Here is a 576,716-nt window from a genome sequence, read left to right as displayed (position 1 = left end):
TTGATTTACTTAGGATGTTTTGGAGGGTTTGGTTTGTGTGCTACAAACCAAAGTGATGCTATGTGGTTGTAATAATCTATTGGTGATTAGTCTGTTGAGAGGTTTTGAATGTATGGCAGTGTTATCCTTTTTTACAATTTGTGTTGTTTATGCTATATTGGATTGAGTGGTCAGGCAGTTTTTGATGAAGTTGTGTGAATAAACACTTTGTTGGAAGATGTTCTATAGATGATTGGTTTCTTTTTTCTGATATTTAGGGTTGCTGCAGTGTGTTCATCTAAATCGTGTTCTTACACAGTTTCTCTTGTGAGAGGTTGGGTTGTTACTTTAATAGTGGAACACTTGGTTGGTATGGATGGTTTTACACTAGACTTGTGTTTCTAATTTGCCATCACTGCCTCTGCTGAGGAAGATATTCAGGAAGGATAGCATGTTGTTGTTTTCTTCTTCCCTAGTGAATTTTATTCCTTTGAGGATGTTGATCATTTCTGCTGTATTCCCTAGTTCAGAGGTGGGGATCTATGGCCCCTTTATAACTTGTGAATTTCAACTCCCAGAATTCCTGAGTCAAGCCCCTGTTCTAGTTGGTCCTTTTTTATTAGGACAAAGGTGTCATTTACATCTATATAGATGTTATCTATACATAAAATGCCCATCTATTTGGCACTGATGCTGTACTTTATCCCCTTCCCAGTGATAAAAGATAGCTCCCAAGCATCAAGATTGCTTATCCTTGCAATAAGCTATAGTTGGTTAAACACAGTGGTTAATTTAATAAAACACTTGAGTTGGCTCAGTTCATGCATTGTAGGAAACATGAAAAGCTCCAATGTATGAAATAAGCTAGGAGTAGACTGCTTGTGGCCTTAGGTAACAATGGGGTTCTTAAGACTTCTTTTGTGGCCTCAGAGCTTTCTTTGACCATAATTACCAAAAATAGTGGCAATATTTTCTGCCATTCTAAAGTGGAACACAGATGAAAAATGTAATATATTGTAATATAAACATAAATGTAATTTGTTGAAAACTAAGCACATCAGTAAAAATAACAAAGCTTTCCAAAGTCCAAGACAAGAGCCCAGATATGGTCATACCCACCATGTTACTCACTCCTGAACCAAACCTGTTTAGTTGATCTGAAGGTGATGCTCCTTCAAAATACTCCTTTACAAAATTGCTAACAAAGCTTGACAGCCAAAGAACACACCTTCCAAACTATGATTGGTTGCATCAACTAAGATATGCCCACATTGCCTTCCAATAGGAATGGAGGTCCTCCTGATACAAGGGCAGTGGTGGGATTCAAATAATTTAACAACCGATTCTCTGCCCTAATTATTTCTTCCAATAACCAATTCACCAAACTGCTCAGAAAGTTAACAACTGGTTCTCCCAAAGTGGTGCGAACTGGCTAAATCCCACCATTGCACAAGGGCCAAATCCAGATGAAATAGGCAGTACTATAAATCTCCCAAAATCAAAATATGTGATATTTCAGTTTTTCTTTTTAATAAATTTACAGACATTTCTAAAATTCTGTTTTCACTTTGTCATTATGGGGTACTGAGTATAGATTAATAAGAAAAAAAAATGAATTTCATCAACTATAGAATAAGGCTGAAGCATAACAAAATTAATAAAAGTGAAGGGGTTGAATACTTTCTGAATGCAGTGTATGTGTGAGTTGGGCAATCATAGAAATTTGTATAATAAACAAGTCCCCCTCATACAGCACTGTTGCAAATTTGAAGGTTGTTAATTAGTAACAAACAATCAGAAGATACTATTTCTTTAGAGCCTTAGAGCAAATCAAAGTTCCCATCTGATTCTAATTATTGAAGTATATTACATCCTTTTAAATTGTCTAAGAAATTAATTTCTTCCAGTGTCTGCAATTAGTTTGGAAAGTGCAACTAGGCATTACTACAACAGCTGTTCCTCACATCATTTTATAGACCATAACATCTCAAAGAGCGGTTCTTCAAAGCTGATCATGACCCTCTCCCTAAATTACTAGTGCTAAATTTATAAAGCTCAGTCTATCATTCTTCATTAATTGGTTTGTGTGTCATCTTTTTCTTTTATTGTTAACTCTACACTCTGATGATATTGCTCTGACACAATACCACCCTTGCTTTTTATATTTCAAGTACGTTTAAGCACTGCTGAAGGAGGGAAAAACCATTTGGAAACAATGATGGGATTCTGTTTTCTTTTTGCTCTATTAAAAAGTATTTTTAAATAAACTTAATAAAATAAATTATTAATAATAATAAAATGTATTAATATTTTAATAAAATATCAAATAAAATAATCTATACTTCTCTCCATCCTTATACTGTATACTTTCCATCCTTATACTTTAATGAGGAAAAAAGGTGCCCTCAGAGTTAAAGCAGCCTTCTTCTGAGGCCCTTCAGTCCTGAGGTAACTGTGCCTGTGGGTGACCAGCAACTGGAAGATAATCCCTCCTTGCTGCCATCATCCCTTCACTAGAAACTGGTTTTGCCTTCCCCACCAGCCTTCTGTGGAGCCCAGAGAAGATTGAATTGGAAATCCTCATCCCATCAGATCTGGCTTTAAAAATCAACTTTAACAAAGGTACCAAAAGCAGATAAACTTCCATATATACATATTGTACAATTTAAATAAAATTATAACACATTTCTAATTATCTATATATATATAAAAAAGTGAAAAACACTCACGCAGCATCACGAAATCTCCAGAACCGTAAAGCCTACAAATTTGAAATTTGGCATGTATGTTCCTCTTAGCTTCTAGGTGCTTGCTTAGAAAGGATTTTTCGAAATGACCATCAGAGCATTAGTATTTCTTATATTATTATTAACACGCTTTGATGCTAAGGAGTTAGATGTTCTACTCCCCCTTCCCACCTGAAAATAACTGTTCCAACTGCCACTTGGGCATGGTCAACACGTGACTCATCTGCCCTGTGGGCTGGGAGTTTGGAGAAGATCAGTGGGGCCAGGCTGAGGGGGAGAAGGGGATAAGATAGGAGAGGCCTCTGTGGGGAAAGCCTGAGAGAGAGAAGGAGATAAGATAGGAGAGGCTTCTTTGGGGCAAGCCTGAGGGAGAGAAGGGGATAGGAGAAGATCAATGGGGCCAGCGTGAGGGAGAAAAGGGCAATAGGAGAGGAGAGGCTTCTGTGGGGCAAGCCTGAGAGGGAGAGAAGGGGAGAGGAGAGGCTTCTGTGGGGCAAGCCTGAGGAGAGAAGGGGACAGGAGAGGCAGATCGTAACTACTCATTAATTTACAAGCTGTAAGTGTCAATTTATCAAGCCTGATCACATAGTTTGATCAGGCTCTCGGGCCGTACACAGTTTGGGCAGGGGGACAGAGATCCTCCCCGGGGCCCCTCATTTGTGGGGTGCCTCAGGGATCAGTTCTCTCCCCCTTGCTCTTTAACATCTATATGAAGCCACTGGGTGAGATCATTCGCAGTTTTGGGGTGAGGTATCATCAGTATGCTGATGATACCCAGCTTTACATCTCCACCCCGGACCAACCCAGGGATGCCTTTCCGTGATGTCTAAGTGCCTGGAGGAGGTGCGGGTCTGGATGGGTAGGAACAGGCTCAAACTCAACCCCTCCAAGACGGAGTGGCTGTGGATGCCGGCATCCCATGATCTAGCGGCCCCACCACTTTTGATAGGAGGGGAGTTGCTTACTCCCTCTGAAAGGGCTCACAATCTTGCCATCCTCCTGGATTCACGGCTGTCCTTAGTCGACCATCTGATGGCCGTGCCCAGGGGGGCCTTTGCACAGGTTTGCCTGGTGCACCAGTTGCAACCTTTCCTAGATAGGGATGCCCTCCGTACAGTCACTCATGCTCTCGTTATCTCCTGTCTGGGCTACTGCAATGCCCTCTACATGGGGCTGCCCTTGTGGTGCACCTGGAGGCTCCAGCTGGTCCAGAATGCGGCCACGTGGGTTGTTACGGGAGCCTCCCGTTACTCCCGTGTTACACTTCTCCTGCGCGAGCTGCACTGGCTACTGGTGGTCCTTTGGATCCACTTCAAGGTGCTGGTACTTACCTATAAAGCCCTTCATGGCATGGGCCCGGGGTACTTGCAGGACCACCTCCTACCGGCCTCCCACCGCCCAGTGCGCTCACATAGGACTGCCCTCCTCCGGGTGCCATCGGCCAGACAATGTTGACTGGTGGTGCCCAGGATGAGGGCGTTCTCTGTGGGTGCACCGACCATCTGGAATGAATTACCCACTGGACTCCGGACGGCCCCTGACCTCCGCTCTTTCCGCAGTGACCTGAAGACATGGCTTTTCTTTTTTTTTTAATTTTTATTTATTTAAAACAATACATCAAAAAAAAAGAAATAGTCAAACAAATGATCGCGACAGGAACTTTACATAATATTTACACTTTCTACGGTATGTAGGCTTCAGTCAGATTTAACATATATTAAACATAATTCTGGTTATACTTGACTTTTTGGGAGTCTGTTGTTCAACCAAACGTACCATTTGTCCCAACATTGGAAATATACGGAGTCCTTTTGATCTCTCAATGCTTTAGTCAGTCTGTCGGCTTCCGCATAATCCAAAATTTTCTCCAGAATCAAATCTTCAGCTGGCAGGTCTTTCCCCTTCCAATGTTGGGCGAAACATATTGTTGCTGACGTGGTGATAAACACACACAGACACCATATATTTGTGCCTATGTTGTCTGGCCTAATGTTCAGTAGATAGTACTCTGGTTTCAGAATTAGGTTATAACCTGTGATTTCCATGATCCATGCCTGTATGATTTCCCAGAATTCAATCGTCCTGGAACAGGTCCACCACATGTGGAAATAGGTGCCAATCTCCCCACACTTCCAACAGTTTGGTGAGAGATTTGAATACATTTTAGAAAGACGGGCAGGTGGAAGGTGCCATCTATACAACATCTTGTACACATTTTCTTTGTATGATGTTGCCCACAGGAGTTTCATATGTTTAAGCCAAATTTCTTCCCATTTTATCATATCAATTGGATAGCCAATATTTCTCCCCCAAGTAATCATAGAGTCTTTAACTATTTCATCCCCTATCCAATAGTCTATTAAAAGTTTATATATCCTTGATAACATTTTGTCCTCTTTTCCTAGAATGATATTGTCCAAATCATGCTGATTCAAATTAATACCATCTTGTTCCCTATCTTTTTTAAATTTCGAGCAAATTTGGGCATAAGCCCACCAATCCAGTTGTCTTCCCTGCAACTCCAACTCATTTCTTGATTTCAGACTACCATGGGGATCCAAAAGTTCGCGATAAGAAAGGTGATTTTCTTTGTTATATAGAGGCCTATACGTTATAGCTTCGAGTGGGACCAGCCAAGAGGGGATTGAAGAGTAAAATTTACCCTTAATCTTCCTCCAGGACTCAATTAGAATATTCCTCACATAATGTCCTGAACCTGTGCTTTGGGATTTTGTTTTGCCACAGAAAATAATGCCAACCTTGATGTAGCCCCTCACCTTCCAAGATCAACAACCTCCTTCTTCTCAACAATATCCAATCCCTGATCCAGACTAAATTTGCAGCCTGATAGTAGTATTCCCATTTTGGAACACCAAATCCTCCTCTTTCTTTAAGCTCTTGAAGCATTTTAAGTTTGATTCTGGGTTTTTTATTTTGCCAAATGAATTTAAGGACATAGTAATTTAGTTTTTTAAAGAAATTATTATCCAATCTAGCTGGTGCTGTATAGAATAGGTATATCCATTTCGGGAGTATGTAAGTTTTTATAATTGCTATTCTACCTAGTAGGGATATCTGCATGTTCTTCCACTTCTCTAGATCCTGACCTGTTCTCTTGAGAAGGTTCAGATAGTTGTCTTCTTTGATCATGGAGCATTTGGCTGATATAATAATACCTAGATATTTTAGTTTATTTACAATTTGGAACCCCAAATTCGCTTCTAATTCTTTCCCTTGCTTTACTGTCAGATTTTTGGCAATAATTTTAGTTTTTTCCCTATTGACTTTTAATCCCGCCACTTTACCGTATTTTTCTATTTCCTGGGTCAGACATGATCCCGATATCAACGGATCTTCTAATATAAATACTAGCCATGTCTTGTATTTAGTATTTATAAGACATGGCTTTTCCAACAAATCTCCTGATCTGCTGGAGTTGTTAGTTTTAATCTGTTGGGGATTTTAATTGGATTATTTTAGTGCTAATTTTTATTGTACTGTTGTTTTATTGTTGTGAACTGCCCCGAGTCCTTCGGGAGAAGGGCGGCATATAAGTATGAATAAACTAAACTAAACTAAACTTGCCAAATGAGACTCTGTGACAGACAGAACTGGAGCAAGCAACCCCTGCCAGAACGGATAGGAGTAGTAGATACAATCAGGAAGAGACGAAGCCTCAAGAAGTGTTTATAGGTAACAACCAGCACCTTGAATTGAACCCAGAAGCATAATGGCAACCAGAGGTTCCTCTTCAAATTCAGTATTTTTTCCAAGCTAAAGGGTGCTTTGACCTTTGTTCCTACATTGCAAAGGGCAAATAGGGCCAGGACAAAAACTAATTTTGATTTCAATAGAAGAAAATATACGTAGCTGAGGGTTGAACTTTAAAGTTCTTGGCGCTCTCTGAACTTGGTTGTTTACTTGCAGACATTTCATTGCTTAACTAAGTAACATCATCAGATTGCAAGCAAATAACCAAGCTCAGAGAGCAACAAGAACTTTATAATTCTTATTTCATTTATAATTAGTTCCTCTCTATTTAAGAGCTTTCACTTTCTGTCATATTAAAAATTAGAGCTCAGTGGGAGCTTTATCGTCTTTTTAATCTCCTGCAATGTCAAATTACCTACCAAACTTTTCTTTTAATCATTCACAGGTCAGACTGGCTGCTCATTTAGTGGAGCAATAGAAACCCAGCACTTAAATGTCATAGAGGTATCATTAAAATGCTGTAATTATGGGGCAACGTAACATGCAAAATGGGGATTTTTTTGACTTTTTGTCTACTTCTTTCTGCAATACATGAATACAATTTAGCTGACCCAAAGGTTGACAGGTGGAGACGTAGAGTGTGCAGCTTTTTAGGGAGGCTTCCATCTGTTTCATACTTTAAATTCTTATCTATGCAGGCCAAGCGCTTATATGGATCTAAACAAATTGATTTTAAAAATCATCTTATTTTAAATGCCTTACATATATGGCCATAGTTTACTTTTTCTGCCAGGGCAGGCCCCTCAATGAGTTTGCTTCTATGCACAGTAGAAATAAGTAGAAATGGGAAATATAATCAGCTTCTGGGATTCATTTAACTGTTAATGGAGCAACAATTTACCTTCAGAAAAAAGAGGAAACTCCTCCCCCCCCCTCCAGAAGGTTTTAGAGACTTTCAATTTTTGCAGGACCTGCAGGGAAGAGAATAAAGTCATACTGTGTGAGTGATACCAGATTTTGTTAGTACTTTTGAGGGTATTTGGAAAGTTGTTTGAAGGTTGATTGAATTCAATAATATACCTGTCCTTGGATGGCTTGACAGAAGGAGCTACTACAGAACTTGGTAGATCATAAGAAGAGAAAAGTTGAATCTGCTGGTTAGCAGTGAAGCAAAAATTAGGCTGAATTCTTGTGCCAGTTCTGAGACTTGTTGGTTTTTCATCCATCTCTCTTCTCTGCTGACTGTGATTATACAATTTGGACCAATAAAATAATCTCTTAATAGTCTTGTGTGGGCTTCTAGGCAAAACATATGTTCCAGATAAACAGCTTAATTAGACTGTGTTGGACTCTGGTGAAGGGAATTTTTCATCGTGCAACATTTCTGTAAATTTCCATTATTTTTAGTGAATTGGGAAAAGCCATTTCAAAGTACCCCAGGTCTCCTGTCAATATGGTAAACTCAGACATAACCAGAAAATTTCTCTCCTCTCCTCTCCTCTCCTCTCCTCTCCTCTCCTCTCCTCTCCTCTCCTCTCCTCTCCTGTTTACCTAGACGAGACCAGGAAATCTATTCCACAGGAAAGCAAGGAATACTTTTATTGAGATTGTCTGTAAAAACAGAACCTTGCAAGTTGGGTTGGGTTGTATCTCATGTATTCCAGTGAATTAGGGAGAATGCCTGAAGTGCTTCTAACTATTATTTATTTATTTATTTATTTTATTCAATTTATATCCCGCCCTTCTCCTAGTGGACTCAGGGCGGTGCACAGCCGGAACTAAAACACATGCCAATACAAAATTTAAAATTTTTAAAAGAATTATATAACTGTGGCCCAAAATTTAAAACATTCAAACTAAAACCCAATTGACAATTTAAAAGGCTTAAAAAGGGGGGGGGGGTGTTCACGCCAGCCCTGCTTGATGGAAAAGAAAGGTTTTTACGGCACGGCGAAAAACCCGGAGATCCGATATCCTTCGTATCTCTGGGGGCAAATCATTCCAGAGGGCAGGAGCTGCCACAGAGAAGGCCCTTCCCCTGGGGGTCACCAGCCGACATTGCCTGGCTGACGGCACCCTGAGGAGTCCCTCTCTGTGGGAGCGTACTGGTGGGTGGGAGGCTATCGGCGACAGAAGGCGGTCCCACAAATACCCAGGTCCTATGCCATGGAGTGCTTTAAAGGTGGTAACCAACACCTTGAAGTGCAATCGGAAGACCACTGGAAGCCAATTCAGCTCACACAGGAGAGGTGTCACATGGGAGTGCCCCCTCGCTCCCATAATCCCCCGCGCGGCCGCATTCTGCACCAGTTGGAGCCTCGGGGTGCTCCTCAAGGGGAGCCCCATATAGAGAGCATTGCAGTAGTCCAGGCGGGAAGTGACGAGTGCCTGAGTGACTGTGCGTAAGGAATCCCGATCCAGAAAGGGACGCAACTGGCGAATTAGGTGAACCTGATAAAAAGCCCCCCTCGCCACGGCCGTCATATGCTCTTCTAAAGACAGCCGTGCATCCAGGAGGACACCCAAGTTGCGAGCCCTACCGTGGGGGCCAATAACTCGCCCCCAATAGCCAGCGATGGCACCAGCTGGCTATATCGGGATGCCGGAAGCCACAGCCACTCGGTCTTGGAAGGGTTGAATCGAAGCCTGTTACTCCCCATCCAGGTCTGCATGGCCTCCAGGCACCGGGACATCACTTCAAGGGCATCATTGGGATGGCCTGGGCTGGAGATGTACAGCTGAGTATCATCAGCGTACTGATGGAACTCTACCCCAAAGCCACGGATGATCTCACCCAGCGGCTTCACATAAATGTTGAACAGAAGGGGCTAGAGGACCGACTCCTGTGGCACCCCACAAACAAGGCGCATCGGGGTCGACCTCTGCCCCCCTGCCAACACCGACTGCGACCGGTTGGAGAGATAGGAGGAGAACCACAGCAGAACGGTGCCCCCCACTCCCAACCCCTCCAACCGGTGCAGCATGATACCATGGTCGATGGTATCAAAAGCTGCTGAGAGATCTAACAGGACCAGGATAGAGGAGCAACCCCTATCCCGAGCCCTCCAGAGATCATCATTATGTCTTAGCTGTAGATTTGTATATATAGCTTAGGGCCAGACTATCTTCGAGACCGTCTTCTACCGTATAGCTCTCAGTGACCGGTAAGATCCCACAGAGTTGGCCTCCTCTGGGTCCCGTCAGCTAAACAATGTCGGCTGGCGGGTCCGCGTGGGAGGGCCTTCTCTGTGGCTGCCCCGGCTCTCTGGAATCAGCTACCTCCTGAGGCCCGGACCGCTCCCACCCTACTGGCCTTCCGGAAAATGGTGAAAACCTGGCTTTTCTGGCAGGCTTGGGGCCACTGATCTCGCCGCTGCGATCTTGCGAGATCCGGCCATGAGCGGTGTGTATGGGTTTTTTTAACGTCTCTTATTGTATATTGTTCATATTGTCTTTGTTGTAAGCTGCCCAGAGTCCTCGGAGAGTTGGGCGGCATAGAAATACGAATAATAAATAAATAAATAAATAAATAAATTTAAACTATGTTTCAGGATCTTTTGTCTAGCTGATGGCTCTTGCATATTTTCATCAAGATTATCTTCCGTGTTCTCACCATTGACTGGCTGGCTATCCTCTTTGATCAGTTGTTGGCCAAAAGAGAGAAGGACAAATTCAGAACTGGTGGTTCTTTACAAGCCAGTTTTGTGTAATAGTTCAGGTCCCAGGCTAGAAACCAGGAGTCTGTGAGTTCTAGTCCTGCCTTAGGCACAAAGCTAGCTGGGTAATCTTGGACCAGTCACTCTTTCTCAGCCCTAGGAAGGAGGCAATGGCAAACCAATTCTAAAAAACCTTGCCAAAAACCTGTAGAAACTTGTCCAGGACATTTCTGAGTACTAGATATCATTGACAGAAGGGGGAAAAAGTATACTGTATATGAATATTATCAAAACCAAGGCCACATTATAATGTATGTAGGACTTAAATCCTCATAATTATAGGAGTGCAATTTAGACATATAAATACCTCCACTACTTTATATACAATTGTTGTACAGACAATACACTTGAGAGTGAGAGTTAAATATTTTTGTAAGCCTTTGGGAACATTGTAAACCCAGGTGTGGTCAATCTTGGATGAGTTTTAAACTGGATTCAGAAGATTTGAAAAATTGATATTCTTTTTATCTAAATTAACTTTAGTCATAACATTTATTTATTATAAACTACAGATTATATTCCACATTGATTCCATCACTCTTGAGATAAAATACAAACTCACACTTTGCCAGCAGACATATCATAGTTGATTTCTCTTTGACAATTCAGTCAATCAAGTATTATTTAAACAGGATATTTGAAATATAAAACTCTGTACATCAGATGTAGTTACTAACACATCAGATGGAAACTATTTTGAAGTAATCTGTCCAATTTAAATGTGATAATTTTTTGGGAGTGTGTGTGTAAAACAGATATAACTGAGACAGTGTTGATGAGCATTTATCTAGGAATTGAACAATTACCACAATATTTATGTCCTTAAAGAGTTTGCAACATGATCAAACATCATTACATAAGTGCTAATTTATTGGTAATAGTCGATTGGTAACATCTGGAGCAGGAGTGTCAAACTCAAGGCCTGCGGGCCAGATGTGGCCCACAGAATGCTTAGATCTGACCCGTGGGGCCAGCCTGGAAATATCAAAGGACTGGTGCCTCTGCCAGCCAAAACAGGCCACGGGGGGGCTCGTGGGGCCTCCATGTGGTCCATTTTCAGCCAGTAGAGTGCTGGAGGAGGCCGGAGAGGCCAAAAACAGGACACGTGGGGGCCTCATGGGGCCTCCGAGCAGCCCATTTTTGGCCGGGAGAGTGCTGCAGGAGGCCATGAAGGTCAAAAACGGGCTGCGTGAGGGCCACCCAAGGCCTCCTCACGGCTTCTTTTCAGCTGGCAGAGTGCTGCAGGAGACCATGGAGGCTGAAAATGGGTCATGAAGTGGCCGCCTGGGGCCTCTGCGCAGCCAGTTTTCAGCTGGCAGAGTGCTGTTGGAGGACTGGCTTGGATTGGATTACAATTATGTGGCCTCAAGTAAGTACCTGGTCTGGATAGAAAACAAGCAACATCCTATGTTAATACTACAGTTTAATGCCAGATTTTACATACTGTAGGTCCATTTAATCTACAATCAACTATCTATTCTGTATTCTATATTCTGTATTCTATTTTGTATCTATAATTGACAGCCATTTCTATTTACTATCCTGGAAATTTACCTCTGCTGTTAGATCTTGTATTATCATGTTATTTATGCTATTGTATTTTTGTTATTAGTTGAATCGAACTAATTGCCTAGAAAATTGCCTAGAAAATCAATTTACTATTAAACAATGGGGTATAAATTTAGAAATAAAAAGTTTAGTGGAATATGAAGAGTAAGTTATAAATGTTTGCCAGTAATATCTGGTAGAAGAGAAAGGAAAATGGTTATAGTAAAGAACTATGGAAAGAAAGAAGAGAAGGGAAAAAAGGCATCTTCAGCCTGTGTCAAATGTCCACCATGACCATGCCCACCATGACCACGCCCAACTCTGGGTCACCACCACCACCCCAGCCCTCCAAGGTCAAACAGATCCCTGATGCGGCCCTCAATGAAATCGAGTTTGACACCCCTGTTCTGGAGAGTCAGATACTGCAACCTGTTTTTAGAGCAACTGTAGTATTTCTCTCTCCCCGCCGAATGGATGCATTAGAAGCAATTCATTCTTGTAATTTTATCTTGCTGATGTAGCTGCATGAACAAAATCCTCTTAATATGTGAGCCACCCTTCCTGCCCATTTGCTCGTCTCCACAAACAGGGAGTTTCAGGTACTCTTCTACAGAGCTGGTTGCTTTCTAAAGAGAGACTTTGTTCCAAACGTGTAAAACTTATTATACATAAACTGAGTATCAAAGGGATGCTTTGTTGAAATAGGTAACTTGGAGAACAAGTATTGTGTAAACAAATCATGCTAAAGAATGTGTCATCCCTTGATTATGATGTGCTATAGATTGCCATTTTGACAGTTAAGGGAAAACACAGCGTTCCCTCCTTTCCTCAGGCCTGGAGAGACCCCAGAGGCAATCAACGTGTTTAATTTAGCAATGAAATGAGATTGGTTCCAGCAGTTGCACTTGCAATCTTTAGAAGCAGGGTCCTCTGAGATGATCTCTTTTACCACCTCCCGTTCCTAATTTGATATTTACTATGATTTTGAAAGCACTACAAAGATTTTCCACATCTACTCCCTGCCAGAAAACTCAATGACCCCTTTCACTTTCCCGGAGAAAGGATATCAGAAATGATATTAACCTTTTCATTTAATTTGGGTTCTTGTGTCTCATTAATTGCAAAAGCAGTATCTCTGTAGCAACAACTGGTGCTTCTTATGAATTAATTGCTTTGGGGGGAAAAACAGGAGAAGAATGTTTCATGCTGCAGAACACGAGATGTCCAAGTTAATTGAGAACCACTGTGAGTGTTACTATTTTTGTTCAATAATATTTAGCTGACATCCAAATAATATTTGTCCCTATATAAATGGCACAGGATCTGTGTATAGTTTTACAGAAGGAGAGATATTTTTAAAAAAACAGATAGTCAGAGGCAAGCTGTTTGTGTGATACAAAATGTGACTAGAAGAATTGCTACAGTACTGATAGGTACTGTCAGTCAATGTTGACAATACTTGTAGAGATGGATCAATAATCAGAATAGTATTATTAGTGTTAATTAGTATTAACACAAATTCTCGATACATTGCCACAGAGCAGGAGTTTGGGTGTGTGTGTGTGTGTGTGTGTGTGTGTGTGTGTGTGTGTGTGTGGCTGGGGTGGGCATGGCCAGCTCGATGTCACTCATGTTTGGGGTGCCCAGGGAGAGGGCCACACTCTTATCCTCCAGAGGAGCCTCGCCGTCCCTCTCAGACCATGCAGAGGACCCCCAGATGGTGCAGGATGTCCAGAGCCCTAGGCAGTGGAGAGAAAGTGCCCATCCCAGCCCTCAAGCTCCCAGAGCACCGGGACCCCATAGCCCAGCCCAGCCCTGCTTCCCTGAGGTGGTGCCTGGCTGCACTTATCGCCTCTTCGAGGTTGCTGCTGCTGTGCTCACTCTGGCGGGGAGCCCAGCAGCGACAATGGCTCATCCCTGGCTTGCCTTCCCTGGCAGCCAGCCACGGGAATAGCAATGGCCATGGGAATGCTTAGAAAGGCACTTAACTTGGTTAAAAGTTAGAATTAAGTCTAACTTAAGTCTGACTTAGAATTAAGTCCAACCTAATGCTGTGTTTCAGTCTCATCCTATCATATCCATGAACAGTCCTGCAATTACGTATATGAAAAGCTCATGTATTTGATTTTCTGAAGAAAAAGTGCTAAATTATTCTGGCAACCTTAAAATAATTAACTTATTTGTCTGATTGTTTCCTACCTGAAAATAGGAAAATTGGAATAAATATTAGATACAGAACATGTTTCTGAAGCTAATAAGAGACTTGCATCTTTTACATATTAGGACAGATTCTGAATCTGTTTTCTCCATCAGCTTCAAAGAAAATGGATTCTGGGACATAATGTTCAAGGTTAAAAATGTTTGCAAAAAGAATTTTGTTAAAAGAAATTTCTTTAGTAATAACCCGATTAGAAGTCTGAACAGTGGGACAGAAAATGGCGGCTCCTGCCAATGTTTCCTCTGGTTTGTATTTCAACAAAGAACCAATTTCTTATGCATTTCTTTTAAATGAAACAAAATTTCTCTACTCTTAGCAATGGTACAGGTGTAATCTATTCAGCACTTTGGTGCTGATAGTCATTTATTAAACTTGTAGGGTAGCCATAGTTTGTTATTTTGTAATGCTAACAGTAATTTTTATTTCATTCTACTAAAACCTTATTTCATTATATTCAATCTGAAAAAAATATTTAAATAGGCCTTTTGTTGCCCAGCTCTCTCTTTATTTGAGATTTTCTATCACATTCATTTCTTTGTACTTTATATGAAGCAATATTTCCTCCTTGACCTTGAAGGTATTATATGAAAAAAGCATGGTAGCACCTAGGAATGTGTCTTACTCCAACCCTGTTGGGCTCATGAGTTTTCCAGCATTTTAAATAAAATACTTTTCCACCCAGCCTAGAAGATACAAGCAATAACCTTGAGATGAACTGCGGGCAAAACACGCACTCTGTTCCTGAAGTGTAACCTTTCCCCATGGTTTTAAATCTTTGTTCACAATTGTTGCATTCCATTCTGTCATCCCTTTTATGTTGGTGATTCTAAGCTACTCTGAGTATTATAGCGGAATGAAGAGAATGATGCCTCACAGAGCAAATTGGCAATGACCTCATCATCTGTGATGGATGATGAGGTCATGGTGGTTCCCTCCATGCCACGTTGCCTTTTCCATTTTGCTGCTATACCAGGAAGCTGTTGGAAGTTGCAGCGGCTCTTTTTTCAGTCTCTGTCAACTGCAGGCGCTCTTCACCATCTGTTCCCATTTTAAATAATTGGAGACAGCTGGTTATTGCTTTTTGCTGATTTTTTTTAAAAAGCTGTTGGGCTGGCCAAGCACACAGAAATTGAACATACAGTGTAGGGCTTGCACCCAGCAAAGCCAACTGGACTGCAACAGCAGCAAACAACATTCAGCCAAGTATTCCAGCTGCTCGGCAATCTTTGGCAATAGATTTATTTCCTTCCTGAGTTTCTGCTGTGGCGGTAAGGCTGCCACAGATCCACACTTTCGGAGCCCAGGAATTAAAAAAGAAAGGGAAAGAGCCTGCATGCCAATCAGAGTCCTTTCCTTTTTTAGTTCCTGTGTGGGATAAGAAGGGAGAAAGTGGGAAGAGAATAGTCTGTGACATTTGCCTAGTGCCAGTTTCTGCTCTGAAGCTGGAATGTCTAACTAGATACTCTCTTTTCTCTGATATCCCATTTGATGATCTAATATACTATAAAAAGAAGTTATAATTTCATGGTAATCTTTTCAGTTGTATCAAATACTAAAGTGTCCTTCTCACTAAATAGTCAACAACCTAGATACTGCATCCAGTTTTGTCACCACACTATAAAAAAAGATGTTGAGACTCTAGAAAAAGTGCAGAGAAGAGCAACCAGGATGATTAGGGGACTGGAGACTAAAACATATGAAGAACGGTTACAGGAACTGGGCATGGCTGGTCTAGTGAAGAGAAGAACCAGGGGAGACATGATAGCAGTGTTCGAATATTTGAGGGGCTGCCACAAAGAAGAGTGGGGTCAGCCTATTTTCCAAAGCACCTGAAGGCCAGACAAGGAATAATGGATGGAAACTGAACTAGGAGAGATTCAACCTAGAAATGAGGAGGAACTTTCTGACAGTGAGAACAATCAACAATGGAACAGCTTGCCTTCGGAATTTGTGGGAGCTTCATCACTGGAGGCTTTCAAGAAAAGAATGGACTGCCTTTTGTCAGAAATGGTGTACACCATTTGGTCTCCTGCTTGAGCAGAGGGTTGGACCAGATGACCTATAAGGTCCCTTCCAACTCTGTTAATATGTAATCTATATGGAAAGCTTTCTCCTTTGCTCCTCTCATAAAATATCTAGATATTCCAAAATCTTTTCTGAAACCATTTTATGACTTGAGTTGTGTTTCAAATTCCCTGGTCTCTTCAAAAATCAGCTACAGGAATACTGAGAAAAGCAGATGCCTGACCAGTAGTTTAATATTCTGGAAACTCTTTTCTCTAAAGTATGGTAGTGTTTCCTTAAATCTTTAGTGAGAAAAGTTGACTGAATTGTAAATTTTCTGAACAGAAGCAGTAGTTAAGCAATGCAAAACCAAACAGGAGAAAAGGATGAGATGAAGTGTAGGAATGATTACTAAAAAAAAAAAGAAAAAGAAAAAAACCCTCTCTTATTATGATTTGATTAAAAAACAACTTCATTTAAATCAAGTTGTGCGGGAAAGCAGGGCTATTATGATTTAATGACTATTGCATGAGTAAGGGTGGCCTTTTGAAAAATCAGCAACCTGATAGTCTAGATGTTTTGGAATGCAATTCTTATAGTTATGATTCTTCAGATTCTCAACTCTTGGTCTAAGAATTATAAGTGCTTTATGCAAGGTCAGTCTATATCTCCATCTAGCCCGTTTTTAATTCATAGCACCTCTCCAGAATTTCAGAGAAATTTTTCACATTCCTACTCTATGATGGTTTCATCTGAAGACTGAGAATTTCTATATGTAATTCATGCTTCCTCTTTCTACTATGTATTCAAGATGAATAGTGGCTAATGTTTATGTATATGTTAGGATATACGCATGTATGTGTAGCATGTTTACATGGGTGTTATGTATGTGTACACTTTTGAGAGCAGGCAACAGAATTTCATTTTTAGTGTTTGCCAGTATGCCCACAGTAAAAAAATGACAATAAAGGTTATCTTATGTGTCTTATGTGTCACTTATGGAATGTCTCCTTTTTTCACAATTGTTTCACCTTCTTGCATGATAACAAGGCAAGGCTGTGCAATAATGAAGCTTTCTTCATTATTGATGTCCTAGGGTCAAAGAGGAGATCTCATTTCCATCCTCCAATACCCTTCCTCTCCATTCTGTATTCAATAAAAGAGAGTGGTAGCCAGTGGTGGGTTTCTACCGGTTTGCCCCGGTAATGGCAGTGGGGGAGGCTCCGCCCACCCACCCGGACGTCATCACAGATGCTCTGTGCATGCACAGAAGGTTCTGCGCATGCACAGAAACGCCACGCACGAGCGAAGTGAACGCGCACACTCACAGTTCCGAACCGATAGGAAAAATAGTGAACTAGATATAGCCTTTGATATTGGGTTGGCTTTGCACTCAGTAACAGGGATTAGACGTAGAATGATCAAATTTTCCATATTACATTGCTCATACAAGGTTTCTTCCCCATGCAATTCCTCTTACTCTCCCCAATGGCTTTGTGATGAACATTTTGCATATAAAACAAAAACAAACTAAACATGCAGCCATTTTGATCTGCACTTAAAATAAATTAATGGACCAGAAGTGAGAACTTGCGACTTACAGACTTACGTATCATATCTTGGTGCTGAATTCTGGCTCGATTTAATCCCTGTGGATCTATTTCTTATGCTGTTTGTTTTTCAAATTACCTTAATCTAATGATACAACAGGCTGCCTAATCAAATTTCAAATATAATTTGATTCTTGTTCTGCTTGTGAATGAAAATGAGAAAAACACTTGGCTTCAGTAAGAATTGCCACTTGTGTTACGGAACTATAATATTTAATATTTGGATGACTGAGAAACATTGCTCAACTTCACTTGAATGTCCATGGCTCTGATCTGAGCCAGGTTTCTCTATTATACTGTTTCTCATTTTAGAAACTTGGTCTGAAAGATGGAATGTGGTACATGCGTCATGTTTTTACTTAGATTTTGTTTTGGAAATGACTAAAAGTGTTAATAGCTTTGCTAAATGGTTGGTATTTAAACTAGTGCTCTTGGATTTATGAAAAGGAATATAAAACGCTAAAATGTCACACAAAGGGTTTAACATTTGGGGTAAAAGTATAACTGTTTAACTTGTGAGGACTGGGGTTTCATTATTCATTTCTAACTCTTTTTAAAGAAAAACACACAGTTCACTCATATGAATTGAATTGCTGCAAGTAAATTAAACTGAGTTGTGTTATATTTAAAACAATTGGAATAAAACATCCTTTTTAATATTGACTTCTTTATTTTATACAGGTAATCCTCAATTTACAACCATTCATTTAGTGACTGTTCAAAGTTACCATGGCATTGAAAAAAGTGACTTATGACCATTTTTCACACTGATGACTATTGCAGTATCCCCATGGTCTCATGATCAAATTCGGGCCCTTGGCAACTGGCATGTATTTATGATGGTTGCAGGGTTCCGGGGTCATGTGATCCCCTTTTGTGACCTTCTGACAAGCAAAGTCAATGGGGAAGCCAGATTCATTTAACAATCATGTTACTAACTTAACAACTGCAGTGATTCACTTAACAACTATGGCAAGAAAGGTCATAAAATGGGGAAAAACTAACTTAACTGTCTTGTTTAGCAATGGAAATTTTGGGTTCAATTGTGGCCATAACTTGCGGGACGACTTGTACATGGAAAAAAAAAACACTAAAAAAACCATATTACAGTTCATACAAGGATATCAGTCAGCTTAATCAATAAATAATTTTACAATTAAGCAGATAGATATAGCGTAATAGTCATTTATTCTTTCTATTGCACTGATAGAATGCAAGTGAGTGGGGTCATATAATACAGTATGTGAGCGGAGCTGGATTTTGTGGTACTTTTAAGGATTTTTTCCCGTTTATACTACACTTTTCATATGTTTCCCACTTCAAAATGACAGGAAACTGAAGCCTCGAAAAGAGAATTTCAAGTCATACTGTAGCTGTAGGGATGCAGGCTATTTATTCCTATCCTCAAACATATTTATGTATTAAATAAAAAAAAAGCTAATAACAGATAATTCATTTTAAAACCACAGGAGGGAACAATAAATTCAGTTTTTCATTTGCAGCATGAAAACTACCTTGCTGCAATACTCATGCTTATTGCTTGAGTTTTGTATTTTTCCAGCAATCTAATCACTATGCTCTGTCATGAGGATAAAAGTTCCATAACTAGTATTTCTGCTGATGATAATTTGAGCCTGGTCATTTGTACCTCTAATGAGAACTCTGAATGTTGTTCTATCATCCATGTGCTTGTTTTCTTAGCTATCCATGGTACTTTCAGAAATAGTCACCAATACTGAAGTTCAAAAGCATCAATACTCTTTCTTGTTTCTTCAAAATCCAACTTTCACAGACTGTCACAGAGAAAACCATGGCTTGTATGGTTTTGATCTTTGTTATATAGAGATATGTCCTGACATCTGAATATTTTCCCCAAGGGTTTCATTGTTACTATAACCAAGTGCTACTCAGTGATATATTCTGTAAACGAGACAACCTGCGATTCAGAGATATTTCCTTACCTAAACAGAATGACCACAGATAGATTGTCATTGTTTGAGCTTTAAAATTAAAGAAGAAAATATTTTATGAAAGAAGATCCACTGCCATACCCCCATAGAAGTTTTACATATGATTACATGGATAGGCTGTGTGTATACATTTGCTTCTCTTCTGTCATGTTCTCATCATATGCTAAATAATAATCAGCTTGCAAGAATCCTTCCTCTCTGCAGATGTCTTTGAATGATGGAAGGATTTGTCAACCAAGTATGATGGAAAAAATGTCTCTCTCTTAGGAGATGATTAAACTCATTATCACGGTTCATTATTTGATATACATAATAACAAATAGCAAGAGGTGGTATTCAGCAGGTTCTGACCAGTTCTGGAGAACCAGTAGCGGAAATTTTGAGTAGTTCTGAGAACTGGTAAATACTACCTCTGACTAGCCATGCCCCATCTATTCTCTGCCACCCGAGTCCCAGCTGATCAGGAGGAAATGGGGATTTTGCAGTAGCCTTCCCCTGGAGTGGGGAGGGAGTGGAGATTTTACAGTATCCTTCCCCTGCTACGCCCACCAAGCCACGCCCACAGAACCGGTAGTAAAAAAAATTTGAATCCCACCACTGCACACAGCCATTAGTTTCTTGTTCTTTATATGGAATTGATGATGCCAACCATAATTTCCAAGTGGAAAAAAAAGTATGTGTTGAAAGCTTATTACAGGAGTGATGGGACTCTGAAATTATTTAAAAACCACCTCTTCCTTCTTTCAACATTATGTGCCATGATGTTGATTTGGTGTTATCTCTTGGTGCTATAAAACAGGTCATTCCAAGGATTTCTAATAGCTGCAAAGTAGTTAAGAAACAATTTCTGAAAGTGATAAAAGAAACGAAGCTCAGTGAATCTTATGTCCATATAGATCGTATTACAACCATGGGCTCTGATTTAAATCCCTCAACTTCCAGCCATTTGACTCACAAGCTGACAACAAAAATCACAGTTCTTGCAGTCTACCCACAAAGAGCAGCTGTCTGAAGTGCAAATGGGAGATTTCACAATCTCTCTTTTTTCTGGAGAGACTTCACTGGCCAAAATTTGTTCCTTCAGGGACATCTAATTTGCCATAAATCCTCACTAGAACTCCCCCAAACTTTATAATTAGTTTTACAAATAATCCATATAAATCTATTCGAGGCTGTGGATGTCAATAGTCTCATGCTGCAAAAGCTTCACATGAGTGCATTTTACCATTTAAAATTTATATCCAATAAACCATCTCTAGCAACTTCTATTTTCCTTTGAGTTATAGCCGCAGTTACTCCCATGATTTTGAATTCAGCTGCCCTTTTACCACACATTTTACCACAGGTAGGGAAGCTGATAAAGCAGTTCTGGTAACTGTGGCTTGCTGTGATAGATCTTATGGTAAAACATGCCAAGAGAAAGTGATCAGTCCTATCTTCACATTTTTTTTCCCAACAGAAACTTGATGGGAACAAAAAGGGACTCATTCCCTGAAGAACTTTGCAGAGACAGGTTTTGAGGGACTAGTTGTGTTAATTAAAATGGTTTTTAATAACACAGCAGCTGGCACCAGATTTTTAATTAAATTGTTAGGGAAGTTATAACTTATTTTTTCATTTCTCTCTGCTTTGGGCACGACACATGACAGAATGAGAGAAAGAGAGGGAGAGAGGAATGTAATATGTAATCACTTCTTGAGCAGCCTATCAAGGCAGTGGCAGCTTCATGTACAGACGAGGGAACCATGACATTTCCCACCGTTGCAAATATAACATAACGTAATACAGATGCTGATGAGAAAACTCCTGTGTACAAAATTGGATTCATACAATCAATTTCTTTCCAAGAAGGTGAAAAATCGCATAAAACAAAATCAGCGATAGAATATATGCATAGAGTATAAAATATGGCAAGTTCAAATTTATATGTTGGTAAACAGCAGACCAAAGGAATATGTGGGTGTTTCCAATTAGCTTGATGCTGCTGGTTGAAATGTTTTCCCCAAGACAATAAGGAGGACTTATTCGTTCTCGCCCACCTTCATTTTAACCTCAAAATCTATTTCTAGTGGATGGATAATATTCCAGAACAGCTGTCGAGTGCTTTGAGACTGAAAGAGGAGATGTTCAGTCTTGCTTTGTTTAAAAAAAGGAACTTAGTGTGGGTTTGGATTTTGCCATATTTTGCCAGGATCAGACTATTGCCTTCCCTACCTTTGCAATGATTATGCAAGACAAAACATAAAAGCAACAGACACTATCTGAGGAAACAACATGCGTTTTCTGTCCACTTGGCTTCCTGGTATTAGGCAATTTTGTTTGAAGTGTGGTAAACCTTTCTAGCTCCATTGACCGGCAGCAGCAGTGGCCAGAGGAGGTGATGGTTTTGCGTGCATGCTGCTTACACAAAGGGAGCTTCCCGCACTCGCCTGCTGCTTGTGTGGCTCAGTTGCCAACGGGCCACCGACCAGTAGCAGTCTGCAGATCAGGGGTTGGGGACTCCTGTTCTAAAGATAAAAGGTGATTAACATTGCATGCCTCTCAGCAACTCAAAGCAGCTGGATCTTTTATAGGGATCACGCAGCAGTAACCATGCTGCCTCAGGAAAGGACATAGTTATTTTAAGGAGATACCAATGAGGGTAAAATGTGCATGTTCATGTAAAGCAGTGGAAAAATGTGTAATTGAAGGGGGGGGGAAACCTTACAGAACCAGCATCCTATCCACAACTCACAAAGAATGTAGAAAAATAAATGCCTCTTTTGGGAAGTAAGGATGCTTTTGGGAAATTGGAGGCCAGTTTTTGTCACAGAACTAGTGGAAATATGCTTGGCCACAGAGTTATGGCCCTGCTAATGTTATGGAGAGTTGTAGACAGTCAGAGTAAACAATTCTGAATAAGACAGCCTAAATCAAGGTAAGAAATCTTTAGCTCAAGATTTCTTGACATAAACAAGATGAGCTTGACCTCATTGTACAGAAAAGAAAAATGATTTAATGGGTATAAAAAAGGCACATCTAGGACGATACCCATGACTGCAATAGGCTTATCGGTACTGTTTGCTCAGAAAGAACAGAAGCAATAGTAAGGGAAGAGGAGGTCACATATTAAAAATATCCATTCCTGCTTAGAAATTCAAATCGATGAGCTTTGCAGTGCTGCAGAGAGTATCCAAGTTAAAACAGGTAGAGGAACCAATACAAGAATGGCTCCCAACCAACCAGAATATGTGGATTATACTTTGCAAAAGCAAATTGCACGTATCTTTTAAAAAGACATAAGACTGCAGCCATGGAAAATTTCAGCATCCTGATTTCTGTGGAGAGACAAACTCTACCAAAGAGAATCCTTCCAGAAAAGTCCTCACATGTCTTGCTGACAAATGTTTCATTTAGCAAGTGGCAAGAGGCACAAGTGAGAAAACTATCCTTGATACTAATCAGTAGAAAAGACTTAGTTGAGAAAGTAAAACTAGCTGGATAGGAGATAGTGACATGTTCAGCTAAAACTCTTGACTCTAAGGAAAAATAAAACCAAGCACAGTTAAATGTGTATCTTAAACTTCATCCCTTCCAAAAAGCAATAATAAATAAACCTGGGGCAAGAGAATCTAATAGGAACTCAGGATGGGTGGGGGCACCTAAAGAAGATATTAAAAACACAATTGTACATGTTCTGAGCAAGAACACAAATGGAAATCAGCAGAAGAAACCAATATGACCCAGTGAAGGTCTGAAAATAAAATACGATACAGAAAAGAGAAAGAGAGCTAGCTGACAAAGAAAGGTAGGTTGCCTTGAACTGTAAGAAAGCAAAATGTCAGAATGAGCTGAGGTTAGCAGACTTTGTGAAGAGTAACAAAAGTGTTAGATATGTTCTTTCAAAACAAAAGAAAAAGAAGTAATGCGCTGGCAGCCCAGTGAAGGAGGCAAAATGTTAAGAGGTAACTAGGAAGAGGAAGAGCTGCAACTTTGGTATGCAGTCCATCAGTAAGCGTAAAGAGTAGGATCAAAGGTCAGGACCGAAGCCTGAGATTTAGAACCATGGTCAAGAAACACCTTTTCATTTTGGCTGAATACAGATCTCCATGATCAGGTGAAGTGCTTCTTAAGAGTGCTGAAGGAACTAGGTGATGGTGCAACCAAACCAGATGTGGGCTTCAGCAGGTTCTGACCAGTTCTGGAGAACCGGTAGTGGAAATTTTGAGTAGTTCAGAGAACCAGTAGTAAAAATTCTGACTGGCCCCACCCCCATCTATTCTCTGCCTCCCAGGTCCCAGCTGATAAGGAGGAAATGGGGATTTTGCAGTAACCTTTCCCTGGATTAGGGAGGGAATGGAGATTTTACAGTATCCTTCCCCTGCCACGCCCACCAAGCCACACCCACCAAGGCATGCCATGCCATGCCATGCCACGCCCACCAAGCCATGCCTACAGAACCGGTAGTAAAAAAATTTGAAACCCACCACTGACCCAAACCCTTGTGAGAGCTGGTGAAGTGCCATAGATTGGAGGGCAAATGTTTCCCCTAGTTCAAAAAGAGAGAAAAGGAGGATCCAGCCAAGCGCAGTTCAATTAGTCTCAGCTTGTCAGTCTCAAATTGTTACCTGGAAAGATCTAAACAGATCATAATGGGAATGACAAATAAGACCTTGAAAATGCAGCAATTTGGAAAAGTCAGTATGAATTTGTCATTAACAAACTAATTTTATCTCAAATTTTAATCAAGTAACTTTTTAAATAGATTGTGAGAATGCTAATTTGACAAAGTGTCATATGACATGTTGATGAGCAAGCTAGTCAAGTATGAACTGAATGACATTGCAGCTAAATAGATATAGCCTTGCTTTGAAAATCATTTCAAAGAATGCTAATCAATAGCCCTTATTAAATTGGCAGTATTATCAACAAGCAAGGATCAGTCATGGGTATTTTACCTTCATTATATTATTGATTTGATAAATAGGCAGGAGGAATCTTATCTCACATTTTTAATAACACAATTTTGAGTGGACTTGCTAATATATTAGAAGACAGAACATTCAAAAGCGTCTTGATAGGAAAATAGAGAAATGGCTGAAAACAACAAGCTAAGATTTCAGAGAGGCCAAACCTTATTTAAAAAGTAGCAAGTGGGGTTTTTTTACACATGCAAAAAACAGATGTTGTGGAATGACAGACTGGAAATCATGATTTACCATGTTGCCTCAGTCTCTGATATAGTGGAATTTGCAGAGCAAAAGAATTTCTATTACTATCCAGGTATCACTAAAACTCTTGCTGTCATGGCCTTTAATTAGGCAAAATGGTGCATTATAGGGCAACATTTTTTGAATCAAGATACCTCAAATGGGCTAAAATCTGGCATTCGTGACTCCCAAGAGAATGAAATTTGGAAAAGTTGTGGCAGCTTCAATGCTATTGGCTGCTGTTCTGGTCATATCATCTTCATTTTCAATATTCTGTGACAGTTTCCCAGCCAGTCTTGTATTCCCTCGCTCCCTCTTCTAGCAACAGCCAGCTGGGAAGGGAAGGGAAAGATAGGAATAGGGAAGGGAATTTTCAATGCTCCCAGCCAGATTCCCACAAAGAAAATTAGTGGGGAAGCTGGCAGGAAATCAGAAGTTATTCCTGCTCCCACTGCTTTGCCCCCCCCCGCAGTTATTTTATTGCTCTATTTAGATAGGGAAATATCCCTGAAACAATAATCTAACAGAATATGGATGGTCTAGTAGAATTTAAAAAGGAGTTTGATTCAAGGCTAGTCTGTTCCCTAGAGGAACAGGAAAAGATTAGTTAAGATCTGCATTATTTCTTTTTCTGTGTCTGCTAGTTAAAGTTTTATTATCTTTAGTATTTATGTTCTCTGTACATATTCAGTAAATTGCATGATTTCCTGCAGCTGGAACTGCTTTACAACAAAGTTGCCTCTAAACTAGGAGCATCAGACTGTGTTCTGTCAAAACTTTATATTTTCCTTTATATTTTTTTCCACTGGAGATTCTTTTAAGATTTCCCCCCCCTGCAATTTCATCTGCTCTATATTTTTCTCTAGTTCACCGTCAAATACTTTGTATTTGGCTATTTAAAGTTAAAAAGGAAATGTTACTGTTTCTCTTTTCCTGTTTTTTAGTCAGCATTGTCCATTTCTTGTGTGATTGATCTATTCCCCCAAATGAGGGGAGCAATTTTCCTTAATTACATGCCTTATCAAGGTCACAAAGTAGCACTATAGGCTTTTATTTCATTTTTATCAGTTTTGTGTGTGTGTGTGTGTTTACTTTCCAGTAAGGCACAGAATTTCCAGAATTACTATCCCAGATGCTGAGATTGTAGGGAGGACATCAATTGAGGTATCTTCTTGGGTGAAAAGTATGACGGCAATAATTTCCAAACAGCTAAACCAAAACAACTACACCGAATCAGCCAGTCTGTGTAGTGGTCAAAGCATCAGGTTACAAACTACAAGTTGGTGAGTTTTGCCTTTGGCACAAAGCCATCTGGGTGACTTTGGGCCAGTCATTCTCTCTTAGCCCTAGGAAAGAGACAATGGCAAGCAATTGTTGAAATCTTGTCAAGAAAACTTCAGGGACTAGTTTTGGCAGTTGCCAGGAGCCCCACCTAAAGAAACCCACACCAAAACAAAAAGTTGGAACTAGGGTAACTAGGGGCTTCTGGGAAAACAGCTTTGAGACTTCCACCCTCTTATCTCTACAGGTTCAAGGCCGGTCATTAGCTCTCGGCCCAACTGACCTCACAGGGTTGTTGTTGTGGGATATATAGAAGGAAGGTGTCTTGGATATGTTCGCCGCCTTGAAGGATTTGTAAACATAATAAAGGCAGGCTATAAATAAACATATAAACAAAATAAGTACAATATACAATTAGCAATGGAGCTTCTTTTCTCCTTGGAGTTCCATCATAGAGAGGATTAGGATTAGAATCCTATTTGCCTTCTCTAAAATTATCTGAATGCATTCAAAAGCAAGATGAAGGTGTTAAATTTCTTTGTATAACTTTTGAGTCACTTAATAACTTACATTTCAAGAAAATATGTCTTAACTTATGCCTATTAGCTAGTGTTGTGACTTCGACCCCCGAGGCCGACTTATCAGAGGGAGAAGGGTCCGAACATGAAGGAGAGGAGTTGGCCAGGCCTCCCTCTCCAGGACCCTTCTCTCTGGCAATGCCTCAGGTGTCTCCCGAAGGAGAAGAGATTGGCCAGGAGCCAGGTATCTCCTTGCAGTCAGACAGTGACGGAGATAAGTCTTGGCTGGGTCCACGCCAACGTCGGAGAGACAAGCGCACGCAGCAGAAAAGGAAGCATGCCAGAGATTAAGCTGAGTCACTGGACCACACCCCAGAGGGGATAAAAGGGGGAGAGGTGGCCATTCAGACTCTGTGACGGACAAAACTAACTACTAGCGAGTCACATTGTATCTTTGAAACAACGTTATCTGCCTTGGATTTAATATGGACTGGACTTGACAACTCTTGAACCGTGTGTATCTTGTTTGGGTTTATCTATTGGAGGAACAACCCCTCCCTCTATGAGTAAAGTTCTTGGCAAGCAGCTACTGGGTTGCTGCCAATCCTCTTATCGAAAGAATTTGTTGTCTGCCAGTTTTATTTAACCCCTGACTATCTGTTTGTTTGTGTGCGTGTGTGAGACGGGGACAGAACAGCTAGGCTCCATTAGCTACATTCATTTATTTTTTTTTAAAAAAAATCTTATTTCTTTTATTCTTATTCTGACTTCATTTTATACAACTCAAGGTAGGGTACATAATATTGTCACCTCTAATTTTTCTTTTCATAAGTTCCTTTTGGGGGGCGGGGAAGGGAATAAAGGAGAACCAGGAAAGGGCCTCTGATGAAAGGGGAATGGGACAACTTGCCACGGCCAAGTTGCCGCGGCCAACAGTCAACTCATTACGGCCAATTCATTATGGCCAAATTGCTGTGGGACAACTCGCCATGGGACAACTTGCTGTGGGACAATATAACAATTCTATTTAATTATTTAAAATAAATAAAAGAATATTTTAATTTTTGCCATTCACATTTTATTCTGTTCCTCCTTTTGCATCCTTTCTTTAATGATTTTATTCCACCATTTCTTTGATATTAGTGTAACTCTTGTCCCACAGCAAGTTGTCTGTGGCGAGATGGCTGTGGCAAGCTGTTTTGCAGCAAGTTGGCTATGGCAAGTTGGTTGTGGCGAGTTGTTCATAGCAACCTGGCCATGGCTAGTTGGTCATGGCGAGCTGGCCATGGAGAATTGTCATAGACCCTGATGAAAGGCCTCCTCCAATAGTTTGCATAGCTGAAATAAATACATACATAAATAAAGTGACTACCATGACTTTTCTGCTTCAGCTCTGTTTTCGAAAAATGCAACTGGTGCTTGAAAAACCTTACCCTCTGTACTGTGAGCAATACAGCTACCATTTGGCAGCCGTTTTTAACCCTGTATCACGAAGAATGAAAACTTCACCATCTGTTCTGCATTCTAATTATATTCTCATACCTAACCAATAATAAGTAGGAATCTATTTTTCATTGTCTCACTTCAGAAATTCAGTATTTAACGATAGCGCATGAGATATAGTTTCCTACAAATCTGTTGACTGAGTACTTGGTATTCGATTAATGTCATAATGTTTGATGGGTTTTTATAGAAGGAGTAAAAATACCCAAAATCTTGAGCTCCTGTTCCAGGAAGACCCTTGTTAAGTGAAGTGAATTAATTGGCAGTATCTTTTAAAGAATGACACAGAATGTTCTGTTCTTGCTTTTGTTTTAAATATCCTTAGATTTATTTAAAAAAGATTAGGATAGGGCATTTAGAAATCTTTTTAGTGGTATGATGCCACACTCAGTGTTTAGAGTTTTGGAATATTCAGATAATAAAGTCTTCTGTGCCAACAGAACATTAACAGAGGTACTGTACTTATACAGTATTATGGCTATAATTATATCAAAATAACACTAATTTAAAGTAAGCAATGACACAACTCAATCCACAAAGAAGTCCATCCTTGACCGGCAAAAGCTCTGCCTAACTCCTAGATTGGAGCAAAGAGGTAGGATTCCTATATCTCTTTGTTTCCTTCTAGTAACTGTCTGGATTTTTGCAACCCAGATATAGAATCCCTGAGATGTCAGAGGAGAATTGGCAATTGTCTCTTTTGAATGAAGGTGAACATACATGTCCCAGGATAATGTTACAGGATCCAATCTGGGTCTTTTACCAGGACCAGAGGTTTAATCTTCCGAGCTTTTGGACTCATGCTGGAGCCCATCCTCAGAGAACTTTTCCCTAGCAGAGTGTGACACACTCTGTCACACTTTGCTAGACAGAAGTTCCCTGAAGATGGGCTCCAGCACAAGTCCGAAAGCTCAGAAGATTAAACCTCTGATCCCGGTGACCGACTCAGACTGGATTCTGCAATTGTCTATTTCTTCAAATAGTTAAAACATTCCTCTTTTAGTCAGTTTTGAACTATAGTTGACTCTGTTTTGATGGAGCTTAGGATTCTGATGGACTCTTCAGCTTCTTATGGAAGATCTCCAACTGTGTATAAAACTCTGTCAAGGAACTTATAGTGCAGATAACAGATAGAAAGGTACAGGTCCCTAGCCTCCTGCCATGTGTGTATTGGCTATAATGGCACAACACATTTAATCAGGTCAGGGTAGTCAATGGTAAGGTGGTCATGTTGTGGCCCGCCGGTGGCCAGTGGAGCTGGCAGCAGAATCGGACAGTGAGGAGGTTGCGGAGGAACTTGCGCCAGTCCTGGGGGCTGGAGAAAGCTCAGACGAGGGCTCTGCATTAGAGGCAGAGAGGGAGTTAGAAGCGAGGCAGAGGAACAACTGGAATCCGTTCCCAGTGTGCGCATGCACAGAGCTGCCAGAAAACAAGAGCAATTAAGAAAGCAGGGTAGACTCGAGAGTAAGACCACACCTTGGAGATGATTGGCCCCTCCCATAGGACAGAAAAGAGGAACGAATGGGATGTGGGCTTTTGCAGGAAGCAATTAGTTCATCTCATTTCAAGATTGGAAAGTTCTGTTTGTGACTCTAATAAACTCGGTGCCAAGTTTGGCTTTGCTCTGTATTTGGAAATTGGTTCTCTGGCAGCATTCCAAGTGAGATAAGGTGGGGGTTGATAAACATTCCTCTGAAAGACTGTTTGCCAGAGCCTTGTTGACTGTGAATGAATGGAATTCACAGTCTTGTTAATAAAAGAGGTTTTACCAGGATTAAGACTTTGCTTCATGCTTTCTAAGGAAGCCTAGGTCAGAACAGGTCATATGAAATACTGTAAGGGCTTTCCCAAAATTTTATACTGCCCTATCCCATTCTGTGTACTGGGTTGGCTTTAGTCCTGGTGATGGGTTACCATCCATTATTGCTTTTGAGATACAAAGGTAGCCCAGCACAAACCTTATAGCATAAACATCTTTTTCCTCCAACAAAGGGGAGCATTGGCCTTTCTTATCTGACTTTTCACTAGGCATTATTCACATTATTACTTTTCCTGCTTATGAGTGTAGTTCAATAAAAACTGATCTGTTTTCTTATTCTGATTATTTTACGTTCCTCTCTATCTTCCTGGCTGTTCCGCATCCCCATCCCCATCTCCCCCCTCTCCCTCTCCCCCCCTCTTCCATCTAAAAATAGGCAACTGAGTTCACATACAAGTACATACTCCTTTTATGCAATTTCCTTTGATTTACCTGGCTTTAAAAGTAATGTTCCCCAGGTCAGTCTTTTTGTGTGTGTGCGCTAATTGGTATAATTGCTATTCATAGTTAGAAACATTTTCTTCCTCTAACCTGCTTTTACCAGCCTTTTTTTCCCTGCAAGATGAGAAGGTTTTCTTCTTTAGGAGGGCCTTGGTAAAGATTTTTTCTTGCTATTTTATCAAATGCTGTTTCATTATTTTTAATATTTTTCTCTCGCTACCCCGGTGTTTAACTCTGCTGTTTTACATTCTACATTTTTGTCTTTAGAGAAATGTTTTGATTATTGCTGCAAATGGCCTAGAACCCTGTGGAGGGTAGATGGGATATGAAGTTTTAAATTAGGGCAGGCATCTGTTTGTTGTCGGAAGTCCTGCGCTCGTCATCATTGGGGTGAAAATAAATTCTACTTGGGCTGTGGAGAAACGATATGTACAGCTCACGTTTTTGAGCTCTCAAGATGTAACCAAAAGACAAAAGTAATAACATTTCCTAAAACCAACATTTTAATAAAAGATAAGGCTGCTTGTGATTTGTATTCCCAGGGTTGCCTATTTATTTAAAATACGTACATTTCGGAAAGATGTTATTTTCGGGATATATTTTCCAATGGTGAATTTGGTACATAGGAACAAATAGCTACTACATTCATTTGAAGTTATAACAGTACTGAAAAGAGTGATTTAAGACCATTTCTCACACTTATGACTGTTACAGCATCCCTATGGTCACATGATCAAAATTCGACCACTGACTCATATTTATGACCATTGCAGTGTCCCAAGGTCATATAACCACCTTTTGTGACCTTCTGACAAGCAAAGTCAATGAGGAATCCACTACACTACACTACACTACACTTCATTGGCATCCTTCAGTCTCAAAAGACTATGGTATCGTGCTCTGGAAAGAGGTCCTAAAACAGCATCTAGTGTGACTAAAAAGGCCAATTCGAGAGGGGCAATCCCTTCCACACTGAGGGCAGATACATTCTGTCCCCTGGCGAGTCCCCAGATTTCACTGGTTCCGGGACTGCCTCTGCCTCAGCCTGCCGAACAAGTGTCTCTTCGAATTGGAGAAGGCCATGCTGTGTCTTTAGCCTCCAAGCTGAACGATTGGAGGTGAAGGTTTCCCAGTTGTTAATGTCCATTCCCAGGGCCTTTAGGTCCCTCTTGCAGATATCCTTATACAGCTGTGGTCTCCCTCTGAGGCGCTTTCCCTGCACTAATTCTCCATACAGGAGATCTTTCGGAATCCGACCATCAGCCATTCTCACGACATGCCCAAGCCAGCATAGACGTCGTTGTTTCAATAGTGTATACATGCTAGAAATTCCAGCACGTTCCAAGACTGCGCTATTTGGAACTTTGTCCTGCCAGGTGATGCCAAGAATACGTCAGAGACAGAGCATATGAAAGGTGTTCAACTTTCTCTCCTTCACTTTGCAACTGTGTTACTAATGTAACAACTGCAGTGATTCACTTAACAACAACGTTTCAGAAATGTTGGGCTCAATTGTGGTTGTAAGCCGAGGACTGCCTGTACTGTTTAGCAGTGGCATCCCTTTTTCAGACAGATTTTTAGGTGATTAGATTTTTCATGAAAATAAATTAACTCATTTAAATCTCTGCTTCTGCTTCACCAGTATTATGTGTATGTTTGTATGTGTGTGTATATCTGTGTATGTGTTTGTGAGAGAGAGACTTAGGATTGCTACTAAAACGATCCAGCCTAAAGGAATCCTGAAAATATAATTTACTGCAGGATCCAATCTGGGTCAGTCATCTGGACTACAGGTTTAGTTTTCCGAGCTTGGAAGACTAGTTCCGAGGACCGACCCAGAACCTGCAGCATTATCCTGGGATATGTATATTTGTCTTTATTTGTGATATAATTTTCTCAACATTTCTGGTTTTTGTATTCCTTCACCGGGAGGAGGTATTTTAGCAGCACAAGGATGGCCAAAAGCTAAAGCACATTAGGGATACACAAAGCAATTTTCTTTTTCTTTAGAAACATGCTATTGGTAAGATTAAAAATTCAGTGGAGAAAATATATGGCAATATCCTGTTGTTTCAAAGCTATTGTACATGATTGGCATCCTATACTTATTTTATCCTTCATTAAATTGCCACATAAAATTAAAATATACTATAAAGATTGGTTTGGTGATGAATGCCTTGAGAGAGTTCTTAAGTTCACAGCAGCCAAATGAAATGTATGCATAAAATATTCTTCATTAAAAAAAATATCCTTTCCCCTTTCTTATCCCTCAAGAACATTGTTGAGATTAATTAGCTGGATGATACAATGTCAGGCACGTCTAAATGTAAATCTCACAACATGATATGGCTACCATTACAAATAATATAGTAATTTTAAAGGCAGCCATTTAATAGTTACTGTCAGAATTAACAGAATTAGAAGGAATCTCAAGCTGGCTGATCTGTTTTGTTATTCATTTATATTCATTCATTCATTCATTCATTCATTCATTCATTCATTCATTCTCTCTTTCTGTCTTTTGAGAGCCAGTTGATATACCGACTCTCTGTGGCCTGACTCCTTTTGCAAATCATTTTGGGGATTTTTGAGTATTCCTGCTGAATGTAACAACAACAGTAACAGAGTTGGAAGGGACCGTGGAGATCATCTAGTCCAACCCCCTGCTCATGCAGGAGACCTATACTAGGGATTCGAACCACCGAATTGCCAACCTTTCTGATCAACAAGCTCAGTGTCTTAGCCATTGAGCCACCTAGCCAGGTAGTAAGGAAAAGCAACCCTTTTGTGAGCTTCAACCAGAGCATTAAGAAACCCAAGTGCATTAAGCTTAGATTTGGTTTCTCTGCAAGCTTCTAATGCTTTTTCTATAAAAAAAGAAAGGAAAAGCAAACAGTCTTTAAGGCCCACTTAAGAAGATTCAACTCCAAGACAACTCTCTTTGCCTTAGATGGATGCTCAAGGCATGAACTTTGAGTCTGAGATAGCAAAAATTACTAATCCTATTGTCCCGTATCTAATATATAACTTTAAGGATTATTTCAAGTAAGGTTGTAGATCAGGGATATCCAACCTTGACCAGAAGTCTTAAAGTTGGACACCTTTGCTTTAGATCTTATCTTTCTTCTGGTCACCTACTAAAGGTCATGCTCATAGGAACATTGCCCCCTGGTGTGAATGCAGGTCAGGATGTGACCAGTGCCAAGATTGGACGAAGCGCTCTCCATCTGACGCTTCTCTATTAAATCCTCTGATTTAGTCAGATCTTTTATTGCTTGGCCCAGGAAAGTTTGCTGTTGCATTGTATACTCTTGAAACAGATGCGTAAATAACCCATAGCTTAGGGCATGTTTGCCTCCCATGAATGAAAGTTTGAGCATGATTGCTGTACAAAAAAATTGTTGAAGGTCGCACTTGGTTTACTCTGAAAACTCAAAAGCATTTTATTATTGAATACTTAGGATTATTTGATTGTTTTAGGGAATGTTTGCCAAGGATCTCTCTCTCTCTCACACACACACACACACACAAAATGTGGGCATTATAATGCAGTTTTCATAGATTAGTATATAAAGAGGTCAGAGTTCGGTAATTGTGGCATCATGGCTGCCCTGGAATAAAAAGGAATATTTGCTCTGCAAATGCTGTAATAGCTTTGGTCACTGCCAATAACTAATTATGTGCTAAAAAATAGTTTGTGTATCATGTTTGCTTTAACTGTTAGCTCCAGTCGGGCCACTTATATACAGATACAGTGGAAAACAGGCGCACCTAGAAACCAGAATCGCCTTTCAGTCTGTTGATTGTAGCAACCAAAGGTTTACAATTAGGGAGCTTCGTGCATCTTTTAATAGGTTTTGCTCTTAAAATAAGTAGCAACCAACATCCTCCATGACGTATGCTAAAAGAAAACAAATGTCCAGAAATTAGAGACAGAAAAGTCATACGCTGCGTTCCCAGTTGCACTTAACCAGGATGTCTAGACATTAAATATTACCTAATTATCTTGCAGAGGACAAAGGGAATTATTTCCTTCAGATTCATTGCAAAGAATGATGCTGCAACAGCTCATAAATTAGTATAGGGAAAGCCAAGGATCTGGCCTAACACAGAGGTAACCACACTTGTCTTCTCAGTTTCTTTCTGAAAATTAAAATGAATGCTGGTTGTCACAAAAATAATTTGGGCCGTTTGCTATTTTTTTTACTTGATTAACTTACCTGATTTTTACTTGATTTACTTGATTCTGTTAATGCTTTAAGGGAAGATGGAAACAGCATAAAGAATTAAATATGTTTTGATATAAAACTTCTCACATAGTGTTTTGAAATGGCCCTACTTTTCCAGAGTTCCGTGACTCAAATGTTAGATTCTTATGCAATCAGACCAGTGGTGGGATTCAAAATTTTTTACTCCCTGTTCTGTGGGCATGGCTTGGTGAGTGTGGCTTGGTGGGCGTGGCAGAGGAAGGATACTGTAAAATCTCCATTCCCTCTCAATCAGCTGGGACTCGGGAGGCAGAGAATAGATGGGGGCAGGGCCAGTCAGAAGTGGTATTTACCGGTTCTTCGAACTACTCAAAATTTCCGCTACCGGTTCTCCAGAACTGCTCAGAACCTGCTGAAACCCACCTCTGAATCAGATCCCTTAAGCTTTTTTTTTTGGGGGGGGGGCTCTGTTCATAAGTTACTGAAGTTGTTATAGCTGTAGTTATGCTGAAGTATTGTCCCTTCCCCAACACCATCCAAATGATTTGCAATTTATGCTTTGAGCCTTCTGATCTCATTTTTTTTCAAAGGCCAGAATTGGTTTTGTCTTGTAGCACTAGAAACCTTCTTCTTCTTCCAACCCTCAGCACCTTTTCAGAACAGGGCACGCTATAAAATCTGTGGTATACATATCTATCTAATTGGACTATTAATCTGATTCTGGTTGGTCACTGCAATAAAGGATGTTTATTACCATTGAGTCGGGAAAGGAAAGCTGGCAAATTAAGTTGCAGAGTTCTCCAAGCTCTGCATATTACTCTTATTTTATTTCAGTGCCTGCTCTGTTTTAAGGGATTGCCATCACAGCTTTATTTTATCTTGCCTTCTCGTCCTCATTGGCCATTAAAAAGCCTAAACAACAACAAAAAAAATCAAGCTGAAAAACAAATGGAAAAATAAAGGAGATCTAGGGTTCTAGAGTTGCCAAGGAGTCAACGCGGGACCTTCTGCAAACTCTGTGACCCTTCTCAAAGGCTAAGCCACACAAGGGCAGTGAAGCCCTTAAGACATGGAGGATCAAAGATATTCATGAGCACATAGGGGCATTTATATGGCATTTGCCAGGAACTTCTTAAAGCAGCTATATCTGTCCCCAAGATTGTTCATCTGGCTTCAACACCTGCAGCAAAACCCTGAAAAAAAAAGAAAGAAAGAAAAGGAACTGTTTTAAAGAGTTTGAGCACATCTATGTGCTCTAAGAGGGATGTGTTGGCTCAGTGGCTAAGACGCTGAGCTTGTTGATCAGAAGGTCGGCAGTTCAGCGGTTTGAATCCCTAGCGCCATGTAATGGACTGAGCTCCTGTTACTTGTCCCAGGTTCTGCCAACCTAGGAGTTCGAAAGCATGTAAAAATGCAAGTAGAAAAAATAGAGATCACTTTGGTGGGAAGGTAACAGTGCTCTGTGCACCTTTGGCATTTAGTCATGCCGGCCACATGACCACGGAGACGTCTTCGGACAGTGCTGGTTCTTCAGCTTAGAAACAGAGATGAGCACCACCCCTAGAGCCAGAAACAACTAGCATGCATGTGCGGGGGAACCTTTACCTTTACCTTATGTGCTCTAAAGCAGCAACCCCCAACCTTTCTGGCACCAGGTACCAGCGTTGGAAGAAAAATGGTCTTCCATGGACTGGGGGAGGGGGAAGAATGGTTTTGTGCACAACCTAGATCCCATGCATGCGCAGATGAAGCTTTGCTTGCTTGCACAGCTCAGTTCCTAACAGGCCATGCATGGACCAATCCTGGCCCACAGTATTGGGGTTGGGGACACCTGCTTTAAAGCAAGCTTTGCCCTTCAGATCTGAAGAACTGAATAGCCCACTGCACAACCTGCTTTTGACCAAGAGGCAAACTTCTCCTTTGAGTCACAGGGTGAGGATTGTACTACAAAAAATGAATAAACTGAGGAGAAAACTAGGTTTTGAGGAAAGGCCTCCTTAAATTTGGCAGGAATTAATGCTTTTAACATGATATAACCAAAGTACACTTTTAGTGATTGGAGGGATTAGGTCTCTGACAGCTGTCAGCAAAGAGGCATACATCCATAGTAATGGACTATATTGTGGAAAACAGCACTGAGCTGTTTTGAATGCATTGTGAGGGCTTACAATCAATCATAGAATGGCACAACAAGGTAACCTGAAAGTTTGTTGACACTCATATTTTGTCTTGTATACAACAAAATATTCCTGGTTTTATGGAAAAACCAGGATAGGAAACAACAGCAACCTTCAACTGATTTTCACTTGGATATTTAGTAACAGCTTTGTACAAAGTCTGTAATTAGACCTCAGTTCAAAAAAACTACATAGAATTGTTTAATAAAACATAATAATGAAATGTAATTTTAGCTGAGGTTATAACCCGCCCAGTCCTGCCTTCAAGAGCTGCTATCCCATTGAGGTCTGCCAACCAAAACCTATTCTAGCTCCTACGAATTTATTCCCGTCCATTGAATAATTCTCTCCTGCGGTTGTAAAGATGGAGAAAATCTATGTGTATTCAAGCAGAAAACGTTATTAACCCACTCTTCTGGGACAAGACAAGTACAAACTCTTCCCAACCATTAAAGCAACAGAAAGCATAATTGAAACCCCTGAGTCAGTAATAAAGAAAAAAAAACCTAAATAACAATCATTCAGATAGTGAGGCATGTACATCTGGTGCCAATTTCTGTCGTTTGTCACCTGCTATCTCAGCTCCTTATCTCTGCCAGTCCCAATCTGTTTTCCCAGCTGACATACAGAACCACAAGAGTTGGAAATGACCAAAGAGGTCCTCATATCCAATCTCTTGGATACTGCAGGATTCACTACACCATCCCCAATAGACGACTATCCAGCCTCTGTGTGAGAATCTCCAATGAAGAAACCACTTCATGTAGTAACCTTTACCATGGACTCACAAGTATTCTTTCTGTCATTTTCCTGGCTACTTTAGTCACAGGATATTCCTTGCTCTTGAGTAGTCTTTCTATTTCATTTTAATTTTCTGGCTCTGATTCCTTTATATCTCCTCAGTTTGCTCTGCTAAGCTGATTATTTCAATTTTTTCTGTTCTAGTGATTTTTTTAGGCTTCTTTTCTTTAGGATGAGGCTGTGCCAAGTAGAGTCTCATGATCTTCGTGTTCCTTGCCTCTAGGTTTGCATGCATGCTTTCGTAGCCACAATGTTACATCTTTTATTATCCTATCCAAATTCTAAAATGTCTTTCTCTCTTTCACACACACAACACTTCTTCTGACTTGCCCTCTCCCTTATTCCAATTTCCTTCCTAGTTAAGGGGCTTGTCTACTAACAAGCCCCTTAACTAACCCTACAATAAGTGAGTTATCAATGAACAGATAAATAATTATGCCAGATCCATTTTAGAGGTGGTCAGATATAAAATGAATAAAGAGATTACAGAACTGGAAAGTTAGCCTTGTTCATATTGCCTATATATCTAGAAGGATGTTCTAGAACAGTTATTTTCTGGATGGGGAGACCCTTCTTATGATTAAGCCAGATGATACATTCTACATGGAGGTAGACCTTAGAATACATGGATGCTACAATTTGCCCAGAATGCAGTAGGTTGAATAGTTATGTGCCTGCATCATATTTCTCAATGTAGTACCTTTGTTTCATAAAGTTGCACAAGCTCCTGTTAGCATCTGGGTGCAATTCCAGGTGATGGTTTTTACCTCTAAACCCTTTCAGGCTTGGATACCACAGGATTGGTTACTTCTGCTTCTCCAGTAAGATCTGGCAGGACCAGATGCTCCAGGTGTCATCAATGAAGCAATGCCATTTGGTGGGACCCTGGAAATAGATAATTTCTGTAACTGCCCTGTTCTCTGGAACAGTGGTTTCCCTTGAAGTCCTCACAGCCACGTGTCCCTGTTGTTTTTCAGAAATCCATTGACCTGTTTTTTTCATCAGGCCCTGGGGTAGGGTGGCTTGTGACTCCACTTCTTATTAATGCTTTTTTAAATGATTTTGTTTTTCCTCCAGTGTGGGTTTTAGAACTTTTATTGCTAAGCATTTGATTTGTCTTTACTTGTTGTTTTAACCCTATTTATCTGTACTTTGCAAATAGCCTAGAGTTGTAATCTTGATTGAGGCTCTGTAAGTGGATTTATCAAATAAATGAAGACATGGAATTCCATGAATATTTGATCTGTATTTAATTTTTAAAATATTTAACAGAGTTAGAAAATTCAGCTTGAACTACTGTACTTCTTTATGTGCATAATGTTCACATGTGCTTTGAAAATAAAACAGGGGCTATCCAATTATTCCTTAGAAATTCTTGCTGTTTAGTTGCTTAAATGATAGTCATCATATCTTCCCATAATCTTTCTCGTAGTTGTACTCACAAAGAAATATCTGCTTCCCCCCACCCCCCATTTATTCTTGGATGGTAGGCAATATAAAATGGAACAGGTTTTCTTCTTTTCTGAACCATAGTAACCTCATACCTCCTGTCTTTCAGCCTGCTTCCCCACATCATATTTTTAAGATGAAAATTCCTGACACATAGCTAACAAAAATTGAGAATCTATGTGTAAGTAAAATATTATTTATTGGTATTTCATATCTCAGTGAAATGACTCCACTGGCATTATATAAAGTTTATTGTCATTGTACATATATACACAGTATACCCATACAATGAAATTCACATAACACCCAGAGACCAAGCCCAACACACATGACAATCCCCAGACACAACCCCACCCACCAAAAATTTCCCACCCCTAAACCACCCAAGCATCCACACAGCAGACCAAGTAATGCTGTCCAACAGCTTATTGATGGTGGCCCTTTAGTTCATTGTTGAGTGTAATTATAGCTTTGTGATAAAAACTATTCAGAAGACATGTGGTCTGAGTTTTAAGTGGTGGTGCAGTGGACTAAACTACTGTTAAAGTAGTATTTAGCTGCCAGCTGCCTGCAATTACTGCGAGTTCAATTCTCACCAGACTCAAGGTTGACTCAGCCTTCCATCCTTCCGAGGTAGGTAAAATGAGGACCCGGTTTGTGGGGGCAATAAGCTGACTTTGTATAAAATAGAACACCACTGGGGGGTGGGGTGGGGGCAAAAGCTCTACTAAGCAGGTATATACAAAAGTATGAAGGCTAGGCTATTGCTTAAAAGCATTGTAAGCCACCCTGAGTCTCCGGAGAAGGGCGGCATAAAATCAAACTAATAAATAAATAAATAATAATAATTGTTCTGTATCTTCTGCCAGAAGGCAACAGTCCAAAAAGATTGTAAGCAGGATGGGAAGAGTCTCTGAGAATGTTGTGCAACTTCCTCAAACAGCGAGATGCGAAGATGTCATCCAGGTCTGGTAGCTGGAGCCGGATGATATTCTGGGCAGTTTTAATAATTCTCTGTAGAGCTTTTATGTCTGCTGCAGAGCTGCTCCCATACCATTAAATAGAATTGAACTACTCTTGAAAGAAGAGATGGAGAAGGCATTGTGATTTGTATTTGTTCATATAGCAGTGATTGCTAGACACTATTGCTGATGTGTTTAGGAAATCCTTAGGCATTAAGAACTTTGCTAGAGAAAATAGACTTGACTTCAGTCCTTCACACTTCAATTACTTTAGATAGGATGATTAAATGTCCATTAAATATACATTTAAATCTCTGAACAGATTTTGGAAGTCTTGATTGTGACTTTAAACATGACTTTAAAGTTGTGATAGATTTACTGTTCCAAAGGTGCTTTTCCAAAAGGCAACTGGATTTTGTTTTTTCTTGAAGACGTTTTGCTTCTCATCCAAGAAGCTTCTTCAGTTAATGAAGTCCAGTTGCCTTTTGAAAAAGCACCTTTGGGACAACCATGACCTGGATGACTGAGAATCTCCATAGACAGATAGCTTTACTGGAATCTAATTTGTTCCTAGATCAATTCAAAGAGCTTATTCTGACTTTGAAGACAATAAATGATTTAGGATTGAATTTTCTTCTCAGTGCCATTTCAGGAGATTTAGCAAGTAAGCAAGAGTAAAGAGGTCTTTCACAGGGGTGAAATCCAGCAGGTTCGGATAGGTTCTAGAGAACTGGTAGCAGAATTTTTGAGTAGTTCAGAGAACCAGCAAATACCACCTCTGGCTGTCCCCAGAATGGGGTGGGAATGGAGATTTTGCAATATCCTTCCCCCAGGAATGGGGAGGGAATGGGGATTTTGCAGTATCCTTCCCCTGCCATGCCCACCAAGCCACACCCACAGAACCAGTAGTAAAAAAAATTTGAATTTCACCACTGGTCTTTCACCACTCTGGAACATATCAGCTGAAATTCATTGGGATTCTCTTTTGAGTATCCTTTTTTATTAGGCAATTAGAACAATTAGAATCATACCATCACTGCACTGATGGCCTAAATTGCTTGAAATCAGATAATTTGAATGACAACGTAGCTAAAGTTATGGCTTCCATGAGAGGAGAGAGGTCATATATGCACAATATGATCCAGAGCTTTTGCTGCCCTTCAATTCCAAGCAAAGCCTCAGATGGGCCATGCAGAACCTGCAGGAACAAGCCTCTGAAAACAACCAGAGTCAGACCAAGTTAACAGATCCAGCCTCTCTGCAGTGGATAGATTGATTAATTTTATTTAATCAGTTTAAATAATTTGCTTTGTCCAAAAGAAAAGAATATCATCCATCTGTTAAGTACATACGAATCCTACTAATTACAGTTTGGTACCTCTCAAATTAAAAATCAATGGGTCCTTAACGTGTCTTAGGTCCTTCACGTGTTTATCATCAAGCCAAAACAGGAACACTAAATCCTTGGTTAGAATTAAAGTTATATTTAGCCTTTCTACCATTTATCACGATCAGTATAAAAGAAAAGTTGTTTTGGGGGAAATAGAGATGAATCAGAGCAGTTCTCCCGGGAGCTTGATCAGCTATTATAGTGCTCCAATCATAGAGAATATATGTAGTTTAGGGTTGAACTGCTGGATTCTCAGTTGTTTTCTTGCAGCGGTTTCATTACCTATCTGGATACGATTGTTGTTTCAATACATGGTGTTGTGTTTGTTGGGCAGGTTGATGCACCATCCTTGTCTTAAAGAAAAGCTTCTACACTGCTAGTTTCATGAAAAGATTTGCAAGCAATGAAGCCACCATCAGCACTAAGCATCAAACTAGCTGCTCCTAATGATGTACAAATGGCTAATCACTTCAGAAATCTTCCCCTCCCCATGTTTTGCTTCTGTTCTGTCCTGTATGGTTCACAGGAACTTATACGTATGTAAATTGGGAAGGCTCTAGAGAAATTAATTACTAAATACTTGCATACGAACAATGACAGCATTTCCTCCCTCCTGTCCAAATATCAGTCTAAATATTGATAAATTACGATAGTGGTGAAAACAAAACATTCTGCGCATGGGTATGTTTTAAATAGAACGATATGGAATTGATTTGCCTTTGCCCTAGGGTGATTTGCATTTTTGTTAGGGTAGTGGAAAACGTTGCATTATTCATCTATGTCACATGGGACAAATATGGTAATCTAAAAAGAAATCTAAACTGAAACACATCATTTATCTTTCATCTCCAAGAAAGAAACAGATTAAATCTTATTAAGTAATTAGACAGAGCGTGTTTAATGTCAGTCCACTGTATTTCTCTGTTGTGTTGTTGCTGATATTATTGTGTAGATCATAACAGTACCAGAAGCAATAACAGCAGCAAAACAGAGAGAGCCAGTGACAAATACTCTTTCACATGAATTTATTTATATATTTAGTTGATTAGATCAGCTCATAATAATGGCAGCTAATGTATGTGTGCTTTGTGATTATCAAGTCTTTCTCTGAGTGCTTAAGAGGTTGAACTAAAATGAATTTTCCTTTTTCCTAGAAAATAGCACATATCTTAATCCAGTAGAAAATCAAATTATGAACATTTAGAAGTTCTTTTCTATCTTATCTTCAGGCTGCAGTTCTGCAGTTACTTATTTGAGGCATCGTTGAATGCAATGAAGCTGGCTTCTATCTAACGATAGAATTTAGAACAACTTGACAAATCCAATTAGAAACAATATATGGATTGGTTGAATTAAAATAAACATTTTGCTGAAAGTAGCCAATAATATAGTCCACAGCTCTGTTACAGGGCCCTTGATTTGTACACATATTAAATCTCCAATGTATCCTTATAGAGAGAAGTTCAAAACAGAAGTCTGTTTTTTTTAAAAAAAAAAATCACCCATCATTGCTGGGCATTTTAGCTAGATGCGTAATTTGAATGCCAGCAAGATAAAAATGGTTCAAATAACAAACAATGGAGGAAAGCCACCCATAAAAGAATATGTCCATATTTGCACTCACATATATTAACAACAAGCTCGATACCTGTGCTTCACTACGAAACTATAGGATCGGGCTTGATAATTCAACACTTACAGCTTGAAAATTAATGCGTAGTTACGATCGGCCTCTCCTTTCCCCTTCTCTCCCTCTGCCTTGCCCCACAGAACCCTACCCTATCCTATCCCCTTCTCTCCCTCAGCCTTGCCCCACAGAACCCTATCCTATCCCCCTTCTCTCCCTCTGCCTTGCCCCACAGAATCCTATCCTATCCCCTTCTCTCCCTCAGCCTTGCCCCACAGAACCCTATCCTATCCTATCCCCCTTCTCTCCCTCAGCCTTGCCCCACAGAAGCCTCCCCTATTCTATCCCTTTCTCTCCCTCAGCCTTGCCCCACAGAAGCCTCCCCTATCCTACCCCCTGGTTGCTGCTGTGAAACTGTGAAACTGTAAAACTGAAAGTGAAATTCCTCTCCTCTGCTTGTGTTTTGCATTTGGAACAGATTTCTTTTCAGGTGGGGAGGGGGAGTAGAACTCCTTAGCATCAGAGGGCTGTTTTGAAAGTGAAACAATATTTGCTGTGTGAGCAAGAAGGAGACAGGAAGGAGCCTCGTCGTGGCTTAGCTCAAGTGTTTTCCTAGTCGTAAGAAACGGCAGTCAGGCAGATTGTGGCTTTAGCACATACACACCACAGGCTTCGAGGCTTGTCAAAAAGGACACATTCCCAGGGGAAGAATTCAACTTCCTATTTAACGAGAGAAGTTTCTGAAGGTGTTCCTTAATCCAGAGCAAATGACAAGCTTCTTGCCAACTGTCAGAGCCCTCCTAATAGATGAAAGGAGAAAAGTCTTCAGAAGTGGAACAGAACATCCTGTGCACTCGGTTTAAGAATTTTTCACACTAAATCCACCCCAAGATAGATGGTTCAGGTTTTACATCAAGATAGCAATAAAAAGGCAGCCAGGGTGGAATTTGTTCAGATGCTTATCAAACAAAAGGATTAGATTTGATCAACTCTCGCTTCTCTTTTCCCTCCCCAGAAAGAAGCAGCTGGTTCACATAGCATGGTGCCATATAAGCGGTGTACTGATATGAATGGAAGTTTGCAAGACTGTGGCCCTAATTTTTCTCAGTAGGTGTACATATTGTTCATTTAATTATGGCAAAGTTTCAGATGGATGTTCCTGGATTTTTTCAGCACTGCTAAATTTTGATACAAGCCTCCTTTTTACATATACCCGAAATATGTATTTGTGGTGGTCCCCTGTGTAGTTGCTCGAAGATGAGATAAAGCTTCTGCTCGAATGGCTTTGTTTAATGTTATATTCACATAACATAGAAGAGGCATGCCTACTATGTCATAAATACACTATGGTTTAGTTAGAAACCATATTAAGTAAAAGTTATTGTTCCAGGTTAGGGCAATGTGCTGCTTAGGGATCCTACTATGCCATCAAATATTTCCTTGCATGTCAACCAAGTTCCTTTCATTACAAGAGGATTTTTTTTAAAAAAAACCCAATATTGTTTTCATTAATTTCAAAAGGATGAGGAGCCAGCCTGCTATCCAGGAAAGAACCATCTTCCCTCTTAATCTTTATTGAGAAGAAAGAGTCTCTGTCCCATATAAGCCATTATGTGCAAGTTAAAATGGTGGGTGGCTGTAGCCAGTGCTATGTTTGGAAGTGTCTAAGAAGAAATCCAAAGGAAGTTGGGGCAGTAAAGTACTTCCTGGATGGGAAAGTAAAGAGCCTCACACATATGGGTTGGTTTTTCCCCCAGGAAATACTGCAGGTGTTAACTTGCAAAGCTTTCCAGTTGCCATGAGCAGGAGGGAGGGAGATTAATTAGGGCATCTTTCGGAAACTTCACAGCTGGCTTTTTGAGATTGATAAATGAGACTGAGGTAAAATAGGCATGTTTCCCCCATCTCCATTCTAGAAGCTATTTTATCAAGGACCGAAAGAGCGCATTGGATGAGCTTCATCCCTATTGCCCAGTTGCCCTCTCTGCAGAATGAGCAGGCAACTGTCTGTATAGAGACCAGAAATGGATGTTGTTCCCTTCTGTTGATCTCTCTTCCAGCTTCCAAGTGACCCCAGAGTGCATTTGTTTGCTTTGTTTCCCAAGGGCATCTTTTCCTGTTATCTGATCACAATGTGTATGGAGATTCTCAGTCATCCAGGTCATGGTTGTCCCAAAGGTGCCTTTTCAAAAGGCAACTGGACTTTGTTTTTCCTTGAAGACGTTTCGCTTCTCATCTCAGTGAAGTTATATGTTCTTTGTGAATTTTGTGACGCTTCTTGGATGAGAAGCGAAATGTCTTCAAGGAAAAACAAAGGCAGTCCAGTTGCCCTTTGAAAAAGCACCTTTGGGACTATCCGATCCCAAGTACTCCTGCCTGTTTGGGATTGTTGCAGGCTAATCTCAGCAGTTAACTGACCACATTGCAGTGTAAGGTCCATTCCTTCAACTGAGCCAGTGCTTAGTTCTAGTACCTTTTAGTCCAGGGGTGTTAAACTGGCGGCCTGTGGGCCAGATGCAATCCTGTGCAGGCCACGCCCACCCTGGCTCTACAAAGGCAAAAATCATCACAATACATCACGTGATGTGATCGAGTTTGACATCCGTGTTTTAGACCAAGGGTTCTTCAACCTTTTCCCCTCATACCTCCCTTTACTATAATCTTAATGTACATACTTCCCCTAAAAATCCAAACATAAAAATGAACACAACTGAACAATGAAAGCAATACAATATGAAACTTTGCAAAAGATGATATTATTGGTGTGTCTAAAAGGTTTTCCACATCTCCCCTGGAGTCTATCTGTACCTACCTGAGAAATGGGCCCCTCACAGTTAGGGAAACCCTGTTTCAGACCTTTGTTCTGACAGTTGCATGGCATAGTTAGTGTAATGCTGGTTCATCAGTCAATCATAGCTTGTTTGAAATCCCAAAGAAATGTTTTATTCTTAGTTATTATCTTTTTTTCTTAGTTTCCTCCATCTATCTTTTCTCTATTTTTTTTTCTTTAATTTGAGCATTCCACAAAATTTCACAGGTACTTGAGATAGAAGAGTTTGGTTCCCTGCTCCCAAATAATCTGTGAGCTACACGCTCATGCATATAAATGTTTATATGTCCTGGAAGATTTGCCTTCAATCACTTTTGCCAGTTACTTTCCTGGAACAGAAAGGTGGGAGGTCACAAAGCAGGGGAGTTGTCTAATGGAAATAAGTGGTAGCCTGCAGTCTGGGCTGAATACATTGCATGCTGTTGCCAAAGTGTCTCCAACTGGACAGGATTTTTAAAAACTGGCTTAGAGCCAGCCTTCTGTGCACCTTAACCTTCAAATAAAATTGGATTAGAGAATCTTGGTGATGAATTTTTATTCAATAGACACCATACCCTGTTCCTCTCAGTTTACAACATAACATATTCATTGCACAAAAACTTTGTCATATCCCTCACAATAATTTTTGGCAAATCTAGAAAATTCCTCTTTCATGAGTCTAAGAACCGTGGCGGCGTAGTGCTTAGAATGCAGTATTGCAGGCAAACTCTGCCCACAATTTGGAATTTGATCTTGATGGGGCTCAAGATTATTTTAGCCTTCCATCCTTCTAAGGTTAATAAAATGAGGACCATGATTGTTGGGGGCAATATGCTGACATTGTAAACTGCCCAGAGAATGTTGTGAGGCACTATGTGGCAATATACAAGTTTAAGTGCTATTATTGTTATTGCAACTATTACCTAATGATTTATGAGAGATTTCTTAACAGGTGACTGTTGCGTAATTTTAAGGATCAGACTCAATAATTGATTCTTGAATAAAGTATTCAAACATAACACTGTTTATTTACAGTAGGCATTCTATATTCACTGAATAATCACAGATAGAAGCAAGGAGGAGGTGCATACAGCTCCTTTTATATTTACAAGGCGGAGTTAAGTATGGGAGTGGTTACATATGAATATGTTAAGGAAGTAAGAATAAATTAACCCCTAATACCCCGAGTATATACAGTTTTCATATTGGAGAATAAGGCATTTACTTGTGACAGTGATAGCATGATTTAATTGACACTTACCAAGTGTTCACACACGTTAACTTATAGAATAACTTAGAATAAGAGTACACAAATTTTCAATAACACAAAGACAACTCTTCTAAAAAGAAATTTCAGTAACAGGCATACATAGGATAAAACTGCAAGATAATGACATCACAAGAAGAGGCATACTAGGCTTAGATATTTTTTTTTTTATCCTTGGGGAGTTAAGGGATTTTAACTTTTTTTCTAGCTATATTGTGCTTATCTGAGATTCAACAACTGCATTTTTCTGTGTATTTTCTTTTTTTACTACCCGTGTTTCTCCAAAAAGAAGGCGGTGGCTTATTTTCTTTTGACCCCCGAAAAAAATGGCTAGGTCTTCGTTTTGAAGGGTTATAATTATTGACTCACCTTGTGGCGGTGGCACCAATAACCCCACCCAGCAGGAGCCCGCTGCTGGCCCACTTCTTCTGCAGCCGCTTGCCGTCACTCGCGTGCATCGCTCCAGCCTCCGTTTCGCCTTCAGGTGCCTTCCGGAAAGCCCTCTGCAGATGATAATAGCTGTTATCGACTGCAGATGCCTTCCGGCAGGCATCTGAAGGCAAAACGGAGGGCAGGGCAATGCATGCAAGTACAGGTGTTGGGATATGTGAGGCCTGATAAGTAGGGCAGCTCCACCCCCCTCATCCCCACTCTAGCTTATTTTTTACCTATGTGCCTTGCCCCACCCCCTGCACCCCAGGGTGGGCAGAGTCTTAATTAGGGCTAATTTTGTGGGTGGGGCTTAATTTGATCGCATGCGCTCAAAAACGTGATAGGGCTTCTTTTCAAAGTGGGTCATCTTTTTGGAGAAACACGGTATTATTTACTCCAACATACAAAGGTGGAAAGCTGTGCTTTGGTTTGCTGCCACATTTTGTTAACATGATCCTGACAGGCTGTATGTGTTCCTTTCAATCCTTCCTGGTCCAATGCTGTCCATGTGTTTTGGACTAGGAGTTGGAAAAACAGACTCACAGCCTACAATTTTGCTTATTGATTTTTTAAAAAAGAAGGACAAGACCGAGTTTTTCCTATTCCATCTTCGAAAGCCAATTAGATTGGCACGTTACTCAGTACTAGCAAAAGGCATTGTACTATATTCCATTTGTGTGGAAATAAATGGGTCCTTGGCCCCAAGGACAATGTGACTGTCACACTGGTAAGATGCCCTCAAAAGGAAAACTATGTTCGTGCAAAGGTATGTGAACAGATGACTTTTTCCTCTCAAGATGTTATTACAGCCTTTATTTAATTTCTTGTATTCATTTTGGGCTGAAGCCATCAAGGCAGCTTGTAACATATCAAAATAAATCATCAGCAACATCATAAAAACGTAAAGTGAACACTGAAGCCATCATAACAGATTGAAAACAACACTAAAACACTTAAACACAATTTAAAAGTAAGATCATAAAGATGTCATTGGACAGCTTTTTTAAAGACCCGAGAAGGCTTCTTTGGGAATTCTGAAAAATGGAGAGAAGCAGGCTGGCTCCATTGCTTTCGATTTGTCCCTGATATGGAAAGAAGCTCCTTAATCACTTGTGGTGGGTGGGGAACCAAGAACAAGAGGTCATCATCAATCTGTGCACTGTGTTGCAAGGCACAAATCATTGTGTGTGTTCTGCTTTTCCTGAACATAGGTAGATTCTCAGTTGTTTCCGTAAGGTCTGAACAGAGACAGAAAAGGAGATCAAGGCATCTCTGGGGCAAGGCATTCCACAAATTGTGACTGACACAAACAAAAACATTTCCAACAAAAGGATCTCAGCAGTTCAGAAGGACCATTAATCTTTTAATCATCAAGAGCTTTTCATTATAAATTATGGCGAACCTTATCAGCAGAGTGAATATCAGTATTTATTGACATCTGAAAGTGAAGGAATGGTGTGAGCTTACAACAATCCAAACAATATTTATTTTTAAAAACCTTCTTAGTATTAGTGTACACTGAGATTACCTAATTTGGTTCCAGAAGTTTTGATATGCAAATTAATGGAATTACTACTTGTTATTCTATTATATGGATAGCTATTAATGTAACATCAGTGAGATTCACTTTCTATCATATTATTTATGAGAATGTCCCAAAAGAGTCAAAATATAAGCAAGATTTATTGTAGGGACATCTGAACAAGTGACCTGAACCTATCATTCTTTATGATTGAAAAGGAATGTGACAATCACAGAGCACATTTTGTAAATGCAGAAGATCCTAGACATATTTCCTTAGATTCCATAAAAAAACAATAGTAAGCAGCAAAATTTTTAAATTCTTTTAATTAGTTTGTGATTCTTAACTTCGGGCCAAAATTTATATATATTTTAAATGTTTTAATATTTGTATTCTATGTTTTTTATCTTGGCTGTACACCGCCCTGAGTCCTCAGGGAGAAGGGCGGTATATAAATTGGAAATTAAATTAAATTAAATTAAATTAAAAGAAACCGTAACTTTATGGTCAAATGCAATCTATGCATGCAGAGATGTGGCATTCTTGGTTAAAAGCATCAAAGACATGGTAATTGGACAGATAAGCAAATGCTATAAAATACTTAAATAGTTTCGTTTCCTCTGCTCAATTCATATTAAGTTGGGGATACCAAAAAATCTCAGGCTTGTTCTTATTCTATACTTGATTTTAAATTGAAGTGCTACACATTTTGTCAGAGCAACTTCAAATCTGTTGGCTGCTAAATGAGCGAGAAGACAGTCTTGGACTTGTAATTTCTCATCAAAGTTTTTAACTGACCTGGCAAATTCTTAAGGACAATAATACAAAATGTCATTTATCAAGAAAATCAGAATAAGGCCATTTAATGTGCTGGTTACAAGCTTATTTGCTTATTTGTGTACATGTGTATTTTCCAGTAACAAAATGTTTTTTGAAGTGTTGTCTTTGCATTGATTATTCAGGGCTGATTGAATTGAAAAGCTATCCCATTTGCAGAGATATATAATACTCGTGGCATTAGTTCTGACAAGGCCCAGCCTTGTATTATGTAGTGCTTAATGGATGCCTTATGAGTATGTAAATCAATCCAAAGCCCCAGAATTTGGTAAATCACCTCCCAATCAAAATTGCTCAAATTACGATGTCTCAGAAGGCATTGACCTTACTATTAACCTCAACAGGCTTCAGAATTGTAGGCAGACTACCTTTGCACTGCTGCAGGAGGCATTAAAATCCAAATCAATTACCAGTCCTTATTTGCAGAATGTCCAGGAACAGAGTAGCATTATGTTTGTGCAATGTGACATCCAATTATATAAGTCAGGAATGCCAAATTTGTTGAAGGCAGCCATCACTTTTGACCTTTGAGAAGATTACTAGAGGCTGTGGCCCAAAAGGTTGATAAGGCCACAGCAAGGCCATATAGACAGAACAAGATAAAAAACAAAATAGGTTTAATTGGATTGCAACCCATTTAACATGTAATTATACTGTAATTGAATTAACTACAGTCAATATAAGTCTCTTTGTATTTCATATACTTGTTAATTTCTTCCTTAGCTTTAGTACTATTTATGGCAAATTATGGAAATGAAGAGGTCATATTAAGCTTTGCAGTCCTAAGGCTGTGGCTTTTGTTCCCCTGCTGTAGTTTTAAAAAAAAGATTTCAAGTGATAGAGCTATATTTTCTGGTGTTATTCCCCATGAGAAAACAATTTAAATGGATAAAAAGTCCTTTATAAAAAGAAGATGGTCATTCAGTGAAGGAAAAAAGATCAAAACATTATATTTAAGAGGGGAACCATGAGCAAATTAGAAAAATGGTGGAATTTGTATTTATTTGTCAGAAACAGCAAATAAAGAGTAAAATATGCCTTTAAAATGTGCCACTTCTAGTTGTGTATGAGCAGAAGAAGAGGATGGCACAACCCTTGTGTGGAGCAAACTGGATATAATAATGCCTAGACCAGTCAGTGATGGCTAACCTTTTCCAGACTGAGTGCCCAAAGTGCGTGCGCACACAAATACGCATGCACAAACCCCCAGAATGCACATGCCCCTACGCCTGTGGCCCCCGAACACAGCCCGCCGCCGTGCATGAGTGCGCGGTCCCCCGCACACTCCCTGAGCATGCACAGCAGAGACCAGGAGACCAGTTGGCTGGCAGGAGGCGTGCGCGCATGCGCAGCAAACCTGAACTGGGGCGATGGCTCGCGTGTCATCAGATAGGGCTCTGTGCGCCACCTCTGGCAAGCATGCCATAGATTCGCCATCATGGGCCTAGGCTTTTGGCATCGTAACTTTCTAAATGGAGGATTTTGTTTGCATAATTTGGGCACAGATAATTGTTTATGAAATAGTTTCTTTACAACTTTAAGCAATACACCCCAGAATCAGATGATTAAGCTTTCTAATAATAATAAGGATGATGAACAAATAATAATAATAAAAAATCAGTTTGGTGTAGTGGTTAAGATGCTGGCCTAGAAACCAGGAGACTGTGAGTTCTAGTTCCGCTTTTAATCACGAAAACTGGCTGGGCGACTTTGGACAAATCACTTACTCTCAGAATAATAGAATATCAGAGTTGGAAGGGACTGTGGAGGTCTTCTAGTCTAACTGCCTGCTCAAGCAGGAGACATATACCATTTCAGACAAATGTCTGTCCAATCTCTTCTTAAAAATCTCCAGTGATGGGGCACCCACAGCTGCTGAAGGCAAGCCATTCCACTGATTAATTATTCTGTCAGGAAATTTTTCCTTATTTCTAGATTGGATCTCTCCTTCATAGGTTTTCCATCTGTTGCTTCTTGTTCTGCCTTCAGGTGTTTTTGGAGAATAGGTTGACCCCCCCCTCTTCTTTGTGGCAGCCCCTTAGACTCTCAACCCAACCCACCTCACAGGATTGTTGTGGGGAAAATAGGACGAGGAAGGAGTTTTAGGTATGTCCGCTGCCTTGAGTGACTTATAACATAATAAAGGTGAGATAAGAGTCTAAGAAATAAATAATCAGCAGTTGTGATGTAGAGGGCGCTAGGTCTGACACAATACCTATAAATATCAATGCAATGCTTTGGAATTCTGTTATATTAGAGTACCAGATGGCCTAGCCCAGTGGGGAAATGCAAATTTTTTTGCTACTGGTTCTGTGGGTGTGGCTTGGTGGGGTGTGGCTTGGTAGGGGTCATGTGACTGGGTGGGCATGGCCAACTTTTTTTTTTAACTTTTTAAAGCATTTTTTACTACCTATTTGCCCGAATCAGTAGTAAAAAAATGCTTTTAAAAAGTAAAAAAAAGGTTCCAACGATTGCGCGACACAGCTGTGATCGTCGGAACCTCTTTTTTTTAACTTTTTAAAGCATTTTTTAACTACCAGTTTGCCCAAACCAGTAGTTTTTATCACTACCGGTTCACCTGAAGTAGGGCAAGCCAGTAGCATTTCATCCCTGGCCTAGCCTCACTGTGTAACATTATGTTAAGCCATTCTGCTTTAGTGGTTCTCCTCCCCCTCCCAATTAACTGTTCAAACTAAAATCAGACAATCAGTCAAAAAAAAAAAAATCAACCAGTTTGAAAGCAAATGGCTTAATATGCAGCGCCTTTCAGCTCCCTGTCTGTGCCCTTCAGCTTTGGTAAACAAAGGAACCTCAGGCCTCAGAGCTTTATTTTTTTATTTATTTTTTTATTTATTTAAAAAAATTTTATACTGCCCCCTCTCCTGAAGGACTCGGGGCGGTGAACAGCCAAAATTAAAAACACACAATACAAACATTAAAATACTTTAAAACGAAATTAAATTTATCTTTGCCTTCCCCAATTTAAAACCCCTTACCCATAAAATTCCCCAATTAAAAGATTTTTAACCCAGCCCGGCTTGCTGAAATAAAAAAGTCTTCAGGGCCCGGCGAAGGTCCGGAGGTCCGGGATCAGTCGTATCCCTGGGAGTAGCTCATTCCAGAGGGCGGGTGCCCCCACAGAGAAGGCTCTTCCCCGGGGGTCGCCAGCCAACATTGCCTGACTGACGGCACCCTGAGGAGGCCCTCTCTGTGGGAGCGTATTGGCCGGTGGGAGGTTATCGGAGGCAGAAGGTGGTCTCGTAAATAACCGGGCCCTAAGCCATGGAGCGCTTTGAAGATGAGAACCAATACCTTGAAGCGCATCCGGAAGACCACTGGAAGCCAATGCAGCTCGCGCAGGAGAGGTGTCACGTGGGAGCGCCATGTCGCCTCCATAAGTACCCGCGCGGCCACATTCTGCACCAGTTGGAGCCTCCGAGTGCTCCTCAAGGGGAGCCCCATGTAGAGAGTGTTGCAGTAGTCCAGGCGGGAAGTGAGTCTGGGGATGTTCCTTGGAACCCTGACACTCTGAACCTTTTAAATCCTCCACACATTCTTCTCAAGTGTTTCCGGAAAGCCTTTGCTATGTATTTAGCTTTAGGAGGTCTGAATTGCAGTGTCTTCTTTCTGTTAGGTTTGTTCTATGGTGTTTATCTGTGCCAGACATTTTCCAAAATGATTTCCCTATGCCTTTTAATGTGTGTGTGTGTGTGTGTGTGTGTGTGTGTGTGTGTGTGTCTTTTCTTTCCCTGAACTCAGGCTTTTGTTCCAGATACTCTTACTTTAAATACACTGTTCTGTTGTCAAACATTTTTCTGAACTTTAAACTGTGCCCATAAATCTTTCAATGGTAGTATAGCTGGTTTACTTTAAGGGCAAAAAAAGGAGGAGGTTTGAGAAGAGAAGTGAGGAGCTATCACTGCATGTATGGAATATTATATCGTAGAACAGCACCATGTATCTATAATCTTAACTGTATAGAGTAGCATTTTTCAACACTGGCAACTTTTGGATTGTGGACCTCAACTCCCAGAAATCATCAGTGATGGACTACCCTGATGATTTGGCAGTGCAACATGGAGATGGCAGACAGCCTCCTCTCCAATGATCTTAAGAGCATGTGAAATTTTTTCATTGACTGAAGGCTTACTCCTAGTCTCAGCAAAATGGTAAATACGTCCTTCTACCTTAATAACAAACTAACAAATGAAGCCCTGAAGATTTACTTAAACCACAACTCACTCCCCTACAACATTGCACTGAGCTCTCTCCTATAGGATACATCTAAAGAGCATGGAGGCAAAAATTATACTAGGGACAACATATTCCAGAAATTAAGTGGAACTAAATAGGGAGCTTTAGCTGCCACCCTCAGAACATCAGCACTAGAACTGAAATCTTGTGCCCCTCTATGGCTTAACAGCTGCCATACCAGTAGATTCCAGGCTCAATGATACCATGAGGTGTCAAAACATCAGCAGTGTGTCAAACCACTCCTATTTTTTTACTTCCTGTTCTGAGCCACATAGCAGCTCTATAAAGGCAAGATGTACTAATGAGAAAATACAGAAAAATTATGAACAATTGTCTCCTTCCAGTTCACAATGACCGTATCCATTTATCAAGTGGAAGGCTCAAATCTAAGAAGCCCCCACTGGCACAACAACTTCTTAACAACGTTAACATTGACTCTCAGTGGAAAGCCAATTGGGTTGCTGAATGCCCAGACACAGGAAGATCCCATATAAAAGGTGCCAGATTTTGAGCTACCTCACCAGCAATGAGCAACCCTGAAAAGGATTCACATCTCACACGGTGTTTGCCAAGATTTACTGTATAAATGGTGTATACCATCCTCCCCTCAGTGTGACTGTGGGGGCCACATCAAATTGTAGATTGGTTGATTATGATTGGCTGTAAGCTAAGGGTAGATACTACTGGACCAGTATCTGATCTCCCCCCCGATAAATGGAAAAAGATTATATGGCATAGACATTGATGTTTGAATATAGATCTTTTTAACATTTAAATTTTAATGTGTTTTTAATATAGGTGAAATATTAATATATTTTCTACTGCCATATATTATGTCAGATGCTAAATAAATACATACATACACACACACACACACAAACTTCCAGAATTCTCCACCCAGCATGCCCAATTCAGAAAACTGAAGTCTACACATCTTAAAGTTGCCAATTTGAAAAACATTGAGAAAAAGTAAAATATAACTGAACAGAAGAAAAAATAATTATGTGAAACTGAATTCCAGAGACTGTGAGAAATATTTTTTTTCCTCACCAATTTTTGAAATATCAGATTTAAAAATATAAATATAGATTCACAAAGGGCACAAGATTAATTATATTCATAGCTGATACACTGCTGCTCAAGATGTTCTTTATAACTTTTCAAATGATACAAAATGTAAATGTTGTATAAAAGGACTACAAAGTGTCCTAGAAACCACTTTTTTTCTTCCGTGCCTCAGTTTTAAATGCAGATTTGAATGTCCCAAGGAAATGGAATGAGAAGGGATTTGCATGCTTTGTAGGGCTTGAAGGGTGAATGTAGGATGAGATGTTCAAAACTGGTGGAAGATTACAGATGGGGAAAGGGTTAGGAACGAGGATATTTCTTTGATGTGAGTTTTATTTGATAATCATCAGAGCATAGAGCTAGACAAAGCTTCAGCAAAGCAATATAATTAGGTAGGAATTTCATTAAATCAATCTACAGATAGCATTTCGCAAAGCAGCATGGTGCTTTAACTAAGTTAACTGGAGTTGTTGGGTAAATTAAAGCACCATGCTGCTCCACAGGCTAGCATCTGTGGAAAAAACAATAAGCTCTGTCCATTGAAGATATACAACATCTTCAAAACAACACCCAACCACCACCGAAGTGATAACAAAGCCTGACTCTTGTATAGTTGGCTTACCACTGTATTTGGATAATCTAGAAGACGCCTGAAATTGCTAATAGGAGAATGACCAAAATAACAGTACTGTAAGGATCTGGTTAAAAAAAAATGCTAGGCTTCTCCAAAGTGGGCTCAGTCCTCAGTATTTCACTTTCAGTATCAAAGGCAATGGGGTCAGCCTTGGAGCTTGAAGTGAGGTGCATCAGTCTTACTTCATCATTTTCTTTCAAGGAAAGATGCATCCTTGAAGAGCCCTGATGGTGCAGTGGTCAGAATGCAGTACTGCTGGCTATTTCTGCTGACTGCCAGCTGTCTGTAATTTGGCAGTTCGAATCTCACCAGGCTCAAGGTTGACTCAGCCTTCCATCCTTCCGAGGTGGGTAAAATAAGGACCCAAACTGTTGAGGTCAAATATGCGGACTCTGTAAACGGCTTAGAGAGGGCTGTAAAGCACTGTGAAGCGGTATATAAGTCTAAGTGCTATTGCTATTGCTATCTTCTTTTGCGCACATTTTCATGCTCTATTTAAAGCAATCTTGTGTACCCAAAATGGAAGGAGGGCCAACTGCATCCCCCTCACTTATGCTATCAATGAAGACATCTAAATTCTTGGGAAAGGGGATGGGGTTTGTTGCAAGTGGGAATGCTGCTTCTTGGCATCAAAAGTAAAATGCTTGCATGTGGTGTTAACCTTACGAGTTAGTCCAGACAAGAAGCACAGCTATAAGTGCTCACTCCATCTTTATTGTAAGGACACATTAACAGAATCTTGCAGGTCTGAAAGTACCCCTCCCATCCCTCATCTTTTACTTTTACAGATTTTACTTGAAAATTGGTCAACCTATGTGTGATGGTGTCTGCAGAAGCCAGGGTTTTCTCTTAAGTGTGTATTTCATCATCCTGCGAGAAGAATGCCAATTTCAGTATGATGTCCCTTTCCAATTTCTGAGCTCTAGAGATGGTGGCATCAAATAAGTTTAAGTTGCACTGACTTGCATATTACAGTAAAACAATTTACTCCCTATTATTTATATCTCAGTATCTCCAGATATGGAGTGTCTATGTCTCTTTTGTATATTTATATGCTATAGCACAGGGCAATAAAAATATGATCTGTTCAGTCAACAGAAAGTCTGTATCCAACTTCAGTTAATGTAAGCTAGCTTGGAAATTGAATCCTGGAGTCTGAAATTAAAAACATTTAATTAAGATTTTCATCTCTCTTGCAGCACAAATACATTTGTACAATGAAGTCTGCCTATGAAAGTAGGATTGGGAACATTCTGTGCTGCAGGAAAACTTTCACATTCAGTTTCCATACTGTTTCCATATTGTTCCCCCCCACCCTTCCTTTCTTCAGATGTCATCACCATTTCTTCCTTCAATTAAAGGAAGAAATTAAAGATGCATCTTTTTAAATGCTTATATATTATAGATCCGTGATAGTGAACCTATGGCACGTGTGCTGGAAGTGGCACGCAGAGCCATCTCTCCGAGTACATGAGCCATCGCCCGTTGCTCTTCTGGGTTCTGGCGCATCGGCCGACTTGTCTTCATGCATGTGGAAGCACCGGGAACCGGAAGAGCAGCTGCCCGGTGTGCATGCGTGAGTGGGAAGATGATCTTCTGGTTTCTGGCATGCACATGCGCACCAGCCAGCTAGTCTTCGTGCATGCATGTGTGCCAGAAACCGGAAGACCAGGTGACCGGTGCACATGCACATGCTGGAACCAGAAGATCATCTTCCTGGCGCGTGCATGCACAATGGGCAGCTGCTCTTCCAGCTTCTGGGACACATGCGCACCGAGCGGCTGCTCTTCTGGTTTCCGGCACGCGTGCACATGTGCACACGCCCCCGTTTTGGCCCTCAGTGCCGAAAAGGTTAGCCAACTCTGTTATAAAACATAGACTCATAGGACTGTAAGGGACCTCAGAGATCTTCTTATCTAACCCCCTCCTCACTGAGAGTTTATAGAATGCATCTGACCTTGAGATGCACAGTAGAGCACTATTCAATCTCCCAAATTTTATTTATTTGTTAATTATCAACAAACAGTCTTCAGCTTAAATGTTTTCTTAAAGCAGTTGACAGAAGAAGAAAACAGTAAGTCTGCGTGATTCTGAAAATGATTCAGAAGAAATGCTTTGGAGTCCAGCACTTCACTGGTATTTGTTAAAGTCTTGTTTTAAAAATGCAAAAAAAAAAAAAAGTCACTGCTTTCACAAGGAGCTCATTAAAGCAGCCACAATGATCTCTCTTTCTCTTTCTCTCTCCCTCCCCCCTCCCTCCCTCACTCCATGAATTGCATAGAACTTGAAAAAAGATGAGTTGCTTTAATAAATACCAGAAGGATAATATACTGGTTCTCACAGCTCAAAGCATTTCTTCTGAGTCATTTTCAAAGCATACATAACCCTAAAAAACATGCAACTGTTTGTGTGCTGATTCTTTAAGAGATCAGCTGAGAAGCTCCCCTATGGGGCAGAAAGGAAGGCAGAGTTTTGCTTTGCAGCAGAAATCTCTATTTCAGTCATGGAGTGTGCTTGTTCTTTATATCTTTTGTGTGTGTGTGTGTGTGTGTGTGTGTGTGTGTGTGTGTGTGTGTTTGTGTGTGATTACAAATAGTTAAAGTCTGGTGCATGCAGTTATTTTTACATCCGCAATATGATTATTACAACAGTCTGTATTGATTGATGGAATTTGGTTAATTAAAAAAAAGTTAAATGCATTGATCAAAGAAAAGTCTATTGATTAAAGAAAATTTATCTGCAATAATAAATGATGGTGAACTAGCAATTAACTGCAAACCTTATTAAATAAATAAATAAAAATTCCTAAGCCATGAAATAATGAACAAGTCTTTGCTTCATATGAGAAAGATAATAGCACTGTCAAAACAAGTGCGTTCTTAATAATATTTTTGCAATTAAAACCTGGATCTTAAATGAAGAGATTGAAATTCAATTTCCACAAGGAATAATGATTAATATGGAGCCTGCACCCGGTGCCAAAAGATATTATGTTTAGATATATCACTTGGTTTTTCATTATGTAGCAATACAAAGAAATTGTAGTTCTGGGCAGCACTACTATTCTCCCCAGAACAATATTCTGCTTTGGTCTTTGAGAAATTGCACAATAATTTGGCCACAAAACATCTGGACAAGAGGTGTTTTCTCAGATTTTATTGGCTTTAATCTCTGAGATAGGTTGTTTTATTTGGGCAGCGCTAGAAGAATAGTAGCACATTCTGAGAATGTGACCGAGATCTGTATGATAATTACATTCACAGATGACTTTTCGCTAGAAACCCTGGGTTGGCAGTGTCAGCCCTTTAAAGTAATCCAGGTAGGAAACCAAAACCACGAGTACCAAGACTACCCTTTATTGTGAGGTTACAATAACAGAATCTTACAAGCCTGAAAGCACTTCCCTCTCCCCTGCCTTTACTTTACAGAGAACTAGAGAGGGTCCTTTCTGAGATGCTTTCTTCATCCCCATTCTTGTTTTGAACTTTGGTTATCAGAACATTGTCTGCAGTAGACTGTAGCTCTTTCTCCTAGCTCTTTATTAAAGTTATTCTCACAGCTCAGTATAAGATCTTGCAGTCTGATACTTCTTTGGACATTTTGACAAAATTGCTGGATCAAATGGACATCTCTGCAGTTGGGGAATATCAGGGAAATATCAGGGAAAAATACCAGGAAAACTTTCTGTATATAACTCCATCATGTATGGACTATATAAATAGTCTAAATTTGAATTTGTAAATGCAGTAAATAGTTTCACTGAGAATGGAATCTGCAATTGGATGGCTTTGTCCCAGGTGCTCTCTTGAAGTCAAATTAATTTACAGGATTCTTGTAATCAACACCAACCAACAACCAACCAACCAACCAATCAGAATAGAGCTGGAAGGAACCTTGAAGGTCTTCTAATCCAACTCTCTGCTTAAGCAGGAGACCATTTCACACAAGTGACTGTCCAGTATCTTCTTAAATTAAATTTAGGGGAGATCCCAACTTCAGAAGTAAGAAATAGTGGACTGAAGATGGATCTGAAAAGCAGAGTTGATGACTGTGGCAGAATGAAGGGCCAGAGAACAGACTAATTCTTTGATAATTCCTCTCCAGACAAAGTTTACCCAAAGTGCTCCAGACAGCTGTTTCTTGCGAGGAGACCACAAGATAGTAGTCTCTCGTGGTTAGTGCTTTGGGAGATAAAGGAATAACTATCTTGCTCAAACCATGGAGGGAACCTCTGAAATGACACTAAATCCACATACTTGCTTTTCTAATTGCTTTCAGAAATTGCTTGTTAATCACTTTTCAGCTATTAGGAACCTCTGAATCAACAAGTTTTACATCACCAGGTTAGTTTTCTTCAATCAGTAAAATAAGTTTACAATACTTTAAGATCTATATCCATCCATCCATCCATCCATCCATCCATCCATCCATCCATCCATCTATGACTGAACAGCAAGAGGATGATTAAAACTTTGATTTTATAAAGTTACAAATGGACCAAGGACCCAGATAAATTTGACATAAGATTTTGGGATTAATTATAAAAAATCCTTTTCATGGGAAAATGATTTTTTTTATTTTTTATTTTTTAAAAAAGTATGATTTTAAAAATTGGACATTAAAGGGAATTAAAGATTACAATTAAAGGAGAAGAACACTTAATGGATACATAAACTTGAATTATAATTATAAAATGAAGCACAATATGTTAATGTTGGACATTAGCAATTAATATATAATGAAATATATTTTTGAACAATAGATCCAGAGGTTAACTGTAACAGTGTTTGCCTTTATGGATACATTGTATCTAAAAGCTATTATGAAATAGGAACAAGTTCTACCTGAAGAGACAGTGGTGTCCATCTGAATTGAAACTAAGTTGAAAGTACATTTAAAAATGACAGGTTGCAAGAATGACATGGAAAAGATGTTGTGGGCATACAAAAGAAAATGGTTAATGTCTTAATAATTAAAAGGGATACACTGTACAAGCGATGAACCAAGCAAGTGACCTGTCTGGATAATTTTCCTATATTGGATTTACAAAAGAAGCTTGTTAAAGCTTTGAAAAAAATTGTGAGACAGGACAGAAGAAAAAAAAATGAAAAGAAATCAACCTCTACAACACTATTTAAGTGGACTAAAGTTTAAGATTATTAGAAGCAGAAGGAAGGAGTATAAAGTTGGTTTATTTGATCAAAGATAAAATTAAATATCTTGTTATCTTTGGTAACCATTAATGGACTTTTGTTAATGTCAGGATTGAAATGGCAATGTTTTATGGATTTATTTATAGATAAGAGATGGAATATAGGAAGAAGAAATCATTTTTTTAATTGTATTTTAAGAAAATGTTACTTAAGTTGTTTATAGTTGTGATGAAGGTGAGAAGTCATTCTTATAGATTTCTTTTCTTTTTCTTTACTAGATGCTATTTTTTCTTTCTTTTCTGTACCTTCTACTCTTTCCTTTTATTCTGCTAACTTTTATTATGTATTGTTGTTTATTAAATTTATTGATCACCTATCTTACCACAGGGTAACTCTGGATGGTTTATAATATTAAAAAGATAAAATAGTACAAAACCTATACACAATATGAACTAAATAGTATAAAAAGATAAATACTCAATCTAAGGCAAAAGATAGGGAAGGAGTAGGTTGTGGCATTTGTTAATTAGTCTGCCAATCACACCTAATGTGAAGCCCCCCCCGCCCGCCCCGAGTTCCAAGCCAGTTGACAGAGTCAGGTCTTTAAGCTCTTATGGAAAGTCATGAGCAATGGAGCTGACATCATTCAGGGGAGGGGGCAGGCAAGATGTTCCAAAAGGCAGGAGCAATGGCTGAAAAGGCTCTTTTTCTAAACCCCGTCCACTAGGATTCCCTGGCCAATGGGGCCTGGCTTTTATTAGTTTTCACTGTCATAAGTGTAATTATAATAAAATTACTATTAAAAATAAGAATAAATTTAGGGGAGATCCCTATGTAAACTGCTTTGAGTTCTTGGGAAAAACCTCCCCAATATAAATGGAAATCATCATAATAATATTAATGATATGTAGCATGAATTTTAACTGAAATATTAAAACAAATAAGAGATTTTCAGGGTAAAATCAATTTAGGTATGACGAATCTAGTTCTAGAATGATTTTATGTCCTGAATATTTTATATAAAAAAGCTTCTACATGCCAACAAATTAACAGTACTCATAAAATAAGAAAATGTTTCACCATGCCAACAAATTCATTAAAGCATCATTAAAAATAAAAAGAGCCAGACAGCACCCACTCAAGTAAGATCCAATTCAATAGCCACATGAGCTCCTCTACTGAGTTTATAGTTTTGCTGTAAAAACTATGCTTTTGCTGGGATCACAGGGCACTTTTTAAAAAGATTTTTTTATCCAGTCTTTATTATTTTTATAAATAACTCAAGGCAGCAAACATAATACTTCTTTCTCCTGCCATTTTCCCCACAACAAAACCCTAAAGTGTGTTGACTGGCCCATTGTCACACAGCTGGCCTTTATGCCTCAGGTGGGACTAGAATTCAAAAGTCTCCAGGTTTCTGGTTTGGTGCCTTCACCTCAGAGGTGGGTTTCAGCAGGTTCTGACCAGTTCTGGAGAACCGGTAGCAAAAATTTTGAGTAGTTTGGAGAACCGGTAATAAAAATTCTGACTGGCCCCACCCCCATTTATTCTTTGCCTCCCAAGTCCCAGCTGATTGGAGGAAATGGGGATTTTGTAATAACCTTCCCTTGGACTGGGGAGGGAATGGAGGTTTTACATTATCCTTCCCCTGCCACACCCACCAAGCCATGCCCACCAAGCCACGCCCACAGAACCGGAAGTAAAAAAATTTGAAACCCACCACTGCTTAATCTCTATGCCGAACTGGCTCTTTGTTTGACTTTCTAATAGTTGCATATATTTTATTAATAAATATATTAAGTTTAAGAGTGAAAGGCAATGTACAAAGCAGTATATGAATATACTATAAAGGTATATTTTCATGGGTAAAATCCAAGCCAACTGACAGAGCCAGGTCTTTAAGCTCTTGTGGAAGGTCAGGAGTGATGGAGCTGACCTCATTCTGGGGGGAGGGGATGTTCCAAAATGAAGGAGCAATGAAAGAGGAAGCTCTTCTCCTAGACCCCGCCCACCAGAATTCCCTGGCTGAGATATAGTATGCAGAGACAGAAAGCTATAGAGAAGTATAGAGTATAGAGAAGTAATTCTTCCCCAAACCCCCAAAACTTTAACCTTAGACTGTCTACTGTTGACTTCACCCCATTCCTAAGAGGTCTGTAAGGGGTGTGCATAAGCGCACCAGCGTGCCTACCGTCCCTGTCCTAATATTCCTTTTTATTCGTATCCATTTCATGTATTCATAATTATATTTATACATTTCATGTATTCATAATCATGTTTATACTTTTATCTGTAATCTTATATATGCTTGACAAAAACAAAAAAAGTCTAGTTAATCCTGTGGATGCAAACCAGATTTAGCTATGTTTCCTTTTCTTACCTTAATGATCTTAATTTTTGCCTTACTATTTCTTATTCCTTTTTGCATGTCGCAGTAATTGTTCATCTTAAGGAACACATAGACTACATATATACGGCATAGATGACATATATACAATATACATGTTATATTCTACCCTTCTAGCTGAAACACAGTAATAATTCCAAAGGGAGCAAAGAATATAATAAAGAACCTGTTAAATTTCATTTTATAAATCATTTAAGTTTTTCACTTCTCATCAAGCCAGGATGAAAAGGTTTTTTTCAAAGCCTACATGAGATCTTAAAAATACTTTGCTATTGTCACTCAGAGATTTTTCGTGGTGCTGATGGCGAGTCAACATGAGTCCAACTTACAAATACCATATAATAATTAAAAAAAAACAAACAAACAGGAAAAGCAAACCCTACTCTTATTTTTTAGCACCAGAAGACAACTTGCATATCTCTGCCTCTGTTTATAGGTGAAGGCACATGATGTTTAGTTGGGCTAGTGGGGTCTCAGCTTGCAGCTGAGTTCAGGAGCAATAATTGTGTATTTACATTTTTGCTAAGAGTAGGATGCTTTCCTCTCAGCACTAAAAAGGAATTTTCCACCCACCTTGTTCAACCGGCTGGCCCTTGTGCTTGTCATCTAGAAGTGACAAGGAGTGAAAAGCTTTGCTCTGCCTACGCAGACAGGAGCAATCTTAACGGTGAGCCCCTAACCAATCTGCTCATTATATCCCATCAGTTGCCACCTAAGGCAGCCCTCAGGTTCTCTAATGTTTGGATTAGTCCTGTTCAGTCTGCTTCATTAAAAATAATATGTACCAAAATAGCAATGCTCGTGACTCTTATTTTCTGTCTAATTGTTGTAAAGGGAATAAGAAAGGGACCTGGAAGAAGGTTCTGAGGGAAAAACATATAGGAACCAGCAGTGAAATGCTACCGGTTCGCACCAGTTCGGGTAAAATGGTAGTGATAAAAACTACTGAACTGGTAGTGAAAAAAAGCTACCGGTTCCTCTGAACCGGTATTTCTGACAATCAGCTGTGCCGCGAGATTTAAAATCACTAGAAAGCAGGAAGTCCTGCTTTCTAGTGAATCTAAATCGTGCAGCACAGCTGTTCCCCCCTCTCACTGTTCTATTTACCTACCCAAGCAGGGGTGAAATGCTCCCGGTTCGGACCGCATCGCCCGATCCAGTAGCGATGGCGGTGGGTGGTTCGGAGAACTGGTAGCAAAAATCCCTGCCCACCCCTCCCATGCCCAGCTGAGCCGCGTGATCATCAGAGTTTTTTTTAACTTTTAACTTTTTAACTTTTTAACTTTTAAAAGCATTTTTTCTACAACCTCTTAGGCCGAAAAAATGCTTTTAAAAGTAAAAAAAAAAAGCCTCTGATGATCTCGCGGCTCAGCTGGGATTGTCAGAGGCTTTTAAAACATTTTTTCTACAACCTCTTCAGCTGAAGAGGTTGTAGAAAAAATGCTTTTAAAAGCCTCTGACGATCCCAGCTGAGTTGCCTGATCGTCAGAGGCTTTTAAAAGCATTTTTTTCTGCAACCTCTTAAGGTTGTAGAAAAAAATGCTTTTAAAAGTAAAAAAAAAAAAAGTTGGCCACGCCCACCCAGTCACATTACTCCCCCCCCACCAAGCCATGCCCACAGAACTGATAGTAACAAGTTTTACATTTCACCACTGTTCCCAAGCCTCCTTTTTCCATGCGAAGCGCGTGTTTGGTGTGTATTGCGCATGCATGTGCAGCATGCGTTTGGCACGCACTGCGCATGTGCATGTATGTTTGGTGTGCACTGTGGATATGTGTGCATGCATTTGGCTTGTACTGTGCATGTGCACGCACAGAGTGTGCTTGGCACGCACTGCGCATGCATGGGCAGTGAACCGGTGGCAAACCGGGGAAGATTTCACCACTGATAGGAACCATTCAATGCCTGGCATAAAAGTAATGTTTGCAATGAATTATATTCTCTGAAGAGACTCCAACTAAACTTTTTTAAGACATTCACTCCTGAGCATTTGCCACCATCACTAAGCTCTTCCTTTTCTCTGTTTATCCCCACTTTTTGTCCTTCAGGGAGTGATCCTAGCTAAACAGGGATGATGTAATAGATTCATGTTTGTCATGGTGCCAATCAGATACAAAGCTTGCCAACATCACTGAAAGGAAACCAAACTATTGTCCTCGGTGGAAAAGGGAACGCAGCCATGTCGGCAATTTCACCACTGCTACATTAACCATTTTATACCCTCCTTCTAATAATTGCACAATGTTGTCCCATACTGTCCACAATAAGCATCTCTTCATTTCTGCTTAGTTCTCCAAGGCAAAGCAGATAGACATGGCCTCCGCATGAGTTTCTCTAAGGAGTCTTTAATGCCAGTATTTTTTCACAAAGCGGTTTGAACAACACTCAGCCTTTGATTGTGAGCTGATTCACAAGAAAGCATGAAAAGATGTGCCTGAGAAGTTTCAAAATTAAGGAGTTCTTAGTGACCTGAAATAATGTTGACACCCAATATTTTGCAGCAACATTTACTGCAAATGTCATTGGAAAGTTAGTCAAAAGGGAGAAAACCCATGAAAAATGCACTCCAGGGGTGAAATCCAGCAGGTTCTGATGGAGACCGGTAGCAGAAATTTTGAGCAGTTCAGAGAACCGGCAAATACCACCTCTGGCTGGCCCCAGAGTGGGGTGGGAATGGAGATTTTGCAATATCCTTTCCCCAGGAGTTGGGTGGGAATGGAGATTTTGCAGTATCCTTTCCCTGCCACGCCCACCAAGCCACGCCCACAGAACTGGTAGTAAAAAAATTTGGATTTCACCACTCATGCACTCCCAAGGATGATTCAGTGTTTTTTTATTATTATTATTTTTCCACTGCTCTCTTCCATATCTGGCTACTTAATCTCCAATTTGCCCCCTAGGGGGGGAATGATTAAAAAGTAGGAAGTGCTACAGATCTATGAATAGAAGGGAATACCTTTAAGAAATAATTGGTCAACTATTTTGAAATCAGTGGTATTTGATAAAGTAGACTAGCATTTGATGATGTAGACCATAGTCTACTTCTTGGTAAGATAGAACCATGTGGGATAAAGAGCACCATCCACAGTTGGATTTGCTGTTGGCTAACCAACTGCACTCAGCCTGTGATCCTCAATGGAACTATTTCTACGTGGATGGAAGTATGCAGTGAGGTACCTCAAGGTTCAGTGCTCTTCAACATCTTCATAAATGACTAAGATGAGGGGATTGAAAGGGGGGGATCATCAAATTTGCGGATGACATCAAGTTGGAGGGAATTGTTAACAATTTGGAAGATAGACTCAAGATTCCAAAGGTTCTTGACAGACTTGAGTGTTGGGCCTTATCCAACAAGATGCAATTCAGTGGTGAGAAAAATAAGATCCTGAACTTAGGCAGGAAAAATCAAATGCATAGGTACAGGATAGGCAGCACCTAGCTCAGATAGTAATGCTGTGAGATTTCCTCCAAGACGTTTCTATCCATGGGTTGCGTGATAAGATAAAAGAGTGATTTGCCATTGCCTTTTTCTGCTCAGTATGAAATAGTGCCTTTGCCATTGTTACTAAAATGATTGTCTATCCCCAATATATCATTGCTGCCCAAGATACAGTAGATGCCTGCTTGCCTGCTTTAGCTGTGCAGCTGAAATGGCCTTCACACTTTAGATGAGCCGTCTGGGGTTCTTGCATACACACCTTTATTCGCTCATCTCTCCCCATCTACCATCGCGAGGCAGCAGAGCAAGATTTGTGTGTGTGTGTGTGTGTGTGTGTGTGGATTTATTTTATTTTATTAATTGATTGTTAATAGAAAAGAAGATGGTTCCATGAATTAATAAGAATATCATAGGAGGCTACTACTCATCCCACTGCTATTCCAAGTCATGAAACAGACTTGACTTTCTTTTTCTATGTTTCCATTCTCTCTATTCTGGAACTGTCTTGAGAGATATTCAGAAGGATCTATTATCCTGAAATGCAGTAGCCAAATGCTTTCCTTCAGGCCAGACAGGTGTCCTTTCATGCAGAGTTGAGTGTCATAGATGGAGGGTAGGAGTACAGGCAGGGATCATGTCCTTCATATAGTTTATTTGCTTTGCATGTGAACAGTAATAGGTGAAGCCAGCCGTTGCATTTTATAAACAATGCATATGGTTTAGCTTTATGCATAACCCCAGCGATTACATCTTATTCGTCAAGAGATTATTTAAACTCTGATTTGATTGTGTGCCATCTAGGCATTTTCAACTCCTAGTGGTCACACAGAATTTCTCTATGACAGTCTATTCCTAACCTGTTCTTTCAAATCTCCCAAATGTTCACTCATCATCACAGCAACAGAATTCCTGCTGGTTGTCCTCTTTTTCTCTTTCTTCCCACCTTTCTCAAAATTACAGCCTTCTCCAGAGAGCTAGGTCTTTGCATAATATGTCCAAAAAGGAATAATTTGAATCTGGTCATTTTTGTGCCTTGCATGAGAAATTAATTATGGCTTAACATAATATATAAGTATATATAGTATAGTTTAGTATACCTCAAACTTTGTTGAAACTTTGACCCCTTCATGGCGCCTTGTTTTATAAGTGCCCCAAAACAAATTAGAACAAGAATTTAACCTGGTCTCTCCAGATCATAATATCTTATCTTTACATTGGCTCTGTTGAGTTTATATTTATTTCTGGATCAAGTGAAAATGCTGACTCTTGATTTAAAACTTTAAATATCTTAGTACCAAGGATTTCTAGGGATTATTTGTTCCTATACAGAGCTGCCTGGGGATTAAGATCAGCAATAGAGGCTTTTTTCATGGTGTCATTTCAGGAACATCTATGAGAGAACACAAGAAACATGATCCTTTTTGGAGTAAGCAGTCTTTTGTGCATCTGTATCCCTTTGGCTGGAAATAAATATGCTGTTTGTATGTATATAATAATCAGCATGTGTGTATTTACATATATCTATAGAGACATAGGTGTATTGGTTAAGCTGCTGGCCTAGAAACTAGAAGACTGTGAGTTCTAGTCCTGCCTTAGGTTGAAAGCCAACTGGGTGACCTTGGGCCTCTCACTCTGTCTCAGTCCAATCCACCTCACAGGGTTGTTGTAGGACAAAGGAATATTAGGTTTGTTCACAACCTTGAGTTTTACATGAAAAAAAAGGGCAGAATAAAAATCCCCCCCCCGGTTTGGATGCTGATTTACTCCTTGCTATTGTTATTGCTTTTTAACATAATGGTTGTTCTTACTTTTAAAAATTAGTTGTTGCATCCACGTTCTCTTTTTTTGAAAAATCTGACTGTGTTATAAAGTCTGTGATTATCTTCTGCAGTCAAATGTTCTGTGGGCATGTAGAAATTTTAATAAAGGAAAAAATGATCAGGGTAATAAATTGTGTATTTGATTGAAAATACACATTATAAAGCTCCGGTCTTGCTTGAGGTACAGACATATCAATGCAAAGTACACTTCTCAGTTTATGGGGAACATATATTAATAGATGCATGTTAATACATGGAGAGTAAAAGCCGCTAGCTTTTATTAAATAGAGTGAAGCAATTGCTGCACCCCCACACATGGAGGATAAATGTAAATAAAAGCAAATATTGGCCTAAGGGAGTAGGGCAGCCAGCCTTTTAAAAAGTTGCTTTAACAAGAGCTGCTGATTGCTTCTGCTTGAGGCAGCAAGCGTATATCTTTAGTCTGGCACTACTAATGGAAAGATGCTGGCAACACTGCTTTCCATCAAGTGAGGAATCTCAAAGGAAAATATTGCAGATCCTCATGACACATTATAAATGGCTCGGATGATCAGCTTAAAACACAGAGTTAGGTTCCTTTGAAAACTCTTCTTTTTCTTGTATGCTAAAACCAACCAAATCTGTATAAATGCTGGCAAAAGAATTGTGCTGCGTACTAGATATTTTAATTTAACAATGAATGGCTGATTTGTAGCGATACATTAAAAGAGTTGACTGCTTTTGTATTTATTTGGGCCTCTTTATATTAAACAGTTACTTGTATAGAATAGATAAAACATGTTGTTCAATTGTGCTTACTTCCTTAATTGATCAGACTATGAAGTACATTTCCAAGAAAGTCGTTCTTATTGAACAAAACTTACTACTTAAAGGAATTGTAACCTGTTTTTTACCCTCTGCGCATGCATGCTTCACCTTGAGAAATATACTTACCACTTATTATGTCCTTTATCAGACCCCTTGTTAATTATGTGCAACCATTGCTTAATGGATATTAATTAACATTAATATTACAAAAAAATTAAAACCCAATTAAAACACGATGTCTTAATTTGAGACCTTGACCTCACACCATTTAATTTCCCAATGATTTAAACAAATTCTTTGTACAGCTAGTGCATTAGAATTATTCTCTGACACATGCCTTCATTAATACCAGATGAAGGAGAGGATACTTTTTCCTCATCCAAACTGTGTTAAAAAGATAAACCACCTCTTTTTGATATATTTCTTACAGATTGATAAATATGCCAGGCATCATAAAAGTTAGTGCGGTAAATTCTCAATCTGAGAATGATTATAAGGCAGGGGTGAAATCTACTTACCTTCCCAACCGGTTCGGAAGTGCACGTGGTGCGTGGACCCTCATGTGTGTGCGCGGACCCTCTGTGCATGCGCAAACCCTTCTGTACATGTGCAGAGGGTAAAAAACAGGTTATTTACTGGTTAAAAACAGGAAGTAACGACAACCAGGCGGGTGGGCAGAGCCTCGCGCCACCATCGCTACTGGTTCTCCGAACCACCGGCCACCATCACTACCGGTTCGGCTGAACCAGTCTGAACCGAGAGCATTTCACCCCTGTTATAAGAGGCAGAGACTTTGGACAATATTATAATTTGCCCATAAGTACTCTATCCATCTCTGCTGAAGGAACTGCTTGCATCGTTAAAGCTATGCGTTCTTTGTAGACAATTATTCTACCTAAATACTTAACTCAGTAGGATTTCAATTTACCATAAGGTTCTTAACCCACCTAGGGTCCAGATTCAACTTCCTAGATTCTAAAAGAATACTTGGTATTGAGAATGAATATTTATCCAGCAATTCTTAGAAGGCAAATGTCCTGGATTAACGAATCCAAGCATATTGAGTTAAGTATTCAGTTAGTATAATTTCCTAAACGGATGACTTCTATCACCCTTTGCACTCTGTTAGTTACAATTAATGGACATTAAAAGTGCTAGTATTCATTATAACCAACTTCTTAAACTTGGATATTAAAATCCACTGCCCTGAACAACATCTGGTTGGAGCAGAATAATGTCTAATATGGGGCATGGGAGGTCAAATAAACAGCTTTTTTTGAACCACCTGTTAGGAAATTGTTAGTCCTTTTGTATCAAAGGCCTGCTATTCACAGAGTATATCTAATCTTTTTTTTCTTTCAAGGCAAACAGAAATACAGGTGCATGTTTCTATTTGTAGGAAACATACAGTAAATTAATGGAAAACTGTTCTCTATAGACCTGGAACACCAGCAAATACATTTAACTTGTACTAGAGTGGCTGGAGCAAAGCCTGCAGAATTTGCTGGCAATGGTTGGTTTGACTCTCTTCACCAGGGGTCTCCAAAGAGGGCTGGCTGGGGAATTCTGGGAGCTGAAGTCCACAAGTCTTAAAGTTGCCAAGTTTGGAGAGCCCTGCTCTTTGCTGGTAACAATTCACACGAAAAACAGGATATTTGGGTGATATCAAGGTAATGCAGCTGCTCCTATTGGTACAACCTCTTGATATGCAAACTTGAAGAGCCCTTGACTGGAACAGATTTGGGGGAGATGAAACACTCTGATGGGAAAAGACCCCCCATAGGATAGTTTTATGGCTTAAAAGCAGGTTATGAATGCAATTCAAATAAATAAGTACACAAATGGATTCCATTTTGACCCTTCAGTGTTCCCTTCCCAAATATCTTTATCAGCTCAGGTCAGAGCTCCCTTTCTAGAAAATGAGTTGTTGAATTATTGCCTTTTGCTACTATGTAATGTAACGCTTGCTAGATAGATTAAATAATGAATACAAAGCAGATCATGCCCTTTTTGTATGGACTGACTGCCAATAAAGGAGAATATTTCTAGCTCAGGGTTGAACTGTGGGGTCCCTCGTGCTCTCTGAGCTTGGCTGCTTTCTTGCAGATGTTTTATTACCCAGACTAGGTAATATCATCAGTGCTAGTAAGGAATGTGGTTTGCTATTGACTGCCTAAACTAAATGGACCAACTGCTTAAATACATGTTACATGTAAATATATGTACGAGTGGCCTGATGGATCAGTTAGATCAGGAAAGCAATGGTAAAATTAATAAAATGTTAGTTTGGGTAATGTGAAAGGGAGAAATGTTTACAGGTGTATGGTTTTGCACCCCTACTCAATAATTCTTGATTTTCAATTCCCCAAGAAGCAGGTTTTCATTTCTTGAATGGGCAGCCAACCCAATATTACTAGCATGAAACTGTTTTGGCTGAAGCAATTCAACTGAACAATATAATTCGTCTCATTTGAGCACAATTTTACATTAACAAAGATATGGTCAGGAAGTTAGTTGTGCTTCCAATAATAATGTGGTGTTGGTCACCACCTTTAAAGCGCTCCATGGCATAGGACCTAGTTATCTTCGAGACCGCGTGCTGTTACCGATGACCTCCCACCGACCTGTGCGCTCCCACAGAGAGGGCCTCCTCGGGGTGCCATCAGCCAAACAATGTAGGCTGGTGACCCCCAGGGGGAGGGCCTTCTCTGTGGGGGCACCTACCCTCTGGAATCAGCTGCCCCCAGAGATAAGGAGAATTCAAGACCTCGGTGCCTTCTGCCGTGCCCTTAAAACTTTCTTTTTCCAGCAAGCCGGGCTGGCTTAACATAACATTTTTTAAAAACATTTTTAACTGGTTTGTCATTTTAAATTGGAGCCAAATTAATATATATCCTTTTAATTGTTTTTAATGTTTGTATTGTATGTTTTTAGCTGGCTGTACACCGCCCTGAGTCCCTCGGGAGAAGGTGCGGTATATAAATTCGTAATAAAATAAAAATAAAAATGGAAGTGTCTCACAAAAAAAGGTTCATTTTTTAAAAATTGTGTACTACAAGAAATGTAGGAAGATGGTCAAAGATGCTAGATATTCCTGTAGATATGCTTCTGAAAATCTCCAAGATAGGAAAAGGCAATGTAGTACCAGCCCTTTGAGGTACACCAGACTAGGAAACCAAAGATAATAATACTAATATTATTATTTATTATACGGTTATACTAACAGAACCTTGAAAATCTAAAAGTGCCTCCCCACTCCCTGCCTTTATCTTCAAGAGAATGATGGGGATATAGGAAAGTCAAGTCAGATGTTTTCCCAAACAACTTTTTTAGTTTGGACTCAGATTTAATTGCTCTGACCATTATCTTGGTTGCTGTTCATCTTTCTGTTCCTTAAAGTTATTCTCACCCTCAGCCCTCAGTGAGGGAAGTGTGGAAATGCCCCGTGACTGCTACACTATTTATTGTTGCACCTATGGTACACCTGAAACCTGCAATCAAAGATTTTCTTTCCATCAACTGTCAAAGAACAGCTACATGTTGAAGAATTGCCAGCGGAAGGATTTAAGGAGGCAATATCTCTTGGACCCTGTGTTTACTTTTGCTCTAAGCACTTTGAGAAGAACTGCTTTAACTAGTGAGCACCAGCAGTTATCATCATCTGGAGGAAGGAGCTGTCCCTATGGTAACTTAACTTCATAGGAAGGCTGCTGGAAATCACAGTTAAAGCATTCCATGCAAAAAATCAGCCGAAGGATAATAGGCCAGTTGAATGGCTGAAAGAAACAAATCCAGGTAGATGACAATGTTGTAGCTCAGGGTTGAACTGTGCGGGGTCCTTGCACTGATGATGCTACCTAGTTTGGTAATGAAACGTCTGCAAGAAAGCTGCCAAACTCAGAGAACACCAAGGCCTCTACTTTCCCCCTAGCATTTTCCCACCTATTACTATTACAATCACAAACCACAGATATTTATATAATCAAGAAATATCCACTGCTTTTAATTTTTCCTTTCGTTTGTGATGGTAGATGCATTGATTATATTATGAATTAGCTTCATCAGATTGATTGAATTAACATCTTAATGTAGCACACTTTCATATGGATGCCACCAAGTCCACTGCTGTGAGATGGGCAGTTTTATAAACACAAAAATAATAAAATAAATTTAAAAGATTATCTGCCTTTTAAAAACCAAATACCAAGCGCCTTAAATGAATGTGTTTATTCATAACACTTTTTAATTTTCCAAAATTTACAGTGACTTTCAGTCTTATTAACAACCTGGTGTATAAAAAGGGAAAGATTTTTGGCATCCTGGGTGAGTGAGTGACTAAGAAAAAGAGAATGAATTTGCACCAGCCTCATTACTGCCCGATGTTAGTCACTAAATTAAGTAGATGCTAAATAATAATAATAATAATAATAATAATAATAATAATAATAATAATAATAGTAATGATGATGATGATAGTAATACAAAAAGCTTATGATTTTTTGGGTAAAGCACAAAGATTGCTCATTAATCTCTGGATTGTGGAGGAGAAACGGCAGACTGCCGCTGTAATTATAAACAGTCTGAATCATTTTCATAGCAGAGTTTTCCAATTTAAACAACAGTAGATTACAATTCTGCTCTGATATCATTTAGCAATTTGATAGTTTACAAAAATAAAAATAAGAAGTGCTTGCAAATTGTTTAACATTTCCTTCCCTCCATCCCACTTTTGCTCCCTTTCCCCTTCCTTCCTTCAAAAGTGTTTCTCCAAAACAATTTGTTTTTCATTGCTGCACAAAACTAAATTCATACAATTAACAAAAAGGAAGCAGTAAAATATTCATCTGATCTCCTGGTTGCCATGTAAAGACCTTCCTTCCTTCCTTCCTTCCTTCCTTCCTTCCTTCCTTCCTTCCTTCCTTCCTTCCTTCCTTCCTTCCTTCCTTCCTTCCTTCCTTCCTTCCCTTATGGGAAGGAATTCTCCTGCCTGGATACACTGATATTACATTTTTGATGACCTCTCCCTTTTCTTACCGAAAGCATGGCTAGTTTGTTACTCCTGTGGAGTTTGGGTCCATCCCCTGGTACTATGCCTTTTACAGCTTAGGATAACCTGACCAAAAGATAAAGCACTTTTTTTTTTTCATTTTTGCTTCCTCTAGAACGGCATTCTGATTCCCTCCTCCGTCTCCTTTTTCATTTGTCTTTGTTTTATAATGAAATAATTTCTTCCATTCTCATGATTAAACAGCGACAGGTGGCATGGTTATTTTTATTCTGGAATGGATGGAAACAAATCTCTTTTTGTTCTTTTTGTCGAAAAGTGACAAAAACTTGGAGGAACACTGGAAGTCAAGTTGGAAATGTTATGAAACAGTAAATTTTCCAGCAGCATCCAGCATTTATAACATTTTTCCAGCAGCAGTTTTTCCACTAGTATTCAGAGGGGTTTTTTTTATTATTTTTTTAAAAGCTAAGAGGAGCAGAAATATATGCACAGAGCCCTGGAAGAAATGGATGGTGATGCATATGCTGTTTGATTGTTATTCTCCCCTCTTTCCTATTCATCGCCCCACAAACATTTCAAAATTACAGGTTAAAGCAATACTGGCTTTCTCAATCTTCATTTGCAATTTCAAGAGGTTTGAAGCTTTGCACTGCATGCATTGTTTGAAGGAGGGATGCTCTGATAATCAACGATGACATGAACGGAGTTGACTGTATTCTTCTTTTGGAACCCCTCCTAGAGTCTCAGCATTCATCTCCAGCTCAGTCCAAAAGATCTTTCAGCAGCTTCTCCTTGCAAGCTTTGAAGTACTGAAAGCCTGGCAAGAAGTCAGAATCCTTTTCATTAGAATATTCTCCTATGCCTTTTTTAAAAAAACTTTTCTTTCCATGAATACCTGCCACAAAAAGACTCCCAAGTCACTATAATCCTAATAATCATAAATAGGGATTGTAGTTCAAGTAAACCTTGATTTACGACCACAATTTTGGACTGGAATTTCCATTGCTAAGCAAAGCGGTTGTTAAGTGAATCACACTTGATTTTACTACCCCCTTTTTTTCCCACAGTGGTCAAGCGAATCACCGCAGTTGTTAAATGAATCACACAGTTGTTAAGTGAATCCAGCTTCCCTGATTGTTGAAACCAGCTGGGAAGGTTGGAAATGGTGATCACGTGATCCCAGAACATTGCAATCATCCTAAATACATGCCAATTGCTAAACCCCCAAAATTTGATCACATGACCATGGGGATGCTGTGATAGTCATAAATACGAGGATTGGTCATAAGTCATTCTTTTCACTACTGTTGTATCTTCCAAGTTCTCACTAAATGAATAGTTGTAAGTTGAGGACTACTGTTTCTCTAAAGCAGGGTTGTCAAACTCGATTTCATTGAGGGCCACAACAGGGTTGTGTTTGACCTCAGGGGGCCGGGATGGACGTGGCCAGGGTTGGCATGGCCAACTCAATGTCACTCGTGTCGGGGGCACTTGTGGTGGCCTGGGTGCTCTGCAAGCAAAAATGGGGTCCCAGGCTCCATTTTTGGCTGCGATGACCTCCTGCAACCCTCTGCCAGTGAAAACAGATCTCGGGAGAGCCGTACGTGGCCCTCTGAGCTCTGTTTTGGGCTGCAATGGCCTCCTGCAACCCTCTGCCAGTGAAAACAAAGCTCGGGAGAGCTGCATGTGGCCCTCGCAAGCTCCATTTTTGGCTGCGACGGCCTCCTGTAACCCTCTGCTAGTAAAAATAGAGCTCAGGAGAGTCACACATGGCCCTTGCAAGCTCTGTTTTTGGCTGTGACAGCCTCCTGCAACCCTCTGCCAACAAAAATGGAGCTAAAGCTTCATTTTTACTGGCAGAGGCACTGTGGGCCAGTCCTTCGCTGTTTCCAGGGCAGCCCAGCGGGCCAGATCTAAGCACCCTGCGGGCTGGATCCGGCTCCCGGGCCTTCAGTTTGACACCCCTGCTTTACAGGCATGGCTGATTTCTGAATTGTTAGTTAGTTAGTTTAAAAGCTTGTATTTCTGAAGTGGGAATAAAAGCATGGCTTGATGCAAGCTATCTCATATAAATGAATGTTATTTATATTGGCAGCATAGAAGGTTACTCCAAGTTATTTCAATACTCTGACAGCAGGATAAGTATAGGTTGACCTAGTAGGTGCTGTTTCCCCCTCCCCCCTGTGTGTAGATTTTATATAAGGTGCAATAATGTATTTGTATACTCTTACTATTATAGGAATAACAGCACATGGTGTGGATTCTATGCATAACTTTCTGATCACAAGATCTGCCTACTCCTTTTCATAACTGAAAAACCGCACACTTGGAACAGATATCTGGAGCTTGTTTTAGTGTCCTACTTCTCATCAAGACAAAATGTAAGGTCAAATTGTTCCCATTATTCTCATCTGCTATACATATAAATGAACTTTGGAACTTCGTCAGAACAATATTGTCTTCCAACAGGGCAAACTGTTTGTCCATCTAGCCCAAAAGTGGAAAAACCTTGCTATGTAAATATTGTGAAATTAGATCCACCAACAGTCCCAGCTAGTTCTGCCAATAGTGCAGGATGCTGAAAATGGTAGTATTAATATTAGCTACATTGTGCCAAACTCTTTGTTTGGCTTACAACTGACAAGGATTCTTTTCCAAGCACAATTCTCATGAAGTTTTCTTTAGCAAGATTGATTGATACTGAGTTTGGAAGAATTCCAACAATTAAACATTTTTTTTTCATTTGGAGCTAATATTTCCCATGTACTGCTCAGGGGTGGGTTCTACTTACCTTTACAACCAGTTTGCAACGGGGCCGCGCGCACACTCTTCTGCGTAAGCGCAGAAGCTTCTGCGCATGCGCAGAAGCATTTTCATGACATCAGGGTCAGTAGGTGGAGCCTCCCACCAGTTTTACTACCGGTTCTATAGAACCGGTGCGAACCAGGGGCAACCCACCACTGATACTGCTTCATAATGCTTTACAGCCCGCTCTAAGTGGTTTACAGAGTTAGCATATTGCCCCTAACAATCTGGGTCCTCATTTTACTGACCTCGGAAGGATGGAAGGCTGAGCCAGTGAGAATCGAACTCCTGGCAGTCGGCAGTGTTAGCCAACAATACTGCATTGTAACCAATGCGCCACCATAGCTTTTGATGGCCTCATGAATCTTTCCTAGTCTGGGAACTAATAGCTTACATTCTGACTAGTGGAAGTCTTCCAAGGCAGAGCAGTGGTGGGTTCCAACCGGCGTTACCACTGATTCTCTTTGTGCACGCGTTTTGCACGTGATCACCACGCAAATGCTTGCTGCCCAGCTGAGGTGCGGCAATCCACTCTGGCGCACCTATCAGCTGGGCTAAAAAAAAAAAGAAATAAAGGTAGGAATAACACGGGGGCGGGCGGGAGGGCCCAGCTGCCAAACAAAGAGAACCGGTTTGGTGACGTCACATCGTCACCGCTACCGGCTCAGCTGAACCAGGCTGAACCGGGATCAACCCATCACTGAGGCAGAGGCCTTCCCATTGTTTTGGTTGGAAGGACCAGTGACAGAGATGAACTGGTTGAAACATGCACTCCAAGAGTGCCCCCCTCCCCCTGCTCCATGTGCATAAAAAAGACAGCTTTCACCACTGAGTTATTTCTCATTCTTCTTGACTTGAACCCATATCCAAGTCAAAATAATGAGTCTGATCAGATATATTTTAAATCATATTTACTGAGCAGACTGATGTTATTTCATTTTAATTGCATCCCTTCTTTATTTCAAATATCCCATTCAAGATTTTGGGCAATTGCAGATAACTATTTATCTATCCAATGTATTTCTGAGAGCCCTTGATTATGCTATATTGTACCCTTTCTTTTTGCTTAGGAAACTGGAAAGGAAAGTAATATAGGGGAAGGACAACATTATATATATATAAAATGACTATATAGTATTGGAGGTCACTGTTGGTAAACTAATTCATTTTAGCCATGATTTGATTTCATAATTTTAGGTTGTCCTCGACTTACGACCACAATTGAGCCCAAAATTTCCATTCCTAAGGAAAATAATCATGTGAGTTTTGCTCCATTTTATGACCTTCCTTGCCACAGTTGCTCAGTGAATCACTGCAGTTGTTATGTTAGTTACAGGGTTGTTAAGTGAATCTGGCTTTCCCATTGACTTTGCTTGTCAGAAGATTGCAGAAACTGATCACAGGACCCCAGGACACTGCAACGGTCATAAATGTGAGCCAGTTGCCAAGTGTCTGAATTTTGATCACATGACCATGAGGATGTTGCAATGGTCGTAAGTGTGAAAAACAGTCATAAATCGCTTTTTCAGTTCCATTGTAACTTCAAACGGTCACTAAATGAAAGGTTGCAAGTTGAGAACTGCTTGTATTCAGTTTATAGAATTAGCTCTCTGGAGACGGCTATAATGCTAGGAAAGATGGAAGGGAAAAGGAGACTAGCACCATGGACAGAAAGGTGGATGGATTCAGTCATAGTTCAATGGCAATGACTGCACCATCAGAAGACCTAAAAGTTGAGGTTAGGGACAGATTGTCATGGAGAAAATCTATGTGGTCATTAAGAGTTGACATCAACGTGATGGCATAATCAATTAATTGATCTCCAACTGAGTTCTTTAGATCTTCATGTAAAATGCCTGCTGGTTCACCATTTCTTTTCCCCCTGACTTGTCTAGGTCAGCTATTTTCTTTCACTGTAGATTCTTTTTTACTGGTTCTCTATAAATCTCACCAAGATTTCCAAAATTAGTCTTTCCTGTAGTTGGATGATGCGGGGGAACAGTGTGGAAAATCTGAAATTTTATAAAATACATTAGGAAAGAATGTAATTGTTTAGGTTTGTCTTGGAGAAAAATGTTATGCTTTGTCTATAACTAACTGCTTCTGTGTCTGTAGTGTGTACTAACTATATTCAGGAAAGCCAAAGCAATTCCTTCTCTTCAGTTTCACTGACACGTGTGATAAGGTTAAGCTTCTTTTTTGCTAAATGGTTTTGACATTATGAATAGCATGGAGAGAGAGGGAGGGAGGGAGGGAGGGAGGGAGGGAGAGAGAGATCACACTTTGTCTCACAACACTACAACTTTGTATCACCTACCCCCCAAACGGGTAATAGAGTCAAAGCAGATTCAATCAAGTATTTATTGATTAGTGTGTGGCATTCATAAGATCACTGGTTTAGGAGAATTTAAAAGGCGTAAGAGAAAGTCATGGAGATGGCTGAATTAATGGTTAATTACAACACTAAATTTATCTGCTGTGGTTGTTTTATAATTTTTTTTTAATTTGATTTATATGCCGCCCTTCTCCGGAGTCTCAGGGCGGCTTACAATGTGCTCAGCAATAGCCTTCATCCTTTTGTATATTTATACAAAGTCAGCTTATTGCCCCCACAACTGGGTCCTCAATTTACCTACCTTAGAAAGGATGGAAGGCTGAGTCAACCTTGAGCCTTGGCGAGATTCGAACCTGCAGTAATTGCAGGCAGCTGGTCTTAATAACCAGCTTAATAACAGGGTGCCTTAGACCACTGTACTACCAAGGCTCAATTGATGGTTTTAATGTTTTTAAAAAATGTTTTTATGTTGTAAACTGTTAGACACGGGATGGACAGCAAATAAATTTCATAATAAATAAATGGAATCCCCAGGTTCAACTGCTTTGTGTACCCTGAACATCACTTGCTAGAGAGCGAACAATCAGATTGGAAATGATAGTAGCCCCAAGTTTAAAAGTTTTCTGGAGGCACTTCTGTGGCCATTGCTGAAAACAGAAAACTAAATTAGCTGGGGGGAAGTTGCGAATTGACTTATTCACACAACACAACACAACACAACGCAACAAACCCAAACCAAACAAACTGCTTAATGGTTTAGTCTGAATAATGTCTCTAAATCATGATTTATGGCTCACTGCAATGTATGACTACAAGTTGTAGCTTATTCAAAAATCAAAGCTAAAACACGTACGAATCCATTGGTTTCCTCACTAAATTAATCTATATTGTCACATCACTAGTAGCATACATCTTGGGAGTAAACTTTGCAAAATTCAGATTTGTTTCTGAATAAACTTGTATAAATTTGGACCTGATTTTTGTCTCTGGCCAGTGGTTGAGTGGTCTTATTATAGGGGATATAGACATGAAACCCTTGTCATGGTCAGATCACTCACTCCTTCGTCTGGACCTTCGAACCGCTACACCCCGCCGCAGGGAGGCGGACCCAATTAGATGGATCCGCCCCAGGCGCCTGATGGATCCTGATAGGTTCCAGATGGAGCTTGGGCCAATTCCTGAAGATCTGGCACACGACTCGGCCGAGGACCTGGTAGCTGCCTGGGATCGGGCGGCTGGTGGGGCCTTGGATCGAGTCGTGCCTTTGCGGCCTCTGACCCGGTGTCGATCCCTCGTGGCTCCTTGGTTCACCGAGGAGCTGAGGGAGATGAAACGCCGGAAAAGACGCCTAGAGAGTGGTTGGAGGGCCAGTCTCGCTGAATCTGACCGAACACTGGTAAGGTCGCATATTAAGACCTACCTAGTGGCGATAAAGACGGCAAAGTTTAACTACTTTTCCGCCTCTATTGCGTCATCAGGGAATCGTCCGGCCGCCCTGTTCAGGGTAACCCGCTCCCTGCTCCATCCGGGAGCGCGGGAGGATCCCTTGGAAGGCAGGGCGGAGGATTTCGGACAATACCTGTATGACAAAATCGCTCAGATCCGGGGGGATTTGGACTCTGACTGGGTAGATCAGGGCAGGGTGACGAGGAATAGTCTTGAGAATGTTACCTGGGAGGAGTTTGATGCTGTGACTCCGGATGATGTGGACAGGATTTTGGGGAGACTTAGTGCGGCCACATGTTTACTGGACCCGTGTCCCTCCTGGTTGGTACTGGCCTCCCGGGAGGTTACACGAGGCTGGCTCCAGGGTGTTATCAACGCTTCGTTGAGTGAGGGTCACTTCCCCGCCGCTTTGAAAGAAGCGGTGGTGAGGCCTCTCCTCAAGAAGCCGTCCCTGGATCCGGCAATATTGGCCAACTATCGTCCTGTCTCCAACCTTCGCTTCCTGGCGAAGGTTGTTGAGAGTGTGGTCGCGCGACAGTTTCCACAATTCTTGGAGGAAACATCCTATCTAGATCCGTTCCAGTCTGGTTTCAGGCCTGGGCACAGCACGGAAACGGCATTGGTCGCGTTGGTTGATGATCTCTGGAGGGCTCGGGACAGGGGTTGTTCCTCTGTTCTGGTCCTGTTAGACCTCTCAGCGGCTTTTGATACCATCGACCATGGTATCATGCTGCACCGGCTGGAAGAGTTGGGGATGGGGGGCACCGTATTACGGTGGTTCTCCTCCTTTCTCTCCGACCGGTCGCAGTTCGTGTTGGCAGGTGGGCAGAGGTCGACCTCAAGGCCTCTTATATGTGGAGTGCCTCAGGGGTCGGTCCTCTCGCCCCTCCTGTTCAACATTTATGTGAAGCCGCTGGGCGAGATCATCCGTGGCTTTGGGGTGAGATACCACCAGTACGCTGATGACACCCAGCTGTACATCTCCACCCCAGGCCACCCCAACGATGCCCTTGAAGTGATGTCCCAGTGCCTGGAGGCTGTGCGGATCTGGATGGGGAGGAACAGGCTCAGGCTCAACCCTTCCAAGACTGAGTGGCTGTGGCTCCCGGCATCCCGATATAGTCAGTTGACTCCATCACTGACTATTGGGGGCGAGTCGTTGGCCCCCACAGAGAGGGCTCGCAATCTGGGAGTCCTCCTGGATAGGCAGCTGTCCTTGGAGGAACATCTGACAGCTGTAACCAGGGGGACCTTTTGTCAGGTTCGCCTGATCCGCCAGTTGCGGCCCTTTCTTGATCGGGATTCCCTGTGCACAGTCACTCATGCCCTCGTCACCTCTCGCCTTGACTACTGCAACGCTCTCTACATGGGGCTCCCCTTGAGGAGCACCCGGAGGCTCCAACTGGTCCAGAATGCAGCAGCGCGGGTAGTGACGGGAGCAGCCTGGCGCTCCCATGTAACACCGCTCCTGCGCGAGCTGCACTGGCTCCCAGTGGTCTTCCGGGTGCGCTTCAAGGTGTTGGTTATCACCTTTAAAGCGCTCCATGGCATAGGGCCTAGCTATCTTCGAGACCGCCTGCTGCCACCGACAATCTCCCATCGACCCGTGCGCTCCCACAGAGAGGGCCTCCTCGGGGTGCCATCAGCCAAACAGTGCAGGCTGGTGACCCCCAGGGGGAGGGCCTTCTCTGTGGGGGCACCTACCCTCTGGAATCAATTGCCTCCAGAGATAAGGAGAATCCAAGACCTCGGTGCCTTCCGCCGTGCCCTTAAAACCTTCCTTTTCCAGCAAGCCGGGCTGGCCTAATTTTTTTAAGTGTTTTTAAGTGTTTTGTTTATTGTTTTTAATTAATGGGGCCAAATTTATATATGTATATTTTAACTGTATTTTAATATTTGTACTTGATGTTTTTACTTGGCTGTTCACCGCCCTGAGTCCTCAGGGAGAAGGGCGGTATACAAATTCAAAATAAAATAAAATAAAAAATAAAATAAATTTGTGCTGGCACAGCAACTTAGATTTAGTCTCGTATATGTTATCTTGATGGGTTCAAATGAAGAAGATTTCCATCCAATTACATTGGATTAACTGAAATGCTAATTTTGGTGCTTTACCTTTAATGACCTCCAATCTTACTGAATGCTTTCCCTTTGATTTCTTTTCTAGCTGTGAAGTCAGTTAGTCATTAAAGAGAACAATCTGTTTGTTAGATAAGTTCAGCTTCACCTTTAAACAAATGTTAATCATTTTAAGCCTAATAGCAATAGCAATTAACACTTAGACTTACATACCGTCCTATAGTACTCTATAGCACCCTCTGGGCAGTTTACAATGTTAGCATATTGCCCCCAACAATCTGGGTCCTCAGAAGGATGGAAGGCTGAGTCAACCTCAGGATCGAACGCTAGACTGTTGGCAGAGTTAGCCTGCAATACTGTATTCTAATCACTGCACCACCAGGGCTCCTGCAAATGTTATGTTGCAGATGAGCATGTGTTCTGGACTGAAATTTCAGGCAGCTAAAAGCCAGCAAGAATGAATAGTACTGTCAGTGTATGTGAACTAATAACATATGCGGTATGTCATCCCCCAGTATATAATTTTTATATATACCGTTGTTGCTCTCTAGCCCCATATAGTGGCTGGAGGGACAAATCTGTATTGTTCTGAAGCTGATCCAAACCCTTTACCCATCAGTCCACATTCTCAAAACAAGTGCATGCTGGGAAGCCAGACCCCATTTTCCTTTGGAGGAGGCAGAAATACAAGGAAGAATCCAGCCTAATCTGTGGCACATATTCATCCAAAGACGAACCCACATTCCACACACACAGCATTGCTGGTGAGGTTTAAATTATGGTACTTGTATTTGTTAATCGTTATGCTCAGCAGCAGCTCAATACTGCCTATCTTGTATTTGGTTTTCATTGTATGTATTCCTATTTTCCCCAGTTTCCCCCCTATCCTGTTCTTTCAACAAAGTATCCAGATCTACGCACATGGTCTGTTTTATTGGAGGATAGGTGGGTTTAGCTGCATGTTGAGTTGCACACAGAATAACGTGTAGTAAGGGCAGAAAAATATCTATTGTTGATCTGTGCATGGAATGGTACATCAGAAAATCCAAAAATATCATTATTTCCCAGTCATTTTCTGCATCCTCATCCCACATCATTCTCCATGGTAGTACACTTTTGAGAAAATCAAGAATAATATACAGGTATTCCTCAATTTATTACCACAATTGAGGCCAAAATTTTGGTTGCTAAGCAAGACAACTATTAAGTGAGTTTTGCCTCATTTTATGACCTTTCTTGCCCCCGTTGTTAGGTGAATCACTGCAGTTGTTTAACAACACAGTTGTTAAGTAAATCTATCTTCCCCATTGATTTTACTTGCCAGAAGGTCCAGTGGTGAAATCCAATTTTTTTACTACCAGTTCTGTGGGCATGGCTTCGTGGGCATGGTGTAGCTTGGTGGGCGTGGCTTGGTGGGCGTGGTAGGCATGGCAGGGGAAGGATACTGCAAAATCCCCATTCCCTCCCCACTCCAGGGGAAAGATATTGCAAAATCTCCATTCCCACCCCACTCCAGGGGAAGGATATTGCAAAATCTCCATTCCAACCCCACTCTGGGGCCAGCCAGAGGTGGTATTTGCCGGTTCTTCAAACTGCTCAAAATTTCCGCTACCGGTTCTCTGAACTGCTCAAAATTTCTGCTACCGGTTCTCCAGAACCTGTCAGAACCTGCTGGATTTCATCCCTGAGAAGATCACAAAAAGCAGTCACATGACTCTGGAATACTGCAACTCTTGAAAATCGTGAGACCTGTGGTGGCGCAGTAGTTAGAATGCAGTATTGCAGACTAATTCTGCCGACTGCCAGCAGTTCAATCCTGACAGGCTCAAGGTTGAGTCAGCCTTCCATCCTTCCGAGGTTGGTAAAATGAGGACCGATATTGTTGTGGGCAATAGACTGACAGTTTACAAACTGCTTAGAGAGTCCTGTAAAGCACTATTAAGTGGTATAGAAATTTAAGTGATATTGCTATAAATAAATGCCAGTTTCCAAGTCTCCGGATTTTGATCAAGTGAACAAAGGGATGCTACAACGTCTGTGAGTGAGAAAAATGGTCATATGTCAATTTTTTCAGTGCTATCGTAACTTCAAATGGTCACTAACTAAACTGTGGTAATTCAACGACTACCTGTAGTTTCTTTGGGGAAGAGGGAATCTTTTATTTATTTGTAGTAGCATTGATGTATCATTGATGTATCACCTTTCTTATCCTTACCTATTAACAATTTAATTGTTAGGTTGATTTGGTTCTTTTTATACTTGAGGGATTGTGGAAGGACTAAGTGCCTGGTTGGATTCTAAGCCTTGTGGTCCTTCCTTCCCCTCCCTTCTTAGCCTTCCCGCAATGTACTCAACTGCCAATCAAAGGAGGCCGCAAGGGAGAAAGGAGGAGGGAAAAGTCCACTCAGAAGCTCTCCAGACACAGGCTTGACAATGAATAGACAGAATCGATGGAGCCGAAAGCCCAGGAGGAAAAGTATAGAGGGAAACTAAAGGATAGAAATCATTAACCCAGCCAAAGTCAGGTCTGCTGAGATAGAGGCAGCTGCAAAGGAAGCAGCAGCTGAGAAAACAGGAGGGAAAGGGTGGGTGGGCGTCAGAGCTGTTTTTTTTTCCCTTTCAAGATGGGGAAGCGAAGAAGGCCAGCCGGGAAGACCCCAGCTGAAGAGGCAATGAGAAAGTCAAGGTTTTGACAGAACAGAACACAAAAGCTAAAAAAAGATGAAGGACAGATTGAATCCGAAGAAAAGGAACACAGCTCTCTAGAGTGTGACAATCAGGATATAGAGGGTTTAAGACAAAATATAGAAATAGGGAGGTCAGCAGTGAGCAAATGTATGAAAGATATGGCACAGAAAGATATGAGGATACGGTGAAATAGCACTTGGAAGAATATGGTGTAGATAAAGAGCCTATAAAAAATAGGGAGTTGCAATATTAGTTCTGAAACAACTGAAGGCATTTATAAATTACAGTTCCCCCCTTTTTGGGGTAAGCGTTCCTTGTTCTGTACAGTAAAAATCTCCCTACCCATTGAAGGGAGATTAATAAAAAAACAGATGCCCAAATTTCCAATGCTTTTGTATCTAATGAGTCCGGTCGACACTGATTATTTAAAAAAGATTCTGTGACAATTGGTGACAGTGTGGGATGGCCTCAGACTCAAGAAGAGCTGTAGGTGCTGTGAATGGAGCAGAAGAAAAAAAAAATGAAGGGAGACAACCTGTCCAAGCAGTTTTCATATTCTACAGACATTGGTCAGCATGTTGGCTTCTGAAACAAGACCATGAACAAGAGCTTACACTTAACAATTAGAAATGGAAGGATGTGAGGTTGGTCCTTCTCCTGCGGATGCTAAGGACACTGTTCTTAATGCTAAGCTTAATGTTAAGTGAAAGGGAAGATTGGAACCTGTCATACCCCCGTTGGAGCCTGAATCTGTGGAGAAGGATGAGCCAGAGCTAGAGCCGATGGAGACTGAGGGGGCAGCTCATTGGCTTCGAAGGAATGTGGGAAGGAGCAGACTGAGGCAGCCCAGGATCCCTCAGGATTGGGACTGCTTGTTAGCATGGAGGAACAGGGGCAGGATGACGGAGAGGGAAAGCAGTGGACATGAGGAGTGACAGAGCTCAGGTGATGAGCAAGGACCGCCCCCTCCTGATCCCTGAATACGGAGAGTGGAGAGAAGGCAGGAACAGCGCAGGCTGACTTGATGACTTGGGAGGAGAGCGCCCTAGCCCTCTTCACAAGACGCACCTGGGGACTGAGATTTAAGGAGACACTGGGGGGAGGGGCATTTGTCAGGAATAAACACTGAATTGGTAGTTGGGTGTACCGATACAGACATTTGGAGTTTGCAGGACTGCTTGCTTCTTCCTTACTTATGGACTCAGTACCTTGTTCCTGACTTTGTGGACTCATTGTTTGTTCCTTGTTTCATAGACTCATTTCCCTGTTCCTTTATTTTGCTGTACTGGGTGCAGTCAGAGGCTGCTCTCTCTCTCTCTCTCTCTCTCTCTCTCTCTCTCTCTCTCTCTCTCTCTCTCTCTCTCTCTGTGTGTGTGTGTGTGTGTGTGTGTGTGTGTGTGTACGCACGCACTTTGCTCTGGGACTTGCCAAGAACATGGGAGCATTTGGAACATTAAAGGGGAGTTTAAACTCTCAACTGGCTGTGTGACCTTCATGCCTTGTTCCAGGTCCTTTTTAAAAAAAAATCATGGGTTTTAAAGTCATATTTCTGTTTTATAGCTGTCATGGTATATTCAGAATTACCATTTAGGCTGCAAACATTCAGATAGCTATTCAATGGCAGCAAAAGGTGCAGAAAATAGCAACAATAGTAGCCTTCAGGATGAACATGGCTTCTCTCCCTCCCTCCCTCCCTCTCTCTCTCACACACATACAGAATCTTATTTAATTTGGAGGCTTATACATACCACTTGCATAATAGTTTGCAAAAGCTTTCACTGACCAAGTGGGCCACAGAAAAAAGAAAAGTTGGGAATTGCTGTTTTAGAAGCTGTGGTGGTCTATGTGTTGCTGATATAAACAATGACATTTCATTTTTGATTTATAGCTTGAAGCAATACATCGACTCCCCAGGAGTAATTTGAGCTATAAATTTCTTTTTTCTAATATTCTTACAGGCACTTCAGCAGGGAAAAGGTAACATTACGGCTGCTTCCTTCTACTTTTATCCTCAGACTGAGAAGAAGCCCCGAGGCTCAATCCTGTAAAAATTAAGAGGCTGCAGAAAATTCTGCCTTTTGAAAAGGATTCGCGAGTCAAATCTTTCTCCTCCAAAGACACCTAAATAGAAGAACAGGGCATGTTTCCTTTATTAGGGTCTCAGTGTACCTTGATTTTTTTCCCCACTGATATCCCTAAGTTCAATAGAAGATGGTTTGGTATCCTACAGCTTTCTTTGCTTTGCTTTAGAGATAAATCTTCTTACTTCCTTATTAGAACTCCTCAAGTGCAGATTGTTGTCTTTTTGCTCTGTCCTGTCAAAAGCCCTTGCAAAATTTTGGGCTTTTGTTTATCCTGCTGAGCAAAGTGAAAGCCTTCACAAGGTGACCCAATGAACTTAAAAGGCAGAGGATTGAGAAGTACTACATTCCCTGTTTAGGAGACTGAACATCTGAAGGGTTGAAATGGAATAAAGGACGAACTTTCTGCTCGTGCCCCTGATCCCTTGCCTACAAGTCTGAAGAAAAATTATACCTGCGTTTCCATGAATACAAATACTTCTCTCTGCAATCCATAATCCTAACAAAGCAGGGCCTAGCATCATGTCATATCCAGACAGCTCCCCTTTAGACCTCCCAGATGAATAAGTGGAGGTTGAGAAAAACCATTAAGGAGCACCAGTTAAGGTGCATTGTTTCATCCTCTTCCTCTCAGAGAGCCCTTGAGGACATGATACTTTCTGGAAAAAAAAGGGGCTATGAAGATTCTTTTTATTTGTCTGTAGGTTTATACAGTTCCTTTCCCTCAGAAGATCATGATTTTGTTCTCAATTTTATCCCAGGATAGCCAATTTATAGACCAAAAAAGTTATCCTTCAGTTTCAGGTTGGATTAGCCTTGATCCTCTAGTTCAAGTTCAAGGCTGAAAAACATTACTTAAATTGTTGTTTAAAAGGAGCACTACTATAAAAAGTGGATTAAAAAATACTTTAAACAACTATAAGTACTTATAAAAGCACACATAGGAGCAGTAGTGGAATTCAATTTTTTTTACTACTGGTTCTGTGGGCGTGGCTTGGTGGGCGTGGTGTGGCTTGTTGGATGTGGCTTGTGGGTGTGGCAGGAGAAGGATACTGCAAAATCTCTATTCCCACCCAGCTCCAGGGGAAGGATACTGCAAAATCACCATTCCCTCCCCACTCCTGAGGGAACAATATTACAAAATCTCCATTCCCTCCCTACTCTGAAGCCAGCCAGAGGTGGTATTTGCCAGTTCTCTGAACTACTCAAAATTTCCGCTACCGGTTCTCCAGAACCTGTCAGAACCTTCTGAATAGCACCTCTGCATAGGAGGTACTAGTCTTCTAAGATGAAACTAGCACTAACCTTTGCTATATGTTACATTTTATATCAGTAGGATGTCCAATAGAGTATGAGTAAACAGTCTAGAGCAGGGGTCCCCAACCCCTGATCTACGGACCGGTACTGGTATGTGGTCCGTTCAAAACCGGGCTGCGCAAGCCGCAGGTGACAATGCAAAGCTCCATTTGTGCAAGTGGTGGGCACACATGCAAAACCATCTCCAGACCCAGAAAGGTTGAACTGGTCTAGAGTTCAAATTCTTAGCCATCTAAATTCACAGGATCCCCCAGTTCATCAAAATTATGAAAATACTGCAATTTGTCCCTTTCATATAAGTGTGCAATGTCATGATGCTTGTTAAAAAATTGGTAGAATTTATGTTACATTGGTGATGCTGCTTCTTGGTCACTGATTCTTAATGTGGTCTACCTCATAGAAGTATTATTAAAAGATGATACAGCAGAGAATAACTAATAGAATGCAAAGGTAAAATTTCCAAACAAGTTGCAGTTGTTTAGCCCCTTTTTATTCCCATATGAATCTGTTCACCTTAAGACTTCAATATCTTTTTGGAACTAAGTTCTAACGAAGTAAGTGAAACTTCTCAGTTCTGAACAGACACGTCAACAATTATGCTATTGATCAATTACAATTCGGATTCACAAGATTAATTCACTCGAATTGTCTTTAACTGGATGACAGCTCTGATTTAATTAGGATATGGAAAAGAAGAGGCATATTTTCAATCATAAGATCAGCATGCCTTTCTGCCTTGTTAGGCCCGTATGAGTAAGCCAACAGAAAATAAATTCTCTCTAATTAGCAAAATGACTTCAAAGGAAACAACTTTTCAAATATGATTGTATAATCACTTTGTGTGTGTGTGTATGTGGTGTGAGTGAGTGAAATACAATAATGCCCTTATTTGTATGTTTACAAAAAAATTTGACACATAAGTAATAAATGGACTAGTTTGTGATCCTACTTGGATAAGGAGGAAGACGGATGACTGAGAAATTTGGCCTTTTCTTTCTCTAGCATATTACACTTCCAATATATCTGTTGAAAGTGTTTGGTAAACAGGCTGCCTTTTCAAAAGGTTATTTGGCAACATCAGACACATATCCTGGTTACGCTGTAATGCTTATGAAACGGTTATGTCTCTTTGAAGGGGGGAAAAAAAAGGAGGAATCCTGCCGTCATAGCAAGATTTTTGGGTCCCTGTCCAATGCATTAACAGCAGAATGAGAAAATCCAGCTGGGATACCAAATACAATTGAAAGAGACCGTCCCTATAAAACCTTAACTTTGAAAATCACATCTGGATCCCTGTGGGAAAAGTATTTTTGCAAGGTCTGGATGATAATCCAGGGGACTACGCTATTCATGTTTGTGAAAACCCCAGTTTTTTTAACATTCAAAACTGACAAACATCCTGTTAGAACCAGTTGCCAAAGACATATGCTCAGAATGGAAGAACTCTAAGATCTGGAAACAGTGCTTTAATGCTGGAACCAGAGAGTTGTTTGCAATTGTTTGCCTTTCACATTTTTTCATTTCAGCAATATAATACAAAATGGGGAGAAGATTCCTCTTTTTCTCCTGCTAGGGTTAAACAACTGGCTGCCAGAAATGCTTATCATTATACTGCAAATCAACAGATCCTCGTCTATTTTTTGCTCAGTCTGCTTTAGATGAACAGAATTATTTAACACAGCTGGAAAACCTAGTTGCCATTGTCGAACTAATAATGCCTGGGCTCTGATTGGAATTTAAAGTGAATCTATCGATCCTTTCAGTGAATTATGTCTCCTCATAAAAGTGCAGAGCTAAAGACCATACAGCTCATTAATTTTTCTTATACTTATATTAACAATTGCATCCATGTAGAAATGAATGTTCCCAACAAGAACCACAAGGAAAACCTGCTGGAGATATACATTTGGCTGACAAATTGCAAATGTGCTTGCTTCTGCTCCTTCTTTCTGAGGCCATCATGTCGACAAATTGGTACAGGTTGAGCTTTCTCTGAGAGGAATTAACTGCTCTCAGTGCTTTGCTGAGAATTTTCCTTAAACAGCATGCTAGTCTTTTCCTCTAATTCTAATCATTAAAATAGAAGCAAGCTATAGCACAGTTGGGTAATTTTAGACTCTAGACTTAATTGACTTATAATGTGGCAGAAGGGCTCTTCAGATGAGTATTGCTTCAAAATATTGTGAGCAGATCTGCTTCATTTGAGGAAACCACATTCTAATGCTCCCGAATTTTGGTCTCAGATTCTTCCCCTGCTGCTGCTACTGGATATAATAAATGGAAGGATCTCCTAGGCTGATGTTCTAGCAACTTTCTGTGTTATATGTATAATATATGCAACTTTCTGTGTTATATGCATATTATGGACTGTATTATATTATGGACTGATACATATATATGATGATATATATGATGATGTGGACTGATATATATTTCAGGGGTGAAATCTAGCAGGTTCTGACAGGTTCTGGAGAACCGGTAGAGACAATTTTGAGTAGTTCAGAGAACCGGCAAATACCACCTCTGGCTGGCCCCAGAGTAGGATGGGAATGGAGATTTTGCAATATTCTTCCCCCAGGAGTGGGGTGGGAATGGAGATTTTGCAATATCCTTCCCCTGCCATGCCCATCAAGCCACGCCCACCAAGCCACACCACGCTCACCAAACCACGCCCACAGAACCGGTAGTAAAAAAGTTTGGATTTCACCACTGCATCAAATGTTCATCTGATGTTTTTGCAGCCAGTCCTATACTTTGCAGTTGTTTGTTTGAATCTTATAGAGGTTATTAATCATCTAAAATTGGGAAGGAAGGAAATGGAAGGTGATGTGATGAGATGTGAGAGTAACCTTGGGAAACAGGAGGAAGAGCTGCAGCCATGGCAATGGTCAGACCAGAGTTCTCTCAGCCCACAGGGCACAGAGAAAGCATTTCAGAAGGGCACTTCCCTAGTTCTGTGGAAGGTAAAGACAAGGGAGGAGAGACATGGTTTCAGACTCACAAGATTCTGTTACTGTAATCTTACAATAGCAGTAGTGTTACTACTCATGTTTTGGGTTTCTGTCTGGATTACCTTGAACAGTTGACATGTGGCATCTGTTCCTTTAATTTCAGCAGTGTGCCATTTATGATTTATTTATTTCATTTATAAAATTTAATTTATTTATAAAATTTATTTACCACTATCTCACATCCAACGACTCGGGGAGGCTCAGATTTAGGTAATTTTAGTTAGATAATCCAAAACCTTTGGAGCCAGTGTGTATATATGAGGTAATTTGAGTATGCTGTAAACTCTCTCTCAAAATGGCTGCCAGAATGATCTTGTCTAGTCACAAATCTCCTTGTAATCAGAAGGCAAATTGAAGAAGGTGCTTTTCTATTTTTTTTCCCCTGGACAAATAGGCTGCAATCATCCACCATTTTTTAATTTTCTGTGGTGTGTGTAAAGCTCAGAGTATTTCTTAGACATATGGAATAGGGAGCTTTTTTTGAATTTGTTTATACATTCAAAAAGCAAGTTTGGACAGGGCATCTGGCAGGCATACTGTTGTGGATAGGCACTGTATTGACAATTTCAAAAATGAATTGTTATTCTGGAACAGTGAAGCCAGTGTGGGATCCCTAGAACTGTTGGACCATATCTCCATAACTGCCACTAAGGCATGCTAGTTGGACATTATTGGAGTGAAAATCCAACATCCTTGGAAGGAAGAAATACACAAAGGAACTACAACAGTGAATGCTAGTTTTTTGTAGTCCTCAATCTATTCAAACTGGGGGAATATGAAAAAAAAAATGAAGCCATAAATGTTTCCTTCCCCTAAAACTTTGTTCCCTCTTCCATTGGCCCTAAAGTCTGAAGGCAAAAGCTGAAAGAGACCCCCGTCAACCACCTTCTCTATCTAGTCCAGGTAAAGTCTCAAAGAACCATCCAAATTCAGAGTGCAGGAGCAAAGCAATATATTACAGACTTCATCTTACGATTTAGTTTTCATTCTTAGTTTAATCACCTTTGGAGAGGCCATATTTTAGTGGGATCAGAAGAGGTGAGGAAGGAGGCTTCAATCACTCACCATTTTGCACTGTGATGGGGACTATTAACTGCATTTGTGAAAATGTGTTGAATTGCCATGGTTCTATTAGCCATGATTGGAGAGGATGGGCCGGCAGGCATTTTCCCAACAACTGATGAGTGACAAATTGTGGTGTCCCTGAAACAAAAAGGCTTTTTTTAAAGAAAGAGCTTTTGGGTGCCTCATATTAGATGAAGAATAGCTGTGCATCACAGAAGGAGAGGCAGTAGAGGGCCAGGTAGGGACATATGAGGCCTATTTCCTCAAAGGATAGTCCATCTGAGGTCAGTGGGCTTTACTCTTTGATAACTGGATACTGGATTGGCATGTTATGTTGCACAGAACAGAACAGAACAGAACAGAACAGAACAGAACAGAACAGAACAGAATTCTTTATTGGCCAAGTGTGATTGCACACACAAGGAATTTGTCTTGATGCGTACGCTCTCAGAGTACATAAAAGAAAAGATACATTCGTCAAGAATCATAAGGTACAACACTTAATGATAGTCATAGGGAAACAGTTAATATAAAACTTAAGGATACCAGCAACAAAGTTACAGTCATACAATCATAAGTGGAAGGAGATGGGTGATGGGAACGATGAGAAGATTAATAGTAGTGCAGACTTAGCAAATAGTTTAACAGTGTTGAGGGAATTATTTGTTTAGCAGATTGATGGTGTTTGGGAAAAAACTGTTCTTGTGTCTAGTTGTTCTGGTGTGCAGTGCTCTATAGCATCGTTTTGAAGGTAGGAGTTGAAACAGTTTATGTCCAGGATCTGTAAATATTTTCACAGCCCTCTTTTTGACTAGTGCAGACTACAGGTCCTCAATGGAAGGCAGGTTGGTAGTAAGTTGGAAGGAGCTTCTGTAATCTTCAGAGGGTTTACATTCATACTATATTTTCTTTCAAATAATTCAAGTCTTTCCTCTGCTCTGGTTGCAGTCCCTCCCAAGGTCCTTTTTTTGTGTGGAAAAGATTGCAGGAAAATGAATCTAATCACGGCCGGTAACCTTGGAGAGAAGAATTAAGCTATTCCACTGCAGCCTCTTTCCTGATGCTGGCCCAAATTTATTTCTTTTTCTGACATCCCGCATCACTATAAATTCCCTATTGCCATCATCCTGCTGTCACAAACAACATTTAATCAAGAGTGTGGATCCAGGAACACTGGAGGTACTGTACTGTATTCTTAGATTTACAGTACTTCAGAGGCATGGAACTTCCAGAATGAGCTGTAAAAATCCAGATGGCCACAAAAGGACAGCAAAGTCCTAGCAGTCATTTGGGATTTTGAAAGCTCATGGGAATCTGAATCTGAACTAAAGCTATTTTGTATACAATGGTACTTAAAAGTTTGTGAACCCTTTTGAATGTTCAATATTTCTGCATAAATATGACCTAAAATGTGAAGGATCTCTCTCTCTCTCTCTCTCTCTCTCTCTCTCTCTCTCTCTCTCTCTCTCTCTCTCTCACTCACTCCCCCCTCCCTCTCTCCCTCCCTCTCTCCCTCCCTATCTATCTATCTATGGTTTGTATGCGTCCAAACATACACAAATTGCTCCTAATTTTTCTTGCTTGGTTAGCAGTTGCACTGCTTGGGGAGGGGATAGGAATTGGTAGTTGAGGGGGAGGTAATATTTCCCCATGCTGTCTAGCTTCCATTATGTACTAGCAGTAGAGAGCAGCTTGTGGTACAAAGCCTATATTCATGAAGACTGTCAGTTGTGGGAAGCATGGTCCTTCCATTTTGCAAAGAAACAGCTGGTTGCTGTATCTGTATGGTGGTACAGGCAGATGTAATGGGATGAAAATGTTCCATTAACTCTAGTTTAAACAGCAAAGCTATTTGACAAATCAATCTGCAAGTAAGGGACTTACTTATCATGGCATAACTCTACTGTTGTTGTTTATTCTTCTACATTATGGCAATTCTTGGGATAGTGCATGATCCATCATACAAACCTCTCCAATACACCCGAGTTCTACATTTTAGTTTTTCCTATTGATGGAAGACACTATGAGGCAGTCATGAGTGATCTTCAGCCAACATCTAAGGAATTTCCTTTTTTGGTGAATTGTCTTCCCTACCAATGGAAATTTGGAAGATGAAATCCATTCATCTATGAAGATTCTCAGTCATCCAGGTCTTAGCTGTCTCAAAGGCAACTGGAAAAGGCAACTGGACATTTTTTTTCCTTTGAGGAAGAAGAAGAAGAAGTTTGCTTCTCATCTAAGAAGCTTCATAAGTCCTAAGTTGTTGTTGTTGTTGTTGTTGTTGTTGTTGTTGTTGTTGTTGTTGTTGTTGTTGTTGTTCTTCTTCTTCTTCTTCTTCTTCTTCTTCTTCTTCTTCTTCTTCTTCTTCTTCTTCTTCTTCTTCTTCTTCTTCTTCTTCTTCTTCCCCTCCTCCTCCTCCTCCTCCTCCTCCTCCTCCTCCTCCTCCTCCTCCTCCTCCTCCTCCTCCAATTGCCAATTGCCTCAAAAGAACCTTTGAGAGCCTCTACATTCCCAGTCCCTCTATTAATCTCTTATGTCTGATACTAAATGTTTGTATTGGTTTTATTAGCTCATATGAGCTATTCCACCATCGGTTATGAGCACTCATTTTGAAATAAAATATGGGATAGTGTTTGTTTTAAGAACTAAATAATAGACAGACAAGGGATGGAAAAGAGATGATATGTGGATAGGCAGAAATATTCAATTATCCAGAAGCATGGTCAGTAACAATCTTGTAGTAGAAAATAAACAGTAGATATATATGCTGTGTATTAAAAGCACAGCTAGCATTTATCTTTCTCATTGATGAAAAGCTTGGAAGAAAATTTGGAACCCTATATATTGTATGTTGACAGTGGCAAGAATCTTATATGCACAAAAATGGAAAAGACACCCTAATTCCCACCATGGAAGAACGGACGGTAAAGGAGATGGACTTGGTGGAGATGTCAAAATTTACCGTTTCAATTAAAGAGAAGAACCTATCTAGCTTTGTTTCTGCTTGGAAACCATTTCTCGACTTTTTGCTCAAAATTTAAGAAAATGAAACTTTGATTTTAGGTTTTGATGTTTAGAATGACTGCTGCTGCTATAGAAATAGCTTGAGATGTTTAGAAATATAAGGCAAAAGGTTGAGGCTGTAATATTTTTGTAGTCTATTACACTGGAAAAAGTCAGAAGTCACTATTTTTTTTTCCTGTCTCTTTGCAGCCTTCTTCCTTCTTTTATTTTTCTAACTTTAGGTTCTTCAATAAAACATTAAAAACAACAGCAATTTCCCACTGATGTTCAGTTCCTCCTGTAATCTTCACTTGGAAAAAAAAAATGCTGCCACAGAATGATGCATATTGAGGCCACTAAAGGATCCTACTTCCTTTTCCTAGAGTTTTGTCTTTCTTCTGAAATAGTTTCTCCCTTTTCTTCTATCACATTATTGATTTGAATACAGGAAGATGAAACATGGCTTGAGGTATGTCCATGTTTTTCCCCCACATCAAATGCTTGGCTCATGATCTTCATGCTCATGGCAGGTAAAATACAGTGCCAATTTCTAGCTGCTGTACTAAAAACTTTTCACTTTCTTCGATTCCTTTTCAAAAGCTGAGTTCTTTACATTTAGATGGTAAAAGGTAAAGGTAAAGATTCCCCTCGCACATGCATGCTAGTCGTTCCTGACTCTAGGGGGCGGTGCTCATCTCCGTTTCAGAGCCGAAGAGCCAGCGCTGTCCAAAGACGTCTCCATGTCATGTGGCCCGCATGACTAAATGCCGAAGGCGCATGGAACGCTGTTACCTTCCCTCCAAAGGCGGTCCCTATTTTTCCAGTTGCATTTTTTACGTGCTTTCGAACTGCTGGGTTGGCAGAAACTGGGACAAGTAACAGAAGCTCACTCTGCTACACGGCACTAGGGATTTGAACCGCTGAACTGCCGACTTTTCGATTGACAAGCTCAGCGTCTTAGCCACTGCGTCCCTTTTTTACCTTTATTTCGATGGTAGTTCCATGCTAAAAGGTCTGGCATTTTCCACTTCCGAGTGGACTTTCCAAATTTTCTCTTTGTCCTGTTCAGGTATTGCAGGGTGACTTTAGGGAAACCTCATTTCTGTGATGAATTCAATAATTCTGCCCAATAATTAAATACAGACTCAGTTTCTAAAGTGACACACAGGAGTTCAAAAATGCCCCCCAAACTCCCTTGTGCCTACTAGGTTTCCCTGACCGACTTGATTTTATCTTGTTTTGGTTCTTCTAAATCCAGTGAGAAACTAGCATTCTTACAAGCAAAGTTCCAGTTCATGTATGTTTTTGGATCCCCTTCTCACCTATATATATTATTAGGAAAATAAGAATATTAGTATCTGCAACCCAATTCTTGGAAGTATAGCCTCCCAGGGGTGGGAAAAAACCTGGGGCAAATCATGTAGCAATCCAGTTGCAATCAACCTGAGGAGTTAGAAGGGAAACAGAGAACAAAATCAGTAATTTATCTTTTTTACCTTGGATGTTCTGTAGCTGGTAACAGTCATCAGGAGCTCTATATATTTTTAGTGTGAATCTGTAAGAAATGCCCAAAATTCCAAATGTTTCTACTAGACTCAAAGTTAGGAGGGCTCTAGAAGAGACCTTGTCTTCTCACATTCTCTCTTTTATATTAAAATATTGGGTTCTGCTACAATTGCAACATGCTAACCTGTTCTATCAAACATTGCATTTCCTCAGACGATGGATTCAGATCGAACCAAAAGTGAATGAGGACATCACCTTCTCTTATGTTCATTTTCTGATACTTTCCCCTCTCTTTATGACATTCCACCTCTCTCTCTCTGAGACATTAAGCTTTATTGAAGGGACACATCTGATTTACCAGTAATCTGAACTAATTGCTCACAGAGGACTTCATAGAATCGGCTGAAGACAACATGCTGGCCAAGGTTTCCAAAGTGACCATCTCGGTTCTAAAAGAAAGATAGTTGATTTTATTCTGCAATGACTTCTGCTTAGAATTCTTTTCCTTAGAATATGAAAAGCCTTCTCATACTTAACGTGTAGCCATTCAGTATATTATACTTGGCTAATTTGTGCTAGTTGACTACTTGTTGTCATTTTATGTTTTCATTCACCTAGAAACTAAGAATATCAATTAATACTTCGATGGCAGTTTTTTTGGAGACAGTAAACTAATATTTAAATTCCTTGTGGAAGCTCTAGCTTTCTGTAAACCTGTTCTCTAGTCCTGATGGTAAGACAATTTTTATTCTGTTCTTCTGGAGGGATGCATTCAGTGGTGAAGGATATTGCAAAATCTCCATTCCCACCCCACTCTGGGGCCAGCCAGAGGTGGTATTTGCCGGTTCTCCGAACTGCTCAAAGTTCTCCAGAACCTGTCAGAACCTGCTGGATTTCACCCCTGGATGCATTCCAGTCCAATTTCAAACAACCTTTTAGCACATTCAGCCCTTGGGCAGGATCAGTGATAATGTAAATGGAAAATGACCTTGTACTGTGGAGATATTTTTTGCCATGCTACAAAGGAGTACATGGAAGTATTTTATGCAATTTGTCCAACAACATAAAACAGTCAGCTTTATCAGCTTTGAAAGATTTCTAAATAGCTGTCTTAATAGTGGAGAGTTAAGTAGCAAAAGGACACGATTTTTACATTACAGGAAATATCTAATGGGTTCAAGAATCTGAGACATGCAAATGAGCTTAAAATACTGCTGGTGCACTTCTCTATATGTAGCTACAGAAGTAAATGCCACCCTGAGCAGTGGCACTGACGTCTGAGTAGTGTAAGCAAAGTGTCATTGAACTCAGTGGGACTGACTTTTGAGCAGAAATTTTGAATGCAATGCCCCCCTGAATGCAATAGAATGGTTTATGAAAAGATGGAGATAGGGTGGTATCATTTTTTTGCATTTAAAGGTGGTTGTTGTTTTTTCATTCAATTGTGTCCGATTCTCAGTGAGTACCTGGACAAGTCCCTGCAGTTTTCTTGGCAAGGTTTTTTTACGTAGTTTGCCATTGCTTGCTTCCTTGCTAGGGCTGAGAGAAAGTGACTGGCCCAAAGTCACCCAGCTGGCTTTGTGTCCAATGCAGCGCTAGAACTCCCAGTCTCCCAGTCTCTAGCTTTATCTTAATTATTGACTAAGAGTTTTGAGGTGGTCTTCCAGACACACACACCCCACTTCATTATAACAGAGCGTAAATAAGACCCTCTGCATTGTGTACCAGGCAATAAACTTTGAATAGGACTTAGCATCTGTAGCCAACCTGCCATGCATCTGTCCCTTTAAAATTATGACAACTTCAGTTCTACAGCATCAGACCCAAAAAATATATTTTGCCTGAGGCGAAAGACAAAGTGGTGCTTCTTCCCTCCCTCAAGTGGCACTTGAATTATGAAATGGAGACACTTCTGCCAATTGTGAGGGCAGCAAGAACTAATGATTACCAGAATTTGCTGCCTCAGGCTGCTACTTCACTGTGCAAAATAGCAAGGCCAGCTCTTCGACTCTATAAAGAGTGTCCATCCATTCAAGATGATCTGCTGACATGCTTCCGGCACCACTCTTATAAGATCATCTCTGCGAGTAGAATGTCTTTTTAAATTAATCCCTTTCTCACCATATCTCTCACTTTCTACAAGTTAGGAGGGAGCCCCTTTGCTTACATATCGCTTACTTGATGGGTAAAGTATGTCATGCAATTGTTGCAAGCAACTTCGCAACATAACCACCTTTGTCACTTCATTGTGTTGATCCAGAAAATCTTTACGTTCTATAGTTAAAAATAATATATATTTTGCCAAATCCAGTCTAAGAACTGTGGTGGCGCAGTGGTTAGAATGCAGTATTGCAAGCTAATTCTGCTATCGGTTTGATTTTGATTGTTGATTCTGAAGGTTGACTCAGCCTTCCATCCTTCCGAGGTTGGTAAAATGAGGACCCAGATTGTTGTGGGCAAAATATTGTGGGCAATTTAGAAAAGGCTGTAAATCACTATGAAACGGTATATAAGTTTAAGTGCTATTGTTATTGCAAAACTTCTGGCTGCTGTGCAACCAACCCTATTGCTCAACTCCCAATGACCTTTGTAATTGTGAAGTCAGCAAAAGTTATGGCCTACTCTCCAGATCCTTCAGCTAATATATTTTGCTCCCTGTCAACTTATTGACTATCAATATTTATTAACAATCCAACCAGATGAAAAGCTAAAATCTTCTCTTCACTTGATACACTGCAGTAATATTTCCACTGCAACACATCACAATCATCAATAGAATAGGTACCATGGCAATCCCAGAGGTCTTCTTTCCTTGTGGCCCTTTCACCTCCAACAGACATTTCTTTATAATTATGAGCAGCCCCCTTATGAAAAAATGCAGCAAGCATGACAGCTGAGGAAAGTTTGTACCTCACTGAAACATTTTGCAAGAGGGTGTGTTGTTTGTGAGATTCCATGAGCTTCTGTGATTGTGGTGGAATCTTAGAAGATGAGACACAAGGGGCTGTTAAGGAATATTCATGTGGCTAAGAGAAGTATCAAAATTATAAGATGGGAAGAGGAGGAGAAGAGAGAAGAGGACAGGAGGCAGCCAAAGGGATTTGGGAGGGGAGAAAGAAAAGGACAACAGCCCAACATGGAGGGGAGAGAGGGCTTCCAAGGTATTTTGATCAGCCTGATTTCTGAACAGCTATTTTGTTTGCCAGGCATGTCCTCCTTTTTGTCCTCAGCTTCTATGTCCAGCAACTATAGCCTTAAAATCAAATACTGTATGGTCTGGCTTTTGGAGTGTGACTGTTTTCACAACAGTAGTCATTCAAACTTTCCTGTATATCGTACACTGTCTGGTTTTTTTCTTTTCTTCATCCATCAACAACTCGGCAGCCTAGATTTACATTGTTTAATTTATTTCCAGCAATTGGCTTCAATCCAGCCCCTTCAAATCTATCATCTACTGTATAAATCTAGCATAGCTGTAGAGCTCAGAGCACCTCACAGTTTCTATGGGGAAATTTGAAAAGCATTTTGTCATCGATTCTATATTACAACATGTGTTTTTGAAAATAAAGATTGGTTGGAAAAATATTGTGATTCAAAAACCCGTCTTCGCCATTCTGGAAAAAGTAATTTCATAGGTATAAAGGCCTAATTATATTTTTTGGACTATTTTTCACCATATTTTTTGTTGCAGATGACAAGAAAGTTAGACAATTGGTGCCCGCACCTTTTTCCCTATTTATCCTCCTTTTCATGTCCATGTCCTTCTTTGTCTGTTTAGATTGTGATATGGTAACCCTAATTTTGTGGGAATATCCAGGACACTCTTAAAATTTCATATTTTGCTCATGGATCTCTAGGGCTATCATCCATGCTTTTGCCTATGGAGAGTCTCTGTCATCCAGGTCATGGTTGTCCCAAAGGTGGTTTTTCAAAAGACAATTGGAATTTCTTTGTTTTTGTTTGAAGACGTTTCGCTTCTCATCCAAGAAGCTTCTTCAGTTCTGAAGAACGAACTGAAGAAGCTTTTTGGAAGAGAAGTGAAACGTCTTCAAGCAAAAACAAAGGAAGTCCAGTTGCCTTTTGAAAAAAGCAACTTTGGGACATCCATGCTTTGGGGTTTGGTCATTCAACTGAGCAGCAACTATTTAGTTAACCCTTAACATCCTGGAGACAATGTGACGTGTGTACATCCAAAATTGTGCTGGAATATCTAGCCTTACATAGAAAATATGTGAGTGTTCATCTTGGCTTACAGCTTTGAAGTATGGAACTGACCTTTGAATCATCTTCTCTGTTGTTTTTTTTTTAACTGACATTGTTTGTAGCTCCTCCAGCACTGGAGAATGTTGCAGGTTAGCAGATAATAACATTCCAGTTTAGCAGCTTGTTATATCTCACTAAGACAGTTTAATGAGCCCAAATCCCAGATACTGCATAAATACAACATGTTCTCTTTGCTAATCAAGCCTATTCACTCAAGCTCTTCTCTGGAGCTGTGACTTCAAAACAACTTGTGACTAAAGGTAGTTCAAAAGAATTAAACATTCCAGAATGAAGGATGGTTTCCTGAAGTTGTTACTGCGCAAAGGTTCTAAGGTTTGGGCAGCACGTTTTGGTAATTTTGTGTAAGATGTTTATGGTGGGTAACTTAAAATTTCACAGCACCTTTCTCAGCGCCAGGAATTGGGCGGTCCATTGTGCTCAAAGGACATCAGATTTAGCTGTTTTTCTGCACCAAAATGTCTGCCTTAAGTTTTTGCTTTCCTCTCAGCTAGAAAAGCATATTTTCTCTAATCATATTTTCGCAGGAGAAATATTGATATTCAAGGGTGCATTTCAGCTCCATCTTCCATTAATTTTCACTGGTTAAACCGTGGAGTGCCTTGTTTTGTAGATATTAAATATAATCAAGTAAAACTGGAATGCCGATAAAATGGAGCAAACGAGGCAGGCACAAAGCTTAAATCTATTTTGTTTTTACTGGCACAACAAGCTACGTCACCTGTAGCCCGTGGAAATAGCATAAGTGTAAGAAAATAAAAAGGTTGCGTCCCAGAATTTGTTCCAAATACCAAATGAGAAGAGGATAAACCACCTTTTCAACAATCAAATCTAGCATTTAAGGTGAGGGATTCTGCTGTTGCTGTTCTTAAACAACTCCCATAAATCACACAGAAATCTACAGATGATCAGTTCTCTCTCTCTCCTTCCCCTTCAAAGAAAGAGAATTGGGGAAGTTGCTTTACAAGTTCATCCATCATTCGTTTTTCCCCACACCTGGACTAGGACTTTAGGATAATTGGGATAGCAAACTTGTGCCAGGATTGTACCACTACAGATTGCAAATAAGCACTCACAAGATGAATGTTCTTCCACCCCCAAGGCATTTTGTGCATAGGTATCCATTTCTATACAAGCAACGCGGTGGCTCAGTGGCTAAGATGCTGAGCTTGTCAATCGAAAGGTTGGCAGTTCAGTGATTCGAATCCCTAGTGCCACGTAATGAGGTGAGCTCCCGTTACTTGTCCCAGCTTCTGCCAACCTAGCAGTTCGAAAGCACGTAAAAAATGCAAGTAGAAAAATAGGGACCACCTTTGGTGGGAAGGTAACAGCGTTCCATGTGCCTTTGGCATTTAGTCATGCTGGCCACATGACCACGGAGACATCTTCGGACAGTGCTGACTCTTTGGCTTAGAAACGGAGATGAGCACCGCCCCCTAGAGTCGGAAACGACTAGCACATATGTGCGAGGGGAACCTTTACCTTTACCTTTATCCATTCCTAACTGGGATGATGCTGAAACGATGAAACACGTGCATCACAGGGCAAGCTCTGCCTTTTCGTTTTGTTCTTGTATTAAGCACACTAGAAGTGGAGTTTGCATCGCAAAGTTGCAATGCATGTTTAATCACTTGCCCTCCCTTAGCCCTCCTGCCTATGCCTCTCATTACATGCACAGCAAACAGCAGCAGATAATAGGTAGGGTTAGGCGCCGGCTCTTTCAGGGATATCTAGTTTCTGTGTGGCCTGGAATTCAAGCTCAGTGAGGAGTGATTTAAGAGCCGAATTTGGCAAGCTTGGAGGAGTCATTAATAGGAGATGTGTATGTGTGTTTAGATCAATGAAAGCCTGTGAGGGGAAAATGTTTTAAGACTCCATAACCCCACCCTGTCATTATACTCAAGTTCAGAACTTGCCAGGAGGGGAAGTTTCTTTAAAAAGGAAATGAATTGGAAGGAAGACCAAATCAGAATATTTAATAATGGATCCATCCACATTACATCACTACAGATAAATCGTTATTGGTTGTACCAAGGGAAATAAAATACAAGACTGTTTCTTTTTCTCCTTATCAGATATAAATAGAGATAAATAGTGGAAGGTTAAAAAGCAAAGACCATGGTGTCTGGACCCCATGTGAATTCCTGAATCTGAAGCACTGTAATTATGTAACTTGCATAAATTGTTTGGCTTAGTCCTGAAAATGGAAAGTCATAATTCAAGGAAAAGCTTAAAGGGAAAGTGTAGCTGGAGAAGTGATTCATATTTACCATCTCTTGTCACTTTGCATAATGTAACTGAGTGAATGGTGATCCTGTAAGGAATCCCTTTTTTGCATTCTTCCTGCAGAAATTGGATTAGCAGGATTCTTTTCAGGAGAAAGTGGCTTCAAGTCACAAATTCTATTTTTTTCCTGTTCCTTACTGCTGATTTCTCTATAGAGGGTTAATAAATGTGCCAGCAATTTCAGATACCAGGATTATGTGGTTAGTGGACACTGAAATCCAACATTTATCGGGCCTCAAATTTTCTATGTGTAATATCATGAATGTAAGAATGTATTTCGTTTTGGAAAGGATTAGGACCCTGCTCTTCAATCCTCAAACACCTCCCATAGATAAAAACAATTCATCTTCTCCACAGAATTGGATATTTTGTAATGGAAGACTATAGAGATGGAGTCAAAACTGGATTTTGTGCAGCAAAATAATCAAAGTCCGCCCCCCCCCCCAAACAAAACATTTTTTTCAGGGAATAATGAGACATAAACAGGGAGATCTGGCCAGTTTTATATGAGAGAGGGTGGATATCCTTATCAATAGCTGAAAGCCATAATTCAATTCAGCAAAATGCAGTAAGGATACTGACTATAAGTTCAAAAAATGTGTATTCCCAGTAACCTCTAAAAAACCAAAGCAGTTGGGTAATAAATAGAAACAAAATAGAACAGCGATTTATTTTTAAATAGTTGGGAAAGGTTTTCCATACTTAGGAATGCAGGTAGTCCTTGACCCATGACCACAATTGAACCCAAAATTTCTGTTGCTAAGCAAGACAGTTATTAAGTGAGTTATACCCCATTTTATTACCTTTCTTGCCACAGTTGTTAAGTGAATCACAACAGTTGTTCAGTTAGTAACACAGTTATTAAGTGATTATGACTTCCCTGTTGACTCTGCTTGTGAGAAGGTCAACAGATCAACAAAAGGTGATCACATGATCCTAGGACACTGTCATGAGCCAGTTTGCCAAGCTTTCAAATTTTGATCAAGTGACCATGGATATTATTAGAGTATGCAAAAGTTTATATAGTGTTTGTAGAATTGTAGTCGGAACAAACCAATAAACATCAGAACCCTTCCCAATAACATTTAGAATAAAAGAGGGATGTGTACTCTCACCTACATCAATTGCATAAGCAAAGAAGCCAAACCCAAGAATGGGAATAATATCAACGAACTACTCTTTGCAGATGATTAGGTATTAGATAGCAAGTACAGCTAAGGAACTACAACAACATCTGACGGCCATGAACCAAGAATGCCAACATTCTTCCCTAATGGCCTGGTTCCAATAATTCTGAAGGGTGACTAACTCTCACTATGAATGTTAGCAATGAATCAGGAACTAAAATGTTCTGGTCTTACCATAGATTTGCTTATATCATCTGCTTCTGACCAGGCAAAAAGGACAGTCCTTCAAAGGTTGAATGAAATGGAATGTGAGATTGAAATTAGGACCTTGTCCTACAGCAGCAGAGCTCTGACAGCAAAAGTTACATGGTGACCTGCAAGCTGTTCGTACAGGTCAAAGGTGTCAAACTCAAGGCCAGTGGGTTGACTCCGGCCTGCGGGGTGCTTTGATCTGGCCTGCGGGGCCACCCTGGAAACAGTGAAGGACTGGCCCGTGGTGTCTTTGCCAGCGGCACTCCCGAGCTCCATTTTCGCTGGCAGAGGGTTGAAGGAGGCTGTCGCAGCCAAAAATGGATCTCGGGACCCATTTTTGCTGGCAGAGCACTTGGGCCTCCACAGGCACCCACGACACAAGTGATGTTGAGCTGGCCATGGCCACCCTGGCCACGCCCCCCCTGCTCCCTCCCCCGAGGTCAAACACAACCCTCAATGAATTCAAGTTTGATACCCCTGATACAGGTTAACCATCCTTAGGTTAAGGAGGAAGCTTTTTAGAGCTAGGTACCAGGTGCTTCCATCAGCTTCCCCACAAGGTAGATTCACCAAGACCTAGAACACACCTGCCCTTGCAGCTCTGGATATCATCCATAAACCATTCACCATGTACTGCTGTATTATAATGGACAGATGTTCATCTTTGGACTACAACTTGGTTACCAGGAACAAAGGAGCCAAATTTTGTGTGGATAACACAGCTCTAAGTTTGTACTTCAACCGTTTTTCTATTTTATTAATTTCATCTTTTGGTTGTATTGATTCCATTTTATTTTGACATGCTAGTCTTTGAACACAAGAATAAAAATTGTCTTGACTTGTTTACAATTTGAAGAGGCTTAAAAAATAAATTAGTGTATCTGCTTCCATAATGGAGGGATATGTTCATTTTAAATGTCCTGAATAAGAAATAAGATTATAATTCGGATTTCTGAAGTGAGCTGTTTTGAAACCTTTTGTTTGAAAGCATTTGGAAAATATAATCAGTCAAAAATGCTATGACCCTGCCATAAATTGCAGGAAGATAGAATTTTGTGTTTTGTCACAGACTACGGATCTTGAATAACAACAAATCAAAGCTTTCACTGATTGGAATCCAGAGTTGATTTATACCCCAGGGAGCTTTGCCATTCATTTAAATCTCATCTTAGCCATGTGGTCACTTCTGCAGTCAGGATATAATGGTACATGGAAAGATGACTAAAATATTTATGGGAAGTTTCAATACTTTCATAAATACTGAAGTGCAGAGTTTAAATTAGAAATCTTCTGTTATCTTTCAAGCCAAGAAAGCACCCGGTTCACTGGAGGTATTAGATAGGATACAGCACATAGTAATTACTGTGATTGAACTTTTATCCCTTGTTGCTCCCTTCTCCAGAGAATTCTGCATATTGTTTAATTTATGTGGTTACCACAATGGTAACTGCAGCATGAAATTATTATAAAATCTCAACCAGGTATCCTTGTTTTTCTGGTTGAAGAAAAAAAAAGGGAGCCATTGTTTATTTGGTTAATTGTTTACTTTTAAATTGCTAGAATTAGGTCTCCTGCAAAATGCTCCCTTAATCTGTGCCAGGGTTCAACCCTAGTAACCCCCAAGGTACAGTTTGGCACTAGACAACACAAATGCTTCTTTGTGCACCTCTTCCAGGCCGCTAAGCTTTTTTCTTCTAGTACTCGCTTTTGAATTAATTAATTAATTAATTTTAAAAAAAATATTTTCATTTTATTCTGTTTTAGTTTCACTTAATTTGTTAATGAAAATGATATTGCAGTGTGAGCATGCAAGCGCTGTGACATTACACATGTAAGAAAGAGGCAAAGCTCACAGCACAACATTACTTTGTGCTGTTTGACACTACTTTTGACAGTTTGACAAAAGTGGCATGCTCCCCAGCCCATGAATGTGTGGTGGTATTGTAGTCTCCATCACTGGCTGATCCTTACCCATCTGAAATTAGGAATGGATCCAGAGCTTTGTTACAGAGTCAACCAATCAGCTCCTTGGTGGACTCTTTCAAGTATTTTCTACTTTCAATCGTTCCATGTTTGCTGGGTTCTTCTGAGGTTGAGAGCTTTCTTTTTTTATTGTTATTATTCTTTTCAGAAAAAATCCATCAGGAATGAATAAAGGGCATGTTGCACTTAATCTGTGTGAGCAAGATTTTTTTTATATATAAACGCTGAAGGCAAAGAATACAGTTTAGATCAAAACAGAGTTTTGTAATGTCAGGCTTTGTGGTTCCTCACAGGCCACTGATCAATTTAAATTTGCTTTCCTTTTCCCCACTGACTGCATCCAACTCAACACCCAGGGTATGAGTTCAATGGGAGGGAACGGAGAGACAACTGTCCTCGATGGGACTTTAATGTAATTTACCTTTTCTATATCACTATTCCTTCCCATTTATCCTACACCATCTCGGGTCCCTTATTTGTTGTTATTTTTCTGCTTCCCTTGCTGTTATATTTCTGTGATGATTTCCTCTTCCCTGCACAAGATATACCTGAGATTGTCTTCCACGCTTATATACTTTGAACAGCTTCTAACCTTTTTGGTTTAACTCAGTCCCTCCCCAACCTTTGTCTAGCAGGGGATGATGAGGATTGTAGTCAGGATACCTGGAGGGCATCGAAGAGGGGAAGGCTGCTTTAGAATGCAGCTAAATGATCTAAACCACCTTATTGTGGCATATGTTGTATTTTAATATCTCCTTCTCTGAGGCCAGTCCACAATCTATGTTCTTCCCTTTACAAAATGAGAAGATGGAAAGGGAAGACAGCTATGGTTTTTTTTTTTTCTACACTTAAAAAATGTACCAATTTTATCTACTCTCATTAAAATACAATTATAGAATAATTGGATGCTATGCCACAGGAATGAATCATGAATTTTTAATTAAAAAAATAAGGGAAGAAGGATTAGAAAATGAAGCCATGGGAGATAGTCTCAGACTGCAAGAAAGCAAAGAGGTTGGAGTTTTGTTAAATATTTCTAACTTGGGGCGCCATTCTCGTTCATGAAGTTACCCTACTTATAAATTTGAATTTATAAAGAAAGGATATTCAGTGCCTTCCTATGCTTCTGTTTCTTATTCCACAAAAGGAAAGAAGACAGAAGCTTAGAAAAAAACGCAGCTTTTTGGCTTGGTTCAAACGGCTGGTTCAGCCAAGGAAGCAAAGTCTGATTCAATTAATGCTTTGCTCTCATTGGTTTGCTGTCTAAATAATTGCATTTGTAGGGTTGCTGTTCTTTATCTCCCATTAGGAATAATTCCATAATATTCCCAAATGGATCGCCTCCACGATTGAAACCTTATCATTCCACACATCTTTTTCCTTGAATCCATATCTCATAAAGAACACGAAGAAGAGGCAGAATCTGAATCTTAACTTTTGTTGTTGTTGTAAAGCAAAACACAGGTTCCTGTGTATCTCGGGCACCATCTGTTCTCTCAATTTCTTTACTGCTTTTAATACTTTTCTTCCCATTCCTCATTCTTGGGATGATCTACCGGACAGTACGCAATTCCATCTCCCTCTCCATCTTTCCAATGTTGATCGGAGCTTTCCTGGATTTCAGTGAAAATTGTGGCAGAAACACTTTTAATAAAAAATGGCAGTTTTTATTAAAAGAAATTAAATTGGGGTGGGGGGGCACACACTTTTTCCCCTCTGCTTTTTGTTTGCATAAACTGATGCAATTTCTAAAGCTCTGAGCCCAGTGGTCAAACACACTGGGTGTTTTTTTTTTAAAGCTGTGGACAATCTGCGCAAGAAGCAACAAAAACAAACAGGAGGCTACAGTTTTAAAAAGGAGACTTTACAGCAGAATTAGATGACTTGAAGCTGTCATTCAGACATCAGTACAGGCGTTTCTGTTACAGACAATCAAGCCAAATGTGAATCGAACAGACACCACGCACCAAAACCACCAAAGTCAACCTCTCCCATTGGACCCTTCCATCCTCCCCCCCACCCCCAATTCAAATCTGGAAGGAAAGTATCTTGAAAGAGAGCAAAAGTTTTTGACAATTAAACTTTAAGACCAATTTGTCCCTCTCTCCTCTCCCTCCCTCCCCCCTCCCTTAAAACAAAGCAGCAAAGCTGGAAATGTTTAGCTGGTGGCATTTACAGTGTTATATACAGAACATCCAATGACATTCAAGAGCTTCCCCCATCTCTGTCTCTTTTCCACTTTACCCCCGTTCCCACCGCGGGACCACCACTGTCCCCCCCACCCCCCCACCACCGCAGGTCGAGGTCGGAGCTCTTCCCCACCTGTCCGGAGATCAAGGGAAGTTACTGTAAAACCCTCTCCCACGCCCAGTCCAAAGTCACGGCACTTGACTTCGGATGGAGTCCTGCTACTATCGTCCCGTCGGGGGAGGTGGGGGGAAGGGTCGTTTGTTTCTCGCCTCCCAGGAATGGCTTCCACCGGCCGGCATCGCCTTTCGGGAAAGGCAGCAGCAGCAGCAGCCACAACGCGCAGCCAAAGGTCCCTCGTGAGTCCGGTCCGCGGCTGGAGAGGCCAAGCGGGCTGGTGGGCGGCGCCGGGGTCAGTAGGGGCCCACGGCCACCGCCTCCACCTCCTTGGACGGCCTGCGTTCCTTCACCAGAAAGTTGATCATGCCTTCGGATTTGATGAGCAGGTTGCAGCCGAGGAAGAAAATGCCGAAGACGACGGTGAGCGACAGGACGCACATGACGGCGATCTGCACCACTCGCATGATGTACAGGCTCCTCTCGTCCGGCGCGGTCACCACGAAGCCGTCGTCGGTCACCACGGATTTGGGCGTGAAGGACTGGAGCGCTCGCTCCAGAGAGTCAGTGCCGTTGGCCAGCAACAGCCCCAGCAGCTCCGTCTGGTTCCCCAGCGTGGAGTTCATGGCCCCGGCGGCAGGGAGACGGGGCTGCTGCGAGCACCGGCGACGGAGCGAGAGAACGGCGCAGCTTCCCCGGAGATGTGCCCGACGCCCAGCGAACCTCATGCGGCAGCTGCAGAGGTGGCCCCTGATGGAGGAGAGCAACCTGTGGCGCGCAAACGGGCCGACGGCTGGGAATCCCGGGCAAGAGGCGCGCTCCTTTGCCCGGATCTGAGGCGCCTGTCGAGGATCCCGCTTCTCCGCCAAAAGAGGGGCTGCTGTAGGGAAGGGAGCCCGGCCTGAGCGCAGAAGCTGCCCCCCACTTGCTTCGAGGGCGCTGAGCCGTCAAGGAAAAAATGAAAGGGGAGCAAATGAGCGCAGCGCCGACAGGCAGCCAGAAGTAAAAGAAGCCGCTAGCCCCGCGCCTCCGAGCGGCTCTTTTGATACAACAGGAGACGGGCGGGTACAAAGAGTCCCGAACTCCCTCCCCGCCCCCCGGCAGCTTGGCCTGGAAAAGAACCGGCAGCCACACACGCGTCGTTTCGCTCCGCCTCGCATCAGGGGAAGGAGGGGGGGGGGAGAGAGAGAGAGATACACAAACACACGCGCGCGCGCGCACACACACACACACACACAGAGAGAGAGAGAGAGAGAGAGAGTCAAGCCTCGAGGATCAAATACTGAGTTTCTTTTTAGTTGTTCGTTATCTCGGATTATTATTATTATTATTTTTTGAAAGGGAAACAAAATGAAAATTTTGCTTTGATATACCCAACGACCGTGATTTCAGTTTTATCAACAGTGAGGCAGCGCTCCCCCAAAAGTTGATAGGGCAACTTTAAGGATAATACATCGGTTATTCGAAATGAGGTAGCCTTAGCTTTCTGCTTTGTCTGTCTGCTGTTGTTTATATGTGCTCCAAATTGCTTAGTTGGATAATTCAGAATTATCTATTTCTGCTCTGACCAATATTAGGATAGATTGGACGAACGCTATTCCTTTTATAAAGTCTCTCTCTCTCCCTCTCTCTCCCCCTCCCTCTGTGTATATTCTGTTAAGAAACAGCATCTCACTGATTTGTAAAATCTCTCTCTCTGTATCAGATGCAACACTTTGGCAGAAAATGTGTCCATTGTTTGTCGATTTTTCAAATTTGGGTCCATCAGAAAACAGTCTAACGGAAGTACATGTTTACACGTCAATATATCAAAATCTGGCCTAAGGAGTCAGGAGCACATGCTTATACAGAAAAAAAGACACATAACAAGCAACAGATAAGATTCTAAAAATAAGGAAAATAAAGTGTAAAAATCCAAGTTAGCTATTAAATTGAGGGAAGAAGGATATTAAGTTAGCTAATGAAAGGTAAAGCTATATTGGTAGGAGCAGATAAGTTTGGGGACCATTTTTTATCCAGTAAGGTTGATGAAATGTAAGATTTATTTATTAAATTTATTTAATAAAGTAAGAAGGGATGGCGTGGCTCCCGGATCTGCCCTGATACGGTTCTCCTTGTTGCCGCAAAGTCTGGCTGGGTATGGCTTGCTGATGAAAGCTAAAAAGCTTGAAATAGGTCTATACTAGTCTCCCTTTATTTCTTTATCAGCAAAATATAAATTTGGTATAATATAAAGATAAAGAGCCTGGTGGCTCAGTGAACTAAACTGCTGCTGTTGAAGTAGTACTTAGCTGCCAGCTGCCTGCAATTACTGCGAGTTCAATTCTCAGCAGGCTCAAGGTTGACTCAGCCTTCCATCCTTTCGAGGTAGGTAAAATGAGGACCCAGTTTGTGGGGTCAATAAGCTGACTTTGTATAAAATAGAACACCGCTCAGGGGGGGCCAAAAAGCCCTACTAAGCAGGTATATACAAAAGTATGAAGGCTATTGCTTAATGCATTGTAAGCCGCCCTGAGTCTCCAGAGAAGGGCAGCGTATATAAATCGAACTAATAAATAAATAAATTTGCAGCACATCTCACCACAAGGCAACTCCATGTGAAGATTTATTTCACACAATAGCATGCAAAGTTGTATCTGAACTTGATTCCCCAAGGAAGCTAAAATAAATAACCTTTTTAAAAAAATAACATTAAGCTGAAAAGAATATTCCTTGCGGCCAAACCACACTTGGCCAAATAAAGCTATTCTATTCTGTTCTGTTCTGTTCTGTTCCGTTCCGTTCCGTTCCGTTCCGTTCCGTTCCGTTCCGTTCTGTTCTGTTCTGTTCTCTATTCAAATAAACAACCGCTTCAGGGGTGGGTTCTACTTATCTTTACTATCGGTTCGCAATGGGATTGTGCGCGCATCTTGCTTCTGATCGCCGATGACGACATCCGCGACAGTGGGTGGGGCCTCCCGCTGGTTTTACTACCATTCTTGCGAACCGGTCCAAACCGGGGGCAACCCACCACTGAACTGCTTCCTCAGCTTTTGCAAAGCTTGAATACTGCTGACAGACTATGGATGCCATCATACCATTTCCTTAGCAATGCTAAGGAATGAATGTGCCATTGCTGTCACCTGTTTGTTTGCTTTTATATTTTTACTCTCCTCTTTAGCCCATAACCTTTTTATACGCAGAAGGTCCCTATCCAACTCCTGTTAGCTGATGAGACCAAAAAGAAAAAAAAAAAAAAGCGCCAGCTTCTGCCATCTGCTGAGAAAACAAAAGCATTACACTTTTAATTTCTTCTAATGAGCAAACATGGTGAGTTACCTCTATTAAGATATCTAAACATTTTCCCCAAAACACACATAAAAAATCAAGTATTCTTACAGTGAAATACGAATGGCCATTAATTCATTTTGTTTATCAGCTAGATCAGGCTGGCTGAGGAATTCTGGGAGTTGAAGTTGCCAGATTTGGAGACCCCTGAGCTAGATGACTTGTAAGAAAGTATGTTCAAATAAACTGGGATTAAACTGGGGTAGGATTGTAATGATGAATTCATTAAAAAAAAGGAAGACCCAGAAAGTTTTTTTAAAAGAAATATACAGGTAGTCCTCAGCTTATGACCACAATTGAGCCCAGCATTCCTGTTGCTAAGTGAGACATTTGTTAAGTGAGTTTTGCCCCATTTTACGACTTTTCTGGTCACATTGATTAAGTGAATCACCACAGTTGTTAAGTTAATAGTATGGTGGTTAACTGAATGTGGCTTCCCCATTGATTTTGCTTATCAGAAGGTTGCAGAAACTGATCGTATGACCCCAGGACACTGCAACAGTCATAAATATGAGCCAGCTGAATTTTGATCTCATGACCATGGGGATGCTGCAATGGTTGTAACTGTGGAAAACGGTCATAAGTCACTTTTTTCAGTGCTGTTGTAACTTTGAATGGTCACTAAATGAACTGTTGTAAGTCAACCGCTACCTGTACTGGTTTGTAACCAAAAACAAGCATTGGGTTAAGATGTATAAAATTTGAGGGTTCCCCTATTTTAAGAGAGGTACAGTTGAAAAAAAAATCATCCTAAGAATAGTCTATGACTGTTAAAAGCCAGCATAGTAGTGCAGATCATAAAGTAGCAGGTTACAGGATGTGCTTTTTTGATCCACTTGTCTAATTTGGAGACTTGATGCAAGTGGAATGCAAGGAGAAAATACCCCACAGGTTGTAACTCGATCTAAACATTTTCTCCCATTCATTTAGTTCATTGGTTGTGAAGTCAGGTGCCAGATGGTCCCCAAGTCTTTCAAACAACACCTGCTCTACCCATCTGCAACCAGGTAACTTTAGTGAGAGCAGTGTGTAAAATTTCCAATCAAGATGCCTGATGAATTAAAGGCCAGAAATTGATTTAAATAGAGAGAGGACCAGGGGAATAACTAATTCCTGGAGCCAGTTCATCCAAAAAAGAAAGGACAAGGAAATGTCGACAAAATGACATCTGTCTTATTTCAGTATTTTCTACTGAATATAGGCATACACACACACACACACACACACACACACACACACACTAATGTGTACATACATCCATGTTGCATTAATGTCTATATACATTAATATATCAATGCTATTACATTAATACAGGAATGTTATGTACATACAATATGTAATAGTGCAAAGTATAGCTAGCATAAGAATATTTCATAAATACAGTATGGGTAGTCCTCAGCTTACAACAGTTCATTTAGTGACCGTTCAACGGCACTGTTGAAAAAAGTAACTTATGACCATTTTTCACGATTACGCCTGTTGCAGCATTCCACACACCATGAGCACATAACAAGACCTCAGACTCGGAGCCAAACCAAAGCTTGGGATGTTGCATCACAGCCACCTGCTCATGACAATACATCACATAACTCAGGATGTCACAACACTAGAGCTCAGGATGCTACCACACAAGCCATTACCCAAGTCGTTAAAACACAAAAGACTAATGGGCACACAGCTAGGACCTCGCCCACACAGGATGTTACGAAACAGCCGATTAATCTGCAAACATCAACTCCATCAACTAATCAAGATGTAACAACACAGCCAACCAATCCGCTTACAACAACAAAGCTAGCACTCCACATCTCCCCACCAGTATTTATAGAGAGACAGCATCTCCGATCACGCTTTGCTCGCACAAGCACGAAGCCGAAGACACCAGCCTGAAGATGACGAGTGGGACCTCGTCGAAACGTCGCCAAAAGAATACTAACATAACATCATAACATAGCTACATGTTAACCTAAGCTCAATTTCTGGTGATTTCATGTACATGGAAATATAGTATTCTTTGCAGCAGTACAGAAGAGGTTTGCCATGGTCTTCTTAACTATTATTCAAAGCGGTTGTACATATTAGAAAACCGAGAATCTATTTCATTAGCTAAATAAACCAATGCGTTAACTTTTCTTCTTTGGCAGTTTCTTTCCGTTAAAGCAATATATCTCTGATATGTCAGGATGAAATTGGAGCAGCTTTTGAATTTGACGGAATGAGACTGTTAAGATGGGCAAACCTTAACTCAGCAGCATGCTGGCTGGGGAATTCTGGGAATTGAACTTCACATATCTTAAGTTTGCCAAGTTTTTTTTAAAAAAAACATTGTAGAGTATAACTATAGAATCCTGAAAGGCTGTCAGAGTTTCCTTCTGTCCCTATTATGCACAAGAGATTCAAGCCAGGTTATTTTGAGATGCTTTTTCCTTCCCCAGGCCTCAGTTTACATTCTTCCTCCTTAAGGGCACCTGCATGCATTCATTCAGATTATCTCCACATTGCTCTGTACTCAAACATATTAGATTCCCTCCCCTTCCCTGCCCCCAATTGTAGGAATATGTGGCAGGGGTGGGTTCCACTTACCTTTACTACCGGTTCGCAACAGGAGCGTGTGCACTTCTGCGCATGCACAGATTGTCAGTGATGACGTCAGGGTGGGTGGGCGGAGCCTCCCACTGCCATTACTACCGGTTCACAAGAACTGGACCGAACTGGGAGCAACCCACCACTGATATGTGGGGTCAAACATCACTAAGAATGAGCTTCTAATGGCATGCATTTCCCATTAGGAAAGGAAGAAATAAAAGTGGTTTAAAAACCATTAAAAAAAAAAATTCCTACAACAGTTCATTTTTCATTTTTATTTTTAAATGAACTTGTAGGCCACCTCAATCACCAGGGTAGCTCTAGGCAACATGGTAAGTTACAGGAAGAGACAGTGAATTCTTTTCTTCTGGCAATTACATAGTTTCTTTCCATTACAAATTTCTCATGGCAGTTTTCAAAATTTCAGGATAATCACTGCAGGCTTAGAAGCGAGAATTGCAGGGAAGGAGAGAGGGAGGGAAGGAGAGATGTTTCCTCCCCGCCACCACCAAAAAAAGACAACCAGCAAAGAGAAAGGGCATTAAAGCTTAGACAAATCCACTGAGATAATAATGCAAATTTAAGACAGATCAGCTCCTACCGCCTGCAAGCAGAATATCATTTGAGCAAAAGAAAAGAGATGAAAGACAGAGCATATTCTAGGGCATGCAGTGACATCTAGTGTGTGTAATGCACAATAGGCATCAGACACGGTCTCTGTCGTGTGTATATGTTCACTGAATTTGAAACTTCTAAAAAGAAATCATGCCCAAGGATCCCCAACCATGTTCCTTTCTTGCTCTGAAAATCCTAACAAGACTGCTAATAGCCATGGATTGATGCCAAAAGTTAATTTTTGTTTGAAAGAGTCTTCTCACAAATGCAAATGTGCTGCCTCAGAGAAACTATAATGTTATACACATTATACACCAGGGGTGTCAAAGTCATGGCCCACGGGCTGGATGTGTCATGCACATCCCCGTTTTAGCGAAGGGGGAAAAAAGGTTGTGATACGTCACGTGACAACAATGTGTTGTCGTGAGTTTGACACCCCTGTTATTCATATTCCAATTTCCCCAGCAGCAGGGGTGAAATCCAGCAGGTTCTGACAGGTCCTGGAGAACCGGTAGCGGAAATTTTGAGTAGTTCGGAGAACCAGCAAATACCACCTCTGGCTGGCCCCAGAGTGGGGTGGGAATGGAGATTTTGCAATATCCTTCCCCCAGGAGTGGGGAGAGAATGGAGATTTTGCAGTATCCTTCCCCTGTCACACCCACCAAGCCATGCCCACAGAACCAGTAGTAAAAAAAATTGGATTTCACCAGAGCCCAGCAGTGATAACTCTGTAGGTGGAAGACTTTAGGGATTTTTTAAAGAAGAGAGGTACATCCTTTATTTCTTTGCTTGGCCAACGATCAGAATGCTGTAGCGCAGATGCATTTCAAAACAACGGAGTTCGAAGGGAACAAAATAATCTTGATTAGAATAACAGCTATACATGATTTATTTAAAATATCTTGTCTGTGCTGAAGTTAAATTACTTAGAACCGTTACAGTGAGAACACCCTGTGAGTTTTGTAATGTCCTTGTTCTCTCACATCAAAAATTACATTTCAGTGGTAACCTGGAGGAGTTTTTCTGAGGATCTGTGCCTCTAGATTCAGCTTTTGCATCCTTGGCGACGGTCACAAGAGATTTATTGTCATTTTCTAAATTTTTCTTGAGTCCCAGTATGTTCCATGTTGGTACATCTTGTGTATTAAAAAAAGAGGGCCTGATTATTTGTGCATATATCCTTTATCACTGATTTGGCATCAAGAGAATATCACTTACCCAAGATCAAATTATTGCATGAAAATCTACCTTGGAACAATGTAGATGTAATAATCAGAAGTAGAATCATTGCACAAGAAGGCAAGATCTAAGATATTATGGCTGACTAATCAGGGGTGCTATTCAGCAGGTTCTGACAGATTCTGGAGAACCAGTAGCAGAAATTTTGAGTACTCCAGAGAACCAACCAATACCACCTCTGGCTGGCCCCAGAGTGGGGGTGGGAATGGAGATTTTGCAATATCCTTCCCCCAGGAGTGGGGAGGGAATGGGGATTTTGCAGTATCCTTCCCCTGAAGTGGTGTGGAGATTTTGCAGTATCCTTCTCCTGCCACACCCACCAAGCCACACCCACCAAGCCACGCCCACAGAACCGGTAGTAAAAAAAATTGAATTCCACCACTGTGACAAATGTATTGGGAAACCATGTCTCCATGTAATTAAGGGAGCAGCTCATCTTCTGTTAAGATAAGAGAGAAGAAACGTGGACAGTTCTCTCCATCTGAAATCTTTGAATATGAAATCACCTCATCAGCCATTTTTCACTTCTCATTCTTTCTGACATTAGTATGAGATCAGTTCTGAGGTGGCTGCAACAGGCCCCCAAATCACAGGTGTGCTCAGGTTGAACCAATGTCCAACCCCATGAGAGTTAAAACGAATGGGAGGATTAAATTTATTCTATATTAGAATATCTTAATACATTTCTGATCAGTACTGGATGTTAAACCAGAATAGGAAAGAATTCTTGTAAGTTTTCATACTTACTAACTTTAGTCCAGATGCCAATTCCACTGTTTGTTTTACTTCAAAAGAACCAATCTGGTGGATAGTTTAGAGTCATTTACTCCTACAGTTCTTATCCATGGGCATGCTGATAGGGCCTGCTGGGAGTTGATATCCAAAACATCTGCATGGAATACTAAGTATACATCAGTGTTGAAATCCAATTTTTTTTACTATTAATTCTGTGGGCGTGGCTTGGTGGGCATGGCATGGTGTGGTGGGCGTGGCTTGGTGGGCGTGGCAGGAAAAGGAGACTGCAAAATCTCCTTTCCCTCCCCACTCCAAGAAAAGCCAAGAAAACTTGGATGCAAATAAATATACTAATTCTGAAGATTTAAAATGTTTATGTACAACTGAAAACAGAGGACGTTCTTTTAGGATTAATAGACAGACAGCTAGAAAAAACCATGGAACTTTGTTTTTTCATATGACAACTTCAGCGAGATTACTATATGCTCGAAAATAGAAAAGTTTGACATTACCCACCTTGTCTGGCGAAGATGGAATTTGCAGAAATGGCAAAATTGAGTTTCTTGATTTGAGGGGGAAAAAAACACAATATCTACATTTATACCTGACTGAAAACCCTTTACAGACTTTTTGCATGTAACGGGGAAAAAAAGAATGCAATTCTGATTTGTGATTTTGATGATTAGGAAAAAAAAATGGATAAGAGAAAAAAGTGAGCTTTTCTTTTTGTAACCAGAGAGCAAGAGATAATTTTGTAATCTTGTTTAATTTGCTGCAAGGAAACTGGAAGTTTCTATTTCTTTTTATTTACTTTTTCTTTCTGCACTTCTGTCTTTTTTCTTTTCTTTCTCTTTTTCTTTGTTATTCTATATTTGTGTGTGTTAATTTTTATGTTCTCTTTTAAACTTTTAATGTAATAGTTGAATATTTTGTCCTTGTTAGGGGGTGTGTAAAAAGTATTTGTTGCTTGTGCAACGAGCAGAGCAGAAACACACAGGGAAGGAGATAAACGTCCAGCTCATGTGAGAATAATACTTTATAGATAACAAGCAGTCTCGGTGTAAGTAAAACAGTCCAAGGTCATAAACAGTAATATCAGTCCAGTAAGTATCTTCCCTTACCAAAGCAAACAGACTTTAGTAACTCTTGGTATACAGTACCATATAATAGACATAGTAAGCAACAGGATACAATCAGGTATCAATCCGGAAGAAGCAGGAAGAACCAGGAAGAACGAACGCTTCTCTGTGCTGCTTATTTATGCACTGTAGCCTAATTACAGGGTTCAGCAAACCCTGATTACGTGGCTCAGTTGTTTCTTAAAGAAACAGATATTGCCTGACCAACAAGTTAGAAGTACGCTGCAAGCTGAACCTAACATTCTCCCCATTGGGCAGGACAATATACACAATAGGTACAGAAACAAAAACACACATCCAAATCATACATTGTACAGTGGTATCAGTTACATTTCAGATTCTTAATCCAAATCTTTCACAACAATTGGTGTGTTTAATGGCACCTTGCGCTTTAGTAAAGTTGTCGGCAATATTGTCCTCTGATGCGCAATATTCCAATGTAATCATGTTATCCTTAACACATTGCCGAACATTCAGATAACGTATATCAGTGTATTTAGTCCTTGTCTTTACAGCAAGATTCGTTGCCATTTTAATGGCTGCCTGGTTATCCTCATAAACCGTAATAGGATAATCCATTTTGAATCCAATATCTTCCATCAACTGTTTATAATAAATCAGTTCAGTACATGTAAGTGATAGACAAGAAAATTCCGCTTCCATGGTAGACAAACTGATGTGTTTCTGGCGAATTGATTTCCATCCAATCAGGCAGTTATCCAACATGATTGCTATTCCAGACGTAGATTTTCTGGCAAAACTGGCATCAGCATATGCCTTTAACATCATATTGGCATTTGGTTCTAAATACATAGCAAAATGTAATGTTCTTTTAAGATATCTAAGAACACGTTTAGCAGCCTGCCAATGCCTATCAGTGGGCTCTGAACTATATTGTGCTAGTTGATTAACACTAAAAGCTATATCAGGCCGTGTCCAGTTGCTCAAATACGACAAACTGCCTATTAATGATTGATACAGTTCTTTACTGAACTGTGGACTCTGCAAACTATCCTGTTGGAATTCTTGTGCCATAGGAGTCTTGGCAGGTTTACATAATTCCATCCCATATTTTTTCAACAATTTGCAGATCTTATTAGATTGTGATATTTTAAATCCTCTAGATGTTTTCAGGATATCCAGCCCTAGATAATGCCGTATATGTCCTAGATTTCTAAGTTTAAATTTTGTTTGCAACTGACCGATAATCTCTCTGGCCTCAGCGTCAGTTCTGGTAATTATGGCAATGTCGTCTGTAAAGAGTAACAAGAATGAAACACATCCATCCTGTTCTTTTTTAAACAGACATTTATCTGCTACGCCCTCATAGAACCCAATGTTATGTAATTCCTGCACTATACATTGGTTCCACTCGTAACCTGATTGCCTTAAACCATATAGGCTTTTTTGTAGCCTCCAACACTCAGTTCTATCCTGTGTATCATAACCAGGAGGTTTCTTCATATATATTGTATGCCTCAACGGAGCGTTCAAGTAAGCTGTCTCGACATCTATATGAGTAATAGAGCATTTATTTCTAGCTGCCCAAACAAGCATCGTTCTCAAAGTGCTCGCTCGTAGACTTGGAGCAAAAACTTCATCATAGTCTTTATCTGTCTGTGAGAACCCTTGTGCAACAAGCCGAGCTTTATGGGTTACTACCCCATCTACACTTTTCTTTACCTTATAGACCCACCTACAGCCTATAAGTTTCTCATTTGGTGGTATTCTTACAACTTCATAGACACCAAGCCTCTTCAATGAATCAATTTCTCTATCCATTGCCTCTTGCCAGGCTTTTTGCTCCTTTTCTGGATATAATTTTATATCATGATAACTGGATGGTTCGATATCTACTTGGCAAACCACTGTGGCTTTATAGCGATCTGGTGGATGCCGGTCCCTGGAAGATCGTCTAGGCATAACAGGACTAACATCAGGTATATTGTGTTCATCCTCCCCTAACCCTGATTCCTGTTCCTGTTCTTCCACCTTAATAGATGGTTTATCATCCATCTCAGATGAACTATCATCAGGAATATGGTCTACCTTAACATCAATATCTGTAAAACCATAGTCTGCTTTTTCTAACCTGTCCCAGCCTTCATGTTCTAGGAATTTAGCACTAGCGCTACACAAAACTTTTGTTGTTCCTGTTTCCCAGAACCTATAGGACCTATGGTTAGCCTCATAGCCAACAAAAATCATTTTCTTTGCTCTCTGTTGGTCCTTCCTTCTCTGACTAATTGGTATATGCACCCAGGCTGGTGCACCAAAAGTATGTATATAACTTAAATCAGGCTTCCTCCCGTGCCATAAAGTAAAAGGTATTTTTCCTGTAGAGGAGTGCACCACATTATTTAAAATATGATTGGCACATAGTATTGCTTCTCCCCACAATTTATCAGGTAAACAAGCATCAGCCAGCATAGTCCTAGTCATAGCTTGTAGGGTCTGGCCTCTTCTTTCTATATATGCATTATGTTCTGGCCGAAAAGGGGCAGAACGTTTATGCTGTATCCCAGCATCCTTCAAAAACTTAGCCAACTGATGGTTAGTAAACTCAGTTCCATTGTCGGTAACAATGCATTTCACCTTAAACCTCTGCTTCCTTTCTACAAAACGAAGCCAATTTGTGATACATTGGAACGTATCACTTTTGGACTTCATAAGGTAGCAAAAACCATATCTGGTAAAGTGATCAACTATACTCAAAATATAGCATGCTCCCCCTAAACTGGGTTTCTTTGGCCCTATTAAGTCTAAAAAGACTACCTCCAAAGGTTTAGTTGTTTTAAACCCATTGCAGCGGTTTGCAGGTGTAACTTTACTTTTATGCTGGTTACAGGTATTACAGTTCAGGTATTTGCTGCAAGCCCTTAATTTTATGCCATTAGACTGCTTAACAGTCAAATTCAACAACCTGAAATTCAGATGACCAAGCCTTCTATGTAATAAATGTACGCATTCATCATGAGGCTTTACATTTCCAAATTTAGCTTTTGACTGAACTAACAGTAATGACTTATCTCTAATAACAAATAAGTCGTTTTCTAATTCTGCAGTAACTACAGTGCCTTCACATTCCAGCAAACATTTGTTGTTTTTAAAAGTTACTGTAAACCCAGAATGTAGTAATGACTTTACAGATAAAAGGTTATATTTCAAACTAGGGATATAAAGCATGGGTAAAGGGTGCTTACTAATAGAACATTGAACAAGTCCCTCCCCAGCTACAGTCACATTCCAGCCATTAGCTAATTTGACCTTTTTAGTACTTTTCTTCATATTTAGAAACAGTTTTCTGTTTTTTGTTATTGATTGAGAGGCACCGCTATCAATCACCCACCAATCATCTTTTATATTATTAGATGAACTGGTTGCTAAATTACACCCTTTCCTGGGTTTAGCAGAGTTTCTAGCAGACACTTTCTTATTTTTACAATATTTTGCAATGTGCCCCTTAGCCCCACATGCATAACAGCGTTTAACAATATTAACATTCTCATATACAGCTTCCACTTTTGGTTGCTGTGGCATCCTTAACTGGTCTCGTTCTTGCCTACGTTTGGCCTCATCCAGTAACCTACCAGTTATACTGGCCAATGTTAGTTCATCTCTAGACAATACTTCTAATGATGAAACAAAAGAGTCATAACTGTCATCCAACGATGAAAGAATAATATAAACTTGCTGCAGTTCAGTAAACACAAGGTCTTTCTCATGTAGCTCCTGGAAAAGCCCTGTCATGGAGTCCAGGTGAGCCATCATGTCTCCTCCTTTCTGAAGATGTAAGCGAAATAATTTCCGTGTCAGGTAGATATGGACACCCACAGAGTCACGAACGTAGAGCTTCTTTAGCTTTGACCAACACCTCGCAGCAGACTCTTCGCCCTGGAAATGGACAAGTTGCTGGTCTCCCAGTGTCAGGCCAATGATGCATAAAGCATGCTCGTTGTCCCTGTGAAACTTCGCTATCTTTTTGGCATCTTCTTCGTCATCAGCATTCAATGCAGTTATGTCCGGTGGATTATTAACCATGTCCCACAGTCCTTCTTTTCGCAAAAGTAGACAGCATTTTGTGGACCAGGTAACATAGTTTGTTCCATCCAACCGGGTTATAGTAGAATAACTTGTACCTTGCTCAAAAACCATCATCTTGACTACTACACCCACTGCCTGCACTTCTCACTTCCACAAAAACAAATTAAAGAGCCCTGGAACGTTCTGGGCCCATAACCAATGTTAGGGTGTGTGTAAAAAGTATTTGTTGCTTGTGCAACGAGCAGAGCAGAAACACACAGGGAAGGAGATAAACGTCCAGCTCATGTGAGAATAATACTTTATAGATAACAAGCAGTCTCGGTGTAAGTAAAACAGTCCAAGGTCATAAACAGTAATATCAGTCCAGTAAGTATCTTCCCTTACCAAAGCAAACAGACTTTAGTAACTCTTGGTATACAGTACCATATAATAGACATAGTAAGCAACAGGATACAATCAGGTATCAATCCGGAAGAAGCAGGAAGAACCAGGAAGAACGAACGCTTCTCTGTGCTGCTTATTTATGCACTGTAGCCTAATTACAGGGTTCAGCAAACCCTGATTACGTGGCTCAGTTGTTTCTTAAAGAAACAGATATTGCCTGACCAACAAGTTAGAAGTACGCTGCAAGCTGAACCTAACAGTCCTCTTCACTAGGACTTGAAAACAACTTGATGGCACATAATCAATCAACCAATCAACCAACCAACCAACCAATCCATCAATTTCCCTCTATTTCCCTCTATTTCATATAAGTAGAATAAATTCTCTGTTGGATCAGAAAGAAAAGCTTACTCCATGCCCAACTAAAATGCTTCTAGAAATCCCACAAACAGGACATGAGCCACACCATTGTCCCTCCACCCTTCTCTTCTCAAGCAGCCAAGTCTGGAGCCTGGTGGCGCAGCAGACTAATAGCCTGTTATTAACATTCAGCTGCCTGCAATTACTGCAAGTTCGAATCTCCCCAGGCTCAAGGTTGACTCAGCCTTCCATCCTTTCTAAGGTAGGTAAATTGAGGACCCAGTTTGTAGGGGCAATAAGCTGACTTTGTATAAAATATACAAAAGTATGAAGGCTATTGCTTAACGCATTGTAAGCCACCCTGATTCTCTGGAGAAGGGCCGCGTATAAATCAAATTAAAAAAAAAAAGTCTGAGAAGCAATTTTGGAGATAACCTATAGCCATCATGGTTAACAGGCTGATTCTCTGTGAATTTTTCTAATTCCATCCATTGCTATTAGTATTAAAAAATGACATTGCTTAGCCTGCATATTTCCATACTGTTAGAAAGGTCATCTGCTCTATTTTCAAGTTGGATGGATGCTTCTGCATCCTTGTCAGCCCTGTGGACTGCACTTGATTTGGATCAGGCAGGAACATCTGCTCTCTTTGAAGGTCTCTCAAACAGCTATGAAAGATTTGGCACTCTCAGCATGTACAGCTTGCATTTGACTTGCAGTGCAGATAGCCTACACTTTATAAGATTGTTTATGATTTTGTTTTCCAAATGCTGACCTTAGACCAGGGGTGGAATCCAGCAGGTTCTGACAGGTTCTGGAGAACCGGTAGCAGACATTTTGAGTAGTTTGGAGAACCGGCAAATACCACCTCTGGCTGGACCCAGAGTGGGGTGGGAATGGAGATTTTGCAATATCCTTCCCCCTGGAGTGGGGAATTGTAGGAAGAAATATCCTTCTGGGTTTTGCTCCAAGTGGGGAAAAAGACACTGGAAACATGGAGACTGCTTGGAAAGATGGTTTAATAGTGGACAGGATCACATGGTTTGAGTTCCTGAACAGAAAAAGGCGGAGATACTGCGAGTCCCCGGGTTTTATGCCCTATCTGGCTTTGAACTTCCTGGGGACCAGAAAGAGTATCCTGATTGGTTGTCAGACTCCCAGGGGGTGGGAGTCTTAGCTAGCCTTGCTGGCTGATGTAATCTTCCCAGGTGCCATGTGGTGAGTTTCTGTTGCTAGATGGGTCCTATTGTGTTGCAGATGATGGTCCATTGACAAAGATTGAGTTTCTGCCTCTGGCCCATTGACAAACGGTGGGGGCAGGAAGATGGGAGCTGCTTCATCTTTAAAACATGCTTCTCTATTTCTCATCCAGGGAAACATAATATTCTGCCTTTTTAATATTTCCCAAAATATTTCATTCCTCTAGGAAAGGGGTGGGTGCTAACTTCCTACAGAGGGAATGGAGATTTTGCAGTATCTTTCCCCTGGAGTGGGGTGGGAATGGAGATTTTACCGTATCCTTCCCCTTGGTGGCCATGCGCACCAAGCCATGCCCACCAAACCACACCACGCCTACCAAGCCACACCCACAGAACCTGTAGTAAAAAAAAAATGGATTTCACCACTGCCTTAGACTAAAAGAAAATCTCCAGCAAAAGAGACAGACAGCCCCAAAGTTACCACTGCATTTGATTCAGTCAGTATATATCTAACACAGCCTAATTCTCCTACCAATACTGACAGGGCAAGTCACTAGATTCGAATATAAACAGAAAGTAAACCCCATTCCCTTCTAGCACTGATGATGTTATCTAACTGGGTAATGAAACACATAGAAGAAAATAACCAAGCTCAGAGAGCACAAAGGACTTCACAATAAATCTATGTTCATTGTGTTGGAGTTCTCAGTATTAGCTCAGTTTATAATTACATACTCTTTTACCATAATAAATCCTGACTCTATGAAAAACCTTGGTAGTACAGTGGTCTAAGGCACCCTGTTATTAAGCTGGTTATTAAGACCAGCTGCCTGCAATTACTGCAGGTTCGAATCTCGCCAAGGCTCAAGGTTGACTCAGCCTTCCATCCTTTCTAAGGTAGGTAAATTGAGGACCCAGTTGTGGGGGCAATAAGCTGACTTTGTATTAATATACAAAAGGATGAAGGCTATTGCTGAGCACATTGTAAGCCGCCCTGAGTCTCCGGAGAAGGGCGGCATATAAATCAAATTAAAAAAAAAAAAAAAAACAACTCACACTTCACATACTTATATCTGCGTTTTCCGACAGCAGACACTGTTAAATAGGAATTTCCTTTATTTACTTATTTTTATGAACAAAATAAGGGATAGCCTTTATTGATTTTATTTCTAATCCCCATACAAGTGATACCTTTTAAGGTACCCTATAATAAGAAAACAAAAGCAAAATCCAAAATGTAGAGAAAGACAATAAATTGCAAACAGCAAAAACTAAAACAGCTTTTAAAATACAGCATAAGAATAGAACTCTATAAAGATGGAGAATATTTGTAGCTCAGGGTTGACATGAGGGGTCCTTGGTGCTCTCTGAGCTTGCTTGTTTTCTGGCAGACGTTTCATTTCCCAAACTAGGTAACATAATCAGTGCTAGTTAGTAAGGAGTGCGGTTTGCTGTCAGTTTATATTCTAGTGGCTTGCCTGTCAGTTTTGGTGGGGATGGTCTTAGAATTTTTTTGGTTGGGCTGTTTGCTGTTGGTTTCTTTGGCAGTTTCTCGATTAGGGTATTGCTTACTAGATTGTTGTTCTGATGTTAACCTTGAAGTTACTGTATGCTGACCTGGGTGCTGATTGCTGGTGGAGAGGTGCTTGGGACATTTTGTTCCTGTTTTGGCTGGTTGATTGTCTCTTTTGCATAGTCTATAGCAGGGGTGGGTTCTAAATTTTTTTACTACCGGTTCTGTGGGCGTGGCTTATTTTGTGGGCGTGGCTTGATTATCATGTGACAATTATTTAGGATTTAGCAGAGGTACTGGTACTACCAGGCTTTTAACTGCTTGCAGAGCTGTATCGATCTACCCATTTGTTTTTGCAGGCACTGGTCTACCCATTTATTTTTGCAGGCACTGATCTATTCATGTATTTTTGCAGGCACTGATCTATTCATGTATTTTTGCAGGCACTGATCTACTCATGTATTTTTGCAGGCACGGGTCTACTCATTTGTTTTCTTTTAACACTGATCAGCTGTAGGGTGGCCCTTTGAAGCCCCGTGGCAAGAATTTAAACAGTTTTTTCCCTCTAGCCATCAGCTGGGACTCAGGAGGCAGCAATAGATTGGGGGTGGGGCCGAATAACACGGGGGGGGTGGGGGGGGTGGGGCGGTGGGGGGCAGAACTGGTTCAGTGCCATCATATCGTCACCGTTACCGGCTTGGCGGAACCAGGTGGAACCGGGAGGAACCCACCACTGGTCTATAGATGCTGTTAATGTCTATGTGTCTATTGATGGCTGATTTGTCAGAGTGCCAGGCTTCCAGAAATTCCCTGGCATTTTTAGACTTGGCTTGATCTAGGATGGTCACATTTTCCCAATTGAAACTATCTGATCCATTTTTTCAGTTGTATTTTCTTTGATTATCACCAAACCTTTAAGGCTTAGATACTTAAAATATAACCAAAAATATGGATCAGATCTGTAGACAACACCTTCACCATAATAAAAAAAGGACCAATTAGAGAACACCCACAGAACCATCAACAACATTTTTAAAGGAAACCAGTTTACTGGAGAAGAAGAAAAGAACTCATTATCCTTCCTGGACATTCTGATCGACAGAGACCACAATGGCAAATTAGAAATGCAAGTCTACAGAAAAACCACCCATACTAACCAGGTGTTCCACTGCTATCTATCTATCTATCTATCTATCTATCTATCTATCTATCTATCTATCTATCTATTTATCTATCTTAAAGAAAGAAGCAGACATCCTGTGAGCTCCGGAACTTAAAATTTTAAAATTTTAAAAGAATTTAAATTTTATTTTACTAAGCTTTCGTCAGCCATCTGCTGACATCGTCAGAGTATTAAACTGCTATTATAGAGATTTCTGCCTTTATATGCCATTAATCAATTTGGCCATTGCGTGTGTAATAGGCCCTTCCAGCCATCTCCTACTGGTAATTAGCTGTGTTGTTTTTGCTGTCATCATGCTGGATGATGGAGGCTTAATTCCTGGTGGCTCAACAGACTAAAGCACTGATATTAACATCAGCTGCCTGCAATTACTGCAAGTTCAAATCTCACCAGGCTCAAAGTTGACTCAGCCTTCCATCCTTTCTAAGGTAGGTAAAATGAGGACCCAGATTGTGGGGGCAATAAGCTGACTTTGTATAAATATACAAAAGTATGAAGGCTATTGCTTAACGCATTGTAAGCTGCCCTGAGTCTCCGGAGAAGGGTGGCATATAAATCAAATAAAAAAAATTCCTACTGTTTCCTCCCTCCTAGCTTGCTTATCAGTGGGGGATGATGTTAGTCTGTCAACCATTGCAATTTGCTGCCTTGTCTGTGACCTTGTGGTTGGCCAGGTTTGTTTCTCATTAATCCTATCTGTTACAGTTTGAGACAGCCCTGCTGGGTTGCTCTGTGTTTGGTCAGGACTGACTATGCCTTCACAGGCTGAGTCTGCATGCTCTTAAGATGTTGGCTATTTTTTGGTTAGTGCAGAAGGCTGTCTTGATATTGTGTTTGTGGAGAATTTTGCTGATTTTATCTGTGGTGCCTTTGATGTAAGGGAGGAGGGCGATGCCGTTGCCCTGTTCTGTGTCTTGGTTCTTGGAGGGTGTCTCCCTTTGGATTAAGAAACCCCAAAGACAAGATCCAGCTAGAAAACCAAGGAGTCTATGAAATACCATGCAAAATCTGCCCAGCCACATACATTGGACAAACTAATAGGAGAATAAATGCACACATTGCAGAACACAAGAACGCAATCAGAAAAGAAGAAAAAACTTCCTCCCTTTTCCAGCACCTTAAAACAACAGGACATGAAATTGACTTTGAAGGAACCAAATTAATCTCCAAAACTGAATACTTCAACAAGAGAATAATCATGGAAGCCATTGAAATAGAGAAACACCCCCATAACATGAATAAACGTGACGATACCTCCCACCTACTGGACATCTGGAAACTAGCCCTAGTCAACAGAAGAGTCCCAGCCATGAAGATTAACACCGGAACCAAGATAACACATGACACCACCACCAATCATTCTCACCAGATTCAAACCCAAACCCATCCCATAGACAAAATAAAACCACCATCCAGAAGCCAGACCACGGCGGCATCACCAGCTGCTGCACCCCCCTCCGATCCCCACACAAAGCAAACTGACACATGCCATGAATACATGACAACACCTCAAACTCGGAGCCAAACCAAAGCTCGGGATGTGGCATCACAGCCATCTGCTCAGGACATTACATCAAAAAACTCAGGATATCACAATACTAAAACTCAGGATGTTAACACACAGCCCATTACCCAGGTCGTTAAAACACAAAAGACTAATAGGCACACACCTCACCCAAACAGGATGTTACAAAACAGCTGACTAATCTGCAAACATCAACTCTATCAACCAACCTCTAACAACACAGGCAACCAACCCGCTCACAGCAACAAAGCAAGCACCCCCCACCCCCCCACCAGTATTTACAGAGAGGCGGTGGCTCCGATCATGCTTTCCTCGCACAAGCACAAAGCCGAAAACACCAGCTCTTGCTTCACTTAGTTCTTTATGTGCCATATTTGTATTTAACAAACATTCAAGGGTAGGCCCATGTACATTACACTGCGGTAGTCCACACAGAATGTTAGTAGGGTGTCTGTCACTGGGCCTGATTATAGACATGCATCTGGAAATATCATCAAATTATCAATCTATCCATTAAGGCAGGGGTAAGCAACTTTCATGACCTGGAGAACCCTTGTCATTAGCTTTTGAGTAGCATAAAGTCAAGTCCTAGTGATATGATGGGTAAATCTTATTTTTGTTTTGAAAAGATTGGGGGGGGGGAGGATATTTAATATCAAAATAGATTCAATGCATCCAGGTTAGCCTCGTCTATTGGTATCAAAATCACGCTACTAAAAATTAGCCTCCTTGCCTCCAAATTTCACAATGTGGAGTTAGGATGGGCTGCTATATCAAGGGTGTGGGATGAATGCAGCTTTTGACTTGCCATGCTTTGCTTAAAGGGAGTGCAACCCACTCCAGAACTGAATAACAATAACCTACCTCAGCAGGTGGACCACCTCCAAAATTGTCTCCATTTTATCTGGATAAAGCTTCTGTTTAATGGTCCATTGATTAAGTATTGTCCTGCCTAATCTGAATCTAATGGAAAAGAATACATATGGGAGAGTTGGTGTGCTGTTTCATTAGTGTACTGATAGTCTGCATTCTAAATCTGTGGAAAAACCACACTCAGCTATTTTCAAGAGAAGTTAAATAACATTATAAATCCTTTGGGATTTAAAACAAACATGCCATAAAGTTCAGCAGATACAGCAACACACCTTCTGAAAATATCCATACGAAACTATTCTGTCTTCTTCATGCATCAGAGTCTTAAGAAGAATATATCTTGATTGATGATATGGAAAGCCATTGAGATATCTAGGAAAATCAATAAGATATAGTGCCCCTATATTTTTATGAGCAAAGGTCATCCCATATGGCATATCATGCCGTTTCAGTGACAAAACCAAACCTAAAGCATGAATTAATTAAATGAATTAGAAGAGGAATTAACATATGGAATCTACTTTCATTTTTTTTTTAAAAAAACAAGAATCCTAAGAACATGGAACCGGAATTTTGAGCAAGTTAGTTCATGGCCCTCCTACACAAAATTCCAGTTTTGGTATAATTTACTTATTAAATTAGTATAGATGATGACACTGATGGAATCAAGATTTTGGTGCCATGATCAAAAATTAGATGTAAAATACCATCCATGTCAATCTAGCATAAGATTATTTCTAACCAACCTTGCTGAACAGAACCAAATAGTTTTCCAGATCAGATCAGCCATTGCCTATCCAAGCAGTTTGGTCAGGCTGAGGGTAGTAGCCAAGGACCTAATTTTTGTTCCTATTTCATATGTATAACAGATTCGAACCAGCCTTTACTCCTTCATATGTATTGTTGAGGTCTCCTTTGATATTTGCTTGGTTTCTTTTCCTTCATGGATTCCATCTTTGCATATCACATGAACATATCTAATTAATATTTGGAAAACAATGTTGGAGAACATGGTATAATGCTAATACAGTAGCATTGAAGATGTGCAATGACAGAACACTGCTTTATAGCTTAAAAGTTCAGTTATTGCAAGAATTGAAATTAAGTTGTAAGAACACTTTCTTCAATCTACCTTGGTTTTAATTCATGACTCTAATGTGGTCTCTTTAATTACCTCTTCCTTGGGAAACAATTGCAATAAAGCATCCATCAATCTATTTTTGCAAGAAAATTCTATAAAACACACTTCCTAGATAAAATAGTCCAACAGAAGTTCACCCATATTTTACCAACCTCATTTGTTTTTTGACATTTGAAATTCATTGTCATTTCAAAACCTCAACCTTTGACTCTCGAAGTATGTCTCTTGATCCCAAATCTATTGTGCTGCCACCTGTTATGGGTTGAAGAAGCAAATGTACTTTGCATTTTCAAGATATTAATAGTGCCTGCAGGTACAGAAAAACTCAATTCATTTCCAAGAAGAGAAAAGCAAAGCCTACCTCCTCCAATGTAATGTGAGTATGAATACCTGCAAAAATTCTAGGAGATATAGTCCAACATGTCTGTAGGCTTCAGATTGGGAAAATCTGTTCTATCACCATATCCTTAAATATTTTCCTCTATCAAAAGGGGAAAACGTTTTTTCCCTGATTGACAGGAGGATCTAACAGTACTTGGGCTATCTAGATTAAAAATGTAACTGAAGAGGACACATGCACAATCTTCTGGTGACTTGGATCCAAATGTAACATTTTGGGAGACCAAGAACCAGAGTAGGGAAGGAAATTATAGATAATGGATGGAAGAACATATGTATCATACATACTCATGTATAAGCTCATCCATGGATAAGTTGAATCAAATTTTGTAGTGTTATTTGGCACCTAGAATTCTTAACTTGTAGATAGTCCTTGACATGACCATAATTGAGCCCAACATTTCTGTTGCTAAGCAATACAGTTGTTAAATGAATTGTGCCCCATTTTACAACCTTTTTTGGCCACAATTGTTAAGTGAATCATTTGGTTGTTAAGCGACTCCGGCTTCTCCAATTGACTTTTCTCGTTGGAAGCCGGCTGGGAAGGTTACAAATGGTGATCATGTGACCCAAGGACTGCAACTGTCCTGTGTACATGCCAGTGGCCAAGTGCTTGAATTCTGATCATATGACCATGAGGATGCTGCAATAGTCGTAAGTATGAAAAACTATCATAAATCACTTTTCCAGTGTTGTCACTAAATGACTGCCTGTAAGTCAAGGGCTACCTGTATTCATGAGTGTATACTGTACTCCACAATTTCCATATGGTAACAGTAACAAAGTTGGAAGGGACCTTGGAGGTCATCTAGTCCAACCTAGATGACCTCCAACGCTAACGCCGGAGGCCTGTACTAGGGATTCAAACTGCCGAACTGTCAACCTTTCTGATTGACAAGCTCAGTATCTTAGCCACTGAGTCACTATTTCCTGCCTCTGCCTTGCAGAAAATTATGGTGCTGATTTTCAGCATTCATGGTCAGAGCTAAGAGTCCATAGGAGTCTGAGATTTCAAATGGCTCATTCCAGTATTAGGGAGATGGATATGTTCTATTCAACAATGGGAGGCAATTGCAGGTTAGGCAGGACTTGGAACACCTCTATCAAAAAGAAGGAGCAGCATTGGCAAAAAGGTGGCAAAGTCCCATTCAAGGAAATTATCTCCCGTACCACTTGTAACCTGTTCCACATTGTTGTCGGTGCATTTGAGATGAAAGTGTCATAGATACGCAAGTGTCTCCTGAAATACACACCTACGAACAAAAGACGTTTGTTGTACTCCTGAATGGTGTACAAAAGCCACATAAAATATTCAAGAACAAAAACAAACAAAAAGTAGACAGCTGAGCCCAACCGAGGAGATAATTACACCATTCCCAGCAGTTGACAAAAGTTTCAGCTACTGTTAGATCACTAATATCATTACAATGGGGGGAAAGTTCATGACTACAGTGTTCAATTAACTTTGTGCACCTGGGGAATACTGACCGTGCGGTATTCCCCAGAACTTCAGAAATTCTCATTTTAAATTCACAAAGGTCCTATGCAGAAACAATGCTTAATATGGCCAAACCATCATGAGCTTTGTAGTATTTGTAGAAGATATTTAAATGCTGCCAGGATTGCTTTGCACCCATAATCTGAGGAAGGAAAATGTCCAATCTCCAAAATTTCCTTTTCAAAACCTTCCTTTTTAGTGCTATCTTGTTGATTTGGAGATTTTATATTTTGTATCTATTGCTAATTGTATTTGAGACTGATTTGAGACTGCTAATTGAGATTACTAGTTTTAATCTGCTCCCTTATGGGGGTTTTAATATACTAAACTGGAGCTAAACTCCATATTATATTCTATTTCTCATGTTGAATATTTGAATGGTATTTTACACCTCTATAGGTCTCATTTAAAGAATTCTCATAACAGATTTTCAAAACAATCTCTCTGGTCAAAGTTATATTAGAGACATTTACATATTTATTTATTATTTATTTATTTTATTAGTTTGATTTATATGCTGCCCTTCTCCGGAGACTCAGGGCGGCTTACAATGCATTAAGCAATAGCCTTCATACTTTTGTATATACCTGCTTAGTAGGGCCTTTTTTGCCCCCCCCCCAAGCGGTGTTCTATTTTATACAAAGTCAGTTTATTGCCCCCACAAACCGGGTCCTCATTTTACCTACCTTGAAAGGATGGAAGGCTGAGTCAACCTTGAGCCTGGTGAGAATTGAACTCGCAGTAATTGCAGGCAGCTGGCAGCTAAACAGTTTTTTAACAGCTTTAACAGTTTTTTAGTCTGCTGCGCCACCAGGCTCCTATTCGACTGACCAGTACTGTGGTCACCCTGTTTCATTTAGTCCAGTGTGCAAACATAGGAACTTTGCAGCATTCAGGGACTACAGATTTCTATAGTATACCAGACTGTATTGACAGATAACTTCATTCAGGTAATTGACTATTGGCAACTCATAGATGTCATACAGCACATCTGAGCAGCCATTTCTGCAAGCCCCCTGAATAGACAATGGAAACAACTCAGTGGTGAAATTCACATTTTTTTACTACTGGTTCTGTGGGCGTGGCTTGGTGGGCTGTGTGGGTGTGGCTTGGTGGGCGTGGCAGGGGAAGGATACTGCAAAATCTCCATTCCTGCCCCACTCCAGGGGAAGGATACTACAAAATATCCATTCCCACCCCACTCTACTCAAAAGTTCCGCTACTGGTTCTCCGAACTACTGAAAATTTCCATTCCAGGTTCTCCAGAACTTGTCAGAACCTGCTGGATTTCACCCTTGAAACAACTCCTTCTTCTCCTCCTCATTACTGTTGTTGTTATTATTATTTTACAATGATGTTCTTTATTACATTAATTTATTGAATGCCGCCAACATTGAAAGAGGCACAGCATGACACTTTATCTGTTGGATTATGACTTGGAAACCATCAGATCAAAATGTCCATCTCTGAATAAAGAACTGCTTTCAGTTTGGGATTCCCAACTAAGACTCTTTCATTAATCAACTCCTTCTCAATATATTTCTCTCCTTTCTAGTGTGGAAGGAAACAAAAATTTTCTGAATCCTTAAATACCGTAGTTAATGGACAAAGATGCCTTTAATATGTTTTTTTTTAAATAGAGAACCATCTAGGAATGACTTCCCTGAAATTCTGTATTGCAGAAAAACACCAAGCTTTTCTCCAACCTTATACCTCTCTATCATAGTTTCTTCTTCTTCTTCTTCTTCTTCTTCTTCTTCTTCTTCTTCTTCTTCTTCTTCTTCTTCTTCTTCTTCTTCTTCTTCTTCTTCTTCTTCTTCTTCTTCTTCTTCTTCTTCTTCTTCTTCTTCTTATTATTATTATTAATTATTATTATTATTATTATTATTATTATTATTATTATTATTATTATTATTATTATTATTTGTTGCTCACAAATTATCTCATTAACTATCTTCCTGTATATATATTTTCTTTCTATATAGAAAAAAACCTATTGAGAACATTAAATCAAGCACACTGGATCTTCTTTAGCTAAGGGAAATTTGGCAATGGAACCAAACGAGTTGTTTTTATTTTCAGTTTGTTGAACTTTTTTTTTTTTTTCCTTTTTAAGCCTTCTGGTAATGCACATAGTACAGTATAGCTTTCCGTCTTCTGGCAGAAAACTCAGAGCTAATATCTCACCTCCGTGTCCAGCAGCATCATGAGCTTAAGAGTCAATATTTCACATTTGCACATTTTTCATGGGCAAAAACACTCTGTGCAATAATGGAATGCTAGAAAAACCTGAGCCATCGATGGTGGTTCTGTAGGGGCCCTGCAGAATTAACTCCGCAAATCTGAATTACAAGCCCTTTCCTTCTCATATTGCGGAATGATGGAAGACACCACATTTGTTCCGTTTGGAGACATTAATTGAGATGAAAAGCTTAACAGAGTATAGGGAGGGGGGAAAGGACGTCAAACATATTTTGAACAGGAAATGGGTCACAATAAAAATGTTTCAGGAATGTTTCGGTGTTCAATAATCCATATCAAATTTCAAAATTCTCATTTAGAGCTGATGCCCAGGCTTATAATGGTTCTCTTAAATTGGCACTCATCTTTACAGTACTGTTCCAGGGAATGGCATACAAGTATTTAAAAAGTATTAATAAATACTGATTAAATGTAAAGTTTTTCTGACCAATCAGCTTTGACTCTAGGGCACAGTGCTCATCTCCATTTCTTGGCTGAGGGTGCCAGCATTGTCCAAAGACATCCTCCATGCCCATGTGGCCCACTTTGGCTATATGCCAAAGACACCCAGAATGATATTACCTTCCCACTGAAGTGGTGCCTATTAATCTACTTGCATTTGCATGTTTTTGAACTTCTAGGTGGGCAGGACGTGGGACAAGTAACAGGAGTTCACCCTATTGCTTGCGTCTCGAATCCATGCTTTCAGCTTTCCAGATGACAAGCTCAACATCTGTAATCACTGAGCCATCATGCCCCCAAATAATATTAATAATCATACAATAAAATAAAAATACAGATTTGTAGGGTTTTATTCTTAGATATTTTTCCTAAGTATTGTTTCTTTGCTTGGTTCTTTGATGAGTTATTTGGATAAATATTTTAAGACTTTGCTAGAAGCAGTTTCCAAAACAATATATACCCGTGATGGCAAACCTATGGCATGTGTGCCACAGGTGGCACACAGCGCCCTCTCTGTAGACACACGAGCCATCACCCCAGTTTAGCTCTACCACGCATGCATGCGCGCCTCCCACTGGCCAGCTGGTTGTCAGGCCATACATGCAGGGGAGGGCGGGGTGCAGGGGAGGGCGGTGCATGCATAGGTGGGGATGGGGGGCGTGTGGGGGGCATGTGCACATGTGTGGGGTGAGTGCGGGGGGCAGACCACATGCAGGGGGCTGCCCGCACATGTGCGGAGGTGGGGCGCATGCATGGGAGCAGGGCAGATATGCGGGGCCTGTGTGCGCATTGCAATTTGGGGGTTTGGGCACACACGTTGGGCACTTGGTCCGGTAAAGGTTAGTCATCACTGATATATACAGTAAACACAATCTCAATCTAAATTTATAAACAGGAAGAATCCATACCTTTGGATGTCCCCATAGCACAATCTGAGACAGCTACTTTTGTTAAGCTTACACCAGAACATACTACATATCTAAAATACTTTTAAATTACCTTTTTAACATTTCTTTTAAATGTATTATGGATATTATACATTTAATTGATCCTATTCCACAGCATTGCTTTGATTGTATTGTTGTGTTGGTTGTTTTTATATTAATACTGGGTTCTGAATTTATTGGATTGATTTGTAAACCTGTGTGTGAGGATGTTTCTGATTTATTTTGTATCATGTGTAAATATCCTTGGATACTTCTTTTGATGCCTTACTGAACATTGCTATTTTGGGGGGGATGTTTTTTATTACTAATATTGATTTTTCTGTTATTTTTTTAAAAAGATAGGGATATGATGTCTCCCTTGTAAAGTCATCCCCAGCAGACTCAAGATGCCAGCTTAATTCTAGGATTACATAGCACTTTGGATTCCCAAGCAAAAATGTGCTTCAGAGCATAAAAGAGCATGAGTTTAGTATCGGCTTATAGTTCATTAAAACAAAAATATATTTTGGTTTAAGGTTAAGCACTGCATTTCTGCCAACAGACTCTTTCAAACATCCCTCTTTGATTTTGGAGCTGTATAGCACTAGGGACACCTAGTGACACTAGTGGTATTATTAATTATTGTATACAAAACTGTGAGATCACAGTTGCCAGTATTTTAGCTAGTGTTCATATGTATTGAATTTTTCCCAAGAACATAGGATGTTGTAATGTATCAGCCTAATATAGGTGTAGATCCAAGTGTGGATTTTTGTAATTGACAGATGGAAATTTGGTAGATATGTAAATTTTTTAAGTGCCATCCAATCTTTTTTGGAATGACACCCAGTGTACCGATTACCACTGGGCCCACCATGGCTGATTTATGCCATAATCTTCAAACCAATTTTCAGGTCTTCATACTTTATGGTCTTCTTCAATTCTTTGTCTTCTACTCTATTATCCCTGATATTGTCACATCAGTTACTCATGCTCTCTTCTTTTCAACTACAATTAAATCTGGTGGATTATGAGCCAAGAGTTTATCAATGTATATCTGAAAATCCTTCAACCTGCTCATTTTGAAGTATTTTTTTCAAAATTTTGGTATTTTTCAAAATACCAATTTTTTGTTACTGGCACATGATAATTTTTACAGATGGTCCAGTGAATCATTTTGGCAACTGTGTTATGTGATTGTTTATAATCAGTTTGTGTGATCTATTTGCATGAGCTGATTAATTATTTCATTAATTATTAAATCATTATTGTTATCCAAATTGATGAGAATGAGCTCCTATGGACATACAGAGATCTTGTACCACAAGATGCAGTATTATTTTTTTTCAATTATGTCTGTGCTTATTTCAGTTTTAACACATATAATTTAGAGGTGTAATAAGTGCACTGAGCTTGCAGGAACATCATGAATGGTAATCTTTTGTCAAGTTTGCTACAAATTCAAGCTAAATTAGTGGTTAATATTTCTCTAAATTACATACAGTGTAAGCGATATGATTATTCTGTTTGTAAATAACACACCATCGCAGAAACACACCAAATAGCAGCAGAGACATTGTTATAGCATCTATTCTTTGGCAGTTTTAAATTCTGTTTTTGTGTCAAGTTGACCACTTTGATCTTAACAGACTTGAACACTGGGCCCTATCTAACAAAATGAAATTCAATGTAGAGAAAAGTAAAGTCTTACACTTAGGTAAGAAAAACCAAAAGCACACATATAAACTGGGGAAAACCAGGCTTAATAACAGTGACCATGAGAGGGAACTTGGAGTCTTAGTGGACAATCAGCTAAATATGAGCCAGCAGTGTGCAGTGGCAGCTAAAAAAGCCAATGCAATCCTAAATTGCATTAACAGAGGGATACAATCAAGGTCAAGTGAGGTACTAATACCACTCTATAAAGCCCTAGTAAGACCACACCTAGAGTACAGCATCCAGTTTTTGTCACCACACTATAGAAAAGATGTTGAGACTCTAGAAAAAGTGCAGAGGAGAGCAACCAGGATGATTAGGGGACCAGAGCCTAAAACATGTAGAAGGGTTACATGAACTAGGCATGGCTAGTTTAGTGAAGAGAAGGACCAGGGGAGACATGATAGCCGTTTTCCAGTACTTGAGGGGCTGTCACAGAGAAGAGGGGGTCAAGCTGTTTTCTAAAGCACCTGAAGGCCAGACAAGGAATAATGGATGGAAACTGACCAAGGAGAGATTCAACCTAGAAATGAGGAGGAACTTTCTGACAGTGAGAACAATCAACCAATGGAACAGAAGTTGCCTTCGGAAGTTGTGGGAGCTTCATCACTTGAGACTTTCAAGAAAAGATTGGACTGCCATTTGTCAGAAATGGTGTAGGGTCTCCTGCTTGAGTGGGGGATTGGACTAGATGACCTATAAGGCCCCTTCCAACTCTGTAAATCTGTTATTCTGTTAAAACCTTAATAACTTTATAATAAATTAAACTTTCATTTACACTAGGAATATTTCCACTGGTCTTCTCTTGACTACATCTCTAATGATAAGCAGGCATGAAGATACTGTAGGGCTTCCTTAGTGATGTCCTGAAGGCCAGTGGTTTCTTCTTATTGAACTCTGATCTTGCCTCATCAGTACGGTTGTTTCTATGAATTTTGACAATTTTCCATTTCAGTCTTGCCTTTAACTCAGCTAGTAACCATCATGTATCTTCTCAGAGTATTCTACAGGTTGTCTTCAACTTACAACCATCTGTTTAACAACCTTTCGGAGTTACAACAGTAGTGAAAAAGGTAACTTATAACTGGTCCTCACACTCATGAACAGCATAGCATCCCCACAGCCACATGATCATAATTCGGGCGCTTAGCAAACAGCATATATTTGTGATGTTTGCAGCATTCTGGGGTCATGTGATTCCCATTTGTGACCCTCCCAACCAGCTTCTGAGAAACAAAGTCATTGGAGAGAGCTGAATTCATTTAAGAACTCATAATCACTTAACAACCGGCGTGATTGGCTTAACCAGAGTGGCAAAAGAGGTCATTAAATCATGTGTGACTCATTTAACAACCGCATTGCTTAGGAATGGAAATTGTGGTCCCAATTGTGATCGTACGTCGAGGACCATTTGAATTTATTCTAGGATGTGATAAATTTATTTTTGAATATACTCTTCAAAAATTATTTCTCCCATTCTTGTTCTTAAGTCATTTTGCAAATGCGTTGCCTTAAAAAAAACAGGAGTGGAAACAAGTTCTGTATTTTTCGGAGTATAAGTTGCTCTGGACTATAAGATGCACCTACCTTTTTGGGGAGCAAAACAAGAAAAAAAATCTGCCTCTGCCTCTCAGCAATTTACCTTCTTGCAGCCTGTTTCATTTTCATTTTCAGCACTGCCTGATTAGCACATGGGGAAAAAATCTGCCTCTGCCTCCCAGCAATTTACCTCCTTGCAGCAAACAGCAGAGGCTGAAAATGGGGCACCCGGAGATGGCAATAGGCAATGGCAATCCCTGCAGCCTGAAACAGCTGATGGGAGGCTGATCCAACCAACAATCAGCTGCTTATGCTAATCAGGCTGTGCTACAGCTGAAACTGAAATGAGTTGTTAGCTATTTATTGCAAGGAGGCAAATTGTTGGAGGCAGAGGGCAAAGGGTGGGGGCCGGCGGGTGAGTGCGGCTACATTCAGTGTATAAGATGCACCCAAATTTTCACCCTCTTTGGGGGGGGGAAGTGCGTCTTATACTCCGAAAAGTACGGTAATTAAAAATGCTGAAGCCAATAGCTAAATCTTAATTAAAACCCATGAAGAGTATGGAGAAAATTATCTAAGACAGGGCTATATATGTGATTGATTCAAAAACATCTGAACTTTTACGTTTTAAGTAGAGGTCTTTTGCTTTATAAAGTACTGAAATCAATATGGGCTAATTATAGGAGGCACCTTTTCTTCAGAGTTAAGGATTAGCCTGTTTGGAGGATTAGCTTGACTTAGCCATCACTGTTGGGCATTCCCTAATGCAAACTTTATCTTTCTATTAGTTTTAATAAAATGCTGTAGTTTCTCTTTGTAAAACAAATGTAAACATAACTCAAGGATTATGCCAATAGGTGCTGCTTAAAAACATGTAAATACTTTTCCCATTCATAAGCCTAGTTATGTTAAAATGATGAATTTACCAATGACAGCTTAATGAAACAATTTGTTGCATATGTAATTGGGAAGCTTCCGCTATTGTATAAGTGGCTGCTAAATTGAGGATTAAATTAAAGGAAAACTGTATCTAAAGTAAAGCCCTATTGTTAATTAGAAGAGGAGGAAAATGTGAAGCAATTGGCTGTAGTGTAAAAGAGGTATATAATGATTACATTTCAGAGGTGAATTACATTTTAAAGTCAACAAGCTCTAAGCTTTAAATCACTTTATAATTTTGATTTATATTCAAAATTGCTGATGCAAAACAGACCATGTTGTGACTCCACAAAGCAATTCTTGTTTTCTTACTGTCAGTTATTATTATTTTGTAAACAGGGATTACAAATCAATAAAAATCCAATTCCTTTAATTTCCATATTAGCAGGGGAGGGCTCCTGGGGGTTCGGCAGGGTTCGGGCATTCCTCTAGCCAAGGGTTGCCAGGGTTCAGCAAACCCCCAGATGCCACCCCTGCTGGCCATGCCTCTCCTACTCACCCCTCCCTGCCCCTCCCCGCCCAGGAGTCCCTACGCTTCCCATTCATCATTCCAGGTAAGTGCAGGGGAGGTCTGGGAGGACAAAAAAAGGATTCCAGAAGTCTGGAAACGGGTCTGTTTCCGGCCTCTGGAGGGCCTCCGGAGCCCAGGGGAAGCAATTTTCGCCCTCCTGGAGCTCAAGAAAAGCCTCCGGAGCCTGGGAAGCAGGGATGAAATACTCCCGGTTCGGACTGGATCACCTGATCCGGTAGCGATAGAGGCGGGTGGTTAGGAGAACTGGTAGCAAAAATCCCTGCCCCCCCCCCATGCCCAGCTGAGCCGCACAATCATCAGAGGCTTTTTTTTTACTTTTAAAAGCATTTTTTCTAAAACCTCTTCAGGCAAAAAATGCTTTTGAAAGTAAAAAAAAAAAAGCCTCTGATGATCGCATGGCTCAGCTGGGATCCTCATAGGCTTTTAAAAGAAAACCCCCTTTTTTTCCTTTTGTTGTTGTTGTTGTTGTTGTTGTTGTTGTTATTCACATTTCTATGCCGCCCACTCTCCAAGGACTCTGGGCGGCTTACATTAAAGACAGTATACTAAATAGCATATTGCCCCCAACAATCTGGGTCCTCATTTTACCCACCTCGGAAGGATGGAAGGCTGAGTCAACCTTGAGCCGGTGAGATTTGATCTGCTGATCTGCTGAACTAGCAGTCAGCTGAAGTAGCTGAAGTACTGCACTCTAACCACTGCGCCACCTCGACTCTAAATGCCTCTGACGATCCAAGCTGAGTTTCCTGATTGGCAGAGGCTTTTTAAAAAACCCTCTGCCGATCAGGCAACTCGGCTGGGATCGTCAGAGCCTTTTGAAAGCATTTTTTACAACCTCGTCGCCGAAGAGGTTGTAGAAAAAATGGTTTTAAAAGTACAAAAAAAAATGGCCACACCCACCCAGTCACATTACCCCTCCCACCAAGCCACGCCCGGTAGTAACAAATTTTAGATTTCACCACTGGGGTGGAGGTGGAGGGACCCAAGCGAGCCCGCTTTCGGCAGAAGTGTTGCAGAGAACAGCCTAGTCAGCTGTTAACGGGACCCCAGACATCGTGCCAATAGAGGGGATGATGGATATGGGAGTCCCAAGCATGGAATGATTCCCTTTTCCTTTGGGCTTTCCCCCACCCACCTGCCCTCTGGGGGATGGGAGACCAGGCCAGCGAGGGCATTAAGCCCCCAAAATTTACGCAAGATACTTATAGCTGTACGACAGACCTCCCTTCGGCGTGGCCTTTAATGTATATCGGGGAAACTGTTTTTCAGTGACAATGTTTGCCACAGGATGCCAATCCCCAGAAATATGGAAGGAGAAACCAGGAGAGTTTGTTTGCCCTGAAGGGTCTCCAAAATCCAAATCCTTCCTGCCAGACCTGGGGAAGCTCCATGCCAGAAGCAGAGCCCTTCGGGGAAGGGAGGGGTTCTTGCTTTCCACCACAAGAGGGTTCTGAATCCCGGAGACACACCAAAGACTTGGCCAAAAGAAATTGGGTGAAAAACTGGCAGTGCAGAAGATGCCTCTCTGGAGCCCAGAAGAGAGGCAGCAATTGAGGCTTCTCCTCCCAAATGTGGGGAGGTACCCTGAGCCCAGAACAGCATCATTTATTTTATTTATTTATTTATTTATTTGTTTCAAGTTATATACTGCCCTTCTCCAATAGGACTCAGGGCGGTCATCTCCTCTATACCATGTGTAGTGAGAGCCAACCCTTGCAAGACTGATGATGTTCCCTAGTTGGGTGGTGAAATGTCTGCCAGCCAGCCCAGAGAGCACCAGGGACCCCACAGTCCCATCCCCCAGGGTCCTCTTCCACTTAGAGTTGGGAGGAGAAAAATTTCCATCCAGGATTCCCAGCTCTGACCTTTTTGCTCTTGAAGTTTGACATGGTGGGGAAGTCCATTGCGGCTCGCAGCCAGCAGACCCCAGCCAAGAGGTTGCCCAGCAGGAGCTTCATGGCTGCAACCCTTTTGCCCCTCTGGCTGATCAGCCTCGCCCCTTGCCCCTTTTATCCTCCGGAGACTCCTCCAGTGAATCCACCCTTGTCCAGGAAGCTATGGAAGGAGGACTGCATGGACCATTGGCAGAAGAAATGGGCCCCGGATGGCTGCCCTTTGGAACACAGCCGGATGGGACGTTCCCTGCAGAGAGAGCTTGGAAGCATCGCCTTCCCTCCTGAGCAGCCTGGGTGGGGGTCATAGTCATGAGGATTTCCCTTCTGCAACCCCCTGGAATCAGAGCAGGCTGCAGGCTCCAATGCAAAGGTTTAGTCCAGAGGGCGCAAGAGGCTCCTGATGCCAAAGAGACACTTTGCACTTAGTCTCATGCTTCCTCAAAGGTGTGCATGGATGATGTTACCTAGTTTGGTAATGAAACGTCTGTAAAAAAACATGGAAGCTCAGAGAGCACCAAGGACCCCACAATCTCCCTCCTGCGCCCCAACATTGGGAAGGAAGATGGGCCTCCATGGGGGGACAATGCCATTCCCCCTCCCTTCTTTGCCACATCTGTGATGGGGCCGAATCTTGCTTTGTGGCCCTCTTGGGATGCTGCCCAACTGAACCCTACCCCTTACCAGGCTGTGTTCTGAACCCAAAAGTCCTACGGTATTGTTTGCAGGAAGGCAGTTTCCAGCCGGAGGGGGGGGCTTTTTTTCCCGCTCTCCCGCTGCCCATAATTGCTCTGGGACTCAGAGAAAGCCACATCCTTCCTCCTCATTTGTGAGGATTGGTTCAGTGGTGGGTTCCTCCCGGTTTGGTCCGGTTCGGCTGAGCCGGTAGTGGTGATGATATGATGTCACCGAACTGGTTCCCCCCCCACCCCCCCCACATTATTCTTACCTTTTATTTGGTCCCACCCCCAATCTATTGCTGCCTCCTGAGTCCCAGCTGATGACTAGAGGAAAAAAAACTGTTTAAACTCTTGCCACGGGGCTTCAAAGGGCCGTCCTACAGCTGATCAGTATTAAAAGCAAACAAATGAGTCGGGTCGTAAGTGCGAGGACTGGTTGTAAGTGCGAGGACCTTCCAGAAATGACTCTGATCAGCTAGCTATGCCCACCTAGTCACATGACCTCCAAGCCACACCCACAAAATAAGCCACGCCCACAGAACCGGTAGTAAAAATATTTAGAATCCACCCCTGGATTGGTTGGAGAGCAACCTGTACTCTGGCCTTAATCAGCAGGCAGAGTGACCCTGAGAAGGGCTGGATCCCATTGACTTTTCCCCTTTGGGGGACTGGGATCCCACCCCTCACAAGAGGCTCCCAGTTCACCCCTCTTTTCACCTAGCCCCCTCCACCAGGCGGGGCCTGCAGGCAGTTTCCCAGGAGAAGCAGAAGTAGCCACCACATGTGGGAGGGCCATTTGGGTTAGGATCTGTCCTGGAGCCCCTGGGGAGCTCCTGGGCTGGAGGGATCGGAACCGATCCTTGCCCAGCACCTCACCCTTCCCCAGCAGGGGAAGGATTGTACCATCTGCCCCACATCTCCTTTGGGGTCAGAGGGTTGAGGTGCAGAGGAAGCAATCCTGCCCTGCCAAAGCAGGGGTGAAATCCAGCAGGTTCTGACAGGTTCTGGAGAACCGGTAGCGGAAATTTTGAGCAGTTCGGAGAACCGGCAAATACCACCTCTGGCTGGCCCCAGAGTAGGGAGGGAATGGAGATTTTGCAGTATCCATCCCTTGCCACGCCCACCAAGCCACACTACGCCCACCAAGCCACACTACGCCCACCAAGCCATGCCCATGGAACCAGTATTAAAAAAATTTGGATTTCACCACTGGGCAAAAGTCCTGCAGGAAGAGCCTGGGGTGGTCCGGTGGGCCAGCTATTCTGCTGCCCAACCCCTTTATTTTGCATCCCCTACCTTTTTCAATCCAGGTCTGCTGCTGCCCCTCATTCCCCCCCATTGGACCCTCTCCCACCTCCAAGCCACAGATCATGATGGCCCCATTGGAAATAAAAGTCACACTGGAGAAAGGAGTTGCATTTTCTGAGTCCATTTATTAAGATTCCTCCCTGGAATTTGAGCCAAGCCCGAAACATGCCCAGCTGCTGCCCCCAGCCATTTCGAGGCCTCTGGTCACCTGCAAGGAAAGGAGCCAGTGAGTAGAATCAGGGTGCTGCCTCCCCCTGTTTTTCATGCAAATGGGTAGGATTTGGCATTGTAAACGGGGTGACCCATCTTAGAAAACTCACCTATTATTCTTACTGGCACTTCACTGGGGAGGAGAAAAGGTGGCCATTAATGGCGAATAGGATGAATGCAAGATGTGTTGCAAGGAAAGGTAAATTCTTAGGTCATCTGCCCACCAACATGACTCCTCCCCTCCCTTTGCATGTAGACCACCCATCTGCACCCGTCTTTCTACATAAGACAGACTCAAAAGAGATTTCAAGAAGTCCATTCCCGTGAATGGACTCTATTTAGATCCATCCATCCATCCATCCATCCATCCATCCATCCATCCATCCATCCATCATGTGTCTCTCTTTATTTCTGCCTTTGAGCCAACTTCTTGGACAGGTCCCTGCTGTATTTGTGGCCACATTTTTCATTGTGGTTTGCCAGAAGGGAGAGACAGGGACCGTCCCAAAGTCAGCCCAATGACTTCTATACTTAAGGCAGGACTAGAACTCAGGTCTCCCAGTTTCTAGCCTGGAGGCTTTAACCCTTCCACCAAACCTGCTCTCCTCTATTCGTTACTTTTCTGCTCTGAATTGCATTACCGGTTGGTTTTAAAACCGCAATCTGAGCTTCGCTGTAGCCGAGCTTTTTACATTCTTCTTTGAATTTCTGAATTATCTCTGGATTCGGAGTTGGTGTCCGACCTGTGGGGACAGAGGCAGAGCAGGGGTGTGTGCTGAATGGGGAAGAGGGGAAGATTTCCAGGGGGAAGGGGAGTGGGGGTGGCAGGCTTAATCAGGGGTTTCCCATTGTGTCAGGATTTTGCCAGATAAGTAAATGCTGGGCAGACTCTTAACCCTTTCAGAAGCCCCGAGTTTTAACTTTTAGGGAAATGCATAAGGACAGGTGAGGTGATGACAAAGCCCAGCCTAATTCCACCTTGCAGGGACGATGGGCCTTGGAGCACCTACTGAGAAGTGTTGAGGCTGTGGTGTTGTCATTTTCCAAGGTGGTCATGATGAAACCGTCTAGGATCTTCACTGACTTCACCGTCACCGTTGTATTATCTGCCAGAAAAGGTTTGGGACATGAGGGGGAGATTCAGGCAGACTCAACTGTAGCCAAGCTGGTGACCTTTTGGAAGTCGGAACTCAGTGTTGGCTCATTAGGCAGAACAGTTTATCTGATAAGTCTCCAGACCGTTTCAGGTATATTACAGATAACAGCAGTGCGTACCTATCAGAAAAGGATGTGTAATTATTATAAAATCAAACTGCAGAAATTACAGTTTAAATATAGAAGCTAATAGTAATATTAACATCCTTTAACCCTTTATAATGTAGTATTTTGAGATGGTTAACGAAATGGAGGATGGACTTTCTGCACCTGGTTGGGCTCCTAGGAAGGAGGGGCAGCCCGACAGTCTGACTTTCCCCCTTGGGCTTTTCCCCTTTGAACCACAAAAATAGCAACTTGCTGCATCCCGAACAGGTTGGGACCTTGTGGGAGGACGTTCCCTTTATTTCCAGCCTTCGGGTTCCTTGTGTCCTCAAAGAATGGAGATGAATAGGACCCCTGTAGTTCATGTACAAGTGACAATCCAAGCTGCTGTTTCACCTCTCTCGCTCTCCATCCCTCCCCCTCACTTGCACTGGGACCCCCAGGAATCAGGGGAGTCAAGGCTTCCCAGTCATCTCTTTTCAATGGAAAAGATAGATAAGCAGGAAAGGCTTATATTTTGAAATAACATATGGCTTTAAAATATTTAAAGGGCCGGGGTACTTACGGGACCGCCTTCTGCCACCAATTGCCTCCCACCGGCCAGTTCGCTCCCACAGAGAGGGCCTCCTCAGGGTGCCGTCGGCCAGACAACGTCGGCTGGCAACTCCCAGGGGGACAGCCTTCTCTGTGGTGGCACCTACCCTCTGGAACAATCTACCCCCCAGAGATACGAGTGATCCCCGACCTCCGGACTTTTCGTCGGGCCCTTAAAACCTACTTTTTTCAGTTAGCCGGGCTGTCCTGATTTTATGGTTGGTTTTAAATTTGATATTGATTTTAATTGAAATGTTTTAAATTATGGGCCAAATTTTATTTAATTATTTTAAATCTATTTTAACTTTTGTGTATGAATGTTTTATATTTGGCTGTTCACCGCCCTGAGTCCAGAAGGAGAAGGGCGGTATAGAAATCTGAAAAATAAAATAATAAATAAAATAAAATTTAGAATATATACTCTTTATGAAGGAGCAACTGCAGTTCTTGGAAGGTCAGAATAATGTAATAACACAGTTGGAAGGGACCTTGGAGGTCTTCTAGTCCAACCCTTTACTATTTTAGACAAATGGTTGTCCAGTCTCAAAAACCTCCAGCGATGAAGCATCCACAGCCTCTCGAGGCAATCTCCATCTCACTCTCTCAATCTGTTGACGGATGGATTTGCCCTGCAGTGGCCCTGGGGCCCCGATCCCTTTACGTGGACTGGGTCCCCAAAGGCCAGCGTGCCTGAAGAGAGGTGGTCCCAAGAGAGCAGGAAACCTGGAAGAGATGCTATGGGGTTGCCCACCAGCTCCTGGCCAGCATCTGTTTGCTGGAGTTGGGAGCAAAGCCCTCCCCGGGGCCCAGTTTTCACAGGTGACTGAATCAAGCAGGAACACAGGGCATCCCTTCACCAGTACAGACCAGAGAGGCTGTGATATTTTCCATTCTCTTCTTTTCTGAGCTGGCATGTTACATTCTTGCATCCGTCCGGCCTGCAAAAGAAAAGGTGGCATGAAAGGGGGAGGCTTCCTGTCCTAGACAGTCAATAGTCCCACTGCTGAACATTAATATGAACTGACCTATCGAGGAAGGCTTTCCAGATTGTCCAACCGGGTGGGAAGCATCACCCAGCTACGGCCATCTGGCTTTCACTATCCCTGGCTGTGGGCTTCCCAGAGGCCTCTTTCTGCCTCCCTCCATTTGATTAAAGGCTTGTTGCTAAGGAAGCCAGATTGGTGAGCATTTCCAGCTGCTCGAGCTGAATCCGGCTGCCCAGTTACAGCCTCTCTTTCTGACATTTTAGTCTTTTGGGACATCTGCCAGACTGGTATCCTACTAATTTGAGCATTTCAGAATCACAACTGGATCAAAGTATTTGTGTCAGTGGCTGAAGAACCTCAACAGATACCTTCACTGTTCCTTCAAAGATAGTTGGGCTTTCTCCTGCACTGGCATGGGGCTGTCCCTTACTTGAGCCTTGAATTCATAGGACAAGCCCAGTGTGCTCCTTCAAATTGCCTCAGAAATCCACCCTTCCAGCCTGCTGGGCACTTGGGATGGCCTTGTCTAATGCATTGCAGTCGGTCCACAAGGGATTGGCTTGAGCTAGGATACTTACGTGGGGAGAAAGACTGAAACGCTAAACATATCTTCCTGTGGTCTTGACAGGTCAACAACTAATGCCGACATGTTTCTTATCTGCTCCACATTGTCTAATGAATTGCCCGCAACTGCAAGAATCACCCAGCGACCCAGATCCTGAAGCAGAAAGAAGGAAGAAGAGCCACATTAAGTCTCTGGAAGGGACCAGCCTCCCACCTGCTCACTTGAGGCACTCCATTGAAGCTACTCCACAGCTTTTTTTTTTTTTATTTGATTTATATGCTGCCCTTCTCCGAAGACTCAGGGCGGCTTACAGTGCGTTAAGCAATAGCCTTCATACGTTTGTATATTTATACAAAGTCAGCTTATTGCCCCCACAACTGGGTCCTCAATTTACCTACCTTAGAAAGGATGGAAGGCTGAGTCAACCTTGAGCCTGGTGAGATTCAAACTTACAGTAATTGCAGACAGCTGGTGTTAAATTACAGTCTTCTGTCTGTTGAGCTAAACCAGGCTCCTTTGCAATTCCAGTTTCAATCAAGGGAGCTGGTCCTGCCTTGCTGCTCAGGAGATAGACTTGGGTGGGGAGGGGCAACCTATTCTCCAAAGCACCCGAAGGCAGGACAAGAAGCAATGGAAGGAAACTAATCCAGGAGAGAAGCAACCTAAGAACTAAGGAGGAATTTCCTGGCAGTGAGAACGGCTTCTCTCCAGGAGTTGTGGGTGCTTCATCACTGGAGGGTTTTAAGACGAGACTGGACAGCCATTTGTCTGAAATGATAGAGGGTTTCCTGCCTCAGCAGGGCGTTGGACTAGAATTTAGATGCAGCCGCAACAAATAGCTCTCTTTGTATTGTCCCATCAACCGAGGGGAGAACGCAAACACTGCTTCGATTTGATTCACTGCAAAAAGAGCGTTTACATGGGGCAGCTGCAGAAGCAGATGTCCCCCCCCCATAAGACCCTGAGCCAAGTCTTCTCAGTCACAGACTGAGGGAGAGAGGAACGATCTTCCCCAGTCTGTAGGGACCCCCCTCAGGCTATCACAATCCCTCTGGCTGGTCCTTTGGCCTAGAGAGAGAAGGGGGGGGGGAGACCTGGCACAATTTATCTTCAGCGTTAGTAAATCTCTCAGGTCAGCAGTGGCGATCCCTTTCCATATATGAGATTACAGTATTGGGGTCCCCCGATCAATTATCCCAAAGGAAGCCAGCCCTGCTCCAACCACCTCGGTCTACCTCTATGCTGGTTTTGGTCACTTCTTTCCATTCAGCCTGGACAAAGCAGCAGAGGGCAATGCCCAAAGCAAACAGCAGGGATTTCATCTCGCTCGGTCCTTTCTCTTCCTCAGCCGAAGAATATTCTGAGACTCGGAGGCAGGTGACTGGCATTTGCGGGGGCTCCTGCTCTTATAGAGCCTAAGGGGATCCCCATGCCCTCCCCCACCCTTGCAGAGGCTTGCATAACCTCCATCCAGGCATGCAACCACCAAGATAACGGGGTTTTTCTTGGCTGGGCCCTGATGCCATGAGGGCCCCGGCTGGCAGGCTGACCTTACCCATTGACGTTCTCCAAACAAGGGACGTTTGCGTTGGCTCCAGACCCAGTGGGCATTTGGCCTGCAGCCCACCTGGAAAGTCCTCCCTCTTTGTTCAGAGCTGGGCAACAAAGGTCTGTGGCTTGGCTAAAGTGCAACACTAACAAGATTGTGACGAGCTAGGTGAGAGAACAGAGGAGAAGATGGAGTCAGGAGACCGAGGTGTCCTCACTTGCTCAAGGCGTGATAAGACATCATGGTTAGGCTGAAATAATACCAATTTTTAGAAAACCAAGATAGAATGAGTATTGATGGTTTTGGCATTTTGTGTTCCTGAACAGCTCAGGATGAAGTCAAGAGAGTAATGAACTGCAGAAGGGTTTAGTTTTCAAGGGTTTTCATATGCACAACTAAGAGAAAGTTTTAATGTAAGGATTGTGTGTCCCAGAGGGGCTTTTTCAAAAGGAAACTAGATTTTCTTTGGTTTTGCTTCTCATCCAAGAAACTTTTTCAGTTTTGGCTGAATGGTGGGAATGGATGGATTTATATTCAGTCAGAAGTGAAGAAGTTTCTTGGAGGAGAAGCGGAACATCTTCAAGGAAAAAAACAAGAAAGCCCAGTTGCCTTTTGAAAAGGCACCTTTGGGGCAACCACGACTGTGAATTCCACAAACATAAAGATTCCTTCTCCCTGTCGTGAGAGGACAGTGGAGTCCAGCTCTACAAATGGACATTTTTGTGATCTGTATGTTCAGTCACCCCTTTGGACTATGATAGACCCCCGGACTGGCCTTTTTCCCATCTCTGGTTCGGTTGATGCTCCAAAAAGCCGACCTTCTTGCGCTGCGAGACTCCCCCCTCTCGCAGGCCTGGCCCTCCACATTATCGAGGGCCTATCTTGATGACGGGCTTTGGAACCCCGAGAGATGGCATGTAGCGAAGAGGGGGTTGAGGGGTTTTTTAGGAAATTTTTTTAAAAAAATTTTAAGGGGACCCGGGAGGGAGGGGGGGGGGTTGTAAAAGCGGACCTGGGGGGGTCCAGATAGCAACCGAGCGGGATGATGGGTCGATTAGTTGCAGCAGGAGGGTCGCGAAAGGAAATTCAACCGGGAAGCAGGGGGATGACAGGAAGGGCTGTGAAATTGAAATAATGAGTGGGAGGGGCAGGTATGACGGACGCAGGGGGCCATATCAAGTGTCGGGGGTGCGCATACGCTGTTTACGAGCGATTGCGCACTCCGGCCCCCGATGCGTGACTCGTGTCCTGGGTTGTGTGGAGTCTCAGGCCCTGGGTCCGCGGCTGATGTTGTGTAATGCCAGGTCGGTGGTTAATAAAGCCCCCCTCATTTGTGACCTTATTTCGGAGGGGGGTGCGGACCTGGCAGGTATCACGGAGACCTGGTTGGGCCAGGAAGGGGGGTCCCCCTCGTTGAGATGTGCCCGCCAGGTTTCCGTGCATTTCATCAGCCAAGGGCCCAGGGGAGGGGTGGGGGAGTGGCGGTGATTATTAGGGAAAGTCTTTGTCCGAGGGAGACCACTGTTCCTCAGATAGCCGGATGTGAGTCCCTCTGTGTAAAGTGGGGCCGTGGGGTGCAGATGGGTTTGCTGACTACGTACCTGGCTCCCTGCCACGTGGCAGCGACCCTGCCCGAGCTACTCGACGTCATTGCCGGGGTGGCGGTTGATACCCCCAGACTTATTGTCATGGGGGATTTCAACCTTCCATCCGCGGGTGAGGCGTCAGAGGTGGCTCGGGAGTTCATGGCTTCCATGACGGCCATGGACCTGACCCAGTTAGTTCAAGGCCCCACTCACATAGGGGGACACACTCTGGACCTGATTTTTGTCTCTGGTCAGTGGTTGAATGATCTTGGTAGAGGGGACCTAGATATTAAACCCTTGTCATGGACAGATCATTCGCTCCTCCAACTAGACTTTCCTACCGCCGCCCCCCGCCGCAGGGAGACGGAGCCAACTAGATGGTTCCGTCCCAGGCGCCTGATGGAACCCGAAAGGTTCCTGACGGAGCTTGGGCCGTGTCCTGAGACCCTAACACACGACTCGACTGAAGAGCTGGTGGCCGCCTGGGAAAGGGCGGCCGCTGGAGCTTTGGACCGCGTCGTGCCTTTGCGGCCTCTGACCCGATGCCGATCTCAACTGGCTCCTTGGTTTTCTGAGGAGCTGAGAGAGATGAAGCGTCGGAAAAGACGCCTAGAGAGCATTTGGAGGACTAGCCAATCCGATTCCGACCGGACACAGGTGAGGTCTTATATCAAGACCTACCTAGTGGCGATAAAAGCGGCAAAGTCTAACCACTTTTCCGCTCTTATCGCATCTGCAGAGAACCGCCCAGCCGCCTTGTTTAGGGTGACCCACTCCCTCCTCCGGGGGGGAGTGCGGGAAGATCCCTTGCAGGGTCGCGCTGAGGATTTTGTGCAATTCCTGCACGATAAAGTCGCTCAGATTCGGGATGGCTTGGACTCCGACTGGATGAGTCCACGGGAGGAGACGAGGGCAGGTCTTGAGAATGTTACCTGGGAGGAGTTTGATCCTGTGACTCCCGAGGATGTGGACAGGGTTCTGGGTAAGATTAGTGCCGCCACGTGTTTATTGGACCCGTGTCCCTCCTGGTTGGTGCTGGCCTCCCGGGAGGTTACACGAGGCTGGCTCCAGGGGATTATAAGTGCTTCTCTGAGTGAGGGTGCCTTTCCTGCCGCCTTGAAAGAGGCGGTAGTGAGGCCCCTCCTCAAGAAGCCTTCCCTGGACCCGGCTGAATTAGCCAACTATCGTCCAGTCTCCAACCTTCGTTTTGTGGCGAAGGTTGTTGAGAGCGTGGTGGCACGACAACTTCCCCGGCACCTGGATGAAGCTATCTATCTAGACCCGTACCAGTCGGGCTTCAGGCAGGGGTACAGCACTGAAACGGCATTGGTCGCGTTGGTGGATGATCTCTGGAGGGCTCGGGACAGGGGCTGCTCCTCTGTCCTAGTCCTATTAGACCTCTCGGCGGCTTTTGATACCATCGACCATGGTATCATGCTGCAGCGGTTGAGGGGGTTAGGAATAGGGGGCACCGTTTTGCGGTGGTTCTCCTCCTTCCTCTCCGACCGCTCGCAGTTTGTGTTGGCAGGGGGACAGAGGTCGACCTCGAGGCATCTCGCATGGGGAGTGCCACAAGGGTCGGTCCTCTCGCCTCTCCTGTTCAACATTTATGTGAAGCCGCTGGGTGAGATCATCCGTGGTTTCGGGGTGAAGTGTCATCTGTACGCTGACGATACTCAGCTGTACATCTCCACCCCAGACCACCCCAACGATGCCCTTGATGTGATGTCCCGCTGCCTGGAGGCCGTGCGGGCCTGGATGGGGAGGAACAGGCTCAGACTCAACCCCTCCAAGACCGAGTGGCTGTGGCTTCCGGCGCCCCGATATGGTCAGCAGGTGCCATCGCTGACTATTGGGGGTGAATCTTTGCCCCCCACAGAGAGGGCTCGCAATCTGGGTGTCCTCCTGGACGCACGGCTGTCTTTAGAAGAGCATATGACGGCCGTGGCCAGGGGGGCCTTTTATCAGGTTCGCCTGATTCGCCAGTTGCAGCCCTTTCTGGATCGGGACGCCTTGCGCACGGTCACTCACGCCCTTGTCACCTCCCGGTTGGACTATTGTAATGCTCTCTACATGGGGCTCCCCTTGAAGAGCACTCGGAGGCTCCAACTGGTCCAGAATGCGGCCGCGCGGGTGGTTATGGGTGCAACCCGTTGTGCCCATGTGACACCCCTCCTGCGCGAGCTGCACTGGCTCCCAGTGGTCTTCCGGGTGCGATTCAAGGTGTTGGTTACCACCTTTAAAGCGCTCCATGGCATAGGACCCGGGTACCTTCGAGACCGACTTCTGCCACCAATAGCCTCCCACCGACCAGTTCGCTCCCACAGAGAGGGTCTCCTCCGGGTGCCATCAGCCAAGTTATGTCGGCTGGCGACACCCAGGGGGAGGGCCTTCTCTGTGGGAGCTCCAGCCCTGTGGAATGAATTGCCCCCCGAAATACGAAAGATTTCCGACCTCCGGGTGTTTCGCTGCGCTCTGAAGACCCTGTTGTTCCGCCAGGCAGGGCTATTAACATAATGTTTTAAATTGGGGTATTTTAAATTTCTGGGATTTTAATTGGAGCCTAATTATTTAATGATTTTAAATTTTAATTGTTGTCGTGTTTTTTGTGTTTTTAAATAGGCTGTACACCGCCCTGAGTCCTTCGGGAGAAGGGCGGTATAGAAATAAAATTATTATTATTATTATTATTATTATTATTATTATTATTATTATTATTATTATTATTATTATTATTATTCAATGATAAAATGGGGTACGAATTATGGCTATAGTATACAGATGGACCAGTAGGAGACAATGTGGAAAAAGGGACCGAAATTCACACCCTGTTTTAAGTTAAGAGAGAATTTTCACAAAAAGATAAACCTTTGGCAGGACACCAGAGAAATTATCAGAGATATATGAAGGTACTTCTTGTTAATGCTGGAAATATGAAAAACGTGGAGGGGCAGTTTACCGCACATGGTGGATTTGTGGGAAAGCAAAACAAATTGGAAACAAATAATATAACGATGCAAAGAATTTTGAAGATTAATATTGAGATGATCTTTCCTTCCTTCCTTCCTTCCTTCCTTCCTTCCTTCCTTCCTTCCTTCCTTCCTTCCTTCCTTCCTTCCTCCCTCCCTCCCTCCCTCCCTTCCTTCTCCCCCCTCCCTCCCTCCCTCAACGAAAGATTATTAAGAAAAAAAAACCCATGTGGTCACTCAGGAGTTGACTCCTTCCTGGTGCCACATATTCAAAGAACAATACACTCCACCATAACCCTAACCCCCATAACTTTAACCTTAAACTGTCTACCGTGGAGCTCACCCCATTCCTAAGAGGTCTGTAAGGGGCGTGCATACTGTAAACGCACCAGTGTGCCTTCCGTCCCTGTCCTACTGTCCCCTTTTATTCATACCCATTTCCTGTATTAATATCCATGTTTATACTTCTTTTTTAAAATTTGATTTATATGCCGCCCTTCTCAGGAGACTCAGGACAGCTTACAATGCGTTAAGCAATAGTCTTCATACTTTTGTATGTTTATACAAAGTCAGCTTATTGCCCCCACAAACTGGGTCCTCATTTCACCTACCTTAGAAAGGATGGAAGGCTGAGTCAACCTTGAGCCTGGTGAGATTTGAATTTGCAGTAATTGCAGGCAGCAGATGTAAGTGGATGTTAATAACAGTGCTTTAGTCTGCTGAGCCACCAGAGCTCTATTTCTGTTATCGCATACATGTTTGACCAAACAAAAAACAAACAAACAAATAAATAACTAAATAAATAATTTGTGAGGGCCTCATGGCAAGTGAGTGTGCAACTTGGGTTAAGAAACCCCGGTTGCAGTGGTGAAATCCAAATATTTTTACTACCGATTCTGTGGGCATGGCTTGGTGGGCGTGGCTCAGGGGTGAAATGCTTCCGGTTCGGACCGGATCACCTGATCCGGTAGCGATGGAGGCGGGTGGTTAGGAGAACCGGTAGCAAAAATCCCTGCCCCCCCCATGCCCAGCTGAGCCACACAATCATCAGAGGCTTTTTTTTTACTTTTAAAAGTATTTTTTCTACAACCTCTTAGGGCAAAAAATGCTTTTAAAAGTAAAAAAAAAAAGCCTCTGATGACCGCGCGGCTCAGCTGGGGTCCTCAAAGGCTTTTAAAAGAAAAAAACCTTTTTTTTCTTTTAAATGCCTCTGACTATCCAAGCTGAGTTGCCTGATCGGCACAGGCGTTTTTAAAAACCCTCTGACGATCAGGCAACTCAGCTGGGATTGTCAGAGCCTTTTGAAAGCATTTTTTTCTACAACCTCTTCGCCGAAGAGGTTGTAGAAAAAATGGTTTTAAAAGTTAAAAAAAAAATTGGCCATGCCCACCCAGTCACATTAACCCTCCCACCAAGCCACGCCCAAAGAACCGGTAGTAACAAATTTTAGATTTCACCACTGCTGGGAAGGGTGAAAATTATCATCCCTCCACCGTGGTACAGGCAGCCAATTAGGCCATGCCCGCCACGGCCATGCCCACCCAGCAACATGGCAGCGAACCCGTTGCTAAAAGATCTGAAGCCCACCTCTGCATATTAGTAGCAAGATATTTCAGTATGAGTTTTCTTCTTTTTTATGGATTTGCTTATTTTTTTAAAAAGCACGTGAAGGAATTGGTATCCATTTATGTTAACAGTTTTTTGTAACAATTATTGTTCTTATACACATTTTCTTTAACTGATGCAGTTGTCGCTTTAATGAAAATTCTAGTGCTTTTTTCTTTGACTCATAAATTTCCCAGATACTGGCTTTAAAAATATAGTTTTTTTCAATTTCTCTTTAAGGACAACAATTATTGCTCTTTGTACACCCTTTGCAGTAGCAAACCTTCTTTTCCAATCTTTTTTTAGAGGCTTTCTAGTAAAATGCGGAAATCCGAATTAGCTTGCAATCACACCTGGGGTAGGATTTTAACATCTCTTTTGTAGACAAGAAGGGGATGGAATTCTTTAAAACACTACAGATAGTCCTTTCTTAATGACCTTAACCGGATCAGTAAACTTTGCGGCTAAGCGAAGCAATTGCTATGTGGGAAATCACATGACTGCAAAAGTGCTGGAAAAAGGCAAAACCACTCAGTTTCACATCTTTGCCTTTTGTTTGCTTTCTAACCACTTCCCTGCTCTTTGGAATGCTCAGGTGCCTGCTTATTGTCTTGTACACATCAAAAGTAATGTGATCAGGCCACAGCCCGGGGCTGAAAGAGGCTGGTATGCTAGGCAAACAATTTAAAATCCTCTCTTCTTCTTTCCCAATCTCTGCTCTGTGAGGGAAGGGAAAAAAAGCAAGCGATTTCTCTAGGCAATCTCTCCTTTGCCTGACTATTTCCTCTGTGATTGCATTGTTCTCAATATGTAGAAAAATTCATGGCTTACTCTCTTGCAATCCCTTCCTCTCCAATTTCTCTGCTCTGCAAAGGTGGAAACACCATCCCCCACAGATCTGACACAGGACAAAGCATACTTACTGACTGTGCTGGCAATCACATGACTGAGGGATGCTGCGAAAGTCACATATTGGTTGTAAAGTTATTTTTCAGCACTGTTGTAACTGTGAATGAATGGTCAGTAAGTGAGGACTCCCTGTCTGCTCAATGCTTCAGCCCAGCACCAATTGAGTGGTGAAATGTAAAATTTGTTACTACCGGTTCTGTGGGCGTGGCTTGTTGGGGGAGGTAATGTGACTGGGTGGGCGTGGCCAACTTTTTTTTTTTAAGCTTTTAAAAGCATTTTTTCTACAACCTCTTTGGCCGAAGAGGTTGTAGAAAAAATGCTTTTAAGGCTCTGACGATCCCAGCCGAGCCGCATGATCGTCAAAGGCTTTTTTTTTTTTTACTTTTAAAAGCATTTTTTCGGCCAAAGAAAAAATGCTTTTAAAAGTAAAAAAAAAAACAAAAACGCCTCTGATGATTGCGTGGCTCAGCTGGGTATGGGGGGGGGAAACAGGGATTTTTGCTACCGGTTCTCCGAACCACCCGCCTCCATCACTACCGGATCGAGTGATCCGTTTCGAACTGGGAGCATTTCACCCCTGCACCAATTCATACTCTACCCATTACAACCCCATTCAGATTCATTTTGCCCTTCACCAGATAAAAGGTCAGAATCAAAAAAGAAAAAAAAATAACCCCCTTTTAAGACAATAGACTGGATCCAGACATTTCCACAGCAAATGAAAGCATTCCTTCCACTGAAGCCTCTTTGCTTGAAACTATAGCACTACTCTTCATCTTTCTCCCAGGCCAAGTCCCACAATGATTTTTATGCTCCCCAGCATACCAGAACAGTATTTCAGGAGACTGATTGACTGATTGATTGATTAAATACCATAAAGTTGTTTTTGACTCCCAGGGATTAGATAGTTGGATTTCCTCCATGATGATCTATCTCGAACCTGTTCTTTCGAGACTCCCAACTGTGCCCTCACTTCCACTGTAACTGAATCTATCCACTTTGCTGCTGTCGTCTCCTTCTTCTATTTCCTTTCACTTTTCCCAGCATTAGAGCCTTCTCTAGAGACTTAGCTCTTCACATAATGTGTCCATAATAGGTTAATGGGAGGTTGGTCATTTGTGCCTCCAGTGTAAACTTTGGATTGATGATCCATTTGTTTGTTTTCTTTGCTGTCCCTTGTGTTCTCTGGAGTCTTCTCCCACACCAAAGTTCAAAGGCTTCAATCATATTCCTATTCTGCTTCTTCAAAGTTCACGTTTCACTTCCATAAAATGTCACAGGAAATACCATGGCTTGAATGACTTTGATCTTTGCAGATACAGAGATATTATGTGGCATGAGTATCTTTCCCAAGTCCTTTGTGCCCTACCAAGTTCTAAGGTTGGCTGTCCTACTTGTTGTCATTAGTTCAAGGATCTTTATTTGCATTCTGTGAGTAAAATCATTTCTCACTCTGCAAAGTGACTCTGAGCAATTACTCCAATATACAGGTAATTCTTGCTTATTGACCACTTGTTCAGCGATTGTTCAAAGTTACAACAGCACTGAAATAGGCAACTTACAACTAGTCTTCAAAGCTGCAGCCATTGCAGCATCCCTGCTTTCATGTTATCATGATTCTGCAGCTTTGCAACTGATGTTCATTTACGAGGGTCACAGCGTCCCACAGTCATGTGGTCTCCATTTACAACCATTTACAATCTTCACAGCCAGTGGGGGAAGCTGACAGGAATTCACAAGTCATGGTCATGTGATATTACACTTGACTACCTGTATTGATTTACTTAATGATCATATATGAAATACATATAGAACTGAAACCCAACATATGGTAGTCATGTGAGTATTCACTTTATGTCTACATTGCTTAAAATATATGTGTGTGTATACATACACACACACGTATATTAAATGGGTTTTCTATCGAAGCAACCTGGTCTACCCAAATATGGGAAGGAGCATACTGCTTCCTTTTCACAGATTAAAATCCATTTAATCTCCCCTGGTGCAAGATGACAAAGCAAGGAGAACCTGTGGGTTAGAGGTTAATACTACCTAATATGCAAGCAAGCCCAGGTTCGAATCCCAGAAGGATATGGCTAGCTGATGAGAGCTAAATAGCTTGAAATAGATCTATACTAGTCTCCCTTTATTTCTTTGTCAGTAAATATAAATTTAACACAAAATAGTTTGTCATGAAACAACTGCCTGAGGGCTCCTGGATTGGGGCTGAAAGGCGAAAAGGAAGTGATATGCTCCTTCCCATAATTGAGTAGATCAGGTTGCTTCGATAGAAACACACACACACACACACACACACACACACACACACACACACACATTCTGCCCCAGCTTCGGATTCCCAGAGAATGTGACACACACCAAGCTTCGCAAACACTGTTTAATTCCAAACAAACCTCTTTCAAGAATGCAGGCTTCCCGTGCAAAGGGTCCTTATCAAAGTTATTAAGAACAAAGTCTGACAAAGGTTGGCAACCAGCCCAGAAAACCAGATATGAGAAGTCGCTCGCTCTCCAAGATGCTCTGTAGTAGATGCTCTTGTTTCTAGCAAGAAAGCACTAGCTGCGTGTGACTTAAATAGGCTAAGGGAGTGGCCAATTATCCTCAAGCCCTACTCTCGAGTAGACCTCCTCCTCCTGAGTAGCCACTCCTGCCTTTTGGCAGCCCTGTGTGCCTGAGCATTGAGGAGAGGCTCCTCCACTTTGCTCTCTCCACTGGAAGGAGCCTCTGGAGGTTCTGAAGGCCCTGGCTGAGTCTCTACCTCTGGCATCACATCCTCTTTGGCCTCCTCGCTGTCCAACGCGAGCACCGGCTGCGCAGGCTGCTGACGCGACACCACACCAGCCTCCTCGTCGTCAGGATCAGCCACGATCCGCACAGGCCACTGGCGGGCCACAACATATACATATGAATGTTGCGGTGGCCTAGAGGTGGAGTTCTCACCTCACAATCAGGAGGCTGTGCGTTCGATCATAGGTAGAGTCAGGTATTTCTCTTTCTGTGCCCATTGAGCATATATCTGCTGAACAAAACTCTGCATTGGTGACAGGAAGGGCATCCAGCCAGTAAACACTTAGCTCCATTCAGTTGCCCAGACTCCACCCCACATGGGTGGTTAAAAGAAGATGATGATATACATATATATACATATACACATAAACACACATGCATACCTCAACTTATCTTCTTCTGAAGAAGGCAGATTTTCAAATAAAGTTTGAGTTATAATCATTTAATATTTTTTATTAGCTAACAGTGCTTTTTAAAAATGTGATCAAATCAGACACCTTGCTTTGCAGCATGCCAATAAAGGATATTTCCATCTTGCTGTCTGCAAGTTGTATTTCATGTTTCCATTTACAAATGCAGCAGGAAAATTAGGTTCTCATCCTTTAAATATTATTTTCCAATAATAAATATATATTTTATCATATTCTTACACATGCTGCATGTTTGCTTATATCACTTATTCGCACACTCACAACCCTGGTTAACAGCTGAGAAATAATTACATGATACAAATCACTTTCAACCAGATTCTGAGGTTCTTTGGAATACACAAGAGACCCAGTGAATTTAAAAAGATAAAAGATTTCCCTTGGCCAATCGTGCCCAACTCTAGGGGTCAGTGTTCATCTCCATTTCTTAGCCGACGGAGCCAGTGTTGTCCGAAGACATTTCTGTGGTCATGTGGCCAGCATGACTATATGCTGAGGTGCACAGAAGTATTGCTGAAAGCAGGCAAATGCGAGTAGATAAATAGGTAACACTTTGCTGAGAATGTAAAGTTTCATTCTCAGCAAAGTGTTACCTATTTATCTATTCGCATTTGCCTGCTTTCAGCAAAACTTAACTAGTTATAATGTACATTTGCTCTTTTCCACATGTGCGCACACATACGCCCACTCATCCTTCTCAACTAGGCTGCCAGGCAAAGCTAGAGGAATGGAAGCCACCAAGTCTGGATCCCCCCCCCAAAAAAATGACTCAAAGAGTGGGCAGGTTTTAGGATCCCTTTTATCCCACAAAGTCCTTGCTTTGTTGATTCAAAAGACTTGTCTTGTTAATTTACAAATCTGACACCTGTTGATGGGACTTGAGGGGGAGGGGAGGTTTCCATGTGTTCAGGCCAGGGGTGAAATGTTCCCAGTTTGGACCGGATCAGGCAATCCATTAGCAATGGCGGCAGGTAGTTCAGAGAACTGGTAGCAAAAATCCCTGGCCCACCCACCCATGCCCACCCAATTTCCCGGTCCCCACTTGTCTACTTGGCAGCTTGCTGTTTTTTTCGGGCTCGCTTGCTTTTCCTGCCTTGCTTTGGCTGCTGCAATCCATTGCGTTTGCTAGCAACTTAATCTGCCTGCCTGCAATCAATGCAATCTATGAGCAGCTCAATCTGCCTACCTGCCTGCCTTGTGCCTTCAATTTGGTAAGTAATTTTTTAAAAAATAGTTAATTGGGGTTTTTTAGGAGTTTTATTTTTTTTAAGACATAGCAATTTAAAGTTAAGGAAGTTTTAAATTTAGCTGCTTTTATCTAAAAATATAAATAAAATAAAATAATAAAATAAAATATTTGTGCAGCTTTTTGAGATTTGGTTGTTTCTGTAGTGTTTCACTCTAACTACACAAACACACAAAATCTCACAAAGCTGTATGTGGCATTTTGTGTGTGAAAAAGTGTGAACGTTGGATTTTGAGCTTTTTGTGGCTGTGTGAGGTTCCTGCTTGTTACAGGGGCCATTTTGGGTGAAGTACAGCTGCTTTTATATTGTGTGTGAATCAGTTGTGTCTGTGTGTAAAGTGTGAAAGTTGGTTTTTGGTACCTCTTATTGTTTTGTGTACTTTGTTTATTATTTTTTATTATTTATTATTATTGACCATGCCCATCCAGTCACCTGACCACCAAGCCACGCCCACCAATTAAGCCACGCCCACAGAACCAGTAGGGAAAATTTTTACATTTCACCCCTGGTTCAGGCCCAAATTCCTTTACCATGTTCAGGTTGCATTTTTTCCCCTTCCTTTCCTTACTGGTTTGATTTCTTCTTAACTATCTCCCCTACGGGATCTTTTAGACAAGATTCCTAGTTATTGTAATGTTCACCCTGCTTATGTGGCAGCTTCAGCCTAGTCTCACAATATAACACTTTTTATTCTGCAATACATCGATTCTGCCATATCTCTAACTTTAAAAGTTTTGCAAATAATTTGGATATCTGTTTTTCAATGTACTGACATGTCCCTCAAGGATGTGAATGCCGTTGCATTCATTTCTAATTCTGGTGTAAAAGAAAATGTAGATACCAAGTCAGATGTGGTGCTTTTCAAGTTTTCTCTTTTAGTTCTTTATGTTTTGGCAGGAATTTTGGGCAGTTGCCTAAAGCTCCTAGTTATATCATATGGGATTTTTATAGTTTTTTTTGTTTTTGTTTTGAAACAAACTCTGTTTGCTCGGGGTATGGCTCTCATGTTGAGCTACCATGTAGTATATTTGTTTCTTCACTGGAGAATCCTACAGATGGTTAATGTTCAGATTCAAATTGAAATGAAATTTCAAAATCTGCTGAAGAGTTTTGGTTGGGAAACAAAGCAAGAAAAGCATTTGTAAACCCTAATAAGACACTTTCCCACTGTCAGTATTAAGAACTAGTTAATCAGGAAGAAATATGTCAGTATATTGCTCTCCCAACAGGAAAGGAAAAGAACAAACAAAAAGAACAAATTTTATTTTACTTGGCAACTTGAGTTGTTTTTCCCTCTGTTCCTTACGACACACAGATATTTTCCACCAGTGGCTGTCAATTGTGATATCCCCAGCTGCACAAGACGATAAAATGGGTTTCCCCACCCCCACCCCCATAATGTCACCGCTTTTTAGTTTGATCTTAAAGAACATTGCAATAAGAATATATATATTGAGCCTGGGAAAAACGTATCATCTTGAAAAGCTCTCTTGAAAAGCTCTGCCATCCCCAATTCCATTCAAGAGACAGTTTAGCAGTCTCTGTTATACCTAAAGAACCACTGCAAAAGAAATCATACTTGAGCCCACTCTTTACTTTTGTAGACAGCCTGATCTCTTCATTTCTACAAAAATTCCCATCTTGCTGTTTGCAAGTTAGTTCCAGCAAAGATATATGATCTTGAGATATGACTTCCTCCATGACCATCCATTGGCAGTCAATGCTAATATTATCTTTCTTTGTGATTTTATTATTAATTATTATTTGAATTAATTATTTCCCCGGGACAAAACTGTATTGAGTAAACATTTCCTTCCTCGTTATAAATGTGAGAAGTTATATTTAACTAAACTGAAAAGATGGTCTAAAACAGGGGCGTCATACTTGATTTCATTTAGGGCCACATCAGGGTTGTGTTTGACCTTGAATAACCGAGGTGGGTGTGGCCAACTTGACGTCACTCATGTCGGGGGCACCTGTGGTGACCCAAGCGCTGTGCCAGTGAAAACAGGCTCCCAAGCTTCGTTTTGGCTGCAATGGCCTCCTGCAATCCTCTGTCAGCAAAACTGAGCTTGGGAGGGCTGTCCATGGCCGGTCCTTTGCTGTTTGTGGGCCCGTCCTTTGCTGTTTCCTGGGCAGCCCTGCAGGCCAGATCTAAGCACTCCACAGGCTGAATCCAGCCCCCGAGCCTTGAGTTTAACACTCCTAGTCTAAAACCTGGGACTATTTGCATGGAAATCCATTGACCTTTGTCCAATTCTTGGCCAGCTTCAAGTCAAGCCTAAAATATATCCTTTGTGCCCTTGGGATTCCATCTCTGTTAACATGTGATCAGGCTGTACAATTCTATGGCAGTCTTAAAATACAGCTCATTAAACTTGCCTAAATTTGCAGTCATTATCAATCATTCATTAAATCATTGCAAATGTAAGAAAGCATCAGTACTGAGATTTTTGAATTATGCATTTAGGATAATGAAAATTTGAGTTAATTTTCAAAATTTTGATCTGCAGCCATCTTTTCACACATGTAGTATATTCCAAAATGATCTGGAGATTAAAAAAAAAAACCCAGGCATCAGCTTCTCATCTATTATTGAGTGTAATTTTCCTGTATAGTACTAGATTAAAACATCCTGGAAGCTTTGAAGGATTGACAGGGTAATAAAATATGTTATTTATTATCTCACAAACAACCAATGTGTGAAGAGAGTCACATGAATATAAATCACAAGGTCAAAGGAAAGATTCAAATGGATCAATCTAGGTATTTTGATTCAGAAAACACTATCCAAGAATTTCCCAAGATTTTTAGTTTAGTAATGTCTTTTGCTCCCAATCAGTAAATCTTTTTCAATCCTGAGTATAATGTTTGCTTTTTGAGCCACCTCGATGGGCATTTTAAATTAAAGTTTTATAAAACTTTTTGCCATTTTCTATAGGTACCTAAAAGGAAGCACAATCCAGCAGGTTTATAAGGAGACAGGTGGTCCCTATAAGGCAGTGGTTCTCAACCTGTGGGTCGGGACCCCTTTGGGGGTCGAATGACCCTTTCACAGGGGTCGCCTAAGACCATCGGAAAACATATATTTTCAATAGTTTTAGGAATAATTTTATGGTTGGGGGTCACCACAACATGAGGAACTGTATTAAGGGGTCGCAGCATTAGGAAGGTTGAGAACCACTGCTATAAGGCTTTAAAGATTAAAGCCAAGAGCTTGGCATTGTTCCCACTACAGGTAATCCTTGCTTGGTGACTATAATTGTGACAGGCACTCTGTGGTTTAGCAAAGTAGTTGCTAAGGGAGAAATCAAATGACCATGACAGTGCCATTCTTTTCTCCACCTCTCTGCCCTTTGAAATGGTCATCCCAGTGCTGGAATGATTAGCAAGAAGGGAATTAATGTTTCTGTTTACATTCATTGGAGAGGGAGGGATTAAAAGAGAGTATCCAGATACATAATGGGAAATACACAATGAAAGTAGTGTGGTAATGCCAGGCTTTCTGAAAGTGCCGTAATGATATGATTTCTTGTCAGCTTTCTCTAACTAGCAAGTCAGTTTTTGTAAGAGAATTGCCACTGGATGCTGGATCCGAGCTGCTATAATCATCTGGACCAAAGGAAAGTTTATTGAAATGATCCATGTGACTCTGGACAGCCACTCTTCATGAGTACTCTGCAGAAACTGCCTTTTGTGGTTGTCTTATAAGTGGAGTGGTTGGGAGTTGGGATTACATAGGGGACTGGAGGCTAAAACATATAAAAAAAACAGTTGCTGGAATTGGGTATGTCTAGTTTAATGAAAAGAAGGAATAAAGGGTGACATGATAGCAATATTCCAATATCTCAGGAGTTGTCACAAAGAAGAGGGAGTCAAGCTATTCTCCAAAGCACCTGAAGGCAGGACAAGAAGCAATGGATGGAAACTAACCAAGGAAAGAAGCAACCTAGAACTAAGGAGAAATTCCCTGACAGAACAATTAATCAATGGAACAACTTGCCTTCAGAAGTTGTGAATGCTCCAACACTGAAAGTTTTTAAGAGAAGATTGGACAACCACTTGTCTGAAATGGTATAGGGCAGTGATGGCTAACCTTTTTGCCGTCGGTTGCCAAAAGCGGAGGGAACACAGGGTGCCCACACCCATAATTCAATGTGCGTGCGGGACCTGCCCGCATCCCTCCGCTTTTGGCACGTCATGGCACGGTTGGCCCAGTAGAACCATTTTTCGCCCTCACCAGGCTCCAGAGGCTTTCTTGGAGCCTGGGGAGGGCAAAAACGGCTTTTCCCACCCTCCTGGGGGCCCTCTGGAGGCAGGAAACAGCCCATTCCCCGACTTCCAGTGGGACCGGAAGGCCCATTTTTTGCCTCCCCAGGCTCCAGAGCCTTTCTAGGAGCCTGTGAAGGGCGAAAACGGCCTCCCCCCGAGGCCCTCCAAAGGCCAGAAATGGCCCATTTCCCAACTTCCAGTGGGTCCGGGATGCCCGAAAATCAGCTGGCTGGCACACATATGCACACTGGAGCTGAGCTAGGGCAACGCTTGCATGTCCACAGATATGGCTCCATGTGCTGCATGTAGCACGAGTGCCATAGGTTCGCCATCATGGGTATAGGGTTTCCTGTCTGAGCAGGGGGTTGGAGTAGAAAACCTCCAAGGTACCTTCCAATTCTGTTATTCATAAGTTCACACTCTCTAAGCAGTCTTTATGGACATTAAACTTGATCAAACTTCATATCTTAAGCATTTTTTGGATTATTTTTGTTTTGTTCATATATTGGAGAGATTAAAATGCTTCAGACTGGCAAGGTCTTATTGTATTCATCAGCCGAGTTTCTGCATCCTTAAAAGATGGTGTATATTTAGTTTTAAAAGTTTCAAAAATACATGAATTTTTGGACTGTGCAGCACATCTAGTGCTTAGGCTTTTGGAAAGTTAATAATGGATTAAGGAGCCAGAGGGATTTGGAATTACAATTTGCAACTATTTAGTTCATTGATTGCTTTAGGGTGTTTTTTTTTTTTTTAAATGATAAGGAGACCCTGAAGGCTGGACACTAGAGCCAGAGGATTTAAAAAATGGAGCAGAAATCCTTACTGCAAACTTGTGAATACCTTTCAGTCATGTTTTTGCACAGAATGGATCAAATTGCTTGATAAAGTTGTCAGAGTGGGTTCTAATGTAGTTGTAAAACAAGAATGAGCTGCAATGGATGACTGTGAAATTAATCTAGAGAGAGGATTTAAATATAATACAAATGGATTTGATGGATGACTTATTCTCTAAAGGAGATGAACAGATATTAAACCAGGAAACTGATTCGGATAATTCTTCTTTTCTGGCTATAAAAAAAAATATTCTGCTAAAGTTTGGAAGGACTTTTTTTTAGGAGTGACAAACAATAGGATAAATTACACTTATTGATACAAAAGTAATGTTAAAGTTCTGAATGATTTTAACTCTGCAGCACAGATGATCAGCAAACTATCTCTGAGGTTTTTCTTTTGGGGGAAAGGAAAGGATTAAAGAATAATTTTAAAATCTCAGGGAAAGTGTATAAGGAAAGTGTATAAGATTGGCTTGTTCAACCAGGATTTCCTCCCTTTTTTTCTTGTGACCTTTCAGTTTTCATTTTTTTTTTAATTTGTAATGACTTTTATTTTTTTTTCCAATTTATAACTGTTTATCCTTTTTTTAAAAAAAAAAAAGAAGAAGAAGGAAAGAGCATTGCAGTGGTGCCACCGTGTCAAGTCATCTGGGAATTTCAAGTGCAAACAGCATGGCATGTTCTTCATACAAGAGGGCATGCCTGCTTACTTTCTTGTAATCCCTTCCTCTTCAATCTCTCCACTCTTCAAGGGAAAAAAAAATTAAAAAACAGCCACAGGACAATACATGCTAATTGTAATGCACCATGAATGTAATAGCTATCATGTAAAGCAGGAGTGTCAAACTCGATTTCATTGAGGGCCGCATCAGGGTTGTGTTTGACCTTGGGTGGGTGGGGGAGACATGGCCAGGGTGGGGGTGGCCAGCTCAAAATCACTCATGTTGTGACGGCCTCCTGCAACCCTCTGCCATTGAAAATAGAGCTCAGGGGGGTGCACGCGGCCCCCTGAGCTTTGTTTTCGCTGGCAGAAGCACCATGGGCCAGTCCTCCTCTGTTTCCAGGGCGGCTCCGCAGGCCAGATCTAAGCACCTTGCGGGCCGGATTTGGCCTGCGGGCCTTGAGTTTGACATCCCTGAGGTAAAGAATGCTGTGAAGGTCATAAGGGTTATTAGCTTCTTGATAGATAGGAAGCAACAGGTGAAGCCTAACCCTTAACCCTAACCCAGTGGTGGGATTCAGCTGGTTCGGAATGATTCGGGCTAACCGGTAGTAGTGACCTGCGGGTGGGGCCACCCCCGCCCCCCCCGCCCGGTGCTTTGCTGTCCTATTTAGCCACGTTTTCTAAGCCACGCATATGCATGCAAGCACACTCACGTTTTCAGTGCTGGGGAACCAGTTATTAAATTATGTGAAGCCACCTTTGCCCTAACCCCTTTTGCGACCTTCTGACCAGCAAAGTCAATGGGGAAGCCAGATTCACTTAACAACCATGTTACTAATTTCGCTACTGTAGCGATTCACTTAACAAGTGTGGTAAGAGAGATTGTAAAATGGAGCAAAACTCACTTCTGCCACCGATAGCCTCCCACCAGCCAATACGCTCCCACAGAGAGGGACTCCTCAGGGTGCCGTCGGCCAAACTATGTCGACTGGCAACACCCAGGGGGAGAGCCTTCTCTGTGGGGGCACCTGCCCTCTGGAATGAACTAACCCCAGAGATCTGCATGATCCCCGACCTACGTACCTTTCGCCGTGCCCTTAAGACTCTTTTGTTTCGACAGGCCGGGCTGGCTTAGAAAATGAATTTTAATTGGGTGTTTGTAGTTTTTAATATAAGGGCCAAATTTTTAATATATTTTAAATTGTTTTTAAATTTTGTGGGTATATGTTGTTTTAATATGGCCCTGAGTCCTTTGGGAGAAGGGCAGTATAAAAATTTAATAAATACAAATACTTAACAAACATCTCGCTTAGGAACAGTAATATTGGGCTCAATTGTGGTCATAAGTCGAGGACTACCTGTGTTCTGTTGCTTTGCATGTACACTGTGAGCTTCTGCACTAAATACAAATTCCTGGTGTGTCGAATCACACTTGGCCAAATAAAGTATTCAATTCAATCTTTCTATTCCAATTAAATTTGAGGCACAGCTATTCTTTCACCTTGTTGGTCTCATTTTTGGCAGAAGTAGAGAAAGCATTCCAAAACCACATTCTCTTTATCCTTGGGAAAAATCCATTGAGGTGAGACCAGCAAGTATCATGATTCAAATCCCAAATAAGCAAATATAATTCTCCTATATGGAGAAACATGGGTAGTTACAGCCAAATAGCCTCCTTCCCTCTGTTCATAGAATGCAATTTCTAAGCTATGCTTGTGGGAGGGGGTTTGCTTACATTTAAATTGAAACTAAGCGATATTCAGAAATGTCTAGGAACTATGCGGTAATTTCACACTGGTTAAATTGGCAGGCCTGCCAACTAAAGCATTTAGGGAATTGTAATTCTGAAAAGAACAATGGATTACGAAGATTTTTTTCAGCACCTGAAAAAGTCTGGTTCCGGGAAGGAAATTGAGAAGGAAAGCATATCCACTTAAGCTGTCGGTCTTTATATGTCTTTTGAGAAATAAATTCCATTAGAATTATTCGGACTTGCTCCCAGGTTAATTTCTATATAATTGCAGCATTAAACAAGTTGCAAGCTGAATAACATCCCTGTGTTTCATCGAAGCATTAGAGTTTTATGTAGAATGAGGGTTACGTTTTCTGCTGACCAAAAGAATTGTCCCCAAATGGATCTTTAAAGATTTTTAAAATAACCTCAAACCGAAAATAATAAGATGATATAAACTGTATAAAAATAGCATTGCTTCCACAAATCTTGACAACGGTATTAAAAGGTGTTATGTTAGGCTATTTGTAGTAAAGTGAAACAAAGTTATACTTATCTTTGCCTGTCCAAATACTTGAAAAGTGAAAAAAAAAAACCAATTTCTCTGGAGATGGTTGTCAATTAAATGTTCCAGCTTTAGCAACATGGCAGAATCTGTGTCACAGACAAAGTTCGATTTTTTTGGGGGGTGGAATAGAAATAACATTTTGCCTCCTGCAGCTTTGAAGACAGTTAATTTATCGATGAAGAATTCAGTATTATTTGCTGCCAACGTGCCAAATATGCAACTAACATCTTGAGGAAAGACATAAAGAATCAAATAGCCAAGACAATCCAATTGTTGCTGAAAATAATACAGATTGCAGATTCTTAAATGTGATTAACAGGTTATATGGATTCTACATGGAAATAGACCCAGAATAATGTTTTTGTAATGTACAGGTAGTCCTCGACTTATGAGCACAATTGAGCTCAAAATTTCTGTTACTAAGTGAGACATTTGTTAAGCGAGTTTTGCCCCATTTTATCTTCTTTCTTGCCACACCTGTTAAGTGAATCACTAGTAAAGGTAAAGGTTCCCCTCGCACATATGTGCTAGTCGTTCCTGACTCTAGAGGGCAGTGCTCATCTCCATTTCAAAGCTGAAGAGCCAGCGCTGTCCAAAGACATCTCCGTGGTCATGTGGCCAGCATGACTCAACACCAAAGGTGCACGGAACGCTGTTACCTTCCCACCAAAGGTGGTCCCTATTTTTCTACTTGCATTTTTTACGTGCTTTCGAACTGCTAGGTTGGCAGAAGCTGGGACACGTAACGGGAGCTCACCCCGTTATGCGGCACTAGGGATTTGAACCGCTGAACTGCCGACCTTTCGATCGACAAGCTCAGCATCTTAGCCACTGAGCCACCGCATCCCAATCAAGTGAATCACTACAGTAGTGAAATCGAGTGTTAAGTGAATCATGGTTTCCCCATTGATTTTGCTTGTCAGAAGGCCGCAAAAGGGGATCACATGACCCCGGGACATTGCAACCGTCAGAAATATGAGTCAGTTGCCAAGCATCTGAATTTTGATCGCATGACCATGGGGATGCTGCAACAGTCGTAAGTATGAAAAACAGTCATAAGTCACTTTTATCAATGCCGTTGTAACTTTGAACGGTCACTAAATGAACTGTTGTAAATCAAAGACTACCTGCAGTGCAGCCAATGAAGCTTGAGCACTGCATAATAGTATCTGCCAGTCCCAGTTATTCTAGAACCGTAATGGTGAACCTATGGCACATGAGCCCACAGATCAGCTACACCGCACATGCGCACACACTTCCCACCAGCCAGTTGGTCTTCGTGTCTCTGCCGCGCATGCATGGGGGGAGGGGCATGCATGCATGGGCGGGGGGCACATGCAGGGGGTTGCGCACACATGTGCGAGGGCGAAGTGCATGCAGGGGAGTCATGTGTGCATGCATGGGGGTGGGGCACATGAGGGGGGCTGTGCGCACATTACATTTGGGGGGTTTGGGCGCATGTGCGCTTTGGGCACTCGGTCTGGAAAAGGTTAGCCATCACTGTTCTAGAAGCTCTGCAGTGGCCAGAATAAAACTTTAAAACTCTTTTAAGGTAGATTCTCATATAGCAAACCAGTGAGGTGAATTATCAATATTATGCTATTTCAGATAGGACTCTATAGTCATAATTGCCTGGGCTGATGAAAAATATTCCTATCAAACCTGTAATAGACCACCATTGTACTGTCAATGTTATTCATTGCCTTGTGTGATAGCAGTTTTTCAGTCATAATCATTGCAAGAGTTAGGGGGAACATTAGATTTACCTCTCATGGAACAACAGCTGTTCCTAAAAATAACACTTCTATTTAAGATGGTGGTGGACCCAGAGGAAAGATGCATGGGAAGAAAACTAATTTATTTTAATTCCGCATTTGCAAAGCTATTCATTCTTTATGTGTAGCCATGTAGATTCATTTTTCCTACATACCGTGGTAGAATAATGAAAGTGGTAGGACTGAATCCAGCTGTGCCCTTCCATGTACAGAAAAGCTTTTGATCCAACAGACATATCCACTAATGCTGCAGGAAAGGAGAGGATTCTCGCTCAGGGACCCTCTATGTGGTACCCCCCAGAAAATCTGCTTAAAGGCCAGGATAAAACAGAAAGCAGACTCAGAGGGCTTGCGGAAAGAAAATTTAAAAATCCCTTGCCAGCCTCAGTTGTTAATAAAGACTGGAGATAAAGAGTATAACTAAATATAACTCTTGAACTTGAAGCATAACGATCTGTATTCAGAGTTCCAATCAACCCAGAAGCTCGTGAAAAGCTTTAGGTAATTCTTTCTTAGCCCAACTGATTCACATGAATGGGCGAGAGTAAAATAGCAAAAAAACAAAACAAAAACAAAAACAAAAAACACATATAAAAACAGCAGCAGCTAAAACTTCAATACATAATAATAAAAGTGTCTGTAGAGATTCTCAGTCATGCAGGTCATGTCCCAAAGGTGCTTTTTCAAGAGGCAACTTTCTTTTTTTTTTCTTTGAAGACGTTTCTCTTCTCATCCAAGAAGCTTCTTCAGCTCTGACTGAATGGTGGGGAATGGGAACGGAAGGATAATAATAAGAGCAATTTCTTAAAAAGCCTAATAATGATTATGTTGGAAAGTCAGTTCCACAGGGGTATCCCAGGAGACACACATCAGGATGGCACGTAAACAGTGGTGGGTTTCTAACGGTTCGCCCTGGTTCGGGGGAACCGGTAGTGATGGTAGCAGGAGGCTCCGTCCACCCACCCGGATGTCATCACGGACGCTCTGCAGAAGCACCGCGCGCGCTCACAGTTCTGAACTGGTAGCAAAGGTATTTATTTATTTATTTATTTATTTATTTATTTATTTATTTATTTATTTATTTATTTATTTTAGTCATATTTCTATGCCGCCCACTCTCCGAGGACTCTGGGCGGCTTACACCAAAGACAGTATACTAAATAGCATATTGCCTCCAACAATCTGGGTCCTTATTTTACCCACCTCGGAAGGATGGAAGGCTGAGTCAACCTTGAGCCAGTGAGATTTGATCCGCTGATCTGCTGAACTAGCAGTCAGCTGAAGTAGCTGCAGTACTGCACCCTAATGACTGCCCCACCTCGGCTCTAGTGGAACCCACTACTGCATGTAAAGTTATTTTTATTGATGGGGACACAATCCTCTGACTACAAGAGCTCTCAGGCTGACAAACTGGTTGGGTTGCAAGACAAGAAGATGTTTTCCCCAGTAGACAGTTCATGTTGTCAACTGAAACTGAGTGACAAGTAATTCAGTAACTGTCTGATGGGTACCAGGGCCAGAAATGCATGTCAGGAAGAACACTCTTGTGCGAGAAAAGTTGTAATCCCAAAATGAAGACTTTGTATTTATACTGCTTCTTGTTTTTGGAATATCTAATGATTGGCCCTCAAATACTTTGGCCACCTAATGAGAAGGAAGGACTCACTGGAGAAGCGCCTAATGCTGGGAAAGGTTGAGGGCAAAAGAAGAACGGGACGACAGAGAATGAGGTGGCTGGATGGAGTCACTGAAGCAGTCGGCGTGAGCTTAAATGGACTCCAGAGGATGGTAGAGGACAGGAAGGCCTGCAGGAACGTTTTCCATGGAGTCACGATGAGTCGGACATGACTTCGCAACTAAAAACAACAACGATTGGCCCATTTGGAGATATTTGGCAATGAAGCTACTTAACAACAACAACAACCCACTAAGGTGGGTATCTTACCAGAAAAAATTAGTAAAGATAACATATATTTGATTATACATGTAATAACAGCGGCAAGGACTGTTTATGCACAAAATTGGAAAGCAGAGAATATACCATCGGAGGGAGAAGTAATTAAAAAAAATGTAGATTGTGCAGAAATGAACAGATTAACTATGATGATAAAAGAAAGAGAAGATTCAGAGTATTTTAAGATATGGAATCAATTTTATTATTGGTTAGAAAAGAGATATACAATAAGACTGAAAAGAGATTGGAAAAAAAAAAGAAATATTGTAACTAGAATATTATATTAGTGGAAAATTTTTGTAATGGGCCTGATGAGAACGAAGATAGAAGAGATAAGAGAAGAGAAGAAGTTTTTGGAGATAAGACCGAAATGTCACATGGAAGAAATGAATGAGGTATTAAATGTTTGTTTGTCTTAAAAAATTAAAAAAAAACTTAAAACAACAACAACAACAACCCACCAAGGTTCTAGTTTTACCTTTATAATTATTATAGTAATTATACAGATATTCGCCACTATTGCAAATTTAGTAATTATTCCCAGGGCCATTTTCCCTCAATGGCGGGAGAATGATAGTATGCACTTATTTTCATGCAGACGTTCGATGGTAATTACATTCAGCTTTTTAAGATATGGCCTGTCTGGCATGCTATATTAATCAATGGATCATTTGAGCCCCAACAATCGACTTTAAAAAGCTATGATAAAGTAAAATTAATTGAAATGTTTTTTGGGGGAAAAAACACTCTACCATGCCTTCTAAAAATAGCTTTGTCACTATCAAAAAAATGTTTCAGGCATGCTGTTTGGTTCACTTTTCATGAATTTAGGATGTTTCTATAACTTCCAATGCCTTTTCTAGCAAGATAAATATTGTGCTTTCATCAGTGCAGCGTAGATAATGTCTGTTCTTTCTATGGTGTTTTTCACGCAGATTGGAAAGATGAAGGATGCAGAGTTTTCATATAACAGTTGCCATGCTATATTGCCCTGTGCTGCTCCTATCTGATTTAGAAGGAAATAAGATTCTTCTCCCTGGTTAATTGATTCGTTCCCATGAACACAATTTCTTTTGATGCGTAAACACTTGAATTCCTTTTTTCTTTGTAAAAGGAGGGCATTTTTTGCAATGGAGATAGTAGTTGCTGTAGACATTGTCAACCAAAAAGATTAGGTAACAGATTAGGGGACTGGAGGCTAAAACATATGAAGAACGGTTGCAGGAACTGGGTATGTCTAGCTTAGTAAAAAGAAGGACTAGGGGAGACATGATAGCAGTGTTCCAATATCTCAGGGGCTGCCACAAAGAAGAGGGAGTCAAGCTATTCTCCAAAGTACCTGAGGACAGGACAAGAAGCAATGGATCAAGGAGAGAAGCAACCTAGAACTAAGGAGAAATTTCCTGACAGAACAATTAATCAGTGGAACAACTTGCCTCCAGAAGTCGTGAATGCTCCAACACTGGAAGTTTTTAAGAAGAGATTGGATAACCATTTATTTGAAATGGTATAAGGTTGGATTAGAAGACCTCCAAGGTCCCTTCCAACTCTTCTCTTCTCTTCTCTTCTCTTCTCTTCTCTTCTCTTCTCTTCTCTTCTCTTCTCTTCTCTTCTCTTCTCTTCTCTTCCCTTCCCTTCCCTTCCCTTCCCTTCCCTTCCCTTCCCTTCCCTTCCATTCCATTCCATTCCATTCCATTCCTAAATCTGGAAGAACACAACCACTCAAGACTAGCATTGGAAGTGCATCATGTAATGCAGTAGCCTGACCTGGTGTGAAGCATTGTTCTATGTCCAGAATTTCTATACACTTCATTCACCTGCAATAAACAGGCAGGAATTGTAGAAAAGTAGATATAACATATCTAGAGGAGATCAAGTTAGGGACATACTAATTTGCAATTGGGCCGAAATTATTTTATCTCTTTTTTTTTCTAGATCACTTTTCAGCCTCCAAACCTGAAGTTTAATCTAGTGATATTTCCTTTGACAGACTTTTCAGATGAAAACTCCCTATGCCCTCCCCTCTTTTTCTCATCTTCTGCACACAGGTATTACTAGAGAAAAAGAACCAGATATAAACTTGCTGCAAAAGTATTGCTTTTAGCCATGGAAACAGTCAGAATGATTTCTCTGTCACTGTCTAAAACTCCCGAGTGCTTTCCATCATTCGGACTGACCATTTCACTTTCTTTTAAATCTCCTCAGGGGAATATATTACCACATAAAAATACTGTGATTGAAATCTTCAGATAGCCATCTCCTGAGATATGGGATATACTGCTGAGGTTGCTATAAGGAGGTGACAGAATTTATGACTGTATATTACACCAGGTTTAAACTACTGTTTAGACACACAAGCAATAAAATGAGCTAAATGCAGAATGGGGACTCGACCCATCTAATGTGAAAACTCAAAATATTCAGGTGAAATAAATTGTAAACAGTAGATCCATAAATATAATTGGTATACAGACAGTCCTCGGCTTACAACAGTTCGTTTAGTGCCTGTTCGAAGTTATAACAACATTGAAAAAAGCAACTTGTGATTATTTTTCACACTTACAATTGTTGCAGCGTCCCCTTGGTAACATGATCAAAATTCAGACATATGACAACTGTCCCATATTTATGATGGTTGCAGTGTCCTGAGATCACATGACCACCTTTTAACAACTGTGTTCTAAATTAACAATTGCAACGGTTCATTTAACAACTGACAAGAAAGGTCATAAAGGGGGCAAAACTCAATTAATAACTGTCTCACTTAGCAACAAATATTTTTGGCTCAATTGTGGTCACACACTGAGGATGACCAATATTGAGTTTTGGAAAGAGAAATATTGTAAAAACACAGAATTGCGTGAATTTCCCTTTAATTCTGTAATTCTGTATGTTTCTCTTTATTTAATATGTTATGCTTTATTTCCCTTATTTTGATGTTTCTGCACACTTTCATTTCATTCTCGCAACCTTCTCAGATTATAAATGAAAGAGAATGACTAGCTACAGGGCTTCAACTGAGGAACATGATTGAGTGGGATTCATCTTCATGTTCCCTTCAAGAACCTTCATCTTCTTGTCCTAGTCAAACATGTTACTCTAACTCTAGATTTGCTGTCTAGGCTCCGGATTCCACTAATTCTACTGATAGATGAAATATAGGCATCAGCTTCAAAAGTGTAATGATGAAGAAAATGACAAACCATTGCAAAGTCATGATCTAAACCTTGATTTTTGTACATTTGTCCCAGCTTGGGTGCAAGTATGTATGTCATGAAGTTTCAGGTTGTCACAACCCATTAATCACTTGCTCATTTCCTGTTAGGTATTATGATGGTGCCATGACAGCAGGTTAATTCCTGTTAGCCAGATATAATTCTATATTTCTATAAAAGAAATATTAATTTTCCCTCTTTCTTGTAATTGATTTTGTTTTCATGCCAACTTGAGGTTAACTATAATATTTTCAGCTACTTATCTGACCTTTTTGGTAATCATCTGTTTTCCTATCCTGGTTATAGGTAGACAATAATAAGATCATAGATAGGTTAGCTTCTATTCTAGTCAAAAGCCAAGCTCCTTTTGATTAGATCAAAATCTACCTGCAATACCTATAATTGGCTGAGGTTAGATTTGATCTTATTTCAGCAATAGGTTTGAAAGTAAGTGTAGTTTACTTTCAAGAATGTCTTTGTGTTTTCTTCCCCTTTTCTTTTAAAAAAGAATGCTGTCCATGGTGCTGATAAATCAACATATCTGGACAACTTTGTTAGTTTGTATACTGATGAAACTTCCTTACAATAACATCAGAGGCAACTTTGATCAATGCTGATAGAAAATAGAGAGGGGTTGTTTATTTTGTTTCTACTTGTGCTTGAGTTTAGTATAACTGTCTGCTTGGTTTTATCCTGCATCCAAAAGAAAGCCTGCTCAACAATAACCTGTTTCCCCCAAAATAAGACATCCCCTTGATAATAAGCCCAATTAGACTTTTGAGCGCATGGCAATAAGACCAAGCACTTATTTCAGGATTCAAAAAAAATATAAGACAGGGTCTTATTTTCAGGGAAACATAGTATATGTTTAAATTTTAGGATTGAATAGTATTAGCTATTCTTATATATAAGTGGTTAGTTGGTTTAAGAAGATTGGGTATGTTCTGATAAGTATGCCTTCCTTCCTATAATGTTTTTCACTATGTCCTTGCATAGGAAGAAAAAGAAAAGCCAATCAGATGTTGTTTGTTGTTGATATCATCACACCTATTTGTGGATTTCTTATAGACAATAATTCTAGGGTAAAGGAAAAGGCAAGCTCGTATAGGAACAGCAAGGTTAGACAAAGGATTCAAACTTCATGGAGTATATTATGGTACAGATAAAGACGATAGAGATGGAGATGGAGACGGAGACAGAGATATGGTTTGGGAAATTGACTATGCTCCCAGTGCTATTTTTCATATTGAGAATAACTAACATGGATATGCAATACTTCTTTCCTCTGATGATGAATTGATATTTGATCCTTGCTTATATATGATAGTGTGAACATGACAGGACAATTCAGGGATTTTGGATTTCTTCTGAAGACGGGTTCTTTCAGTTTTAAGCAAGGGTTTTTTAATATTATATTTGAATCATGAAAAAAGTCATCAAAGTGTTTTTTTTTTCAAAACATGAGACTGGTAGTGAAGGATTCCTAGACCCTAGTGATTCAAGTGAACATGAGGACTAGATATGTCCTGCCCATTCCTAATCGTTTTTCTAAACTAAGGGGTGGGGGGAAAGGGATATTAAGGTGAGGATTGTCAGTCTTGGCATACTCAATATTGAAGTGAAACCTATTCAATTGCCATTCTAAATTTAATTAATTAATTAATTAATTAATTAATTAATTAATTATATTTCTTTAACTTTTATGCCACCCCATCATCGCTATATGGTGACTCTGGGTGTCTTTAGATAGCTATCTGTAGCCTCCTCATTAGTAAGGAGAATTAGACATTTGTCCTGCGGTCCAGCTCTTGTTGCATCATGGTGAGGTTAGATTTCTATGGCAGAGCTTGTAACGTTCAATTATAAACCACAGAAAGACCCTCAAGATTGAAAAGCATGGGACCAGAAAGCATTCTGAGTTCAGAACACATGTTTTGAATTGAGCATCTGATGTTAAAAGAGCAAAAAAAAAAAAAGAAGAAGAAGAAGAAGAAGAGGTTTCGGAAGTTATAGTTCCCCAAACAACTGTAGCCCATCGATATCATATATCATATTTATGCCTTTATATATCAGTAGTTAGCGGAGTTACAGCTGTTATGGGCACCATACTTTTACTTTTACTATCTTACTTTTACTATTTAAAATGGGCTCTGCGGACCCAATTTTGCCATTCTGCTTCGGTAAATACCTTCATAGAATTTAAGACCTATGCTTTCCAGGGAAATTTTGCCTATGTAAAGCTTAAGGGAAGTAATTAGAATAGGTTCTGCCTGGCTCTGGCTCATTTCAAAGCTATTTTCAGATATCCAGGCTGAAATACAGAGAACTTGGAATGAGAACAGCACAAGTCAGCTCGCTTCAGAACAATCTGACCTGCTTAAATCAGTTCTTGTTCTGAGTGCAATGGCCAGGGCAATCTTAGGAAGATTTGCTTGGTGTTTCTCATACTTTGTTTCTCTTTCTGGATCAAAATGACCCTTCGAGTGGTTGCAAAATAATTTTAAGTAGAGACAGACTTCTATATTTTCTAAAAAGGAGAATTAATTCTGGTCAGACTAGATTTTACAAGTAATAAAAAGGGAGAGACTTTAGATTCTACTAGTTCTCCTTAAAATAATGATAGTGAAAAATGCCTTTGGCCATGGTGGTGCAGTGGTTAAAATACAGTACTGCAGGCTACTTCTGCCAGCAGTTGGCAGTTCGATTCTCACCGGCTCAAAGTTGACTCTGCCTTCCATCCTTCCAAGGTCAGTAAAATGAGAACCCAGATTGTTGGAGGCAATAGGCTGACTCTGCTTAACGAGAGCTTTATGCACTGTGAAGTGGTATAGAAGTCTAAGTGCTATGGCTATTGTTATTGCTTGTTATTTAATCAAACATCACAGAAAATATGTAAAAGTCAGATATCCTTTGGTTTCTATGAATATGAGCTACAGGGTAGACGAGATAGAAGTTCTATTTTTACTTGACAGGGAATATGTGAGATCATTTCAGCCTTTGCTCAAATGATATTCCCTCCAAAATATGGGAAGGAGGTCAATGAGGAGAGATTTATTGATACAGGCTATAAGTATTTTGAGAAATAAATAGAAGACTAGGCTGCTTCATGGATGGTATTGGATAAAATAAGAAGTCTCTTTTCCAGTCTTGAAACTGAAGTTATTCTCCTGAGACCCATAGAGTCTTAAGAAGATTAAGTTAATGAGACTAGATTACAACAGTGATTTTCATTCCTTCTGTGCATTAATATATCCATCTTTGTGCCACTTTGTTAAAGGGCTAAAATAAATTATATTGGGGGGAAAAAGAGGCATAGGTTAGAAGACCACTAAAAGATCTGCATCTCATCCGTAATAATACAAGTTATATTTCCGAAATGTATTTTCTTGAATTTTCTTGAACAACTTTTCAGTCAGCAACACTGGAGTCACCAAGGAAATCTAGGTACAACAAAGATCAGGATCCTCCCCATTTCAGGACCATTCAAAAGGATTGAGCTACATGTCATTGCTGGCTGGAGATTTGTGGTCCCAACACAAATGGAGTGCATAAGGTTGGAAAAAGCTGATGCAGATCATTTGAAATGAATGTCTTATGAGCCTGAGAATTGCAAATATATATATATATATATATATATATATATATATATATATATATATATGCCTAAAAGCATCAAAAGTACTAACAAATATATCATAGCACAACCTACAGTATTTACAAAAACAATAAGGATCAGAGGTCTTTATGCTACGTAGTATTTTGCACTAGAGATCAATTTATATTACATTGCAATTTATAGAATGTGTGAACCAGTAATTCAGAACTGAAACATATTGTGGATGAAGGTATAATTTTTCTCTTGAGGACTATACTGGAACCACTTAGCAAAAATGTAGTCTGGTAAAACTAGATCTACTTACCAATCAATCATGCAATAAAGATCTGTTCTTATTTCATTTTAGAGTTTCATCAAAAGTTGCTTTTCGTGTCTACATCTAAAATATCTGATAAAAGGGAGATCAAGACAAGGCAGACTGAAGTAGAGTTATGACATCACATCATATCTTATTTTCTTTTTCCAGCATCAGTTGTTATATCATAGAACAAAAAATATACGTGCATAAATAACCAGAGGAAAGGCCCAAATTCCTTCTGGAATCTCTATATTTTCAGTGGCTTGATCTGGCTTTTGAGGAGTATAGGATGTCATTGGACATTGAATCAGCTTTCGGATTAAAGTATATTTATTTTCTTGTGATTAGAAGTCTTGACATGTTAATGTTAGAAAGGATTAGTAAGTCTTGGCCGCTATCTCAACAACTAATCCATCAATGAAGGAGTCTGCATAAACGACAGCTTAAAAAAAAAAGGTGAAAAGATGTCTGGTTCCAACCTTTTTCCCCCCAGTGTCAAAATTTGCTTTCTACTTTGGTAGAGAATAAAAATAGAAAGGTCACATGAATCTTCTTGAATGCAAACTGTTGAAATTAATATGTAAGGTAAAAAGCTTTTTTTGGGGGGAAATACAATGAAAGACAAATAAAAAAACAAAATAACAAGCAAACAAAGAAGCAAGCAAACCACCTTTCTACTTCCAGTGGGAAGTATATTTGGACTGCCAAAATTAAATGCTTTTGTTGCCCCGCTTTGTGTTTCTTTTTTTCTCCTTCATCTTCCACTGCAAGTTCCAAGGAAATTAGGAAATGGTTAGTTTTGTGGCATAATGTCATATGAATGCAATCATCAGGGTCATGCTGAGCAAAGCACAGTTTGATTCTTTCGTTCTTTTCCTTTTGAAATCGTTTCCTCAAACACATCTTGCTCCTTCCCCTAAAGCACACCCATCCAGGACTGTTGTTCCTACACCTAGTTGCAAAGGAATTGCTAAACCGTCTTGGTTAAGATTAGAATGAATGGATTTTCTTCATTTGGCAGATTGCTGATGAAGAGTGCCGAATGGATGGCTGATGGAGGCTAAAGGTTAGGAGATGGTTTCTTAATAAATCAATATCCATCAAAACTGGAATAAAATGAAGGTGGGAGAGCAAATCAGACAAAATCTATATCTACAAAGAAGAAGCAGTTTTGCTCTTTGGGAGAATAGAGATGTAAAAAAATGTATTGTGGAAAGGCTCGGCTTTGTTAAAGAAATTTCATGCAGGTTATAGGTGATATATTAGTCGTGTCTTCCCACTAATTCTGCCCAATTTCTTAACAGAAAAATGCATTAAAAACCAAATGGTACCAAGAGTTGGATGCACATGGATTTTCAAAATTCTCCATTCAATTGAAAGGTAGAAAATATGAGGGAGGATGTCTCCAGATTTTTTCTAGGGAAAAAAAAGAATTTTGTCTCCAATTTCTCAGGGAGAGGACTTTCGCTGTGTAATGACATTACTGACCTTCCTCCCCCTCTCTTTGGAGTAGTTATTTCATTGATTCTTTCTTTTGGATTGCACAGAAGGATGTGGAGGGAGGAAAGCACCAGAAAGGTGACTTGGCAGTGGAAAGACAGGACAGGAGAATGTCTCTGGGTGACATGACTTTTGACAGATATTGCTACTAGTTCAGTTCAATGAAAGTATAAGAATCCCTTTAAGACTGTGGGTCTTTTCTCCCTCTAGGATGTCAATTTTTTACCCTCACTTATGATTTGCCTGCAACTATGCCACTATTGCAAAGATACCTTAAGTTTCCAGTATTTCCTCAGAAAAACCAAGTGTGAATCATGCTACTCATGGAATTATCACCAAAAGGCAGTGGTGAAATGCTACCGGTTCGTACCAGTTCGGGCAAACTGGTAGTGATAAAAATTACCGGTTCAGGTGAACCGGTAGTAAAAAAAAGCTACCGGTTGGTCCGAACTGGTATTTCCGACGATCAGCTGTGCCGCGCGATTTAAAATCGCTAGAAAGCAGGAAATCCTGCTTTCTAGTGAATCTAAATCGCATGGCACAGCTGTTCCCCCCCCTTAGAACAACTAAGTAAGTTGTTCTACTTATCTTCCCAAGCCTCCTTTTTCCATGCAAAGCACGCGTTTGGTGTGTATTGTGCATCACATGCAACGTATCTTTGGTGCGCACTGTGAGTGCACATTTGGTGCGCACTGTGCGTGCATGTGCGCATGGCACACATTTGGCTCGTACTGTGTATGCGCGCACACAGCATGTGCTTGGTACACATCGCGCATGCACAGGCAGTGAACCGGTGGCAAACTGATAAGAACCATTCAACGCCTTGCATTGTGAATCTAAATTGTGCGTCACAGCTGTTCCCCACCTCGCTGTTCTACTTACTGTCCCAAGCCTCCTTTTTCCATGCGAAGCGAGCGTTTGATACACATTGCACATGTCTGCTCACGCAGCATGTATCCAGTGAACCAGTGGCAAGTTGGTTCAAATTTCACCACTGCCAACAAGGAAGTAGAAAGTCATCTCCAGTACTTAACCAATGACTATAATGTGAAATGTCAACTTTTCTTAAAGTGTTCGCCTGTCAAACCATCACGAAAGTGCTGGTGTATATTGGCATTTACTTGGTTCAATATTCTGCCTTTCCTTCTTCCAGTTTTTTCCCCACAGTCACCTTCTTTGGTAGAGAGTGAATTTGATCCTGTGGTCTCCCTAATCCTGGTCCAACATTTTCACACTGCACTATAGCAATAACCCAGTGGTGGGTTTCAAAATTTTTTACTATCAGTTCTGTGGGTGTGGCTTGGTGAGTGTGGCATGGCTTGGTGGGCATGGCTTGGTGGGCATGGCAGGGGAAGGATACTTTAAAATCTCTATTCCCTCCCCAATCCAGGGGAAGGATACTGCAAAATCCCCATTTCTTCCTGATCAGCTGGGACTTGGGAGGCAGAGAATAGATGGGGGCGGGGCCAGTCAGAATTTTTACTACCGGTTCTCCAAACTACTCAAAATTTCCACTACCGGTTGTCCAGAACTGATCAGGACCTGCTGAAACCCACCTCTGCAACAACCCTTTTAGAGTGCATTTGTGAGTTGCCTATTAATATGCAACCTTCGCTTAGAAGGTTTAGTTCCATCTTGAGTATGTTTTTCAAGCTGTAGATCTGAATCAAACAGAACTCTGTCCAATTTCAATTAGATGGAGTATTTATATTTATTAGATTTGTTTGCCACACATCTCTCTTTGAAGTGACTCTGGGTGGCTTAAAATGTCCAAATCTGTTCTTACCTTTTGCGTTCTTACAATGCTATGGGCAGAAGTGGCAGAAAACACATGATTGAATAGGCAATCCATGATTTTCACCCCTAGAAATTAGTGGTGATTAGGTCTGATCCATATGATCAGATTTCCTCAGCATGAATACAGGGCATTGTTGGCCAATTCATGGTAGGAATGCACAATGTTGTCCTTTACCCAACTAAAGCCCACCGGGAAGATTTAAAAGGATTCACTCTTCATCTTCTCCAAGAGCACTCTAGGAATCTCTTCTGATGTTTTATTTTTTAGAGATCTTCAGAAAAACCAAAAAGTCCCCTTCCCCAAGAATGATACGTGCCTGTTTCTTATAGAAACAAAGCCTCAGATGAGTAGCCTATAGATTTGGGAAAAGACCCAAAGTCCTCTGAAATCCTTCACTAGGCACTTTGGGCAGATCAATTTTATAAGTCCTACCCATGGGTGGGTGGGGGATGAATATTACTAAATAACTGAGAAGGACTGAACAATGTTCTGACCATGACAAAAGACTGATGGTGATGTTGTCCACCTTCAGTTATCACAACTGCCCTGATACAAAAATCAGATCTAGTGTGCAACCAATGCTATGTGTTGGATCATCAATGGGGGTCAGGCCCCTGGTTGGACCCTCAATTGGGACAGTGCCCCTGGTTCCAATGGTGGCTGTGAACTCCTGAACTGCCCCAAACTCAATTTTCATCCAGGGGCCAATGGAAATCCTAAGGGCTATCAGCCTCGGGAAATCAATAGCGTCAGCTTTCTGAGGTAGCCCAAATAGCTGGTCCAGCTGGAAGGTTATCCAGATGAACTAATTCTACTTTATTTTAAGGTTACATTAATAGAATTGTGCAAGTTTGAAAATACTCTTCTCCCCATCATCTTTACCACCCAAAGAAATAAGGACACTTTTATTTGTACATGTAACACCCCTCCTGCACGAGCTGCACTGGCTCCCGGTGGTCTTCCGGGTGCACTTCAAGGTCTTGGTTATCACCTTTAGAGCGCTCCATGGCTTAGGACCTGGGTACTTACGAGACCGCCTTCTGCCACCAGTAGCCTCTCACCGACCAGTACGCTCCCATAGAGAGCGGCTCCTCAGGGTGCCGTTGGCCAAACAGTGTCGACTGGTGGCCCCCAGGGGGAGAGCCTTCTCTGTGGGGGCATCTGCCATCTGGAACGAGCTCCCCCCGGAGATACGGAGGATCCCGGACTTACGCACTTTCCGCCGTGCCCTCAAGACCTTTTTATTTCAACAGGCTGGCCTAGCCTAACCTCCTTTTTAATTGTTAATTTTAAATTTGTTTTAAAACAATAGGGGTGTTTTAAATTGTTTGGGCCAAATTATTTAATGTGCTTTTACATTGTTTTTTAAATTTTGTATTATGTGTGTTTTATCTTTTGGCTATTCACCACCCTGAGTCCTTCGGGATTCGGGCGGTATATAAATGCAAAATAAAGTAAAAAGTAAAGTAAAGGAGGGTCCTGTCTGAGACATTTGCCACCCTCACAATCCTTTTGTGGTCTAAACTGCCTCTTGCCCAATCATTCCCGTGGCTATTTTCCCTATTTCCCAAGGTAATTCCCACACACTGTTACACTCAGCCACAGCACGCAGCATCTCCATCAAAGAAGTTACTGTGAGAGCAGGGAGGCTAGTACAATAACAACACAACCAACTGTTCCCTAGAACCCAACTTCAGCCACAAGTGGATGGGAGGAGGTAAAATAGGTAACTAAACAAGACATAAATTACACTACAAACATAATTAAAAATAAATCTTCTTACACTGCAGCTCATAAAAGGAAATTGGAAATGCTCATTCCAATAGAAGAAGCCAAAAGAACAGAATCCAACAGAAGCTTATTAGGAGTTCAAAAACACCTTACAGCAACAGGATTCAGAGGGCCAGATTTATCATCAGGTGATGGAATCTTTCTGATTTATTTGTATGTGTGTGACCTTTTGAAATCTCTAGCAGTTAGGTAGGTTTCTCCCTCAATATTGGTTTCTCAGAGCGTGCAAACTATTGCACAATCGCTTTAATTTCACATACTAGCAAAATACTGGTTGGGATCATCCAATGCAGATTAGAGGACCACATGGAAAAAGAGATGCCAGATGTTCAAATTGACTTTGTTCAAATCAACTTTAATCTCACAACATATGGAGACACTCAACCACAGTTTCAGCTGAGAAGCTGTTGGCATCATAGACCAAGCCAAATCCAAAAACACCAGGGAATTCTTGGAAGCCTGGTATTTATCTAAATCAACAGACACATAGAGATAAACCACATTCACACACCATTCAAGAGAGACAATAAAAAGCTACAAAGGAAACAAATAGACCAAAACACATTCTCTCCAGCAGCCTAGATCAGCATGGATTAATACCAGACAATCAGGCAGAAAAGAATTCCCTAATCAAGAAACTACTGTACTAAGGGGAAAACCACACCCACACCAAAACTGGGAGGGCAAGCTACTGTACAAAAACAGCGAGCAAGCCCCCTAATTTACTTGCACTGCTGATGTTACCTCATTGTGTAATGAAACATCTGCAAACAAACATTCAAGCTCAGCACCAGGAACTTCACTAACTTTAGAAAAGGCTGCATGAGATATTATTGCCAAATATGGAGAAAGTCAAAGAATACCAAGCATAATTCACTGATTATAAAAAGGCCTTTATTGTGTCAATCAATATTGGCCCCAAGTTGGCAAAGGAATGTGACAAGGTTGTATACCATTTTGTTATATTCATTCACATTATATGTTGAATGTATGTTAAGGGAAGTTGGTTTGGAAGAAGATGTACATGGTTTTAAAATTGGAGAAATAAAATCAACAATGTGCAGGAAGCTGATGATACTGCCCTGGTATCTGAAAATGCAAAGGTTCTACAAAATCTAGCACCAAAATGTAAGGAGTGCATGAGACTAAAATTAAATATAAAGGCCAGGCTAATGAGAAAAGGTAAAACAAACAGCCTTAGAATTAACAATGATGATATCAATGTTGTAGATAGCTTCCATCTTTTAGAATCAGCAGTAAAGGAACAAGCAATCAAGAAATAGACCATAGACCAGGGGTCTCCAACCTTGGCAACTTTAAGACTTGTGGACTTCAACTCCCATAATTCCTCAGCCAGCGAATCCTATGATGTGTCTGTACATATAAAGATTAGAATCATGCAAGTCATGGTATTATGTGACACGGTGGAAGCAAAAGTTGGATTTTGAAGAAGCAAAATAGGAAGAATAATAATGCTTTTGAACTCTGCTGATGGAGAACACTCTCGAGAAAATCATGGACAGCCACGGAAATCAACAAATCAATCCAGGGTTCTCACTCAAGGAACAAATGATCAGGCTCAAATTATGGACCTAGCTTTCTGGAGAAGGCTTTAATGCTGGGAAAGATGGAAGGAAATAGAAGAGGATGACCAGCAGCAAGGTGGACAAATTTAGTTACTGTGGCAAGGAGTGAACTGTCGGAAGACCTCAAATATCCAATTAGGGACAGATCATCATGAAGAAAATCAAATGTGGTTGCTAAACCCTATCCCAGGAGTATCAAACTGGCGGCCCGCAGGCCGGATGCATCACATGCAGGCCACGCCCACCCTAGCTCTGCAAAGAGGAAAAACATCACGAAATGTCAAGTGACTGCAATGCGATGCGGTGACTTTGACACCCGTGCCCTATCCCATCTTATCTGAAGCCCATGCAGAATAGATCCAAGTTGCTCCAACTTTTTTCTGAAGTCCAAAATCAGGAGGAAAAGCAAGTGAAATACTGCTGCTGGTTTGCCAAGGAATACAGTGCTTCAGTTCTCTTGCAAGCCAGGATGGAAAGAAATGTTTAATGCTTAGTATTAAATGCATGGTCTTTTTATTTGGCATGTGCTTATGCCTAACTGCGATATAAGATCTCCCTAGATAAAGCAGAACATCTGGGAAGCAAGTATATTGGACATGGTACCAGGAGCAGTACTGACGTGCAATTAAGCCACCTGAGTACCATTTCCACCACTCTTGTTACAATTGTTCCTCAAATGATAATCTGCAAGAACTCATTAACAGATTAACAGAGTTGGAAGGGACCTTATAGGTCATCTAGTCCAACCCCCGCTCAAGCAGGAGACCCTATACCCTGACAAATGACAGTCCAATCTTTTCTTGAAAGTCTCAGGTGAAGAAGCTCCCACAACTTCTGAAGGCAAACTGTTCCATTGGTTGATTGTTCTCACTGTCAGAAGTTCCTCCTCATTTCTAAATTAAATCTCTCCTAATTTAGTTTCCATCCATTATTCCTTGTCTGGCCTTCAGGTGCTTTAGAAAACAGGTTGACCCCCTCCTCTCTGTGGCAGCCCCTCAAGTATTGGAACACTGCTATCATGTCTCCCCTGGTCCATCTCTTCACTAGACTAGCCATGCCTAGTTCCTGTAATCATTCTTCATATGTTTTAGGCTCTGGTCCCCTAATCATCCTGGTTGCTCTTCTCTGCACTTTTTCTAGAGTCTCAACATCTTTTTTATAGTGTGGTGACCAAAACTGGATGCAGTAGGTGTGACCAGGGCTTTATAGAGTGGTATTAGTACCTCACTTGAGCTTGATTGTATCCCTCTGTTAATGCAATTTAGGGTTGCATTGGCTTTTTTAGCTGTCGCTGCACACTGCTTTGTAATCTCTCTCTCTCTCTGGAAATGGATAAACTATTTAATCAACTATTGCCCCAAAGCCAACCTGTTTGTTGCCTTTGTCATTCATTTTGGGGTTGCTCATAGACCCCTGAAAAAGGTATAGGTGTTAATTTGTCTAAACAGCCGCCTTCCATTGAGGACCTGTATACTGAATGAGTCAAAAAGGGGGCTGTGAAAATATTTACAGACCCCTCACATCCTGCACATAAACTGTTTCAACTCCTACCCTCAAAATGAAGCTATAGAGCACTGCACACCAGAACAACTAGACACAAGAACAGTTTTTTCCCAAACGCCATCACTCTGCTAAACAAATAATTCCCTCAACACTGTCAAACTATTCACTAAGTTTGCATTACTATTACTATTAATCTTCTCATCGTTCCTATCTCCCATCTCCTCCCACTTATGACTGTATGACTGTTAACTTGCTGCTTATATCTTTACGATTTTTATTGATATTGATTGTTTCCTGAGTGCTTATTTGTACTCTATGACTATCATTAAGTGTTGTACCTTATGATTCTTGATGAACGTATCTTGTCTTTTTATGTACACTGAGAACATATGCACCAAGACAAATTCCTTGTGTGTCCAATCACATTTGGCCAATAAAAAATTCTATTCTATTCTATTCTATTCTATTCTATTCTGTTCTGTTCTGTTCTGTTCTGTTCTGTTCTGTTCTGTTCTGTTCTGTTCTGTTCTATTCTATTCTATTCTATTCTATTCTATTCTATTCTATTCTATTCTATTCTATTCTAAACTGCTCCCAATGGCATCATTTATTAGGGTTGGATCTTATGCAGATGCTTAATAGATCTGAACCAACTGATGAATGGGGCAAAGACAGGAGCCAGCAGGCCTTTGCATACTCTCTCTTTCTAATATTCTTTTCTCTTATTCTTTCTGGCACTTTTTCTTTCTGCCTCCTTACTCATCTAGCAGACCTGCTGAGTAAGAGACAGAACTGATAATTTGCAAAGCGCTTTTGATATTAGGCTGAGGAATACCTGTAATTAGGGAGACAGCGGTATGTAATCCTAGGACTGTAGGTGGCTCCCTCTTCTACCAAAGGCGAATGAAAAGTAGAAGGAAAATACTCACCCTTTTTTTTTGTTAGAGCATCACATCTGACACACAAGAATTGCACGTCCAACAAAAAGCAGATGCAGACATTGGGCATCTGTTGGTTCATTGCTACTTTGGGAATGCTCTTCTTGAAGAAAACGTTGGTGCTGAGGTGGTTCTGCTTAACTGCTAACCAGTCTTATGTAGTTTTTTTTGATGCTGATGCAGAAGGCATAAAATACCTCTTCAATATGACTTGATTGCCTGAGGATTTACGGACAGACCTTACACTGTCAATTGCAACTGGGCTAGCATGTCATAGGTATTGATGTGTTCATTAGAGCAGGGGTCCCCAACCCCTGGTCCGTGGACTGGCACTGGTCTGCTGCATGCCAGCAACTTAGGGAGCCTGAGTGGTGTAGGAGGCTAATGCCTCCTACTAAGGCAGCATTTAACACCCAGCTGTCTGCAATTACTGCGAGTTCAATTCTCACCAGGCTCAAGGTTGACTCAGCCATCCATCCTTTCTAAGGTAGGTAAAATGAGGACCCGGTTTGTGGGGGCAATAAGCTGACTTTGTATAAAATATACAAAAGTATGAAGGCTATTGCTTAATGCATTGTAAGCCGCCCTGAGTCTCTGGAGAAGGGCGGCATATAAAAATAAATAAAAATAAAAAATAAATAAAAAATAAACTGAGCTGTGCATACAAGTAAAGCCTCATCCGTGGGATGTAGGCAGCATGCAAAATCACGGGCCCCTCTGATCTGCAGAAACACCTCTCTCCATGGAACTGGTCCCTGGTACCCAAAAGGTTAGGGACCACTGCATTACAGGTATTTTTTTGGTTATGAGCTCTTGTTTGTTTCTTCCTATGCAATCCAGGTTTCTTCCAATACAGAAGAAGAAAGGACACAGCTATGATGCTATGGAAAGAGAGGCTTTTCTACTGGAAGAGTCTGACCATTAGGCAGCCACACACATTTGCCTAAGAAAGTATTTAGTAAGGGCTAATGTACTGTTGGAAGAAATGTCCATCTGAGTTTAGTTCCAAGTGGGAAGAAAGACACTGGAAACATGGAGACTTGTTTGGTTAAGATGGTTTAATAGTGGACGGGACCACATGGGCAAAAAGAGCACATGGGTGAGAGAGGGAGAGAGATGTATACCCTCTGTTGGGCTTTGAACTTGCTTCCTGTTCCTGTGGCAAGAAATGTATCCTGATTGGTTGTCAGACTCCCATGGGGCCATGCAGGGGTAACTTTGTAGGTTGTCTTGACTCCCAGGCTTGGTTGAATCTTGCTGGGTGATGTAATCTTCTCAGGTTATCATGTGATAAGATGGGTAGAAGGCTAATCCTATTATGTCCTGAGGGTGAAGATCTTTTGTGTTGTAGATGAGCTGGCCCACACTTTCTGAGGCTACTAACAAAGGTGGGGCTGCTTTCCAATAGCATGTTTCTCCTTTTCTCCTCCAGGGAAATATAAATTTCTGCCTTTTTAATATTTCCTAGAATATTTCATTCTTCTAGGAGAAGGGTGGGAGCTAACTTTCTACAGTACTAATGGAAAAAGACTCCTTTTCCTCAATTATTTCAGATGCTTCTGCATCTCAAGATGGTCAGTGGTGTGATCGAGCTGCCAGTCTTGCTACGCAATGATTTGCTTGGGAATGCTACAGATGATCCTCGACTTACTGTCACAATGGAGCTCAACATTTCTGTTGCTAAACAAGACAGGAGCTAAGTCTTGGTCCATTTTACGAGCTTTCTTGCCCCATTTGTTAAGCGAGTCACCAAGTGAATCATTAAGTAGTAACATGGTGGTTAAATGAATCCAGCTTGCCCATTGACTTTGCTTGTCCATGACCCCAGGACATTGCAACCATCATAAATACATGCCAGTTGCCAAGCGCATGAATTCTGATCATGCTGCAACCGTTGTAAGTGTGAAACATGGTCATGAGTCACTTCTTTCATGCCGTTGTAACTTTGGATGGTCACTTGAATGAATTGTTGTAAGTTGAGGACTACCTGTATTTGAACAGGTAGTCCTCTACTGTTCAAATACCCGCCCTCTTAACAGAAATTCTACCCGCCCTCTTAACAGAAATTCAAAGCCTGGGTTTTCCTTGAGTGTGAGCCATTGCACACCCCTAAGGTGCATTCCCTATGCCAATGATGGCTAACCTTTTTGCCATTGCGTGCCAGGAGGGGGGGATGGGGGAGGTTCGTGCGTGCATGTGCCCACACCCATAATTCTATGTGCCCTGCCTCTCTAGGAGTCTCTGGAGGCTGGGGACAGCAAAAAATGTTACTTCCTGTCAAACTGGAAGTTTGGAAATGGGCTGTTTCGGGCCTCCAGAGGGCCTCCGAGGGGGTGGGGAAGGTTGTTTTCACCCTCCCCAGTTGCATAGAGAGAATCTGGAGCCAGGTAAGAAAGAAAAACAGGCCTTCCCATCCCCAAGGCCCTCCAGAGGCAGGAAACAGCCTGTTTCCCTACTTCTGGTGGGCCCAGAAGGCCTGAAAATCAGCTGGCCAGCGCATGCATGCACGACAGAGCTGTGGTGGCATGCCCACTGATATGGCTACGTGTGCCACCTGTGGCACGCATGCCATAGGTTCGCCATCACAGCTCTATGCTGAGCCCCTGATTTTCAAAGGAGCGTCTCCCAGGACTCAGAACCAAGTTTCAGTCCAGAGTCCAAACTGCTTGGTTACCATGATCGGGTATTTTCCCTGGTGACACAGGCAGCTGTTATCAGACATTCCAGTTTCGTAAGTTCATACAGAGGCAAATCTTCAGATAAAGATGCCATGGCAATGCTGTTGGAAGGGATGATGTGACCCAGGGGAGATTAAATTGAAGAAAGAAAATGCAGTTTAGCTGGCAGCATTTTTACACCTTTCAAAACGGTGACATCTTTGTACATGCTCTTCAGTATCTCCGATGATAATGGAAAAGAATTGATGTAACACTTCTCTTACTGTAGAGTCGCTCTTGAGAGTTATTCAGAGCTGAAAAGGGAAAGCCATTCAGGAGATCGTTTTGGTTAATTTTCATTGGAAAGTTCTTACAAGTATGCATATGCTGACATTTCTATTTTTGCACTTGTAGAAAACTTCAGAGATGAAAGGTTTTTTTCACCTTTTGTCCCTCTTCTCCAAAACACTGTTTTTATATTGCATTTCCCTGCAAATACCCAGATGATCACTAGGTGGCAACAAAGAGATATAGAAAACATTCTCTCTTATATTCTATCACAGCGGTTCTCAACCTGGGGGTCGCGACCCCTTTGGGGATCGAACGGCCATTTCCCAGGGGTCGCCAAAGCCCTCTCTCGCCCCCCCCCCCATGCCTTCACTCACCCTCACCCTCTGCCAGATCGCCTGGTCGCCGTTCATTTACCCCGCCCACTCCCAATCTATTGCTGCCTCCGGAGTCCCATCTGATGGCTAGAGGGGAAAAAAACTTTAAATTCTTGCCACGGAGCTTCAAAGAGCCGCCCTACTCTCAACTGTTTTGCGGAGGGCTCTGTTGCTAGCTAGCTGCAAAGAGGTAAATTCCTGGAGCAGATTTTTCCCCCCTAGCTATGCTGAGAAAGGGAAATTGAAAGTAAGCAGGGTCTTGGCTGCAACGTGACAAAATGAGGCAGAGAGATTTCTTTTTCCTCACCAAAAAAGGTAGGTGCAAACTGCAAACAATGGGAAATTTAGGGCAAGAGGAGGTTCAAGATTTTAAAACACAGAAGAAAAAAAGCTCTATTTAACTAGGGAATTGTAATAATTGAGATACTATTAATTGTATATTGTGTTGAAAGCAGAAATGGTTAAGTTGTGGTTTGGAGGAATATATGGGGGAAATAATTTGGTTTATTATTATTGGTAAATATAATTAATTGATTTGTAAGAAATTGGATTGCATGGAAATAATTGGAATATTCATGTTCATATTGATTAATATACAAAAAAGGTAGCTATATAACTAATTGATTTATATTAAAATGTTGAATTTGTATTAAACAACTGTATTACATAATTAACCAATGTGAGGATGGATATAAAAATAGATGACAATGGGAAGGGGTATAATATAGAATAGAAGGGAAAAAATGAATTTGATTAAGATTAGAGATGAGGATGAAGGGTAATATTGGTTTTTTAAAAAATAGATGAGGAATAAATATGGTAAAAAGGAAATATAAAAATTGTAAATTTAATTGAAATGACTAAATACTGTGTTGGAAGAAATATCCTTCTGGATTCTGCTCCAAGTGGGGAAAAAGACACTGGAAACATGGAGACTGCTTGGAAAGATGGTTTAATGGTGGACAGGATCACATGGCTTGATGGGGCCCATTGTGTTAGTTTCTGTTGCTATTGTGTTGCAAATGTCCTTTGACAAAGGATTGAGTTTCTGCCTCTGGCCCATTAACAAAGGGTGGGGGGCAGGAAGGTGGGAGTTGCTTTGTCTGTAAAATATGCTTCTCCATTTCTCATCCAGGTAGGGAAATATAATATTCTGCCTTTTTAATATTTCCCAAAATATTTCATTCTTCTAGGAAAGGGGTGGATGCTAACCTCCTACAACTGTTTAAATTTGTGAACCGGCCAAATACTCTGTTCAAAGAAAATACGTTGTATGTTTGTATGTGTGTTTCTAATTATTACTATTTATTGCTATTTGTTCTCTTTTATTCTTTAAAGTTTAACAATTCATTCTTTATCTTAATATCTTAATATTTGTTTGGGGTTGGCTTTCTTCCCTTTCATCTTTTTTATTGTACAGCAATCTTTCTCCTCAAACCTACCACCTCTCTCTTTTCTTTTCTTCTTACTTTCTCTTCCTCCCCTTCTTCTTCTCCTCCCTACTTCCTCTTCCTTTCTCCTTCTCCTCCTCTCTTCCTCCCTCTCTTACCCTCACTCCTACTCTAATTTCCCTTCCCTTCCTTCATCCCTCTCTATTGCTGTATCCTTTTATGCATATGGACTACTCAAAGGGCTGAAAAAGTTATTTTTGACTGGTCCTCGCACTTTTGACCAGTCCTCGAATTTACGACTGTCCTCACATTTTACGTTTTTTGCCCTATCTTATACCATGTTGAAGAGAAGCAGTTGTGAAATGAGTGACATGGTTGTTAAGAATGCTGCACAGGCATAAATGTGAGGATGGTCATAAGTGTGAGGACTAGTCAAAAGTGTGAGGACCTGTCAGAAATGACTTTTTTCAGCCCTCTGAGTAGTCCCTATACATATAGCCATGGCCACCCGGTCACATGACCAGCTAGCCATGCCCACCCAGTCACATGACCTCCAAGCCACGCCCACAAAATAAGCCACGCCCACAGAACCGGTAGTAAAAAAATTTAGAACCCACCCCTGGTTGGGGGTCACCACAACATGAGGAAATGTATTAAAGGGTCGCGGCATTAGGAAGGTTGAGAACCACTGTTCTATCAGGATGGGACTTTAAAGACAGCAGTTCTTTTGTCCTATTAATGTGATGATTGAGTACTACAGGATTTTCTTGACGAAATGAAAATTCTTCACTGCTGAAATAATAGTTAGGGATGGAGGATAGATATTTACTGAAAACAGATTGTAAATTAATTGATTTTTCTTTTGGATGAGCTAAGAATGGCTTTTCCTTGTTTCCTTGTAGGGATTTGATTCTTTTTTAAAAAAATGCTTTTAAAATCAACCCTTCAGCCAATTTTTCTGCACATTGGATAGCAATATTTTTGAGCACTGCAGGTTTTCTTTCTCTGGTTATATGTTTATTTTATCAGGTTGTACGCTGCCACAATCATAAAGTGACTCCATAGTGTACAGAGTAGAATTAAAATACCCTTGTAAAATAGTAAGAAAAATACCCAGAGGACAAAATAAACAGGGAAATACATAGTGTACATTAGGAAATAGTAACTAGACAAACATTCCCAGCCAACCAACATCAGGGAACCAATCACTGTGTCCTACTCTGGGCTCTGTTATATATAAAAAAAATGTTTTAAGGTTGTAGCCATGTCATCTCAGAGGGAATGCTGTTTTCTCTCTCTCTTTCTTCTCTCTCTCTCTGTATGAATGGCCTATCATATTAAAGTATATATTTCATATATTTTCTTACATGAAGTACATGTAACCTATAATTTGAATAATCCCAGTCCTTCCTTCCTTCCTTCCTCACCTCCCTCCTTCCCCTCCCCTCCCCTCCCCTCCCTCCTTCCCTTCCTCCCTCCTTCCCTTCCTTCCTTCCCTATTTGGCTTGGATTATAATGTATTCTGTCATTCAGGATTACAGTCAGTCAAACGTAAGTAAATTGGATCATAAGTAAATAGGAGAACTGAAACCTTTGTGACAGAAAATTATCTTTTAAAAAGGAGTAATAAATAATAATTATCATCCATGGAAGAACAATAGTCCTTTTTAAAAATTAGTATGGAGACTGTTTTTTTCCAGTCTCCGCTTCATGCATTCCATTTGCCTTATGCAAACATATACATTGGAAAGGTCAGATCTGCTATTAGAAAAGAAAAATATTGTTGCTCCAACCAACAGACAAGAAAATGCAAGTAGTCCTCAATTTATGACCACAATAGTGTCCAGATTTTATGTTGCTAAGTGAGGCATTTATTAAGTAACCTTTGTCTCATTTTACGACCTTTATCACTACAATTGTTAAATGAATTATTGCAGCTGTTAAATTAGTAACACGATTGTTAAGTGAATCTGGCTTCCTCAATGGCTTTGCTTGTCGGAAGGTCACAAAAGGAGATCACATGACCCCAGGTCATGGCAACCGTCATAAATATGAGCTGGTTGACATGCATCTGAATTTTGATCATGTGGCCATGGGAATGTTGCAATGGTCGTAAGTGTGAAAAACGGCCATAATACATCACTTTTTTCAGTGCCGTCGTAACTTTGAACAGTCACTGGACAAACTGTTGTAAATTGTGGACTACCTGTATACATGCCAGATTCCATTTTTGATTTTCAGGATGAGAACCATCCAGTAGGACTTTCATTCACAAACAATACTGTATGTAGTAATCATTTACCTGCACATCCACATTGTGCCTTTCTGCAAATTTGCCCTATGGCATCAAAGCATTCTGTAACCACCAGCAACACTTTCACTAAAAGATCAGCTTCCATGTAGCAGTAACTCGTGATATAATGTTGGCAGTGCCAACAGGAAAGGAAGCAGAAAGCTTTTCAATAGCATGATATCGCACACTTATCTGAAACAGATGAGATTGATTTCATTAGCTCTAAGGGGCTGATTGATATTTGAAGTCTTAGCCTGGAAACCCCGAGTCATAAATCCTGTCCAATTAAAATAAATTGAAAAATATCAGTTTTATGCTTCCTTGTGCAATTTTGCATTGTGGTGAGATCCATCCATTTTTGATAATAAAAGTAGTGGCAAGCATTGATAGTTGTATCTACTTCATTGTCTAATGTTTGCTCTGCTAATTAACTTCAGTTTTGCCTTGGGAAAAAAGCAGTCTTAGCTGTGTGGGAAAAATTATTCATTTTCCTTGCCTGTCTGCTTCTTATTCTTTTCTCCCCCCACCCCTGAAGAAATTGTCAGTCATGCCTAATTGAACTAAAAATACCTGTGATGCATTGGAAGGGAAATACTGTTTTCATCACCAAATTCTCTGCCTTGAGCTTCAAGCCAGATTTAAAGCATGCTCCAGAAGTGAATTATGAATAGCTGATGTTGCATGCTTTGCTTTGCACTGAGTTAGTTTTATTTTGTCACAGGCAGAAATGTTAGTGCTGATGAGACTGAAGCCATCTGGCATGCAGTCATAAGGTCTTGTTGGTCATATGGTGAAGAAATGAACGAGAGGGAAGTTTTTAGCTTTGCTATGTAGTTGTACAGTTCAACAGAAAGGAAACCTGAGTCTCTCCTTGACTGCAGTTCCAAATATCGTATTTGAGAATCACAATAATCCTTTCACTTCATCTGCCTACTCAAAGTTAAATAGAATTGATCTCTAACAGCGTTCTTTCTTGCCCTTTGATAGAAATGAGTCATGAAACCTTAGGTAAATAAATGATGCAACCATAGTTGGGGAAACTTTAATTACTATCAAAATGTTTGCTTATCCCATAGGCCTATCCTATGTTGCAAAAAAATGGAAGAAAGTCACAAATAAACAAAAAAGAAGATAGCAGTTGCCTCTGCTGAGAAACCTACTGTCCTCACCAAGATAAAAATGAAGAATTTGTGTTCTGCCCCAGCTTCGGATTCCCAGAGAATGTGACACACACCAAGCTTCGCAAACACTGTTTAATTCCAAACAAACCTCTTTCAAGAATGCAGGCTTCCCGTGCAAAGGGTCCTTATCAAAGTTATTAAGAACAAAGTCCAACAAAAGTTGGCAACCAGCCCAGAAAACCAGATATGAGAAGTCGCTCGGTCTCCAAGATGCTCTGTAGTAATGAGACGTTGTTTCTAGCAAGAAAGCACTAGCTGCGTGTGACTTAAATAGGCTAAGGGAGTGGCCAATTATCTTCAAGCCCTACTCTCAAATAGACCTCCTCCTCCTGAGTAGCCACTCCTGCCTTTTGGCAGCCCTGCATGCCCGAGCATTGAGGAGAGGCTCCTCCACTTCGCTCTCTCCACTGGAAGGAGCCTCTAGAGGTTCTGAAGGCCCTGGCTGAGTCTCTGCCTCTGGCATCACATCCTCTTCGGCCTCCTCGCTGTCCGACGTGAGCGCTGGCTGTGCAGGCTGCTGGCGTGACACCACACTAGCCTCCTCGTTGCCGGGATCAGCCACGATCCGCACAGGCCGCTGGTGGGCCACAACAATTTGCAGTCTCATAAGATTTTGGCAACCTTACTTCAGATTTCATGAGACTTCTAAAATACTGCAAGAGGATCCTCTGAAGGTCTATATGACAATTTGCCATGGCCAACTCACCACCACTAACTCACCACAGTTAACTCACTACAGGACAACTTGCCACGGCCGTCTCGCCACAGACAACTTGCTGTGGGACAAGAGTTACACTAATATCAAAGAAATGGTGGAATAGCATCATTAAAGAAAGGATGCAAAAGGAGGGACAGAATGAAATGTGAATGGCAAAACTTAAAACATTTTTATTTATTTTAAATAATTAAATATAATTGTTAAATTGTCCTGCAGAGAGTTGTCCCATGGCAAGTTAGCTGTGGTGAATTGCCCTGCAGCAAGTTGGCCATGATGAGATGGTTGCAGTGAGTTGGTTGTGGCAGGTTGGCCGTGGTGAGTTGGCCACAGCAACTTGGCTGTGGCAAGTTGTCCCATTCCCATCCTTGCAATTTCTGAAATCTAACAAGCAGTTGTGGGTTCCATTTACCTTCGCTACCGGTTCGGAACTGTGAGCGCATGTGTGCATGCGTGCGCTTTGCTTGCTTGTGGCACTTCTGCGCATGCCCAGAGCATCTGTGATGACATCCGGGTGGCTGGGAGGAGCCTCCTTCCAAACTGGGGCGAACCAGTAGAAACCCACCACTGCTAACAAGTTCCTTTTATAGGTTTTGATAATCTTGCTATAAGTTAGAAATTGGGACGTAGTAGTTCCAAAATATTTTGAACTGTAGGGCTACCTAACCTCACTCATCATGTATAGTTCATGCATGTCAGAGATCAGATTGTTGAGCTTATGAAAAGAAGAAAACTAGACCATTCTTCTGATGAAAGGCCATGCATATCACAATGATACTATTGGCTATACACTGGGACTGTACAGCATCAGAAGGACCCCCTGAGAGATGCAGGCCTTCCAGGAGGATCAGTGTAAATATGATCCAATGGAGAAGGTAATGACTCCAGTATTCTTCCAAGAAGATCAAATGAATATTCACCACCTGGACTACATCAACACGAGACTGGAAGATGAGTCAGTATAAACAACACTGGTACTTATGAGGTGGCTGGATAAAACCCAAAAGAATGCCCTCTGATGTGGCCAGAGGAAAAGGAAAATCCAGGGCTGCAAAGAATGTGGAATGTCACAGCCAAGAGCTAGAGGAAATTTGACATTGTTAGAACAAACATGTCAAAACAGAATGTTGACAGTTTGGGAAGCAGCAGGCAGAAATAGGCTAGAACAAGTCAATTCACATCAAAGGAGTATGACATTTTCTGCAGTGGACAAGATAAAAGGAAACATGGTCACTGTTACGAACAAAATGGCGTCAGAGTCAACGTTCAGACATAATCCCCAAATGGAAGAATTATTAGATCTAATACAAACCAATCAATCCTACAGCAACTCAAATTTATATTCCATATAGATGCAGAGGAAGGGAAAGTTGAAAAGTACTACATCAGTTTTTAACAACTTTGAGAAATATAGAGAGAGCACAAAAAGTCTTACTAATTATAAGAAACTGGAATACTACAGCTGAAAGTAAAATATCTACTGGAAGAATGGGAATATTAAGCCTCAGTATACAAAACCAAACAGGAAACAGACCACTAGCATTCTGCCAAGAATATTCAATGTTTCAAGCAGTATCTTTTTTTCAACAGCCTAAAGGACAATTCTAGACATGGACATCACCAGATGGACAATACGGAAATCAGATTGCAAAGCACAGCTGGAGAGGTTCTACTCAGTTAGCTGACCATACCTCTGGCCATATACTCATTCTTGCAAAGCTGCAGTGGAAAGAAAATGAATAAAATATTCAGACCAACAACATGCATCCTTGCCAATACCCCATGTGGTTATGTATAGGGAATATAAAGAAGAGATATAATTGATTAGATTGATATGGGGAGTGGTGGTGGGGGGAAACTCTGGACTTAAATTTTTGACATCAAAACGAGGCAGATAAAATAACCCAAATTGCAAAAAAGTAAAATATGCCAAAAAACCCCTGTCTTTTGATCTATTAAAAATAGCTGAACAAAAGCAGAAAGCAAAAGGCAACAGAGACAGAAGAAAGTTTGCCTGACTAAATTCTGAGTTCCCAGAGAGCAGTAAGAGACAAGAAAGATATAAGAAGCAATGCAGAGAAATTAAAGATATCATTCATATACAAAGGACAAAGGAACTATTTAAGAATACTATGGAAATCAAGGGATGTTTTTATGCATAGATGGGCATGATAAATAGCAACAGCAATAGCACTTAGACTTATATACCGCTTTACAGTGTTTTACAGCCCTCTCTAAGCGGTTTACAGAGTCAACATATTTTCCCTCAACAATTTGGGTCCTCATTTTACCCACCTCAGAAGGATGGAAGGCTGAGTCAACCTTGAACCTGGTGGGATTTGAACTGCCAAATTGCAGACAACTGGCAGTCAGCAGAAATAGCCTGCAGTATTGCATTCTAACCACTGCACCACCACTGCTCCTAAAGGATAAAAAGGGTGAATAATCTGCAGAGAAAGGAGATACATGTAAAATGTCAATGATACCTATGTAGGTATGATCACTGAATTAGAGCCAGACATTCTGGAAATTGTGGTTTAATGGATCCTAGAAAATACAGGTGGTTCTTGACTGATAACCACAATGGAGCTTGGAATTTCAGCCAGATATTGTTGTGATCATATGTACCATGTGACAGGACTTACTTGATTTTATGACCATTTTTACCACAGTCATAAAGTAAGTCACTGCTGTCATTAAGTGAATTGTGTAGTCATTAAGCAAAAGTGAATCACTGCAGTTGGATAAGTGAATCACATGGTCATTAAATGAACTGTATGGTTATTAAGCAAATCCATTCTTCCAAATGGGTGGTTTTTTTTGCCAGAAACTGGCAAAAAACTGCTTAGAAACCAACAAAAAAAATGTTGCCAGTCATGGGCACATGAACACAAAACACCACAATTGTTCATGAATGTGAGCCAGTTGCCAAGTGTGATCATGTGACGTGCACTGGGTGGTGTGGAAGTTGTAACTTCAAGGACAAGTTTCTTTTAAATCCATAAAGAAGTTAAATAGTTGTTTAATGACTAGTCGTAAGTGAGGATTTCTTATATCAGGGGTGTCAAACTCGATTTCATTGAGGACCACATCAGGGTTGTGTTTGACCTCGGGGGCCTGGGGTGGGCGTACTAGCTCGACGTCACTCATGTCGGGGGCGCCTGTGGTGGCCCAAGCACTCTGACAGCGAAAATGGACTCCTGAGCTGTGTTTTTGGTTGCGACAGCTTCCTGCAACCCTCTGCCAGCAAAAATGGAGCTCGGGAGGGCCACTCAGGCCTCTCTCCCAAGCTCCATTTTTGCTGGCAGAGGCACTGCGGGCCGGTCCTTTACTGTTTCCAAGTTGGCCCCATGGGCCAGATCTAAGCACCCCACAGGCCGGATCCAGCTCCCGGGACCTTGAATTTGACACCTCTGTCTCAGGGGTGAAATGCTCCTGGATCAGACTGGACCGCCCGATCCGGTAGCGATTTTTCCTTGTGGTTCGGCGATCCGGTAGCGATTGCCGCCCGGATGTCATTACTTCCTGGTTTTAACCAGGAAGTAATGTTTTTTTTACTTTCTGTACATACACAGAAGGTTTTGCACCTGCGCAGAAGGTGTGCATGCATAGCGTGTGCGCTTCCGAACCGGTAATGGAAATAAGTAAATTTCACCCCTGCCCTGTCTTATATTAGTAATAATGGAACCACAGGAATTGTTGTAATACTGATAGAACTGTGGTTTTTTTTAAAAAAAAGCAGGTTCAGAAAACTCAATTGTGGTCAAGGAACTGGAAAAGGTTGGTTTATATTGCAGCACCCAAAAGGGCAGCGCTAAAGGACGTTCAAATGATCAAAGAAATTGCATTTATCTGACATGCTAGCAAGACAATATTCTAGGTTTTGTAAACTAGACTTCAATAATACATGGAAGATGAGCCACTATATGTGCGAGCCAGTTGGTTCCACGGTAGGCAGGGACACCAGGGATCCCATTGCTAACCTCCGATAGATAATTGAAAAGGACAATTATTATTCTTTACTACTTACATACAGAAGTTTCTGACTACAACAGATGGATCCCTGGGCCGCTTATCTGCCTGTTCAAGAAATAGTTCATTGACAACAGTTGCAACGGAATATGGAGCAACTGCACAGTTGTTCAAAATTAGGAAAGAAGTGTGCCTAGAATGCACAATCTGCCCTACTTTATTTAACTGACATGTACAACATATCATGAGAAATCCTAGATTAGAAGAAATAAAAATTAGCACCAATAGCCTCAGACATGCTGAGAATAGCACTTTGATGGTTGGAAGCGAAGAGGACTTAAAGAGCTCTTGTTGGAAAAAAAAAACCAGCATGCAAAAGCTAGTCTGATGCTCAATATTTTTTTAAAATTTAAATTACGATTCTGTCAACAGGCAATGCCCATCCAATGCAAATAGATGGAGAAGAAGATAAAAATAAACAAACGTCATTTTCCAAGACTCGAAAATCCACATGCATAGTGGCTGCAGACATAAAATAAAAACATATAGTATTAGTATCTGATAACTTGGGACAAAAGATTGTGGCAGATCTACACAAAATAATACAGTGCTGATGTATTAAACTGACAAAAAAAAGAGATACAAATACAGATTGTGAAAATTTTAAAATATGGCTGTGAAAATTGGATCCCTAGAAAAGCTTAACAAAAATGGATGTCCTTGGATTGTGATGCTGGAACAGAAATATCTTGGGTTGCAAGAAGTACAGATAGTCCTCGATTTACAACAGTTCATTTAGTGACTGTTCAAAGTTGGAACAACACAGAAAAAAGTGACTTATGACCTTTTTTCACAGTTACGTCCATTGCAGCCTCCCCAGGGCCATGTGATCAATATTTGGATGTTTGGCAACTGGCTCATATTTATGATAGTTGCAATGTTCCGGGGTCATGTGATCACATTTTATGGCCTTCTGGCAAGAAAATCAATAGGGAAGCCAGATTCACTTAACAACCAGGTTACTAACTTAACAACAGCAGTGATTCACTTAACACTAGGCCAGGAGGACAGACGACTCTTATGTAGGTTTTCTCCTCCAAGATTCAAACCCGGCTACCACGCGTGCAGTGGCAAAATTCTGTGTCGCTGCAATGTCCACAAGAAAAAAAATGGTTACAGAATTATAGATGTCAACTGGTGCCAATTTTTTGGAGATATCTATAATAATAATTATTTACTCACATACTTATCGGATCACCACTCATGTAAATTAGGGAGTGACCCTAAAGGTTTGAGATCATGTATTTTCATAACAGGGAAGTTATTATTCAGGATTAATGTCAGTATTATTTTTAATTTATTGTATGTCTATTGCTGATCAATGACCGTAATAAAGTATTTATTTATTATCACTTAACAAGAGTGACAAAAAAAGGTCATAAAATGGGGCAAAACTCCCCATTCTGTTGTTAAGTGAAACATTTAACAAATGCAACAGAGTTGTGTTTGACCTCAGAGGGCCAGGTGGGCATGGCCAGGGTAGTCATGGCCAGCTCAACATCACTCGTATCAGGGGCCCTTGTGCTGGCCCGAGTGCTTGAGGCCCTCCCAAGCTCCGTTTTCACTGGCAGAGGGTTGCAGGAGGCCATTGCAGCCGAAAACAGAGCTCAGGAGGGCTGCGCACGGCCCTCCCAAGCTCCATTTTCATTTGCAGAGGGTTGTAGGAGGCCATTGCAGCCGAAAACGGAGCTCGAGAGGGCTGTGCACAGCCCTCCCGAGCTTCATTTTTACTGGCAGAGACACTGCGGGCCAGCTGTTTCCAGGGGAGCCCCGTGGGCCAGATCTAAACATCCTACGGCCCGGATCCGGCCCTCGGGCCTTGAGTTTGACACTCCTGGCTTATAAGAACTCCAAGAAGCAGACAGACTGTTCTAACAGACAGTCCAGGCAAAATGATATCTGTCAATTCACAAAGTGTCAGAGTGACTGAACAATCACAAGGGAGGCACACATATTGTATAGCTCATCAGTGCAGTGTAACTGTACTGAAAATATGACTGCCAAATATTGAATATGGATTGTAATTTCTCCCTGGCAAGTGATTGGCATGTTTGCCATTCCACAAGCTACCAACCCCGATCTTGGCCCAGCCACCAGACAAGCAACATCCACAGCAAACCACAATGATACAAAAATGATAATGCGTGGACATGATGTTATGATACAGATCCAATCTTTATCTACTTGCACCTCTTGATATATTACAAGTACGTATGCCATCAGTAGAGAATATTTGTAGCTCAGGGTTTTGAACTGTGAGGTCCTTGGTGTTTTCTGAACTCGGTTGTTTTCTTACAGACGTTTCATTACCAAACTAGATAACATTATCAGTGCCTAAATCATTTATTGCCTGAACACCACTGATAATGTTACCTAGATGGACAATGAAATGTCTGCAGGGAAACAACCAAGCCAAGAGAGCACCCACATCGCATTTTCATTTTGGCATCACAACACAGGTCCTCTCCTGTGGATGCCCAGTACATATCGATTTTGGAATTTTAATAAGCTTCAGATCAGAAGTGACTTTCTCTGAGTTAGCTCACGTGTTTTTCCCCTCTCATTCCTTTGCTGCTGGCTACATCTTTTCTCTCCCACAAACGAGAGATGCCATGACAGCATTCTCTGGGTCTCAGTTCGCTATGCTAGCCTGCCCTGAGGATGCTGTTGCTATAGTCCAAGCCTTGGTTTATTCTCCGCTGGAAACACAACTGGCATTCTTCAACATGCAGTCATGCAGAGCTCCTGGTAAACATTAATGGATCCCCAAAGTCACATCGGTGCCTAGCTGCTCTCAACTAAAAAACAGAGACGATTTTTGTTACATATCTCCAGGTGCAGACCCTTTAGTAGCGCATACACTTCGTAAATAACGTAACTCGGTCTTCCCTAACCTGCTACCCTCCACATATATCATCAAAATTCTGTTTGTGGACAGTGAAAAGTGTGATAGCACTGCATCTGGAGATTATCCAATTGGGAAAAAGGCCTGATGGAAATAAGGATGGCATCAAACAGACTAGAAGCAAGATTGCTCATCCAGTGCAAATAGCTATTTTTCATTTGACTTTCCCTTTCAATCTCCTCCTGGCTTGTCTAAATTTAGATCAGAAGCACCTTAGATTACGTAGAGCGATCTCTTCTTAAAACCAGACAGGTAACTTCAGTTAGCATAATGATTAGTGTTATAAGGTGAGATGCCAAAGACTCTCTCTCTCTTTCTGTGTGTGTGTGTGATGCTGTTTATGCAGAGTGGAAAATAAATTCCTCTGGTTGCCGTGCGACTCATCCCTGAGCTGATGTGTATAGGACACCTCTCTGAAAGTTTACATCATTCATTTCATAGTGAAATAAACAAACAAGGATTCTTCTTTGATTCATCCAAATTACATAAACCTGTCTGTCTCTCTTGTCTGCTAAACGGGCGGCATCTGTTTCCTGCTTTGGTAAGAAAAACATTACTGCCAGCGACTTACAACAAGAAATCATTCACTTAAGGACAACTTGACTTCACGTACTACCACGCTGCAAGAAACACTACAAAACAAAATGTCATGTAAGAGACACTCAAGGATAACAGAAAGCACGCAGGTCTACGGCAGGACAATTTGAGTTGCGCATCATCTGATTTATTTGGAAAAAACCTCCAGAGGCCAAATGTGAAAAGGAATTTATGCCAGAGTTTCATAAATAAATGGAATCTGTTCTTTGCTAAAGTTCATTCTTACTGTCAGACTTGAATGAAGAAAGAAAAAATTAGGAAAGCATGGGCACTAATGAATGGAACAGAAAATAAGAGGCTAAGCTAAAATTAAATAGTGTCTCATTTGGTTTTTGTCAGTCTGTGATTTCTAACTAATATGAGGCATACTGAATCATACTACTAATAATGTATGTTGAAATAAAGTTGTGTCCACTGTGTGTAGGTGGTCCTCGACTTACAACAGTTCATTTTAGTGACCGTTCAAAGTTGCAACGGTACTGAAAAAAGCGGCTTATGGCCGTTTTTCACACTTACGACCACCACACAGCATCCCCGTGGTCAAGTGATTTACATTTAGATGCTTGACAACTGGTTCATATTTATGACGGTTGAAGTATCCTGGGGGGGGGGAGTGTCACGAGATCACCTTTTGCAACCTTCTGACAAGCAAAGTCAATGGGGTAGCCAGATTCACTTAACAACCGTGTTACTAATTTAACTACTGAAGTGATTCCCTTGGCCAATGTGGCAAGAAAAGTCGTAAAATGGGGCAAAATGTACTCAAAAAATTTCTCACCTAGCAACATAAATTCTGGGCTCAATTGTGGTCGTAAGTTAAGGCCTACCTGTACTCATTAAATATGGAGAGACAGGACAATTAAAGAAAAGACATTATTGCTATATAGAGAGAGAGTACAGTAGTTAAGGTGATAGACCAAGAGCAGGGAGTTCTCAGCTACAGAAGTTCACTGAGGGACTTTTGGCTTGTGGCTCTCTCTGAGCCTAACCTGTCCCACAGGGTTACTGCTGCAGAGGAAAAAAAAAATGGAGGATGGCATGATATGTGTGCTACCTTGAAGGATATCAGATCGACTTTAACAAATCATATATTTTAAGTTGTCTAGCAACATGCAAGAGCCAGTTTGTTTTAGTGGTTAAGGAGCTGGTTGAGAAACCAGGAATCGGTGAGTTCTAGTCCCTCTTTAGGCATGAAAAGCTAGCTGGGTAACATGGGACCGGCCACTCTCTCTCTCTCAGCCCAAGTCACCTCACAAGATTGTTGCGGCGAGAAAAATAGAAGGAGGAAAGGAGCATTAGGCATGTTCACCACCTTGAATAACAATAAGAAAGGCAGGATAAAAATCAAATAAACAAATCAAAAATCAAATTAATTTAATTTAATAGCATGCATAGCACCCAATCTCCAGAATGAGAGGGCTGCTATCTTATTGGCATTCTGGAAGGCCTTGAAGAATTGATTCTTCTCCCAGACTTTGGCTAAGGTGTTGTTTGAAGTCCTTTCTGAGTAATGTGGACATGTTTTTTTTTTATTGTTGCCCCATTTTGCCACCATTTTGCGCCTTTATTATATTGCTTTATTTTTATTTTTCCTGAGGTGTTTTGTTTAAGTTTGTGAAACCATCCAGAGTTGCTGGGAGTCAAATGGTGTACAAATTGAATAAATCATCATCATCATCATCATCTTGCCTTAGAAATACTGAGACTTACTGGATTTTGTTTTTTCTCCCCAAAGTCAGACCTGAAGCAGTTTAATGATTCATCAGCATTGGGATGAAGGCCTCCTGCAGACAATGGAAGTCCTTTTTTTAAAAAAAATGCTGGGTTGTTTTTTTTTTTTTTTTTGAGCTTTGAATTAAATCTGAGCAGCTTCTCCAAACATCTCAGCTTTCATTATCTACACTAGCGTTACTCAACCTTGGCAACTTTAAGGCAGGTGGATTTCAATTCTCAGAATTGCTGGCTGGGGAACTCCGGGAGTTGAAGATCACATCCCTTAAAGTTGCCAATGTTGAGATTAACTGAATTGCGGTGATGTAGAGAGGACCGTAGTAGCTAGAATTGATCATGGCTCCTGTTTTGTATTCGTAAGAAAGACCAGAAAGATGCTAATCGGATGCAAATCAAGTTACCCTTTACTGGGAGCTTATTGGCTTTTTATGCCATAGAACAGAATTACATTTCCGAGTGTGAGACTTTACTAGACTTTACCCTGCAGCTGTTTCATTGCTAAACTATGGCATTAAGTAGGTCACCAAATCTGGGAATTATTTTTTTTCCCCCCTAATTCATTAGTAAGAAGCTGCTCTGAGGTGGCTCTTGTTGTCATGCGTGTTTTAAAAAATATCCTGGATGGAGTTTTGTTTTGTTATACTACATTAATCTTTTCCTTTTTTTATTTATTTATTTTATTTTATTGAAAAGATAGTGCCATGTCAGGATAACAATGCAAATAAAGCAGAACCAGAGAGAGATCAATGATGAATAACATACATGCTAATAACTATAATTGTACTATGTTAACAGTAATTGCAACAATACAACCAAAAAAAAAGGAAATAAAAGAAAACTTCAATTAAGTTTCTACTTACATATTAGCTCATTTACATTTTTTCCATATTATTTTATTTTTATATTTTTATTTATTTTATTTTATAATTTAATTTATATACTGCCCCCCTCCCGAAGGACTCAGGGCGGTGTACAGCCAATTAAAAACACAAAATACAACAACAATTTTAAAATAAATTAAAAATATTAAATAATTTTGGCCAAAATTTAAAACCCAAAATTTAAAACACCAATTTAAAAATCATTTACATAGATAGCCCTGCCTGGCGGAACAATAGGGTCTTAAGGGCACAGCGAAACACACGAAGGTCAGAAATCTTGCGTATTTCCGGGGGCAGTTCGTTCCACAGGGCAGGAGCTCCCACAGAGAAGGCCCTTCCCCTGGGTGTCGCCAGCCGGCATAACTTGGTCGATGGCACCCTGAGGAGTCCCTCTCTGTGGAAGCGAATTGGCCGGTGGGAGGCTACTGGTGGCAGAAGTCGGTCTCAAAGGTATCCAGGTCCTGAGCCATGGAGCGCTTTAAAGGTGGTAACCAACACCTTGAATCACACCCGGAAGACCACTGGGAGCCAGTGCAGCTCGCGCAGGAAAGGTGTCACATGAGCACAATGAGTCGCGCCCATAACCACCCGCGCGGCCGCATTCTGGACCAGCTAGAGCTTCCGAGTGCTCTTCAAGGGGAGCCCCATGTAGAGAGCATTACAGTAGTCCAGCCGGGAGGTGACAAGGGTGTGAGTGACCATGCGTAAGGCATCCCAGTCCAAAAAGGGCCGCAACTGGCGGATTAGGCGAACCTGATAAAAAGCCACCCTGGCCACGGCCGTCATATGTTCTTCCAAAGAAGCCGTGCATCCAGTAGGACACCCAGATTGCGAGCCCTCTCTGTGTGGGGTAAAGATTCACCCCCAATAGTCAGCGATGGCACCAGCTGACTATATCGGGACGCCGGAAGCCACAACCACTCGGTCTTGGAAGGGTTGAGTCTGAGACTATTTCTCCCCATCCAGATCCGCACAGCCTCCAGGCAGTGGGATATTATATCGATAGTTTTATATATCTTTGTTGTACTGACATTCATAAACTTCCCTCTCATTTCTACCTTTTGTCTCTATCCATTCGTAAAATTTATTCCATGTCTTGTAATATTTCGAGTCTTCTTTATCTTTAATTTCTAAAGTTAATCTGTCCATTTCTGCACAATCCCAAATTTTCCTAATTATGTTATCATCCGGTGGGATGTTCACATTTTTCCAATATTTAGCATACGTAATTCTAGTTGCGTCAATATATGTAACACTAAGTAGATGGTTGCTTTGTCATAACTTTCCAACAATATACCAAAGAGGCACATTTCTGGTTTGAACTCAATATGTTGCTCAGTTATCATTTCTAGCCATTTATGAATTTTCTCCCAGTAACTCCTTGCTTTCTTACATGTCCACCACATGTGGTAGTATGATCCTGGAGTCTGGTTGCATTTCCAACAATCGGCAGAGGGGTTCTCATACAATTTGGCTAATCTTGCTGGCAACAAGTGCCACCTGTAAAACATTTTGTAAAGCTTTTCTTTATATGCCGTGGCCATTATCAGTTTGTAGTTTCTCTCCCAAATTTTTAACCATTTTTCTAATTCTATGTTGCATCCGAAATTCCTTGCCCAGGCAATCATTGTTTTTTTAACTATCTCTTCCTCCATTTTATAATTCAGTAAATAATTATATATATTTTTAATCAATTTTTCATCCGTCCTCATTAAAATTTTGTCCAATGCTGTTAGTTCTTTGTTTACACCCCATAATTTAACATCTTTTTCATGCCTTGCTTGGATCTGCAAATACGGCCACCAAGATATGTCCAACCCCTGCTTCTGCAATTGTTGTCTGGATTTAAAATCCCCCCTTTCATCTAAAATGTCTTTGTAACATACAATTTCCCCCCAATTTATAAGATTTGGATATATTATTGCCTCCATTGGAGAGAGCCAGACTGGTACTTCCCTATAGTGTTGTAGTTTAATTTTTTTCCCAAATGAGGAATATGGAAAGATGGCAGAGATGAAAATAAATAAAGATAAACCAAGATATTAGTTAAAAATCTCACCAACAGACAGAAAAAGGAATTGACAGAGAAAATTGACCTACAGATAGAAAAAAAGGTTAAATACCTTGGTATTTTCTTAACAACTAGGTGTGGGACAATCAAAAGGACAACTATACAAAGCAGATACAACAAATTAAAATAGATTTGGAAAGATGGAAGAATGTACAGTTATCAATGATAGGGAGAATTGCAGTGGTGAAAATGAACGTACTACCAAAACTACTCTTTCTATTTCAAACCATACCAGTAAAATTAGAAAAGAAATTTTGTGATGAACTGAATAAAACGACTCTGCAATATATTTGGCAAGGGAAAAAATTGAGAATAAAATTGAAAGTATTATAGAATTCTAGGAATAATGGTGGTTTTGGGTTCCCAGACTGGGAATTATATTTAGCCAGCTCTCACCTGGCTAAAAGATTAGGTAAATTTGAATAACAGAAGACTATTATTACTAGAATGGCAAGACTTACAATTAGGCTGGCATGCTTTTTTCTGGTATGGCAGAAATATGGCGCACAAATATTTCCAGAGGCATTATGTGAGGAACATGTTACTTTACATTAATCTTTTCCTGATGATGCTTCCATTGGTAGATTTTTCCTAACCTTGGAAAAATTGGAGATATGCATATAGCACTAACAGCATGTGATTCTCACACATGCGTACACACACACACACACATACACAGAGGGAGAGAGAGAGAGAGAGAGAGAGAGAGAGAGAGAGAGAGAGAGAGAGAGAGAGAGAGGGAGGGAGGGAGGGAGGGAGAGAGAGAGAGAACTGCTTAATCATAGTGAATGTTATGTGGTTGAATGATCTATCACACTCTGCATTAGGGCGGATTGGGATTAAGTAGTGGTTTTATCCAGGTTTTCTGAACCAGGTGTAGTTGGATTAGCACAATGAAAGTCTCTTGTAGATGAACTCCAAATAGTATTAGTATGTAGAACATTTTGGATTGGTCAACTCAGAATCCCTTGGTGGTACTCAAGGTAAAGCATCTGAACTTCAGATCCTGACATATAGGAACAAGTGGAATTTCCTTCACCCTGAAGGAAAAATGCACGGATAGCAAATCATCATTTTAGAAATCAGTCTGAGCCAAATATTTGCAGAAATGAGAAACAGAGAAACAAATATATCAGATCCAATTCTTCTCCGGGCTTCTTTTTTTGCAGATACATCAAGGCGGCCTGTAAGGCAGCTTGGATTTATTTTAGTGAAATGTTTTGCACATCGTTCTTTTTGTGGCGGCAAAGAAAAAACTGATGAGGTGCATTATGTCTCCTTGACTGCTACTGGAGTTGCCGGGAGAGGTTTCGGAAGAGAGACAAAGCAAAACAATCACTTCACTATTTTTGCAATTTTTTTTTTGTTTGTTTCTGCAACTTTTAAAAGTATCTTTTGTTAGTATGGTACATTTTGCTACTTTATTTTAATACATGTATCTTAATGAATATATGTGTACAATTTTTAGACACACACACACACACACACACACACACACACACACATTTCTTTTCCAGCTTAAACCAGTTCAACCATGCTGTGTTTGACATATGGATATTTTGGGATCTTCAGTATAGTCCTTGCAATATGTAAATTATATTGGATCTGTTCTACACCATTACAATGACAGGAAGCAATATAATTGGAGAACTATAAAGTGATTTCCTAAGACAGAATTATCACAGCAATCAGGATTTCAGGTAATATCCCTCTCCTGTTTGTTTACTTTGATGTGTTGCTGTTCAACTGGGAGCGATTGTTTCATCACAGTCTGATCAATCATAAATAGCCCATCTTTTGAAAAATAAAAAAAGGATGCTGAAAGGAAACAGTGATTAGAAACAACATACGCGGAAAAGCTGCCCCAACTCTTATAGAAATTTTGACAGCTTAAAGCAACTAAAATAGTGTTGATTAGATGCTTCTGCATGACTTATTGTTCACATATTGCACAAAGAGGTAAGATGGCATTTAAATCTGGCTAATCATATTGCTGCGTTTATGTCAAGTGAGATATATTGAAACCCATATTTGCAATCTAGAAAAACTTGATTACAATTAAATCCCTTCGAATCATAGATTCAATTTGCATTTTGCATAAATTTATGTGATGGAGGTCTAAAATAGCACGGCAAAATTAGGATTTTGCAACCGTTTAGCCAAGGCAAACAACATGCTTTCCAAGGACCTTACCTTCACAGGCTAATTACATAATAGAAAGTGTATTTACAGTGAAGGGTTCCATCTCCATCGTTTTTCATCAAGAATCTTCATGAAGCTCATTTAACTGAAATATTATGTGTATAAGTCAGTATTGCAGATGTACGTCTGTGAGACAGGTTCAGATGGACATCCTGGCCTACAAACTGGCTCAAACTGCAGTTCAACAATGATTTGGTAGGATGGGGGAAGGGCTTTGAGTCAGTGTTGACTCCTGTCAACTGCCTGGTCCAGTCCCTGCAGTTTTCTTGAAAATGATTTGCCATTGCCTGTTTTCTAGGACTGAGAGAGAGTGACTGACCAGGATCACCAAGCTGACTTCATGCCTAAGGCAAGACTGGAACTCATCCCTTTCTAGCCTTATGCCTTAACCACCTCACAGAACTTATTCTCTTGCAGCTAGGATTAGCTTTCGCCATTACTGCTGAAATGGGTTTTGAGAAACAAAAGCAAGAATCCATTTCCTTGGACCTTTACCTGCAGTGATGGTCACCACACTATAAAAAGATGTTGAGATTCTAGAAAGAGTGCAGAGAAGAGCAACAAAGATGATTAGATGTCTGTATCAGCTGTGTACAATGAGAGAGAAATTTGGTGAAATTAGATTTCTATGAAGCCAAGAGCTTGTTGTAAAAACAAGTAGCAACAAGATTGCAACCCCGAGGAGATGTAATTCTAATCCAATAAATGACTGAAACATCCCACCCCCCGTTCAGTATGCCATTGCTGATCAATAATTTTACTTGGAAATTGCAGCCTTAGTTCATGCTATATTACTTTGCCTAGTTAATTTATATTGCCAAGCAGCCAGGTTAGAAGAGATTTCATGAGATATGAAATTTGTGATTTTTGTAATTAGCCTAGTAAAATGGCATGGGTGTGTTGCCATTGCAGCAGTGGTGGGTTTCAAATTTTTTTACTACCAGTTCTGTGGGTGTGGCTTGGTGGGCATGGCAGGGGAAGGATACTGTAAAATCTCCATTCCCACCCCACTCCAGGGGAAGGTTACTGCGAAATCCCCATTTCCTCCCTTATCAGCTGGGACTCCGGAGGCAGAGAATAGATGGGGGCGGGGCCAGTCAGAATTTTTACTACCGGTTCTCCGAACTAGTCAAAATTTCCGCTACCGGTTCTCCAGAACTGGTCAGAACCTGCTGAAACCCACCTCTGCATTGCAGGTTCAAAAAAATGTGATTTTAGAGAATATTTCTTTGTCCAGGAGTGAAATGTTTAGCAAGTTCATTCTGTAATATATTCAGTAAATTATTTCTTCGTAACTGCCACCACTCCACTCTCTCAGGTTTTGTGAGAGTGTATTAGAAGCCTTTAAATATATACAAGCTGTGTGGAATAACTTCTTTAAAACCTCAAGGCCAATCTAGACATAATATTAATTGCAAGGCTGTAATTAATGTGCATATTTTACTGGAAACTAGCACCCTCTAGTTCCAGTCTTCACAATTTTACATTCTAATTGTAGTAATTATTTCTAAATTTGCATCAATAAATATACATCAGCATGTCCAAACTGTTTGCAGCCTATGACCCTTTTGGTCGTTAGTTGGAAGATACATTTGCTTTTCTTTTTGCATGTTGGCAACTCATAAATCACTGGTTGTTGTTTTTTTTTTCTTTTATGATCCTGTAGCCCCTTAATGCAAGGTAGAGCTGGGGTGACTGGATGGAGTTGAGTGTTTACTGGCCGGATACCCTTCCTGATGCCTATGTGGAGTTCGCAGTAAATATTTTTTTCTTTGTGCCCTGAGAGAGAAACATCTGCCACTACCTAGGATTGAATTCTCGACTTTCTGAATGGGAGGTGAGGATTTTCACCGCTACGTCACCATGCTGCAAAAGAAAAAGAAAAATCACTTATTCTATGATAGAAAGAAATGGGGGAATCATTTTCTTCTTAGATTTCACTCCTACTTGACACAGGTAGTCCTCAAATTATGACTGCAATTGAGCACAAAATTTCTGTTCTTAAGTGAGACATTTGTTCAGTGAGTTTCTTTCCACAGTTGTTCAGTGAATCACTGCAGTTGTTAAGCTAGTAAGCTGGATGTTAGGTGAATCTGGCCTCCCCATTGACTTTGCTTGTCAGAAAATCATAAAAGGTGATCGCAGGACCCCAGGACACTGCAACCATCAAAAATATGAACCAGTTGCCAAGCGTCTGAATTTTGAGGATGCTGAAAAAGTTGTAACTGTGAAAAATAGTCATGTCACTTTTTTCTGTACAGTTGTAACTTTGAACAGTCATTAAATGAACTGTTGTAAGTCAAGGACTACCTGTATTACAAGAGACATCCCAATGTTATTTTTATTTATTTGTATCCTGCCTTTATTATTTTACAAATAGCATACTCAACACTCCTTCCTCCTCTTCTTTCCCCCCCACAACAATAACTGTGTGAGGTGGGTTAGGCTGAGAGACAGAGTGATTTGCTCAAAGTCAGCCAGCTGGATTTCATGGCTAAGATGGGACTAGAAGTCAGTTTCTTTCTAGCTGTCTTTACTACAGGAGTTCTTATTACAAAGTGAGACTGCATTTCAGGTGAGAATGAAGTCTTGCAGAACTTTATGAAACTTTTGCCTCTAATGGCCTAAGGCCAGCACCTATAGGTTAAGTCTTAACCAGGGGTGAAATGCAAAAATCCCTGCCCCCCCCATGCCCAGATGAGCTGTGCAATCATCAGAGGCTTTTATTGTAATTTTTAAAAGCATTTTTTCTACAACCTCTTCAGCCAAAAAATGCTTTTAAAAGTAAAAAAAAAAGCCTCTGATGATTGCGCGGCTCAGCTGGGATCCTCAGAGGCTTTTAAAAGCATTTTTTTTTACAACCTCTTCAGCCGAAGAGGTTGTAGAAAAAATGGTTTTAAAAGAAAAAAAAGCCTCTGATGATCAGGCAACTCAGCTGGGATCGTCAGAGGCTTTTAAAAGCATTTTTAACAACCTCTTTGGCCGAAGAGGTTGTAGAAAAAATGGTTTTAAAAATAATAAAAAAAAAAGTTGGCCACGCCCACTCAGTCACATTACCCCCCTCCAAGCCACGCCCACAGAACCGGTAGTAACAAATTTTACATTTCACCACTGGTCTTAATCATTAAAATAGCAATAGCAATAGCACTTAGACTTAGATACCGCTTGTGTTTTACAGTCCTCTCTAAGCAGTTTACAGAGTCAGCATATTGCCCCCAACAGCCTGGGTCCTCATTTTACTGACCTCAGAAGGATGGAAGTCTGGGTCAACTTTGAGCTGGTGAGACTCGAACTGCCAAACTGCTGGCAGCCGGCAGTCAGCAGAAGTAGCCTGCAGTACTGCAGTCTAACCACTGCAACCCCACGGCTCATACTATATACAGTAGGTTAAAATCTTAACCATTAAAAGCTTAGCAAACACAAAAATCACTTTGCTTTTAACTAGTATCTTTCACACTGGTCATTTGTGAGGCCAGTGTATGAAAGACCTTGTCAGAACACAAGGCTTACAAGCTACATGAACATTTAATCTATCTTGCCCCCGAACAAAAGATTTTAGAAAAGTTTAGACTCCCTCCAGACACAATTGAGTGCCTCCTTGAAATGAATTCTTTTATTGTCACTATTTACTCTTTTGCAGGCAGAACGGAAACAGAAAACCGCAGATGTTAAAAATGAAACTGAAGAAATATCAAGAAAAATTCTGGCTCAGAAGAAGAGTTCCTACAGCAGCCCTTTTCTGATAAACACATTTCCCCCAATGGTATTTTCCTAGAGGGGGAAACTTGATTCTCCAACTGTTGTCCAAAATGGTGGAGCCAATGCTATCATCTTAGAATGACATCCCTTCATAGATACAGAAAAACCGAAATGGAAACCACACAGGGAAGAACTACGCTTTCCCCTTAGTGGTGATTTGTAACATGTGATTTCCTTCTAGCAAAGACAGGCAGAGTTAGCTAAATTGCAGTGGAAATCACTATTCCCACCCCTCCGCCCCCACCCCTCCAGCTTCTACCTAATCCTTCTGATGTCGAAAAAGCATCAGTAAATGTCAAAGGAAAGGAGCTACTCAAGTGACAGCAGAATGAAATCTCTTTTGGCAAAAGGCTTCAAGTGGAAAAGGCTTGCACATAATCACATTCGAAATCTACACGGAGTGTCAAAGATTTTGTTATTCTTTGTGTGTGCCTAGTGCTGTCTCCATCTTAAAGGACCCCTTGCTCTTCCTGAGCCTGGACCTAAATGGCACCATTCGTTCTTCTAGGGAGGGCAAATGGAGAAACAAGCAACGGGAATCGCACCCTTTTCTAATGTGAAACAGGCCTGATATATTGTAGTTGCGTTGCTTTCATGGAATGCCCTGGTCTACATACATTCCTTTGGGGTAGCAGCAGCATTCTTTTCTCATTTCAGTGACAAAGCAGTCTTACACTTTCTACATACGATTAAAACATTTGAAAAATTAGAAGACTACTTTTGTGTGTTCCTTTTTATTTGAAATTTTTATGGCAGTGGCCCCCAACCTTTTGAGCACCAGTGACTGGTTCTGTGGAGAGAGATTTTTCCGTGGACCGGAGGGGTATGGTTTTGCATGCTTCCTGCATCCCATGGATGGGGCTTTGCTTGTTTGCATGGCCCGGTTTCTGGCATGCCGCGGCAGTGGTGAAATTCAATTTTTTTTACTACTGGTTCTGTGGGCGTGGCTTGGTGGGGGTGGTGTGGCTTGGTGGGCATGGCTTGATGGGCATGGCAGGGGAAGGATACTGCAAAATCTCCATTCCCACCCCACTCAGGGGAAAGATACTGCAAAATCTCCATTGCCACCCCACTCTGGGGCCAGCCAGAGGTGGTATTTGCCGGTTCTCCAAACTACTCAAAATTTCCACTACCGGTTCTCCAGAACCTGTCAGAACCTGCTAAATAGCACCCCTGTGCTGCAGCCTGGTGCCGATCCATGGACCTGGGGTTGGGGACTCCTGCTTTATGGCTTTGAAGCTGAATCTAGTAATTGAAGAGTTTGGTTCAAGCAGTACAAAATCTTGGCATTGTTTAGATTTCAGATCAGTTCCTCTGTCTTTGCTTTCAGATGTGTTTTCATCACGGCTATCAGAAAGATGATCAGAAACACCGATTCCCCTTCCTCCATACAGCAGTTTGTCATTTCATCCAAACAAGCCAGCTTTGAACCTTGATTGATGATCCCAGCATACTCCAGAGTTAAAATTAATTACACTTTCCTATTCAGAAGTTGCCTTTGGCTAAAAAAAAAAAGAAGAAGAAGAAGAAAAAGAAGAGGTTTCTCATTTCTTCCTCCAGTTGCCAAGGTGCAAAGCAGAGATGAAAGTAGAGCTGCAAGTAGAAAACTAAATTATGGTACTTATATAGCTAAATAGCTTTTAACCGAATGATTCTAAACTGATATTCTCTGAGTCAACCCTTCTATAAAGAAAGAAGAAAAGGAAGGGGAAAAAAAAAACCCTTCCCTATCAGACATTTTGCTTTTTTAAAAAGTGCCTTATTGGCAAATGCAGTAATTATTAAGAGACTCTGTGCCCTCAAGTATTCACAAGCTAAAATTTATGAAAGATGCTTATTGATGTGCAGTATAGTGCAAATATCTTTTGGGAAAAAAGACCGATGCGCATAGGATTATATACTTATAGTCCTATATGTTTATGGAAACAAGATGGTGTAGGCTTTTCAAGTTTTATCCTTCCTCTAAAAGCCTTGAATGAAAACGTTACTGCCTAGCTTTAAATGTGGGATTCATTACATTTGCTGAAAATGCCCCATAGGCATTTTTATATGAAATTTGAATGAATGTGACTGTTCACTAGGATAGCTTTGAAGCAATGGTTCCACTGAATTTTTCCACTGAATTCCACTGAATTTTTCACTGCAGGTCCACTTTGGGCATATGAATAAACATAATTTTCCCCCCTCAATTTGGCACAGATTTGTGTCATAAAAGCAGCCAAGTGCAACAGAGGGGGTCCTTGATGTCCTCTGAGCTTTGTGGTTTGCTTGCAGAGATTTCATAACCAAACTAGGTAACATAATCAGTGCAACAGTTTCAGGTTCTTAGACTTTAAATAGTTGCCTAGGAGTTCTCTCTTCAAGATTAGCAAAAGACCTTCTCTTCTTTTCCTTTTATACTCTTAGAGTCACCCATATTGTCCTAGAAAAAAATTGCTCATTGAAATAGCTGTTATTGATATACTTTTGGCTTTAAACAGGGCAGGAAACAGATTAAAGGCAAGTCTCATGAAAAAGGGATTTCACCAAAAGTCCTTGTCCTGGATTGCTGGGAAGCTGTCTTGATGCTTCCTAATTTATTATTCAGTCCAAAATGTCAAGTTTACCACAATCCTTAACATCTGTTACGGTGGTGGGAACATGTTTTGCCATCTCAGAAATTTATTTTCCTGCAGCAAACTAATTCCTGCTAACAGCTGTCTCCAACAATGTGTTGACTTCCTAGGAATGTTTGTTGAAAGAACTTTTTGGCAATTGTTCTGGAATAAACACCACCTGCCAAAATGCCAGGAAAATGTTTCGTTCACCCACTAGCTTTGGATCTTAAGAATTGCTTCAGACTTCTGTAGTTTGGTATTCTGCTTTCTTGGGTGAAGAAGCTTTTTACTTTCATTTTTCTAATGTATCTTATTAAGTAAAAATGTCTTCAATAAACCCTCAGCTTCAGACAATGGTATCTATGTGGCCTTTTTCATTGTTTGGTGTGTTGTTTTTTTTTTTTTTTTTGCTCTTCTAAAGCTTGTTTGACTCTCTGCAATTTGCACTATCTGCAATATCCAGCAATTCATTCATTCTTTGGTTATTACTACAGCACCAAAAATGCAAAGCAGGAAATAGTTGCAACTAAGAAACCCTGGCTTGATCCCCACAACCTCAAGGGACAGATCAGTGATGGGTTTCAAAAATTTTTTACTACCGGTTCTGTGGGCGTGGCTTGGTGGGCATGGCATGGCTTGGTGGACGTGCCTTGGTGGGTGTGGCAGGGAAAGGATACTATAAAATCTCCATTCCCTCCCCATTCCAGGGGAAGGTTACTGCAAAATCCACATTTCCTCCCGATCAGCTGGGACTCGGGAGGCAGAAAATAGATGGGGGTGGGGCCAGTCAGAGGTGGTATTTACCGGTTCTCCGAACTACTTAAAATTTCCGCTACCGGTTCTCCAGAACTGGTCAGAGCCTGCTGACCATGATCCATGTCCCTCCTCTTCTTCCTTAATGGCCATGGATAGGAACAGGCAAATGTTTTGGAGCAAGCAATGGTGGCAGGTATTAGAAAAGGTTTTCTCATGAAGTAGACTCATGGTTACAAGAAAGAAAGGGGGGATTTAGAATCCAGAGAAGGGTCTTAGGATCCTTAGGATCCCTTTAAATCAGATGGCCCCACAGTCTCTCTAGTTCTTACAGTATGGACTTTCTGCTATTTTTGGTTTTAAGAGTCTGTACCTGTACATTGCAGTATCAGATTTTTTTTTTATTTCTTCTTTTTTTCCCTCTAGAATTAACCACACACAGTAATTCTTCCAGATCCAACTACAGAGTGCCCAGGAACTTATTCATTCATTCTATTAAATTATTGTAGTTGATTCAATGATACAAAGCAGAAAGAGACTGTGTCTATGGAATACTGAGTTTATTTTTTTAAAAAAAAACCCACTCTTTTTAACAAAACCAAGGATTCTTTTACTGAGGGCAGCGCTTGTCAGAGAAAATGATGCGATTCAAATACAAACCATATCTACAGAAATCAGGGACAGGAAAAGCTTTCTCATCCAAGATCAAAACAGGATGATTGTATCTGACAGCTCACGTATCCCCAATAATCCACCAGAAAGTTGTTAAATATGAAACGCGCAAGCAGTTTGCAACAGACACATTAACAGAGCCCATCATCCCTACGCTCTCTGTTATGGTAACAGTTAGCATTTTAATTGCTCTGCCAATTCTAATATGCATAATTAACTTCTGGAGCAAACATAGAACCACTAAGTCATAATGCAATATTATAAATTAGGAACTGTGAATAAGCAAATTCACAGCTGGGGAAAGCTTAAGTCCAACACCTATTTTTCATATTAGCTGAGTTCTTCTGCAGCAAATGTGTTTGGCTTCAGAGAAAGACTACTGTTTCAGGCCAATTAACAGCCAAGCAACGTTGAATCCATACCCTGACCTCACCCCCAGGGTGTATAATATCTACTACCATATAAAAATAACTTTAACATCCTGAGATAATTGACTGTTGAGATCTCCCTGGGTGCTACAGGAAGCAACAGATATTAGATGAAATGCACATCGTCAAGAATGTTGGCAATTACTTTCCGCTTGCAAATTAATCTACCCATTCCCACCCACAGCAGCATTTTACAACTTGGTGACCTCTAGCTGCATCAGATTACCACACTCATCATTTCAAAGCAACAGTACCTTTGGGTCTGTTGGATGATGCATTATGGGTGTTCTAATCCAACACACATTTCAGGATAGGATAGGATAGGATAGGACAGGAGAGGAGAGGACAGGACAGGACAGAAAATGAATAGGATAGGATAGGATAGGATAGAATAGAATAGAATAGAATAGAATAGAATAGAATAGAATAGAATAGAATAGAATAGAATAGAATAGAATAGAACGAGGGGTGAAATCCAGCAGGTTCTGACAGATTCTGGAGAACCAGTAGCGGAAATTTTGAGTAGTTCAGAGAACCGGCAAATACCACCTCTGGCTGGCCCCAGAGTGGGGTGGCAATGGAGATTTTGCAATATCCTTCCCCCAGGAGTGGGGAGAGAATGGGGTTTTTGCAGTATCCTTCTGCTGCCATGCCCACCAAGCCACACCCACCAAGCCACACCATGCCCACCAAGCCATGCCCACAGAACCGGTAGTAAAAAAAATTGAATTTTGCCACCGAATGGAACAGAATAGAAAATGAACAGAACAGAACAGAACAGAACAGTTCTTTATTGGCCAAGTGTGATTGGATACAGAAGGAATTTGTCTCCGGTGTATATGTTTAAGCTTTAAGATGTCATATCATGTTGGGAAAGACCATTCGGGATGCATTCCTGCAGCTTTGTTTGGAAGTCTAAAGGAGAATGTGCTTGATTTTAAATTTCTACTGGATTTCTTTATATAATAAAATAATACAATCACGTTCTTCTCTTTAAAACCCATTTTGTGTTTTTCTGCTATACACTATCATCTGCAGAGGGCCCCTTCCTCACTCTCCAGACTGGGACTAATGATGGTGATATGTCTGAGCTTAATATATAATGTTTACATTGTTTAAATAAACCAGACTTTGCTCACAACACTTTCCCTCCATTCTGCTGAATTGTTGGAATAATGTTCCATCTATTTGACTGCCTCAGTTAAGTCTCTTTAAATTGACACAAATTAATGCCATATTGAATGGTGCAAGGATGAGAGTTGTATTAACTCCTGCCATCTTGCAGTAATAAAGTAACTCAAAATCACATCTAAAACACTCCAGGAATGAATAAAACCCCCACAAACGTCTTTTACAAGCGGAAAATTGAAGGTTCCATAACATTCCTGCAAACATTTGCCTAAAAATCTCAGATACACATATCAGGGAGGGGTCTGCAAAGACCTACCCATGTTATGGGGAATAAGATGCCATCAACTTAGTCCTTTATGATGCAGGTCACTGTTGAATGACAGCTGATCTTTAAAACAACACGATAAGATCACTTTCTGTGTTCCTTGCCTCTTCATAAAATGAACCCAGGGCTACCCCCTTTGCTTTTGCACTGGAGGATTAGTGGTGAAAATTCTTCCCCTGCTCTTTCTTTCTACATTTGCCATTTGTGCTAGTTTATCTTTCATTTGCTGTTAACTCAACTTTAAGGGACTGCTCTAGATTTAGAGGTCAAAGAAGACCACAATAAAGAATGTTTTTGTCACAGCACAACTGCTTGTGTTCCAAGGTGATAACATCAAAGAAAACGAACAGCTCCCTCTTTGCTTTTTCAAGGTTATTGGGAAGGAACTATTTTTTTTTCTGCTTTCAAAAGTCAGGGAGGACATCCAAATTCACTGTTGCCATTTCCAGATGCCTTGTTCCATCTTAGACTGATCTGAGAAACTCCAAAATCAGAGAGTTCTCTGTATGTTCACCTTTCTTTCCAAGTTCAGGCATTGAGTAGCTTTCTTACCTGTTTGCACTGTCTCTCTTACTTTTGCTTCATTCTTAACATTTGCACGTTCTCTTCCTGCTCCTTGCTGTTCTTATTCTTGTTTCTGACTTAGCCTTTTACTCCTTTAATATTCCCAAGATGTTTTGAATGAGAAATTGGCTGTTGCCTTTGAAAAGCATTCATATGGGCGAATCATTCTGCTGCTGTGCTTCAAATATGTATGAAAATTGTTACCTTTGGATGCATGTTAGTTCATGATTTGATCCCCTATCAGACTTTGTTAACACAGCAGCGCATCCCACTGGTTGCACAGGCCCAATTGTTGGCACAACGTTGCAATTCAGACAACTGAGCCTACTTCTATTTGTTTGGTTTAATTAAGGTCCCTGGGAATATATAATATCCCATTCCTTCTTGCAGCATGTTCCTAAAATGATCTGATAGGCTCAAAATCTTGCTGTGTGCTACATAGGCTTGCAGTCTTTATTATAGACAACTTGAGCATTCCTGGTGGCTTTGAATCCTAGCATCGTAGAATTGGAAACACCAAGCTCCTTGTTCCAGGCAGGAACCTAAATTTAAAAAATGACAGTTTGCTGTCTAGTCTCTGCTTGTAGACTTCCATGGGAGAAGCCCACCACCAGTAATGGAACAGATGGGCAATTTGTTCCATTACCGCATTGCTCTTATTGTTAGAAATGTGGCTTAATATTCAACTGGCAATTTTCTACCTGTGGCTTAATTCTGCTCTGTTCAGTTTCTTTTATATGTGCCTTGTTCTTATTTCAGCTGATCCAAGTCAGGGTGGAAAAATATGAAATAGTTATTATTCTGATAAAATGCTTTTTGTGTGTGTGTGGTTATATTATCTGTTTGGTTCAGAATAGTCTTTTAAGGCAAGGAGAAAATTATTCACCTGTCATGCATATTCATTTGTTGTAATACTCAACTCCAACAGAGTTCCCCAGATTTATAAAATTATTCCAGCTTGAATTTTCTATTTTTACTTTTGCTGCAGAGAGAATATGGGAACTGTCTAGAGTTTTTGTCTTTAAGAAAATATTAAATAATTAGACAGTGTAATTTCCCATTCCTGAAATTTAATTTCAGCCATTGTTTCTGTGATATTTATCTTCAGCACATGTTGTATGAATGTACTAGCTTTCTCATAATTAATTTTCTCTTTTTATACCCAGCTGTATTTTCCTGGGGTGTTTTCTTATCTTACTGGGTCAATCTCTTGCCTCAAAGTCTCAGCATACAACCCCAAAGCTAAAATAAGGAAGCAGAGGTGTTCATATCAGGACTCAGTTAAGCAGTTTCAAAGGCTTATTGCTCTGTCTGCAAGCAACAGAATGGATTGTGTTTTGGTACCCCAGGCTGGAATACTGTGATTTGAACTCTGAAAAACTTCACATATTTTCTCAGAGAAACTGACACAGATCACAGTAGGAATTATCTTCTTCTACCTCCCTTCCTTCTTCCTGCCCACCCAGACATCCAGAAGGAATATAATGAGCTAGCCTTATTCTGAATTGGCTCTGTTTTATAAAGCTTATTGGGCAAGTTGTTTATTTAGTGTGTGGCGATGGTACATTAGCCAGGAGACTACAGTGTTAGTACAGAGTCGTTGTTGACTGTCTGCTAATCCGTTCGATTCACCCTCATGTGCTATCCATGGTGCACCACAAGGGGCGAACTAGCTCCACACTCAGAATAGCTAAAGCGTTCTGCAGCAGCATCTGGGGCTTTTCCCTGCACTGATGTTGCCTCACACTTGGGCATTGCATTTGCATAGGCCAGGGGTCTGCAACCTTAAACACTCAAAGAGCCATTTGGACCTGTTTCCCACAGAAAAGAAAATACCAGAAACCACAAAATCCTTCCCGTGCCTGACTATTTCTTGAGTGGCCACAAAACTAGCATATGTAGTTGAATTAAACGTTCTGTTTTCTTCTGAAATTTTTCTTTTCTTGGATGTATCCATGGTTAGCCTGTTGGAGGTTGAAAAGCTTAATAAATCGTGTGCCGGTGGGTGTCACACATTGGCGGTTGTGACACATATTTTGAGTGACAGGGAGCCGCAGCAGAGGGGTGAAAGAGCCACATGTGACTCCAGAGCCGCAGGTTGCTGATCCCCTAGGCCCAACTCTGGTTGGGATCGTACTTTCCCAAGAAGCAACATTATTTTTCCCACAGAGGTGGTGCCTATTTATTTACTTGCATGTAGCATGCTTTCGAACTGGTAGGTTAGTAGAAGCTGAGGCAAGTGATGGGAGCTCACTCCATCATACGATGCTAGGACTCAAACTGCCAGAGCACAGATCTTCTCCAGCATTTCTTCTTGGATGAGAAGCTAAATGTTTTCAAGGAAAAAGCCAAGAAAGTCCAGTTGCCTTTTGAAAAGCATGTTTGGGACAACAATGACCTGAATGGTTGAGAATCTCCATAGACATACTTCTTTGATCTGTCCCACTAGCTCTTTTGGCCAAGATCTAAAAACAGCTGGTTGGCTTGATTCCCACAAACCAATACTCCCCTTTTATTAATGGAAAAGTATACATCTTGCTCTTCTAATACCAAAACACTATTCAAAGGATGCTCCTTCATATGTTGGAATGCCATCCAACATATGAAGGATGTTGAACCACCCATAGTTGGAATGCAGACATTATTTTTCCCATCACTTAGCAATGTACCCGGTGATGCAAGCATTTTAGAGGTAACTGGCATGAAAAGGAGGCTTCAAGAATCGTAAAAAATGTTCTCCAAGATATCTTTCAAGTGTGAAATGTTATGTCTTTGGAAGCTATTTGGAGAACATTTTATGGGTCCTGGAAGCCTCCTTTCCATTCCTGGGATATTAACTCATTCCTGAAAATTTGGGAGCCCAAATCTGTTGCCATTGCTAGGCAGTCTGATTTTCATGGACCTCTGCTTTTCTAGTTGTTGATAAAGTGTTTTCTTAGCTTCCAAGGGCTTATCCTAGGAAACGTTCATCCTGGCTACTTTTGAACAGCATTATCTGTAGCTCCAGCCATTTGGACAGCATGTAGTGCAGAAGTATTTTTCAGCTTTGATGTCTTTGTCACACCCTGTAGCCACTGAATAAATCAAGGCCTGTTTGCATTTCTGTTCAGCTTTATTTCCATCTCATTTAACATGTGAGAGGAATGGAAATGTATTAACCTCTGAAGGAAACTCTTCTTTGACATCATGTTTGATTCAGATACTAGAGGTGCTAGTAATTATGTTCAATTGTGGAACTCTCTGTCCTCATGCTTCTGAAACTGACTGTCAACATTGGCTCTCAGGTTGACCGTGCGAGACGCAATCAAAACACAGCAGCACCCCTTTCAGCTCTTTTTGGCACGCTGGTTTATTCGTGTCCGTGGACGGCTACACGCTGTGACTCGTAAAGACGAATGAAATCGGCGCTACAGTGTAGTAGAAATGGGCGTTTATATAGCCCTCCCTTCTCATTAACCCTTTTAAACCGCGCCCCTGTTTATCACCACACCCTTGTTAGCGCGGAAGTGTCTTAGCTGGTTCTCGAAGGTGCTGGTTGCAGCATCATTTGGAGACGTCCTAATCCCGTCGCACCCGATACCATCTCCCCTCACCCCGCAGACGGCCGCCTGCACCCAGTGCCACCACCACCAAGTATGTATATGTCCCTCAATGCTTTCAACACGCGTTAGCGGTGTCGAGCAGGTTGCTAGGCTCGACATTGGCATTACATCTGAGCAATGTTATGCCTTTTCTAGCATGACATGCAGTCTGGTTCTCCTAGTGGCTTAATTGCTGAGCAAATGTTCAGAAGTGCGTGTCTAGACAAGTTTCTAGACCACAAAAATCTGCAACAACTTTGTTTGAAGGTACTCTCTAGAACCTCACTGAATCAACAGGGCACAGATGATTTGGAAGTGGAACCCTGCAGATATTTTGGGCTACCTTTATTTATTTATTTATTTATTTATTTGCTTTAATTTATATGCTGCCCTTCTCCGGAGACTCAGGGCGGCTTACAATGCGTTAAGCTACTTAAGCTTACACTACTAAGAAATGCTACATTAACATTAAAGTCATGCTCCAAAGAAGGACCCTGGTTACAAGAGTTTAGATTCAAAATCCCAATAAGAGGACATGAAACAAACAAATAAGCAAATCACCCAGGACACTTAATTTATTCATACTGTGATTGAGGTCTGTATACCTATCATCTCCAAATATGCCGAATCCCAAATTCTATCATCAGAAGAAATTGCAAATAAATAAGATAGATATATTTGTGTAGTTCCGTATGCCAGAGTTTTCAAAATGTGGAGAATGTGACAAGGAGAGGTAAAAATGTTTTATAGGATGCAGAGCTGGAAAGTTAGAATGGCTGTTGACAAATAGATGGACAGATGGATGAAAACCTCTCTCTAGCCATGAGATTAATGTCCATGGAATTAATATGTACCAGAATCCAATTTGAAAACATTCCTAGCAATTGAAGAAGATATAATAGACAATGTTTCTGTAAATACAGGTAGTCCTCATTTAATGACCACAATTAGCAACTTCATTGCTAAGCAATGTGGTTGTTAAATTTAAAAGAAAAACACATGATCATGATGGTCTTAAGACCTCACTTCTGCTGTGGTTGTTAAGGGAGTCACCATAGGTCCATGATGGTGAACCTATGGCACGCATGCTACAGGCGGCACACGTAACCATATCGGTGGGCACGCGAGCTCAGCTCCGGCGCGCATGTGCATGCTGGCCAGCTGATTTTTGGGCCCACCGGAAGTCTGCAAACGGGCTGTTTCCGGCCTCCGGAGGGCCTCCGAGTGGGTGGGGAAGGCCATTTTTGCCCTCCCCAAACTCCTAGAAAGGCTGTGAAGGCTGGAGAGAGAGAAAAACAGGCCTACCGTGCTCACTGGCCAGGAGTGAGGGGGGCGGGGGGTCATGCGCAGGGGCAGGGCGCATAGAATTATGGGTGTGGACACGCATGAGTGCGACCACCCCTCCTCCCCCCCGCTCCTGGCACGCGATGGTGAAAAGGTTAGCCATTACTGCCATAGGTCATTGACAGCAGGCATTAAACAAGACATGTGACTGTGTCTTGTGATTTTGCTGCTGGCTTCTCCATTGACTCTACTCATCAGAAGCTGGCTGTGAAGTGCACAAATGTGATGACATAACCATGGGATATTGCAAAGGTTGTAAGTGCGCGGACGTATTTTAAAGTTATTTTTTCACTGCTATTGTAACTTCAAACAGTTGCTAAACAGGGAAGTGGGCAGCACATACATTAGTTAATAATGCGGTAATAAAAAATTGAGAAATGCATGAGTTTGATAAAATTGATTGTATTTTTTGATATTGAGAAAACATATGATAAATTGAATAGGCTTGAATTATGGCTAGTTTTTTTTGCAAACGGGCTGAAGGTTGTTTCTGAATGCTATCAGATGATACATCCTGGAAACATAACAGATGGAAGGAGTAAATTGAATATTAAGCAAGTTAGTACTGAAGAAGGAGTAAGACAGGGATGTGTGATGTTGCTTTTGTTAGTTAATGCATTATGGAAAAATAATAAGTATTTGTGAAAGCGTTAGAATTGTATTATCAGGGACTTGGATGCATCTCCCTTTATATGTAAAAATGCAATGTTGCTATCTCACATAATTTGCAGCAATTATTAGAGATTATATGATGCAATCAGAAATATCAATCAGAAAATTAATGGGTCAAAGACCAAACCATTTGTGTTTGACAGGAGATGTAGAGTGAATTATTGCAAGTTATACATAAAAGCAAAAAAATAAAAATAAAAATTGAGAGCAGTTAGTTGAGTTTGAGTATTTTAGCAGAGTTTCTTAAAGATTGGGGCGGGGGGTGGAATTGAAAACTTAAGAAGTACAAGTATTGGTAGAAAAGCAGTGGGTGGCAGGAAATAAATATTGAAATAATTAAAGTAACTGTGTATAAGAGTGTGCCTCTGCCCATTTTATGGAAAGCAATAATTGGATATTTCAGGAAAAAAGCTGAATGCACTGGAACAGGTTTCTTAAGAAGTCTGTGTTTGGTAGAACAAGAAGAGATAAAGTCATGAATGAACAGTGCTGATTGTATGTGGATTGAATGCAGAAGTAGGTGACCTGAATATTTTTGGCTTTGGATGCAGAACCGGGACTGAATGAGGTAATAGCAAGAATGATTTAAGTATGGAATTGTGAAATAGTGTTCGTGTAAACTAGATTTAATTATATGTACTTTTTCTTATCTCCTGCCTCCAATTTCTTTCCCTCACTTCTTTGTGTGGTTTTTCTGTGCTTTGCATAATGTTGCATACCCTCAAAAGAAATATTGTGATGGAAATGTATTCATGTATTTATCTTCCCAGTTCCTCAAATATAAGCATTATTTTTGTTTTGTTCTGTATTTTTGCCTTTGAGTCTAATTTGAGTTCTGGAGACAGTAGTTTGCTAGGTTGCATTTTCAGAAGTGGCTCTTTCATCGCTTTCTTTATAAGTCTGAGAAGGAGGGTATGGGCCAAAGTCACTCAGATGCCTTTCATGCCTAAAACAGGACTAGAATATAGTGTTTCCTATTCCTAATCCAGAACTTTGACCACTTATTGTGGACAAACTGGCTTTCAATTCTCCGCATTTAGGGTAAGAAGATGCTTATTGAGTGTCTCTATTTTTAGGTTCCGTTCTGAGTGGAGGAAATCTAGTTATATGTAGACACTATACAAAAAAATGAAAAATGGGAAATGAATAATAAGGAATACCTGGGATTTTATTTATGGGCAGTGTGAATGGGTAACAAGCTTATTGGAGAACATGATATTATCTCCAGAAGAATTACTCCCCCTTGTGCACCGGATACTCCTGTAGGAGATGGCTAGGCTGAGCCTGAGGGAGGGGTCAAACACATCATCATTTTGGAGTCATTACATCTCCATAAGATACCTAAATCCACCCCCACCTGAAGTCTGTTGACTCTTATCTGGCACCAATTTGCACTGACTGTTAGTAGGTCAGATTCTTTTTCTACAGATAGCATGAAATAAACTTGTAGTGCTTTTGAACTCTATCCTGGTTCCTGATTTCTTGCACCTTTCTTCTAGACAGCTCAAGTGGTTCCCCATGCAGGACGAAGGAAATGTGTCAATTCAGTTCTTTGAGGGCAGTCCTGAAGTCCACAGTCCTCAACTTGTTGACTGTTTGAAGCCAGGACAGACTTCCTCAAGGCCAATAGTGGGATGCAATTCCCGTGGCTACCGGTTCACTCAAGGGCATGCTCGTGCATGCACGCAACACTTCTGCGCATGCACCTGTGACACTTCTGTACATGCGATACTTCTGCACATGCACATGTGTTGCTTCTGCGCATGTGACACTTCTGCGCAGGCACAGAAGTTCCCAGTGGGTGGGCGGAGCCTTCCACCGCTGCCACTATGGGTTCGCCCGATCCGGGGTGAACCGGTAGCAACCCACCACTGCTCAAGACTATTTATGGTCCAAATTTGAACTTACAACAGCCTCTGTAGTCACATGACCACATTTTGGGTGTTTGGCAATTGGCTTGCATTTACTGCATTGCCATTTTCAGTGTCCCATAGTGACGTGAGTTGATTTATAACATTTATAACATCCGGAAGAAGACAATTATTGCGGAAATGGATTTGCTTAGTGACCGTGGCATTCGCTCAACTGCTACTGGGAAGAAAGGTTATAAAATGGCGACCTGCTTAAGGACTGGTGCAACTTATAATTGTAATTCCAAGCTGAATTTTGGTTGTAAATTGAAGTCTATTTGTAGAGAACAGCCTTCTTCTTGAGACAGGGTAAATTCGTGGCTGCCCTATTACTTCTTAAATAGGCAAAGATAAGCTTCTCAGGCCTCCTTCATCCGCTTAAAAATCCTTCTGCCCTTGGATGGATTAGCCGAACTTTTTCACTAGACTTGAAGTTCACTCATGGCCATCGTCCTTGAATAAATATAACCTTTCCTAAAGAAGAAAATATTAATATGCTTTTGTGTTATATGAAGACTGTGGATGAAGCTCTGAAATACACTTGCTCAGCAGTTTCAGAGTATGAGGTTGTTTTGTCCATCTCACATTCACTGGAATTGGGTTGTTTTATTTTCTATAAGAGGTAAAACTAAAGAGCAATCTAATCTAATTTCGTCTGGATGGAATCTGAAATCCTTTCAGTCAGATGTTTCTATTTTTGAAAGTGTTGTTTTAAATGAATAGAAACTGGTTCAGTACTTCGGGTGCACTGATAACTTCCCAAGTTCTTTATTGCAATAGGCGGTGTGGCCAAATTGGGGGAGAGGAGCAAGAGGTTGAAACAGGTGGAACCCCCTCCCCAATACTACATTTGTATAGTTCTGTATATCTGTGATAGTTTTATTAGTTCTTATATTTAAAGCCACTGTTGTGGCCCATCAGCTGCCAGCAGAGCTAGCTGCAGAGTCAGATGAGGAGGAGATTGAGGGAGAGCCTGGGCCAGCTTCGGATCCTTTGGAAGGCTCTGATAAGGAAACAGCATCAGAGACAGAGGCAGAGCTGGGGCCTTCTGTCCTCCCCCAGATGGAGAGGCAGCTGCCTTTGGGGCCTGAGCTGAGTGAGAGGGAGGGCCCATCACAGATGCACGTATGTGTAGAGAGGAAAAGAGAGGAGAGCAAAGGAAAACAGTAAGCCAGTTCTCAGGGAGAGGTAGACGCAGATGACAGCCAGCCCCTCCCTGGCTGGGAAATAAATAGGAGAGGGTTTGGGGTTTGGGAGTGGTTCATTTCTAGTATTCAGCAAGCAATTCAGATTTCTTGGCTAAACCCAGGTTTGTTGGGACTAATTCCGTTTGATTTTTTTTTATCCATGTGAATAAAAGACGGCCCTGTTATAAAAAGGGGTTTGTTTTACTCACGAGTAAACATCTTATCAGTACTTGCGAAGGCTGGGTCAGAACAGTCACCAGTTAAGGATGAACTTTATTGTAGCTATCTGTTCACTTTTTTCAGTCACTATTATAGACTTTCCTCTCTTATTCTCTTTTGGGGATTGCTCGATTAGTCGTTCTGTGTGTGTGTGGCTGTGGTTATCATTAGCCTCTCTATAAAGACTTCATAGAGACTTCAAATAGATTTCAAAAACCCTAAAGATCCATTTATTTATGCAACTTTCCATTGGAATATGTCTGGTTGCTATACAGGTAATTTTCATTTAGTGACCACAATTGGGACCGGCATCTTGCTCATTAAGTACAAGTGAAACTAAGTGAAACTGCAACTACGCTTATCAACTCAGTTCTGCTTTCCTTCCCTTTCCAGACCTGTTAAAATCATAAATGTGATGCTGCACAAAAGATCAGGTCCACATGAAGAAGTTAAACTGGAAGAAGAACAAGTTAAAGAAACAATGATTGCATGGGGGGAAAATGTTGGTCATGGGATTGATTTAGAGAAATGGCAGAAATTGTGGTTGCAGAATTATAAAATGACAATGTCAACAGCGTATAAGGAGAATTTGTATAAGATGTTTTACAGGTGGCATCTACCCTCGGCGAGAATAGCCAGAATGTACAAGAACAAATCGGAGAAGTGTTGGAAGTGTCATCAGACTCCGGGTTCATACTACCATATGTGGTGGACATGCCCAGAAGCAAAAAGATATTGGACTAAAATCCACACATGGTTGGAAAAAATGATAAAGAAACATATTGATTTTAAACCAGAGATATTTTTATTAGGGATTGTACCAGAAACATATAATAGAGAACTGAGATACTTAATTGTGAATGTCTTAACAGCGGCTAGAATTGTATTTGCTAAAAACTGGAAAGGAGAGAAGATACCTACTGATGATGATGTTATTAAGAAAATTTTGGAATGTGCTGAAATGAGCAAATTGACATTTGAAATTAGAGAACAGGAAGATAAACAATATTACTTGATATGGGACTTATTTTATCAATGGCTAGATAATAAAGCATGGAAAAGAAATATTAAATATGAAATGGATGTAATAATAAAATATATAAAGCGGGTTTTTTTTATGGGAGATAAGCCATTGTTAAATAATTGGTAAATGAGAACAATAATATAAAGGGATATAATAAATTGTCAAATAAGAGAACTTGGATATGGGATTAAGCACAAAAGATTTGTAACCAATCGATACACTTTCTGTAATTGTAATGGATGATGGTTGTTTTAAGTTTTGTTTTGAAATAAAAAACTTTTTTCAAAAAAAAAGGTCAGGTCCACATGTGGAGGTCCAATTGAACTGATTTATTGCCTAAAAGCCTATGCATAGGAATATTCTCAACTAACAGGGTTAGTTGACGGAGGTTCCTGACGGAGCTTGGGCCATTTCCTGAGACCCTGGCACACGACCCGACCGAAGACCTGGTGGCCGCCTGGGAGAGTGTGGCCACCGGAGCTTTGGACCGTGTCGTGCCTTTGCGGCCTCTGACCCGATGCCGATCTCAATTGGCTCCTTGGTTCTCCAAGGAGCTGAGAGAGATGAAGCATTGAAAAAGACACCTAGAGAGCATCTGGAGGACTAGTCAATCCGATTCTGACCGGACACTGGTGAAGTCTTATATCAAGACCTACCTAGTGGTGATAAAAGCGGTGAAATCTAACCATTTTTCTGCTCTTATCGCATCTACAGAGAACCACCCAGCTGCTCGGTTTAGGGTGACCCACTCCCTTCTTTAGGGGGGGGAGTGCGGGAAGATCCCTTGCAGGGTCGAGCTGAGGATTTTGTGCAATTCCTGCATGATAAAGTCGCTCAGATTTGGGAAGGCTTGGACTCCGACTGGATGAGTCCAGGGGAGGAGACGAGGGTAGGTCTTGAGAATATTATCTGGGAGGAGTTTGATCCTGTGGCTCCCGAGAATGTGGACAGGGTTCTGGGTAAGATTAGTGCCGCCACATGTTTATTGGACCCGTGTCCCTCCTGGTTGGTACTGGCCTCCCAGGAGGTTACACGAGGCTGGCTCCAGGGGATTATAAGTGCTTCTTTGAGTGAGGGTGTCTTTCCCGCCACCTTGAAAGAGGCAGTGGTGAGGCCCCTCCTCAAGAAGCCTTCCCTGGACCCGGCTGAATTAGCTAACTACTGTCTGGTCTCCAACCTTCATTTTGTGGCGAAGGTTGTTGAGAGTGTGGTGGCACGACAGCTTCCCCGGCACCTGGATGAAGCTATCTATCTGGACCTGTACCAGTCGGGCTTCAGGCAGGGGTACAGCACAGAAACGGCATTGGTCGCGTTGGTGGATGATCTCTGGAGGGCTCAGGACAGGGGTTGCTCCTCTGTCCTGGTCCTATTAGATCTCTCAGTGGCTTTTGATACCATCGACCATGGTATCATGCTGCAGCGGTTGAGGGGGTTAGGAATACGGGGCACCATCCTGTGGTGGTTCTCCTCCTTCCTCTCCGACCGTTCGCAGTTGGTGTTGGCAGGGGGGCAGAGGTTGACCTCGAGGCGCCTTGCATGGGGAGTGCCACAAAGGTCAGTCCTCTCGCCCCTTCGGTTCAACATTTATGTGAAGCCGCTGGGTGAGATCATCCGTGGTTTTGGGGTGAGAGTCCATCAGTATGCTGATGACACTCAGCTGTACATCTCCACCCCAGACCACCCCAACGATGCCCTTGATGTGATGTCTCGCTGCCTGGGGGCTGTGCGGGTCTGGATGGGGAGAAATAGGCTCAGACTCAATCCTTCCAAGACCGAGTGGCTGTGGCTTCCGGCGTCCCGATATAATCAGCTGGTGCCATCGCTGACTATTGGGGGTGAATCTCTGCCCCCCACAGAGAGGGCTCGCAATCTGGGTGTCCGCCTGGATGCATGGCTGTCTTTAGAAGAGCATATGACGGCCGTGGCCAGGGGGGCTTTTTATCAGGTTCGCCTGATTCGCCAGTTGCAGCCCTTTCTGGACCGGGATGTCTTGCGCACGGTCACTCACACCCTTGTCACCTCCCGGCTGGACTATTGTAATGCTCTCTACATGGGGCTCCCCTTGAAGAGCACTCGGAGGCTCCAACTGGTCCAGAATGCGGCCATGCGGGTGGTTATGGGCACAACGTGTTGTGCCCACATGACACCCCTCCTGCGCGAGCTGCACTGGCTCCCAGTGGTCTTCTGGGTGCGATTCAAGGTGTTGGTTACCACCTTTAAAGCGCTCCATGGCATAGGACCTGGGTACCTTCGAGACCAACTTCTGCCACCAACAGCCTCCCACTGGCCAGTTCACTCCCACAGAGAGGGTCTCCTTAGGGTGCTGTCAGCCAAATTATGTCGGCTGGCGACACCCAGGGTGAGGGCCTTCTCTGTGGGAGCCCCTGCCCTGTGGAATGAACTGCCCCTGGAAATGTGTAAGATCTCCGACCTCCGCGTATTTAGCTGTGCCCTCAAGACCCTGCTGTTCCGCCAGGCCGGCCTATCAATGTAATGATTTTTAAATTGTAATGAGTTTTAAATTTTTGGGGTTTTAAATCTGAGCCAAAATTATTTAATAATTTTAATTATTTTTAACTGATGTCTGTCTTTGTGCTTTTAATAGGCTGTACACCACCCTGAGTCCTTCTGGAAAAGGGCAGTATAGAAATAAAATTATTCATTTATTTATTTAACAGGTTGCACCTGCTTGGAATTAGATAAGGGTCAACAAAATTCAAAGGAGTTTGGACTTACTTTGCATGTAGGGACTCTTTTCACTCCGCCCCCAGGTTCTGCCACTGCTTCTCCTATGCAGGATTTGTTGCACAATTACTTTGTCATCATTGTTGTAACTGCAAACAATTACTGTACAAGGCAGTTGCTAAATGAGGATTACCTGCATCTGGAATTCCAATTCTGTTCTAAAGAACTGGGGGCAGAAGGCGTATTCATTTTAATAGTCATTTCATTTAATATTCATTTAATATTTAACATTCACCTTTATTGATGTTTTATTCCTTTTAATCATAGTGCATGCTGCGTTGAGTGAGTTTTGCCCATACAGGTGACCTGGAGATATTGCAATCTAGCACAACATTGTGCTAGATTTCATTTAGATAATCAAATGCAAAACAGGATAGTCGTGGGTGTTTTTAGGGGTGGCTTGGGAGTTCCAGCACAGTTATACAGTTACAGTTACTTGCCCAAATGCCCTCTTCTGCCTGATTGAAAATACAGATGCCCAGTCTGACCTGCTTTCCAAACATCCTTGTTTATAGGCAAATGTTTATGTTATGCCAATTTACTTGTTTGCATGTCTGAAGCAGGGAGAGAAATATAGCCTGTTGGGATAAATTCCTATTGACGATCATCACACATTTTGCTGTGCTTCTCCAAATTTCAAGCAAGTGCAGTAATAATCTTGGGTGTAAACTGCTAGTCAGCAAATATGGATAAGATTTAGCGCAGAGTTTTTGAGCTTTAATGCCAAAAACGAATGCTCAGAACTGGACCTCCACATGCTGACATAAGTGCCGATCTTGGGTGTTCCACCCAAATGAGATTTTTTTTAAAGTGAGAAATCATTTTAAAACACACAATAAGCCTATGCCTTATCGTTTTGCTGCAGACACAACTGGGGAAATTGAATTATAAAATAAATCAGGACAATGAGACTTTGCCCATTAAGACTGCAGCCAATCATTCTGCCATCTCAGTTAATTTTCCTTCCTTCCTTCCTTCCTTCCTTCCTTCCTTCCTTCCTTCCTTCCCTCCCTCCCTCCCTCACTCACTCACTCACTCACTCCCATTTAATATAGTAGAGCAGGCATTGGTCTATAGAGCGGATGCCACGATAAATGCATTGTCAGACTCATTATGGGCTGCAGTTATTTTGTGGTCTCCAAGTATTTCTTATTTCTGAAAGAAAATAATCTTAGCTAATATCCTCACCTTCTCCTCCTGAACTTGCTCTATTTCTTTATTAGAACAGCTGCTCCAAGGCTGATGCTCAAACCCTAGGTGCCACATCAAAACAATGCCCACTGTCCAACTCCCTGTATCCTCTGGGATCTGCTACTCCTAATGCTGATGTTAATAAAGCAGAGCTGATACATGCATGATTGCTACTCTAGGGAAGCATTAGGGACTATATACAGCAGTGGTGGGTTGCTCCCGGTTCTGTCTGTTTTTTAGAACAGGTAGTAAAAGCGGCAAGAGGCTCCTCCCACCTGCCTGGACATCATAATTGACAATCTGTGCATGTGCAGAAGCTTCTGCGCATGCGCAGATTTGCACGCACGAGAGAGAGTGAAAAGCACATGCACGCACTCCCGTTGCGAACTGGTAGTAAAGGTAAGTAGAATCCACCTCTGATATGCAGGTGGCCTGACTGACTTGAGCCGGGGTTAAAAGTCAATGAACACAATAGGATATTTATTTGTCTGACTGTTTGTTTGTTTGTTTTCTCCCTTCATTTCTAGGGACAAGAAGTAAAGATCAGAGAAGAATGAAAGCCAATCATCCCATTTCGCAGCTTTCCAAAGCATCTAAGTAATGACAAAATCTTGCAACAACAAAAAAGGGACAAAACACGGGGAAAAGCAGAGAAATTGTTCTATAGCTAAAGATAAATTGATGTGTTTTGTTACTAGCGGGTGTTGTGCTGGACACCAAAGGCAGAGTTCTTTGTTTCCTCTTTTTGTGTGAGAGAAAAACAAGTTTATTTCCGGCTGAGAATGTGATCAATGACATGTAATATGTGGGACCAGAGAGACAGATGTTATTTAATCTTAAATCCTGAATAAATAGGACTCCCCAATCAATCCTCAAGGACTCAGCAGTTCCAGAAATCCAAACTGAATTTTTGTAGCAACAAAGCGAATGTTGAGGAGCTTAATCCCAGCCCATTTCATTGAGTAATAAAGTTTAAAGGGCATTTTGGCAGTGAAAGCCCTTTCCTCGGCAAAAATATATATAAGTTCTGCTTCAGAAATATCCTGGGTTGAAGGAAGAGTGTGGTAATTCATGGAGTCATATCAGTGTCTTAAAAATACTCCCGACACAACTTATTTGTTATTACGTTTCTGAGGAAATCACTATTGAACATAAAGCTGCAGTCAAAACCCTGGAATAAATATGCACTTTAGAATGTTTTTAATCAGGAAAAGATGTGATTAAATTATAAGAAACCAACAGGCTTGGGGATGAGATCTGTTTTGACAAAAAAAGGCATATACAATACAAGATATACAAGATATATTATTTATCAGCAGATGGAGGGATTATTAGGAGTCTTTCAGTCAGGATTCAGGCCAGAATAGGACTGAGGGTTCAGGCCAGTAGGACTGAGATGGCACTCAGCATGGTCTGTGATGACCTCTGGCAGGAACAGAATGGGTGGGGATAGTATAGCCATCCTTGTTCTTCATGACATTTCAGCGCCCTTCAATAATACTGATCACGATATCCTTCTAGACAGCTTTAAGAACTAGGATTGGGCAGCACTGATGGGTGATGTAGTCCCACAGGGTTCCAGGGGAGGGTGTGCGAAAGGAGTTGGCGGGGTAAAGAGGGAGGAGTCAGTGCAGTGCTCTCATGAGCAGCAGGGTGGGGAGAAAGAGGGGAGGGAAGGGGGCTATCTTCAGGGGTCTTGGAGGGAGAGAGGTTGCCTGGGGGGGAGAGGGGGGGAGACAAAGCCAAAGGTGGGCAGGGCAAGGAGGGGGTGAGCTCTGGGATTCGTGGGGAGGTCAGCTAAAGGGAGCGTGTCCTGGCTTGAACCCTGAGAGGGGGTGCCTGGATTTGGAGGGGGGTCCTTGGGAAGGAAGGGGGGTGAGGGAGGAAGTGCCCAAGCCCTGATTGGAGATACCCTCTCCCCCCAAGATCTGGGGTTCATTGGGGAAAAGCAACCCAAGGGGTGAGGGGGGAGCTGGGGGGCCAGAGGCAAGCCTCCCCACCCCCAAACTCAAATATTGGCTGAATATTGGATTCTCCTCCTTCCTTTTGAACTTGTTTTAGTTGGTATTGATAATGAAGTTAGGTCTAGACCACAGCCCCTGCTTTGTGGATGTGCTGCAAGGGTTGGCCCTCTCTCCCCTCTTATTTAACATCAGGCTACTGGATGAGGTGATCCAACAGTTTGGGGTGAGCTATCATCAGTATGCTTTATATCTCAACCTCAGGCTACCTGAGTGATGCCAGGGATGCCCTGTCCTAATGCCTGGAGGCTGTGGGGGCCTGGATGGGGTACAATGGGGTTCAACTGAACCCATGCAATATGGAGTGGCTTTGGGTACTTGGACTTCCCAGCATCAAGGTGTTTTTTTTTAACCTTTGGTCCTGGATGGAGTGCCACTGTCCCAGATGGATCCAATCTGAGCATCTTCTTGTCCTCTAGAACATTTTATCTCCTGAGATTAGGTTGCCTAATCTCTGTTGTCCTTTTGGAAGGTCTTGAAAGCCTGGTTATATGCTAGACCTTGGGATTCAATGTGTGTGAAGGACCCCATTTTTTTGGTTATATTAACATCTATGGTTATGATTTTTCTCAACTGCTATATATATATTATTTTTTGTATTTGTATTTGTTTGTAACTGATTTTATAACTGTTCATCATCCAGAGTTTGAAATGAGTGGCCATAGCATATGGAATAAACAAATAAAAAACTGTGTCTGTTTGTCTGTCTGTCTGTCTGTCTGTCTGTCTGTCTGTCTGTCTCTCTCTCTCTCTCTCTCTCTCTCTTTCTTTCTTTCTTTCTTTTCTTTCTTTCTTTCTTATGTTCATTCCATCATGATTGGGAAGATTGTTCTAGTTCAGAGTTTTCTTATTGCAAGATTAAGGCAATTAGTGTGAATCAATAGTTGTATCCACGAAATTGGAATAATGTGAAAAAGAGCAACTTTTCAGGTAGCATAAAGTGATTTCTCTTCTGTGTTGAAGGGAACCTGTCCAGGACTTGTACATCTGTTCAAGTTTAAATGTTCTGTATTATGAGAATAGGGACCTACATCGACTGTCAAGCTTTATGCAGCTGGGCAAAATCAAGAAAACAAGAACATAAATTTCTGTAAGCTGTATTTTATATACTGGTTATAAAGATACTTTCTTATTCAGAATGTTCAAGGTCAACCACTCAGGATGCCATTGAGAACATACCATACCTCATGGGGATGGGGCAAAAGATATAGGAGAAGAGCAGGCAGAGCTGGAGGGTGGAGTTAAATGTGTTATTATCTTAGAGTCCTTGCATTGCCATAAGCCAGGGGTCACCAACGTTTCGGACATCAGGGACCACTAAGTTCATAATTTTAAATCCCGTGGACCACTAACATGATCTGTTTAATGACTGGCTGGGTGGGTGTGGCTAGGTGGTCATGTAACTGGGTGGGTGTGGCCAACTCCTCGCCTCCCCGCCTGGGCTCCTTAGGGCCCCAACAGGAAGCAGTTGTTATAGCTAAGCAGTGTTACATACGTAAATGCCTAATATATATTTGTCTATGTATATAATTATGTTCACCTCCCATTCTGCCTACATCATCCCAGTAACCACTCCTACTTACCTCTAACCACTCCTCCTCTGTATATATACCGACTCCTCCCTGATTCTTAGTTCTTCTGCTATATCTCCTGTAAGAGAATAGATGAAAATAAATGATAATTAATATCATAACAGACTCTGAGTATTTATTGGGCAAGATCCTCGAATTCTGACAAGCAGCCACCATGAGAAAGAGTTGGCAAAACAGCTGGCTCAGTTCAAATTGGATCTGACCGAGAAGGAGGCTCAGCAGAAGCACCTCACTGAGGACTACGAGTGTAGGTTTTCCAAGCAGAGGGAAGACCTGCAGGAGTGCAAGGCCAGGTACCAATGCCTGGAGACTCAGCGGGCTGAGATGGTCAGCCAGTTCCAGGCCATGATGCAGCCCCACTGGAACGAGGCCCTCTGGCTCTTCACCACCAGCAGTGCTTCCCTCCAGCCTTTGCCCAAAGCCCCACACCAGGAGACTGAAGCAGATCCCAAGTTGGAATTTCTGCCCCTCTGACCTGCACAAAAAGACCCAGAAGGGGGAGACTCTCTGCAGCAACACAAACATTCATTGCATGTATCCGGCCCAGGGGCCGTAGTTGGAGGACCCCTGATTTAGTGCAATATTGAAAATGCAAATAATTTTTCTGGGGACCACCAAACTTTTCTCGCGGACCACCAGTGGTCCACGGACCACCGGTTGGTGACCGCTGTCATAAGCAATCCAAGTCCAGCCCTCCTTGAATTCATGGGCCTTATCTAGTGTCAATTTAGTAGTTGGTTGACTACTTTCGTGTGTATAGGCTTAAATAAATCTTTTGTGCTACAAATTAACATATAGTCACAATCAGTGGTGGGATTCAAATAATTTAACAACCGGTTCTCTGCCTAATGATTTCTTCCAACAACCAGTTCACCAAACTGCTGAGAAAGTTAACAACCGGTTCTCCCGAAGTGGTGCGAACTGGCTGAATCCCACCATTGATCCCAGGCCACTTTGTGCCTGACAGAGGATTTATAAATAAAGCCATCAATTAAGCCAGAAAGGGAAAAGAAGATAGAAATTTTTCCAATGACACAAGCATAGCTGAGATATTGGAAAGTAGTAAATATGAGAATCATTTTTCAACACAAAGAAAAGAATACATTGTAGAAACTTCATTTCATTTCATGGGATTCCCCATTATTTTAAAAGTCTGATGTCAGAGCATTTGTTTCTCTAATTCAAATTTCCAGTTTACATTTCCATGTGAAAATGTATGGTTTATAGCAGTGGTGAAATCCTGCTGGTTCTGTCCGGCTTGTGCGAACTGGTAGCGGCGGCAACATGTGATTCGGTGAACCGATAGCAGTGGCAGCTCAAAGCTCTGCCCACCTGCCTGGATGTTGTTACTTCCTGGTTTTAACCAAGAAGTAATCCGTTTTTTACCCTCTGCGCATATGCAGAAGGCTTTATGCATGCACAGAGGGTCAAAAATCAGACATGATGATGGCGCGCACACTTCCAAACCAGTAGGGAAAGTAAGTAGAGTTCACCTCTGGTTTATAGACATGTTCGGAACAAATTTTATGTCTCGGACATCTATCCCAACATCCGGTTTAATTTCCCAAGATATTGTCCATACTTAAATGTCAAAATCAAGCCAACTCCATTTTCCAAGAAGCAGTTTTTATTAATTCCATACAAAGATGCAGCTCTCATGGATGCTCCTCTATTCGTAGCAAACCTATCAAGTTGGCGTCCTCAGAAATTATTTTGGATTCCCCAAGGAAATGGTGGCATTTGATTGTACATTGGTACATTTCTTCAGTGTTAAGTATGGAATTATAATTACTTTTGGTGATCTAATTGGTGGCTAACAACCAAATGGAAACTTTATTTATAACAGCATCCTTTGGGGAGGGGAATATCAATTATAATTACCTTAGTTTAAAACCTTCGTTTACTTTAAATAGTTCAAACAAATCCATCAATCTTCCGATTGCACTTTTACTAAACTCTGTCTATATTTGGCTTTTTTCCACAACCTTGTTTCTTTTCAGTACATAAAACAAAAACCTTCCCCATTTAGTGAAAGGACTGGTATGAAATGTATCTTGTTCAATATTGACAGAGCAACTATCTCAAAACCTCTCCTTCCATTCTCTAATGGAATTTACTGGCATGCCAAATAATATATAGAAACAAAATGAAGATATCTGAAAAACCTTTCTTCTTATTGAGTGTGGAGAGAGAGCATGAATGAAATTGCCTTGATTAGCATTTCTGAGAGTATTTTGGACTTTCCAGACTTCTTCTTTGTTTTACATTTATTTCTTTTTTCTGCAGATGCCTCTGTGAGCTCAGGTTTCAAAATTGCTTTCTCCTTCCTTAACAAAAATGCAAGCTGAACAGAAATGGGGTAGAATAATACAAGAACATACCAGTCTTCAGAAACCAAACCTAGTCTGAGTTAAGATCTTCTGGAATAGGAATTAGATCTCATTTGCTGTTTCTCTTCTCGTAAATGACCATTTGCTGAATGACTATTAGAAGTTACAACGAACTTACAACCCATCCTAGAAATTACAACTGCCACACACACGCGCACTTCTGCCATCATGTTTTCTGAGAACAGTTTTTAACACCAGGAGCAAGAACAATAGCTGATAAATTCAGGGCTGTAACACATTTTTCCTTCATTTTCAGTGCTAAATTTGCTATTTGCCTTGGGGCAAAATGTGATATTAAAAAAAACTTGGTTCTTTTGTACATGATCGTTTATAGCAATCAATTAACTGCTCCATTGGGTTATTCATTATATACACCTATAAATTTCTGCTGCAAATTAGGGATCACTTGCTAGCCCTGAAAAGCATCACAGAGTCAAGTACTTTTGCCATACAATGATGTTGCTGAGATTAAATCAACTGCACCATTGTGGGGCTGCTTTGCAAGAAGGGGACAAAACTCCATAAAATTCTCTATTACAGTTCAATGCTAGTTAAATGTAGAGCACTTAGCTGGATTAATTTAATCTACACAAACTAGGTTCACACATCACTTAAAACTGTAAATGAAGATTTCCCACAATAGCAGAGATCACATAATGCCTTTAGCCACAACCAAATAAACTATATGATGACTTTCCATTTGTAAAATAAGAGTAATATATATATGTATATATATATATATATATATATATATATATATATATATATATGTATGTATGTATGTATGTATGTATGTATGTATGTATGTATATAAATGAGCAGGACTGAACAGCAACTTTGAGTTAAAGGGTTATCTAACACAAGAACTGTCAATTCCATTGAGACAGAATTATGCTATAGTGCAGTGATGGCTAACCTTTTCAGGACCAAGTGCCCAAAGTGTACGCATGCACCCACATCCCCAAAATGCAATGCATGTGCAGTCCCCACATGTGCCCTGCCCCCCGCATATGCGCACGCCCCCTGCACGTGCCCCATCTACCCATGCATGTGTGTGTGGCCCCCGCATTCACCCCTTGCATGTGCCCTGCCCCCATGCATGCACACGTGGGTCCCCCCCACATGCACCCCATGCATGTGCGCATGGACCCCTGCATGCCCCACCTCCTCGTGCATGCATGGCAGAGACCTGAAGACCAGCTGGCTGGCGGGAGGCGCGTGCACATGCACAGCGGACCTGAACTGGGGCAACGGCTCGTGTGCCCACAGAGACGGTGCTGCGTGCCACCTCTGGCATGCATGCCATAGGTTCACCATCACAGCTATAGTGTATATAACATTTTATTTTTCACTAGCTGTATTTTTATGCCCCAAATAAAAGTTGCATGATTGTGCTCCTGCAGTGGCATTTCCCCTTTGTCTCCTCTTGCCTCCGCATTTCATTAGCTCCCTCTCAAATGGCTCCAGATGGTCCCTTGCCTCCCCAGAGACAATTTGGTGTGACAACAGAATGACAACAGGAAGACTAATACCGTAAAATCTGTTATTTGTGGTTGTAATACTCACGGGCTGTATTTGATGATGGATAGGCAAATATACGTATCTCAAGATAAGTTTGAGTAATAAAAAATAATAATGTTACAGGATTCAACCTGGATTGGTCATCGGGACCAGAGGTTTTGTCTTCCGAGCTTTCAGACTCATGCTGGAGTCCATCCTCAGGGAACTTCTCTGTGTGCTTTGGGCTACTCTGTGTGTGGTATTTATATAGTGACTGTTGTGTGTGGTTTCTTTAGATATTGATGGGTTGTTGATGGCTGGCTATTAAGTTGTTGGTTGTTGAATTTGATGAATATTGTAGAAAATCCAGTATATCCAATAGTATCCAAATCTAAGTCCACTTTCAGGAGGACTTGAAGGTGGGTGTACTTATTGGCTTCAACATGAGCAGAGCCTTCCATGCTTGTTCAGGGCCCTGCTTGGGTTAGTCTTACATTGGACTGACTACTGCATTTCCATTCAAGCAAACATGAGCACCATATTTCTTCAGATAATCTCAAATCTGGATGAATTTGAGAAAAACTAGGGGATGGAGCTTCCCCTCTATTCCTGATACATTTATATACATCCAGAAAAGAGCTGGGTACTACCTTCCAATCAGGGGTGGGTTCTAAATTTTTTTACTACTGGTTCTGTGGGCGTGGCTTATTTTGTGGGTGTGGCTTGGAGGTCATGTGACTAGGTGGGCATGACTAGCTGGTCAGAGTCATTTCTGGAAGGTCCTCACACTTACGACCAGTCCTCGCACTTATGACCCGACTCATTTGTTTGCTTTTAACACTGATCAGCTGTAGGATGGCCCTTTGAAGCCCCGCGGCAAGAGTTTAAACAGTTTTTTTCCCTCTAGTCATCAGCTGGGACTCAGGAGCCAGCAATAGATTGGGGGTGGGATCAAATAAAAGGTAAGAATAACGTGGGAGGGCGGGGGGGGGGAGAACCGGTTCGGTGACATCATATCGTCACCGCTACCGGCTCAGCCGAACCGGACCGAACCGGGAGGAACCCACCACTGCTTCCAATCCTAAAATTAGGGTGTTTTCTAGATGTAGCAGAACTACATTATATTGCTGATGAGCAATTGAAACCAATCCTATGCTGATATCTAAAGCAGGAATTTTAAATTCTTTAGGCTTGGTATGAGGGTGGACCCAGAGGTGGTATTCAGCAGATTCTGACCAGTTCTGGTAGCAGAAATTTTGAGTAGTTCGGAAAACCAGTAAATACCACCTCTGACTGGTCCCGCCCCCATCTATTCCCTGCCTCCTGAGTCTCAGGTGATCGGGAGGAAAGGGCAATTTTGCAGTAACCTTCCCCTGGAGTGGGGAGGGAATGGAGATTTTACAGTATCCTTCCCCTGTCACACCCACCAAGCCACGCCCACCAAGCCATGCCATGCCCACAGAACCGGTAGTAAAAAAATCTGAATCTCACCACTGGGTGGACCTGATGTCCAGAATCACAAGTGACTGTAAAGCTGACTTTGGTATGTGAGTATGAAAAATAGGGGACTATTTATGTGGAACATTTTCAAAAGAAAACAATTTTAGCTTTCCTTTTTTTAACACACACCTCTGTGTGCCAAGTAATAAATGAGCACATTAACCAAACTAAACCAAGAAAAAAAAAAGCAGAAAAGATTAGGCACCGAGGCATGAAATTAAGATGATTTATGTCAGACATAACAAAGAAATGAAATTTCAAGAACATTATTTCCACAGGGAGCAATTACATTGATTAGATTAAGGCCCAAAAGGAGTTCACGCTGTTAGTTATCCATCCATTTATAGACCATTGCAATACAAAAGATTAAATTCTATACAAAATATACAATACAGAGCCACCAAATAAAACAATCAAATAAAAGCAAAAAGCAAAGACAACTTCTGTTTCTTGTGATCTCTTGAATTTAAATGGCTAACCCCAGGTTAAGAATGAGATTTCTTCCTAACTCTGTCTTTTAAGTTGAATTTGTATGTACAGGTTGATTACCCAATTTTTTGTCGTGTAGTATTTATTTTATCTTTATAGTAGGTGTTAGATCGGTGCAAAACAGCAGGCGAGAGTCGTTCGTGAATTCAGTACCTTTTTATTTCCAGCAAAATGTGACTGTGCTCTGCCGGCTGGGCTGCCGGAGCTCGCCTTTTTAAGGAGCTCCCGGCAGACCAGCCGGCCAATTACAGCTGGTTAAATCTCCCACGGTCCGGACAGCCAATCAGCAGTGAGCATGAAACCTTATGCAGATTCTAGCCAATCCATGGCGAGCATGAAAACTTATGTAGATTCTAGCCAATCCGTACATAACAGTAGGAATAACTGATGAGACCAAAATTAGAGAAAGCAATAGAAAATGAAGAAGCAAAAACACTCTGGGATTTTGGAATTCAAATAGATAAGCCACTGCCACATAATACCCCAAACTTAACCGCTGTCAATAAGAAAGACAAAAATGAGTGGGCAGTGCAATACTTGGAGACAGCAAATAGAAGTGACAGAGCTGGAGAATATCATAAAATACAAAGCCCTGCAAATAGAATGACTGTGGCAAAAGAAAGCAATGATAGACTCATTGGGAGCAGTCCCAAAACACAACTTGAAGACCATCGCTATGGACAAAACCACCATCAGTTAATTGCAATAAGCAGATTTATTTGAAACAGCTTAAACCCCCTTAACATCATCAAACATCCATCTTAGCCTATCCCAGATCCTTGAGAAGAACTTTATAACTGTCCCAAAAGTGCTTTTTCAGGAGGCAACTGGACTTCTTTGTTTTCTTTGAAGATGTTTCTTCATTCCCCACCATCTAGTCAGAGCTGAAGAAGCTTCTTGGATGAGAAGTGAAACATTTTCAAAGAAAACAAGAAAGTCCAATTGCCTCCTGAAAAAGCACCTTTGGAACAACCATGACCGGATGATTGAGAATCTCCATATAACTTTATAACTGGATAAAAATGCCAAATCCAGGCTAAACATCTGGCTGACTACTAAGCGACCAACCATAATAATATAATAATAATAAAATAATAATCAGTTCTTAAAATAGTTTACATAGAGAAAAAAAAGTAAAAAAGTTTGTCTTTAAAGGTTAACTGAACATAGTTAGTGTTGAAGATGATGGGCCTGTTGTTGGAAAAAATGGACCTTGTGCTGGAGAATCAGGGCTTGATTCAGCTGCTAGGGGAAAACAGTTATTACTGGGGTCAGTTTCTTGAAGTAGGCATCAAGGGAGGTTTGCACATAGCTTTTTCTCATCATAAATGACCTTGTAGCAGCTGAGGCTCTTAATAACTGTATGGAAAAACTGGGTCAACCTCTCTGTATTATGATATTCTTTATCCTCTAACTTTGCCATCCCTGTTTCAATGAGATGAAAGACTTCAGCTAACACTTTTGTCAAAACTTTTTTTGGTTCTGGAGTTTGTAGGTCCCAGTCAGTGGTGGGATTCAATTTTTTTTACGACCAGTTCTGTGGGCGTGGCTTGGTGGGCATGGCAGGGAAAAGATACTGTAAAATCTCCATTCCCACCCCATTCCAGGGGAAGGTTACTGCAAAATCCCCATTTCCTCCTGATCAGCTGAGACTCGGGAGGCAAATAATAGACAGGGGCAGGGCCAGTCAGAGATGGAATTTACCAGTTCTCTGAACTACTCAAAATTTCTGCTACTGGTTCTACAGAACTGGTCAGAACCTGCTGAATACCACCTCTGGTCCCAGTCTTCTTCCTCAAATACTATCATCTGTTGGTCTACTTCATTGATTAGTTCTTTAGCACAGTAGTCAAATAACTGTACAACATCTTTTCCACTTATGTCTAACTGCAGTTGATTACCAATATGAACCAGAGTTTACTGGCTTTGGCAATGTTGTCAGCTGTACACTCCTGAAAAGCGTGCATGACTGGGGAACACAATTTATTCTACAGCAGTATTTTTGATGGCATCATAGATATTATAATTTCTCCAGATGAACTTCCTTAAGTTCATCACATTATTTTGGGTAGTTCTGATTGTTCTGATTTTCACAAACATTGTGAAAATGTTTGCGGTAAATAATGGAACTTAAAGGAGGCTATGGCTCCCTGATCCATTGGCTGAAGTAGCAATGTGGTGTTGCATTGGGTGTGTGGCAGAAGTGGGTTTCAAATTTTTTTTACTACCGGTTCTATGGGTGTGGCTTGGTGGGCGTGGCATGGCTTAGTGGACGTGCCTTGGTGGGCCTGGCAGGGGAAGGATACTGTAAAATCTCCATTTCCACCCCACTCCAGGGAAGGATACTGTAAAATCCCCATTTCCTCCCAATCAGCTGGGACTTGGGAGGCAGAGAATAGATGGGGGTGGAGCCAGTCAGAGGTGGTATTTACCGATTCTCCGAACTACTCAAAATTTCCGCTACTGGTTCACCAGAACTGGTCAGAACCTGATGAAACCCACCTCTGGTGTGTGGGTGTGTGTAAAATACCACCTTTCATGTTGAGTGACAGTCTTCTAAAGTGCCTGGATAGCCAGATGTGGTGTCAAATATAAGGAGATTCTTGAAAGGAATTTGCCAAGCAATAACATTCAACAGCAGGTTTAACAAAATGGTTTAACAACTGATCTTGAAAAATGGCAGGCATAACCCAAGCCTTTGGATTTGCTTTCCAAATAACCAGAAGGGATGCCTTACTGGTATGACAAAGTGCCCTTGGATTTAAGGAGCGATAAACATATGTTACCCGAAGCAATTATGTTAGCCTATCCTCTGCTGCTTTATTCCTTGGTGTAATTTTTCCCCTCTTTCAAAATATAAGTCTTCTTAGGCATTTTTTCCTCAAAATAAGCCAGATATTTCTCTACGTGAAATATCTGGTTTGGCAAATAACCTCCCTCCTCAATAATTATTTTAAACATGTCAGGGAAATCATTACGCACAGCACTTTCATCAGCACTTGCTGTTTCACCTTGCACTTTAATGTTATGTAAATTTGCCCTCACTTTGAAGCAATTGAACTAACCCCTACTCACAACAAATTCTTCATCACAATTACTTCACTTGCTGCACGTGCAGCTTTTAAATAATTGGAAAGGCTTCAAGCCTTTTCTTGAATAAAGTAAGGCTACTAGGTATATTACTCTGATTTTGACAGTCTAATCAAATTATCAATAGCCTTTCCATTTCAATGATTAAACCATTGTGTTGCTTAGTAATAATTGTAGCTTTCATCAGGGCAGGGCCTTTCACATGTTCCATTTTTCTCACTTTATCCTTTAAAATTGTTCTGATTGTTGTTTGGGTGTAATCTAACACATTTCCAATGTCCGATTGATGTTTCATCTCTTCTTGAATGCTTTATTATTTCCACTTTATTTGCATGTTGCCATTCAGTTGTCTGCCATTTTAAATAATAGGTTTGTAAGTACTAGTTATCTCTAAATTGGATATTCTTAATCTAGGAAGTTAATTTTTTTTAGCATCTGGCAAATATCTACAGAACAATTATTGTGCTAATTTGGACACCAATCTGTTGCATTTTATATATCAGTCTAGATATAGTGCGAATTTCTTCTGATTTCTAGAAACATGATAAAGAATTTCCTTTTCCATTCTGCCTATAGATATTCCCGGTTGTAATTCTAAGAATTCTTACTTCCAACTTATTCTCAACTCCCTCTAATTTCCCTTGCTTTTTCTGGCCCAGATCCAGTTGGGGAAGCCTCACATTGGCCTAGTTTTGTATTTTCCTTATATAACATCTAAATCTTTGGAGTAGTATTCCATTTCACTTCTGTGAAAGCATTATTGTTAAGCTTCCAGATTCCTGAGATGATGGAGATGATGCCCACCAGCAAGTTTTATTTTATTTTATTTTTTAAAATAAGGATTTTGAAGTTGTCTGCCATCTGCTCAATAACAAGAATACCATTGGTAAATAAACACTACCCACATCCCACTTCAGTCACTGTGGAAAGCATTTGAGCTGGGCATGGCTAGTTTAGTGAAGAGAAGGACCAGGGGAGACATGATAGCAGTGTTCCAATATTTGAGGGGCTGCCACAGACAGGAAGGGGTCAAGCTATTTTCCAAACCACCTGGAAGCCAGACAAGGAATAGTGGATGGAAACTGATCAAAGAGAGATTCAACCTGGAAATAAGGATAAATTTTCTGACAGTGAGAACAATCAACCAATGGAACAGCTTGCCTTCGGAAATTGTGGGAGCTTCATCACTTGAGACTTTCAAGAAAAGATTGAACTGCCATTTGTCAGAAATGGTGTAGGGTCTCCTGCTTGGGGGGGGTGTTGGACTAGATGACCTACAAGATCCCTTCCAACTCTGTTAATCTGAGCTCAGTCATTTCTATCCAGATATGGCATCCATATGACAATCTTCAATACTATAGCCGGACATCCAATGTATGGAGAAGCCCATGAACATGCAAACCTAAACAACTGCTTTTGGAGGACAGTGTACTTACTGTAGTGAAGTTTACTGAAGTTACAATTTCTGATACTGTAACTTATTGTCTGACTCTGTATAATTTGCTACAACCTCTGTAATCACATAGCAGAAAGAACTATAATTAAAAAAAAAAACTGACACAGCATAATTGTTATTTTTCCTATAACAACAGCAAATGTTTCTTGGCTCGAAGACTCTGCCGTTATATTTTCAATTTCTTTTGGACATACATTTGCTATATTACACCCTCTTTTTCTCCGATAGTATTCTGATCATTCTGCCTGGATGATGTCTGTAAAACAAGTAGAGTAGCAACATAATCCTTTGCAGGCCTACTCAGTGTAGCTCTATCTTAGTTTGGTTGGGTTTGTTCCAAGAAAGTACATGCAACGTTTCAGTCAGTGGTGGGTTGCCCCTAGTTCGGACCGGTTCACAAGAACCGGTAGTAAAACTGGCAGGAGGCTCCGCCCACCGCCACGGATGTCATCATCAGGGATCTGCGCATGCGCAGAAGCAAGACTTGCGATCCTGTTATGAACCGGTGGTAAAGGTAAGTAGAACCCACCCCTGGTTTCAGTGTTAGGATCGTCTATTTTTCTTTAACAGCAGACTTCACACATTTAATAACTTAAATTTTCATTTACTTTGTACACAAACATTCTTTTTTCCCTTTAAATATTTTTCTTTCTTGGGTATATGGATAAAAATTATTTTCATTTCTTTTCTGCAATGCTTAGATTCTCTCCTCCTCTCCCTTCTCTTTTGAAGCCCCTGTCAGTAGAACTGCCAGTAGAATCATCCCTTACTGATTACTGCCTATCAGGTAAATGTTTAGCATGGGGCGGGGACGGGGTTTGAACTTAAAAGGAAGTGGCTTCTTCCATCCTCTGATAAATTTCATTCATGGAGTTTCCTCCATGACTGGTTTGTAATAGTGACCTTCTGATTCACTTACTGCAATCTGCTGAGAGTATATCTTGGTGAAATGGGCAGAATGTGCTATTCCTATAGTCACTGTACTATATTTTTTATTTTTTTTTATTTTTATAATTATCTTAGCTTGCCATTCATATCTTCACTTCTATTCATGTGCTCTCAAGTGATACATTTCCAAGGCCAGAATGAAAATAAATCTTAGTCTAATCTCTCCAGTAATTCCCATCCATCATTTTTATAGCCCAGGTTCAGAATTAATTTATTTTCAATATGCTTCTGCTACTGCTGTTGGTTATTTTGGTTCTAGATTTCTACAGAATGTCTTTCAAAAACTGTTGCCCTTATCACATCAGAATAAGTGTCCAAGTTTTGAGTAGATTGAAATGATAGCAATGACTTCCTAAGGCTTTTGAATTTTAAAAGTAGCATTGTATGAAACTGCAGATTTAAACATTATGAAGATGACATTTTTTATCTTGCACTTACTCCAAAACTGACACACACAGTTCCATCTCTCATTTTATTTAAATGTGTGTATGAAATAGCTTCAATAAGATAATCTTTCTCAAGCTGGTACACATCAAAATGTTGGATTTCAGCTCCCATAATTCCTGGTTTGCACAACTATTGCGATTAACTCAAAGTCCAATGTGGCTGAAAAGTGCCCAGATGAGAGAGTTTAAGCTAAGACAGGGCTGTCAAACTCAAGGCCCAGGGACCGTATGTGGCCCACGGGGTGCTTAGATCTAGCCTGCGGGAAACAGCGAAGGACCAGCCCATGGTGCCTCTGCCACTGAAAACGGAGCTTGGGACAGGCAACCCTCTTGAGCTTCGTTTTTGCTGGCAGAGGGAGCAATCCAGCAAAAAACAGAGTTCGGGGGCCCATTTTCACTGGCAGAGTGTTCGGGCCTCCACAGGTGCCCCCAACACAAGTGACGTTGAGATGGCCATGTGGCCATGCCCACCCTGGCCACATCCACCCCGGCCCTCCAAGGTTAAACACAACCCTGAAGCAGCCCTCAATGAAATCGAGTTTGACACCCCTGAGCTAAGAGATTTTGAGTGGACCATGGTCACCTGGTGAGCTTTATAGCTGACAGGGAAGCTAATGCCCTAATCATTATAAGCTCACTGATAACATGCCTGTTAAAAATTGAACATAACCTATAACCCATAAGCTATAAATGTCATGTATATATTAATTACCCAGCACTATCAAAACCAAGCAACATTATTTTTCTTTGAAGTTCTCCTTAAGTCTATAATTTTATTAATGAATTTTCTGCGTTGGCTGGAGAGTTAAACTTTATGTCCTTTGAAATATCTCCCAGCTGTCAGAGTTTACAGTTTTATTTAGAAAAGTCACATAGCACATAATAATAAAGTTGGATACGAAAACATTACTCATTGTCTGCCATAGCGTTCCCTGAAATACTTCCATGAAAACAAAGAAGGAACACAATTCACATTTGTTGTAAAAAAAAAAAAAAAAAACCATGCTATTTTTCAAATTGTACATTAGCACTAGGTATCAGTTTGGCAGTGCTGATCATAATGGTTTAGGGTTGCAAATGGCCTCACCCAAATAAGCCTGATTTGTTTCTCTGTTTGAGAATGCGAAGTAAGAATGCATAAATGTTATCTGAATGGATATACTTAGGTACAAATGTAACTTTAGGTCAGGAGGATTGAAATTCCTAAATGATATTGGACTTTTTATCAGATATTAAAAGGAAATGTAAGCACAAATAATGGAAACAGAACCTGAAGATGGATGCAGAAGAAGGGATCAGAGCATAAACCATCCAAATCAGGACTATATTAACAGCAATGAACAGTGCAGATATTAAATGGCATTGTAAAGGAGTTAACTCTAAACCTTTCCATGCATTGTATCTTATTCTAAATATACAACATTAGAATGGTTCAAAGTGAATTTAAACACGGGTAAGCTTATAACCAGATATTTCTGCTTGTAGAATAAAGTTTCCCAGTATAAAGTGAATGCCAGGGAGGTGGGGTAGGAAACTGTGCAACCCCATATATGCCCATGTTCTTAATGGATCTGTTCCAGAATGTTTTCTTGGCCAGCATAAATTTAACTTTCCATTCAAGGTTTGGCTATGTATGTGGACAATCTGTATATTATTGCATTCAGTAAACTAACTGTCAGAGAAATTTATTGGACCTGTAACTCTGGAACTTAACAGGCCACAACCACCAGCTATTTTGCATTGTCTCCATGCTTGTCCAGTGACTACAGTAAAAAAATAAAGGTGATATGGCAAAGCAAAACATCTGTATAGTAAACTTATAAATTAGCCCCTATACTTTTTGTTTTCTGTTATCCAAAGATAGAATAATGAACTAGAGAAAGTTGGAAGCAAGCAGTGGTGCAGAGAATGTCCAAGCTGCCTTAGATAATTTAGCTGAGCCTCTCTCAAGATCTCTGATGAGGATAAAATGAAAAGAGCAGACTATGAACCCTGTGCCTACTCCAGACATTGCAGGACAAAGAACTTTCCTTTGAGGTTAAACACTGCAAGCAACATTTCTCAGATAGCTGCAAATAACCAATCTCTGCCTATTTCTCCATCCTCATTAACTCTTTTGGACCATTCTTGGAATGATTTTCTAGATCATACCAGCATATTGCATGTATAACTCCTTGGATCAAAGACTGCCTTATTGTTTTCTTAGCTTTTTAAGCTTCTTATTTTTTCTGCTTCTCATTTCAGAATTCAAATAAGTCACTGTTTTTATTGAACAGGAGTGATTTTTTTTTTTTAAAAAAAGAATATTTTTACAACAGTTTGAAGAAAATCAGTTTGGGAGGAAACTTAATCAGGAAACAAAACTTCTCTTCCATTCTGCTAAATTAGTTTCTCCTCCCCTTAATTGGTCTGTATATTTTATGCTTCTGGTTTGTCTTTGAAAAACTGTTCTAACTGAGAAGCGAGGAACAAATTAATGAGAGCCACAGGTAATGAAAAACTATGTTTTTGACACTCCCACAAAGACAGCAAGAATTTTGCCGAGATGAGTATGGAAGTAATAAACTTGTAATAAATGTCACAGAGATGGGTACTTTGATTGGAAGGAAACTCAGATACTCTTCCAGCTGCTGAACCTGTCAGTTATATAAATGAAAATGCATATTGGGAAGAAATAGGCGATAAATCTTTTACTCTAGAGATGAAATTTTGACTGAACATAGAGAAATATGGTAATAAGTAAATTAGCTTCCTGTTATTACTTGAAGGTGGCTTCTTTTCAATACCAGACAGCCTGTTTTAAACATAAAAGCATATCACATAAATACACACTTTTTCAAAAGAATAAATAATAATAGTGCACATACAACTGATAAAGAGAATCTTTGCTTTGAATCCATGTGTATATGATGAAAGTCGAATGCTTCCTCTATTATAGGAATCAGTGATAAGCACAGTATTCCCATAAGTTAAAATATGGCTCAAAAATATCATTGATAAGACCCACATTGTATTCAGTGCTCTGAATCCCAAATACCATGGAAGAAATTAAAGCAGAGTAAGTATTATGTAACAAATAATTTCTACTTATTGACAGAATATTATATATTGTCCTGTGGTTAATACCGATTAGAATGTAGATTTCAAGAATCCAGGTACCAGCATTCTGCATCTATACACTTACTGACCTACTAGGACCAATAGACATAGAGATAGTTGGCAGGACTCCAAGTTTCTACCCATTCCTTGTCTAAAAGACTCACTTTGCATATCTCTAGCAAACATGCCTCCTATTGGTTATCCGGATATTCTGAAAGCTTTCATCACTTCCTTTTTCAAATGCAAGGACTGAGTTCTTTGGCTCAGTTAAAGCAGTTTTAAGCCATGAGGTTTTTTTTTTAAAAAAAACTCGTTGAATCACAAATGGTTGGGTGTATGGATGATGTGAAGCCATAACCCCTAATTTACAAACTACCACAGTTGAATTTATCTAAATCTATCCTATTATTATTGGTTGGCTTTGTGTGATATGCTGTGCAAACCTACATACGTTTTCAAGAGTCCATTTAGACTGCAGTATTCTTGTGCCTTCCTATTCAATAATTGACTTCCAAAAAACTTTTTATATTCCATGAAATCAAATCACTCCAAGTAACACAAATTTGCTATGAGGGAAACTCCCATAGTTCTTTTCCCCCCGTTTATTTCTAGAACTTTGACTGTTGCTTAGCTTTTACTACATTGTGCTTTTGTTCCTTTGAATCCTATCTTTTGTGCAGATAATTTATTATTGTCTTGGTTCTTTATATTTGACCAGTTTTGAGAACATTATAGTTTCTTTTGGCTTTTCTAATTCATGAGTACTCTCTGGCCTTTTTCTTCCAGGTCTACTAGAAATCTTCTTATGAATGTAGCCTGTATTCATTATTAATAAAGTACCACCTCTCTGACAGTGAGAAGGAGGATAGTAGTCTACCAGAAAAGAAGTTTGACAGATATTGCTGTGGAATGAACTCTAGAGGCATTAGTTCATTATTTTGGGGAGTTAGCGAAGGAAATAAATTAGCAAGTTAGGGCACATGAAATGGCAAATAAAATGATGGCTAGACCAGTGGAGAAAATAGGCAGTATGGTCTGGCAATCAAGCCAGGGTCTAGGACAATTGGCCATGGCCACACTGACATGGCAACTTCATTGTTTCAATACCATCTTCCATGGTATCATGCTGCGCCGGTTGGAAGAGTTGGGGGTGGGGGATACCCTGTTGCGGTGGTTCTCCTCCTTCCTTTCTGACCAGTCGCAGTCTGTGTTGGCAGGGGGGTAGAGGTCGACCCCGAGGCGCCTTGTGTGCAGGGTGCCACAAGAGTCGGTCCTCTCGCCCCTTCTGTTCAACATTTATATGAAGCCACTGGGTGAGATCATCCGTGGTTTCGGGGTGAAGTACCACCAGTATGCTGATGACACTCAGTTGTACATCTCCACCCCGGGCCACCCCAATGATGCCCTTGAAGTGATGTCCCGATGCCTGGAGGCCGTGCGGATCTGGATGGGGAGAAACAGACTCAGATTCAACCCGTCCAAGACTGAGTAGCTGTGGTTTCCGGTGTCCTGATATAGTCAGTAGGTGCCATCACTGACTATTGGGAGTGAGTCGTTGGCCCCCACGGAGAGGGCTCGCAACTTGGATGTCCTCCTGGATACATGGCTGTCTTTAGAAGAGCATCTGACGGCTGTGGCCAGGGGGACTTTCTATCAGGTTCGTCTGATTCACCAGGCATCCCTTTCTGGATCGGGACTCCTTATGCACGGTCACTCATGCCCTCATCACTTCCCACCTGGACTACTGTAATTCTCTCTACATGGGGCTCCCCTTGAGGAGTACCCGGAGGCTCCAACTGGTCCAGAATGCGGCTGCGCGGGTGGTTATGGGAGCGACATGGCGTTCCCATGTAACACCTCTCCTGCGCAAGCTGCACTGGCTCCCGGTGGTCTTCTGGGTGCGCTTCAAGGTATTGGTTACCACCTTTAGAACGCTCCATGGCTTAGGACCTGGGTATCTATGAGACCACCTTCTGCCACTGGTAGCCTCTCACCGGCCAGTACGCTCCCACAGAGAGGGGCTCCTCAGGGTGCCGTTAGCCAAACAGTGTCAACTGGTGGCCCCCAGGGGGAGAGCCTTCTCTGTGGGGGCGCCTGCCCTTTGGAACAAGCTCCCCCTGGAGATATGGAGGATCCTGGATTTATGCACTTTCCGCCGTGCCCTCAAGACTTTTTTATTCCAACAAGCGGGCGGGGCTGGCCTCTTTTTAATTGTTTAATTTTAATTTGTTTTTAAAAACAGGGGTGTTTTAATTAGTATGGGCCAAATTTATTTAATATGTTTTTAAACTGTTTTTTAAATTTTATATTGCATCTGTTTTATCTTTGGCTGTTCACCGCCCTGAGTCCTTCGGGAGTAGGGTGGTATATAAATCTAAATAAACTCAAACTCAAAACTCAAATTGTGGCCCCCATCCCAGCCAACCCACAGCAGGCCCCACCTCACTGCCAGTCACCTATACCTGGCTGTACCACCACAGGCTCAATATCCTGGGTGTCCCTTCACCATTAGCCTTCCCCTGCCTCGTATCCTCCAGCCCTCTGCCCCTGCTGACTTCCAACGGGTAACAATTAGAATAGGCCACCAGAAGATATTTAGTTTAAGATTTGGATATTTTACAGAATAGTCCTTTTTAAAACTGTTGCAAAGATAGATAGTACAGCACTTTTAGCAAAACAGACGTCTGGGGGGCAATGCCATTTATTATAAGGATGCAATATATTATGGAATAACCAGTTGCAGATGATCATTTAAAAAAATCATTAACATGTCTTGTACATTCATCTTTTTGTTGTTTCAGTTTAAGAGAAGAATGTCACAGTTTGTGAGTTTGAAAACTTCATTCGCTATTCTCGTGTTCTCAAAGTTCAAAGTCGTGATCCTGTAAACCTTCCCGACCCCTCTGAAAAAAAGATAATATAGTATAGTAAAATAGGAGGTTTACTGTTTTTATTAAAAATACTGTTGCTTGTTTAAAAGGAAGAGAGGTGGTGAGACAGATTCTGAAGAAATCTCTTCTCTGTCTATCCAATCACTGTGCCCATGAGTTGGGGATAAGGAGGTAACGATATGAAATATCCAGAGGGCACCAATTTGTCTAAATAGCTTTTGATAAACAGAATATATGATGACATAAATATCTTCTTAGTATGCCTGTCATTACGAATACACAAAACCAGTTTTCCAAATTTGGGAATGTTAAGATGTATGAACTTTTAACTCCCAGAATTCCTCAGCCAGCAAGACATGACTTAAAAAGAATGTTTTGTTGATAAAATGAACCAGAGTTTCATAGAATTGTAGAGATTGCTTTATTCTCTCATTAGCAGGAGTTCTATCTAACACACTATGTTTTTCACCATTAAAGAGATTAGTAGAGAGTTCCATGCGGCATGTATAAGCAACATGAAAATGTATTTGATGCTGTCAAGTGGTAAACTACTAAAATCTTTGTGTCTGTTTGATACTTTGTGACCTTCAATTGGGGAGGGAGGGATCATTCTGATCAGACCCCATGAGAGAATCATGTTATGGAAGAGACTTAGGTATACATCTGGTGTCCAATAACTGCCAAGAGAAAATACTATGCATTCTGATTGGTTATTGGAGTTTTTCACTTCAGATCTACATTTGTATTTTCTTTCTCTTTGAAGGTTGTAATTGGGTCTGACCCTTAACTCTTGTTGCGGTAGTTACTTGTGAAGATTAAATGACAGATGATGGGCTTCCTCAGCCTTCCACTCAGAAAAAGCATACCATTCTCTCTGCCATTGTGTGCTGCACGGAATCTAAGGTCATTCTAAGTTCTGAACTGAAGAAGCTTCTTGGATGAGAAGCGAAACATTTTCAAGGAAAAAAACCCCAAGAAAATCCAGTTGCTTTTTGGAAAAGCACCTTGGGACAACCATGAGCTGGGTGATTAAGACTCTCTATAGACATGGGGGACAAATGTTGATTTCTGGCTGTACTTTTAAACCTTCTACTTTAAACAATTTGGGGCCGCATTACCTTTTTCTCTGATACTGAAACATTTAGCAAAACCAACAGATTGTGAAGTACCCAAGGGTTTGGGTGATGGAAAGAGATTCTAAAACAGAAAGGTAAAAGAACCCAAGAAAGCAGGCCACTATTTAAACTCATCTTTTAACCTCATTGTACATTATATTAGTTTCCTCTTCTTTTTCCTTCTCCCATCCCTCAACATTTATATTCTGGATTTATACTTCAGAGACAGTAAAGGTGAGAGGTACAACACTGAAGAGCCTAAGAAAATAGCTAAGATATTATATTGCGATAAATCACACAAACTAGATAGTATTCTCTGAGTGTCTTGGAAAAAAAAAAGACTGTAGTCTTGGAAGAACTGGATTACTGCCCAAAGTATGTAGTTTATCATTGCGCATAGCCGCAGCAGCGTTAAAACGGTAGACTGAGTGTCTGGTCTTGCTTTTTTTTTAAAAAAAAGTATAAGATTTGTGCAAGGGAGGAATACATTTCATTAAAATATTGCAATACAAGGTTACTTCAATCTTCTAATGTATACTTTCATCTTTGTAGGATAAAAAAAAAAGAGAATGTGATGAGAGTTTATAATCTGAATTAGAAACATTGTTTTTTGTGTTGGGACTCCAAATGGAGAGATTCATGTCCAGGCTGCCACTTAACCACAAAAATTGCTGGGTGACTTTAGGCCAATCATTCCCTTTTAGGGTAATCTATCTCTCAGGGTTATGAGAATAAATCATTGGAGACACCCACCCACTCTCTATCACCAGAAAAAGCACAAAGTGTAAGCAAACAAAATATAAGCATATTCTGTACTACCGTAGTACGGTACGAACAAATACTTTGGATTTGTATACAGTATATAAAACTGATTAACTGAAACTTTGCAGCTGAAAAAAAATACTTAGGTGATATTTTCAGCAAAGAATCTTTTTAAAAAACTCTGTTGACAAAAAGTTTTATAAAACTGAGTATGTAGCCTCTAAAATTCCTTTCCATAGTATGCAGGCATTTAAGATTACGTTTTATTCTATAGCTGTTCTTAAGTGAAGATCATTAATCTAGACCGAATCAAATATATTCTATAGTTCAGAACACCACATCCTAGGAAGAACACAACATGAATATTATCCCCAGGATGCATCTCTCTCTCTCTCTCTTCCTTCTCTTTGACAACATGACATCATTTTTGGAAGTGGTTTGCCCAGCCTTTTTCCTAGAAATAGTGACTGACCCAAAATACCTCAGTTGGTTTTCATGACTAAGGCAGGACTAAAACTTAGAGTAATTTATGTTCTGCTACTCTATCTTTATAATTTTATTTTATATAGCTACAATGCCCTACTGTTGAAAACTAAAAATAAAAATGATTCTCATGATATATCTGTAGGTGCATTCAAACACAATGCCTTATATACTGATCTGAATGTTTGCATTCAAATAGAACCCACAGATGTGTCTCAATATGATTGTGAGCTAGGGCATATTTTACTAAATATAAACTAGATAATGAATTTTAGATCTACCTATGTTTGGTGATCATTTAGCAACTGGCACCGATATGGTAATACTTAATCTGGAATCATAATACTTTGCAACCCTAGGAACCAATCCAAGTGACTACATCCCAAAGATAACAAATGATATTATCTTTTGTTGGATCTGTCACCTCTGTATAGCGCTTCAGATGTTTATGGATGTGGAAAGCAAACATCTGTATTTTGTTTGGTAGGAAAAAATGACCTACAATCCATAAAGAAGATCAACCTGTTTAAATAAATGGAGGAAATTAACCATTGCAATATTTTTTTTCCAACAAGCTTAGCCTTTTTGCAGTGTTGTCTGTTTTTTTCCTCTACCTCATGGAAAAGGGAAGGCATTAGCGTATTGGCTGGCAGCTTAACTGCAATTAAACTTTGGGTGTTCCTCCTGCATTCTAAGTACTCCACTTGAATGGAACAGTAAGTCAGTAACTCTAATTGAATGGTTACTTACTAGGGACTAAGGTTTATTGCACTCTATGGGACCTATTTCTGTGTTAATATGAATAATACTCATTTAATTTTTAAACCTCTTAAATGTGCTTAAAGTGGATCTACAGTTATGGGACCCTGTTATTGATACTGAATAGCTTTATCCTACACTGAAAGCCACTTTAGGAAGGCTGCCATTTTGAAAAAAAAATGGTGAAAAAAGCATTTAAAAAGAAATCAGAAAAGTATACAGTTTCTATCAAATTATTATTCTATTTTTCAAAATCTTTATGTAGTATTTAGTGGGGACTACAGTTAATGCTTGCGCAGTTTCTAATTTATCACTTGATGAATTGATTCAGGGCAGAATCTGATTAATACCCATCACTCTTTTTGCCACGATGCTTAATGGAAGATGGCTAATATTCCTGTAATAGCGCAAAACCTGCCCTTATTGCTGCAGCCACCAATATGGCTTGTGAGGTGTCAAAAAAAACCCACCTCTTTTATGAAGCTAATGCTATTGCTGCAAGATTTTTTTTAAAAAAAAATCCTGAAACTTTTATTTTTAAAAAATCTACTCTGATATGAGGATGACTTGCACAAACAAGAACAGTGAGATAGGTAGGGCATTAGAACTATCCTCAATTTTTTCATTTCTATTCCTTTTCCAACACCACCATGGTGGTGATCTCTTCATCTTGATTACTTTTTATATGTAATTTAGTTTTTTTTTTCATTTGTTGGTAAGAGTGAGAAATGCCTCTGGTTGTACAATCTGATCCTGACTCGTTTAATATTAGTGTTGCTCCAGTTTGCTATTTCTTCCAAGCTTTGTAGACAAAACACTCATATTAATTTTAATTAACTAAAATGAACTATCTCAGCAGGTGGCAGCATTGGCCAATGCTGTCTGTCTTTGGCAGGTAGGCAGGGTCAGTCTTGATTAATCCTTGAGAAAGCACCAGGAGATGTCAGGGTTGTAGACTTGATGGAGGGTCCCAAAACCTTTGGAAGGAAGTGGCAAACAATTTCTATAGCATTGCCAGCAAAACTGCATGGATGTGTGAAGGGGTTTCTTACTTAAGGAACCCAGAAGCATTTGCCCATCATGGCTCGCCTCAAAAAGCTAATTAGGGTTACAAGGGAAGTTCTTGTTCCCTTTTTGCTTGCCAGCAAGTTATGCTCACCAATCGATTACATCTGCTTATTTCAGCTGCCTCACTTTTTCTTCCCCGCCAAATGGGTTAGGATTAGGGCATTGATCACCGGCTGACAGTTATCTCTGTGAATTTATCTACCCACCCACCCCGTTATTCCAACAAGGATATCACATTAATTATGTTCACAGCAGGTCAAAACTTTTTCAGACAGAGGTTTTTACACTGGCGGCAAGCGAAAAAGGAACAAGAGCCAGAGGAAGAATCAACCATGATACACTGTTGTACAAGTTTGGGGAACTGAAACACCCCGTACGACAATTCAGAGCAGCTCTTTCTGATTGACGGGAGAACGCTATGGATGCATCCACAGTCGTAAGTCTTTTTACCTCTACCTATAAAACACCAGGTGTCTCCAGCCACCTGCCCTCAGGACAAAATTCATTGTTCTTAGCAATCGGCTATATTGTTTGGGTTGATTGCAAATGTAGTTCCAGGATCCCCCGGAGGCCATCAGCCAGTGGAAAGTTGCTATACACGTGTAATTATTGCAATTAAGTCTTACTGAAAAAAACCTCTGGGATTAACTGCCGAGGAGCAAGCGCAGAAAGCTTGGGTTTGTTTGTTGCGTTCAGAAGCAATCCTTCAGTTTCCAAATTATTTTTTTTTAAGCCGCTCGTCCTGCGCTACGATCCAATCCTACGGGGAAGGGAGGGAAACCAAAAGCCAGGTCCTTCCACAGCAGGGCAGAATGACATTTCCTCCCGTGAAACCAAAGGGGAAATGGCCCTGTATACCATGCAGCGTACACCCGCCTTCCTAGAGCCATGCATCCCGCGGCAAAACTATAGATCTCCGAGTCATTAAAGAAGCAGATCCCATTTTAAGCAAGCAAGAAAGGCAGCGTCACATCGACGGGGTTGTACGCGAAAGGGACAAAAGGAGACGCGCTCTCCCTTCCCCACCCCCGTCTGCTTGATTTTTTTTTTCCTCCCCCCTGGAGACTCGATGGTCCAGGCACACCAAAGCTGCTCAAAAGAGCTAGAAGGGCGGGCCGGTTACGTAAACGCTCCCAGCAGCCCGAAGGAGAAGGCGGGCTCGGCCTCCTTTGCTGGCGGAGGAGGGCGCAGAAGGCAGAGCGTAACCCGCCGCGCGCAACCCATTTGCTGCCTCACTTCCCTGGGCGGAGAGAGAAAAAGAGAGAGAGAGAGAGGGGGGGGGTCGATTACGTAAAGGCTCCAGCCCAGCTCCAGCCAATCCCCTGGGCGATTTTTAGAGGCGGAGCCGGAGAGAAAGGGGCGTGACTTAGCCGAGCTTGCCTCGCTCCTGTGCCGTGGCTTGATATTATTAGTAACAGCCCCGGCAGCGGCAACAGCAGCAGCAGCACCGGCCGCCGAGGTGTGGACGGCGCTTTCGTTTTATCCCGGAGAAGAAGGGAAGCGAAGCACCTCCCCACTCCGGTCCACCCCAACCCCGAGCAGCGGAGCAGAAAGCGGGCCGAGGAATCCGCGAGATGAAGAAGCCTCCTCTGGCCGCGCTGGAAATTTCCCCCCGTCAGGCGTGTCCTTTTTAATCGAGGGATCCAGCGGGAGAGGAGAGCCGGGCTTTCCCTCCAGAGGCGGCAGCGCGACGGCGAGGCGAGCTGACTTCTTGGCAGGTAAAGCCGCAAAAAAGGGCGGCGGGGGAGGGAGAGGCGAGAGCTACCGATTGCCGGCGCATCTCCCAAGGCAAAAAAGGCTGGTGGAAGGAGAGAAGTAGCACTGCCCGCACAGGGTCCGTCTACGTGTCGGAGGTGGGCTCTGACGGAGGGGTGTTGGCAGGGCGAGCGCGTTGAGAAAGGGGAGGGGAGGGGAGACAACCCGCAACTTTGGCCAGCGCGTCTGCCCCACGTCTGGCGGCGGCAGCAGCGCGCGATCCCCGGTTGCGAGAAAGCATTTTTGCGCGGCATCACCCGGGCTCCCCAGCTGTGGTTTGCAGTGGCGCGCAAGGCCGGTGGAGCAGCGGTAACTTTCTGGCTCGGCTTTTTTTTTTTTTGGCTTTTTTTTTTTGGGAGCCCCGGGTGTGTTGGGAGGCTTCAGTCGGTGGGGTGTGTGTGTGTGTGTTTTGAGTGTGAATCGGTTAATGAGGAGCAGCTATCCCGGAGGCAGGGTTGGAGCAGCTGTTTTGGAAGGCAGGGGAAGAAGAAGAAGAAGAAGAAGAAGAAGAAGAAGAAGAAGAAGAAAGAGTGGGCGCGATCACTTCATTTTTCTATTCTTTTTAAACGAAATGAATCTGCTTGCTGGTACGAAACGGCCCCTCTCCTTAAAAAGGAAGGTGGCTTGGCTGAAGCTTGGCGCCTTCGCTTTCTTTAAGGCCGAGGGAGCTATATAGCAAAGGCTGGTCTTTTTCCCAGACTCAACGAAGTACGCAGTAAGGTTTCGCACGGGACTCCGTGCTTCTCTCTCTCTCTCTCTCTCTCTCTCTCTCTCTCTCTCTGTCTCTTGTCACCTAAAAGACGCGATCACAGTGCTTGGAAAGGTGACCGGGAAGAGTCTCTCCTTTCAATTTCATCTCTCTGGAGGGTTGTGGCTTGAGGGCAAAGCGTACTGCTGCTTTAGCCCACAGCTGGTGCCGATTGTCTTGCTGGCTTGGCTGCGGATCATGGACTCAGGACCGGGTGGGCGGATGAAAGGATCAAGAGAGGCTTAAGCACTTAATGTTCCTTCCTTTGCTTTTTCGCTGGGAGATTGCTACTGCGGAGGAATTCGTCTCACTCACATGGCTCTCCTTCGCATCATGGTTCCTCTTTAAAAACGAGGAGGAAAATACTGGATAGAGGGGAATCCTTAAATTGGGGGGCTGCTGAGGATTTTCTGTATGGTCGAGCCACTGGATTCTGTTTTTTTTGTTTTGTTTTTTTTAATGTCAGAAGTCAGTGGGGAATAGTGCACTGGTGTCCTTGAACACATCTTAACTCCTTTCCCTGGATAGTAAGCAAACACCATTACAGTATTGATGCCTGTCCAGAATTTCCATTTCTCTCTTTGCCAACGTATTTGAGCTATATTTTTTGGATTTTGAAATTTACTATTTTGGTTGCCCCTTGATCCCTTAAAATCTTTGCATCCAGTCCCCCCCTTCCCCCCCCCCCCAATCTTCTACTTCCCAGTTTCTATGGGATAATGCAGCTAAGGTCCATTGTGCTCCTAAGTACAGCTATTTATAAAGCATGCAAAATCTTAACCCCAAAGTGAATTATATTCAGAGAAACGGGGCTGTATACATTTTGCAAAGATTTTGGAATCAAATCAATATTGTGTATAAAAGAGATGCAGTTGGATCCATGAATTGGATACAGTATGTCACTCCATCCAGCAAATACATTCAAATTTTAGTAGATCTTCATGCTTAGGTATTCTTGGGATTTCTATGTATATTTGCTCAAAGCTAATAATGAGTCTTCTTTACAAGTAAGTGTGCCTATAAACTTCATGGGAACTTCTGAGTAAATATGGAAAAATCAGGTAGTTAAGCTGCAGTCTTACATATATCCCCTTAATGAGGAAATAGGTATAAAACAGGGTGTGTTTCTGTCGGTAGGTTTTCTTCTCAGGCCTATATAACAGGAGCAAAATGCCTGTAATTATTCAAATCTATCAGGCTGAATTTTAAATACAGAATAAAGTAATTTTGAAGGCGATTGACATTGCTTAAATGAGCTCTTGAGAATATGAGATCCAGCAAGACATTTTTGTAAATCAGTATTCGGAAACGATACAATTTAAGATGACGTATTTACCTATTGGCCATAGTACTAAAAGGAGGCATTTCAATATTTTGACTACAGGCTGCTAGTAACTATATGGACTCTATGCCGAGTGGTGGTCTCACAGGAGAGAGCAGCCATGAAATTGCTTCCTCCCGCCCCCCCAGAACCTAGTTGTAAAGCAGGATTATGTACTTGATTGCATATTACTTTAAGGTCTCACTTTTTTGACTTATTAAGTAAGTAAGGCTATGTGTTTTTGTTTTGTTTTTAAATGTATGCTTATATAGCAGAAAGACATTAAGATCAAACACATCGTCTAGATTTATATGTAATACGTATAGTTGAGACTGCTTCTGGTCTAGGAAAAAGAAATGCCGTGACAAGAATGAGTGTAGCAAAATAAAGCTGGTAATGAGAATAGTATACTATATAATTTGTTTAGGATAACATCTTAATTAAGTCTCTTGAGAATGCACCTGAGATCCTGTATTGGAGATTATTTTCTATGTTAACTGGAGGGTTGGGGGCATTCTTACAAACATAATTTGTGATCCTTGTCATATCTCCAGGAATATCTGTACAGTTAATGAATATTCCAGGGAAGAACACGTTAGCAAAGAGAACTTTGCTCCTCATGAGTAGTTATTTTCCATCTGAGAGCAATATCTGTTGGAGTGCAATGTTTTTGACTTTGAAATCTAATAGTCCAGGGTTTCAGTTTGTTCAGGACAGGGATAAAGAAGGACTTACGATTGCTATTGGGGGCCCATATTGAATGATGATTGCTTTAATTCCAACTAGGTAGTCCTCAACCTATGACCACAATTGAGCCCAACATTTCTGTTGCTAGGTGAGACAGTTGTTAAGTGAACTTTGCCTCATTTTATTTTTCTTGCCACAGTTAAGTGAATCACTGCAGTTGCTAAATTAGTAACCCGGTTGTTAAGTGAATCTGCTTGTCAGAAGGCCACAAAAGGTGAACATATGACCTCAGGACACTCATAAATATGAGTCAGTTGCCAAGTGTCTGAATTTTGATCATGTGACCGTGGGGATGCTGCACAATTGAAAGTGTGAAAAATGGTTATAAGTCACTTTTTTCAGTGCTGTTGTAACTTCAAACGGTCACTAAATGAACTCGTAAGTCAAGGACTACCTGTATGCAAGTAGGGGGAAGGTTGATGGAAGTTGTGAGTTACAAGAATTCTGGAGAATGTACTGTAATGTAGGAAATGATGCTTTGATAGAAGACAGTTGCAAACAGTTCCATAGTTTCTGAAGTCAGCATAACACCTGACTTCAATGCTTTTATATCTTTTAAACAAATATTCTCTTTGCAGTTCTAAACACAATTATTAGAAGATAACACCACTATTATTCAATGATACGTTACCCTGAACTCAGAGACATATTTTTCAATAAACTAATTCAATACTTTATTGCATCATATTATGATGTCTGTGTAATTGCTTCAGAAACCAAGATGTCTGATTTAATATTTGGTTCAGTTCTCGTCCAAGCTTATATACAAAGGCACATTGTTCAAGGCTTTCTTCCCTTTAAGATAGAGTTAACCTTTCTGGTATGTGTGGTGAATGTATTTCTAAGGTTTACCTTTAAATATTTTATAACCTCAGTCAGCCTTCTGTATTTAAATCATCTTATACAGGTGTTAAGCATAATATAAGGATGGAGCTACAGTCCTAAGAAACAATTCACTTTGGTCTTGAGATGGCACATGAGGTCATGTTGGGTTCTTATATGAATGGACTGATTTGCATTAAGAGCCAGTTTGGTGTAATGCTTAAGGGACCAGGTGAGAAAGTGGGAGACTGAGGGTTCTAGTCCTTCCTTAGATCCCAAGCCAGTTGGGTGACATTGGCCAATCACTCACACTCTCTGCCTGAGGAAGAAAGCAACGTCAAATCATTTCCATAATTTTGCCAAGAAAATTTGCAGGGACTAATCCAAACAGTTCCCAGGAGTCAATACAGGTAGTCCTCGACATATGACCACAAATGAGCCCAAAATTTCTGTTGTTAAGTGAGACATTTGTCAAATGAGTGTTGCCCTGTTTTATGACCTTTCTTGCCACAGTTGTTAAGCGAATAACTGCAGTGGATAAGTTAGTAACCTGGTTGTTAAGTGAATCTGGCTTCCCCATTGACTTTGCTGGTCAGAAGGTTGCAAAAGGTGATCACATGTCCTTGGGACACAGCAACGGTCATAAGTATGAACCAGTTGCCAAGCGTCTGAATTTTGATCACATGATCATGGGGATGCTGCAAAGGTCGTAACTGTGAAACATGGTCATATGTCACTTTTTTCAGTGCCGTTTTAACTTTGAATGGTCACTAAATGAACTGTTGTAAATTGAGGACTACCTGTAGTCACTTATCCCAGTTTGGATTAGAGTTTCTGTGGATATATTATCCATCTAATACTATTAGGCAATCAGAAAAATCCCATTTTCCTGTTCAGTCACTATCCAGAATATTACAATTGCAGGCCCATTTGAAATTCATAGTGGTATGCGCTCTCAACTATGATGGCTTTAGCTTCTCCATATGGAATTTGAATTGCCACATTAAAGCGGCTTTTAAAAAATGTTACATTATTTTCTATTTTTAATCATTATGCTATTATACTCTTTTGTTAATTAGTCATAAATATGGTTTTCAAATGAATATTTGTGTTGGACATATGGTTTTGAAAAGCAGAATCATCCAACTATAGAACTATCATACATTTTTCTGTTGTAGAATAGAGAGAAGTTGGATATCGAGATGTTTTTAGTTGCTTGAAAATACTAACGAGGAAAAAAAAAGATTAAGAGGACCCATGATCAGAATAAACTCCTGTTAGAAAAGGGGGGGAATATTGATTAATAATTATTTGAATTATTAATTGTTTGATTTAAGTTTGAATGCAAACAATCTCAGGTAATTTAATTTAATTTTGCTGTTATTAATTTAACATGAGCTATATTTTATCCTGGAGTACTGCAATCATTTAAAAGTGAATGTATTCATGATAAAGTATATATATGTAACTCATTTATTTTTGCAAATATTTTCTCTTTTGTGATATAAGTGGGTGACCGCTGAATGGATTTCTTTGCTGTCACTAAACTATTATAGAAATATATGTATGAATGATCTTTCATACCTTCATAGTACTGATTGAAACAGTTTCAGGATTTATGTATTCAGATATAACTGGAAAGTTTAACTTGTGTGTTTGGCAGCAAGCATCTTAGTATATCAGCTATTTTGTTTGCAACCTTTTAGAAAAAGCTCTCAACATTTAGTGAACTGGTAATAGATTAAAATTACCTTAAAGGTAATTGAACCTCTACATGGAAGAGTCTAGTCCTGTTATTGCAGAAGCCAATAAATAAATAAAGCACTTGTTTAAATTCACTGATAAAACAGAATATTTTGTCTCACTTATTTAAGCAAAGGAAAGATTGTGGTAATTATTGCTGCTACCGTGTGTGGCTTCCCTTTCCTGCCTCCCACAAGCCTTCACTGCTGCTTAAAAGGCTCCTATTTTAAATCCTTGATCTGCTACTTAAAAGATTACACTGCCCAGATGCATGTGCTCAAAGCAGGATTTCTGAATCATAACAGTTGTATAGAGGACAGACTCTTGACAGATACTGCTTGTTGAAATTTGGCACAGAAAAGCCCCAATTTCCTTGATTTGTTGTCACTATTAGGATCGTGGGCTAATCTAATCACTGTACAGATTTGTGTCTACATAAAAAGTATGTTGAAAAAGATTAACATATGCAAGTCTGAAATATTTTAAAGACTTGTAGTTTGACTTCTATCTCAAATGGTACGAAGAACATTTAGCATGGTTTTGGCCAAGTTATTCTCATACAGTATATCAATGGCTTAATCATATGCTTCCCCCCCTCCCCTTGGGGATTAGAATGTATAGAATGTATCAAAAGCCGTGGTGGCCCAGTAGTTAGAATGCAATATTGCAGGCTAAATTCTGCCAACTGCCAGGAGTTCAATTCTGGCCGGCTCAAGGTTGATTCAGCCTTTCATCCTTCCGGAGTTGGTAAAATGAGGACCATTTTACCAACTTCAGAAGGATGGGGGCAATATGCAGATGTTGTAAACCACTCAGAGAGTGCTGTAAGGCAGGGGTCTCCAACTTTGGCCACTTTACGACTTGTGGACTTCAATTCCCAGAATTCCTCAGCTAGCATGGCTGGCTGAGGAGTTCTGGGAGTTGACGTCCACAAGTCGTAAAGTGGTCAAGGTTGGAGACCCCTGCTGTAAAGCACTATAGAGTAGTATATAAGTCTATGAGTTACTGTTACCAGTAGTTAGTATATATATAAAACAGACCTGTGCCAATCATTCTCTGAGAGACAGAGACAGATAGAGAGATAGGGATGTATTGGGGAGGGGGGGATGATAAAGTGCCAAAATCTAAAATCAACTGCTAGATGAAAGTATCATAGAAAATTCAGAAGTACGGGAGAGAAGAACCATGTTTATTGCAACAATCAATGCATGCCTGCTATACAAGGAAGAGGAACCCCAAACAATGGGGAAAGCAAAAATTTTGATAGAACTCGAGGGCCTCAAGGTAGGAAGTCCTAAGGATCTGATTTACTTTGGGAGAAGCAGAGTAGCCCTTGTCCCTGTTGCTGTTCAGCAAAGCGGCTCATGCAGCAGAGATCTGTCTCTGTCTCTCTCTCAAGAGAATGATAGCTGTATATAGATTAGAAAGAATAATCTTTCAGTGTTGTGCCATGTATATTCAAAGAACACAAATGATAAATTGAAAGGTTTAAATACTCTTTTTCCAGTTTTTTTAAAAAAGAAACATGATGTTTCTGAGTTAGCAGAACAGGTCAATACAGGCAGTTGTATTGATCTTGGAATTACAGTCATAAGTTGTGGTTGTTACATGGGTCACCATGCAACCACACCTGATTTTTGCAGCAGTTGTTTTACTAAACCCATTTTCTTCAGTGGTTTTTTTTTTTCTTTTTCTTTTTGCCGGAAACAGGAAGTAAATGGTGGAAACTGACAAAAACTGCAGAAAACCATTGCATTGTGACTGTAGGATGCTGCAAACGGCTGGTTGCTAACTGCCCAAAATTCACCCATGTGATTGTGAGAAGAATATGCTGGTTGTAAGTTGCTCTGTGGAGATCTGTTGTAACTTTGAATGTTTGCTAAACAACTGCTCATTAAACAAAGACTACCTGTATGTCTGATTGTCAGCCAGTTCTTGAAAGTCATCTAGCAACTCTTAGTTCCTTGACTATAACGCATGAGAAATTGGAAGAAGTCACATTCTGGCTTTTTGCCTCTCTTTCTCTGTCCTCCCATTTTAATCCTAAATATTACGTTGCATTATGACATTGACTGTTGCATTTTGATCAGAAGTAGTTATTTTCTAGTATGTAAGTATCTGCAACTTTCAGCTGGGATTATAAAAACTAAGCAATTTTTTTTTCTGATTCATAACCAATAGAGAATGAGCTGGCTTTAAATATTTTATACATAAATAAAGTGTAAGTTTGTGCAAATCTTTGAAAGAAGTGATTTGGAATGTGGGGATGCATGCAAAGCACTTCCATTTGAATTCTTAAAGCAACCATGTCTTTTTTTTCTCCCAGGCTTGTAGGTCTGCTTTGTAAGCTGATCTCTGCTGAGTCTGATGCATGTGTAAGCACAGCTAATTCACTCTAGTGGGAAAAATGCAGAATTAATGACTATATACTCTTAGTGGAGTGTGCAGCTTCTATGTGTCAAATGAATAGTTCTGAATCAAGAAAATTGAAATTTCTTGACCTTTAGAATGCCCTCATTACGCATTCGAGGTAAACCTGCTTTCTATGTATTTATTCCTTGCTAATCAAGGAACATATGGCAATGAAATCGAAATATAACTGTAGACACTACTGTTAAGTGTCTGTGCAAACTATTTTTGAGAGACTAGATTTAAAACTGACAACTAAAGTTACGGCATTGCAAGTAATATAAACCAAGTACCTACTGTCTTGTTTGTAAAAGCAAAATTCATATTTTCTATTTGAATGTAGTTGTTCAATCATTCTACATACAACCCATTCTTTTTCTAAAAACCCTCTGATTTAGTTTTATGAACTTGATTGGAAAAATTTTCCTAAACTTTGGAGAAAATATGATCTGTTCTGTATAACACAGAATCAAATCTAATATAGAGATAGGCTTTAAAATCTTGGTTGCTTGAAAATATCTTTTCAGCAAGCTATGTCAAACTGTAGGCTACATTTTAAAGCCTCACCTTATAGACTTGAAAGACATACGACACTTTGACTGCAAAGGATGGATTTCCACTTTTCAATGGGCTGCTTAAATCCCATTGAGTTCCACAGGCTTTAATAAGATGAGGTGAATGCATATCAAAGCTAGATTGTCTTCAGTTTTTTTGTATTTATGCGCTTGATTTTAATAGTTTTAATATGTTTTTTATTTTGATTGGGAAATGCCCAGAGTTTGTTATATGGGCAGCTATATACATGTTTTAAATAAATAATCAATAAATCCATCAGCTAGGGGATGTTGAAGTCTGTCTATATCATGGCAAAATGTTCCATAGTATGGATTATGAATGCAACATTTCCTGCTGGAATTTTGTGAGGGAAAATGTCTATTGTCAGGATGACAAAGAACCATCCTGGGAAGTTAAATTATGTAATTATCTAATGCTTTTGTAGGAATAGCCAGTTCTTCACGGATGCAGGTGTGTTTTATTTGGCTATGGATGAATATGAAAGGAAGTTGTGTGCTTATCGCAAACATCATACATGGGATAATACAACTCTTAATACTGCATTTTCTGAAGTCAAATTTTTTAATACATACTCAGGTTGATGGATTATAAACTTATTTGTATGTAGTTCCGTCTCCCTTGTGTTGAACAGCGTTTTTTAAAAATTATATGCAACATATAGCCACAAACAAAAAGAACAATTTAAGGAAATTTTTAAATAGAATTAAAATTTAAATATAATTTTTGCCACCTCAGCTGTTTTAGAAATGCTATAGTAGAGCTAAAACCTGCAGGTTGAAAATTATTAGAAAATAATTTAAGATGGTTCTAATCTAAATATATGTTAATTATTTTCTTCCCAAAATCCAGTTTAATTCACCATATGACGACTGCTAAGCAACTAGTGGTATGCTGTCATATCTATGAAATAAATATACGTATCTTAAAATAGTGGGAATTAAATGATAATGTATACTTTTTTTCTTACAACCTGTGATAATTATTTTCCAAGTGTTATATTGTGATGAAATTTGACTGCATTTCATCTTTGGACTTAAAATCCTGAAGCCTGTCTATCAGTCATCTAGTATTGACATTATCAGTATTTCTCAAACTTGGCAACTTTAAGATTTGTGGACTTCAATTCACAGAATTTCCCAGCCAACTGTCCCTTCTTACAGTAAGGAAGAAAACTGCTCAGTGATGACCATCGGCTTCTGCTTCAGAAGAATAGTGTTTCTTGCAACAAGCATTGACATTTTACTTTATTTACATTCCTCTGCCCAGAGTAGTAAATTTATTTGCAGCGTATAAAGTACTGTTGATAGGAAAATGAGCATATAGAAAGAGTCTGTGCTAAAACACCAGGTATGAAGCAGTAGGGTAATGCTTAATACAGAAATGGGCAATCCAGTACCTTCCAGTTGTTTAGGATTTCAAATTCCAGAAGCTTCACCCATCATTGTCAGTGACAAAAGTTGTGGGAGTTGTAGTGAAAGTCAGCAGTTACTTTGTGAAATAATTCAAAGTTGCTGCTTTTAAAAACAGTATTCCAAATTAAGGTAGAACTACTTGCTTAGGTGGACTCTCCTGCTTCTGTTTAGTCAGTAGAAGCTCGTGGCAAATTCCTTCCATCATACCCCACAAAACTGCTTTGAAACATTTGAGAACCTTCTCTAGCAGTCTTTGAGTTTTTCCACTGACTTGTTCACTGCTGCAAAGGAGCATCGGATTTTCATTTTTTAAAATAGATATACAGTAATTAAGCTCTAGCATAGAAAATGTGTGATTTTTTTTTGTCACCATATCTGGAATAGCGGTGGAGCAATTATTTTGAACTGCATTAACCTTGCTGTTGTGTTTATTATTATTACAGTGTCAGTTTTGGTTTGAAATTACTGTAGCTGAGCAAATCAAGTGTCTTTTTAGGGCTCTGAATACTTGATATTTAAATGCTTCATTTCCCTCTCATTTCTGTAATAATTTGATGCTCCATTCTCTTTTCAGTTTGATTGTATAGTAGTGTTTATGGGGACTCCAGTTAAATATTTTGGGACTCGATCTTCATTGTCTTTTATGTTCTAATTAGGTACCTTTAATGCAGAGAACTGGTTTAGCTATACATTTTCTGCCTGCTTTGATTCAAGTTAGAGATTTTGAGTTGATCCTTGATATAGATTTTAGAAATCAGTGTAAAAGATAAATGTGTGAGAAGCATAACGAAATATAAATCCAACCCACTTCATATTTTTGAAATAGCTTTTAAAAATGTAATTTTATAAATTTAAAATAATGTTTTATATAGCAGATAAGTATATTGCCTATCTGATAAGATCTGATAGAGTTGCTTCAAGTCCCATCGTTTAAATAGTGTCCTCTGGTAGATACAATGTGATATTATTTATTTATATCTTTCCTTTATTATTTTTTGTAAACACCTCAAGATGGTGAACATATCTAATGCCCCTTCCTTTTCCTGTTTTCCCCACAATAATAGCTTGTGAGGTGAGTTGGACTGAAAGAGAGAGAGTGACTGGCCTAATATTACTCAGCAAGTTTTTTTGGCTAAGGCTGGACTTGAATTCACAGTTTCCGGGTTTAAAGCCTGGTGCCTTAAGATCAAACTGATTCTCTAATACCTTTTCCATTGTGATGGCTGACCTAGGGAACAACTTTTGTCTTTGAGATCAGGATGCTTCCAGTCCTGCCGAAAGGCCTGTTTTTTCTCTGGATCATGAAGTCTAGTGAGACTGCCTGGTCTTTGGTGGCTTCAACTGGCTGTAGTATATTTCATATTTTTTAGTTAGTTGCTATTGCTTCTCTGACTCACGTGTTGAGTGGGCAATTATACAAATTGAATAAATAAGAAAAATATCTTTAAATGTTGCTCTAGCCATCAACATGCATAGGAGAAAGCATAATTAATCGGTAGAATATTGACTTACTCTCTCTTTAAGTTCAGGTGAAGCAATTGTAATAGTCCTATTGACTGCTGCTCCTACTTACAAATAACAGCTATCGAGGATAGGTTTATGACCATACACAAGCAAGACTTTTTGTAACATTGATTTAACTTGGTTGCAAAAAAAAACCTAATATTATCCAATAGAAGAAGTTCGTGTTCCTTCCCATTACTCATAATGCAGCAAATAGACAAAAATGAAAAATACCTATCTAAAGAAACTGAAAAAGAATGTGCATAATCCTTTATGTGCATAATTCAAAAACATGTTTGAGCCTATCATAAGTAAACTGGATTTGGCCCATTAACATATGGTTGCTCAAAATAGTTTTGCTTTTCATTAATAACAGTCTGCCTTTGTTGAGGTACAGAATAACTTTGTCTTTGAAACTTTTGTAGGAAGTAGGAGGTGTAGGCTGAGATGAATTGTCAGTCCTATCCACACCTCTGCTTAGAAGTAAATACCATTACACTTAATCCAATTTATTTCCAGGAATATATTATTTCATAGGACGTGAGATTCAGGAAAGTCCTTGTTTAACTTTCCCAGATCTCATGCCTGCCTGCCTGCCTGCCTACCTACCTACCTACAATTAAATCCTAGTTAGTTCAGTAGAACATGAAAACCAATAACTATACTCTTAGCTACAATCTTCCATTAGTGCATTATTTTTCAACAATTGTTTGGACTGTTTTAAATGTTGGACCAAGTGAAGTTGTATATCAGTGAATTCTACCAAAATCTGAGAATGCAAGCACCACAGGTACAATGGAGAAAACTATTAATTTTGTTGCCAAGCAACTGCTGTCAAATTCAATGCCTCACAGTGAAGTTGGTGATGGATTCAGCTGTGGAAAGCAAATGTGTACAAAAGAAGGCAGGCAGTAATATTGTTTAATTTAATCTCGTAACAAAAATTTCACAAACATATATGTTACCAAAAATTGCTTAAAATTTAGGGTTAGGATAATTGTTGAGAAACAGGTAACAACATGTTGTATATTGTATTGTTGTTCATTGTCTATTCTGAATTGGAGTTAAATAAATGAATTAGTCTATTCTTGAAAATAAGTCTGTCAGAAGTATGAAATGAACTTATTTTTAAGAGACTGTTTCTCTAAAATAGGGCCAAGATAATGTTGTCAGGGGATGTGCCTTTACTTCTGAATATTAGAGTACACATGAATTACACAGATGTGTAAAATGGTCTTGTGTTTGAAGGGAGTGTCTTTCATTTTAGCTTAGAATGGTTTTCACCTTATGGAATGTAAGGAAGTGGATAAGGATCTTGGCAATGTGAACTTCTATACCTGTTGGCCAAATCCATGTCCATTCTGTTTCCTTCAGGCAGGACATGTGTGGCAGGATTTGAGAGGTAGCACATGGTTCTTTGAAAGAGGTGGGATCCTACTAGCCTTGAAGGGAGACAGTGTTGCACACACACACACAGACACACACTTTTGAAGAGATTGCTTGTCAATCCAGCCATATTTGATACATTTCTTCTGACCCCTTTTTAGGAAAAGTTGTTGAAAAGGTGCTGTGGATTACACTGCAGAGATCTGATTTAAAAAATCACCTAATTACATTAGTGACTGTAATAAATTATTTTGGTTGGCACCTGGATGAGGGAATGTACTCCTCATTTTGGACACCTAGGCAACATTTAATATTGTTGATCATGATAATCTTTAACAGCACCTGAAATGGTTGGAAGTAGGAGCCACCATGCTGTATTGGTTCCACTACTACCCGACTGGGTAATCCAGCCAGCATCATGGAGAAATATTGATTGGGTCCTTGGGTGTACCATTTTGGAATCTTGCAGGACTTGGTTCCTTCGCCTTATTAGTTATATGAGAGAAGTTATCCATCAGTCTGGAATGAAATGGCATCAGTATTCTGATTTATACTGTCACCCTATGGAAAATTTGAAATCCTGTAGATAGCTTGAATCAATGTCTAACTGCTGCTAGGGTGTGGGTAAGATAAACAAGCTCAAGTTCAATATGGTATTGCTGTAAACATTGGGCTCATTAACTAACATCAGTCCCAATATTTGCTATTAGTTGGGTCAAGGGGCTGAAAATATCGGTGTGTGACTTGAGGTCCTCCTGGATGTACAGAGCTTCCTGGATCAATGAGTGGAAGCAATAACTAAAATGTCCCTTAGTTAGGTTTGGCTGGTGTGCAGTTGCAGCTCTGTCTGAACCTTTTTTTTTTTTTTTTGCTTTAATTTATATGCTGCCCTTCGGAGACTCAGGGCAGCTTACAATGCATTAAGCAATAGCCTTCATACTTTTGTATATTTATACAAAGTCAGCTTATTGCCCCCACAATCTGGGTCCTCATTTCACCTACCTTAGAAAGGATGGAAGGCTGAGTCAACCTTGAGTCTGGTGAGATTTGAACTTGCAGTAATTGCAAGCAGCAGTTGTTAATAACAGTGCTTTAGTCCACTGTACTACAGGCTCTTCTTCAACCTTGATGCTCTAGCAACATTAAATTATACTTGATAACTTCATAACTGGATCATTTCAACGTGTAACTGGAGTTGCCTTTGAAGAAGACCTAGAGCAGTGATGGCTAACCTTTTTGGCATTGCATGCCAAAAGTGGGGGGAGTGTGGGGGGGTCGTGCGCACACGTGCCCCCACCCATAATTCAATGTGTGCCACCCCCATGCATGCGCACGAGACCCCCCCACGTGCCCCACACTTTGGGCACATGATGGCATTGTGGGCCCGGTAGGTCCGTTTTTCGCCTTCCCCAGGCTCCAGAGGCTTTCTTGGAGCCTGGGGAGGACAAAAACGGCCTTCCCCAACCCCCTGGAGGCCCTCTGAAGGCCGGAAACAGCCCGTTTCCCAACTTCCGGTGGGCCTGGGAGGCCCGAAAATCAGCTGGTCGGCGCACGTGTACATGCTGGAGCTGAGCTAGGGCAAGGCTCGCGTGCCCACAGATATGGCTCCATGTGCAACCTGTGGCATGCATGCCATTGGTTCACCATCACGGACCTAGAAGCTATAACTTGTATAGAAAGGCAGCAGTTGGACTGCTACAGTAGTTGAAGAAACCTGTTACTGAGAACTAGGATCTGTTTTGGCTACTGGTAAATTACCGGGCCTGACTCAGAGTGCTTGTTACCGTGGTGAAAGATGGAGGATTTATTTTTGCCTTGCCAAGAATGATTGGTATATACAAAACAAGGGAAAGTCTACTGCAGAATTGACTTCACCACCACAGGAGGTCAAAGAACTCTGAATTAAGCAGACTTATTGGTAGTAGACCTCACACATTCTCCCGTCAGCAATATGATTGGCCTGTGTGAGATCCCTTTTATTCAGGGAGGCCCTTAAAAGGGTTTTGTTCAAATGGAAACTTACTGTATTCTACTTTGGAGTTTCTTTTCTTATACATTGCTTTCATTATTTGGGTAGTTGGAATGTTTTTATTTTCAAGATATTCTGCCTTAGTTTGCTCCTGTACCTGGTCAGTTAGATTGGGGAGGTTTATAGATGTGGTCAAACAAATACATTACATAAAATGAAAAATATTTCATAAAAATATCCTAATCTCATTATATTTCTGTGTTCTCCTGAGATCGCTCATGAGAGTGTGACCTCTTAATTTTTTCAAACATAATTGGCTGCTGTCGTGTTTTACAAAATGATGTCCTTTCCTTAAAAAAAAAGAATCTGGTCTCTATAAAGCCGTGACTGAGTGATTTGAATATGAGATAATAGTAGATAATTGATGAAGGTCAATTCATCATGGCATAACATGGCAAGTGATTCTTGGAAACAGTTTGCTAGTCTTCCCATATGGATATTCCAGCCAGTGTCAGAGTGACTGAAGTGGTGGCTTATTTGGAATTGTAGCCACTATGAGTAAATTGAAGAAAGTTAAGTTTTTCCCAGCTGTCTTGCTGTTTAAAATAATCTAGCAGAGGCGTGTTTGCAGAAATAGAACTGCTTTGTGGCTATTCCTGTTTCTTACCACAATATAGTGTAATACGTTGTGCAAACTATCCACCAGCATTTGCAGTCCCTTCACACTTGCTTTAGTTCCCTTTTTGGATGAACTTTCTTGTAATGACATCCAGATCAGGGAAAGGAAATGTAATTTTTAACTACAAATTTTTAAACTGTACAAAGCGTAATTTATGAAGCTGGTTTATTTTAAGGCATCATCTTTCATAGACCCTTTAGGGACAAATGTTGTGATAGGTGCCTATCTTTTTTTATTGGTTTTGAGTAATTAATTAAACCTACTTAGTAATTTTCTTAGGTATTTTTGCAATTATTTTATTAATATGAATTGGTAGCTTACATTGTTATAATGGTTGCAAACTGCCAAGACTCATCACACACATCAAAAATAAATTAATTAGCCAAATGATACATTATTGTCTAGTCATGCTGAAATTTGCTTTATGTAACTCAGATTAGATAAAGGTTCTTCTTATGCCATGCAAGAGATGTACATTGTACATCTGAATAGTAACCTTTTAGATTTTTATGAATTTCATGACTGCATTTTTAAGTCGCCCAGAACCATGAGTTATTAATATTTAATAATTGTCCTCTTCTATCAACACCAAGTTTTGGAAGGGTGTGCCCAAGCTTGAGAGAGAATACATGGCCATCAGTTGAATCATTAGGCCATCCTAACTATTCCTATTAGGACACTAGTGTTTTGAACTGGAAGATCTAAAGATGCTTTGAGGTTCACAAAGAAGCTCACATAGCACCAGTCAACTGCAAACAATGGTGAGGAAATACATATTTAATCTATTGAGTTACAGGCTAGTGCTACATGTGCATTCAGATATCTTTGAAGCTGTGTGACATTTTAGATTTGAAGCCTCCCCCCCACAAAATTGCTTCAGAAATATCTGAAAATGAAAGGAAGAGGAACAGTGGCCAGCTAAAGGCAGAATGGGCAGATGCAGAGTTGAGGAAGTGACCAACAGAGAGTTCATTTTCAATTCACACAACCTGGCTTATCATATTCTGCAGTGCCCGAGATCTATGACTCTCATTTCCTCCAGCTCTGAATATCAAAGGATTTAGCATGTGTGCACTCAGATATCGTATCAATTAGAGATTAATCCTAATTTATTGCTCTACTGTACCAAAGTTCCCATCCTCCAGAAACAATTTTGAAAGCTCTGTGTAGTGCTTGTGGTGTTGGATCAAGATACAACTTGGTAATGGTTTGGAGCAAGCAAGCTGAATGATCTGGATCCTAGGCTTGACTAACCCTGGTTAGTTCAAATGAAATAGCAAGAACTGTCTCTCCAGTGCTAGATCTAGGCACGGGGGTTAGAGCAACAGCTTACATCTTATATAAAGAATACATAAACCACCGTAATTTGGAGAGTCAGTTTTGGGGAGATACCAGGGAGAGAATATGTCTACTGGCATGAGGGTCAATCTTCATTGAGAATCAGATTATCAGTGGCAACTAGCCCTAAGGGTTGTATGTTGCCTCTGGAATTTTTATTTTATTTATTATTCTATGTCATCCATCTTGCTAAGGTGACTTTAAGGTGATTTCCAAGGCAAATTGTGGGAAGCCTCCTATGGAAAAGAGTTGTAGCTATCACGTTGATCTGTCCCCGTCCACACACACACAAACACAGCCAGCTGAGGGTTAAGGAAGCACTTGGCACACACCCAGGTCTTTATCTCCAACTTGGCAGCGATATACACACCGTCTGCCAAGTGCTTTATTTCCACAGAAACAGAAAGATAATATACTCAGCGTACAAGAGTCCATAAATATTCCTCTCAGCAGTTTCGAACAAGGCTTTAGTGACTATCCAAGGTTTATTTTTGTTCGTCACAAGGATCACTGGCCACCACCCTCTATTATATAGTCTCTGGGGTGTGGTCCAGTGACTCAGTTCTAATCCCTAGCACGCCTCCTGAGCTGCTGCAATCGTTTATCACGCCTTTGGAGGCGTGCGTCCAGGAATGATGTCTCTCCTTCGCTCTCATCCGAGACACCTGTCTCCCTGCTAATCTCCTCTCCCTCGGCCGGCACCTGAGACAGTGCCAGAGGGGAGGGGCCTGGAGAGGGAGGCCTGGCTGACTCCTCTTCCTCATGCTCGGAGCTTTCTTCCTCCGATGGGATAGGCTCAGAGGGCGGGGCCACAACACACATTCATTTTCTGAGCCTGAATGTCTCTTGTTGGCTATAAATAATACAGAATATACAGTATTTCTGGTAATATAGAGATAACCAGATTGATAAGATCTGAAAACTTGCATATGTTTCCATGAAATAATATCCGCTAGAAAAAAGAAGTCAGAATGATATCTGGAAGTTATCTTCAACTTACATCTGATAAAAAAAGCTTATCAGTTGTTTTTTTTTTTGTTTTTTGTTTTGCTTTTTCTCTCATATGCTTTTTTTTGTAGCAGCTCTTTTCATCATGAAGTTATTCTGAAGTTTCTTTACAATATTTAGCTCAAGGAGATTCTGGATTTACAAATAAGATAGGGAAAGCAGGCAGAACACAGCCTCTGGAATTTCAACCCTGTTAACCAGCAGTGTCCATAGGAAGCATCTGTATTCCCCCACCCCCCTTCTTGTGTTGTGTTTCCGTGTATGTGGGCACTGGGCAGGCTGCAAAGCTTCAGCTCTGAGTCACATGACCAGGAGGGAAGAGGCTTAAACTGGAGCTTTCCTAGAAGTACCTAACTAGGTGACTCAGTGGCTAAGACACTGAGCTTGTCAATCAGAAAGGTTGGCAGTTCGGTGGTTCGAATCCCTAGTACAGGTCTCCTGCGTGAGCAGGGGGTTGGACTAGATGACCTCCAAGGTACCTTCCAACTCTGTTACTGTTAAATACTGAACTGCCTCTTCCATTATGGTACACTTTTGGAATTGGGAAGAATGGTCAAAAGTCTTTTTTTTGCTGGCTTTTTTCTCTGTTTATAATTTAGTCATGGAGAAGAACTGTCCTGCTGATAGAAAAAACTCCGAACCAATTTACATAATTTATTTTCAGTATGGTTGGAAAGAATAAAAAAGAAAAGAAATGTTCATCTTCTGAGACAATTGTGGTTGTCACTAGTAATGCAGGTACTCCCCTCCCCTGCCTCTGATTTCACTGCATATCAGTGGGGTGGAAGACAATTTTCTTATGCTTTAAAAAGGAAGGAATGATGTGCTTTAGCGCAACCATTTGATGAGTTCCTGTAACTAAGTTCCTTTCTTTACAAGGATCAGGATTTTTCCTGAGCTGTGTTGTGTATACAACTTGGGAGCTACCTGATTCCTGGCACCCTAAATATCATCACTGGGGGGGATTTTGCATAATTTAGCTCACTCACAATTCTTAGTGGCATTTTCAATTTGGATTAAAAAAAAAAAGGCTTTGATGAGGAGCAGTTGAAAACTTATTTTTATTGGGAGAGCCTTTTGACCTTAAATAAAAGTGGATGAAAAAATCAGTAATCTAAGTCAGAAAAGCAAATTAGTATCTTTCAAGTCTTCTTGGGATATAAATGCCAAATTGTTAGCATCCCTCGGTTCCTATTTATGGGAGTGTATACCATGATAGGTGAAAGGCCCTGAGGGAGATTGAATAGCTATGAATTTAGAAAACTCCACAAGGAGGATTAGATCTTGTTTTAACCCAGAATATACATTATTAAAATGTAACTAAATTGTGAATCGGGACAATTATAATCCCCTTTAAGGGCGATTGAGCGGATAGTAATTTATTTTTGTAATTCTCCTGTCCTTGGTTCAGAACTCATGATTTAAATGGCTTTTATAGTTGGCCGTGCTGCCAGCAAATTGATTTTACTTTTAGGCGAGAACCATTCCGCAGATAGCATGTTATCACATATTACTTATGCTTCCATTGTAATGCAGCTTTCAGGCTTTTTACCTTGTTAACAACAACTTTTAACCACCAGTGTTTTTATAGCTCTCCAGTAATGAGCTCTGTAAAAGCCCCAATTCATGAACTTTTTGCACAATCCCTTCTTCAATTATGAAGCATTACGTTCCCAAGATAAACATTCATTTTGAGTTTAACTGTTCTGTTGCCAGACTTGATTCTAACCAATGTTGGTTTACAAAATGTTGGAAATGTCTTAAAAGTCTATGAACTCTTACCTGCTCTGATATTTAATATCGGAAATGCAATGTTCCTTGGCATTACAGTTCAATTAAAAGACACTTAAGCTGCTTTAAGAAGAGCACTGTTGGAAACCAAGGCCTGTGTATATTAAATCTGTGGTGTAGCAGCCTTTGTATCTTCGGATGCTGGCTCAAAGCCTCTAACACTACAGTGAAAACTAAATTAAAGAGTCATGAACTGAATAGGTTGAATGACGTTCTGAATTTGTTCAGGCACCTTCTAGTCTGCTGCATCCTTTCTGTCTAGTATACTTTCTTCTCTGTTTCTGGAATATATAGCTGTCAATATATTAATTACGGTAAAAATATTACACGGAGAGCATTTCAGATTTCTCACTGAGAGATTTTAAGTTCACTGAGTGTTTAGAAATAGTTAGAAATAGTCCAAGAATGATATAAGCATTTCTTGGATGTAAAATTGCTTCCATTTCAACCCAGAGCCTTATATAGAATACATGGAATAACTTAATGAAAAGAAAATTTTCATTTCCTTCCTCCTCATTGCAGTCACCCACACTCGTCCCCATCCCAAGGTTGAGGGAGTCTTCTAGAAAATCCAAAGGAGGAGAAGGAGGAGGAAAACAATCCAAAATTAGCATGGCTTCCAAATGTAAATTGTTTGGGGGAATCACAAACGAAAATCTTTCCATTTCCATCCTCTGGAAATAGTTTTTGGAGGAACTGGAGGGTGGGGGGAAGGCATGGTAGCCTAACAGTTAAGAAGCTGGGCTTGTTGGCTGGAAGGTTGGCAGTTTGAGAGCATGTACTGCATGATGGAGTGAGCTCCCGTTCCTGTCCCAGCTACTGCCCACCTAGCAGTTTAAAAGCATTCAAATAAGAACTGTGGTGGTAGGGTGGCTAGAATGCTATATTGCAGGCTAACTCACTGCTCACTCCAGGAGTTTGATTCTCACCGGCTCAAAGTTGACTCAGCCTTCCATCCTTCCGAGGTTCGTAAAATGAGGACTCAAATTGTTGGGGGCAATATGCTGACCCTGTAAATCGCTTAGAGAGGGCTGTAAAGCACTGTGAAGCGGTATATAAGTCTAAGTGCTATTGCTAAATGCAAGAACATAAATAGGTATCACTTCAGCGGGAAGGTAATAGCATTCCATGCCCCTTGGTGTATTGTCATGCTGGTCACATGACCATGGAAGGGTCTCCAAACAATGCTAATTCCCTTGGCTAAGAAATGGAGATGAGCACTGCCCCCTAGTGTTGGACACAAGTGGTCAGGGGAAACCTTTGGCTTTTTTTTTTTTTTTAAAGGGAGAAAGGAGGCCAAGTTTTTCTAGCAGTGGAAGGGGTGGCAAGCTTTTCTTCTACAAACTTCTTTGTATTAACCTTTAGAATCCAGATCTATATACCTTGAGTATTATATATTTCATTTTCTTAGATGGCATGAATACTATTTTGAAAGTCTTTGCAGATTTTGCTTGGGTGTCATGATAAAATTGGATATATAATATGAGTTTACACCCTCCACTATTCTTGTTGCAGGGGGCAAGTCATGATTGATGTGGAAAATCATCCGTGTGAGGTGGGCTGGGCTGAGACACATTCTCTCCCAAAACTCAATTAACTACCTGTGTAGTAGATTTTGCCCTAATTGTTACCCATGTAAATTATTTAGACTTGGATTGCGTACGACATAGGAATGTGTGAGTTTTCTGGATGCTTTTTCCGCTGAGTTTGTTTTAATAAAGGAAAGTCATGGAGAGCAGCAGGCTTGGTTATCAAATAGTGTGCAAGCTGTTGATTCCTTAGGGATAGGTTAAACACCGTCTTTTGTCAAAGTTATCTTAAGATAGTTCCATAAAAAACAGGAAACAGACACACAGCATTCCCCTGATACATAACCACACAGAAATGTGTTTTCACCTTCCAATCAGAGAGGCACACAAACATATCCTTCCCCTCTCTTGCACTGTCTGTCATACCCACAGGCATTTGTACATACATACAACTTTATAGCCTTCCTTCCTCCGGCTTTCCCCTTGCGCTGACATGAAAATCCCCTTTTTTCTAGAAAGGTTACCAGGGGGAAAATAAATCCTGTTTTCACAATGGGATCTTCCTTACTGCCTAGCATGGGAAAAATCCTAGTTTCCAGTACTGAGTGTCACTTGTCCCACCATGCTTGGAGTGGGCTTGTCTCTGAGCACGTCTGCTAATGTGCTGTAACTGGAGAGAAGAGACATCTTAAAAATTAGCAGCTGTTCTAGCAGCTACACTCAGAGCTGGACATAGAAAACATAGTGTTAAAAAGACTTTTTATGGAAATTGGTGAAACTGGTGCCAAAGAAGATAGGAAACAGATAAGGTCCATTTAGGCATGAGGGAACTGAGATGTGGATTGATCAGTCACAGGTTTTAATCAGGAGTGGACAACCTCTGTGGTGGTGTCCACCAAAACTGAAAGCCCTTTGAAACATTGCATGGAATTATAGCAATAGCAATAGCACTTAGACTTATATAATGCTTTACAGTGCTTTACAGCCCTCTCTAAGCGGTTTACAGAGTCAGCATATTGCCCCCAACAATCTGGGTCCTCATTTTACCCACCTCGGAAGGTTGGAAGGCTGAGAGAACCGTGAGCCTGGTGACATTTGAACTGCCAAATTGCACTCAGCAGAAGTAGCCTGCAGTACTGCATTCTAACCACTGCGCCACAATTATAATTTTAATATGTTAAGTGGGAAAATTAACTATATGGAAATAAGCCTATTAACTGTATTTAAGAAATTACCTTTAATGTATTATAAAGGAATTTGTTTTAATAATTTTATTTTGTTGGAGTTAATAAGTCGAATTCTAAAGAATGAGTGAATGGAAATTTAAATATTTGAATTTTATAAGGAAAAAAAAACTTCACTATAACAAAACCATAATTCAAAGATAACCCTGCTTTTTGGGTGGTATCTTATAAATAAATTATATATAGCACCTTTTTATTTCCTAATCAGTTTCATCAGTTTCAATGTGGCTACTTCTATCAAAGTTTCTAAGATAATGATCCAATTAGTGGTCCCATTTTTCTGACCTGTCGTTCCTGGGAATGGCTACCAAGGTATTTAAAACTACTGCTTGTCTGTTCCTTTTTGGAAGGGTGGGGGAGGAAAGGAGTCCCTGCAGATTTGAAGAAAAAATCCATTATTTATTCAGCCTACCAGCTTTGATTCCTCCTATTCATGGTTTCTGAATTTGGGCTTAAAATTTGTGCTTGATTCTTCCAAATGTCCCTGTTGTATTCTCATTTTTTCCCTCCTGCGTTACGTGGCTCATTGGGGACATTTCTTCAAGACACTTGAAGAAGCTTGGGATTTCAGTTTGTAGAACTGTTTTTAATACATTGGAAAGGTAAAAGTTTACAAAATAAAAAAAATGGTAAAAGTAGATAGAGGAAGCAACCTGCTGCTAGGTAATAAATGAAACTGTATGAATTTAAATTTAAAGAACCTCGCACCCAGTATTATGTTCCCATTTTTTTCAATATATATATATTTTCTCAACTGAGTCATCAAGAGATTAATTGCGCCATTATTGACTGATCATAATCAACTGAAACTGAATTACATCGTTGACTTACTTTGGAAAATAGTTTCATATTGTAAAAGTGAAAATGCTACAATAATTATTTGTGTGAAGTAATGCATAGACCAGACAAGAACCCCAAATATGTCAACAGAAAGTGATTTTTAAGGGGAGGAGCATGCAATTGCATGTATTATTAAAGGAAATATGAAACAATATCTGTTGATGCTGATACTCCATGTCTGCCTACTTGAGCATGAATAGCGCATCTTTTAGCTGTAGTTAACACCAATGCTATATCATTTATCCATTTTCTTGTAAGTGTTATTGCAACAAGGTATTTCACTTGAGAATTCATTAAATCCTCTGTTTATGCTTGCTCATTTTTTTTCTTTTTTGGAGCCAGCGTACATTTCTGAAGAGTTCTTTAAAGATACTCATAACCCAAATTTGGAAAACATCAAAGCAACCACCACTAAAATACACTTGTAATGGAATATGGGAATGACTTGAAAGATTCTCTTTAATATAACTCTGTAATAAAGTTAATGTTAGTACATCTGGGTGTTTTTTGTCTCGACTACTTTGTGAGGCTGACCATTATCTAAAAGTACATTCCCCTCCCCATACCTTTACAGTCCATGAAACAAGTGAGTGCCCCTTCTGAGAAATTTGTTGCATCCCTATTCCTTCTACAGGGACAGTTGCCTCTTCTCTGACTGTTGCCTAGTCTACTACTCTTCCTCCTGTCTCCCAAAGCCATTTTCACATACCATTAAACACTGGAAAGTTCGTTTCATTTTTGTTTCTGAAAATTTGGTATGCATTTCTTACGTACAAATGGATGACAATAAAAATTAATAAACATGTTTTAAAAGAAAACAGTAACAGATGAAAATGGTTGTGTTTATGAAGTTGTTTACTTGTCAGCTAATTCTATTTTTCTGCTTTTATTTTTCAGTGGGATGTTCTCATCTGTGCATTCGTGCCAGCTTTCTTGGCTTGGATATAGCATCGTATTAGCACCTGCTTTTACTACAGCCTGTAACTAATAACTCAATAAAGGATGAGGAGATTTGTCTACTGCAAAGTGGTTCTTGCCACTTCTCTCATGTGGGTTTTGGTGGATGTGTTTCTCCTGCTGTACTTCAGTGAGTGTAACAAATGCGATGACAAGAAAGAAAGGTCCCTGCTGCCTGCTCTAAGGGGTAAGATAAAACTTGGTGATCACCCTTGACTTAGTTTTGATTGTTGGTGAGTGGTGCTAAATGTAATTTGAATGCCTAAGTGAAATACTTGAATTGGAATTGTTGGCAAGAATAATGTAACAGAAGTCCTTTCAACAATCCAGCCTGAATGCTGTAAAATGTTTCCCCATATACGATAAAGCTCAAAAAGATGTTCAATGTACTGCAGCTTTCCTCAACCTGATGCTCTTCAGGTGTCTTGGGGCTACAACATTAGAATTCCCAGCCAGTTTACTCACAATCTGTGTGGACTAGAAATTCACAGAATTATACTCTAATGTATCTGGAGAATAGCAAATTGGGGAATGCTGATCTGGGTTATTATCTAAGGCCCTTCCATCTGGCATTTCAGTCAGAAATTCACAAGGGGCTCAAACAGCACTCTTCAACTTGAATTCTAAACAGTAATTCCTCCAGTTAAATTTGAGTGTAAACATTTGCTACTATTCATCAAGGGGAGTGTAAATGGTTCCCAGAACTGTTTTCAGAGAAGAAATCTATGGCCTTCAAGATGAACTTTAACTTTGCATTTTAAAGATATTGATTAGCAAAATAATAGTAGTTTTTAAAAGGTTTCATTGGCTTTTAATATTCATTGATTTAATATACATTGTTCATGAACAAAAGCAATATGGTTCATTATAAGTACCCAAAACAAATAATCTTTGCTCTAAACATCTATGTATGGATGTACATACCATACAGTGCCTTTTTGGTAAGCAGCATTATGCTCTGAAAAAGAGCAAGAAAGAAGAAAGAAAGAAAAAAAGTCCAGATCACGGACAATGCAATGCCTGGAAAGAGAAAAGAAGAGAAAGAATTGGAAAAAAATCACAAAATACAAAGACTTGCAAATAGAAATAGAATGACTGGCAAAAGAAAACAAGCATAGCACCAATAGTAATTTGGCAACTTGGGTGCAATCACAAAACATCTGAAGCATCACTTGAATATTATTGGCATTGACAAAATCACCAGTCAATTGCAAAAAAGCAGCTTTACTTGGAACAGCTGACATCCTTTGACAATACCTCTAACACCATCAAGCAACAACATCTTCCTGTCCTTAGGAAGACTTGATAGGTGGATAAAAGTGATAAATGCAGTCTATATATCTGGCTGACTATGTGACTAACAATAACAGTAATTCATTAAATTCGTATGCTGCCTGACTCTCAACAAGTCAGGCAATCAAACTGTTGCTTACAGCAATCAAACAGTAATCAACTAACAATCAAATAGTGAGCCAAATAAATTAAAGACATGAGACTATCAAGAATCCAAATCCAAACCATTCCTGTAAAATACAGTAGCAAATATAAGCTGCGGCTATTATGGACTAATTTTAATCATTGTAAAGTAAACAATCATTCTAATGCACAGTAACCAATTACAGTAAGCAATCATTCCATAAGCCACAAACTGAAGAGGCAGTAAGATTGGTTTGACAAATTAGATCAATTGTCCTTCCTAACTTTTTAATATAATCTATAAAAAAAGAGCCAGAGTGATTCTGAGCCTCAAATTGGATTGGGATATATCACTTCTAAAAGGTCCTTTTAACTACTTTCGTTTATAAGAGAGGAGAAGTGCAACCCATCAGTTTAATGAATAATGGAGATGTCAACGCATTTACTGATTTGTAGACCAAACATGAGAATAAATCAGTAGTCTCTACCATGCTCTACATATACAGTAGCTGCAGCCGTTAGCCTATTTTGCTAAAAGTGGATGTTCCTGATGTATTGCTTTAGAATGAAATGATCGGTTTCTCATTTTTTGAACTGATTCAATCTGCCCAATTGCAAAGGCCAGAGAACCTGATGCAGCAAAAATGTCTCTTTTCTGGGGAAGATCGGGAAATATTGTTTTGTTGTTTGAATCTTTTAAAGAGAAGTATTATCACCACACTAAATTAATTAAGCTAGGGCATGAACTGGGTCATGAATGTTATACGATAAATGGTTCATTCAACTTCAGAATTTATTACAGAAATAATTAAATCTGATACTTACACAATGCAGCACTTCTTACTAAATCCCAGCACAGTTCTGTTCTGTGAGCACATGCTGTAATGTGACTTAGTGATATCCATCTGCTGTTTCCAAGTAAATGTTTCAATGATTATCTACTCTTCTGTGCTGGAGCTATAATCATAGGGCAGATCTTTTTACCTATTACATATCTAGAAATGTGGCTATGCCTGTAAAGAATATTTTGTATAGAGCTTCGCTGTTTGTAAATAATGTTTGTTGTTTTTGACAACAAATACATTTTTGAACATGCCATGGGATGCATCCCCAAAATATATAGTGGCAAATAATTTCTAAATTATAGGATCCAATCTGGCTCGGTCACCGGGACCAGAGATTTTGTCTTCCAAACTTTCGTAACTGCTCTCTAGAACAGGGGTGTCAAACTCTCTTTCATTGAGGTCCGCATCAGGGTTGTGTTTGACCTCGTGGGGGGCTGGGGTGAACATGGTCAGCTCAATGTCACTCGTGTTTGGGCGTCTGTGGTGGCCTGAGTGCTCTGCCAGCAAAAATGGGCTCCCGAGCTCCGTTTCTGGCTGTGACAGCCTCCTGCAACCTTCTGCCAGAGAAAACGGATCTCGCGAGGACCGCACATGGCCCTTCCAAGCTTTGTTTTTTTTGGCAGAGGTGCTGCGAACTGGTCTTCTGCTCTTTCCAGGGAAGCCCCATGGGCCAGATTTAAGCACTCCATTGGCCGGATCCGGCCTACGGGCCTTGAGTTTGACACCCCTGCTCTAGAAGTTCCCTGAAGATGGACTCCAGCCCAAGTCCAAAAGCTCGGAAGACAAACCTCTGGTCCCAGTGACCGACCCAGATTGGATCCTGCAACATTATCCTGGGACACGTATATTCGCCTTCATTCGTAATTTCCAAATTCTTCAAAGTACGCTCAAGGAGATGTAGGACTTGTACTAGTGAGAAATGAGAAATGCCTTTCTACCAAGTCAAGTGGGCTCCATTTGACTCAGTTTTGTCTACACTGACTGTACTTTTCTGGCAATTTGGACAAGAATGCACTTAGGTCCTCACATCTAGAGGTGCTGCAAGTGGAACCTCTGGTTATAAAATTTTTGCTCTGACCTTTTCCTATTATTCAATGGCTTCAGCATTCTGGACTTTAAATTTATTTTACTGGTTGCTCTATTGTGGTTGACCAGCATGGATGGTCATAAGTCACTTTTTTCAGTGCTGTTGTAACTTCGAACGGTCACTAAATGAATGGTTGTAAGTCAAGAACTACCTGTAAATGTTCATTGTGACCTTATGTTTATGGACTACCCATTGTATGTTGTGTAAAGATGTCCCAACTATAATACCTTGTGATGTAGTTTGCTTTCGCGGAGTTGGCTCTTGCCCTCTTTTACATATGTTTAACCATTACTTAATCATTGAGTGGTGTGGCTAGTTAAAATGTTGGGCCAGAAAATTGTGGCATAATTTTTTATTTATCAGAACAGCCTTATTGCTTGGTTGTGAACTTATTGGAACAAAACTGGGTTGATCATGTGATTTAAAGAATAATTGTTTTAAGATGATCTGATATATGACCTCAATCCTCTTGAAGTCAAAGAGATTAAAATTTCCTAATGGGGGTAGAATTATAGCCTCAATTACTCAAAACTTTATCTTAACATTATCTTTGCTAAATAACAATCAAAGATTAAAATGTTTTTCTCATTCCTGGCTGTGAAATCTGAAGCATCTTAGTTTGTTTTTCTGGTCTGTTATGTTTTATGCTGTTAATTAGCAGAGGCTGGATTTGGATGCAAACATGGACTGTTTACCAAATATTACTAAATGCCACCATTACAGTTTTAGCTGCCTGTTTTTTAGGCCTCCTATGCTTTCCTGAATTAGCTTTAAAAGAACTTCTAGACAGACACACAAACATAACTATACAAATGTCTTCACTGGTATCACTTCATCTGCAACGAGACATTGTTATTACGCCCTGACTGAGAGGTTGGAAATATTCTGCATTTGCTTGGTGCTCTTTCAAAGTGATCTCAACTCTTAAGACATGAAGGCATTAACTATGTCTTATCATAGTTCCTTGGCATTCTCGAGGGGAAATAAAATGTTCATAGTATTTTATCAGGTTAGACAAGTGCAGCATTAAGACTCAAAGTGATAGGCTTGAAAAGAAGTTATTACACTACTGATAAAATTTTATGATCCACTTACAAGGATGAAAATATGTCTTCTCATCCTAGTGAGTGAGCATTCTTAGATGTGTTGAAATATTGATTTGTTTGGCTGTTCAAGGTATGAACAAATTGACTACATTCCACCCTTTGATAGATAGAAACAATGATACTGTACGTCTTCTGACATTAGAAAATATCAAAGTTAAATAGTTGAAACAGACTCATAAATATACCCAAACTGCATAAGCATATTAAGACATCTGGAGAGTCTTCTGACAAACCTGCTATTTCTAGTTATCGTACCCTGACTGAAATTTACCTCATGACTCCATTTTGCCCCCCTACTGAGCTATTTTCTCTAATCCCAGCATCCTGTGATACAGCACATCAAATCAGAACCAAAGGAATTGATATCTCACTGCACCTGATTGAGGTAGATCGTTTTGCAAACACTCTGAGGAATTGTACTTGAAGACTTGCAAGATTGATGTCTCCCTTACCAGGTAGATCAGAAAGGCAACACAACCTGATAAGCTAATTGTACTTTATTGCAAAGCTACATTAACAAAATATTGCAAGTCTGAAAGTACAATTCTTCCACGGTCTCTTTTACATCTTAAGAAACTAGGAAGGGTCCTCTTTGAGCCACTTGCTCTACCCATTATCCAGCTGTGAGCTACGCTTTCTCTTACCTGATTGTTTACTCGGCAGCATCCCTTTGCTCCATCTCCCAAGGTCTTTCCCACATTCTATTACAGCAGCTTTAGGTAATTATTAAACAGTAGTGGAAAGGGATCAAAAACAGAGTCACTAGTGGATTAATTACATTGTATTATCACAACCATTAACGTAGTCCTTAATGATATCATAGTTGACAGTAACAAAAATCACTGACAGATCAAGTAGGACAAGAGGGATATAACTCTCCCCATCAAAGTCCTGACAACAATCTTGCTTGGATCTGAAACTTAGCTAATAAAGAGTCCAAATGAACCATTTCTAATAAAGTGGTTTGCAGCTGAAGCCTTGCCATGAGCTCAACAGATTTCTGGAAAAAGTAAGGTTGGGGGCTGAATGATATTTATAACTCAGTCCTGGGTTCAGGGAGAATTGCTTAAGAAGAATGGAGCAGCAGATTCTCCTTCAAAGCTGCAACATCATCCTTGCCCAAAGAGAGATGTTGATGATCTAGGTCCAAGTTGTCTGTGCCCCATCAGCTCTAAGAAGGAACCAGAAGAGACATGGATCAGGGTCACAAGTGGCAGAGCTTATATCAGAGAGCTCTGTTTTTTCCAGAACGCTGCTACTACACTCCAGCATAGGGTTAAATCCTCATTTCTGCCAGCAACTGAGAGAACCTTTATTTAAATAACTTCCTACTCTGTGCTCTCACCACGCCCCTTTTGCACACAGTTCCCCAGTCTTTCTCTCAGTTGCTGCCAGACTGAGAGGGTTTTTCTCTGTGCTCCGAGGTAAGCGTTAGGCCTTTGTTTATTTTTGATTAGCCCCTTCTTTATTTTCGGTTTGGTAGGGTTTCCCCTTTTGTAAATTGGTTTATTTTGCTTCCCTGCCTGCCTGCTGTTAGCTGGGTTCGTGCCTGGGGATCCAGGTCGTCCCAGCCAGCGCCTGCGTGCGCTCACAGCTGCCGGTTTCTGTCCCCTCGGGGCGGATCCGGCTGATTAAGAACTGCCGGTGGAGTCGGCTGAGGGCTGCGCTCCCCCCCCACACCGATTGCTTGGGGAGAGAGCCGAGCGGCGGGGCATCGCAAACGGCGGTTAGCGGGCGCGCTACCGCCACGGAGCCTTTCAGACGACCGTCCCGTCAGGTGCCTGCGGGCGGCGTCTCGGCCAGCCGTTGGATTGCCGCGTGGGCTCCGTTCCGGCATTTATAAGGCTTCCGGAGGGCGCGGCGTGGCGGAACATCGCTCGCCACCCTCCTGTGACTGGGCAAGCGGCCGGAGACCCCTTCCACGTGGCGACCTAGGGAGAGGCGCCAGGGGTGCAGCGGAGGCCGTTGGAGAGCGCGTGGGACCGCAGCATCCCCGCGCTGTAGCCGCGCGGCCGCCATTTTGATTGTTGGGCGGCAGCCATTTTTTCTGACCGCGTGGAGTGGCCCGACTCCCATAAGTTTGTTCGCCTTCAGAGGGCCCATTCTGGGGCGTCCACAGGCGTGTCACCGCTCGCACCTTCTCCCAAGTCAAGGAGATTTAATTGGCCCCACCAGCTGTTTCCCCCTGTTGGCTGGGGGGGGGGCGACTTTAAGGCTATCTGCCCTACAAAGCCAGCCCTCCTGCCTGGCCTGGGCTAGGGCCCTGAAGTGTCTGAGCGCGCTGCGACCCAAGTTGTTAGTGGTCTATCCAGTCACTTTCTCTCTCCTTGAGCCAGAGAGTTTTGATTGACTGTGCAATTAATTAACCAAATAAATTAATAAATTAATAAATTAATAAAAAAAAAAAAAAGCCACGCCCCCTGGTCACATAGGTGGGCCCCTGGCTTCTATGATGGCGGATTCATCATTTTCCTCTGACGTGGAGCAGGAGGCCAGCCCGGTCAGAGCAAGCAAATCTCGCAAAAAGCAGCCGGCCAAGCGGTCCAAGGCAGATGGCCACAAGTCCCGGTCTTCTAAGTCTTCTTCAGCGGACAAAGATGAGCTCCGTCGTCATAAGGCCTTGGAGAAACAATACGAGAAGGCCAGACTGGCTTCCGCTTCCTCGTCAAGCCGGGACGCGGGGCTCGCGCTTCAGTCTTCTTGCGCTCCCCAGGATCCGGAGCGAAGGGCGGTCCAACTCAGGCCTTTGGCGTTGCAGAGAGGCGTGTCCCAGTCGATGCCGGACGTCTCGTTAGTGGGTCTGGATTCTCTACCGCCTCCACGACGCCAACCTTCTGCCACTTTCACACCTACGGCTGCGGGGCTTCGCCCTGTGGATCAGCCACCGCCCCCTCCTCAGTATGATTTCCAGTCGATGCTTTCCACCGCTCTGGCATCTATTATGGCGGCTGGCGCTCAAACAGCAGCACTGACTTCCCCTGCGGGGACTTCCTCTGGGGGGTTGGGGACTGCGGGTTCTCGCAGGGCCCGCTCCCCGTCCCGTCTGGACTCTGATTCGTCTGAAACTTCGGATCAGGAGGAGGAGGCGCCAGAGGACCTCGAGTTTTCGGAGGATGAAGACCTACCTCCTGACTCCCCGGCTTTCACGGGTTTGTTCCGGCCCGCATTATTCAAATCCCTGCTCCACAAGGCCCGGCAGACAACCAATTTGGGGTCGGTGGGGGCTCAACCCCCGGTGTCCCAACCCGAGCCTGGCCCGCACGACGCCTTGTTCAAACAAGTAAAGCAGGAAAAGGACTTCATTCCGTGCCCCCAACTCTTCACGGATGTGTTGCAGGCACCTTGGGGCCAACCTGGGTCGTCTACCGCGCCCAGTAACCTGGACAAGAAATTGTTTTGTTCGGCACCTGAGTTGGATGCACTGTTGGACTTGCCCGCTGTGGATGCCCCTGTCGCTAGTCTCACTTCTCAGTCAATGGTATCGTCTGATCCTCTTGAAGGTCTAAAATCTGAGGACAGGCGTACCGAACTGGCTTTCCGCAGGTCTCATCAAGCAGTTGCTTGGACGGTCAGGACGGCCACGGCTACGTCGTTCTTCAATCGTGCATCTCTGATTTGGCTGCGACAGCTCCGAGAACGGCTGCCGCCAGAGGAGCGGCGTATGCTGCATGATATCAATAAAATCATCGCCGCCACGGAATACTCAGCAGATGCCTCGTTGAACTCGGTCAAATTTGCATCCCGGGCGATGGCAGCTTCCATTACTTCACGTCGTCTGTTCTGGCTTCGCCCGTGGAAGGCGGACATCAAAGCCAAGTGGAAGCTGGCGGCGGCTCCGTATAGGGCCTCCCACCTGTTCGGCGCTGCTTTGGATCCGGTCCTGGTGGAGGACAAAGACAAACGTAAAATTATGCCTTCCTCTTCTCGCAAGCAAGACAGGCGCTATACCCCGTACTCGCAGCGTCAGCCCTTTCGGTCTTACTCGGGGCAGGGAGGCCCCTCCACTTACAGACCTCCGTTCCAGCAGTCAGAACGTTTCACAGACAGGCAACGATTCAGAGACCGTGGCAGACCTCAACCTGCCTCTAAGCGTCCCTACCGCGGAGCCAACTCCAAGCCCTATCGCAGGGGCAAATGACTCACCGACTCCAGGTCCCGTCGGAGGGCGACTTCAATCCTTTCATCGCCAGTGGGACCAGTCCACGTCGGACGAGTGGGTTCGTCGCACGATTTCAGACGGACTCGCGATAGAATTCTTGGATCGACCTCCTCGACGCTTCCTGAGATGCCCCGTGCCCCTGTCCATGGACTGTCGCACCCTGATGGAGGAGGAGATCTCACACCTTTTGGAGATCAGGGCGATAGAACCGGTGCCGGTGGATCAACGAGGAACCGGGTTCTATTCGGTCCTGTTCTTGGTGCCAAAATCTTCAGGGGGCGTTCGAGGGATTCTCAACCTCAGAGATTTGAATCGTACGGTGCGTTACCGTCGATTCAAAATGCACTCCCTTCACTCGATACTGGCTTCGATTCGTCCAGGGGACCTGATGCAGTCGGTGGATTTACGGGAGGCCTACCTGCATGTTCCAGTGCTGCCTTCGCATCGTCAATTTCTTCGCTTCGAATATGCGGGCGGTCATTACCAATATTGTGCAATGCCGTTCGGTCTTTCTTCGGCTCCCCGTACTTTCACCAAGTTGGTGGCGGTGGTGGCGGCAACACTCAGTGCCATTCCAGTCAGGGCGCTCTGTTACCTGGACGATGTGCTGGTCCTTTCCTCGTCCAGACAACGGGCAGTGCGAGACATGGAGCAGGTGATCTCGGCCTTCAGGAAGCACGGCTTCACTATCAATCTGGACAAGAGCCACCTAGTTCCTTCAACCTCGATTTTGCATCTAGGGACGGTGATAGACTCTGGGAGGGGGCAGGTCTTCCTGTCAGAAGACAGAGTGAGAAGCATTCTGGCACTCCTGGACCAGATCTTAGCCCAGAGGTCGGTACCACTGCTGACATTGTCCCGGTTGTTGGGGAAGATGGTGTCGTGCTTCCGCATTGTGCCATGGGCGCGCAGACACTCTCGCCCATTGCAATGGCTCCTGCTCCCCTTTCAGAGAGACCGCAGCTCCAATTCGTCAAGAAGGGTGCTGGTCCCTCCACGAGTTCGCCTATCGCTACGTTGGTGGAAGTCGACGGCCATTCGGAGGGGATGCAACTTTCTGGAGCCAGACCGGATCGTGATCACCACGGATGCCAGTCTCCATGGTTGGGGAGCCCATATGGAGGCACAAGTGGCGCAGGGACAATGGACTCCGGCGGAGCGCACTCACAGTATCAACTTGCTGGAACTACGAGCGATCCGCCTCGCTCTGATACACTTCAAGTCCCTGATTCGCGGCCGTCACGTTCTAATACTCACGGACAACACGTCCGCCAAGGCGCACGTAAACCGCGAAGGAGGGACGAGGTCGCGGAGACTGATGCACGAGTCGGAGCGTCTGTTCAGCTGGGCGGAGATTCATCTGGCATCGATCCGAGCGGATCACATCTCCGGGATAGCCAATACTCGGGCGGACTGGCTCAGCAGAGAAGTGATCGATCAGGCCGAGTGGCAGCTGCTTCCCAGTCTGTTTCAGGAAGCATCACTTCGCTTCGGGCAGCCGGTGGTGGACCTCTTCGCCAGCCCGGCCAACGCGCAACTCCCAAGGTTCATCTCGCGATTTCCGACGCCGCTCGCAGAGGGCACAGATGCATTGAGATGCAGTTGGCCGGCCGGCCTTCTGTACGCCTTCCCGCCAGTGCCATTGATTCAGCGAGTGATCCGGAAGTTGCTGGTGGAGAGGGCGGAGGTGCTGCTGGTGGCGCCGTACTGGCCGCGCAGACAGTGGTTCGCGGACCTCGTGGAACTTTCGACGTCGGCGCCGTGGCGAATCCCTCCTCATCGGATTGTCTTGCGTCAAGGGGCCATTCGACACCCCGAGCCCCAGCGGTTCCAGTTGGCCGTTTGGCATTTGAACGCGTTATCCTGAGGAAGGGCCGTTTGCCAGACGAGGTGATTGGGACGATTCAGGCGGCCCGTAGGCCTTCTACAACAAGGATTTATGAAGCCTCGTGGAGGGCCTTTTGCTGCTGGTGCGCGGGGGCCCATGTGGATCCGACGTCCGCGACTATCCAGGATGTTTTGGGTTTCCTGCAAGCGGGGTTGCGCAAAGGCTTGGCTCCGGCTACCCTTCGACGTCAGGTGGCGGCCCTGGCCACGGTGCTTTCCTTTCCTCCATACACATCCCTGTCCCATCACCCGTGGGTGAGGGGGTTTCTTCATGGAGCTACAAACCTGCGGCCGCCCACCGTTCACCGTTATCCCTCTTGGGATTTGGCGCTGGTTTTACAGGCCCTTACTGTTTCACCGTTTGAGCCGCTGGGTTCTATTTCTTTGAAATTTCTATCGTTCAAAGTGGCTTTCTTGATAGCTATTACGTCGGCACGGCGCATATCGGAGCTGTCGGCCTTATCCGTACGGAAGGATTTGTGCATTTTCCAGGCTAACACTGTTGTGCTTCGACTGGATCCTGCTTTTACCCCCAAGGTTAACTCTTGGTTTCACCGCTCGCAGGAACTGATTCTTCCGGACTTCTGTCCATCGCCCAGGCATCACCGTGAGGTTCTTTGGCACACGCTGGATGTGCGCAGGGCTCTAAGGCGCTACATTCGCAGAACGGAGTCTTTTCGTAAGACGGAGGCATTGTTTGTTTCGTTTCATCCAGCTTCGATGGGGAAGAAGGTGTCGTCGGCCACTATTGGTCGTTGGATTAAGGCCTGCATCTCCTCGGTTTACGAGAGGCAGGCGCGCCCTGTGCCTGCGAGAATTCAGTCTCATTCGACCCGGAGTGCTGCCACCTCGGCGGCCTGGGCTACCCAGGCATCGGTGTTAGACATTTGCAGAGCAGCCACATGGACTTCCTTGTCGCCGTTCATTCGGCACTATCGCATTGATGCTTACGCTTCGGCGGAGGCGTCTTTTGGTCGGAGAGTGCTGCAAACTGTGGTTTCTGGCTCCTCTGAGGGGAGTGGTGGTTTGCCCGGCCCTGGGAATTAGGCTTGGGTATGTCCCTATGCTGGAGTGTAGTAGCAGCGTTCTGGAAAATGGACGTTGTCTTACCTGAACGTCCTTTTTCGGAACGCTGCGTATACACTCCATTTCCCACCCATTTGGTTTCTTTTGTTGGTTTGTGTGTTTTGTTTCTGGTTGGTTTAATAAACTTGTTGTGTTTAACTCGCTGTGTCTTCGTTCAAGACTGGGGAACTGTGTGCAAAAGGGGCGTGGTGAGAGCACAGAGTAGGAAGTTATTTAAATAAAGGTTCTCTCAGTTGCTGGCAGAAATGAGGATTTAACCCTATGCTGGAGTGTATACGCAGCGTTCCGAAAAAGGACGTTCAGGTAAGACAACGTCCATTCTCAGAGCTCACAGCCCAAAAGGAATCTTGAATAATAGCTGTAAATTATCCCAGTCACCTCATTGGAATCTGTCCAGAAGGAATCAAGATGTTGGAAAATTTGAAGGGTTTTGTTGGCAAATGCTCACAACAGCTAGTTGGGAAGTCCTTCCTCTCCTTGTTCACTAAAAGGAAAATTTATTTTCCTAAATAAAAGTCAATCAACAGTTTGTCAATGCAATGAGAAGTAGGAATACATCATTATGATGTGTGGACCAAATGTGAACTTATACAGCTATTCTTGACTTACAACAGTTCATTTAGTGACCAAAGTTACAACAACACTGAAAAAAGTGACTTACGACAATTTTTTACACTTACGGCCATTGTAGCATCCCTACAGTCACGTGATTTACATTCGGATGCTTGACAGCCGACTCACAGTTATGACGGTTGCAGTGTCTCATGTCATGTGATCTCCTTTTCCAACTTTTCTGGATAGCAAAGTCAATCGGGAAACCAGATTCACTTAACAACCATGTTTTTAATTTAAGAACTGCAGTGATTCACTAAACAAATGTGGCGAGAAAAGTTGTAAAATGGGGCAAAACTCTCTTAACAAATTTCTCACTTAGCACATAAATTTTGAACTCAGTTGTGGTAAGTTGAGGACTATCTGTAACTATAATTTGGCAAGACTCATCTTTGGATTTCCTGCACTGATATTTTAAGCATTTCTAATATTTCATCTCCTGGAGTTTTCCAGTTAACTAGGATATACCCTAGTATTGGCCCACAAAGAATGGTGGTTTGGAGCAATTTTGTCAAGAGCCCAATTTGCCTCCTGTTGTCAAAGGTTAACAAGGCCTTCAGTTGCACTGCCTGTGATATCATTGGGAACAGTCTAAGTATGCTTTGGAATACATTACATCATGGATCCTGTCGGGTCTTAGTGCTGCAGAACTCCTGAATTGCAATTAACCTGAACTGGACCAAAAGATAATCCTACCATGGCACCAGGCTGGATGTAATGCTCTCCATATTGAAACCACCACATTACTATTCCAAGGTGAATATGTGGTCAAACATATGACTTCCTGCATTTGTCACATACATGGTGACACTGAACTTTTGGTTTTCTGTCACCCCTACAAGATCGAGCAGATGAAGAAATAGGCTTCATGGAAGACTAAAAACTACTTTTATTTAGATTAACTATAATAACATAAACTTGATCTCTGATTGTGCTTTCTCTCTCTTTTTTTAATATTCATGTGAATTTGGAGGAGTGTCTGTCTGAGACATTTGTGTAATCCTCCCCCATCATTTGGACCTATGAAATATTTTCCTTTATTTTGCTTTGGTAATGAATCTTCCCTCTCTCCGAGGTTATCTTTTTTATTCTCTGCACTTTCCCAGGTCCACACCCAAACCATGAATGTTGAAGTCACTCAACATTATAGGCATAATGATGCCAGCATTCACCAGAGAACAATCTAACTGAGCAGCATCATATTCAGTACAGCAGAAATACACCCAGCCTGTCCTTACAGCCCAATTAAACATCTGTGCACTCCTATACCTCACCATCTCAGGAATGAAGTACTTTAGAGACTAATAAATTTTGAAATGACATTGAATATGGATTTGTTTCAAGATTTTATCAGTAGAAAAATGGGATGTTGTTAATTTAAAATGTTATACTCAAATACAGTTGAGTTACAGATGATCCATGCTTAATGACCCTAATTGTGACTAGCAATTCCACCTCTGAGCGAAACAGTCACTAAGTGAGAAATCATGTGACTGTGACTGTGCTTTTTGGCTGAAAAGAGATACATTTACTCTGTTTTTTTGGCTTTTGTTTGCCTCCTAACAATTTGGAATGCTCAATTCCTTATTGTTTTGTACACATTGAAAGCAACATGACTATTCCATAGCCACCGAACAAGTATATAGTATTCTCTTGAAATCTCTTCATCTCCAATCTCTCTGCTTTGCGAGGAGGGAGGGGGGGAAATCAAGCAATTTCTACAGGCAGTGTCTCTTTTGCCAGTCTCTTTCCCACTGCCAGTGTGATCATATTGTTTTCAATGTATACAAGTGCAGAAAGTTTCTCTCTTGAAATTCCTCTCCAATCTCTCTCCGCTCCTTGGGAAGGGTGTGTGTGAGATTGGTAAATGAGGTCTACCTGTATTTTGTTTATTTATAGAATTTATAAATTGGCTGTAAGTGGTGAAGATGAACAATTAAATTTCTGGAAGATGAGTAACTTTCAAACTTCAGATCATTCTGCTTGAATATTTTTGTGGAGTGGTTCATGTACACACACACACATACATATAAACAAATAAACATGTTAAGTAGATTCAAGTTTTTATTTAAATTATGTTTAAATAAACAGAGGCGTGCAGCTCAAAAAAGTTTGCACACACTTTATCTCAGCTTCATCCAGTCTGTACTCTAGAGGCTGGAACAAGGACTCAGGTGACCTTCCTAACCAAGGGACAGCCATCATTTAGATTATTTTAAGAACTTAAATTCATATATCACATTTCTAAGCATTTATATGTGGCTTTGCTTCAGCTGTGTGGAGCTTGAATTGGTACAGTGTGGTGCTACAAAGTATGCTTTTTCTGTTAGTGATCATTATTCTTTGTTTGCTCGGAGGACAAATGCATTCTTTTAAGGTATGCAGTTTCTCAGAAATAGGAAATATTTAAGGACACCTTACGGAAAGATGATGATGCAGACTGGCAGTTTTTCTATTTTGGTATTTAGATAATTCTGTTTATCTTGTGCAAAATTTATGGCATCATTTATAACTTATAACTTCTGAGAGACAAAAACGTTCATGCATTTCAGAATCCGTGTGTGTGTGTGTGTGTGTGTGTGTGTGTGTATTGCTTTGGGTTTCTTTGTTTGAGTTCATCTTGGTTAATATGAAGAATCTTTACCACTCTATTTTAAAGTTTGGTGCTGGATGCATATCACTTAAAATATTATTTTATATTACCAAATTGTCTAGAAAACATATCTTAGGCTGTATTTTCCTTCAGTGTAATTACTTAACCTTTTATCAAGCCTGTAAGATTTAGGCTGCAAAAACTGAGATAACCAAAAAGATGACAGCAAACAGATTTAAAAAAAGCCCCTTAAAAACCATCTGGTGATCATCTAATCTAGAGCACGAATGTCAAACTTGCTGCGCCATGTTGCTGTCATGTGACATTTCGTGATGTTTTCCCTATTCACAGAGATGGGGTGGGTGTGGCCTGCGCGTGACACATCTGGCCCATGGGCCGTCAGTCTGACGGGTGTGGAATTATGGCCCTTTTATGACTCATGGACTTCAACTCCCAGAATTCTGAAAGTTGAAGTCCACAAGTCATAAAGGGGTCATAGTTCCACACCTCTGATCTAGACGTATGTAACCCCACTAGTGTGGCTCTACTTGAATAAAAATTCATAAAATCAGAAGCCTGATTCCCCCCCCCACCCCCAGTTTTCTGCATGGGCCAAAGTGCAGCCTTCTTTAATTCATTGTTATATTGGCATATTGTTGATGCTAGTTTATTTTCTGATTTTTTTTTATTGTTTTGCTTATAACTGTACATACTGTACATACCAAACAAAAAAAATAGAAGTAGTACTACAGTACTAGTAGTTGCATAACCACCTTGCCATACTATATGTGTCAAAGAGTTTGCTAGAAAGCTTGTTCCACATCTATAAGTAAATGCTGCGGGAATAATTTAAACATGTTCAGATTTAGCTCATTTCAGATAATAGGACTGACAGTTAATGCTTTAAGAAGGAAATAGCCACCAAGTTGTAATTTGCAGTATAGTAATTTGTTGCTTATGGGTAGCACTGTCACGACTGGATGATTGTAATTAAACTTGCCCCTAAACTTTCCAAAAAGCAAAGAGTAAGTTTGTCAAAGTGGGTGTATGTTCTCTTTCCTTCTGGCATAAAATCAGACGTGAATTGGTGCCACACTTTTGCTCAGGAGAACTCAAAAGCATCCAGCAAGGATAAAAACCATAAATTAACAATTTTAAATGACCTGTACTATATAACAATATAACAGCAGTGAAAAACAGAATAGAACAGAAATAAATTATTCAAAAACCAGAGACTGCTGAAACTCAGTTCAGTGAAACAGCAATTCGCAGCCCAAATGCTCTCCTGAAAAGCTAAAGCCTCACCAACTTGCAGAAGGCTATAATTAGAGAAGAGATGAAGCAGCCTACTCTTTTGAAAAAAATGAATTTTCCCCTAAAAACTAGTTAAGTTCAGCTGCCAAAGTTTTTCTTAGTCTCAATTAAGCGCATTTCTGGGGTATTCAGAAACTCCCTAAATGTGAATGGGAAAAGGTCATCTTTCAAGTGTGCCCTGGTCTCTAATCATTCAGGTAATTTAAAAAAATCAGTATGTACTTTGGGTTATGCCTCAAAGACAATGTGTTTGTTTGTATTCCATGTTTCTAAACCACCTCAAGGAGGGGCTCTGGAGAGTGTATAGGGAGACCATGCAGGCATTCCAACTTAAACTGCCTTCTTTTGTGGTATAAGAAGGCCTTTTTCAGTGATAGTTTTCTACCAGTTCACCCCAGTTTGGGCAAACAAGTAGTGGTGGTGGTGGGATGCTCAGCCAACCCATCCGGACATCATCAGAAGGTTCTGCACTGCATGTGCAGGCTCCTGGTTCTGAACCAGTAGCAAAGGTAAGAGGAACCCACTACTGGCCTTTTCCCCCTTGTTTCACAATCAGGATGTTTTGGGATTTAATTTGGTGATGATTTTGAATTATTGTCCTGAGTGATAGAGTGCTATTTCCTATGTGACATAATTGCACAAATCTTTCATGTTTTGTAGTTTCCCTGTTTCTAATTCTGAAATAAAGAAAAAAAAAGAAAAAGAAAAAAAAACCATTGGAGTTTTCAGATTTAATTGGAATTCATTAGGTTGATCTGAATTCCTTTGGGAACTTAAGGTGCTGCAGATTGCTAGATAGATGATAGTGTGATTAATGATGGGAGTTTTTCACATTCACGTGGAACTTGGTCTCCTTGTAACTAAAGCAGACTGCAGAGGGCTTGCACTTAGGAGGTTTTCACTGGGATTTATGTGAAATGTTTTGAATTATCAGTTTTACAGAGTGACACATTTTCATGGAAAAAAACCAAAGCGTTTGTGATTAGAAGCAAAACCACAGATCCTGGGTTGTTGAATAGAAAGTAATACAGAAGGGGGGTTTAGGAATATGCCTGCAAAACCACCCTTGAGTTCTGTATAGTTAAGATTCTATTTGCTTGGTCCATTATCCACATGAAAATTGTAAATAAAGATTAAATATCAAAAACACATATGTGGACCCTCACAGAAATGGCAACTTGAAAGCAAGTAACTCCAGGATAAATTCAATGAAAACAAGCCTGTTTTTTTTTCTCTTTTCCCTTCAGGGTATTTAATCTTGTATGGGGAAAAAAATAGAGATATTTTATTTGTTATTTATATGGCTGTCTTGAACACTGTGGTTTGGACAGCTTACAACAAAAAATATTAATAGATACATTACTTTAAAATTTAAAAAAAAAAAACTCAAACCCTTAATAGGTGACTAGGAATTTGATGCAGTTGCAATGAAGTGTGTTTGCTTGCTTGTTCTGGTGATTCCAGTGTACTATTTCACTGTAGCCATTCATAGGTCTACATCAGGGGTGTCAAAACGTCGTCACGGCGGTGTCACGTGATGTATCGGGGACTTTTCCCCCCTTCGCTAAACTGGGTTTGGGTGTGGCTAGCATGTGACACATCCAGTCCATGGGCCGGGAGTTTGACAGCCCTGTTCTACACAGAATCTGATCTTGAATGTGGTCTAATAGGTGTTTTATATATCCTGCCAATTCTCACCTCATACACCTAAAAAATTCCAAATGAAGGTTGGCTGAGAAGCTAAAATGGATGAATCTAGTATTTGGCAAAAATTGTTGAGTTGTTTGATTGGGATAAAGAAAGAAGTGTTGGAAATCCAAATAAATCCAAGAAAATAAAACAGAAACAGAATTTAAAAATATCACGGTGATAATTAGACAAGCCAGTTTGTTGTCATGGTTAAGGTACCAGGCTAAAAACCAAGCAATTGGTGAATTCTAGTCCTGCCTTAAGTATGAAAACCAGCTGGGTGATTTTGAGACAGTGCCTCTCTTTTTAGCCCACAATGTCAGGCCTCAAGCGAGTTGTCACAACCAATGGATCTGAGAAAAAGTAGACTGCACTGGCAGGAAAATGCTTAGGAAACAAAATAAATGTTGCTGATCATAAGTAAAGAGTTTGCTCAAAGAATGATAATTCTGAGGCATTGCACCATATTTTGTGGGAGAAAAACATTTTTTCCTCCCAGTTATTACCGGTGGATGGGGTGGTGATGTATATGTGAGTCACTTCAATGATAGTTCTGACAGATACATTTTCCAGGCATGCATATACATATGTGGATGATGTGGGTAAGTCCTTGAAACTGCTGCAGTGAGTATTTGAGAGGATGTGGCCGTTGCTGAAATACATTTCTTAGGAGTGAGGACTACTGAACTCAGGGAAACACTCTGCATGCACCTCATACCAGTCTGTTTCCTTTGTGAAAAGGAAGGGAAGGGAAGGGAAGGGAAGGAAAGGGTTCAAGACCTCTGATCTCTTCACTAGTTATGAAAAAAATATGGGCAATTCAAATCCGTTTTCAGCATTGCAGAAGCCCTCCTATACTGGCTGAGTACAGTTGACTTTTTACATAATATGCATAATATGCACGTTTGCATTTATCCCCATGGAGTAGCCATTATTGTGTGTGTGCAAACTACTTTGTATATATGTATGTATACAACCCACTTGTTACTGAGAAAACAAGTTTTGGATAGATTGATAGAGGTTAGGTAGGTCCGTTGTGTAACTTGCGTTCCTTATTTAAAGCCAATTAATGGCAATTGTTACTAGACATGTCATTTCTATAAATATTTAATTTCTCCATAGCTGTGTTACACACTTTCATGCCATGTATTCGGATATATAGATTCTTGTTGGGGTCAATAAGATTCATTTTTTTTTATTTTTTAATTTGATTTATATGCTGCCCTTCTCCGAAGACTCGGGCGGCTTACAATGTGTTAAGCAATAGCCTTCATACTTTTGTATATTTATACAAAGTCAGCTTATTGCCCCCACAAACTGGGTCCTCAATTTACCTACCTTAGAAAGGATGGAAGGCTGAGTCCACCTTGAGCCTGGGGAGATTCGAACTGGTGTAATTGCAGATAGCTGGATGTTAATTACGGTGCTTTAGTCTGCAGAGCTAAACCAGGCTCTGCAGTCCATAATAAATTATGGACCAAAACTGAAACATTCTATCTAATTTTCTTTGTGGGGAGGGAGAGATTGTTTTAAATTCAAGGTTAATTTTCTTCCAGATAATACACTATTAAAATTCCTACTGTTGTTATGTCTCTTTGCTGCAATTTAACAGTAATTGCAACCTTTCACTTGTATATCAGTGGAATAATGGAAGTTAGGATGGCCTAGCATATGGTGATGAGTAAAGTTTGCTACTAGGTTTGAACAGTTATGAGGTATCAACCATCTTTTCAAGAGTCAAATTATTCAGGATAAAAATAATACTTTAAAACTCTTAACTGCAAAAAAATGTATAATTTACTAGATGTTTCACAGCTTGCAGTAACAGAGCCCTTCTCAGCAGCTGCATCTTTTCCTTGGACTGTAGGGTACAAGGAATTGCTGAGTGATGCTATGTCCATGCTCATTTCTACTTCAAAACATCCTCTCCCTCCCCATTTAGATCTGAAATGCTCAGAACCTGGCAATTGACCATTTAACATACTATATAAATTGGGCAGATATGTTTCATGTTAGACTGTCGGTTTGAAAAATCAATGATCATTCACTGGAAAAATGTATATGTTACACATTCTCTTATAACTAAATTTGAATTCAAAAGTAGGAAGGAAGGCTATTTAGTATTTTCTCAAGTTTGGAAAGATAATTGTTTATATTGCCACAATATGTAAAGCCTTAAAGAAGTAATTTGATGATGATTATGATAAGATGCCATTAAGTTGGTGCTGACCCCTAGTAACCTCATAGATAGATTTTCTCCGGGATGATTTATTAAAAGTATGCAAATTATTGCACAAAATCAAACGAGCACGGACTATTCATTGAGTGTTGCAATTCTGTGGAAAACCGTAACAGCTTGCTGTTGCTTTCCCTTCCTCTGTACAGGTAGTCCTTGACTTACAACAATTCATTTAGTGACCGCCCAAAGTTACAACTGAAAAAAGTGACTTATGGCCATTTTTCATAGTTACAACTATTGCAGTATCCCCATAGTCATGAGATCAAAATTTGAATGTTTGGCAACTGACTCATATGATGGTTGCAGTGTCCCGGGGCCCTGTGATTCCCTCTTGTGATCTTCTGACAAACAAAATCAATGGGAAAGCCAGATTCACTTAACAACCATGTGACTAACTGAAAAACTGCAGTGATTCACTCAACAACCCTGGCAAGAAAAGTCGTACAATGGGACAAAACCTACTTAACAAATTTCTCACTTAGCAACATAAATTTTGGGCTCAATTGCGGTTGTAAATTGAGGACTATCTGTACACATAAATGGAATATGCTGCTTTACTATCATTTATACAAGGGGAAGGCAATCGTAAGGAATCTAATGCAGAGATGGAGATTTTGCATGACATTCTGTACCAGTTACAAGTTTTTCTTTATCAAATGTTGGGCACAAAAAATAAGCACAGTATTGAATAATAGGAAATCCATTCATTAGAGTGTATGTGATTTTTTTAAAAGCAAATGCCTTGTCTGAGCTTTGTGTAGAAATCTGAAGGAAAAACAAAACAAAATCAGGCGATTTTAATGAATAGTAGAGCATTTTATGTAACAGTGTGATGTCTGAGACACTTCTGAATCGTTTTCAAAGTGTGCATAGCTCTGTTTAATAATTAGTTGTTTGTTGTTAACTCCTGACTGAAGACTATACTTTAATTTATGCTGATGTGGCAAATCAAAAATTGCACTTTAGATTCTAGTGTTGGAGCATATTCTAGAAGCATAATTATGGCCCTATATTTTGAGAGAAATTCAATAATTTTTGCTTGGCTTTCCTTGGAAGGGATTTTCTACCAATGTAACATATTTTTTTACTTGGTTTCTTCCAGATGCCCAGTAAGGATTTAGAATGCTGAAGGTGAAAAATATATTTCTGTGCATAAGGCTAAAGCTGAAGTGTATCACATTTGGAGAGCATAAGGTTGGGGAGGGCATATATATGTACATCCTACTGTTAGTGACTATTAGCATTGTGTTCTGACCTAGGCTTCCCCAAAAAGCACGAAGCAGAATCCTGGTCCCGACAAAACCCCTTTTATTAAACAAACAGTGAATTCCTCTCATTCACCTTCAGCAAAGACCTGGCAAAAGGTGAATTTATCGCTACAGACCTTATCTAGTTTGGAAAGCTGCCATGTAAATATTTTCCAAACGCAGTGCTGTGCAAGGAAAGACTTGGCACAAAGTCTGTGAGATTCACAGATAGATCTTCACATTCCTGAAATGAATGAACAAATGAATTGTTTCCTGCAAAAGCCCACTCCTCTTTTGCTCCTCTTTTATTTTCTATAGGAGGGGCCATTCATCATCCACCTGTGGCCTTACTCCCAAGTCGACCCTTGTTCTTTAGCTGTTCCCTTCGTCTGGCAACTCTGCGCATGCTCATACTGGGAACAGGTTCCAGCTGTTCGTCTGCCTCACTGATGTCTGACTCTGAAGGCAGCTGATAACTGGCATACGGCCCTGGCCCCCTCTCTGCCTCTTGACAGAGAGTCCGCATCAGAGCCTTCCCCAGACTCCAGGACTGGCCCATGTTCCTCCCCAACCTCCTCACTGTCCGAATCTGCTACCAGCTCCGCTGGCTGCTGGGCGGGCCACAACACATTGTGATATATATATATCATTACTGTCGATTTTCCTGCAGTTCAGTTTCTATATTTTACAGCCTCAAGAACAGGGTCAAGAGCAATGCACAGAAGCAAAAAAAAATATCCAGAAACACATTTATGGTTAGCAGTACATGGGTATCCGTTCTTTCCTGTAGATAACGAATAGCATTTTTCTGTTCCTTCAGTAACATCACAAACGTAGAGTGTTTCCATTTGTATCCTGTTGCTTACCTATTCATTTATCCTCTCCTGCTCAGCAGCAGTTCTGTCTCCCTAGGAATGCATGTTAGTCTAATTAAGTCTTCCATATTCTCACATGGTCAGATAGCTCTGCTGTTTGCACAGAAGACTGATTAGGTTTCTTATTATTTCCTGCCAAATTTTGATGTGGGGCGTCTATATTCCTTCTCTGCCTTCTCTGATACTGTCAGCAGCAATAAGAGGTGCTCTGCTTGAGCTCATTTGAATACAGTACATTAGAACCCCAGTTTCTGTTAGGGCTAAATATAATTGTTCTAAGGAAGCATGCAAAACTATGAAGTCTCCACTTTGGGGTGAAATGTTTTTGTTTTGCTCTGTGGAGAGAATACTAATTACTAGCACGCTAATAAAAGTTGAAACAAATGCAGCTTGTGTATTTGGATGCTGTAATGTTCTTTTCTTTGAATATGGTAGTCAAGATGATGATTATTCCAAGTAATAAAGATAATGGAGTGTTTCGGAGGATATGGCCATTTAACTGGGCATGCTTTTCCTGAAAACTTAATGCACAGTGTTAAATTTTTATTGTTCATGTGAAATAGGGCATACAGTACTTGCATGTTGCATGTATCCAAGAAGTCCAGTCTATTAATCTTCACAAATGAAGTGAAAGACCGTGAGAGCTAATTTATTTTGCAAAGGGCTGTTTCATCAGAAATCTTAATTTTTATATATGCAGTGCATTGCCTTATAGTTCTAATACGTTTAGAGTAGGATTTTCAAACTTGATTTTCTGAATGAAAAAGCTGAAACAACAGCAAAAATGTAGATACAGCATCATACTCTATTTGTGTACAGTAGCTCCTGTTATTATTTGCTAATGTTTGTAGGTAATCTTAAATTGGATATACAGGGGCATTTTCTTTTGCATACTTTGAAAAAAATAGCATTTTCAGTATCGAGTATAGGTAGTCCTTGACTTAGAACAGTTTACTTAGTGACCGTTCGAAGGTACAATGGCACTGAAGTGACTTATGACCATTTTTCACATTTATGACCGTTGCAGCATCCTCATGGTCATGTGATTTATATTCAGATGCTTGACAACTGACTCACATTTATGACGGTTACAGTGTCCTGGGGGTCATGTGATCCCCCTTTGCAACCTTCTGACAAGCAAAGTCAATGAGGAAAGCAGATTCACTTAACAATCATGTTACCAATTTAACTACTGCAGAAAAGTCACTTAACAAACGTGGCCAGAAAAGTCACTTAACAAATTTCTCACTTAGCAACATAAATTTTTGGGTTCAATTCTGGTCATATATCAAGGACTACGTGTAGCTGCAAGAGTTAAGACAGTAATAGCAATTCAGTGAGCAAACTTGATTTTTTATCGCCAGTAGTGGTGATGCTTATTGCGCCAGAGAATCATGGAAGCTACTTTAGAAGTCATCTAGTCATTTAGTCTCAGGATCTACTAGACTAATCACCATCCAACCTCTGTTTAGAGACCTCTCTAGTCAAGGCAAACTCACTCTGCAGCCTGATCTGACAGCTCAAGATTATATTTAGCAATTGCATTATAGTGCTGGCCAATATTACCTATGGATTCGTAAGGTCACCTATATTCCTTTCAGGAATACTATTGTCAAGCCAGGTTTTCTCTGTCTTACCTTGTTTATTATATTATGTGTATCCTAATAGGGAATTTTACAATTTTTTCCCTTTTAAGTTTCATTTCAGCCCTATCTACATCTTTCTGAACCTTCTCTCTTTCATCTAAAGCAGGGGTCAGCAACCTGCGGCTCTGGAGCCGCATGTGGCTCTTTCACCTCTCTGCTGCGGCTTACCTGTCACTCAAAATATGTGTCACAACCGCCAATATGCAACACCCACCGGCACATGATTTATTGAGCTTTTCAACCCTCGGTAGGCCAACCATGGATAAATCCAAGAAAAGTAAAGTTTCAGAAGAAAACAGAAGGTTTAATTCAACTACATATGCTAGTTTTGTGGCAGCTCAAGAAATAGTCAGGCACGGGAAGGTTTTTGTGGCTCCCGGTGTTTTCTTTTCTGTGTGAAACAGGTCCAAATGGCTCTTTGAGTGTTTAAGATTGCATATCCCTGATCTAAAGCATTAAATTAAATAATTCCTACCAGTGATTATTATGATTTTGTAATTTAAGGGACACTAATCTGATTAATTCCTTTGTTCTCCCACTGAAGCCAGTGAGAAACTTGCCCCATCAGTACTAGGCTGTTTTCTAAACTAAACTTTACTGGTACAATTCCAGACCAGGGGTGGGTTCTAAATTTTTTTACTACCGGTTCTGTGGGCGTGGCTTATTTTGTGGGTGTGGCTTGGAGGTCATGTGACTAGGTGGGCGTGGCTAGCTGGTCAGAGTCATTTCTGGAAGGTCCTCGCACTTACGACCAGTCCTCGCACTTACAACCCGACTCATTTGTTTGCTTTTAACACTGATCAGCTGTAGGATGGCCCTTTGAAGCCCCGCGGCAAGAGTTTAAACAGGTTTTTTCCCTCTAGTCATCAGCTGGGACTCAGGAGACAGCAATAGATTGGGGGTGGGACCAAATAAAAGGTAAGAATAATGTGGGTGGGTGGGTGGGAGGGTGGGGGGGAAGAACCGGTTCGGTGATGTCATATCGTCACCGCTACCGGCTCTGCCGAACTGGACCGAACCGGGAGGAACCCACCACTGTTCCAGACGATTCCTGAAGGCCACAGATAAAGTAATGAAGAGCTGGTTTGTGAGAAATAGTACGAAGTGAATTTTATTCAAGAGGATTCTGTTTAAATATTTCCTTTTATTTCTGTTCTCTCAGATGAAGTTACTTTAAGGTTTTTAAAATTCAGTTCTAGTGAATCTTCTCTTACAATCATTGATTCAGTTGCTGCCTGCTGAGGTTTGAAGACATTCTACCAGGTCGTGGTAGAATCTGATATATCCAGAGGCATTATATCCAATTCTAGATTTAATATAGTTAAAAAAAAATCTATAGCACCTGCTTGAAAATGTCTAATTCTTTACTTGTTTGGTTTACAGGTGTTTCTTCTGAAGAAATGCAGTTCTCTAGTTTAGTTCACTATACAATTGCTGTAGTGTAACACTGAAACTTAATTGCTTTTAGATAATTCAGGTTTATTGATTTTACTGTGACCGGTGTCACCTTTAATTCATCCTACTCCAACAATTAATTCAAAAGGTAACGGTAGGTTAGAGAGTTTACAATATTGTAGTACACAGTATATCAGTAAACTGTACAAAAGATAATGTTAGAAGAACCCTTGTAATGGGCTTAGGGGCTTAACTTGAATTAATTTAAAATGTTAAAAGAGTTTTAGTCGGTGTTCTAGCGCTCATACATTAACAGAATTATAGAGTTGTAGTTGGGGGATGCTTGTTGTCCAGTTTGGCATCAGTTGACACTTTACAACAATTAGGGTCTCTTCTGAACAAAAACACCAGCCTATATGTGTAGCTGCTTTTCAAGACATTTTGGATGCTTCTGCTGTTTTAAAACACAGAACTTAGGCTATTCATTGAGACAAAATGGAAAATGGTAACAACTGCACCAGGTTCTTTTGAATGTGCTGTTTGGTTCAGATGTAATCCATGTCAGTGTTAGAAGTTTTTATATATTTCTGGTACTGGGAATATTTTTGTCGATTTTTTTTTATTGTTGGAAAAACTGTGTGTGTTATTCTTCAGTAAGTTGTTGTTATTTACAAGCCACCCAGAATCATCTTCGAGACTGACTTCTGCCACCAATAGCCTCCCACCGACCAGTCCACTCCCATAGAGAGGGTCTCCTCAGGGTGCCATCGGCCAAGTTATGTCGGCTGGCGACACCCAGGGGGAGGGCCTTCTCTGTGGGAGCCCCAGCCCTGTGGAATGAACTGCCCCCAGAAATACGTAAGATCTCCGACCTCCGGGTGTTTCGCTGCGCACTGAAGACCCTGTTGTTCCGCCAGGCCGGGCTATCAACATAATAATTTTAAATTGGGGTATTTTAAATTTTTGGGATTTTAATTGGAGCCTAATTATTTAATGATTTTAAATTTTAATCATTGTTTTGTTCTGTGTTTTTAAATAGGCTGTACACCGCCCTGAGTCCTTCGGGAGAAGGGCGGTATAGAAATAAAATTATTATTATTATTATTATTTTGTAGGGAGGTGGGCAGCATAGCGATTTATTAAATAAATAAATGAATAAATATACAGAATTGTGTACGTAATTCTACTGTGTTTTTTTTTTAAATACAACTGCCCCATTACATAAGGTAATTTCCCCAGATATTTACATTTCAGTGCAGGTTTTGAAAAATAAACTTCCTGGCGTGAACATTTGAGAAAGGAATAATGGGCAATAGTGGACATTATTAATTTCTGCCTGTTTGTGCTGTGCTACGGCTCATTCTAATGTCGGTTTGTTGAAATGGAGAACAGAATTAGGCTTCTTTTACCTGTCTGCTGGCTGCTGGAGTGTTTCTGAGCTTCGTTCAACATCCAGATCTTGCTTTCAAAGCTGTAAAAGTTTAGGCCTCTCCTATCTAGAATGTTCATGTCACACATGATTCCCCCTGAACTCATCAGAAATTACCTTTTTTCCCCTTTCCTTAACAGCCTTCAGAAATAAGGAGGCTGATGATCAGAAGGGGATTTTTGCAGTTGTGCCTCATATATAGAAAGTGCTCTCCAGAAACTCATTAGTACTAAATCTGATGTTCTTCCCAGCGTAAAGCAATAGCAATCTTAAAATGTGCATGTCATTTACTGAAGGGGCTTATTGGTTTTTGCTAAAGTCATATTGCTCGGTTGAGCTCCTATTGAGACTGCTTTGGCTTTTGTGATCAACATAGGATTATACAAGTAGTCCTCGACTTACGATCACAATTGAGTCCAACGAGAGGGGCAAAGCTGCTGCTGCTACCAGAGCGTGTTTGCAGCAGCTTCCTCTTGATTTTATTTTATTTTATCAATTTTTAGTATACCCATTGGAGCCTTTTTATTTAAATAATATTTTTCGGAGATGATAACAGAGTAGATCACAACACAGACAAAGTTTTGGCTGATAAGGACTCATAAGGCATGGGGAAAAGAAAGAAGTGCCATGGCACCAGCCCGGGATCTTTCCCACCAATGAAGAATGGAAAACAACCAAAAATTGACGAGCACTTTGCTGACAAGAGATTTGTAAGTAAAAATATCCCCCCCTTCATTTCCAACAATCTGGGGAGGTTAGAATGGGACCGGCAAAGAGATTTGACAAAACAGCAGATACTAGACTTTCCCGATCTGGGGGGAGGGAAGCAAAATGACAATCAGCTGTTTTCACAAACGAGTCCAGCTACAGCCTGTATGGAGACCGAAATAATGTCTAAAATGTTTAACAACAAACTAATCCAGAGTGTGGAGAGCTTACTGTGGGAGAATACAACAGAGTTTATGGCAAAGCAATGCCTTCTTACAGCACAAACAGTTGTTTCAATATTTGAACAACTAATAACCATTCAACATGATGTAGAGACACTGAAAAAAGATATAGGTGTTTTTCTGCAAGCACAACATCGGGCTACAGGCACCCCCACTAAAGTCCGTATAGCAGACTTGGGTAAATCCCATACTCAGGATAAGGAAGAGGAAAAAGAGCAAAGACCCAGGGAAACAGTTAAAGAGCCTGCCAAAAAGTGGCAGCCCACTCGGAAAAACAGTCCTTCTCCACACAAGGCATCAAGAGGAGGAGATATTAATAGAGGTATTAATAGAGAAGTTTCATTGGAAGACAGTAAAGCATCTCCCCTACAATTACAGCAATCACATCGCTCACTACAAACACATCAGGTTGCGCTTAGAATCCATATGAACAGAATTAATCATGGACGCTGGATTACTAAGAGTGCTATACTAAATTCCCTAAGCCAGCTTCTTCACTGTCACTGGGGCAGATTGATCTCCGTGCTGCGGAGTGGCTTCCTGAGGCCCCAAATTGGAAGTGGATACTTCTGTCTTTCAAACAGCCGACCATACCACTGATGCTATTCAAGATGAAGGCACATCTAGCCTCCTTTCAAATCTTCCCGTCAGAGTTTTCTGTGAGGAAAGGGTTAAACCCTTAATTGTTAACATGCGAGCTCCCAAAGTTGCTGTCTCATCTGCATTCTCAACCTTGGAGCCCAACATTTCTGTTGCTAAGTTAGACAGTTAACTGAATTTTGCCCCAGTTTATGACTTTTCTTGCCACAGTTGTTAAATAAATCACTGCACTTTGTTAAGTTAGTAACATGGTTGTTAAGTGAACCTGGCTTCCCCATTGATTTTACTTGTAAGAAGGTTGCTAAAAATGATCACATGACCCTGGGACACTGCAACCATCATAAATATGTGTCAGTTGCCGAGTGTCTGAATTTTGATCATGTGACCGTGGGGTTGCTGCAAGAGTCATAAGCATGAAAAACGGTAATAAGTCACTTCTTTCTGAGCCAATGTAAATTCAAACAGTCATTAAATGAACTGTTGTAACTCGTGGACTACCTGTATAGCTTTTAAAGGGAAAAGAATCATGTTAACCTAACTAGCAAGTAATCTAGAAATAAGAACAGAAGATTGCCAAACTCTTGATATATAAATTAAATTTTGTGAACTTGTGTTTTACTATATTGAAGTAAAAAGGCAAAAGTTTCCCTATCAGTTGTGTCGGATTCTAGGGCACGGTGCTCATTTCCGTTTCTTGACGGAGGGAGCCAGGTTGTCTGAAGGCAATTTTAGCGGTCATGTGGCCAGCATGTCTATATGCCAAAGGCGCATGGAATGCTGTTACCTTACCACCGAAGTGGTACCTATTAATCTACTCGCATTTGCATGTTTTTGGAACTGCTAGGTGGGCAAGAGCTGGGGCAGGAATAAGAGATCACCCTGTTGCGTGGAGCTTGGGTCTTAACCTGGGTTGCCAGCTCTCCAGCTGACAAGCTCAGGGCCTTTAACCGCTGAACCATCACATCCCCTTTTTCATTTTGTACATATATTCTTGTTAGATAATAGCTGTTATTCAAACACAACAGTTAATTTCTCTCTCTGATATTGTAAAATAAAAAAGACAACTGTTATTCTCTTCCAGGAGGCTGTGAGTGACTATACATATGAATGAGAGAAATGCTCCGCTATAATAATTCATAGACTCAAGTCATAGAAAACAGGATGGAGTAGAACACAGCCCTTAATTTTTCAGTAAAACCCGTGCTTAATTAAGTCTAAAGGGAAAATTACAAAATAAAGTCTTGTGAAGGGAGGCAAACAAGGTGTATCTGACATTTTGCTTAAGTTCAAACTGTAACCTTTGCAAATGGTAAGGTGTGTTGAGAGCAAGTTGTTTAAATATTACTCTGAATTCCTGTTGAATTCATATTCTGGGTCTTTTTCTAGTCTTCCAGGTTCCCAAATCATATAAATAAGGTATTAGAAATTTAACCCTACAAGTTTAACTCTCCCATATATATACAGATTTCTGCATCTATACTTTGTAAGTACATTAGCATTTTACAAGTTTTCACATATGTATGATGTGTCTAGTGTAGTGATTAGAGTTTTGCACAGGAGACCAGATTTGAATCCCAGCTGGTGCATACCTTACCAGCAGGGGAAAGATAGGGTAAAGACCCCCTAACACTTCACCTGCCTATCTTGGATATGAGAGTGACATGAATTAATAGAATCATGCTGCTTCCGATGTTCCATGGATTAATAAGGTCCTTGTGAGACTAACGGGGCTAAGAGCCTGTAGGACTTCTATATCCCAGCAGACAGGCAGATACTAGCTAGTCAACCAGACTTTGTGGTAGTAGACAGTGTCGAGAAGACAGTGGTAGTGATCAATGTAGCACTGCCAAATGAAACATCCGGAAGAAGGAATATGAGAAGCTGAAAAGATACCAGAGCCATAGGAAGAAACTACAAAGGAAATGGAAGGTAAAGGCCAAATTTGTGCCAGGGTTTCTAGGAGCAATCCGGGGCTGTGTCTCCTAAACTGGGAGAGTGGCTCCAACAAATTCTAGAAACATCAGAGCTCTATCCAGAAGATGGCAATGCTAGGAACAGATAAGAACTGGCACAGAACCCTCAAACTCCCATGCCCAAAATTGAGGAAGACTCACCCCACCTATATGGGTGAGAAGGGATCACTCGCTCACTATTCACAGGACCGACTTTTTTCAGATCAAGTGTTGATCCATTGAATTATGACAGGAATTGATTGATGGCTGTCATTTGAACTTGACATCATGGGCTGAAAAAGAATGACTGGTCCAAAGTCATCCAACCAGTTCTTTCTAACCTGATGCCTTAATCACTAGGCCAAACTGGCTGTCCTCCCCTTCCCCCCGACACACACACACACACACACACACACACACACACACACACACACAATTTATTTTAAAGTGAAACTCAAATAATTTTGTGTTGGAGTCATAGAATGTATGGGGTAGGAAAGACCATATTGATCATCTGTTCTAACCCCCTGCTTAGTACCAAAATCTACTAATTTAACCATTCCTGACAACTAGCCATTCAGTCTCACTGAAACTTTGAAAATATCCATTGAGGGGGAGTCCATAATTACTTTTACTACTTAACAATTGTAAACAACTAAAGTTAATTTAATTTCACTTGGTTAGTCTTAGTTCTGTTCTCAGTTTCAACAGTGAATAGGTCTACCCTTTTTACATGTATCAGCATTTTTATTAATAGAAGACCACTATCGTAGAATCTTCTCTTTTGCAGGCTGAACTTACCCATCTCTTTTAACTATTCTTCGTAGGGTTTGGTTTTCAGAACCCCTTTAACTATACTGATAGTTCTCCTCTGAACAGTTCTCAACTTCTTCATGTCCTTTTAAAGGTTCAGTGTCAAGAATTAGACACAGTACTCAATCTATCGCATGCATAATATACTGTCAATAATTCCCCATATGATATAGACATAATTATTCTGTTAAATCCATCCCAAGATTGCATTGGCCTTCCTAGTACCACAATGTTTGCACATGTTCAGATATTGGTCCCTCAGTATTTCTAGAGTCTTCTTATATTAGGTCTCTCTAATCCTGTCCCATTGCATTTGACTTTCATATCCACATTCAGAGTCTAGATGCAATTGAACAGCAGCCCACTGTACTTAGCTCTGTGTTGTAATTTTGTCCTCTAAGGCAGGGGTATCAAACTCAATTTCATTGAGGGCCGCATCAGGGTTGTGTTTGATCTCTGGCCTGGGGTGGGTATGGCCAGGATGGGTGTGGCTAGCTAAACGTCACTCCAGTCAGGGGTGCCTGTGACGGCCCAAGTACTCTGCCAGCGAAAGTGGCCTCCCGAGCTTCATTTTTGGCTGCCACAGCTTCCTGCAACCCCCTGCCAGTGAAAACAGAGCTCGGGAGGGTGCCCTCCCAAGTTCCATTTCATTGGCAGAGGGTTGCAGGAGGCCGTGGCAGCTGAAAACAGAGCTCGGGAGGCCACTTTCACTGGCAGAAGCTCTGCGAGCTGGTTCTTCGCTGTTTCCAGGGTGGCCCTGCGGGCCAGATCTAAGTACCCCATGGGACGGATCTGCCCCCCGGGTCTTTAGTTTGACACCCCTGTTCTAAGGTATTAGCCAATTTTTTCCAATCCAGGATTGGGTAAGCATTCCTTTTGTTCCATCCTTTCAGTCTCTTTTATAAAGATGCTGAGTAGCATTGGGGCAAGGATGAAACCCAAGGGGCTCCCCTCAGTGCTCCCCCCCCAGGATGTTGCAGAATTGCAGACAAATCATAACCCTTCAGATTCAGTTCTTCAATTGTTTGCCATCACTAAACTGCAGTACTGTCTAGTTCACTTTAACGGTATGTGAGAATACCTTGGAATATAGGGCAAAGAGATGAAATCAAGGGAATAGTCAGATAAAAGGCAGCTCAGCCTCCAGCAGGAATCTGGGCTGGGCAAAAGGTCCAGAAAAAATCCTCTAGTTTCTTGGGCTGTAAAGGAGATGGGGAAGGGGGAGAGGGATTTGCAATATTCTGTTAATGTAGCTTTACAATAAAATAGAATTAGCTCATTTGGTTGTGTTTCCTGTATAGTCTACCTAAGTCGAATACCATTTATATGCAAAGTCTCCATAAGGACATATTAAGATACCTTGGACTTCTTAATGTCCCAAATTAATGTGATGAAAAGATAGAAGTTTTTTTTTAAAGAAACCTGTGGTAGTTCTGGTAATGGTAGCTTTATTGTCTTAAGTGTTTATGGGCAACTTGTTTCTCCTCTAATAAAAATCCCAAACAGTAACCATTTTGAGACTGTTGTGGAAAAGCAAGAATGGTCCTTTGACAAGAATTGCTCCATTTTGGACAAGTTAGAGAGTGAAATGAAGGCTTCATTTTTTATTAAACCCCACCTTTCAACTTGTTTTGAGAGTCTTGCACCTCTAAAACCTCAACACTGCACTATTTTGCTATTTTTCAATTTTCACTGTTGAAAATTTGAAGTTACTATAGGACACTGCCTATGTGGTATCTTCTTTCCTTCATTTCCTGCCATTTAACCCCCTGCTTGTCAGTGTGACCTTTTGTTCAGTTGTAATCTGTAATCAGTTGTAGACTGTCTATCAGGATAAAACTTCCATTCCAGAAAGATAGAGCAAGTGGATAAATATGCTGTTGAATGCACGAGGAAAGTTATATTTTTTTTTAAAGAAAACCATAACTGGGAAGCCTTTCATTGAAATTGTCTCTGGCAATGAAATGATTCAGAATAAACCACATTGAACAGACACAGCATAAAACCTTGACTTTTCCAATAGAATGAAACCTTGACTTTCCCCAGCCTCTTTTAAAAATATTTTTTTAATCTAGTTAGTCATTCATTGTGAACCTATAGAGTTGTAAGGCCACTTCTCCCTAATTTACAATTCTTTGCTTATCTCAGAAAGAAGCTTCTTTGAGCTATGTGATGCCAGCCAGTGACCCAAAACAAGCAAGGCCTTTTGGGGTACTTCACAGACTTTGAATTGATGTTACACCCCCAAGGAGCTACTGAGCCTTCCAAGAGCTGAGCTTAGTTTCTCCAATCTATTGTCTCCTTATATTTCAGGAGAACAAATCCATGGAATAGTCCCCCTCTGAGCCCAGTTTTAAGTCAAGGGACAGTGAGCTGACTTCACATAGCCAACTGTGTCCTTTTGGAGAAGTATATCAGTGTCCACTTTTTTGAGCTTGTCTAGATTCCCAATTGCAGGAAACCTGTGAGTTCAGGAAAGCAAGATGAATGTTGAAATAACCTAGGAAAAGAGGATTGGTAAGCAGATACCACTCATCTCATAAACTTCTAGAAGTTCCATTTATCATCACGCCTCAGGAACCAGGACATTTATTTATTTAACAAATTTATATGACCACCCAACTCACACACGGTGACTTGGGTTGGCTTACAAACATTTAAAATCTGCAGTAACCCCAAAACACCTCATCTCCCATGTCAGCAACAAACACCAGCCACTCCATCCGCTCCATATCAACCTGGTCGCCAGGTCTGCTGGTAGAACCACATCTTCAGGGGTCTTCCAGAAAACTATCCAGTTGGTGGCAATCTTTCTTTGCAATGGAAAGCTATCAATCTTTTTTGTTGTCACTGCTTCTCCTGATACCTCTTATCTATTGTTTTATGCACAAAGAGGCTTCCTAGCCCCCCTTTCCTCCCCTCCCTTAAAAAAAAAATCCAACAATTTCTGTTGAATGCTGTTTCCGCCAGAATGGCTACTTTCTCCGTTGCCATTTTGCACTGAGTGTCACTCTCTTCACTAAGTGCTTTGTGAAATGTTTTCATATCTCCATTGCTATTCTATCAACACTGTTCTAAAAGCTATTTCTCCATTCAGTGCTATTCACTCAATAATTGCTTCTTTCTTGATCATTGCTATTTCTCAGTGACATGCTTTCAATCAATTGTGAACTGAGGTATTGTTCTTCAGTAAAATCCAACCCCTTTCTCTGAGGTGTATGTTGTCATCATTTTTGAGGTCCCTATTTCCTATCAGAACCATCGTTTTAAATATTCTTTAGTAAGATCTCACTTGCATACCACACCCCATATAACACCCTGACTAGCAATTTTCCACTGTAATATAAGTTTTAGGCAGATCCTGCATACAGTCTCCCTCTCCCTCACTTCTGCCCTCTCTCTCTGTCTCTGTCTCTCTCTGTGTCTACCTCTCTCTCTTTTTCTTCTCTCTCTGTCTCTTTTAGTCTCTCTCTCTCTCTCTTTCTCTCTTTCTCTCTTTCTCCTCTCTCTCTCTCTCTCTCTGTCTCTCCCCACCCCCATTCTTACAGTTGGCACAGTATTGGGTATGGATGGGCTATTTATTACAACTGTGATAGCTGTAAGTGATTGAAGAGTTTTTGAAAGTGATGAGCGGCATTAATTTGACAGCTTCTTGTCATTGATCCTACCTGGCCTTGAAACCTGTTGAGAAACAAACACAGTTTATAATATGCTCAGTATGCTATAAACTGTCTTAAAAACTAATGGACAAGAATGCTGTCAAGTCAAATGCTATTTGGAGCCTGTTAATCTCCCTTCTGCTGCTCTTGGTTCTTTCTCGACTGAGAAAAGTTAACAAATTGCCCTCTCAGCCAAGGATCTTGATTCTCTTTCAGGAATTCTAGGCGAAACTGTGTTAACTTCCTTCAGCTAAAATGCGTAAGGGGCTGGAGTATGACTGGGAAGGGAAGGTTGGGCTAATCTGCTTGATTATTGTTTGATTAGCTCATTTCAGTGGTGGGTTGCTATCGGTTTTCCCTGGTTCGGGCAAACCAGTAGCAGCGGCGGGAGGCTTCGCCAACCCACCCGAATGTCATGTGCTCTGCGCATGCACATGAGCGAACCGGTAGCAAAGGTAAGTGAAACCCAGCATTGGCTCACTTGTTTATTTGGGACACAGTTTGGCAATGTAACTTTTTATATTCGGGTCCCTCTGCAGCCTTAGGTGCCCTACCTTAAGGAATCCAACTCAAAAGTGCGCTATCCAGTATATTTCTTACACTAAGTCCTAATACGATGTTTCTTTCAAGAATAATTACTTGCCCTTATCCAATTCCTGCATGCACATTTGTTCTATTTTCCTATTTTCTTAGTTCAGCAAGATACATTTTTAAATTGGATTCCAAAATCAGAAAAATCAATTTGTTTTGCTGCAGCCGACAAATGCTGTCACTTAAATATTACCATCAGTATGTTATGCTGTGGGGTATTAAAAAAATATTTTGGAATAGTCTGATTAACTTTAATTGTAAACTAAGTTCTTTTGGAACTGAATACTTGGCATTATAAGGAAACCAGAAGGCAGAAACTGAAATTGGGGAAAATTGTTATCACGTTAATGTAGGCGGTATGTTTTTTGTTTTGTTGTTTTAGGAAAAATTCAGTAGCTGTTCCTTCCTCAGAGTTTTATCAGGTTTTTTTAAACTTTGTTTTACACTTACTGTGAATGAAGGAGTAAAGGCACAGTTTCCACCTGCTTTAATACTTTCATCCAAAAGCAAATTCTTACCTTCAGGGCCTAATTCTGTACATTAAAAAAAACAGGTAGACCCTTGTTCATTTGGGCTATGATTCTGGGTTCCATTAGCAAAATGGAATAAGGCCAGAAAATATGCCTCTGTCCCTTGAAAGTTTGGGCAGTTTTCTCCAGTATGCTCTATTGGATTATTGGCGAACCTTTTCGGCACCGCGTGCCAAAATGGGAGCGGGTGCACACGCGTACGGGAATGCCGGAAACCAGAAGAGTAGCTCCCTGAGCTTCTGATTTTCAGAGTACGCATGTGTGCCAGTCACTTGGTCTTCCAGTTTCTGATAAGCATGCGCGTGCGAAGACCAGCTGGCCGGTGCGCATGTACATGCTGAAACCCAGAAGAGCAACGGGCGATGGCTGGCGTGCCCGGAGAGATGGCTCTGGATGCCACTTCTGGCACGCATACAATAGGTTCGCAATCACGGCTCTATTGTGTTTATTGGGAAATGCATAGTCTTTTGCCTCTAATGCAGGGGTGTCAAACTGAAGGCCCATGGGCCATATCCAAACCACAGGGTGCTTAGATCTGGCCTGCAGGGCCATCCTGGAAACAGCGAAGGACTGGCTCGCAGTGCCTCTGCCAATGAAAATGGAGCTTGGGGGGGGGCATGCCTCCAGCCCTCTGCCAGCAAAAATGGAGCTCAGGGGTATGTGTTGTGTGCAGCCCGCCACAAGCTCTGTTTTTGCTGACAGAGGGCTGCAGGAGGCAGTCGCGGCCAAAAATGGGGCCTCGGCAAGTGACGTCAAGCTGGGCGTGCCCCCAGCGACGCCCACCCCAGCCATGCCCACCCCTCAGCCCCCTGAGGTCAAACACAACCCTGATGCATTCCTCAATGAAATCGAGTTTGACACCCCTGCTCTAATGCATGACGACTGCATGCCTTTGTCAAAAGGCATAGAAGTACTCTGCTGTGACTTTTTCAATCTTGGCAGAAAATGTTGTAATGGTAGGATTGCAAAGGCTGATTGAAACCCTCTAAAAAAAAAAAGGTTGTCTGCTCTGGGACCACAAAGAAAAAAACAAACAGCAACGAAAGTTCTTTGTTGCTTGAATGGCAACTATAAGCGATAGTCAAGCTGTTTGCTCTCCGATAAGGACTCCTGAAGGAAAATTACATAGACTTCTATAAGGATACGAGGCAGAAGTCAAAAGTTTAATTTTCTTCGCCTTTGGTTTTGTTGCTGTTGTTGTTGCTTGCTTGAGAGCACAACGCATAGATCTTAAGATTTTCATTCAGTACTTTCTGAGAAAGGATTGATTGGTGCTTCATATTAGCACTGGAGTAAAATGAAATAAATCAGTGATGTTAATTAGGAATTGCATTATGCATAAGCTGTGTCAAGAAAGACACAGTGCTTGTAATGACAAAAAAGCAATTGGGAAATAGAAAAGCTAAAATAAAAGCTAGCATTCAATATTGCATTAAAATTTCTTGACATGCTTCATCACTACTTGGTTTAATTTATGAACAAAAATTCAGATTAATTCCAGTTCATATATATACTGAAATTACTTTCAGTTCATTTAATCATTTATTTGCCAATTAAAGCTGAAATATTAATTGTGTGGACCAAGAAACTTTAAATAGCTTAAATTTACATTGTCTCATTAAATATACATATATAAACTATCCAAACGACAGAAAATGGTCTTTATAGTTATATTTGCACTATTTTGTTTTGTTTTATTTTTTTAAACTCTCCTCTATTACTTTATAATTAATTCAAGGCAGCAAACAAACATAACACTTAGACTTATATAGCGCTTCATAGTGCTTTATAGCCCTCTCTAAGCAGTTTACACAGCCAGCAATCTGAGTCCTCATTTTACCGACCGCGGAAGGATGAAAGGCTGAATCAACCTTGAGCTGGTCAGGATCAAACTCCTGGCTGTGGGCAGAGTTTTCCTGCAATACTGCATTCTAGCCATTGTGCCACCACGGCACATAATACACAAATATCTATTATCAATCAATTATCTTTTAACAAAAACTTCCTTTTCCAAATATTTTTCTGGATGTTGAAATTTTTCATTACCTATCATTGATGTGATTATAGATATGATCATATTAGACTTTAAGCAAACAAAACAAAACACCTAGAAGCTGAATACCTCAAGGGAAAGAATAATAACAGCCTTTTCAAGAATTATAATTCTTCCCCACCCACCACCGCCATTTCATTTCCTGTGAAAAATGTCAGCAGAGTATATCTTTATTTATTTTATTTATTTTGTTTATTTTATTAAATTTTTATACCGCCCTTCTGCTGCTGGACTCAGGGCGGTGAACAACCAAGAATAAAAACATCACATACAAAATTTAAAATTTTTAAAAGAATTAAACAAATTTTGGCCCAATAAATTTAAAACGCCCCAACTAAAATCAATTTACAGTTTAAAATATCTAAAAATATCTAAGGGGGGATTATGCCAGCCCAGCTTGATGAAATAAAAAAGTTTTAAGGGCACGGCGAAAAGCACGGAGATCTGGTATCCTACGTATCTCCGGGGGCAGGTCGTTCCAGAGGGCAGGTGCTGCCACAGAGAAGGCCCTCCCCCTGGGCGTCGCCAGCCGACATTGTGTGGCCGATGGCACCCTGAGGAGTCCCTCTCTGTGGGAGCATACTGGCTGGTGGGAGGTTATCGGTGGCAGAAGGTGGTCCAGTAAGTAAATATGAAATTTCTCTTGAAATGCTTAAGGTTTTTGTTTGATTTTCCTTTGGGATTGAACTTTCTTAATTGATGCATCAGGGGCTAATGGGTAGATTAGAATTCTGTAGCTCTCAGATTTCATTTTTCTGAGTTTTTTAAATACATTCTTCAATATTGAAAAAAACCTAAAAAAATAACTTGAATTGTATATCAGGATACAGTAGTTGTTTTTGTGAAAATTCAATCAAAGTTCATATTTATATGATGTTAAAATCTCTGGCTATAGGGGGTGAAGTGCTACCCCCTGTAGACAGGGCACGTAACCTGGGCGTCCTTCTGGATTCACGGTTAAATTTGGAAGATCATGTTATGACTGTGACCAGGGGGGCATTTGCTCAGGTTCACATGGTACGTCAGTTGCGCCCTTATTTGGACCGAGATGCCCTACGCACAGTCACTCATGCGCTCGTCACCTCCTGTATTGACTACTGCAATGCTCTCTACATGGGGCTTGAAGACCACTCAGAGGCTTCAGCTGGTGCAGAATGCGGCTGCACGGATAGTGATGGGAGTGTCCCGACACTTGCATGTTACACCTCTCCTGCGCGACCTGCATTGGTTGCCGGTTGCCCTCCGAGTGTGATTCAAGGTGCTGGTGATCACCTATAAAGCCCTACATGGCTTAGGCCCGGGATATTTGGCGGACCATCTGCAGCTAGCAACAACTTTCCATCGCCCGGTGCGCTCTCACAGGGAGGGCCTACTCAGGGTGCCGTCGGCCAGACAATGTCAGCTGGCGACCCCAGGGAGAGAGCTTTCTCTGTAGGCGCACCCACCCTTTGGAATCAACTCCCTCTGGAGCTCCAGGTGGCCCCCGACCTTCGCTCCTTTCGCCATGGGCTGAAAACATGGCTATTCCATCTAGCCGCCCTAGACTGATGGGGTTTTTAATAGAATTTAATGGGGTTTTATTGGTTTTTTGTCAATTTTATCATGGACTTTGTTTTTAACAGTTTGTTTGTTTTTGTTTATTGTTGTGAGCCTCCCTGAGTCCTGCGGAGATAGGGCATCATATAAGTCCAATTAAATAAATAAATAAATAAATAAATAAATAAATAAATAAATAAATAAATATACTCACAAATTAAAATGACTATGAGATGAAACAGACATACGAGTATAAACAAATATAAGATTGAGGCAGACTAAACAGATTGATCTGTGTAACTATCCTTTTTTCTGTGTGCAATGTCCAACTCTGAAATCATTTTCTAAGCTGCTTATCATTTTACACACACACACACACACACACACACACACACACACACACACAGAAGAATATTAGAAACTTTATTGTCACAATAGAATATAGAACATAAAACCATTTGAAAAACAGAAATATACATTTGTTGCATGCATGTTTCTATTATCTTAGATGACCACACAATTTTTTTTTATCTAGTAGTTAAGCAATTCTCATTTGTGTGTCTAAAATTATAGCCATCATTAGAGACATACCTAGTTTCTCTCATCCAATAATCTCAACCTCAATTTAGAGGTTAGTCAATATTTTCAGTGTCAAACTTGTCTTTTCATTTTGTATAATTGTTTACAAATCTTCTGGATACCATACATTGTATCTGGCCCTTACATGGAACATTACTGTCTCTGTTCTTGAAAACAACGATTAATTTTCAGTGTCTGTCAGGAATCATGACTATTTCTCATAAACTGTATATGTAAATCTCATGTAATAAGGAACTTCAGAGGCTACGAGATTCTTGTTTTAGAGCTGATTTTGCTTCATAGCACTCAGTTAGAATACAGTATTGCAGGCTAATTCTGCCAATTGCCAGCAGTTTGATTCTTGCCGGTTCACGGTTGATTTAGCCTTCCACCCTTCTGAGGTCAGTAAAATGAGGACCCAGATTGTTGGGGGCAATATGCTGACTCTGTAAAACCGCTTAGAGAGGGCTGTAAAACACAGTGAAATTGTATATAAGTCTAAGTGCTATTGGTACTACTAGTAATTTAGTTTCCAAGTCTCCTTATATCTAAAGCATTGGGAAGATCTTCTTTTTTGTCTTCCTTAACTTCTCTTTTTCAAAACAATCAGTAACTTTTAAAAAAATGACTCTTGGTGTTTTTTAGAATTTGATTTCTTATCTCCCAGACCATGGGGGTCTGTATTTCAAATCAGAACTTGCCTATCATTGAGACAAATGCTTTTCTAACAATGAAGGCTGTCTATGTTCTATGTTAGTTTTGTGTTACAACAGAGGACAGAAATCCATAGAAAAGTCCAATTTCTGTTTTCTCCCATTTACCTGAAATGCTCCAAGCTTCCTACTACAACTCACCAAAAATGGTACCACTTCTTATGAATATGATCTCTCATTTTCAAAGTGAATCCTCTGTTGTGTGATAATAAAATGTATCTACAGGCAGAAGACAGGAAAATTAATACTTTCATTCCTTTTAGACATGCTTTTAATCAGTTCTGTTATTCCTTAGGATCTAGAAGAACCAGCGAAGAATTGTTTGTTGTTGCTTTGAAATTCTTTTTTTTTTATTTAAAAAGTTTTAACAATCATTACAACAATTTCCCCCCCTTCCACCCCCCATCCCCCCCTCTCCCTCCAACCCCCCTCCCCCCCCACCCACCCACCCCAGACTTCCCAGAGCAAAAACAGGGTATAGTATAACAAACATAAACTAAAATAATCTAACTTTCTGTAGTATCCAAACTCCCCCTTGCTTAACTCCCCCTTCAACTAACTAAACATATTCAAAAAAGAAATATAGATTTCATTCATAAGCTATTTGTAACTTTTTAGTCCGATATTTGTTTTGAATATAGTCAATCCATCTTCTCCATTCCGATATATATCTTTCATTTTTATGGTCCTTCAAATACGCTGAAATTTTGGCCATCTCTGCTAAATTCACTACTTCTCCAGCGCGCTGCTTGGAGAATCCAAAAGCGAGGGTTATTCATCAGTTCAGTAGTCAGTGCTGAGTGTATATGTCTTTAAATTTTGTGGCCACGCCTCCTGTGCGTCAGGTGGTCAGTTTTTATTCACTCAGTCAGTTAATCAGACTTGTTCCTTTTGCTCTCTCTATTTTCTGAATTTTTGAATAAATTCAGCGCTTTTGGATTCTCATTTTTGACCTTGGACTGGATTGACCTTGATTTCTGGATTGATTTGGATATCTTCAATTTCTTGGATTTAAAAAATAAATTCATTATATTCCCTAACATCAACGGCTGGGTAAGTCTACTGGCCCCTATCCTGTTTGGCCATATTAACTTCCCCTAATAAGAAGCTCTGCCCAGCCATGGTACCTTCTTCCCCTTTGAATTGTCACACTTGCGTGTTGGGGCGGCTAATGAGTCCCTGCCCTGTTCTCAGCGGCAAACTCGAATACATTTAGAGCTCAAATTGCCGCTTTAGAGTCCCTGCCCTGCTCTCTGGTAAACTCTTCCAAATCCCTTGTTTTTTCCTGGTGCAAGGGCTGCTTTTGAGCAGCTGCACGTCTATAACGCTGTGGGGGAAAGACCGATTGTCGCTGTGCAGGATGCCGGCGCTTTTCGCTCAAACGATCATAGTAAGGGGCGCCATAATGACGAGGCAGGTTTTTCACCTCTTCTGACCATAATTTGCCCGGGAACAGGCTTGCGCAGGCACGGTGAGCCTCATTTTCGCCCGGGAAGCTGCGCAACCGCTGATTGCCTCTGGCGCTGTTTTCTGCCCGGCAACAGCATCGCAGCCACGCAGGGGTTGTCCTGCGTTTTTCTCCATGCCCTTACAGCTCTACTGTGGCGAGCTGGGGCTGCTAGCCATCTTTGCCAGCGCAGCAGCCATGGCTGGAGGTGCCACGCTGCTTTACTTAATGTAAGCCTGCTCTCTTAGTAGCAGCAATTACAATCTGAATGCTCCGGCGCCCTCTGCTGTTAGCAAGGCTAGTGCAGAATATTGTCACTGGTTTTGGGTTTTTTTTGCCCTATATTATTTGATGCAGCCCCTCTTCTGTTTAGATTGGCTGAGATGTGTATTAGCTCTTGGCATGCTGTCTTTTTGAGCCACTTCTGGGCCAAAAATACAAAATAAAAAGAAAGAAAAGAAGGGGGGGGGGAGAGTAGCTGTAACCAAACAGCTCCCTGCAATGGACAAAAATAAATAAATAAATGAAATAAAATGAAACAAAATACAATTAAGATAAAATAATAATTGTAAGAATGAACATTAATTAATATAAGGGAGGTGTCAAATTAATAAGGCATGTCAAAGTTATCACTGTGACAAATGTATACTTACCCTTATTCTCCTCGTGTCTTCAGCATTGTCAACATGTCTGACTGCGAGCTTTCTTCCGATTTGGAGCATAGTTCTGGCCCCACTGAGGCTCCAGCTTCTCCAGGCCCTGCAAAAAAGAAGTCAAAAAAGCGGCATAGGTCTGGGACTAACACCGCCCCGGCCATTTCAACGAGGAGCTGTACTTCCTCTGCGGCTGCTGCCAAGGATGCTGACAGACGCCAAAAGGCGCATGAGCGACACTTTGATCAAGCTCAGCGACAGGCTCAGTTGACTGCTGCGCCTACCATCATGCCACCAGCCGGCACTGTAGTGCATTCTGTTTCCCATTCTGGGATCATGCCATCGGTATACCAGGGTCTCTCTCCAGTGATCGAATCTCCTTCGATGCCTGCTGTAGTTCATCCTTCTGCTGCCGCCTCACACGACATTGCTGTTCCGGTGGATTTGTCTCAGACTAGACCTCCTACTCAGCGCCCTCCTCCAGAGGCTACCTACACCCCCACGGCCGCGGGGCTCCGCCTGGGGGGAACCTCACATGTTATGCTAGCTTGTGACATTGAGAATATCATTTCTCAGACTATATCCAAGACCTTGGCAGCTAGCATACACCAACCTATACTGTACAGGCTGGTCTCGATAGCTGCTCCTCCTCCACCTCCTCCTCCACCTCCTCCTCCACCACCACCACCAACTCCGCCTCCTCCACCACCTCCTCCGGCTCCTCGGTGCTCTCATGCTGATGACCCGGCAGAACGCTACTCGCCGCAGTTGGAGTCTGCGCAACCTGAGGACTCTTCCCTGGAGGATGAGGAGGCCCCAAGAGACATGGAGTTTTCCAATGACAACGATCTGCTTCCTGACAGGCCGGCTTTCACTGGTCTGTTTCGACTGTCTCTATTTAAGTCTCTGCTTCACAAAGCAAAGGCGTCTATTCATATGGCTACCTCGGAGGGCCTCTCCGACTCACCAACAGCGTCTTAGCCGCACGACGCTCTGTTTAACATGCCTAAAACTGAACAAACATTCATTCCGTGTCCTCAACTGTTCACGGAGGTTGTACAACGATCCTGGAATCTGCTCCCATACCAACGTTCCCGCCGCAGCAACTCCACAGCTCGAGTATCTCTCCCGTCAGAGGTTTGTGGGTCTCTTCGCTGCTGGATCTCTGACAGGGGCTGCGCCTTCCTAGAGCCACATCGTCTCCTGATAACGACAGATGCCAGCCTGACCAGATGGGATGCTCACAAGCATGTCGGATCGCCAGAACGAGATCAACTGGCTCGAACTCCGGGTGGTCCGCCTCACTCTCCTCCATTTCCAACCATCGGTGGAGGGCCATCATGTGTTAGTCCGGATGGACAATGTAACAGCGATGTCACACGTGAACCGTGAGGAGGAACTCGCTTGAAACTGCTGATGGATGAGGCTTCCTGGTTGCTGTCTTGGGTGGAGGGTCACCTCCTCTCCCTACGAGCACAACACATCTCCGTGTCGACGAACTTGACCACGGACTGGTTGAGCAGAACGCAAATAGACAACTCGGAATGGCGTCTCCACCCAGCTATCTTCTGCGAGTTTTCCCACCGCTTCGGGCTTCCCGTTGTAGACCTGTTCGCCCGTCGGGACAACACCCAGCTCCCTCGGTTCTTCACTCGCCACCCTTGTCAGCACGCGGAGGGAATTGACACACTCGCAGTTCCCTGGCCTCCGGGCCTGCTATATGCCTTCCCCCCGATTCCGCTCATTCCATGTCTCGTCCGCAAGATCCTACGTGAGAAGGCAGAAATTCTACTAGTTGCTCCACACTGGCCACGGAGGGCCTGGTACGCGGATCTGCTGAATCTGTCTGTCATACCACCATGGCGCATTCCGGACGACAGGATTTCTCTCAGCCAGGGGGTCATGTTGCACCCAGAACCTCAATGGTTGCAGTTGACCACCTGGCGCTTAAGCGGATCCTCCTGAGAAGGGACAATATCTCTGGGAAGGCGATACGTACTATCCAGGCATCCCGGCGTCCCTTCACGTGTCGCATCTATAACGCCACCTGGTCTTCATTCTGCAATTGGTGCTCCAGGGCCCACACGGACCCTACATCCGCATCTGTCCCTGAGGTGATAGATTTTCTCCAAGATGGTCTGGACAAGGGTCTTGCCCCGAACACGCTCCAGCGAAAAGTTGCGGCCTTGTCCACAGTCCTTTCCGCCAAAAACGACCTGCCTCTCTCGCACGACGCGAAGATTCGAGGTTTTCTCCGGGGCGCTGTGAATCTGAGACCCCCGGTCGTCCACCGATACCCGACCTGGGACTTGTCTTTGGTCCTTCAGGCACTTACACAGTCTCCCTTCGAGCCATTAGGTTCCATCAGCTTACGGCTTCTCACCTTAAAGACTGCCTTCTTGGTCGTGATTACCTCGGCCCTCCGCATTTCCGAACTGGCCACCTTATCCGTACGAGACGATCTCTGCACGTTCTACCCTAACCGGGTGGTTCTTCAACTAGACCCGTCATTTCTGCCGAAGGTAAACTGCCTCTACCATCGTCAACAGGAGTTGGTCCTTCCGGACTTCTGCCTGGACCCAAGATATCTGCGAGAGGCCCAATGGCACACCTTAGATGTCCACAGGGCCTTATGCAGGTATATTCGGAGGACTAGCCATTTCCGTAAGTCGGAAGCGCTGTTCGTCTCCTTTCTGCCCACAACGATGGGGAGGAAGGTCTCGTCGTCCACCATCGGGAGGTGGCTGAAGGCCTGTATCTCCAAAGTGTACATGATTCTGAATAAACTAGTTCCTGGAAGGATTTTACGACATTCTACACGAAGCGCTTCCACCACGGCCGCTTGGGCGACTCAGGCCACCATTGATGACATCTGCAAAGCGGCAACCTGGATGTCCTTGAATACGTTCATCCGCCACTACAAAGTTGATTCCTTCACTTCGGCTGACGCCTCCTTTGGCCGGCGGGTTCTGCAATCTGTGTGTTCTACTCCGGTCACACAGGTGCAGCCTTCTGTCTCACTCATTAAACTTGTTTGGGCATGTCCCTCGCTTTTGGATTCTCCAAGCAGTGCACTGGAGAATGGACGTTGCTTACCTGAACGTCCCTTCTAGGCGCGCTGCTGGAGAATCCAACCCGCTCAGTCAGGCTGCTAGGATGGACTTCACGTCTCCTTGAACTGTTTTCTTCGTGAACAAAAACTGACCACCTGACGCACATAAGGAGGCTTGGCCACAAAATTTAAAGACATATGCACTCAGCACTGACTACTGAACTGATGAATAACCCTCGCTTTTGGATTCAGCAGCGCGCCTAGAAGGGACGTTCAGGTAAGCAACGTCCATTTTACTGTCCATTCTTTGATAGTAGGCAAATCTTCCTTCTTCCAGTACTGTGCCACTAAGAGTCTGGCTGCTGTTATTAAATTTAAAATCAACTTAGTCTCTATAACAGTACAATCTGTAATTATGCCTAACAGAAAAAACTATGGAGTAAATTTTATCTTCTTTTTGAGAATATTTTGAATAATCCACCATATTTTTATCCAAAATGCCTTAATTTTTTTACATGTCCACCATATATGATAATACGTAGCATCATCACATTCACATCTCCAACACTTAGATTGCACACTTGGATACATACAGGCTAGCTTTTTAGGATCCAGATGCCATCTATAAAACATTTTGTAAAAATTCTCTCTTAAGTTTTGGGCTTGCGTGAACTTCACATTTCTAACCCATATTTTTTCCCATGTTTCCATCATTATTGGTTCTTCAATATTTTGTGCCCACTTTATCATACAGTCCTTAACTAACTCTGTTTCTGAATCTATTTCTAGCAACGCATTATACAACCTTTTTATATACATTTGACTTTGATCTCTAATCTGTTTTACCAAATTCTCCTCATTTTGCAGAAAACCAATTTTCTGATCTTCTCTCCATCTAGCTTGCATCTGTACATATTGAAACCATGTTCAAATTGTCCTTTCTTCTCTTAGTTGATTCAGAGATTTTAATTGTAGTATACCTCTTTCCTTGTTAAGAAGCTCTTTATATGTAATCACATCCTGCCTTTGCTCTACACTTATATTCTCTATCGCGTGTCTGGGTATTGCCCACAATGGTAACTTCTCGTTTAGTTTATACTTGTACTTTTTCCAGACACCCAATAGAGCATTCCTTAATATATGACTTTTAAAAGTCTTGTCGACTTTCTTATCATATAATAAATAAGCATGCCACCCGTAAACCAAATCATATCCCTCGATATTCAATATTCTTTCTTCTGTTAAATTCATCCAATCACTCCTTGCTGATAGAACAGCTGCCTCATAATAAAGTCTTAAGTTAGGCATTTTGAGACCTCCTCTTTCACGTGTATCCTGCATTATTTTTTGTTTTATTCTCGGTCTCTTCCCTGCCCAAACAAAATTATTAATACCCTTCTTCCATATCTTCAAATTCTCATCTTTTTAAAGTATTGGTATCATTTGAAAAAGAAACAAAAATTTAGGCAAAACATTCATTTTTACTGCTGCTATTCTTCCTAACAAGGATAATTGTAATTTTTTCCAGTTTTCCATCTCTCTATATATTTTTTGCCACAATGGATCACAATTATACTTAAATAATTTTGCATTTGATGTCATAATATAGACCCCTAAATACTTAACCTTTTTTACAATTTCAAATTCTGTTAGTCTTTCTAGTTCTTCTTTTTGCTTTATAGTCATATTTTTAGTTATTATCTTCGCTTTCCCTGCATTTATTTTAAATCCAGATACTTGTCCATATTGATTAATTATATCCATTAGACCTATAACCAACTGTAATGGTTGGGTTAAAGTAACAACCAGGTCATCTGCAAATGCTCGTAATCTATAGTCATACTGCCTAATCTTAATTATTTTGTCCGACCCAGGTATCTTACTTAAGAAAAATTCCAAAGTCAAAATAAACAATAATGGAGACAAAGGGCATCCTTGTCTTGTTCCTTTTTCTATATTAAAAGTGTCTGTTAAACTACCATTAATTATTATTTGCACTGTTTGTTTCTGATATATTGCCTTAATAGATTTTGTGAAATGTTCCCCAAACTGCATGTTTTCTATTATTTTCAATAAAAATTGCCAATTCAATCGATCAAATGCTTTCTCTGCATCAAGAAATATCAGCACCGCAGGGATTTGGTTGTTCTTCCCCAAATACTCCAATAGGTTAACAACTTGCCTTACATTACACTTCATTTGTCTACCATTTATAAAACCAGTTTGATCATTATGAATCATTTGTTGCATGACTGTCATTAACCTATTTGCTAATATTTTTGCAAAAATCTTGTAATCTGTATTTAAGAGTGATATGGGCCTATAATTTTTTGGCTGGGTATGGTCTTGCTCCTCCTTTGGAATCAAAGAAATATAAGCTGCCCTCCAAGATGGGGGTACATCTCCTCCGGATTGTATATTAGTAAATAATTCTTTAAGTGGTCCCACCATTTCTAGCTGCAAATGTTTATAATAAGCAGCTGTCAAGCCATCTGTCCCAGGAGCTTTACCCACTTTCAACTGCTTAATTGCAGACATAATCTCCTTAGTAGTTATTGGTTGATTTAAACTCTCCCTTTGCTCTTTTGTAATTGTAGGAATGTACTCTTTCTGTAGGTATCTATCTATATGTGTACCTTGAATTTTATCACCAGTGTACAACCTCGTATAAAATTCTAAAAATGCTTTTTTAATCATATTTTGCTGATAAACCTCTTTACCTTTATATTCTATTTTCTCTATGGTCCGTGACTTTTGCTTTTTCCTTAACAAATATGCTAACCACCTCCCTAATTTATTAGCATTACAAAAAGTATTATGTTTAGCATATTGCAAATTAGTTGAGACCTGATCTGCCATTAACATATTAAATTGCCCGCGCAATAAATTAATTGCCTCTTTTATTTTCTTATCTGCTGGATTCAATATCAAAGCTTGTTCTTTTTTCCTGATTTCCTCTTCTAAGTCCTTCCTTTTTTTTTCCTGTTTACGTCTGTATTTATTATTCAAATATATCAAAATGCCTCTCATATATGCTTTACTTGCATCCCAAACCATTTCCATAGATGTACCCTTATGCATATTTATAATAAAAAATGCTTTCGTAAACTTTTTACATTCTTTTACATTTTCCTCATATCTAAACAGATTTTCATTTAACCTCCAAGACCTCTGCTTTGAAATTCTTTTTAGTGAATAAGTTTGCCCCGATAGTGTATTTTCAAACGAGTTTTAATGTAATTTAAACTGTATACTAATGCACAGGCTGACAATCTAGTTAGTATATCATTTTAAACATAATTTTAATTATTATTAAAAGAAGATTTTACATAAAACATAAAAGAAAAAGTAGAAAAAGAAAGAAAATATAAAAAGCCAAAAGAAGTGAAAGAAGTCTGAAAAAGCAACTTTCTATCTTCTTTGCAGCAATTACATAATAATGATCATCTCCACCCTGCCGTATGCATATCACAGTTCCATTCTTCTCATAAAAGAAACCTTTTTTTAAAATAAATCTTGAAATCACTAGTTCATTTTTGTCCATTTTCAGCAATCAACTCTCACACCCTGACAGGATGCTAGCCAGATGAATACTGATGGATGCTGCAGCTGGGACATTCTACTTCCCTCCCCCTCTGTTCCAACTGCCAGTGGCATTATATTAACACACACTGATGCTACGGAGTTACACATTCTACATTAAGTTTCAGGCTGTAAGTGTCAATTTATCAAGCCCGAGCACATAGTTTCATAGCGAAGCACGGGCGTCCAGCTAGTACCTTTATACATCTTAGACAGTTTTTCCATTGTCACATACCAAAGGTACATCATTTTTTTAAAAAAACATTCTTTTAAATCATAATACAATATGAATTTCAAACCGTTTACATTTCCTCCCATGATCCATTTGAGTGTTACAACCAAAATTCTTGACTCATTTTTGTCATAAATTCTTTAACTTGTTTTTCTTTTGTTTTAAATATCAGCAAAAATTTAGATGTTTTCGCAATCACATATTCATTTCTAGATAAGGCAATTCTCTTTTATCATATTTTATTCCTGGTACTTTTTATCTCTACTAAATCCTTCTCTTAATTGGGTATATGAGAATCCGTTAAAAACTAAATCACAGTGCATATAATTGTTCTCTTGATTTCATTTTAAGCTCTCCATTTTCTTATACTAGCAAATCTTTGTATATTAGCATTTTTTTCCCCTGTAAAATGTTTCTCGAGCTGAGCCCAACAAAGATATTTTTAGGCATAGCCTGGGTCTTTAACTATCCCATAATCAAGTCTAGTTAGTATATTCTAACTCTTCTGTATTGAACTCACTGAGTAAAGTGAAGATTTTTCTTTAATCTGTCTCCTTCTGTGAGCAGCATTTTTACCCATGATAATACACTTGAATCTTGAGATAACTGGTATAACATTTTGTTCTAAATATTCAGAATATGTTTTGTGTTTATTGGGTGTTTTTTTTAAAAAAATACTTTTTGGTGCATTCAAATTAGTTTTGACTCCTGGCAAGTGCCTGGACAAGTTCCCTGCAATTTTCTTGGCAAGATTTCAGAAGTGGTTTGCCCTTATTTCAATCCTAGAGCTAAGAGAAAGCAACTGGTCCAAGGTTCCCCAGCTGGCTTTGTGCCTATGATAGGACTGGAACTCACAGTCTCCTGGTTTCTAGTCTGATGCCCCAACCACAACACCAAACTGGCTCTTTATTAGTTTTATGCTGTACCAGTTTAGTGGAGATAGTACAAAATGAATAACAAGATAAATTCTTTGAAGACAGATACTGGAGTAAAAGTTGATGGACTTTTTAAAGATATAGGTGTTGCTTTCACATTTAAAGCCCAGTCCAACAACATCCTTCTCTCCTCGGTTATTAAAGCAGGAAATGAAGATGCAAAGGATATTGCAAGATTACCATTGTGAAGCAATGAAATGCCATGTCATTGTCTGTTTTCAAGAGATGAGAACATACAGTTGTATAGTATGGTATTTGACTTGAACATTTTGCAATTATAATAAAACTGATATTTTACTACATAGGTTTCCAGCAAAGTCTGAAGATCAACTCAGTCCTTATGGCCTTGTTTCTGTGGGGAATAGAAAGGTGCAAAGTTGAGTGGTTTCTCAAGAGCAACAACTATACAGTTATTAGTGCTGCTACTACTACTGTTATTATACTACTGTGTAGCAGAAAGATGCTGAAACATAATTTTTAAAAGTTTTTTAAGTCCTTCATAAGCTAGTTGAGTAGTTTACACAGTAACTGAATGTTGGCTATAACTTTTCAGTAATCTAGAGATAAACATATAAGAGCTGGTTATTATTATGATAATCATTATTAGAAGTTTATCCTACCTTTTTAATATATAACTCAAGATGGTGAACATACCTAATACTCTAGCTTCCTATTTTTCCAACAACAAGCCTGTGAATTGGATTGGGCTGAGAGAGAAAGAGTGACTGGCCCAGTCATTCTTTCAACTTTCATGCTTAAGGTAGAACTAGAACTCACAGTCTCCTAGCTCCCAGGCCAGCACTTCACCACTGCACTAAATAGGGTTGTTATTTGCAGGATTTCACTTCCTACTTCTTATGCTCTCCTTTTGCGGATTCACATGGTACTTCAGATTCAACATGAAGAAAAAGCCAGATTGGCTCTAAAGAAGCTTCTATAATGTGGTTCCTTGGTATTACTGAATATGTGTGTATATAACGAATAAGACATTCCGGCCTGTAAGAATGTTTATATATAAGATATAATTAGCACATGTAACATTTTAAAAAGAAGTGAAGGTTGGGGGAGAGCAATGGCTATCGGTTCTCAGGAAAATCTCATTAAAAAAAAAACCTCTTGGTAGTAAATTGATTGACAAGAAGCTGCTTGTAATCAAGATTAGTCAATTTCACATTTCACATTGTCACAAGAGGAAGTGACAACAATTAGTTATTTAGAATGAGAATGAATATAGATTCTCTGGTACTGTGAAGTTTCCACTACTTATCAATCTGCCAGCAGGAGATAGGAGTTGTTTGCCACATGATATAGTTTCTATTTATTTTTATTTTTTTTGCAATAATCATAATTAGAACATAGCTGAATAACCTGTTGAGACCACTTGTTGAGATTTATGATTGACTAAGTCATTTCAAACTGGATCTCATATCTTAAAACCTTTGTTTCTATTGACTTTGCTGCACAGAAATGATGGAAAATGCAACATAAGGGATTGTCCAAATATTCAATCAATAGTATTTCTCTGTGACACAGTATTGAAAATGATTTATGTAATAATTAATAATTATATGCAATCACTGTTCTAAATATAAATATGTTTCCCTCCCCCCCATTTTTCTGTATAACTCAGTTCTGAATGTTTATTTCTTAGCTGTTCAGTATGCAAGCTTTGGCAAGAAAGGAAATAAGTAAATAATTTGTATGGTGTTTATGCATAATGCAAAAAGCACAAATAATTGATCTGTCATTCAAAAGGATACCTTGCCTAGTGAGTGTTGGGCAAAGATGCTTGTGTTTCACTATAAAGTGAGCATATTTCAGCAAAAGTCATTTGAAAGCCAGATGCTTCATTGGGAGCAGTTTAGTTTAGAACTCTAAAAGCAGGATTCTTGTTTATATGGAATACTGCCTATGTTTGTAAAAAAAAAAAAAAAAAAAAAAAAAGTCTGGCAAGCATGCACCCAAATATACATACATATGGAATGGAGTATAGCATATTGTCTCCTGCATTCTGTGCCAAGGCCTGTTACAGGAGTTGAGCTTGTCAACAGCTTTTGTAGTTCCAGAGATAGGAATGACTCATTCTGAGGGTCCTCAGAAATCGAAGAGAAAGTATATCTGCAGTTGACCAGATTGGAGATTAACATAGTTGAATAAATGCCCATTTTTATACATTTCTGCAGATACAGCTCAATATAAAAATGGATACTCATTTTCTTTACTCTGGGATTAATTGATTATGAATAGCTGCTAGATTAAAAAAAAAAACATTTGTAATTCCTAAATTTGGACATTGTGTTTGATTAATGCAATAGGCCAGTGATGGCTAACCTTTTTGCCATCCCGTGCCAGGAGAGGGGTGGGCGGGGGAGGGTCGCACGCACATATGCCCATGCGCATGTGTGTGCAACCCCCTTCCCCCCGCTCCTGGCACATGATGGCCTGGTAGGCCCGTTTTTCTTTCTTACCTGGTTCCAAATCCTCTCTGTGTATCTGGGAACGGCGAAAACAGCCTTTCCCACTCCCTTGGAGGCCCTACGGAGGCTGAAAGGGCCCATTTCCCAACTCCCGGTGGGATAGGAAGTGACATTTTTTGCTGTCCCCAGCCTCCAGAACCTCTCTAGGAGTCTGTAGGAGCCTCTCTAGGAGTCGCTGGAGGCTGGGGACAGGAAAAAACGTCACTTCCTGTCCCACCGGGAGTGGGGAAATCGGCCCTTTCAGCCTCCGTAGGGCCTCCAAGGGAGTGGGAAAGGCTGTTTTCGCCGTTCCCAGATACACAGAGAGGATCTGGAGCCAGGTAAGAAAGAAAAACGGGCCTTCCCCACCCCCCCAGGCCCTCCAGAGGCAGGAAACAGCCTGTTTCCCTACTTCTGGTGGGCCCAGAAGGCCCGAAAATTAGCTGGCCGGCGCGCGCATGCGCCCCAGAGCTGAGCTGGCGTGCCCACTAATATGGCTCTGCGTGCCACAGGTTCGCCATCACGGCAATAGGCATTTTACTCCAAGAAAATGAATGTTTTGGATCATGGAATTTGTTGTCTGTGAACAGAAGCTACTTTCAGTCACACAGTGGCAGATTAAGGCTCACTGGTGCCCTAAGCACTGATAAATCTTGGTGTTCCCCTCCTTTCAAAATCTTCATTGCTTCCCCCCCCATTTCTCAACTTTGTGGTGCTCCCTTTGGGCTTGGTGCCCTAAACACATGCCTAGTCTGTTTAATGGTTAATACACGACTGCAGTCACATAACACAAATGTATGATGGAAGCAAGCACATAACATGCATTAAATATAGCTGAAGCCTGGGTAGATAAGAGCATGGGCTGTTTTTTTTTTTTTTTAGTAAAAACAATAACAACAACAGCAGCCTAAAAAACCCTACATGTCTGGAGTTCAGCTGGGTTAATAAAAATATGGAAAAGAACCAGTTAACGGACTTCCGGGTTGGCTCCGCAGCACCATTGACGGTCTTTTTAGACCGCCGCCCCCGTGATTCCGTTGAGCCGTTCTGACAGCGTTAATCAGCTGTCAAACGGCTTGAAAATCTCCCCTTCGGGAAAAGAAGGGGAGGAGAGCAGGTGGGTGAGGGTAGAGCTCCCTGAAAACCCCTGGATTAATTCCAGGGGTTAGGAGGGTGAGAGCTCCCCGTTCAGCCCACTGAAGCTCCGGATCCGGGGGGACTCTGTTTTTTTTTACAGAGCTAGGTGTTGCGTCCAATTTCTGCTGTCAAACAGAAGATTAAATGATTTCAAAAAAGCAGGCGGAACAGAAGCAGGAGGACAAGCTTTTTGCAAGTATAACACTTAACTCCGGGGATACAATGTTTCTAATTGGATTTTCTGAGCTGGAAGTTAAGATGGCGTTTCTTTGTTGCGATTTTAAAAGGGAAAGTTAGAAAAAGTTTTTGTTAATAGACTCGTGCTCAGAGACTGGCTTTAAGTTGCTGGAATAGATTTTGAAGAGCTGTTTGGGAAAAGATTGTTTATAAAGAAATTGCTGAATGCTGCTCAAAAGGATGGCTCTGACTTTATGATTTTATGGTTGTGGGAAGAAAGAAAATTTCTTTAAAATAAAATGGCTTCTAAGAAAGGAGATCTTGAAAGTGCTGGATGCTATTTGGAGGTGTCAGAAACGAAACAGTTGTCTGATTTACAGAGTTGTAAGGATTTTGATGCAGAACTTACAGAATTTATAAAAGAAGCCATGAATAATCATACTGCAGCTATAAGTAACCAAATAGCAATTCTTAAAGGGATAACAACAGAAATGACTGAGGAAATCAAAACAACTACGGAGCATGATGACAACTCAGGAGATATTGCAGCAGAGAGGGTGGAAGAATTTTCTCAAGAATTTTCGAACTTACTCTCTGCTCTTTTCGGAAAAATTGATAGAATCCTTCAAAATTATGACTTGGTTTGGAAAAAAGTAGTAAATGACCAGACTTTCGAAGTTTCAGAAGATGAAGGAGACTTGTCAGTGGCATCTATACATTTAATAGAAAAGAAACAATTGAACTTTTCTTCACAAACTCTTGACAAACTTTGGTTTTACAGACGAAGGAATGAACTGATTTATATAAGCATGAAGAGGCGATTTGGGGGCTCTAAATCAGAGGAAACTTTTTTAAAAAGGGGACAATTTTTGCAGTTATATCAACCTCAAATTAAAATGAAAAACCTCCTCAAAATAGAAGTAGGAGGGATGCAGAAAGATTGGAAAAAATATAAAAAGAAAGCAAGAATGGAAGATTAACCTTTTCTTTTGGCTTTGTAGTTGTTCTACTCATGGTTAAAAATGATTATGTTGTAGGTATTACTACTGAGGGGGGGAAAAGTATAAAGTTAAATATTGATTTTTAAATATGATGTACTAATGGTTGATTAATCCTTTTTGGTTTTTTAGTTTATGTATTAATGGTTAATTATGTTGTTGATTATCTTTTAAATTTTAAAAATTGGAGGGAGGAATAATGAAGGGGGGAAATTTAGAAACTTAAAAAATGTAGAAATTTAATTAGTGAATATCTAAGGTTTATTTTTTGTTATGAGATTTTAAAATAAGAAACCAAGAATGGAAGATTATTATTTTTTTTTTTTTTGGCTTTGCAGTTGTTCTATTCATGGTTTAAATTGATTATGTTTTAGGTGTTATAATTACTGAGGGGGAAAAAGTATAAAGTTGAATATTGATTTTTAAATATGATGTATTAATGGTTGATTAATCTTTTTTGGTTTTCTAGTTAATGTACTAATGGTTAATTATAAAAATGTAGAAATTTAATTAGTGAATATCTAAGGTTTATTTTTTGTTATGAGATTTCAAAATATTTGAACTTTGAGAAAAGTAGGAGGGGGAAAAATGTTTTTAGGTTTGAATGTTTAAGATTTGTTAATGGTTTTAAAATTCTTAGAGTTATTGGATTACATGTTACTTTGTGTTTATATAAAGGGAGGTTGATGAAATTGTAAAAGGGGAGTTAAGGGGTCTTGGGAGTTATTAAATCTTGCAGTTAGCTAGTTTATTTTAGCGAATGTTTGGTGAAATCTATGCCCTGTTTTTGTTCTGGGAAGTCGGGGGTGGGGGGTGGTGAGGAGGGGTTGAAGATTGAGTTTACCAAATTGATTTTTTTCCCCTTTTTTTCTGATGATAGTATGAATGATTGTTTATATTGTATACTTGTTTGATCAGAAAATAAAAACTTTTTTATTAAAAAAAAAAAAAAGAAAAGAACCAGTTAAGGATAACTAGGCCTAAAAGACCACTATAAGTAGGAGCTATATGCTAGAAATCCATAATTATGCCCAAGGAAGAAAGAAAAAGAAAATGAAGGAGGAGAAAATGTAATATTTTTTTGGTAAATTGAGGATGATGATTTTACTAACTTGATTATTTATGATATATACTTTTCAGCTGAAATCATTCCATCTGTTTCTTGGGTTCAGAATTTGCTGTAGAGTCAGCAATTACATAACATGCCTCTCCTAAAACTGCCTGTATTCTGCTAAAACTAATTTATTATTTTTTGGTCTTTTATCTTGCTTAGAAACATTTGATAGACGTGGCTTAAAAAGTAGCACAATAAATACATAAAACACTGCACACATTTTTGCTAGACTTTAGTGAGCATGTTAAAAGACATCCTGTGTTCTCTCACAAGAACTCTGAGAAATGACTCCATTGTTTTTGTTTTGTGAACAACCTAGATCAGGGGTCCCCGACCTTGGCAACTTTAAGACTGGTGGACTTCAACGCCCAGAGAAGTCCACAAGTCTTAAAGTTGCCAAGGTTGGGAACCCCTGACCTAGATGCTGTGAACAACATATGTGTATGCCTATGCCTACACCTATACCTACATGATACATTAAGCCACTCGGCTAGAAACAAGGTACAAGGCTACAGACCATGAATTCTAGTCCCACTTTAGGCAGAAAGCCAGCTAGGTGATCTTGAGCCAGTCACTTTCAACCACAAGAAGCAAGCAATGGCAAACCACTTTCAAAATCTTGCCAAAAAACTGCAGGGAACTGTCTAGGGCTAGGCAATTATTTATTATTATTATTTTATTTTATTAGATTTTTATACTGCCCTTCTCCCACTGGACTCAGGGCGGTGAACAGCCAAGAATAAAAACATCACATACAAAATTTAAAATGTTTTTAAAAAGAATTAAAACAAATTTTGGTCCAATAATTTAAAACACCCCAACTAAAATCGATTAACAATTAAAAATATCTAAGGGGGGGGGGGGTGTTAAGCCAAGAATCAATAATCACTCAAAGGCACATATACATAAGAGGCAGATTCAACAAAACAGTGTTTTAGTTTGCTGTGGATCCATGAGCTCGTCAATGATTTCTTACATAATGGGCAGCACTCGGTTGCTTTGAAAAAGATTGTGGTGTGATACTTGCTGAAGAGCCTGTCTTTCAATCGTGTGATCCTGGAATTACTCACCAGTACCAAACTTCCTTTTTCGGGGGAAAGTTGTTGGTAACATGATGGCAGATCAGCTATACAACCCTGTGAGGAAGTGAATTATCTTAATCCTTTTCAATCTAAATTCAAGGCTGGGTATATGGTTCAGATGGCACTAGTTGTTCTTGTGGAAGACCTGTGTCAGGACTTACACAAGCGCACCTCTTCTGGTCCTTTTTAGAGTTCTAAATAGCCCCTTGTGCTATCAGCCGTGATGTCTTATGAAACTGCCAGTATACGTTGAAGATCAGTGACAATATTTTACAGTATTTTTTTTTTTTTTGTAGATAGCTTTAGTCTTTGGGGAGAGAAAGGCCTTCATTTATGAGATAGAATAGTAGTTGACCTTCACCTGTTATTTTTTAATACCTGTATGAAACTGCTAGGGCAGGGAGTATGCACCATTCCTCTGGGCTGTGAGGGAGATACTGCTGCTGTTCTATTCCAGGTTATGTAAGATTTAAGGTTCTTTATGGGAGTTCAGCTTCAGACTGAACTCATGCAAGATGGACTTCAGATATTGGTGCTCTGTTTTGGTTCCAGTGACCCCAGTCTGTCTCTGGACAGACAAAAATTATCCAAATCAAGAACAGATTTATTTATGTTGTATCTTCTTATGGACAAAAAGCTCCTGCCTGAACAACAGGTAAAGAACCTGATTGAGGAGGACTTTTCCCCAGCTTTTAGCTAGTGCGCTAATTATATCCTTATCTGGTTCAGGAGGATCCTGCAACAATAACTCCTACTCTCACAGAGACTATGGCTATGTCTTTAAAATCTTTCACGATTACTTGGAAATTACAGGTAGTAGAGAATGCAGCAGTTGCTGGCTTAATTGGCTTCGGACAATGGGAACATGTTAGAAATCTACTGCTGGCTTTTGGCTACTTATGAGTTTCTTTTGGAGTACAATTTAAAATGCTGAATTTAACCTTTCAAAGTCCTCCATGTTTGGCATCTGGGTACCTATGGGATCACCTCCTCTGAGTGTATTTGCATGGATCCTTTATATCATGCATGGAGATGTTCCTTCTTGTCCCACATTTATAGGATGTCAGGGGAGCCAAAGCTAAAGAATGGCCTGAGATTCATAGCTTCTTGGAATAACTTTTTCAAAGAACTTTTCAGTAACATTAAGTTGTTTTCCTTTGAAAATCTTTTAAAAGATCTATGAACTCAAAATCTATGCAGCCTCAAATTGGTAGGCTAAAGGATGCCAAAGGATGAAAAGTAAGAAATTCAAAGGAAATCAAAGGAAAAGGGAAGTATACTGGAAAACTATTCAGTAGAGAGATCAACTTTCAATATACTTGGAATATATTCTTTACTTACAAGAACATCTAGAACTAGGAGCTTTGGTGGCCCAGTGGTTAGAATGCAGTACTGCAGGCTAATTCTGCTGACTGCTGGCTACCAGCAGTTCAGCAGTTTGAGTCTCACCGGCTCAAGGTTGACTCAGCCTTCCATCCTTCTGAGGTCGGTAAAGATTGTTGGGGGCAATATGCTGACTCTGTAAACCGCTTAGAGAGGGCTGTAAAGCACTGTGAAGCGGTATATAAATCTAACTGCTATTGCTATTGCTAGAAGACAAAGTTTGATCAGCACTTGGTCGCTAGCAAGTTGGAAGGCTGCAAAACCTGATGAAATATACATTGAAATATACAAGCAACAGAACATCAAAGTTTTAACCAAAGTTCTAACCATGTTACACCAGGAAATTTGGAGAACAACACCATGGCCAACCATTCCAATGGCAAAACAGAGTATGCAAACTAAACTATTGTACAATATCCTTAATTTCACATGATAGTAAAATAACGTTTAGGATAATCCAACACAGATTAGAGAAGTGGTTCTCAACCTTCCTAATTCTGCGACCCTTTAATACAATTCCTCATGTTGTGGTGACCCCCAACAATAAAATTATTCCTAAAACCATTGAAAATATGTGTTTTCCGATGGTCTTAGGCAACCCCTGTGAAAGGGTCATTCGACCCCCAAAGGGGTCCTGACCCACAGGTTGAGAACCACTGGATTAGAGCCTTACATGAAAAAAAAAGATGCCAGATGTTCAAGATGGCTTTAGAAAAGGCTGAGGAAAACAAGACATTATTGTTGAGCCCAGCCTCGCGCTCGACAACGCTAACGCGGAAGCGATGAAACGGAAGAAGGGAACAGACCATGATTCACATGAAGGGGATGGTGGCACCGGGTGTTAGGCAGCTGTGTGCGGGGTGTAGGGGGGCACGTACGCTGGGGTTAGGGACTATGCACAAGAAACGCCGAACGGCCACAGATCGCTGGTGATGAAAGGACTGCCGACTCCACCTTCATTGCGCCGATGGACTAATAACCCCAGAACAGCATAATGGGGCGATGGGCGTGACAGTTAAGGGGGAGGGCTTTTTAGGCGTCACAGACCGGCTGATTATAGCGCCAAATTCGTTTTCGTTTTGATTGCAGCGTGTACCTGGAGCCAGCACGCATTAAACCAGCATTAAACCAAAGAGACCTACCTTAGTAATTCTGTGTCTTGCTGCGTTTTGCCTGGGAACCCTGAGAGTTATTGCTGATACAGGCTAGATATTTGAGAAAGTCAAAGAATACCAAAAAGAAGTCAGTATGTACTTTATTGATTATAGAAAAGTCTTTGGTTTTGTTGATCACGTCAAGCTACAGAAAGTGCTCAGAAAAAAGGGAATCCCAGAACAGCTCATTGTCCTCATAAGAAACTTTTATGCAATCCAAGAAGTCACAGTATGGATAGAACATAGTGAAGAAAGACTGATTCCAGCTTGCCAATGGAGTGTGACAAGATTGCACACTCCCTCCTTATTTATTCAACTTACAGTATATGTGGAGCCTATATTAAGGAAACTGGATTGGAAGAAGATGAGTGTGGTTTAAAATGGTAGGAAGAAACATCAGTAACCTGTGCTGTGCTGTGCTGGTGATGCTACCTTGATAATGAAAATGCAAAGGATTTAAAAGCCCTAGTACTAAAAGTCAAAGAGCAGAGTGAAAAAAAAAATGAAATAGAAAGAATGCCAAACTGATGACAACAGGTAGAAAAAACAACTAGCCTTAGAACTGATAATAAAATTATTGAAGTGGTGGATAGTTTCTGCCTTTTATGATCAACCATCAACAGTAAAAGAACAAGCAGTTAGGAAATAACACTGCAGACAAATGCTCAATAGAGCAGCCATAAAAGGATTTGGAAAAGATCTTCAAATGCCACATTGCGTCTGCACGTACAGTATAGCAAAGATCAGAATCGTGCAAGCCATGATATTCCCTGTGACAGTCTATGGAAGTGAAAGTTGGACTCTAAAAAAGCAGGATATGAAGCGTTTTGATGCTTCTGAACTTTGGGAAAGACTCCTGAAAATGCCATGGATAGCCAAGAAGACAAACCAATGGATCATTGAACAAATCAGCCCAGAATTTTCATTTAAGGTACAAATGACCCAGGATCAAATTATCCTACTGTGGACACAATATGTGAAGGCCCAGCTCTCTGGAAAAGGTTCTAATGCCGAGAAAGTTGAAAGGAAAAGAAGAAGAGAACCAGCAGTGAGTTGAATGGACTCAGTTACAGTAGCAATGAATGCACTGTTGGGAGATTTGAAAATAAAAGGTTAGGAATAGATCATCATGGGAGAAAATCTATGCAGTCACTAGTAGTCGAAAACAACTTGACGGCACATAATCGATCAGTTCTTTTAATTGCTTACATTATAGCATATCGTGCCTGCTATGAGCTGAAAAGCCTAAGATTTTACACAGTTACTGAGTACTTAGGAAAGTATGATTGTTTGTTTTTTTTTAAATTTCTGGACATTGCATTTAATTACATGTAGCAGATGGAAGAATTTGAAGTGCCAGAAAAATCTGTTTTTTTAAGGCAGGGGGGTGGAGGCAAGGGTGGACAGAATAAGATATAAAATGATACCCTAGTGTATCATCAGTTTAAACTATCGACCTTAATATTAGTGTTCAACAAAAGAATATAAAAACCTACTCAGGAAAGGAAACAAGCATTACAAATTGATGGAATTAAACTGCTTCAAAGATTTCATTTTTTGTGCTTCATCAAACATATTACTGATAATTTCAGCAGATGATGTCATTATTAGGTCCTTTAAAAAGCCTGGGAACTAGTTGGAATTACATGATTTAATACTGTCCTGGTTCTGCACAAAATTCTAGTCATTTAGCTCAGAAATGACTGTAGATGTTATCCGTGCTTGCAATGGATTTTCTCAAGGGATAGAGACTTTCAGAGTGCATTAAATATAAATATGATATCTCCTCTTCCTCGGCTCAAGCTTCATTCCTTTATATAAAAATATAATCATAGTTGAAGTTTTGAGAATGCTGAAGTAATATTAGATGTTCTCTTTTCTGTTTGCTAGCCATTCTCAAGCTTGGAGAACTTTATTTCATGTTAAGATGGAACTTGTGAATCTGAAGGAGAAAGCAAAGAAAAGAACTTGACATTTTGTTATACAGATTCATTTCTAGAGAACAGAGTTATTTCTGGGGCTGAAGCATGAGCTGTGAAAGAATAAATAATACAGAATAACAGAGTTGGAAGGGACCTTGGAGGTCTTCTAATCCAAACCCTAGGTGGCACACGGAGCCATATCTGTGGGCACGCGAGCATTGCCCTAGCTCAGCTCCAGCCTGCATCATGCGCTGGCCAGCTGACTTTTGGGCCTTTCTGGAAGTTGGGAAACGGGCCGTTCCTGGCCTCCAGAGGGCCTTCGGGGGAGTGGGGAAGGCCGTTTTCACCCTCCCCAGGCTCCTAGAAAGCCTCTGGAGCCTGGGGAGGGCAAAAAATGGGCCTACCGGGCCACTGGACCATCAAGTGCCAAAAGCGGGGTCGCACAGGGGAGTTGCGCATGCATGCACGGGGGCGGGGCACATTGAATAATGAGTGTGGGCATGTGCGCGCTCGACGCCCCCATGCTCCCCCCTGTTTTTGGCACGCAACGGCACAAAGGTTAGCCATCACTGCCCTATACGAATTTCAGACAAGTGGTTGTCCAATCTTCTCTTAAAAACTTCCAGTGTAAGAGCATTCACAACTTCTTGGAGACAAGTCGTTCCACTGATCAACTGTTCTCATTGTCAGAAAATTTCTCCTTAGTTCTAGGTTACAGTTGCATAGACTTGGATGATTTATGGTGATACATGTTGGACAACGGTTCTGAGTTATCACGATAACTTTTATATATTAATGTTACCGTGATTTTTTAAAATTATGTTGTTGACAATGTGTTGATTATTATTGTGAGTCACTTGTAGTCATGATGATGGAAACAGCCCAGGAGTATTTGAAATAAACAAGCAAATATATAAAGTATTCGCTGACCAAGGCTAATGATAGTATGAGCAGTAAAAATGAGGGCTCCAGTCCTTTACTCTATCTTCAGCTAATGATAGCCTCCATTCTACTGTAATTAAATACAGTCACCCTATTATGAATATGGAAGTTGAAGGGAGGGTGGTAACCCTGAAGAAAGAAACACAAGCTCACCTATGTCTATCACTGGTTCTGGCTGGAGTGAACTAGCAGGACTTTGTATGTAGTAATTGCTCTTCTATAGGTTTTATATACACACGATTGGGACCAGTTTCTATACTTTATTTTTCTGAACATTTTGGGTTAAAAATTATAGTTTCCAACCAGGTTTCTGCCTATTTGACATTTCTGAATGTTGTTGACAAAAGGTCTTTAAATCACATACTTGCCCTTCATTTCTCCCACAGCCCAGCAACCTTCAAAGGCTTCCTTTGCCCACCCAATATTTTAGCAGATCTGAAAGGTCAAGAAAAAGATTCCTTTACTTGTTTTCAGGACACTTGGTCTTGTTAAACGATCAAAGCTGTCTGCACTAGATGCTGAATACTTATTGTATGTAAGATGATGAAAAGAGAGAATTTGCACATTAAATAACTGATATGTACCCATGAATGTATAGACCCAATAATAAAATTGTATGTTTGATTTATAAGTAACAAATGTGGATCATGAGAGTTGTGGTATAATAAAACTTTAAACGTTTTCTAACTCGCTGGTGAAAAATAGGTTTCTGCAAATGGTTTGACAAATTTGAATTTGCAATGAAAAGTAAAGCTACTGTTTCTATGATCAGATTGCTAGCTTTTAATTTCACTTGTTTGTTTTTAATGGAAAGCATTCATTTGAAGTTGCTTGTTTCCTCTACATGTGTAACACATACTCCCTTGTTGCTAGGGAGTATTGCCTTCTTTAAGGAGGAAAAAAAATGGTTGTGTTTTACCAAAAATGCAGGGTTATTGAGTTCATAGAATCTCAGAAATCATTTCTTTTCGTTTGCCCCTAATCCTTTTCTCTTTAGTTCCAATCTTTTAATTATCTGACCTTTTAGTGTATGTTTTTAAGGGTGGTGGTGGAGGAACTACCACATATAAAATATTTGGTATTTGTACTTTATATCTTTTCAGTGTAGTTATTTCTGACTATGACTAAAACATACCTAACCAACGCTTCCATAAAGAAAATGACAGTGATTTTATGTGATTGTGTGACTCTATTCACCGTTAGTGAGGGGAGGAAACATTTCAGTGTGTATTAGGAATAACACTGAATTATACTACATAGTTACAGACAGGTAGAACTTGAAACAGTTTCCATTTTTGATTATTATTATTATTATTATTATTATTATTATTATTATTATTATTATTTAATCTTTAGTGAGATTCACAGCCTTTGAGATTATTATTATTATTATTATTATTATTATTATTATTATTATTATTATTATTATTATTATTATTATTATTATTATTATTATTACAGTGTAGCAGAATCCTACACAGATTTATCCTTAAGTAAACATTGTGACGTTCATATTCACTGTTTAAGATAAGAATGCATAAGGACAGTATCTGGTGAGCTTATCTTGTTGAATGAAGCACTAATTATATGCAATAAAATCTGTTGAAAATTTCAGTTCATATTTGTGTATGAGGATGCATTCAAATGTGGTATGCAGAAAATTATATTTTAGGGAGAACAGTACTATTTTTTTTAATTGCTATCTATCTAGGTGGTAAAAATACAGGAGTGGTTTACCATTGCCTTCCCCTGCACAGTATGAATTGATGCCCTTGCCATTTAGTACTATTGCCACTAAAGTGCCATTGCCACATCTGTTTCTAGCATATTCTTATATTTGCTGCTGCCCAATATAGATGACTGCTTGTTTTAGCTGCACTGCTTTATGCCTTCGGTGACCCTGCTGGGAATATATACTTTGGCATACACTCTTAACAGTCTTTGCTTATCTCTCTCAAGAGCATACATAGCCTAATGGCAACTATAACATTTTATATGTCAGTAAAAATTTAAAATTAAATTGAACTAATTAATCTGTTTCTGGGGCAATTGGGACAGTTGGCCAAAGGGACAGTTTTCAGTCACAAGAGAAGGGCTGCATCTTATAAAGACTAAAAAGCATTTCTTTGGAAGGCATTTTACCAAGGTCATCTGGAAAGCTTTAAACTAAACCTGGAGAGTAAGGGGGCATGCATAAGCGCACCACTGTGCCTACCGTCCCTGTCCTACTGTCCCCATTTATATGTAATCATTCTATGTGTTTATGGCTATGTATTGCCTATTTATATCCTTTTATGTGTGCTAATTTGTCCCCAGCCTCCAGAGCCTCTCTAGGAGTCTGGGTAGGTAGGGCGAAAATGGAGTTCCTTACCTCCCTGGAGCCCCTCCGGAGACCAGAAACGGCCCATTTGCCAACTTCCAGTGGGACCAGAAGTTGGCAAATGGGCTGTTTTTGGCCTCCGGAAGACCTCCAGGGGGGTGGGAAAGGCCATTTTTGTCCTCCCCAGACTCCTAGAGAGGCTCTGGAGGCTGGGGACAGCAAAAAACGGGTCTTCCAGTCCCACTGGAAGTTGGCAAATGGGCTGTTTCTGGCCTCTGGAGGGCCTCCGGGGGTGGGGGGAAGACCGTTTTCGCCCTCCCCAGACTCCTAGAAAGGTTCTGGAGCCAGGTGAGAGAGAAAAATGGGCCTTCCCTACCACCCTCTGAGTCCTTCCAGAGGCAGGAAACAACCTGTTTCCCTACTTCTGGTGGGCCCAGAAGGCCCAAAAATCAGGTGGCCGGAGCGCATGTGCGCTGGAGCTGAGCTCGCATGCCTACTGATATGGCTACACGTGTGGTACGTGTGCCATAGGCTTACCATCATGAGTATAGGTTTTCCTGTCTGAACAGGGGGTTGGACTAGAAGACCTCCAAGTTCCCTTCCAAATCTGGTATTTTGTTAAAGCTAAAATTAAGTCAGGAAAAGATAACCAGACTCCTTATTTGGCTATAAGAAGTGTATTTTTCATAGGATGGCATTTTGGATGATAACATTGGCACTTCTCAAATCACAGTTGGTCAAACAAATGCCAGAAAATTGGTATAGGAAAATTGTCTATTTTCCTCAGCTTCTATTAATAATAGAAAGTTAATTCTTCTTGCAAGTGATTATTGGAACCAATTCTAAAACTGATTTAATTTACAGGAGGAAATAATTCCTTAACATTAAAAAATAGAATAAATCAGTGATTTTGTCTGTCCAGTAAGCTATTTTTTTCCAATGACACCAGGATTAGATTTTTCCATTAGACACCAGGATTAGATTTTCTTCCCATATAGAACTTTGGCAATCCACCAACATTTTACAGTGCTGTAATGAATCCAATTCAAAACCAAAGCAAATCATACAGATGCTTTACCATAGCCAGGAGCTAAAATATTTTCATTCACATTTAAGACTCTATTTCAGAACTCAAATATAGAAAATAAAGATACCATATTTTATTTTTAAAATGTTATGCTATCTTTCAGCATTTAACTTTGAATATAATAATATATAACTATGGTCAAGAGGAGAAACATTTTAATATATTTAAAGAGATTTTTCACAATATTTATGTGTGAAGCTACTTTACTTCCAAATGTGAATGTGAACACGGATGCCCTATAATATTTAATCGTGATTAATTTTAAATTATATTGTAGGTCTTATATACACAGATTTTAGATTATGTGTTGATTGTTTTATAATTTGGAATAATCATTGTTTGCATTTTTTTCTTCCAATATGCTGGCATCCCTTTTCATGGTGGTCTCCCATGCTCCCCTTTAATAAGCTTTAAGATTAAGTGAAGTAGTGTTGCAGTTATTAATAAGAAAGAAGGAATTCCTATCAGTCATAAAAACAAAGAACAGATTATATTCTTCCAATAAATTTACTTTAGTAAGCAATACATTTAGAATTAGAATAACAAATCCTGAATTAAGTTAAGATCTTGCAAATGAAGGCAAATATATGTGTCCCAGAATAATGTTGCAGGATCCAATCTGAGTTGGTCACTGGAACCAAAGTTTTATTCTTCCAAGTTTTCAGGCTTGTGCTTGAGCCCATCCTCAGAGAACTTCTCTAAGATCCTAAATTAGGATATTCACACCTCTTGTCAAGAACTAACCAGAAACTATTTGTGGGACACAGTAATGGTCATAAATATGAACCAGTTCCAAGTATCTGAATTTTGATCAGGTGATCATGGGGATGCTGCAAAAGGTTGTAACTGTGAAAAACGGTCGTAAGTCATTTTATTCAGTGCCGTTATAACTTTGAGCAGTCACTAAAAGAACTGTTGTAAGTCGAGGATTACTACTTATATAAAAACGCTCTTGTGCATCCCTTACTGAAGAACATAGGTTAATAAGGAAGACCTCATAGTTTGTGCAAAAATCCATGTATCTGAGCTTTTTAACAATCCGTATAAAGCAACGTGAAGCATTTATAAATGAAACATGAAAGTGAAATATTTTGGAAGTAAAATGATCTAGCAATAGCACTTAGGCTTATATACTGTCCATTGTACTTTAAAGCACTCTCTGGGTGATTTACAACGTAGAAGCATTATTTGTATATTGCCCTTAACAATCTGGGTCCTCATTTTACTGATTTTGGAAGGATGGAAGGCTGAGTCAACCTTAAATCCCATCAGGATCGAACTCCAGACTGTGGGCAGTTTACCTGCAATACTGCTTTACAACCACTGTACCTCCAGGACGCCTCTGTCTTAAAAATGGTTACTAGTAGATTTCTGAATGTTCCTATATGTATACAATTAAATAATGATTTAAAAAATATTCATTTTTGCCATTTGAAGACCTGGCATCTTGCGCTTACAACACAATGTATTTATTCAAATTATCTGAAATTCATTAGCGATTCATAATTAAAAACATGGATTGGTATAATATACACACAGTTCAGTAATCCAAATATCATGTGTTGTTTAGGCATTGGGATATATTCAGAGGATTTGATGGTAATGCATATATTGAGGAATGTGGAGTCATGCCAAAAAAATAAGTGCCGAAGAACTGTTCCTGTTGAGAGAAAATGCAGAATTTCTGTTTGGGGAGAAATCAAGGGAAGCAAAATGGCACGGTTTGGATATTTTCTTCAATCTCAAGTTTAATGAACTGCAGAGCGTGCCTTTTATCATTCCTAGGGCAAGGCACCCATGCTTTCCAGACAAAACAAAGATTGGGGTTTTGGTGGGGGAATAGGGAATACATTTCTTTGTGCCGTTATGCACAGATCCAAATGATAATTGATCAGTTGAATCTGTTGCTTTGATAGAAGTTACAGAGTAGACGAAATTTTAGCTTTGTTCTTCTCCCATGCTGTGCTTCATATGCGGGAAAATCCATTTTCCTGGTTCTAGCATCATGCTCATTCTTCTATGAATAGAATATGCTGGGGGTATGAAATATTTATTAATGTAAAGTGGGTTCTTTAGAACATGGGCTACTATGTTGTGGCTGTCACATAAGAGCCTTGACTACATTCTCGTCAGCCCATTGCTGACAATTGCTAGTTTCTTTTTTTTTTTTTTTAATTTGATTTATATGCCCCTTCTCCGGAGACTCAGGGCGGCTTACAATGTGCTCAGCAATAGCTTTCATCCTTTTGTATATTTATACAAAGTCAGCTTATTGCCCCCACAACTGGGTCCTCAATTTACCTACCTTAGAAAGGATGGAAGTCTGAGTCAACCTTGAGCCTTGGCGAGATTCGAACCTGCAGTAATTGCAGGCAGCTGGTCTTAATAACCAGCTTAATAACAGGGTGCCTTAGACCAATAGTGGCCTGCAGCTAACTAATATAACCAAAGATGTTGCTTGACATATTTTAGAAGAATTACTACATCCATGCAGGTACAATATTGTGATAGTTTTTCTGTAAACAGTATACATTTGGGTCAAAGCGTAAGCATGTCAGAAAGACTTTAAAAGAACAAAATTACTAATAGCACATACTATACATTTTATATTGTTTGCTTTTATTCCTCTATTTTTTCTGTGCATTATCATTAACTTACTTATTACACGAGCATTGGAATTTCTTTCCCAAAGAATTTGGGAGGGCAGTGCATACAACGGAACTGAACTATGGTTTTTAAAAATTTTAAATTAACTTTAGCCTTGCAACCTGGTGCCAGTGTTTTGTCTGATGTGCGCATATGCTGCAAACATTTTGGGGTAACTTATAGTAATTTGTAATTCATTTAGATGTTTCAATTTCTTACTTTTATGTTTCTTTGGGTACTTTTTTTTTTTTTCTGTTTTGAGTCCAACTTCACCCCTTCCGATTATAGGGACAAATCCAGGGAGTTTACAAATGATAGAACTTATGGACTTCTGGCTGACATTATGGTGATTTCCGACACAGGGGATGGGTTTCCACATTCCCTTTGCTGTATTCTCCCTATTTGTGGGCTCTGATAGGAGCCAAAGCCACCTTGTAGGGGCAGCAAAACTAAGGAGGGGCGCCCTGAGAGGTCTCAGGAGAGATTGCAATTCTCCTGCTGAACCCTGGGCTTTTTCCCCCCTCTATGCCATGGTGAGGAGAAGAGGCAGCCTAAAGATGGCTGCCACAAAGCTGGGACAGCCGAGAAACACCTAAGAACTATACTGGAGCGGAGTTGGTGAACAGTGTTTGGAACTGGGTGAGAAGAATCCTTTTTATTTAAAACTCAACCCCAAAAGAATATCCAGGAAAAGAGAGCTCACTGCTATTTTTAAAAGCAGTGATTTAACATTTTGAGAAGAATTTCAAAACTGAAGGAAAAAGAATCAAAGGGAGAAAGGAAAAAACCTTTAAAAATACAGAAAATTCCAAAATTCTGGAAATACTTGGCTATTGGAGATTTAAATGTGAGAATAAGAAAGACATTATTATTAAGTGACCACTGAAAGCTACAACACAAGACTGAATTTATAGAGGTTCTTATGAAGGTTCTGGAAAAAAGTTTTAGGACTATTCAGAGGAATAGGTTGATCAGCTTTGGGATATAAAGATTTATGAATATTGAACTTTTTGAGAAGTGACTTTAGGTTTGAATATATGGTTTTTGGATTATTGGACAAAAGAGGGACAAAATAAAACTAAACGAGATGCTCCACCAGCAAGAAATAAGTGGAATTTGGGAAGAAACGGTGTCAGAAATTCAAAGTATTAAGGATACTTTGACAAGAAGATACAAGGAAATTATGAATAAAATGCAGAGTATAGATGGAGAGCTGGAAAACATGATACAAAGGAGAAGAGGTGACCAAGCCGCCTAGGAAGAGGAGCCAATTGAAAGAGTTGATGAAAAAACAGAACAAATAAAACAAGATGACAAGAAGGGGATAACAATAAAAACAATAATGACTGATGAAATAAGCCGAGGGGAGAGTATTTTAAGGGAATTAAAAAAGGAAGTGGAGTTGCAAGAAGACTTTTGGAAGAGAGATAGGGGCAAGAATAGATATTTTGAAAATTAGACAATGGAAAAGGGCAGAGAAGAGAAATGTTTAAAATGATTGGTCAAGATGTGGAAATAGATAGAGATAAAGATCCAAGAGAGGAATATGGGAGGTTAGCTAAGAATCGAACAATTAAAGGTTTAAAGCAGGCAAGAGATGATGGATAGAAAGGGGATATTTTTAAATATAGTGGCATAATTAAAAGTTAGAATAGGGATGGAAACTAGAGAGAGGGATATTAATGGAATACACATTTTTATATAATAAGGTGAAGTAATAACGAGGGGAAATTAGAACTTGAATGATGGTATTATTAAGTATGCTTGAATAATATGGTGATTGGCATAAAAATAACATATTGAAATATTGAATAACTAAATAGTGGAAGATTATAATTTAACATAAATATGTGTATTATGATTAGAACTATAAACTTCCTAAATGTAACAAATATGATTAATAATATTTTATTTGGATTAAAAAGAATGACACTCAGAATATGGTGATTGACATAAAAATAACATATTGAAATACTGAATAGTGAATAGTGAAATATTGAAATAGTGAAATAGTGAAAGATTATAACAACATAAATATGTGTATTATTACTAGAACTATATAAGCTTGTCAAACGTAGTAAATATGATGAATATTATTTTATTTGTACTAAAATGTATGATACCCATGTGCCACACTGTTCACGCATTGATATGTTTGTAAAAAAATTAAAAACTTGGGGAAAAAATGATAGAAAATATTTGTGGCTCGGATGGCAGATATTGCTGGTGGTTTGTTCTCTGAGCTTGCTGTATAGCTTCCAAATGTTTTGCCACCAGGCTAGGTGGCATACTCAGCGGGACATCGGTCAAAATGTCTTTTTTCAGTTCACTGCTTCTATTGATCTCATGTGGTTATGTGGTCAGTGAGTCGTGTGACCAGCTGGTCATTATGTCTGAAAGTCAGCAAGTGAAGTGGGGCTCAACGCTGTCTCTATAAGCTATAGCCATCTACTATAAACAATGACCTTTACACATGATGACCAGTTGGTCACACGAGAAGCCACATGGCATGACCAGCCGGTCACGTGACCTGTTGACCACATGACCACACCAAATCAATAAAAGTAGTGAAGAACTGAAACAAGACGCTTCAACCGGAGTCCCGCTGAGGATATCACCTAGCCTGGTGATGATACGTTCGGAAGCTAAACATGGAACAAACCACCATCAACATCTAGATAGGTTCCTTGGCAATATTTTTTACCTTCTTTTTCCTAGGAATAAGAAAGAATGACTGGATCAAAGTCCTCCAGTTGACTTCCATGACCAAAGTAGGACTCAGGTTTCCCCAATGCTAGACTAGCACCTAAATTATCTAGCCAATTACCAGAAGACAAAAGACAATTCCCTGGAATTTCAGTATCTCAGTACATTGTAGTGTTGTTTAAGTTAAGTTTGAAAATGATGAAATAATCCCTTATATCTGTTAGGGTGTGTGTAAAAAGTATTTGTTGCTTGTGCAACGAGCAGAGCAGAAACACACAGGGAAGGAGATAAACGTACGGCTCGTGTGAGAAAAATTCTTTATAGATAACAAACAATCTCGGTGTAAGTAAAACAGTCCAAGGTCATAAACAGTAATATCAGTCCAGTAAGTATCTTCCCTTACCAAAGCAAACAGACTTTAGTAACTCTTGGTATACAGTACCATATAACAGACGCAGTAAGCAACAGGATACAATCAGGTATCAATCCGGAAGAAGCAGGAAAAAGGAACGCTTCTCTGTGCTGCTTATTTATGCACTGTAGCCTAATTACAGGGTTCAGCAAACCCTGATTACGTGGCTCAGTTGTTTCTTAAAGAAACAGATATATTGCCTGACCAACAAGTTAGGAGTAAGCTGCAAGCTGAACCTAACAATATCAATGTTTCTACTGAAAATACACACCAGGTTACTTAATTGCCTAGTAATGTTTTGTCTGTACAATATAATTATCCAAAGCATATCATTACAAAAGTGGCTATTCCTAATGAAGCAATTTGGAAAACAATGAAGTAGTTTTAATTTAAATATATATTTTAACCTTAGACCACTTACAGTTGCATCAGTTTCTTTCTTGAACTTTTGATCACCTTGTCTGTCCAGCTGCATCAATTATCCCAAAAATCAAAAATGCTTTCTTACAAAGATTGCCCTTGATCTACCAGAAGATCTAAACTTGAAAGAGGGGAAAAAAATAGAATAGATGTCTTGCAGACCTTTATGTCAAGAAATCATTGGAATTTGACATCCCAAAGAGAAGGAGAGGAAATCTTGATGAGATAAGCCTTGTTAAGATTGTTGGTCTGTGTTGCCACTTTCTCAAAGTCTTTGTAGCTGCTGATTCAGATTCCATGTGAGAACAATGATATGTTCTTTAGTACAGTTCTATACGAAGAACACTTGAAAAAGGAGATGCTAGATTAACAGATTATGAAAAAAAATTCTTCCAGCAGATACTCCTTAGTCTTGAGGGATTAAAAAAAGTATGGGAGAATTTGCTGCACCCAAGCACCTCACTTAAGTTGCTTCTCAAGTGCCTATCTGATTCCAGTATTTTCTAGGCAGGCAAGGAATAGCCTTGCTGCATGATGCAGAGAATTATATATTACAGTATGTCACAGAAGTGAGTACACCCGCTCACATTTTGTAAATATTTAAGTATATCTTTTCATGTGACAACACTGAAGAAATGACACTTGGCTACAATGTAAAGTAGTGAGTATATAGTTTGAATAACAGTGTAAATGTGCTGTCCCCTCAAAATAATGCAACACACAGCCATTACTGTATAAACTGCTGGCAACAAAAGTGAGTACACCCCTAAATGATAATGTCCAAATGGGGCCCAAGAAGCCATTTTCCCTCCATGGTGTCATGTGACGCATTAGTGTTACAAGGTCTCAGGTGTGAAGGGGGAGCAGGTGTGTTAAATTTAGTGTTATCACTCTCACTCATACTGGTCACTGGAAGTTCAACATGGCACCTCATGGCAATGAACTCTCTGAGGATCTGAAAAAACAAATTGTTGCTCTACATAAAGATGGCCTAGGCCAGTGATGGTTAGCGTTCACATGTGTGTGCGAATGCACGCACATGTGCCTGAACCCCCAAAATGCAATGCGAGTGACCCCCATGCATGTGCCCCATCCTCTGTGCCCTATTTTGGCTTCCAGGTTAGTGCAGGAGGCTTTCCAGGTCCAAAACGGGGCGCAGGGGGGCTGCATGAGCCTTCTGCACCAACCTTCCCCCCCTGCGCCTGCATCCACCCTTGGCACATGCACGGCAGAGTCCTGAAGACCAGTGGCTGGTGGGAGGCGCCGCACATGCGCAGTGGAGCTGGACTGGGGCAATGGCTGGCGTGCCTGCAGAGAGGGCTCTGTGTACCACCTTTTTTTTTTTCTTTAATTTATATGCCGCCCTTCTCAGGGCGGCTTACAATGCGTTAAGCAATAGCCTTCATACTTTTGTATATTTTATACAAAGTCAGCTTATTGCCCCCACAATCTGGATCCTCATTTCACCTACCTTTGAAAGGATGGAAGGCTGAGTCAACCTTGAGTCTGGTGAGATTTGAACTTGCAGTAATTGCAAGCAGCAGATGTTAATAACAGTGCTTCAGTCCACTGTACTACAGGCTCTTGCATGTAGTACAGTGTAGTACACGCATGCCATAGGTTCGCCATCACTGGCCTAGGCTATAAGAAGATTGCCAAGACCCTGAAACTGAGCCACAGCACGGTGGCTGTGTGTTGCGTTATTTTGAGGGGACAGCACATTTACACTGTTATACAAGCTGTATACTCACTACTTTACATTGTAGCCAAGTGTCATTTCTTCAGTGTTGTCACATGAAAAAATATACTTAAATATTTACGAAATGTGAGGAGGTGTAGTCACGTCTGTGACATACTATGTATTGTATTGTATTGTATTGTATTGTATTGTATTGTATTGTACTGTACTGTACTGTACTGTACTGTACTGTACTGTATTATATAATAATATAATAATTTTTTTGCTGTTCTGTTAAGGTTTTCTTTTCTTTCTAAAAGAGGAATACAGCAACGGTAAAACAAATTCTGATTTTCTGGTAAAGTGCTGTAACTTTTCTGTATGGATCATATATACAATTCCGCTCTGGAGTTGTAGAAATATCTGAAGGGAGGCGCAGAGTTCAAATGGTTAATCTGTGGCAGGTACACAAAAAAAATGGTTTGAACAAAAAAGGAACTGCAGTATCAATTGTGATTGCAATCTCTTTAGAGTTTCCTTACATTCCTTGATAATTTGGACAGTCAATGTATGTGTACCTGACATGATCGGTCAACTAAATATATGGAGATGTAAACTGGGGTGTTGGCTGATAAAGGAAAACAAAATCCTACCGTTACTGATAGTTTAATTTTAATTTTTGAGTAAGAGCTTGATTCTATCACAGAAGATCTGAAAGGACAACAGGATGATAGGGAAACAGAAATATCCTCCTTAATTCCTCTTGGGAATTAGGTAAAATTAATTCCTCTTGGGATACTTGCATGTACACACCAGGATTTCCATTATGAATGAATTTCTTCCTATAAGGACACCCATGAGAGTATTCATGCAATCAAGGTAGAAAAGTAAATGTTGATAACATCTAGCATTGCTTTGAACTTCCTGCGGACTTACTGAAACCAAAGCTCGTCCAGTTAAATCAGTGTAACTTGTCTAGACAGAGGTTTTCCTTTCTGAAGAAAACAGAATGGCTGAAGCTTTTCTTCTCCACAGCAATCAAAGATTTCCCTTGATTGTTATTTTTAGCCGGAAGCACTTTGTTTCATCCAAATTCTGAGAAATTTGCTATCAATAGATGAAGAATTGGACAGTTGTTTGATAAGGTCTGGAAGTAAAATCTCATTAGCTCTGTAGCTGCTGTGTTAAATCTTTTAAGGGGATTTCATGTTGGTGTGGTAATTAAATACTGAGCTACCAGGGATCTGTGAGTTCTAGTCCTGCCATAGACATGAAGCCAACTGCGTGACCTGGGGCCAGTCACTTTCTCTTAGCCCCAGGAAGCAGACAGTGGCAAATCATTTCTGAAAAACCTTGTTAAGAATACCGCAGGTTCCAGTCTAGGCAGTTGCCAGGAGTCAAAGACAGGCATGCATGCGTGTTCCCTCCCTCCCTCTCTCTCTCCCTCCCTCTCTCTCTCTCTCTCTCTCTCTTTCTACTGTGTTGGGTAGAGTTAAAAAATGTGCCGATTTAATTCCACAGTTGTTCCAGAATAGCTTATCAGGGCTATTGCAGCAGTAACATACTATGCTTTGTCTACATTTCTGTTATTGAACATATTCATTTGTCAAATAGGAGCTGGATCAGAGTATTGCAATGTGGGGGGGTTTCTGTTTGAAGTTCCAGCAAGCCCACATCATATTCCATCTCTTTCTCTCAAAGTAATTGATTCTGTACCCGCGATGTATATGTAATGGACTTCTTAAGATCCAGGAAAGGGGACGGCAGTTTGCAAAATATTAAGGATCAGGACATCAGGGAAATCATCAGCATCTTCTCCATTGCTGCAGTCTGGAAGAGGATTGAGGAATCCCAGCCCACATAAACTTAACTGATAAATGGGTTGCAAAAGTATGCGTAAATGGTTTCTAAGATTCTGTAACAGAGTCCTGTTTTTCCTTTCAATTAAACTGGCTTATACGTCTCTGGGAGAATCTAACCTTTTGGGCTGTAAGAAGTTGCTAAAGGCTTGACAGCACAATCCATTTTACTGATCTGTTGGTTTCTAATTCTCTCTGGTCATTTTATCCTTTAAAGGTCTACTTCCTCCCCCACCTCTTTTTATAAATTGTATATCACAGTCATACGGATAGTCCTCAGCCTTAAAATAATTTGGAAAGGAAGTTTCATTCTTCTCTCTCTAAAAAAATGGAAGCTGGATAGAATTGTGAGATAGTCAGTATAGTGAAATACAGAATACACTTTGGTTGCCCTACCAGCTTGAGTAGTGGAAAATATGAACCAGTTAAAAATGGAGTCCAAAATAGAGAATTTCAGCAATGCGTTAGCAATGGTATAATGGTGATAGTTAAGCTCAGATAACAGATTCATTCAGAACAGCTTCTCCTGATTTGCTGTTACCTAGATATAGTTAATTTTCTAATGATCTCAAATGATCACTGATTATTTTTGTAGGCATTGAGGTCGAGCGACTGATAATTTAAGATCTCTCTACCAGCATATTCTCCTTGGCTGCTTTAATAAAACAAAATCAGCAAACAACAAAGAACTCTTGAGACTTGACTCTCCAAAATCTCCAAAATATTTGACTGTTATCATCAGGAATACAGTATTAAGAACTAAATTGTGCCAATAAGCATGTGCCAATCATTACTAAAATAAGGTTTTATCCATTTCTTTTAGTGCATTCCATTTCAGCTATGTGGAGGTGTGATTCCCTCTGCTGGTCTTACATTATGTACTTTGATCTCCCCTGTTTGATTAGTATGTTTAGAGCAGATAGGATTCCTGAAGAACACTGTCTGCAAGCATTTTCTTTCAGACAAAAGTTAGACAAGAGCTGGTAGGCTTGTGTGAAGGATAGAAGTGTCACCTTTAATCTTACTTATGACTCTAATATGTGTTTGCATGATGATGGCAAGGATAATATTGAGATCATGGAATGTACAGTGAGAATGAACTATTATAAATTGTTTGGCATGATTTCCCCAAAGCTGGGTATTTCTCAAATTCTGATTTTCAGATCAACTACTAATTCCAACTTTTCATGAAATGTAAGTTTGAAAGTCAGAATCCACAAGCAAAATTTTAAAAAATGCCCCGTAGCTTATGGATTCCAGATTCCAAAAAAAATGTAATAGAAGTGATGAGAACCATGAAGAATGATTAAAAACACGTATTTATTTTTTTATATCTTCTTTTGCAGCTGTTATGTCAAGAAGCCAAGAAGGACCAGGAGAGATGGGAAAAGCAGTTCTCATTCCCAAGGATGATCAGGAAAAAATGAAAGAGCTTTTTAAAATCAACCAATTTAATCTTATGGCTAGTGACATGATTGCATTCAACCGAAGTTTGCCTGATGTAAGATTAGAAGGGTGAGTTGATATATAGATCTTGGCACTTAAATGCTTTGTTTATATTTCCATATGTGGTTATACTGTACAGAAATCAATCCATTTGAGCTCACTGGGAATTCTGGGCAATCATGCTGTGAAATGCTACATAAGTGCCTTGAACTTCATAGTTGTGGTACTGGCATCCTTACCATGTATGAATCATGATATATAGATAGGTGGGTATCAAAGCCTGGTTTGAATCTTGTGCCACAAGAAACAAAGGAGTCCTGAATGAATCCTGAATCCAAGCACTAGATTGCCGGATAGAAATTGCTAATATGTCTGGGAAAAAAAGCAAGCATTAAGCATAGGAATGAAGTTGCTCAGAAAATGGATACACTGTATGCAGGTATAAAAGCTAGATAAACTCGGGAATATGTGTTGTTTATAGAATCGTGGCAGACAGGCTGTCTTATAGGAGATAAGGAAACCTGTAGGGAAATTATTGATGGAAATGAATGTAAATATTTCATATGGATTCAGAGTGCAGTGCAGGTATACAGAACTGAAAATGGTAATGAGAATGTGTGTTGATTATCTAAACTGATGGGGGGACAGGGGGAGACAGGTTCTTGTTGGTATGCTCTGTACTTTGTGCTTCACTGGCACAATGATAGAATGCAGATAATTACCTAGACTCTGTTGAATATTTGGAAGAGAAAATAGCCATAGGCGAACAATACCTCTAAAATTAACCAACCTGTCAGTGTTTTACTATATATTTGAAGGATGTCTATGGAGATTCTCAGTCATCCAGGTCATGGTTGTCCCAAAGGTGCTTTTTCAAGAGGCAACTGAAGAAGCTTCTTGGATGAGAAGCAAAACATCTTCAAAGGAAACCCAGAAAGTCCAGTTGCCTCTTGAAAAAGCACCTTTGGGATATTTGAAGGATGCTTTGTGAAAAATGATTTAAATGCCTTCAGTTTTGAAGTCTTTTCCTGCTCCAGCCTCTGTGGTTGACATAATGGCCTTGCCTCTGCTGATGCTTTTCACTTACAATTGGCCACTACTAAAAAAGCTGCAAGTTTCCATGCTTTTGATATTAAGAAATACTCCTCCTGCGGCTTTTACAATGGTGGGATCTCTGCATTTGCACTGTAACTGTTCTAAATACAGAAATTCATTACTGAAACATTACTGAACATAAATGTTTATAGAATAAGGAGATAGTTATGCTGAACAGCAGAGATACTAAAAATATATTTGAACAATATAATGTGAAATCCAAGACCAGTTTATGTAAAGTGATGAGTCCATGTGTATCAGTATTGTCAAGCAAAGCAATAACACTCTTTGTTCATACTGATAGTCTTACATAAGATCAAAGTACTTGATCATATTCATAGCTCTTGAGCTCTGTAAACAGCTAACAGACAAATAAAGAAAAATACAGAGTCCTCAGTTACAGTCATTCCTTTTCTAAACAGCTTTTAAACAGCTTTTTCTAAACAGGGGATGCGGTGGCTCAGTGGCTAAGATGCTGAGCTTGTTGATCGAAAGGTCGGCAGTTCGGTAGTTCAACTCCGTAGTGCCGCATAACGGAGTGAGCTCCCGTTACTTGCCCCAGCTTCTGCCAACCTAGCAGTTCAAAAGCATGTAAAACTGCAAGTAGAAAAACAGGGACCACCTTTGGTGGGAAGGTAACAGTGCTCCATGTGCCTTTGGCATTTAGTCATGCCGGCCACATGACCATGGAGACATTTTCGGACAGTGCTGGCTCTTCGGCTTAGAAACACTGCCCCCTAGAGTCTGGAATGACTAGCACGTATGTGCAAGGGGAACTTTTACCTTTACCTTAAACAGCTTTACTCTGGGGCAGGAGTGAAATGCTCCCAGATCGCCCGGTCCTGTAGTGATCTTGGCCGTTGGTTCGGTGATCCACTAGTGATGGTGGAGTAAAGCTCCGCCTACCTCCCTGGGTGTCATTACTTCCTGGTTTTAACCAGGAAGTAATGTGTTTTTTACCTTCTACGCATGCACAGGTTTTGCGCAGAAGGTCTGTGCGTGCAGGTGACGTGCGCGGAGCGCATGCACTTCCAAACCGGTAAGGAAGGTAAGTAGATTTCACTCCTGCCCTGGGGTAACCAACTGATGGTATTTTGCTTGTGTACAGTAGCCGTTGTTTTTTACATTTTAGTAGTAACATAATAAAAAACAGGATTTAAAGAATGAAAGATAAAAATGTGTGATGATTACCTTTCATATTATCCCAGATGCTTTGTGGCAGAAAGGTGATATCCTGGTTTTTGTTCATGTTATATTTCCTTTTTCAATCCATGTTTTGATGTTTCCAAAACTAGGTATTGGGATATTGTTCAGTAGGTAGAGATGGATTTGCCAGATGGAAGCTTTTTCTGGATCTGAAATGTCTTCGCCCAAAAAGTGGTTGAAGCTTCTGAGAAGCATTCTTGTGAAACTCTTTCAGCAGTGGTGGTTTTTTTGTATATGGGAATTTTTTTTTTTTTATGCTTCAGGTTTCTCTTTTTTTTAAAACTTAAAATTACAATTAAAAAAACAAAGTAATGCAAACTAAAAAGAAAAAATAGAAAATGCAGAAAAGAAAAAAATAGAAACAAAAATAGAAAAGAAGCTAAAAAATAAGAATATAATAAAGAAAAACAAAGAAGTATATAGAGATCACTTTCTCCTTCATTACATGTCCAAACAATTTTAGAAACTTGCTACCTTCTCTTAAAATATATATATAAAAGATCTCTTCTTCCCATGTCCCCTTATCTGTAAACAAATCATATCCTAGAATTTGAGTTCTTTTCATTTTGTTCTTGACTCTTCTCAGTAAATTCTTTAAAGCTTTGACAAGTCTCTTTTGTAAATCCAATATAGAAAGTTATTCAAGTCACTCTTTTGGTTTATTATTTTCTATATTCCTTTTGATTATTGGACATCAGCCAATTTCATTTATATGTCCAGTGTGATATGTTTTTCTATATCATTGTAGCTTGTCATTTTTAAATCCACTTTCAGATCAATCTCACTTTTATCCAGTAAAACCTGTTCCTCTTTCATAACACCTTTTAAACAGTCTGTCTATAGAATCAGACACTATTAAAATTAACTTCTGTGTCCATTGTTCAAAAATATCCTTCAATATGTCCAATGTTAAAATAGTATGCTCCATTCTGTGTTAGTAAGTTCAGTTTAAGTGTTCTCGAATTGTACCGTGTTTTCCCGAAAATAAGACCCTGTTTTATATTTTTTTGAACCCTGAAATAAGCGCTTGGCCTTATTGCCATGTGCTCAAAAGCCCGATTGGGCTTATTATCAGGGGATGTCTTATTTTGGGGAAAACGGTAATTATTTTATTTGTAATTGTTTTAATTGTAATTCTGTTTTAATTCTGTTCCTGAATTGTAATTCCAACTCTGTTATTCATTTAATAGTAATAGAAAGAAAAGCATTTTTTCATGGAAAGGATTAGTCCATTTGTAACTTTCCAAAAGTTCTAAACACCCCTTTTTCAAAATAATTTTATAAGTCATTAAAACTTGTATTTAAAACTTCTTTCACTAAGGATTGAAGGAAACTAACCTGGTCCTGCAAAATTTATCTCCCATATTCAAAGGTTCCTTAATAGCTGAAAAGCAGTTAACAAGCAATTTCTGAAAGCAGTTGCAAAACAATTGTGTCCTTTTGAAGATGCCAACTACGCTTGAGCAGAAAGATTGTCATCCAGAGCTCTAAACTTCTAAACTTGCTGCAGACTGCTATTTTGTGGTCTCTTCATAAGGAACAACTGTCTAGAGCAGAGGTCTCCAACCTTGGCAGCTTCTAGACTTGTGGACTTCAACTCCCAGAAGCTGGCTGAGGAATTCTGGGAGTTGAAGTCCACAGTCTTAAAAGTTGCCAAGGTTGGAGACCCCTGGTCTGGAGCCCTTGTGGACTATCTCAGTTCCTCTCCTTGTCCAGTTCTTCATTCTGCTTCAGTCATCAAGGTCATTAAAATCCAAGCCTTCCTCAGTTCACCATTTCTTTCCCCAAAGTCCCCAGAAATTTCTTTCTTTTTCAGTTTTTCTGTTTTTTAAACTGTACGCCACCAGAGTGGTTCTGAAGACAGCCGGCTTCTAATATTAATGTAATTTATTTGGTTTTATCTTAGTGTGATATATGAATTTAGGCAATACAATTGCAAATCTTGATTTATGGCTTAATATTATATATGAAGCAGGCCACTATCATAATACGGTGATTTGACTACCAAATTATGATTAAAATAAACTATGAAAAGTGAAGCCAACCACTGCAAACAGATAAATAGTAAACTGTATAGCATTAAACATATTAGCACCATCTGATTATGTATTTGAAGCTTTTTATCCCATCTTTCAGATGTTTAGGTGTTTTTGTCTCCAAAAGTTAGCCTTTTAAATAAAGATTAAACGTTGTAATAAAAGTTATACAGTCCTTAATACAAGGTTTTTAAAGACCTGTGTTTGGAAAGAAGAGATTTCCATTTAATCCACCCAGAGCTTGACCTGAGTGGGTAGTTACTGTATATAAATGTAATAAATAAATAAATCCCTTTCTTTTAATAGAAATTCTCCTTAAGTGCTGTAGAAAACACACAATGCAGTATATATGAAATAAATATAAAATGAGATTAAATGAGAAGGGAAGGGACTGTTGAGAAACAGACTAACTGAATGTGTAACAGAATAAGATTACCCGAATTTTAAAGTTTAAAATGGCTAATTGGGCTTCTCGAGGCTCTGTATATAAAATTCCACAATGTGCATGTTATTATTCCATTGTATCATGCAAATGTTGGGTGAATCTACATTCTTCCACCATAAATCGAGAGATCAGTTGAGACTCTGTTTACTCAAATGGTCAGAAGATTATGAGAAATGAGCCAAGAAGTCACAAAACAATAAAACGGGTTCCTTGCTTAGTATCTGGTGTCTTGTCTTCTTACACAGTGACAGGTTCAAGGGCAGAAATACAGGCTTTGTCTTCTCTAGGAAAGATCTCTGATGCTATGTAAATAAACATTCACTTAATTATAAAGTATATGAAAAGAGCTGTTGTATTTCCAAAGGGCAACTAAACATCAAGTGTGTGTCAGTTCTGGATAAAACAAAGCAAACAACAAATAAAGGCACTTGCTATCAAGTTCACAGTGCCATGCCACTGTTTTTTTCTTTTTCTTTCCAGTAATGTGCTATCTGGCAAAGTATTGGTTTCAATCCCTATTCCATGCCATGGCATTCTCATTAAAGGAAATTCTTCTATTGCTAACTTACCTAGGGACAAATTATGAACCAATCAGCCAGAGGTGGTATTCAGCAGGTTCTGACTAGTTCTGGAGAACCGATAGCGGAAATTTTGAGTAGTTCGGAGAACTGGTAAGTACCACCTCTGACTGGCCCCACCCCCATCTATTCTCTGCCTCCCGAGTCCCAGCTGATTGGGAGGATATGGGAATTTTGCAGTATCCTTCCCCTGCCACACCCACCAAGCCACACACACACACACACCCCACCAAGCCACACCCACAGAACTGGTAGTAAAAAATTTTGAATCCCACCACTGCAACCAGCCCTTAATATTGCCAACGGAACTTTCATTTCCTCTTCTTCATTTGCAAGCTAGGAATAATTAACTATCTTATTCAGATAGTCCTCGACTTACAACAGTTCATTTAGTGTTGTTTAGTGTTCGAACTTCGACTGTTCAAAGTTACAATGGCACTGAGAAAAGTGATTTATGACCATTTTTCACAGTTATGACCATTGCAGCATTTCCATGGCCACACGATTTACATTTGGATGCTTGACAACTGACTCATATTTATGACGGTTGCAGTGTCCCAGGATCACGTGATCCCCCTTTTGTGACCTGACAAGCAAAGTCAATGGGGAAGCCAGATTCACTTAACAGCTGTGCTTCTAGTTTAACAATTGCAGTGATACACTTAAGAACTGTGGCAAGGAAATTTGTAAAATTGGGCAAAACTCACTTAACAAATTTCTCACTTAGCAACATAAATACTGGTCTCAATTGTGATCGTAAGTCGAGGGCTACCTGTATACATTTCAGAAGCACCATTTAAAATTATAATGATTATTTCCAGCCTAGGATTGTGACAACCAGGAACCAGGCCATAGGCCATACCAATAAAGTGTTTGAAGATGTTGCATAAGGTAGGAATCATTTAAGTTTTTCCCCTCCAAAATTAGACCTTAAAAAAAGTTAATGGCTGTAATAAAAGTCATGCAATCCTTATTACAGGGCTTTTAAAGAACTGCATTTGAAAAGGAGACACTTCCATTATTTCCTCCCCGCCCTCTTTTTAAATCCTCCCTGTGTGTTGGGAGAAAGTTGTCAGTGCACCTCATTGGCAGCAGAGTCTACCTTGTGAAATGAGTGTAACTCTGTTTTCTGACTTAATGGTGCAAGGCTGTTCAACCATGAAATTGCTTTCTTTATGTAGTTTAGCTTCTGTTTGCATGGAGAGCCACAGCTAAGAAAACTTAAGAGCAAGAGTGAAGGCAGCAACTTCAAGAGCCAGTTGACATTAGGGAAAATTGGGGCACCAGAATGACTCATTAACCTAATCAGTCAGTCATATCTAAAAGGCAAGGCTGTTTGTTTTACAGCATTTCTCAACTGCCTCTGGTAAACTGCAAAAATAGTCACATGACAACAATTTACAACATTAATACTTAAAATAATCCAAATAATTGAAAAATATAATATGCTGTCATAACATTCCTATGTGTAGTAGTTCTATGCATAATTGATTCTTTATGGGGCATACACAATATGCTCCATAAAGAGCCAGTTTGGTCTAGTGGGGTAAGGCACCTGGCTATAAACCAGGAGATGGTGAGTTCTAGTCCTGCTTTAGATATGAAAAGCAGGTCATTCTCTCCCAGCCCAATTCACCTCACAGTTTAGTTATTGTGGGGAAAATAGGAGGAGGAAGGAGGGCTACAGTCAGGTCCAGAAATATTGGGACATCGACACAATTCTAACATCTTTGGCTCTATACACCACCACAATGGAGTTGGAATGAAACAAACACAATGTGCATTAACTGCAGACTGTCAGCTTTAATTTGAGGGTATGTACATCCAACTCAGGTGAACGGTGTAGGATTTACAGCAGTTTGTATATGTGCCTCCCACTTGTTAAGGGACCAAAAGTAATGGGACAATTGGCTTCTCAGCTGTTCCATGGCCAGGTGTGTGATATTCCCTCATTACCCCAATTACAATGTGCAGATAAAAGGCCCAGAGTTCATTTCAAGTGTGCTATTTGCATTTGGAATCTGTTGCTGTCAACTCTCAAGATGAGATCCAAAGAGCTGTCACTATCAGTGAAGCAAGCCATCATTAGGCTGAAGAAACAAAACAAACCCATCAGAGAGATAGCAAGAACATTAGGCGTGGCCAAAACAACTGTTTGAAACATTCTCAAAAAGAAGGAATGCACCGGTGAGCTCAGCAACACCAAAAGACCTGGGAGACCACGGAAAACAAGTGTGGTGGATGACCGAAGAATTCTTTCCCTGGTGAAGAAAACACCCTTCACAACAGTTGGCCAGATCAAGAACACTCTCCAGGAGGTAGGTGTATGTGTGTCGAAGTCAACAATCAAGAAAAGACTTCACCAGAGTGAATACAGAGGGTTCACCACAAGATGTAAACCATTGGTGAGCCTCAAAAACAGGAAGGCCAGATTAGAGTTTGCCAAACAACATCTAACAAAGCCTTCCCAGTTCTGGAACAAGAGCCTATGGACAGATGAGACCAAGATCAACTTGTACCAGAGTGATGGGAAGAGAAGAGTATGGAGAAGGAAAGGAATTGCTCATGATCCTAAGCATACCACCTCATCAGTGAAGCATGGTGGTGGTAGTGTCATGGCGTGGGCATGTATGGCTGCCAATGGAACTGGTTCTCTTGTATTTATTGATGATGTGACTGCTGACAAAAGCAGCAGGATGAATTCTGAAGTGTTTTGGGCAATATTATCTGCTCACATTCAGCCAAATGCTGCAGAACTCATTGGACGGCGCTTCACAGTGCAGATGGACAATTTTTTTAAAAAAATTTTTTTTTGATTTATATGCCGCCCTTCTCCGGAGACTCAGGGCGGCTTACAATGTGCTCAGCAATGACCCAAAGCATACTGCAAAAGCAACCAAAGAGATTTTGAAGGGACAGAAGTGGAATGTTATGCAATAGCCAAGTCAATCACCTGACCTGAATCCTATTGAGCATGCATTTCACTTGCTGAAGACAAAACTGAAGGGAAAATGCCCCAAGAACAAGCAGGAACTGAAGACAGTTGCAGTAGAGGCCTGGCAGAGCATCACCAGGGATGAAACCCAGTGTCTGGTGATGTCTATGCGTTCCAGACTTCAGGCTGTGATTGACTGCAAAGGATTTGCAACCAAATATTAAGAAGGGAAAGTCTGATTTATGATTATTATTCTGTCCCATTACTTTTGGTCCCTTAACAAGTGGGAGGCACATATGCAAACTTCTGTAAGTCCTATACCGTTCACCTGAGTTGGATGTACATACCCTCAAATTAAAGCTGACAGTCTGCAGTTAACGCACATTGTGTTTGTTTCATTCCAACTCCATTGTGGTGGTATATAGAGCCAAAGATGTTAGAATTGTATCAATGTCCCAATATTTCTGGACCTGACTGTATGTATGTTCGCCACCTTGAGTTACTTATAAAATAAAGGGATAAAAATATAATTATAATGAGATCCTTCAATAGCTTTGGTTTCTCTTACTTTCATCTTGATTATCTGTTGTGAACTGACTAACATCTTCTTCTTACCTCGCCAATACATTCATAAGAAAATAAATTTTAACTCTCATCCTTCATCATAATATTTGTACATTGATCTTCTAACTGGGTGGGACAAAAATTAATATTTCGAGATGAGCACATTTAGAAATCTCTTCTATGAATTGTACAAGAAAGAAGGGGAAATTATAGTATCAGTTTGTACATGCCATAGGTAGAATAATAAGAACAAAAAACATTTCTACATCAAATAATTCTAGCAGAAGTCTGATCTACTCAGTTGCAGAAGGAAGAGTTGTTGGGGCATGTTAGAAAAAGTTGTGATTTTATAACAGAAGCTCTTCTCTCTAGCCTCCCTATTATATTTCAAAACTTTAGAAAGGTGTGATTAGTTACACATTTTCCACTACCTTGGAACTAGTGTCAGAACGAAAGTGGTGAATATGAATTTGCCTTTAACTAGAATAATTACACGAGGTGTAAGATATGTATCTTGGATATATATCAGTATATTACATAGTTCTCCCAGCTGAGCCGATGCATGCAATGCTACACTCAAGATAATAACTAGATTATAGATCCTAATTGCAGAGAACATCAGCATGTTTGGGGTAAAACTTGGCATTGGTACCCTTGTGGTTTGTTGACCAAAATGTGCTGTCCTTACCATTAGCAAGAAATGTTGTGTGTGATATAGGTATAGGTAAGATCAGCAACTTAGTCTATATCTTCTGTTAAAAGCATTATGTTAAAGTCTTGATTAACCAAAGCCTTAATGGGCAGCAGAGGTCAATATTTACTGGCCCATCTGTGTATAATACATTTGGAAAGGAGTCTGATACTGTGGAATGCAATTAATGAACACATTGGAGGAAGTGAAGATCAAAAGGGAAATGAATGCCAAAGAATTGGTTGTTGCGAAAGTAGAAATCCACAGGTTGCTGCAGAGACACCCTCAAGGCGAGGAGGAGGAGGAAGCAAATACCAAGAGCAACATTGATTGTTGTGATGCAAACCCCCACCCCTTTTGTACATGCATTGTAACATTGCTCAAATGTCCTAAAGAGGCAGAACATTGCAATATAATGCTTTTCAATCCTGGGTAGACACCTCTCAGCTGGTGACAGTTGCACATTATTCTCCAATCCGCTGGAAAATAATAGAATATAATAATAAAACAGCCAGAGGTGGCTTTGGGGAAAAAAATGTGTAAAATTCAGAATGAATGAAATACCCAAGGAAAATTATTCTGATAGATGATAGTTTGTTAGGTGTGCCTGAAAAGGTGTTTGGCAGAATTCTCACTGCAAGAATACCAGTGGTGAAATGAGCAAAATTTGGAAGTACAGTGCAATTATATGCTGGCACTTGAGTGTACAGACTAGAATTTAGCTTTCATTAGGTGATTGAGAAAGCTACGGATGTAAAAAAGAAAAATTTACTGTTCATTTGTTGATTTAAAGAAAGAATGTGATAAAGACAGCTAGTTCTCACTTAATGACCATTCATTCAGTGGCTGTTTAAAATTATGACAGCACTGCAATGGCAACAAATAATAGTTATGGCTGGTCCTTGAAGTTACTGGCCATTCTAGTGGCCCCATCATCATGTGGTCAAAATTTGGGATCTTGGCAACCCACTCATGTTTACAACTATATTCAGAATAAAATCATCCACAAGCCAAAAAAAAAAGTTAAATCAACATATATGATCAGAATTTAAAGTAAGTGATGGTTATCATTTAATTCAGTCCCCCCCCCATATACCCACATATACAAAAGAGTAATTTTGTTATGTTATTTCTTTATTATTTACTTTTTTCAAATACAAACAAAATAACATAATGATATGTTGGCACCTGCTGATCGTAAATGCGGTCTTACTGCATTTGTGAATTATTGTGAATAGATTCTTTCCAGAGTTGAGAGAATAAAACTCATACGTATAACTTGACAACATTAATTAGTAGACAGTAAATACCTACATTTTGTAATAAAAACATACAAACAGATATATAAGCAATCACTTTTCTTTTCATAGCTTAAAAATCTGATTTGTCACAGAATTATTGTTTTAATTCCTGCTTTGGTATTCTTGACAGAAATCCAATTTTAGGACGAAAATGAAATCAACACACCTGTTACCTGCTTTGTGAAATACAACCTTGAAGGTTATATTAAACCTATTAGTAAATTCTGAGACAGGAAACTGAGAATGGTAGAGAATGTTGCTATTTTACTAAATCCAGCTAACTTAATTTCTGAATATTAAAATAGATTTCTTTATGTTATTTCTAGGTCGAGCTCCCAATGAGTCAGTTTACAGATAAAAAACCTTACAAACAAAAGTAGAAAAGATACAAGACACAAAAAAAGAATAATGTCAGACCCATGATTATTATACCTATAGCCCATAAAAAAAATCTAATGTATTATTGGCTCACTGAATTGTCTCATTAGGTAGCCCTTTTCCTAATTTCCTTAAAAAAACATATAGGTAGACTTAATTCAGGACTGAAATGAAGTCTGCCATTATAATTCACAAGTTATGACAGTTGTTGAGGTGACCATGTGTTTCAGGGGTGGGGTCCTGGGGGTTCAGCAGGATTTGGGCGATCCTCTAGCCAAGGATCGCCGGGGTTCGGCAAACCCCCAAATGCCACCCCTGGCTGTCGATGCCAACCCCTCCCCTCCCAGGAGTCTCCATGCGGCCCTTCATCATTCCAGATAAGTGCAGCGGCCATGTGGAGGGCAAAAAATGGGCCTACAGGAAGTTCTAGAAGTCCGGAAATGAGCCTGTTTGTGGCCTCCGGACCGCAGGGGAAGCTGTTTTCGCACTCCTGGGGGGTTGGGAAAGCCTCCGGAGCCTGGGGAGGGCGAAAAACAGGCCTCCTGCAGTGGTGCAGGCAGCCGACTAGGCAACGCCCACCATGGCCCCGCCGACCCAGCAATGGGGCAGCGAACTCGTTGCTAAAGGATCTGAAGCCCACCCCTGATGTGTTTGCCTTACTTAATTAACCTCACTCGTGATTTCCTGATGTAATTATAAAGTCCCATGGTCGCCTCCACCCCCTGAGGCACCCCATGCTCTGGTTCCTTTCCCTTGGGGTCTCTGTAGGCCTTGGGCCTGCTTCCCACCCCACTATGTTATAGAGTCTCCTCCCCACCTTTTGTCACTAATCACTCTACCTTCTGTAGAGCTATCATGAGGAAGAGATTAGATAGATAATAGTGTCTTGGCTTTGATTCTCAGCAATATCCATTCTGTGTTGCTCAAAATAAAGACAGACAGACAGAACCATGATGACATCTTCTTCCAATTCAGGGAGCCATGAATGACTTTAACGGAAGGCATTTTTTAGTTCTTCAACGCCATCTCTCATTATAGGAAACATATTTTCTTTCATGTACAAATCATGGCTTCTATTTGGATGTATTATTAATTGCCTTTTAAGAGTATGATGGGATATTCATCATGATTTTTCACTTAACATCATGGAATTACATAACACATTCAAAACATTTTGATTATCCCAGCAATTTTCCAGGTTAAATACAAGACAGGGATCAGGAAAATGCTTCCTCCCTATTAAATACATCTTTTATTAATTAATTTTAAAGAATACATCTCTGTGAGATTAAGCAATCGTTCTTATTTTATGAAGAAGTATAGTTGGGATAACGTGCCAAGAATTTTCAAATTATCCATTTCTTCTTATTTCAGATATGGAAGGAATGATTAGCTTCTTAAAACATACAGTTTTAATCTGAAATAATCCTTCATCTCTTGCTTTGTTCGAACCCTGGCACAATAGCTTTTTGAGCTTTTAAGTAAATTAAATTCTTACATACAACAACTTCTAAAAAATTAATGCTGTATTTAGAGTTCGGAATCCCCAAGGAAAGCTTGATATTCAAAGCCACATTTGCAGCATGTCATTGTTATGAACAGTGACAGCTGAAGGTGTGAGTGAAATCTCTTTGTTCTTGAAAACTGCAAATCTATTTAAACTGCATAATAGAACACTAGAGAGCTATTTCCTTGACACATTTCCCCATCTATCATCTCCAAAATATAAAAATTGATTGGGTGCAGAAAATTTTGGTTTATATCAAAGGAAGCAGTGTTGACTCTTACTGACTGCCTGGACAAATCTCTGCAGTTTTCTTAGCTAGGATTTTTTTTGGAAGTGGGATTGCTTTGCCCCCTTCCTAGGGCTCTGAGAGAGTGACTAGTCCAAAGTCTATATAAAGCTGGCTTTATGCTTAAGAGGAGACTAGAACGCATAATATCCTAGTTTCCAGCCTCTTGCCTTAACCACAACACCAAACTGGCTACCCCTAAAATACTAATACAGGTAGTCCTTGACTTACAATAGTTCATTTCGTGACTGTTCAAAGTTACAATGGCATTGAAAAAACTGACTTATGGCCATTTTTCACACTTATAATCATTGCAGCATCCCCCATAGTCATGTGATTTACATTCAGATACTTCACAACCGACTCGCATTTAGGACAGTTGCAGTGTCCTGGGGTCATGTGACCGATCCCCTTTTGCAACCTTCTGACAAGCAAAGTCAATGGGGAAACCAGATTCACTTAACAACCGTGTTACTAATTTAACAGACCACAGTGGTTCACTTAACAAATGTTAAAGAAAAGTCATTCAATGGGACAAAACTCACTTAACAAATTTCTCACTTAGCAACATATATTTTGAGCTCAGTTGCGGTTGTAAGTTGAGGACTACTTGAGCTTAATACTGGTAGATCTTGCTTAACAATTGTCCTGTTTAGTGACCATTCAAAAAAATAACAGTGGTACTGAAAAAAGTAACTTCATGACCAATTCTCAAGATTCTTGCAACATCCTCATGTGATTTAGATTTGTGTGCTTTACACCTGGCAGGCATTTATGATTGCCTCATTGATTGTCATATGATTGTCATTTGTGTTCCCCACAGCTAGCTTTTGACAAGCAGAGGCAATAGAGAAGCCTGCAAAATGTGGTGTCTTGCTTAACAACTGCTGGTGATTGGCATAATTACCATTGGGGAAGCGAGGTCAAAAGCCTGTCACAGTCACACAATATCTCTATCAATTGCACTGCTTAGTGATTGGGTTGATGCTCCCAATTCTGGTCAGTAAGCAGTGACTACCCACAAAATTATTATTGCTAATAGTAATATGATACTAGTAAATGTTAATAGTTGCAATTTAAACAACTTAAGGAATATCCATTATTTTAAAATATAATTATTAAAATATTCTGTTGTAAAGGATTTCTTTTTTAAAGTCTTGTCTTGGGTGTCTGCTTTAAAAAAGATTGATACATACTTTACTTTCATCATATACTGGTCGTGTTCTTTTCAGCAACCGACCTGCAGCTTCATATTCACTTAAAATATTCTAGATTCAGGCCTTAATTTTTCCTTTAGCTATTTCTCACTGTCCTACTAAAGAGCAAATATATGGCTTTTCTACTCTCTGCTCTGCATACAGCTGCCCTGCGCTCCTTCCTCTCAATTCTGCTCAGGCCATTTTTTTCTACCTTTTCAGTCAGAATCCTGCCAAACGCTTTCCAAGGCAAACTTAACAGATGAATCTCTCTATAGTTGCACTCACTCTTACTACAATTCCTTTAGGATGGATGAATGACATTCTTCCAGTCATCAGGCACAGATGTAGTTCATGCACCCATAACAATCACAGCATGAGAAAAGTGTAGCCCTATCTTAATGTTTCTGCAGTTATACCATCTGCCACATTTCAAATTCTCATACTGTTTATGATTTCGTTGTAATAATTTGACATTGGATATTAATATCTATAGCATTTTTTCCAGTTCTACTCTTCAACATATCATAATCTCTAAAATAATCCTTCCAGCAGTCTTTCAAATCAGTTTCATGCAAAGTTGCTTTGTTTTGAATTTCATTCATCTGCTGGAGCACCTTTATATATCTTTTTACCCACTTCTGAAGCATTTTATTTCAATCAAAATCACTCTGCAGTTTCTCTCTCTCATCTAATCATGGCTAACACTTGTACTTTTATGCATTTATCTTTCCTATTCCCTCCCTCCCTCCCTCCCTCCCTCCCTCCCTCCCTCCCTCCCTCCCTCCCTCCCTCCCTCCCTCTCTCTCTTTCTTTCTTTCTTTCTTTCTTTCTTTCTTTCTTTCTTTCTTTCTTTCTTTCTTTCTTTCTTTCTTTCTTTCTTTCTTTCTTTCTTTCTTTCTTTCTGCAATAATCATTCTGTCCAGTTGTCCAGTGGAGTTGTGCTGATTATGATTGGTTGCATAGACATTTTTATATGAGATTAAGATTGTGACCACACTGCAGTAATCAAATATTCAACTATCATAACAGAACCCCAAAGCAGAAAAGAACCTGTGGGGAAAAAAAAATCCTCTACAGACAAGCTAAAGCCTACAGCAATAGCCCCGAATTCCAAAAGTAGGAATAAGCTATCTATGTAATAAGTTCTATGCAACTTCATCAAAGAGTGTCTGTCCATCCAATCAATCACATCACAGCCAGCACAACCCAGATAAGTCTATCATAACTCAAAACATTTCTCCTTTTTACTACAACACTGCTACAGCATCGTAGTCTATAAATGAGGGGGCCTTGTTTTCTTGATGATGATGCCTAGTTCATTGGATAATGAAACATCTGCAAGAAAACAACCAAGCTCAGAGAGCACCAAGGACTCTTCATTTCAATACTGAGCTACAAATATTATCCTTTATCCAGCCCATAAATCCACAAAATCTATCCAAAGTAATTTAAGGAAATAGTAGTAGCCAAATAAGACAAAGCAGGAATCATTTATAATATACAATCACAGACTAAAAACCACTGGGTTGAGCAGAGTGGAAGATTGACATACTGCAGCCATGAACATAAACATCAATTAAATCAATGATGAAAACCTAATTTCACAATGCACCAATTAGTTCAAACACAATTTCAATTGGGAAACAGTAAATATTTTAGATCAAGGCAGATCCCCAAATGCAAGAGAATTCTTAGAGGCTTAGCACTCTGTCAAATCAGCCATTAATTACTATATTGAGAAAAGCTTCCTCTATAAACCATTCAGCCAGATTCACCCCCCCCTAAGCACATCCTTCCTCATCGCATCCTTCTGAATATTGTTCCTTGTGTTTGGTTTTGGATCCGGCTTATCTGGCTGTTAAGAAGGATGTGATGAGGAAGGACGTGCTTAGGAGGCTGAAAGTTTATAACCAATCAATGCTGGAAAGACAAATTGCCACATAGAAATACCCAGCTCCACTCCCCTGGGCACTGGTAATGTTACCTCACCTGGCAATGAAAGGTCAGCAAGAAGAGAAGCAAGCACCAAGATCCCAACAATTCAACCATGAGCATATATGCTCCATGATTGTAAGCACATAATTGTTTTCCTCTACACTCATCAGATTCGACATGCTATATATATATACTACTTATATCCAATTTGCATTCATTCCACTCTGCAATTCTGCTTTCACTCTCATTTCTTTAACTCCTTTCCTTTTGTTTCATGTTCATTTCCCCCCACCCTCCTGAAGTTCTACTCTTGTCACTGCCCAAATGTGATTTTGTTGCATGTTCATGGTATCAGTCCGTAATTGTATCAGTCAGTAATTCCCTTAGAATTCTTTACAGGCCAAGTGTGATTGGACACACAAGGAAGTTGTCTTCGGTGCATAAGTTCTCAGTGTACATAAAAGCTATAAGTGATAAATCATGATCATAGTCATCATAAAAATACATTCACCATAAATTGTAAGATACAACACGTAAGATAGTCATAGGATACTAAAGAAGCAATCAACATAAATCATACTAGGAAACTAGATAAAACAATATAAATCATAATGATAAAGCAACAAGTTATAGTCAAAAGTAGAAAAGGAGATAGGTAATAGGAAAGATGAGAAGAATAATAGTAATATAGTCTTACTAAATAGTTTGACAGTGTTGTGGGGATTAGTTGTTTAGCAGAGTGATGGCATAGGGGAAAAACTGCCCTTCTGTCTAGTTGTTCTGGTGTGCAGTGCCCTATAGCTTCGTTTTGAGGGTAGAAGTTGAAACAATTTATGTTCAGGATGTGAGGGGTCTGTAGATATTTTCACAGCCCTCTATTTGACTAGTGCAGTATACAGGTCCTCAATGGAAGGCAGGTTGGTAGCAATTGTTTTTTCTGCAATTCTAATTATCTATCGAAATCTATGCCCATCTTGTTTGGTTGCAGAGCCAAACCAGACAGTTATAGAGGTGCAGATGACAGACTCAATAATTCCTCTGTAGAACTGAATCAGCAGCTCCTTGGGCAGTCTGAGCTTTCTGAGTTGGAGCAGAAAGAACATTCTTTGTTGTGCTTTTTTGATAAGGATTTTTATGTTAGGTATCCATTTTAAGTCTTGAGATATTATAGAACCTAGAAACATGAAGGTCTCTACTGTTGATACTGTGTTGTCTAGTATTATAAGAGGTGATAGTATAGTAGTATATTCAGTCATAAACAATGATATTAATCACTTTGCACAAATATGACTAGACCAATGCATAAGCCATGCCTTTGAAACATGCAGCCTTTTTCTAAGAGATATTCAAACCGTTCTCATTTTTCTGTGGGATCCCAAATATTTCAGTCATTATTTTCTATACATTCTCATTTCCATTTCTAAAGAAAGGTAGAGTTGGCCTTGGGTGTCAGCCTTACCAGCAGATCAGACAGGAAATGCAACCAAACTAATTCTACTTCATTAAGAGAATCTTGCAAACCTGAAAGAACAGTTCTCCACTGTCTCTTTTGCAGCCTGAGAACTTAGGCAAGATTTCTCCCTGAGCCTCTTGCTCCATCCACTATACAGCTGTGAGCTGTGCATCCCTGTTATTGATCGTTCCCTTGGCAGCATCTTTTCCCTTGGTCTCTGAAAGTCATTCCCACATGCCATTACATTGGGCATAGGAAAAGAATGATCAACCCCTCCAGGTCAGCAAATAATGAACTTCCAGTGTATCGTGGTACAGCTAAGCCCTGTCTCCATGGCTCACTCATGCGATCAATAAACAAGGAATCCCAGGATGAAGGCGGCTCTTTGGCTTCCATCCATAGAGTCTACAATTCTCTGCTATGAGAAGAAAGGCAGCACTTTCCAGCTCTGTCTGACTTTTCCCTGCCAGATCTATCCATTGACCTTGGTGATCTGCCAAGCCCAACTTCAGGTGAGGGAGGGGGCAGTGATTTTGACAGCCAAGTGCTGTAAAGGAATTTACAACGGAGCTTGGGCTAAGGAAGGAGTGAGCAATGTCCTGTCCTATGCATTTTTGATGGAAATGCAATCTAACGTCTTTCTGAAACATAGTTAATAAATTGGAATGTTTGTGGGCATTATGTTCCTCCCATCTCTTATAGAGGATGCTGATTTGTTTCTTTTAGCTCATCCACGTAGCAGTTGCGATGTATTTGCCCACCTGTCTGAGAGACAGGTCAAATGTATAGTGATATTTAATCAGCCGGCCCCCACAGCATAACCTTTGCCATGCTTCAGCAGTAAGGATGATAGTGTTGCTGCCCACACACAGTTCAATATGTGGTAGGTGGCAATCAGATACACCTTGGAACTCTTTTTTAACCACCTTCTTGGTAGCTGCATCCCAGCTGCCAAGGTTGTTCTTGAAGCAAGAGATTAGCAAGAGGAAGGAGGGAAGTGAAGAAGGTGCTCCTTCCTCTCTCTCTCCCTCCCTCCCTCCCTCCCTCCCTCCCCACTTTGTCATTGAGAAAACTGGTTTGTGCTGAAAGAGAGATTGGAGGGAGTTTATTGAAGAGCCCTTCTTCCTCCCACAAACCTAATTTTAATTGCATTCATGTATCTTCAGCCTTTCCAAATGTTTCTCTTCCCACAGCTCAATGTCCATATATGCTGCAGATCAGGTCAGATCAGAGGTACATGATCAAGTCTGAGGTTTCCCAGGTGATATTTGGTGTGAGACCTGGCCCTATTTTCCTTTAAATTCAGCTTCACTCAACACAGCAAAACTTTGCATGCCTGTGGTTCCAGAGCTCAAGATGTGCCTGCATTTCTGGATTAAGCAAATTTTGAACAGGTTATGATGCTAAGATCACATATATGCATGCTGTTTCCTGTACAGGTCCAATTCCATTCTCCTTTCCCATTTAACTGAACACATGCACATCTCATGTATCAGATGTCAGAGTACAAAGGTGTGGCCCCTATAGCCCACGTTTGCCCCTTCCTCTAGGGAAAAATATTCTGTTTCCTGTTTATCAATGGGAATATTGTTCATACGGAGGCCTACATTTGCTCTTTTACACAGCTGATAATCTTCTTGACCTAGAAACACAAACACACACACACATAATACACACACACCTTTATGAGAGAGTTCCAGTCTCTCCTAGCCGCATCAGAAATGACCATGGAGGTACAGAAGCTTTAGCTACATAGAAGAAAGTGGTCCTCCAGCAGGCCAATTAGGGCCAGGAAATCACCCATCTCCAAAGAATCCTCTTCCTTTTCATTTGAAATATATTTGTGGAAGATCCTTGGCTTTCTTTCAAGCTCGAGCCGAAGTGGTGCAGTGGTTAGAGTGCAGCACTGCAGGCTATTTCAGCTGATTGCTAGCTGCAGTTTGGCAGTTCAAATCTCACTGGCTCAAGGTTGACTCAGCCTTCCAGCCTTCCAAGATCGGTAAAATGAGGACCCAGATTGTTGAGGGCAATATGCTGACTCTGTAAAACGCTTAGAGAGGGCTGTAAAGCACTATGAAGAGGTATATAAGTCTAAGTGCTATTGCTATTGCTATTGCTATTGCTACACCTTGGGCCAGCTTTAGCCTAAGCAAGCTGCTTCTGAGATACAGGGTTTGTTGCCCTCAGGAAACAGCAAGTGAAGTATCTTTCCACTATGGAAAGAATGCTGTGTGGATAAATTCTTTGTTGACTTTAGCAATCTTTTTTTAAATTTACATTTCTTCTAACATCATAACAATCGCTAAATCTACCTTAACTCTTATTTTATCAGTATTTGAAGGAGGATATTCATGAACCCTTGATATTTGAGTAGATGAGACTCTCATAGATATCAGAATTAAGCAAGCCACCACAGAAAAGAAGGGGCATCCATAATAAGAGGGAGCAAAAAGACAATATGATGGGTGTGATTGAAGACCCATTCATTTTATGTGTGTGAAACATTGTCACACATATAAAGGAATGAGGCTTCATCATATGGTCTCCCCCATCAACAACCCTGCATACCTCTGAAAATATTAGATAGGATTTATTTATATAAATTGCATGGCTACCCAGCTCACAAAAGCGTGACTCTAGGTGTCATAACAACAACAACAACAACAACAACAACAACAACAACAACAAAATCAGAATTAAAATAAAATATATTAGTCAAAACACACAGTTGGAGTACGCCCACATCTTCGTAATAACATCTTGCTTCTTAAGTCCCACATCAAAAGGTTCAGTTTAGTCTTAAAGGCCTTCCTGAAAGCTAGCAGGGTTGTGGTGAGTCCAGTCTCAAAAGGCAGGTTATTCCACAGAGCAGGCGTTACCAAAAGTCTCAGTGGCTTTTGCTCAGAATAGATTAGCTATATTCTATATTGGCAACAGACTTAAATAGTCGACAACACTATGGTACATTTTTTTAAGGTTATAAAAATCCATTGCTGGTAGTATAGCAGATTAGGTGCTACAAAAGGAATCCCATAAGCACGCACAGTTTTTATTTAGGACCATAATTTTGATTACTATGGCTGACTTTCCAAATGTAGTGCAATCAGCACTAACCAATGAATTATCCCATTACATTTCAACAAGGCTTGTTCTGTTTCTGACCAAAATGATAACTGCTGCTACTACAATTACCTGTAGTCATTGGTTTCTCCTTGTTCCAGTGGCCGGCTTCTGTTGATGTGATGTTCTTGCATTGGTAAAAACATCTGTTCGATTCTGGAAGGAGTAAAATTACAATGGAAGAGTTTATGGTCCTACAATTTATATATTGCCAAAGGCAACAATGGTAAATAGGTACATAGACTGCTTCTGATTTCATGTTATTGATCTTGGAAAATGTGTTTTCTTTGCATTTAAAGAGCAATAGTTATTTCATATGTATTTATAAATCTATATCTAACAAATATATGAGTTCTATAGGAAAGAATTTCAATTACTGGAGTATTGTTTAGAATAAAGAGGAATTATAATGTCCCAGGAAAAGGGAAAATGTTTCTTTGTTTTCATTCCTGTTATTTCTTTTATAATAGCACTCATCTTTCTTTTATGAGCCCTTTTTTAAATCACAGAAAATAGGTTTTTCTGCTATTTTAATTAATATAAATTGTGGGAGTATTTTTATATAGCTTTTCTAGTTACAAATCAACCAGAATAAATATTTCAGGATCTAAGACTGTAGCATTGAGATTCAAGATCATGGTACTATATAGCACAGAAGAGAGAGAGGATGTTTTCAGTTGCTGAATTGGGGAGCTGTAATTTCTATTAAAGCCTTCTATCTTTTACAAATATCTCAGATGTAAAGGTCACACAGTATGTCTTTCTTTCCAGGCGGTGTTTGGTATGAAAGCACACTCATATTAATCTTATTCTGAAATAATAGAAAATACTTGTAGCTCGGGTCTTAGATTATGGCAGTGGTTTGCTCTCCAAGCTTGTCTCAATTTAGTTTCTGAACATTTCGTTACCAGACTAGGTAACATCATCAGCAGGATTTTCTTGTCCTATTCTCCTTAGCTTATAAATGTCTTGTGTGCCAGCATGGTCAGTTGGTCAGATAGATAGCTAGATAGCTAGCTAGCTAGCTAGCTAGCTAGCTAGCTAGATAGATAGATAGATAGATAGATAGATAGATAGATAGATAGATAGATAGATAGATAATTATTACTATTATTATTATTATTATTATTATTATTATTATTATTAATTATTATTATTATTAATTGAATTTCTATACTGCCCTTCTCCCTGAGGACTCAGGGCGGTGTACAGCCAAAATTAAAAAAACATGCAGTACAAATATTAGAAACAGTTAAAAACAAATATATAAATTTGGCCCAATTAAAACTCACTACCAATTAAAACATTTAAAATTTCTTCTTAAGCCAGCCCAGCTTGCTTAAAAAAATGGGTTTTAAGGGCACGATGGAAGGCGCTGAGGTCTTGGATTCTCCTTATCTCTGGGGGCAGCTGATTCCAGAGGGTAGGTGCCAGCACAGAGAAGGCCCTCCCCCTGGGGGTCACCAGCCTGCACTGTTTGGCTGATGGCATCCCGAGAGGCCCTCTCTGTGGGAGCGCACAGGTCGATGGGAGGTCGTCGGTAGCAGCAGGTGGTCTCGAAGATAGCTAGGCCCTATGCCATGGAGCGCTTTAAAGGTGATAACCAACACCTTGAAGCACACCCAGAAGACCATCGGGAGCCAGTGCAGCTCGCGCAGGAGCGGTGTTACATGGGAGCGCCATGCTGCTCCCGTCACTACCCGCGCTGCTGCGGGTAGTGACGGGATGATAAATGATAGAGCAAGCACCAAATAAATGATAGAGCAAGCACCAAATAAACAGCCAATCACATGACCAACTGACCACACTGGCACACAAGACATTTATAAGCTAAGGAGAATAGGATAAGAAAATCCTGCTGAGTTAACCTAGTCTGGTAACGAAACGTTCAGGAACTAAATTGAAACGAGCTTGGAGAGCAAACCACTGTGATAATCCTACTCTATCAGGTTTTCTGTTTTCTCCCTTCTCTTGCTGCCAGTTTGTATTTTCTTTCCCCATTGGCTGAACACATTTCTTCCCCATTTCAGAAAAACCTTTAAGATTTAAGACTAAGCCAAAGTGATCCCCAATCTACCACAGAACAAATCTTTTGGCTATCCTCATTGTCAGAACACTAAACAATGCAGCAGCAGAGAGAGGTTGGAAGATGTTGTTTTGGTACCAGAGAAGCTATAAGGGTGGACCTCCTCTGATCAGGCTTCCCTTAGCTCAAAGTCCCACATTGAGAATCTATCACCATTTTCTTCTTCACTAATTATCACAGTTGTTCATCATGAACAGTGAAATCCATCAGTTACAGGTAATTCTCAGTTGTTAAGTGAAACTGGCTTCCAACCATTCATTTAGTGACTGTTCGAAGTTACAACAGCACTAAAAAAAGAAAGGGACTTATAACCAATTCTCACAAGTGTTGCAGCATCCCTGTGGTCACATGATCAAAATTCAAATGCTTGGCAAATGACTTATGATGGCTGCAGTATCGCGGGGTCATGTGATCATTTTTAGTGATTTTCTGACAAGCTAAGTCAATGGGGAAGCCAGATTCATTTACCATGTTTTCCTGAAAATAAGACCCTGTCTTATATTTTTTTAAACCCCAAAATAAGCGCTTGGCCTTATTTTTTGGGGGGGGTTGTCTTATTATTTTGGGGTGCATGGAGCAAGATGAGGCTTCTCTTGCCGTCTTACCTGATTTCCAGCTCTGCTTTTAAATATTTTTTGGGAGGGCTTATTTTCGGGGTGGTGGTGGTGGCTTATTTTAGGGCATGCGCTCAAAAGCCCGATTGGGCTTATTACCACAGGATGTCTTATTTACGGGGAAACATGGTAACAACCGTGTTACAAACTTCACAACTGCAGGGGTTCACTTGGCAAGAAAGGTCATAAAATGGGGCAAAACTCACAACAACTGCCTCGCTTAGCAACAGAAATTTTGGGCTCAATTCTGGTCATAGGTGGAGGAGGCTCTTCTATGCCAACATATGAGTAGGCTTATGCTTAAAACAGACTTTCAAAATATTTTTTCACTTTTAACATTTTCATTATTTGATCTGCTGTGTCAAACACTTTTTATGCATTCACTTGTCTCATTCCCATCCATCCATCCATCCATCCATCCATGCCACTTAGCAAAATAACTTTTTCCCCTGGGTTTCATTCATTTAGAAAGTGCAGAGTTTTTCCAAGAAGTCCTTTCTGATTCTTCCATTATCATCATTCACTAGAGTGTAACATGCAATTATCACCAGCCTATGGGTTCCTATTTTTAAAGACACCCACAATAGTCTAGATGACACCAATTAATCGTTTCTGAAGTACATTTTAACTCTTTTATTCAGTTCTTACATATATTCATCAATTCTACTCTACAAGATCTGTCCACCTTCATTTTGATCTACTATATTATCTCTCTCTTAGTGTTTTTTTTATAAGAAAGTCTATTTTTATTTCTTTCATGTTATGAATTTAAATGCTCTTTATTGAATATTCTCTTCAATTTCCCATGGTAGAGTTGCTATCACATTTGAATCATAGATATTTCCTTCCACCGGCCATCGTCGCTTTGGCCGGTTGAGACTTTCACATTACAATTGTTAGGAAGGAAGGTACAAAAGGAGGATAAAAAAATATTACTGGTCTTACTGAGGGACATTCTTGGGTAATGGTGAGGTTTCAACCTGTTTGCGATAAGTTTCTCTAAAGGCTAACTGAATTGGTTCATCATATTATTTTATATGCAAAGATCTCTAATCTAAGAAATAACCTTGTAAGTTATCATAATGTTGCCAGAATGCCACCAACTTGGAAATAAAGGCAACAAACTCAAAATACCCTACATCTTGTGGAAAAATTGCTATGTTTTGAGACATGGCATTAACATCACTCAATGTGAAAAAGAAACAAAGGCTTCTGATTCTGATGGAAGAAGCAGCTTTCCATAAGGAAGATAATCAAAATTACAGTCCCAGAGTTTGGGATGCTTTAATCTTGGTTCCTCACTGAGCAGGGTGTTGGACTTCATGGCCTAAATCAGGGGTCAGCAACCCGCGGCTCTGGAGCCACATGTGGCTCTTTCATCCCTCTGCTGCAACTCCCTGTTGCTGGTCAGCTCCACAATTGATAGGGCTTTCAGTTAGGACAGGTAGAGGAAAAAGGATGCCGCGCTAGGAGGAGACTCTATTGTGGGGGAACTGGATTTCCAGTCGGCAGAGGAAAAAGGATGCCGCACTATGAGGAGACTATGATGGGGGAACCGGATTTCCGGTTGGCTCCAGAATTGAACGGGGGCTTCCAGTTAGGACCTTTGTGGCTCTTTGAGTGTTTAAGATTGCCAAACCCTGGCCTAAATGATCCATTTCAGGTCTTTTGATTCCATTATTTCTTTCCATCAAATAAAGCTGGAGAAGGACAGGATCCAAGTCTTATACAGTGTGTCAGGGTTCTAAGAAACACCCCCAAAGAAAGAAGACTCCGAGGCTTGTAGTTCCTCAAAGTTCCATTTTATTAGAGATGTCATATTGACACATCTGGGAAAACTCAAATTTGAAAGCTTCCAGGTTTTCCCCACCCAAAGGAAAGTCCAAGTCCCTGCCCAGCACCCACATGTCCATCACATGGTCCAATCAAAGCACCATCCCAACTGGAGATGCCTCCCAGTCACACCCCTCCAGGTGCAGGGCAAGATGTCCTTGACTCTCTGAGAAAGGAATGTTGTTATAACTATATATCACCCCTGCTCCATACAATCCCCCCTCCCAGTTTCTCACAGCAGTAAATGAGGCAGTCCTGAAGACCCAATTCAAAAGATGGCTTCCAGGCCTGACACAGCATTATTCCAACATGCATAGTGGCTGACCATGTAGTATATATTTATACAGAACCTAATTTCATACATATAGCGCATGAATATGTTCTTTCCATTGTAGGATTTATTTTGAGTAATTGTTGATTAATCTTTTATTTTTGTGTGTTTGATGCCCCTCTCATTGTCTTCAGTTGTGAGCAACCAAAGATACATTGGACAAATTTTGAGAAGATTGGTTTTTAGAAGATGAAAAGAACAGGAGAGCAATGCTGAAGCATATTGTCTTGGGCAGATATATGTTTATATGTACAGATAGTTTTGTTTGTCCATTTCCTTCATGAAATAATAATTATGCATAGGAATTACATATTTCCATTTATTCTTTTGCTTCTCTTCCACCCTGGCAGATATTTAGTGCTGAAGGTTTTTCATTTCACATCATGTCATTAATTTAGAAGCAGTGATCTTTATATTCAGCATTTACCAATAATAAAGCATATTAATGAGGTAATTTTCACAAACCTTAAAATTACTGTACTTTTTGGAGTATAAGACACACTTCCCCCCCCCCCCCCAAAAAAAGGAGGGTGGAAATGTTGGTGTGTCTTACACACTGAATAAAGCTATTTTTGGCCTCCAGAAACCCTGGCCCGTGCATCCCATTTTTGCCAAAAACAGGCCCGTTTTTCGCAAAAATGGGATGCGCAGAGGGTTTGGGAGGCTTGCAGAATGCTCCTGGGGGCTGGGGAGGGCAAAAACACGAAGTGTAGGGGGTTTGGGAGGCCAAAAACAGGCCCATTTTTCGCAAAAATAGCATTTTTGCCCTATCCAGCCCCCAGGAGCACTCTGCAGGCCTCCCAAGCCCTCTGTGTGCCCCTTTTTTGTGAAGAACGAGCCTATTTTTGGCCTCCCAAGCCCCCATGTGTCACGTTTTTGCCCTCCCCAGTCCCCATGAGCACTCTGCAGGCCTCCTGAACCCTCTGCAGAGGTTTTGGGGGGCCTGCAGAGTGTTCATGGGGACCGGGGAGGGCAAATTTTTTTTTTTCTTGTTTACCTCTTCGAAATCTTGGTGTGTCTTATACTCCGGTGCATTTTATAGTCCAAAAAATATGGTAATATCACTCTTTAGCTTCTTTATCTCTTTTTTGTTATCAGGTGTATCTTTTTTACAGATTTCAAAGATTAATATTCCACTTTCATTCTTTCCTCATGGAACCTTGCGGCCTAGCCTATGAAACTTGATTAACTTGTACATTGTTATTTAGTGCCATGGTTTCTGAATACATTTTCTGTTGCTTCTTTTCTTTCTTTTTTTCATTTGACAGATGTAAGACAAAAGTCTATGCTGATGACCTACCCACCACAAGTGTGGTCATAGTGTTTCATAATGAAGCTTGGAGTACTTTGCTTCGTACTATTTACAGTGTTATCAATCGGTCTCCACACTACCTACTTTCTGAGATCATCTTGGTAGATGATGCCAGTGAAAGAGGTAAGAATGTCCAAAAATAAAACTCATTAACATTTGAACAGTATTGTGGACAAGGGATAGCTTTTCTTTCTTTATATCCTTTCTGTAGTACTACTTAGCAAATCTTGTAACGGCACTATCTGGGATTTTTCTGAAGAGAATGGCTAGAGCAATGGCTAGAGCATTTTACCATTGTAGACAAATGATTATAAAAAGCAAAAAGAATGTATATTGATGGAGCAGAGCAGGTTTTTCTTAAATTTTGACCTCAAGGGAGAAATTACATGGGATTCCCTGAGAACAAGTCACAAAACAACAGGAGCCATGGTGGCAGAGTGGTTAGAATGGAGTATTAAAGACAAATTCTCCCCACAGCCAGGAGTTCAATCCTGACCGGCTCAAAGTTGACTCAGCTTTCCATCCTTCTGAGGTCAGTTAAATGAGGACCAAATTGATGAGGGCAAGACCTGGTGACCTAGAAATGGAGCTCTTGCCTCACAATCAGGAGGTTGTGAGTTCGATCCTAGGTAGAGGCAGATGTAGGGTCTCCTGCTTGGGCAGGGGGTTGGACTTGATGACCTGCAAGGTCCCTTCCAACTCTATTAATCTGTTAAATATGCTAAAACACTTTTTATCCTGTTCAGCTGGAGAATTTAGTCAGAATGTCTTTGGCCTGTTCAACCTTCCCAGCCCACCAAATTTACTCTCCTAGCTGGAGAACATTGGAGTGGAAATACAAGACATCTAGTGGATTAATTTTATTTGATGTACCTTTTGAGGACACTTTAACAGATCACTTGTTGATCATTTATTCATGTAAAAGTGGGATTGCCTTTGCTTTGAAAGAAGCGGTGATGAATTGTATATTATAAAATCTTTCTTAAGACCTTATGTCAAGAATTCCCTTCTTTTTCAAAATTTCAGAGCATGTAGTGGCAGCCTAGCCATGGCTTGCTTAATCATGGGGTGTTGATTAAGCCATAATTGGCAGGATTAATAGCAGAAGTAAAGTGCTCTGAAGCTGTTCTTCCAAGATGAGAAAACGTGAGCACAATGTATACGTCGGTTCATTCTCTTCATAACAATAAAAAAAGTTCCCTGCCTGATAGAGAAACTGTTTTTTATCATGGCATCTGAATGTAGCTAACTGATTATTATCTCAGGAAGAACAATGGGTGCTTCCTTCCAGTCTTTCAGCCTGTGGCGTTCTAACAGCATGAAAATGTCTTCAGTCAGATTCTGATTTTCACAATGGAACTGAAATACAATTCTCTGCTACTGAATAAGAGGCAGAAGCTGGATTCACGCATCATATTAAGCAAGACTATGAAAAGTGTGGCCCTGGTTCCACATGTGATCCATTAAAATCCTGTCACCAGAGCCACAAAAAGTGACCGTGGGCAATCATTTTAGTAGGGAATGGTCTGAGGGCTAAAAACAAAATGGATGCCTTCAATCTTGCAAAGACTTAAGGAATCCATTTTACTGCTTCTATGATCTTCCAAAAATGTGTTCTGGCCAACAAAAATTGTTCAGACTTGCAATCATTTTGACTAATTGCTCCTAAATTTCAGAATTCCCTTCCCAGAAAGTCTGTTCCTCCATATGGAGTTGGATCCTTTTGGTGCATTTTGAAAATATTATTAAGAAAATATTTGAAAGTATGATGATGACATTGCTGATACTTTTTTTATCTCTTAAGGTTGGGCTGCTTTTTATTTTGTGCTTAATAACATGTTTATTTGACTTTTAAAACAAGAGGAGTATTTTATAGCATAATCCTGTACCACTTTATTCGGCAATCTCATTAAGTTCAATGAAGCTTGTTCCCAGAAATATGTTTTAGGATTGTGGTGGTTTTTTTAAAATAGTATACAAATAGTGTAGCACTCAGAATCTTTTAATTCATTTTACAGTAATCTGTTTATTTCATTTCCCCTGCTATATCATTATTTCATCATATTCTAGAAGAATATTTTCTTTCTAAATTGCTAGAGAAATTAGAATCAGACTGAGTAGTAGTGACTGCTGTTTCAAGTGGGTTGCAAAATATACTCTAGAGGGCTTATGATTGATCCTAATCCAGAAATAGAATACCTTCCCTCTGTGCCACCATCTGAAGTGAGTACACTCTGTAGGCAATGAAATGATCTTCTATGCTCTGTGGACCCAGATTGAGTGCCTACCCATGAACCACATGAGAATGAGAAGGTGTTGGGATTTGTGGCTGCAGGATATCTTTTAAAATGTATATACACAGTTAAAACAGCAATGCAGTTGGTATTTTATGTGTCTGAATGGTGCTTTGTTTTCTTGCAATAATATATACTGTAGATAATTGTATTCTTAAGATCCTGTAAGATAAAGAATGTTGTGTTTAGTTGAGTGGTCTTGGTTTCCTATTTTCCCCTTTTTCCTATTGTTCTTCTTTCTCTATTTGTATTTTATAAAGCAACAAAAGATTTCTCTTTTTGTTGTTGTTTTTCTCTGTATTCAGAAGCGTTTGACGCTTCTGGTTATTATTTATGGAAAGAAGAAAGCAGTCAGCTCATAGATCCTGCTCTGCTCTGCTCTGCTCCTATCCTATCCTATCCTATCCTATCCTATCCTATCCTATCCTATCCTATCCTATCCTATCCTATCCTATCCTATCCTATCCTATCCTATCCTATCCTATCCTATCCTTTCCTATCCTTTCCTATCCTTTCCTATCCTATCCTATCCTATCCTATCCTATCCTATCCTATCCTATCCTATCCTATCCTATCCTATCCTATCCTACCTACCCTACCTACCCTACCCTACCCTACCCTACCCTACCCTATCCTATCCCATCCCATCCCATCCCATCCCATCCCATCCCATCCCATCCCATCCCATCCCATCCTATTCTTCCCATGCCCTTCGAATGTTGGTGTTTTTTTTTTAAGTCCCTTTGTTTAGCTTAAACAAACTTTGTTGTATTTTCTTTCTTAATGACATTTGGCAGATTTTCTGAAGCTCCCATTAGAGAATTATGTAAGAAACTTGCAAGTGCCAGTAAAAATTATTAGAATGGAACAACGATCGGGACTGATTCGAGCTCGGCTTAGAGGTGCTGCCGCTTCTAAAGGCCAGGTCATCACTTTCTTGGATGCACACTGTGAATGCACTATAGGTTGGCTGGAGCCCCTACTGGCAAGAATAAAGGAAGACAGGTGAGAATATAGAACAGGTTCTGTTACTATGACAGCCTCTGCCACTCTCTCTCTCTCTCTCTCTCTCTTTTGGAGTCTGTTTGTTATTAACTACTCTTTTCTTGCTGTTTGTATCTCAACTACCAGAAATGTCTTGCTTCAATAAAAGAACAGAAGAATGCTATGTATTCTATTTGGTTCTTGTCTGCTGTCGGAAGCCCACATACTGTACTTTGCTGATGGCTTTAAAACAGTGCCTTCCTGCTTAATGGGTCCATTTTTCCTCTGATTTGTCAGTTAAAAGACCCACTGACAGCCAGTGTGAAATATGGATTTGCACCAGGAAGATCTGGATTCATTCACTGAAGTATTTTGCCATAGTTAAGATTCCTCTAAGAATTGTTTATGTGAGTGTTGCTTTCAGCTTCCACAGGGAAGGTGAGGTAAGACTATAATAGTATCTAAATATTTGTTTTCTGTGGCCCAGTCATCCATTATAATCAGAAAAAAAAAAAAATCCCAGATGACATAAATACTACTAATTTGTAGAAAATGCGGAGAGCAAATTCAGTCTCAGAAGTTTTTCTATTATCTCACATGGGAAAAGCTTTATGACCTGTTCAGAGACATTCAAAAGAAAAGGTGGCACTTCCCGCTCACAGTTGCCTGCTATTTGATTCACACGCAAAGATATGTAGATTTACTTAAATAAAGCCTATGCATTCCATTAATTAAGATTTTACTAAGCGTTAATAGTTCCAAAATAATAGAACCTGCAGTTCTCCAAGAATACACAAAAGAAGGCATATCTTCACATAGTTTATATGTGATATATAAGATGGGGGCTACAAAATATGAGCAGGACTAGCCTTTATTTATTTTAAATTTAATTTAATTTAATATTTTTATTTTATTTCATTTCATTTCATTTCATTTCTCCTTGGGATGACTCTGAGGGTCTTAGTAGTAATCTTAGAAGTATATTATTCCAGGGTGTAGAAACAGTCAAAGAAAAGGCATGATTCCTGAGACCCTCTAAATAAAATGCCTAGCAGTTGGAATCTACAACATATTCCTCCTGCCCAGCAATAATGGAATGGTTAGAAACAAATACCCTGGAATCATGGCATGTAAGGCTTTGCAACTAATAACAGCTCCTTGAATTGCACCCAAAAGTCAGTGCAATTCTCAGAGCAAAACATGGCCACTGAGAGACAAACCCATAACTGCTGGCATTGCTGCATTCTGGAACAAATGAAGCTTACTTCTTCATTCTTCAAGGACCCCCCCCCCTCAAAAGCATATCTTAATCTGCCCCTGGTTCTCTTAGCATCAGAAGAACACAAGAAATCATGGCTAGCTGACAAAAACAGGAGCTAGAAACAGGGAAATATATGGAAGGATCAGTGATATAAGGAAATATGTTAGCTTTCTGTAAATGTTCGACAGACCACTCAAACATTGATAATGTCATAGAGCCATAGAACTGGAAGTGGCCATTGAGATTATTGCATGCAAATCCCTCTTTGATGGAGTCAGTGAAATGAAATCATGTCGACAGATGGATGTCTAGCCTCTTGTTGTATTTTTTTCTGTGGTTCCAGTCATTAATTGCATTGTGAACTGAATCTGTCATCTTTGTTTCCACATTTGTAGTTTGAATTCTACATACCCAATTTCCTTTATGGGTTCCCCCCCCTCCCTTTTCTCATTAGGTTTCTTGGAAATGTATGTTTCTGATTGTTCTCTAGCCGATAGACCTCACATGGTGAAAAACTATTACTATTTTTGTCTTCATTGGTATAGCTAGATTTTGAATTCAGAATAAATAAATGCTTCTTTACCCAGCGGATGAGTGGAAACACAATGAATGTTGCTCCATTTCCTATCTGTGACTTCTTATTAATAGTTTGTATATTCAGCTTATCCATTTGGGGTTTGCTTGAGGAAAACATATACTGTGCTTTGGGGTAAAAAAAAAAGAAAGAAAAGAAAAAAAGAAGCAAGACCCAAAGAGAATTGTACATATTTTTATGTTATGGATTTCTCAAGGTATGGATGTGCTTAATGCGCCATGAATAATATGTCTGGATTTTCAAAACAGTAATCCACTTGAATGCTTGTGGAAGCAGGTATTCATTTGTTTTTCCTAACTTGGTCACAGTTCATATCTCCAAACAGATGTTGCAATCTCTGGAGCTTTCCCTAGTTTCAGTTGCCAAGGCTGCATGGATAAATCTTCAGATATATTGTTAACAATGTTTAGGAAAGGGAGCAGAGAGTGGCTGTAGCTAGAGCCTCATGCTGTCCTGCCTTCATGTTTTCTTCTCCTGAGTAGATTTTGAATGTATTTATTTAATCAAGTTGTTAATAGATTTCAAAAGGAATTCAGCCCTTTACATACAGCCTTACCTCTCTGGATGTGTGTGTGTTTGGACCAGACAGAGTTCCTTGCCAGGAAAATATGTTTGCATGTTTATTTTTGTTTTATAGGAAAATTGTTGTATGCCCAATTATCGATGTAATCAGTGATGACACATTTGAATACATGGCTGGATCAGACATGACTTATGGAGGATTCAACTGGAAACTCAATTTTCGTTGGTACCCTGTTCCCCAAAGAGAAATGGACAGAAGGAAAGGAGACAGAACTTTGCCTGTGAGGTAAGTAGTAGAGACAGAGGATGTTTCATGAGCATTAATTAGGTGTGTGTGTGTGTGTGTGTGTGTGTGTGTGTTTGTGTGTGTGTGTGTACCTATGACTATGTATTTATAAGACTTAGGTTTACTTACACAGGATCATATACCACTTAGATCGGGAAAATACATGGTGAACTTTATTGTGGTAGGAAATAATGAGTGAATGAATAGGAGGAACAAGCAGGAGTTTGGCAATGGAATTGTAGGGGAAATCCTTAACAAAATGTCCCTCTAAATCAGTGGTTCTCAACCTGTGGGTCGGGACCCCTTTGGGGGTCGAATGACCCTTTCACAGGGGTCGCCTAAGACCATTGGAAAACACATATTTTCAATGGTTTTAGGAATAATTTTATTGTTGGGGGTCACCACAACATGAGGAACTGTATTAAAGGGTCGCAGCATTAGGAAGGTTGAGAGCCACTGCTCTAAATCAATACTTTACTCCTAAACTGAGAGCCTCAGCAGGAAACCAAAAAAAAAATCAAAGCTTATTACTGAGGATCACTTCAAAAATAATGAAGTTCTGACCTGCACTTGGACTATGTCTAATTCTCCCTGAAAACAACCTGGCATGTATTTGTGGCAGGTTCAAACTTGTGGATTTTCAAGAAAAAGAAAAATCAGAGGATTAGAGTGGTGGTGCAGTGGTTAGAATGAGGTTTTGTAGGCTAATTCTGCTGACTGCCAGCAGTTCAATCCTCACCGGCTCAAGGTTGAGTCATTCTTCCATCCTTCAGAGGTCAGTAAAATGAGGAACCAGATTGTTGGGGGCAATATGCCAACTCTGTAAACTGCTTAGAGAGAGCTTTAAAGCACTGTGAAATGGTATATAAGTGTAAGTAGTATTGCTATTTCAGCAGAACAAAAGGGTGAACATTTAGCAGATCAAAGAAGGTGCCTACAATAGACAGAGAAAGTAACTTTCTCTAAGGAGGAGACTCAAACCAAGGAGCCATCCCAATGGGTTGGAGTGAATACAAGAAGTAAGAGGCAGAGAAGATACTATGCCGTGCTGAGTCTTAGATTTAGCTTTCAGGACCTCTCGGAAGGAGGCTCTGAAGCTTTAGGAAAAAAAAAAAAAGAGCAGTAAGGGGGTGTCTTATTTTGGGGAAACAGGGTAGTAGTTGGTGGCTAGGGACAATGGAAGGGAGGAAAGAAAATGAGCCATGAAAAGTTCCTCCTTTAAGATTTTTTTAAAATGATTTTATTTTTTTCTTTGTTTCAATATCATACGTTTCTCTATCCATACTATTTTTTAAATATCAGCTTAAAGAATGTAAAGTGACCATATGTTTATAATAAACTTTTATTTTTGTAAAAAAGAAATGAAGTCAACCAACTAACCATGTGATGACAAATGGTATAGAAAACAATGGATTAAATCATACTATCTTTGACTTTGAAAATCTATGAAAAACTAAAAAATAAGAGATTTCTTATGTGAAAGACTAGAAAGGGGAAATATATTGAGTGTAGAAGGTGACTTAGGTAAATAGTATTTAACAGAGTACAGATTTTGGGGACTATGACCTGAATTATCTAAGTTATGCACTGCTGGTTTGAGATCAGTTATTCTTCAGAAAAACTGCTTGATATGTTTTTGGTCAAAGTAGAGCAAACAAAGACACAAATCTGTCTTTGTGTCCAAAATGAAACATATGGGAGTTGGAGATGAAGTCTCTCTAAGAATTTTGCCCATAATAGAAATATTATGAAATGGAAGTATTACAGTAAAAAATGCATTGAAAGTAGCATTTTACTTACATTTAATTAAAATTAAATTAATTAAATACACTTAATATTATTACTTTTCATGTAATTAATCAAATCTAACTTTTGGAAAGTTCTGGGACTTGCATGTGGTCCTTGGACCTTTAATTGTTCTAGATCACTGTGCATGGGTTGCAAACATCTATGTTTTTTTTTAAATAGCATAATAAAAAAGTTGGAAGGGACCTTGGAGATCTTCTAGTCCAACCCCCTGCTCCAGCAGGACACCCTATACCACAGGTGTCAAACTCAATCGTGTCACTTGATGACACATGACATATTGTGACATTTTTTGCCTTTGTGGAGTCGGGATGGGCATGGCATGTGTGTGATGCATCTGGCCCATGGGCTACCAGTTTGACATCCCTGCTCTATACTATTTCAGACAAATGGTTGTCGAATCTCTTCTTAAAAACTTCCAGTGTCGGAGCACCCACAACTTCTGGAGGCAAGTTGTTCCACTGATTAATTGTTCTGTCAAGAAATTTTTCTTTATTTCTAGGTTGGGGTTGTCCTTGATTAGTTCCCCTCCATTACTTCTTTTTCAGCCATCAGATGCTTTGATACTTATTCTTTTACTACTTAGTTCAAACTAAGGTCTCAATGTCTTTAAAGCACAACCTTCGCCTTTTTTTAAATGTTCTTGCACTAGTTGGGATGAGGTGTTGCTTTAGTGTGGTTACTCATTTTCTAGTTGCTGCCAAGCTCCAGGCAAAGGTCCAAGCTCCAGGCAGAACTCCCACCAGGATATGCTTCTCACTGTAGCTTGTGGTCCTGACAGTTGAATAGTCTTGTATTATCTGTCAATCTGTAGACATCGGCTCTGCTTCATCTTTTGTAAGCCATTTGCCTTCAGTGTTCCTGATAACCTCAGTTTCTTTCCCGTTTTGCCTTAGCATTTGCTTTTGTAAACTGAAAGACTAGAAACTGCATCTGAATGTCAGTATGTCCTTGAAAATATTAAGAGTGTGGCTTAATTAGCCCAGCAGCTGGAACACCATTTTACATGCTTGTTAGTACAGGTCTAAGAGAAATGTGGGGGGGGATGGGACTTGTCTGCATGATTGCAGCTGCTTTTCAAACAAGCGTATAGCAAAGGCTTCTTCTCAAAGGCTTCTTCAGGGCTTTAACAAACTTTTGTACATCCATAAGGAGTCATTATCCATGCCATTCTTCTGGTTTATCATTTGTGTCTCCATTTTAGCTGTCATCTCTGTTTGATAAGCCACATTTTTAAAAATTTTTCCAGCATTTCAACACATTCTTTGTTTTCTAATATTTCTGCATCAGATGAGGTTTGTTTCAGCTCTTTTAGATCTTCCAAGGTATTCACTTTTAAATCTGGCATTTGTTCTTTAACATCTTTTAGAAATAATCTATCAATAGAAGCAGATGTTGTTGATATTGTGGCTGCTATATTTCTGCTCTATTCTTCTGGAGTGTTTAAAATGTAAAACTACTTTCTGTCATTTTGTCTCAATGCTAACAAAACCTTTTCTCCCCTCATTTATGCCTAGGGTCTTTAGTCCTTAGTGTCTACTTTCTGAAATGATAAAGTCTCAAATTTCTGTTATGACTTAAAGTCTACTAAACACTTTTAGTTCTCATGAAGGTGCTATTTATTTATATAATTATTTTCAAAATCTTATAGCAAAAGTCCTACCGTTCCAAATTGTTTGGCCCCTTAACTCATTTGTAACTTTTTTCAAAATAAAATCTTAAATAGCCATTTCCCATGTTTTAAAAAGTTCTTTACATTCTAAAGCTTATAGTTAATTTTTCTTTTATTCTGGAATCTAGGTAAACTGACCAGGTAGCTTTGCAAACTTGGTTTTTTTCTTTTTAAGATCTTTTAGTCTTAAATCAGTTAATTAGTAGGTTAGCAAACCCAGTGTCCTTAAAACAACTCTTATCAGTTGGGATAGTAATTGCTTTTCTTCATCTTCCAGTGCTCAAGCCCATGGAAACTGCTGTCCTGCAAAGAGAATAGAATAGAATAGAATTCTTTATTGGCCAAGTGTGATTGGACACACAAGGAATTTGTCTTTGGTGGATATGCTCTCAGTGTACATAAAAAGACAAGATACATTTGTCAAGAATCATAAGGTACAACACTTAATGATAGTCATAGGGTACATATAAGCAATCAGTAAACAATCAATATCAATATACCATATTTTTCGGAGTATAAGACACTGGACTATAAGACGCACCTACCTTTTTTGGTGAGGAAAACAAGAAAAAGAAATCTGCCTCTGCCTCCCAGCAATTTTGCCTAGTTGCAGCAAACAGCCTGCTTTACTTTCATTTTCGTTTTCAGCATAGTTTGATTAGCACAAGAAAAAAAAATCTGCTCCCAGCAATTTGCCTTCTTGCAGAAAGCAGCAGAGACCCATGCAGCAATAGGCAATGACAATCCCTGCAGCCTGAAACTGCAGGGAGGCCAACGGACAATCAACTTGTACTAATTAGGCTTCACTGAAGCTGAAATGGGCTGTTTCTTCTTGCTGCTTGCAGCAAGGAGGTAAATTGCTGGGAGGCAGAAGCCAAAGGGTTGGGGGGGGGGGGGAGGCTACATTCGGTGTATAAGATGCACCCAAATTTTCACCCCTTTTTAGGGGGGGAAAAGATGCGTCTTATATTCCGAAAAATACAGTAAATCGTAAGGATACAAGCAACAAAGTTACAATCATGCAGTCACAAGTGGGAGGAGATGGGTGATAGGAACAATGAGAAGACTAATAGTACTAGTAATGCAGCCTTAGTGAATAGTTTGATAGGGTTGAGGGAATTATTTGTTTAGCAGAATGATGGCGTTTGGGAAAAAACTGTTCTTGGGTATAGTTGTTCTGGTGTGCAGTGCTCTATAGCGTCGTTTTGAGGGTAGGAGTTGAAACAGTTTATGTCCAGGATGCGAGGGGTCTGTAAATATTTTTACAGCCCTCTTTTTGACTCATGCAGTATACAGGTCCTCAATGGAAGGCAGGTTGGTAGCAATTATTTTTTCTGCAGTTCTAATTATCCTCTGAAGTCTGTGTCTATCTTGTTGGGTTGCAAAACAAAACACAAGTATCCGTTACTTATCCAGAAAAGTTCTGTGGGGCCAGTTCTTCTTGCCAGTCTTTTGTTATGGCCACAATGTCATCTCCACTTGTTTAGAGATGTGCTGACTCATTATTCCTCACTGAGAAGTCTCCAAAAATAACAGTGAACATTAACAGGGACAGTGCGGGTAGATAATCGGACCATCACAAAGTAGAACCACTACTTCATTTGAGTTGGAAAGCATACTTTTATTTTGATGCAATTTAAAATTTCACACTTTAGGCTATATCAAGAATATTTTTTTTTTCTGTGCTCCTATCAACTGTGATAGACAAAAGCTTACATCACAGTTCATTAGATTTTTTGGAGTTCATAAGATTCATATATTCATTCCAAAGACAAACAAAAACAAAAGAACAAGAAGCATAATACCAATTCCTCTGGAAACGAGCAACATTGTGCAGTATCTTTCCAAAGTAGGGTAAATCATACAACTGTATCAGTTTCTTTTCAATTAAAATAAAATCCCACTTAATGAAATTTTACCTTTGTTTAATCTTTCCAAATGGATCTTCTGCTAATATTACAGTAGCAACTCACAATATTATTTGCTTTTGTAGTAGTTGGTTATGCTGCCTGGAGAGGAATATATAGGAAACTTATACCCTTTTTCCCCTAAAATATGACATCCCCTGATAATAAGTCCAATCGGGCTTTTGAGCGCATGAGCTAAAATAAGCCTCCCCCTGAAAATAAGCCCTCCCCAACAATATTTAAACACAGAGCTGGAAATCAGGTAAGACGGCAAGAGGAGCCCCATCTTGTTCCATGCACCCCAAAATAATAAGACTCCCCGAAAATAAGACCAAGTGCTTATTTCGAGGTTCAAAAAAATATAAGACAGGGTCTTATTTTTGGGGAAACATGGTATTTACAAGTGCAAATTTTTTAACAAAAACATTGGAGTGATTTAGGATAAAGCACCTCTAAGAATCACAAGAAAGCTTAACTTCCTGCGAATGTTTTGCCCCTCTTATTTTTTGTACTTGCTGTTGATTTGATCAACCGTGATGGATGAAATAATGCATGGAAGACCATTTATAATTCTGTTGCAATTGGTATACCATCACCTAATAGATGTTAAGCGTACTGGACTCTTAAGCACTGTAGCAGCAGAAGGAAGGTATTAAAATAGCACAGCCCATAGATTAATGAAGTTCAACTGTGCTTTGACAGCATTTGGGGAATTTATTGACACCATGACAAGCGATTCAGTCAAAACCCTGAAAAGACTGTGGCAGAGAAATGTCTGATACACTTGGCCCCTTCCAGGTGATGCAAAGCTCTCGTACAGAATGGCTAAACGGACTTCTGAATTGTTTAGCATGGAATGATTTCAACAGAGTTAAGAGTGACACTTTAATAAACGTGACACAGAGTCTTTCTAAAGACCACATTTATACTGTGACATTAGCGATGGTGCAGAGAACCACACCTCATTGCGTCTGCTTTGCTGGCCATTCCAGTAGAAGTGTCACCTGTGTATGTCTGTGAACACACAGATAATGGGAAGAACTTTTGCATGCCTTACAAAGGAAGAAGCTGCCTTACTGCTTTAAAAAGGTGCCACATTCACACACATTTTTATGATTCAAATCTTTGAAATGCTTTGTGCATCCCTCGGAACACATCATCAAATGCATCTTTCCCCCATTGACTGACTTACTGTAGTATGTAAAATGATTGATCAGATGCCTTGATACATTTTCTTTATTTCAAAGCAACCATGACCGTTGCTAATTGTATCAAGGAAGTAAAAGGCTTCTTGATGTTCTTTTGCTGTCCTTTGTTCCTTCTGACCACTTTTTTTTTTTGTATTTGAAATCCTCCAAAAATTTCTTTTAGAAAAAGGTGGTACTTGTGTAGGAGAGACAGATGAGCTTTGATTAAGAAAGACCCTGGATCACATATTTTCCAGATGTGAGCCTTTAGAGATTAGATGCAAGAAGATGAATTTATTAAGTTCTAGACCATGTGCTGAATATTAACAGTATTTATGGAAATGTTAAAAAGGAACAGGCACCCAAAATAGAGAACTATTTCAATGTAGAAATAGGTAGAAAATATTTGTAGGAATCCGATTCAAAGATTCAACTTTGGTGAATTCCCAAGTCAAGGGATTACATAACTTGAGTAATGCATTAGTTACACTTATGCAGTATTTTTTTTGTAATAGCAGCTTCCTTTGTAAGGAAAGAAAAAAGGAATGACTGTAATGCCTTACCAGGCATTGGTTTTGGGTAAAACTGGTTCAGTAAGAAACATTGCAATCAATTGTGCCTGAATCAGAATTGTTTAGCTCTTGGCATTGGAGAATTCTCAAAGTAATCAACTTCCCATTTAATAGGCTGAGTCTACTCCATATACTTTAAAGGCAAACTTGCAGTTCACACAGCAATAAAATAAAAATATACACCCCCCCACCCCCCACCCCAAAGCTATATAGATAAAGAACCTAAGAATGCTTATGTTAATAAGAACATTTAAACATTTTGGATTGTAACTGGTATTTCTCACTATCTTTTTAAAGAAAAAAAGATACATTTTAATTTACATTTACTAAGATTCAAGAAGTTGCAAAATAGATGGAATGCACACTTGAAAATATTTACTCTTGTGTTTCATATGAGCTATAATGAATTAATGAGATGTATGTGATTGTAAATGTTTCTGTGGGCCTATTCAAGTTGATCATATTTCTTAATTATAGAACATAAAATATTGTATTGGAAAGGATAACATTTCATCTATTTGGCAGAAATGATCAAAGTAGATCATAGAATGTCTTCCTTTCCCAGCAATTAAAATATCTTCTTAACAGTTTGCAAACATAGAGCCCCAGGGCTTGATTTCTTTCCATTTTTTCTTTGGCTTTTCTCAGAAAGTTCTACAAAAATTTAACACATCTCTTTTGCAAATACAAAATGAAAAAGATACCCAAGTCACTCTTCTGATGCATTATTTATATATCATTCTTAATTAAGATGTCCGCCAGTTTCAGGTGTACTTATCTACATCATTCTTGTAAATCCAGATTTGAATCTGTCTCAGTCTTAGTTTGTTAAAAATAGACAATCTTAAAAGTAACTTCTGAATACTTTGTTCTGAATATCCTTAAATTTGTCCCAAGTTAGAATAATTTACTTCTTATGGTATTAATGGCTTTTTTCTCCTTTAATTATAATGTTTAATTCTTTCTTGTTACCTCTAGAATTCAACCATCAAAGACCCTTCTTATCATATATTTTTCCTGATAAACAGTATTTTTCTATGGGAAAATTTCTTATACTTAATATCAAAATGTTAATGTTTTCTCCCAAACAATTACATTTTTCCACAGGAAAGATCCTTAAATAATTTTATTTCCAATGTTGACCCCTTAATCCATTTGTAATTTTCCAAAACCAACATTTTCATCATTCTTTTGATGTTTATTCCAAAAGAAAATTTAAAATCTTTAAACTTGCATAGAACTTTTTTTCAATAAGTATTGAAGGAGATTCACATGATGTAATGAAACTTCCAGGTTTTTAATATCCAAAAAGCACTTAAGCAATTTCCAAAAGTGATTAAGATTAAGAAAAGGAAGTATGCAAATCCAGTGTTATTTTGAAGGCTTGGAACTGTGACTTAGGCATGGATAGCATAGCGTAGCATAGTGTAACGTATTCTTTATTGGCCAAGTATGATCGTTAAAACACCCAGTTTCATTTGTATATCCAGGATAACATATCCAGTATAATCCATGACGTATCTAGTATGATCCAGTATAGATAACGATTCTCTTGGCTTACAGAGCTCTAACCCATTGGAAACATTTGTCCTATGGTCTCTTCACAAGGAAGTACTGTCTGGTGTGCATATGGGCAGTTCTGAGTCCTCTCTTTGCCCAGAGAGCAATTTCAAGAAGTCGGTCCATTTGCCAATTTGTCATTCCGGTGTAGTTATCGTCTTTGCTCACTGCAGAGCTGTCTTCAATTTGTCATAGCTTCCCCAGAAATTCTTTTTATCTTGAAAACAATTGCTGAAGAATTATTCAGAGTGACTGAATAAGATATCAAAACAAGACAGAAGAGAGGAGGTCACAAAGATTGAAGCCAAGGGTTCAACAAGAAGCTCTTGAGGGATTCCATCACCTATTTTTTTTTTTATTGGTGCAATTTTTCTTTTTCTCTTTTAAATAAATTATGTCTTTCTACTTTTACATGCTTCCCTTTAAATCCTTTCAGAAAATATGTGGTTGATGGGCTAATGGATTTCTTTGGTATTTTGAGGCATTTGTACTTAAAAGTAACAAGGCTTTGCTAACTGCCTTGCATTAATTTAAATCTTGTAATAATACCAGATCTTCCTAATGAGTTATGAGGATCAAACTCAAACAAATTATGAAGCTTATACTCAACAAGCCAGCTTTGTGGAATACTTGCATTATCTGCCTATCATACTTTATATATTCATAAATACATTTTATGTAGTACTAACATAGAACTAAAAAAAAATAGGAATGATCACTTCTAACTAGCCCATTTTTCATTCTGCATGACCGTTTATAGAGTCAGTGGAATCTACCTTCTCAATGACAAAGTATTTTTTAAGGAATAACAAATATACACTGTTTCAAAATTATTAAGGAACTGAGTGAAGGAGATAATATCAGCTTTCCTGAAGTTGCTAGGATTTATGCCAAAGGTTAATTAATTTAGTTACTATGTTGTTGAAACCTGCAGGTAATTGTTATTTAAGGAAATTACAGCAGAAAATAAAAATAATTTACTCTGGGAGCTTTACAGACGCCTCCGTTACCATTGCTGCAATGAAAAGAACATTTAGATTATTTTAAAAACAGTAATACCTTAGTGTTAAAAACAGATATTCAGAAACACTTCAGAGCAAATTCAGTCATTTTCTTTCAAATAAATTTCAGAGTTTTACTGTTTATCACAATTTAACATCATTTTACTAGTTTTAGTTACAATCTTTAATAGTCAGCTCAATTCATTTTGAATGTTTGTTTGTTTGTTTGTTTGTTTATTTATTTATTTATTTATTTATTTATTTATTTATTTATTTATTTATTTATTTATTTATTGGTTCTATTTATATACCGCACTTCTCTGGAGACTCAGGGCGGCTTACAATGCGTTAAGCAATAGCCGTCATACTTTTGTATATAGCTGCTTAGTAGGGCTTTTGGCCCCCCCAAGCGGTGTTCTTTTTATACAAAGTCAGCTTATTGCCCACACAATCCAAGTCCTCATTTTACCTACCTCAGAAGGATGGAAGGCTGAGTCAACCTTGAGCCTGGTGAGATTTGAACTCGCAGTAATTGCAGGCAGCTGGCAGCTAAGTACTACTGAACAGCACTTTAGTCCACTGCACCACCAAGGCTCTTCAATTTATTTAATTTATTTATTAAATGTATATGTCCTCCTCTTTCCAATAGGGTGACTCTGGGTGGCTTACAAAACATAAAAAAAAAATACAAAAACAATTATAATTACATCGTTAGATAAAGACTAGAGCCAAAGAGTTAGACAGCATGAGAATGAGATCTTCTTACTCCCTCAACCAATTCCAGCAATGAGTGCCTCCCTCAGGGCCCCAAGTCAACCAGCAAAACCAGGTTTAATAGCCTCCCAGAGTGCAATTCTCACTTTTCATGGTAGAATGTTCCACAGGACTGGGGCCACACTGGGAAAGACTCTTCCCCTTGACCTCACATGCCAGAATTCTTTAGTAGAGGTAGTCCTCAATTTACAACAGATTATTTTGTGACCTTTGAAAGGTACTACGCCACTGAAAAAAATGACATGATCGTTTTTCACACTTATGACCCTTGCAACATCCCCATGGCCATGTGATCAAAATTTAGATGCTTAGCAATTGACTCATTTATGATGGCTGTAGTGTCCCGGGGTCATGTGATCACCTTTTGTGATCTTCTGACAAGTAAAGTGAATAGAGAAACCAGTCACTTAACAACCATGTTACTAACATAAAAACTGCGGTGATTTACTTAACAAATGGGGCAAGAAAGTTTGTAAAATGGGGCAAAGCTCACTTAATAAACGTCTTGCTCAGCAACAAAATTTTGGGCTCAATTGTTATAAATCAAGGACAACCTGTATACTGAATAAAGTAAGATAATGGTTGCATACAAAGACCTTTGTTTAGAAAGGAGATTCTTGAACATGCTTTTTAGGGAGTGTGTAGGAAACAAACCTTTACAATGCTAAGAATGAAATCCTACATTTAAAGATAGTAAAATATTATGTTTTGAAAAATGTCGATGTGTTTTTGTTTTCAAAACGGTGATGCCATTTTATGGCTTTTAATGCCGTTTGGTCTTTTGAGATCACAATGCCTGTAATGAAAAGCAGAGCTGCAGAGCATGTAAGTAATACTTTTTCAGGCAAGCAAAATAATCTATGTTGATGGCACTTGAATGCCAAATAGATTTGCAACTATCTTTGAAATAAACAGAAGAGACGTGTGATTAGATTTAGGGGTATGGCTGGAATTAACTTTAATAGAAGAAACTTGACACCGTGGAGAATCTGTCTCGAACTTGGGCAACTTTAAGAAGTTTGGTCTTTAACTCCTAGAATTCCCCAGCCAGCAAGAAATCCTTCTCCTCTGACCCTAACTCCATAAGCAATTCCTTCCCTCCCTGTATCTAAGTCCAACAAGCCCTGTGGTTAAAAATGTACATCCCTAACAGGATTCTGTATTTCACTGCACAGTGAATTTTAGGAGTTCGTTTATTCATGCTACAGAGCCAGCATAGCTATGTCATTTTTTTTTTGATAGCTCTACTATATAATAATATAAAAAAACCTTACTTAATCTCTTTGGCCCATCTGTTAGACAGTAATTCCATTACATAGTTCAAATAATTCTTATCCATTGGGTTGCAGTGCTCACCTTAAGAAGAGTATGCATGAAATGGTAGCTTAGGCCAGTCTGACTTCTTCCAAAAGTCTAGGCTCTGCTACTTCAGATGACAGCGAATGTGATCTAGTGGTTAAGGCACCAGGCTAGAAACCAGGAGACTGTGAGTTCTAGTCCCACCTTATCTATGAAAGCAGGCTGGATGACTTTGAGCCAGTCACTCAGTCTAATTCACCTCACAGGGTTGTTGTTGTCGGGAAAATAGAAGTGGAAAAGTGTGTTGGATATGTTTGCCATCTTGAGTTATTTGTAAAAATAATAAAGGCAGAATATAAATTAAATAAATAAAATCCACATCATGCATCTTTATGTACATGGAAAAGGCATATTTTGGAGGATTCACACACTATATCAATCGAAGGGTATTAATGTTGATTTCCAAGTATATATTTTGGTTGGTTTAGGCAATTTGAGGCTATTCTTTTCAGTAGCATTGTCCAAAATAAAAATATTGGCACAAATATTTCCACTCCAAGACTTAGAGCTGTGCTTATCAAATTACTTTTCTCTCAAGGTAGGTATTTTTGGGGAGGAGTTCAAAACATGCTTGAAAATTAAGATAATTCCATAGACTCATTTTGCCTCCTTTGGCCTTTAAAAATAGTTGTAAAAAAAGTATTATTAATTTATTCCAGTGCATTTGTTTGTATCATTTATTACATTTGTTGTAAATATAATTACAATTTAAATTACAATAGCATTTTCCTGGTACGAAACTAGCCCACAACCCCAGATAGGCAACGTATAATTCCAGTTATCATTAAAAATATATATATATCAAAATCCAGAATAATAATTATAGTACACAATAAATTAAAATAGTTTAGGAAAAATTAAATTCTTTGAAACCTTCAGGGTATGCTATTTCTACTGATAATGAACAATTTGTCCATAATGGCTCTCCTTTGTGAAAACGTGGTCTATACCAATTTTGGAAAACCATTTTCAAGGAGAAGGGAAGGACACTAATTAGGAGAATGATCTTTCAAAGCATTTTGGTCCCATGATAGAAAAGTAGAACTTTCAGGACTCAGCCGCTCCCTCTCCAATATCTTATTAAACTGGGACACCACCAGCAGCTTCAAGGGATCTCATACTCTGGACCAATACAGCTAACGTTGCTTGTGGCAAAACAATTATTTAATCTACAGGTAGTCCTCGACTTAATAACCATTTGTTTAGTGACTATTGTAAGTTACAGCAGCACTAAAAAGTGAATTATGAGGAGTCCTTGCACTTACAAGTGTTGCAGCATCCCCATGGTCATGTGATCAAACTTCAAACACTTGGCAACTGGGGTGTATTTACTAGGATCATGTGACTGGGATCATGTGATCACCATTGACAATCTTCCTGGCCAGCTTCCAACAAGCAAAGTCAATGGGAGAAACCAGGTTTGAGTAACTATTGTGTGGTTCCCTTAACAACTGCAGTGATTTTTTTTAAACAGCCATGGTGAAAAAGGCTGTAAGATCGGGCGCAACTCACTTAACAACCATCTTGCTTAGCAAAAGAAATTCTGCTCCCAACTGTTGTCATAAATTGAGGATTACTTGTACTTGATTGGGTTCTGTCAGTTGATTATATACAGTTGATTATATTATATTCTGAAGCTTTAATGACCTACGCCATGTAAAAGTTGAAACCTCCCAAAAAACAGAGTTCTCAGGTCAAGAGAACCAAATTTCTTCCAAGTAATTTGGAAGGAATTGAAGCAAACAAGGGCCTATGAAAAGAAAAATGATGGTTGTTTCATATAAAGCTACTTCATCCCTCCTACAGCCTTCATTACATTCATAGAAGAAAACAATATGTCATGTGCATATTTATAACTTGAAACTTGAACTTCTGAATAATTTCATCTTCTGGTAAAAAAACACAAGGGGCAGAATGAAATCTTATAGCGCTCAAGGAGCAAAATAGATGTATAGCATCTTGCATTGAACTGCTGGTACAAAAAGCCTTCAGATATATCCATTCATTCACATTTGAAATATTTTAAATGTCTCCTCACAGTTATTAAAAGTATTATTTTAGTTGATTTAATTGACAATACATGCTCTCTCTTTCTCTCTCTTGTCATATGACACAAGCTGCTGCCAGTGTGAATTGTGTCATAATGTTTACTGATCTGTTGAGCCTTGAAAACATAAAAGAGAAAAAATTGAGCCATTTAGCTGTTTGTAGTAATGACAATAACAGTGACATTTTAGAACTGGTTCATGCATCCAATTTTATTTCCTTAATGAATAACAGTTTGGTTGTCAAGTTCAATTTTATTTTAAAACTCTTGAGGCACATTATGCTATACCAATAATTGCTTAAATGAAATGAAATATAATTTATTCAGAATATTTATATCTTGCCTACTGCCCAAAGGTCTTAAGCTTGCATAGTATAGGTTTAATATTCATCAAAATGGATGAGTTGCTAGTGATGAAAAAAAAAAAACAACTGTATATGAAAGTTACCCAGTCCTCAAATCCTTTTATTGTTATTCCACAGCTGATCCTTGAGGCCATAAATGGTCCTAGATGAAATTACATAGAACAGGAGCTAATGGACTCAAGGTGTTCTAGAGCTTTTCTCTGGGAAATTAATGCTTTTGCCCTATTCAGTCACATCACTTGGTTCTCTGAATTAAAATCTGTCATTGGAATCTTTGTCAAGTATTGTTATCTCAAAAAACTTAGGTTCTTTCATTTCAGTGATCACTTTATTTTGATTCAGTTTCCTTCTCCTCCTCCTCCTCCTCCTCCTCCTCCTCCTCCTCCTCCTCCTCCTCCTCCTCCTCCTCCTCCTCCTCCTCCTCCTCCTCCTCCTCCTCCTCCTCCTCCTCCATGTTAAATGCATTCCCAAGCCCTTTGGAACAGCCTCTCATCTGGAGATCTGAGGGGTCCATACCTCTTTAGGCTTCTAGAGGACGCTGAAGATCTAGCCCCGTGATGGCAAACCTATGGCACGTGTGCCAAGGTGGCACGCAGCGCCTTCTCTGTGGGTATGCAAGCCGTCACCCCCAGTTCAGCTCCACCGCACATGCATGTGCACCTCCCACCAACCAGCTGATTGTCTGGTCTCTGCTGTGCATGCACGGGGTAGGGCGTGTGCGGGAGGGGCCGTGCACACATGCATGGGGGGTGGGGAATGTGCTGGGGCTACATGCGCGGGGGCAGGGTGCATGCGGGGAGGCCGTGCGTGCATGGGCAGGGTGCAGGGGCGGGGCGCATGCATACGCACTTTGGGCACTTGGTCCAGAAAAGGTTAGCCATCACTGATCTAACCCTTCCACCAAGCATTGGGCAGGATAGAGGTTGAGCTAGGAGGATATTTGGTCTGTGCTTAGGGGAAATGGTACTTTTGTTTTTAGCTATGTTTTATGGATTGTTGCATTTTGTTGCCAGTACCTAAAATCATTACATGGGATAGATGGTCATATAGGTCCCCTCCCTCCCTCCCTCCGTCCCTCCCCTCCTGAAATTTTATCCTAATACATTAGGTTGTTTACTTTTTCTTGTTAATCATTATCAAATAGTGTCAACAAAATTTGAAATTATATTTTATGCGAAAGCTCTTTTCTTATCCTTATTTAACAAGTTCTCTCTAGATATTTTACTTCTATTTCATGTAATAAGGTAGGCATCTTCTATAAATCTTAATCCAGTGAAGGGAAAAAGCCCAGCCTCATAAGTATACCTGTACCGCTCCTGACTGGAACTGCCTATGCACTCAGGACTGGCTAGGCTTAAAGGCTGCTCTGGGGAAAGAGCAGGGGTGGGGGTTAGAGGAAAGGAGGAAGGCAGATAGCAGATACCAAAGGATGATGACAAAGAGAAGTCTGCAGAGGAAGCACTGGAAATTGCCCAGGTCAAGGCCTGTATAAGCAGACTTCCTCACCCTTCTTTGCTGCCTGGTTGGAACCCCATCCTCATTTACCAGGCATTAAATAGAGCTTGTTCCAGTGGTGGAATTCAGTTTTTTACTACTGGTTCTGTGGGCGTGGCTTGGTAGGCGTGGCAGGGGAAGGATACTGCAAAATCTCCATTCCCACCCTACTCTGGGGCCAGCCAGAGGTGGTATTTGCTAGTTCTCCGAACTACTCAAAATTTCCGTTACCGGTTCTCCAGAACCTGTCAGAACCTGCTCAATTTCACCCCTGGCTGGTTCCCTTATTGGAATTACTTCAGTTCTCGGAGGCTGGGACTCGAATACTTGTTCTTGAACTGCTGTTGCCTGTCCCAGTTTTCTGCCTTGGTTCTGATATTTTATTTTGATTTTATTTTTTGAATATTTTTTTGAGTTCTTAGATTGGGTTGCTGACATTCCAAAGCAGGGGTGGGCCAACCTAATGCTGGGTCAGGAATTCTGGGACTTGAAGTCCACGGGTCGTAAAGGGGCCATGGTTGCCCACCTCTGCTCCAAAGAGACTGTCTATGTTTTCAGCTCCTTAAATGCTTAAGGGTCTGGGAAGAATAATCTGCAGCACATTTGTTTGCTGTTGTTTGTGGTTCATATCCCTATCTCTCCATCTGTGAGGGACTTTGCCATATTTAGATCTGGATATTTTGCTTAAGTGCTTCTTACAGCTTTTTGTTTGGTGACTTATGAGTCAGTATTGATTCCTGGTGACTGCTTAGACAAGTCCCTGCATTTTTCTGGGTGAGATTTTCAAAAGTGTCTTGCTCTTGCTTTCTTCCTAGAGCTGAGATGGAGAAACTGGCCTAAAGTCACACAGCAGCTTTGTGCCTAAACTGGGACTAGAACTCACAGCCTCCTGATTTCTAGCCTGAGGCCTTCACCCCTAGACCAAGCATGATTAATTTATTAGTGTGACCACTGACACTTACGTTTCCCTCTTCAAATGCAACCGTGGATCTCTACTTCACTAGAAGCACGAATGTAAAACCTTAAAGTTAAAAGTAATTTTAACTTTTCCATTTGTGCATATAGTGAAATAGAGATCCATGGCTGCATTTGAACAGGGAAACATAAGTGTTAGTGGTCAAGATAATAAATTTGAATGCATAATATCATATAAATGTTTCCAGTAATTAAGTGAATAAAATTGTAGGACTGTGTTTATCAGGAGCACATCATGTGGCTTATCTGTAGTTCCAGTTACAAAGTAAGGCCTATGGATGGGATCCTTATTCTTGAAGTAGAACCAACTGAAACTATCAGAACAAAACTGAGTAAACAAATAAACAACGATTTGACTAAGTAGCTAAAGAAATGTCTCCAGCGCAATCTGTCTGCTGGCAGAACAGGTTCCCCTCCCTTTTCTCTCAGCCCGGGGTGTTCTGGAGGCCAGGGAGAACATTAAAATCAGAATTGGGATAAAGAGGAGCGAGAGGAAATCTGTTTGGGTGACATGGGATGTAGTAGTTCAAGAGAATCTATTTCACTGAAATCTGTTGAATAATTCATATAAATTATTTTTTGGTATTTTACACAAGTTTGGGACATTTGTCACTGTGCATGGGTTTTTTGTGTGTTTATAAATGAAATTTTTCTCATGGTACTATCAAAAGTAAGAACATATGGACCATTTCCTCCCTTCTTTATGACTGTAGAGAATATTCACCCTGCTTCTTTACACAATTTCTATTTAGCAAATTCTCTCTATATCATAGCAAAAAATTATAACGTGCTGCTTCATGAAATTATGTGCATGATATAGTCTGATAAATCAATAGAATTCAATAAAAATCAGCTGAAAAAAGCACTTAGTTGCATCCTCTGCTGTGCAGTTGTGATTTTAGAATGTATATTTTACTATTCGAAAGAATGAAGCAATCAAACGAGTCAAATGGAATACAGCAGGTTCCTTATTCTAATGCCTCAGTAATGCAGTCCTAATGTGAAACCTGTATGTTTACTACAGTGTATACATTTCTAAAGGGAATTTTAAAGAAGTTAAATATAAATGTTTTAAAAAGAATAATGAACATTTTCAGGCATTGGGTTATTGGTGGTTCTATATACATGGTTATTACCTGCTTTGGGGTTTTTTTCCCAGACGTTTATAAGCTATAAAAATTGTGCTCTTGGTAATTCATCAACACTTTTAAAAGTTTAGCTTTTATTTAAAAATGCAGTATTCCATTTCTTACATTATGTTACTATGGTTTAAATGACATACATTTTAGACATTTAAATGCGTGCATCAGTTGGCTACTTTTAGAATACAGGCTGAAGTTCCACAGTAGAGAATGAAAATGTTCAACATTATTAAGTTCAATACTACACCTTCAATTTCTAATAAATGAAATATAATTCTGTCTATATATATATATATTTGGAGGATATATGCTATAGTGTCACTTATTAAATTCCACAAAGTATCTTTCAAAAAATATTTTTCTTTTCCATTTTTTTCTTTTTCTTTTGTTTTCAACTAGGACCCCTACTATGGCTGGTGGCTTATTTTCTATTGACAGAAACTACTTTGAAGAGATAGGAACATACGATGCAGGAATGGATATCTGGGGTGGAGAAAATCTTGAAATGTCTTTTAGGGTAATTTTCCATTTTATTTCCTTTTGTAATAACTGGCAGATTTTCTGTAAAAAAAATGTTAACGTTTTAAGATAGGGATGTTTTAATTTTGTTTATCTTAAATGAAATCTTTACTTTGTCTTGAAATTAGGAAGATAATCCAAATGGAAAGCTTCTTCAATGGAGGGCTTCATTCAGCAAAACTGAATCAGGGCAAATTCACTTATTATTCAGCTTCCTTTTTCTCTGCTGTTTCTGGATTCCCATTGAATAAGGAATTCTCTTACTTTCTGTTGCTGAGTGAAACCTTCTGTTCATGGATTGATTTGAGCTGAATTTCATCCTTCAGTTTTAGTGCCATGTTTTTTTTCACACATCACATGAAGCCTTGAGTACCAGAAAATTGTATGATGTAGATTAGAGGCCCATGTCATTATTAACTATATCTGGCTCTGTGTTGCATATGCCCATTTGTTACTTAATTTCATGACTTCTCAGCAAGTGGGAGCAAATGAGGTTTAGCATGGAATATCCATGACCATCATCAGATTAGGGATTAAATTCACATAATGTAGGTGTCCCATAATATGTGTATTTCTTTTATGCTGCCTTTGAAACAGTCCCATTTTGCTTTCTTCCATTGTTATATACTTGTGGTCCTTGGCACTCTCTAAGCTTGGTTGTTTCCTTGCCGATGTTTCATTACCAAACTAGGTAACATCATCAGAATGCTATCTGCAAGAAATGCCAACCAAACCAAACCAAGCCAAACTCAGAGAGTACCAAGGACCCCACAATTCAACCCAGAGCTACAAATATTCTCTTCTATTGATATATGCCTTTTTCTCTAAAATTTTCAAAAGCATATATATCATTTCTCATGCCAATTTCCTAAATATCTGCTGATTTTTTTTTTGAATGTTTTTCTAAATGTATACTAAGAAGATTTCATTTACTGCTGTTGTGCATGCTGAAATAAAGGAAATCTTTTATGGATTACTTTCCCAACATTGGGATGAGAGTCAGATTGTTGGGGAGACCTAGATTTAAGTTTTCCATCAGCCATGGAAGTTCTGTGTTTGGGATTATTTTATTTATTTATTTATTTATTTATTAAACTTATACAGATTACCTACTTTGTCAGTCTGCTCTACCTCAACCTGATTATGGGGAAAACAGAAGAAAGGAATGTTAATACATGGCTTGATCTCCTTGGAGGATAGGCACCGTATACATTTAACAAGCAAAAGAAACAATAAATAACATAAAATGCACATGCACATGCATTTGTTTAACTGCTCATTTGTTTTCTTATATATATAATTTATTCATGTGGCTTAAAAAACATTCTTGGTACTGGAAGGCAAAATTTCCAAATGATTTGTCATGTACTTAGTGTAACATCCTTAAATTGTGCTTTAGGGATAGAAATTATATTTCCAAACGACTGAGTTTGGAGCCAACTATTTCAGGCATCTATAAAGCCTATGACGTAAATGAAATGATGGAAATTTCTTGAGTTTCTAGGTAATCTTAAATTAGAAAATTGATCTTAAAATGAGTGTTAAGAGGAAATAATGTACACTAATAAATGATGGACTATAGATATTTGTGCTACAGTGTTTAAAAGACCCTTATTTTCATAATGACTCATCGGATAAAGCAATCAGCTCTCAAGCGTGCTGCCCATGACTTGCCACTTCTTATAATATTCTCATTCTTTTATTTTATCAAAAAGAAGTATATAGAATGCATATACAGGCAGAGTGCACCCATTTATATTTCTGGTGAATACAAAGTGAAGAATGCACAGGCCCAGTTTCTCCATTATTTTTAGACTAGAAGTCATAAAATGGGTGAATGTGTGAAACTCATTGCATATGGTATATCAAAGAGCTATTTTGACTCTTAGACGCAATCAACTGATTGGGGATTCTTAGGGAATTCTATTTGGTGCATTGTAATTTAAAATGATGCGATCTATTCACTCCAGACTACTCTACAGATTGGAGCATAATTGTGCTATTGTTTGTGAATGTTGTGCATTTCCCCCCCTTTTTTAGTAGCATCACTTTGTTAACTGGAGCACTGAGCCAGATTGATCCAAGTAAGAGATTGAAATATCCACGCCAAAAAAAAAAAAAAAAAAAAAAAGAAGACAATTTTCATAAGAAAATATGTGAAAGACTATCCACCTATCTTGCTTTGCAGCCATCTTTTCTCCATGTTATAGGATTCTCTGTGTGACCTCTATTATGGTCTGAATAGGAGAAACACATTTAGATTCAACCCTAAGTAGATGGAGAGACTGTTGATTCAGAAGCTTTCATATTCCAGAAGAAATTTATCTTTGATGCTATACAAAATGTCTATGGAGCAGCCTAACACTTTGGGGCTGTCCTGGATCATAGCTCCTATCGAAAGAGCAGATAGAGACTGTCACAGGAGATCCTTTGCACAGCTTTAGTTGTGTGCTAGTTTTTGGCCTTTTTTGGAACAAGAGTCTTTATTGGAAGTCACTCATGCCTTTGTCACTTCAGTGTAGATTAATGAAATTTAGTGTACACTGAACTTCACTTGAGGACCATTTGAAAGCTGCAGAATGCAGCTGCATGCATGATGATGAATAGTATCTTACCCACCATGTTTCCCTGAAAATAAAACCCTGTCTTATATTTTTTTGAACCCTGAAATAAGTGTTTGGCCTTATTTTTGGGGAGCTCTTATTATTTTGGGGCATGTGGAACAAGATGGGGCTCCTCTTGCCATCTTACCTGATTTACAGCTCTGTCTCCCTAACCCTAACCAGAGGAAATGGCGGGGACCAGCTGCGCATGCATTTAAGTATTTTTGGGGAGGGCTTATTTTCAGGGAAGGGCTTATTTTGGGGGAAACACGGTATCCATGTGTTTACTATTATAGGAGTTGTGTTGGTTACTGATAAGCTTCTGGATACAATTCGAGGTGCTGATTATGATCTATAATGACCTTTATGGCTTTGGATCACGTTATCTATCAGGTTGCCTGCTCAGGTGTGCCTTTGCTTCTCAGGAGTGTCAATGAGAGGGGAGCTAAGAGATGAGCTTTTTCTATCATGGCCCCTCCTCCTCTGCCTCTGGAATTAAAAGTACTTCAGAAGATAATAAAGACTTGACTCTTCTATGTATCGTTTGGGAATAAAATAGGAATATGAATCTAGCTGTTTCTAAAATGGATTAGAGGGTGCCAAGTGTATTGGGTTTTATTTAATTTGAACTGTTTAAACCTAATTGCTATATTGGGAAATTTTTAGCTACTTAAGAGTTTCTACCTGAACGAGCATATAAGCAGGGGGAAATTAAAAAAAAAAAGGCAGACTTGAGAAAATGAATGATCGCAATCACCTGCAAACCTTTTTCTTCTCATGGAAGAAATGTCTTTTTCTGTGAGCAGGAGGGGTATAGGGCGATTGGTCTGTTCATCCTACAGAAGTTCTCTGAAACCCTTTCTGTTTGAGTTGTGAGCACTCAGGAAGCATTTTGGAATACTGGGTTTCTTATCTGTAAATGGAGATAAAAGTCTTTAATTACTGTTTGGGGGACTTGGGTTTTGAAATTTTAATAGAGAGGCACAGCTTGAGAAGGAGGAGTTGCCTGGCCAGGTGAGACATACGTAGGCCATATTTGCCCTGTTCATCAGAGGTTTCCTCTATCTTTCATAAGGATCTTTGACACAGACATTCAAGGGAATAATTATTTTTGCAAGCATACCATACATGCTAGTTAAAAAAACTAGCCTATCTTAATATCCATACTAAAAAAGCCTGCTTCTCTTTACACTCCCAGCATTATCCCACCCTCCATAAGGGGTGGCCACTCAAGCAACAGTTAGAGAGTTCATTCATTGCCCAGTACAACCCCAAATTCTATAAGCTGTGGCTGATAAAGCCTAGGGATACTTTCCACTCACTCTGATTATATGTATTTAACTTGCTCCTGATTAGCAGCTGTTTTATATTTGGTTGATATTGCACGTATCCTAATTTTGGGCTTCTCAAGAGATTTCTGGTTGCTCCTGGAGGAACAGGAAGCTGTAGTAGATAGCATTTTGGCTAAGGAATCTTCTTACAAACTTATATGTCTTATACATTTAACATGCATATAATATTGATGTAAAAATTATATTATTTCTATGATTTAACTGCTTGACAGTATGATCCTGCAATATAACAATATATTATTGTTATAACAATAACAATATTATTGTGAGATACAAGCTATTGCTCTGTATTTAAAAAAATTGTTTTGGACTTCTTTAACTACACCATTATTCAATTTTTTAAAGAATTGACCAAACACACTTGGATTTTTTCTCCCATTTGACTTCCCTTCTTCCCTTTAATGATTATCTGAGGTAAAAAAAAAAAGTCTGTCTTTTTTACTAAAATGCACCTATTACATGATAGAACAGGAAAGAATAGCATTAAAAGACTCCAGAGGTAATTTAGCATGGCACAGCTTTGAATCAGATCATAATCATATTTCTGCATGAAGGTATGTAAAGTAAATTGCTTAACGACTGCCCAAATCACACAAAAGCAGACAACTGAGCTTTCCATTTCCAGGAGCTGAAGTGGCTTGACTCTTAAGTCCGCCTTATTATATCCTTACTAATCTAATATTCATATCAGACATTTTTTTAAAAACTCTCTCTACAGAAGATTGTAGAAATTCTCTGCTTTATCATTCACATGGAAGTCAAAAGCCCTTTTAGGGGTTGTATACAGGTAGTCCTCGACTTACAAAATTACAATGGCACCGAAACAGTGACTTATGACTATTTTTCACACTTATGACCATTGCAGCATTCCCATGGCCACGTGATTTACATTCAGATGCTTGACAATTAACTCACATTTATGATGTTGTAGTGTCCTGGACAAGCAAAGTCAATGGGGAAGCCAGAGGCACTTAACAACCATGTTACTAATTTAAGAACTGCAGTGAGTCACTTAACAAATGTGGCAAGAAAAGTCGTAAAATGGGGCAAAATAGCAAAATTAATTGTAGTCGTAAATTGAGGACTGCCTGTATTTTCCATAACATCTGAGCTCACTGTAGTGTTCATTAATATGTATATGTCTGATGTATATCTTAGCCTTCCTCCAGAAACTCGAGGCATGTATACTATTCCTTCCTCTGATTTTGATCTACAACAAAAAATCCTTTCCAATTTTTAGGTTTAAAAACCTAAAAATAGGTTGAGCTAAGAGAGAGCAACTAGTCCAAAGTCATTCAGTGGGTTGACGATGAATTTGAACCCTGACCCATTCCCAAGTCTCAGTATAAACAGAGAAGATTATAGGGATGACAGGAAGAGGTAGGGATTTTCTTATTTACATTTTTAATTTTAGTCATCTTCATCTGGAAATGTCCTATGCTTCGTTAGCCATACTAGAGCTTCTAATAAATGCCTAACATTTTTTTTAAAAAACATAAATATCAAGGCATGTTGCTTCCAGCTTATATTCAGGAGAATTTAGGAAACAGGGAGACGTAGATATACTCCAAGTACCATTTTAAGCATTAGAATATTGTAATTGGAGTATAATTTGCAAGAGCAAATTGAAATATTTTTAGAAGTTGGAACTCTATAGATATTTATAGTCTTAATTTTGGGGGGGGGGAAGTGCGAGCAAACTGAAAAAGCCAGTGGCATTGTAAGTACATGGTTTGTGGGATAAATGATACCAACTACATACCACAGCTTATCGCTTTTGCTTTTTGCTTTGAGAAACTGTTACCAAGTGAGCCATTAATAGTCTAGAAGATCTGCAACCTTGCTGGGCTCTTATTGCCTAAGAAATCTTAAGTAATAAATTGCCTAGAGAGGGAGCCTGCTTCCCTCCCAGCTTTCTCTGCGTATCTGCTCTTTAAGAAAAATAATAATGGAATGAACGGCTCAAATCAAAAAAGCACACATTATGTAGATAGTTCTGGGGGGGGGAGGGATGATACTGAGAATAAGCAGCATTGATGAAGACCCAGGGAAGCAAAGTGCTGATTTTAGAAGCTTAGTGTCAGAAACTAGGAATAAAAAGAAATTGAGTTTATCTTCCAGAGCATTATACATCTTAAGACATCTGCAAAAAATGAAGCAAAAAACTGTTTTTATTATATATTCCATCAGCCCAACTGTGACTGACAAGATGCATTTCAATGTTGTAGCGGTTCATATACCAACTATAATATTTGAAAGTTTCTTTCTTGGCAACGGGAATGCAGTTAGATCAAACCACTAAAACTGACTTTCAAGCTGGAAGCCATTTCTACTTCTTCAGGGTTGGATTATTCTCAGCGTATTTCAATCACAACATTATTATCTTTTGGAAATGGTGTATTGTGGGGAAGTTATAGAAGCTGAACCTATCATAATATCACATACATTACATAGAACATTACAAAGAGTCCTTGTTTGGCGACTGTAATTGGGACTGGCAGCTTGTGGTTAAGCGAAGTGCTTCCTAAATCATGAAACCATGATTGTGCTTGTGATCTTACTTCACTTTTCCTGTGCTTTACAGACCTGAGAAAGTTGTAAATACGAGGATTGGTTGCAAAGTTACTATTTATCATCATTGTAACTATGAATGGTCACTAAACAAAGTAGTCACAAATGAGGACTACCTGTAAAGGCAAAGATGATGAAGAATGAACTGCAGCAGGGGTGAAATCCAGCAGGTTCTGGAGAACTGGTAGCGGAAATTTTGAGTAGTTCAGAGAACCGGCAAATACCACCTCTGGCTGGCCCCAGAGTGGGGTGGGAATGGAGATTTTGCAGTATCCTTCCCCCAGGAGTGGGGAGGGAATGGAGATTTTGCAGTATCCTTCCTCTGCCACACCTACCAAGCCATGCCCACCAAGCCACACCACGCCCACCAAGCCACGACCACAGAACCAGTAGTAAAAAAAGTTGAATTTCACTACTGAATTGCAGCATATAATGCAGGTCTTTTACTACAGCCATGAAGTGGTTTTTTAAAAAAACTTAAAAAACATTAAACCCAAGGCAGAAATGGTTACGTTTATTTTATTTTGAGAGTTCAAGTAGTCCTCGACTTAATAACCACAGTGGAGCCCAAATATATGTTGCTAAGTGAGATATTTGTTAAGTGAGTTTTGCCCCACTTTACGACTTTTCTTGCCACTGTTGTTAAGGGAAATGCAGTTGTTAAATTAATGACACAGTTGGTAAGTGAATATAACTTCGCCATTGACTTTGCTTGTCAGAAGGTTGCAAAAAGGGATCACTACAACTGTCATAAATATGAGCCAGATGTCAAGCATCCAAATATAAATCACATGACCATGGGGATGCAGCAATGGTCGTAAGTGTGAAAAATGGTCATAAGTCACATTTTTCAGTGCCATTGTAACTTTGAGCGGTCACTAAGTGAACCATTGTAAGTCAAGGACTACCTGTAGTGGACTATTAAGTCTGTTTGGAAATCCAACTGGTTTTTTTTTTAAAAAAACAACAACCACCACCCAGGATTAAAGCACATTTGAGCATGAAAGAATACATGGATATTTAGCTGAGACATGAACTAATGCTTTTATAGCCATTTCTGTAAATGTGGAAATATTTTGGGATGAATTTACGAGCTGGCCTTCCAGAAAAAAACAACAACCAGCTTTTTCTTCTACTAGTTGACATTGAGCTATCTCTTGTACAGAGTCATGAACAGCATGTCACCATCATCATGAATCCATGTAATACCGATTGATTGACTTTGCATCAGAGGTGGAAGTATAAAGCCTTGAGGGAGCTGGAATAGAAACGTTGCAAATGTATTTTACTAACCATTTGGCTTTGGTGTCGCTTAAAATGTACGGTGGCTTTGGAATTTTGTTTTTCCTTGTTTCTGCTTCAGCGTTCGGCATTTTAATATATTTTCATATTTTGGAAGGTCGTCTACTTTTGAAGACTATCATTTTGTAAGAAAAAAGCACAGGGAAAATCTTAAATAATATTGCATTATAAATCATTCTGGAAAATGTTTTTCTGATGTGCTTATGAAATTAGGACCACTGCTGTGAGAGAAGATATATAATTACTATGAATAAATGTGAGAATTATTAAAAAAAAAAAAAAACAACAGCTGGGATGAAAAAGGAATAATTCCTTATTGCTTGATGATTATGTGCTGTAACTGTTGTATTATATAATGGTCTCATATAGTACGGTATTTTCATAGTGCAACCATACTTCCTTTCCCAAACCAAAAGAAACAACATCATGCTAATGATTGTTTATCTTCTTCACAATCAATAATTAAATTCTGAGATGCAACATTTTTACTTCAAGGGAGGTTCATGTTGAGCCTGAAGGACACTGAGTTGTCAGAGGTATGAGCATGAAATTACGGATATGGCACAAATTTTGCATAACTCAGTGTCCATAGACTGTCCTGGGCAGTTCATATCCAAGACAGCATTCTTGGCCAATATTCTAGGACAAATAGTCCTCAACTTACAACAATTTGTTTAGTGACGATTAGAAGTTACAATGGGACTGAAAAAGTGACTTATGATTATTTTTCACATTTATGACTGTTGCAGCATCCCCATGGTTACATGATTTACGGTACATTCGGATGCTTGACAACTGACACATTTATGACAGTTGCAATGTCCCAGAATCATGTGATCACCTTTTACACCTTTCACTCTTCTGACAAGCAAAGTCAATGGGGAAGACAGATTCACTTAACAACCATGTTACTAACTTAACAAGTGCAGAGATTCACTTAACAACAATGTCAAGAAAGGTTATAAAATGGGATGAAACTCATTTAACAAATTTCTCACTTAGCAACATAAATTTTGGGCTCAATTGTAGTCGTAAATTGAGGACTACTGTATTCCTTCTATTTTTTCAGTTTCCAGCCAAGCTAATTTTAACAGTGACAAACTGCACTTAGTAGACAGCCTTATTCTAATCCTGAAAATGGCTAAAATGATTGACATCCCCACCACCAGGGATTACTTTGTATCAGGGCAGTGATCAGGTACCCCTACTTGAAATGCATGTTCTAAACCTATAGAAAATTAGGCTCACCAATCAGAAAAAGGTTGTCAATTATAACAACAATACAGGTAGTCCTCAACTTACGACCACAATTAAGCCCAGAATTTCTGTTGCTAAGCAAGACACTTTTGTTATGAATTTTGTCCCATTTTATGATCTTTCTTGACACAGTTGTTAAGTGAATCACTGTAATTGTTAAGTTAGTAACACAATTGTTAAGTGAATCTGGCTTCCCCATTGACTTTGCTTGTCAGAAGGTCACAAAAGCTGATCACATGACCTTGGGACACTGCAACTGTCATAAATAGGAACCAATTGCCAAGCGCCTGAATTTTGATCACGTGATCACGGGGATGCTGCAATGGTCATGTGTTCAAAAGTCATAAGTCACTTTTTTCAGTGCCGTTGTAAGTTCAAATGGTCACTAAACTCATGATTGAGGACTACCTGTAATACAGGCAGCCTGCACTCTATTGGTCTTTCACAAGGCCATGAATTCCCCCCCCCCCCAGGCCTTGAGGTTGGGATGTTAGCAGAGGTTCTCTGGCATGAATGTGTGAGATCACTGGTTTTGTGGTTATATTGAGCCCCAATGTAGTTTTAGTTGATTATTTGCTTTAAAGGAATTCTTTGTTTTTATTTTATTTTATGGGGTTTTTTTTTCCTAGATAGGCAGTCACATAAATTTGATTAACAGATAAATTATAACAAAATCATTGCTGTTATATAGAAATATTGCTATTATGCTGTAGCTTTTCAAGCAGTAGCCTGCAAACCAGCATCGCCTCCCAACATTTCTTATTCTTCCAGACAAGTCATGAAAATGTCAAAGCAATCACAGGAAAATATAAGGCATCAGACAAAATAACAAAGCACAGCTTTGCCTGGCAAATGAAATATAAGTAAGATAAAATAATTTAAGAAGCAACCCTGTAAACCAAGCCAAGCATAATACAGCAGAGAACCCAAGAATGCAATAAATCAATTGTCCCAAATAAATCTCCAGTAACTCAGAGTGTAAGTTACTAGGCATATTCTGATGAACTTCCATGTTGAAACTAATCTGCTGAAAATTCTCTCTTCCTTAATATTCAGGAGAGAGAACTGAAGTAGGGCTTGCAATGATGTCATTGTAGGTGATATATATATATATATATATATATATATATATATATATATATATATATATATATATATATATATATATATATATATATATATATATCAAAAGTGCAATCAGCTCAAAATTTTGTTGGTAATTAGCTGTGCTAGCCATTTCCCAACATTTATTCTTTAATCATAAGAATATATGAGTACCACTAGTTTATTCATGATAATATCCAGTGATTTTTTATTACAACTTTAGAATTACATATAGCCCTTCTGATAGGAGAGACTATGATCAAAAACTTACCCACCCCAAAAACTTACCCACACACCCCAATTTCCTCTGGTACCCCAAAAACTAATCATGTTCACTTTCCCTGTTGACATGGTTGCTTGTACTTTATCTGTGAAATAGGAAATGTGTTTTGATACTATTATGGCCAAACCCAACTATTTCTCTTGGTATACTAATTAACTTTTGTTTAATTGCTTTCACTCTAATTAAGTAAAGTCTGCAATCAGTTGCTATAGCAACATTTCCATTAATACCAATCATCTTTTGATGTTCAACTCTTTTCTTAACACTGTAGCAGTCTTCCATTGGAATGTCAAATGCTTTAACAGATAAACGTTTTGCTTAAAATAGATCCTTAACCATATGCTGCCCTTCAGTACAAATATAAGTACAGTTGAATTGGCCATCTTGCCCTTTTGTATGATATCAACATGGCCAAAATTGTCTGCCTCCCAGTTTTGACCCAATTCAGCTATAAAACTTGTATTTTGAAATCACCTTTTTGGTTGAATTTATTCATGCCTTCTTATATATTGTTATCATTAGATATATGACACACTTTGGATCTGAAGCAGAAAAGGAGGGCATGTATGTCTGTTTTGTTGTCACTTTCTTAAAAAAGGAATGTTTTTTTTTTCCTTCAGCCCTTACAGGAGGAGTGCAATTATAGGAAAAGGTGTGTTTGAAGGAGATGCTAATGGTGCAACAAGCTGCTTTGAGCTGGAGTGTCTCCTTATTTCAAATATAATTCTCCAGGGGAATCACACAGCTATAGAGAGGACTATTAGCCGACATCCCTTTGAAAGCACCTTCCCTGCTTCTGAATCAATTGCTTAATATGAAGAATATCCACTAGCTGCCTTGTACCATCCTTCTTTTCTTGAGTGCCACATCCATCAACCTCCATCACTGATATTCACCTTACCTATTTCTGAAGTTTATAGGTATCATTTTCTTTAGCTACTCTAAGCCAGCTTCATTCATTTTAATTGGCACTGGGTTGTTTTGAAATTGAACATCATTGGACCAAGCCAAAATCTCTTGATATCGGATGAAAGAAGCTGGGACATGTTAGTGATGGAAGTAAAGGTTTATGCCATCATCCAGAAAGAAATAGGCAACTTCATCATTGCCTAATAAATTGTGTGGGGGAAGATTGGATGAGATGTATTTTTGATAATTGATAACAAGGGGAAAACGGAGCAGGGGGAAGCGAAAGTTTCTTATTATATTCCAAGCAAAGCCATCCAGTTCTGTTTTGATTGCAAAAATACCATTATACAATGGCCCAAACCATTCGCTTACGCCTTCTACAATTTTTTTAAAAAAATCTCCATAACATTTGATCAGATAACATATTTTTTATGAGTCAAGTATAAGACCAGTATTTTCTGCAGTGGCGTTTAATTTTATGATTTTCTGGTATTAATGGGATGTAAATGTGACAATGTATTTATTAAGATGAAGTTGCCTGAGGCAAAATCAGATCACTATTAAAGGCCTATTTGTTCATTGCGGTTATTCAAATGCTGCATAACAACCATCCCAAAACAGAGGGTAATGAATGGAAAGAATTGTAAATAAAAATGCAAGAAAAATGTTGGTGAAACGAATTTGTAGCTCCTTCCCAGAAAGTGTTTGTTGGCCATGGCTGGGGAGGGAGGGAGAGAGGGAGGGAAAGTCTAGCTGAATGGGATTCTGGCAGTCTTCCTTCTCTGTTGTCACACACACACACACCCAGGCTATTGGTGGCAGTGGTCAGGGAGGAGGACTTCAGTGATAATTCTTGTGTACCTTCCTGCAGAAGGAATGGGCAGGGAAGATGAGAGCAGAGTTGTCTAATGGCTAATGACATGCTATGTAAATAAGTAGAAATCTTTCCTGTTCTCTTTTAATGCATTAAATTACTGATGAACTTTTAGAGATTCAGCACTGGAAATATGAACTGCATCATTTTGTGGAGAGGCACAGAGATAACCTTGGAGAAACTGCAGACACAGTTTCAACAACATACATATAAACAAGCTTTGAACTTGGTAAACAAAGAATATTGGGAAGAAACTCAGACAGGGTATAAGGAGGAGGGAAGGGGAAGGTTTCAAGATTGTTACTTTTTATTATTATTATTATTCTGTCATCAAGTTATCACTGATTCTTAGGAACCACATAGGTTTTCTGAAGGATGTTCCCAACCTGAATCTTTAAGCCTTCCAGCAGTGTACCCATAGCTACTGTAACTGAGTCCATCTACCTTAACAGATTAACAGAGTTGGAAGGCACCTTGTAGGCAGGGGTGAAATCTAGCAGGTTCTGACATGTTCTAGAGAACCAGTAGCGGAAATTTTGAGTAGTTCAGAGAACCAGCAAATGCCACCTCTGGTTGGCCCCAGAGTGGGGTGGGAATAGAGATTTTGCAGTATCCTTCCCCTGGAGTGGAGTGGGAATGGAGATTTTGCAATATCCTTCCCTTGGAGTGGGGTGGGAATGGAGATTTTGCAGTATCTTTCCCCTGGAGTGGAGTAGGAATGGAAATTTTGCAGTATCCTTCCCCTGCCACACCCACCAAGCCACGCCCACAGATCCGGTAGTAAAAAAATTTGGATTTCACCACTGCTTGTAGGTCATCTAGTCCAACACACACACCCTGTCCAAGCAGGAGACCCTACATCAGGCATGTCCAAAGTCCGGCCTGGGAGCCAATTGTGGCCCATATTCAAATTTCAAGTGGCCCGCAGCCTCTTCTCTCCATTGGCTCAGCCTGTCACTCATCCCCGCCAGCCAGTGTTTTTCCCTTCACCGCGCAGCAGTTCCTGCAGCTGTCCCCTGCTGCCTCCTGCTCCACAGCCACCCTGCTCTGCAGAGCATCTCAGCCATATTTTTCACCAGAAGATGTCAGTAGACCTGAGTCAGCACTCTCGCTGCGTGACCCTTGTGAGCTTGTGTGCCCATTTCTAAAATGGCGACTGTAACAAAAAAAAAGAAAGTTGAGAGTGAGGGCCGCCGTTTCCAGGACAAGTGGAAATTGGAGTATTTTTTCACTGAAATATGAAAAAAAACTGTCTCCCTAATTTGCCAAGAGACTCTGGCTGTTTTCAAGGAATTCAATATCAAGAGGCACTACCAGACGAAACATGCTAACTACAACAAGCTAACTGGGAATGAACACGGTGAAAAATTGAAGGAACTGGAAGCTGCTTTAATGCCACAGCAGCGCTTTTTCACAAGAGCCCGTGAGTCAAATGAAGATGCCACAATAGCGAGCTACGAGGTGGCAACGCTGATTGCCAAGCACTGCAAACCTTTTTACTGAGGGTGAATTTATTAAAGACTGTGTGATAAAAATGGTGGAGAAAATTTGTCCTGAGAAGAAGCAAGAGTTTGCCAATGTTTGCTTGGCTCGTAACACTGTGGTACAGAGAATTGAAGACGTTTCATCTGATATTAAGAGACAGTTAGAGGCAAAAGGAGTGGAGTGTGACTTTTTTTTGTTAGCCTGCGACGAAAGCACGGATGCATCTGACACCGCTCAGTTATTGATTTTTTTTGAGAGGAATGGACAATGACATGAACGTGAGTGAAGAGCTACTTGACCTCCAGAGGCTTAAGGACCAAAAAAGAGGAATTTATTTGTTTCGGTTTGTTCCGCTGTAGATGACATGAAACTACTGTGGAATAAAGTCACTGGGATTATTATGGATGGCGCAACTGCCATGGCTGGTGCACGAAGTAGATTATCAACTAATCTGTAACAAAGTCAGCGAAGAAGGAGGCAAAGCTATAAAACTCCGCTGTATTATTCACCAACAAGTTCTCTGTGCCAAACATCTGAAATACGTTCATGTTATGAAACTGGTGATGAAGGCTATTAATTATATTCGCTCCAAAGCCCTGTGCCACTACCAGTTTCTACTCGACATCCAGGCTGAAAATGGAGATGTTGTGTATCACAACATCTAAGATGTTGTGTATCACAACCATCTAACCATAAGATGGTTCAGTCGGGGGTCTGCACTGCAGCGCTTCTACTCTCTTAGGGAGGAAATCGGACAATTTTTGGCAAAAAAGGGACAACCGATGCCTGAGCTATCTGATCCTGTTCGGCTGGCTGATTTTGGATTTTTAGTTGATATAACACAACATCTGAACATGCTGAACACGAGCCTTCAGGGCCAAAATGCAGTGGTAAGTCAACTGTATTCACATATCAAAGTCTTTGGGACCAAGCTGCTACTTTTCCAAAGGCACCTGATACAAACGCAGCCCAATACCACACATTTCCCATCGCTGCAGGAAATAATGACCAGTTTTCCACAGAACAATATGAGTGCGCAAATAAGGAGGTCCGAAGCAGACATCTCATCTCTGGCTGAGGAGTTTCAACAGCGCTTTCGGGATTTTGCAGCTATTGAAAAGGAGATCACGCTTTTTTCCTCTCCTTTCTCTATGGACCCAGATGACGCTCCAGACCACCTGCAGCTGGACCTCATTGAGCTGCAGTGTGACTCCGAGTGTCGCAGTCAGCACCAACAGCTCCCTCTTGTCAACTTTTACTGCCAGCTGGACAGTGGTGAAATGTAAAATTTGTTACTACCGGTCCTGTGGGCGTGGCTTGGTGGTGGTGGGGTAATGTGACTGGGTGGGCATGGCCAACATTTTTTTTTTATTATTTTTAAAACCATTTTTTCTACAACCTTTTTGGCCGAAATGCTTTTAAAAGCCTCTGACTATCCCAGCTGAGTTGCCTGATTGTCAGAGGCCTTTTTTTCTTTTAAAAACATTTTTTCTACAACCTCTTTGGCTGAAGAGGTTGTAGAAAAAATGATTTTAAAAGCCTCTGATGATCCCAGCTGAGCCGCGCGATCATCAGAGGCTTTTTTTTTTTTACTTTTAAAAGCATTTTTTTGGCTGAAGAGGTTGTAGAAAAAATGCTTTTAAAAATAAAAACAAAAGCCTCTGATGATCGCGTGGCTCAGCTGGGCATGGGGGGGGGGCAGGGATTTTTGCTACTGGTTTTCCGAACAACCCGCTGCCATCGCTACCAGATCGGGTGATCCGGTCGGAACCAGGAGCATTTCACCCCTGCAGCTAGATAAAGACAGGTTCCAAGAGATTCAAACATTTGCTAAGAAAATGCTAAGCTTGTTCGGTTTGACATACTTGTGCAAGAAGACATTCTCGGTTATGAATATTAACAAGAATGGCGTGAGGACGAGACTAAGTGACTTTCACCTGCGTGACATCTTGCGCATCAAAACCATTGTTTTTGAGCCAGACCTGGCCTATATAATGCATTCGAGATCTCAGTATCACCCTTCACATTAGTGCAGTTAAGTTATTTGTTTAGTCTTTCATAAAATAGTTCATTTGCATTTAATGTTAATGGTTCAAAGAATGTCAGGCTGAATGGTCAGCCCCCACACATTTTCACCTCACCAAATCTGGTCCTCCTTGCAAAAAGTTTGGACACCCCTGCCCTACACCATTTCTGACAAATGGCAGTCCAATCTCTTCTTTAAAGCCTCCAGTGATGAAGCTCCCACAACTTCCAAAGCCAAGCTGTTCCATTGGTTGATTGAATGTTGCTGGTCCTTCTCTTCCTTTTCCTAACATTAGAGCTTTCTCCAGAGAGTTGGGCCTTCACATAATGTGTCTGAAGTAGGATAATTTGAGCCTGGTCATTTGTGCTTCGATTGAGAACTTTGGATTAATTTGTTCAATGATCCATCAGTTCATCAGTGGTATTCTTAGGCATTCTCTCCAACAACAAGGTTCTAAAATATCAATACTCTTCCTATCATGCTTCTTCAGAGTCCAATTTTCACATCCGTAGAGCAATCTTAATACCATTTTCTGTTGTTCCTCCTTTGATGATTATATGGATAACATGATGGATGTCCCCGTTGGTCCCTGTGGACAACTATGTAGCTGGTGCACCTCAGTGTTCCAAAAATGGATTTATTTATTTTTTTGAGACATTAAAGCAGCAGCATCTTTTGCAAGATTAGGGAAGCTGCTTCAAAAGTTATCCCTGTGTGACTCTGCATGCTTTTATTTTGAACAGCTTGCAAAAGATACAGTTATGGTTATGAATCAAAAAGAGATGCGTTGAACGTCTGTGCATTGCAGAATATCTGACTCAGATGGATAGCTTTGGATAGCTTTGCTAATTGCTAACATTAGTTTACTAATTGCTGCAGTTGTGGCCCTTCCAGTTTAATGCAGCAGCTAAGATTTAATTAGATGCTTGAAAATGAAGCTGATTTTGATACACTTTTGAAATTTCAGATATGGCAGTGTGGAGGCTCCCTGGAGATTGTAACATGTTCACATGTTGGTCATGTTTTTCGAAAAGCTACTCCTTATACATTTCCTGGTGGCACTGGTCATGTAATTAACAAAAATAATAGAAGACTTGCAGAAGTGTGGATGGATGAATTTAAAGATTTTTTCTACATAATATCTCCAGGTAAGAAAATATTTCATTATAGTTTTGTAAAAAGGTACACAAGCACACCCACACACAAATCCACATACAATACATATGCATATATATGTAGGGATGTATATATGTAGGGATGTATGTATGTGTATGTATCCCATGCAGCATTATTGGTACTGTGATTCAATTTTTATTGCTTTGTCAGTTATAATCAATCCAAATGATTATGATGGAATTCATTTAAGTGGTACGATGTCTTCTATAGTATTGCCATAACATTTAATTTATAATAAGGAAAAACTGAAAAAAAAAGTGCCATGCTGATCAGCATACTTCATAATATCCAAAATACATATTTAACTCTGAGTTTTAAAAAAATGAAATGAAAAGAAGAAAGGCAAACAGCAGGGCTTAAAATTTAAGAGTAGGGGAGTTGATGGAAAGTACATAGTTCTTCCTGTTCTCTCTTGGCCTCTGCGATTGGGTTTCATATATATTCATATATTTTCCAAGTACATAATGTTTAGGGCTTATTTGGTCAAGTTTCAAATAAAACCGCAGAGAAGGAGCACTATGGGAAAGATGGCTTATTATAAAAAGGAAAAAATCTCTTTCTTCAAATGAAATGGTTCATGATTGTAAGGCAGAAATGAGAGATTTGTGATCTTCCATATGTTACTAACATCAGCTCCCACCAGCCCCAGCAAGCACAGGTGTCCCACTGGTGATGGAAACAATTTATCAAGAACTTCAGCAGGTTAAATCATTTGTTTCCAATACTGACACACTTGATTTGGATTCTATTGCATCCTTTTAGGCAGCAATTATATGCATGCATATCTCAATAAACACCCTCGAATACACTGACATTTAGCTCTGAGAAAACACATATAGGAATGCCCTGTAAACAGTGAAGGTTGTCCTCCTATGCAGGTGTATCTAGGGATCAGTTGTAATAAAGAAGTGATCATGGAGTGTGCAAAAGCTACCTTTTTATTCCAAAGACCCCTTCCACAGAATGTGATAAAATTATGATGCTCTGGTTTTATAGTTGCAGTAATAATAATAATCCAAAAATAAAAGCCTTTTCTTCAAATAGCCTTAAGCAATAGGGAAACAGACATAGAAATGGGGGCATTTCTATCCAGTTCTGCTCTATAAGTTGCTTATCAGGGTCGTTTTTAAAAAAATTATGGATTTAGTAACCTTCTAAAGCAGGGGTGTCAAACTGGCGGCCCGTGAGCCGGATGTGTCACGCGCAGGCCACGTCCACCCCAGCTCCATGAAGGGTCACAATACGTCACATGATGGCAACAGAACGCCGCAAGTTTGACACCCGTGTTCTAAAGGATAAAGTCATCTTAAAGGTTAGAATTTGTCCTTTAAAAAAAAAATCTTTTAGTACTTTATTTTTTGCAAGAATAATTTTTTTTTTAATTTTAATCCAGCACATAAACCTAAGGCGTGTATATCAAAGAAATCTATTGTAATAAATTAGGATGGCCCCTTTGAATCTTTACAATATGAGTGGAAAATGGAAACACATTTAAAATGATACTGCCCCTCTACATCTTGAGATTTTTTTTTCCACTTGGGGTTGTTTTGCTTTCGGTGGGGAAATGGTGGCTTGAGTGGCTCCCTTGCAATGGGAATCGGCACCACAATTACCTGAGGCTCGGGCAAGACCCTTGCAGCCTGAAGAATTCTCCACATTGAAGGAGAATGAACCTATTTGGCCTCCAGGCAGCTGTTCCTTGCAAGAAGTTTGTGAAATGGGAGGTTTTGCAATCAGCTAGTGAATCAAGTGGTTGAGAGGCAAGATCTGGACATTTAGATCCAACTCCCTGTTTCTTAAACTGTAGCAAAACATAGTCTGGATTCCCAGGATAGAGAGGCCACATTCCAGAGGACAAAGAGGCAGTAAAATTTAGATAATTTGGTCAGGAGAAAAAGAGTTGAAAAACATTCTCCTTTGCAATTCTCAGAGTATATCTATAATGATGCTAATAGGTGCTTGAGTTTGTCAAGATTGCTATCGGGACCCAAGAACCAAGAAAGACACGTACCATTTCTTCTGAGCAGTTACTTTTATTGTTCCTCACCTGTAGAGAGAGCTCTCGCCAAGTTAAATTGAAGATTCTTTGCAGTATCTCCAGTTCAAGCCAAAATTGCGATACGCACTTGAGTGTCATAAAGACACTAATAATCCCTCATACTGGACCAACCTCTCCCAGTGTTTTTATAGAATGGTAAATTCTATAGGGCCAAGCCCAATGGAAACTCAAAAAATGGAGCAACCAAAGACTTGACCACTCATACCCTATGATTAGTAACTGGAATTGTCCACTTGCCCAGTCAGGCATGATTGGAATCACTGTAAAATAGTTGATCCTATTCTTACCTGTTGTAGCAGGATACCATGGTTGATGATGTCATATGTCAGTGAGGGTGCAGTGAGGGAGCATGCAGGATGAAGAAAGATGTGCTTCATCCAGGTGCTGATGAAAGTTATCCATGTGAGTGGTTCCTTCTCTTTACGAGTCTTGAACTCTGGTTGCATGGAATTTGGATAATTTGCCTCTTTTAGGGTCCTCTATAGCAGTGGTCCCCAACCCCCGGTCCGCGGACCGGTGCCGGGCCGTGGAGTACCTGGCACCAGGCCGCGCAGCGGCCGGGGGACATGAACGCTGCAGCGCAAAGGCTCCTGGGCCGTGCGCAAAAGCTCCTGGGCCGTGCGCAAAAGCTCCTGGGCCGTGCGCAAAGGCTCCAGGGAAGAGAGCCCCGCGCAGGTACGCACGTGTGGCCCAAAGCCCCCACCCCTGCGCGCGCTCAGTGGGCCACGGTAAAATTATCAAAGGCTGATTGGTCCGCGGCGATAAAAAGGTTGGGGACCACTGCTCTATAGTGATACATTGCCTTCTTTTCTTTTAAAAAAATAATAATAGTGATTTTATTAAAAAGTACAACTATAATGAGAAGAAAACTAATTCAACAATAAAAAAGAAGGTACAAAAATGAAATAGAAAACAGAAAAGAAAGAAAAAATAAGAAAAGAAATATATAAAGAAATAACTTTCCCCTTCATCACAAGTATAAGTTCTAGTAACTTATCACCTTTATTTAAAAATACAATAAATTATTTTTTTCAGGGAAGAAATGGTGAACTGAAGACAGCCCCACTGCCTTTTCAATAACCATTCCCCAGAGTTGCTATAATTGCAGTGCTGAAATCAGTGCTAAGATTGTTGTTGACCTGTGCTGTGGTTTCCTGCCATTTTGAAATAGGAAGTGACCGAAAGCTGTAATATTAGCTTAACCAAGAGGGTGGGGGGGGGGGTAGCAACCAGATCCCGAATCAATAAACAGAAGGAATATCCTGGCTCCACCCTTGGGTGTGGATAGTGTTGCCCACTTTGCCTTATTTCCATTGATGCCCTTAACTCTCCACAACTCTCCAACTCTGTCAAACGTTTCTTCCGCTGTGAATAATTAGCTCAACAAATGCTTTAATAACTAGTTTGTGAAAGAATTACAGTGTGTAATTTCGATGCACCACCATAAACTCACTTAGGATGCGGTCTTCTAACACTGTCATTGAGCTTTGTGTGGTGTTAAACAATTAATAGGAGTCCAGTTTCATACTTAAATGGCGTTTTTCTTTTCTTGATCAGAGACAACAGAATTGAGAACTTGTATTTTTGATCAAGAATAAAATAATGATGTTTTCCTGAAATCTGGTTTTGTAGTACCAACATCTTTAGTACTTACATAACAAGGGAGAGTTGGTACCAAATAGAATATGTTGGGTGCTTCATGATGCATATTGCTGGTGACAGTTCATGATATAATGGTCAATGTCACATGAAGATTCTGTAAACACATGAAGATTCTGTAAACTGACTAAAGAACTGACTAAAACATTGTAATGAGGCAAAAATGCCTTTCCAGAAGATGGTGGATTCAATTAAATTTTCTGACATGGATGCATTGGGAAGATTTGGAAATGTTTACATCAGACTTTGGGCATTTCTCATCTGAGGCCTGATGCTTTGACTTTTGTAATGTTTGGGTTATTTTTCCCATTTATCTCTTGATTTACTGTTTGCTGTTATGGTCACACCATTAGGTAGCATGTATTCACGTGTTTTCAGGTAACAGATTTGGAACACAGTTAAAATTAGGTAAGTCATTAGGCCATTAATTTATAGTTTTATAAATACCTGTCTTTTCTGCATCCAGTGTCAAAATGTAAAGACTCTTTGGATCTTGATTCTTAATCTATTTAGTCCTGTTCATTGGCCGTTTCTTTGAACCTTTGCTTCACTTTTGGGGTTTTTTTTTAAAAAAAAAATCACAGTTTTTGTAGTAAATTGATCTTTCAACTTACTGTTAATTTTACGTCAAAAAAGTGGTGTCAGCTAATAACTCTGAATGTTGCATAATGCAAAGGTTTATAGTCACTATAATTGCTTTGATTACATTTTTAATTATGGTTAGTAGAGAGAACGGTCTTTTTTTTTAGGAAGGGTAATTATTACAATTAATTATATCCCATTTTATCAAGTAGGCTTGCCCTCAAGTAAAATGCAATTGATTATATTAGCGCTTGCTCAACATACGTTATAACTCATTGGATACATTGGAGTTTATTTTGAAATGAATATATAGAATTGCACTGTCAATTCTATCCCTGTTCTTAAAAATAGAATTTTCTGTCTCTGTATAAACAAGTCTTTTATTAAAACACTCAAAGCCAGTGGAATTGTATGCAGAAATCAATTGTAAAGGTAGGGAGCGATTTATTCAGTATACATTTTAATTTGGACATAATTAATTTTAATGCCATATAATTTTAATTTGGAACTGCAGTTTACATATCCAAGTATTGAATGTGATATTTAGTGCAAAAATACTTTTAGTTTTCCTTTGGAACACCAAAATACTTACAAAAGTGCCTATATATACATAGCTTAAGAAGCACAAACTACATTATATGAGAGAAATAGCTTTCAAATAATTCATTTCTTGGAAAACATTCATACAAATTGTATATATTGCAGAAATATATTATCTCTATTTTTGAGTTGTTTTTTTTAAAAAAAAACTGATGCAGAAAATAATCAGAGTATGACAGGAAAATGGAAAACTGGAGGAAATTGCCCATCCTCTAAAATAGTCACTGAATTGCGCTCTCAAATTTAGTATTACAAACAGAAACAAAGATCCATACTGCAATCGATGTAGTGTGTTTGTGTGCATTTGGATTATTTGTGTGTGCATTTACTTGAGAGATGAGCTACATGGTGAAGAGAGATTATTAGATTTAGAGATGATGATAAGCTGTTAAAGCTGTCTGTACTTGCTGGGATGAAGGGGGAAGTTTCTTCTTTTTTCTTTCCTCTTTTTCCTCTATTTCTTTTTTGTCCTTTTTCACACTTTTTATTTTCCTCTGTAGTTTTTTGGTATTTATTTTTATTCTTTTCATTCATAATTCTTGATAAAGTTATTTTTTAAAAATATTAATTATTAACATATTAATATATCTTGCTCAGAGCTATTAAGTCTCTGGTGACATTCTCTCCCATTCAGAGACATGCTTGAGTAAATCATTGCGGGGCATTGAAAGACCTAAATCTGGGGAAGAAAGGCATGATTTTAGAACCAACAACTGAATTACTATCCTCTATATCTGTGATGGTGAATCTTTTTGGCACCGAGTGCCAAAAAGGGAGTGTGCGTGCACTTGGGCCACAACCTGGAAGAGGAGCAGCCCAGGATGCATGCGTGCACCTGAAAATGAACTTCCGGTTTCAGCTACTGAACTTCTGGGTTCCTGGCATGCATGCGCCCACAACAATGATGCAGGAAAATGGAAGACCAGCTCTTCTAGTTTCTGGCACTGTGGCATGCAAAAAGGCCAGCTGATCGTCGCACGCACATGCACTCCAGAAACATAGAAGAGGAACGGGTGACGCCATGCATGCCAGGCAACATGGCTCTACATGCCAGTTTGGGCATGCATGCCATAGGTTCACCATCACGGCTCTATATTTTTGAATACAAGTAGTCCTAGACTTAGGACCATTCATTGAGGGATCGTTCAAAGTTACAGTGGCACTGAAAAATGTGACTTAGGACTACACTTGTGACCGTTGCAGCATCCCAGTAGTCACATGATCAAAATTCAGGCACTGGCATGTATTTATGACGGTTGCAGTGTCTCAGGGTCCTGTCATCACCTTTTGCAACCTTCTGACAAGAAAAGTCAATGGGGAAGCCAGATTGACTTTACAATGTATTACTAATTTAAGAACTGCAGTGATTCTCTTAACAACTGTGACAAGAAAGGTTGTAAAATGGGGCAAAACTCACTTAACAATTGTCTTGGTTAGGAACAGAAATTTTGGGCTCAATTCTGGTCGTAGGTCGAGGAAACATTGTAGGTGCCCCTTAAACGAAGCATAAACAATGAAAAATACCTATGATAAGTGTCAAATTAATAAACATTTATCAAAATAATAGACACAATATAGTAATGTTTGCATCTGAAATAAGGTACTGTATTTTTTGGTATATAAGACAAACTCCTCCCCCCCATGGGGGGTGGAAATGTCTGTGCAACTTATATAGCGAATGTTGCCAAAGCCCCACCCACCTGCCATTCCCTACCCACTGGCCTCTGCCTCCCAGCAACTTGCCTCCCAGTAAACAGCCTGGTCAGCTTCAGCACAGCCTGATTTAGCACGAGCAGTTGATTGGTGGTTGGATCGGCCTCTCGGAATACCGTCTATCAGCTGTTCCAGGCTGCGGGGATCGCCACTGCCATCACCACTGCCACCTATCGTCGCCTTCGCGTGCCCCATTTTTGGCCTCCACGCGTCCCATTTTTGGCCCGTTCCAGGTGGCGGGGATAGGTGGTGGCAATCCTCGCCGCCTGGAACGGGTTGAAAATGGGGCGTGTGGAGGCCAAGAATGAGGCACAAGGAGGCCGAAAACAGGACGCATGGAGGGCAAAAATGGGGCATGTGGAGGTGGTAATAGGTGGCAGCGGCGATGGGTGGTGACTGGCAGTGGTGATTCCCGCAGTCTGGAACAGCTGATAGGCAGTATTCCGGGAGGCCGATCCAACCGCCAATCAGTTGCTCATGCTAAATCAGGCTGTGTTGAAGCTGACCAGGTTGTTTGCTGCAAGGAGGCAATTACTGGGAGGCAGAGGCAGGTTTTTTTTTCTTGTTTTCCTCCCCAAAAGCTAGGTGTGTCTTATAGCCCAGAGCGTCTTATAGCCCAAAAAATATGGTAATTGAAATGAACAGCTTTGTATATGCTGTAAACTTCATCAAAGTTTGGGAGATTGACTTTTTAATTAAATTACATAGGGCTTGTACTCTCCAAATACAATATAGCTATATTAGAAGACACTATTATTGTGTAATTGTCTCCTCTTTTCCTCTTGCATATCCTCTGTGGCTACTCAACAGCGATTATATATGACTGTAGCAGTATAGGGAAGTAAGTGGAGGATGAATGTCACTGCCCTCTACAGCTTAATTTTGTCAGTAAAATGGCTTGCAATTAAATTTATTTGATTTATGTGCCACCCATCTCATCTAGAGCGACTCTGGGCAGCTTACAAACATTAAGTTTCTAAATTTGGGAAATGAGAAAACATTTTGAATTTAAGGCACTTAGAACTGAAATGCTGCATTCCATACAAAAGAAGGTGTCCCAAGGCCATTTTAACCATTCAGAAGTATCCTAAACAGCGCAAGGCAGCCAAATTTGCAAGTTAGAACACTTGAAAAATGGTTAAAATAGCATCAGGAATCTTTGGGCAAAATTAAAATACAATTTTAAATTTGAAAGAAAGCTTTCTGACCTTGAAACTAGATTTTTCTTCCAAATGGCTCAGATTCAAAAGATTTCACACACTGTTTATATTCTAGCTAATGTTTCCCTACTTACACATCATGGCAAACTATGGTCAGTGTAAAACAACTGGATGGAGCATGGAAGCTGTGACCCCAAGAGAGTAGAAGATAAAATTCTGTAGTTTTTCCTCTTAAACATTGAAAATGATGCCTGGATTGATTATCCAAGGGTGAAATCCAGTAAATTCTGACAGGTTCTGGAGAACCGGCAGCGGAAATTTTGAGTAATTTGGAGAACCGGCAAATGCCACTTCTGGCTGGCCCCAGAGTGAGGTAGGAATGGAGATTTTGCAATATTCTTCCCAGGAGTGGGGAGGGAATGGAGATTTTGCAGTATCCTTCCCCTGGAGTGAGAAGGGAATGGGGATTTTGCAGTATCCTTCCCCTGGAGTGGGGAGGGAATGGAGATTTTGCAGTATCCTTCCCCTGGAGTGGGGTGGGAATGGAGATTTTGCAGTATCCTTCCCCTGGAGTGGGGTGGGAATGGAGATTTTGCAGTATCCTTCCCCTGTCACACCCACCAAGCCACACCACGTCACGCCTACCAAGCCATGCCTACAGAACCGGTAATAAAAAAAATTGAATTTCACCACTGTGACTATCTCTATATTTTGTTAAGTCTTTTTTTTTTTTTCCTGGCCAGCAATTGATCAGTTATTTATTTGGAAAAAAAATAAGTTGCAGTTTTTCAAAATTTTATTTTGGTAGCTGTTTACACTTTGAAGCCAGCTGCTTTTCATAAATCTAGTAAATACATATATGAAAATGTAACTTTCTGGCTCTTTATAAGACACTCAAAGGGACACTCTTGGTGAACATGCATCTTTAATTGGTTTCTATTACTTTTTCTTTTTTTCAAATCTTTTCCAACTCAAACAATACTATTAGGCTGGATGATGAAAACTGAATATAAATTGCAGATAGAACTCCAGGAAGAAATAGGAGCTTAGGATAATTGTATCTTTCTACCTTTATACTCTGTTTTCTAGAAAATGTGTCTAGATATATTTTCTTCCTCATTACTTCTAATCTACTCCTTAGGGAAGTTCAGTGCCTGTCTGAAAGCAATGATTGTTCTTATAGCTTGTATCTACAGATTTTATTTAAAAGCTCTAACGAAGACCTTTTTGAAGATTGCCTTCCTTTTGAAACCATCATCCCTGTTTCAAATATAATAGGTAGTGTGATATGGATAAGGTTTTATACTGTAATTGTGTGATGCAAGTTTCTGTACACAAACCAGTGCTTCTGTTTAGAGTATATGTTAAAGATCATGTAGGCAGCAGTTACTCTTGAGCATCTACATTACAAACATCATGTAGGTGATATAGATGTTTCCAAATGTGAGCAGGATCCAAGATGAAAAAGATAGAGGTTTTCAAGAAGAGACTGGACAGCCATTTGTCTGGAATGATATAGAGCAGGGGTGTCAAACTTGATTTCATTGAGGGCCACATCAGGGTTGTGTTTGACCTCGGGGGGGCCAGGTGGGCATGGCCAGCTCGATGTCACTCATGTCGTGGGTGCCTGTGCTGGCCCAAGTGCTCTGCCAGTGAAAACAGAGCTTGGGAGGGTTGAAAACGGAGCAGCCCTCCCGAGGTCCATTTTCGCTGGCAGACACACCACAGGCCGGTCTTTCATTGTTTTCAGGGTGGCCCCGCGGGCCAGATCTAAGCACCCCGTGGGCCCTTGAGTTTGACACCCCTGGTACAGAGTCTCCTGCTTGAGCAAGATGTTAGATTAGAAGACCTCCAAAGTCCCTTCCAACTGTTATTCTGTTATTTAAGATCTGTTCATTATTAGTTTGCTTAAAAGGTAAACAGTTCTGAATCTTGACTGAAATTCAGGCAGGAATTTTTAATAGTAATATTGGCTGAGCTGTCAAACAATCATACCGGTGTTGGAGGAAGGCTGGTGGGGAGGGGGGAAGATTTTTATTTGATTTCTTTCTCTCATCTGCAGTTCCCTTGCTCTATCCCAGACTTCTTAGCTTGGGGGAAAAAATGAACAAGAGGAGACATGATGAACACATATAAAATCATGCCTGGCATAGAAAATGTGAAAAAGGATGAGGTTTTCTCTGTGTTTCAGATCATTAAGGGCCATGCCTTGAATTCTATTGGAAAGAATTTTACAAGACAAAAAGAAGCAGTTCTTCACACATAATTAACCTGTGATAATGACTAACTTGGATGGCTTTAAAAGAAGAGTGGATCAATTTACAGTGGACAAATCTAGCAAGGGATATTGAACTTGATGATACAGTTTTAACTGGAAAGAAATTAGGCATAATGTGGTAGTATTTACAACCCTGAAAACATTTTGAATTGTTTCCCAGTTCTTAAAAGAGAATTTCATAAACCACAGTTATTCTGGTTCCATTATATATTTCAATTTCCGTTTTTGTTTAAGTTTCAGCAGTAAGGACACCGAAAGAGATTATGATGGGTGCACATCATTTGGAAAACACTGACAATAATAGCCATTGTCTCCCAATCTGTACATAGAAGGTCACAGATTCTATATTGTGTTTCCTAATTGTAGAAGTGACCTGCATTCTCAAATATATCTGATACAGGTATATTCACATAGGAGTGATAGTTAAGGTTTGAGGTGGAAAAAATTATTTATTGAGTGAGGATACATTGATGCACGTAATTTTAAACAGTGGATTAGGATCCTGGGTAGGGGGGACGTGGGACAACTCAGTGGTTTTATTTATTTATTTATTTTTTTAAAAAAATCTAATCAGGCTTGTGCAAGCAAAATGAGAGTGCTGTCAAGGCTACCCTAACTCTCAGACATACAGAGATGAAGTGCAAACAAAGCCCAGCATGAATTTTGAAAGTAGTTCCCAGAATTGACCTTCACCAGTGGCTCATGCAGGCAAAGTGCTCTGAAAACTAACTCCTGCCTTGTACTGACCTTTTATTGGCAAAACGGGGAGCAAAGCTCAGAGATGGCTAGACCCTTTCCAAACCATCTGCAAACCTTTAGAAGTTTTATTTATTGTTGATTCTGTATTTTAGTTTCATTCATCAGGGCAGTCATGTAAATTTATTTAAGGAGTTTGAGATATCATAGGATATGCCTGGATATCCACGTAGTCCCTCACTTAACAATGGTAAATTGGGACCAGCAACTCTGTTGCTAAGTGATGTAGTTATAAAACACAATGACACAACTGTGCTGACTTAACAGTAGCAATTGTGGCAGTCCCAGTTGCCATTGTTAGCTGAATCTCGCACAGTTGACAAATGTCCCACATTTGTGAGCTCCTGAAGTTTTCCCCATTGACTTTGCTTGTGGAAAGCCAGCAGTGAAGGTTGGAAATGGCTGATTGCCATTTCCAACCAGACACCACATGACTGCCAGACACCACAACACCATAATTGCCAGCCGGTTGCCAAACATCTGAATGACAATCATGTGACCTACAGGAACACTGCAACAGCAAGGACCTTTCTTAAGTCCCCCCTCATTCAGCACCGTTGGGAGTTTGAAAGTCACTGAACAAACAGTTGTTCCTTGAGGGGATGGGAATAAGAGGTTTTTACACGCACTCATTCCAAAATTACCAGCTTATTTTACATTCAGTGTTAAGAATTGAAGCTATTGAAATCAAAAAAGGGAAAAGAAATGCAACAGACTGCAGAGTTCTCTGCTGAGGTGTTACAAAAAAGGTTAAGTTCTCCAGGGAAACAGTTTCTCCCTTTACAACAAAACAACAATAAAAGAAAGGTCTGTTTCTCTGGTGAACTTAACCTTTTTTGCAACACTTCAAGCAAAATTCCCTCTGTCTCTTTTTTCTTTCCCCTCCATCAAGGTGTTTTCTGTCCTTTTTTTTCTTCTTTTCGCAGAGAAGCTGCCCCTCCTTCTTCCCCATCCCCCTCCTGGGGTTTGTGTTTGTGTATTTGTTCTGGATAGAGGGACATGACCAAAACTGAATTTTTCTGTTGGTTACAAATGTATGTTATAAATAACATACATTATAAATTTATTTATTTATAAATGGGCATTGTGCTTTACGGGCAATTAATATTCATTTCATTGTGTATAAGAATACACAATTGTAAATGTATCCACATTTATCAGGTAGGAGGAGGACTCTAGGCTTATTCTCAAATGGCTGTACAACTTTAAGTCAACACATTGGAAAATATGTCCAGGGTTTTTGTCTGGATCTTATTTTTCTGTCTGCTTTTCCTTCTTGATGTGAGATCATGTTAAGTTCAAAGTCCTCATTTTTAAATAAGGTACTATATAATATTAATGGATGGATTATAAGTGTTATAAACCCTCCTAGTGAGCACTTTAAGGAGAAAGCAACATAGAAATTTTAAAGGCCAGTTCATACAATATCTATTTGCATTTCAAAGAATTCCAAGTACCTGCTTATGCAGTACAAGGAAGCTTTTTATGCAGTGAAAAATATCCTTTAAGACTAGCTTGCTGACTTCACGGGTGAGGGTTTTTTGACAGTCATATATATGGTGGAAGCTTTTTTCCATTGTTTTCTTCTGGAATTTTTTCTTCCTTTGAATTTCTTGCTATAAACACACTATAAGGGCATCTTTGCCAGGGTAAAGGAGGGGGAAATTGAATCCAGACAGCAGTGTTTTTACTGTAATTTGCTTCTAATGGCAAGGATAATTTATTTCTGCTAATTACAATGAAATCCACAATATATGAGCTGCGGTGGCACAGTGGTTAGAATGCAGTACTGCAGGCTACTTCTGCTGACTGCCGGCCACTTGCAGTTTGGCAATTCAAATCTCACCAGGCCCAAAACAAATGCATGAAATTAGATCAAAACTTGTTTGCTCAAAACTGAAATAAAATGAAACTTTGATTTTAGGTTTTAACGATTAGAATAATGTTATTATAGAAATAGCTTAAAATGTTGAGAAATGTGAAGCTAAACATTGAGGTTGTCTTTTTTTATTATTATTATTCAATTGCATTGAAAGAAGTTAGAATTTGCTACTTTTTTCTTTTTTTTCTCTTTGAATCCCTCTCTATGTTTCTTTTAGCTTTCTAACTCTTATTTCTTTTTGTATTTTTACCTTATAGTAAACTTTAATAAAATTCTGAAAAACAACCTCTTAATGTTGATTTCATTTACAGTTACAGTTAGTTAAAATATATTTCTAATCTATGTGTAATCTTTTTCCTTCCATCAATGAAAAATTATAAAATTTTACTGTGAAATACAGAAAACATATTGCAGAGATTGAGGGAACTGATCTGCTTCCACATTTTTCCATTTTCATGCCTTTTCATTACGAGATGGATGTACTCAGGCAGAAGAGTTTGGAGAAGCATATACACTTTCGAATTCCAGATATGCCTCAAAATGTATTTCATATATAGTAGTCTTCTATTTACAATTGTAATTGAGCCTGCAGTTGTAATCATAAGATGTGACAGTTGTAAAGCAGGCTACCATATGACCTGACCTAGTTTTATGACTTTTTTGTGATGGGTGTTAAGCAAATGCCATCATCATTAAGCGAACTCATGATTCACTATGGACTAATTTTGGCTGGAAGCCAAAGCAAATTGTAGTCACATGACCATGGGGCACTGCAATCAGTTGTAAAATGCGATCAGTTGCCGAACACCCAGAATACATAATGGGGGCATAATTTGGAACCAGCTTGACTTTTGGGGGGATTGGGTCTGTCATAAATTGAGGACTACCTGTACTCTAGAGCACATATTACTTTTAACAAGAAGGAAGAGCTGAATTTTGATACAAGAAATTTGTGCTGGTTTTCATTTCCCCAAATGCATATGAGGAAGAGGGAAAGGATGTAAGGATGTCCTTCAGCTGCAGTCACATTACAAGTGTTTATTTAATTAGAATAGGATTAGGTTTAATTTTCATTTAATAGTTTGTGAAGTCACCTTTTGCTTTTCACTAAAGACTGATGAGGAAGGAATGGGCTTTAATATATTGAATTGAAGGAATATCTTAAAAGAACAATCTCAGTCATTCATAAGAGATAGGTAGACAATCCCAATTTTTAAAATTAATCTTAAAAGCCAAATAGAATAGGAGAAAATAGATGAATGGGTAAATTATTGAACCTTATGCAATATATTTGCATATGTTCGCTGACTGTAAGATTTGTACAAATTTCTTAAAATCCAGAACTTCACGTGGAGAAAGTTTTAAAATGAGCATTGTCATCTTTTAGGGGTTGACATGGCATGGATCACACTGTGTAAAAGGGTAACGTATAGATAAATAAGAGGAGTTGACAGACCAGGATTCATATCCACAACTCATCCTGGAAAGATTAGTTGTAATTTGGTTTGAGTAATAAAAATATGCCTGGATAAAAGTGACCTTAGATAGAGATCTTGATCTCAGAAAGCAAAACAGGCTCAATCCATGTTAGTGCTTTAGAAGGAAGACTAGGTAGTACACTGGAAAGTTAAAAAGAAAATTCTGGAAGAAGGCAATGGACAAGATATTTTCTTGAAGGAGACAGCTTTTTAGGTATCTTCCAGATATAGCATCAAATTTGATTGTGGGTTGTGAAAAAAATAACAACTGGAATTCAGTGCATAGACGTATACCTGGTATTAGTTCGAAAGATACCGTTGGCTATAGAGTAATAGTGCCTTATCTGCCCTGCTGTGATTAATTCTCATGGAGTCTTTTTCAGAGATAAGGTTGAGGAATGTATTCAGTGTGTAAACTGAAGGCATTTTCTCTGGAAATACCTCATGGGTATATTCTGCCATCAGCAGTTGATGAGTCTGTGGAGGCCATTTTAAAGCTTGAGTCGTTTTACCTTTTTATGTTCTCAGAATCTGAAAGTAATGAAACTACAGCGTTAATTTATCTCTCTGTCATCAATGTGCTCCACAAAATTGATTATTAAAATGGTTATTTTCAATAAAAAGGTCTCAATAGTGAGCTTTCCTCAAAGAGGCCTAACATCAGGAGTATTTGAGCTGGCTATGACCAATAGCATGATAGCAGAGGGCTATTAGAACCAGTTGTCATAGTTAAGACAAATGGATACAGTTAGGACACAAGCTATTCGAGGAGTTATAGATGATATTCCTCTTACAAAGCCTGAGAGCATGGACATAATCCATAATATGTGTGTGTGTGTGTGTGTGTGTGTTTTGTTTTGTTTTTAATCACTCAGAACCAGGTTGACAGATAGACTGTCAGTACCTCTTTAATGGAAGGTGTGTTTGCTTCTTGTCTGAACACAATGGCAGGCAGGGCTCTTTTAAAGTAATCCTACTAAGAACCTTGTTGTCAATATTCCCAAGCAAATAAAATTGGAGTAATTTCCACAATTGCAGAGGGTTGGGATGATTTTAATCCAATCTGCCAGTTCATCCTGAGTTTGGGATAACAATCCATTTATTTGCATATGAAATGATTATATAGGACAAGTCCATGTGAGGTGCAGGGTGTAGCAGCGCAAGCAGTTCTTCGGGCCCCAAAGATTGCCCATGTAATACCATGCTCTGCAAGCTGTACTGGCTGCCAGTTTACTTCCAGGTGCAATTCAAGGTGTTGGTAATCACCTTTAAAGTCCTTCATGATATGGCTCCAGGTTATTTAAGGGACCATCTCATCACACTGGGATTGGCCCACCCCACCATGCTGGCAGAGGAAGCATGCTGTGGGCTCCATCAGCCAGGGTATTCTGGCTGGTGGAGTCCAGGAGAGAAGGGTCTTTTCTGCCATTGCACCTGCCATCTGGAACATTTTGTCCCATGGAGTGAAGTTGACTTCCACCCTCCTGATCTTCTGTATAAGTTTAAAGATCTGGCTCTGCCAGTTGGCTTGGGGCTCCAAAGAAGGGGCGTCATGTTGGAGGTGGTTGATAGATCAGTATCAGATCTTACATCTCCCCAGCTCAACCTGCTCTCTGCCTTCCCATCTTTTAGGTATTGTGTTTTGTCTTTTTATATTGTTATAGTGTTTTATATATGCAGTTTTATGTTTTAATATTGTAAGCTGCCGGGGGGGGGGGGGGAAAGAAAGAAAGAAAGAAAGAAAGAAAGAAAGAAAGAAAGAAAGAAAGAAAGAAAGAAAGAAAGAAAGAAAGAAAGAAAGAAAGAAAGAACTACAACATGCTTTTTAAAGAAATGTGTCCTCGAGAATTCAGAAATTTCAGTCAGTAGAAAAATTTCCAAGTAGTTTGTGGGGAAACACACATTTCAGTTCTTACATTACACCAATACTAAATCATTTCTGAGTTCAGTTCAAAAGATTACTTTTTACTTGCCATCTCTAAATTAGGGATGTAAAACTTGATAGCTGCACTCCTTCAACAGAAGAGGATAATCCTATCCTTTTTCATTTGTAAAGGTTGTTGAGGGTTTTTTTTAGTACCACACCTCCCTCTACTGATGAAATAACACACTGCAGGATTTTAGTTATTTATGGAAGCAGATGGAAGTGTTTCTTTCTTTTATTCCAAAAAACGGAAGGAGAAGGAGGGCATTAGAGTGAGCAGCTGAAGGAGTGGGCAGGGACCTGGGGTGTCATCTTCAGAAATCACTAAACAAATGAACAGGTAAGTTAGAAGGTGGAGGAAAAAGGAAGAATACAGGAGAGAAGAGTTAGTGATGATTGCATCCTGAGTGCTGTTATGGATTACCTGTTAGTGATGATGGTTTACTTAGGGCGATTCCCTGCCTGTTTTGTGTGATTGAGGCATTGCTTCCTACTGAGAGCCAGGAGCAGCTTAGGGAGACTTAAGCTAGTTTCTAGAAAGCAAATTTATTAAGTAACTTAGCCCCTGGAAGAATAAAAATGATTTTCTTAGGGGATGACAAGGAGGGGTCCTTTGTTTATTTGTTTGTTGATCTGAGGATCATGGAGATGGAGAGAATAATTAATAATAATTAACTTCATGTGAAACAATTTACATTCTGGAACGATACCTTTAACACCATCAAACAATATCTTCCTATATCCCAGGACCTAGGAAAGGACTTGCTAGGTGGATAAAAATGCCAGTCTGGTCTAAGCATCTGGCTGACTATGTGATGGACCATAATAAGAATAACAAGTAGCACAACTGTGGCAAAAGAAAGCAAAAATAGTACTAGTCTTAACAGGCATCTTGGGTGTAATCCCAAAACATCTGGAGCACCACTTGAACACCACTGGCATCAATCAGTTGCAAAAGGGAATTTTACTTGGACTAGCTTACATCTTGCATCAATACCCTTAACAAATCTGCCTATCCCCATGTGTTCCCATCAGGAATACCCATGGGATCTCCACTCTCAGGATTCATAGCAGAGACCGTAATATAGCTTCTACAAACTATAGTACTTCCACACATACAACCAAAAGAATGGATGTGGTTCTGTAGATGACACCATCATAAAGAAGTCACTACAGAAGACACACGAAGCATCAACAACATCTTCAAAGGAATAACATTCACAAGGGAGAAAGAAAGCAAGATACTACCCTTCTTCAATATACTCATCAGCAGAGGAAGGAATGGTAAATTAGAAACACGAGTCTATTGAAAAACAGCTCAGACTAACCAATTGTTTGATTACCAAAGCAACAAACCAAACTCCCACAAGAGGAGCTTACACATTATTCAGAGCACAAAGACACTGCAGCAACCCAAAACACCGAAAAAAAGAAGAGGAAACAGACTGCATATACATCTTCCAATAAAATGGTTAGCCACACAACTTTATCCAAAAGTGCCCACTTCATCCCACTGCAGCACAAACAACGCAAGCTATGAAAAGAATAACACTACCATATGTCAAAACATCTCAAAAACAACCAATAGACTAGAAGTCTATATAATTGTATACTGTGTGTTGTATACTGTGTAATTGTAATTAGCTATACAATTTGGGATGAACACCCTTTGAATGGTGTGGGAGTAGGAATGGATTTCCAGAGAAAAAAATTGCCGACTACAGGAGCCAGGAGCACTACTCAGGTGACCCTGAGGACACAGATAAACCTCCAAGTGCTTCAACAACTCTCTAAAAGGATGCAAATGACCAGCTGTCTGCAAGGAATATACATCCTTCCATTCCCCACCATCCAGTCAGAACTGAAGAAGCTTCTTCGAATGAGAAGTGAAATGTCTTCAAAGAAAAAGCAAAGTCCAGTTGCCTCCTGAAAACAGCAACTTTGGGACAACCCTAACCATGCCATTCAAAACAGCCAATTAAAAAAAAAACTAATAAAGAAACAACATGAACAGACCTAAAACACATCCTCTCCAACAGCCTACACTCAAGGAATGATTAACATCAGACCAAAAAAATCAAGCAGAAAATAATACTGTAATTAAAGAGCTACCAAGGAGAAACTTAATCCTAACCCCACTAAGTTACTAAATGCAAACGGGGAGCAAACTCTACACTCACTAACACCCACTTATCCATAGTTCCAACATAAATTTAAAATACCTTTTTATGTTGTAGACCAAGCTATTAATTGATTGTTTTATAAACCATACACACATAGCAGCCCATCTCGAAATCCAGTGATTATGGGCATAATCACATAAAGTAAAGGTAAAGGTTTCCCTCGCACATATGTACTAGTCATTCCTGACTTAGGGGGCAGTGCTCATCTCCGTTTCAAAGCCGAAGAGCCAGCGCTCTCCAAAGACATCTCCGTGGTCATGTGGCTGGCATGACTCAACGCCAAAGGCGCACGGAACGTTGTTACTTCCCACCAAAGGTGGTCCCTATTTTTCTACTTGCATTTTTTACGTGCTTTCAAACTGCTAGGTTGGCGGAAGCTGGGACAAGTAACAGGAGCTCACCCCATTACACGGCACTAGGGATTCGAACCGCTGAACTGCCGACTTTTCGATCGACAAGCTCAGCATCTTAGCCACTGAGCCACCGCATCCCTTAATATGGGCAACATACAACAAGGTTAAAAACAAAATATTCAAATTAATATTAATATTAAAAATGTTGAAATTATAAAAGGCACAAAAAACCAATAAAAAGAGATTAGGTGAAGAGGAGGTATTACCTAGAAGCCATCTCAATATTTTGTTAGTTATACACCAACGGCACATCATTTAATAGGCATTCTGTTTTAGGTTATAACATAATGTAATTGTCACTCCTTTAACCAAGTATTTTCTTACAGTTCCAACAGTATATTGTATCCTTAGTCTATTTTATCATGCAGTCTTTCCCTTGTTCTGTTTCAAACTTCAATAAAGCTTCATACATTTTATCAATTACAGGTTCATTTTTTATGCATACTGTAGTTTAGCTTCAAATTCATTTTCTGCTGCTCAATTCCAAATGTCCTGTTATCTTTCTCCTAACTGCGCATATGGAAATAATTGAAAAGTAAATCCCACTGCAGGCTCAAATATCTATATAACTTTGCCTTCTTTCCATTTCTTATATGTGTTCTTTTTATTTCCTCCAACCCAATTAAATGTGGAAAAGTTTGGTATAGCAGGAGAAGCTGACCCCCCCCCCCCCCAAAAAAAAAAAGATTGAATTTGAAAATGGAATGTGTTATCTTTCTCTTGTTCGTCATGTTAGGAAGGTTTAATGAAACAGAATAATACTTTATCAACACAATAGTTCATAAAATATCAACTGGACGTGGAAAATCTTCCAAGCAGTCCGACAGACCTTTAAATATGTTTCTTCCTGGCAGCCTTCCTTAATTCATTTTGGTATGTGGTTCCATGTATGTGTGTGGCTATATGTGTGTGTGCATTTTTAAAAACTTATAGTACTGCTGAAAATACTTTGTAGTACTATAAGATTTTTAAAAATGCACACAAACACACAAAAATATATGGAACCACATAGCCAAAATGTATTAAAGCAAAAAGCATTTCTGTTTGCGATATGTGTTGATGTGCGTCCCTTTATTTCGGTATCATTACAACCAGGTCTTGCACTTACGACCATCACAGCATCCACACAGTCACATAATCAAAATTTGGGCACTTGGCAACTGGCATGTATTTAGGACAGTTGCAATGTCCCAAGGTCATGTGATCACTGTTTATGACCTTCTGTTGTGGTCCGTATGCGGTGGCTGATTCAGACAGCAAGGAGGCTGGTGTGGTGCTGCGCCAGCAGCCTGTGCAGCTGGCACTCGAGTCAGACAATGAGGCTGGAGAAGATGTGGTGCCAGAGGTGGGGATTCAGCCAGGGCCTTCAGAACTTCCAGAAGTTCCCTTAAGTGAAGAGGATGAAGAGGAGGAGCCTCTTCTCAATGCACGGGCGCACAGAGCTGCCAAAAGGCAGGAGTGGCTCCTCAGAAGGAGGTCTCTTCAAGAGTAAGGCTTGGGGCTAATAGGCCCTTAGCCTATTTAAGGAAGGACGACAACTGAGGCAATTTGCAGGGAACAACTTGTTCATTCTCCTTCATGCCTTGATCTTAGTTCTTTACAAATTGCTTCTGGGCTTTCTGCCAATCATAGTAAGATTAAGATTATTTATTCTTTGGATTTTTGTAGGCTGTTAAGAAAGTTAATTAACAGCCTTTGTTTGGAAAAAAAACCTTATTTAATTTAGTAAACTAAGGTTTGTACGGACTTTGTGTGTGCTGCGTTCTTTGGGGTCCGTAGCTGGGGAAACCTTCCCAGTTTCCAACAATCAAAGTCAATGAGGGAAACTGGATTTGTTTAACGATTGTGTGATTCACTTAACAACTGCAGTGATATGCTTAACAACCATGACAAAAAATTTTGTTAGATCAAGCGTGACTCACTTAACCACTTTGCTTAGTGACAGAAATTCTGCTCCCAATTGTGGTCATAAATCAATGATACCTGTAGAGCAGGGGTGTCAAACTCACGTCACGATGGCATCACGTGATGTATCGGGACTTTTTCCCCCCCTTTGTTAAACGGCACGGGAGTGGCCAGCGCATGACGCATCCAGTCCACGGACGGGAGTTTGACAGCCCTGCTGTAGAGCAACGGATTATCTCTGATTTTCATGTCAGTGTGGACTTTAGGGGTTATAAATATGCCAAAGATCATAGTAATAGATATATTATTTCCCCACCATCTCCCCAAAGCGTGCACACATAAACCCACGTATGCTTATTAAAAAAAAATAGAACTAGTTGTGAATCCATTGGTCCAGAACAAAACATAACTCACCGTGTTAAAAGCACATCATCTTTTAATACAGTCTCATTTATGTTAGCCAGATGGAATAATAAAGATTATTCTGGAATTAAATCAATGCTAGCTTTTTCCTTGTTTCAATGAGCCACAAAGTACCATATCTATACAGTTAGTTGTGTAAAAACTATTTTTGCCCAATCATATTCAGCAACAAGATCCTCTGATCTCAGATCCCAAATACTTAAGCTGGAGTCCTTTTTTTCTTCTTGAAAGCAGAATTACTGAAGTCTTTCGATGTAACTGGATAGATGTTTTGTTTTGTGGATACGTTCCCACAGAGAATGTAGTTATTGGAGATTAGCAGACACAGGGTAAACACATATGGCATTAAAAAGAAACAGGATAGAATTCTTTCGAACTGCAGGAAGTAATTCTAGACAACTGCAGGATATTAAATTGAGGATTTTTATTTTCTGCTGGTATTAAAAGAGGTATATTTTGTACTCTTAGCTTATGAGTGTAAAAAAAACATCCTCTGTAATTGTTCTTTTATGTTTTATTCCTGCTGTTTAGTTATACTATTTACATATATATGTAGATGGTTTTGCTACCCATAGGAAGATTGCCTGGGTCAAAGGCAGCGTTCTCTTGGGACTCATAATCTCTGGATTTGAAACTGCAGTAAAATTATACTGAAGAAGTAAACATTTCTTAGTTTCTGGGGTAGGGTGCCTGAAAATAAGGTAAAAATATGTATTCTTACACCAGTCCTTCTGAGGTTCTATATATTCCCTTCCTTATTGACTAGAGAACATCTAGTGACTAGAATAAAGTTGAAATATTTCAGAGTTGATTCAGTTAGCTACATAAGAAGCAATGATGAAAAAGAGGGACAAAAGAAAACTAAACAATGGTTAAATTAGGTGGAGAAATATGGAAACAAATGGGAAGATATAAATTGTGGAAAGGAAACTAGGTACCTGTTTATGTTAAATGTAAATAAAATATTTAGATTAAGAGAAATATATATATATATATATATAATATAATATACTAGGAATATATGTATAAGAGATAGATTAAGATAAGAAAGAGAAAATGTATTAATATAGATTACTGATGCGAAAATGTTGAAAAGAAGAAGTTGTAAATATCTATTTTTGTTTGTTTGTTTTTTTGTTTGTAGGTTTGTTTGTTTGTTTGTTTGTATTAAAATGTTCCATAAAAATTATTTTTTAAAAAAGAAGCAATGATGAAAGTTATTATTTTTTGCCTGGAAACTATTCTTCAAACACTTCTCTTTACAGGCCTACAGTTTGTCACAGGCCTACATATTCAGGAATGATTTTGACATGCCTGCTTTGATTTAATACCAAAAATTACAGAACAGGGCATTCCATGTCATATGAAATAAGTGAAACCATTAATAATTAGGAGATAATGGTGTGTCTATGATACTGTTGGGTTGTGAAGACCTAAAGGCTTTTTCAATACATCAAAACAGTTGCTTGTGATTTTGGAAAAGAAGACATAGTATTTTTAATAGTTTCAACAACAGCAATTATATTAACATTGAGATTGGAGCCAAACTGTTGTGATGTTAGGGGTGTCATACAAGAGCGGGTAGTATTGCTTGACTGCTGAAAAGAGTTTTAGTTTCCTAGTGTGGAGAGATAGATAGATTCTATGCAAACAGAATTTAAGGGGAGAACAAAAGAAATCATCAAATAAGATGAAACAACTACCGTCACACACAAACTATGCTATAGGAATTGGTTGGTAAATTTCCTCATTTTAACACTTTATGAGTTGTCTACTGCAAAGCTTCCAACTCTACTACTCCCTTTAATTAATTAAATGTTTGTTTCACCACTCACTATTAAATTATCCAGGATGAATAACATTTATGAAGCTTTATATCCAAATTTTAAATGATCATGTATATCCTGGAACAAAAGTTTTTGGGGAAAAAATAGAGAAACATTTAATTTTATGCATCTGTATAATTCAACTCTAAAAAAAACTCAAAACACTCACTATTTGAAACTTATACATGAAAATAGCTTTCATTTCTTGTTGAGAACTAAATTATGCTCAATCAAATAGCATAAAAACCTCTTCTGTTTCTAGAGATTGGCTTTCTATGAGAAAACAGTTCCATCTGCTGGATACTAAGGGTAAACATAAGCTTTTAACTAAAATAGTTAAATTATATAAGCTTCTAATGATATACTAGAATGTTTTAGTCATACAGTATTTTAGTTTTATTGGTTATTAACCCACATTTTACTGTTATTTTGGTTCTTTCCTCCAATATTCTCTTCTTTATGTTCTTGTATCCTTTTACAAGTACAACTTGTATTACTTTTCCTTTGTTATGTAAACAGTTGTAATCATTTGAAATAATTAAAAATAGTTAAATTACAGAAAAGCATTACAGTACTATTAAATTTTCCTTTCTTTTTTCCCAAACCTCATGCTTTAGGTCTGCCTTTCAGAGTCAGCTCATAATTCAGGGGTTTTTTTTATCTGATTATACTTGGGTGAAATAAGCTTGAGATTCTGAGAATCAGATTCAAAAGGTAGAGAATTAAAAAATTCTCCAGGTAGAAAACTAAATGCACAAAGTTCTACTCCAGTTATCTTTCTACTCCATCATTCATTCCTCTTTCCACTCCCAGTTTCTTCATTTTATAAGTATAGTATTTTATTTTTCTGTCTGGAGACATCTTGATCTGCTTCCTCATCTTACTGAGATTAAAGCTTAGGTAGGACCATTATTAAAACTCAATTTCAGTATGGTTTTTTTTTTTTTTTTTTTTTTTGCTTTAATTTATATGCCGTCCTTCTCCGGAGACTCAGGGCGGCTTACAATGCGTTAAGCAATAGCCTTCATAATTTTGTATATTTATACAAAGTCATCTTATTGCCCCCACAATCTGGGTCCTCATTTCACCTACCTTTGAAAGGATGGAAGGCTGAGTCAACCTTGAGCCTGGTGAGATTTGAACTTACAGTAATTGCAAGCAGCAGATGTTAATCTGTTAATAACAGTGCTTGTTATTGGATGTTTGATCTTGGATCATCATAAATTGCAGTTGCATTCATTATAAGATGTATTTCTTATTGGCAAGAAATATAGAATAATTATTTCTTATCTGCTTTGAAATTACTGAATTATGTCAAACACAATCATCAAGACTTTGCATTTACCTTTCTCTGGTTATCCTTTTAGCATAAATATGCAGATGAGGCATTCATTCATTCACTCATTCATTCATTCATTCATTCTGGATCACATAGAAGTTGTCAAAAATAAATCTTCCCTCCAAACAATTGGGTTCACATTGGAACACAATATGTCTGACTCATTAATATAGTTCCCTGGTTTTTGATATCCTTCAGATATCTACAGATATCTATCAAGAAAATCATGGTGTGGATTGTTGTCTTGTTTTGGACTGTGAAAGTAAAGGGGGAATTTTGTTCAAATCGAAATCCAGATATAAATATTTAAGTTGTTCCCTTCTGTGAACCCTTATTGGACTTTTGCTGATGAATAAGGGGACTTGAGGATTTAGAGATGGGTTTGTAGAAAGATGGTGAGAACAGAATGAAGATACCATATTTCCCGGCGTATAAGATGACTTTTTAACACATGAAAATCTTCTCAAAAGTCAGGGGTCGTCTTATACGCCGGGTGTCGTTCTCCTGTAACCAGGCAGACCAGCCCGAAAGGCTCTGACGAGCCTTAAATGGCTCTGGAGATCCAAGCTCTGACGATCTGCTAATCAGGCAACTCAGCTGGGATCACCAGAGCCATGGAGAAGGAAAAATGTTTTCCACCTCCAGCTTGCTTACCTTAGCTGCTAGTCGCAACACTTGCCTTGCTTCGCTTGCCTGAATCCATTCCATCAGCAAGCCACTCCCTGCCTGCAATCAAGCAGGCAGGGAGTTGTGGACTTCAACTCCCAGAATTCCTCAGCCAGCAAAACAAAGCTGGCTGAGGAATTCTGGGAGTTGAAGTCTACAAGTCTTAAAGTTGCCAAGGTTGGAGACCCCTGTTCTATTGGGTAAGTTTTTTTCCCCTTTGGGAGCTTTAAAAAAATAGTTAATTGGGTTTTTTTTTTTTAAGTTGTTCTTTTTTAGCCATTTAAAGTTTAGGAAGTTTTAAATTTAGCTTTTATATAAAAATAAAAATAAAATAAAATAATATTTGTGCAGCTTTCTGAGATTTAGTGTGTTTTTGTAGTGTTTCACTCTAACTACACAAACTCACAAAATCTCACAAAGCTGTATGTGGAATTTTGTGTGTGTAAAGTGTGAAAGTTGTTTTTTGGGGCTTTTTGTGGCTATGTGAGGTTCCTGCTTGTTGCAGGGGCCATTTTGGGTCTAGCACAGCTGCTTTTACATTGTGGGTGAGCCAATTGTGTTGTGTTGTGTGTGTGTAAAGTGTGAAAGTTGTTTTTTTGGAGGGGGCTTTTTGTGGCTGTGTGAGGTTCCTGCTTGTTGCAGGGGCCATTTTGGGTCTAACACTTTTACATTGTGGGTGAGCCAGTTGATGTTTTTTAATTTTTATTTGGTGTGCGTTGGAAGAGGGTAGTCTTATATGGCGAGTATAGCCCAAACCCTATATTTTAACAGGAAAATTTGGGGGTTGTCTTATACGCCCAGTCTTATACGCCGAAAAATACGGTATATTTATTTTATTTGGGGTGTGTGGTCACCCTGCACTTTTATGTGAACACACACACATTTTAATGTATTTCTGTATTACGGTTTTTTTTATTATTCTTATCTGTTTGATATAATCCTTAATACATTTTTTTAAAAAAACCTTGTATCATTAAAGTCAATTATTAATGTGAAAACTGTAACTATATGTGTTATATGTATAAAAATTTAGGTCATATTTTTTAAAAAACAGATCACAATTATTTTGTCAGAAAATTAGTCCATTGAGATATATACAGGTAATCCTTAATTTACAAGTACAATTGACACGAAATTATGGTCGTAAAATATTATATGGTAAAATATGGCAGTCATTAAGTGGGTCACCATGTAACTGCACCTGATTTTACAGGGTTTTTTTTTTTTTTTTTTTGGTGGCAATCAATAAGTAAACATAGTGGTTTTTGCTGGGAATCCCAAGTAAATGGTAAAAACTGGCAAAACCCACCAAAATGCAGTCATGTGACCATGGGACACTGCAAACAGCCATAAATGCAAGCCAGTTGGCAAGTACCCAAAATGCAATTATGTGACTGGGGTGCAGGACTATGGCCATAAGAACTTCTAAAATGGGTTGTATGTAGTTCTGTGAGGTCTGTCTTAACTTTGACTGCTTGCTAAGCAACCAATCATTAAATGTGTGAATGATCATAACAGAATTACAATGTAATTATCATCATCAATTCATTCTCTACAGCAAGCTATCAATGCTTGATGTAGAGAATGAAATATTGTTATATTTCAGTTCTTTTAGTCCTGGTTGTCATTATAACTACAGGACTACAGGAGAGCAAACTGGGGTGGGTGGGGTTGTATCATGGGGGGTAGGCACTCCAGAGCATCGGGATGCAGCAATAGATGTGTGGGTGTCATGAGGGGTGGGCGAAAATTTTAACTCTTGAAGAACTATGGAATATGAGTTAGTTTCATTGATCCATATTTCCCTGTTTATAATTTCTCTCTTGCAGGGCTACTCAATTGGAATAAGAGTAACCAGAGAGCAATCTGTAGATGTACAGTTGCAAGAAAAAGTATGTGAACCCCTTGGGATTACGTGGAGTTTTGCATGAATTGGTCATAAAATGTGCTCTGAACTTCATCTAAGTCACAACAATAGAAAAACACAGTCTGCTTAAAATAATACTACACAAACATTAGATGTTGCCATGGTTTAATTGAACATAACATGTAAACATGCACAGTGCAGGGAGGAAAAAGTATGTGAACCTTTGGACTTAATAACTGGTTGACCCTCCTTTGGCAGCAATAACCTCAACCAAACGTTTCCTGTAGTTGCAGATCAGACCTGCACAACGATCTGGAGTAATTTTGGACCAGTCCTCTTCACAAAACTGTTTCAGTGTAGCAATATTCTTGGGATGTCTGGTGTGAATCGCTCTCTTAAGGTCATGCCACAGCATTTCAATCGGGTTGAGGTCAGGACTCTGACTGGGTTACTCCAGAAGGCGTATTCTGTGCTGTTGAAGCCAATTTTTTGTTGAATTACTTGTATGCTTTGGGTCATTGTCCTGTTGCATCACCCATCCTCTGTGGAGCTTCAGTTGGCGGACAGATGGTCATACATTTTCCTGCAAAATGTTTTGATAAACTCTGGAATTCATTTTCCCATCAATGACAACAATCCGTCCAGGCCCTGAAGCAGCAAAGCAGCCCCAAATCATGATGCCCCCTCTGCCATATTTTACAGTGGGGATGAGGTTTTGATGTTGGTGTGCTGTGTCTTTTTTTCTCCACACATAGTGTTGTGTGCCCTTCCCAAACAACTCAATTTTGATTTCATCTGTCCACAGTATATTTTGCCAGTAGTGCTGTGGAACATCCAGGTGCTCATTTGCAAACTTCAAACGTGCTGCAATATTTTTTTTGGACAGCAATGGCTTCCTCCGTGGTGTCCTCCCATGTACTCCATTCTTGTTTAATGTTTTCCTTATTGTAGATGTGTCAACAAAAATGTTAGCATGTGCCAGAGATTTCTGTAGGTCTTTAGCTGACACTCTAGGATTCTTCTTTACCTCATGAAGCATTCTGCGCTGTGCTCTTGCAGTCATTTTTACAGGACGACCACACCTAGGGAGAGTAGCAACAGTGCTAAACTTTCTCCATTTGTAGACAGTCTGTCTTACCGTGGACACATGAACATCAAGGCTTTTGGAGATACTTTTGTAACCCTTTCCAGCTTCATGCAAGTCAACAATTCTTGATCGTAGGTCTTCTGAGAGCTCTTTTCTGCGAGGCATGGTTCACATCAGACAGTGCTTCTTGAAACCAGTAAACCCAAAACAGGTGTGTGTTTTTAAAGGGCAGGACAGCTGTCAGCAACACATCCAATATCATCAGACTGATTGGAGTCAAGGTTGGCTCACTCCTGGCTCCAATTAGCTCTTGGAGAAGTCATTAGGCTAGGGGCTCACATACTTTTTCCTCCCTGCACTGTGAATGTTTACATGTTATGTTCAATTAAACCATGGCAACATCTAATGTTTGTTTAGTATTATTTTAAGCAGACTGTGTTTTTCTATTGTTGTGACTTAGATGAAGTTCAGAGCACATTTTATGACCAATTCATGCAAAACTCCACGTAATCCCAAGGGGTTCACATACTTTTTCTTGCAACTGTATTATAACTCATATATACATAATATATAGAAAAACACCTTGATATAACACCTTGATATAGTATTTAATGTGTGGAACCCCAGGTTCAAGCCAACAGGTAGTCTTTATTTAGCAACTGCCTCGGACAGCAACCATTTGCAGTTACAATCATGATGAAAAAGTAACTTGTGACCAATACCATTTATGAACTTCATGGTATCTGTGTCTCAGTGTCAGTTTCCCAGGTAAACTAGACAGGAAGCATGACCAGATGGAATAATTCTATTTAATTTTAAGGCTATATTAACAAAATCTTGATCTCCCCAACCCCAAACCCCCCCCCCCCCCGCCTCAAACTTCACAGCACAGAGATATCACCTAAACAAACAATCTCTTCTTGAGCTGCTTTTCTTCATAGCACAATGCATCCCTTTAAAAAAAGTGCTAACCACAAGTTAACAAGCTCAGCTGTTACCTTCATTAGTTGATTAGCCCCTTCCAGCAAGCTGGTACTGCTTCCTGATACTAACAAAATCCTAATCAGTTTCACACTAAAGGCTTTTGTTTGCCCTGTGACTTGCAGTGTGAGACTGCTAGACAAACAGCTGGTGCCAGTACATTGCTTTCAGTGTGTATTCCTCATTGTGTGCTTGCTTACTCTCTTGAGATCCCTTCCTCTCCAGTGTATGTAAATACAAGCTTTAATTCCTTTTTTGTTAATTATCACAGGGCTGGGGTGATCATTCCAAAGGACAAGAGAATGGGGGGAAATGGCTATAAGATTTGTCCATTTTTCCATTTTCCTTGTGAGTTGAATTCTGGAAACTTAACCCTAACTCTTCTCACACTTGATTAACAAAAACAAAGGAAAGCTGAAGTAAAACTGTAAGCACAGCTTATGGTCACATTATTTTTCATTTAGCAACCACTTTGTTTAACCATCAAGTTGCCAGTCCCAATTGCAGTCACTAAATGAGGACTTTCTGAACTCTCATACAAAGAGATTCACAGAGTAACTTAGAGGCAGTCATTCTTTCTTAGACTCACTTGAACTCCTGATGGTATATAAATATAACAAAATATTTGAGCAATAGCATGACAGTAAGAAGAGAGAATTATGTATATTGTTTATGCCTTACTGACCTAAAGGTAATGTTTATAATCTATTGTAAAATTTGTATAATTAAGTGCTAAAAATGTGTCTTTGATCTATTAAAAAGAATATTGAATATTCTTTTTCCTCCCCTAACAATATAGGAGTTGTCAAAGTGGATTACGGAGATGTATCAGTCAGAAAAGCATTGAGAGAAAATTTGAAATGTAAACCATTTTCATGGTACCTAGAAAATGTGTATCCAGATTCTCAGATTCCACGTCGTTATTACTCCCTTGGAGAGGTATGAATGGGGGAGAGTTTTTTTGCATAAGAATGTGTTTTTTAAAATGAAAAATAACTCAGATAAGTACTGTAAGTGTAATTTAATTTAGGCCTGAATTTATACCCAGTTTATACTGAGAACATTCACAGTAATTTTTAAAGCAAGAATTGAAACCAATTCTGTTAGCATCTAGATCTCCTAGAGTATTATCATATAATAATTATCATTTTACTCAATTAGATATCTTTTTGACATTCAGAAATGAAAATTATGACACGTAAAATGTTAAAGCTGCTGGAAGGAAGTCCTTAACTAGTTTAATGAAGCTTGTCCAATTTTTACTTAATAAACAAATCCTGATCAAGTACTATTTGTTCCCCTGAGAAATAGATACCTCTTTTTTTATTCTTTTAGCTCTGTTTTAATAAAAAGCTAATCATTGAAGTCCAGATTCATAAAAAGGATTGTCCAAGTGCTTAGGCAGAAACTGCCTACAGTTCAGACATTGGGTATCTTAATATCTATTTTTTTTAAAAAAAATGTTTGGAGTGGGTAGCCTGAATATGTATTCACATTTTATTTAATGGACATTTCACGAGAGAACTTGGAATTCATTCATTTCCATTAATGAAAGTGGTGGAGCAAAATATAATATCTTACTTTAAGACTGAGTTTACGCTCCTTATTTAACATATTCACATTTAAAAGAGATTTCCATGTGATTCTCTTCTCAGTGACTGCTATTTGAAATAGACGTTTTCAGCTGCATAAAAAATTCCATAGTTCTTCTCCATATTTCTAAAAGGATGGTCATTATAATCTGCCATTTATGGTCCCTGCAACTGTAAATGTAAAACAGATTAGGGTTAGGGTTACACCATGTAATGTTGAATAAATTTGTGTGGTCTAATTTCTAAGCAAATGGGAGGACAACATTGGGATGGTGTACCTTGAAAGAGTTCTTAGCAAGAAAATTGAAAGAGAATTTTCCACCTGTATCTGCTTACATATCCTTACTTGCCTGACTAGACATTTTTACAGGTAGTTATCAATTACCAACCATAATTGGGACTGGCAGGTCCATTGCTAAGTGACACAATTATTAAGCACAATATCATGTGATTGCACCAATGTACAAGGTCAGTTCATCAGTTCTGACTGCAGGTTATTAGGCAAATCAGTGTAGGTCATTAAACGTGGTGTCACAGGACTGCAAGTTGCGAATCCCTGCTGGCTTCCCCATTGACTTTGCTTGTTGGAAGTTGGCTGTGAAGGTTGCAAACAGTGATCATGTGACTGTGGGATGCTGCAACTATCTTAAATGTGTCCCATTTGTCAAGTCATATGACTTCAACTTGCAACTTCCTGTCAGCTTGACTTTGCTACTTCCTGCCAGCTTCCCCATTCACTTCATTTGTCAGAAGCAGGCTGGGATGGTTACAAATGGCAATCATATGACCATAGGATGCTGTGACAGCTTCAACTTTGAGGACCAGTCATAAGTCTCTATTTTCAACACTGTTGTAAATTTAAATTTGAATGGATTTATTTATTTATTTATTTATTTATTTATTTTATTTTATTATATTTATATACCGCCCTTCTCCCGAAGGACTCAGGGTGGTGAACAGCCATGGTAAAAACAATATACAAGACAAAAAATTTAAAAACTTAGTAAAATAATTCAATCACTGGCCAAATTTAAAACACCCAGCTAAAATCGTTATTAAAACCCCTATCAAAACCCAATTAAAATCCTTTATCCTGTCAGACCGTCTTGCTGGAATAATAGGATCTTCAGAGCATGACGGAAGGCGCGGAGGTCGGGGATCCTTCGTATGTCCGGGGACAATTCATTCCATAGGGCCGGGCCCCCCTCAGAATGGATGCTGAGCGAATGTCAGCAACTGAGGATTATCTGCAAGTATTACCTTGCAGTGTCTTTAGGAGATAGGATATATAAGTAAGAAGGAATTGTGTGGAGAATTGGAACTAATGAAGTCTTGGCAAGCTTCCAGAGAAAGGACAGTAGCAATGATCTACACAAAATCCAAAAGCCTATCCATTACCTTTATCTGTTTACCAATTTTCTCAGTTTAAAAAATTATCCACCTTAATTGTTTTAAGCATTTTTTGCTCTGCAATGGGCTTGGTTCTCAGCATTGAGTACAAAAAGTCTTTATTGTTTTCCACAAAAAGAAACAGCATTGTCTAAAAGATGTTTTCCAGGCTGAAATATATAGCAAAGGTTTACTTTGTATTGAGAATATTGCACATATGATCTGAAGCTTTTCTTCAATGATAATGTTTGGAAGATCTTCTAAAATATAAGGAATGCTGAGAAACAAATAGAATTTTATTTGTGCAAGTAATAAAAGCACTAAAATTGGGCACAATGTACATTCTTTTTGTTAACTTTCATTGAAAGCTATCTAGGAATGTCCCTTTCCAAAAGCAGTACTTTTGAAAGCATACCGTATTTTTCGGAGTATAAAACGCACCTTTCCCCCCCCAAAAAAAGGGGGTGAAAATTTAGGTGCGTCTTATACACCGAATGTAGCCCCGCCCACTTACTGGCCCCCACCCTTTGGCCTCTGCCTCGCAGCAGTTACCTCCTTGCAGCAAACAGCAAGAAAAAACAGCTCCTTTCAGCTTCAGCACAGCCTAATTAGCACAAGTTGATTGGATCAGCCTTGTGACTCTCAGCTGATTTGCTCTCAGCTGTTTTGCGCAGGGCTCTGGTGCTTACTGCAAAGAGGTAAATTGCGGGAGCAGATTTTTTTTTTTCTCTTGTGTTAATCAAGCTATGATGAAAATGAAAATGAAAGTAAAGCAGGCTGTTTGCTGTTTGCAGCAACGAGGCAAAATTGCTCAGAGGCAGAGGGAGATTTATTTTTCATATTTTCCTCACCAAAAAAGGTAGGTGCGTCTTATACTCCGGTGTGTCTTATACTCCAAAAAATATGGTAGTTTTCATAGAAATTATCTCTTCTGCACAAATGAAAATAGTGGTACCGTTTCTTAGACAAAACTACGATTAATACAACTTGATATTTTATTTACAAATAAGAGGTGCCTGGTTTCCAGTGCATCTAATGGCACTGAGTAGACATGCTTACTGGAGACTTACTGAACTCAGCGTAAGTATGTTTATGTAATTTGGCATCATCCTATATTTTACGTAATTTCAAAAACCATTACATTCCTGCTATTTTTTTTCCCTTAACTATGAATCTTGTAATAATTATTATGAAATGTACTTGGTTTTATTTTTTTCCACAGATCAGAAATGTTGAGACAAACCAATGTTTAGATAACATGGGGCGTAAGGAAAATGAAAAAGTAGGCATATTCAACTGTCATGGCATGGGAGGAAATCAGGTAAACTATATCCTATTTTAAAAATTATTTCAAAAGTATAGCCATTGATAATAGGCATTAATGTTGTGGGGGGGGGAGTGACAAAATAAACATTACAGTATCACAATAACAGCTTCTGTCCTTTTGTACCTGTGTGGCAAAACTATGCACATGTAAGGGATAGAACTTCAGTCCTGATGCTTGTTTCATTGCACTGATGAGGCCATGGATTAAAGCTGAATTTATTAAGAAAGGATATATAGGGCTGTGTGCATTTCAGATAGTGTTGCTATGATGCTGTTGTTTCATTGTTCCCTATCTTAGAACACTTTAAACATTTAAGTTTTGTTCCATTAGAACTTGGAATAGTTTGAAACTTGGTGTGGATCCATTCTCCAACGCGCAGCTTGGAGAATCCAAAGCTTCGGGTTGTTCAAGTTGAGTAGCCTACACTGAGTGTGTTCCTTTAAATATTTTCTCTTCAGACACGCCCACTTGCTCAGCAGAGTCCCAGTTTAGTTCACTCAGTTGAGCCTGTGACACTGTCTGAAAATTTCTCCAGTGAATTCTACTTAACTATTGTTCCTGAAGCTTTGGATTCTTCTCTGATTGGGACTATTTCTTTCATTCTTCATTGTGCAGTGGCCAGGGGTGAGTTGCCTGGGGCTCCAGGCTGACCGCCCGTGGAGATTTCTTGCGTTCTGGGAAGCCCTGCCAAACTTCTGACTTCCCAGTTCCTTCAAATTTGCCGCCGGCGTGTGGGTAGGTTCCCCGGCTTACCGGCTATTTAAGAAGTTTGAAGCTTCTTTGAAATTCCAACAATTATATTACAAGCTTGTCCTATATTGTGCTATATTATGCTGGGCTTTGCTTTAAGATATATTAAAACGTCTTAAGTGAACAAAGTAAGTAATTGTCCCTATTTTTCTTAGACAAATTTAATCCCATTAATCCTACTATATTTTGATAGTTCTCAGACAAAAGTGCAAATTCTAGTCCATATATAACAGATTGCAGGTGATGGAGTAAGAAAGAATTGAACAGAGAGGCTTTTTTCCATTATTTTAAAGAAAATTAACTCAGAACATTGGCATTTTTTGCATAAGAACTAAAGCTTAATTTCACTTTAAATATACAAATATTTAATTTCCTACAATTTTAAATTCAGTGAAAGTAGATGTCAAATGCTTCATTGACTATATTTTATTTTATTTTTTTGCGGTGAGCATGCCAAGTGGTGAAATGTCCTCATGGGAATATGGACATATGGGAATCTTGAACCATGTTTTATATGAATTCTAAACCCAGGACAGGAAATCACAATCTGAATAGAACATGACAAAACAGACAGGCTCCTAGTCAGGAAAAGAGTGAGAGAAGACCAGTGGCGGATTAAGGCTCACTGGTGCCCTAAGCACTGACAAACCTTGGTGCCCCCCCTCCTTTGTACATACTGTACAAACGAAGCCAAGCTGCTACAAATCTTCATTGGTTTTTTTTCTTTCTCAACTTTGTGGTTGCCCCCTTGGGCCTGGTGCCCTAAGCACCTGCTTAGTCTGCTTAATAGTTAATGCACCACTGGGTAAGACGGTATCCTCTCCCCTCCTTTATTCAGTCTGTAGGCTGAGCAAATATTGGGGGGGGGGATGACTGAATTGCAAGATTAGCATAGTGTTAAAATTAGAGGAAGAAACATCATAAGCGTGCACTGATGACACTATTCTGATTGCTGAAAATACAAATGATCTGCAAGTTCTAGTAATGAAAGTCAAGGAGCACAAATGAAAAAAAAAAATGGGGCTGCGATTAAAATGAAGAAGACCAAACTAATGAGAACAGGTACAGCAACCAGTCTTAGTACTGACAATGAAGATATTGATGTAATGGATAATGTCATCCTTTTAGGATCAACTATTAATAGTAAAGGCGCTAGCAGTCCAGAAATATGCAGGTTAATTCATAGGGGCATATAGTGAAGGCCTTGGAAAAAAAATAATCTGGTGCTATGATGTGTCTGTACCTACAAAAATGAGAATCATGCAGGCAGTGGTTTTCCTTGTGACGCTCTATGGAAGTGAAAGTTGGACTTTGAAGAATCAGGAGAGAAAGAGAATCACTGCTTTTGGATTTTGGAATACTCATGAGAATACATGGATACACGAGTAGCCAAACCAACAAATGGAGCAAATTAATCCAGAATTCTTTTTCAAGGTACAAATGATCAGCTTTAAATTACATTGTGGATATAATATGTGATATGTGAAGACATGGCTGCCTTGAAAAGTCTATAGCAATGAAAAGAAAGAGAAAGGATAACTAACAGGAAGGTAGAAGAACAATTGCAGCAGTGATGCATGCACCATTGGGAGACCAGGTTGCAGACCGGCCATACCTATGTGATTGCTACAAGTCAATAAAAATAGAAATGGACAATCTGCCCAGAGTGCTGTTTTGATGCTCTGGAGCCCCAATTCCCTTCTGATTGCACTGCTGGATTTTCTGTCTATTTTATTTATTACATTTATTTATTAATATATATACACCACCCATTTCACTATCCAGAGACCTACAATACAATTTTTTTTATGTTGAATTGGAAAGGAAAAAATATCCCCCCTCCCTTTCCCAATTAACAGAATAACAGAATAGAATAGCCGAATAACAGAGTTGGGAGGGACCTTGGAGGTCTTCTAGTCCAACCCCCTGCTCAAGCAGGAAACCCTATACCATCCTCCAGTGATGGAGCACCCACAACTTCTGAAAGCAAGCCCCGTTCCACTGACCTTCTCACGGTCAGTAGTTCATTCATTCTAAGTTAAATATGAAGGCTTATTCTTAATGCTGGGAATATAATAAATATGAACCTTCTTACAGTTGTAGACCAGTTAATTTCAGCTTCCAGGCACATTCTGCCCTGATTTTGAATCACTGTAACTAAGATTAATTCAATTTTTTTAAAAAAAAAAATCATTTATCAACTACATTATAGCTTATAAGAGCTTTTTTTCCCTGCCTTGGATTCAACTATTTGGGACATTCCTTTTGCCAGTTATTTATAAGAATATGTAATCTCTTGAAGGCTATTTCTGACATTCTTAAAATAATTTGTAGAAATTATGTACTTTAAGGGATTGCAGGGTCTTAAAAAGGAAGTAGAGCAACAAGATAGAAATTGATACAAATGTATTGATATGTCATAATGACCGTCACACAATTTATGATGATAGCAAGTTAGTCCTATATCCACATTTACATTTTAAAAGAAGTATATAGAAGACATTGCCTCCTCTCACAGATGCACAAATTCTCTAAGTTTTTTCTAATAAAGGCTAGATTCCAAGTGTCTCATAAAACTAATATGCAGTAGGCATATTCAATTAAGTAAATTAAAACATTAGGTGCAATTAATATATTCCTTACTACATTCAAAAAATCAGCAATATAATATTTTCTTCAAAAGAATATCCAGTCATCTGGGTTATGCATGTAGTATTATCCTTCCCAAATGAACTTGACTGTTGCACTTCAGTTACTTATTTTAAATTAATGCAAGAGTCCTTTATTTATATAGACCAACTTCATCTGAAATGGCATTAAGTAACCCTATATATTTTCTCCATACATTTAAAAAATCTCTTATGTGAAAAGAATTCCTATTCCCTTAATTGTCGAAAAATATCTGAATGATAAATTAAGAATTAAAGCATTTTTCCTTCTTGCATGCTATTAGAAGTCGCTTATATAAACTGTATTTACATATGTATAGTTGGAGTTTACCGTAAGCCTTTGCAACATTCTTTTATAATGGAACTTTGTATCATGTGTAACTAAATATTAGAATATTAACAATAAATTGTGATTAGATCTGTTTTTAATCTTTTTCCTTTATAATGCACCTAATTGGTAACTTAGAATGATTTGCAGGCACTCTCTAATTGGTAATGCAATCAAATTCAATTTGTACACTTCGCCAAAGGCAGCATTCTGTAGTTAATTGGCAAAAGGTTGCTTTCAACAATTAAGAGAGAACACTTTTCCTTTACTTTTGATTAGAATACTTTTAAGTTGGTTGAGGGCTGAATTCAAAATAATTGGGAGCCTTGTAAATAATTAAAATAGATGCCACTTATATTGCTTCAATTTCACTTAATTTTATTTTAACCAAGAACTGGCTTCAAATCAAGTGGCATCTTGGAATTAGTAATTTCTATCTTTCCCCTTTATAATGTTTCTTCTTAACAAAAGAGTTGGAAGGGACCTTGGAGGTCTTCTACTCCAACCTCCTATACAAGCAGGAGACCTTATACCATTTCAGACAAATGGCCGACCAATCTTTTCTTAAAAACCTCTGGTGATAGAGCTTCCACAACTTCTGAAGGCAAAGCATTCCACTGATTAATTGTTCTCACTGTCAGGAAATTTCTCCATAGTTCTAGGTTGCTTCTCTCCTTGATTAGTTTCCACCCATTGCTTCATGTCCTGCCCTCAGGTGCTTTGGAGAATATGTTGAAAACCCTTCTTTGTGGCAGCCCCTCAAATATTGGAACACTGCTATCATGTCACTCCTAGTCCTTCTTTTCCCTAGATTAGACATACACAATTCTTGCAACAGTTCTTCATATGTCTTAGCCTCCGGTCCCCAATCATCTTTGTTGCTCTTCTCTGCACTCTTTCAGAATGCACTCTTTTCTTTCTTCTCTGCACCCTTTTCTTTCTTCTCTTTCATGCTTTCCTTTCTCACTGTCTGTTTCATCTTACACTTGTTCGTTTTTACACCCCAAATTTAACCAACTACAATTCTGTTATAATGCTGCTGCATCTAAAGTCTTCTGCTGCTCCAAGTCAGTCTTGTGCAGTACATATGGGGGGGAGGGGATGTATCTATCAGCCATGCGTAAGGATGCCAGAATCATAAAAAGTCCACCGTGTCCTTATGATGCAAGTTCTGTCCTTTCATACTTGTATGCAACATTGCATTCAAGTACATAAAAAGTAGATTTTGCATTACCAAGTGCAGAATTTCATCATAGCACACATTTCATTTCTTAATCCCTCTTGCCTTCATCCCCTCCCCACCAACATCTATGGTATGTTCTGTATGTATATGTAAACCAGGGGTGAAATCTACTTACCTTCCCTACCGGTTCAGAAGTGCACGCATGTGCGCCATCTTCACATCTGATTATAGACCTGTGCATGTGCAAAGCCTTCTGTGCATGCACAGAGGGTCAAAAATTGGTTACTTCCTGGTTAAAAACCAGGAAGTAATGACATCCAAATGGGTGGGCGGAGCCTCGCACTGCCGCTGCTACCAGTTCGTTAAACCACATGCTGCTGCCACTACCAGTTCACCCGAACCAGAGTGAACTGGTAGCATTTTACCCCTGAGATAAACATTTCAAATCTAAAAACCCATCAAAGATATTCCTATCACTTTCAAATTTTGAACCAAACGAGATTCAGCATGTTTTCATGTACCTTTTCCTGGAGAAACAGCCACCATCTTATGAAACTAGAATTTTATTTATGTATTTATGTTCATTTATACAATTTTTATACAACAACTCCAAATGACTTTGGGTGGCTTACAAATAAAAGTAAACACACAAACACAAAGAACAGCTCTGGAAACAAAATCAAATAAAATCTATTTACTTCTACAGCTTGGTTCATGGGGGCAGGTGCATTTTCCTAGGCCCACTCTGACTAATAGACTGACTGGAAAGAAGACAAAATAGCAAGGGAAACTGTGTAATCCAATTTTTGTATTATCGTATATTCTCCCTTCTCTGAAAAATATATGCTGGAAAAAAACAGTGTATCCACCTCTCCTGTAATATTTGCATGAATCATGTTAGTAATTGTCATGTGCTATTTTTAATATTTATAACATGATTAATTAAGCTACTTGAGAACTAACGTTTCACATTTATATAACACTGTAAGGTGCTTTACAGGGCTGAATTCTATCATGCCTAAAATGAATTTATAAGGAGTTCAGTAATATTACCTCATATTTCAGGGACCATTTAAGGCGAAGACTGCTTATCAAGTTAATTGCCATTAGAAGACTTGAACCAAGTGCCTTTGATGTAGATCTTAAATGTCTCTCAGGCTATGTCAATCTATCAATCTATCAATCTATTTAACAATAAAACAGTAATGGCATACACGAAAATTAAATCTACATAATTGAATTATACTTCTCAAAAACCTGAAGTTTTTTAAAAAAATATTCTCAGCTGTATCTCCATTAGAATCAACCTTTTCATAAACAACATTTGAGTATTTATTTACATGATTATAATATCCCAAAGTTTGAACTTATTGAAAACATATTTGTGCTTTATTTTTGTCCTCATAACCGCTCCCTGTGTTCAGAATTTATTTTTGTGTTTTAATTGCTTGCCACAATTTGTAATAGAGTATTGTGATAGAGTGTATGACATCCAGGCTTCCCTAGTCACTCAAATGGTCTTGCAATCAAAATCCATCCTAGTAATTCTAGGGTTTTTTTTTAGCAGAATCAACCCTATTTTTCTATAAATGTCTGCTAGGAATCTTGGAGTAATTAATGGTTTATACATGCAACGCAATTGCCAAGATTATCATTACAGACTATTTTGAAAAAGAAGCACTATATTTGACTACTGAAATGCGAGCCCCATTAGATTCAATGACGCTTTCTGCCATAAAAATACAATGTACACAACTTTAATCTTGGTAATCAAGTAGAGTACAACACAATTCTATATCCAGTTCTGTCACTTTAACGTTACAAGAATATTTGATGTATAGGATTTCATTCTTCGGTTGCTTTTCAGAGAACACGAACTAGTTCATTGTATTACTTCGCTTTTCATATAGTTAAGATAACAGGTAATCCTCGCTTAATGATGGCGATTGGAACTGCAGTTGCATAATGCAAAGTCACGTGACTGTTGCTTAGCGACGGCAGTCCTGGCACCTTTAAGTTGCTGTTATTAAGCGAATTTCAGTGTTATTAAGCATGACATTACGCTGTCGCCGTTTGCGACCTCTTACTGGCTTCCTCATTGACTTTGTGGGTGATCACATAACTGCAAGATGCTGCAGCTTCAAACAGCGAGCTGGTTGCCATGAGCCCAGATCATGTTTGCGTGACTACAGAAATTCTGTGATAGCTGCAACAACAAGAACCAGTTATAAATACTACTTGTTTGAGCGCTGTCATAAATTCAAATGGTCAGTAAATGAGTGGTTATTACATGAGAACTATCTGTATATAATACAGATTAGGAAACAAAATACATATTCCCTACTGCTGACCTGAGGTCAAAGCCAAAATCTTTCTTGTGTGCATTCACAATCATTGGAATGGCTAGACCAATGATGTCTAACCTTTTTGCCATTGCATGCCAAAAGCGGGGGGAGCACACCCATAATTCAATGCACCCCACTGCCCTGCACATGCATGCAAGACCCCCCTCCGTGCTCCCCCTGCTTTTAGCACATGGTGGGCACAGTGGGCCCATTTTTCACTAACCCCAAGCTCCAGAGCCTGGGGAGGGCAGAAAGGACCTTCCACACCCTCCTGGAGGCCCTCCGGAGGCCAGAAACTGCCCATTTGCTGACTTCCTGTGGGACCGGAAGTGCCGTTTTTTACTCTCCCCAGGCTCCAGAGCCTTTCTAGGAGCCTGGGGAGTATGAAAACAGCCTTCCCCACCCCCACTCCGGAGGCTCTCCAGAGGCCAGAAATAGCCCATTTGCCAACTTCCAGTGGGCCCAGAAGGCCCAAAGAGCTAGGGCAATGCTCGCGTGCCCACCGATATGGCTCCATGTGCCACCTGTGGCAAGCGTGCCATAGGTTCGCCATCACGGGGCTAGACAATGGATGAAATGGGAGTTACCAGGTTTGAAACAAAATATTTGTTTTCTATATGCTTTTCATGTCCGTACTAACTTTTTCTCTTAAGCATTAGCTGTTATTTTACCAACAGAATTTCTCTCTTCCAGGTATTTTCATACACTGCCGACAAGGAAATTCGCACAGATGATTTATGTATGGATGTCTCTAGGCTCAATGGGCCTGTAATTATGCTGAAGTGCCATCACATGAGAGGAAATCAACTTTGGGAATACGATGCCGAGGTATTTATTAAAATACAGAACTGTATTATATGTGAACAATGTTATTGCTTGCCTGCAGCTAACAAATAAAAGGCTAAAGCAGTAATTCTCAGCTTTGCCAACTTTAAGTGCATGTGCATGTTGGCACATCCAGCATGCTGTCTGGGGAATTCTGGAAATGGAAGTCCACAGGATCTTAAAAGTTGCCAAGGTTGAGAAGATTCTTTAGCAGGTTGGTAAATTTGTTAAGAAATGTTTTCACCATTGTTTCTTCCCCCTTAATTTTCAGATATATTGGGGGTTATAGGTGCTAACTTTGCATCTCTTTCCCTTATAACCCCATCTCTCATGTGAATGATCATTCCTTCTACCACAGTAACCTCTTCTAAACCTGTAGATCTCTGTATAATGGAGCCTAAAGGCAGTGAATCACATTTGTTAGGTTATTCAGAGCATTTTAAGAGGGTGTTCACAACATGTGGGAGCATGACAAGTAACCCCGGGGTTTTTTTTTAGAAGGCATCTACAGCTGCTTAAAAAACTGCTTCCCTCAGAATATGGGTGCATGAAATGATTTCATTTCAGGGACTCTTTTTAGCCATATCCCCACTTCCTTACAAAGCAGGATTGTGCAGGGTTTAAAGAATGAGGATAAGCTGTCACCAATCCTATTCCTCTGATTTGAAGTGAGAAAGTCTATAAGGTTATAAAGTATCAACATGCTTGGAAATCAGACAATTCAGTCTGCTTGCCTTCTTTCCTTCGCCACTTCTTAGGCCTAGCATGGAAACGTTCTTGTGGAAAGTATATGCACAAATCTGAATCAGCCTTAGAGTCTTATAAATAAGTAAAAATTATTGACAAAAGGATAAAGCTAGCATACGAAAGAAAGCAGTGAGGCACGCAGTTAGGAAATTGTGTTAATTTCTATAGCAGAAAGTTAGTATAGTTTGTTCTATGTACTGAGGTGGACTATTCTAGCAGGAATCTGGATTAGATGAACCAGCGAGTTCATCTTGAAGACCCATAATAGAACATTCTACAAAGAACATTAAACTGGATTATTTTGTTTGGGAGGAATAGGTTGTATTAACAGCTCTCCCCTCTTCTGAGCAGTTGGCAACAGCAGAAATAAACAAAAGAGTAAACAATCAAATAAATTATGTCAACATTTAAATACATAGCTGGGTAAGGAAGAAACTAGTTGTTAGACTTCCTTCTATATTTGCAGAAGGACATCGCTTGACACTGAACTTAATGAAACAGAACAGCTGTTGCAGCCAACCTAGAGTTAATTTCAGATATGACAGATGGATCTTCATCACACTGGGATTATACTTTCAAGTTCACGTGGAAAATATATTCCTATCTACTGTAATTTTGAACCTTACAATTTATGCAGTGATCTGTTTCCCAATAAACCAGCAATATTTATTATTTCAAGGAAGTTTTCATTATCTGGGAATGATATGCTGCATAATAAAACATGCATTCCCATAAAATATTGTGACTAGGTTCATAATTCTTCACCCATAAATACTAAGCCAGCAGGATGTTTGGGATGCAAAACATACATTATGCAATTTCATTACTGCAAGAAGACATGTTATAAATATATGAGATACAGTCAAACTGTTGCAGCGTTGAAAAAGAAAGAACAATCCATGCCATTTCACTGACAAATATTTAGCTGTAGTTTTATGGGAAAATATTTAAGAATCAGATGTACTCACTCAAGGAGAAAAACTTTATATGATACATATGTGTATTACTTTTCTATTTTGATATACAGGTTTTTGCTGTTATTACTGATTCATTACTATATTAATGCTCATGCGATTTTATTTATGGCTTTTTTAAAAAAAATCAGGTGACAGATTTATAATATTTGTACAATTCAGTATTAAAATAACCAACTATTTTAATAGTAGTTTGAAACTATGTTTATAAGGAGATAAATAGTTTGTAGCAAATGTTGCCATGTGACATATTTGAAAATAAATTTCATCAGAGTTTTTTAAAGCTATGTTTTAGAAGCTTATAAAAAGTCACGATTGCAAAATCAGAATCAGCCATTAGATGGAGCCAGCAAAAAGGAAATATTTTGTAGTTTTGTGATAAGAAACTCATAGAAAAGGCAATTTGTCTGAGGAATCATTTTTTTGTAGTGCTAGCATACCAAGTTGAATTAAGAAAGAGGGGGAAACTCACAAAGTTCCAAATGTATAATAGTAGGGTAAAAATGTATTTTTATTGTGTTATCATTATTGTGATTTACAAATAGTGATTAGATTTAAGGTATTTTAGTTTTTATAAGTTGTAAATGGAAATGGTTATTTCGCTATTTATAAGGATCAGTAGAATTTTATTTAATGTCAGTATAACATCAAAGTCTCTTTACTCTTGGTATTCCATATGCTTTTTTCTTCAGTAAGCATTTACTGAGTAGTGAAAACAGAGAAGTACTGAGGCAACCCAGCCATTTTAAGGAACTTATTCATCTTAAATTATGCTGAACTGGACCTAGAGAGTCCCAGGAACTATGGCATTATCAAATGACTCAGTTGATACCCTAACGCAGGGCTGTCAAACTCATGGCTCACGGGCTGGATGAGTCATGCGCTGGCCACGCCCACACCCAGTTTAGCAAAGGGGAAAAGTCACAATACTTCACATGGCGACACCATGACGATGGGCGTTTGACACTCCTGCCCTAGCACATTGAAGCTGACTAATATATGGTAATTTATGGAATATATGGGATTTCTCCTGTGGTGGTGGGGTCTCTCCCTCTCCCCCTCCTCCTCTCCCTCTCTCTCTCTTTCTCATCTATCTACCAATATTTTGATTGAGACTCGGAAGCAAACAGGCAATTAGTGCAGCTTGTGGAGCAGAAATGTAATATACTGTACACTGCCATTGCATTCTGTGTCCGCTGAAATATCTAGGCAGCCCCATTTAAAAATCCCCAATCTTCTTTCCCTAATGCCATTATATCCTGAATGGGAAAATACAGATATCATGTAGATAGAATACATTAGAATCTGTTTCTTCTTTTTAAAGAGTGAGGGGTTTGGGGGGAGGGGATGTAATGTGAAAATTTTGGTGATGATGATGTCTGCGATAAAGATGATGTGGTTTTTGTGAAGACTGGGTGATTTCATCGCTTTCGGGTTTTATCTTCCTTCCTTCTCCCCCCTCCTCCATGCCCCACATGCAGTATTTACAACTGTGGACGAAGGTGATTTGTCCCCAAGTCCAAACTTATCAATGATTGTCTAGCCCAAATTCCCCCAAATCAGACCATTAGAGGCATATATGAAAGAGCTGCACATGCCTTTTTCCCTTTTTGTATTTCTATTTTGGAAGCTGGTAATATAAAGAACACAAGACAGCATTTGGACATATGGAAGTTTGGTTACTCCCTCAGGATAACACTGTCATGGTTGGTGGGGAGTTGAACAGTCGGCTTTCTTAGTGTCTCTTTTAACCCTAGTTGGGATGTTCTGTAGGCTGCTTTGTGCCTATGGGCATTTAGTAGTATACAAGCCTAAGTAAATAAATAAAGGAGAGATGATCACCAAGTCTTGTACATAAAAAGTCCCAACATCTTGCACATGAAAAACCACACAGAAATCATATTACCCTTGATACCTGTATTTCAGAAATACAGAATTCTAAAATGAAACTTATGCATTTTCCCCTCTTACGCCATCTTTATATTTGATTATAAATCTTGTGTTGTGAGGTACCACTTAACATCTAATTAATCATGGACTTCCATTAATGTATCTGCAATGACAATAGCAAGCATAACATTTTGAAAGTTTGGTTATCTATCTATCTATCTATCTATCTATCTATCTATCTATCTATCTATCTATCATCTATCTATCATAACAATTTCTTGGGTTTCTCTTAATTTAGAGCCAATATATTATTTCAGAAATGATAGTCCTGTGGTGTCAAGCAGCATCTTTTCATAGTTGTGTAAACAGCTGAATTTTGAACAGATGTTTCCCTGTTATACAAACTTAAGGAGAGAACTCTGAATATGTGAATTGATACAGCTGGTAAATTGGTAAATTACGTTCTTCTTGTAACTTTGCATCTATTATTTCAGTATGTTGTTTATGGTATCCTGCTGTTGTTGCGTTATTCTTTATGAGCCCTTTAGAGTTTTATCAAGCTGTTTTCAACAAGGGAACATACAGGATTTATGACCAAAGTACAGATTTCCAAATCTTTATGTATGAAAAGCATAGTTTTGATTTTTAACTCTTAAGTGTACTAGTTTGGTACATATGCAGTGCATAGATATATTTGATTTTATGAATCTTATTATTTATTTATAAATTTTATTGGCTGCCCATCTTACCAGACATTGAAACCAAGGGCACACGGGGAGCGGGGGAAGTGGGATCTGTTATTACTCTAACAACCACCTCCCATTCCACTGTTTTCCCGTCCTGGAGCCCCAAGCCAACTAGCAGAGCCAGGTCCTTAAGCCCTTCTGAAAAGATAGGAGAGTTGGTGCCAACCTCACATGGGGGGGGGCAAGATATTCCAGAGGGCAGGAGCAACAGCAGAGAAGACCCTCCTCCTAGATCCTGCCAATTGGAATAATCAGGCTAACGGGACCTGCAGCATGCCACCTATGCCTGCACCTATGCCTGCACAAGTGGTACGGGCCAATCCCGTAACCTGCACCCAGGTTACTCAGGTCATCTTTAAAGCCATGAAGGGCTTTAAAGTTGATCACCTTGAATTGCATTTTTTTGCCAAATTATTAGCAATCTTTTCCCAAATAGACTCAGGGCGGCTTACAATGCGTTAAACAATAGCCTTCATACTTTTGTATATTTATACAAAGTCAGCTTATTGCCCCCACAAACTGGGTCCTCAATTTACCTACCTTAGAAAGGATGGGAGGCTGAGTCAACCTTGAGCCTGGCGAGATTCGATTTTACTTTAATTGCAGACGGCTGGTGTTAAATTACAGTGCTCTGTCTGTTGAGCTATCCAGGCTCCTGAATTCATGGTCTCCTAGTTTCTGGTGCTTTCACCACAACACCAACTGGTTCTCAGTTATTCAAATAGAGAGAGACTATTTCTGTCTGGACCTATACTTTAACTTTTTTTGAACTCAACTACCAAGATTTAGGTGCTAGAAGTATTTAGTTGACTATCTCTATCATAACACCTGGGGATGACATAGGCAGTTGGAAGAAACATAATGCTTTCTATATATTTTCCTGGGTCATAGTTTGACTGTATATTGCCATTCCTTTGCTTTTGTTAGCATGCAGGTAAATGGGAATACAACTTTGAGGTAAGCATTTTGAAACTAGTAATCCCTGTGATTGATTTTAGTTTAGGATTTCACTTGTGTACTGTTTTTGTGATATATATGACCTTTGTTTAGTTGTAGACTGTTTTATAAAAATAGATTCTCCATTTCCTGTTACATGTAGCATGATGCTAATGCTGATAGTTGAAGATAATTGTGTTGTAGTGTATTACATTTTTGTAGAGAATAGAAAAGGAGGAATACATGATACAGATGCGTAGATAAAAGGAGAAAATGTCATTTCTCAAAATATTTGTGGATTGTCCTTTCTAAAAAAAAAAATTACTCAGAAATGTATTCATTGTGAACAGTCACACCAACAAAAAGTTCATTTCTGGTTTTTTTTCCTGCACCTGCAAAATGAATGAAATGATCCAATTGCATTTGGTATTGCATAATAAATCTTTCATGAGGCACATTATACCAGAACATTGGGATATGTATTATGAGAATCAAATTCATCAGAGCACTACATTTGCAAAGAAATGGAGATGGGGACTAGAGAACACAGGGAGATGGGAAACCGATATGTGTTTCCATTGGCAATATTCAGGGTTTTTTAATTTAATTCTCATAGTGCTTACAAACAGTATTTTGTGCTTTTCCTGAAACCTATTCAGATGTAGAGTCATTGTTATTTTGAGTGACCGACTGCTACTTCCATTAGACAGTGAGTGTAATAATCCTTGAGAGACACGCTGTGACAGGCTCAATTAGCTGGTTCCAACCAACCTTTTTACATTATTTTGATAATTGAGAAGGTTTCTGCTGTATAGATTAAATGTTGTTATAAAAAAAATTGGTATATTAATATGTTTTAAAGTTACAGATATCAGTCCATTGAGGTTTTGATAAATTGGCTCACGATTCAGAACTGTTTACATTCGATAAGACTTGTTTTATTTGTAAACTGAAAGATTAATCATTTCACGGAGTTCATTGTTTTCCTCTAAATTGGCAGGACTGAATGAAAGCTAATAATAGGAATTTGCATGGATTTGAGATAAGTTTAGCTGCACTGCATGCAGATAAATTCCCTGTAGTCAGAACTTTTGAATATATTCCCTTTTAATTGAAAATGTTTTGCAATGCCATTCTTACATTTTTCATCCATAACTGTTCAATTTGCTGACTATGTGTTTAATAAATATTGATATTCAAGACTACTAAATCTTCATTTTTTTCCATTCTGCATTTACTTTCTATTAGTAGAAAACAGAAGGGAAATGACTATGCATCTGAGATACATAATGAAAATTGATATTCCAGTTGCTCATTCATAGTGAGCAATTTTTAGTTGTTCTCCATGCTAATACATTCTAATTACCAAAATTAAATAAGAGGAATTAACTAGTACATGTTTTATGTTAAAATATTACAAGTTGTATTCAAGCACAGCTGTAGAATTTTTTTAAAAAAACATGTATTGCTGGTTTCAATTGAGGAAGCGTGCCACTTTTTAAAAAATAGATCTACTTCAAAAATAAAGACTATGCAAACCTACACTGTATAGGTTAGAATATTGATAATAAATAGGAGTAATCTACATATACAGTTAAATGCAAGTGTAAAAGCATAGAGATGGATAGATTTTTTACCATTACAGCAACTCACTGTTTTATTGTTGATAAGATCTGTTTCCATACTTTGAATATATATATTCACATATATAAATAAAATCTTCAATTTATGAATTGAGTCTAAAATTTCCATTGCTAAGCAAAACAATTGTTTAGTGATTTTTGCCCCATTTTATGACCTTTTTTGACACAGTTGTTAAGTGAATCACTGCAGTTGTTAAGTGAATAACATGGTTGTTAAATGAATCTGGCTTCCCTGTTGACTTTATTTGTCAGAAGGTCGCAAAAGGTGGTCACAAAACAAGATTTTGATCACGTGACCATGGAGATGCTGCAATGGTCATAAGTGTGAAAAACGGTCAAGTCACTTTTTTCAGTGCCATTGTAAATTTGAATGGTCACTAAATGAATGTTGTAGGTCAAGGACTAGCTATATCAGCTATTTAAAAAGCTATGCCATTGCCCAAATGTAAGACAGAGCGAAGGAAGCTCATCATAAGCAGTTTTATTTTAGGGTAAAGGCCTAGTTGAAGTATCTCCAGATAGCCAGTGCGATCGCTCTTTTTCAGATTTGTAAAACCCTGCTAAAACCTAGTGGATTGACAGCTCCATGAGGCACAAATTTTAATGGGAATATATTAAAGCATATTGTTGCACAAGTCAGAAGGAGCAATGAATTAACCAAGGAAATGTTTTTAGAGAAAGCAGAAGAGTATAACAAGTACAAAGGAAAGTTTGTGTACAATGTCATGATGGATGGAGGGGAACCTCCAGACTGACCCTAGCAATCTCACTACCTCCTCTGCCCTCAAGGACAATTTATATTTAATTCTGATTTTTGGCCCAAGGCTGCTTTCACACCCTTCTGCTGCTTCTGGCTAACGTCAATAATTCCCAGGAAGCCAAAAATGGACAAGAGACAAAGAATTCCTTCCATAAGAAACAATCTAATTTTTTTCCTGAACTTGGCAATTTACTCTTCTGTCGTCTCCACATTTAGATTCTTAAATTTAGAGAATCAAAAAATTGATGAAGCTCATAATTGGACTTTGATTTTTTTTTAATTCTTTCTGGAACTAGGTGAGGTCAAATGAAAAGGATACTTTTCAGATTGAGTTGGAAATAAATCTGGAGTAGTCTGCAATTTGTCTTCCCCATCAGCTGAATGCAGCAATCTCGCCAGCAGGCCACAATTTTTGTTCCATAAACAATGTGTATTTGGTCTAAGCTAATGAAGAAAATTGTTGGTGAGATTTGAAAAACTCTGTCCAATACAGGTTGCACCTTACTTAATAAAATGAAAGAGCAATCTAAATATAGATAAGTATATAGTACCGATATAGTACTATGTACTATAAGTATATAGTACTTATAGTACTTAAGTATACTAGGTACTATAAGTATATAGTACCGATATAGTACTATCGGTACCAAGTACCGATGGCCAATCGGTATATTCCCGATGATCCCTTATATTTCAGAGCTATTTTGAAACATTTTATTTTAGCTGGGGGTAAATAAACAAGCTGCATCAATTGAGGTGTTTAGGCATGCTTTTAATGGGGGGGAAAACGACATATGAAATTAATAAATAAAATTAGATTTGTTGAATAAGTAATAATTTCCCTCAAAACTAGCCATATCTCCTTGTGATACTGAGAGCAGTTCAGTGATACTTGGTGTACTACATGTTACCAAACCTTGTTTTGGTATAAATTCCTCACAACTAATGTTCTCTATATCTCAAATTCTGGATTGTTATTTCTTGAATTGATTGTACCTGTCCAATTCCTGTGGAACATTTAATTAATTGATGCCATTTATCTATCATGTCATTCCCTGGCAGACTAATTTAGAGATATTAAAATTCCAATAAAATAAAATTAATCAAAAAATCAAGTCTCGAGAATTAGAACAGCTGTGATCAAATAATAATATACACACATATAGACATATCTGCCTTTATAGATAGAAGAATCTATAGAAGAATCTTTTGGGCAGAAGCGGTAAAACTACTTCTTAGTTTGATAAAAAAAATATAACAAAATAAGAGAATAACAGAGTTGGAAGGGACCTTGGTGGTCTTCTAGTCCAGCTCCCTGCTCAGGCAGGAAACCCTACACTATTTCAGACAAGTGGTTGTCCAATCTTCTCTTAAAAACTTTCAGTGTTGGAGCATTCACAATTTCTGAAGGCAAGTTGTTCCATTGATTAATTGTTCTGTCAGGGAATTTCTCCTTAGTTCTAGGTTGCTTCTCTACTTGGTTAGTTTCCATCCATTGCTTCTTGTCCGGCCTTCAGGTGCTTTGGGGAATAGGTTGATTCCCTCTTCTTTGTGGCAACCCCTTAGATATTGGAACACTGTTATCATGTCACTCCTAGTCCTTCTTTTCATTAAACTAGGCATACCCAGTTCCTGCAACCCTAAGGTGACCAGATTTTAACATTGGTAAAGAGGGACATTGTGGGCGTGGCTTATTTTGTGGGCGTGGCTAGCTGGTCATGTGACCGGGTGGCCATGGCTATGTCTATAGGGTAAGGTGAACAGATTTTAACATTGGTAAGAAGGACACCATTGTGGGCGTGGCTTATTGTGTGGGCGTGGCTTGGAGGCCATGTGACTGGGTGGGCGTGGCTACCTGGTCATGTGACCGGGTGGCCATGGCTATGTGTATAGGGACTACTCAGAGGGCTGAAAAGTCATTTCTGACAGGTCCTCACACTTTTGACTGGTCCTCACACTTATGACCATCCTCACATTTATGCCCGTGCAGCATTCTTAACAACCATGTCACTCATTTCACAACTGCTTCTCTTCAACATGGTGACAAGATAGGGCAAAAATGTAAAATGTGAAGACAGTCGTAAGTTCGAGGACTGGTCAAAAGTGTGAGGACCAGTCAAAAATAACTTTTTCAGCCCTCTGAGTAGTCCATATGCACAAAAGGACTAACCAGAGAGCTGAAAAAAGTCATTTCTGACAGGTCCTCGCACTTTTGACTGGTCCTCACACTTATGACCATCCTCACATTTATGCCCATGCAGCATTCTTAACAACCATGTCACTCATTTCACAACTGCTTCTCTTCACCATGATGACAAGATAGGGCAAAAATGTAAAATGTAAGGACAGTCATAAGTTCGAGGACTGGTCAAAAGTGTGAGGACCAGTCAAAAATAACTTTTTCAGCCCTCTGAGTAGTCCATATGCATTAAAGGATTACAGCAATAGAGAGGGATGAAGGAATGGAAATTAGAGTAGGAGTGAGGGTAAGAGAGGGAGGAAGAGAGGAGGAGAAGGAGAAAGAAAGAGGAAGTAGGGAGGAGAAAAAGAGGGTGGGGGGAAGAGAAAGTAAGAAGGAAAGAAAAGAGAGAGGTGGTAGGTTTGAGGAGAAAGATTGCTGTACAATAAAAAAGATGAAAGGGAAGAAAGCCAACCCCAAGCAAATATAAAGATATTAAGATAAAGAAGAATTGTTAAACTTTAAAGAATAAAAGAGAACAAATATGAATAAATAGCAATAATTAGAAACACACATACAAACATACAATGTATTTTCTTTGAACAAAATATTTGGCTGGTTCACAAATTTAAACAGCGTTTAGTCATTTCAATTAAATTTACAATTTCTATATTTCCTTTTTGCCATATTTATTCCTCATCTATTTTTTAAAAAAACCAATATTACCCTTCATCCTCATCTCTAATCTTAATCAAATTCAATTTTTCCGTTCTATTCTATATTATACCCCTTCCCATTGTCATCTATTTTTATATCCATCCTCACATTGTTTAATTATGTAATTATGTAATACAGTTGTTTAATACAAATTCAACATTTTAATATAAATCAATTAGTTATAAAACTATCTTTTTTGTATATTAATCAATATGAACATGAATATTCCAATTATTTCCATGCAATCCAATTTCTTACAAATCAATTAATTATATTTACCAATAATAATAAACCAAATAATTTCTCCCATATATTCCTCCGAACCACAACTTAACCATTTCTGCTTTCAACACAATATACAATTAATAGTATCTCAATTATTACAATTCCCTAGTTAAATACAGCTTTTTTTCCTTTGTGTTTTAAAATCTTGAACTCTCCTCCTAAATTTCCCAATGTTTGCAGTTTTTCACCTACCTTTTTTGGGGAGGAAAAATAAAAATAAAAATAAATCTCTCTCTGCCTCATTTTGTCACGCTGCACCAAAGACCCTGGTTTCGTTTTCGTTTCTGAAGCTTAGCTAGGGGAAAAAAAAACTGCTTTACACTGATTGCCTGTAGGGCGGCCCTTTGAAGCCCCGGGCAAGAGTTTAAACAGTTTTTTTTTCTTCTAGCCATCAGCTGGGGCTCAAGAAAAATCGGGACTTTTTTGAAACGCCGCGGGACGCGGGACAAATTGCTCAAAAGCGGGACTGTCCCGCCAAAAGCGGGATGTCTGGTCACCTTATGCAACCCTTCTTTATATGTTTTAGTCTCCAGGCACCTAATAATCTTTGTTGCTTTTCTCTGCACTCTTTCTAGAGTATAAATAAGTTGATTTATGTTAATGTTTTATGAAACCCATGTAAATACTAAGACTGTTTTAAGATGATGACTTAAGTTGTGTGAATATAAGATTCTTACTGTAGTTCATTCACCTTTTTATTGCCATAGGTCGGATAGAGAGGTTTATCCTTTGCTTCATGATTTCTACTTGTTGTGCCATTTTTCTGTCTCACAGACACACACCTTCCTTCATATTATTACCCAGTCTTGTCTGACTGTAAGCAGAATAGAAGATGCCATTCATGGTCCCACTATGGAGCCTTGTAATGACAGCCCTTTTCAGAAGTGGTTGTTGAGAAACTATACTCGGCTGGAGGTTTTTAGGAACATTTTTAAAAGCTCCACCGATTATTTCCTTTAGTAGATGCCTAGAGGTAGGTATCATGAAAAAAAATAATAAATATGATAATTATTTTCCTTCTCACCCTCCCTCCTACTTACAACTATAGAGTAAAGTCTAGTATTGAGGTAAAATAGCTATATAACAACTGCATTTATTAATGCTACTTACTGTAAATCCATGTCAAAAACAATTTTGATAAAAGCTAGATATGCCTTCTGCGGTGTAGTTCTTTTGTTTGCATGTCTTATTTAATTCTAAAAACTGTTAAAAGTCTAGTTGTTTTGCATTACCTTAAAGCATCTATTTTCAATAAATAGTGTCTAAATATTAAAGTGGGAAAAATATTTGTGATGGCAGCCAGTGTTTGATTATCTACTAACTCACATGCCAGCAGATCAGTCCCCTTTGGGGGTTCAAATGCTGCCCAACATTTAATCCAATCCAGTTATACAGCATAGCAAATGAAAGAATAATTAAACCATTGGATTATGGCTAGAGAACCCAGATTTGAGCCCAGAGCCACTTTTGAAATTAAGGCCGGTCATTCCCTCTGGGTCTAAGCCAGAGTGTCTCTAAATTTGGCAATTTTAAGACTTGTGGACTTCAACTCCCAGAATTCCTCAGCCACCTAAGCTATACCACTTAGTTCAATTTCTTAGTACAACCCTATAAAGAGGATAGAGTGCTATTTATGCCTTTATAGTTTTCTGGAGGAAAAAGGGTATAAAAATCTAGCACAGAAGCCACCATTCCTGGCATTGATTCTATGATTCTGTGAATCTATGATTAGTACAATAGTAGTGGACAGCCAAGTTACAGCACTGTGTAAAGACAAAGTATGCCGTGTTTCTTCAATGTTGTTCTGTAAAGTGAGGTTTGTAAAGCCATGTTGATACTATCAGAGCAAACTTTATTTACCACATTTATTTTTATTTATGTATTAAACAAATTTATATGGCCATTTAACTCACAGAGATTCTAAGTGGCTTACAGCATTATAATTATTTATAGTTGAAGTCCTTGGTTCAGTAAGAACAGTTTGGAAATTAGTTTACAATAACTTTACCAAAGCACAAGTTCTGCTGTACAGCTTTATAATCATCAATGGTTCTTTCAAATTGAAACACCTTTCCATATAAAAAAATACCTACAAAGAAGTTTTTATCTCACATTTAGTGCAATAAGTGCTAATTGTAGTTTAGTAAAACTATTAGAAGCCTTAATATCTCAGTATCAAAAGCAATTCTTTCGGCCATTTTGAATCTTTCTTTCCCTTTTACAAGAAACAGAATGCTCCATTTTGTCTGTAAAATGATGAGTGCCATGTTTATGTAGCGTCTTTATCACTACAGGATAATTCCGATAACCAAAATGGTGAAAAGAATGCAATCGTGAGAATTGAGTCTGTCACAGAGCAAAATAAAAGAATTGCAGTTAAGGAAAATTTAAATTAAAATCTACTGCTAAGAGTGAGCTTTCAGTAAAATGTAAAGTATTTTTAACTTTTGTTTATCTGAATTCATGTTGGAATCCATCTCATTCAAGTTGAATGAATGATGGCATGGCAACTGAAGAGATGAAAGCTAAGGATGAAGGCCTTTGTAAATAGACATGTAATTGCTTTAGAGGATTGCACCACCATAACTCTGCCCTCTTGCTGGGCCATTCCCTGAAACGTCTCTGTATTTTACTGTATTATACTATTTGGTCTATACAGTGTCAAACAATAATTTGTGTAGCACAAGGCTACCTTGTGCTATCTTGAGGAACATTTCTCAAGTTATGCTCAATTTACGCAAACTGTGAAATCCATAAAAGAATTGATCCCCCAAATCAGATTAGCCTTCATCAATGTGTTTCGAATTCAGTCCCACTCACTGGTGGTTAATATATTTCCTTTCTGCATAGCATTTCTGTAACCTTGAAAAATTGTCCTGCCTTGGGAATTCTATCTATTCTTTTTAAGGTTATCGTTGTTCTACTTATAATAATTGAGACCATGTTTTAATGTTTGGTTTTTAAACTATGTTGTGGAACTGTTGTGTATGCCACCTGGACGCAGTACTTGAAAAGCAGCCTTGTAATACTGTAAGTAAATACACTCAAAATAGAAAATTGTAATGTATATTTTCGTGGTAGATAGAGATGTGTTGCATAGCACTTTTGATAGTGATAATGCTGAATTTTATGTACTTGTTTGCAAAGTGCCTGTTTCGCTTTACAAAATGTAACTTAAGAAAGAATATAATCCACAAGTTAAATCCATATAATTTTCTTGCCAGAGCATTTCAAAATATTATTTATAAAGCAAACAAGTTTTTCTATTAATTTTAATGTCGATGATATCTTGTTGTAATATTAGAAGAACCCCATATAATATATACACACATTGCTAAAAGGATATAATTTGTTACAATAGCATCTTTGTTCTTTTGAAAGGTCCTTTTTGACTAAGACAAAAAGGGCTAAAATATAGTGTTATGAGTCATTAAATATCTTGAATATGCTAGAAAACCTTAATCGGGTACTAAATAATGAAAGAAATTACAGACTGGTGTGGTTTTGTTGCTGATACTGTGTTTCCCCAAAAATAAGACCCTGTCTTGTATTTTTTGAACCCCAAAATAAGCACTTGGCCTTATTTTTGGGGAGGTCTTATTATTTTGGGGTGCATGGAGCAAGATGGGGCTCCTCTTGCCATTTTACCTGATTTCCAGCTCTGTGTTTAAATATTTTCGGGGAGGGCTTTTTTTCGGAGTGAGGATTTTAGCACATGCGCTCAAAAGCCTGATTGGGTTTATTATCAGGGGATGGCTTATTTTTGGGGAAACAGGGTATTTTTCTAATGTAATTGATTGTTGGAAAAAAAAGGGGGGGAATTTTGTAATAGCATTACATAATGATAGAATTGTAGGAATAAGTGCTTATAGAAATATTCAACCTATTTTTTTGATGTTAAACTCTACAACAAATACAAAGAAACAGCTGGTGAAATATTAGATCTATATTTGATTTGGCATCCAGAAGAGAGTTATGAAGCCTCTAATTCAACTAATTCTAAAATATGGTACTTTCATTGTTCTGAATTATTTCTTAAAGCATTTTGGCACTCTTATTATATGTACAGTACATCTTAGAAGAAAAATTACCTATTACAATGGGCTACATATTATGAAATAGCCTTAAGTGATTCTCTGGGAATTTCACAGCAGTCTGTCTAAAGTAAGAGGAAAAAAAACTCCTTTGTTACTTTTCTTAATGTTTCTTCTGGGTAGAAATTGCTATAGCATAGACCATCTTCGGATCAATTTAGCATGAAATTCAGCATAATGCAAAAAGTTAGATGTTTGTGCAATTTCCTCATTTCAACCATCTCAAGAAAACGGTTCCATTTTAAAAAGTGTAGAGTCCTTGCACATAATGGTATCTATAGAACATAACATTAACCTTTTTCTTAGAATGTAGAATATTACAGAGTTGGAAGGGTCCTTGGAGGTCAAACAACTAAGGTCTTGGGATTCTGAGCAGAAAGCAGTCTTAACATTCTGTTGCCCTGGAAGCAAACTGCTGCTGCTTGATTAGCAGATCAGGATCAATAATACTAGCTCTGCTCAGAAGTAAAAGGAACTAATCATTGATGTTAATTTAAACCTCTCTGAGGTAGGTTTCCTAAAAGATGCCAGAATTACTGGGCAGAGTGCATTACTATGGCTAGAAACAACTGGAAATCTATGAGGGTGTTTCGGAGGAGGAGGGGGTACTCCTATTCACCCTGTGTTATTTCCAGATAATCTTCAAGGGCTACCCCGAAAGTTTCCAGTGGTGCAGTGCAGCTTTGAGGTGCTATAGCCACAATGAAGGAGTAAAGAAGGCTTGCCTCTTCCAGATTAGAGTGCAAAAGTTTAATTAGTTTTTATCGGAACTACCTTGCTGATGTTATGCGGCTGTCCAATACTAGTGCTGGATCCAGGAAAACTCTCAAGACTACAAATCTGATTTTTAAAAGAAAGCGCAACACAATCCAAAATAGCTTTTGGGCTCCCAAATCTTAAAATTCAGCTCTTGGAAAATATAATAACTCCATTTTTTTTTTCAAATTTTAACTTCACTTTGTTCTCCCTGTCTAGTACTTTACAGATGGGAAATATCCAATATGGCGCTTGCGGGAGGGGAGAAGTATAAGCTAAATATCATATATTGAAATATATGATAGATTTTTTTTTCTTTTTATGACCCTTAATCCCTTGTTTTGGGGTGGGGTCGGGGTGACTGAATGCAGTTGAGCATTTACTGGCTGGCTGCCCTTCCTGATGCCTACACAGAGTTTGCAGCAGATATTTTCTGTTTGCGCCCTGATAGAGAAACATCTGTTGCTGCTTAGAAATGAACTCTCAACCTTCTGAGTGGGAGGTGAGCGTCTTCACCATTAGGCCACCACGCCTCCTGAAAAATATGATTGAATAACATCATTATATTGATAGCAGATTATTGCTGGTGAATGATGGATAATTGGAACAGCCTACATCCTGCAGTGATAACTTTAACATTATTAAACAGCATCTGTCTATCCCAGGTTTTTGGGAAGGATTATTTGATAGGTAGACAAAAATGCTAAATCAAATCTAAACATCTGACTGATGTGCACCCAACCATAATACAGTTATATAATAGTCAATATGTGCTTTATTAATTATAGACAGGTTATTAATTGTGTCAACCTTTGTCAAGCTATGGAAGGTTAGGAAAATGGGAATCCCAGAACATCTTATTATCCTCTCATTCCAACAAGACCAGCATCCTGGGGAAGGCTACCATAATAAATAGTAAACTACATTATCTATAATAATATATAATAGTAATGGATTATATTTTTGATTGGAATGAATTTTTATTTTTGTTCTTTGCTCTTTTGCTTTCTTGAATTTTACATTTTAGAGAGATTTTTTTTAAATAAAAAAGCATTTTTTATCTGAAGCTTTTCACTTGATATTCTGTCATATTATTAGTCTCCTCATTTCAAGTTCTAAAACAGCAGGATGAAAAATAAGGCAGAAATGTTTATAAATTCTCATTAATATAACAAATGATAGATTAGAGAATGATCTGAAGGCAAAATGCCTCTTTGTTAGTCTAAATTGATCTGAGACTGATAAAGAGAGGAAATTGTTGGAAATTTCCCATATAAACTGCACAAAATATCTCCACAGAATTATAGTTATGAGCACAATGGACTGCTTAATTTCTTCAAGGAAACATCACTTGAACAGAAGGAGCTTCTGGGTTAATTACAATTAGCTAATTGAAATCCTTTTATTTTTTAGCTTTGAGTACCCTAGGTTCCAAAGGCTACACCACTTTCTATAGCTAAACATTTGTAGCACATTAACAATTGATCATTTTTTAATTATGGGAGGGCGACATAATTATATGAGCAGGAACTGCCATAAGAAAAGGCAAAAGACAAAATAGAGAAACCATGCTTCTTCCAACAAATGTCTATACAATAAACTTAAAAACAATTTCAGAAAGGGAATTCATAGCCCATGGTTTTCAAGGTTGATGGTCCAATTCGGAAAAATGATTTGGATTAGAATGCCTTTGAGATATTTTGTTTTTTATAAACTTGCATGATTAGTTTTCAGTGACTCCTCTAAATGTAGAAGATGAGCCAGTTCTTTCACGAGAAAGCTGACCAGTGCCATAGATTAGGTGGTAGAGCGGTGCCAAAGGAATATAAATTAAAACTTTCCTTTCGGACTTGGAGCCTAAGCAGTCCAACTTCCTCCTTCCTCCCATTTATGTAATAAATGCCGAGGAACTTTCTGTGTGATTTCCCTGATGCCTAAACATGATAGAGGAATTTGTTGACTAGTCCAACTCAGTGGTGAAATGTAAAATTTGTTACTACCAGTTCTGTGGGCGTGGTTTGGTGGGGGAGGGGTAATATGACTGAGTGGGTGTGGCCAACTTTTTTTAAAAAACTTTTAAAACCATTTTTTCTACAACCTCTTCGGCTGAAGAGGTTGTAAACAAATGCTTTTAAAAGCCTCTGACGATCCTAGCTGACTTCCCTGATCAGCAGAGGCTTTTTTTCCTTTTAAAAACATTTTTTCTATAACCTCTTTGTCCAAAGAGGTTGTAGAAAAAATGCTTTTAAAAGCCTCTGACGATCCCAGCTGAGCCGCGCGATCATCAGAGGCTTTTTTTTTTTTTTACTTTTAAAAGCATTTTTTTGGCCAAAGAGGTTGTAGAAAAAATGCTTTTAAATATTAAAAAAAAGCCTCTGATGATTGTGCGGCTCAGCTGGGCATGTGGGGGGAAGCAGGGATTTTTGCTACCGGTTCTTCGAACCACCCGCCTCCATCGCTATGGGATCGGGCGATCCGGTCTGAACCGGGAGCATTTCACCCCTGGTCCAATAGATGCTGACATCTTCATTTTGTTAGTTTGCTTGTTTGTTTTGCAGCGACTGACCTTGAGACATGTGAACAGCAACCAGTGTCTTGATGAGCCCTCGGAGGATGACAAAATGGTTCCTACCATGAAGGACTGCAGCGAAAGCCGATCCCAGCAGTGGCTGCTACGTAACATGACCTTGGGTGCCTAAAGCCAAGACACAGACTTCGTGTCCTTCCTCAGACCTTGGAAGGGTCTAACCTGCTCACCCTTCACACAAAAGGATGTGCTTCTTCTCTTGTGGTCCGTGAAGAGAAAGTGTTTGGGATGCTTGATTCAAAGCCCACATGCCAGGAAACTACTTTTTTTAAAAAAATTGCTTAAAAGCATGGTTGCACTTTTTTTTTCTCTCTCTCTCTGATTTTTTTTTTTTTAACAAGTCAGCTGAACACATGGACGCTTTATCCACCCTGGCATATACAGTATTACAAAGACATCGCAGTTTTGAGAAAAAGCAGACTCCGGAAAAGGGTTACAAAGCAAAAATTGCAAGAGGGTGGGGAAGTTGGCTTGCTGTGGGTTCTGTCCTGTAATGTTGCTTGAAAGTGACAATGTTAAATGCCTTATGAAGCTCACTTGCATTGTGAAAGATGGTGAAACATTTGTTTTCCTCAATTGATGTACTTGTACCAGTCCTTCATGGTGACAGAGGAAGAATCCATTGTTAATCTGCTGCCAACCCATTACCTATGAATAGCCCAGCTGAAAAGATTTCTCAGCAGTAAATTTCTGTATATATTGGATGTTTTTCATGTATAGTGTCGGGGCGGGGTGGGGGGCATTTCTGTTCCTGAAACCTCTGTTAAAATCCACAGAACTGGATGAAGGATATTGCTGGTACGTGGAATGTGAAATCGAATTCACAGCCAAGGGAAGCATAAGGAAATGGGATTGATGATACCCACCGATGCCCTTTGCAAATTATAAATCATTACAAGCATTGTAACACATTTGGTCAGCTTCCATAATCTCACATTAATAATTAATATAAAAGGCAGCAAGAGCTGTTTTTATCCAAATTACATGAGATGCTGGTAGAAGAACAGGTTTATGAGTTAGACACAAGCTGATTTCAAGTTGAGTTTGGTTGCAATAGCTATTCCTTTTTGTCCTATTAAATGCATTTGATTTCTAAAGATTCTTGGTCCCTAGGCATAAATAAAAGCTCTGTATAATACCGATAGGTCTAATCTGAAAATGTCAACAATGCAATGCAACCCCTTAATAATTATTATGATATTATTACAAAGACGTATAAATCTTCCAAACATAGCAAGTTGAACTTTTAGCATATGACAGCTTCAAGTTCAGGACTAATTAAAATCATGTCTAATAAACTTGTCTGGTTTGTATATGGAGGACATGGAATAAGATATAACTATCTCTATAAACAGTATTTTATTTTTTAAAGGGAGAGTTTTTTGTCACATATCTCTATGCCAGGTTGCAAATAGGAACAAATTTTATCCAACATTGAAATCTGTATAGTTCTAGTTAGCATTACTGGGTCAGAAAATACATAAAATTTACTCATTTTTATCTGGATTTAATTTATTGCAGTTTGTTATATCAGCCCCATGGCTGCTATATCAGCCCATGGCTGTGCCAAAATTTCTGTGAATTCTGCTATATTGGGCAGTATGGACAGATCAGTTCCACCACTGCAATACTGAGAGATTGAACTGACCACTTTCACGTTTCATTCTGGCATCTTGAGAAGATGAGATGGTTCTTCCTGCAGATGACATCTCACTACGTGAGACTGTCTTTACATTATTATCACCCATCTGTTGGTTTTGAAGATGCTCATATGTCTGCTTTTCCTATCCCAGAAGCCTTCTCCACAAGTACCATATAAGTATGCTAGGAAAATGTCCGTATTTCAACAGGATCAGAAGCAAACGAACATAAAAATATCAGCCTGGAATCGAAACCGGGGAGCCAGAGTGGCTGAGGCAGACAGCATTCCCTGAAGAAGGGGGGATGAGCAGAGGTGGGCAAACGGAAGATGTGTTCAAGAATAGAGGTAGTCTTTGACCAGATTTGGGACCAGATTTCCGGATATAAATCATTACAGTCGTAAGTTGAGTTGTTCGTGTGATTCAACCCAATTCGACAACTTTTGGGGTAGGGGTTAAACAAATCACTGCAGTTTTATAAGGGAATCTGTAGTCATTAAGTGATTGCCATGGTCGTAAATATGAACCCATTCTTCCAGATGGTTTTTGCCGTGACTGAGGAGGGAGGAGACAATGGCAACATTTTACAACATCCGGAATTGCCATAAAACACTTGCTATCGTATTTAAAAAAGATCATTAAGTGATTGGTCCTAATTTGAGTAACTGCCTGTAATCTGATGTTGCCTGGATCCTTGACAAGTAATGCAGCCCTTTAACTAAAGGGCACAGATTCAATTTGAAGTGTTATTGCTTATCCACAACATTCTAGGTTGATCTTGGACAGGCTGGCTGTGGTTTCTATATTGCCTTTTTAGGGGAACACTGAGAAGCAGCAAGGTTTAGGTTATCCTGAAGGTTATCTTTTTGATGCTCATCAGCCAAATTGACTGATAATATGGCAGCAGGCTTTGTTCTAGAGAAGAAAGTATTTCTCCCCCATAGGTTTTATCCCACAGTTTGAGTAACAGCAAGCCTCTTTTGCATCCTACAGCCATTCTAGCAGCCATGACCCTTGGAAGATCACCTATCATTCAGGGGTCATACTGAATGATCCATCAAGTAAAGGGTTTTGTTCAAGCTCCTGTTAAATGCAAGCTTAAATACATGGGGTCTGACTTATTTTTGAATAAGAACATAAAAAAGAACTTAATCCAGTGTAAGGAATCATGAGCATAAAAGTCCTATATATATAAAACTATAAATACAAATTCTTTCTGAAGAAACGTGGCTTGTGCTAAACAGTGAGGAATGTTACTGCAAAGTTAGCTGAAGCTAATTATTTTTAATCATTTAAGAAGAAGGTCCAATATAAGCAACACTTTTTCTTAAGTTATTAATAGGATGACATTAAAAAGTAATAAAAGCATTTGTTTGCAAAGGACAGAAATCTTCGAAAGGTTGGGTAGGAAGGGGGTCTTTGAAAGTTCGTAAGCAAAGTTCAAGAAAGGGGCAGTGGAACCATCAGGCGATCACTTCTCCAATTCCCACAATTTCAAGAAGGCTTACTAGGAATTTTAGGGGCTGAATCCCAACACAGTTCAATCCTGTGCCAGGATTTTGGCTTAGGGGAAGCAGTGGCAGGCAAAATGGCTACAAGCAGAATCAAGACCATAGTTTCTACTTCCACTAACCTACTGCTAATTCCAATGAAATGTCTCCATGGAGCACCTCATGGACTGCCACATCAAATACCTACTTCTCCCATCTTTTTAGTGAGCAATAGGACATGGGGGATATGCCCCAGCAGCGTTATCATTATATTCCTAAATTGTTAAGGCTAAAATCCAAGTTTTGATAAATAGTTTTAGAGGATTGTACATTAGCTTGTGGTGTCCTCTCTCTGTGTTCTGTAGATCAATAAAATGTGTGCTGTTCCTCATTTGAATGGCATTGATTACTCACTTTTTAAAGTCACTTTATGATATCAGCAGTTGAGTTCAATTTAAACATTGGTTTGTTTGTTTTTGAAAATTTAAGTCAAGTTGGCTTTTCTCTCCCTGTGTGTAGATTAGAAACAATGTCCTAGTTTCATAGAAATGTGCCGAGGGACAATATAATAAATATAAAAAATGATTGAGGTATAAATACCTAAAAACAAGAACAGTATTTAAGAAAAGGTAAAACTTAAGGAACTTCTTGAAGAGGGAAAGATAGGTATATAAAGTTTGAGCCAATGGAAATAAGTTCATTCTGTCTTCAGAGGCTGCTTCTGGCCTGTTGAATCCAAGAACAGCACTTTTATCTAACAACAGACAAGCAAAATAGCCTTTTAAAAGGTGATTAGTACTGTACTGATAATTGATATAGTCCAGGTTTTTTTACTTGAAATTAATGAGATCATATCTGATCATATAAATTTTACTTGCATCTCATTTGTAGATGCTAAATATAGTCTCAAATGAGGCATATATTAGCGAGGGTGCTTAAGTGTAAAGTTACGAGTTAGGCTGAAATGGTTGAGGAAAGAAATTTGAAATAAATTTTATAATATTACTGTCTTCGAAGTCCTACTGCACCATTATAAAGTGGATAAACAAAACACAATTTCAATAGGAAATCAGGTTTGCAATTAACTATTATAATAGGGACATCTTGAGAATTTAAACTGTGTATCCCACAAACCATTATACACATGTGCGCATACGGACACCCACCCAGCTGTGTTTTCCATGTATGGATAAATTAAAAAGTATGCTGCTATTACTGTATGAATGCATCTGGTAAGACTCAACCGCATTAAAATGCTACTAAATATATGGCTATTGTCTCATCTCAAAATGCTGACTGCGCATCAGCCAAAATGTCTTGGATTATGTGAATGATTAGCGTGAAAGTATTTTCAAACACTGAATGATATTTCTGAAACCCCACTTTTATTTTTTGTTTTCCAAGTAGACTAAAGTTGCTGTTTGTCTCTAAATGTTCAGGATAGCTGGGCCACTGATTTTCCAAACCCCTCCAGGCTTTGCATACATGTTAACAAAACCAAATTTGGCCAAAGTATGCATGCCAAAGGGTTTCTAGCCAGTCCCACCTTGTGATCGGTATGCTTCTGCGATGTGCAAAATTACAAAATTTATCACATCCCTGTATCTTTAAATGGAAATATCTGAAGCAAGATACCCAAAAGGCATAATATGCCAAAAGGGCCCCTTTTAAAATGGCCACTGTGAGTTGTTTTTTTTTTTTTAATATACTTGATCATCTAATTTAGAGGGAGTATCCATTGGAAGAATTGCTCTTAAAATTTCCTACACTGCGTGCTTGGGACACAGTACACGTTACAATTCTTAAAAGAGTGGGCTGGGGTTCAAGAATTACAAATTTCAAATGTAATCGTTATTAAATGTTAACTCTGCTGTAAATTTTCAATATTTATACATTTTGTAGAAATAAAATATGCCAGTTTAGTTTTATTCTACCGGTGTTGTCGTTCTTAAGGGCATGACATTAAGTTTTGCTCCCTGTCTCAGATCGTACAGTAAGAATTTTATATTAGTGTTTCCCCAGTATGCTGGCTAGAAATTTCTGGGAGCTATAGTCTACACCTCTTAAAATTGCTTAAGTTAAGAAGCCCTGGTCTATACCCACATAGGTATGTAAATTAACTGTTAATGGGCAAAAAGATCCCAGTTGCATAATCTAGCATTACGTGTATATACTTTGTGTGTTTGCTTATGTGTGTATGCAGACAATGTGCATAAATACATTGAGTCCTGCTGCCATATGTTTTCAGAGCAACAAATGTGAAATCTTTTTTAAAGAGATTAAATATTATTCAGATACTCTATAAATCAAGACTATTTGCAGAGGCAATGATCACTGCATTGCAATGACAAAAGCTTATACTTGCTTAACAAAATTCTTTTTTCTTCCTCGCTTTAGAGGTGGGTTTCAGCAGGTTCTGACCAGTTCTGGAGAACCGGTAGCGGAAATTTTGAGTAGTTCAGAGAACCAGTAATTCCACCTCTGACTGGCCCCTCCCCCATCTATTCTCTGCCTCCAGAGTCCCAGCTGATCGGGAGGAAATGGGGATTTTACAGTAACTTTCCCCTGGATTGGGGTGGGAATGGAGATTTTACAGTATCCTTCCCCTGCCATGCCCACCAAGCCACATCCACAGCACCCGTAGTAAAAAAAATTTGAAACCCATCACTGCCTCATTATATATTAGATAGACCTCGCATCCTACTGCTAGTGAACATTTAAAAAAATATCGGGTTTATAATTCCATGATTCTGAAGTTACAATCATGATGTTTTACTAAGGTGGTATTTAAATTATCATCTATTTATAGACCATCTAGGTCTAGGACAACTGAGCTGTGAGTGTTTCTTTTTCTTTTTTCCCAGTTAGACAGTTCCCTCTGTTCTGATAATCTACCTTTTTTTCTCTGAACCAGTGTAGTTTCTCTGAATGTATCTTATTGTCTGGTGTCCAAAACTGGTTATTCTACTCAAGATGGCTCTTTGATCAACACAGAAGAGAGAGAGATGAAATATCTTCCAAATATAATAATCCAAACCAAGTATTCCACATCCAATTCCCAAGCATTTGATTTTTGTTCTCTAAACTAAAAAGAACTTGTCCCAATTAGATTCCTTTATTATTTTCAACCGATTTATCTAATTTACCCAAAAACTCTTGAACTGTCTTCTTAAGCATTATCTATCTCACCTAGTTTTGTTATCATATGAAAGTCTGATAAGCATTCCATTCTATTATTCATCCAAAGCAATCATAAAAGTGAAAAGGTGAAGGACTGATTTTGTTGCCTTCTGCTCAACATTTCTTTCCAATGGAATGAAGAACCCTGAATAAACACTCATTCCGTGTGATTTTTCTAAGGCAGGTGGGCATCCACTTATCCTCCAGCCTGCAGTGAACCCTCTTGATTAACGAATGCAGTTGAATATTTTTACTAAGTGTGTTTTTGAAACCAAGGTATGCATACAACATTTCCATAAAATGCTGAAGTTAATTTATTTTTTTAGATCAGATATGTTTAGCTTAATGTGATTCTTAACAAATCCATAGAGATTTGTCCTAAAATTATGGCATAGTTTTCAAGACACTTATGGATTAATTTCATAGGCATCCATCAGTCTGGACTTTCCTTTTTGTCACGAGTGTTTTCAGGATTGCTGTGGCTACTTGATCAGTCACAAACAGTATGGTTTCAATCAAGCCATCTCCTGTTTGCAATTACCTGCAAGCCTTCCCCGCCCTAGTTAATTGCAGGTTAACTCCCCATATAAGCAAGGACCTTTTCGCTTGCTACTGGGGCCTAAACGCTGTTTAGGCCTAGATGCAGAGCTCCTGCTGGAAGTTGGATGCAGAGCTCAGTGCAACGTTACAGAAGGGAGGAGAACACAGATAAGGACTCCAGACGCTGTTGCAGAGATAATCCTACGGATGCTTGCCTTTTGCTGTTTTGAAGCACGCAAGCCATCATCAGAACTGCTGCTGCTGGACATTCTTCCTCCCACAAGCTTCAAGCTACGTTTGCTGATTGAAATTGTTTTTTCTTCAGGTGACTTTTTTAGCTGTGAAGTTTATGCTGCCGCCCTTCTACTACCTTGATGATGTATGGACACCGAAGCTGCTTATTGTCATGTTAACCTTTTTCTCTTGTGAACTGTTTCGGTATTGTGGAGAGGAATCTAGGGAGATAGCCTGGCTTCACATAACCAAGATAAGACTTTGTTACTAATGTGCTTTTTTAAAGACATAGTGCTTTTTAAATGTTTTAAAGTAAATTATATTTTTACACAAGACGCCTCTGTCAGATTTATTTCAGTCCTAGTGTATTTGCTCATGAGCTGGTTCACGGTCCGGGGTACCCCTCAACCCCACATCATAACACTTTTCCTTTTCCTTTTCCTTTTCCTTCCCTGCCCTTCCCCTCCCCTCCCATCTCCCCTCCTCTCTCTTCTCTCCTTTCTCCTTTCTTTCCAATAAGTACATTTGCCACCCTCCCATTTCCTGGTACTGATGTGTTAAATTGTGGGAGCAATCTGGTTAAGATTATCTCAAAAACGGCTACTCGGCCCAAGTAGTAAGAGACCCAGTCTGCAGACTAGCATTCAAGAGACTTTTCTGCCATTGATGTGGTTCTTGCTTCCTTGGTCTTGTCAGCTACTGTATGTGGGGCTTGACCTTTTCATTCCCAAGGATTTTTCAATGATACTATATTCAGTAAAAGTTTGGCTCTGAGCTCCTTACATTCTGAGGATGCCCTTATGGATGGCTGTACCACCCACAGTCAATCTCATTATTTCTAAGCTTCTACTTTTCTAATAGCCTTTATCTGAGATATTAGTATGTGCTCTACTTGGGGGCCCATGTTCTCTTTCCACCTCTGACTTGTTATTTTATGTCTTCATTAAGCTTACTCATTGTTTCGGTATAGTTACGTTGGCTTCTTATGCTCTTTGCCATTTCCCCCCTCATTAGAATTGTTTACACTGGTGCTTTTAATAGTACTTTAAAGAACTCCCACCCACATTCTGATTCTTTTAAGCATAGTGTACCTTTCAGCTCCAAGGTTCTAATTTTGGGACTCATCCATCATGTCCCTATTATGCACATTCGTTTTCCAGTGCTATGAGCGCAAGCTCATCTCATTTGTTTTTCATAACTTTAAGCACTAAATGTTGAGCCTGTTCCCCCCCCCCATTCCTTCACTGAGTGTTTGCACTGCAACCATTTCCACTTCCTGCTCTACAATAGAAGTCTTCATCTACAGTAGAAATCATTACGTTCTTCATTTCAGGTTTTCCTTTCCAACCCCCAGAAGCTTCACTTTAAATCTCTTACCAAGCTTCACCCACGCAGAGATTTTCCAGCCCTTGTAAGGTAAAACCTGTCTTGCTCCAGCTCTTTAGCATCCTGGCAATCCAGGCCATGCTCTCAAACAAAAAGCAAATTTCGCCTGGAAACACAATTTGCACAGGTAGGTGGTATTTTCTAGTGTCGAGTATACCAGCTGAGCTCCTTAATTATTGGTGATACGACTCTGTGTTTTTACAGCATCTTCTTCACATGACTAAGCAGCAAAGGAAGATTGATTCCCTCAAAACATACAGTTTCCTTGGTCTTTCTCATCTCTTCCTCCTCTTGAATTCCTGTGGCAAACTCCTCTTTCCTCCCCATATGGTATCTGTTTGCTTACTCAAGTTATCTGTAAAGTGGAAGGTGCCACTATTTTTTAGGCTTTTAATTGAATAATCCTTGTATGGGTATGTGCATAAATATGAGCTGTCCAAAATATTGTGGTAAGACATATCACCATCATCATCTTCGTTGGAAGGAACCTTGGAGGTCTTCTAGTTCAGCCTCCTGCTCAAGCAGGAGACCCTATACCATTTCAGATAAATGGATGTCCAGTCTCTTCTTAAAAGCCTCCAGTGATGGGGCACCCACAACTTCTGAAGGCAAGCCGTTCCCACTGGTTGATTATTCTCACTTTCAAGAAATTTTTCCTTATTTCTAGGTTGCTTCTCTCCTTGGTTAGTTTCCATCCATTGTTTCTTGCCCTGCTTTCAGGTGCTTTGGAAAATAGGTTGACTTCCTCTTCTTCCTGGCAGCCTCTCAAATATTGGAACATTGCTATCATATCACCACTAGTCCTTCTTTTCACTAGACCAGACAAACCTTCATATATTTTAGTCACCAGGCCCTTAATCATCTTAGTTGCTCTTCCGTTCATTCTTTCCAAAGTTTCAACATCTTTTTTATATCATGGTGACCAAAACTGGATGCAGTATTCCAAGTGTGGTCTTAGAGAAGCGTATAGCTTTGTTTATTTATTTATCAAGAGCCATGATTTTATAAAATGGAACAGTTTTAAAAATCATTGTAATGGTTATTATATTCTTCATCTACAAATTTGAAACAATACTCTCTGGTTACATAAACATAGGAAATTGGTCACATTTCCATACTTGAAATCAATAGCTACTCAAATAGTTTAATAGCTAGCATGTTTCTGGGGGAAAAACTTTTTTAAATATTCTACTCTGAATTATTTCTTCTATGATAAAGAGAAAGGAAAAGAGATGACCGGTGAAATAAAATATTAACACATAAAACAGTATGTAAATTTAATATATCTTCATCATCAGGCAAAGAATGAATCTGCTGCCACATTTACCAACATAAGAATATGTACTGCAATATATAGTTCTAATTTCCAATGACTTTATTCTGTACTGTAATATGATTTCAATAAGCAAAGATGTATTACAAATGTATCTGATCAATATGGTTTTGTGCCTGAGCTCTGCACATAGAAAGGGACTTATCCAAACTATAATTAAAGGTTTAATATTCTTCATTCAAAGCCATCAAATAATCAAATCTAATATCAATGTTTATCATTTTAGAATGTTGTGTTTCCTATGTTTTTGAATTACAGCATTACCATCACAGACAAGAAGAAATATCAAGAAAATCATTGTGATATAGAATGGTTTGGGAAGAATGCAGTGAAGTAAACATTATGTGATCCGGCTTCTCTAAATCTTAAAAAGGGTACATGCATTGTTTTCAAGAGTTGCATATATTTGAGGCTATCTACAGAAAATATACAGTATGTCACATGTCCAAAGCCCATAGGAAGTACAGGTTACTCATGCCCAGACCACTTCAGATTTGGAAATAGTTGTGATATATTCTCTCTCTCTCTCCCTCCCTCCCTCTCCCTCCCTCCCTCCTTCCTTCTCTCTTGTGTGTGTTGAAATGGAGGGTGTTAGATGTTTGTGAAACTCAACAGAAATTTTCTATTTGTTGATCAGAAATACTTTAGATCACACTAGAATACTTTAAGATCAAATTCAGAATTATTAAAAACAGATAAACTTCTGAGCATGTCTAAGGATTATTATATACACATAAGGAAACTTTTGTCTTTGCTTCTTTAAAAAAAATCACAACCCATGTCCTTGTCACAATGGTAAATCTTTTGAAGGAGGTGGTAATTTCTTAAACAGATATCTGTCTTGGCATTTGATTTTGAAGGGATAAGTGACTTTTCCATCCTAGTCCCATTAATTTCCTGTTTTCTAATTGCATAATTGCCAACTGTGCTTAAGAAACCTATTTGCTATCAAATTATTTAAACAAGATTTTCAGTCTTGATTCTTTAGCTATTCAGAAGGAGAATCCTTTGACTGTAGCTCAATCGTTTTAGTTTTGAAAAACACAAATTATTTATTATGCATGATAAAAAGATGTTAACTTCTAGATTTATTTGTGATGAGCTGAAGTTTTATACTTGGTACTTTTTACATGAATGAGATTGAAAGGTGATGTTGAATCATGACACTGACAATTAGCATGCTTGAAAAAGAAGCAATTTAGCTAGAAAGATCCTGTTCATTATAGCATGAATATAATTTTGTGTGACTAAGAAAATAATATAGTGAATGAATGAAGGTTTTTTTTTTTCTGTGTGATACTGAAAATGCATTTAATGTCATTCCTGGTTTTAAACCATCAGAATACCAATTGGATTTAATCTTAATGAACACAAAGTGATGTTTTGCTTTTCAACTTTTATGAATTTACAGCTAAGGTTAGGATTATTCCCACAATAAAATTAGAAAAGTTTTATTCTCTCCCTCTGCTCACAACCATCATCCATGCTATAAGGGTAATAAGACTAATAATAAATAGATTTAGTTCACTCCTTCTGTTCACACTCCTCATGTGTACAGCCAGTGCATTTTGTATCAAAAAAGCTGTTACACTCCAGCGATTTAAAAGAAAACACCATGAATTTCCATCTGTGGGTATGATCCATCTTTAGAAACATTCTGTGTATCGAAGTGTCAACTGGCATTAGCATTAGGAATATTGTGCGGTCCAAAAACAAAAAACAAAAGACAAAAGACAGTGAGAAATACCCAACTGTTCCTAATCAACCATCACAACTATTTTTGTAATATTTGAAATATTTTTGTTTAAAAGGGATGGACAATCCCTGTCAACAGTGATATGTAACAAATAGTGACTTGGTGACTGAATATTTGGCCCTTTATACATTTCAGTTTTTCTACTATGTTTCTCCCATCTCACTCTGGGACCAGCCAGAGGTGGTATTTTCCAGTTCTCCGAACTACTCAAAATTTCCGCTATCGGTTCTCCAGAACCTGTTAGAACCTGCTGAATAGCACCCCTGAGTTACATGATTGTGAAGGAACTCGATGGTCAGAATTTCAAATCTAGGTTGAAAGTATTACACGAAGGTACATCAGAACTTTGAACAGTTGCTAAGTACTGATTGTAAGTTGAGGACTACCTCTACACAGTTGGCAATTTTATCACCCTGTCCCAACTACAGGTATCTACTACAGGTAGTCCGTGACGACCGCAATTGAGTCCAACTTTTCTGTTGTTAAGTGAGACATTTGTTAAGTGAATTTTGCCCCATTTTACGATCTTCCTTGCCTCCATTGTTAAGTGAATCACTGCAGTTGATAAGTTAGTAACCCGGGTGTTAAGTGTTAAGGTTTCCCCATTGACTTTACTTGTCGGAAGGTCGCAAGAGCAGATCACATAATCTTGGGATACAGCAACGGTCATAAATATGAACCAGTTGCCAAGCATCTGAATTTTGATCACATGATCATGGGGATGCTGCAAAGGTGATAACTCTGAACAACGGTCATAAGTCACTTTTTTCAATGCCGTTGTAACTTTGAATGGTCACTAAGCAAACTATTGTAAATTGAGGACTACCTGAATGTAGAAAAGTGTTTTTATAGGAGATAAAGAGACAGCAAATCCTAGGAACACCAGTTTATGCTCTAGATATTCTGTCCAAACCTACTTCCCACTAAATATGTTAGAATGGATTATGTTGTCTGAAGTCAGTGGATCTGTGGAGTATGAGAGGGTGGGGAGACAACTAATACTTATCCTCCAAAGTGACGCCAGGTGTAGTCAAAATGTTTGCAAGAATTGCTTAGCTGATTCAGCCTGTCCTCAGATACCAGCACTGGCTTTATTTCTGAAACCAATTGCCCTTTTTGAAAAAGGAAAAAACATTCCTTTATCCACAAATATGCTTAGCTTCAGGGCAGGAGAAGCCACCTCCATTCAGAATGGGATTTTAATTGAATCGAGAACATTCTTGCTCAGAATAGTTCTTCTTTTTAATATATATCAAATCCAGATTGGTAGATGTTTGTTCATTCGTCTTGATTTCTTTTCTCTTTTTTCGCACAAATTTATCAGTATTATAAAGGCAGTTATTAAGCGTAAAGTGATGATGGGAAAAAAAAGATTTATGTGTGCAGATGGGTGGGCGGGATGGAGAAAGAAAGAGAGAGCGGGCTTCACAAGTGATATAAAGCAAATGGCCATTTAAGGGAAACCTGCCAGAAAATTATAATATCCAAAGTCTAAAATCATTTTGCTTTACCTCCGGGGTATTTTTTTTTCATCAGAAATAGGTCAGGAAAAGTATCAAAGGTATGTAGCTATAAATCAGTAGGGTTTTTCAATGTTTTAAAAATCTTACCAGCACAATATCTTTCTTCATGCATGGATTCAAGGACACTCCTGCCTGTCAGTCGGCTGCAAGCTACCTCTGAGGACTCTGGAATTTGAAAAAACCTTCTTCTGGGTTTCTGTCTTTTTCAAGGGCACAATGGGATGGCTGATAATCACAAAGGTTGGAGAGAGGATTTGGCATGAATGTCTATGGAGATTCTCAATCATCCAGGTCATGGTTGTCCCAAAGGTGCTTTTTCCAAAAGGCACCTGGACTTCCTTGGTTTTTTGCTTTGAAAATGATTTGCCTCTCATTCAAGGTCAGAACTGAAGAAGCTTCTTGGATGAGAAGTGAAACGTTTTCAAGGGGAAAACCAGGATAGTCCAGTTGTCTTTTGAAAAGCACCTTTGGGATGATCCTGCATGAACTTTTCAAAAATCATGGCTTGCTGACTAGAAGAGCTGATTGCCTTATGACTCTGTGCTTGATGCAGTACTGCAGGCTTGTCATGGTAAATGTCTAACTACAACACCTCCCTGATCACCCGGCCCTGCAAGGGTTAACCAACCATATACCCCATAACCCCTGTAACCACTCCTTACCTCTTTGCCCGTCCTCCTGGGTATAATAGCTCCAACCACGAGGTCCACTTCCTATTCCAGATGTATACCTGAAAGAGAAAGGTACAAGGTCAGTGACCTCCAGTACCATTAAGCCTAAAATAAAGATACTGAAAAGAATTGAAGTCTGTCCTTGAGTTATTGGGCTAGATCCAACTCTCAACAAGGCTACTTCTACTGATTGCTGGATGCCTGCAATTTGGCAGTTCGAATCTCACCAGGCTCAAGGTTGACTCAGTCTTCCATCCTTCCGAGGTGGGTAAAATGAAGACCCAGATTGTTGGGGGACAATATGCTGATTCTGTAAACCACTTAGAGTGGGCTGTAAAGCACTGTGAAGTGGTATATAAGTCTAAATGCTATTGCTATTGCTTTGCTATTACTCTCTCCAAGGAAAGACTTCATGCAGTCTTGACTTTCTTAAGTTGACTATGCAATCTCTTCTGAGAGAGCTAAGGGTGAAAGTTATCACCACACCAACGACCTGTGAGATTCTTTGAATAAACTATTCTCAATGTCACCCCGTGAACTTCAGGATCAAATGGAGAAATGAACCTGAGTTTCTTTGATCACAGTCATCATATAGAGCGGATCAGTGGTGGCATTCAAATTTTTTTATTACCGATCCAGTTCTATGGGCATGGCTTGGTGGGCATGGCCAAGGGGTGTGAGCCTGCTGAACTCCCCTGGGAGCAAAAATGGGCTGCCGGGGAGATGCATCGCCCCCTGCCCCCTGTTTTGGACCTAGGAGGCCTCCCTGAAGCCTCCTGGGAGTAAAAACGGGCCGCAGGGGGGCACAGCCCCCCCCCGTGTCCCATTTTGGGCCTAGGAGGCCTCCGTGCACTTACCTGGGAGCTAAAATGGGATGCATGGGGACTCCTGGAAGGGGTGGGGCAGGAAGGGGTGGGGCCAACCAGTAATTTAACTACCGGTTCACACAAACTGGCTCAAACTGGCTGAATCCCACCACTAGAGCAGATATAGAAAGTCTACACACTCCTGTTAAAATACCAAGTTTTTGAAATGTAAAAACAATTAGGCCAAGATAAATCAGTTCAGAATTTTTTCTACCTTTAAGATAACATGTAAGTTGCACAATTCAACTGAAAAACAAATTGAAATTTTTTAGGGGGAAAAAACCCAATAACATAAATTTGTGCCAAAATTGACTGATATTTAGAACTGTTCATAATTCCCTCCACTTTGATGAAGACCTCAGCTCCAGTTGAAGAAAAACAGTTGCTGCAACTATCATGCTTCACTGTATAACTTTGGTGTTGTTTTTGCACCAAACATACTTTTTGGAATTATGGTCAAAAATTCAACCTTGATCTCATCAGACCATAACACATTTTTTCCACGTGCATTTATCAGTCTTAATGTAGGATTTTGCAAAATGTAGCCAACTTGGATGTTTTTCTTTGCAGGAAAAGGTTTCTCTCTTGCCACCCCTACCCTACAGACCAGACATATGAAGAATACAGGAGATTGTCGTCATATGTAGTACACAGCCAATACTTGCCAGAAATTTCGGCAGCTCCTTTAACGTTGCTGTAGATCTCTTGGCAGCCTCTTGGACCAGTTTTCTTCTTGTTTTTTTTTCATCAGTTTTGGAGGGACACCCAGTTCTTGGTAATGTCACTGTTGTGCCATATTTTCTTCACGTGTTGACGACTGTCTTCATTGTGTTCCATAGTACATCCAATGCCTTTGAAATTATTTTGTACCCTTCTCCTGACTGATACTTTCCAACAACGAGATCTCTTTGATGCTTTTAAACTCTTTGCAGATCATGGCTTTTGCTGTAAGAGGCAACTGTGCAAATGTCAGAAAAATCCTACTAGAATAGCTGAACTTTATACGAGCTTGATTTGGAGTCACTTTAATTGATGGCAGATGCATGTTGACTACTATTTAACATCATTGTTAATGTGATTGGTTAATTCTGAGCAGAGCCGCATCCTTACTCATGAGTGTTTTTTTATAGTTTTATTTTGTACCCTAAAGATTTCGGTTTGTTTTTCAATTGAAATGTATATGTTATATTAAAAGTGAGAAAAAAATTCTGAAGTGATTTATCTGTGTCTGATTTTTTTTTTTACTTCTGAAACATCTGGCATTTTAACTAGGGTGTGTAGACTTTCTAGATCCATTGTTGTGGCCCGTCAGCGGCCTGTGCGGATTGTAGCTGATTCTGACAGCGAGGAGGCTGGTGTGGTGCTGCGCCAGCAGCCTATGCAGCTGGCACTCGAGTCAGACAATGAGGAGGCTGGAGAAGATGTGGTGCCAGAGGCAGGGATTCAGCCAGGGCCTTCAGAACCTCCAGAAGCTCCTTTAAGTGAAGAGGACGAAGAGGAGGAGCCTCTTCTCGATGCACGGGCACGCAGAGCTGCCAAAAGGCAGGAGTGGCTCCTCAGAAGAAGGTCTCCTCGAGAGTAAGGCTTGGGGCTAATTGGCCACTCCCTTAGCCTATTTAAGGAGGAACGCCGATGGAAGCAATTTGTAGGGAACAACTTTAGTTCATTCTCCTTCGTGTCTGGATTCTCTGCAAATTGCTTCTGGGCTTTCTGCCAACCTTAGTAAAATTGTGATTACTTTATCTTTGGTTTCTTGTAGGCTGTTAAGAAAGTTTCTTAACAGCCTTTGTTTGGAAAAGACTGAGTTATTTTAGTAAATTTAAGTTTTGTACAGACTTTGTGTGTGCTGTGTTCTTTGGGGTCCGTGTTCTTTGGGGCAGAACAATTGTAGCTTTCTTGCTCTTGTTCCGAGATCTGATCATTGGGGACATGTCCTCACAATGGAACCTTGATCATGGCTCCAATGTTGACCCCAACATTTCAGATAGTGAATGTGTTTTTAACAAAAAGATGCCCTAAAACTGGATTCATTTTGTCAGGTGTTCATTGTTTATCACAGTTCATTTAGGCTTTTTGTGTTCTAGCAACTGAACACACTAACTGAATGAAATATTAATCTGCATTTGCAATGCAAAAACATCATTTAAGTACAACAAATTGAACTTTGTTTTATTAAAAGGATGAAGCGTTCCATGTGTTTACGTTGCTGAACAACTTGTTCCAGACAGAGGACCTTGAAAAATATATTAAAGAAATAACTAAAAAAAGTTGATTCTTCTGGGCACTAACCACGCAAAAGAAGCTGTTAGCGCACAGTTCAAATCTGGATCAGTTTGGTAATGAACAAATGCAAGTCTGAGCAAAACAATATAATATTGCTATATTGTTATATAGAACAATATTCTTTCAACAAAAGAGAAGAAAAATTAATTTCTTTAGAAATCCTTTTTGTAATAACCTTCAAAGCTGTTTCATAAGAAATATTGCAGTTGTTTTGGTGGAAATAGCATTAGCAATAGCACTTAGCACCCTTCACGGTGCTTTATAGTCCCCTCTAAGAGTTTACAGAGCCAGCATTTTGCTCCCAACAATCTGGGTCCTCCTTTTACCCATCTTGGGAGGATGGGAGGCTGAATCAACCTCAAATCTGTCAGGATTGAACTCCTGGTTGTGGGCAGAGTTTGCCTGCAATACTGCATTCCACTATGCTGGTTTATATATACTGTACATGTATTTCTTGGTTTCTGTATGTTGGGCTGAATGAAAAAAAAAACACTTAATTTTCCAATTCTTCACAAATAAGCAAACAATTCCTTTTAAAAAAGTGTAGCGTTCTTAAATTAGCTGCTGTTTTTAAATTGCCCCTATCTTATGCCATCAAGTCACACTCCTAGCAATTGCAACATTTCCAGAAGTGATTTGCCACTGATTTTCTGATCTCTTTTCTGCTCCCAATAGGATTCACCCTTTGGATCAGGTTTGCTAAATGCCTTGCTGCACCTTGCAGGATTTGGGAAAATGTTTGGAAGGCATTTAGCAAACCTGATCCAAAGGGTGAATCCTATTGGGAACAGAAAAGAGACCAGAAAATGATACACAAAGTACTGCAAAGGGAACTAAGATGGATACCTCAGATATCAGATATCCAATAATATAAATGTCGATAGAAGAAGGAAGAATAGGTCAAGTAATATTACCAAGGTTTTCAGTGGTTTTCTATATCCTGACAACATGAAAATGTTGTCAATGTTTCTCAATCTTGACAACATGAAAATGTATGAACTTCAACTCCTAGAATTCTGGAATTTGAAGTCCACACTTGTTCAAGCTGCCATGTTTGAAAAACACTGCTTTGTACAAATGTACAGAATAAATAAAATGCAGACCATGTTATTGGCCTTAAATGTACCCCTGCCACCTACCACATTCTCTGCTTACTGTAAGGGTGTTTTGGCTCATTTGAGTGGTATGCCATAAATACAAAAGCCCAGTTTTACCCCAAGTATGTTCATGCTATTCTACACACAACCTAGAATCTAATCTAGAGAAGACCTTGCAAGACAACATATCGGAGTCCTCATCCCACTAACTCAGAGCCTCATGCAGTATCCAAAGACATATTCAGGATGCATCAAGTGGATTTGCTGGCTGGAGATGTGGATTTGTAATCCAAAACATCTAGTCGAGCACCTCTTGGGAAAGCCTTTCTTTAGACATGTCTGTCAATTATTGATGTTTAAGAAGACTATTCCAGAGTTACATAGAAAGAAGCATCCTTTATGGAGATGAGGTAGCTTGGCTCATTCAAAATGTCCTCGTCCCATGCAGACACAATTAGTGTAAAATTTCATTCCATGAATTACAAATATGTAACTAGGATTTGGGGTGATGGTTTAAAATTGCAGCCAGGGAGATTCATAGGAAGCTGCCTTATAGAACTTATTTTATGTGCCTCCCTATTTTGAAATCCAGATGGTGGCACTATGATCATAATGATCACTATGATCCAGTTGTGAAATGTAAAATTTGTTACTACTAGTTCTGTGGGTGTAGCTTGGTGGGGGGGGTGTAATATGACTGAGTGGGCGTGGCCAACATTGCCTGATCGGCAGAGGCTTTTTTTCCCTTTAAAAACATTTTTTCTATAACCTCTTCGGCTGAAGAGATTGTAGAAAAATGCTTTTAAAAGCCTCTGATGATCCCAGCAGAGCCGTGCGATCATCAGAGGCTTTTTAAAAAACTTTTAAAAGCATTTTTTCAGCCAAAGAGGTTGTAGAAAAAATGCTTTTAAAAATAAAAAAAGCCTCTTATGATTGCGCAGCTCATCTGGGCAATGGGGGGGGGGCAAGGATTTTTGCTACCGGTTCTCCGAACCACCTGCTGCCATCGCTACCGAATCGGGCAATCCGGTCCGAACCAGGAGCATTTCACCCCTGCTATGATCATTATGAGCATTACTGGCTTTCCTATGGTCACATCTCTGACTCTCTTCATTTCAAACTGATCCCTTGCAACACAATTTAGCATGTGGAAAAAAATTGCCACAAAATTAAGGGGAGCTGCTTGTTTTTCACAACAAGATCACCCAAGCAGGGAAGAGGGCCATCTTGGGCCCAATGTTTTCACTGCTACAGAAAAACAACAAGGAGGAGATATAAACTGTTGAAAAGACTAGATTGGAATTTGGCAAACTGATTAAATAAATCTCTTGACAGGCCTGCGCTGGGTAGTGTCAGGCCATGTCTAAAAATATCACATGCGTTTCATGCTAAAATAAATTTCTTAGTGTCATTTTTGGCAGATTCGTAAAAAGAGGACAAGTGATCTTATTTAGGGTCACCTTCTACACTGCTGTAGACTCTGTTTCATTTCTCAAGACATCCAAGAGTCTTTTTCCTCAATCTATGATCAATAAAAGAGACATTCTAAATCACATGTTTTAAATAGGATTTCTCCCCCTTCTGCTTCTTTCAATGCAGCAATCCCATTCTTTTTCCACTGGCAACCCTGTCAGGTTCATGATTTAATGAGCAGTGCAATGACTGAAATAATAATAATGAAAAAAGGAAACATCTACATGGAAAAAACTGAAGACTTCATTTAATGGAATACACTCTATGTCGGGCTGATTTAGAAGATGACCCAGGAACCACAGTTAGTTTAAAACACAGTAGCCAGGACTGTTGTGTAACATCAATATTCTAGCTGCTGCCGTGGCAACTACTTAATTTCCAAACTGAATTCAAAGTAGTGGCTATCACCTATAATGCCTAATATAGCTTTCAAGGCTCCAGGAAAACGTGGGTGGGATCTGCCTCCTCCAGGTGGGATCTGCCCAGTTTATGTTTTTAGAAGGGAGGGGTGACTCAGAGTCTGTTTCCCCTCAAGACATGACAGGGCAGGGACCCAATACCAAAGCTTTGATGCAACAGCTTCCTTGCTTTGGGACAACCCACTCCAGGAAACATCCCAGGTACAGTTCTGATTGGCTTTCGGCAGAGCCATCAAAATGGTTCTGATTAGTAGATCTTTGGTGACCAATGACTGACATCGATAGACGTTTGGTCTTGAGTGGCCATTTTATTATTTCTAAAAGTTGTTTCTTTTACCGGACGATGTATTACATATATTTGTATTTTCATGCTGTAGAATGTTTGGTGTAGAGGTTAAGTATTAAACTAGAACCCAGGAGACCGAGAGTTCTAGTCTCACTTTAGTCATAAATCCATTTGGGCCAGTCCCTCTAGCTCAACCCTAGGAAGGAGACAACGGCAAACCACTTCCAAAATACCTTGCCAAGAATTAGGCAGAAAAACTGCAGGGACTTGTCTATGTTGTAATCCGCCAGCAGCCTGCGGAGCTGGCAGCGGAGTCGGATAGCGATGAGACTGAGGAAGAACATGGGCCAGTCCTGGAGGCTGGGGAAGGCCTGGATGAGGGCTCTGCATCAGAGGCAGAGATGGGGCCAGGGCCATCGGGGAGTGAGGTGCGGACTCCAGAGCCTCCAGAGACTGATAGGAGTGAGGCAGAGGAACAGGAGGAACCCGTTCCTAATGCATGCATGAGAAGAGCTGCCAGAAGGCAAGTGTCGAGCCTAGCAACCTGCTCGACATCGCTAACGCATGCTGAAAGCATCGAGGGACATATACATACTTGGTGGTGGTGGCACTGGGTGAAGGCGGCCGTATGCGGGGTGTGGGGTGGTGGTATCAGCTGCGATGGGATTAGGGCCGTTCCGGAGGACACAGAGGCAGCACCTTCCAGAACACGCTGAAGACCAATTACGCCCCTAAAAGAGGGGCGTGGTAACAAACAAGGGCGCAGTCCTAATGAGTTAATGGAAAGATGGGCTATATAAATGCCCCATTCTTGGTGTAACGTAGCACCGATTTCAATCGTGTTTACGAATCACAGTGTGTAGCCGGATGCGGATGCGAATAAACCAGCGTGCCAAAAGAGCTGAATAAGGCTGTAGCTGTGTTTTGATTGCGTCTCGCACGGCATTCCTGAGAGCAAGAGCAGTTCAAACAAAGAGGACAACTCAGGAGTAGAGCCAAGAGATGATTGGCCCCTCCCATAAGGCTTAAAACAGACCAGCAACAGCGTTTGGGCTTTGCCGGAAAACAACGGTAGCTTTGTCTTCTTCTTCGTCTATGTCTTGTATTTATTTTTGTATCTGTGACTTCTGAACGTTTGCCAAGAAAGGCCTTTGGCAGTTTGCCTAATTGGACCAAGATTTGCGATAGGACTGAGGAATTTGGGTTGGGAGGAATTTGCTTCAATTTAGTTGAATGATGCTGGGAATGAAGTAATTCTCAGCTGTTCGAATAAAGTTTGTTTGTTTTTTCACTGACTGATTTTCCTACTACTTACTTGGGCCTGGGTCATAACAGTCTAGGTAGATGCCTGGGTTATCAGGGAATCAACCCTGAAAAAAATGTGTGTGTTTGGGTGTGTGTTGGTGTGTGTATACATGTGTGTATACTACATATTTGTATATGTGTAAATTGTGTGTATGTGTATGTACAGTAAGTTACACAACTTACCACTCGCAATTGGGACTCTATTGCCTGTTGCCTTAAGCCTTGAGCTGGGTCTATTTCCCATTGGGACTGGGAAACCTGCTGCCAGACTCACTCCTATAAGAGGCCCCACAAGTTGCAGTTGCACATCCAAGAAAGTAGAAGCTTTATGTAACTTCCAAAGTTTCCTTTGGCAGCCTCCAGAGCAACCCAAAGTACTTCTGGAGTGGATAAGATTGTGGAGTGGATAAGATTGTAGGCTTCCAGGTTTAATGACTGTCAGGACATCTGGCTATGAAGACAGGAGCCCAGTCAGTCCCTAACAGCAGACCTGTTTATCTCTGAAGTTGCCAGCCACAGTTGTCAGTGAAACATTGGGAAATCTGTTGCCTAGGCCATGGGCACTAAACCCTGTTGCCTAGGCCATGGGCCATGGGCACTAAACCCTGAAGCCTAACACTACCCAACTGATAGCAGCCATGAAAGCCTACAGCAATGTATTGCTGGGCACGCAAGTGTTACCCTAATTCAGCTCTGGGGGAGTCTCGGGGGGGGAGGCCTGTTTTTCACTCTCCCCAGGCTCTGGAGCCTTTCTAGGAGCCTTGGGAGGGCAAAAACGACCTTCCCAACACCCCCCCCCCCCGAGGCTCTCCAGTGGCCAGAAACGTTGGTATGACATTTATCTCAGCTGACCCTTTTAAACACCACCCTTCCTCTTTAGGATGTTTGGTCTTAGTTGGTGGAATCCTAAATATTTGTCTGGGGAGTTCAACAGAAAGACAAAACTTGCTGAGAAGATGAAAACTGGAGGAATGGATAATGAAGTTGCATTTTTTAAAAAATTCTACTGAATTTTGTATTAATTTCAAACTCTATCAGAACACAAGAAAGTGAAACAAGGAATGCTGACAGCATATTTTGGTCTTTGGTTTTATTCCAACTCAAAATGGATGTTGCCAGCTGGATGGTGTCTTTCTTTTGGGGTAGATTTTATTGAGATGAAAAATAAACTGAGAAGAACATAACTCACACCTCATACTTGGTATTGAATGTCCTCTAGGCTTTTTAAAAACAAGCAGTCCAATCTCCTAATATTTCTGATACCCTCTTTTCTATTGTAGGAATCCCCTAGAAAAAGGACTGTTCTAGGGAACATGATACCATAGACAGTAACGCATTACAGAGGGTCCCTGAACAGCTAACCATCTGAAACCAAAGCAGATATCCTGAGTCTTCGAACTCAGCCCAAAAACATTTGAGGCTTAAATGTATCATGCTCTCGATTATGTTAATCAAAGCACTCTGTGGACTCTTGGTATGACATACCTGGAGTTCTAAAGGAGACTAGGCAACCCGTGACCTGTTGGGTCATCATTTCAGAGTTATCTGAGGAAGATGGATAGTTAAGATATGTGAAATATAAATAAATAAAAACAAATATTTCCTTACCTAAAGAGAGAACCAGAATGCCCATGGGCAGGCAAAAAGTCAATGTAAGTGGGTGGGACTTAAGACCTCTTGTTGGCTTCTCCAGTGACTTTCCATGTGAGTGTCAGATTTCTTTCTTTCTTTCTTTCTTTCTTTCTTTCTTTCTTTCTTTCTTTCTTTCTTTCTTTCTTTCTTTCTTTCTTTCTTTCTTTCTTCCTTCCTTCCTTCCTTCCTTCCTTCCTTCCTTCCTTCCTTCCTTCCTTCCACTTCTCCTTTCTGCTCCCTTTCTCTTCCCTTCCAGCAGGAAATTGAGGAGGGAATGTGCAAGTGGCCAGCAAGGTGCAAGCACAGAGGGACTGAACCATTTCCCTACTGACTTTCTCCCTGCAAGCTTCTTGCAAGCAAAGACTTTGCTAGTGGAAATGTGGCAAGGAACATAGGAGCATCGGCAACCGTATCAGTTCCTTCCAGATTCCCCCTTGATTTGTGGGAAGCTGAAAACATTGAAAGTAAAGATTACATAACCATGGCTGACCACAGCATTGTGACAATGGCACTGAAAAGCAGTATCAGCAGCACATTCATTCGCTCAGGAGTAATGGGTCCCAGCATTCTGTACGTTAGTCCATTTGAGTACTTGTTTTGCCCTATGATGCAGCATTTTGCCCAAATGAAGGTTACAAAGTATCAAGCAGACACGAGGTTTTTTACAAATATATTTTATTTTATTCAAGACAAAGTTAAAATACAAAATACAAAACTCAAAAGAAGAAAAGCCAAAAAAAGAGAAAAAAGAAAGCCAAAAAACACAAAACAATCAAAACATTAAGAAAAAGGTGCATCAAAAAAGACCAACACATACACACTAGTGGTGGGTTTCCAATTTTTTTACTACCAGTTCTGTGGATGTAGCTTGGTGAGCATGACATGGCTTGGTGGGCGTGGCAGGGGAAGGATACTATAAAATCTCCATTTCCACCCCACTCCAGCAGAAGGATACTGCAAAATCCCCATTTCCTCCTGATCAGCTGGGACTCGGGAGGCAGAGAATAGATGGGGGCGGGGCCAGTCAGAATTTTTAATACGGTTCTCTGAACTACTCAAAATTTCTGTTATCGGTTCTCTAGAACTGGTCAGAACCTGCTGCAACCCACCTCTGATACACATGTATTATCCCATACTAGTGGAATACTGATTAATACATTACTACATTAGTTCCCACCCCTTGTGAAACAGGCCCTCCCCAAGCTTTTAAACTACTTTTAAATATATTTGCGAATTATTGATATGTTTTCTATATATTATATTAGTGACAAAGTAGTTAACAGGAAGAATAATAATACTAAAGCAAAAGAAAATTAAAGTTTCACAACTCTCTGTTAACAAAGTGTTATTGTAATCCACTTGTAGAAAGTTTACTGTGAGATCTTATCTATCCCAATCCACCCCGAAAGTTATAAATAGTTCATCCTGGATCAAATATATACGCTTGTTTCTTAATGCCATCTCTCATCAATTGTTGTGTAATTAAATATAATAAATTCAGTCTCCAGAATAAGTCTATCTTCCAATCAAAGCCCAAATAGAAGTGGTCACCAGTTAACTGTAATAAATCCATCCAGGTTCCCTCAATCTTCATGGGAAAAAGTAATTTGTCATTTTCCCTTTCAGTCAGAGTTCTAATATTGTAGGAACATGCAGACTTAAACTTCGGAGCAACAGACGAAATTTACTCTATCCGTGAGACTATCTCTTTGGAACTGGGTTAAAGTTCTTTTGTGTATCTTTATCCCGAGTTCCATGCCCCAGAATATTTTGCAGGATCATTATTGTCTTACTGAGTTTTCTAAAGAGAAATTCAGACCCAAGAGTTTTAATAGTATACAGTACAGGTGAGTATCTTCTGCAATTAATGTATGGGCCACCCAAAGAGTTCAGAAAGAAGTATGGTTTGTCCAAGATCCTCTAAGGGGTTGTTGTTGTTTTTGTCTACAATTCCATGATTTTGCATCTCTTTAAGGAAGAATTTGCATCTTTCTGAATGATACTTCCTGTAACCAGGGTCTAGGCTGCTGGGTAAGGTTGGACCTAGTGCTCATTCCTGTCTATTAGGAGGAGCTAATACAATAGTCAGAATTGATACAGCAGACCTTTTTTTAGGGATGAATTAATTCTCTCTACACAGGGTATACAGTTTTCTATGGCTTCCGTGCATTTCATCAGCCAAGGGCCCAGGGGAGGGGTGGGGGAGTGGCGGTGATTATTAGGGAAAGTCTTTGTCCGAGGGAGACCACTGTTCCTCAGATAGCCGGATGTGAGTCCCTCTGTGTAAAGTGGGGCCGTGGGGTGCAGATGGGTTTGCTGACTACGTACCTGGCTCCCTGCCACGTGGCAGCGACCCTGCCCGAGCTACTCGACGTCATTGCCGGGGTGGCGGTTGATACCCCCAGACTTATTGTCATGGGGGATTTCAACCTTCCATCCGCGGGTGAGGCGTCAGAGGTGGCTCGGGAGTTCATGGCTTCCATGACGGCCATGGACCTGACCCAGTTAGTTCAAGGCCCCACTCACATAGGGGGACACACTCTGGACCTGATTTTTGTCTCTGGTCAGTGGTTGAATGATCTTGGTAGAGGGGACCTAGATATTAAACCCTTGTCATGGACAGATCATTCGCTCCTCCAACTAGACTTTCCTACCGCCGCCCCCCGCCGCAGGGAGACGGAGCCAACTAGATGGTTCCGTCCCAGGCGCCTGATGGAACCCGAAAGGTTCCTGACGGAGCTTGGGCCGTGTCCTGAGACCCTAGCACACGACTCGACTGAAGAGCTGGTGGCCGCCTGGGAAAGGGCGGCCGCTGGAGCTTTGGACCGCGTCGTGCCTTTGCGGCCTCTGACCCGATGCCGATCTCAACTGGCTCCTTGGTTTTCTGAGGAGCTGAGAGAGATGAAGCGTCGGAAAAGACGCCTAGAGAGCATTTGGAGGACTAGCCAATCCGATTCCGACCGGACACAGGTGAGGTCTTATATCAAGACCTACCTAGTGGCGATAAAAGCGGCAAAGTCTAACCACTTTTCCGCTCTTATCGCATCTGCAGAGAACCGCCCAGCCGCCTTGTTTAGGGTGACCCACTCCCTCCTCCGGGGGGGAGTGCGGGAAGATCCCTTGCAGGGTCGCGCTGAGGATTTTGTGCAATTCCTGCACGATAAAGTCGCTCGGATTCGGGATGGCTTGGACTCCGACTGGATGAGTCCACGGGAGGAGACGAGGGCAGGTCTTGAGAATGTTATCTGGGAGGAGTTTGATCCTGTGACTCCCGAGGATGTGGACAGGGTTCTGGGTAAGATTAGTGCCGCCACGTGTTTATTGGACCCGTGTCCCTCCTGGTTGGTGCTGGCCTCCCGGGAGGTTACACGAGGCTGGCTCCAGGGGATTATAAGTGCTTCTCTGAGTGAGGGTGCCTTTCCTGCCGCCTTGAAAGAGGCGGTAGTGAGGCCCCTCCTCAAGAAGCCTTCCCTGGACCCGGCTGAATTAGCCAACTATCGTCCAGTCTCCAACCTTCGTTTTGTGGCGAAGGTTGTTGAGAGCGTGGTGGCACGACAACTTCCCCGGCACCTGGATGAAGCTATCTATCTAGACCCGTACCAGTCGGGCTTCAGGCAGGGGTACAGCACTGAAACGGCATTGGTCGCGTTGGTGGATGATCTCTGGAGGGCTCGGGACAGGGGCTGCTCCTCTGTCCTAGTCCTATTAGACCTCTCGGCGGCTTTTGATACCATCGACCATGGTATCATGCTGCAGCGGTTGAGGGGGTTAGGAATAGGGGGCACCGTTTTGCGGTGGTTCTCCTCCTTCCTCTCCGACCGCTCGCAGTTTGTGTTGGCAGGGGGACAGAGGTCGACCTCGAGGCATCTCGCATGGGGAGTGCCACAAGGGTCGGTCCTCTCGCCTCTCCTGTTCAACATTTATGTGAAGCCGCTGGGTGAGATCATCCGTGGTTTCGGGGTGAAGTGTCATCTGTACGCTGACGATACTCAGCTGTACATCTCCACCCCAGACCACCCCAACGATGCCCTTGATGTGATGTCCCGCTGCCTGGAGGCCGTGCGGGCCTGGATGGGGAGGAACAGGCTCAGACTCAACCCCTCCAAGACCGAGTGGCTGTGGCTTCCGGCGCCCCGATATGGTCAGCAGGTGCCATCGCTGACTATTGGGGGTGAATCTTTGCCCCCCACAGAGAGGGCTCGCAATCTGGGTGTCCTCCTGGATGCACGGCTGTCTTTAGAAGAGCATATGACGGCCGTGGCCAGGGGGGCCTTTTATCAGGTTCGCCTGATTCGCCAGTTGCAGCCCTTTCTGGATCGGGACGCCTTGCGCACGGTCACTCACGCCCTTGTCACCTCCCGGTTGGACTATTGTAATGCTCTCTACATGGGGCTCCCCTTGAAGAGCACTCGGAGGCTCCAACTGGTCCAGAATGCGGCCGCGCGGGTGGTTATGGGTGCAACCCGTTGTGCCCATGTGACACCCCTCCTGCGCGAGCTGCACTGGCTCCCAGTGGTCTTCCGGGTGCAATTCAAGGTGTTGGTTACCACCTTTAAAGCGCTCCATGGCATAGGACCCGGGTACCTTCGAGACCGACTTCTGCCACCAATAGCCTCCCACCGACCAGTTCGCTCCCACAGAGAGGGTCTCCTCCGGGTGCCATCAGCCAAGTTATGTCGGCTGGCGACACCCAGGGGGAGGGCCTTCTCTGTGGGAGCTCCAGCCCTGTGGAATGAATTGCCCCCCGAAATACGAAAGATTTCCGACCTCCGGGTGTTTCGCTGCGCTCTGAAGACCCTGTTGTTCCGCCAGGCAGGGCTATTAACATAATGTTTTAAATTGGGGTATTTTAAATTTCTGGGATTTTAATTGGAGCCTAATTATTTAATGATTTTAAATTTTAATTGTTGTCGTGTTTTTTGTGTTTTTAAATAGGCTGTACACCGCCCTGAGTCCTTCGGGAGAAGGGCGGTATAGAAATAAAATTATTATTATTATTATTATTATTATGGCAAACCAAGATACATCATCTGATTTCAGCCTGGGCTGTGTCAACTGGGAATTGAGTAAATTAATGTCCAATGTATCTTGAGAGCAAAATAGCTTAGGATAGGCTGTTCTTAAACTTCAGAATCTTCTTAAGGGTTGAGATTTTCCAAAGGAATCACAGGAAGAAGTTGTCATAACAACTCTCTCCGTGGAACCTCTGGTTGTCTCAAAAAAGAATTCTCCATTGTTCCAGCTGAGTTCCTCAAATGGTGAGGCTTGCGGAGATGAAGTCTTCCCAGAGAAGAAGCACTTGTGTCACTCATTTTTCAGTATTTCATTACTCCTTGGAATATAAAAAGAAGGAATCCCATTTCAAAGACAGTTTTGTTTGCCACACATGCTTGTTGTACTCAACAGCTTCATATTTTGAGCACAAGAGATACCTGCTGTGCTGATGGAAAGCTGTGACACTCTACTCAGAAACAACAAGCATTTATTTTTTTTATCAGATCAGAGAAGCAATAAGAAGTTCGCATATGTGAAATTAAAATGGCCCGCTGGCACCAAATGTTTAGGACCTTATTAAACTTTGCGATAACAATACGTAAAGGTTTTAGCCTGGTTTAATGACTGTCAGTGAAATGTCAACTTCTTGCTGAACAAGCCAAATGCTTCAGAACAAGTTAACACGTTTCACAATTTTCTCTCTTGGCTTTGTAATTGCATGGGAAATTGTTTTGTAACCTTTACAAATCGCATGATTGCTATTTTGTGATTTCAATGCTGTTTTTCCTTTTTAGGAAAAAAAATGCTTTACACCAACAATCTGGAGCAAGTTAACACAGAGAAGATTATTGTTGATCTCAGAAGAATGGACATGCATTACTTGCTGTAATAAACTGTGAATAAACTGTAATATACTTGGTGTAATAAAGATTGCTACAGGGCCACACATCAGGGGGGAAAAAGCTTCAGAATGCTTCAACACCAAATCTTCCTCTCAGAGAATTTCTTATCCTGAATGTACAATACAATCTTATGCTTAACAATGTTGTGGGAGAAGAGTTCCTAAATTCCCTGAGTGTGGTGGACCGGAGTCTGTAGTCTGGAATCCCAAGAGGGAATTGCTGCATTCTAGAGCAGGGGTCTCCAACCTTGGCAACTTTAAGACTTGTGGACTTCAATTCTCAGAATTCCTCAGCCAGCTTCAAAGTTGCCAAGGTTGGACACCCCTGCTCTAGAGGACCAAGAGACAGTGAACTTTAGATAGATGGTTTGTGAGAAAGAGGGTGTCTAAAAAACCTTGAGATCTCTGGTCACCTCCTGTTTAGACTACTGCAATGCACTCTTCTTGGAGCTGCCTCAAAAACCACTTAGAAGCTCTAATGAGTCCAGAATCCAGCTGCTTGGGTAGTTAGGAGTGCATAACAGTACACCTATGCAAAACCACTGCATCATAGATTTCAGTGCCCCCACCCCCACCCCCGGCAATAGGTTTCAGGTTCATATGCTGGCCAACAAGATAGCAAGATGGATGCCTGCCACAGTCCAGAAATAAGATATACCGTATTTTTTGGAGTATAAGATGCACCGGAGTATAAGATGCACCTTAGTTTTTGGGGAGGAAAATAAGAAAAAAGCTGATTGGCAGGTGGATCGGCCTCCCAGAATACCCCCAATCAGCTGTTCCCAGAGGTGAATTTTAGCAACAGGTTCCTTGGTTGTGAGCTCTGTGCCTTGCTTTTTTTTTTTTTTTCTGCTTCTGAAACTTCTGAAACTCTGTTTCAGAAAAAACTTTGTTTCCTGCCTCTGAAAGCCTCCGAAACCAAGCTTCAGGAAAAAAAAGCCTCTGAAGCTCTGTTTGGGGGCTTCTTTTCTGAAGCTTCGTTTCTGATGCCTTTTTCAGCCTCTGAAACCTCCGTTTGAGAAGCTGGGCAGGGCTACATTTGGAGTATAAAACGCACCCAGATTTTCACCCTCTTTTTTGGGGGGAAAGGTGCATCTTATACTCCAAAAAATACAGTAACTCTTAGTAGCAAAGAGTCCCTTTTACTGATAGCTAAAGACAGCAGCTGTATGCAGTCAAGACTTGGCATGGGTCAAGACCAGGACGCTGATAAACAAATGACAAACCCAAGGGAAAAGACACGAGACAGTGAGATGAAATCCAGAGTGCAAATCAGAAGGGAATAAGGCAGGGCTGAGGCTTGAAAAGTTGTTCTTAGCTTTTCTCTGAGGGAGCAAAGCCAATAAAGAAGACAAGCTGAGTCACTATACAAAGGTGCAAATGAGACAGCAAATTCATTGGAGTCTACCCTCCTTCTGGCCTTCTTCATGACCTCTCTGACCTGCAGAGCTCAAACCTCTGATGATCTTTAAAGCCCACCTCTGTTTGGGGCTGGGTAGATGAACTTAGGCTGTTATTGGATCCAGACAGGGAGAAAGTCAGCACACTCAGAATTGCAAGATTGAGGTCAGACTTTCAAGTTCTGCCAACTTGTTGGCAGGACAACCTATCCTCCCATTTGTCACTGTGTTTTTGTATTTACCAGATGAGCTCTTATTTTTGAACTTTCAGACTTACCGTAGCTTGCCAAGTTCTTATCTCTAAGCTAACTGCGCATGTTCACATTCTTTCACTTTCTTCTATCTTTCTTTGTTAGCCTGCCAAGAGGTCCAGCAGGAACACTGCCAAGATGTAATTAATTAATTAGTAAGATGTTTTATTTTCTTTATAACAAATAAATGAGTTTTTCTTAGAAAATATATCTTCGGTTTTATTTTCTTAAAGTATACTTCAAGGAAAGGTCATGATCCATTCTCTAATCAAGGTGCAATTACCCAAAAGCAGAATGGGATTAATTGCCACCCTGACACCATTCCCCACCAATCAGTTAATATTGAAGAAGCTTCTTGAATGAGAAGGGGGGAGGGAAACCAAGAAAGTCCAGTTGCTTTTGGGGCGGGGGGACTACTTTTAGGACAATCATGACCAGGATTAGCGAGAATCACCATAGACACCACCTGTGATTATTTCTGTCTATCTCATAAGAGCTGACAGGATAGGCATACTCTGACCCTTCTATTAAGCAATTGTTATGGCCCTCCAGCAGCCTGCGGAGCTGGCAGTGGAGTCGGACAGCAACGAGGCTGAGGAAAAACATGGGCCAGTCCTGGAGGCTGGGGAAGGCCCGGATGAGGGTTCTGCATCGGAGGCAGAGATGGGGGCAGGGCCATCGAGGAGTGATGAGTGGACTTTGGAGCCTCCAGAGGCTGACAGTAGGGAGGCAGAGGAACAGGAGGAGCCTGTTCCTAGTGCACATATGAGAAGAGCTACTAGAAAGCAGGAGCAGCTAAAGCAGAGAGGACAACTTGGGAATAGGGCCAAGAGATGATTGGCCCCTCCCATAAGGCTTAAAAGACCAGCAATGACTCTTGGCCTCTTTGCCAGAAAACAACCATTGAGAGAATTGCTTCTTGTTTGGCTGTAGTTATTTCTTCTGTTCTTGAATTGTTGCCAAGAAAAGCCTTTGGCAGTTTGCCTAATTATCCCAAGGTCAGAGATAAACTAAAGACTGGTGTTTTGAGGACTTTGCTTTCATTTAATTTAGAATACGCTGAGAATGAGTTAATTCTCAGCTGTTTTAATAAAATCTGTTTGTTTTTTGGAACTGTTTTGCATTTAATATCAACTACATGGGCCTGGGTCACAACAGTAATGCCATCTGATGGCATCCAGGATATGTCCCATCTTTGATGTGGTGCCTTCGCTGTCGAGAAGCACAGCCCTCAAAATGAGGATTGCCTTGCCTTTGACAACCTAGTGTAAAATTTTCAATAATCTCTCTCTCTCTCTCTCTCTCTCTCTCTCTCTCTCTCTCTCTCTCTCTCTCTCTCTCTCTCTTTCTCTCCCCCCTCTCTCTCACTCACTCTCTCACTCTCTCTCCTTGGGATTGAGTTTAAGTATAAACTGACCCTGTTTTTAAGGGTGATTGAAATTGCCCTTGGACATGTTAAATTTTTATAACTATGATGTACACCTTCAGAATCACTCTTTGTGATGGGCGACTATAGGAATCAAATAAATAAACAAACTGCTCTTTTGCATTTGTTAATGTTAGTTTTTTACTCAGTGTTAACACCAGAGTTACATCTGCAAATGTGTCAGAACTATAGATCGAATGAATAATTAAACAAACAAATCAATAAAAGTGGGTTTCTGAATGTAAACACTGTATCATTAAAGAACTGTAGAATAGGTAGGGTATCAAATACACAATCAGGAGTTTCTTTGTACTTTCTCCTGCTGACAGAGCAAGCTTCCACTGCTTCTTGTATCAGGTACGCTTTAAAAAACATGAACCCTTCACCAACAAATGGCATATACTGTCCTGTTCAGAAGTGATAAACACATATAAAGTAAAGTATAAATCCATGGAGACAGAGAGCTCTTGATAGAATGTCTAAGGGAAAAGAATTGGAAAGGAAGCAAAAAACCAGCCTGCCCCACAATTTAGAATAGAATAGAATAGAATAGAATAGAATAGAATAGAATAGAATAGAATAGAATAGAATAGAACAGAACAGAACAGAACAGAACAGAACAGAACAGAACAGAACAGAATAGAATAGAATAGAATAGAATAGAATAGAATAGAATAGAATAGAATGGTCATCTAAACATCCATATCAGGATAATGAATACCCCAATTTAGAGAGTTAAGTTTGGAAGTTAAGTCTAGTTAGGTGAGATAACTAGATAGTGAGAGTCTAATATAATCTCACTATCTTAAATAACTGCAGGAACAGTGTGAGAAAGAGATATAAGGGAGACAAAGTACTAAAAATGCCTTCCATTGAGGACCTGTATACTGCACGAATCAAAAAGAGGGCTGTGAAAATATTTACAGACCCCTCTCATCCTGGACATAAATTGTTTCAACTTCTATCCTCCAAATGACACTATAGAGCACTGCACACCAGAACTACTAGACACAAGAACAGTTTTTTCCCAAACGCCATCACTCTGCTAAACAAATAATTCCCTCAACACTGTCAAACTATTTACTAAGTCTGCACTACTATTAATCTTCTCATCGTTCCTACCACCCATCTCCTCCCACTTATGACTGTATGACTGTAACTTTGTTGCTTGTATCCTTACATTTTATATTGATTGTTATATGATTTGATTGCTTATTTGGACCCTGTGATTATCATTAAATGTTGTACCTTATGATTCTTGACGAATGTATCTTTTCTTTCATGTACACTGAGAGTGTATGCACCAAGACAAATTCCTTGTGTGTTCAATCACACTTGGCCAATAAAGAATTCTATTCTATTCTCTTCTCTTCTCTTCTCTTCTCTTCTCTTCTCTTCTCTTCTCTTCTCTTCTCTTCTCTTCTCTTCTCTTCTCTTCTCTTCTCTTCTATTCTATTCTATTCTATTCTATTCTATTCTATTCTATTCTCTTTCACCCCAGAAAGATGATAGAATCGGAAGGGACATTTCACTGAGACAGGGGCTGATTGAATTAAGCTTGTTGTACCAAGAGGGCCATGGTTTTTAATGGGAGCATGCTAGACATATATGAAATAGTTTTGTTATAGACCCAATGATGTTATGTACATCCCTGTACTGCTTGATGATTTAATACCTCAACCTTATTTTATTTATGAAATTTATATGCCACCCATTTTGCGGTTTGATTTTACTTATCTGTAAAATCAAATAATTAAGCATGCAAATGTCAGTAAATTAATAGGTGCCAACCACTGTGATGGGAAGGTAACTGAGTTCCGTGTGCCTTTGGCCTATAGTCACACTGGCCACATGATCACGGAAAATGTCTTCGGATAACATTATTTCCCTTGGCTAAGAAATGGAGATGAGCACCACAGTCTAGAGTTGGACATGATTTGACAGAGAAACCTTTACCGTTTTAAAATCAAATAATTTCAGTATCTTTCTGTAGTTTCTAAAATAAATAAAAAGTAGACATTTTGAGTAAATGAAACACCATAAGAGAAAATAAAAATAAAAATAGTGAATAGTAAAAAAAAAATGGAAAAAGAAATAGAAAACAAAAAAGAAAGGAGAGATTATAAAACAGCAGCTTCTGATCACTTGATCACTGGTTATAAATACATTTATATTTCCCCTCCCCTCTTAAGTTACATCATTATTTCCTTGTTTCAGTAAGTTAGCTTTTCTAATGTTCAAATCCATGAATATTTTCTTTTTTTTCCCAACAAAAAAAATCCATAAATGGTTTCTACCTACTGATAAATATAGTAGTTGACCTTTCTCTAATCAAGCAAGTTGATTTTGCTATCTCTGCTAGTTCTGTCATCTTTCTCCATTGTGGATATTTCAGAATCCTTCTATTTTTTGTGTGCATATAATAGTCTGATAGTAGTAATCATGTATAAAAATAATCTTCTGTGGCTCTGTGCCTATCCATACTTTTGAAGAAGGACGCTTCAGAATATCTGAGGATCGAAATTCGATCCTCAGATATTCTGAAGGGGTTGGGGTGACTGATTAGAGCTGAGCATTTACTGGCCGGATGCCCTTCCTGACACCTACACAGAGTTCACAGCAGACAATTACTCATTGCGCTCAGAAAGGGAAATATCTGCCACTACCTGGGATTGATTGAACTCACAGCCTCCTGATTGTGAGGCCAGAGCTCCTCCTCTAGGCCAGCACACAGCTCATCTGAGGATCAAAATTAACATGCCATTATTTCATATCTCTCCACCCTTTTCCTTTTGTAGTCTTTCTCTTACTACTACTAACCTCCAATCGCTGTGGTAAGATAGTAGCAAAAGAAAGAGTGATCAGTGTTTGCAATGGCTGATTAATAAGGAGTTTTATTTGGGGTTTCTGTGGAATATAATGAGGTTGTTATTAACAGCAGCTGCTGTTTTGGGGACATCCCAATTGGATGATACGTTGACGTCCCTTTGTAATTTTTAATTGCTTGAAAGGGAAGCAAAACAGAAGTTGAAAATCATTTGCTGGGATTTTAAAGTCTCTTTAATAATAACGTCAAAACCTTTTCTGAATCCAGAGGGGAGGGGTACTCGAGATTTATTTGAGCAATAAATGCAGGTGACATTTTTCCAAATAGCAGGAATGTTAACGAACAAAATAAAACTATAAATCTGTAATCATGTGCTTTTGTTGGATTCACAAGAAGAATTAGGGAGAAAATAAATTGAGAAATAAAGAGGAACAATGTTATTTGACATCATTCAGAATCATTTGACATCAATTTAAATCATGAGTTGCTTTGTCCCTGTACTTTTACATAAAGGCATGTTGTAATGGTGCTGTGTAACTTATCCATCATCTGCTTCTTTCCTCTGTCAAACCTATGAACTAGACTGTATAAAAGGATGATAGGCAGGGAGACAAAAGAAGGGATGTTCCTGTTTAGTATGCTAACTTTGATTTTTAATTTGGATTCCTGTTTTTCTCAATAGTTATCTATTCAGGGAACTGAGCATGCTCAGAAATCACTGAATTATTAAACCCTCCACCTATTTTTCTTTACTTCTGCAAACTTTGAGGTTCCATCACACGGTCTAATTATACATTGTTGTATAATTAGACATTGATGGATCAAGATCAGAATATTCACTTGGGGAGGCATTTGACTCATTACAATGGGCTATTGTCCAATGTTGTCACTAGATAGGTTTGATGTTCATTCATCATATCCTATTATTATTATTATTATTATTATTATTATTATTATTATTATTATTATTATTATTATTATTATTATTATTATTTATTTATTTAATTTGATTTATATGCCGCCCTTCTCCGGAGACTCAGGGCGGCTTACAATGCGTTAAGCAATAGCCTTCATACTTTTGTATATTTTATACAAAGTCAGCTTATTGCCCCCACAAACTGGGTCCTCATTTAACCTACCTTAGAAAGGATGGAAGGCTGAGTCAACCTTGAGCCTGGTAAGATTCGAACCTGCAGTAATTGCAGGCAGCTGTGTTAATAACAGGGTGCTTTTAACCACTGTACTACCAAGGCTCCCTACAATAGAAGAGGCCAACCTTTCAATTTTAGAATATTGGACCATTTCAAAATATAAATAGTCCTCAACTTACAACTATTCATTTAGTGGCCATTTGAAGTTACAATGGCACTGAAAAAAATGACTTCCAACCGTTCCTCACACTTAAGACCATCACAGCATCCCCATTCTTGTGATAAAAATTGAGGCACTTGGCAAATGACATATATTTACCATGATTACAGCATCTAAGGGTTATGTGATCACTATTTACAATCTTCCCATCCAGCTTCTGACAAGCAAAGTCAGAAAGCCAGATTTAATTACCACATGATTCGCTGAACCACTGCAGTAACAACTTAACCACCGTGGCCAAAAAATGTTGTAAAACTGGGCATACCTCACTTAACAACCTCCTTATTTAGCAATGGAAATTCTGGTTCCAATTATGGTCATAAATCAAGGACTATCTGTAAATCTTATGAAATTACCAAATTTATGAAAAAGGTGGCGCTGCCAAGTATTTCCAATATTTAAACTCTTATACTGGGTTTTTGTCATGGAATATGCCAATAAATGGCAAAGCACACTTCTAAAATACACAAACGGGTAAGTTTTAGTTAGGGGCCAATATGGTGTAGTTAGGGCAGCAGGCTAGAGGCTGAGAGAATGTAAGTTCTAGTTCCATCATAGGCATAGACCCAGCTCACCAGAGGTGGCATTTGTTGTGACCCAGGCCCACGTAGTTGATATTAAATGCAAAACAGTTCCAAAAAAAGCCAGATTTTATTAAATCAGCTGAGAATTAACTCATTCTCAGCATATTCTAAATGAAATGAAAACAAAGTCCTTAAAACACCAGTCTTTAGTTTATCTCTGACCTTGGGATAATTAGGCAAACTGCCAAAGGCTTTTCTTGGCAACAGTTCAGGAACAGAAGAAATAACTACAGCCAAACAAGAAGCAATTCTCTCAATGGTCGTGGCTGGCCTTTTAAGCCTTATGGGAGGGGCCAATCATCTCTTGGCCCTACTCCCAAGTCATTCTCTCTGCTTTAGCTGCTCCTGCCTTCTGGCAGCTCTTCTCATACCTGCACTAGGAACAGGCTCCTCCTGTTCCTCTGCCTCCCTACTGTCAGCCTCTGGAGGCTCTGAAGTCCACACATCATCCTTGAAGGCCCTGGCCCCATCTCTGTCTCTGATGCAGAGCCCTCATCCGGGCCTTCCCCAGCGTCCAGGACTGGCCCATGTTCTTCCTCAGCCTCATCGCTGTCCAACTCCGCTGCCAGCTCCGCAGGCTGCTGGCAGACCACAACACTATTCAGCCGGTTCACACCGGTTCGGGCGAACCAGTAGCGGCAATTGTGGGTGGCCACCCCACTGCCCCGGCTCCAAGTTGTGCTACTTAGGCACATTTTCGAGGCCGGGTGCATACGTGGAAGGCCAGGCACATGCATGGACAGCGTGTGGGGCAAATGGGTGGTAAAGGTAAGTGAAACCCATCCCTTAGGATGGAACTGGAAAAGGCAAACCATTTTTGAAAAACTGCAGGGACTAGTCCAGGCAGTCACCATGAGTCAAGACTGATTTAGAGGCACCAAAATAAATGATAAATAAAAATTTAAAAGCACGCAAAATGCAAAACAAAGGCATCTTTCATTGCAGCTTTGATTTCTGCCCAGGAAAAGTCTTGCAGAAAAAAAGATACATGATCAGATCATCTTTCTTGGGATGTAATGGAAGCATGGGATACTAAGAAGAGAAGAAGATTGATGGACGAGAAGACGTTTACATCCATCCCTTGACCATTTTCGTAGAGAATTATTTTTCATTGAATGAAATTATATATATATATATATATATATATATATATATATATATATATATATATATATATATATTACATCCATTAAACTCATGACATACATTCATCCTGAAGAAGCATAATGAGAAGAATAGGAGCAACTGAGCTTCTAAAGGTCCAAAGCATCCATCTATCTGATTCCAATTTTCTGCTGAAGTTGGAGTTTTGACATTGCAGACAAAAGGAAATGGGGAGGTTAGGAGGAAAAGAAGTCCAAATGTTTCCTTTGACAGGGAAAGAGAAATCATCCATGGTCCATAACAAAGTCTGAAGTCTTTCCAGAATATTAAGGAGCCTTGGTGGCGCAGCAGACTAAAGTGCTGTTAAGTAGCACTTAGCGGCCAGCTGCCTGCAAGTTCAAATCTCACTAGGCTCAAGGTTGACTCAGCCTTCCATCTTTTCAAGGTAGGTAAAATGAGGACCCGGATTGTGGGGGCAATAAGCTGACTTTGTATAAAGAAGAACACCGCTTGGAGGGGTGGGGGTGGTGAAAGCCCTACTAAGCAGGTATATACAAAAGGATGAAGGCTATTGCTTAACGCATTGTAAGCCGCCCTGAGTCCCTGGAGAAGGGCTGCATATAAATTGAACCAATAAATAAATAAATAAATAAATAAATAAATAAATAAATAAATAAATAAATAAAGTGCCTGAAGAATGCCACTTCAAATGGTGTCACTACCAAATATGTCTTTTTTGTTTCCCAAATCCCCCCAGACATGTTAGAACCAAGCCCAAAACAAACACAGTTGTTAATTTAGCAGCAGAGGAATAATAAATGTTATCCATTTATGGGTGGGGGATAGAGATTCCTTACTTGGGAAACGTATTGCCAATGTTCTACAATGAGTGTGGAGCTAAATTATTTGTCCACTTGAAAGCCTCATACTTTGCAAAGAAAAAAAAAATCATAACGGGATTATATTTGTCCCAGGGGTGGGGGGAAACATGGATGTCGTACTTATAATTCTTATTGTAGAGCAGGATGTTCTATAAACATCCTAGGTGAAAAAAAACATTGCAATGATAATTGTTCTGTTAAGGAGAGGTGCCAAACAGTTTCACACATAAAACTCACACCTTTTTATTTTCCACAATCCAGAAGGTAGATGTTTAATTTGCATTAGAAATCATGCTGAGGAATCTAATTTCTCTAGCTGATGCTTAACAGGAGTGGCTGGGAATCTATCCCTAGGCTGGGTCCAATGAGCCACACATGAACATATTGTACAGTTCAGGACAGACATTTATCTGAAATGGTATAGGATCTCCTGTCTGAGCAGAGGGTTGGGCTAGAAGATCTCCAAGGTCCCTTCCATTCTCTTCCATTCAATTCTGTTTTTTAAGCAAGGCTAGCACCCTTGGATTTTAAATAGTCTTAAAGAGCTGCATAAATCCAGGCCATTAAGCTCTCTTCCTAAATCTGGGTCCCAGGAGTTTGCTTCTTTCAAAGGTTCTCAGGATTAAGAAGCCACCAAGGATTTGCCCATCCCTGCCTTAGTACATCTGATTGGAACTTCCTTCATAGAAAGACCATCTGAGAGAAAACTATATCTGGAGTACTGCAAACAATTTTGGGTGCACATTTTGAAGGATGTTGATCAGTTGGATGACGTCCAAAAAAAGAAGGACAAAGACGATACAGGGATTTGAGGACATGCTCTGTGAGTATAGGCTGAAGATCCTTGGGATGCCCAAAACATGATTATCAATCTTCAGTTCCACAAAATGATGTTATGGAAGATGGTCAGGAATCATAAATTTCATTGTCACAGAAACTACAATAAGAGATAAAGGATACAAGTAGCAGTTACTTAGATTTTACTTAAACATAAAAAAAAAACTTTCCAATGGTAAATTCTCTAAAATGATGGAACAGTCTAGTTAGAGCAGGGGCGTCAGACTCAAGACCCAGGGCTGGATCAGGCCCACAAGGTGTTTAGATCTGGCCCGTGGGGCCACAATGGAAACAGTGAAGGACTAGCCCGTGGTCCTTCTGCCAGCAAAAACAGAGCTCAGGAGGGCTCCAGGTGGCTCTGCCAAGCTCCGTTTTTGCTGGCAGAGGGTTGCAGGAAGCTGTTGCAGCTGAAAATGGAGTTTGGGAGCCTGTTTTTGCTGGCAGAGCACTCGGGCCACTAGAGGTGCCCCCCACACAAGTGACGTCGAGCTGGCCACGCCCACCCCAGCCCCCCGAGGTCAAACACAACCCTCAATGAAATTGAATTTGACTTCCCTGACTTAGAGGTATTTATTTATTCATTATTTATTTGGAAAATATTTATTCCTGCCTACTTGCACAGCGCAGCTTATAGGACATAAAAACACAATATAAAAAAAATATATATAATAAAAGATGAAAATAATAAAATAATAACCCCCACCCACCCACCTGGGTTCATACCAGCCATTTAATGGGCTGGTACCATACACATTTATACCAGCCATTTAATGGGCTCCATCCCGTTGTGGATTCCCCAGGCCTGCTGGCAGAACCATGTCTTCACAACTTTCCAAAAGAGAGAAATTAGACTGGCCAGTCTAATTTCCAGAGGGGCGACATTCCAGAGGGAGGTAGTCACGATGGAAAAGGCCCTTCTTCTGGGTCCCACCAGATGTATCCCCTTAGGGGATGGGATGTTCTCCAGTTCTGGAGGTTTTTAGAGCAAATTAAGAGTTATCTCTTGAGGATGGTTGATTTGGTTTTATTATTTGTTTGTTTGTTTGTTTGTTTGTTTGTTTGTTTTTATATGCCGCCCTTCTCCGGAGACTCAGGGCGGCTTACAATGCGTTAAGCAATAGCCCTTCATACTTTTGTATATTTTTATACAAAGTCAGCTTATTGCCCCCACAAACCGGGTCCTCATTTTACCCACCTTAGAAAGGATGGAAGGCTGAATCGACCTTGAGCCTGGTGAGAATTGAACTCGCAGTAATTGCAGGCAGCTGGATGTTAAATGCTGCCTTAGTAGGAGGCATTAGCCTCCTACGCCACTCAGGCTTCCTGAACATTGCAGGAGGATTGGTCTACATGATCCTTGTGTTTCCTTTCAGCCTCACAATTCTGTGGTTGTATGGATGATCTTTAATTTCCCAGCGTTAGTTACGGAAAGACTCCCTTTCTAGAAGTCAGAGCCTCCATTCCATTGGGTGGCAGGACTGTAGCATTCAAAAATTCAAGAGAGGGTTGGTAATAATAAGGGGAACAGATAAACCCTACTTTATCCCATTGACTGCACTAGAACTGATTCTGCTCTAAACCCCCTGGGCTGGGAAATACTATCGTCACTGAATATAAATGACAACCTGACTGTAGAGTTTAATTGAAATGTCTATGGGAGCTCCAATAGCTGCTTTCACTGTGGCCAGTCCCATGGTGCTGCTGCTGCCCAAGCTGCATGTGGGGAAAAGCTTCATTTATTGATGGACTTCAATGTCGATTGCTAAGCAACACCCGGATTATCAATTCTTTCTAACTGTGAAAGGGCAGCAGGTGCTTGTAGGGAGAGTCTCAGCAAAGCAGGAACATCTTACTAAATAGCAATCCAGAGACAGGTGAAGAGATTAGTAAAACCATGGGGAAAATGTTGCCATCTCCCCATACTTTTATCATGGTTTGCAAAGGAGAGATATCTTATCAAATTTATATTTGCTGATAAAGAAATAAAGGGAGACTAGTATAGATCTATTTCAAGCTATTTATCTCTCATCAGCTAGCCATACCCTTACTCAGATTCAAATTTGGGCTGCCTGTATATTAGGCAGTTGTATTAACCTCTGAGCCAAAAGTTCTCCTCCCTTTATCAGCTTGAGCCAGGGGAGAGATTAAGTGTTTTTCTGTTGAAGCACCTGGTCTACCCCAATATGGGACAGAGCATACTGCTTATCTATCTATCTATCTATCTATCTATCTATCTATCTATCTATCTATCTATCATCTATCTATCTATCTATCTATCTATCTATCTATCTATCTATCTATCATCTATCTATTTATCCTATCTATCTATCTATCTATCTATCTATCTATCTATCTATCTACCTACCTACCTATCATCTATCTATCTATCTATCTATCTATCTATCTATCTATCTATCTATCTATCATCTAGCTAGCTAACTAGCTATCAGGGGTGGGTTCTAATTTTTTTTTACTACCGGTTCTGTGGGAGTAGCTTATTCTGTGGGCATGGCTTGATGATCATGTGAATGGGGAGGCGTGGCCAACTCAATGTCACTCACGTCAAGGGGTGCCTTGCCTGGCCCCAGCCATTCCTTGTCACACCCAGCCTCAACGTATCTATAGTTCTGTAAAAATGTTGTTCACCTTTTTTCAACTTTATTATCTACATACTATAGATGCACTTTCATGGACCACCGAAAGGAGGAAATGGTTTACCCAGGAGTGTGATAGGCAACAGGCTTTTAAGGGGCTGCCAGAAAGAAGGGCGGGGGGCAATGTATTTTCCAAAGCACCAGAAGGCAAAACAAGAAGCAATGGATTAGGGTTGCCAGGTGTCCACTATTTGAGCAGACAGTCCACTTTTTCCACATTACGTTCACTATTTTTTTTTCACAAAATAGTGGACATTTTTTTTATTCAAAAGCTTTATGATGAAATGGTACGTAATCTAAAGCTGTACAGTCTAAGAGAATAAGGATAGGAGAATCGCGTTTTGTCTTTTTTTTTCATAAGTTAGAATGAGACAAAGATCGAATGCTCATTGCAATAATCACATTTTACACAACAGCACAAAAAATGCATTAAAGCAGTTATCTTTTGATATAAAAAATATAGTGCTGAAGGTTTTTGCCGAATTTTCGAATTCTGCGAAGAAATGAGAAGAGTTGAAATCATTTTTTGAGTTTTGCGAGTCAGAATTCCATGAAATTTTGCGCCATGTTCCAACACATTGGTTAAGTTTGTTTAAAGCAGTCGAAAGACTTCTTTTAAACTGGATACCTCTAAAATCGTATTTTATTTCTCTTGGATCTGATGAGTGCCATAAGGTTATCTGGAACCTTATTTCGGATCAGGAAAATGAACTCGCAAAGGACGATGAACCAACAATTTCAGAATTGTATTTATATTTCACGCACTTCTTCATGTCAATAATGCAAGACACCCTACTGAAGCTGGAAAGCAAGAAAATTCTTGCATATGTGATCTTCACATTATCATGTGTAAGCTGCGTGATTCTTTGCAAAAAAAATATGATGAGCAGTTTTTTGGAATGAAAGTTTTATTTGCCTCACGTAAAAAACATTTGCCTGAGAATGCCATGCAAAAGTTCAAGAAAGAAGCCATCAACGTGTATCAAAGAGCCACTGCATACCTAGAAAAGTGGTATAATTTCACCGATTCAGTATATGAGACGCTAAGTTGTTTCAATCTAATTGATCGCAATAATCCTCCAACTTTAGAAGAAATGACGAACATCTGGTTATTATCACCATGGCGAGAAGAACTTCCACCCAACACTCTCTTCGATGAAATTTCTGCCTTAGAAGAAGTTTATGTTTATCTGCAGGGCGATTCATCCCTTGATAAGTGGACGTACTTTTTCAAGAAAGAGCCAGCTCCGAGTTTACTGAAACTGTTCCAGTATTGTGCATCAATTCCGGTATCAAATGCAAACTTTGAACAAATTTTCAGTGTCATGGGAAATTTGTGGACTGATGAACGTAACCGACTGCTTGTATCAGTTCGAAGTGAACTTTGCATATTTTTTAATATTTCTCAACATTGTACTGAAATTAAAGAATTATTCCTTAAACACAAAGAATTGATCAAAGCTGTGCAGTCAAATAAAAAATACACACGACAACAAAGTAAAATGTAATTTAATATTTTACATATTATTATAATATATTTGATGTTTTGAATTTTAAATAAAGTTTTGAAGTAATTATTTTAATATGTGTTAAAATGTTTGTAAGAAAATATATAATTTAATTGTAATTTTTTTTATTTTTTTACTACTTAATACCCCCCCTCCCCCCGCTTGTCCGCTATTTTTTGGAAGCAGACCTGGCAACCCTACAATGGATGGAAACTGAATAAAGAGAGAAGCAACCTAAAACTAAGGAGAAACTTCCTGACAGTGTGAACCAATATAGGTGCAGAAATATTTCAGTCATAATTTCACATAAAAAATAGCCATTTGTGCATATTGTTCAAAACAGTCATTAGTATTATGGCTGATGTTTGACAGCAAGCCTAAAAGTCAAAGAGTGCTTCTTTCTCTGAATGTATACAAAACATCACATACCAGGAATAGCATATTAAGATAGAATATATATATATATGTCGTTTTTTTCCTTTTTCGTAGGCTTTTATGTGCATATTCTTTCTAGCCAGGTTTTACCTACATAAGCTAAGTTGTTCTACAGCCCTGGTTCTGTGAAATCTCATTCACAAGTTTCTGGGCCTTTTTTCTGCTGACAAACTGCAACTCCCAGAGAGCAACACAGAGTTTGCTCCTGGAAGCACAAAGCCGAGAACACCAGCCTGAAGATGACGAATGAGACTTCGTCGAAACGTCGCCAAAACACTTCCAATTTTACGTGGGAGAAGACCCGAATAACCAAAGACCTACATACAAACACCTGCGAAAACCTGAGAATATATATATATATATATATATATATATATATATATATATATATATATATATATATATGATAGAATATATATATACCTATAGGTCTTCTCAGAGAAGATCTAAAATAAGTTAAAGTGGATTCAAAGATTTCAGCCATTGTAGCTCCTTCCTGCTTATATTATGCAGAAGCAACTCAATTACTCAAAAGGTAGAATCCAGCTTTTTTCCCCCTCAGTGCAAGTTAAAAGATAGTGATACAGCACAGAAAACATGAAGCATTTGTCTTCTTAAAACATGTGCCGGCTGCTTTTGAAAAAACCCTAAGGCATCTCTCATAAAACAGCAATAAACTGAACAAAACTTAGTGTCAAAAACTACACCACGAGCAATGCAGCAGATAAAAATAAGCAAACTCCACTTAAAAATTAACTGATTTTTAAGCAGAGGTGCTGTTAATTGGAGCAAATACAAAAGTCTTCATGATCTCAGAGAGATCCTCTTCTGGGATTTATGTTTTCAGCTCTCCTGGTTAGGGAAGCCTGGTGTGAGATTTTAAAAAACAGCGAACCTCATAAAAAGTAAAACGGAGACCATGAACAAGTAAAAAGCAGATGTATTGTGTGTGTGTGTGTGTGTGTGTATCTGTCTTCTTAAGTTTTCGCGGGTGTGTATATGCAAAAAATTAAAATCTCGGGTGTTTTTCTGCATCATGTTAAATAAGTTAGTTAAAATGTTTAAAATTCTGGTTAAAATCCTAGCTTAAAATCTTCCAAAAATCCTTACAGAGCAATCTGCAAGGTCCTTTAAAACCTTAGCTAAAATCCTATCAGTACCTTAAAAGTTTTTCTTTCTAGCAACGTTTATATATATGTATTATGTATTATACATAATATATATATTATGATATATATATATATATAATAAACTTTTGCAAAAGGGTTCTCCCATGAAAGAGAGAGAACGTCTTACCGCTCCAAATATATAGTTTAAATACATTTTCAGGCAATCAGCAAAACAATTAAAATGCCCCCACTTGTCATTGTTTTTCAGATGTTGCATAACATTTTAGCTTTCTCAGCAACATTTGTTCCAGCTTGAAATTCCCCTCCAGAAATACCCTTTCAATATGTCCTTAACTATCCTTAACTAAGACAATTATTTGGAATGAGGTATCTTCCTTCCTTCCAATGGAGTTTGGGTCAGCCTGACCTAATTCAGAATGTACTAACACATTATTTCCTCAGAACAGGCATCATACATACTTCCCTTTTCTAAATGTCTTACTCAGCTTAATAGTTTATCTTAGGGTTAGTTATATAAAGGGTAAATATTGAGTCACTCAGGCTATATTCTTTACAGGAATAATTCCATTTCTTTCACCTGGGATTAATATAGGGGAGAGCAATGGAGAGCATGCATCAGATTATCTGAACCTACAGTCCTTTCTTTATTTCATGACATTTTTTTTTAAAACTATTAATAGCAGGAATTCCTTTCAGTAATGATTGTTGCAGTGGCCTTTGAAGGAAGGGATCTGATTTAAAGGCCATGACTCAGTGTGAGTTGAAGACATCTATCTGAAAACCTTCATAAAATAGCACTCTTGGCTATGAAATAATCGATAATGAATGCAAGCAAAACGCTGAATACGAAAGAAAAAAATACTTTAAAACACAATATTTATTGGGCTACAGTATTTGAAGGAATAGTCTTCACAGATGCTTGGCTTTAATGTAAAGATCTTGGCTTTTTCCTCCTCCTTCTATTCTTGTCCAGTATGTGTCTGTGTGAATATACATATCTCGGGCCAACAGAGCATGCAAGAAGAAGGGGCCGGCAGCACAAGTTGGACTTACATCAAACTAAGCGATGATTTAAACCCTTTGTTGAATAAACTGCAATTCATTAGCTCCCACATCACTCCAACAGTCTTATCTGAACTACATTGTTAACTAGGTCATGAGCAGGTATATTATTATAGGTGTAGAAAGTTAGCACCCACCCCTCTCCTAGAAGAATGAAATATTTTGAGAAATATTAAAAAGGCAGAATACTGTATTTCCCTGGATGAGAAATAGAGAAACATGTTTTTTTAAAGGGAGAAAGCAGTCCCCACCTTTTTGAGTAGCCCTTAGCGGATTTCAGCACTTAAGGGATAAAGAGCTTATTGAAAAAAAAGTCAAGTATCTAGGTAGCTCTATTCATAGGCAAAGCAAATACTGCAGAAATCCATTCAAAGACAGGATATATTGAAATTCCCTGCAGCAAGGTCTGAACAAAGATAGGATTAGCCCTCAGCACAATAGGAATTGCCCAACACCCCTTCATTGCATCATCCTCAGAAACTTCAACCAAACGTAGCTCAGAGAAACACCTAGGATTTGTACTTTGCCTATAGAGCCAGCTGTAACCCCTACATAAGCGCTACATGGCCCCATGGGAGTCTGACAATAGAATATTATAGAATATTAAAGGACATGTTTTTGCACAGGAACAGAAAGCTCAAATACAAAGCCCAAAGAAGGTATAAAAATCCATCCACTCTCAACTCCATTTTGTCAGCTGCACCAGAACCCATGTGGTTCTGCTTCATCATTAAACCATCTTTCCAATCAGCCTCCATGTTTCCAGTGTCTTTCTCCTGATCCAGATGGATATTTCTTCCCACATAGGCAAACACCATAATTTCATTCTCATTGGAGTTAGCTTTAGTTCCAAATTGTCCCTGAACTGCCAGCAGAGAGATGATGCTTTAGACTAGAGCTACTTCACAAAAATGGGGATGCTCTAGAACAGGTGTGACCAGCCTGTGGCCCACAGGCCATGTATGGCCCTGAACAGCTAGTAATGCAGCCCCACAAGATTATAAACTTTTAACATTATTATGCAATTTATATATATTAACTATGTATATAAATAAAAGCATATAAACTATGTTTTATATGTGGCCCATGATAATTCCTCTTCACTCCATGTGGGCCAGGCAAACCAAAAGATTTTGACACCCCAGAAGAGGGTTTCCCAATCTTGACAATTTTAAGGCCTCTGGACTTCAACTCCCATGCTGGCTGGGGAATACTGGGAGTTGAAGCCCACTTGTCTTAAAGTTGCCAGGATCGGGAAACTCTGGCCTAGAACATCTGTCTCTAACACAGGGGAAGGAAACCTTTATAATTGGATTTCATCATCATTTTGATGATACTGAACCTCTAACCCATGGATATCCTCACCCAGCAGGTTCATGTGGATGTTAAACAGGAGGGAAGACAGCATAAATTTGGGCAACTCAGATTGGAGGGACTAAGGAGCAATCTTCTTCCTCTTAAGTCTATACTGATTGGAACTGGCCACATAGACAATCACCATAAAATGGTGTCCCAACTTCCCAAACTTCACAGCCCAGTCCAGAAGGATACTATGACAGAATCAAAAGCTGCTGAGAGATCAAGGAGCCCCCATCCCATTACTGCCAAAAGTAATCAAAAAGTACATCCACCTCTGTCTCCTGACCTGAAGTCCAACTGAAACAGGTACAGACAATCTGCTTCCTCCACTCCAACCACCTTCTCCAAAGGTCCTGGAGAGGAGGATGCTAACTGTCCAAAGTTGTTGGATCCAGGAATGACTTTTTGAGCAAGGGATGCACCACAGCCTTTTTCAAGGTTGCAGGCACCACTGCCTTTCTTATAGAGGTCAACATCACAGCATGGACCTAAAAGAGCCTTGGTACTACAGTGGTTTAAAGCACCCTGTTATTAACACAGCTGCCTGCAATTTACTGCTGGTTCGAATCTCTCCAAGGCTCAAGGTTGACTCAGCCTTCCATCCTTTCTAAGGTAGGTTAAATGAGGACCCAGTTTGTGGGGGCAATAAGCTGACTTTGTATAAATATACAAAAGTATGAAGGCTATTGCTGAGCACATTGTAAGCCGCCCTGAGTCTCCGGAGAAGGGCGGCATATAAATCAAATAAAAAAAAAAAATTGCAAGTCATTTCTCAGAAGGCCTTAACAGTAGGGATTTGGATTTAATAAACAAGAGGCCAAACTGACAGCCCAAATAATCCTGTCAGCTTCATCAAGAGTCATTGAATCAAACTCACCGAAGATCATATCACAAAACCAAGCCACAGGCACCCAGGCCAGACCTGTCCAACATTGAGTGGATTTGAGTAAGATTGTCTGCCAGATAGATAGTTAGAGCACTCCTCCCAGTAGCCCTGCAGAGGATACTGTAGCCTGTCCCTCCACAGGAGAGAATGGTTCATCCTAAATAGGGCCACTGAAAGACTCTTGGAAGAGGCAGTAATATTGATGCAATATTGATGTTTCAATGCCCTTATTGTCTTGAATACGGGCCCTTACCCAATCAGACTTATTTTTGGTGTTCCTCCATTGGTGCTTTGGGGTGATTTCCACTCAATCTCATAATGCTCTTCAATAAGCGATAGTGCACCCTGGGATAAGTGGATAGGGACCTAGGGACATATGCCTATTCTAGGCTGTAATTAAGGCCTCATCTGAACCATCCATCAGAATCCCATGGATCAACATTGGACAGTTATAATTAATGTCTCCCTAAGTTTGGGTCCTGGCAGATATGCATGGATTGCTAATTTGTTTTTATTTAAAATATTTTATCCTGCTTTTCAGTCTATAAAATATATATATTATTTCAAAATCATGGTTATAGCTACAAGACAATGCTACAACACCAGAGGGGATTAACTATAAAATAATCAGAACCAGTTATTTAAGGAGAACTTAAACAGGTAAATGGGAAATATTATATCATGCCCCATCTTAATGTTTAGTTACACTAAAGTTTGTTTTTGGATGAGTAATTAGTGTTAACTAAAACGGCAGGCTTTAAAACTAACAAAAGAGGTAGAAGACAAAGATGATAGATTTGAGATGGAAAACAGTCCCAGATACGCTGAACCGTATTAAAATTCAAAGAGAACATTGTCTTTAATATCCTGTTTCTCCATTACATCTGGGCACCATCTCTTGCTGTCGAAAATGCTGACAAGCTTCTGTGGCCAAAACTTCTTCCTGCTGTGATCATTGGTGCAAGTGAGCAATGATCCAGGATACATTTGTTCTTTCCTCATTATTAAATATGGCCAATGGAAATGCAGCAATAGGTAACAGACAAGGAATCTAAGGCACGTTCTCCTAGCAACGCCAGCAGTAGCCATTGTGTTCCTGTGGCACTCATCTCAGCATGGGCTTTGTAAGATGGAGATATTCAAATGAACACTGCATTTTCCTGTTTGATCAGAAATGCTCCAAGGAGCTCTGCATTCCACTTTTCAGTCTCCTAAACAGTGCAAGGTGTGCATTTAAACTATCCACCAGCAATAACATTGGCTTTTTCAGAGCCTACCTAACCATTAAGTGGAAAATGGCAATTGCCTTAGAGAGATGATAGTATGAAAAACAGAGTGACAGTGAATCTTTTAACAGTGGGGGAAGAGAAGGAGGGCAGGGAAGCATCCCATTACTTTTTTTCTTCTAGATAAAGGATACAAGGAGCCTTCGACCAATAACCAAAAATGAGCCTAACACTTCCATTGCTAAGCAAGATAGTTGTTGTGTGGAAAGCAAGTGCCTCTGCAAAATATTCTTTCAGACAAGGAAGAAAACCAATACCTTGCATTAAATGTGTACTCCTTTAAATCCAGCACATGAACCTGTTCATCAGAAGTAGCCCATAAAAGTAATCAGAGTTTTAAAATGCATATGTAACATGTTTTCTTAGTCACAGGACACTGTAGGATCAAGTTTAGGATATAGCTAGAACTAAAATTATAATGCCTTGGTAAGATTATAATGCCCTGGTAAGGCCACACTTGGAATACTGCATCCAGTTTTGGTGGCCACAATGTAAAAAAGATGTTGAGACTCTAGAAAGAGTTCACAGAAAAGCAACAAAGATAATTAGGGGACAGGAGGCTAAAACGTATAAAGAATGGTTGCTGGAACTGTGTACGTCTAGTTTGATGAAAAGAAGGACCAGGGGTGACATGATAGCAGTGTTCCAATATCTCAGTAGTTGCCACAAAGAAGAGGAAGTCAAGCTATTTTCTAAAGCACCTGAAGGCAGGACAAGAAGCAATTGATGGAAATTAATCAAGGAGAGAAGCAGCCTAGAACTAAGGAGAAAATTTTCTGACAGTTAGAACAATTAATCAGTGGAACAACTTCCCTTCAGAAGTTGTGAATGCTCCAACCCTGGAAGTTTTTAAGAAGATAACCATTTGTCTGAAATGGTACAGGGTTTCCTGCCTGAGCAGCCGGTTGGACTAAAAGACTTCAAAGATCCCTCCCAACTCTGTTATTCTATTCTATTCTATTCTATTCTATTCTATTCTATTCTATTCTATTCTATTCTATTCTATTCTGTTCTATTCTGTTCTGTTCTGTTCTGTTCTGTTCTGTTCTATTCTATTCTATTCTATTCTATTCTATTCTATTCTATTCTATAGAAAACAGATATCACCCTGCTTTCCCTCTTAATCTTTCTCTTTTAATCAGAGAAACAACCATGGTTTGCCTTTTCAAATTTATTACACTTTTTGCTTTTTAGGAAATTCCGTTCAAGCTGCAACAAGTTTAATACACATCTTCCTCCTCCTCCTCCTCCTCCTGAATTGAAATGCTTTGGGATGAGATTTCATGTGCTTTTGCAAGGCAGCTGGTGCCATCCCATCCCACATCAGATTCTTAGAGAAAGATATCTGCATACAGGGTCTTTTCAAGGTCTCCAAGAGCTCTTAGGGTAAAATATTAATTTCAAACACAGTCCCAAACCCCATCTACTTCTCACCTCCTGTGCTGAATTTTTTTTATAGAAAAAATCATTAATAGCCAACTAAACAAGGAATCCCAAACTGCTAAATATATATCTAGGGATTGTATTGGAGCCAATTAGTTGTACTGCATTTAAAGAAAATAATGGATCCATCTGAACATTTCAAATGCTGAACCGTACTTTGGATGAAGCCTTCAAAAAGACGCTTCAATCTGCTTTCAGATATGAATAATGCTCGGCACCTTCTGTTTGTCTTTTTCTGTGTTTTGTTTCCTCCCAAATTGGCAGTGTATTCCACACAAATCCTCCTGCCTCCTTAGCTCAAAGTGGAATTTAATATTTCAGAGATGAGCACTGCACATCTCTAACCATTTGCTCCTGTGAAAAAACCATCAACATTCATTAGACTTTTAAACTCTCCAATGACAGATAAGCCTGACATAGCCTGGCTAATATCGATATTGATACAAGAAATAGCAGAGGAAGAATGGGCAGGGATGGAGAAATGACAGTGGGAGTCAACAAGCAAGGGAGAAACAGATGGCAAATACAGAGGGAAGTCACAGAAAGAAAACAAAGCAGTGATTGTATAATACTAAATATATAACCAAGAGAAAACCACTGTGGGATGCTACAAATGACTAAATGCAGCCCAGCTGCCAAGCCTCTCAAGTGTAGTCACATGATTAGGGGGGGGAAACGGGACTCACCAGACTTTTGAATCTGGGTTATAAGTACCCCCCAGGTAGGTCCTTTGGCACCAGTCATAAGATGAGGACTATCTGAACTTACAAAACTTTTCCAACCACATGATTAAGAATTGAATGGAAGTGCTTGAAGGTCCAGGTTTCTTACTCAGGAAAGCAAATGGTGGCTGGAACCATTATTTCTAGTTTCAATCTGATACTGAAAGGGATTATTCCAGATACTACAAATATTTAGTTGAGGTCTTTCTTTCAAACAACAGTGCAACTATATACCTGACACTCAAATCTACTCAATATCAGTTACCGTCTAATAACAATGTAAGATAAAAGATACACATTATTATTATTATTATTATTATTATTATTATTATTATTATTATTATTATTATATAATAAACTTTCAAGTACAATATTTATACTTATTTCAAATGTGACATATAAGTAATTTTATACTTATATTTAGCTTTCTTTAAAATAATTTGCTTCATCTAAAATAGGCACACAATATCTGGGCTGAAAATATCTGGATGATCTCTAGATCAGGGGTCCCCAACCTGTGGGCCATGGCCCACTAGTGGGCCATGAGGGGTTTGCAACCGGGTTGTGAAAACGGCAGGTGTGCACGGTCATGTGCCTCCTCAATTGCGCGAGCAGCGGGCGAGTGCATGCACGCACACTCCATTTGTGCGCACAAATGGAGCTGTGCATGTGCTTGCCAGCCATTGGTGCAAACAATCCCCTCCAGTGGTGGGTTTCAAAAATTTTTAATACCGGTTCTGTGGGTGTGGCTTGGTGGGCGTGGCATGGCTTGGTGGGCGTGGCTTGGTGGGCATGGCAGGGGAAGGATACTGTAAAATCTCCATTCCCACCCCACTCCGGGGGAAGGATAATCCCCATTTCCTCCCGATCAGCTGGGACTTGGGAAGCAGACAATAGATGGGGGTGGGGCCAGTCAGAATTTTTACTACCAGGTCCCTGAAACTACTCAGAATTTTTGCTACCGGTTCTCCAGAACTACTCAGAATTTTTGCTACCAGTTTTCCAGAATTACTCAAAATTTCTGCTACCGGTTCTCCAGAACTGGTCAGAACCTGCTGAAACCCACCTCTGATCCCCCTGCCAGTCCACAAAGCTGGAAACATTGGGGGACTCTCTTCTAGATGATGTTTTGCTGCCCTCTCATATCTTCTGAAGCCCAGTTATAACAAGGTTAACCTAAAGAGCAATGAAATATTTTGAAGTGATGTCACAGGCCCAATGGATATTTTTTTAAAATGTAGTGGTGGTCCCACTGTGTAGAGGGAATGGCCTTGAGGGATGGGAGGAAGAATCATTTCTAAGGTAACTATCAGACAAATATGGCTTGTGTCCGTTCCAAGAAACTTATTTGAGAAAACGCCTCAGACAAGTCCCTCCCTAGTCTACAGGAAGATAAAGGGGGGGGGGTAGAAAGGGAGAAGCCCATTCAAACTTCAAAATTCTGTCAGTGTAGCTGTTCTGATAAAAGTAGTCTTAGACCTAGATGTCACTCGATTCTTAGTCTGGTGCAACTTATAGGGTTGACACGCTGTCAAATGCTGACAGATAAGCAAGATAAAGGACTCTTAGCTGTCAAAGCTTCAATTGCATTTGAGGAGCATTTCAAAAGGCAAATTGATTTCAATATATCATCCTAGATTGGTCTAAAAGTGGCACTTGATCCAGGCTTGAGCTGCTTAGAGAATACCCACTCATACGCAGCAGCACAGAGAATCACACCACTGCATTTTAGACCATGGCATTGTTGTTGCTGCTTCTTCCTTCTAATTCCCTTTGGTGCCATGTTTATGCTTTTAAGAGAGGGCTAGCAGAAGACAATGAATCCATTAGAAGACCTCTAGACGATCGAGCATTCCTATGCTTTTCCCTTTTGGAAATATAACATTATTTTTATTATTGGCAACATCATTAGCTTGTGCAAAATATCTGTGGCAGACGGCATTCTGCATCTATGGTTGTAAAAACCCGTTTTATCAGGAAGAGCCTGAAACCTCTTTATTTTTTCAATTTGGCACATGGACAAAGTGGTTATTGATTTGTTAGTTTAAGGATAATAATACGGAAGGCATAAACAAAGCTAGCATAGTGTTGCTGGGTTTTTTTGCCAAAAGATGAGCCCTGGCTTTTAAACTCTTGGTGGAATACCTGATCTATTCCCACTCCTCCCCCCAAAGAAGAGAGGGGGTCACCAAAGGAACAAATCCCAGCTGAGAAGTAAGATTTGCAAGTGATGTAATCAGAGGTGGCTTTCAGTAGGTTATGACCAATTCTGGAGAAGCGGTAGCGGAAATTTTAAGTAGTTTGGAAAACTGGTAAATACCACCTGACTGGCCCCACCCCATCTATTCTCTTCCTCCCGAGTCCCAGCTGATCGGGAGGAAATGGGGATTTGCAGTAACCTTCCCCTGGAGTGGGGAGGGAATGGAGATTTTTCAGTATCCTTCCCCTGCCACACCCACCAAGCCAAACCCACAGAACCAGTAGTAAAAATTTTTGAAACCCACTACTGGATATAATATGGAAAGTGGAGTCCTTGGCTCAGGTGAATGGGTAGAGGCGTAACTGCAGAGTTGAGAATACAGTACACTAGCATGCTCTCTGCACGAGCGTTTGTAACGAGCCGATGCAGTCACACGCCATAGGAAACCGTAATGAATCAAGAGAAGAAATTTGCTCAAATTTAACTACTTTCCTTTTTGTCCGTGATTCTGTCTATTACTGTCCATTGTGTGATGCAGAGCAATTTAAGTAGCTAAGCTTATCCTTTGACTCTTCAGCAGAGAGCAATTGATGACTGCAAAGTTCTCCTACGTTACAGCTGGTTGCTGTTTTTTTTTTATTTCCCTTCTTTCTTTAATCTAGGTAACACAATGCACTTCATGCAAGGCTTTGAAATTATGAATCAGGACATCCATTGTATTATCTGATTAAATGTGATTTCATTCAAATGTCCACTCCTGTTCAGTTGTGCCTGGTTGTGAGGCAGGGGCAAGGAGCCATTTCTTTGCATAAGAAAAAGCACTAAATTCCCACTTTAGAAACTGTTTGGCATTTGCAATTATTGCTTCTGCTACTGTAGGGGGGGGGGGAGCAATTTCGTTGTATGTGAAGCTGCCAGTTTGGGGCTTCATCAAATTGCTATGGTAGGAATGAATTTTTCATGAAAGTCCCAAAGCTGTATAGACATTTTTGGCTAGGCTGTTGGGCAGATACTCAATATTTAAAATAAAAGCAGAAATCAAGAATAACAGGCACACACAGCTCCTTCTCAGAAAATACCCGGAAAACATGAGAAAAAGAAAAGAAGGAATGATGCACTTTTTTATGAGCAGAAATCACAGTTGCCAATTTAACTAATAAGCTTAGCCACAACACCTTAGGGAAACCAAAATAAGTGTGCTTCTTCCAATTATTTCTTGACCAAGTAACATCCCCATAGCCTCCAGGCCAGAAACGGTTTTCATGACTAGCTAAGAAACGTTGGAGAACAGAGTTTGAAAACTGTTTCTACAGAAGTTAATCAAATGTTTGTTCTTATTGAGGTTCATTAAGTACACTGTAATTAGGCAATGCAGGCATGGTATGAAGCTTGTGGAGATCAGTCCTAAAATGGTACAGATATCTATGGTGCAGGAATTTATGACAAATAATGGATAACCTTAACGTTTCTCATTCCCCTTCATTCAAGACACTGCCTCCAAATTGCCATTGTTGGGGCTGTGTGAGTAGATCTGTAAGGGAGCTTAGATCCTGTAAGCCAGCGGTGTCAAACTCAAGGCCCGTGGGACATATCCAGCCTACGGATGCTTAGATCTGGGCTGCAGGGCTGCCCTGGAAACAGTGAAGGACTGGCCCATGGCACCTCTGCCAATGAAAACAGAGCTCAGGAAGCTCCATTTTCATTAGCAGAGGAGGCCATCGCAGATGAAAACGGAGCTCGCGAGGGCCATGGGCAGCCCTCCTGAGCTCTGTTTTCACTGGCAGAGGGTTGCAGGAGGCATCACAGATGAAAACGGAGCTCGCGAGGACTGTGGGCATTCCTCCTAAGCTCCATTTTCGCAGGCAGAAGGTTGGAGGAGACCATTGCAGATGAAAACGGAGCTCAAGAGCCCGTTTTCACTGGCAGAGCTCTTGGGCCCCCACAGGCACCCCCAACACAAGTGATGTTGAGCTGGCCACACCTATCCTGACCATGCCCCTCCCCACAAGGTCAAACACAAACCTGATGTGGCCCTCATTGAAATCAAGTTTGACACCCCTGTTTTTAAATGTGGGCTTGAGTTCCATTTTTCTCATAGATGGATTTCTCTTCTGTCCATTGGGGAAATCTGCAGGACTCTATGGGACTACACCTAATTTACTTTAATTATATACTGTTAGTTTCATTTATTTCTTTCCAAACCAAACTTTTGTAATTTGACATTCTATTTACCTTGCCTCTTAATTTAGACTCTATTAATCTGTTGTGATGAGTAATCAGCTTTATTACAATTTAAGCAGGAGTCTCAAAATTGTGCAGAGGTTATAACGATTAATCAAACATAGACATTTACTTCCAAGTGCTGAACATCAAATAAAATTGTTTGATGACTTTAATACACTATTAAAATTTATATATGAATTAGCTGATTGTCACTGATGCTTCAGGTGTACTGTGCTATATTTATAACATGTGCTTCTAAATGTATTATTAGAAATTCATGAAAATGGATATGAATTCATGCAGGTTTTAATGAGAATGTTTAAAAGCCTAAGAATAAAAAAGTTACTCAGATCATAGTAAATTCAGTGATATATTAAAACCATATAGCTGTTTAACATTACTTTTATTATCTGAAAACTCTTATTATTTATAAAGTAGCCTCCATAAGCATATTAATGTATCAAGTTGCATTTTGTCTAAAATATGGCCTTTTAGCTCCAATTTTCCCTTAACAGCCCCATTATTTTGTTATACCAATACGCATATTTTTTTTCAGTTTATTTCATGCAGAAATTTTCCAGCTTTAATTTTTTTTCCAGTTGCATGAAAAGCAGTGCAGTCCTCTTCTGTATCTGTGAATACCTTCTAAGTAGTTTTTAATTGAAAAGAATAAGTATGACAGAGAAAATGGAAAATGAGAAGAACATTAAAAAACGAAAGTAGGAAAATAAGAATGTAAAGATAGGAAGTTAAGAGAAGGGAGGAAAAAGGAAACTGACTTGCAAAGAATGGGAGGATTTATTTTTCCTTTTCAGATTATATCTAAAGACTTAGATTCCTTTCCACAGAAATCTGATATTGATGGAACGATGATGTCATTAATTTATTTATAATATAGTCAGATGATTGTCCAGTAAAATATGTTGAAGGTTTTGTTAGGAATGCTAGAATCTAAAATACCACACAATAGAGGTTCATTACAAAACGAATGTAAGGGTTGCTATCTTTAATCAATTTTCCAGCAAATCTATTATAGGAACAGAGGGGGGAGAAAAGGAGCAGGTGTTGGCTAAAACATAAAAGTATATAAATTTTCTGGCCAAAAAAAAAAAAGGTGGGCGAAAGGAGATAAGGTTATTAGGAAATAATGGAGAATGCTTGAGAAGCAACATGATTTACTGTAATCTAAGGAGAGAAAACAGTAAGTTAGGAGGCAGAGAGGTGAAGAAAATCGAAGAGACATAGCAGAACAACCTGAATCAAACATCTAATAAATCATGTTTTCCTTACAGGAAATGCTTTCCAAACATGCACAAATGTATCCCTGTCAAACCATATGCTCTGCACCTTCATTGTATCCACCAAGCCAAGCAAGTTCTTCAGCAACAGCTACCAAACTCCTCCATCAGCATCATTACCATAGGTAAAGCAGAGGACATCCTAGATCGAGGTTCAAGGGGTCCAATCAAGGAAGGCAGACAATAAAAAGCTATCCACTGCTCTTGACTTAGCTGAGGAAATGGAGAAACCTGTCCAAAAACCCTATAGCAGGGGATCCAGCCCCCAGGGTGCTTAGATTTGGCTTGCAGGGCTGCTCTAGAAATATAGAAGGACCTGCCTGTGGTGCCTTTGGAGGCCATCACAGCCAAAAATGGAGCTCATGGGGACCACATGCAGCCACCCCAAGCTCCGTTTTTGCTGGCAGAGGGCTGTTGCAGCTGAAAATGTAGCTCGGGAGCCTGTTTTATCTGGCAGAGCCTGACACAAGTGATGTTGAGCTGGCCAAGCCCATCCTGGGTGGCCAGGAAGTCAAACACAACTCTGGCCAAGCCCATCCTGGGGTCATCACGAGGTCAAACACAACTCTGATGGGGCCCTCAATGAAATCGAGTTTGACACCCCTGCCCTATAGCATGCAAGGAAACCAAAGGCATCATGTTCCAAGCAAGAGCGTGATTAATAGAACATTTTATGTTATGAGATAATCCTATCATATCTCAGTGGCAACTGAATTGAGGAGCAATAGATGTTCCTGAAAGTGATCTTCTCAATCCTAGAGCACCCCAAGCTTAATGCATAGAATATGTACTTATCTTCCTCTTTCACATGTGTTGCATGATGATGATTGGTTTATTTGAGTCTGTGCAGACTATATGTTAAATTGGGACAAACCTCATTTTTTCAACCCTCTTTGCTATTAATTCTAAGTGGCAAGGTTTAACATAGTGTGGGAAGTCCCCCCCTCCCCCCGCCCCAAAAATGAAATATTTTGGGGAATATTAAGAGGCAGAATATATTTCCCCCAAAGGAAAAATAGAGAAACATGCTCTTAAAGGCAGAAAGCAGCCCCAATTTTCTGCATAGTAAAACAGGCTCCTGTTCTGACCCAGGCTTCCTGAGAAAGCATAAATCCCAATCTTAGTTCCAAAAACTTATATTGAGAGGGCTGTGAATTATGGTCATTCACAGCCTGTAATGATTCACAGTCTATGAAGATTCCGACAGATGTCTGCTCGAGTTGACACCGGGTTTCAGGGTAATGTTGATAAGCAACCATCTTTATCTCCCTTGAAACGCTGCCAGAGACCTAATTGTCAATTAGTTTCCCAAGGCCAAATGGAGCACAGAGTCAAACCTTCTTCTCAGAGCTTGAATTGACTATATGAACTAATTGCTTCCTGCAAAGGCTCACATCCATTTCTCCTCTTTTATGTCTTATGGGAGGGGCCAATCATCTCCAAGCCTTACTCACAAGTTGCCCTTTTTTTCCTTAATTGTTCTTGCCTTTTGGCAGCTCTGCACATGCGCACACTGGGAACAGGTTCCCCCTGTTCTTCTGCCTCGTTGATGTCAGATTCCAGAGGCTCCAGAAGCAGACCATAACTACCAGATGGCCCTGGCCCCCTCTCTGCCTCCGACGCAGAGCCCTCATCTGAGACTCCATGACTGGCCCACCAGGAGGTCCCCAACCTCCTCACTGTCTGAATTTGCTGCCAGCTCTGCTGGCCGCTGGCGGGCCACAACAGCTCCAGCAGATGCCTGAAATATTTAGAGGTGGATATTTTGTGGCCATTAAGAAATTCAGGCCAGCCTATTAACAAACAAAACACCTTCAGCCACAGCTCCCCCAGGCTGGGATTAAAATATACATCCTCCACCCAAATTCTAAGAACAGGACGTGACCTTTAGGCAGTGGTGGGATTCAAATAATTTAACAACCAGTTCTCTGCCCTAATGACCAGCTGGATACACATGGCTCGGTGGTCATGTGACCATGTGGGCATGGCCAACTCAACATCACTCACGTCGATGGGCGCTTCGCCTTAGCTGTTACAATGTAATAAGGGTTAACCAGAGAGGCAGTTTCTGTAAGCAGGGCAATAAAGATTAGGCTAGAAACAACACCAGAATGTTTCCTTCCTGCCTTCCTTACAGGATTAGCCCTGTAAAGTGGAAGAAAACCAAAATAAGCTTTCTTTTAACAACCGGTCCTCTGAACTGCTTAGAAAGTTAACAACCGGTTCTCCCGAATAGGTGCGAACTGGCTGAATCCCACCACTGCCTTTAGGACATAATAGGATTAACCCACCACCATTAGAATAGCAAAAGACACCAGGCTCACTACATTGCACAACCCCCTGCAGCATGTCAGAAACTGTATAAAAATTCTTGCATATATCAAACTAATTTGTCAGCAGCGTCCCAGAACCACATGCTATTGCTGGTTCTGCTCATCAATAAATAGACCTTCTTTCTTAAGATGCTAGCCTCCATTTTATTTCCAGCCCCTACCTCTCGACTTGGAACTGAACCAGATGGATTTTTTCTTCCAACAGTAGGCTTAATCAATTTCTCTACTTCCCACTTTATTAATTTTAAAGAGAAAGGCTCTACCCTTTAACATTCACTTTTCTGGGAATAGGACAGGGAACAATCTATTTCTTTTTTCATTTTACTGGATAATTTGGAAAAGTATTTTTCTAATCAGTGCTACTTTTCTTCTCTGCTTAAAAAAAGCTCAATGAAACCAGCTCTGAGCTTACGAAAAGTTAAAGATAAAAAGGAAAGGTTTTTTTTCCCCTTTGGCTCACCTGGAACAGTTGTAAAATTAAATCTCCAGGAGTAGATTGACCTCTAAATATCTTTTGCTGCTGTTAAGCAGGCCTGAGAACAAGGTGTCAATGATCCTTAACTCTTAACTTTGACTCACTGCTTTCTTTTAATTAGAGATAGGAAATGATCGTGCTTTTTCCAAATTTGCAAGGTGTAAGAGCAGGATGTGATAATGGGATAATCGGCCTTGTCATTTGTGTGTGTATGTTTGGTTTTAAAGATGAGAAAATTTGCTGCTTCAGAAGAGGAGGCTCTGTTTCATATCAGGAAAAGCTCCAGAAATGTATTCTGTTCCTTTTGGTAACAGAGGCAAATGCTAAGAGGCCAGCAACTCAATTATAGGTTGACAATCAACAACCCAATTGTTCTTTGGGGAAACAGGAGAACATGACTACTGTATTTTTCAGAGTATAAGACGCACCTTTCCCCCCCCAAAAAAGAGGGTGAAAATATGGGTGTGTCTTATACTGCAAATGTAGCCCCGCCCAGCTTCTCAAACCAAGGTTTCAGAGGCTGAAAAAAGCATCAGAAATGAAGCTTCAGAAATGAAGCCCCCAAACAGAGCTTCAGAGGCCTTTTTTCTGAAGCTGTTTTGGAGGCTTTCAGAGCCAGAAAAGAAAGTTTTTTCTGAAACTGAGTTTCAGAAGTTTCAGAGGCAGAAAAAAAAGCAAAAAAAAAAAAAAAAAAAGCAAGGCACAGAGCTCACAACCAAGAATCTGTTGCTAAAATTCACCTCTGGGAACAGCTGATTGGGGGTATTCTGGGAGGCCGATCCACCTGCCAATCAGCTTTTTTCTTATTTTCCTCCCCAAAAACTAAGGTGCGTCTTCTTTTTTTTTTAAAAAAATTTGATTTATATGCCGTCCTTCTCCGGAGTCTCAGGGCGGCTTACAACGCGTTAAGCAATAGCCTTCATACTTTTGTATATTTATACAAAGTCAGCTTATTGCCCCCACAAACTGGGTCCTCAATTTACCTACCTTAGAAAGGATGGAAGGCTGAGTCAACCTTGAGCCTGGTGAGATTCGAACTTACAGTAATTGCAGACAGCTGGTGTTAATAACAATGCTATCAGTCTGCTGAGCCACCAGGCCCCTTGTCTTATCCTCCGGTGCGTCTTATACTCTGAAAAATATGGTATTTCTTGTTGAAATAGGGATGGTGGCTAAGATATGCTGATGCTTCCCCCTTAAAGTCCATAAATTATTATTTTTAATTCACACCTCTTCTTTGAATCGCAAGCTGACATGGAAACATGCTCTCTTCAAATATTAAATCTTCAGTTTCAGTGGACTCAAAGGTGATTTTCATGATGGAGGTATAAGAAAGTTAGCACCCACCCAACTCCTAGAAGAATGAAATAGTCTAGGAAATATTAAAAAGGCAGAATATTATATTTCCCTGGATGAGAAAAGGAGAAACATGCTTTTAAAGGCAAAGCAGCTCCCTCAGGTCCCTGCCCCCTTCCCACTTCAGCTAAAGGGTGATGAGATTAAGACCTTCACCCTCAGGACATGATAGGATTAGCTTCATTACCTCATCACCCAGCAAGATTCAACCAAGCCTCAGGCTCAAGACAACCTACAAAGTTTCCCCTGCATGGCCCCATGGGAGTCTGACAACCAATCAGGATACCTGCCCTTACACAGGAACAGGACACTCCAAGGCGGGGCCCAAGAGAGGGTATAAATCTCTCTCTCTCATCCATGTGCTCCAGGGGCGGGTTTCAAAACCCGTCGCAACTGGTTTGCTCATGGGCATGTGTGCGTTCGCGCGTGCGCAGAAGTGTCCAGGCGAGTGGGCGAAGCCTCCCGCCGCAGCTACCGGTTCACCCGATCCGGGGCAACCCACCACTGATATCCTCGATTACCCAGGACTGCAAACCATGTGGTCCTGTCCAGTGTCCACCATTAAACCATCTTTCCAAACAGCTTCTATGTTTCCAGTGTCTTTCACCCCACTTGGAACTGAACCCAGATGGACATTTCTTCCAACAGAGGTTTGCAATAAAAATGGTTTCTCCCCCCCCCCCAATGTAAATCACCAGCAGGTTTCATTTGTGTAGAAGGGTGGGGTGACACAGAAGTCATGTTTGTTTAACTATATTTGGGAATTGAAGGCCATGATTAATATTTCACTCCTTTGAAACAAACAAGTCATGGTTAACTTGTTGTAGGTCAGGCCTCAAATTGTACTGTTATGAAATGATGGGACCAAACAACATTCCTGGGTCAGCCAGAGACAGTTTTATTGCGCAGTTTCAGAACCAGATTTGTATCTGCAATTCTGAACAAAGGAAGAGCTCTGATATAACTGCTTTTATACATATCCAAGACAAAGGACTTTGCTGGCACAGCAGTTTTCCATATATGGTTAACATACATCCGTTACATGATAATTGACACTTTTTAATTAATAAATTCCTGCCTTAATTTATAGTACATGAGATAATTTTAGCTAAATATCCTCCTCTTCTGTAATCACTGTTGCATAGATCCATGGCTGGCCTTGGATTAATAAGTAACTTTTTGTTTCAGATGGATGTCTCTGCATCCTTGACAGATAGGCCCCTCAAAAGGTATATTGCCAAGAATGGAATTTAGCTGACAGTGTAGTCTCTGAACAAGCACTTTTCTTTCTTATAATAATGTGAATAAAGAGGGTCCTCCACTGTTCATATAGCTGACCTTATACCATTCACATTATTCACATTATTATATTATTCACATTATTATATTATTCACATTATTCACTTTAGTACCACTTGAAAAAATAGGGTTAGCACTGGTCATAGCTCCTGGTCTCCATTTTGCTCCTCCTAGGTATAAGGATGTTGAACATTTTCATTCTATCCTCCCAAAACCTAAAGCGGCTACAGGTGCTTTGATGCTTTTTCATTAAAGCTGAGTACATTTTAAAAATGTACTGAAACTCCAAGCAGCTGAAATTAATTGGTTTGCCTTCAGAAATTTGAATTGCAAATTCAGAATGAAAGATGCCCTCTTCAAATCTCAAATCTTCAATTTAATTTGAATTAGGGCTGATTTGCTGAAGCTTTGAGAGAAGAATATTAAAATATCCCTATTCTGTATGAATATAACAGTTGTCTTACCTACTATACAATTGGCTGAAAAGTCACCATTGCCTAAAAAAATGTCTGGGAACATATGAAGATGAGATTGCAACAGTATGACATTATTTTTTTATTTTTATTTTTTGCTATACATATAGTATGCAAATAGTTATCTCTTTGGTAAAAGCTGATTATGGAGGAGATTGCTAAAGCATATGAAAGTAATAGCAGAAGTGTGCTTTTAAACATGGTTTAGATAATGCTAGGCATAGTGCTTTAGATTCTGATGGGGAGCAAAAAATGTTGGTATACAGGTGAAACTCAAAAAATTAGAATATCATGCAAAAGTTCATTTATTTCAGTAATGCAACTTAAAAATATGCTAAAGGGAACACAAAACTACTGTATGTAATGAACAAAGTATTGAATAAGGCTATTTCATTCATTCAGATCTCGGATGTCTTCTGCTTGTGTTCCCTTTATTTTTTTGAGCAGTGTATATTGAAACGAATATATGAGATAGACTCATTACATGCAAAGCGAGATAGTTCAAGCCTTGATTTGTCATAATTTTGATGATTATGGCTTACAGCTCATGAAAACCCCAAATTCACAATCTCAGAAAATTAGAATATTGTGAAAAGGTTCAATATTCTAGGCTCAAAGTGTCCCACTCTAATCAGCTAATTAAGCCATAACACCTGCAAAGGGTTCCTGAGCCTTTAAATGGTCTCTCAGTCTGGTTCAGTAGGAATCACAATCATGGGAAAGACTGCTGACCTGACAGTTGTGCAGAAAACCATCACTGACACCCTCCATAAGGAGGGAAAGCCTCAAAAGGTAATTGCAAAAGAAGTTGGATGTTCCCAAAGTGCTGTATCAAAGCACATTAATAGAAAGTTATGTGGAAGGGAAAAGTGTGGAAGAAAAAGATGCACAAGAAGCAGGGATGACCGCAGCCTGGAGAGGATTGTCAGGAAAAGGCCATTCAAAAGTGTTGGGGACTTTCACAAGGAGTGGACTGAGGCTGGAGTCAGTGCATCAAGAGCAACCACACACAGACGGATCCTGAACATGGGCTTCAAATGTCGTATTCCTCTTGTCAAGCCACTCCTGAACAACAGACATCAGAAGCGTTTTACCTGGGCTAAAGAAAAAAATAACTGGTCTGTTGCTCAGTGGTCCAAAGTCCTCTTTTCTGATGAGAACAACTTTTGCATCTCATTTGGAAACCAAGGACCCAGAGTCTGGAGGAAGAATGGAGAGGGACACACTGCAAGATGCTTGAAGTTCAGTGTGAAGTTTCCACAGTCTGTGTTGATTTGGGGAGCCATGTCATCTGCTGGTGTTGGTCCACTGTGCTTCATTAAGTCCAGGGTCAATGCAGCCATCTACCAGGAGATTTTGAAGCACTTCATGCTTCCTTCCACAGACGAGCTTTATGGGGATGTTGACTTCATTTTCCAGCAGGACTTGGCACCTGCCCACACTGCCAAAAGTACCAAAACCTGGTTCAATGACCATGGGATTACTGTGCTGGATTGGCCAGCAAACTCACCTGACCTGAACCCCATAGAGAATCTATGGGGCATTGCCAAGAGAAAGATGAGAGATATGAGACCGAACAATGCAGAAGAGCTGAAGGCCACTATTGAAGCATCCTGGTCTTCCATAACACCTCAGCAGTGCCACAGGCTGATAGCATCCATGCCATGCTGCATTGAGGCAGTAATTGATGCAAAAGGGGCCCAAACCAAGTACTGAGTACATATGATACTTTTCAGAGGTCCGATATTGTTCTATGTACAATCCTTGTTTTATTGATTTCATGTAATATTCTAATTTTCTGAGATTGTGAATTTGGGGTTTTCATGAGCTTTAAGCCATAATCATCAAACTTATGACAAATCAAGGCTTTGCATGTAATGAGTCTATCTCATATATTACTTTCATCTTTTCAGTTGCATTGCTGAAATAAATGAACTTTTGCACGATATTCTAATTTTTCGAGTTTCACTTGTATATATATATATATATATATATATATATATATATATATATATATATATATATATATATAATATTAAGCCTCTGAAGTTTTTTTTTATTACTATTTTTTATAAATTTAATTTAAGATCCTTGATTTTTATTTTTCTCCAGTTAATGGTAGCTCAAGATTAATTTGATTGTTGTAGTCCTTGTACATAAAGAGACCAGAACTAAGATTATACAGGCCGCAAATCAGAGGTGGTATTCAGCAGGTTCTGACCAGTTCTGGAGAACCGGTAGTGGAAATTTTGAATAGTTCGGAAAACCGGTAAATACCACCTCTGACTGGCCCTGCCCCCATCTATTCTCTGCCACCCGAGTCCCAGCTGATCAGGAGGAAATGGGGATTTTGCAGTAACCTTCCCCTGGAGTGAGGAGGGAATGGAGATTTTACAGTATCCTTCCTCTGCCATGCCCACCAAGCCATGCCATGCCCACCAAGCCATGCCATGCCCACCAAGCCACAGTAAAAAAAATCACTGCCGTAAATGCTTGCATTGTTTTAAAATTCAATCTTCATATTTATAAGTAGCTCAAAGTGGCAAACATACTTGATATTGCAGGATCCAATCTGGGTCAGTCACTGGGACCAGAGCTTTAATCTTCTGAGTTTTCGGACTTGTGCTGGAGCCCATCTTCAGGGAACCTCTCTATCAGAATGTGTATACCTGATATTCCTTCCTCCTCCTGTTTTTCCCACCATAACAATGCTGTGAGATGGTTGGACTGAGAGAAAATGACTGGCCCAAACTCATCCAGTCAGCTTTCATGCCTAAAATAGGATTAGAACCAGTGATGGGTCGCCCCCGGTTCGGACCGGTTCTATAGTATGGTAGTAAAACTGGCAGGAGGCTCCGCCCACTGATCCCGATGTCATCAGGAAGCTTCTGCGACGGCCCTGTTGCGAACCGGTAGTAAAGATAAGTAGAACCCACTCCTGGCGCACATACACACTTCCGGCACCGCCACGAGAAAAAGATTCACCATCACTGGTATAGGATCTCCTGCTTGAGCAGGGTGGTGGTGGACTAGAAGACCTCCAAGGTCCCTTCTAACTCTATTCTGATTCTGAATATTCTGATTCAGTGAATCAGATTGAGACTTCAAGCAGCACAAATTGAATCAGTTGGCCATCACATCTTAAATCACAGGCTTACACACAAAACCATTCCCTCTGAAAACCACAGATATTTTTTCCTCATGAGTGATCTGCTCAGATTTTGAGAGAAAAATTCAATTTCTTCCCTCCTCAGATTTCAAATGGCCAGATTGTTCACCTCCAATAGAAATAGATGGAAAGACACAGCGGTCATTGCTGCCTTAAAGTATGGTTCTTATGTGGGAAAACGGGACATTGATATTGAAGTCACTGTTGATTGGTGAAAAAAATGACTAAGGGTCAAGATAGGACTTCAGAAAAAAATCTTAATGTCTCCTTTGTGTATAAATAATACAACTGTTGGATTTCCTGACTTGGTTAATCACTGTTAATTAAAAGAAAGTTAGAAGGGTGTCTTCATCAGCATATCAAGCCAAGCGCCTCATAGGATTGTTTTGCTTATTCTAAAAATAGATTATGGCTCATTTAGACCAGGCCCCAAACATTTGTTATAACCTTTTTGTGAAAATAATAGTCTGATTCATTCCCTGCAAAGATGGCTATCAATATCTGTGTGGTTACTATTACTTAAAAATAACCCTGTGGGATCTGGAGAAAACAGCTGGAAAGAAATAGTCTTGCTTTTATGTAGATAAGCCATCCCTTTGATGTTTTTTTAACCATTGATTTTGGCATGTTTTGGCATCATTGGTCTAGCATATGTAAAGTTATCTTTTATTACACAGTAATTGTGTAAGAAGATGCTGGTTGCAGACATCTATATGAGTAGGTGACAGTATAAAGTCTTATCATGCAGCATGAAAAGCTGCTTGCAAATTTGTATAATACATTGACCTCAGGGTTTCATTGATCTAACATAAATAAATGGTTTCATTGATCTAACATAAATAAATAAATAAATAAATAAATAAATAAATAAATGGGCAGGTACATGAGCCTGTAATAATTGTACTTTGATTTATTGTGTATCACGTTCTGAATAAGTACCAACGAGGGAATTGCTGTTAGCAAATCACATTAGTTACCAATGGGATGTTAACACTAACATGGCTTTGGATTTTATTCCCTCTCTTAACTCAGCTTCTTTAATGGCCAGCTACAAACTTTACCATAGGTTTGATAGAGGTGGGTTTCAGCAGGTTCTGAGCAGTTCCGGAGAACCAGAGTAAAATTTGAGTAGTTCAGAGAACCGGTAAATACCACCTCTGACTGGCCCCACCCCATCTATTCTCTGCCTCCCGAGTCCCAGCTGATCGAGAGGAAATGGGGATTTTGCATTAACCTTCCCCTGGAGTGGGGTGGGAATGAAGATTTTACAGTATCCTTCCCCTGCCATGCCCACCAAGCCATGCCACGCCCACCAAGCCACACCCACAGAACCAGTAGTAAAAAAAATTGAAACCCACCACTGGTTTGATAGCTCTTCGTGCCCTATAAGATTATGAACAGACATCTTTCTTCCCATAACCCTTTCCTTATCTGTAAATGAACATAGATTAGATAGATAGATAGATAGATAGATAGATAGATAGATAGAGAGAGAGAGAGAGAGAGAGATAGATAGAGAGAGAGAGAGAGAGAGAGAGAGAGAGAGAGAGAGAGAGAGAGAGAGAGAGATAGACAGACAGATAATATATAGGTGATGGATGGATGGATGGATGGATGGATGGATGGATGGATGGATGGATGGATAGATGGATAGATAGATAGATAGATAGATAGATAGATAGATAGATAGACAGATAGAATAACTTTATTGTCACCTTGAATATACACTAATTGTATACACATTACACATTAAATGCAGCTCTCAAAGGGTCACCACCTCCAATATACACACATAAACATGACTAAATAAATAAATAAATACAAAATTATGCATATACCCACACATATGACACAGAGAAACAATACAGTCTAGTTTGGATGTGTACATGTACATGGTGAGAAAAATGAATCTTGCGAGTTAACCAGATCGATGGCCTAGGGAACAAAGCTGTTACAGAATCTGGTAGTCCTGCTAGAAATATTTCAAAACCTCCTCCCAGAGGGGAGCAACAGAAACAGACTGTAAACCTCTAAGACATCATCTTTTGAATCTTGGTGTCATCAAAAAGACCATAAAAGGTGGCCAGAATTTAATAAAATGTTTTAAAATGTTTTAACCTTGATCAAAAAAACCAATTTCATAGGACTTTTACCTCTGAAAATCTTAATCTTTAATTCATGCAAATGTTGTTGTAGGATTTGATCTCTCTTCAATTCTTTTTAATCCCATTTTGTAGGCTTCTTTTAGACATTAATAAGTGTCTTTTGTACATTAACATTTACACATTAACAAGTGTCTTTTGTAAAGCCAATAAAAATTCCTTATCCAGGTCATTCTCTTGTTTTTTGTATTTTCCATTTAATTTTTAAAAGTTCAGCCAGCTTCTTTTGTACATCCAGTAGATTCCTTATCTGGGTCATTCTCTTAGCTGTCACCATAAATGCCTTCTCTGTTTTGTAATCCATGCTTATTTTTATCTAATATTTCCTGTTTTTACTATTTCTGCATCCAGCGGGATTTGTTTCACATCTGTCATTTTTCATTAACATCTTTAGTTTATCCTTAAAAGCAGACATCATTACTGATATTGTTGATATTTTGGCTACTAATTTCTTCAAGATCTTTTTAAATATTTCAAATGTTATACAGGTAGTCCTCAGCTCATGAAGACAATTGGCACCTGAATTTCCGTCACTAAGCAATGCAGTTAAAAAGTGCAATGTCATAATTGGTAGCATCATTTAGAGATGGCAATCCCTGCTTAATGTTGCTGTCATTAAGTGAGGATCATGAGACACAAAGTGAAGCACCTCTCACAAGGTCTTGCCAGCTTCCAACAACCAAAGTCAATGGGGAAGCTGGCAGGAAGTTGCAAGTCCCAGGCAACTCGCAAGCAGGTTGGCAGCACATTAAGGCTAGTGGTAGCTGCTGCTGAGTGGCAGAAGGTGCAGGAAGATATGTGAGTGATGGGGAGGTATGGTGTGAATGTGGCATGGCTTGGCTCCTGCTGAGTGGGGGAGAAGAGGTTGTGTGGGTGATCGGTGAAGATTCATGTATGGAAATGTCTTACCCGAGCAGCTTAAGACCTTCCCTGCCAGTTTCCCTATTGTGGAAAGCTGGCAAGGAAATTCACAAATTGTGATTGCGCAACTGCTGCAACGCTTCTAAGTGTGAATCAGTTGTCAAACACCCAGAATTTCAAGGACCAGTCATAACCACCACTTGTTTAGTGCTATCATAACTTTGAAAGGTCACTGAACAAGTGGTCATTAACTGAGGGCTACCTTGATGATTTATCCCTTTATCTCCCTTGTACTCAGAATCATGGGAGACCACTATTCAGCAGTCTTCTCATCAAAAACAGCCATCTGGAGCATACACGAACGATCTGCCATTGTCTTCTTGCCCAGGGATAGTCCAAAAACCTGATGTACCCACTGGTTCTTTTATCATTGCTGCAATTGTCATATCTGCTCTCCATGAGGTATTTGCACGATTTGAGAAAAATTACAGAAGCCTCCTCCAAATCACGTGGTTTGGAGAGGCTTCCAAAGCATTGCGAGAGCTGGCTCTATTCTCGTGATAATCTGGAAGCCACCTTCTCTTCTATTCTGAAGGATCATGAGAATGGACCCCGCTTGGAAAATGGGGCAAGGTGGCCTTGGAAGGAAGGCTAAGCCTTATGTAGGTTAGGTGTGCCTGTCAGCAGTTGAAGAAAAACAATTTCTTTCTTAAAATAGCCGTTTACTGGTGGGTTGGGAAGCTGTCAGTGACTTCCTGGGAAGAGACAGATTTCCTCATGCTAGCAGGCCTTGCAGCCTGCACTAGGCATCCCAAGGCCTCCCCTACCTCCTAAGAACTACCAAGCTCCTTTCCACCTTTCCTTTCCTTGGAGTAGTAGAATTACAGTAGTTGAGCAAAGCGGTCATATGATGACCTGCTCAACAACCAAGATTCTAGTCCCAATTATGATTGTAAATTGAGGGCTATTTATATCGCATTACTGCTTCTGTCCTGTCCTCATTCTTGCTAAGTTTGTCCTAAAAGTGATAGTGGAGGATACAGTATTTCAGAATTGTTTTGTGGTAAACTTTTGAAGGCATCCAGATAAAACTTGGCAGGGTTAATATTGCCAGTTTCATCCTATTTAGCCAAAAATTAAAGCAGTTTCATTGTAGCATATAGACAATTTTTATTTGAATCCTGAAGTAAGTTGAAATTACTGCACCTTCAAGTCACCACACTGAATAGGGTCATGTCCTCTTCAGATATGAGATATCCAATCTGAATTGAACCAGGGCTGATTTACAGAGGTTTATTACCATGCCCTTTTTGAACAATATTTGTCACGATCAAGTCCGTGTATTATTTTTGCTTCACATTTCTTAGTTGTACTCATGATGACCTTTGTAATATTTCCTTTTCTATGTCTGAAAAGTAGCATGCCACACCAGAATAAAAATTTCAAACTCATTTTGTTAAAAACGACTTCTTAAAATATTCTGAATGAAAATATCTAAAACAGCTTGGTGGGTTTTTTTTTAAACATCAAAAGCAGAGACTATTGGTTGTCATCCAAAAGCCTTCCTAAAAATAAACTCCTTGTCTGGCCCACAAAATTTTCAAGGAGGAGGGATGGGAAGGAGAGGAGTGAAAAAACAGAGACATAATGCATCAAATCAACTCTGTATAGCATAATCTAATCGGCTAATGGGTTGAATAAGCAAAGTCATTCAAGTAAAATTAATTTCACTGGTCAGCTACGATTACTATAGCAAAGTATTTAACTGCTTGCATTTAATACTGGAATCTTTCACAATGCAGGCTATCTACTGGTTTTGACGACAAAGTTATACATTTACAGCAATTGGTGCTCAGGTTATTTCTTATTGAAGCTTTGTGAGAAGCTGTTATGGAGGGCAGAGTTGGGTTGTTTTATAAGAACATTGCTTGGCTGAAAATACCAAAACTGCTCCTGAGGCTGCTTATATGATGTACAGAAGGGAGTTTCTAGCAGGAGAAAGGGAAGAATTCATCAGCTTGTGATTGAATAGTTTTAATCATTAGACTGATTTTTTTTTTTTTTTTTTGCGGCAGATAGTTCTTTGGAAATAACATAGGATTGGGCAGCAATTTGTTTTGCCCCATCAAATGTGCCTAGAGAAGAATGTACGGTAATAATATTTTCAAGTTTCTGGAACTGGTTAGAGTCACGGAAGCCTTGGGCACTTTCGCAGAGGAAGGAATACTATGATAGATGCAGTGGAGTATAGAAGATTGTTCTATCTACAAGCTTGTAATGTTACCAAAAAAAGTGCAGCTTTTTATCAGTGATAAGTATAAAGAAACATAGAGTTCCGCCTTACATCTAATCAGATCGCTAGTTCGCCTTGCTTGATATTGATTAATTCATTGATTAATATATGTTTGACAGTTACTTTCCTAGGTTTTAGACTCCTACACAGGCCAAGAGCTGAATCCAGGATTTTCTGTATGCAAATCATGTACTCTACCTCTGAGCTCCCTTTACAAGGAAATTTGATGTAGTTAACAAGGAGTGAGAAATCTGTCTATTCAGATTTCAGTGTACAGAGATAATGGGAATTTTAGTTGAAGGGAGATAAGGCTCACAGATTCTTTACTCCTACAGTACAATTTTCCTTTGTATTTCTAGCAGCTGAGACAGGGAGAACACAAAGCAAAATGTTGCCCTTTTTCAATCCCAGACTAAGATTATTATTCAATTTTTATTTTAGATCTCAGTAAATAATATCTATTGAATAAAAGAGGGAAAAGTAACTTACCTGAGACAAAAAGTGGCATAGGAAAGGTGTGATTCCCAGACCTATCTCAGTCAAAACTTAGTATATCATAAAATTATTGATTACATTTTTAGCAACATTTTACAAAGTATAATTTTACAAAGTAAGAATTGAACAGCAAATCTTGACACATCTTCAGGTTTTATTGAAGAAGAAGACAAGGAGTTAAAACTTCAAAAATGTACAGCCGAGGAAAGTCTTATTTTAAATGCCAGGATCACAATATAAATTGGATATGACAAATAAGTCAGCTTTAGAACTTGTGTACATCCCATTCCTTTGCTCTGCATTAATCAAGAGGTTTTTCAGTTCAGTTCAGAGTATGTGGGTTGTTTATTCTCTTTTTATCTCTCCCTACACCCATTTACTAGATTCACTTTTCATATACCGGTAGTTCTATTTCTATTCCTAATGATTATTCTATCTTATTTTTTTCAAAGATTAACACAGTCTTCTAAGCACAAATATATATATTCATATATCTAATTAAAAAAAGAGCATATTTCTATTTATCATGAGAAATACACCCACATTACACCAATTCTCTGCGAGCTGCACTGGCTCCCTATTGGTCTCCGGGCACAATTCAAGGTATTGGTTATTACCTTTAAAGCCCTACATGGCTCAGGGCCAGGCTATCTTCGAGACCGCCTTCTACCGCATAGCTCCCATCCCACAGAGTTGGTCTCCTCTGGGTCCCGTCAGCTAAACAATGCCGGCTGGCTGGCCCGTGGGGGAGGGCCTTCTCTGTGGCTGCCCCAGCTCTCTGGAACCAGTTACCTCCTGAGATCCGGACTACCTCCCATCCTATTGGCCTTCCGGAAAGCAGTGAAGACCTGGCTTTTCCGGCAGGCCTGGGGCCGTTGATCTCGCTGTTGCAATCTTGCGAGATCCGGCCATGAATGGTGTGCATGGGCTTTTAATGTTTTTAAAATGTTTTTAAAATGTTTTTATAATGTTTTTTAATAATTTTTCTATGTTTATTGTTTGCATTATTTAGGAGTTGGGCGGCATAGAAATGCGATAAATTAAATTAAATTAAATATCAGAGGACCCTCCATTACGGGGGCCCAAAGGACCAAAATGACTTGGTGCAACTGCAATCAAAATCCTTCCTTTGGGTGCCAACATTGTACATGCATACAAAAGAAGTAGGGGTTGGATCTGCAGTTATACTAATCATCTTGGCCACCTCCGTGTTAATGCAGTTGGGAAATATGGCAGAGATTTTATTCTGGGAAACCCTATGGTGTGTGAGAACAATGTGAGAATGGATTTATGTGAATGAAAAACAATTATTCAACAGCTCAGACTATTTTGTTTCCCTGGTCTCCTAATAACTGAACATTTGGAGGTTGATGTATTTATGGAATATTCAGACCCACATTCTTTATTTGATCTTTGAGCAGACGTTTCCAATATTAAACACTGACTTTTATTGGTATTTGGAGTCTTCATTATTTATTTACATTTACAAAAGCCTGTTCTGCCCATTGATCTTATATCACATTTATTTATTTAATGATGTTTCCAGGCTGTTTTCCATTCCCAGAGGGCTCTGAATGGTGTACAAGAGAAAGTTAAACTCAATACAATAATTGAACAACAACAAAAAAATACTAGTGTGGGCCTGATCATCTTAGATCTTAAAGCCTTGTTGGTCTTGACATCTTATTGGTAGCTAATGTGACCTGCTAACAGCAATTCCCTCATTGAATATAACTCACCTATTCAGAACTTGATATATAATAAGCAATTAAGGAAAATATTTAATGCTCATGTACCTGCCCATTTTTTTACATTGAGCGAATGAAGTCCTGAGGTCAATGTGTCATACAGTTATGGAAATAGTTTTGCATGATGCACGAGAAAAATTTTAGTCTTCTACCTGCTTATACAACTAGTGCCTTCTTGCAGAAGTTACTCAGCAGTAACGTCTTACTTTCCATAATAAAAATCACAAAAAAAAAAAAAAAAGTTAAACTACCAGACTTAGGATCTTAAGACACCTAAGTCAGAAAACAAACTGAACAGGTAATCCACCTAAATAAAAACAAAACTATCTCTTTCCAACCCTTTTCTCCCAATCCAATAGGGTTATTTTCCCAATGATTTTTAAGTAACGGTGATCTATCTCACAGATATTGGCACCCATTTTACAGAAGGGGAACCAGAGTATTACCTTCATAAAAAGTTTACAACAAATGTTTGGCCAAGTCTAAATAACCTATAATCTACTATTTTCAGAATAAGCAAAACAACCCCATGAGGGGCTTGGTTTGATATGCAAATGAAGACATCCTTCTAAAGCCCTTTCAACTAACAGTGCTTCGGCATTAGCTAAGTCAGGAACTGCAACTGGTCTGCACCTGTTCGTCATAGACTACGGCCATTTTGAAAAAGGAGGCTTTCCTGTTGCTGATGAAAATCAAGGAATGTAGGAACTGTACACATCTCTGGAAAGAGAATATTCCATAAAATGGAGATTAGCAGTGAGAAAATTTGCTTTGTTGTCCAAGTCCCATGAACCTCCCAAAGAGCAGGGAGTCTCAATAGACTCTCTAAATGATTGGAGCAGATGGCCAGATTTAGGCATCTTTGATGTAACTCAGTGGTGTTCTAAAAAAGGCTTTAAAAGAGATGAACAGCACTTTGAATTGAGCTCAGAAGCTACTGAAAACCAAGAGTTACTGGGCTACTGGCTTTAGTGTTGATATTATTGCATGGATAGGATTGGCTGTCCACTCAGTATTTTGTACCAACTGTAGCTTCTGGGTTATCTCTAAAGGTAGCCCCTCATAGAACTTCTTACAATAATCTAGTCATGTAATAATGGAGGTGGTAGTTATCTTCAGGCATTGTAGACCAGATAGCATTGTAATCGGCATACCAGACAGAGCTGATCATGGCACCCCCCAGCCAGTTAAGCAGGTATTCAAGAAGACTCTCACATCATGAACTACCATCTTCAAGGAGATTATTACCTCAAGCTAATAATTATCAGGTTACAGTGGAGCTGGTTTACAATTGGTTTTCTTCCATTCAGATGAGTGGTGGGCTGCTGCCGGTTCAGATCAGTTCAGGCAAACTGGTAGTTCCGTCGATCAGCCCACCCACTCTCACCCTATCCTGTCCTATATTTCCTTCTTTCTGGCTCAGCTGATTTGCGCGGCAGAGCTGATTTGCGCACCTCCACTGTTCTACTTACCAGGGCTACCTTAGAAGGTAAGTAGCTGAGTTTCAAATTGCTTTATCTTGAACGCTGTGCTCAAAGCGCGTGCTCACCAAACCGATCGTTAAACCGGTTGCAGCCCACCACTGATTCAGATCCTTCATAGCTTCCAGACAATTGTTCAAGACTTCCTTGGCATATCTGGTTTGACTGGGGTGATACATGCTATGTATCATCAACATATTGAAGGCCCCTCATCCAGAAACTCTGGATGACCTCTCCCAAACATCTCATATAAAAGTTGGATAAGTTAAAGAAGACCACAATGTGGTTCTCACTTTGGAGAATCACAGACAAGTGGCTTCCCTCCCCAAACAGCCAGAACCAACCACTTAAATAGGAGCAGAAGTAAAATAGGGCTTCTAAGCCCCAATCCAGAAGGATATATGATCAATGGGGTTGAAGGCTGCTGAAAAGTCTTGTATGACCATAAGAGGCATAATGACCTGTCCTCTCTGCTCCAGTTGAAGGAAACAATGCCATTTCTGTTTGACCTGAATTTTGACTGGAAGGGATTCCAGTATATTTCCTCCAAGATCCTTTGAGCTGGTTTTCCATTATTTTCTCAGTAACCTTCCCTAAAAGGGAAAGTTGGAGGCTGAATTAATGTGACTAAGGAGTTTGGATCAGGAGGGCTTCTTCAAAAAAGACCATACCAGGAATAGTTTCAAAGCTGATGATGTAAAACTCTCCTTTCAATAAACATTATGTTTCCTTTAGGACCAAATCCTATGAGAACAAAATAATATGCCTTTCAATGTGTCATCCACTAACTTCCAACTGATGTAGGAAATGAAGACTGTCTGGAAGCAAGTTATTATATACCAGGTAACCACTTCCATTTTAGGAGGTAAACATATCCAACATACCTTCCTCCCAGTTTCCTCATAGAAACAACACTGTGAGGTAGGTTGGGCTGAGAGAGAGTGACTGGCCCAGTCACTCAGCTGACTTTCATGGCTACATTTAGACTATAATTCCCAGTCTTCTGGTTTCTAGCCTGGTGCCTTAATCACTAGACCAAAATGGCTTGTAAGTTAGTGTGGGATTGGTTTGAACTGAGAATCCCCATTTTGAGGAAAAAAAGATTTCTATGGGCAAACCATGGTTCCAACAGTTATTGTCTCTTCTTCTCTATAAAACTGTGCATGTGGGGTGATGATTATCAAAGAAGCAATTAGGAGGGAATTTTCTTATGTTTGCAATCCAGTTAAATGTTTAGTCTCTAAGTAATTTAAAAGTAAAGGTGCAATATGTAGCATGACCCTGAGAGAATATATTCTGTAATTAAAAAAAAAAGAATGGACTTTCTTTTTATCTAGAATCCACTAAGTGGATGATCAGCCAACATTGATCCTAGTAGCACTATAGCTTTAAAAGTGGCAGTTACCTTCCATAGTATGTATGCTTTAATGGGCAGAGAAAGCTTAATAACTTCTGAAGCCTAATCTCTTTTGAGCATTACTAAATCAATGAAGAATTGCCTTTTTCAATGGACACAAATAAACTACCTTAGTAGTATTTTTTTTTCATTCAATCACATCCAATTCTTAGAAACTGTCTGGACAAGTCCCAGTCGTTTCTTGGCAAGGCTTTTGAGAAGTGATTTTCTAGCCTAATGTCTTCCCCATTATACCTAACTTGCCCCTAACTCAAATTTGCCTGTCCATATACTTAATAGGTGTGCTTAGTTATTTAGTGTCATATTCCAGGAGAAAAAGGAAAAAGTGTAAGAGTTTAAACACTGGAAATACCACCTTGGTTCATGACTTTGGCAATCTCATAAGTTTTATTTGGAAAATGGTCCCATATTTCATAGTGCAATTTTTTGCAAAGACATCATGTGCAGGGCTTGGGCTAGCTTTGAGATGTGAAAAGGGGAAGGGGAGAAGAATGCTTTCGCATCCACCCCCCCTTTTTTTTTTGCAGCGCAAATCCGGTCCCATATGGCCCAGGACTGTGGTACAGAGGGGTGTTTTGATACATTGCTTTGAACTTTGGTCTGACCTAAGCGAAGTACATAAAATTATCTGCTACAATGTCCTACCTGTCAATGACTACTTCAGCTTCAACCATAACAATACACGAGCACACAATAGATACAAACTTAAGGTAAACCACTCCAAACTTGAGTGCAGAAAATATGACTTCAGCAACAGAGTGGTCAATGCCTGGAATGCACTACCTGACTCTATGGTTACTTCCCCAAATCCCCAAAACTTTAACCTTAGGCTGTCTACTGTTGACCTCATCCAGATTCCTAAGAGGTCTGTAAGGGGCGTGCATAAGCGCAACAACGTGCCTACCATCCCTGTCCTAATGTCCCTTTTTATTCATATCCATTTCATGTATTCATAATCATGTTTATACTTTTATCTGTTATCTTATATATGCTTGACAAATAAATAAAATAAACTTTCCCCACCCCCCCTTTTTGGCATACAAAATCAGTCCCATGGGGCATTCCTCATCAGCAACAGGAGTAAGAAGACAGAGACAAAGGTCAGCTGGGATGGTAGAATGCAATCTTACAGGGTGGAGAGGGAGAGGATGACTGTGTGTGTGTGTGTGTGTCTGAGACTGCCCGGAGCATAGCAAGCAGCCCCAGAGCTGCATCGTTCTGGAGCTGCTTGCCATCCTTCAAGGCAGAATGCAGGATGTCAAAAAAAGCAGTGAAGGGGGGGGGATATATGCAGGTGGGGGGAGTTGGAAGCAATCCCTTACCTTCCTGAGGTTCAGAGCTGGGAGTGACCAAGCTTGGAATAACTTGGGTTGGGGTGAGTCCTCGGCTAACAACTGGTAAAATCTGTTTAATGACAGCAATGGGGAATGCTGGGGGCGGGGGGTGGGGGTAGGGGCTTCTAAGTAATGTGCAGTGTCTTCCTTTATGATTGTATCATTTGCAACAAAATTCCGGTTCCATTTTTGGTTGTAAGTCGAGGACTACTTGTAACATTTTGATTTTGATCATCTGTGGGAATGATAGGAACAATGGATAAACTGTCTGGCAAAGGTCAGAGGACAATTGTTACCACAGGGTACTGCAGACTGCCATTTTTGAGTTGAAAAAGAACCTTCCAAAAGATGGATTGATCCGTATCAGCATTTTCCAATTGTTCTGGAAATTTTGCAGATAATTTGAGCAATGTCTTGGAAGTTGTTTATGAAAGAGAGAACTAGGATTACAATTTTTGTCAAGAGTTTTTAATAAAACAGGTTAAGAGCCTCTTTATATCCGAAAACGTTGAACTGGAAAAGTCAGAATGAAATGTCTCGGCTATATAAAGACACATAAATATGCAAAGCATTAAGCATTAAAAATACCCACCCAATAATCGTTTGCTTAGTGAGTTAGATGGATTATAAAATGACTAGATGGTACAGTAGGAGGCTGATATGAATGCAGCAAGAGAACTTCCAAGCTATGACAGAGGCAAATGTGGTTGCTATTAGAAACGCGTTAAATCTTTGCAATTCAGAGCCACCAAATATGAAGTCTGATATTACACTTGGGATAAAGGTATTTTCGGTTCTTGACATTAAAAAAAATGGTAGTAGCGATATTAAGAATGCGTGAATCTTTGAATGGATAAATGACAGACAATTAAATTGCTGCCTCGCATCCGTATTTCGAGGGTGTTAAGAGTTGCATGAAAAGCAGCTAGAGATTAACTCGTGTAATGTAACTCTTTCATCATGCAGAAGCATGACTACTGGCTGAAATATTCAAAGGAAGAGTTGCAGCTAAGTAAGATGAATTATCTGAATGCCGTACTCCAAATGCCTGGAGTGGAGCTCTGTACCGTAAATGCTATTGACAGTCGCCTGTCAAAATCCCCATTTTCTTTCCATTCGCATACATTCCTGGGATAGTGTCTGCCTTTGAGCTTCTAGGCCTAAATAAAGACATAGGTAGGTGAACTTCTTGCTTTCCCAAATGAAGGCAAATAAACGTGTCCCAGGATAATGTTGCAGGATCCAATCTGGGTTGGTCACTGGGACCAGAGGTTTTGTCTTCCAAGCTTTCAGTCTTGTGCTGGAGCCCATCTTCAGGGAACTTCTTTCTAGCTAGGTGACACACCCAGATTCGTTCTTGCTTTCCCTCCAGGAACATTAACAGGATACAGTGAGGAGCGAGGGAATTAGAACTACTACACGCACCTTTCTTACTTCCTGAGGTATTCACTGTTTCCCACCCCTAACTTAAACTTCCAAATCGCATGAGCATTTTTGTTCCAGCTTTCGGGAGGAAATTAGCAGTGGTGATGATGATGGTGATGAAACTATTCGGTAAGTTTAATAGTTCACACCAAAATGCACAAACAAACTTCTAAAAAAATCCTGGGTTTATCCATTTTCATGTTATTGTATTTTTATAATTACAGCCCTCCCTTTTCGAAAGGGCAGAACCTAGCCTCTAAAAGATTGCTTATCGTGGTTTAATTATTTTTCATCATTAAAAGATGAACACAAATCTTAACTTTTCAATACTTGCACAGTGTACTTCCTGTTTGTAAGCAAGACTCCATTGGGAATTAATTGGCAGGTATTTTATACCCAGTGATTACGCACATTTCAAATTTTATTATTTGTAAATGTCAGCACTTTAAAAAATGCCAATACTCTACCAGGATTCATGTAATAAAAACTGAATGAATTATTAAATAATGGCTGTGCAGATCTTTACAGATAATTTGGAGGAGATGCTGCAGAATACACAGAAGCATGAATCTAGCACAGGTCTGAAACTATGAAAGCAGAGTTGCCCAATCCCTGGTCTGTGACTCAGTACTGGGACATGGTCTGTTGGGAACTGTGTCAGAGTTTGTTGCAGCACACACAATCAGACACAATTAAATAATTCTGCAGGATTCAACTACATAAGAAACTTCTTTATATACAATACCATACAGCAGAATTCAGCATACAATATCAGGAACACAGAAGCAATATTCATAGAAGCAACTCATTACAGAGTAGAGAGATACAGAGGCTAATATATTGTACAGAGGCTCCCATTACAGAGGCCAAACCAACTCTCATATACAGTTCAGCAAGTCTAAGCCACGCCCAGACTCCAAATTGTCTCTTACAGCCCCATACAAACAATTACTATGTTTCAGTTTCGAAACAGTCCCCACTGGCTGACCTGTTACCATGTCTGTCCAAACAGTTCCCATTGGCTGATCTGTTGCCTATTCCAGTCTATGAATATTCATATTCTGACAAACTGGGCCTCACAAGCAGCGGGCAAGCACGTGAAGCTATGTTTATGCAAGTGGTGTGCGCACATGCGAAATCATCCCCTCTCTGCCCACCTCCACCAGTTCACAGAGCCGGAGAGGTTGGGGACCACTGCTCCAAAGAACTGCAGCTGCCATGAGATCCTAAGAAGAAACTCAGCTGCTTTAAAGAGCAGATTTCGTCTCACCCCCATATGCTTTCAAAATACATTTTTGGAATCAAAGCATTACACATTGTGCAATTACATATGCTTCTGTATGTGTGAGTGAGTGAGTGAATGAGACAAGAGGAAGAGATAGAGACTTTGACAACATATTTTCAATTTATCAACCACCCACTAAAATCAAGGAAATATTTGTTAGCAGCCATTTATGTAACAGAAATAATAGCTAATCTATGAATATTTGGCAGACTTGGTGATATACAAATATGATAAATATCAATCAATTAAAATTTATGTATGACCCAAGATCAAATCTATAATAAATATATTATCGATCTGCCCGATCTGGTGCAAACCTCTAGCAACCCACCACTGGTGTGTGTGTGTTTGTGTGTGTGTGTGTGTGTGTGTGTAAGAGAGAGAGAGAGAGAGAGAGAGAGAGAGAGAGAGAGAGAGAGAGAGAGAGAGAGAGAGAAAGAGAGAGAGAGTGAATTTAACCAGCAGTTGTGCAAGCAAGTCAGGCATTCTGCTGCCTCAGGATGGCCTACTTGGACAGCCAAGAAGCAGTCCACAGTGGAAAGGCAAAACAAAAAAAAAAAAAAAAAAAAAACCAACCCTCCAAAGGGACACTGCCTTTAATGGAACATTTTGAAAACATTTGAAACTCGTTAGAAA

At 40.0% G+C, this 576,716-nt stretch overlaps 3 protein-coding genes across 3 annotated transcripts; 1 reads left to right on the top strand and 2 right to left on the bottom strand.

The window, feature by feature from the left end:
* Positions 1–110,138: 110,138 nt before the first annotated feature.
* On the bottom strand, positions 110,139–110,653 carry RPRM (reprimo, TP53 dependent G2 arrest mediator homolog). Its single transcript, XM_070956999.1, has one exon. The coding sequence runs from the start codon at positions 110,621–110,623 to the stop codon at positions 110,192–110,194; it is 432 nt and encodes a 143-aa protein (XP_070813100.1). The 5' UTR covers positions 110,624–110,653; the 3' UTR covers positions 110,139–110,191.
* Positions 110,654–146,219: 35,566 nt separating this feature from the next.
* Positions 146,220–150,893, bottom strand: LOC139310068 (extracellular fatty acid-binding protein-like). The gene is made up of 6 exons (XM_070934232.1): positions 150,741–150,893; positions 149,519–149,658; positions 148,822–148,892; positions 147,111–147,206; positions 146,742–146,843; positions 146,220–146,233 (listed from the first exon to the last, which is right to left on the bottom strand). The coding sequence occupies exons 1-6, from the start codon at positions 150,891–150,893 to the stop codon at positions 146,220–146,222; spliced, it is 576 nt and encodes a 191-aa protein (XP_070790333.1).
* Positions 150,894–265,129: 114,236 nt separating this feature from the next.
* On the top strand, positions 265,130–495,947 carry GALNT13 (polypeptide N-acetylgalactosaminyltransferase 13). The gene is made up of 12 exons (XM_070941942.1): positions 265,130–265,405; positions 289,405–289,651; positions 366,806–366,974; positions 393,767–393,933; positions 396,902–397,109; positions 399,582–399,752; positions 418,013–418,130; positions 434,866–435,046; positions 464,655–464,794; positions 468,059–468,157; positions 476,132–476,266; positions 494,549–495,947. Exons 2-12 carry the CDS (start codon positions 289,510–289,512, stop codon positions 494,687–494,689), a joined length of 1,671 nt encoding a protein of 556 aa, XP_070798043.1. The 5' UTR covers positions 265,130–265,405; positions 289,405–289,509; the 3' UTR covers positions 494,690–495,947.
* The last annotated feature ends 80,769 nt before the right edge of the window (positions 495,948–576,716 follow it).

Source organism: Pituophis catenifer, unplaced genomic scaffold, assembly GCF_029215685.1.
Source record: "Pituophis catenifer annectens isolate HBS135680 unplaced genomic scaffold, rPitCat1.0.hap2 SCAF_1, whole genome shotgun sequence".
Lineage (NCBI taxonomy): Eukaryota > Metazoa > Chordata > Lepidosauria > Squamata > Colubridae > Pituophis > Pituophis catenifer.
Note: the sequence above shows the minus strand (reverse complement) of the source record. Positions and strands in the feature narration are given on the sequence as shown.

What these genes read in the sequence shown, in the direction of transcription:
- RPRM (XM_070956999.1), bottom strand. Translation starts at nt 110,623, where the DNA reads ATGAGGTTCGCTGGGCGTCGGGCACATCTCCGGGGAAGCTGCGCCGTT.
- GALNT13 (XM_070941942.1), top strand. Translation starts at nt 289,510, where the DNA reads ATGAGGAGATTTGTCTACTGCAAAGTGGTTCTTGCCACTTCTCTCATG. An exon ending in AGATGATGCCAGTGAAAGAG is followed by an intron (nt 393,934 to 396,901) that starts GTAAGAATGTCC and finishes GACATTTGGCAG; the next exon opens with ATTTTCTGAAGCTCCCATTA. An exon ending in ATCTTGAAATGTCTTTTAGG is followed by an intron (nt 418,131 to 434,865) that starts GTAATTTTCCAT and finishes TTGAAATTTCAG; the next exon opens with ATATGGCAGTGTGGAGGCTC.
- LOC139310068 (XM_070934232.1), bottom strand. Translation starts at nt 150,893, where the DNA reads ATGCCAGTCACCTGCCTCCGAGTCTCAGAATATTCTTCGGCTGAGGAA. An exon ending in AAAATATCACAGCCTCTCTG is followed by an intron (nt 147,207 to 148,821) that starts GTCTGTACTGGT and finishes CTTTTCTGGCAG; the next exon opens with ATAATACAACGGTGACGGTG. An exon ending in CACAGCCTCAACACTTCTCA is followed by an intron (nt 146,844 to 147,110) that starts GTAGGTGCTCCA and finishes CTGTCCCCACAG; the next exon opens with GTCGGACACCAACTCCGAAT.